The 529,379-nt window shown below is 45.6% G+C and overlaps 6 protein-coding genes and 1 pseudogene across 16 annotated transcripts; 5 read left to right on the top strand and 2 right to left on the bottom strand.

The window, feature by feature from the left end:
- Positions 1–22,896: 22,896 nt before the first annotated feature.
- On the bottom strand, positions 22,897–23,292 carry LOC133103541 (large ribosomal subunit protein eL34-like; annotated as a pseudogene).
- A 33,910-nt stretch (positions 23,293–57,202) lies between these two features.
- Positions 57,203–180,160, top strand: ADCY9 (adenylate cyclase 9). The gene is made up of 11 exons (XM_061208907.1): positions 57,203–57,326; positions 57,619–59,354; positions 135,075–135,265; positions 148,281–148,385; positions 149,879–150,096; positions 154,288–154,390; positions 157,208–157,416; positions 160,597–160,756; positions 167,140–167,288; positions 169,936–169,977; positions 175,938–180,160. Exons 2-11 carry the CDS (start codon positions 57,662–57,664, stop codon positions 177,127–177,129), a joined length of 4,062 nt encoding a protein of 1,353 aa, XP_061064890.1. The 5' UTR covers positions 57,203–57,326; positions 57,619–57,661; the 3' UTR covers positions 177,130–180,160.
- Positions 180,161–244,154: 63,994 nt separating this feature from the next.
- On the top strand, positions 244,155–370,690 carry CREBBP (CREB binding protein). Its single transcript, XM_061209682.1, has 31 exons — positions 244,155–244,427; positions 267,181–267,893; positions 300,059–300,235; positions 317,300–317,540; positions 318,883–318,996; positions 326,830–327,072; positions 328,482–328,584; positions 328,813–328,959; positions 329,790–329,907; positions 330,437–330,608; positions 331,224–331,268; positions 333,314–333,438; positions 334,045–334,233; positions 335,651–336,067; positions 337,498–337,677; positions 338,681–338,870; positions 343,184–343,302; positions 344,144–344,383; positions 345,155–345,243; positions 350,703–350,783; positions 352,364–352,420; positions 355,146–355,223; positions 355,551–355,618; positions 360,169–360,319; positions 360,682–360,828; positions 361,447–361,560; positions 362,665–362,830; positions 363,173–363,340; positions 365,446–365,607; positions 365,777–366,058; positions 367,542–370,690. The coding sequence occupies exons 1-31, from the start codon at positions 244,343–244,345 to the stop codon at positions 369,669–369,671; spliced, it is 7,311 nt and encodes a 2,436-aa protein (XP_061065665.1). The 5' UTR covers positions 244,155–244,342; the 3' UTR covers positions 369,672–370,690.
- A 10,285-nt stretch (positions 370,691–380,975) lies between these two features.
- On the top strand, positions 380,976–434,112 carry TRAP1 (TNF receptor associated protein 1). Its single transcript, XM_061209259.1, has 18 exons — positions 380,976–381,109; positions 409,692–409,856; positions 410,744–410,826; positions 412,018–412,158; positions 416,027–416,098; positions 417,599–417,759; positions 418,574–418,683; positions 419,253–419,326; positions 420,129–420,284; positions 421,444–421,564; positions 422,012–422,081; positions 425,374–425,521; positions 427,739–427,924; positions 428,388–428,526; positions 428,925–429,010; positions 430,344–430,489; positions 433,536–433,608; positions 433,813–434,112. Exons 1-18 carry the CDS (start codon positions 381,034–381,036, stop codon positions 433,912–433,914), a joined length of 2,109 nt encoding a protein of 702 aa, XP_061065242.1. The 5' UTR covers positions 380,976–381,033; the 3' UTR covers positions 433,915–434,112.
- Positions 425,995–462,725, bottom strand: DNASE1 (deoxyribonuclease 1). Of its 10 annotated transcripts, none has more exons than XR_009703364.1 (13): positions 462,603–462,725; positions 447,608–448,049; positions 444,690–444,842; positions 437,409–437,495; positions 436,801–436,948; positions 436,343–436,431; positions 436,072–436,155; positions 435,658–435,773; positions 435,346–435,458; positions 435,106–435,260; positions 434,642–434,738; positions 434,201–434,421; positions 425,995–429,422 (listed from the first exon to the last, which is right to left on the bottom strand). XR_009703364.1 is itself a non-coding variant. In XM_061209260.1 (12 exons), exons 5-12 carry the CDS (start codon positions 436,945–436,947, stop codon positions 434,368–434,370), a joined length of 855 nt encoding a protein of 284 aa, XP_061065243.1. In that variant the 5' UTR covers position 436,948; positions 437,409–437,495; positions 444,690–444,842; positions 447,608–448,049; positions 462,603–462,725; the 3' UTR covers positions 434,068–434,367. The 10 variants fall into 10 exon arrangements, 7 of the variants coding, with proteins under 7 accessions (XP_061065243.1, XP_061065247.1, XP_061065244.1 ...); XR_009703366.1 differs by lacking the exon at positions 425,995–429,422 and adding an exon at positions 429,703–429,721; XR_009703365.1 differs by lacking the exon at positions 425,995–429,422 and adding an exon at positions 433,365–433,701.
- An 81-nt stretch (positions 462,726–462,806) lies between these two features.
- SLX4 (SLX4 structure-specific endonuclease subunit) lies at positions 462,807–485,026 on the top strand. 2 transcript variants are annotated; one of them, XM_061209278.1, is made up of 16 exons: positions 462,807–462,870; positions 464,828–464,985; positions 465,202–465,598; positions 467,037–467,258; positions 469,098–469,287; positions 471,065–471,277; positions 473,334–473,542; positions 473,650–473,972; positions 474,494–474,734; positions 475,140–475,228; positions 476,143–476,289; positions 476,980–477,149; positions 478,102–480,368; positions 482,377–482,479; positions 483,034–483,450; positions 483,909–485,026. In XM_061209278.1, exons 3-16 carry the CDS (start codon positions 465,253–465,255, stop codon positions 484,303–484,305), a joined length of 5,334 nt encoding a protein of 1,777 aa, XP_061065261.1. In that variant the 5' UTR covers positions 462,807–462,870; positions 464,828–464,985; positions 465,202–465,252; the 3' UTR covers positions 484,306–485,026. The 2 variants fall into 2 exon arrangements, with proteins under 2 accessions (XP_061065261.1, XP_061065262.1); XM_061209279.1 differs by lacking the exons at positions 462,807–462,870; positions 464,828–464,985 and having other exon boundaries at positions 465,106–465,598.
- Positions 485,027–506,090: 21,064 nt separating this feature from the next.
- On the top strand, positions 506,091–523,946 carry NLRC3 (NLR family CARD domain containing 3). The gene is made up of 17 exons (XM_061209167.1): positions 506,091–506,283; positions 506,382–508,131; positions 509,159–509,245; positions 512,504–512,587; positions 513,038–513,121; positions 514,844–514,927; positions 516,272–516,355; positions 516,959–517,042; positions 517,657–517,740; positions 518,270–518,353; positions 518,981–519,064; positions 519,563–519,646; positions 521,743–521,826; positions 522,248–522,331; positions 522,974–523,057; positions 523,454–523,537; positions 523,856–523,946. The coding sequence occupies exons 1-17, from the start codon at positions 506,106–506,108 to the stop codon at positions 523,944–523,946; spliced, it is 3,198 nt and encodes a 1,065-aa protein (XP_061065150.1). The 5' UTR covers positions 506,091–506,105.
- Positions 523,947–529,379: the final 5,433 nt, after the last annotated feature.

Below are 529,379 nucleotides of genomic sequence, written 5' to 3'. Positions count from 1 at the left end.
CGGAATTCCTGTTTCTCAGAATGATTAGCACTCCAGCGAGTGCTGCATCAGAGGCTGCCTCTTTTGGCTTTTTGGAGGACCCGGGACCTCCCACAAGAAGACCAGAGGCCCCACCGCCACCAGGACGTTGTTTCTAAGGACAGAGCCAACCGGAGAAGCAAAGCCTGCCAGGGGCATCCAAGGAGGCTGGTGACCAGCACCTGGGGAGCTGCTTCCTTCTCATTAAAAAGCAGCCCTGGCTTCATCGCCCATCCTTCGCACTCTCAAGGGGCTGCCCTCCCACTTTGCTCCTTAATGCCCCTTCCTGCCCTCGGCTACTCTTGGCATATCTGTTTTTCCCAGTGAAGAAGGGGAAGAAAAAGTGGAGAACTGGGCATTGTCATAGCTGCGGAGGTCGCCACTGCTTTGGGGGAAGCAGCTGGAATGAGACGAACACATTCATACAATATTTATATTTTCTGGGGGGGGCAACATCATCAGCGATCTTTCCCCCCTTTTCTTTTCTCCATCCAGCTAACTTTTCTTACTCCTTCTGTTCCTCTGTTCACCCCTTGACTTCCCTTCTTTCTAACTTCCCGCAGGCTTGTCAACCAGCTGGGGCTTTAAGTGCTGTTTTGTGCCCCGCTCTGTGGAGGTGGATTTCGAGCAGAATTCTGACTCTTTGGGTGGGGGTGGGGGTAGTGGGGAACTGGGGGGGATTCGGAATCCGGAGATTCCTCCAGGAGGAGTATCTATGAACGTTTGTGCCTGAACAGTTGCTGTTTCTCTCCGAAGCAGAACCTTTCCAGTGCTCTTTCCATTCTGAGTTCATCAGGGAGAAAGTCTCAATAAAGTTCCAATCTCTCTTTAATGCCTCATGCTTTCTCGTTGCCTCCAACCAGTGTAATCTCTTTTTCTTCCTTTTATCTAGTGGAGTGTACTGATTTTTATTGACTTTTAAGTTTTTTAAAGAGCAGTTTTAGATTCACGGCAAAATTGAGAGGAAGGCAGAGATTTCCTACATAACCCCTCCCCACACAGCCTCCCCCAGTATCAGCGCCCCACCAGACGGTACATTTGTTACAACTGACGAACCTACATTGACACGTCATAGGGACCCTGAGTCCAGAGTTGACATTAGGGTCCCTCTTGGTGTTGTACCTTCTATGGGTTTGGACAAATGTACAATATGTGTCCATCTCTGTAGCATCATACGGAGTAGTTTCACTGCCCTAGAAATCCTCTGTGCTCCACCTATTTGTTCCTCCCGTCGCCTCTCACCCCGTGTACTAATTTCTTTTTTTTTTAAATTTAATTTTATTTTTGGCTACGTTGGGTCTTCGTTGCTGCGCGTGCGCTTTCTCTAGTTGTGGCGAGCGGGGGCTACTCTTCGTTGCGGTGCGCGGGCTTCTTATTGCGGTGGCTTCTCTTGTAGCAGAGCACGGGCTCTAGCACACAGGCTTCAGTAGTTGCGGCACATGGGCCCTAGAGCATGCCAGTTTCAGTAGTTGCGGTGCGCGGGCTTAGTTGCTCCACAGCATGTGGGATCTTCCCAGACCAGGGCTCGAACCCGTGTCCCCTGCGTTGGCAGGCGGATTCTTAACCACTGTGCCACCAGGGAAGTCCCCTGTGTACTAATTTCTAAGTTTCTTGGGGATAGACTGAAAATGTATAAGTTGCCCACCCTTGATTGGGACACCCTCCCAGCATCTTCTGGAACTCCCTTCTGCTTCTAGCCTCCTGGTGTCAAAGGTGACTTGTTCCTTCAGCCGGCTCTGAAACTAAGGCTGTTGTACAATTGGAAACTTGAAGTAATACTCTCTCCTCATCACCTTGAATTTGTCATTTTCCCTGGCCTCTGTGGCAGTAGCCCATTAATAGGAGTTATTGAAGCTTCTGTCCCACAGAGCTGGCCCAGGCGGTCACAGCATTTGGTCCATGCCCTCAACCACGCGGCTGCCCACCTACCACCTGAGGCTCAGGTGGAGATGCTACAGGTCAGGCCTGAACGTAAGGATGGTGCCTCCCCTTGGCTTCTGCAGAGAGTGGTGCCCCCACGGCGTGTCACACTCCTGCTGGTACCCGCCTTCAAGGAAACCCAAGCCAGTCCTTGCCTCCCCGAGCCTGTGCCCTTCCCGCCACACCTTACTGTCCTGGCGTGAGCATGTTCCCAAAAGGAAAAGAACCGGGCCCTGGGGTGTTGGTGGGAGGTTGGGGATAAGCAAAAGGGGAGTGTGAGAGCTAACCCACGCCAGCACTGATGGGCTCACACCGGAGAGGATGCTGGACTCAGCGAATTCAGCGCGAGGCCATCTGCTCTGGCTTCTCCTGAGGTGGGGGCTGATCTTAAGGCAATGCCCTCTTCCCCTTGGCCTCCTCCCGATTAGGGGGCCCACATTCCACAGACTGATCAGCTGAGCAAGCTGCTCTAACTAAGGCTGCTGCTGCCACCCACCCCACAAAGTCACTGGCCCTGCCCGTAACTGCAACCAGCGTTTTCCCACGAATGGAAGAACATGGAGCTTTTCCCAGGAAAAGGCAAGGTAGGTGAGGTCTGTTCTGAAGATAAATAAAACACATCAGACCCTGCTGGCATGTTCAAAATTGTGCTGTTTCACAAGCCTCATCCTACTACATTTACGTTAAGTCTGCCGTTAGGATGATAGGGAAACAGAAGGGCAAAATGCAGAAAGCAAAATCAAAGACCATTCTAAACATAGCCTGATGATATGAGGGATGTTGTGGATGGAGAGTCTACAGCTATGTGTATGCGTCCTGAAGATCTGGGGGTTACAGGGGGATCTATAAGGAGTATGCAAACGCATGCGTGTAAAGTCTGTGTGTGGGTGTGTGTCAGGCAGCAGATGCAGATGTCTAGAGGGTGTGCATTGTGTGTTGTGTGGAGAAGGTCCATGGGCAATGGGGACGTCTGAGGTGGGGAGGTGGGCGTGGCTGTGAAGTAACTGTATGAACAGTATGTGGATTTCAGATCATGGGAGCATGTGTGCAGGCAGATGTGTGTAGGGGGTGCCCAACCCAGGGTGGAGACCCAGGAAGATTCCACCCGAGGAGGACATCCCAATGGTCCCTGGGCTTTTCATGTGTCCCCCAAAGTCTGAGCCTTCAGACAACATTACAAGCCAATTCCACTTTCTGTGACATTCGGCTCAATCTTTTCCCAATCCAGGGAAACTTGAATTTTTCCTTAGAAGACCATAAAGGCAATAAAAAAGAAGCATAAGAAAGAAAAAAAAAATGAGAGCAGAGCAATGCAGCAAAGGTGGATTCAACAGGTTCTGAGGTATCCCCTGCGCCAACCTCTTATCCAAAGCATACAAAAATGACATGCATAAATGAGCATATTCTGTGTGTGCTTGCACTTTGGAACTTGTTCTCTGTTTTCCCATAAAGTCAGTGGGGAAGGGAAACAACTTCTAGAGCACTCCTTTGCGCCAGGAACTGGTCTATAGACCTATAGACATTACCACTCTTATACCTTAAGCTAATGCAGTAATTCTAACAGCTGTGTGCCAGGCTACACTGAGTGCTTTATGTACTTTATTTCTTTTCTTTTTTTTTTTTGGCCAGCTGCTCGGCTTGCGGGATCTTAGTTCCCCAACCCAGGCCATGGCAGTGACAGCGCCGAGTCCTAACCACTGGACTGCCAGGGAACTCCCTGCCTTATTTCACTTAATCCTCAAAATAACCCCACAGGGAAGGAGCCGTCCAGCACAGACACGAGCACAGGCTCTGGAGTCAGAGTGCTTGGGATTCGTCTTGGGCTCCACCACTTACTAGCTGGGCAGCCCTAGGCAAATGACTTAACTTCTCTGTGCTTCAGTTTCCTCACCCACAAAATGGAGATATTAATAGTCCCTCTCTCATGGGGTTGTTGAGGGGATTAAATGACTTAATAATGCAACATGCTTGAAATAGTACAGAGCCCACAGAAAGCATTCAGTAAATGTTATTACTATTATTATTATTATTATTATTTTTTTTTTAGGAACTCCTTTATTTATTTAGTTAGTTATTTATTTTTGGCTGTGTTGGGTCTTCGTTTCTGTGCGTGGGCTTCCTCCAGTTGCGGCGAGCGGGGGCCACTCTTCATCGCGGTGCGCGGGCCTCTCACTATCGCGGCCTCTCTTGTTGCGGAGCACAGGCTCCAGACGCGCAGGCTCAGTAGTTGTGGCTCACGGGCCCAGCTGCTCCGCGGCACGCGGGATCCTCCCAGACCAGGGCCCGAACCCGTGTCCCCTGCATTGGCAGGCAGACTCTCAACCACTGCGCCACCAGGGAAGCCCTATTACTATTATTGATCATACTTTACTAATGAGGAAACTGATGGTCAGAGCGGTTGGGATGATGGCCTGTGTATTTGGGAGGGCCAGAATTCTATCTGAAGTCTGACTTACCCTACAGGTCATGTTAGGTTACTTGCCCAGGGTCACATTTGTTGACACTGTTCTTTCTGATCCCTTTCCCTCCTCTTTACAAACTGGCAAAAATTAAGCATTGTCTGATTTTTTTTTTTTTTGATGTTCGGTCAGCACCTTGAAACTTGTTAATAACAAAAAATTATCATTTAAAAGTAATTTTCATTAAAAAGATTATTGAGGATTATTTCCTAAGCAACAACAAAAAAATATTAAAAGAAAAAAACCAAACCCTTAATTCCATTTCAATTTGATCTCTACCATGATCATCTTGTAAAGTAGATGGGGCAGGTATATTTTTTATCCTTAAATCCAAATCCAGCATGGGGAAACTGCATATCCAGAGAAGTTAAGTCCAAGTTCACCCTGTTAAAACATGACAAACCAAACTAAAAGGCCAATTTTCTGTCCATCCCATTATTCTTTCTACTATATTCTATCACATTGACTTGTGCTAATCTGGAGCGTAGGCCAAGTTATGATAGTACATTTTTCTGACACGCTAAAAAGAGTGATTTTGTCTTTGTGAAGAGTGCAAAAAATATGTTTGTTCTACTTCCATTTTCTCCAGACTTCTGGATTTTTTTCCACCGCAACTTCAAAAGCCCAGGAATTCTTACATATTTATTCAGGCATAGTCTCTGCCCTGGGGAGCTAACAATCCAGTTAGGGATACAGTCATGAAACCCGAGTGACCAGGGAAGTCCTCTGGGATGAAGCGACCACATTTTCTAAATCATACATGGGGATACATGGTCTGGCAGAGGATTTTTTTCTCATTTTCAAATGTAATTATTTGAAAAGTCTGACCAATGCATATAGACTGTGTAATTTACTTAAGCATTTAATAGATTTCCTTTGTTGAGAATTCATCTCCTGAGAATACTGAGACAGCCAGGGGGTTATGGAGCTTGGGAAGGGAGTGGAACGCTAGTTACACTTTGAGGGATGGGAATTCTAGCTACACTTTGAGGGATGGGTGGGTTTGGAAGGTCAGAGGCCAGGGGGGTGAATTCTGGGGGAACATCAAGAGCCCAAACCCACAAAAAGGAAGACATCTGTGTGGCCAGTGAGGAATCAAGGTGAGATGAGGTAAATTAGGGAAAACTAGCACTTAAATGGAAGCCCAAGGAACCTGGGTTCGAGGCCACTCCATTTCTGAACAGAGAGGGCCAAAAGAGGCAGGGAAGTCTCTGCAGGCAGCAGCACTGGGGCTGAACCGGAGAGGTGAGAGCTTAGCACCAAGGAGCCTGTTTCAGCTACCCAGATAGTGTCCCAGGGGCAATGCTCCTCTGACAGTGATCCATGGCCTGATGGCTGGGGGGTACCAGGTTTCTGTCCTCTCTCGACGCTGACCCACTCCTAGGAGCTGGAGCCTGGTAAGGAGGCGGCGGGAAGGAGCCCACCCCATCATTCTGGCCCTACTTAGGAGCCCCTGTTGGGCCCTGGGCCCCTACCAGCCCTGGGGCAGAAGCAAATCTGCGTTCCTTCTCTGGACCCCTGTGACGTTTTGGTCACTCCAGCCCAGGTGACCAGGGCCAGCAGACAAGAGGACACGCAGGTCTGTGTGCCCCGGGCCAGACGAGGACACGTGTGCTCCTGGCCCGCGGCCTCGGGTCTCAGATCATCCAGCAAGACGGGCTCCTGAGGAAGTCGGGGGCGGCTTCCTGCGCAGGGACGGGTCTCCCCGACCAGCGACCTCCGCGTTTGGGGGCCTCGGGCGCTGTGGTACGAATCCTCACCGCGGCCAGGTCCAGTCCGAGGTCAACGCCGCGGCCGGAGGGCCTCAGCCTTCGTCGGTGCACGACCCCCACCCTCCCACCTCCGCCTTCCATGGGAAACCGAGGCCCGGAGCAGGGCATTTCTGGACCAGGGTCGTGAGGGTGGGGGAATCCGGTTCCCGGCGCCAGAACTTGGCCTCGCCCCTCAAGCCCGGCTCTTCACTCGCAAATTGTTATCCCTGAGAGGCTCCTCACCGCGACCCTGCGGAGGTACCGCACCCGGCCACGGAGCCCGGCTCCAGCTGAGCCTCGCTCGCGGGACCGTGCCCCGCGCACGCGCTTCCGCTCGTGCCCGCGGCCGGGCCCCGCCTCATCCAGGGCTGCGAGCTCCCGACAACGCTCCCGGGATCACGCATGCGCAGGCGCGCGGCGGCGCTTCCTGGGAACGCAGGCTCGGCTGAGCCGGGGCGGGCCGTGACTCAGCGCCGGGGGCGGGGCGGGGCGGGGCGGGGCGGGGTGGGCAGCGGGGGTCCCCTCCCCGCGGGGCGCAGGAACTTGGCCCTGTCGGCCTTTACTGCCTTTTGAGCGGAGGCCGACCTCGGGCCGGGCTGCGGTGCAGGCTCGCCCACCCAGCCGGCTCTGTGCGCGGTCCGACCGCTGGAAGCCCGGAGGGGCTCGGAAGTTTTCATTTGGGGTCGGGAAAGGCCTTGAACTTGCTCAGAGTTGTGGGGTGAAGCCACAGATTTCTGGAAGCATTTGGGGGACGTGAAGAACGTCAAAGGCAAATTGGTGCTGGCAGTTACTATGTTGTGGTTTTCACCTGCGGTCAAACCTCAGGTAAAACAGGAACTGATAATTTCAGGAGGTTATTCCACTTCCCTCACCCCGCCAGAAATTCAGAGAAGCTGGTAAAGCTAGAATCCACACTGCCCTCTCTTCCTGTCCTTTAGGACAGAAACCCAGCCTTACCTTGCTCACTTTTTTCTATTTCTGGGTGACCGCAGGTGGGAAAGCACTTAGAGCAAATGAAACTTCAGATAAGGGGGCCATGGAGGGTGATATTATTAGAATGTCTTTCTTGTGGCTCCTGGGTTTTCCTGAGTCACTAATTTCAGGAGCTAAAAAGGACTTCAGAGATTCTGTAATATCTCATAAAGTGGTCGTTAACCTTTACTTGATGCATGCCCAGCGACAGGGATCTCTATTCAGGGTCTTCAGACAGGATGCTGGTTTAGGTCCCTCTGCCGCAGATGCCCCCTTCTTTTGCAGCCCTGTGGGCATCAAGTGTTTACTGGCTTCTGTGCTTGAACCCCTGTGCACACTAGAAATTGGGAAGGGACCTCTTTGGCTAAACCAGGGTTGGCCAGCTGCTTACTGAAAGTAAAGGGAATTTCTTTTAATTCCCTGAGTTTTCTCGGCTGTTGCTTTGGAGCGGAGATCATCTGGGTATCTGGTACCCTGGTGGCCTGAGAAGAAAAGGAAAGTCCTTGGAAAGGGGTTAGGTGATTCCTGGGGAAGAATGCGTTGGTGTGGGGCTTAGCTGCCTCACCTGCCCTCTGCCCAAGGCAGCTCTACTTCCTTATATGCATCCCTTTCCTGGGTTTAACTTCACAGAATGCCCAGTGGTGGCGGGGAACTGTAGGACAAAAGAGCTATTCTTTTTACCAATGAGGAAGCTGAGGCCTAGGGAAGGAGAAACTGGCTTAGGGTCACAGAGCCAGTGAGGAGGAGAGATGGGACTCAAATCCAGGTCTCCTGATCCCCAAGCCTTTTCCCACACTCCTTCACCCTGTATGTCAGGGGCCAGTAGAAAACAGACGGCATATTTCAATTGCGTAATTTGAGGCAGAGTGTAGGGTAACAACTATGGAGAGTGAAATATTCTGGGGCTAGTCACAGTGGGATCTTACCACCTGTATGCCTGGAGGCAGGGAGGCTGTGTGGAAGGTCATTTTCCTAGAGCTGGGACTTTGGGTCAAGGGGCTCAGGAAGGGAGTTGGGGGAATAAAAGCCTTGTCTTCAATTTCTCCCTCCCTCTAATCTGGCTCCCCATGGACCAAACCCAATGGGAAATCAGGGACAAGGGAGTCTTGATTAGTCCATACAGAGCAATTCTAGGGCACTGCACAGGGTGGAAAAAGATGTAGAATGTACGGGGGTGGGGTGGGGGGAAACAAATGAAAGATAACCAGCATAACATGCAATCTTGCTTCTACCAGTATAACAATAGTTTATATTTCTTGAGCACTTACTCTATGCCAGGTATGTTCATTATCTCATTGCATCTTGCCATAAACCCATTTTCTCCATTTGACAGATAAAGAAACTGACTAGAGAAAACTCGAGGGATGGAGATGTGGACAACTAAGCTGACATCTGCCTCTCCAGGATCTTATCTTGTGTATAGTAGTTCCTCTGTGGATGTTGGTGGGATGAATAAATGAAAGAGGAGCACATAGAGGCTGGATTTGATGGAGAATCGCCCTGAAGATCCTTAGCTGTGCCTCTTCTCTCTGGGGCTGGGGCGCAGCTGGAGGGACTGGAGGCTGTCTGCAGAGGTGAGTCCCGAGCCTGTTGGTGTCTCTCCTGCCGCTTTGTGATAAGCCAGGTTATTCAGGTTAAAAGAGTAGGTATATAGATCTGAAAAAAAAAAAACAAAAAACCCAAACCTTGGACATTTTGCCTTTCCTAGTAGAGGATATCTTTGGAGTTAAAAACATTTCTCTTTCTGCAACCAGCCTTACCCACCTCCTGATTTCTGGTCCCCCACCATCTGGGCAGGGGCCTAGGTGCTGCTTCCCTTCCCTGCTCAACTCCTGCGCTCCACCCACAAGCTCCGTTCTGCTCACTGCATCGCTGTGCTGTTCCTGGAACACAGGGTTCTTTGGGGATGAACCAAAGACCAGTGTGGCCGGGAGCATTTTACCAGCACCCCTAAAGTGGCCTGCTGTGGAGCAGAAACCTCAGCTCAGAGGCACTGGGCTCTTTCCTCCCTGCTTCCTCTTCCTTCAGCACCCGCTTCCTTCAGAATCCTCTATTATTGGCCTCTTCCTTCCTCAAGGGTCCCCCAGAGTCTTTCATTTGCTGTTCATCGTCCCAACACCTCAAGCATGGAGACGGAACCTGACCTATATTGAGCACCTGCTGTGTGCCTGACGCTGCCAGGTGCTTCCTAGCCATGATCTCATTTCGTTTCATCGTGATCTACTCGGTAGGAAGTATTAGGGAGGGACCTTGCACAAAAGCAAGACTTTGGTTGGGTAACATGTCCAAGAACACACAGCTCTTAAGGGTAGAGCTGGCATTTGAACTGTGGTCTAATTCCCAGGCTCATCCTGGCCCACTCCTCACCCAGGATAAACCCTGCTGCTGCAATATTTGCGTTCCTCTTGCACTTTGGCTGTCCAGAGCCTTCTCCGGGTGCCATAGCCTGCGACCCTGGGGCTTGGGCATGTTGAATGCACTGTTTCAGCCCACCCTTTGGGTTTCCGCGTGGATCTGCCTCACATTTGATTCCATCCATAGTCCGTGGATCTTCCTCCAGTCCTTTGCTGACGATGCCTCCTCAGTCTGGAGGGCCGTTCCACCTATTTATGAATGGCACATCCAACCTGTTCTCTAAAGCCCAGCTCATATGCCACTTCCTTCAAACTCATTCACCTCCGGATTCCCAAACTCACCTTGGTGAGCCTCCCCTAGAGGATTTATCGCATTGTCTCCTGTATGTGCCCTAATTTGGATATGCAACTTATTTTCTTTGCTGGGGGCAGGGATTATCCTTATACGCAGTAAGCCACCAGTGAATGAATGCATCTGGGGAGCTTTTTGTGGTGAAAAGAGTTAAGTGAAGGTTTATCCCACAACTTTACATGCTAACTTTGCTTGAAACAAGATTCAGCTATAAAATAAATGTCCTGGTTGCGTCTGGGGGATAGGTGGTGGAGGATGCCTTGTGTTTTCCTCGGGAAGCCTTGAATTTGGGGAAATGAAGACATACCAATGAGGGCAGGCAGTGGAGAACAAGCTGCTTAGGTGGAAAGCCCTACACATCTGTCTCTCCAGATGGGGCCCAAAGAGTGGTGAGCTGAGTCCCTTGACCTTTATCACGGGTTGCAGCTTTTCTGAGGCCATTCCCTGTACTCCCTGAGTCCCTTTATGTTTGCTCCGATAGGTAGAGGCCATCACTCCCGCTTTCACCACCAGGGGTGGGGGAGACCTTGGCCACAGTGACAGCCCTCCCTCCCTGGGACCAGAGTTGGCTCAGAGCACCATTTCCCGTATCACCCAAGGCAGACAGGTGCTGGGGCCCTTGAGCAGAGAATGGGTGTGGGCTGGGATGACTAACCTGCTCTGTCACCGCCTACAGCTTGGTTCAGAGCCCCTCGGCATCAAAACAGTTCCCTAGGAGGAGCACAGAAGGCTCTCCGTACAGATGACAGCTTGGGTTCCTGCTTCTGCCAATGTCTGTCGCTGCCCCAGTGCTTCAAAGTCCAGGTCAGTGAGGAGCATCCAATGGGATAGGCATGGAAAACAGGTAGAAGAGGCAACGTAGGAAGGAGAGGCCTGATCTGGGCATCAACAACCTAGATTTTAATTGGGCTCTGCCAGGAGCTCACTGTGTGTTTATAAAGGAAAGGGGTTCATTCTTTATAAGTCAACATTTTTTTGACCACCTGCTCCTATCATGCTAACTAAGGGCAAGGAGGGCTGTGAGAAGTCAAAACCCATCCCTACCCGGATGGTCTCTCAGTCTCTGTAAATCAGTACAAATCACGGTAATAAATGCTATACAGAGGTGTTTTTGGAGCACAGAAGAGAAATTCACTCATCCTTCCTAGGGGACGTGAGGGGAGATTTAACTGAAAAGGTGACACTTGAGCTGGACCTTGAAATTGGAATTCTCCTGGCAGATGGGAGTAAGTCTACTGCATCTTTGGAGAATGTCGTGCAGTATTTTGTCAGTGGAATGAGGTCAGTGGAAGGTGGAGAGGAGTAGGGTAAAGACAGGAGATTATACGTGAAGGTCTATCTGTGTTTAGCAGAGAAGGGCCTTCTTAGGCCGTACGGACTTTGGACTTTATCCTGAAGGTAGAGGGACAACTTGAATCGACTGTGGTGCAGAAAGACCACTCTGGCAGCAACCTGGAGGATGGATTGGAAGCATCAAAGATGAAGAGAGACACTGGGTGGAAATGGGTTAGACTGTCACAGGAGGGAATGTTTGAGGACCTCAACTGTGGGATTAGAGAAGAGGGTTGGACTAGATAATCCCTAAACTCACCACCTGGGCCTTTGGTCCTTTTTGCACCTGCCCCTCCCACCCTGTTCCTACTTGGTTACCTTGATGGACCATCTCCCAGGGAGATGGAGCATGAGCTGCCCCATTCCCCCATGGGGACCTGTTTGGATTTTGACCCTATCCAGTGTGCCTGTTTGTCAGTTTTGTCCACCCAGTAGAAAGCTGTACTCTGTCTTGGGGTCCTTTCCACTCCCACCTCCATCCGGCCCTGACTGTGCTCTCTCCTCCGGCCTTGGACCGTGGGTCTCCAGACTGGCAGTGACAACTCTGCTGTCCTCCCCATTACTCTTTCCAAGAGGAAGGATGAGACACCATGTCTCACTGGAAAATGTTGACAAGCAGGAACTAGAAAAACAGATTAAAGGAACCTTGGGACTTGGTCAGAGAGCAGAAGGTGAAATACAGGAAATGCAGGGCAGTCCCACAGAATGACCCAGCAAGTCTGAACCCCTTGATTTAAATTCAGCTCAGTTCTGTAAAAGGTAACCCTAAAACCAGAGGTACATGTCTTCTCCTAATCGCTTCACTGTTATCCCCGGTGAGGGTTACACATGCTACCCTTTCTTGTTCGCCTTGTCTGTGAAACTGTCATCTCATGATTCTTGGACCTATAGACTTCAGCAACCAGTCAACAAAGAGGTTTTTGGTACTTACTGTGTGCCCAGCCTCATGCTGGCTGGGATAGGATACAGATGCCCCCTGACTGTGTTCCCAAGGAATCTGGTGTTTTAGTCTAGTTGGGAAAGCAAAACAGACATAGAGAACAGAAAAGGTGAGTGGTTAACAGGGCGGTTAAGATTGGGTGGGACGTGCCGCAGATACCATAGAACCTGAGAAAGTAAGAAGTGGATGGTCTGGGTCTCTTGGGTTCCCTCAAGTTGGGGGCAAGATCCAACCTAGATCTAGCTGAAGGCCTAAGCTGGCTCGCAACCAGCCTCAGGGTAAGATTGGGGGCCGAGCAGACTTCAAGGTGCTCTTACACGGGCTTCGTCCCTGTTTCCCAAATGTTTACAATATTTCTGTGATCTGCACCTGTCTGCTTCTCCAGATTCTCCATTGACCCTTCAAGGCCCAGCCCAAATGCTGTTTTTTTTTTTCTTTTTCAGGAAGACACTTTCCTTTTTTTAAAAAAAATATTTATTTATTTGGTTGCACTGGGTCTTAGTTGCGGCAGGCGGGCTCCTTAGTTGCAGCACCTGGGCTCCTTAGTGGCGACATGCGAACTCTTAGTTGTGGCATGCGTGTAGGATCTAGTTCTCTGCCCAGGGATCGAACCCGGGCCCCCTGCATTGGGAGCGTGGAGTCTTATCCACTGTGCCACCAGGGAAGTCCCAAGACACTTTCCTTCTTAACAGTCGGAATTGTCGCTGATCCTCCACAGCCCTTTGCTGATAATTCTGTTGTGACATTTACTCCGTCTTGTTATATGTTCGTGAATGTCACGTATCTGGTCACATATTTGTGTTTTCTTCACTTCCACTAGATTGTGAGCTTCTCATTAGCAGGGAACATGTCTGGTTCATTTCTCTAACTCCCAGGGACTAGCCCAGAGTGGTGCCCTGCTCAAAAACATCTGTTCAATGAATGGACAGCAGTTTGACAGGTAACGTTCTCCCTGGTGTATCAGTTATATAAAATCAGTTGTGTAAAAGTAATCCTAAAACCAGAATGGGGAGGTGCCTGCTTTCCGGGGACAACTTCTGGCAGAGGAACAGTGAGATGAAAGGTCATTATAGGGAATTCCCAGTGGTTAGGACTCCATGCTTCCACTGCAGGGGCCCTGGGTTTGATCCCTGGTCAGGGAACTAAGATCCTGCAGAATGCGTGGCCATGGCCAAAAAAAAAAAAAAAGAACGAAAGAAAGAAAGGTCATTATAAGTTGGACTTGTGTGGATACACAAGAGAAGGGTGTCCAATTGTCTATCGGTCTTGACCCTCAGGACCAAAGGGACAAAAGCAGGGTATGAGTGTCAAGAATCCCCTCCCTTAGGTTATGGAAAGAGTCTTGGAATCAGAAGTGTTAGGGATTAGTTCTGAGCCAATCTCTGGTGACAATATACTTGCTTTATTAACCTTTATGGGATTGTTCTTTGACCCAAATGAGGTAAGAAATATGTGAGTTCTTTGAAAAATATAAAGTGTTACTGGACTCTCAGGCATCCTTGTATTCTCCTCTTACTCCTGATCCTTACTTCTCTTTCATTCTTTCGGTAACAAAATTCTCAAATCAGCAGCCACTAAGGCCAGCTGGGAAGAGCTTAGGCAGTCTCCCTTTGAGTTCCCATTTAGGCCCAAAGACTAGATCCAAGGTGGTAGAGAAGGAAGAACGTGGTTTTGTGTCTTCTAAACCAGGTGACCTTGGGTAAATCACTTCAACCCTCTGAGCCTCAGTTTCCTCATCTGTAAAGTGGAGATAATAATCTTTACCCCACCCACTTTGTAGGGCTCCTGGGAGGGTCAAATGAGACAATGAACATGACAGTGCCTTGTAAGCTGTAAAGGTCTGTTCAAATACTATGGATTTACTTTTTAATATGTGCTTGAGGGCCCTAGATAAAATTTGCCAAGACGGTTGTTAAGTTTAGACAGTGACATCATACTGGCCTGTGATTGGAGTCCAGGGTGGGGCAGAGAAGGCGGGCCCAGAGTCACAGGGGTGGGTAGAATGCAGCAGGGACCCCACCCACTGCCTGCCTGAAGAAGACCTGAGTCTGCTGTCACTCGTTTTAATGACCTGAAGAAATTCAGTCTCCTGGTTTCCAAACTGTCAAAGACTCTGCTGTGACCACTGTGTTCAGGGGAGACTTGGATTCAAGTTCAAGGGTTGGGGCCACTCTGATTTGGTTCTCTGTCTCCAGGGTCTTTCTTAGCTTGGTGCCTGTGATAGGGATAGAATAGGATAGTTTACAGGTAGTTGTAGAAGTCCCAGTAGGGGACTATAGATAGAGAGGGAAACCTAGGAAACTTTGGAAGACCACTGTAAGTTAATGATCACTCAAGAAAGCTATTGGAACATCGTGGAACGTGGCAGTCTTGCTTAACTATAAAGCCATAAATAAAAGCACGAGATATGCCCTAGGCCATTAAGTGGAAGAAAAATGTCACCGCCCTTCTACTGATTTGAATAAGTGCTATGATAATCCTAGTTTGACCTCATAGGGTCAGACACCCTCCTGCCTGATACAGAGGAGGAACTAGTGATGCAAGCCTCATGTCTACCCGAAGAAGGCGGTCTTTTCCCCACCCTCTTTCCCTTGACTATAAAATTGTAGCCCACTTAATCCTCAGGGCAGAGCTCCCTCACCTCCCCACTTGCATCTCTTACAAGCATCCTATATTAATAGATCTACTTCTTGCCTATCACTTTGCCTCTCGCTGAATTCCTTCTGCGCTGAGACACAAAGAACCTGAGCCTCAGTAAGTCCAGATACCAGGTGAGTGATTCTAATTAAAAGACCGTGGGTTCAAGTCCCAATCAGGGTTTTGGCTGGGTTCGAGTCCTGGCACGTGGGTTCAAGTCCCAATCTGAGGTACACTGTTTTACCCAGACATGGTGGGCATCCAAAATAAACCTGTTGTTGAACAAAATACAGGTAGTGCATTTTGTGAGATCTGTCATCCTCTTTATTCTCACTTCCTTTGTGTTTGCAAATTCAAGGTGTAGGTAAACATTAAAACACACACACAAACAGACTATGATTCAGAGAAATGGTAGCCTGACTCATGCCTGAAAATGTGACTGGCCAGTGTTTCTGAAAGGTCAAGGTGCAGAAACGGGTATCCCCATCTTGGCGCTTTGTTAATCCCAGGAGGCTGTGAGACCAGAGTCTCCTGGGAGGGGCTCTCTGGGTACCTGTGGCTGGCTAGGTTTTGGATCCCTTCATTGGCCCTGCTGGTCACTGGAGCTGAAAGAAATTGACTTAATCCAAAAATATTTGTGAGTGTTTATTGTATGCTTGGCCCTGTACTGGGTGCTTCGGGGAATATGAAAAAGGTCCGGTTGTGGCTTCTGTGTTGGAAGCACTCAGCCTACAGTTGAGAAGATGAGATAGCCCGAGAGGAGCAGAGGCTCCCCAGTGGCAGGCAGTGTGTGCCTGGGGCCGGGATGTGGTGGACAGTCTCTGACATGGGAGGGCAGAGTGAGGGGTCATCAAAGACTCGAGAGGAGGTGGAAATATGTGAAGAAGACAAAGTCAATCCCTGAGATTCATTTCTCCCCTCAAAATGTCTTCTCTCCTTTTCTGGCTCCAATTAGGAGATTGTGTAAGTTTTCTGTTTCTGCCTAACAAAAAAACCACAAACGTCGCAACTTAAAACAGTGCCTACAAGTCCAGGCAGGACTTGCTGGCTGTCAGCTGGGGGTCACTTTCAGCTCCTAGAGGCCACCCTCTTACCTTTTCCATGTGCCCCCTCCCCCTCCCATCTTCAGTCTAGCAGCGGTGCCTCAAATCCCCCTGGTGTTTGGAATCTGTGACTTCCTCTTCTGCTACCAGCTGGAGAAAACCCTGTGCTTTTAAAGGACTCATGTGATTAGGTCAGGCCCACTTGGATAGTTTCCTTTGGATTAGTTCAAAGTCAACTGATTAGTAACTGTAATTACATCTGCAGAATGCCCCTTGTCACGTGCTAACATAATCACCGTCCTGAGGATTAATGTGGGAAATAATGTGGGAGCAGGGAATTTTAAGATTCTGCCAACCACAGATATGTTAGTAGAAAGGAAGAACTGAGGGGCTGACCTCAGGCCTTGGTGGTAGGGATGGAAGAGATGAAGGAAGCTAAGGTGTGGGAAGAACTTGTTCTATGGCAAATGGTGTACCAGGCATTGTCACAAGTGTCATCCCCCTCCTCATATCACAGCTATACAGTAGGTATTGTTACCATTATCCTCATTTTATTAGTGGGAACACTGAAGCTTAAAAAAAAAAAAGGCACAGCTACTCAATGGCAGCTCTGTCTAATTCCAAAGCCTCCTCTTTCCACTCTGCCATCTTGGGAAAGAGGAGGAGGGTAATGCAACAGATTTTGGGGAGATAAAGTACAAAGCTCTTGGCATCTGATTTGCTGTGGGGCAAAAGAAAGAGAAGAATCTGAGTCTAGGGGAGGGGGGAAGATGGTGGCGTCATTAATTGAAGTACACCTAAGGGCTAATTCAGCGGTGTGGAGGAACGACACTGATTGCTGTGTGGATTTCAAATATTCAGGATCCCCAGGCTCTATGAATCCATACCTCTTGCCTTTAGAGAAGCTGGTTCTTTCAATAAGGAGGGTGCAGGGCCACCAGTCTTGATACCTGGTAACTTTTATTTATTTATTTATTTAAAATTAATTAATTAATTAATTAATTAATTTTTGGCTGTGTTGGGTCTTCGTTTCTGTGCGAGGGCTTCCTCTAGTTGTGGCGAGCGGGGGCCACTCTTCATCGCGGTGCGCGGGCCTCTCACTATCGCGGCCTCTCTTGTTGTGGAGCACAGGCTCCAGACGCGCAGGCTCAGTAGTTGTGGCTCACGGGCCCAGCTGCTCCGCGGCATGTGGGATCCTCCCAGACCAGGGCTCGAACCCGTGTCCCCTGCATTGGCAGGCAGATTCTCAACCACTGCACCACCAGGGAAGCCCTGGTAACTGTTTTAAGGCCCAAAAATAGCTGAGAACCCTGCAGGTGTGAGGTTCAAGCAGGGGAGGGAGAGGGGGTAGGAATCACCACCAGCCAATGGTAACATCAGTGCTGATTACAGGAACCCTTCTTTGCCAAGTGTCTGGGCAGCCTCAGTGTTCAGGCTGGCCTGACTCTTTTGGACTGTGGCACAGAGATCACACAGATGGGTCCTGCTGTGAAATTGGTACACTGACTGGGGGAAATCACAGTGCCTGCCCCTGGTACTCCTCTGGACCATTTCTGATAAATTAGATCATGGTAACTCATATTTTTGCTTCCCTGTCTTTCTTTCCCCATTCTGTTTCCAATGGATGATGATTACAAAGGCGCTTTGATGGAAAATACGGGATCTCTGTAAGACCCCTCTCTGTGAACGTGGCCTGGAATATTAGGTCGTGCATATGTCAGTGCTGCTGAGTTGCCTCTTCACCCGCCTTTCTCCACACTGCTGGGACTCTACCACTCACAGCAGGATGAGACTTCTCTGTGGTTTTGTCCTTGCCCTGTTTTGGAGACTTACAATCTCAACAGTACTAACACACTCAAAGAAATGCTTGTAATTAAGAACTTTAATGGAAGGTGTGACTAAGTCGGATGTTTTCTCTGAGGGCTATGCCAGCCGTGGTTCTGTGCCCTGGGAGTTTGGTCAAGGGGGACATCTGGAAGGGCTGGCGGTGACACGGCAGGTGACGGGGAGGAGGGGCCTCTACTGCAGGGCATTCGAGGATGACCAGGGTTGGGTTAAGTAGACAGGAGAAGGGAAGGCCTCCTGGGCAGGGAGAGAGCTAAGCACAGATGTGCAGGTCTGAACGAGCCTGGTTTGTTCATGGATGTGAGCCCTCCAGTCTGAACCGAGGGAAGGGAGTGCTACCTTCATCTGAGAGCATGACTCTCTGTCCTCTTCCCTCTCTCTCTAATTAAGACTATGAGGTAGATAACTAGTGGGAAGCAGCCGCATAGCACAGGGAGATCAGCTCGGTGCTTTGTGACCACCTAGAGGGGTGGGATAGGGAGGGTGGGAGGGAGGGAGATGCAAGAGGGAAGCGATATGGCAACATATGTATATGTGTAACTGATTCACTTTGTTGTAAAGCAGAAGCTAGCACACCATTGTAAAGCAATTATACTTCAATAAAGATGTTTAAAAAAAAAAAAAAAAAAAAGACTATGAGGTGATCATCCTAAGTGAAGTAAGTCAGACAGAGAAAGATATCACAGGTTATCACTTATATGTGGAATCTAAAAAAATGATACAAATGAACTTATTTACAAAACAGAAACAGACTCACAGACAGAGAAAACAAATTTACAGTTACCAAAGTGTAAAGGGAGTGGGGGAGGGATAAATTAGGACTTTGGGATTAACAGATACTAGTATATATAAAATAGATAAACAACAAGGACCTACTGTATAGCACAGGGAACTATATTCAATATCTTGTAATAACCAAAAATGGAAAAGAATCTGAAAAACGTTATATGGTATAACTGAGTCACTTTGCTGTACACCTGAAACTAACACAACATTGTAAATTAATTATACTTCAATTAAAAAAAAAAGACTAAGGATTTTTTAAAAAGTTAATTTATTTTTGGCTGCCTTGGGTCTTCATTGCTGTGCACGAGCTTTCTCTAGTTGTTAGTCTTCATTGCTGTGTACGGGCTTTCTCTAGTTGATAGTGAGCGGGGGCTGTTCTTCATTATGACGTGTGGGCTTCTCATTGCCATGGCTTCTCTTTGTTGCGGAGCACAGGCTCTAGGCACACCGGGCTCGGTAGTTGTGGCGCACTGGCTTAGTTGCTCCGCGGCATGTGGGATCTTCCCAGACCAGGGATCAAACCCGTGTCCCCTGCATTGGCAGGCGGATTCTTAACTACTGCGCCACCAGGGAATTCCCAAGACTAAGGATTTTTTAGCTTTCCTTCCCTGCCCTAGGCGTATGGATGGATGGATAGGGGCCGTCCCTTCCCGCCCAGTCTCAGGGGCATGTGTGCAGGATAGTTTTCCCCTTAGGTTTCTCCTGCCTCCCAGTTGGTATCCTTTCCTTGGCCTCACCCTAACTGTTTTCTTTAAAAAGTCCTGTTTTTGTTTTTTTACCAAGGAACTTGACTTGCTTTGTTTTCATTTTTGCAGATAACCGCAGTATTAAAGTTGAATGCATTTAAATGTCATTGTGTAGTTTATCTAACATTATTTTACCTCTTTCTGGCAACCACGACTGTTTCATGTTCAGTTATTGCACTTTTTCTAGTGGTGCCTAGGAAGATGGGGGCCTGTTTTTGGTCCTCATGGTGTGCAGAGCTTTCCTCTTCAGGCAGGTAAGTAACTCTGGGCTGGAGATGCCTTTCTCTTCTTTGAATCTGACAATGTAGGAAAAAATAAGCCCAGTGATGATACAAATTGTGAGGAAATGAGTCTACTATCGTATTAGGTTCCTGTTATCACATGCACGGAAATCAGCTGGAGTTAGTTTACAGCAAAGAGTAGAATTTCTTTGAAAGATTCAGAGATATACCATGAGATTGAAGGACAGGAGCAGACTGGGTCTCAGGAAGGGACTTGACCCAGGGGCTGGCTGGCCATCAAGAAGCGGGGCAGCATCTTGGTGTGCAAGGTGGCAGGTTGGCTGTCCCTGCCTCCAACCCATGCGTGAGGCAGAAAAGGGCCATCCTGATCTGTTCAAATATAGTTCCCTCCACTCAAGAGGCCAGCCAAGACTCAATGAGGATCTGTTACTCCTGATTCCAAATACGTTCTGGAGAACCGCCCTTAGTCCAAACAACAGAGACCAGTTGGGTTCACAGAACACAAACCCCGGATGTTGGAAGCCTGGCCTATGGAAGGGGCCAGCTTCATCAAAAGGGGCTTCCTCCGAATGTCTCTCCTGCCAAACCAGACAGATGGTCAACATCGCGTTGTTACCGGAATGCTTTTCATGTTTCACGATGAACTAGAGACATTGTGTAGAGACGGTAGAGGTGATGGAGATTGAGTGACGGAAGGAACTACATAAAAGACCTGAATCTGGCTTGTTTTCGGCCCTCAGCTCTTCATGGGCTGTCCAACTTTCCAGTAGAGGACTTGAAAGATGTGGGACTTAGCTAAGACATCATCAGATGCATTTGCTCCCAAACCTCATTACATTAAAAAAAAAAAAAAAAGAATGCTTGACTGAATGTTTTGAAGGTTTTTGTTGTAAGGGATGCAGGCTTTTAAAAAATTATTCTTGGAAGGTAATTGGTAAGCTGTTGGTAGAGAATTGCTAAGAAAAAGGTTTTTGGGGTGGATTTGTTTAAACTGGCCCCTAACTGATGAGAGAGTAGATGTTTTCATACTTCTTGAGAACGATTGTCCTTTAATAGAAATAACACTTAGTACTCGTCTTGGATACAGAAGACTCGATTGGGTCTCTGGGCAAGTTCTTTAGTATCTCTGAGCCTCAGTTTTGCTACTGTGAAATGGGATCAGTAGTCGGATCTGCTTCTTAGTATCGGAAGCGTACATGAATTAATGCATGGTGTGTGCTTGTCATCCTTTGTATATAAGGATTCAGTCAATGCAATCTTACAAAATTATTGATTAAGCCTGTGCTAATAGTTAAGGATTAATGAGAAAGGAACAAATTGTGCTTGAGTGTTTGTTTCTTAAAAAGCACACTCTGCGAATAACATTTTACAAATATTTGCTAACGTTGCCTATGTTTAGCTGTGTAATAAAACGTTATATTTTATTTTTAAAAGGAAGAAAAGTGGGCTTCCCTGGTGGCGCAGTGGTTGGGAATCTGCCTGCCAATGCAGGGGACAGGGGTTCAAGCCCTGGTCTGGGAAGATCCCACATGCCGCGGAGCAACTGGGCCCGTGAGCCACAACTACTGAGCCTGCACGTCTGGAGCCTGTGCTCCGCAACAAGAGAGGCCGCGATAGTGAGAGGCCCGCGCACCGCGATGAAGAGTGGCCCCCGCTTGCCGCAACTAGAGAAAGCCCTCGCACAGAAACGAAGACCCAACACAGCCATAAAATAAATAAATTAAAAAAAAAAAAAAAAAGGAAGAAAAGTAGGCTTTTGTGTGTCACAAGAAAGGCATCCCTGGCCTAAGCCTTTTGGTATCAGTCATGAGATTTTTTTTTTTAATTTTATTTTTTTTGTTGAAGTATAATTGATTTACAATGTTTCAAGTGTACAGCAAAGTGATTCAGTTATATACATGCATACCTATATATACATATACATGCATATATATTCTTTTTCAGATTCTTTTCCATTATAGGTTATTACAGGATATTGAATATAGTTCCCTGTGCTATACAGTAGGTCCTTGTTGTTTATCTATTTTATATATAGTAGTGTGCCTGTTAATCCCAAATTCCCAATTTATCCCTCCCCCAACCTTTCCCCTTTGGTAACCATAAGTTTGTTTTCTGTCTGTGAGTCTATTTTTTTTTTTTTTTGGATTGGGTTTTTTTTTGTTGTTGTTGTTTTATTTATTTTTGGCTGCGTTTTGGGTCTTCTCGCTGCACGTGGGCTCTCTCTAGTTGCGGTGTGCGGGCTTCTCATTGCAGTGGCCTCTCTTGTTGTGGAGCACGGGCTCTAGGCGCACGGGCTTCAGTAGTTGTGGCCTGTGGGCTCAGTAGTTGTGCCTCACAGGCTCTAGAGCGCAGGCTCAGTAGTTGGGGCACACGGGCTTAGTTGCTCCGCGCATGTGGGATCTTCCCAGACCAGAGCTGGAACCCGTGTCCCCTGCATTGGCAGGCGGATTCTTAACCACTGCGCCACCAGGGAAGCCCTGTGAGTCTATTTCTGTTTTGTAAATAAGTTCATTTGTATCATATTTTAGATTTCATATATAAGTGATATATGGTATTTGTCTTTTTCTATCTGACTTACTTAGTATGTTCATCTCTAGGTGCATCCATGTTGCTGCAAATGGCGTTATTTCATTCTTTTTTATGGCTGAGTAATATAGTCATAAGATCTTTTTGTTTTTAGTTGTAAAATATATATGACATAAAATTTACCATCTTAACCATTTTTAAGTGTATAGTTCAGTGTTAACAAGTACATTCATACTGTTGTGCAACCACCACCACTATCCATCCCCAGAACGATTTCATCCTTCCAAACTGAAACTCTGTCCCCATTAAATACTAACTCCCATTCCCCCTCTCCCAGCCCCTGGCAACCACCCTTCTTCTTTCTGTCTCTATGAATTTGACTCCTTAAGTACGTCATATAAGTGGAATCATACAATATATTTGCCTTTTTGTGAGTGGCTTATTTCACTGAGCATTATGTCCTCAAGGTTTATCCATGTTGTAGTGTGTGTCAGAATTGCCTTCCTTTTTAAGACTGACTAATATTCCATTGTATGTATATACCACATTTTGCTTATCCATTCATCTGTCAATGGACACTTGGTTGGCCTCCACCTCTTGGCTGTTGTGAATAATGCTGCTAGGAACATGGGTGTGCAATTATCTCTCCAAGTCCCTACTTTCAGTTTTTTGAGTATATATCCAGAATTGAAATTTCTGGGTAGTATGGTAATTCTATTTTTAAGTTTTTGAGGAACCACCATACTGTTTTTCATAGTGGCTGCCCCATTTTACATTCCCACCAGCAATGCACAAGAATTCCAATTTTTCCACATTCTCATCAACATTTGTTATTTTCTGTTTTTTTGGTAGTAGCCATCCTAATGGGTGTGAGGTAATATCTCATCCTGGTTTTGATTTGCATTTCCCTAATGATCAGTGATTTTAAGCATCTTTTCTTTTTTTTTTCTTTTTGATTTTTTTTATTACTCAAAGAAGCTTCATTTTTTTATTTAGCTTTCTGAGTCTGCGCTTGTGCTTTCAACACTTTCACAACAATTTTCTGCTCCTCAATGAGGAAAGCGCGCTTGATCCTGTCACAGACACATTTAGCACACATGGAACCACCATAGGCCTGGCTAACATGTTTTTTCGTTTTAGACAACCTCATAAGCACTTTAGGTCTCACAGCACGAACTCCTCGAAGTCGGCCTGGGCACACGCCACATGCAGATTTTGGTGCTTTCCCAACTTTCTTGGTATAAAGGTAAACAATTCTATTACCAGGGGCTCAGGACAGCCTGGTTTTGTTAGAGGCTGTATTGTAGAACAGCCTACGACGGTATGTCAAATGCTGAACCATCCTGAATGCCTCTAGATACTGTCCCCAGAAGAGGAAGAAGACGCATCTTTGTTGGCCATTTTTATGAGTCATGAGATCTTGATTAAGACATCACTGCCATCTGTTGTATGCCATATCCTGACTGTAGGAAAAGTACCTAAGGGGCCAAAATGCAATCTTTTAAATCTACAGAGACAGAAAGTAGATTAGTGGTTGCCTGTGCCTAGGAAGTGGGGAGGGGCAGAATGGGGAGTGACTGGTGATGGGTATGAGGTTTCTTTTTGGGGTGATGAAATATTCTAAAATTAGATAGTGGTGATGGTTTCACAACTCTGTGACCCTACTAAAAACCATGGAATTGTGCAATTTAAATGGGTGAATCTTGTGCATACTAGCATATCTCAATAAAGCTGTTTTTAAAATGTTGCCTTTTGAAAGTAGAACTAAAGCAGTAACAGTGAGGGGAGTGTGTGGGGGAGGGATGGAGTGGGTGTTTGGGGTTAGCAGATGCAAACTATTATATATAGGATGGGTAAACAACAAGCTCCTACTCTATAGCGCAGGGAACTATATTCAATATCCTGTGATAAACCATAATAGAAAAGAATATAAAAAAGAATGTATGTATATGTATAACTGAATCACTTTGCTGTACAGCAGAAATTAACACAACATTGTAAATCAACTATACTTCAATTAAAAAAAGGAAAAAAAAAACAGTAATAGTGATAACAAATGTCACTACTTCATCACTCTACTGAGTGAGAGTGAATGTTACAAATTTTGGGTGAATTTACATTCCTACCCAGAATTTCAGTCACCCTCTCCCTCCCTCCACTTTCCCAAATCAATTCCTCTTCCTTCCTTCTGATTCTGTCTTATGAGTCTTCCTTAGGTTTTTCTAACCCAGGAAACTTCCTTTTTTTTTTTTTTGGCTGCACCGCACGGTGCAGGATCTTAGTTCCCTGACCAGGGATCGAACTTGTGCCCCCTGCAGTAGAAGCGCAGAGTCTTAACCACTGGACCACCAGGGAAGACCCAACAACCTGGGAAACATCTTCATTTCATCTGCAGGGGCAAGCAGGCCTGCACATATGGCAGAAATAGAAAGTTAGGGAAGAGTCAGCCAACCTGGGGTATCTCTGGGTCTCACCCCCCACCCCGGGAGAATGTCCTGGTTTGAGGGGGAGAGTCTCTTTAGGAATGGGGTAGGCAGAGGCATCAGCTGTGTTACACAGGGCCTGGAAAAGTGCCCTCCTGATTCCCACATGTCTTCAGAGGCCTGAAGTCACGCCATTGGTTCGTCCTATTTGTCCTGCAAGTCTAACTGGAGCAAGGCTTTGAGGGTAAGAGTCAAGGTTTAGGTGCCTTGGAGGAGAAGACACACGAAGTGGTGGGCAGCCCTGGGCATGTCACCGTGGCATGAGGCCGGCCCCCAGGCAGCCAGCAAAGCCCACCAAGACCCTGGCTTTCTCAGGCTGAGTGCCTTTGGGCATGAGTCACGGACCTGCATGTGTATGAAGAGCTTTCCAGGCATGGCTCTGCATGTATCCAACTCCACAGGTCTTCCCTGGTAAATGCGGAGGGTGCCCCCTTGCAAGCTTCCTTTCTTGCCCAGGAAGAAAGAGAAGGGACTAAGAAAGCTGGAGGAGAATGGCAAATAGTTGAAGGAAGGAGGTGCTAGAGACATATTTTGGTAGAGTTTGGGGTGGAGGGCTGTCGAGCCTCTCTCTTCCTACAGTGATGCTTCTGTAGGTCTTAGACATCAGCAGAAAAGCCTGTCACCCCTCCACCTGCCATCCTGTTCAGAATGAGGAAACGGGTCCTGAGAGAGGAAATGCCTGGCCCAGGGTTGCCTGGCCAGTTCATAGCAGAGCCAGAGCCCCCAGCTCCCCAGCCTGTGCAGTCCACTCACGTGCCACATGGCTGATCTAGCCTAGCCAACAGCCGGGGTGTTCATTGCTAAGGAGGAGCCTCTCCCAAGGGCCTCTGTCCACCTGGGCTGCATATGTGCGCCCCTTCCCATGTGTGGCCCCGGTGGCTTTCTTTGGAGCGGGCTCCTCTCCTGGTTTGCCTTCTGCCTTCTCTGCTGCAGCCCCCTCAGTCCCCACACCTGGACCATCTGGAATCGCAGCTCTGCTGAGGATCCCTGCACTTTTGCCCACCCCCTCTGCCATGTTCTGCTGCCTGTGGGCCCACACCAACGCGGATTTACCAAGTACAGAGAGTTCTCCTCTTGTTTCTGATTGCTTAGGGAGAATAAAATGTTGCTTCTCAGACTTCAGAGTCTTAGCCCTTAAGTAGTGACAATTGAAAACAATTATTTGCAAAATCTTCCCCTTGGTGTTTATTATAGTTCCTGATGCTCTCCTGCTCTGATATGTATCCAGGACAAGGTCTGTGGCTTAAAGGGGTTAGATACCCAGGCCAGGAAGGGCTATTCCATCCCCTAGGCCTCACAGCCTGTTCCACTGCCGTGGCCCAGATCATGTTCTCTGGGGTCAGGAGTCCTAGGAAGCTCTCCATGTCTTGGAAAGTCTGGCCTGCACTCCTTGGGCAAAGGGGGGATGCCCATTCCTCGTCTGCTCCAGCTCTGTCTCCCTTTCCCCTCTCTTTCCTCCTTCATCCCTCTCTCCTTCCCTTCCTCTCTCCTTCGTCTTCTTTTCATCTCCAGACTTTCTCACCCTTGGGACCAAACGTCATCCAGTTACTACTGGTGTGTAGTGCTGTCTCAGTGACGTGGCTGTTTTTGCATATGGATATGATAGCATGGTTGGCTCATTCATTGTCCTTTGTGATATCGACCATCGGGGAATGGCTCAGGCCAGAAACCAGTTTGAGAAGCCAGGCTGTTTCCAGGGCGGGAATCTCTTCCTTTCTGTTTCACTCCTGGAGGTAAGCCCTGGGGAGATTTTGTGGCCTCTTGATGCAGGGTGTAACCGGGAAGCAATGCATCCTGCAGTCTGTGTGTGTTTCCACCTCTGCGCTTTTACTCCAAGAGCCTTGCTTCTCTGGAACGTCCTCCGTGGACCCAGCCTGTCTTCCATTAAGGTCCCCCCCACTCTCAGGCAGAAGCCCTAGATGAACTCCACTGTATTAACTCTGTTGTAATGACTCCCACAGAGCATCCCAACTCTTTGTTTGCTAGGCAGTCTACGCCCCTAGACAACACGGGAGGGAGTATCTTGGAGGTGGGGCTACACTGATTAGCCATCGCATCCCAAGCCTGGGTGCATGGCACGTGCGGACAGAACAGTGTGAAGTGACCTCTCCACTACTTGAACTTCACGGCGCTGGACTGGTACAGCACTTGGCATCACCTTACTAGTTGTTTTTTCCTGCATATACACTGCTGCCCACCGCTGCACCCCCAAACACAATTAGGACAGAGGTGTCCAACCCTGCAGGCAGAGTCTTGCTATTACTGACCAGGGTTCTTGGCTCCTTAATCAGCAGAAATTGATCAGAGGCCAGACAAGAAATTCAGGCAAGGCTTTATTGGGACCCCTGCCGCAGGGGGCTGGGGGGGGCGTGCGGGGGAGCAAGAACAAACAACAGGTTTCCTTGCTCCCTCCCTCCCTGAGGTGGCATGAGCTGGTTCCTTATATGGAGTGAAGGTGGGGTGTGTCCAGGGGTCCGGCTGGAGGGGTGGCTTAGGTGATTTGCCCACCCCTTTGGTGATGTGTGCAGGGGGCATGCGCAGGACCCTGCTTTTTCTCCCAACCCCCTGCTTTTGCTCCTGGCTCTTCAGAAGTGGCAGTTGGGCTTTTTCTCTGTGTATCTTTTTGTCCATAATTTGCCCTAACTGCCAAGCCCGCAGTTATTTTTAGTCTTATGGTTTCTTTGTATTTTGTTGCTCCAGGAGACGTTTGTCCAGGAGCAAGCACTGCAGCAAAGGGTCCCAGGTCCCAGCCTGTCTCATTGCAACCACTAGATGCTCTACAGGTTGAGCTAAAGAAAATGCCACTGCTTGACCATTTTTAACCTGCGAAATCCTAAGTGTCCTTTGACGAGGAGACAAAGTATTCATTGCCCGGGGTGTCCTGATAATAATTTGTGACTAAGTCCTCAGGCACCTTCCCTGCCTGCCAGGCCTTCTTTCAGGTGTAAAAAAAATATTAAAAAAATGTCAAATTCATGTCAATTTATTGACTTACATTAGAGCTAGAACTGCCGGGCTAACCAGTTACATCTCCCTGTTGCAGCAGGAAAATCTCCCTGGGAGGACGACTTGGCTTCACAAAGTTGCCTGGTGAGCAGAGAACTCAGATGATCTCAAAAGGGATTGAGGGGGCACAGGGGCCTCTGCGGGGGTGGGCCAGCCCAAAGCAGACTCTCTGCAAATTGGGTGCAGAAAAGGCGGGTTTTCTCTGCAGTGGAATGTGCCCTGTGAAGGCAACAAGAGTTGATTGGTGAGCACGCTCAGATAATCACAGGGTCGTTGGGGGAATCCCAAGCACAGCTTGATCCCCACTGAACGCAGTTCGCTACAGCCCACCGGGGAAGCTGGCAGGGGGTGGGGGCTGTCGTCAGTGATTTCCCACCCTTCAAATAACCCATGAAGGTCGTGGCTAAAACAAGGAGGAATTACCTCCCAGAATATATTTTCTTTTTCCTTTCTTCCTCCCTCTCTTCCTGCCTCCTTCCTTCTTCCCAATTTTCTTTCTTTCTGTCTTTCTTATTCTTTTCTCTCTGGGGCCTTCTTCTTTGAATTATAGTTTATTTACAATAAAATGGACATATTTTAAGTGTGCAGTTCAATAAGTTTTGACAAATATATATACTCAGGTAAGTACTATGTCACCCTGGAAAGTTCCCTTGTGCCTTTTCCAGTCAAGCTCTTCCCCAAATGTCCATCACCTGAAACGATAAAGGAGTGGATAAACACAATGTTGCCCATCCACACAACAGAATATTACTCAGTCATGAAAAGGAAGGACGTTCTGATTCATGCTGCAACGTGGATGAACTTTAAAAACGTGATGCTGAGTGAAGGAAGGCAGATCAAGAGGCCACGTATTGTATGATTCCATTTATATGAAATGTCTAGAATAGGCAAATCATGGAGACAGAAAGTAGATGCATTGTTCAGGGGTGGGCTAGGGGTGGAGGGGTGCTAATGGATATCAGGTTTCTTCTGGAATTAGCAGTGACAGTCGCATAACTCTGAATATACTGAAAACTACTGCATTGTACACTTTAAAAAGGTAAGCTATATAGCATATGAAATATATCTCAATAAAGCTGTTATTTAAAAAAAAGATATGGAACATTCCCATCACCTCAGAAAGTACCTTCGTGCCACTTCCTGGTCAATTCCTACATTAGCCCCCCAGAAGCAACCACAGTTGTGTTTTTTTCCAACATAGATTAATTGTGTCTGTTCTAGAACTTCATATAATTGGAATCATATATTAGGTACTCATTTCTTTCACTCAGCATAATGTTTCTGAGATTTGCCCATATTGTTGTGACTGTGCATTGTGCCTTTTTTTTTCCTGAGTAGTGCAACTTTACCATAGTTTCTTTTTTCTTTTCTTTTTTAAAATATATTTATTTATTTATTTTTGGCTGTGTTGGGTCTTCGTTGCTGCGTGTGGGCTTTCTCTAGTTGCGGCGAGCGGGGGTTACTCTTCATTGTGGTGTGCAGGCTTCTCATTGTGGTGGCTTCTCTTGTTGTGGAGCACGGGCTCTAGGCGCGCAGCCTTTAGTAGTTGTGGCACGCAGGCTCAGTAGTTGTGGCGCACAGGCTCTAGAGTACAGGCTCAGTAGTTGTGGCATATGGGCTTAGTTGCTCCGTGGCATGTGGGATCTTCCTGGACCAGGGCTTGAACCCGTGTCCCCTGCATTGGCAGGCGGATTCTTAACCACTGCACCACCAGGGAAGTCCCCATAGTTTCTTATAGATGGACATCTGGGACATTTCCAAGTTTGGGCATTATGGATAAAACTGCTATGGATATTCTTGTAAAAGTCTTCTCATGGACATGTGTTTACCTCTTTCTTAGGTAAATACCTAGAAATGGAGGTGCTGAGTCTATGGTTTTATTTTTCGTTTTATAAGAAACTGGAAGACTTTTTTCCAAAGTGGTTTTACCGTTTTACACTCCCATCAACAACATTTTAGAGTTTTGGTTGCTCCATATCCTCACTAATATTTGGTGCTGTCAGTCTGTTTAATTGTAGCAATTCGGGTTGGTGTGTTGGAAATTTAACATGTTTATGAATTCCAGTTTACTAATTTTTTTGTGGCTAGTGCTTTTTGTGTTTTGCCTAAGAAATATTTGCCTACTTCAAGGTAATGAAGATATTCTCCTTATGTTTTCTCTTAGATGCTGTATGGTTTTAGTTTTTCATTTAGGTCTAGGATTTATTTCAATGTAATTTTTTGGTGTAATGTAATAAGTTGTGGTTCATTTCTTTTTTCCCTTTTGGGTAGACAGTTATTCTAGCCCACTTTTTTTTTTCCTTTAAATATATTTTATTTATTTATTTATATTTATTTATTGGCTGCGTTGGGTCTTCCGTTGCTGTGCGCGAGCTTTCTCTAGTTGCGGCAGGCAGGGGCTACTCTTCCTTGCGGTGTGAGGACTTCTCATCGCGGTGGCTTCTTAACCACTGCGCCACTAGGGAAGCCCTCTAGCCCACTTGTTGAAAAGATTTTTCTTTCTCCATTGAATTATCTTGGTACTTTTGCTGAAAATCAATTGGCCATATATATGTAGGTCTATTTTTGGACTCTATTTTCTGTTCCACTGATCTATTTGTGTATCCTAATGCTAATACCAAGCTGTCTTAATTACTGTTGTTTATAGTAAGTCTTAAAATCAGCTACTGTAAGTCCACCAACTTCATTCTTTATTAAAATTATTTTGACTATTCTAGGTCCTTCTCGTTTCCACTTAAATTTTAGAATCTGCTTGTCAATTTCTAAAAAAAAAAGCCTTCTGGAATTTTGATTGGGTTTATATTGAATCTGTAGATCAATTTGGGGAGAATTGACATCTTAGCAATATTGAGTTTTCTAACCTAGGGGTCCCCAACCCCTGGGCCACGGACTGGTACCAGTCTACAGACTGTGAGGAACTGGGCCGCACAGCAGGAGGTGAGTGGCAGGCAAGAGAGCGAAGCTTCATCTGCTGGTCCACATTGCTCCCCATTGCTCGTATTACCGCCTGAATGATCCCCCTACCCCCGCCCCCCACCGTCTGTGGAAAAATTGTCTTCCCCGAAACCAGTCCCTGGTGCCAAAAAGGTTGGGGACCACTGTTCTAATCCATGAACATGGTACATCTCTTTATTCATCTAGGTCTTTCATTTCTCTCAATAGTGTTTGGTAGTCTTCAATATAAAAGCCTTGCACATCTTTCATTAAATTTATTCCTAAGCAGCATTTTTATTTTATTTATTTTTTAATAGTTTTTAAAAAATAAATTTATTTATTTATTTATTTTTATGTATTTTTGGCTGCGTTGGGTTTTCATTGCTGTGCGTGGGCTTTCTCTAGTTGCGGTGAGCAGGGGCTACTCTTCCTTGTGGTGCGCGGGCTTCTCATTGTGGTGGCTTCTCTTGTTGTGGAGCATGGAGTCTAGGTGCGTGGCCTTCAGTAGTTGTGGCACGTGGGCTCAGTAGTTGTGGCTTGCGGGCTCTAGAGCACAGGCTCAGTAGTTGTGGTGTACGGGCTTAGTTGCTCCGTGGCATGTGGGATCTTCCCAGACCAGGGTTTGAACCCGTGTCCCCTGCATTGGCAGGTGGATTCTTAACCACTGTGCCACCAGGGAAGTCCTGCATTTTTATTTTAATAGAGGAACGTGGAAGCCACAGAGGGTTGAAAGTGAAGTGGTAGATGGACAGATGATGGGGCTGATGTTTGGGGTTGGGAACTATTCAGAGCCCCAGATGATCATCAACAAGAAGCAGCTGGTTACGTGGGGTGATTCTCATGAGTTCCTTCCATCTGTATATCAGAATCAAGTCGATTCTCTCTCTGGGGACCTGATAACCAAGAAGTCTGTGTTTGCTTATTTCCTGTGTGCCCTGAAATGAACACCTTCTTAGTCTTCCCTTCTGGGTACCGGATGTACTAAAAGGTCAGTCACAGGCTGGTCCTGCTTACCGTCCTCCTCTTGAGAGAAACTGGGATGCCTCCAGCTCCTGATGAGCCTCCTCTGCTCGTTCCTGAGCAGCAGTGGCCAGTGATCTCTGTGGGGGCCCGGAGAGCTGTGAACTGGGAAATGAGGCAGGATCAACCACACACTTGGCAGAGGAGAAGAAAAAAAAGAGATGGATGAGAGGAAGCAGAGTGAGAGGGGAGCTGAATGACTAGTGGCAGAGCACTGGAATGAGCCTCAGAATGCCTACTGCTTGGGGGTCTACGAGATGGCCTGCTTTCCCAAGCTGCCTTGGATTTCCAATGGCCTTCCAGTTCCAGTGCCTGGCCGGCCTTGCTCTCCTAGAGATTCCTGCTCTTCCCACAAGGCTCAGGTGTTTGATTTCTCCAAGGGTCTGTTGCTAAGGTTTCTCTATTCCTTATTTCTACAAGTATCCTAACAGTATTGCATGAACTAACTTGAGAGAGTTGCTGCTTCTTGCATCCAGGAGTGACTAACACATCTGATGCTTCCCAGGGGTCTATTGGGTTACCTCCATTTGGAGCCTTTTGTTTTCCCTTGGTTGTGTAAGTGTGTGTATGTGTACGTGTGTGTGTATACAAATAACTGGGATTCTACACTTTGTCTCTGCAGTTCTACACACACAGGCGGGGGTCTTATTGCTAATTTGGAGTGGGCCCATTGGAGGCATCCTGGAAAGGGGGTACCCTGAAAGTTACGCCACAAGGAAGAGCTGGGAGAACGGGGGTTCTCAGGAGAGGTACTTGGGGGCTTGCAAGACTGCCTTGAAGAAGCACATTTGTTCCCAATGCCATATGAGGAGGAGAAGAAGCTATAGGAAAATATTTTGGCTTAAGGTAAAGAACTTTATGGGAGCTGTACAACCATGATTGTGGTTTCCATATCCCTGGAATATACAAGCAGATGCTGTCAGAAATTCCTGCACTGGGCAGGATCATGTGACCTTCAATATCCATTTGATTCTGTACCTAACACTTCACCGGGAGTTGATGCATGTTCTCCTCCCAAGAAAACTTCTCCTCGGGAAAGGAACCTGAAGAAAGTCATTTTTGAAGGTGAGATCTCAGGAGCTGTGACATCAGTGTAGAGAGGTGGACTTGCCAGTGCCCCTCAGATTATGCTGTAGCTGATGTACAAGACCAGCTGTGGTCCATTCAGCCACGTGGATGTCCATCAGCATCCTCGCCAATCGTTTGTTTGGCCAAGGTGAGCTCTCCCAAACCATTTGGGCTAGGCCTCCTGCTTCTTTGCAGCCTCTGTTCACGAGAAGGTGCCAGAAGGTGTGGCGTCAGGGCTGGAGGAGAGAGTGGGGGATGTGGCTGCAGGAGACATCTACTCAGGCACTTTGCAGAGGGCACCCTTCTTTTAGCATCAGCTTGGAGCCAACTTTTTTTTCTTCTCATGACTCAACCATCATTAATTAGAAAAGCTGCTCGAGCATCCTTCATTTAAGCCAGCAGCCCTGCCCATGCTTAAGCTGTCGGTGCTGTAAGCATTTGCCCTTTTCTCATTTAAGGTCTCATAGTAGACCTGTCCTTTCCAGAGGTCCTCTTTTGAGGGACCCCCAGCCCCCTTCATGGTCTCTGTGGGAGGAGGATAACACCCTTGTGCTTTCTGTGGCTCCCACCATTAAAGTGTCTTCCCGTGATGCATGTCTGGGGTCTTAGGTGGGGGACAGTGTGGAGGCAAGAGGTGGGGAACATATCACTCCCCATCGTGGGATGAGAGGCATCATGGGCTGAAGAAAAGAGCTCTGAGTTTGAACAAGCCTGAATTTGCTTGCCCGTTCCAATGCTAATTAGCTGTATTACCTTGGGTAGTTTATCCACTCATCTGAGCCTCAGTTTCTGCATCTATAAACATGAAGTGATGGCATCTCATGTACTTGGCTGTTGGGATTATTCAGTGGGATGCTGTGTGTAGGTGCACCTAGTGTGGCACTTGCTTTGAGGAGAAGCTCAGTGAATGCTGCCTCCCTCCCTCTACTTCCTATCACTGCCTGGAACTCTGATCTTCATTCCATCCATGGCCTTCTTGCAGCCTCCCAGCAGGCATACTGGTGGTCGTGGGCGCCGAAGCAGTGGTCTTGCTGGATGGGAAGTCTTGGTGCCCTTCAGAATTTGCAGAAAGATCCACAGACAAAGTGGCCACTTTGTTCCAGAGCATGACCTGAGGATTTGGTACTGGACCATCTGATACTTGTTACCCACCACCCTGATGTGGCCTGAAATTCCTCCCATTAGTCATTTTCATTTTTACATTGTCTTCTGGAATCAATAGATTCACCTGGAGAAATGGTCCATAGTTTATAGGCTGGAGTGTAGAAAGCCATTTTCTTTCTTTTTTAAAGATTTAATTTAATTTTTATTTTTTGGGCTGCTTTGTTGCTGCGTGTGGGCTTTCTTTAGCTGTGGCGAGCGGGGGCTACTCTTCGTTGCGGTGTGCGGGCTTCTCTTTGTGGTGGCTTCTCTTGTTGCGGAGCACAGGCTCTCGGTGCGTGGGCTTCAGTAGTTGTGACACGCGGGCTCAGTAGTTGTGGCACATGGGCTCTAGAGCGCAGGCTCAGTAGTTGTGGTGCACGGGCTTAGTTGCTCCGTGGCATGTGGGATCTTCCCGGACCAGGGATTGAACCCATGTCCCCTGCATTGGCAGGCGTATTCTTATCCACTGTGCCACAAGGGAAGTCCCAGAAAGCCATTTTCAAGGGTGGAGAGGAAGGCCGGGTATGTTGGCTGTCTCTCCTCCAGTAGCACATTGGACCCTTTAAACATGAGTTTCATTGGCTGACATCTTGGAGGAGAGACTCTGTCATTTACCTTTTTTGATCTGGAGCATTGAGAATGGGCCCTGACTGCAACAAGAGGTCATCAGCATGTTTTGATGATCCAATGAGTGTCTTTTAAACATTATATGATTCTGACATGTGCTACAACATGGATGAACCTTGAGTTGATGCTAAGTAAAATAAGCCAGGCACAAAAAGACAAATATTGTATGATTCTACTTATATGAGGTACCTATAATAGTCAAATTTATAGGGACAAAAGGTAGAATGGTGGTTGCCAGGGTCTGGGGAGAGGGGATATAGGGAGTTGTTTAATGAATACAGTTTCAGTTGGGGAAGATGAAAACATTGAGGAGATGGATGGTGGTTACGGTTGCACAACAGTGTGAATGTTCTTAATGCCACTGAGCTGTACACTTAAAAATAATTAAAATGGTACATCGTGTTATGTTTATTTTAGCACAATAAAAATTTTATCTGCGTAATCTACTTAGTGTTCTAAATTTTTAAAATTGTGGTATAATCATTAATACTGTGAATTAACATTTGGGAGATGAAAATATTCCTGGAATTTGCTCGCTTATTCAACCAATACTCCCTCAGCTGTCGGCTCTACCTGAGGCCCCCAGCCTAAGCTTGAGGAGTCAAAAGTTCAGTCCCAGGCGTACTCTTCCAGACCCAGATTCTGAGGGTGAAGATCCAGCCCATGAACCCCTGATTCCATGAGTGAAGCTTGTGCTCTGGTGGAGGAGACCGAGGAATAACTGACCTGTTCCCCCCAGTGTTTGAAGCAGTGGTCTGGCTGGACCCTCTTGTGTAAGGAGGCTCTCAGGAGGGCAGGGGTGCTGTGCCGGTGGGGGCCAGCCCTGGACACAGACGCAGGGTCCTCACGTTTTCTGGTGAATCTGGGAGATGCCGGGAAGCTCAGGTGGGGCTGTCAGTGCCCAGTAAGTCCTCAAATCTGGTGCCAGCCTCTCCTCAGTCTCCTGTCAGCTGGTGACCTCAGCTAAGTTGAAAAAGCCTCTGTTAAGCTCAGTTTTCTCATCAATAAAATACTTCTGCCCAGGTCGACAGGATCAAATGAGAGAGTGTGTGTCGAGTGTATAACTGAGCTCTCCCTGTGTCATCTGTGTCTCTATCATCTACAGGTCTCTGTCATCTCTGTCTACACACATACGCAATAGATGGGTCAGAGTGGGAGAACTTGAGGCCTGGAAACAAGCCCTGATTCTTTATAGGTTTCACTTCTCTGTTTTTCAGCCAGGGCGTTTTGGCTCTGGGGAGTGGTGAGCACATCCTGGGTGTGTGTCTGGCGCCCTAGGTCTCCCCAGCCCAACCTCTTTGTCAGAGTACGGCTGGGAGTGTGGGACCCAGGGTGGAGGATCTGGGTGGAGCCTGGGGTGTCGGCGAGAGTGGGTGCTGAGGCTGTGACAGCCTAAGGCTGACTCTTTCGTTGCTTCCTGTGTCAGAAGTCCAGTCCCTTGGGATGAGCCAGTTTGCTTTGTTGCCATGGAGACCACACTGTGTTAGCCTAGACCCATCCCTCCTACTTCCTGGAGAAATAGTTTGGGAGGCAATAGGGTCATTTTTGTCAATGAAAGATGATGTATTGCACACCCACATGGGTGGCAAATATGGATGACTTAGATGTGATAGAGCCTGAGAACAGACAGTGGAGGGAAGGGAAGGAAAAGGAAGGGACATGAGGGGGTCCATCAGTCATTGATAACTCAGCTTGAGTCCATTTCTCAGATCTTGCGTAGTCGTCTGTCAGGACTGTGGGAAGGCTGAGTAGGGGTAGCCAAATGTTGGGACCTTGGGAGGAGGGAGAGGAAGTCCACGTAGAAGGAGTAATGGAGAGCTTTTGAATTCTATCCACATTCACTGGCAGTCCACTAATAATTATAATAGCTAACCTTTATTGAGCACCTACTGTATGCCAGGAACTGCACAAAGTATTTTATATCCATCTTTATGGGCTTTGTTTTCGATGGGAAAAAATTACCTCTCTATTTTTATTAACTCCTAATGGATATGTAATATTTCCTTCAATTATGAGTATAGACAGCAGGCCATAGTATTATTATCAGAGCTGTGTCTTTGTCACAGATATTGACACAAATCACAGCTATTGAATCAAAGAGGACTGACACTGCAAATTGATGAAAGAGTCTAGGCTGTTTTCTCTACTTTGGTATCACAGGTTGTGTGGATACAAATTACATTTTTTTTCATTGCCTTATGAGCCATGTCAACATAAGCACTCAGGGAAGATGCCTGGAATGCTGCCAAAGAGGAGGCGCTATGACAGAATTCTCAAGTTATCTTCGGTGGAAATTTCCATGGATGTGTTTTTGGGCTAAGAGGTCAATTTATTGGACTTATATGGAAGTTCGAAAAAGGCTTTGATTAACTAGTCAGTCCACTTACTTTTTGGTTTATTTTACTTTTTTTCTCTTCATTCACTCTTTGGTGATTGCGATACAATTCACATTCTGTGAAATTCACCCTTGTAAAGTGTATAATTCATTGGTACATCCACAAAGTTGTAAAACCATCTCCACTATCTAATTCCAGAACATTTTCATCACTCCAAATACCTTACCATTAACTCCCCACCCCATCCCAATCCCCGGCCTGGCAACCACTAATCTACTTTCTTTTTTTTAAAAATTTTTTAAATTGATGTATAGTTGATTTACAATATTGTGTTAGTTTCAGTTATACAGCAGTGATTCAGTTTTATATATAATACATATATGTGTGTGTGTATATATATATATATATATATTCCTTTTCAGATTCTTTTCCACTAATCTACTTTCTGGTTTATAATATTTAATAATTTTCATGTTACAAGCTTTGTACTTCTTTTGTTATATTCATTTACTTTCAAGGGAAGCATTTGCCAAAGGATCTTTTCCAGTGACAAACGATTTGATAACCTCCGTTGTTTTATAACAATAACACTATAATTTTCCTCACTTATGAAAGTGTGAGGATTCTCAAATTAATCATAGTTCCCATGATTAACATTTTCATCCAATTCTCAAACTTTAATTTCACTTCAGCGATCTTGTCCAACACAGTAGAACCACATGCCCGCCATACCTCAGAGCTGTGTTCTCTAGGAAACAGTTAAGACAGTGTATTACTTTGGAATGCATATGGATGCAAGCAGCAGAAAACCCTACTTCAGATTCTGATGCCAAAAAAGTATTGTTTTTTCCTATGAAGCAAAAAGTTCATAGGGAGACACTCCAGGGCTGGTATCAATGATCATCAGGAGCCCAGGTTCTTTCCATTTTTCTGTTCCTCTATCCCCAGCATAGACCTTCATTTTCAAGCCTCTTGTCTCATGGTTGCAAGATGGCTGCTGCATGTCTGGGCCTCACACATACATTCCAGGCAGGAAGAGGAAGCGAGGAAGAGTGAAAGGCTAAAGAGCTTTCCCTTAGCAAATTCTTACATTCTTATTTAAGAGGAGAAGCCCTCCCCAGCGCTTGGGAAAGCCAACCAACAGTGTTTGCTTTATATTAACTATCTTATTTAATCCCTATTTTAATCGTCTGTGGTAGGTAATCTTTTCTCTGCCTAAAAGATGAGGAGACTTAGACTTAAAGAACTTGTGTAACTTGGGGCTTCTCTGGTGGTGCAATGGTTAAGAATCCGCCTGCCAATACAAGGGACACGGGTTCGAGCCCTGGTCCAGGAAGATCTCACATGCTGCGGAGCATCCAAGCCCGTGAGCCACAACTACTGAAGCCCGCGTGCCGCAACTACTGAAGCCCGCATGCTGCAACTACTGAAGCCCACGCGCCTAGAGCACGTGCTCTGCAACAAGAGAAGCCACCGCAATGAGAAGCCTGCGTACCGCAACGAAGAGTAGCCTCCCCTGGCCGCAACCAGAGAAAGCTGGCGCGCAGCAACGAGGACCCAACGCAGCCAATCAATCAATCAATCAAATTTATTTAAAAAAAAAAAGAACTTATTTAACTTGCCCATGGTGACACTGTCAGGGGCAGAGCTGAGACTAACAAGAATAACATAGTGCATTTTCCCAGCCTATTTTCATCATTGTATGCAAAGCATTTTCTCATTCATTTTTTCCTTTTGGGTCTCACAAAACTCTGTGAGATGGGCAAGGTGGGGGTTATCCTCATTTACAGAAGAGGAATTTGAGATTCAGAGAGGTAAATAATGAGTTGCTGAAGGGCCCATTCGGCAGCTTTCAGAGCTGGGGTTTCATCTCAGGTCTGGTGGAGCGCACTGGCTGGGTGTGGTCAAGGCTGAGGGAGACAGAAACACAGAAAGAAAAGGTACAGACTGACTTCGTGTGCTTCAGTTTTGCAGAGGCCCAGCTTTGGGGGGCTCTCCTGCTGTCTCCCTCACAGGGCTGGGAGGGTGTGTCTGGGACTCCCAGGCGATGAGCCAGCGCTTTGTCGTGCAATAAACTGAGCACATGGAGGTGGACTGCCTGGCTTTTCTGTACCAACTAGTTTCACTGCTTTTGTGTGTGTGTCTTCTAGCCTCGATTCCAGACAGGTGCCAGCTGCCTGAACGGGAGTTTTCTAGACCGAAAAGTCAGACTTCCTCTCCTTGAACACAAGCAACAGGGGTGGATGATTTTTGACAACCCAGACTGATTACCTGGTAAAAGCGGAGAGAATCCAGGTCCAAGTGACTTTTTTGTTGGCCTTGACGGAATTAAATATAGTTTAAAACAAACAGGGACTTCCCTGGTGGTGCAGTGTTTAAGAATCTGCCGGCCAATGCAGGGGACACGGGTTCGAGCCCTGGTCCAGGAAGATCCCACATGCCGCGGTGCAACTAAGCCCGTGTGCCACAACTACTGAGCCTGCGCTCTAGACCCGTGAGCCACAACTACTGAGCCCGCGTGCCACAACTACTGAAGCCCATGCACCTAGAGCCCGTGCTCCGCAACGAGAAGCCACCACAAAGAGAAGCCCGCACACCGCAACGAAGAGTAGCCCCTGCTCGCTGCAACTAGAGAAAGCCCGCTCGCAGCAACGACCGAATGCAGCCATAAATAAATAAATAAATAAATTAGTTAAAACAAACAAACAACCCTAGCTCATTCATTTTCTAACAGTCTGTGTGTATCATGACGAATGTGGCTCTGAGCTGCAACCTCAGTGCCTGGATCATCAGTCTTTGAGAAAAATCCCTAAGGGATGTATAGCACAGCAGACACGGAGGCTCCAGCCACAGCGAGTAGATGAGCACAATGGACAGCAATGTTTGGATATAAACATAATCATTTAAATATAAAAGCATGATATTTTGACTGTGTGTTAAGTAAGAAAATGTTGATAATCACACAATGAGTGGATTGATATCATGATGAATTCTCCATCACCCACCTTAACTCAGTGCAAAATATCGAGGCACATGGTAGGTGCTCAATAAAACCTTCCCTGAAAAACTCTGGGAGTCAAGCTGACCTGATGAGTTGCTCACTGGGCTTTTTTTATTTTTATTTTTATTTTTTATTTATTTTTAGCTGTGTTGGGTCTTCGTTTCTGTGCGAGGGCCTTCTCTAGTTGCGGCAAATGGGGGCCACTCTTCATCGCAGTGCACTGTCGCGGCCTCTCGTTGCGGAGCACAGGCTCCAGATGCGCAGGCTCAGCAATTGTGGCTCATGGGCCTAGTCGCTCCGCGACATGTGGGATCTTCCCAGACCAGGGCTCGAACCTGTGTCCCCTGCACTGGCAGGCAGATTCCTAACCACTGCGCCACCAGGGAAGCCCGAGGGATTCTTTTTTAAAAATGTAAGACGAATCACATAACTCCTCTCAATGCTCTTTTCTTTTTTTAAAATAAATTTATTCATTTATTTTTGGCTGCATTGGGTCTTTGTTGCTGCGCATGGGCTTTCTCTAGTTGCGGCGAGAGGGGGCTACTCTTTGTTGCAGTGTGTGGGCTTCTATTGCGATGGCTTCTCTTGTTGCGGAGCATGAGCTCTAGGCACACTGGCTTCAGTAGTTGTGGCACACGGGCTCGGTAGTTGTGGCTCATGGGCTCTAGAGCACAGGCTCAGTAGTTGTGGCACACAGGCTTCGTTGCTCCGCGGCATGTGGGATCTTCCTGGACCAGGGCTCAAACCCGTGTCCCCTGCATTGGCAGGTGGATTCTTAACCACTGTACCACCAGGGAAGTCCCCTCAATTCTTTTCAAAATTCTCCAGATCCCCATCCTGCTTGGAGTATAACCTCAAGTCCTTATGGTGGCTTATAATCCCCATGACCTTTGTGAGTTCACATCCTGTGACTCTCCCCCTGGCTTACTCCACTGGGGCCACACTGGCCTCCTTTCTGTTCCTGGAACCCACCAGGTGGGTTCCCGTCTGCAAGCCATTCCTACCACCCTGATTCTTCCCTCTGCCTGGGACATTGCTCCCCGATAGCCACATGATTCACTCCCTCACATCCTTCAAATCTTTGCCCAAACGTTCCTTTCTCAGTGAGACCTACCCTGATCACCCTATTTAAAAATTGCAACAATCCTGTAATCTCTACATATACATAGGGTAAAACTACATGAGGCTGGTCAAAGGGCAACTGGAGAACTGTAAAGTCAACAATTCCTGGAGTTCCCATAGGCCTGGAAAATATTCGAGTTTCAACCAGCTAGGGTGGAGAGTCCTCACTGAATACACAGGACATTCATAGAGATTCTAGAAGGGTCTAATTGGGCTAATCTATTTCTAGAGTAAAGGATATTAAAGACTTGTCCAAACAAAGCTTAAAAACATACCTTGAGAGAACTAGCTTAATCTGCAAGTAACCCAACTACCTATTAGAACAAAACCTAACACTCAGTGATGTAGAATTTACAATGTCCAGCATCTGATGACATGGACATGGACATGAGAATGGGGCGGGGGGGATGTAAAATGTGACCCGTAATCTAGAGCAAAATCAGTCAATAAAAACAGAAATGAGAGAGATGATATGCTTAAAAGACAAGACCTTTAAAGCACCTACTGTAAATATGCTCAAGGACTTAAAGGAAATTACGAGAGAAGTGTAAGATATAAAAATGTAACTAAATAGATCTTATAGAGCTGAAAAATTCAGTATGTGAAACATAAATTTCACCAGATGGGATTAATAGCAGAGGTGGATAGAAGAACAGATCAGTGAACTTTTTAACATAGTAATGGATACACTCCACAGTAAAGCACAGAAAGAAAAAGGAAAAAAACTCCACCAGATCCTCTCTGACCTGTGGGACAATATGAAGCAGTATGTGTATGTGTGCTTGTGTGTAATTAAAGTCCCAGAAAAAGGAAGGTCAGGAAAGAAATGTATTTGAAGAGATAATGGCCAAAGTTTTTCATATGTGATGAAAACTATAAATCCACAGATCCAAGACACTCAAAGAATCCCAAGAAGAATAAAAATGAAACCAAACCAAGACACATCATAATCAAATTGCTGAAAACAGTGATAATGAGAAAAAGCTTTTAAAATTTGAGAGAAAAAAAGATACATTAAAAATAGAAGAACAAAGGGAATTCCCTGGTGGTCCAGTGGTTAGGACTCCATGCTTTTACCGCCAAGGGCCTGGGTTTGATCCCTGGTTGGGAACTAAGATCCCACAAGCTGCACAGCATGGCCAAAAAAAAAAAAAAGGTTAGAATTTTACTGCAGATTTCTTGTCAGAAACAGTGCAAACCAGAAGACACTGGAACAACATCTTTAAAGCACTAAAAGAAAAAAACCTTATCAATCTAGAAATCTATATCTAGTGAAAATAGTCTTTGAGAAAACATTTTCAAATACACAAAAGTTGAGAGAATCTGTTCCCTGCAGATAGGCACTGTAAGAAATATTAGAGAATATTCTTCAGGCAGAAAGAAATGAAAGCAGATAGAAACTTAGATGTATACATAGGAACACAGACCACTGGAGGGGGGAAATAGAAGAGTTTTTCACGTTTAAAAAATTTCTTTGAAAGATAATTGACTGTTGAAAGCAAAATATGGAGAGGAGAAAACAACAAAATGTTTCTTTGACTTTTTTGCAAGTTGATTGGCCATATGACTGTGTTCTGGCCAATGAAATGTGAGCAGAGGTGGTGTGTGCAGTTCTCAGGAGACGGAAGAAAGAAGGCATGCCTTTCTTCCCTCCCTTCTCCTTCTTCCTGCCTGGAGCTCCAGAAACTGTCTTGGACAAAAGGGTGACCTTTGGATATTGGGCAGCGACTTTTCCTTCCTTGGAAATGAAAGAGCAACAGATCGGGGGAGCCTGGTTCTCTGACACTGTAGACGGCCAGACCAGCCCTGGACATTTCACAGTGAGAACATGTTAAGTCACTGCTCTTTGGAGGTTTTCTGTAACCCAGAGCCAAACCCAGTTCTAACTAATATGATTAGCTATTTGAAAGAGTAATGCAGTTGGTTAATCTCTGACAAGATGATCCAGAAAAAAAGAAGTCTCAATTACATAGTATAAAGATTTAGAAAGGGGACGTAACCATAAATGCAACAGAGATTATAAAGATAATAAGATAAATAATAATGAAAAACTTAATATCAATAATTTTCACACTCAGAAAAAAAATCACTAAGTCAAGAGAAAGCAGACTCGAAATAGATACTTGTACACCAGTGTTCATAGCAGCATTATTCAAGGTAGTGAAAAGGTGAAAACAGTCCAAATGTACATTGAATTAATGTGCTACATGCATACAATGGAATGTTATTCAGCCCTAAAAAGGAATGAAATTCTTTTAATTTATTTTGGCTGCATCTGCTCTTAGTTGCGGCACACATGCGGGATCTAGTTCCCCGACCAGGGATTGAACCCTGGGCCCCCTGCATTGGGAGCGTGGAGTCTTACCCACTGGACCACCAGGGAAGTCCCCAGGAATGAAATTCTGACACACACTACAACATGGATATACCTTGAAGACATTATACTAAGTAAAATATGTCAGACACAAAGGGAAAAATATTGTATGATTTTTCTTAGATGAGGTGCCTAAAATAGTCACACTCATTGAGACAGAAAGTAGAATAGAGGTTACCAAGGCCTGGGAACAGGGAGGAAATTGAGACTTAGTGTTTAATGGGGACAGAGTTTCAGTCTGGGAAGATGAGCAAGTTCTGGAGACAGATGGAGGTGATGGTTGCACAATAATATGAATGTGCTTAATGTCACCGAATGGTACACTTAAAAGTGGTTAAAATGGTAAACTTTATGTTTCTGTTACCGGAATAAAAAAATATATATTTCTTTTTAGGTGTTTTGGAACATGAGGATTTTTTGCAGTATAGCTAGGCCTCCATGTAGAAATGGAACGCTGGCCCTGATGTTCTAAACACTCGAGCTTTGTGACTTCTGCTCTGTCCTTGTCCTATCTTGGCATTTATACAGTTGGAAGAAAGAATGGGTGCAAATGTATGATATTATAGCAGTCAGCCATTAGGAAGGGCAAGCATAGCATCCATTCCCAGTGGGAAGCCTGTTAATAAAGAAGAGAGAAGCCTCTGGAACTGAATGACTCCACTTTGCCACTGGGCCATTTTCTCTCGTGAACTGGCCGTGAGGTCTGTTCAGCTGCCCTGTGTAACCAAGGTCGGCTTTTAGCGTGTCTGGTGGGGATGATGTTTCTGGCCCCAGGCTGTGAGCAGGGCTCCCGTGAAACCAGCTCCCACTGCCTGCCTTTTGGAGCCTCTGTCCCAGGAGGCTGTTCTCTCATGCCAGCCCCTACCTTCAGAATCCCCTGAACCTCAAAAATGTGCAGGAAGTCCCTTCGCTGCGGGCACATTCCAGATCCCTGTGTAGGGCGGCTGCACCCAGATTCCAAAGAGAGCCTTGCAAAGCCGCCTCCCAAGCGTTTCTGCCTCCTCCTGACTTTGAGCCATGGTGCCCTCAGGCAGGGATGTGTCTGCATCTGTGCATGACATCATTGGTGGATGAGAGGTAGGCTCCTTTCTCTTCGCAAGCATGTTTCTGCAGCGCCCTGGTTCTATCTGTGAAAGCAGACAGAAGTGGGTGGGGGCGTCCTGCCGATGTGCTCTGTGCAGGGCCGCCTCTGCCAGGGCAGCTCTGGCACACACACGCCTCCTCTTGACATGGCCCCACCCTGCCTGTCCTGCTTAATTGCCTCACGTCCCCTCTGCCCTGCGCCCATCTGGCCTGCTCAACCTCCCCGGAACAGCCCACCTGCTCGGACCTCTCTCTGGGACATTTGTCCTTGCGGCTCCTGGACACTGGTTCTACTGACCCCGCTGTTAGAGTTCCCCAGAGAAACAGAACCAACAGGTGTGTGCATAGTAGATGGATGAATAGATAGATAGATAATATAAATGGATGGATCTAGATCTATCTAGAGGTATCTATATATCTAGATCTATCCATCCATCAATCCATCTATTTATTTATCCATCCACCCATCCACCCATCCACAGGGAGATTTATTTTAAGGAATTGGCCCACACTATTGCGAGGCTGGCAGATCTGAAGTCTGCAGGGCAGGTGGCAGGCTGGAGACCCAGGGAAGAATTGATATTGAGCCCAAACAGGGCATGTTTAAATCAAATGCAGTCAACCCTTTAAGCAGTGCTGGGCTCACCCTCCCCGTCTGCCTGGCTTGGGTTCCTGTGCTTTCTCTGACCCTCTCTCTGTCCTGCACCCACCGCCCCCCGTCACAGCCCTCCACTCTCTTCCCTGCCCTGCTAATTCCTCTCCTCCCCCAAGGATGGCATTCACTTGATTGATGGGAGAAGCCCCGGGTTTGTGAGTCGGGCGGATCCGGGTTCAGGCCCAGCAGCTCCGTTCTGAGTTGGTGACGTTGAACAAGTCCCTTCAGCCCTGAGCCTCGGGCTCCACTGTGAGGTGGTGAAGTCCGCCTCTCGTCCCTTGAAGCCCCTGGTGGGGCGGGCGCCTCCTTGGCTTGGACGTCCTTTTCTCTCCCGTGACCGAGCGCTGCCTCCTCCCTCACGGGGAGCACCCCGCAGCCCCCCAGCCGTGAACATGGGTTGGAAGACTCAGTGTTGGTGTGTCGGTCAGGGTCTCTCGAGAAACAGCCAAGGGGATATGTGTTTACAGAGGGAGGTTGTGCGGACTGGAAAGTCGGAAATCCATGGGGGAGGCGGCAGCTGGAGAGTCAGGCGAGTCCACGAGTCCAAGTTGCTGTCTAGTCTGAACGCAGAACTCCTTCCCCCTCGGGGGACCTCAGTCTTTTCTCTTAAGGCCTTCAACTGATTGGGTGAGGCCCACCCACATTAGGGAAGATGGTCTGCTTGAGCCAGAGGCTGTGGATTTAAATGTTAAGCATGTCTGAAAAACACCCGCACAGCAACATTCAAACTGATGTTTGACCACACAGCTGGGCGACATGGCCTTGTCAGGTTGACACATGAAGTTAACCTTCACACCCTCCTGCAAGACTCACCTCTGATGTTGCTGTTGTGAACTGGCTGACATACCAGGTATTGTGTGAAGTGCTTTCTTTGGCTTGTTTGATTTAATTCTCATAATAACTGTATGAAGTAGGTTCTATTTTGAGTCTCATAAAGCAGAGCTCTTATGTTGAGAGAGGTTGAGTAACTAGCCCAAGGTTGCACAGTGAGCTGTGGTTTGAAGTCGGGCAGTCCCACTGCAGAGCCCACCACTTTGGCTTCACACAGTCCTGCTGCCTCTTCCAGAATCCCCAAGAGACTCTGCCCCCTTCCCTGAGCCCTACTGAGACTTGCAGGTCCTCGAGGCTTATCCCCTCCTCTGCCAATGCCTTCTCCCCCTTCCCTGCTTGTTGGGAGCAGGTAGCAGGTTTGTTGACTATAACCGAAGTCCAGAATTGCCTGTGGCCAGGCATCTGTGACTCCACCTTGAGCCAGGGAGGACGGAGACCTGCCAGCTCTCTGCTGTGTCCCTGTCCTGGCGGCCGGGGCACTCCTGCATGGTCACCATCCCTGTCTGGGCACTGGTGGGGCCACAGTCCTGCAAATGGCACTGTGACCGCAGGCTCAGCTGATAAGGCGTCAGGAGGAAGATCAGCTCTGGGCTGCTTAGTCAAGCGAGGTTGGCCCCCTCTCCCTCGCAGGGCCCTGTGGCCCGGCCACAGGGGAGAACACGACTTCCGCCTTCTCGGGATACTTGAGCAGCCCAGGAATGAGGTTTTACGCTGTCCTGGCAACGCTGCCCTGGGCCTTTGGAATTAGCATTCTGTCCCCAACCTCCCTGAATCTCAGGAACCAGCGATCTCTCTTCTGCCCAGCCCTGCGCTGTGTTCGCCCATTGCCCTGGGCACCAGCATGCCAGCCCTGTTCCCCGATTCTTGGATGACGGACCGCCCGGCCTTGGTCCTGTTGCCTGCCTGCCGGAGGCCTGGCCCATCCTAGGGTTGTGGCTGGAGCAGCTACCACTGCAAGAACAGGGTGACACTGCAGGCCAACCTGCCTCCTTCCTGTAGTGGGTTGAATAGTGTCCCCCCAGCTCCAGACCCCTGGTCCCTGTGAATGTGACCTTATTTGGAAAAGGGGTCTTTGTAGATGTCATTAACTTGAAATCATGAGATCCTCTTGGGTTGTCTGGGTGGGCCTTAAATTCAATGACAGTTGTCCTTATAAGAGTGAGACAGAGGGAGATTGGAGATCCCGAGACAGAGGGGCCACTTGAGGATGGAGGCAGAGACTGGAGCCACGCAGCCCCCACCCCAAGGAACACCGGGAGGCCCCAGAAGCTGGGAGAGACAAGGAAGGGTCCCCCTCCAGAGCTTCTGGAGGGAGCACAGCCCTGCTGACACCTTGATCTTGGACTTCTTGCCTCCAGAGCTGTGAGAGAATTAAATTTCTATTGTCTTAAGCCACCAAATTTGTGGTAATTTGTTACAGCAGCCCCAGGACACCAGTACCTCACCCAGTCATGGGTGTGGGTCAGGGAAGCAAGACCAGCCCTGGCCTGGCCTGGGAGCTTGATCCCCGCCAGCCTGCTGCCCGGCCGCACAGTACCCGGTATGTACCTGGGACCAAACACAGATGAGCAGATAGGGACAGGATGGAACTGGAGTAAACCGAATGCCGCTGATTTAGAAGGTGGCATTTGGGGACTCACCTGAGTTCAGATCCTTCCTGGAGTGTTTGTTGGCTAAACATTTTTTCCCCAAAGGGTGGGTAAGCATTGAATGAGGTAATAAATGGAAAATGCCAGACACAGAGCAAGCGATAGTTAATAGTACTTGTTACTGTCAGGGTGGAGCCGAGAGAATGGTGGGCCTGGGAATCTAGACCCCCTTCTGCACTGGAAACGCTCTGGACCTTCAGGACCTGCCCCCTATCTCGGCACCTGCCTCTGTGCCAGGGGCCAGTGTGTCCTGTCCCCCTGCCGCCCAGCACTACCGTGAGAATCAAAGGAAGGAGTATAGGCACAAATCTCTTGCAAACCATACAGTATTTCATAAACCCAAGATGCTTGCACTATGATTTACACCGTGTTTATCTGTGTCCTGATGCATCTATACCCTATGTCTTTGAACGTGGCTCCGTGTAACTCAAAAAGGGAGGAAAAGGTGGTTTCCAAGCTTTTAATGTTTCCAGGATTTAAAATGTGCTTAAAGAAACTTGGCTTTCAAACAAGCAGGCTCAAACTGCAGACGCACGGTCCTGTTCAGTGGCGCTGGATTTTGCAGCTCGGTTCCTGCTCCCCTCCATCCTCTTGTGATCACCGACTGGCTTCCAGCAGCAGGTGTAGGAGAGGGGGACAGTCTGGACAGAAGCCCCCAGGCTCGGCAACCCAGCTGCCCCAGTACCAGCCCTCCTGCACCGATCTCTGCTTTCCAGATGTTGAGAGCCTTTGAAGAGCGAGCCACACACTTAATTTTAAATTGCGTAATGGTAAATAACAGAAGCAGCCCCAATTGCTAGGGGAACACGGAGAGGATCCACTTCTTAGTCCTGGGGAAGCGGATAAAAGTTCCCAGCTTTCCTTGGTGCCATTCCCGTGATGAATCTCATCTCAGGAACTGCACATTCCTGTCCCTTGGTATCCTTGGCTGGAGAGGTGCAAAAGGGGCACTTGTGCAGGGTGGGGTGAAAGAGCCAGAAAAATGACCAGGCAGAGGAAGTGGAAAGTTTTAAATAGGTTTGGTGTTTTTTTCCACTTGCATATTTATAAGCTTATGATATAATAATAATTATTATTGTTGTAAAATACACATAAAAATTTACCATCTGTATTAGTTTGCTAGGGCTGCCATAACAAAGTACTACAGACTGGGCAGCTTAAACAACAGAAATTTATTTTCTCAAAGTTCTGGGAGCTAGAAATCCGAGATCAAGATGTTGGTGGGATTGGTTTCTTCTGAGGCCACTCTCCTTGGCTTGTAGATGGCTGTCTTCTCCTTGTGTTTCTTCACATCATCTTCCTCTGTACATGTAAGTGTCCAAATTTCCTCTTCTTAGAAAGACAAATACCATATGATATCACTTATATGTGGAATCTAAGATATGACACAAATGAACCTATCTATGAAACAAAAACAGAATCACGGACATAGAGAACAGACTAGTGGTTGCCAAGGGGGAGGGGGGTAGGGGAGGGATGGAGTGGGAGGTTAGGGTTAGCAGATGCAAACTATTATATATAGGATAGATCAACAACAAGGTCCTACTGTATAGCACTGAGAAACTATATTCAATATCCTATGATAAACCAAAATGGAAAAGAATTAAAAAAAAAAAAGAATGTACAAATTTCCTCTTCTTCTAAGGACACCAGTCACATTGGATCATGGCCCATCCTAATGACCCCATTTTAATGTAATCACCCCTTTAAAGAACTTATCTCCAAATTCAGTCATATTCTAAGGTACTGGGGATTAGGATCTCAACATATGAATCTTGAGGGGACAGAATTCAGCCTGTAATGCTACAAACTGCTAAGAAGACCTATAACTAACCATGACTAAGAGTGGGAGGGTCTGGACAGAAAAGAGGGCATCTAGACCTACTGGCTCCTTCCATGGGGCTCCTCCTGCCCCATGATTATGTCTAAGAGAGTGTGTGGGTGTGGCCTCAAATTATGACACTATTCCCAGAAAAGTGTAAATATATGGCCATCAAGAGCAATAAGACTCTAGCACCAAAGGCTACCGTGAGTGTGTAAAGAGTTGGCAGTTAGTCAGGAGCACACTTTGCAAATATCTCGGAGTCTTACATAAGGCTCTGCTGCTCCCTGCACATGAGAGAGCTTGGGTCACTCAGATAGTCCCATCATATCACTGGAGTGGCGAGTTCTCATCACAGCTTGTGTAAGGACCTTGTCATGGAGCATCGGAACATGAAGAATAAATGGGAACAGCAGGGAGATCCAGAAAAAACTCTGCTGGTTGTGTGCAGGCTGGGTGCAACAGCTTAGAGCTTCTCAGTGTGGGTGGTGCTGGAGACTTTCTCCTGGAAGTTTTCTGTGTTTGAAAAAAAAATTATTACTTATTGGCCATGCAATCACGTTATCTGGCTCGCACACTTTCTGAGTAGTGTTAATGATAGTTTGATACCATCATGTGCCTAAATATACACGTATCATCATAACAAGTTTACAGGGTTCTACCACGGTGGGAACGGATGGAGGCAGATTCATCACGCGAGTGACTGCCACCGGAGGGCTCCAGGGTGAAAGTCAGCGGCACTCCAACAGGGTGGAAACTACTATCCCTAATAATGGTTTGCTAAGTGAAGGTTTGATGCTGAATGTTGAGATTTCCAGCCTCTTCCCTTCTCAGCTGAGGGGCAGCCAGGCTGGAAGAGCCTTTTCTAGAAAACCTGATTAAGGAAAAACATGTGGAAATACCTAGAAGGGAGTCCCCTACAAAACGACCTGGCCAGAACCTTCTGTAGCAATACATGATCATAAGAATCCCCTGGGGAGGTTTGAAATGCCCCCCTGTACTCCTCCCCATCCCCAAACGGTTACCTCAGAATTTCTGAGGATGGGGTCATGTCATTAGTGTCCACAAGCCTCCTGAGGGATTACAGCGTGTGGCCGGGTCTGAGAACCACTGTGTAAAGGGGAGCCTGTGGTTGACAAACCCTGGATTTTTAGTGACTCCTCTGGACTGTGAATGGACAGCTAGGGCCGACCAGACAGGTAAGAAGAGCCTCTAACTTGAAAAAGGCCAAAACAACCAGAAAAACTGGAGATGATGCAAAAGGACATTTTAAAAAATCTATCTTCAGCATCTTCAGAGAGGTGAGAAGTTATTACATTGGTGACATGAGAAAAGGATGAGATTTAAAAGTTCAGAAGACAGAAAAATCCTCGGACAGTAAAACATGACAGCAGAATTATTATTATTGTGCAAGGTTTTTCAAGAGAAAAAAAGGATAGAAAGTAAAATCTCAATAAAAGATGGAAAGGTAAAGTTGAGGAAATCTCTCAGAATGTTGAGCAAAAAAATTAAAGAGAAAAAAGAAAGTCACAGAGATGGAAAATAGAGATAAGAAAATGAGATGAACCATTCAAGAGGTCTGGCATCCAAGTAATAAGTGTTTCAGAAAGAGCACAGGGAAAACAGAAGAGAGAAATCCTCAAAGAAACAATTCCAGAAAGTTTCCCAGAAACGACAAACGTGAGTCTCCAGATGGAGAGGGACCAGCAAACGCCCAATACAATGGATGAGCACAATGGACCACCACCAAGATCTAGCCCCGGGGAAGTTTCAGAGCTACAGAGAGACCTTCCAGAGAGAAAACAGGTTTCATACCGAGGACCAAGAGTCAGAATGGCACCAATGCTGGAAGCCATAAGATGCTTGGCAACTCTATAGCTGTTGGCAAAGTGCTTTATTTCTCTTGGCTTGAGCTCCTTGTCTGTAAAATGGGCACGATGCTGTGTAACCCAAGTTTCCTCAGGCCTCTCTAGAGCATTTAAAAAAAAAATACATTTATTTATTTTATGTATTTATTTTTGGCTGTGTTGGGTCTTCATTGCTGCATGCGGGCTTTCTCTAGTTGCGGTGAGAGGGAGCTGGCTTCTCATTGCGATGGTTTCTCTTGTTGTGGAGCATGGGCTCTAGGCGCGCGGGCTCAGTAGTTGTGCCGCATGCGCTTTAGAGCACAGGCTAAGGAGTTGTGGTGCATGGGCTTAGTTGCTCTACGGCATGTGGGATCTTCCCGGACCAGGGCTCGAACCTGTGTCCCCTGCATTGGCAGGCGGATTCTTAATCACTGTGCCACCAGGGAAGTCCCTCTAGAGCATTTTTAAAACAAAAGTGACCCGATTCCTCTCCTCTCTCACCCGCCCTAGTTAACATCGATCTCCATCCTCCTTTGGTGTCTGTCCTTGGGGGTCTCCAGCAGCTCTCAGCTCTCACTAAAGCTTTGCTCTGGTCCGCTGTGAAGTGGGTGAGAGCCCCTTCTGCCCTTTGCCTTTTGTGTCTACACTGTTGGAGGTGGTGCTAATTGTACCCTGACTTACAGAGTTTGGGAGGAAACTGTTTGTATGAGTTTCCTGGGGCTGCTATAACAAATGACGGTAAACTTGGTGGCTTCAACCAACAGAAATTTATTCTCTCCCAGTCTGGAGGTCAAAAGTCAGAAATCAAGGTGATGTCAGGGCTGCGCTCCCTCTGGAGGCTCCAGGGGAGGATTCTTCTTGCCTCTTCCAGCTTCTGGTGACTCCCGGCCATGCTTGGCCTTCCTTGGCTTGTAGAGGCATCTCTCCAATCACTGTCTCTGTCTCCCCATGCCTCTCTTCTCCCTGTGTGTGTGTCCTCGCCTCTTCTTATAAGGACACTGGTCATTGGATTTAGGGCCCACCCTATTCCAGTATGACCTCATCTTAACTAATTACCTCTGCTAAAACCCTATTTCCAAATAAGGTCACATTCTGAGGTTCTAGGTGGACACGAGTTTTGGGGGTACACTCTTCAATCCACTACACAGCTCTTATGCAGTTTTTCTCACACTTACTCCAAAGTTCCTCACCATTACCCACAGGGTGGGATGGGAGCAGCAGTCCAGCAGGAGGTGGGCCAGGTGACAAATCTAGTGACAGACACCGTGCTTTATCCCCCATCCTCTCTCTCAGCCAAGCTCTTGCTGGGTCAACCAACCTTACTTCAAAATGTGATTGCCCCCAGGACTGGTCCTCCCTGGCCCCATGGTGTCATAAATACGCCCATCACATATTTTAGCTTTGGGTTCAAGCCAGAGCCTCTATTATAAGTGTAGATAGAAAAAGCTATAAACTCATAAGCATTACATTAAAGTGTTACTTATTCTGCTTATTAAAAGTAATGGGGAGCTCAACTATTTCACATAAATCTTTTTTTTTTTTAATATTTATTTATTTGGCTACACCGGATCTTAGTTGCCCCATGCAGGATCTTTTAGTTTCGGCATACCAACTCTTAGTTGCGGCATGTGGGATCTAGTTTCCCGACCAGGGATTGAACCCAGGTCCCCTGCATTGGGAGTGCGGAGTCTTAGCCACTGGACCACCAGGAAAGTCCCCCACATACGTCTTATCTCTTTTAATTCCCACATGCATTCGTTCAATAAGGTGTTATTGGGCTATGTACCAGGCACAGCAAGATTTAGAATCTATATACACGACTAGATTGAAGACTCCTGGATTATAGAGGAGTCTGCAAGGGATTTTGGTTATCTTCTCTAATCGATCTTCTTTTGTTTTGCCCAGACATCTGATTCTCTGCCAGCGTGAAGGCAGCTGCCCAAGACTTGTCACCAGCCAACAGGATGGAGGAAGTCAATGGTGAAAAAAAATGTGGGTAGATTCTTACAAACTCACCCTCATCAGCTGAAAGAAGAAAGGACTCAAAGCTTGTAATCAAAGCCTGGGACACATGAGCAGGTAAGAGAGGGGAATCCCTTCTACCAGTGGGTGGTTCTCCAAGAGGGTTGCCCACCTGACAACCAAAAATAATGTGGTGCTCCATCCATACGGACCCAGTCACGGTTGTCACCCCAGTGACTTCTAATAGCTCAGAGCAGAGGTCCTCACTGATCAGGTGATCATGCGTGTGAGGGTGGGCGAGGATGACAGGATGGGGCCAGCAAGGCTTTCCGAAAGCTTTTGTAGTTTGTATGGACGCATTCTGATTCACGCTGTGCCCGGGTGGAAGTTCTACACATATCACAGATGGAGAGAAAACCTTGGCAGATCTAGTGGCAACCCGGGTTGGATGGTTGGAGAAAGCATCTTCCCTGTATGTGCAGGGTATCAGGCACCTTTATGCTGGGGGTGGAGAAGAAGGGACCCAGGACCCTCCAGCAACTCCCCTCCAGGTCTGGGGGACAATGAGAATGTAGTTACCTCCTTTGTAGAACTCTCCCTCATGTGCAATCTGTCACCAAGCTTAATTAATTTCATTGTCTTTTTCTTTCTTTCTTCTCCCCCTCCCCCTCCTCCCCCTTCTTCGTCTTCTTTTTACCATTATAACAAAATTTTATTAGTAATCATCAAATACAGTGTTCAGATTTCCCTGGTTCTCTCAAAATCTTTTCTAAAATTAATTAATTAATTAATTTATTTTTGGCTGCGTGGGGTCTTCGTTGCTGCGCGCGGTCTTTTCTCTAGTTGTGGCGAGCAGGGGCTACTCCTCGTTGCAGTGCGCAGACTTCTCATTGCAGTGGCTTCTCTTGTTGCGAAGCATGGGCTCTAGAGTGCAGGCTCAGTAGTTGTGGCGCATGGGCTTAGCTGCTCCGCAGCATGTGGGATCTTCCTGGACAGGGCTCGAACCCGTGTCCCCTGCATTGGCAGGCGGATTCTTAACCACTGCACCACCAGGGAAGCCCTCATAAAATCTTATACAGTTGATTGGTTTGAATCAAGATCTCGTTACCTCAATAAAAAATAAACCAAAAAAAAAAAAAAGACGTAAGAGCTACCTCAACCAATTACAATACATAGGCCTCACTTGGATCTTGATTCCATTTTTTTAACCCATCCCCTTCCCTTGGCATCTTTCCCAGCTACTACAAGCCCCTTAAAGGCAGAGATGGTGTATCATTGTACACCCAGGACCTAACGCACAGTGCCCGGCACATCGTCCTCAATCCCAAGGGTTTATGGAATGACTCACGCCCTAACCTGGAGATTGAGGACGTTCAACAGCAGGGAATGCTGCCTAACTGCTTCCAGAAGACATACAAAAGAGAAGGAGGGAGGTGGGTACGATCATTCCCTGTGTCTAAAAATCTGACATGACTAATTGATTTATAATGTCAAAGTCACCAGAAACGGTGGGTGGACTGAAATGATTTGCAGAGGGGAGGAAAAGCACAGATAGGCAATCTTTCAGATTATTGAAGGAGATGAGGAACGGGGAGCTCGGGGTAGCATTAAATGGGGGGTAGGTGCACAGTTAGCACTGTCTCCAAGGGCTGCCTGTCCAGCTGGGTTGGTCGACAGAGGAGGCAGGGCCACCTGGAAGCTCACAGAGGGTGGTGCCTGGGCCGCTCAGAGCTTCGTGGCCGCAGGAGTCTGATCAGGTTTTGAATGTGAACTCTGTCCCTAGCCCATTGTCTGACTTTGGACATGTCACTCTCCAACCCCAGTTTCACATCTCTAAAATAGGGACAATGATATCTACCTCAGAGGGTTGTGGTAAGGACCAAAAAGGTCACAAGTGAAAGCATCCAGTGGTTTCTGGCACATTGGCTCAATGTAAGTTTCCTATTCTTATCTCACTGACTGGCTTGTGCCGTGCACTCTGCTCTTCTGAACCTCAATTTCTTCACCTGCAAAAATGGAATATGTGAGAGTGCCTGGCACATAGTTGAAGCTCAATAAAGGTTTATTTTTAACTTTTTATGACGTTTATTTTGAAACAATTTTAAAGTTGCAAAAAGTACTAGAGTGTTCCCCTATACCGTACACCCAAGCTTCCCCTAATGTTAACATCGTGCCTAATCATATCAATAGTACAATGATCCAAACCAGGAAATTAACACCTCACAACTCAATGCCATTAACTAAACTCCAGAAATTATTCGTTTCCCCAAGAAGGCCTTTTCTGTTCCAGGTTCCAAATCAGGATCCAGAGTTGTTGTATCCTTTAGTTTTCTGTGACTTGTGACAGTTTCTCAGTCTTTTTTTTGTCTTTCATGACCTTGACACTTTGGATGGGTACTGGTAAATAACTTGGAAAAACACTTCTCAATTTGGGTTCATCTGATGTTTTCTCATGATTAGATGGAGGTTATGCACTTTTTGCAGAAAAACCATGGCAAAGACACTGTGTTACTTTTTGGTTTTCTTTTTTCTTTACTGTGGTAAAATACACAACATAAAATTTACCATTTGAACCATTTTGAAGTGTACAGTTCAGTGGTATTCAGTACTTTCACAGTGTTGTGTGACCACCACCATCTAGTTGGGGAACATTTCCATCACCCGCCAAAGAAGCCCCTCACCCACTAGCACTCCCTCCTCATTCCCATCACCCCCACTCCCTGGCAATCACTAATTTGCTTTCTGTCTTTATGTCTTTGCCTATTCTGGACATTTCATATATATGGAATCATACAATATGCAGTCTTTCCTGACTGGCTTTTTTCACTTAGCATCATGTTTTCAAGGTTCACCTGGGTTGCAACATGAATCAGCACGCCACTCCTTTTTATGGCTGAATAGTATTCCATGATGTAGACAAGCCACATTTTATTGATATTTTATTTTCTAATTCAACAGTGAAACCTGGCGAGGCAAGGAGGGCGCAGATCCCCATGACTGGCAGGAGGTACTGTGAAGTGTGTGGAGGAGAAGGGTCAGGACTGGTGCCCTGGGGAGCAGAGGACTGTACTTCATGTTGCAGACAATGCTCGAGAGGCCACTGTCACACTGCCGCGGGAGTAGCAGACTCCTTTGAAAACTTCATTTGTGGAAAGGGAAAAACAGTTATTCAGGAGGAGGGGGAGACGACCCAAGGATGGGAAGGGAAACTCTCCCTGGGGCTGGAGGAGTTGCTTCTCAGTGTCACCAGCTTTCTAGGGCCAACCACGGCGCCCTGGAGGCCCGCCAGGCTGGGCCAGCAGAGGCTGGGGCTTGGATTGCACTGCGGTGGTCACCCCAAACGCGCTCAGGGAGGGCCTAGGGCCCCGGGTGACCCTTGCTCATTGCTTATGAAGAAAGGGGACCCTCCCTTTAGGCACATGCAATAGTTGCAAACTTCCATTTATAAACAAGGTGTGCCGAGCAGGAGGGCAAACATTTTCATGTCCCAAACGTCACACCCCAGTTGCTCCTTAACTAGCAGATGCCCTTAGGTTCCCCGGAGCGGGTCTGAGGGGTGTCGAGCCGCGGGGACCGGTGGTCTCTCAACGTGCCCGCAGCTCGCCAGCCCCGCAGTCCCGCAGCAACCCCCCCCCCCCCCCCCCCCCCCCAGTGCTTGCAGCCCGCGGCCTGGACGCAGCGCGGCCTCGGGCGGAGGGCGGCGCCTCAGCGCGCGGCCCGCCCCCGTCCCGCAGCCCTGCTGTCCTGGCGCGCGCACTGTGCGCGTACCCGGGCCTGGCGGCGACGTGCGCGGGCCGCGCGTGCGCGCTGTGGTGGGGCGAGGGGCGGCGCGGGCGCGAGTCTGTCAGTGACAGCGGGAGGGGGAGAGGGAGGGGGCTGGAGATGGTGGCGGCGGCGGCGGCTCTTCCGACATGAGGCAGTAGCATCGCGGGGCTCGGCTGCGGCTGCGGTCGCGGCGGCATCTCTAGCTCGGGAGGCCGCCCCAGGCGTGGGCGGGCGGGCGTCCCGGGAGCGGGCTCTGCGGCAGCGTCGCGCACGGGCCGCCGGCTGAGGGGCCCGCGCCCGCCGCGCCCTGCGCTCGGCGCCCCGCGGCTCCGCGGCGCGGGGTTGGCCCCGGAGGCCGGGAGGGGCGGCGTGGCCGGGTCAGGCCCCGCTAGACGAGCCGCGCCAACGGGGGCGGCCGCAGCGCCGCGGGATCCGCAAACTTGCGCCGGGCCTCGCAGCCCGCCCGCCGCCCGCGGAGCAGCCGAGCGCGAGGGCGCCGGGCGCGGGGCGCGGGGCGGGGGCGGGGGTCCGGCCATCGGCCTTGAAGCCGAGGCGCCGCTCTGTGCGCAGCATGAGGGGCCCGCGGCCGCCGCCGGGAGAGCTGTGTTTGCCAGAGCGGCCCGCGGCGTGAGAGGGCTCGGCTGGACTTTCCCTCCGGAGCCGGCGGCGGAGCAGGCGAGTGCGCGCGTAGGAAACGCACCGCGGGCTCGGGCGGCGCTGGACGGGCGCGGGGGCAGCCCCCGCTCGGACCCCCGGGTGTTCTAGGTCCGGCCCCGGTGGCTGCGGTTGGCCTCGAGGGGGGACGGTGGAGTGGCGCTCAGACATTACCCGGTTGTTGTGAGCAGACGGTGCCTTTCCCAGTAGACCGCCGGGGCCCCCACTTAGGAAACCGGTAGAGCTCGTGGCCTTCAGGTGTGCGTACCTGCAGGAACAGATCCCAGTGTAACTCTGGTTGTCTCGCTGACAGGTCCCGGTGACCCCGGCCGGGAGGCTTCCGAGCGCTCGGCAACATGGCTTCCCCGCCCCACCAGCAGCTGCTGCAGCACCACAGCACCGAGGTGAGTTGTGACTCCAGCGGAGACAGCAACAGCGTGAGGGTCAAAATCAACCCCAAGCAGCTGTCCTCCAACAGCCACCCGAAACACTGCAAGTACAGCATCTCCTCCAGCTGTAGCAGCTCCGGGGACTCAGGGGGTGTCCCCCGGAGAATGGGCGCCGGAGGCCGCCTGCGCAGGAAAAAGAAGCTGCCTCAGCTGTTCGAGAGGGCCTCCAGCCGGTGGTGGGACCCCAAATTCGACTCCATGAACCTGGAGGAGGCTTGCATGGAGCGCTGCTTCCCGCAGACCCAGCGCCGCTTCCGGTATGCGCTCTTCTACATTGGCTTCGCCTGCCTTCTCTGGAGCATCTATTTTGGGGTCCACATGAGATCCAAACTGACTGTCATGGTAGCCCCTGCTCTGTGCTTCCTCGTGGTGTGTGTGGGCTTTTTTCTGTTTACCTTCACCAAGCTGTACGCCCGGCATTACGTGTGGACCTCGCTGGTTCTCACCCTCCTGGTGTTCGCCCTGACCCTGGCTGCCCAGTTTCAGGTTTTGACGCCCCTCTCAGGACGAGTTGACAGCTTCAATCATACTCGGGCAGCCAGGCCCACAGACACTTGCTTATCTCAAGTGGGGAACTTTTCCATGTGCATTGAAGTGCTCTTTTTGCTCTACACCGTCATGCACTTACCTTTGTACTTGAGCTTGATTTTGGGAGTGGCCTATTCTGTTCTTTTTGAGACCTTTGGCTATCATTTCCAAGACAAAGCCTGCTTCCCCTCACCTGGAGCAGAGGGCCTGCACTGGGAGCTGCTGAGCCGAGCCCTGCTCCACGTCTGCATTCACGCCATTGGGATCCACCTGTTCATCATGTCCCAGGTGAGATCCAGGAGCACCTTCCTTAAGGTGGGCCAGTCAATTATGCATGGAAAGGATCTGGAAGTGGAAAAAGCCCTGAAAGAGAGGATGATTCATTCTGTGATGCCAAGAATCATAGCTGATGACTTGATGAAGCAGGGGGACGAGGAGAGCGAGAATTCTGTCAAAAGGCACGCCACCTCCAGCCCCAAGAACAGGAAGAAAAAGTCTTCCATACAGAAAGCCCCTATTGCCTTCCGCCCGTTTAAAATGCAGCAGATCGAAGAAGTCAGTATTTTATTCGCAGATATTGTGGGCTTCACCAAGATGAGTGCCAATAAGTCCGCCCATGCCCTGGTGGGGCTCCTCAATGATCTGTTTGGCCGCTTCGACCGGTTGTGCGAGGAGACCAAGTGTGAGAAAATCAGCACCCTGGGAGACTGCTACTATTGTGTGGCCGGATGTCCCGAGCCTCGGGCCGACCATGCCTACTGCTGCATCGAAATGGGCTTGGGCATGATAAGGGCTATCGAGCAGTTCTGCCAAGAGAAGAAAGAGATGGTGAACATGCGCGTCGGGGTTCACACGGGGACTGTCTTGTGCGGCATCTTGGGCATGAGGAGGTTTAAATTCGACGTGTGGTCCAATGACGTGAACTTGGCCAATCTCATGGAGCAGCTGGGAGTGGCTGGCAAGGTTCACATTTCCGAGGCCACCGCAAAATACCTAGATGACCGGTACGAAATGGAAGATGGGAAGGTTACTGAACGCCTCGGCCAGAACGTTGTTGCTGACCAGTTGAAAGGTATGTGCATTTCTTTGCTTCGTCATCTCCCTGCCCAATCCTGCTCATTTGTGTTGGAAAAACAAAACAGTCTCTTTCCACTGTCAGCATCTGGAGGCAGATCAGTTGTTCTCGGACACCTTGTCATGGGGGCATCTCAGGACCAGTGGGACTTTTCCCCCAGTGAGTGAGGTATCACAGATCTGTTCACACCCTGACAGTGCTGACATAGATGACACCTTTTTTTGAAGGAAGGAGAACTTTGACAATATGTATCCTGCCAGTCGGCTGTTAATGTTTCTGAGATCCTGGGGCAGGTCTGATGAGTGTAAGGGGATCGGAGCCCTTCAGTGGTCAAAACTTTGAAGCACCATAAGAAATTGCCTTTGTGATCCATTTGGTCGCCCTGAAGCCCCATTAAAACGTTTTTCTATGCCTTTTTCCAAAAAATGTGAAGAATAAAACTTTTCTCCTCTCTGGGCCTCACTTTGCTGGGATAAGGAAGTCGGCTCAGCCCCGCAAGACCCTTGAGAATTAGATGAAATTATGTACCCCTAAGTGCACACTGCCTTTTGCCTAGATCTCTTTTTAAAAAATGTTTGCATTTTCAGCTTTCATTTATTTAACAATGCTTTCTTATCATGGTATTTGTCTTACCTTATAGACTGCAGCATTTTAGAATATTGAACTTCTCAAACCACCAGGTGATTTGAAAGTTTAGACCCCCTCCCCCAACCCCTCAGATGTGTCCCTGTCTTAAGCTCCTTACTGCTATTCTTTATGTTTTCACTGAGCTGCTTCTTTTATTTTATTTTTCTTATTTTCACTTAGGGCAAAAATCTTTGAGGTCTGGGAAATGATGTATAAGTAAGTGGGATCAAAAGTAAGAATTCTAAATAACTAACATCCTCTCCCCTCCTTTTTAAAAATTGTCCTTATATTTTACTAAAGTCTTCTGGATTGAGGAGAACATCTATTTTGGAAGTATGTAGAGAAAATAACATTAATTTTTAAAAAGCCAACATTTGTAAAGCTGTATTGTGTTTTGTGGTGCCCCCACGTTGCATAATTACACAGTGAAAAGCCCCAGGGAATGGAATCCTCAGAAGGAGAAGTAACAGCTTAAATCAGAGACAGGAGAAGTAATAGTGTAAATCAGCGCTGGTAAGTGGTTGAGTTTGAGGGCCTGGGTAGATTGTCAGCCTTGACACAGTCCCGTGTGCTCAGTTGATATTTTCTTTCTCTGCTTGTGATCGGAGTTCCATGTCATTTACTTATCTGTTATCTGGCGAGGGTGCTTTATTCTTATTCTAATTTTTCTTTATTCTGTTAATTTTGCCAGCAGTTGAAGAATTTGTGGGTAGAGTAGAAATATATTTTCACCTCATAATTCTCTCTTCCTCGAGAGCTTGCAAGGCTACATTGATGAGGTCAGAAGCTACACTTTGTAGTTCGCTTAAGAGATTCTGCCGTGACAAGTGTCTTCCTCTGCAGGAGGGTGTCTCTTGCTCTGGAGTCTGGAGGTGCCAGTGGAGTGGGGTGCGGATGTAATCCCTGCTTGACATTTTGGCACCTTTGGGATCTGAGTGTCTCAGGCTCTGTCCTCAGGGGTTGTGGGACAGATTTCAAAGAATGGAGCAGCGCTGTACTACATTAGATTAAGTATGACAATGATAGCAGTTTTGCAAGTGGTGCTTTGAACAGTGTATAACTTGAATTTCAAAAATAAAAGCAGATGTAATCATTAAGTATGTCTGGAAATTGCCAGATCTTTGATTCTTTGGCAATACCCATTTTTGTTAATTTATGTGTAATTTTATTTTCAACTTACAGATCAAAGGTCTCAAAGACACTGACCAAAAAAAAAAGGAAAAGCCAGAATGAGTTTGTTGATTTTTAAGAAAAACTCACATAGTGTAAAGTTCGTAAATTAACTTTTTCTTTAAATTTGTGTACACTGTATAAGGAAAAGTTTTAGCACTGGATGGGAGATGGGGAAGGATAGAAGGCTTAGCTTAACCAGTGATTTTTTTGTATGATATTCTCTCCTTTAACAGTTTCCCTGAGACCATGATTTTTGCTTTATGCAGCATATTTTGAAAACCTCTGGACGGGACCCCAGTAATAGAGGATGTCTACACAACTTCCTGACCTTTTTTGAAACTGCACAGTTCAATTTTCCTGACATTGTACAAATCTGCTCAGTTGAGATGATAGCATAGTTTGCAGAAGACCCTTTTCATACAGAGGACTAAGGTTATATACATAAGATTCCTTTTAGCCCATCTTTGGGTTTGTGGCAGATATTTTTCTCTACGCAGTGTTGGCAGTTAGCTTTTCCTTTGTCCCATTTTCTGATGTTGGGGTTAAAAATAACCAGTAGAGGAGTCTGTAGAAATGAATATCCATTGAATAAAGTGGGGATTCCAGCACTAGCCTGGCAGTGTGAAAGGAAGCTGCCGCTCTGTAATTTGTCTGAACAGGCTTTGTGGGAAGTGGACTTTCATCATTTCTGCACATTCATTCACCCCGAGACCATCTTTGTTGTGCTCTCACGGCGCCTGGCCCCGTAGATGCGCAGGTGGAGTCGTGACGGTTTGTGACCTGGGGGAACTCGAGGATATAAACATCGTCGAGTCCAGAGATGGGAATGCAGTAGAGAGGTGCACGCACCTGGTGGGTCTTGAGGTCGAGCAGTGGCTTTCCAGGTGGATAAAAGAACGACATTCGGTGCAGTGGAGGAAGCGTGGGCAAAGGCTTGGAGTTACGTTTCTTGGTGGACTGGGCAGTTTAAGTAGTTCATCAGGACAAGGAAGACTGCGATTACCCGGGAAGGAGTTTGAATTCCATCCTGTAGGTAATGGGGAGCCACTGATGGGCTTTGAGCAGGAAGCTTAGGTGATCTGATTTGCAATTTGAGAAAGTTTACTCTTTCAGTTCTAGGGAATGTGGGTTGGTGATTAGTGAGCTGTTTCAGTAAATCCCAGGCAGAGGCAATAGTGGCCTGGACCAAGGTAACAACAGTGGTGGTGGAGATGAGGGGATAGGTGTGAGCAGTAGTAAGATCAGCTGGATTGGACTTATAGCCGTATTTAAACAGATGACAGGGGCAGGCGAGGGGCTTGATTCTTTGAACCGGAAATGGCTTTTCAAGTTTCTGGAATTGACGTGGGGACAGTTTGACATCAGGCATGGGTGAGAGGCCTTTGAAGTTTCTGTGGTGTGAATGGAAAATGCAGGATCAAGTTGTAGAATATGAAATAGGCCAGGAGCCCCTGGCTTGTCCATTCATTCATTCAACAGATAATTTATTTTGTTTTGGGCACATTTCTAGGTGCTGGGGATACAGCAGTGAACAAAACACCAAAATTTCTGCCCTCGTGGTGATTCTGTTCTAATAGGATGATCAGACAATAAACAAGTAAAAGATAAAGTTTGTGTGTGAAATTTAAAAGAGGGTGCCCAGTCACTTAGAGAGAAGGCTGAAAGAATTTTCAGCACAGGATTAGGATTTTGGAAATGATCCAGAAAGTGAGGGGCAATTATTATTAAAGATTAGGAAGAAATAGTCTGATTTGAGTGATGGGAAGAAGGGTCCTTTCACACTATTTGGGACATACCACCGGGCCCATGAGGGTACTGGCTGTTCCGTTCTGTCTTGGGCCACAAGCAAAAAGGTGAGGAGTGTTGTCTAGAACTGTTAGTTTTTCCTTTCATAGGTAGAGAGTCACAAAGAAAGTGAAACTGTCAGAAAATACGGTCATCTTTTCTCTTAAATACTAGGAAGATAAAACGAAGGTGCACAGTCATTCCAAATCGACACCAACACTCATGCATTTGTAGAAGGGAATGTCGGGGCTATTGCATTGTTAGGTGCAGAAACAAAACAAGACTTTCCCCCCAAACCGAGCTTTTAGCTCGGGGAAAGATCTGTTGATGTGCATTGGTAGAGATGGTTACCCACTGGCCACCTCAGTGACCGAGCCCTTCACCATGTGCTGATGGGTGGCACTTGGAAGAGTCACTGTCTAGCCCCTGTCTGGGGCCACTCCTCAAACTGACAGTGGACAGACGCACTTGGCGCTTCAGCTTTTACCAGCAGCTGTCCCAAACTGGATGTCTGGGCTCCCTGGTTCCCTGCCAGCTACAGCTAGGAGCCCTGGCTACACACTAGTTTGGGGTGCAGTTTGCTTGCTCAAATGCACCCCTGGCTTCAACCGGTAGCTTGGATAGTTTGTAACCCTTGCCACGGTAGTGCTCGCTCACAGCTGACCGCTTGGTGTCCGCTCTTAAGTCATGTTGAAGAGAAACTCCCTGCTCACCTACGTCCTTGCGCGGACTCTCTTGTGCACGTCGAAACAGCCTCTCGAGTAGCAAGGGGCAGAGATAAGATGAAGCAGAAAATTTGGCTTGACATCTGGGATCAGAGACGACAAACAGCTGTGGAGTCGGTGCTCAGGCAGCCCCCGATGACCGTTTATTCAGGCTCCTTCAGACCAAATTATGTGGCTTCCAGAGGAGCACACAGCTGTTAATTCTTTTTTTTAAAATATTTATTTATTTATTTATTTATGGATGGATGGCTGTGCGCGGGCTTTCTCTTAGTTGCGGTGAGCGGGGGCTACTCTTCGTTGCGGTGCGCGCTTCTCGTTGTGGTGGCTTCTCTTGTTGTGGAGCACGGGCTCCAGGTGCGCGGGCTTCAGTAGTTGTGGCTCAGGGGCTCTAGAGCGCAGGCTCAGTAGTGTGGTGCATGGGCTTAGTGCGCCCGTGCTCCGCGGCAAGTGGGATCTTCCCGGACCTGGGCTCGAACCCGTGTCGCCTGCATTGGCAGGCGGATTCTTAACCACTGCGCCACCAGGGAGGTACCCCCCCCCCCCCCAGCTGTTAATTCTGAGGACCAGCTTTTGAGTAGAATTAGCCTTTGGCAAAGAAAGTTAAGGGTATGGTTCGCTGAATTTCAGGTGGAATGAAGGGAGGAGGGTAATCTTTTCAGGTAGAATAACTAAGAAGGAAAAATTAAAAAGAAGCAAATAGAATAAGTAAAGAAATTTCGGTGTTCTCATCTACTAGCCAGCCTTCAAATAATAATTGTGTTTCTACCTACTGGTCAGTGTCGCCGATGTACTTTGCTGTGGAATAATAATCTTGAAAAGAAGAACACAGTGAATTTTCTGTCGTGTGTGCACATGTGCTTAAATTTTCGTCTCTCTGTTGATTGGTGACTTAATTGGTATTTCTGTTTGGATTTCGATATTGTGAGAATATAGTCATTCCACATACACACATAATAAATATTTACCATGTTAGCCATTTTTAAGCCTGTCAGCTGGATTTTCTTAACTGCTTTGGCCTTCAGTCTGTTGCATTATGTTGAAGAATGTGTGGAAAATCTGGCTCTCAGAGATATATAATTGGAAAGTGGAGGAGCATTTTGATAGCTGTTTTAGACAGTTGTGGATGTTTTTCTTTGATACTGTACCAACATCCAAGAAGTGGTAGTTTCTTAAGGGTTAGTTGCAATATGGAATCTGAAATCCTACTAATCAGTTTTTTCGTCTGCTATCAAAACCCTGTTGGATTTTTAAACGAACCTTTCCCCGGGTGTGATTTTCTAACGTCATGCATTGGTCATTTGGAAAATTATGGTTTCTTGAGTTATGCAGATCTTCCAAATGTTGACATAAGCGAAGTCTTTAAATATAGGGACGATGTCAGCTTCACAGTGGCAGATAAAAGCTTTCCAAAATTCTGGTTTTTACTTGAAAGTTTGAGTTTCATCCTTGGCAACAAATACTCTCAGTTGTTTTCCTTGACGCGACAGACTCATTTCATTCATTTTTCAGGAACAGTCTGCCAGATACTCAAGTCTGAGTGACCATAGTCTGTCTGTGGGTCAAGTATAAACGATGTTCCATCAAAAAAGCAGCTAGTTCAGCTTGCAACCCAAACAGGTGTGCAGATGCTTTTGGTGACAACCGATCACGTCAGTGCTCTGGGCGGTGCTGTTCCCATGTCATCCCACAGAACATTAAAGAGACACGCACTCAAGATTTAACACAATTATTCGATTTTACTGCTTCATCAGAGGACATTCTTAAGTGCAAATGACCGGTTTTTCCTTCTGCAAGTGTGTGGTGGGACAGAGCTCACTGATGACTGGCACAGTTTAGTGCCACCACCCAGTTTAGTCAGGTACCAGCAGTCTTAACCACTTTTGCTTTTGTACCATCAAGGCCAGTGTCAACACTGAGAAAGGCAAATAATGTTTTAGTGTTATTATGAAAATAGTTTTGATCTCACAGATGCCCTGTAGAAGTCTTAGGGACCCATGGGGGTCTGCACACCGCACTTTCAGAACTGCTTCCCTAAATGGTAAGATAGGAAGAGTGAGGGTTTTGTACCTACTCCCCAAACACACATTCTCATGTAGATGGGACAGTTCACACTGGAATTAGGATAGACGTGTGACATTTATTGTGGAAGTAGCAAGTGACTTCAGTTCATACATTTCCTTTTTCTCAAAAAAATCCTTAGTGATTCTGCCAGATCTCTGCTGCTGGTGTTGAGGGGTCAGGATGAAGACTGTCAACTTTGTTTTTTGATTTATTTTTGCAGGGCTCCCCCTTTGGCAGAATAGTATAGCGGTCCTGTGCGTGGGTTTTGGTTTCCCATACATTTGGATTCATTTCTCATTTCTGAACTGTGGAAACTTGGGCAAGCTAGGAATGATAACGCCTCCGTCAGAGGCCAATTGGGAGACTCAAACGAGATGATTATTCAAGTAAAGCACTTATTAGCATAGTGACTTGATTGCAACCGGAGTTAAATAAATAATAACCAACTCTTCTGCCTGGGGAGTCACGTTTTGTACTGCGCTCAAGGGTGTTCTTTTTTCCGGCACTCTGTTTGGTGCACATCTTGCATAACTGGGTACTGAAACCCAGAACACACCAGGGACTGTGATTGTGTCAGTTTCTCGAATGAAAAAGGGCAAGTGTCCAAAATACAGAACACCAATAACTTGCCCTAGTTAAACTGTAGCTGCCAGGTTTGGCAGCTTCTTTACTGAAAAACTCTAGGGAGTTCAGGCAGTATTGTTCTTGGGCTGCTTCTGGTCCCCAGAGCTTAGAGGTACTTAAGATGATGTGACCCTTGATAGTTGAGAAATTATGGGAAAATCTTTTAGCTTTGGGACTCTGGAGATATTGGACGAGGTTTACACCAGAGTAGTTAGTTATTCAGCTCTACTGTATTCTGCTGTAAACTCATTTATTTATTAAGTAAGTATCAAGTGAGTTTCTACTATTTGTGAGGCCTGGACTAGGTTCTGGAGATAGAGCTCCGTGCCCTCTTAGACCCTACAGCCTAGAAGGGAAAGTAGACGTTAATCAAATAATCCCCTAAACAAATATGCTGTATACAAAAAGGGCTGGAGATAGGGAGACTTATCATCTCCATTTTATAGGTGAGGGAACTGAAGCACAGAGAGGTTAAGTAACTTGCAATGGTCACACAGCTAGAAGAAGCTACTAAGTGGTGGAGCCAGTATTTAATCCCAAAGGACTGTATTAGAAAACATTGGTCCCCACTTCGTAGAATTGTTTTAAGGATTAAAAGAGGAAATAATATTAAGTACTTAGAAAAGTACTCGGCACATAGTAACTCTCCGTAGAGATTAGATTCACTAACTAGCGTTACTGAAAGTGGGGACAGTTTTCTTAGCAGCAGCAACAACAGAAAAAAAACTATACTTTTCTTCGTTCATCTCTTTCCTGTTCAGTGTTTTTAGGCACGTTGTTATCTCAGCCATTGTGAAATCTTAGGATCTTGGGGACTGTGTATGTTGAGAAGTTTGTGTTCTATTTGCTTGATTCTTTCCCGTTATCCACCAGTTTTCAGGCTGAGTTGCTTTCTTAACATCTTGTGAAGGTGACCAGTGGCTTTTTTTCAAGAATCAATGTAAACTCTTGGATTTTAGCTTCTTTGGTGTATTTCACTCCATTACAGATATCATTTTTTCTTTTTTTTGATGCTCAGATTGTGCTATCTTGGGCCCTGAGAACCCTTTCCAGTTGGCCCCTGAATCCTTTTCATACAAACTGGCAGTGTTTGTACTCATCGAGTAACATTTTTATGGAGTAGAGAAATTATAGGCATTAAAATCTCATTAATTCTGTTTGTCTGGTATGTTTGTTTAGCGAGACTGAGGTAAGGTTTACCCTCTTCTTTTTTGAAAAGAAAATTAACAGTATATGCATGTTTATATGAAGAAAGAGCACTGCTGAACAAATGGTTTGTGCTTTTTCAAGCTCGTCAGAAGCTTTAATTTACATTCTTACAATTGACAATTATAGAGCAATGCAGCATATCTGTCTCCAGTATCTTCCCACTAATGCCTGTTGAGGGACAGGTGCCTGTGAATGTTGGTAAATAAGGATAAAGAACAATAAAATGAAAGAAACCCTAGACCAAAATGTAGATCACTTGTTTGCAGACTGAAGTGTGCGCCCAGCCCGTCGAGCCCCATCCCCCAGGGCAGCTGTGAAGGGTTCCAGGAGGCCCAGCTTCAGGAATCCCCTTCACAGGAACCTTGTTCTGAATAGTGATTCCTGGAATGACTGCCCCGCCACTCTCCTTTCTGTCTTGTATAATGTGCATTTGACTTATTTTGTTTCTGATCTGTCTCCACCCCACTGGAATGTGTCTTGAGAGCAGGAATGTTTGCACATTTTATTTACTGCTGTGTTCCTAGTGCCAGAAACATAGCTGGCATATAGCAGATGCTCAATATTTGTGACATGAATGAATGAATGAAGAATAACCACAGCCCAGACATTTACATGGAACAAACCAGAAGGGAGAGGGAAGGCAACAACTGGTTTTCCAGGAATAGTTGAGTGGTTAATTAAATAGAGGCTACCGGTAGGATCATTAAAGAACTTAGGGAAGGAGAGGGGACAGTGCCCGGGAGTGTGAAATGGGCCCATGGGTGTGGGAGAGTGGGCAGTCCCGGGCTCCCGGGTCCTGCGGGGAAGGCCGCCGGGCAGGAACTCAGAGGATTGAAAACCCAAGTGTTTATTTAGGGTTCAGGAAATATGGGGTTGAATGGCTTAGTTTAGGCAATCATTTTTAAGCTTTTTAAAACAGAGATTTCAAGAAGTATATTTATCTTTAATAATACTGTAGCTCCTTACAATTCCTATTTGATTATAATTTATGCACATGGAAAGCCAGCATACCCTTTTTTCGGCAAAGCTCCAGCATAATCTTTGTGCATGATTTCCAGGATTTTTATGTAATGCTATTAAATTCTGTTCATTTTTTTTTTCCTCCCAAAGAAAAATATGCTACTGAAAGCAGCTTTTGGATCATTTATATTTGTGTTTGAATTGTATGGGAAATATTAACTTTGTTTTTTTACCACGTAGTTTGTAGAGAGGAAGAAAACCCACATGCAGGTGATTTATATTCTTGTTTATGGATATCAACATACAATATCCCATTAAGACTTTGACATTTTAAGTGGAAGAGACTATTGCGCATTGATTTAGTTCTGCCCTATTAAGTGTTAACGTCTCAAGTGTGGATTATACTGCATTCTGTAACTTCATAAACGAGTTCTTTTCCCCATAGAGAAATGCTTCTTGTGGTCATTAATGTTAATTTTTGTTTTGTGAATGAGCTGTCTAAAACCAGGGAAGGGTGATGTTCTGAAAGAAAAGTACTTTTATAGAATTATTGTTTGAAAAAATAAATTTGTTCAGTAGATTAGCTTTTCATCTTAAGATGTTTTCTCCACTAACTAGTTAAACACTTTCGGGAAAATAATTTAATCTCTCTGTCTCAGTTTCTTCCTGTTTTTAAAACGTAAAGTTTGAACTAGATGCGCTTTAAATCCCCCACCCTTCTCTAAGAATAGCTGAGCTTCTGTGACTGGAACATAGTACGCGTTCGTCATATGAAAAACTGGTTTCTTCTTCATTCATTTGTTTAAACTGTGAACCCTTACTTAGATAAATTTAGCATATGGAAACTCAGATTTACCTAACCGCTAAATTGCAGGGCATGGTGAAATTCTTAATGTTCTAAAGGATTCTTTACTTCCTTTAAATATAAGTAAATAAGATTGAGTTATAGGAGTATAATTTACACATTTTTAAAATCACATTTGTTATATAAAGCCAGGGTATCATTAGAGGAACCCCATTTTATTTTGAAAGTTTGAGAACTACTTTTGAAATGGCTTGGAGAAAATGTGAAGTGATTAAATTTAAAAAATGTGCTTCAGTTTCTGTTTGAACATTACTTTGGAGAGAGATTGGAAGGTTAGTTGCCAGTAAGATGAATTTCACTTGTGTTGGCAAGTTTTTCACTGGCAGGACAGAGCAAATACTGGATTAATAATGCTCTTACCGATTATTCCGTTAATAAAAGACTCACTTGCTCCTGATGGTGAGTTCCTGGATCTGCTGACTGTATAGTTAGTATGCCAGGGTCCTATGTATTTACTGTGTAGTTAGTGTGACTTTAGTAGCCCCCAAATTAATACACCTGGAAAGTGTCTAGCTTAGGCCTCTTAATTAGAAATTAGAGGTCACCAAATGATAAAAGGAAACCCTTGGATTTAATTATAAAGGATTTATAAAAGAAATTGAATGGTTTTCTTATCCTTTCTTACAAATAGCGAAGCATAGCAAAGCAGCTCATGGAAAGTAATATAACGTTTTCTGTGATTTGCATGGCTGGTGAAACAAAGTGAAAAGGAAAAACACTCTACTTTGTTCTGAAAGACAGTGTTGACTCTGGGTACATATGTCATCTGACCTGAGAGAGAATTTCACCTCAACAAAGGCCCAACTTGTGAAACTGTAGCTTCCCTTAGAGAAACTGTTATTCACAGCCCGTTGGAGTCATATGTTTTCTACCAGCTAAGGCGACTGACTCAGTGTGTCAGTAATTGCAGGAGGTTAAAAACTTTTGGAACACCATGCAAACAAAACATTTCAAAGGATTTTTCTGGTCTCTAACACACATTTCATAGTGACTTTCTCAGCTGGAATAACTTAATTAACTCTGTGTTCTTTCTGGCTCCTGAAAGAAATTGTGATTTATGAACACTTTCAGAGCTGATGATTCTAAGATAACAACTTTGTCCCTCTGCCATTTGAAGTTCAAATGCAAATGTTTGCTTTCATAGCTCTAGTCATGATGTTACTTTATTTAGTAGCTATTAAATTTCCAATTCCATATACTCCCCTGGAGGTGTTCCAGTTTGCACTAAGGTTTCTGTTTCTTTCAACAACATTGCTTATGGTGTGTGGAACTTTCCTGAACAAGGAATATGAACAAGGTTCTTAGAGTGGCTGATTTTAAGCTTTTCTTTTTTAAATAACAGCTCTTTTTTGACATATAATTCACATACTGTACCATTTATTAAAGTATGCAATTCAGTGATTTTTAGTATATTCACAGATGTGTGCACGTCACCGTAATCAATCTTAGAACATTTTTATCACCCCCAAATGAACCTCTGTACCCATTAGCACTCACTTCCCATTTCCACCTAAACCTCCCAGCCCCTGGCAACCACTAATCTACTTTCTGCCTCTGTGGATTTGCCTATTCTGGATGTTTCATACACATGAAATCATGCAATATGCAGCCTTTTGTGTCTGATTTCTTTCACTGAGCATATTGTTTTCAAGGTTACCTGTGTTGTAGCCTGTATCAGTACTTCATCCCTTTATTTGGTTGCATAATATTCCATTGTATGGATAGATCACATTTTGTTTATCCATTCATCAGTTGATGGAAAAGTGATTCTTTTTTCGAAATCAACAGTCAAACTGTTTGAAAATAAATTGAAGTGATAAAAATATCTTTTATTATTTAATAATATAACTTGACTAAAATATGGCTATTTCATTTTCACTAGTGTTTAGAAGTTTTCTTGAGAGACATGATTAAATGAGATTTAATACTGAATTGTAGTTTCACATAATCAGTTTAGTTTTTTTTTAACAGCTGTTCTCTTTTCTAAGCTTGATCCATGTTGATTAAATATTAAATTCTCTGATCCCCTTCCTTTGTCCCAGCCAGTTCCCAAATAGACAGCTTTGGGAGTAGCATGTGGTTGACTTTGAAACCAGCCTCATTTGATATGTTGTTAGATATAAATATCAAATATAGTATTAATAAGTCTTTCTGGATTTGTCAAGTTTTCTGAAGAGCTCAGGATTTTCCCCTTTAGTCAATCAGACGTTTTCCTGGTTAAGCAGTTTAAACATTTGGTTTTGTGTTTCTGAAATGTATAAAACACTTTTTACCTTCATAAAAATGAAATATGCCAAATAAAATTTAATTTTCTTGTTGACTCAATTATTTTTATTGCTTGTTATTTGGCTTTTATTGATATAGCAATTTGACTATAAAAATAGGACTTTTTGCTTTATTTTAAATAAACCAAGATTATTGTTTTTCCAGTTCTTATGTTTTTAAATACTTTTTCTGCTTGCTGTCTTGCTGTCAGCTTATGTAGCTATCAGTGTATGCTTTCCTATAACAGGTTTGCTCCTGGTTTTCACTTTACTCCATAAAAAAACCCCCAAATAACCAAGCTCATTAACCTTGCAGATATAGTTTCATTAAAGAGACGAAGAGTTCCGTCTTTGTGCAAGTTTTTGGTTGTCAGCTATATTCTGAATAAGTTGCTAGGTACTGAGTTCAGATGAGTAAGATGTTATGACAGTTATTTTTAGTATATTTTTAAGGGGGAGGAGAAAGGGAAATTTGAATCAAATCTGTGTCTTAGTAAATGTAGCATGTTTTCCACAAGACTGAAGTAGGTTTCTTTTGAGTGTGTGGAGATAGAAAATGGGAATTATAGATTCTATAACTAATGATGAATTAATTAGAATTCATTAACAGTTCATTCCATAACTCGTTGTATTATAAAGCTAAAACGTGAATGTTAAATTTGGGAAGTACTGATTGTTGTTGAAATTTACCAGAATTTTGGGAAAGTACTTTGCAGACTTTCCCAAGAACGATCTGGTAAGAATAGCTGATTGTATAGGAAGTGTGTGTGTTGGGCATCCTCTAATACACTGCCAAGGAAGGAGAGGCCTTGTTTCTTCCTCTTTGGTTTAAGCTGAAGGTGTGCATGGGTTTGCAGCCCCCAAATTTAGTCGTCCAGCCTTTAGTATGGTGCTAGTCTGTGGTTGCTGTTTGTTTTAGGAAGGTCTGTTCTTCCTGAAGGGCCTGGCCAGGTGCCAGGCGCCCAGTGCAGGCCCAGGCGACTCCGAAGTTACCTGATCTGTGCTCACTCCTCACGCTGCAGGTTGCATTCCTGTGTCTGCCAAGCCTATGGAGGCTTCGGCCTTCTGGTTTAGTAAGGCTGTTCTCTGAGGTTAAAAATTAAGGTAGATTTAATTCTTAAGAGGATGGGTTGTCAATGTCTTAATTGTCCAGGTAGTCAACATGTTAATAAACGCCATGTGTGCATCAGTTTTCTCTTTAGGAAAGCGTGTCGCCTAACCTGAGGGGTTCTGGTTCTGATCAAATGGGATGGGGCACGTAAGAGCGCCTGGTGCGTGGTAGGTGTTTAGCAGATGTTGGTTTTCACCCTGCCTCTCCCCCCAACCTGTTTCATAAGTGTTGAAACCCATGCAATGGATGGTACCCTCCCTCCCCAGCAGCTGTGAGGAAGCGGGGGTGGGGGGGCACAGCGGGAGTGGGAGCTCTAGTGTCAGACCCCCACCACCGAGAGTCAAGGAGGGAGTCAGATGCAGGCTTCCCTCCTATCCAGACAACTCACCTTTCGTCTTTGGTGCTCACCTGCCCTTTGCATGTGCTTCTCCCCCTGCCGTGAGCTCCAGGCACAGCGGGATCAGGATGGGGATTGCGGTAAGGGAGACTGTAAAACCAGATACATGAGAAGCTGGACACAGTGTTTCACAGCAATGGGGCTGCACAGAAAAATAGAGCAGGGTGAGGACGTAGTCACTGCTATTCGTGATTTTGTGTCTGGTGGGCGGAAGGTGCATTCATCTCTCTGAAGAGATGTTAATAAATGTTATGGCTGATTTAAGACTGTGAACGCAGCACTTGAATTCCCGCTTCCCCCCTTTTACAGATAAAGAAAAATGTATTTTCATGTGTCAGGTGCTCAGTTCATACTTCTCCACGGGGCATCCTGAGCTGCTCGCCCAGCGTCTGGGATCAGGGGTAGACATTTCTTAATGATAGTCTTTGTAAGACTGTCATGAAAAATCCTTGGGTAGGGGCTTAGGATTGATCTGAACCTGACTGGCTCCCAGTCTAAACTACAGGCCTGGTGATGCTGCCCTAATTGCTTTTATAAACTGACGCTTGGCTTCTCGTACCACATGGAGAACTTTTTAAGGGCTCTGTTCTGCCACCCACCTCTTTGCTATAATCCGACACTTTCCTGATGTTCTGTTCACTTTTTAAAAAATTGACATGAAATTCACATTACATAAAATTAACCATTTTAAAGTTACCAATTCATTGGCATTTAGTACATTCACAGTGTTGTACAACCTCTAATTCCAGCACATTTTCATGGCCCCAGATGAAAACTCCATATCCTTTAAGCAGTCTCTCCCCATTCCTCCCTCTTCCCAGCACCTGACAATCACTAATCTACTTTCCGTCTCCATGCATTTGCCTACGCTGGATATTTCGTGTGAATGGATCATATGGGACCTTTTGTGTCTGGCTTCTTTCACTTAGCATAATATTTTCAAGGTTCATCCGTGTTGTAGCATGTATTGGAACTTCATTTCTTTTTATGGCTGAATAATACTTCATTGTATGGATGGACCACATTTTGTTTATCCATTCATCTGCTCATGGATATTTAAGCTATTTCTACCTTTTGACTATTGTGAATAGTGCTGTTGTGAACCTTCTTTTTTTTTTTTTTTTTTTGAGTACATGTTTTCAGTTCTTTTGGGTATATGCCTAGGAGTGGAATTGCTGGGTCATAGAGTAACTCTGTGTTTAACTTTTGGACAAACCTCTGCCACTTTTTAAAATGAGAAACTTGTAAGAAGGACCCTGTTATTAGTCACATCTGGCAATCAGATGTTTCAGCAAATGTCCTCTCAGTTGAGAGCCAAGCTGATAATAGGTAGCTATGAATGATGTATCCTGATTGAAATAATGACTTTGTTCCCTGTAAGTTGGAGTGGTATTGCGATTAGGAAGAGAACTATCATGTAGATGTAACATGTTTAGAGACCTTTTCTTTTTGATAAACATATGGGTTTTGGCTGTCCCCTCTGGGCTGGCATTGGATTTGGCAACTTTGGAATTGTATGTTAGATAAACAGTTGTTATCTAGGGCAAGCTTTAAAAAAGTGCTATTTAAATATTGACCAAAAAAAAAAAAAAAAGCCCCGAACAGCTCTAGGAACTTTCTTGTTCAAATGAATCCAAACTGTCTAAATACAGTGTGGTAAAATTAGGCTTCCCCTCTGGTTTCCGTGGGGCGAGTGAGCCGGGGGCCTCCCGTGCCGTCCGGACACTCTCCACTTGTTAACTGTCCTTCGAGCATGGGGATGTGGGATACTACCCACGGCTAGCAGTGTTCCCACAGTGCGACCTTAATGTAGAACGTTCTTCTAAAACAACGTTGGCTACCGAAAGCGCTCAGCTCCCAAACAAGGTCATTGGTTCATAGTTCATTTTTATTTGTTTTTATGTAGTTAAAACAAGAAAGAGTATGTGAACATGTCAGCGATATTAAGTGTCAGTACTGTTCAGGGTAGAAGAGGAGAAAAGTGGGTTTCTAATCAGAAAACCACTCTTCCTCCTTTGGGGCAAAGGAAGAGGCAGGGTCCCTCTGTGGCCACGAAGGTGATGGTGGAGGCCGTGTGCTGAGAAGGTAGGGTGGGTGGGATGCTCCAGTGCCACCTCAGCCCCCACTCTGGGGAGTGGTGTCCCCCCCCACCCAAGGTGTGTTTATTGGCTCCCCTGAGAAGTTGCCCTTGTGCGCAGCTTGGAACGCTCTGTAGGGCGGCTGGGTTATGATGTCCACGAGTGGATGAGCCCACACTGTGAGGCAGCCCTCGGGCCCACGGGGTTGCAGCAGATGTCATTTGCCTTCTGCTAGGATATTCTTCGAGCCTGTGGGTGGGGAGGTAAAACTGCAGGTAAGTGGGGGCACCTCCTCCAGGGCACAGAGGGAGCGTGTAGCCTGTGTCAGGATCCCGCCAGGGAGGAACAGTCCTTGAAAGCGCCTGTTACTCTGCTGCTGGGCTACATTTTTCTTTTTCTTTTTTTAAGCCACATTTGTTCACATTCATTCATTAAACAAAGTTTTTGAGGACCTAGTAGGGATTGAGGATATGAGGACGAATAAACCGTGGTCCTTGTCTCAAAACTCCCCCAGACTACACCCATCGTGCTGGCGGGGTGTGAGGTGGAGCCCCCTACCGGGGCGGGGGCAGCCTGGCGGCTCCTCAGAAGGTCAAACACAGCGTTACCATGTGACCCAGCAGTCCACTCCAGGTGTGCACCCAGAAAACTGGAAAACGTTATTCGTCGTAACAGCCGCAAGGTGGAAACAATCCAGATGTCCATCCAGTGCTGAACAGATAAACAAAATGTGGTCTGTTGTTAGATGGAATACTGTTCAGCCATAAAAAGGAATGAAGCACTGACACACGCTACCATGTGGATGAAGCTCCCAAACATCCTGCTCAGTGAAAGAAGCCAGACACAAAAGGCTGCATATTAAAGGATTTCAAGTGTCCAGAACAGGCAAATCCATAGAAACAGAAAATAAATTAGTGGTTGCCTCAGGCTGGGGGAATTGAAGGGAAAAGGAGGGTGACTGCTTATGGGTATGGGGTTTCTTTTTGAGGCAGTGAAAATGTTTTGAAATTGATTGTGGTGATGGTTGTATAACTCTGTGAATATACTAAATATTACTGAATTGTATACTATAAATGGATGAATTGTACGGTATGTGACTTGTATCTCAAAAAAGCTGTTATAGAAAACACAGAAACCTCGCAGACTAACATTAACACTGACAATTAATTGGAATGTATCGTAGTACAAGGCAGTGCAATTGGAGATTGAGATTTTGTAGTTTATCTCTGCAGGGCACGGGGATGCGGTGGATGGTGCTAGTGCAGCCTCTTGGGAGAGATAGAAGTCAGACATTCAGAATCTTCATTCCCATTGGTGTTCAGAGTTGTACAAGTTTAGGAGGACTGATTCATGCTAATCATGAGACTGATATATAAACTAGGTGCCAATGTATTGCTTTACATTGGGGAATATAGTGTATTTTTCTACGGGTAGAATATTCATATCTACTGCCCAGGGCGTTTCCTCCATGAAATCAAAATATGTGGGGGGCCTAGTTAATAGGAACAAGATTGCTAAGAAGTGTAGCATAGCGTGAAGGATCTTAAAGCATGTGATGCTTTATTTAGCCATGGGGAGATCACAGTGAGTACATCTTCCAGGGCCTGGGACACTTACGTCCACTAGCTCGAGTGCCTTCCCTGAACTGTGTAAAATGCTGCCAGAGCTCTTACCGTGTGCTTTCCTTAAAGAAGAGATGTCGGGGAGTTCCCTGGTGGCCTAGTGGTTAGGGTTCTGGGCTTTCACTGCTGTGGCCCGGGTTCAGTCCCTGGTCAGGGAACTGAGATCCTGCAAGCCGCGCAGCACAGCCAAAAGAAAAAAGAAAAAGGAAAAAAAAAAACACAGGAGATGTTTGTTGTAAAACAAAACAAAGCTTCACCATAAAATAGAAAACTCCCCACTTCATAAGGGATGTAAACATATGTAGAAATGCTTACAAATAAAGCCAAGATAGTTTCAAATTAGTAGTGTGTGAGTTAATGAAGACCTAACTAAAAGCAGCTAAAAATAAAAGAATTTCTTATCTCATATAACAAGAAGTGTGGCAGTTCCAGGGTTTTAAGTCAGAGGTTTGGTGACATTTTCAGGGACCCGGGTGCTATCTGTCTTTGCTCTCTGCCATCCCTGCTGTGTGGGAGATGTCTTCCCTTGTGGCACAAGGTGGCTGCAGACATTCCAGGTGACATGATGACATCCAGTAAAGAAGAGGGCCTTTCCTTCACATGCATGTCTTATTTTATTAGTAATGAAACTTTTCCTAGACTTCCCCGAGCAGACCTCCCTCAGGTCCCTTTGGCCAGGGCAGGACCATGTCCATGCTCTCACCAGTCACCAGTAAGGGGAGTGAGGCCCTGTTGGCTTGGTCTTACCTTGCTCCATCAACTGGGGCCAGGTGGGGGTGGGGTCTCTTTCTGGAACAGGTGAAAGGGAGATCCCCCAAAGAGTATCAGGCTTCTGCTGTCAAGGATGGTTGGAGGTGGGGGCATAAAGAAAGAAAATGGCCCTTAAGGATGCAAAGCATTAAGGCTGTGACTTTAATGAAAACATGCAGTGTTTTTTTTTTTGGCTGAGTTGGGTCCTTGTTGCTGCGTGTGGGCTTTCTCTTGTTGCGGTGAGCGGGGGCTACTCTTCGTTGCGGTGCACGGGCTTCTCATTGTGGTGGCTTCTCTTGTGGAGCACGGGCTCTAGACGCGCAGGCTTCAGTAGTTGTAGCACGCGGGCTTAGTAGTTGTGGCACACAGGCTTAGTTGCACCATGGCATGTGGGATCTTCCCGGACCAGGGATCGAACCCATGTCCCCTGCATTGGCAGGCAGATTCTTAACCACTGTGCTGCCAGGGAAGTCCCCATGCAGTGTTTTTAAAATGAAAATTTAGGTGCTTGTTCTTAGGAGAAATTGTGAAACTGGATTATGCAACCAACTCAGACTTTGCATTTCTACTGTTCATTTCCCCGAGATGGGTCCAGTCCCTTAGACCTGGCACAACTGTTTTTTCTGCCTTGAGCCTGTACCCTTACTGGTTGAGTTTTCTCAGAGCAGGGCCTCTCTGCACTCCTCCCCTCTCCTCAGCCCCCAGAGTAGAAGGACTCCCCGCCTCCCCACTCTGCTGGCCCCTTGCAGCAGCTCTTACCTGCTTGCCCCTGCAGACACAACCGCTCTCCTCCCCCACTGGTCGGGGGCTTCCTTTCATTCCTTTCATGAATGAAAGGAAGACGTTTAGACTTGATGTGGTGAGAGGTAAAGCACTCTTGAAGGTTTTGAGCGGTGCTGTGAGTGTCAAGATGAATGTGGGTTTAATGTGTAAGAGATTTATTCCTTAATAGTCACCTGCTAAGTGTCTTAGATTTCACCTTTGTGTCTTTTTAAAAAAACCTTATAACAAACATATTTCTTAAACTTTCATTGGGAGCTCTGGAAAGTATTGGTTGTTCTGTAGGGATGATGAAGTGTCTAGAGCGAAGCCAGCTCTCCTGGGGTTGGGGAGCACTCCTCTCCTCGGGTTGGGGAACACTCCCGGTCCCAAGGATGGCAGTAGGAGGAGGCAGAGATGGTTTCACGGTGTGCTGTGAGCTGTTTACGGCATTTTCTTTAATGTTAAGTGAATAGTGTTCTCAAATCCTCTGTAATTACTGGTTCTAATTCATATTCCATGAGAAAAAAATATGTGAAGTGCCAGCGGCTCCTGAAATATAAACATGCAGTGAAAGTATTTTCTCTTCCTGAGCCTCCTGTCCCTGCCCCGGGCTGTTCCGTCGACATACATTAGCACGCCTGTCTTCCTTTTCCATAAAGCACAGACCTATAAATATTTCTCAGTTTAAAAATAATGTTTTCCCTACCGTGAGTCAAGGTTCAGTTCTCGTCTATCTAATTTTAGTTCCTTGTTTTTATGAACTTTCAAATGTTTTCCTTAACCAGAAAGTAGGAAAAAAGCACACACAGAGATGAAGGAAACTTCTTGCTACATCTTCCTGTAGCATAGGCATTTCTGTGTGAGGTTTGCTTTTTTGTTGGACAGGTTATAGAAAAACAAAATTGTAAACTTCGAAGTTTAGAGAAGATGTGGGGAAGAGTGCTATCTGTTGGCCATTTGTTTCTACGTGGAATGTTTTTAGAGAGTAATGTTAGAGACCTATAGAGTGCTAACGTGGTTCTGGAAAGTCTATTTTTTTTTGGCTCTATTAAACTAATTTTATATGAAAAAGGAATGAAAAGATAAAAACAAAGAATTATATAAAACCCCTTACCTTAAGTGACCTCTTTTTGTAAGACTGTAACTCCTTCACATCCTTAGATACAAGCAGTAATTTCTTTCTTGGTTAAAATTGATGTCACCCAATTTGTGTTTTCAACTTCTGTTGCTATTTTATGTAGATTTCCTGTGTGTCTATTTAATTCACATATTCTTATTTGTAAGGAGGATGTAATGTTCCTTGGAACAAATGACCATGGTTTGTTTAACCATGTCCTTCCTGAGCTTTTAGATTGTTTCATGTTTTTTCTTTCTCCTGTAAATATTGCATCTTTAAGGAATTGTGTGACTTTTGAAGCCTTACGTTTAGACAGATGACCAGGTGGGTGGATTTTTATATATAGAAAAGACAAATATATTTTTATATATTTTTTATAATAAAAGTGAAACATGTTTGTGGTCTAACTTTCAGAAAAAACAGATGAGCAAACAAAAGATAAAAAATGCTTACCACCCAGAGATAAACACTGTGAACATCCCGATATAAGGCTTTTAGACTTTTTCAATGCAATACCAATAATTATCTTTTAACAAAATGGTGTCATAGTAAACATGTTGTTTTATAACTTCCTTGTTCCTGTTAATCTGTATATACATCTATATCATCATTTAAAATGACTGTAAACTTTTATCATAGGGATGTACTATAACTTATTCAGGAAATCTCCCTTGTTGGAAATTCAGATTGTTTCCAGTTTTGTATTATTATATATCATGATGCTAAGATGTGCATTTTCCAGACATCCCTCAAATCAGGATGCATCACAGAATTTAAGATATGTCATAGTTTAATTGACAGTCCTGTCTTTTATTTCACAATAGAACAAAACATAACGATGCATCTTACAATTGGCATCTTAGATTTGATGAAATACAGTATTGTAAACTATAATAATGTGACAGACATCTTTATTGGCCATTGTCTTTGCCCACGTGAATTACTAGTGAGGCCAAACCCTTTTTTCATATGTGAATTGCTCTCTTGTATTTCTTCTTTTATGAGTTGCCTGTGAGTTGAGGTATTTGTCTTTTCCTTATTAATTTGAGAAAATCTCTTTATTTATATAAGTATCTTAGATTTTTGTCTTCCATATACATTGTAAAAATTTCCCCCAGTTTATAACTTGCCTTTCAGTCATGATGTTTTTTGACATGTGCAAATTTAAATTTTTATGTAGGCATGCCTGTCATTCTTTTCTTTTATGGTTTCTGCCTTTGGTGACATGATTAGAAAAGCCTTCCCCACTCCAGGATTATATCCTAATGCTTTTGCATTTTTTCTTTTTTTTTATTTTTTTTTTATTTTTATTTTTTTTTAAACATCTTTATTGAAGTATAATTGCTTTACAATGGTGTGCTAGCTTCTGCTTTACAACAAAGTGAATCAGTTACACATATACATATGTTGCCATATCTCTTCCCTCTTGCATCTCCTCCCTCCCACCCTCCCTATCCCACCCCTCTAGGTGGTCACAAAGCACCGAGCTGATCTCCCTGTGCTATGCGGCTGCTTCCCACTAGTTATCTATTTTACATTTGGTAGTGTATATATGTCCATGACACTCTCTCACCCTGTCACATCTCACCCCTCCCCCTCCCCATATCCTCAAGTCCATTCTCTAGTAGGTCTGTGTCTTTATTCCCATCTTGCCACTAGGTTCTTCATGACCTCTTTTTTTTTTTTTTCCCTTAGATTCCATATATATGTGTTAGCATACTGTATTTGTTTTTCTCTTTCTGACTTACTTCACTCTGTATGACAGACTCTAACTCCATCCACCTCATTACAAACACCTCCATTTCATTTCTTTTTATGGCTGAGTAATATTCCATTGTATATATGTGCCACATCTTCTTTATCCATTCATCCGATGATGGACACCTAGGTTGCTTCCATGTCCTGGCTATTGTAAACAGAGCTGCAATGAATATTTTGGTACATGACTCTTTCTGAATTATGGTTTTCTCAGGGACTATGCCCAGTAGTGGGATTGCTGGGTCATATGGTAGTTCTATTTTTAGTTTTTTAAGGAACCTCCATACTGTTCTCCATAGTGGCTGTATCAATTTACATTCCCACCAACAGTGCAAGAGTGTTCCCTTTTCTCCACACCCTCTCCAGCATTTATTGTTTCTAGATTTTTTGATGATGGCCATTCTGACTGGTGTGAGATGATACCTCATTGTAGTATTGATTTGCATTTCTCTAATGATTAATGATGTTGAGCATTCTTTCATGTGTCTGTTGGCAATCTGTATCTCTTCTTTGGAGAAATGTCTATTTAGGTCTTCTGCCCATTTTTGGATTGGGTTGTTTGTTTTTTTGTTATTGAGCTGCATGAGCTGCTTGTAAATCTTGGAGATTAATCCTTTGTCCGTTGCTTCATTTGCAAATATTTTCTCCCATTCTGAGGGTTGTCTTTTGGTCTTGTTTATGGTTTCCTTTGCTGTGCAAAAGCTTTTAAGTTTCATTAGGTCCCATTTGTTTATTTGTGTTTTTATTTCCATTTCTCTAGGACCTGGGTCAAAAAGGATCTTGCTGTGACTTATGTCATACAGTGTTCTGCCTATGTTTTCCTCTAAGAGTTTGATAGTGTCTGGCCTTACACTTAGGTCTTTAATCCATTTTGAGTTTATTTTTGTGTATGGTGTTAGGGAGTGTTCTAATTTCATACTTTTACATGTACCTGTCCAATTTTCCCAGCACCACTTATTGAAGAGGCTGTCTTTTCTCCACTGTATATGCTTGCCTCCTTTATCAAAGATAAGGTGACCATATGTGCGTGGGCTTATCTCTGGGCTTTCTATCCTGTTCCATTGATCTATATTTCTGTTTTTGTGCCAGTACCAAACTGTCTTGATTACTGTAGCTTTGTAATATAGTCTGAAGTCAGGGAGCCTGATTCCTCCAGCTCCATTTTTCGTTCTCAAGATTGCTTTGGCTATTCGGGGTCTTTTGTGTTTCCATACAAATTGTGAAATTTTTTGTTCTAGTTCTGTGAAAAATGCCAGTGGTAGTTTGATAGGGATTGCATTGAATCTGTAGATTGCTTTGGGTAGCAGAGTCATTTTCACAATGTTGATTCTTCCAATCCAAGAACATGGTATATCTCTCCATCTATTTGTATCATCTTTAATTTCTTTCATCAGTGTCCTATAATTTTCTGCATACAGGTCTTTTGTCTCCTTAGGTAGGTTTATTCCTAGGTATTTTATTCTTTTTGTTGCAATGGTAAACGGGAGTGTTTTCTTAATTTCACTTTCAGATTTTTCATCATTAGTATACAGGAATGCAAGAGATTTCTGTGCATTAATTTTGTATCCTGCTACTTTACCAAATTCATTGATTAGCTCTAGTAGTTTTCTGGTAGCATCTTTTGGATTCTCTATGTATAGTATCATGTCATCTGCAAACAGTGACAGCTTTACTTCTTCTTTTCCGATTTGGATTCCTTTTATTTCTTTTTCGTCTCTGATTGCTGTGGCTAACACTTCCAAAACTATGTTGAATAATAGTGGTGAGAGTGGGCAACCTTGTCTTGTTCCTGATCTTAGTGGAAATGGTTTCAGTTTTTCACCATTGAGGACAATGTTGGCTGTGGGTTTGTCATATACGGCATTTTTTCTTTTTTTATAGTGATATCTTTAAACCGTCTAACATTTATTTGAGTGTGGGGCATGGGTGGTCCAAGTGGCTAGACAGTTATTTTATACCATTTATTGATGGGTATGGTTTATGAATTATATAACATATATTGATGCATACCACTTATGACTGTGTAGAATTCTGATTTATATGTGAGTCTGTTCTTGAAGGTCCTTTTGTCTTTCTGTTTTTATGCATTTGTTCTTCCAGATCAAAGTTAGATTTGTTGTTTTCTTACGAACTCCCTTTGGCATTTTGACTCAAGTTCTTTCAGGTTACAGATCAATTCAACATCTTCACAATTTTGGGTCTTCTCATCCAGCCAGCTGGCGTACACAGGGTATCTCTCCATTTACACAAGCCCCTTTTATGTTGCTCAGTAAAGTTTTGTAGCTTTTCATGAACTTTTACATACTTCTTAAGGTGTACTGTTTTTCATTGCTACTATGGCTAGCGTCTTTTTCCATTATGTTTTCTAGCTAGTTACTGTTGGTATACAGGAAAGTTGCCCATTTTTATAACATGCATAACAATGAAACCCACCCATTTTAAGGGCGCAGTTCAATGAGTTTTAACAAATGTTTGCAGTGTGTAAGCACTACCCCACTTCATGTGGTGCATTTCCATCACCCCCCAAAGTTCCCTCATGCCCACCCCTGCAGTCAGTCCCTCCTCTGTTCCCAGCTCAGGGGGACCACTGATCTATTTTCTGTCACTATAGTTTTGCCTTTTGCAGAATGTCATAGAAATGGAATCACACAGTATGTGGCCCTTGCTGACTAGTTTCTTTTGCTTAGAATAATGCTTTTAAGATTCATCCATGTTGTTGCATGAATCTGTAAACTTGTTCCTTTTTATTGCTAAGTAGTATTCCTTGTATGGATGGATCTACCACAGTTAGAAAACCCCATCAGTTGATGAGTTTGGGTTGTTTCCAGTTAGTGGCTATGATGAGTAAAACTGCTATGAACATTCACAGGTCTTTTGTGGACACATAATTCCATTTCTCTTGGTTAAATACATAGGAGTTGAATTGCTGGGTTGTATGGTGAGTGTGTGTTTAACTTCATATGAAACTATAAAGCTGACAAAGTTATTTTTCTGTGTAACTGGCCACTTAATTGAATGCTTATTTGTTCTGGTGTTTAAAAATCAGATAGTCTCAGATTTTCTTGGTAGAAAGTCATATAAATTTAAAATCCCTTCCTTTTCAGTCTTTATATCTCCTTTCTGTTTACTGAACTGGCATGTACAGGCCCCACATATGCCTTTTCTCTGCTTAGAGTTACAGTAACATAGGACTCTGGTGTGTGTGTGTGTGTGTGTGTGTGTGTGTGTGTGTGGTTTCTCTCCCTAAGAAAAGAAAGGGTGATGTAAAGTGCAGGAAATAATCATAATAAAGGAAATGCTGACCTATTTAAGTGCTCATTGCCACCAAACTGGCCATTTAATTTCTAAAGGACTTTGGGGAAGGGTGTTTGCTTGGCCACAGCCAAAAAGAACTCCTAAGCAGACCAGAAACAAAAAACTACCCTCGTGAGAGCTCTCTCCTCTGTACTCGGTGGCACTAGGAATTGTCCTCGGCGCTGTTTTTCTAGAACGGAATGAGGCCACGCTACTCCATCAGTCACAATAAGGCTATTTCCCCTGTGAGTGAGTTTTGAACAAAACTGTAACTCCCCTGAATAAATCCCTGAATTTGGGCCCCATTTTATACCCCATAATCCAATCAGTTGAAATAGCTTGTCCACGTGCTAGCCATAGAAAGCACTTACAGAAAGGAGACTGATTCTTAATTATCCCTGTCCTTCGGATCTCTTTGGGGCATTACTAATAGATAGCTCCTTAATTTGTCAGCGCCTCATATCAAATGGATAGAGGGCCCTTGGTGACTGCAGCTCCTGGTTGGGTGCACTTCTCACTTTCTTGTAACCATTTCAGGTATTTTCTTAAGTCCCCAGTGTGCCTCACCTCTTGCCAGTTATCACAACAGCCACTTAGACCACGGAGGTGAAAGCTTGAACGTTTCTCATCTGCAAGGGACATCACTCACCCCTCTGTGTGACTCAGCAGATTATGTAAAGCGACGGAAGGGGAGGTAGCAAAGCGCAACTCTTGTCATTTGGACAGAAAAGGCACAAAATCTAAATCTCTTGTTCAGTTGAATTTCTTGATGGAACGGTTTATAGGTTTACCACCATAAATCCTGGGTTTGACTTTGGAATTTCTCTTTTTAGCTCTGATTAGCTTTTCCAGCAAGGATGTCATAGATGAACAACTAAGCATACACCTGAGGGATTGGGGCTCTAATCCTTTTCTGCCTTTGATTTGTCAACACTTAGTACTTTTGTGCTTTCTTTTTCTCGTTAACTGGGTGTCTGTCACTTAAAGAAATAATACCGATGGCTTTCAGAATAATGGGACTGCAACTAATTTTTCCAGGCTTAGAATTGGTCACTTTCTCCAAAAACCCTCTCTGCCTTTCTCCCGAATAGGCTGGGCTCTCTCATTAGCCAGGTACCTGTGCCTGGTGAGCCCCTGCTCACCTTCTAAGAACCAGCTCTGATGTCTTCTCAGCTGTGAAGGCTTTCCTAAGCCCCAGGCAGAGTGCAGCATTCCTGTCTCTGCGTTCACGCAGGATGAATTCTAGACCTGTATTTAGTTCCTGTTGCTCTGACCAGTTTTTGGAGTTGTCCCTTCCCTTCAGTGGACCGTGGGCTGTTGGGGACACAGTTTACAACGTTTTTGTATTTCCGGTGTATGGTACGTAGCGGGTACTCAGTACTTAGGTGTTCATGGAGTGCATGCTTTCAGGGAAGCAAAGTTCCTGTAAATACATCCAGTTTTCCTTCATTATTTCTACTGTAAATTAATAATCCTCTGGGGTTTAAAATATTAATGTAGGGATAAAACAAGGAGTTAAAATCAAGCATTAACAGTACTCAGAATGTCATCATTCTTTGTTTTCTTTAAACTGCATAAATAATAATAAAAATAAGTGCCTCTGTTGCACAGTTCTCAGTGTTGGCAGTGCAGTCTCATGGCTCACTTTGTCGATATTCTGCATGAAGTGGTTTCTTAAAGTTTATTGGTTTTACTTGAGTTTTTGTTAGTTTCAAAATAACCTTTTGGATTTTCCATACAAAGAAATATTTGACTTCTCTTTTCCTCTATCATTTTTAAACTTTCCTCTCTGTAGACAATCTGCTGGTATGTTTCCTTCTCACATCCTTGGATAAGAGAGAGGGCGCAGGAGGCTGGGACCAGCACCCACTCCTGGTGGGGAGGGTACCTCCCTCTGTGTCTGGGAGACAGTTGTCCAGCAACCAGTGAGCGTGTGACAGCAGTCACCCACGGCACCTGCGTTGACTGGTCTGCTTCCAGTCTCATGTCTTACTTGTTCAGCTGGGCACCTCGTTAGGCTGACCAGTGCACCAGAAGTGTGTTTGCAAAGTGCAGGCACTCTCAATACCAATACTGGGGAAAAGAATCCTGTAAGACCCCTGCCCTGTTTTAGCAAGAGCTGGTTCTTAAATGCATTTGTGACTCGATTCATAAACTCTTCAAATTCAGAATCCTGTTGGATTTTGTTGAAGAATGGACTTTAGGGTTAGACGAATCTGAACTTAAATTGATTCCTAGTTTTACTGCTTATAAGCTGTGTGATCACCAGCAAGGGATATCTGTATTTGCACAGTTCTTGGGAACTTCGCAGTCAGCGAGGCAGCCTAGAACTTTTCAAATATAAAATGATTCTATACATATAGTGAAATAAATATTAAGTCTACCTCTGTTGTGGGGCCTAAATTAACTAATTTATCAAGACAAAGTCTCCTTGGTTATTTCTTTTTCTCTCATTAAAAATAAAAGTCAGGTTTAGTGAGGCATAATTTACATACACTAAAATTCAGCCTCTTTTGGTGTATAATCTGGCTGTTGGTAACAGGTATTATGCCTTGTCCTGTATATTCTTTGTTCCTTTTTCCTCTTTCTTTTTGGATTGAGTATTTTTTTCTGATTCCATTTTTGTCTCCTCTATTAACTTAATTGTTGTATCTCTTTTTCTGACCTATTTTATTTTTTAAATTATTATTGTTAATTTATTTTCAATAAATTTATTTATTTTATTTATTTTTGGCTGCGTTGGGTCTTCGTTGCTGCGCGTGGGCTTTCTCTAGTTGCGGCGAGCGGGTGCTGCTCTTCGTTGCGGTGCGCGGCTTCTCGTTGCAGTGGCTTCTCTTGTTGCGGAGCACGGGCTCTAGGTGCGCGGGCTTCAGTAGTTGTGGCACACAGGATGAGTTGCTCCGCGGCATGTGGCATCTTCCCAGACCAGGGCTTGAACCCGTGTTCCCTGCATTGGCGGGCGGATTCTTAACCACTGGGCCACCAGGGAAGCCCTTTTTCTAACCTATTTGAGCGATTGCCTAAAGTTTACAGTATATATCTTTACTTTATCACAGTCTGCCTTCAGATATTATACTGCTTTATCCACTTTATAACAACCTTGTTATAATACTTAATACTATGATTGTCATACTACTATATTTTATATATGTTGTAAACCCCATAATACGTTCTTGTTATTTTTGCTTTAGACAGTAAATTACCTTTTAGAGCAGTGTTTTCCAGTTGAACTTTCTGCAATAACAGAAATATTTATATTTGTAATGTACAGTATGGTAGCCACCAGCCACATGTGACTCCTTAGTACTTGAAAAGTGGCTAGTTGTGATTGATGAACTGAATTTAAAATTTTATTTTAATTAATTTTTTCCTGACTTTCTTCTTTAAAACCAGTTCAGGAACTCTTAGTTTCTTGTGTAGATCTAGTTTTCTTTCTCTTCTTTCTTTCATCTTCTGACTGAAGAACTTCCTTTAACATTTTTTTCTTTTTTTTATAAATTTATATTTATTTTTTATTTATTTATTTTTGGCTGCGTTGGGTCTTTGTTACTGCGCGGGCTTTTTCTCTAGTTGCGGCAAGCAGGAGCTACTCCTCGTTGCGATGCGTGGGCTTCTCATTGTGGTGGCTTCTCTTGTTGCACGGAGCATGGGCTCTAGGTGTGTGGACTTCAGTAGTTGTGGCATGCGGCCTCAGTAGTTACGGTTCGCGGGCTCTACAGCGCAGGCTCAGTAGTTGTGGCACACGGGCTTAGTTGCTCCGCGGCATGTGGGATCTTCCTGGACCAGGGATGAAACCCGTGTCCCCTGCATTGGCAGGTGGATTCTTAACCAGGGATTCTTAACTTGCCACCAGGGAAGTCCGTTCCTTTAACATTTCTTATGGCTCAGGTCTTCTGGGAATGAATCCTCTCAGCTTTTGTTTGTCTGAAAAAGTGTTTATTTCGCATTAAGTTTTTAAAATTTTATTGAAGTATAGTTCATTTACAATGTTGTGTTTAATTTCTGCTGTACAGCAAAGTGACTCAGTTACACATATATATTCTTTTTCATTTTCTTTTCCATTATGGTTTATCTCAGGCTATTGAATATAGTTCCCTGTGCTATACAGTAGGACCTTGTTGTTTATCCATCCTATATGTAATAGTTTACATCTGCTAATCCCAAAATCTCTTCCTGTCACATTAATTTTTAAAATATATTTTTTCAGGGTATAGGATTCTGTGTTGAATCTTTTTCTTTCAATACTTCAAAGGTGTCACACCTTTGGCTTCTAGCTTGCATTGTTTTTGTTTTAATTTTTATTTTATATTGGAATATAGTTGATTTACAATGTTGTATTAGTTTCAGGTGTGCAGCAAAGTGATTCAGTTATACATCTACATATATTCATTCTTTTTCAGATTCTTCTCCCGTATAGGTTATTACAGAATATTGAGTAGAATTCCCTGTGTTATACAGTAGGTCTTTGTTGGTTGTCTATTTTATATATAGTAGTATGTATATGTTAATCCCAAACTCCTAATTTATCCCTCCCCCCCACCTTCCCCCTTTGATAACCATAAGTTTGTTTTCGAAGTCTGTGGGTCTGTTAGCTTGCATTGTTTTTTTTTTTTTAATTGTTTTATTTATTTATTTTTGGCTGCGTTGGGCTGTCGTTGCTACGCACAGGCTTTCTCTAGTTGGGGCGAGCGGGGACTACTCTTCATTGCAGTGGCTTCTCTTGTTGCAGAGCATGGGCTCTAGGCACGCGGGCTTCAGTAGTTTTTGCTCACGGGCTCTAGAGGGCAGGCTCAGTAGTTGTGGCGCACGGGCTTAGTTGCTCCGCGGCATGTGGGATCTTCCCGGACCAGGGCTTGAACCCATGTCCCCTGCATTGGCAGGCGGATTCTTAACCACTGCACCACTGGGGAAGCCCAGCTTGCATTGTTTTTGAAGAGAAGTCTGCTGTAATTCTTCTCCTTTGTTCCTTTGAATGTAGTCTCTCCACTTCTTACCCCAGCTGTGGCTGCTTTTAAGATTTTTCTCCTCATTTTTAGTTTTCAGCAATTTGGATGTGATGTGATTTTGGTATTTATCTTGCTTGGGGTCCTCTATGCTTCTGGGATCTGTGGTTTGATGCCTTTTATTATGTTTGACAAATTCTTGGCTATTATTTCTTCAAATATTTCCTTCCGTTCTTTCTTTCTTCTGGGATTCTGTTGACCTGTTCTCAACCTCACTGATTCTTACCTCAGCTGTGGTGAGTCTGTCTCTGGTACTGTCTCTGATGCTGTGCTTTTTATTTCTGTCATTTCCACTTGATTCTTTCTCATCCTTTCCATCTCTCTGCTCTGATTTTCAGGCTGGTCATGCATGTTGTCCATCTGTCTCACTAGATCCCATTTGTATGGGAGGCATGTCCTTCTCTTCGGCTCTGCCACTGGTAGGACAATCCACCTGTCCTTCCTCTTCATGTGTGAGAGGGGTCTAGGACTTTAGGCTACTTGGTTGCCTTGTGGCGTTACCTCTTTGTTGGATTCAAGAAAAGTTGTGATTTTGTAACTTATCTTGGTTTTAATTTTTATTAATGTGGAATGACACTCTTTCTAGCTTTCGAAAAAAAACTTCTCCTTGGTTATTTTTCAGAAATTAAGTTGAGCTCAGAAATTATATAAGATTTATAAGATAATGTTATTTAAATTTTTAACTTATGTCTTTTTTTCTTTACTGATAGGGAAAAGTCACATATAGGAAATACAGATGTGTGTATGTTTATTTATAAATTGATGATATGCAATTTTCCAGTTACTACTTGTAAAAGAAGGATTTTTTCAGGTCATAATTTGGAGAAACATATATACGTGAAAATTATAACTGTTAAAGTCTTATTTTCCAAACTGTGAATAATGAACAATATGGAAAATGTGTATCCTTATTAGCAATTTAAAGAATACAAATAAGAATGCTTTGAAGCACCATTATTTACGTCTTAAATCAGAAAAAAATCATAAAACCCGTTGGGTGGCATATTGTTGCTAGTTCACTTTTTCTAAAGAATAGAAGCAAGAACTACAACACTCTTTAAATCTTGGGAGAAGAGCCTTAGAAAATGGTTCTAAAAAAAAAAAGAGCAGTTTACCCAAAGATAGTGCAATTGATAATAGCAAAAAGTGAATAGCACTCAAATTCCCAGCAGTGGTGATTGTTGAGATTACTCTGGCAACTCTTCGTGATAGAATATGATATTTATTCATTGTTCAACAATGTTGTTGAATTCCTACTGTGTGTCAGGCTCTGTGCTAAGTGTCCTAGATGCCTTTACTCATTAGATCTTTACAGTTCCCCGAGGAGAAAGACATTAGTCATATTCTTATTTTACAAAGAAGGAAAAAAAGGCATGGAGAGATTAATTACCTGCCAGGGTCACATAGCTGGTAACGTGGAGGACCTAGTGCACAATCTCCCTGATAATCAAAAGAGCAGACTGAAATGAGCATGATAAGAAATGTTTAATCTCTTTCATTTGCAAAGATTTAAAAGATTGGTTGTAGTTGTTGATGGTGAGGGGACAGGGAAATCAGGTGCCCTGAAACACTATCGGTGTTTGGAAGTACAAACTGAGAAAAACTATTTGGAGGGCATGTGGCAATATCTTTCCAAATTTTACCATTTGACCATGACATTCTACTTTTAGGATTTTACCATGGAAATACTTGTGTAAGTGTGCAAAGATGAATTTAGGAGGATCTAGGTTACCATCTTACTTGTAACAACAGAAGACTGGAAATCACTTGAGTTTCTTTCTTTATTTTTTTTGGCTACGCTGTGTGGCATTTTAGTTCCCTGACCAGGCATCAAACCTGCACCCCCGGAAGTGGAAGCACGGAGTCCTAACAACTGGACCACCAGGGAATTCTCTGGCAATCACTTGAGTTTCTATCAAGTGTAAATTCAGTCAGTCTATCCATAGAGTGGAATACTTGTCAGTATTTGTATGAAACTGGTAGATCTCTGTGTGCCAATGTGGGCAAAATAGCCATCATCAATTATCCATTGAAAAAAGCAAATGACTGTACCATATGTGAAACATTATTTCATTTTCTGTAAAATGATGTATTTGAGAGTATGTGTACACAGAGATTATGATACGCATTAAAGGATGTATCTGAATCTATAAATAGTGGTTGTCATTAGGGTTGGATTAGAGGAACTTCTAATTTTATATTTTATACTTCTCAGTTTTTTTCTACAATGGACATGTATTACTTTTATTAGCAAAAAAAACTATTAAAATTAAAAAAAAATTATATGAATTACCCTAAGTGGCAGAAATGCATGTTGAAGGCATAGGTGAGGAAAAGTGAATTCAGAATAAACCCTGGCTCTACACTGGGTGTGGATCAGATGTGTCCTGGTGTGAAAGTATCACATTCTATACATTCTTTCTTTCTTAAGTTTCTTGAATTATAAATCATAATATCCAAAGACATTTTCCCCACAAATAGAAAAATTCTTATTTAAACACCTTCAAATTTCAAAAGTGAAAGGGGAAAAAACTGTTTCTGCTACCTTTTTTCCCTCTAGCCTATTTAATGAAAGAAGGAATCAATTTTTCACCAAAGGTGTAACAGTAGACTTAGTTCAGTCACCGAAAACAGGTCCAGAGAGTTGATTCTGTTCACTTAGTGAAGATGTACAAACTCACAAAGTAAATATTTGCATACATTAGCTCACGAGGAAGAGTGTGTCTAGGGAGGTGACATCTCACTGCTGGTGGCGGAGATCCCATCCTCTTGGTCAGCTTGGGACCTGACTTAACCTGCTATGAGGGTCACCTGGAGGCTGTGTTGGTTTTGGAACTCCTCTGGGGGTCCAATTATGTTAGGACAGACCCTAAGTACAGCCCTCTGGGCTGTGCAGGGTTACCCCAGAGCAGGCATTTTAGCCTTGAATTGACTCAGCTGCCTGTGCAGGATGACTCAGTTGAGCCAGAACTATCTTAATTTGATAACTATCCTAATTTGAACCTTAAGTCTTGGGTTTGACCCAGAACCCTCTTGGTCTACAGTGGAGTTGTTGTGTGTGTAATGCTGTCAGATTATGTTCATTGTTAGAAGCCTGGGGAGAGGAAGTGACTTGCTTGGCCAACACAAAAATAGCCATGGTACAAGAAGAAGGATTTTAAAAATTAGTATTTTACTCTGCTTGTGAAGTAATGTTGGTTATAAATATTGTTTCAATCTGTTTCATAAACCCAGTTTTTAAAAAAAACCTGCGCTTAGAGCAGGAGTTCACGTTTCTAACTTGGGGTGCGTTTTTTTTCAATCCCTCCCCTCCCACCCATTATTCTAATTTTAAAAAAAGGTTGTCAGTTCTTAAAACTCTTTTTCATGAGAGCTAAGCATCAGCAACAGTTTTCTCTAATTCTGTCTCAGGTGATGAATTTCAGTTTAATTGTATAACAGATAAGGAAACTGAATAGTAAAGTTGCATTTGCTTTGATGTAATAAAGAATCTTTTCTGCCTCTAAAGAAAATGGAAATTTATGGAAAAGCAAATTCTTTCTTTGAATTGTATGTAAATGAGAAAGTTGGGATGGACAAGATTATGTTTAACTGGGCATTTTTGAAATGGCTCCTATTTGAAGCTAAGTTTTTTTATACGAATTATTTGTTATTCTAAAGAGTGATATTCACCTCTTCATGGGTCTCATGGAAATGTTATTTGACATATGATCTCTGTCATTAAAAAGTAAAACTATTGCTCTAGCCTAGGGAGAGAAAATTAAAATATAGTCAAGGAGTAGAGGGAAGTTTGCAGTAGTAGATCAAGAAGAGAAAACCAAGTGTGTTTTTTTTTCCAGACAAAAGATTTATGGGGTATTATGTATTAGAAATATTTAATACTTTTTAAAACTTCAAGATTATATATTTTTATAAATTTGTAAGGGGGATTCCATGATGAGATGTAGATGGAACTTCCCAATTGCCCATCACAGATACTCAGGCAAATTCTTACCCATCATCCCTAGGATAGGCCCCCTTATCTGTTGCTAGGAAGTGCCCCTGTGCCTTGGAGGCAGCAGCAGGAAGTGGAAAACACATCCCGCTTGTTGAAGTCATGGGCCTGGACAGGAGGCTATGCTGCTATGTGACATTGGACTTCACCATTATTTCAGATTTAATACCTTCCCTATCTGTGGTGTGGTGGTGTTGTAAGGATCTTAAGAGGAGGTGAATAATGCGTAACAAATGTCAAGTATTATTCCATTAGGGAAGAAAGAAAGAAAATTGGAAAGCACCAAATATTTGGGAGGAAACTAAAACACAGCTTACTTTCCCTTTCAGCCAGGGCTTTAGGGTGTGCACTTGGGAAGAAAGCGAAAGGAATGTGCAGGTGTTCCAGACGGGATGGGGTGGGGCAAGGCAGTGAAGATGACAACGTTAAAGCCCTGGATGCTTTGATCTTAGAGCACCACTAATTTGTACTTAGCTCAAATCCAAGTAAATTACTGTGCAATTGACATAACAATAGAGGGGCATTTTATAGCTGACTCTGGTAGCTTCCAGTCTGGCACGTGGATCATTAGAGATTGACACGTGCGGTTGTGGAGTGGCTATAAACTGCCAAAAATTTAAGCCTGGTGACAGACTAGACTACAGGAACACCTGTCACTAATGCTTCCGATCTTTCGCTTATTCTTCCTTTGTCACTCTGTGTATTTGCCCTCTTAGTTTTCCCCACCCACGCAGCCACTAGCCATGAGTACTAAGTGTGGACTCCAAGCAAGGATCAACCTATAGGTGAGTGATGTAAGCAGAGGGTGAAGAGTGAGGAGTATTAAGGCAGCCCCAAATTAGTTGTTAATTTTTTTTAAAAAATTTTAAAGATCTCATTGGCTTTATTCAGTGATTGATGAATTGGGCAGCATCCCATCTAGCAAAAAGAAAGAAGCTCTGCTAATTTTTTAAAAATTAATTAATAAATTTATTTTTATTTTTGGCTTCTTTGGGTCTTCGTTGCTGCGCGTGGGCTTTCTCTAGTTGCAGTGAGTGGGGGCTACTGTTCGTTGTGGTGCGTGGGCTTCTCATTGCAGTGGCTTCTCTTGTCACAGAGCATGGGCTCTAGGCATGCGGGCTTCAGTAGTTGTGGCACACGGGCTCAGTAGTTGTGGCTCTCCAGCTCTAGAGAGCAGGCTCAGTGGTTGTGGCTCACGAGCTTAGCTGGTCCACGGCATGTGGGATCTTCCTGGACCAGGGCTCAAACCCCTGAATTGGCAGGCGGATTGTTAACCACTGTGCTACCAGGGAAGTCCCAATTTTTTTTTTTTTTTTAAACAAAAAACGCCATGTTATGGATAATTTCAAGCATACAAAGGTGAAGACAATAGTACAGTGAACTCAGGTACCCATAACTCAGCTTCAAACAGTTATCTACTCATGGCCATTCTTGTCAATTTCTATAAAAAAACTTACTGGATTGTGTTGAATCTGTAGCTCTGTATGGGGAGAAATACCATCTTAACAATAGGGAGACCTCCAATCTAAGAACACAGTGTCTATCTCCTTCCTCTTATTTAGATGTTATTTAATATCTCAACAATAATGTATATTGTTCAGTGTATAATTTTGCACTTCTTTTATCAAATTTATCCCTAAATATTTATTAATTTTAATGCTGTTGTAAATAGAATTGTTTCTTAATTTCATTTTTGGATTGTTCATTGCTGGTATATAGAAAAACAGTTGATTTTTGGATATTGATCTTGTATCTTGTGAACTTGCTAAAACTCACATTCTAGTAGGTATTTTTTTTGTAGATGCCTTAGGATTTTCTATATACGGGATCATGTCATATGTGAATAAGGACAGTTTAACTTCTTCCTTTCCAATCTGTATATTTAAAATTCTCTTTTCCTGCCATGTTGCACAGCCTAGAACTTCCAGTACAATGTTGACTAGAGGCGGTGAGAATGGACATCCTTGCCTTGTTCCTGATCAGAGAATGAACTTTTGGTTTCATTGATTTTCTCTGTTTTTTTTTCTAATTCATTGATTTCTACTCTAATATTTATTCATGCCTTCCTTCTACTGCTTTTGGTTTTAATTTGCTTTACTTTTTCTAGTTTCTTAGGGTGGCAGCTTAGGTTATTGACTTGAGACTTTTCTGTTTTCCCTACAGGCTTTTTATAAAAGTAATAAATTTCCCTCTCAGTACTTTCCATAGCTGTATCCCATAATTTTGATCTGCTATGTTTATTTTCAATCAGTTTGAAGTGATTTCTTCTTTGACTCTTGAATTACTTAGACATGTTTTCTAATTTCCAAATATTTGAGGCTCCCCCAAATTTCTTTCTGTTCTTAATTTCCAGTTAGATTACATTGTGGTAGACAACATACTTTACATGATTTTAATCCTTTAAAATGTATTGACACTAATTTTTTTTGACCTAGCCTATTGTCTGCCCTGGAGAATGTTACATGTGCACGTGAAAAGAATGTGTATTCCACTGTTGTTGCTGGAAGTGTTCTGTAAATGTCAGGTCAGGTTGGTTGTTCAAGCCTTATATATCTTTGCTAATTTTCTGTTTAGTTGTTATATCAATTAAAATATTATTTTGAGTTGTCTGTTTCTCCCTTCAGTTCTGTCAGTTTTTGCTCCATGTGTTTTGGAGTTCTGTTTTAAGTATTTGTATGTAATTGTTATATTTTCCTAATGAATTGATCCTTTTATCATTATAAAAATTTCTCTTTTTGTCTAACAACATTTTTTGTCCTAAAGTTGATTTTTCTAATATTAGTATAGCTACTGCAGTTTTCTTATGGTTTTGTTTGCATAGTTTCTTTTCCCATCCTTTTATTTCGACCTTTTTATGTCTCTTGTAGCCAACATATATTTGGATTTTGTTTCTATTTTTTAAATTTTTTAAATTTTTATTTATTTTTTATTGAAGTAGTCGATTTATAATATTGTGTTAGTTTTAGGTGTACATCATAGTGATTCAGTTTATTTATTTTTTTTCTGCAGATTATATTCCACTATAGGTTATTACAAGATATTGGGTATAATTTCCTGTGTTATACAGTAAATCCTTGTTGCTTTGTTCTTATTTTTTATCCAGTCTGACAGTCTTTGCCTTTTACTGGAGTGGTTAACCCACTCACATTTAGTGGATTTATTGATATGGTTGGATTACTTCTACCATTTTGCTATTTGTTTTCTCTGTCTTGCATCTTTTTTTGTTCCTCTGTTGCTCCTTACTGTCTTCTTTTGTGTTAAGTAGATATCTTCTAGGGTTCTATTTTAATTCATTTGTTGAGTTTTTTTTTAATATAAATTTATTTATTTTATTTATTTTATTTTTGGCTGCGTTGGGTCTTCATTGCTGTGTGCAGGCTTTCTCTAATTGTGACGAGCAGGGGCTACTCTTCATTGCGGTACATGGGCTTCTCATTGCGGTGGCTTCTCTGGTTGCGGAGCACAGGCTCTAGGTGCACAGGCTTCAGTAGTTGTGGCTTATGGGTTCTAGAGCGCAGGCTCAGTAGTTGTGGTGCATGGCCTTAGTTGCTCCGCGGCATTTGGGACCTACCCAGACCAGGGCTGAAACCCGTGTCCCCTGCATTGGCAGGTGGATTCTCAACCACTCCGCCACCAGGGAAGTCCCTGAGGATCAATTCTTTAAAAATCAAATGTGGGAAGTTTTGGCTTTTTGTTTTTCAAATATTTTTTCTGCTCTTCTCTGTCTTCTCCTTTTGGGGCTTCCTTTACATGTATGTTGATATTCTTGATGGTATCCCTCATGTCTCTGAGGCGCTGTGCATTTTTCTTCATTCTTTCTTATTTCTTCATCAGATTGGATAATTTCAACTTTGCTGCTTTTTTTCTTCTGCCGTCTCAGGTCTGCCATTGAGCCTCTCTAGTGAATTTTCACTACATTTATTGTACTTTTGAATCCAAAATTTCCATTTGGTTTATTTTTATAATTTCCATCTCTTTTTTGATATTCTCTATATGATGAGTCATTGTGTTCATACTTTCCTTTTTTCTTTGAACACAGATTCCTTCATTTCTTTGACCATGTTTATAATTGCTGCTTTGAATTTTGTTAAGTTCAACATCTGGGCCCCCTTAGAGTTTCTATTGATGGCTCTTTTTCCTGAGTATAGTTTCCTGAGTATAGTTCACAGTACTTTTATGTTCTTTGCAGGTCTCATATTTTATTTTTTAAACTAGGTATTTTAGGTCACATAATATAGCAACTCCAGATTCTGATCACCCATGACAAAATCCAGTTTTGTTGTTGTTGCTTTTTGTTTGTGACTTGCAAGGTTAATTCTGTAGAGTCTCTCTTCTTAGCAGTATGCAGCTGCTGCTGATCCTGTTCATTTTTTTTTCTTGTTTTTATATTTAAGCCTGGCTTCCTAAGGCTTGCCCCTGGGTCACCATAGCATAATGGTCAGCCAGTGATTGTTCAGAGTTAGTTTAAACACCTTAAGCTGGCAAAGCTTCATTCTGCAGTGGATCTGTGTGTGCATTGAGGAATGCGCTCAAAGTTCAGGCCATTTACAGGTCTGCCTTGGTTTACTTTCTGCCGGACCTTCTTCTGCCTCCTCTGTGCAGGTGCTAGGCCTCACTTCAACCAGGGATGAGTAGATAGCTAGGGCCCTCTCCGGTCTCTCCTGCATGTGTGTACCCTTTGAGGACACCAGGGACATGTGGGAGCTTATCCTTGCCCACTATGGCTCTCTTGTTTTTGCATGTACGTAATGTATTTTTGGCTAGTCTGCTGGTCTGTTGCTTATCCCAGTCAGTATTGTGACCTAAGGCTCGCGGAGATGTTGGCCTTGTATAATTTTCCGTGATCACTGTTGTTTATGATAGTGCCCTTGGGCATGTGCTCTACTCCACATCAGTCATCCCCCACAGCAGCAGAGCCACCAGTTTTCACAGCTTGTCCTGCCCTGGTGGATCCAACACTGTTGATAGAGCTGGGGTGAGGGGTGGAGCACACCAGACTAAAATGCCATAGATCCACTGCTGGGGCGCAAGGTTCTGTAGTTATTTTTGAGTGAATACGTCTCAATTTGTTGTATGCCTTCGGTTGATTTCCATTCCTGAAGTGGTTGCTTTTGACAAATTTGTCCAGTTTTTCATTGCTTTTGGAGAAGTTTTGCCAAGCTTCTCACTTATTATTTCAGAAGTTCTCTCCCTTCCCCCCAACCTGCCTTTTTATATCTTTTTCCCCCCAACTTCCTAGGTGGTATAAGTTTGTTATAAAAACACAGCAGTATGAAATGTATAAAATGGAAATGAAAAGCATTCACTGTTTCCATCCTTAAAGGTAGCCACTGCTGATAGGTTAGTGAATTACTTTCCAGACCAAAGTCTTACTTTAGTCATTGTATTTTTGGTTGTATCCCCTCACCACACAATTCCCTTACCCTTTGCCACACGGTTTTTAATTCAGGGACTTTTAGCTCCTTGATTCAAGGAGATAAACTTAATTAGCAATAATTAGTTTGACTAAAAGGAGACTAGGGGCCCTCTGCTGGCAAGGACAGAATACTAAGACTGGTATGATCTATGTATTTTAAGTAGCCCTAATTCTGCCTGCACTTCTCACAGCGCTCGCCTGTCTAGTCCCCTCTCTACAGTGTCCCAACCCCCGTCCTTTATCCCACCAAGAGAGTATCTCTTCCCAGGCTCTCCAGGAAAGTGCCCATCAGTCATTTTCCCTGTGATGTCACTCTGGCATGACTGCATTTTAGAGAGTTCTGTGAAGGAAGAGGCAGCGTGGTGCAGGGTTAAGGGCCTGAGCTCTGGTGTCACACTGCTCGGGGTTCAAATTTCAGCTTTCTTTCTTCTAAGCCTTTGTGACCTTGGTTTTCCGAGGCCTTGGCTTTCCCGTCTCTGCAATGAGGCTGGTAGCAGTCCGTGCTGTACTGGGCTGTGAGAAGGATGTAGCGGGATTCTTTGTGTAATGTGCTTTGGAACAATGCTTGGTACTTTGGAGCGCATAGCAAATGCTTCCGTGTCCCTCCTCCTGTAGTCTTTGTCGTCATCATCTTTATTTATTTATTTATTTATTTATTTATTTATTACTAACAAGGAATCACCCCTTAACAGTGACATTTCAGATAGGAGAGGATATTGTTAAGTGGGGCCTCATATGTTCTCGCAGCAGCTTCGGAATTAGTTAAACCTCTGAGTGGAGTCGAGACTTCCCTACAGGGCAGGGTGTGGAAGTGCAGTCGCTGGAGGACGGGTTTGAGGAGCTGGGCTGTTGCTGGGAGGCATGCGGAGGAGGCCAGTGGCTGGGCGGACAGGAGGAGTGTGTGCTGCTGGAGGGCACAGGGTTTGTTCTTAGGACGACGAAAACATTCTCCGTCGACCGTGCCAGTGGTTGCACAGCTCTGTGAATACACTGAAAATCACCAGCTTCTGTGCTTTAAATGGGTACATTGTATGGTATGTGAATTTTATCTCAATAAAGCTATTATTTAAAAGTGGTGGAAAGGAAGTGAGGAAGTTAAGAGTGGGTTGATCTCTCCGGTTGGGGTTGCTGATCATCTTTATTTTTTTCATTACCCTATACTTTTCCCTTTGTTAGGTATTTCCAGAAAAAAAAAAATATATTTATTGCCTTTTAAATGAGAAAACAAGCATCAGTTTAAAAAAATCATGTTATTTTATCTGCCGAAACCTATGATAGATGTAAAATAGTAGCAGAATAAGGTTGGGGTGGGTTTCATCCGTGCAGGTGACCTGAAAGAACTGAGGTCTTAGGCGGAGCTCTGCTGGAACCAGCCCCGCGTCAGCACTGGCCGTGGCCCTCAAAGCAGGTCTTCCTGGACTGGTGCTCATCTCCTCCCAGGCCTGAAGCGGGCGGGGGTTGCTGTGGTGAGGCAACTTCAGAAATCACAGGGGTAGGGACTGGGCAAGGGGGGTGTGGACTGCTTGTCAGCTTGTGGGACTGATAATAAAAACATGTAAAGCTCTACACGTCTCTGGCCTTCGTTGTGCTCGATATAACAATGAAGTACGTTTCCTGAGGACCCACTATGTGCAGGCGTGGCATTGAATGCCTGCTGTTGATGCAGAGATGAATTGAGGCGTCTGTTGGTCTGGTCATCGCGGATCATATGCTGCCTCCCAGTGTTCCCAGGAGACCAATTTTGAGGTCAGAATTCTGCTTTTTACATTGAGGGCTGGTTCTGACTCCTGGGAGGACTAACGCCCCTTTTAAATTTGCTTTGGAGCCACAGAATTTTTGTGCAGGTAGGAAAACAGCTGTGCACGAGGCAGGTGTTCTGTAAATGTTTTGAGCTCTGATATTGAGGAAATTATTCAAGACTCCAGGGTATTGCAGATTTTTCTGAAGATGACCTCTGGGGGGAAAAGAAGAGTCTTTGGGGGAACTTGACCTGCTCTCTCTTGGTTGTCGACTTTCATATTCTCAAGCCCTGACAGAGAGCTCCCTGCCTGTGTGTTTCAAACACTGCTCGTCATCAAGGGTTAAGAAGTGACTTCAAAGCCATTTGCCTGGGATTCTCAGTAAGCCAGTCATCTTGCCCATACCTGCAGGGGGCTTTATCGCTACTCAGGCATCTTTGATAAAGAGTTACTCACATTTAGGAAGCCACACCTTTATTCCGCTAGTGAATTTTTCCCCAAAAAAGCATTTCTAAAGGCTTCCTCACCTGTGAATTTGCTGAGTAGAACCAGCTTTCTGAGCCTGGCTGTGCCTGTACAGCGTGGAAGGAAGGCTCGGTAGAATCCCCCAGGACACCCCCACTGTGTCCCCTCCTCCCTCTGCCCTGTGCCCCCTCCCCTTCCACTGGGGCCCTGATCTCTGCCTCTTCCTGACCTTCCAGAATTTCTGAGTGGTGAGTTGAATTTTATTTACCTAAAATCGTTAGGTTTTCATGATATACTGAGGTAAAACCCTGAAAAAGACTAAAATCTCAGGAGTCGTTTGTTGTACACAGTAGTGTCCCTTTTGCGTAACTTGATGCTTTTAATACTCGTTGAATTAGGGCCACGCTTTTCATTAGCACCAGTGTTTCCCAAGTCTAACACCTCCAGCAGGAAGGTTTGCCGGATGGATGAGCAGTGCTCTTAAGAGTTTCAGAGATACAATTTGGATGAATATGACTTCAGAATCGAGCCCTGTGAGGTATTAGTCTTTGCGTCCTACCACAGTTTGAGGAAATCAAGTATTTTATGAAGTCCATTTCTGTTTTTGCATGCCGTGAATGTGTGAACAAAACTGGAATCTTTGTGGTAGGGGGAGAATTCTGGACTCAAACACTGGTCCTCAGGATTCCCATGTGCTTCCTGAAACCACTGTCTCTGCTACTTAAATTAAGTCACTTTACGAGTATGCACTTGGCAAATATTACATGCCAGGCCCGAGTCTCGGTTCTGTAGATCCATCAGTGAAGAAAACAAACACACTGCCCTGTCCCTGCTTTTGTGGACCATACGTGTAGAATGGGGGAGTTGAAACACGGACTCGCATCTTAGAGAAATACGTGGTATGTCAGTGGAAAGCGCTTGGAGAAAATGCAGCTGGTACGGCCGGGGTTTGGGGGAGCTGTGGGGTGAGGGCAGCAAAAAGGCCTGGAGGTAGTGGTTGCTACGGGAAGCGAGGCCGCCAGGGAAATCCTCATCCCCTTGGGTCCTCCCTGTCAGGGAGACCCTCTGCCGATGTGTCAACTGCACTTTCATTACCAGGAAGGGGTAGTCTGTGAGCGCTCCCAGGCAAATAACTTGCAAAGCTGGCGGTGGCGGATGTTGTGCAATCGGGCTCGCTGGCTGAGTCCCAGGCCACCGATCTGAAGGGCCCGCAACAGTGCACTCGTTCCCGTGCCATCCAAAAATATTTCGTGACCTTGCTGGTTGGCAGTTTTTAAAATGTTATTTTAAGTCTCCAAAAAAGGGAAACATCAAAGTGCAGGCTGTCCACGGCCACCCTTCTTGATACACACAAACAGCTGCACAATACAATCACCCATTGTGGTGCCCTGTGCCAGCCGTTATAAATAGACCTGTGGCTCCACGTGAAATGCTCTGGAGGAAGGGTAAGTGCTCTCTTGATGAATGTGAGCTGCTGTTCCCATCGAAAGCCCTTCTCAGACATCAATATTATTTTATGTTTCACTGACTAAACTGAAAAAACAGCAACTGTGTTTTCTGCAGAAGCTCTGCGTAGTTTAACTATTTCCAGTCCTCTAATCCAAACATGTGTACTGTCTCTACCCTAAATCACAGAGAGATTTGTGCTCATTTAGTAACGGTGGCCAGCTGGGCCACTTCACTGCATTTTAAAGTTTCACATGGCCCAATTCTACATGAGAGGTTTACGTATCACTGTGCTGTGTGTGTGGTATGATTCATGGCTGGAAATGCATGCCTATTAAATATCGTGTTCATTCCCACATTTTAACCCCTATTCCAGGAAGTTTTTATTGTGGTTTATTTGTAACACGTCAGAACGTCTAAAACTGTGCCATTCATATAGTAGGCTGTCAGTAATTTAGAAATCAGTTTGTCTCTTAAGGAAAATAAATCAAACGTGCACCTCTGACAGTCTCTACTCTTCCCAGGGCAGGTTAAGAGCTGCTCAGTGTCATAAAGAAACGATGCTTACGTGGTATGTGGTGTAAGATGCTGTGTTATATTCACTTAGCTGAGATACGAATACATTAAAGTGATTTACCTTAATTAAGTTAACATGTTAAGTGAGATTTTAGTATTGTTGACAAAGCCATTTTACATATTTTTTGAGTAGTATATTCATTTCCCAGGGCTGCTGTAATAAAGTACCACACACTGGGTGGCTTCAAACAACAGGAATTTATTCTCTCATAGTTCTGGAGGCCAGAAGTCCAAAATCAAGGTGTGGGCAGGGTTGGTTCCTTCTGGAGACTCAGGAGAACCCGTCCCAGGTCTCTCTCCCAGCTTCTGGGGCTGCTGGCCATCCTGGGTGTTCCCCAGTTGTAGATGCAGCGTTTTAATCTTGCCTCCATCTTAACATGGCTTTCTCTGTGTCTCCGCATGTCCTCTTCTGTCTCTTGTAAGGACACTCATCGGAGTTAGGGCCCACCCTAATCCACTGTGATTTCATCTTGAACCTTAACTACTCACATCTGCAAACACCCTATTTCCAAATAAGGCCACATTCCGAGGCTCTGGTGGACATGAATCTAGGGGGACACTGTTCGGCCCACACAAGGAGCTTGTATTCAACACATATTGGTTGAGCACCCAATGTTTGAGCATTTATGAGAGCCTAAATGTGGTGTGGGCGTGGGGTTCAGAGATAAACGACACGGCCTTTCCCTTAGGAGTTTGTGGTGTCCTGGTCTCTACTCTTAGCATAGATGATCAAATGCCACTTAGCATTTGGGGTAAAAGAGGCACTACTGACACGCCTTTCAGTCCAGTCGGCCGGCCCAAGTGGGTTGTCTTAAGAGCTGCCCCCAGTGTGTGTGACCAGAACTGTGTGGTTGGGGTGTCTGTGGTCCCCACCAATCCTGTGCCAACCCTTCACCAGATTCCCTAAATGTTAGTGTTCTGCGACATTCGTCTCTCTCTACACACACATGTTCTTTCTTCTCTGACCCATTTGGGAACAGATTGTAGACAGTGTCCCTAAATATTTCCCTGTGTATTTCTTAAAAACAAGGACACATTCCTGTGTAGTCCCCGTACACCCACCCAAGTCATGAAGTGAACGTTGTTACCGTACACCTCCCAATCCATAGACCCCCTTCACATTTTGCCGCTTGTCCCAATGATGTCCTTTATAGGCCCAGGAGCCAACCCAAGCTCACACGTTGCATTGCTTGTCATGGCTCTTTGGTCACCTTCAATCTGGAACAGTTCCGTGTCTTTGTGTTCCATGACCTTGACATTTTTGAAGAGAACAGGCCAGTTACTTTTGTAGAATGTCCCTCAGTTTGGGTTTGTCTGGCAGGACTGCAGAATTGGGGCTGCATCCTCCTAGGTGTTTCGTAATAGGAGAGCACACAATTTTGATTTGTCCCGTTTCCAGAGATGTTAGTTAGCAGTTATCATTAGTTGAGAAGGTGTCTGCCAGGTTTCTTCACTGTAAAATTAATTAATTAACCTTTTGTAGTTATTAAATAACTATTTGATGGGAAATATTTTGAGGCTATGTAAGGCTACGAGGCAGTTTTTCATTAAACTTTTACCCACGAGTTTTAGCATCCTTTGATGTGTCTTAGCTGAATCAATTAGTGTGATGGTTACCAAAGGGCAGTTTTCTAGTCACATCATTTATTTTGCATTTATTGGTTGGTGTCCCACTGTAAGGTAGAGCTTTCTTTCTTCCTTGCTCCCTCCCTTCCCAGCAGTAGACTTATAGATCTTACTTTATTCATTGGGTTATAATCCATTACTGTCATTGTCTACTCTGATGCTGAGATTGTCCCAGATTTGGCCAGTGGGAGCCATTGTGTACTTTTGACGTGTCTATATCATCCTTACTTTTTTGGCACAACACATTCAGGCTTATCTTTTTTTGTTTTTAATGTAACTATATTTTTATTTTTTATATTTTGGCTGCACCGCGCAGCACGTGGGATCTTAGTTCCCTGACCAGGGATCAAACCCACGCCCCCTGTAGTGGAAGCGCGGGGTCCCAACCAATGGACCGCCAGGGAAGTCCCCATTCACGCTTATCTTGATCTTTCTTTTCCCCAGCCTTGGAGTCAGTCATTTCTCCAATAAGCTCTGGTTCCTTTGAGTGGAGGATAGTTGTTTTTATTTATTTATTTATTTATTTTTGGCTGTGTTGGGTCTTCGTTGCTGCGTGCGGGCTTTCTCTAGTTGCAGTGAGCAGGGGGCTACTCTTCGTTGCTGTGCGCAGGCTTCTCAATGTAGGGGCGTCTCTTGTTGCAGAGCATGGGCTCTAGGCACGCGGGCTTCAGTAGTTGTGGCGCACGGGCTCAGTAGTTGTGGCTCTCCGGCTCTAGAGCGCAGGTTCAGTAGTTGTGGCGCACGGGCTTAGTTGCTCCACGGCATGTGGGATCTTCCTGGACCAGGGCTCGAACCCGTGTCCCCTACATTGGCAGGCGGATTCTTAACCACTGTGCCACCAGGGAAGCCCAAGGATAGTTTCTAGAAAGCAAGTTCTGAGTGCTCTGTATGTCCATGGCTACTGGGACATTATGGCAACTAAGCCTTTTCAGTGGATGTAGTTAGGAAACTCACGTGTGTGTATACTCTCCTCCACACATGCGTACAGTATATAGCTATATGCATGTGTGCACATGTACATTTATCGTTCTCTATCTAACGAGGTAGCTATGAAAAGCATGATGTGTCCAATTACAGTTCAGATCACATGGTTCATTTTTGCTTTCCCCCTTCCCCTGGTCCTACCTCTCCTCTCCCATCATCTGTGATACATTTATTTGATCAGTACCCTTGTAGGTAACTGGTCTTTTTATGGATGCATCATCTAGGCCTTGGCACTAACTCCCCAGCCCAGGGGTGTCCCCTGCCCCTGTGCCTCCAGTGCTGGGCAGACTCCCCCAGCCTGTGCCAGCGAGCAATACATGTACTTTAAAGTCTAACTTTTGCTACAAAAAGGCATTCCGTTAGTCTAGGGATGTTGTTTATAGTGGTGGCCTGAACAGAAAAACATATCCAACATAAGCTCAGAAAAAGGTCTTCTTTATCAGTATTTATGTCTCAGTCGAGCCCAAAGATGTTGACACTTGGAAGAATCAGCTGGCACTGTTGGTGAGGGGCCCGTGGAAGTGACAGCTCCTTGGCAGAGCTGGATTGAAGTGTGGGCCGGGTTTACTGGCGTGTCGGAGGAAAATTCTGTCTGTACTCAGTTTAAGCTCAGAAGAGGCTTAGAGAGTTACTGCAGAGATTCCAGTGACTGTTTTTGAGGATAATCTGGCAGAAAGTGTTCAGTGTTTTGTTAGCCGATATCCTTGAGCTTGGCTTGGGTCTGATGAGGTCAAGAACGCCTGTGGGGGGTGGTGTTCAGCACCAGTGGGGCGCCTGGGCCTGGCTGGGTAGCCAGCTAGATGCTTGCCCTTCCAAGTTGTGCCCTTATGGCAGCGAAAGCTTGGAGCTGTATTTCCCTGGTGCTTTGCTGTAGCTCCAGGTTAGGTTCTGCTCAGCTGTGGGAGGCGGGGGAGAAGTTGCTGGGTCGTCCATGGTGTTTGAAGCAGACAGGTGGCAGGTGGCACACCGGCAGCGGCTCTCCTGGAAGCTCCTGTCTGTAACGCCTCATGGTGAGTGCTGCGTTCTCCCGACCTTTGCTCCCTGGGCCCCCTGCTTCCGTGTATGTAAAATCTTTCCGTTCCGGGATTACTATTTCCTTATTGGAGTCATAACCGATATAGGACCCTTGGTCATTTCAAGTCCTGATGGCCCCTGGGAGTTTCTGGTCACTTGCTTGGGCTTTGAGTCATGGTCTGGAGACCAGGGGTTTCAGTTGATGGGGACGTTGTTGGGTTTTATCCAGTGAGTGACCAGAGGCCCTGCCCAGGTGCCTCCTGAGAGCCCCAGGGTTATGAGTGATCTGGGGGCTGGAGCGGCCCTTCTGGAGGGTCAGTGGAAACACTCGGTAATGGTGGGAAACCAGCATTACCGAACACTTGCTCCGTGTAGGACACTGAGTCACTCTCTGAGGAAGAGAGAGTGGTGAATAATAACACACGTTCCTAACTTCAAGGCATTTCTAGTTTATCTCTAAAGGGCAGAAATGGGCCCTAGGAAGGCAGGGAGCAGGCCATGGCCGTGACTCTGCTCCTCGTCATTCCCGTTTTGGTCTTCCTCTGGAGGTGGGGCGAGGTGCCAGCCTGAGCCGTTCTAGAGGGTGTGCTGGCGTTTCTTTCACCTCCTTTTCAAATCACAGAATTGTAGTGTTGTGTTATTCTTAGGTAGGTTTTAATGGATCCATTTTCATAATAAACTCCATCTTGACATTGTACCGCAGTTTGTTGAACAAAGAGAAGTTATATAAACTACAGAAGGGCGAGAATGTGACAGAGGGATGAACCGCTGTGTTTCCCAGTAAGTGTGTGTAACTAATTGAGGATGGTTTTTCAGTGTGGAGCAAAGAAGTAATTGAAATTTGAACAATATGTCGTCACTTTCCTTTAACAGAGACTTCATTCTCATGTTATTAGTGTTATCTCCTTTTAAAATGGCAGTGTAAATACAACTTTAAAGGAGTATTTATGATTAATTAAATCTCTTTTATGTCTGCCTGACAATTTCTGATCGTCGGGTGTTTCCTTTTCCCTGAAAAATGACAGGGAATAGAAACCAGTGAAAACATCTCTGCTTGGCGCCCTTCCCAGCCTCAAACCTGTTTCTATCCAGGATGAATGCTGTGGAGAACTGGGTCCTCCCGTGGGGCTGAGGGGAGGATGGCATTACAAGTCCAGGTGGATCGGTTGGGGCCTGGGGAGAACAGAAGTGCGGCTTGAGAGCCGCTGCCACCAAGAGGCCTCCTTGCTGCCTGGTGAGAGGTCCAGGGGTAAGTTAGGGGAGATCTGCGATTTAAACAATGGCGAACACTTGAGGGGATGCGAGTTCATTCCAAAACAAAGGTCCGTTTCTCTTGTATTCTCAGAATATACTCTGCGGTTTTCAGACACTGTCAGCAAAGTCTGTGGGTAGCCTTGGACCCATCTCCCACCCTACTGTTCAGGAAAAAAGGCTGTCTGCCAGTCCTGGAACCTGCATGTGTGCAGTGTTGGAAGCAAAGAATTAAAGACGTCCAAAATGCTATTTATGTTTAAAGAAGTGTGTGTTGGAGGGGGTAGGACTGTGGTCACCTGGCTGCTCTTGCAGGGAAACGCTTCAACCCACAGCAGCTTCTCAGTTTCCCGCAGGCAAAGCTTTAAAGACTGTCACTGTAGACACCCATGTCATGTCACTTTCTATCCTGAATGAACACCAGTATATGTCTCAGGGTCCACACAGAAGTGAGTTGGTTGCAAAGGAAGACTCTTTATCAATCTAGTTGTTCCCCCCGGCCCCGCCAAAAAAAACAACTACAAGATTTTTTTACATAGTGACTTTGTAACAGATATATATAAATCCCCTGGTCATTAACTGGAGAGAAATATTACCTTGATAAGGGAGGATAGTAAAGAGTCTTGGTTTAAGATTATCTACGTTGATGACGTGCCTAGAATTTTTAGAGGCTCTTATTTGAGAGGCACGTGTCCTAGATTTAAATGAAAGGGCATTAGAACAGTTAACTTCAACCCTTTCCCATGAAGTACACACATTTAACGTGGCTTTGGAAGTAACCACTAGCCTACTCATGTAGAATTGATTCCTCCTGGATGAGTGGAAACATTGTTGGTTTCTTCATTTATATCATTAGTGCTTAAAATACACACATGCACTGTGAACACACACATGCACTGTGAACGCACACAAGCAACAAAGTTGCCTGGCTGATACCATTTTGTCCTTATTTACAAAGCTAGTATGAAAAATGTAGCTGTGCTCACACATGAATCTGTGCAAAGTATGTCGATTAACATAAACGTGGGAAATACAGGAAAATGCATGTGCTATTGTTCAGGCTAAGCCCTGCCACTGACTACTCAGGTGACCTTGGATAGTTAAAGCTTAGCCTCAGTTTCATAATTCACATGAATTGCAAATTCATAAGGATTTTCAAAGCTAGTTATTATCTGAGGTCTCTTACACGAATCAAGAAAATTGGGAAGCAAAATTGCTTGGCTCCTCCTTAATTAAAACAGAGCTCAAACTGATTATTCTTACCTAGGCTTTGATTTTTTTCTCAGTAACCATTTTATTTTGGTCTTATTTTTGTCCTCAGCTTCCCCTTAAATGTCGTCAAAGGATCTAAAAAATGGAACTGGGCTTTTCAATTCAGGGCTTTGTTCGGAGTCACTTATAATGATTTTGTAATCTGTATTTATGCCCTTAAATTAAGAAGATTATATTAATTTATACGAGTTTATTTTAACAAATGTTTATTGTGTGCTTGCTTCACGAACAATGCAAAGCCAGTGCAGTCTCAGAGAATTTATAGTCGGTTAAGGGAGCCAGGAGCCAATCACTGTGATGCTGGGGAGAAGAATGTTTGTCTGGGGAGAGATGGATTGTTCTGGGAATGACAGAAGGATGGAGAGTCCATCCGCCTGTCTGCAGGGCTGGAGTGGCCTCCGAGCGAGGTCCTGGAAAATTGGTAGGGTTTAGATGCAGGCTCCCAATCGAGAAACATTATTTAAAAGTATTAAGGTTTGGAAGTGATACTCTCATGCTGTTTCTCTTCAAATAGTCAGCCTTCTAAGTTGGGATTTGTGAATATCCAGAGACAAAGCTGATTTCCAGGAAAAACAGCTGCATGCCTCTGTTTCCAGGATTAAATGCAATACATTTGTTGATGCTGAGCTGTGCTGTCACTGGTGGCTAGATTGTCAACAGTTTGATTCCATAGGTTTATGATAGAGAAGTCCAAGTCTCTAAAATAGGCCTTACTGTTCAGGAGCCCTTGTTTAGATTTCCTTTGCCAGGCATTGCTAAACATCTTAGACAAAAATGGCTCCATCAAATTGTAGAATTTTATTTATTTTATGAATCCTTTTTTAAAAGAATTAATAAAAGGCATTTGTAGTTTAGATGATTCTAGTTAAACTATCTTATTTTTTTAAAAGGGAGAAACTGAGTTCCATGGAACTTCGGTGCCCTGCCCAAAGTCACAAAGGTTTTTAGCACATTGTTAATGTGCTCCTTTTGTGATGAACAGAAGTTCTAAGCAAAGAATCAAAGACTACAAATTATTAGAAAATAAGGAAATCAGGTTTCTATTTTGTTCCGTTGGTATGTGCCTTTTCTTGTAATGACGCTTTATGTCTGTATATAAGATTATAAAATAATCAGATAATAATGGGGGGGTCATATATTTTTTCCTTTTTCTTTCTTAAAATGAATTCAGATAAATAAAAACAAAAAGAAACTTTAAACTCACAAATCATCAGCTTTTTCTTTACACATCATTTTCTTTTTTTTTTGGTACCAGCACAGCAGTAAAATGATAGAACATGAAGATGGAATTTGCTAGTACTTTATTTGTGATTTCAGAGTTCTGTGCTGTTTCAGTCAAGTGTTCCTTGAGTTTGGCAATAAATCTAAAAATTTAGAAAAGAGCATAGCTTTTTAGAAGGAAAAAATAAGATAGAAACACAGAGAATTATGAGTGGGGGCAGCTCCCTTCTTACTGAGAGTGAGCTCCTCTCCAACCTTGTCCTAGAACCCCCTGTTCCTCGGGAAGTGTTATGACACTGCTGGTCTTTAATGCTCCGTATATGATTTTCCTCTCTGAGCTTTTATTTTTCTGTCTTATCATACATGGTCTTTTCCATCCGGACATTTTGGATGGATATTTACCTCCAACTTAAACCTGACCCCTGTGGTTAGGTACTGCCCCCGCCACTTCCGCGCACCCGTCTCTATTGGAGGCAGGATTATTTCACCTATCTCATCGGAACATCAAATGAGGGAATGGAAATGAAAAGTGCTACACAAGCACAGTTATTAAAGACAATTCAATCAGCAGGTAAAAGGCTTGTTTTAATACTTTATTTAACCTGGAATCAATATCTTGCACTCAGTAGACCCTCCTTAAAATGTTTGCTTAATTGAATGTCATTTTAAAGAGCAATTCCTTTTTTTTTTTTAAAGATTTTTGTTGTTGTTGTTGTTGTGGATTATTTTTAAAGTCTTTATTGAATTTGTTATAATACTGCTTCTGTTTTATGTTTTGGTTTTTGGCCACAAGCATGTGGGATCTTGGCTCCCCGACCAGCCAGGGATCAAACCTGCACCCCCTGCATTGGAAGGTGAAGTCTTAACCACTGGATGGCCAGGGATGTCCCAAATGAGCAATTTCTTTTTAAGGAAGGAAGAAACCAGGAATATGATAGTGCCCAGCAACTTCACCAAGTGTTTGTCTTCAAAGCTGAGTGAAAAAACGTTCTGGAGAGTATTACTTTGTAACTTCCCTGCTCCTACAGAGGCTTTCTTGGTTAAGAAAGAATGAAAAAAGAAGGAGAAACCTCAACAGCAAGACAACAAACCACCTTAGTTTGAGCTAATTGCACTGCTTAATGTCCTAAACCTAGATTCTTTTGGAGAGAGGGTGAGCATGGTTTTGGCTGTAAGAGGGATGGTTGCATTACATCAGGTGGAAGCCTGATTTTACCCTTGACTTCATTTGGAAGTTGATTATGGTTAAAAAGAGACACGTGTATGTATATATATGGGTGTCGGGTTGACAGGGGTGGACTGTAGTGGATTCACATGTCAGCTTTGCTAAGTTAGATCTCTGTATGCAGCTTGGGCCACAAGGGACAATTTGCACAAGATCTGGAAGGAAGAAGTGAAGTAGCAGCTGCATTCTTTTCACACTCAGAAAGTCAGTGCAGGGGCATCGAGGTCACTGTCCTGACCTGCTGGCTTCCCTTGTTGGCAGGGACAGCAGCTCCTCCAACACCCACGCGTCTTTGGTTGGTCCTCCCATCTGCATCCGTGATGAACAGCTTCTCTCTGTCTTCATCCAAGCTATCCACCAAATGATAATCTAACTTGCAAATAGGTCAGAATCAGGTACACAGCACCATGTACTGTCTAGGGTGGCAGACTGCAGATATCCTGCTATGAGAGTAGAGGAAGCGAACATTTCCTGAGTGTTTACTACATGCCAGGCATTTCCCATACATTATTTAATTCTCACAATAATCCTGCAAGCTCCTAACTTTTACTGCTCCAGTTTTACAAACGAGTAAACTGGGGCACAGAGAGTGTTAAGTAACAGGTAGTTTTAAGGTGGTAAAATTAGTACCTAAAGCCAGACGGCCTGATGCTAGAACCCATGTTCTCAGGTTCCAGAGGAGTGTGCACCTCTCCAGAGCCTGTTCTTCACGTCATCTGTGATCCGTTTGGCCACACTCTCTGGGTGTGGTTGTTGGGCCATTTCCCTTTGAACAGACCCTTGTATAATGCCTGTATGTGCCAGGCCTGGTTCTAAGCACACTGTGTGTATTTGCTTGTGTAATCCTCAGAACAACACTGTCAAGGAGGTGCTGTTTTCACGTCCTTTCAGATTAAGACGCTGAGGCACAAAGAGGTTAAGTCATTTGCTTAAGACTCCACAGGCTGCATGTAGAGGAACTGGGGTCTGAACCCAAGCAGCTTGGCGCTGGAGTCTGTGAGCTGAAATGGAACACACATACTATTGTCGTTTGTCAAGAATGACTTCGGTGAGAAGCTGTTGAGGGTTCCTCCGTTTTGTGCGTGGAGACGATTTGTCCTCAACATGGAATCTTGCAGATTTAGCTCTGCAGTAAATGAGTCTGCTGACCAACTCGTTTGGAATTAAATTCCAAGCAGCTGTAAACAATAAATATTTTGTTTCCAGTTATTTTTGTAGCAATATCAGGAGAAGAGAATTAAGGACCAAAACTTATGGGAGTTTTAAATATTTTTTGCTAAGTTTTTATTTGTGATTTATGGGAAAATGACTTCCTGGGAGACAATTTTTTTTCATTAAAAAAAACCCACCATCTTGCAACACCTTTAATAAATCAGTCTTCGCTGTAAGTTAGGTGTGTTTTCATAGCAACCAAATCGTGAGAACATTTGGCAGCTAAGAGGCAGTAATGCTGTTATGATTGTGTTGCCACGCCAGAAGCTGCCATGCCAGAAGCAGCTACACGGTGGGGCCTGCAAAGTGTGGTGGCAGAACCCGTGGCAGCCGGAGCTGAGTGGCTGAGCTGCTCTCTCTTCCTCCAGCTCGATTATAACTGCTTCTCTCACGCTGCACACATAGCTCTACCCTGCTCAATCTCTTTGTTCTTGTAAAACCACAATTTTGTAAAAATCATGAAATGACACAGCTACAGAAGACTACATAAAATACACGTACGGTCTGATTAAAGTGTACACCCTTGTATCTGTTGACCAGGTTAAAAAAGAGAACACTGCCACTGCCCAGACACCCCATCCTGTCCCCTCCCTGCCAAAGGTAACCATGGTCTGGCCCTCACCGGGGGCTACTTCTTCTCTTCTTTGTGGTTTTCTTACCCAGTGTGCCTCCTTAAACACTTGACTTAGGTTGTTTGGTTTTGCCAGATTTTTGATTCGCTTTTGCTTTTTTCCCAAATTTTTATTTTGAAAAATTTCAGACCTACAGAAAAGTTGAAAGAATAGTGTAATGAATACTAATATGCCCTTCCCCTGGATTCACCAATTGTTAACATTTTACCAAATTTGTTTTCTTTCTCTCTATATAAATGTATGTATATATTTATACACACAAATACATATGTGCTTTATATATGTGTGTATACATATACATGCCCTTTATATGTATATATATGTGCGTGTGTACATATGTGTGTATATGTGTATGTGTGTATCTCCTCTTTTTTCTTTCCTGAGCCACTGAACCATTTGAGAGTAAGTTGCAAGCATTATGGCCCTGCCCCCTTAAATTCCTTAGCATGTATCTTCTAAGGACGAGGACATTCTCCTGCATAGACAGAATTACTGCATCAAGAAATGTAACACAGTACTCTTAGCAGATGTGTCGTTCATAGTCAGATGTCCCCAGTTGTCCTGTAGTATCTTTTAGAGCTTTTCTTACTTTCATCCAGGGTCTAGTCAGGGATCGGATTGTTCATTGCACATCCATGTAGTCTCCTTCGATCTAGAACTGTTCCCCAGCCTTTTTTGTCTCTAATGATATTGGCAGTTTTGAAGACTTCGGATGCCTGTTTTTTAAAACAAACTTCTGCATTGACGTATAATATGCATAAATAAAAATGCACGAATCGTAAGTGTACATTTGAAGAATTATCACAAAATGGACACATCTACACACCCAACACCCAGACGAAATGGAATGTTGCCAGCATTCCAGAACCCTCTTGTGCGCCCCTCAGTACTACTCACTCCCTCCTCCTGCAGGAACCGCATCCTGACTTCTGGCCCCATCAATTGTTTTTGCCTGAGTTTAGATGTCATATAAATGGAATCTGCAATATGTACTCGTTTGGGGCTGCTCCCGTCACTCAATATCATGCTTGTGGGATTCATCCCTGTTGCTTATGATTGTAGTTTGTTCATTTTCACTGCTGAAAGGTGTTCTCTGTGTCTGTACTGCTGTCTCTCTCTCTGTCTTGTTGATGGACGTGTGGATGGTTCCCATCTTGGCTCCTACAGAATGACTGTGAACATGTCTGTGCCATGTCCTGGTGACACTTGCATGCACTTCTGTTGGGTAAACAACCATCCAGGAGTGGGAGTCTTGGGTCATAGAGTATGAGTATCTTCAACTTTAATAGACAGATAATACCAAACAGTTTGCGAATTTACCGACTTTTCCTCCCACCAGCAGCTCCTCACTGCCCCGCGTCCTCACGGGCGCTGTCAGTCTGTCTGATTTTAGCCACTCTGGTTGGTGTGTGGGGTTTCTGTTGGTAGCTTTAACTTGTGATTCTCTGATTTGGTTTGCGTTTCCCTGGTCGAGTGCCTTTTCTTACGTCAGCAGGCCATCTGGTTTTGTTCTTTTGTCAAGTGTCTGTCTGAGTTTCTTTCCCATTTTCCACTGAGTGGTCTGGTTTTGTTTGGTTTGGTTTTCTTATTGATTTTTCGGAGCTCTTTATATTCAGGCTGCTGGCCCTTTGTCAGTTATAGTGAAGCAAATGCCTTCTCCCACTATGGTCTTGCCTTTTTACTATGAAATTGCCATTCTTAGAGATCAGAATGATTAAATATTGGCAATTTCATGTGGTTCAACCTAGTATGAATTTTATCAGTCTTTTTCTTTGTTAGGTTAATGCTTTTTGTGTCCTGTTTAGGAAACCTTCCTCGACCTCTGAGGTCATGAAATTATTCTTCTCTTTTGTTTCCTAAATACTTTATTGTTTAGCTTTTCAAATTTATGTCTATAATCCACATGGAATTAATTTTTTGTGTGTATTCTGTGAGGTAGGGGCCAAGTTTTCATGAAAAAACATGAATATCTAATTGAGCACAGTTTTATCAAGGTGTAAGTTACACACCACAAAAATCACCTCTTAAAAGCGTACACTTGACTTATTTTTAGAAAATTTATAGCATTGTCTAAGCATCACCAAAAGTTGATTTTAGAGCATTTCTATCACCCCTCAGGCCCATCATGCTCATTTGCAGGCAAACCTGCTCCCAAACCCAGCACCTGGGTATTCACTTTCTGTCCCTGGAGATTTGCCTTTTCTAGACATTTCATATAGCTGGAATCATACACTATGTGGTCTTTTGCATCTGGCTTCTTTCACTTAGTGTCCTGTCTTTGAGGTTCACCCGTGTTGTAGCGTGGATCAGTATTCAGTTCCTTTTTCTTGCTGGGTCAAGTTCTGTTGGATGGTTAGATCACAGTTTGTCCATTCACCTGCTGATGCACATGTGAATTATTTCCACATCTCGGCTGTAACAGATAAAGCTGTTCTGAATATCTGTGTCCAGGTCTGAGTGTGGATAGATGTTTTCATTTCTCACGAGTAGAGACTTGGATTGGAATTGCAATGTTGTGTGGCAGTTCCTTTTTGTATAATTTTATTTTTCAAATTGTCATTTGTAAATTGATATTTTTGTGTACAGTTCTATGAATTTTAACACATGTATAGATTTTGTAGCCACCAGTACGACCAGGATATAGAACAGATTCACCTCCACCCCCCTCAAACCTTTTCCTTGTGTTGACCCTTTATAGACCCACCTCCTGCCCCCACCGTCCCCTTGGAAGCAACTAATCTCTTATCTACCCCTGTAGTTTGCCTTTGGGAGCATGTCACTAAAATGGAACCAAACAGTATATACACTTTTTTTTAAAAATTAATTAATTAATTAATTATTTTTTTTATATTTATTTTTGGCTGTGTTGGGTCTTCGTTTCTGTGCGAGGGCTTTCTCTAGTTGCGGCAAGTGGGGGCCACTCTTCATCACAGTGCGCGGGCCTCTCACTATCGCGGCCTCTCTTGTTGCGGAGCACAGGCTCCAGACATGCAGGCTCAGCAGTTGTGGCTCACGGGCCCAGCCGCTCCACGGCATGTGGGATCCTCCCAGACCAGGCCTCGAACCTGTGTCCCCTGCATTGGCAGGCAGACTCTCAACCACTGCGCCACCAGGGAAGCCCAGTATATACACTTTTAAAACTGATTTCTTTCACTTAGTATAAGTTGTTGCATCTTAGTTGTTGCATGTATCTGTGGTTCATTCCTTGTAATGCTGAACGGTATTCCATCCTGTGGATCTAACACTGTGTGTTTATCCATTCACCCACTGAAGGACGTTTTAGATTGTTTCCAGGTTTTGGAAATTATGAATAGAATTGCTGTAAACATCGTATACAGCATTTTGTGTGAACATAGGTTTAATTTCTCTAGGGTAAATAGCCAGGATTGGAATTGCTGGGGCACATGGTCAGTGTATGTTTAGCTTTATAAGTAAGTGCTGCAGGTTTTTCCAGAGTGGTTGTACCATTTTGTGTTGCTACCAGCAACATATGAGTGTTCCCGTTGCTCCTCATCCTCATTAGCACTTGATATTGTCAGTGTTTTTCATTTCAGTCATACTAATAGGTGTGTAGTGATATCTCATGGTTTCAATGTGCGTTTCCTAAGCAGCTAATGATGTTGAATATCTTTGCATGTGCATATTTACCAGCCCAGGACTTTGGGGCTGGCTGTAAAGGAAGCAACAGATATCCAGTCTGAGCTGAGCACTGATCTTGAAAAGGCCATCCTTTTCCCATGTCCCATAGTGTCACTTTTGTCATAAATTGTGTCCATATGTGTGAGAGTCTATTTCTGAACACTTTGCCATTTCATCTATTTGTCTGCCCTTGTGTGGATACTCCACTGTCTTAACCGCTGTAGCTTTGTAAGACCTGTTGGATTCCTGTAAAACAAGCTTTCCCCTCATTTTCCTTCAGGACATGTCGTAGAAATGGAATCATACAATACGTGGTCTTTTGTGACTGTCTTCTTTCATTTAGCATGAGATTCAAGATTCATCCATGGTGTAGCATGGATCAAAACTCCATACCTTTTTATGGCTGAATAATATTTTGTTGTATGTATAGACCATCAATTGATGGACCTTTGTGTTATCTCCACTTTGGGGCTGTTATAAATAATGCTGCTATGATATTAGTTTACAAGTTTTTTTGTGGACATGTGTTTTCATTTCTCTTGGGCATTTACCTAGGGGTAGAATCACTGGGAACTCATATGGTAATTCGAACATCATATGGTAATTCTATGTTTAGCATTTTGAAGAATTGCTGGAGTGTTCAGCTGCCTCATTTTACTTTCCCACCAGCAGTGTATAAAGATTGCAGTTTCTCTTCATCCCTGCCAACACTTTCTATTGTCTGTCTTTTTTATTTTCTTAAAGCTTTTTAAAAAAATTTATTTTATTTATTTTTGGCTGTGGTGGGTCTTCGTTGATGTGCGCAGGCTTTCTCTAGTTGCAGTGAGTGGGGGATACTCTTTGTTGTGGTGTGCAGGCTTCTCATTGCAGTGGCTTCTCTTGTTGCAGAGCACGGGCTCTAGGCGGGTGGGCTTCAGTAGTTGTGGCTCGTGGCTTTAGAGCACAGGCTCAGTAGTTGTGGTGCATGGGCTTAGTTGCTCCACAGCATGTGGGATCTTCCCGGACCAGGGCTCGAACCCGTGTCCCCCTGCATTGGCAGGCAGATTCTTAACCACTGCGCTACCAGGGAAGCCCTGTCTGTCTTTTTAATTGTAGCCATCCTAATGGGTGTGACGTGATATCTCACTGTGGTTTTGATTTGCGTATCCCTGATGGCTAATGATGCTGAATATCTTTTCACATGCTGTATTGGTCATTTATATGTCTTCTTCGGAGAAATGTCTATTCAGGCCTTTTTGCCTTCAAAAAAATAAAATTGGGTTGTTTGTTGTTTCACTGTTCGTGGTGCGAGTTCTTCACGCACTTCTCCAGGCGTCCACAGCACATCACGCTACTCCACTCTCCCATCTCCTCTCATTCTGCCTTCAAAACAGGCTTCACTTTGTGAGTTGATTAATTAGCACATCAACTCATCTGTTCATTCATTTATTTATATATTTATTCAACAGATACTTAAGTGCCTCACTTGTGCCTTTGCTCTTTCATTGCCTTGGAGTGCTGTTCTGGAAGAGCCAGCTCCCACTGCCATTTGTCTGGCTGGTAGCACTGTCACCTTGATGACTCTAGATATTCTCCCTCAAGAGCATCTATCCCAGCCTGAACCTCACATCCCGACGTGACATCCTCTCAGCCACAGCCAGACCTCAAGAGTCCTACTGTCCTGCCTCCGCTCCCGCCAAACCAAATACACTCCCTTCCTGGAAAGCCTACAAATGGTTATGTCTAGTTTTTTTCTTCTTTCTTTTACAGAAGAAGTTTGCCTCCTTCTGATAATGCCCAATCCCTTCACTTGAGTTATGGGTTCTATCTTCTCTCCCCTTTTCAGCAACGTTGCCCCTCTAGCTGCCTTCCTTTTCCTGCACCTTTAATCTCTCTGGATCACTCCCTCAGTCCACAACATTCTCTAGCATCTCCGCCCTGCACAAATCCCCCCAGGATGCCACATCACCTCATTTCTCTGCCACACTTCATGACCAGACTTCTCCGAAGGATTGGCACGTGCTTTCTCCACTCTCCACTCAACCCACCCAGTCTGGCCACTCAGGTGCATCCCTACTTGGCATGGCACTGCCAGTCTCCGTGCTACCAAACCCAGGATCACTTCTCAGCAGCATTCAACACAGTGGCCCATTCCTTCTTCTTGAGATACTCTCCTTTCTTGGCTTCCTCAGAATCCTGTTTGCCTGACTGTCTTCCTTGAACTTCTTTGCTGGGTCCCCCTCTGCCACCATCTCGTGACATCAGAGGTCCTCAGGCTTACTTCCTGGCCCCTCCTCTCTCGTCGTCCTCTCCATGGGTGTAGTAGCGACATCCCTTCTCTAGTCTGAATCTCCCCTCTGATTGGGACGGTGTGGCTGCCTCTTGGACGTCTTCATTTGGGAATTTCACAGGCATCTTACAACTAAAGAGTCCAAAACTGAGCTTCTAATCTTGCCCCCCAAACCTTTACCTGCCCTGGTCCTTCTCAGCCAGGGAGTAAGGCAGAACCTGGGGAGTCTGCTTTGTTCCCCTTCCTCACCCCCACGTCCAGCCTGTTGGCTTGTCCTGTTCAGTTCTGCCTGGACGTTGTATCGGGAATCTGCTTGCTTCTACCCTGCAGTCATCCTAGGCCAGGCTGCTCTTACCCTCTGCCTGGGTCACAGCAACAACCTTAGGACGAGTCCCGCTGCTCCTCTCGACAGCTCCCAGCCATCCACTACCCCCAGCCAGCCAGGGTCTGGGTAGGATCTTGGAAGAGAAATCAGACCAAAAATTGGTGACATTTGAATAAAGTCCATAGTCTAATTAACAATATTGTACCAACGTTAACTTCCTTTTCTTGATTATTGTTCTATGTTTGACGTAGCATAAGACAACAGTAACATCAGGACAAGTGGGGTGAGGAATAGAAGGGAACTCCTTTGTACTTTATTTGTAACTTTTCTGTATGTCTAAAATTACTTCAAATTAAAAAGTTTTTTAAAAAATTAAAGTGGAAAAAAAGAGAGAAAATTGGATTGTGTGCACCCATGCTTAAAACTCCGCTGAGGCCTTCCAGGGGCCCAGCGCCAACTCAGGCTGCTCCCGACGGCTGCAGCCCTGCCTGCCGCTCCAGCCTCACCCGGGCCACCCTCCTCTCCCACTTTGCTTCAGTGAGGTGCGGTTTATTGTTTACTCTCCTACTTCTAGTTCCTTGGGGTCAGGGACAATTATCTGTCACGCTCACAGTTTTGTCATTAGCATTCACCTGGCATATAGCAGGTGCTCAGATAGAATCAGTAGACAAGTAACTTTTTGTTCCTATTGTGTAAAAAGGAAAGTTTACTGTATAGTTCAAGAAGGTACAGTACTTTCAGTACTTTGTTCTGCCCTCGCTTGCTTTTCATGCTATGCAAATGGACCACTGCTGTAGGGGTGTGGTCAGCTCTTGCCGAGTTTGAATGCCCTGTGTGCTAGGCCTTCAGCCGGGTGCTGGGGTGCTGTCGGTACTCAGATGAGTAAGACAGAGGCAATGTACAGTACTAAGAGCATTTATAATGGGCCTAGCCTCATTCTTGGCAGATTTCAGGAGCTCATTATTTGTTGAAAGAATGAATAGGATATGTTCTGAAGTCTTTTCCTTTTAAAATTGCTGCAGATACACACACACTCACATGTTACGTATACAATTTTGTAATAGATGCACATACAGCACTGTGGAATTTCCAGTCTTTTTATATATTTTTTTATTCATTTCTTTCTTTCTTTCTTTTTTTTTTGGCTGTGTTGGGTCTTCGTTGCTGCGCGTGGGCTTTCTCTAGTTGTGGGGAGCGGGGGCTACTCTTCGTTGTGGTGCGTGGCTTCTCACTGCAGTGGCTTCTTTTGTCGCGGAGCACGGGCTCTAGACACCTGGGCTTCAGTAGTTGTGGCACATGGGCTTAGTTGCTCCACGGCATGTGGGATCTTCCTGGACCAGGGATTGAACCCGTGTCCCCTGTGTTGGCAGGCAGATTCTTAACCACTGTGCCACCAAGGAAGTCCCTTCAGTCTTTTAAATATCCTTCCAGCTGGTTCTCTCTTGGCAGGGGGAGGTGTGGGAAGAGAACTATGGAACTTCTGGCTGCTTGTAGGGCAAGAGGCCCTGCCGTGGCCCAGCACCCACTTTCCCAAGCTCCCCCTGCTGTGTCCTAAGGCGGCTTGGTGCAAGGCCACGCAGCAGGAGATTGGTAGAGGTGTTTTTGGTGGTCTCGGTGATGAAGGGTTATGTATGGTCCATGAATTTAATTTTATTCAGGAGGGTAAAGAGGACATTGCAAATGAAGTATGCAATAAAAATGGGATAACACGGGGCCATTGGGTCTGATCAGGTTGAGAACCCATGGTTCACCATCTGGTCTCCAGAAGGTGTCATTATGGGTCCTCAAGGAATTTAAAGTATTTCAGAGAATCCAGCGGGAATGCCATGTTTCGTGATGATCCCAGATGAGGCACAGCTTTACGCTGGGACCTGCCCTCGGCGTGGAGGCCCCCTCCTGCTGTGCCCGGCAGAAACTGTGCCTGGATGTTGGTGACACAGGAGTTTCTGGGCTTTGACCGAGGACCAGATGTTTCACTGCATTCGAGTCAGGAAGGCACAATATGCAGATCAGTCAGCTGCAGGGGTGAATTCCTTGACCACTGCGGGCAGCTCATGGGAGCAGGGGGCAGGGGTGTGGTCCCCAGGACTCCCTCCTCTCTCTCATCCTGGGTGATGTCACAGCACCCCAAGGCCCTCGATCATGCAGACGCTGGTGGACATTCAGACAGCAGGTGGCAGGGCGGAGGGGACCCAGGAGGAACAGAAGGAGAGGGAAGGTTGGCCGAGGCGACCAGTCAGTTTATCTGCTTCACATATTTGCCTGGAGCTGGGCCTCAGCAGAAAGGCCGGTACAGTGATACGCTCGTGAGACGCCTTCTCTGGCCTGGCCTCAGCAGTTTGTGCCAAATCCATTAGCATCATGGCCACGTGCCTAGTTCAACATTCAGGCTGGTGGAGACAGAGAACCCCCACGAAATGGTAATCTGTTCAGTGGTGTGTTTTACTACGTGTTGCTTTTAATGGGTGTGAAAGATCAGAGAGCTCAGTGTTCGTTTTACAGACTGCTTTTAGGAATCATGCAGTACAACTTAAAGTGTATAAAAAGTGGAAAATACAGCATATCTTAAAACTATTGATATTAAAAACATTTTTAGGAATAATACATGTCAAGCAAGGTTGAACTATATACAGATGGGCTCTGAATTAGATTTTTGAATCAAATTTTCAAACCATTTTAAGTTTTTATTGGAAAATGTTCAATCTTTCCAAGCTCTCCTGTTTTCTTTTTTCTTTCTTTTTTTAAATAAATAAATTTATTTATTTATTTATTTTTGGGTGCGTTGCTGCGTGCAGGCTTTCTCTAGTTGCAGTGAGCAGGAGCTACTCTTTGTTGGCAGTACATGGGCCTCTCATTGTGGTGGCTTCTCTTGTTGCGGAGCACGGGCTCTAGGCACCATGGGCTTCAGTAGTTGTGGCGTGCGGGGTCAGTAGTTCTGGCCCGCGGGCTCAGTAATTGTGGCCCGCGGGCTCTGGAGCGCAGGCTCAGTAGTTGCGGTGCATGGGCTTAGTTGCTCTGTGGCATGTGGGATCTTCCTGGACCAGGGCTCGAATCCGTGACCCCTGCATTGGCAGGCAGATTCTTAACCACTGCGCCACCAGGGGAGTCCTCTCCTGTTTTCTTATTCTTAGAGATTGTCTACCATTTTGTTTGCTAGAGTATCTATTTCTACCCTGTTTTCCAATTGGCTACTCCTGCTCTTAGTGTACAGGGTAATTTGCCCCTCGTCTTTGCTACTAAATGTCATCTATAATAAATAAAAGTTCATGCTTATTGGTTTCACATTTAGTTTTCCTCTTTGCTCCACCCATTCTTTTTTTAATGGTTCTTATACCTCTTCTCTAGTTGGTAAAGATAAGAAGGAGCTTTCTGTTGCCAATTCATTCCTGTTTCCCAATAAGGAAGGATCTGGATCTTCACTGTTCAGTGTGGTAGCAGTGAGCCACATGTAGCTATTTAAAATTTGTTATAATGAGAAAACATTAGAAATTTAGTTCTGGGCTTCCCTGGTGGCGCAGTAGTTAAGAATCCGTGTGCCAATGCAGGGGACATGGGTTCGAGCCCTGGTCCGGGAAGATCCCACATGCCGCGGAGCAACCCGTGCGCCACAACTACTGAGCCCGTGCTGTAGAGCTCATGCTCCACAACAAGAGAAGCCACCGCAATGAGAAGCCCATGCACCACAACAAAGAGTAGCCCCCACCCGCTGCAACTAGAAAGCCTGTGCGCAGCAACAGACCCAACGCAGCCAAAAATAAATAAATAAATAAATTAAAAATAATAGTTTAATAATATTAAAAAAATAAAGAAAAGAGTCCACCTACCAATGCAGGGGACACGGGTCCATGCCCTGGTCCGGGAAGATCCCACATGCCATGGAGCAACTAAGCTCGTGTGCCACAACTACTGAGCCCACGCTCTAGAGCCCATGCACCGCAACCACTGAGCCCACGTGCTGCAACTACTGAAGCCTGCGGGCCTAGAGCCTGTGCTCCACAACAAGAGAAGCCACCGCAATGAGAAGCCCGCGCACCGCAACGAAGAGTAGTCCCTGCTCACTGCAACTGGAGAAAGCCTGCGTGCAGCAACGAAGACCCAAAGCAGCCAAAAATAAATAAATTAAATAAAATAAATTTTTTAAAAAATAGAAAAGAAATTTAGTTCTTCACTTGTATGAGCCACATTTCGAGTGCTTGGTGGCCGCTGAACTGACAGCCGTAGGGCATTTCTGTCATGAAAGACAGTTCTCTTGGACAGCCCTGGGCCACATTCTTTACACCCCCCCCAATAGTCCACTTCCTGTATTATCTCATCAACCCCCCGAAAGCCTCTTCAGCTTTCTGGAACCGTCTGGAACCTTCTCCTCCAGTTCCTCCCAGCCCAGCTGTGTATGGCTGAAAAGTCAGGTGGAGCCGTACTGCTGAGCCTTTGACCTGATTGGGTTGAGTCAGCCTGGTCGGGAGTTCTTCCCTGGGACCCTCTGTCCATTTCTTCATTTGGGAAAGTGGCAGGCATATGACCTAACTACGGCAGTCCCGAGGGTCTTTTTAACCAGGGTAATGGAATTGTCACCTCTCAACCTTGTTAACTCACAATTTGAGGAGCTCTGTATTCCTCTCATCTCCCTATTTCGTTTTTTCCATTTCAGTGTGATCTTTGTGGTGCCTGGCCTGCCATCTTCACTGAGTTTGATTTCTTTGACTTTTTTCCAGCAACTTTTCTTCCATCCTTGAGCTCCTCTCCTGATTTTTTTTGTTTTTACTAGTCTTCACAAGTTCCATTTCATTCTTTTTTTTTTTTTTTTTTAATTCATTTTTATTTTATTTTTTTGGCTGTGTTGGGTCTTCGTTTCTGTGCGAGGGCTTTCTCTAGTTGCGGCAAGCGGGGGCCACTCTTCATCGCGGTGCGCGGGCCTCTCACTATCGCGGCCTCTCTTGTTGCGGAGCACAGGCTCCAGACGTGCAGGCTCAGTAGCTATGGCTCACGGGCCCAGTTGCTCCGCGGCATGTGGGATCTTCCCAGACCAGGGCTCGAACCCGTGTCCCCTGCATTGGCAGGCGGATTCTCAACCGCTGCGCCACCAGGGAAGCCCCCCATTTCATTCTTAAATGTATATTTATGATGTATTCTTTGAATCGGTGGTATTTTTGCGTTTAGCATGTCTTTACCCTATTGATTTATCATATTTCTTTCTTATTTTTAACAGAACACAGAGTTTATCATTGGTGTTAACATAATACTTGGAGGTTTTCTTTTTTGAATCATGGTGTATTTATTCAGTGGGACGTTTCATAGTGTTGAAAATAAATGAATGTGGGTCACATGTATCAGTATGGATGATTCTCAAACATATTGCTGGACCAAAAAGAGCAACTTTCAAAAGAATACTTGTAAAATGATGTCATTTATGTAAAGGTAAAAAAAAAACACCACATATTAATGCTGTGTATTGTTTAGCATTACATACGTATGTAGTGAAAACTTAAACACATGGGGAGGAGCCTGTGGCCGTGGCGTTCCAGATAGTTCTGTGCTCTGTGCGGGAGGAGGGGTGTGGTGGGGAAGGCCTGCAGGGAACCTGGATGGTACAGGCGACCATCTGTTCCTTAGACTGGAGGGACTCCGAGTCTTCAGCTTACTTTTCCTTACATGTTTCTATGTCTAAAATATTTTGTAATAAGTTCAAAACTTTATGCTTATTTTAAACATAAATAAGAAGAAGATTCAATATAGAAAGTGAATTTCCATTATCCTGTTGCCCTGTTAATATTTTGGTGTATTTCTGTGTTTTTTTCCATAAAATTTTTCAGTTTTATTGAGTTATAATTGACAAAATTGTAAGATATTTAAAGTGTAGATTGTGATTTGATATATGTATACATTGTGAAAGGATTCCCTCATCTAGTTAATTAACACATTCATCATCTCATGTATTTATCTTTTTTTATTTTCCGGTGGAAACATCTAAGTTTTATTCACTTAGTAGATTTCAGTTATATAATACAGTGTTATCAACTGTTGTTACCACATTTTACATTAGCTCCTCAAGCTGTATTTCTGTGTTTTTAACAGTGGTCTAGTGTTATTCAGAATAACACTTTGTTTTTTTCTTGTTTCTTTCCCTGTGATACTAGCTGGTCTTCATGCCTCCTTCTCTCCAAGTATTCAGCTATGTGGTTTGGGGCCAGCACCTCTACGGGGCAGGGACCTGCTTGCTGGAGTGTCTGCCCCTCCTTCCTGGGGAGTCTGAATCCCTGGCCTTCTGACTGCGTCTGCGTCTCCTTTAGGGTCTTCCTCACTCTCCGCCTTTAGACGGGGGACTCCTCAAGACTCATCCACCCCCTTCTTGCGAATGAGGGGCTGTTGACTGCAGCCCCAGGTCACGTTTTTATATAAGTCACATCTCTGCATGTCGATGTGCCCCATGGACCGTCCCTCGACCTCTTCTCATATGTGGGCACTCACTACTCAGTGCCTTGGTTTCACTTTCAGTTTTGCTTCTGTGAGAGTCTACAACATAGCTGTGATTTTCTTGAGGCAGGAATTACAGTGTGAGGCTAGAGAGGAAGAGGGGACCACCCGGCCGGTGACCCCTGAGTGGAGGGATGGGCCCTCAACTTCTTGTCTGATGCCCAGCAACACTTTTCAGGTTCTTAAGAATATACCACACAAACACAGCTTTGATTCTCCTGAAAAAGGTCTAAGAAAGAAAGACCACCTCCAGTGCTGAAATGAAATTAGAGAAACTGGAAATATCTAAGAAGATATTGCTTCTTGATCAGAAAGGAGAGGTTTGGGTTTCCCAATTCTGTGGCTCGAGCAAGTCTGCCTATGGGAAAAAGAAAATGCAGTTTGGGAAATTGTTTCTGGCAGTGTTCCAGCCAGTATGCAAGGCACTCATCAAAAGAGAGAAAACTTTGATGTGACCTGAAAACTGGTTGACTTGGAAAGTGAGGAAATTCGCAGCAAGCGTGTGACTGTGCTGGAAATGTGATTTGGGAGCCAGCCAGAGTCTGGATAAACATTGCCACGAAGGAACAGGTGGTAAAGGCGCGGTTACTCCCAGGAAGGGCTAGTCAGGAATGGTAAGAGTTGTGGTTTTTGTTTTTGTTTTTGTTTTTTTTGCATAATACAAAGTTTCCGGGTGAGGTTGTCTATGTTGCCTTTCTTCCCATCTAAAGATGCTCCCAGGAAGTGTCGCTGGTGGTGGTGCCCCTGCCCTTTGCAGGTGAAAGTCCTGGTGGGTGAGAGGGGAGCAGCAGTACTGGGGCAGCTGGGAGAACCCTGCCTCTACTGTGTTGCGGTGAGGCTGCAGCCCTGGTGCTCTGGCAGCCTTGCCGTGCAGCGCGGTGAGCGCTTGTCATCTGGGGGGGAATCGCGTTGGTGATCTAGGAAGACAGCCTGGGTGTCGGGCCAGCTCTTCTGGACTAGCCTGCAGCAGTGAGTGTTGCAAATTTGATGATTCTTGGAGCTATCTCCTGAAGGTCAAACTTTTGTTTAATGTCTCCCAGACTTCTGAACTCATGCCATGTTGATTTTTTAGTTCTTCAAGGTTATTTAGCCTTATTTCTTATTTATATGTTTTTCCATCCTAGCTCTACTACGTTATCTATTTCCAAGCCTTTATTTGTAACATTTTTCTTTTACCTGCTACTGCCCACTCCTTTACTTTGAATTCCCAAGGATAGTGTATTTCTTACTGTTTTTTTTTCATTTGTCCTCTGAATCTCAGGACTGTTACATCTTGATCTTTGCATAGTTTTGTTTTGTTTTTTAAAAACAGCTTTATTGAGGTATAATTAACGTACTGTACAGTTCATGCTTCCAAAGTATGTAAGTCAGTGGTTTTTAGAGTATTCACAGTTGTGCAACCATCACCACAATCTAATTTTAGAATATTTTCATCACCCCTCAAAGGAACCCTGTACCATTAACAATTGCTCCCCATCCCTCAACCCCCAAACCTCTGGCAACCACTTGGCTACTTTCTGTGTCTGTGGATTTTTGCCTATTCTGGACATTTCATATCAATGGAATTATGTAGTATGTGGCCTTTTGTGACTGGCTTCTTTCACGTAGCATCCTATAGCTTTATTTCTATTTTTGATGTATTCCCTTTTTTTTGGCTTCATTTTTCAATTATTTAGCTGCCACCTATTCCCAGATTTTAAATTGAGTCTTTCATTTATCTTCTTTCTAGAATCTGTTTTCCATTGTCTATCCTGTACATAAATCTGCCACTCTTAAAATTAATTATTAATTTAAAATTTATTTATTTATTTATTTATTTATTTATTTATGGTTGCATTGGGTCTTTGTTGCTGCGCGCGGGCTTTCTCTAGTTGCAGCGAGCAGGGGCTACTCTTTGTTGTGGTGCGCGGGTTTCTCATTGCGGTGGCTTCTCTTGTTGCGAAGCACGGGCTCTAGGTGCGTGGGCTTCAGTAGTTGTGGCACGTGGGCTCTAGAGTGCAGGCTCAGTAGTTGTGGCACATGGGCTTAGTTGCTCCACGGCATGTGGGATCTTCCCGGAGCAGGGCTCAAACCCGTGTCCCCTGCATTGGCAGGTGGATTCTTAACCACTACGCCACCAGGGAAGTCCCTAATTATTAATTTTTAAACTGTTAGTTTAACTTAAGTTAAAATCTTAAAATTAACTATTATTTCTCAATTCTCCAGGGAAAAGAATACGGTCTGTGGCTCCTCCTGTAATTGCTCCAGATGTGACCTCACGTGCTCTCTTGTGTCTGATGACCACTCTCTGGGTTAACATTTGGTGAATAACAGTTTATTAGTTGTTAGTCTGTCTCAGTTCCCGACACCCTTCCTTCTAGCTGTCTTGTTTCATAGTCTCTTCTGATTATTTCAACTCTGTTGTATACAGTATTCCAAGATAGTTGTCATAGACCTTCACTTTCCTTTTGTTTTCTAAAACTCACTGTAAAAACGCCTTTTGTCACTTGCGAACATCCCGCCAGCACACAGACTTGACTTCACATGATTTGCTCTTCTTGTCGATGCGTCATCACTTACTCATTGTTCTCTCCCTAACTGCCAGCCTCCCATCCTCCCATCCTCCCATGTAATTCTTTATGAGCATTACTTCATGCCCTTCCTCAGTCTACTCTGAGTTACTCCTGAGTGTTCCTGAAGATGCTCTAAGGAAAAGCATTAACTCATTTAATCCTCACAGCAGCCCTTTGAAATGGGGTCATCATTAGGTGACTGGTATTTCCATTTTGGGTCACGGTTTTCATCCGCACTGTTGCTAACACCAGAGCATTCCTTTTTCCTATCCATTTCTTTCAACACTCAGCCCAGGTCCTTACCCTTAGTAGGTACTCAATAAATGTTTCATTTGCTGGGTAAGTGAATGTGTGAATGAGCCAATGAATAAATGAGTTGGTTAGTACCTGGCAGACTGTTTCCATAAACAGCCAAATGCTACCTTTCAAAGAACTCGTTTCGTAGTTTTTGAAGGCCTGGGTATTAAACCCTAATTCGGGAGTTTTTTAGAGGTGGGAGGAGTGGGTCTTTGAAGGCAGTTACACTGGACTCTCCCAGCATTAGTTCTGAGCATTGAGCAGGGTAGCCCTTATTCATGTCAAGTAGGAAAGTTCAGAAGAAGGCAGCTCAGGGGAACGTGGTCACGAGGTGACTGCCCAGTCACTCACCTTTGGCCGTGACATGTACCCATTCCTGCAGAGACATGGAGGCTGGTGCAGAGGACGCCCGCCACAGGAGCAGCTGTGGGGTGGGCGTGCGCACGTGCATGTTCTTGAAAGAGTCTGTTGGTTAGGCTAAAGGTGTAGTCAAGATCAAGCCACTCAGGCGTGGTGCCCACCCTTTTGTTTCTTTCACCTGCTTGGGTTAATCTGTCTCGTATTTTACTGTTTGGGACTTCACTTTTTAAGAAGAAGGTTAAGTTTCACCCACAGCCATTTGCTGTCGGAACTTGTGATTTATTGTCAAGTGTTGGGACAACGAGGACGGATCACCTCCTTGTGATTAATTGTTTCACATAGGAGCAGAGAGGACTTAGGCCCATCCAGAGTGTTTTGATGTTAACAAGGTGGAAAATGCTTTTTTTTTTTTTCCACCAAAACTTTTGGTTTTCCTAAGCAGAAGCAATAGATAATTATGAAATATCATATCTATAGTTTTTAGGCCCTGGTTATTTGGTAGATTAAGATTGAGCGCTTTTAATCTTTATTTTCCGTATTGACTGACTACATTTTAGTTTAAATAATCCTCATGCTACTCGGCCATTACAGATAGCATTAGAAGGAAAAATTCATTACAAAGTGAATAAGTTTTTAGACCCTTTGGTTTGTGAACCGGCCCAAACTGGTTGCCTCCCTTATATTGATTGTTTCAGATCATCAGTGATGCAAGCTCCCAGGCGTTTGCTATGTCACGCTGCTAACTCCCAACACACCTCCAGACATTCTTTCCTTCCTGATTATTCTCCTCTTTCTGTTGGGTTGACACTCGGGCCCTTGGTTCTTGGATTGAGGGTATCGCCCTCCAAAGCAAGAGTCCTGCAGAAAAAGACCGTGATAAAAAGGCCAGAATAGTCTTTCTTTTCCAAAATGGACTTTGGCACTCACTCAAATCACACTCAGCTCACGAAAACTAAACACAAGTTGTGTGCAAGGCTCAGTTTTTCTCCTCGAAGAATTGATGCTATAGTTAAGGCTGTTAACCACGTCAGCCTCCTGGGCACACACAGCTGCAGACGACGCCTCCGTCAGACAGGAGCTCATGGGAACCGTCTTCCCCACTTCTCCACCTGCTGTGAAATTAAGCCGATGAAAGGCATCCGTGCCAGTGAGGTTTAAAGTCAATTACTAGGAAAGAATATAAGAAACCTTATTAATTGTTCTCCTGTTTACACTGTACTTAACGAAATAAATAATCTAGCTGCCTTTTGACTTTCTGCTCTAAGAGAGCCATTCTAATGAACTTGGACCCCAAGGTCCATGTGTGTAGTTACTCATTAAATCCTTATGTCTTATGACCTCTCCTGACTGCAGCCAGTCACCCGGCCCTGATACGTTCCCTGGGACCTTTCATATCCGGTCTGACTTTATCATTACTGATATCACTCCAGTTTTGGCAAAACATTTCACTTTAAATCTAACTTTCCATATTGAAGCATAAATTAAAAGTTGCTTAATTTGTTCACCGATTTTTTGCTTGCCATGGACACATCTGTGCGTTTGTCCTTTGGAACACTCGCATTGCTGTGTTACTAATACAGGTTGATTGTTAGGAGCTACCCAAAGAAAACTTCAAGTTAGGAACAAATTTGGAGCAGTTATTGATTTAACAGTCCTGCAAATGCTTTTGTACATATAAGGAGCATAAAAAAGACTCCCAGCGATAAGCAGGTCAAACACCCACATTGATAATAATAGCTAATGTTACTGAGTTTTTACTGTGCGCCAGGCACTGCCGTGAAGGTTTCATGTGTGTTAATCATTTAATCCTCGAGTCAGCCCTGTGGGGTGAGTCCTGTTCTTAGTGAGATGTGGAGCCATGAAGTATCTCACTGCATCACACGTTTAGGCGGGACAGAGCCTGAATCCCAGGGCTTCTCCCCGGAAGCCACACGCCCTTACCCGTTACACTCGTGCTTGCCGTGGCAGCCTTGCCTGTTGCCCCCGCACTTCGAGAGGAGTAGGTCTCACTATTATTTCCCACCTCCCTTGTCCCTTGACTCCCTCACCACCCACTTGTGGCTGGTGTTTCCAGGGCTCCCTGGCCTTTCCTCAGCCTGGTGCCTGCTCGTTACTCCTCCTCACGCCTGTTGCACCCAGAGTGAAGGCTCCTGGAGCTGGTCTCCCTGGTGCCCTGCACGGACTTCAGCTCCTCTCTGCCCGCCCCCACCGCCGCCCCCGACATGTTCTCTGTTCCAGCCACACGACACTCACCTCCATCCCTCTACTCTGCCTGCTGAAGGCTCCCTTTTTGGAGTCCGGTTCATCGACTATTCTGGTGACACCCACAGCCTGACCACGCTGTCCCAGCCCCTGGTCCTGGTGGCTTTCACTGGGCTGGCCTCTCCTCATCTTGTAGCCCTCAACGTGGAGGGGACTTCACCCAGGAGGCCTTCCCAAACCTCTGAGGCTTTGTGAGATACACCCTCCTGTGCTTCCTGGTCCTGGACCGGGTAGGCGTACCCACTTGCTGCCGAGATCCCCCTGCAGGAGCTGCCCCGCACAGGGAGGGTCACGGCTGCCATGTTCACGCTTGTCCCCTCAGCACCCTCACAGTGCATGGTAAACAGAGGCACTTAATAAATGTTTGAGCAATGAGCGGCAACTCAGTAGTCACAATTCAAAGCAGCAACGACAAACCTCAGGGGTGCCCACCCCAAGGCAGGCATCAGAGCCTGTGCTGCGGAGCTGGCTCCATGCCCAGGTGGAGGGAGCACTCCTGCTTGGAGGACTGGCTGCATCATCATCATGTCTTCGTGGCCCTGCGGGGCTGCAGGCTCAGCCCTTTCTCTGCTGTAGTTGTCACGCCTCCAGGAAAGGCCTCCTTCACCTGCTCTTGCCCGAGGAGCCATACAGGGAGGGGATAAGTGCTTCCCTGACTGAGGACCCCTCCTGGGGGTGAGAGAGCTGACTGGGAGCAGGGCCCAGGGGTGCAGAGCCCCGGGCAGGGGAGCCCCGAGCTGCCGGCCTCCCCATGGGAATGCAGTTCTGGGGTCGGGGCCAGCTACAGACACGATGGAAAACCTTCCCCTGCAGCCTCAGCTCCTCACCCCTGCAATCCAAAAAATGCCCTTCCTTTGTCTGTTCCTCAAGGCAGCCCCTGCAGCGGCTGCGGGTGCTCGCCGGGCCCCCCTCCCCACCCGCTGCAAGTGACTTACCTGCCACACCCGGGAGTTCGAGAGGGACTAGTTACAGCAGCTCCAGGGACCAGGCCTCTTCATGCCCTGGTTGGGCGAAGCCAGGGATGAGATGCCACGGCAGGTCAGAAATAGGGCTTTTCTCTCCTCAGCCCACAGAGCTTGTGTTTTCTGACTCTCCCAAGGCGAAATGATAAAATCAGTGTTTTCTGTAACAGAGTCTGAGAAATTCACGCAAAGCTGCTTTTACCCTTCTGTTGTATTCTAGTTAATGCTTCCCTTTCAAGTTTATACATGTAGCTAGTCAGAACTGTGATTGATCCTATATATCATTTGGGATGTATATTTTTGGTTGGAAAAAATACATGAAAGTTCAGGACCTTAGTTAAGAGTGAGCATTTAACAATCTCTTTTGGGGTCAGTTAGCATCTAAAATTATTTATCTCAGTCTTTGGATCCCACCTGTGTTTTGGCTACACTCCTGGATGTCTCTAGGTGTCCTGGGACTCTTGCCAAATTCTCAGAACGGTTGACCTAAAAACGTACGCTATACAGTATTTTATAAGGAGGGAGGGAGAGGAAGAAAGATAAAGTGATGAAATGGTGGTTTAATTATAAAATGATTAAGGATTACTGATTAAGTAGTCCCAGGGTTATTTGCTTAATTAATTCTGGAGCATTTATTAAATATGTACTGAGTGCGAGAAACTGTATGGATCCAGCAGCGCAGACACATGTCACCTCTTGATTGGGTCTCTCCATGATGGCTTTTCTTTTCTTTTTTTTTTTTTTTTAAATGTACTTTATTTTCTTAGATAGCATATAGAGTCTTTTATTTTTTTAAGATTTTTTTTGACATGGGCCATTTTTAAATTTCTTTATTCAACATGTTACAATATTGCTTCTGTTTTCTGTTTTGGTTTTTTGTCCACACGGCATGTGGGATCTTAGCTCCCCGACCAGGGATGGAACCCGCATCCCCTGCATTGGAAGACGAAGTCTTAACCACTGGACTGCCAGGGAAGTCCCATGATGCCTTTTCTCTACCACCTTCTGCTGAAGCTTAAACTCCTTAAGAGGGAATCCTGCTTTGTTCTGATTTTATTCTCTGTGTACAGCATACACCAGGCCTAAAATAAATGTTTATTGAATAAATCACATTGTCACTCCCTTTCATAAATTCGTAGTCTGGTTAAATTCCAGTAAGGACTAACAATGGATTTCTTTAAATAAGGCTTGCTTCTTTTTCAGAAAACCCTTGAGTTCCATCTGGAAAAGCTGCTCCTTACTCCCCTCCCAGCAGATTGTCCTGTACACCAGGAACAGGGCCCAGCCCACCTGTTACAGCTCCTTAACACTATAGCATATATTGTTACTTCAGCCTTTAATGGGGATTGTAAAGTTGTAGGTTAATAGTCCATTTAACCAACTTTTTTTTACAGTGGGGATTTTGTGAGAGAATAAAATTCACGTAGACTGCAGCTTGACAAAAAGCTGATGTTCTGGGACTTCCCTGGTGGCGCAGTGGATAAGACTCCGCACTCCCAGTGCGGGTGGCCTGGATTCAATCCCTGGTCAGGGAACTAGATCCCACATGCATGCCACAACTAAGAGATCGAGTGCCACAACTAAGGAGCTGGCGAGCTGCAACTAAGGAGCCCTGGAGCTGCAACTAAGGAGCCCACGTTCTGCAACTAAGGAGCTGGCGAGCCGCAACTAAGGAGCCCACTGGCCACAACTAAGACATGGTGCAACCAAATAAATAAATAAATAAATATTAAAAAAAAAAAAAAAAAGCTGATGTTCCTGCTGTGTGAATGTTTGGATCCAACAGAAAAGAGATACTTGATAAGTCTGAATCGAGGGAGGGCTTAGTTCCCCTGCTGGTGCGCATTCTGGTCTCCCTTTTCATGGTGGTTGACAGTGCCTGACGTAGGTAACATGGTCTGTAGTCACCCTCACATCTAGACTGACCATTATGAATGTTGGCGACTGGTATTTACAGATAGAAACAAACCCAAGAAATGTATAGGGTCCGCACTCAGTGGGCTCTGCTGCCGTCAGAAAGAGGCCATGTGACCCTTCCAAGGAAGGACTTTTAAACCCTTGTTTTAGCCCCAGAAGATGAAGCATGCAGCCTCCATTCAGCGAAAACACAGTGTGAATACATGGTGTGTTTTGGAGGCAGTCGTTCTCCCTGAGGCTGCGCATCTCTGGAAAGGTCATGGGAGTAGTAGTAAAATATGACCTATTCTCATTTTCACTTTACTCTCAACTTTCTAGGAGCGTGTCCGGCGTAGAGAGCAAGACGGAGCTGCGTTTCGACCAACGCTGGTGTCCACCTGTGCTGACTGTAATTTTTATCCATAGGTTTGAAGACATACCTGATAGCGGGTCAGAGAGCGAAGGAGTCTCATTGCAGCTGTTCAGAGGCCTTGCTTTCTGGCTTTGAGGTCATTGACGGCTCACGGGTGTCCTCAGGCCCTAGGGGACAGGGGACAGCATCGCCAGGGAGTGTCAGTGACTTGGCGCAGACTGTCAAAACCTTTGATAACCTTAAGGTTAGTTTTTTTTTTTTTTTTTTCCCTACTTCTAAAACTTGATACTAATTCTGCAGTAGAACATGTGAAATAATAAACAGCCTTCGGGTCTGTGGCAGACGACTTGGAATGCCTTTCCATTTGGTTTTTATGATTTTTAAATTTAGTATAAAGTTAGCAGCATTTTGCATTTTTAATATCTTTGCTTTTTTGACATATGCACCTCCATTTTCTTTCTACACTGCATAGAGTTGCTTCTCACTTGAGTTATTATTTTCTTTTTCTGCAACCTATGATGTCTTTTGGGATTTCTGAAAGCTAACGATAAATGATAAGAGTAAAGGTGATTCTCCCAGCATCTTGCTTGGAGGGCTAGTTTGTATCTTATTTCAGAGACCACTTTCTCAAATACTCAAACATCTCTTGAAATTCAGTGTTTTATGATTATTTTAAATCTTGTTGGTGTGGGTGAATCTCGTGCTGTAGCTCATTGGAAGAGTGCAGGCTTGCCAAGAACATTATAATGTTTCATCACTGGGACAGAGATCTCCTGGTGGCTGCATAGATGCTCCCATTTCTGTCCCAATAAACTACCGGGGAATTAACACGATGGACCCTGGGCATCGAAATCACTCTGGCATGTGAGTTGTTCCTCAGATTTCACATTTGATTTAGTTCCCCCACTGATACCTCTTGTTTATTTTTACAGTTTAAATATTTGCCGTTTCCTTTTTTTTTTTTTTAAAGAGAGAGACGGTTAAAACAGTTCCACATCACTGTTTTGTGCTCTCAAATAACACAGTGATGTTTGGTCAGGACGATGGCCTATTGGTATGGCTGTAATCCAGTACATTCCTGCCTATCCACATCATTAACAGAGTTGAAAGCTTGCGATCTTGGTACTTCAGCTGAAGGCATCATAATGGGGCACTCAGCTGCAGTGTCCAGATTATTTCACTGTGTTGGACTTCATGGTGTCTCTCATCCAGGCACTGTGTGCGGTTCCTGTGTTCAGGTTTGTGGACAGCACACACGTATTGTTTTCATCGTGTGCTTTGTTCACTTAGTGCAGGGTTTCTCAGCCTCGACACCATCAGCATGTTGGGCCAGAGAACTATTTGTGGAGGGGACGTCCTGTGCATGGTGGGGTGTTGAGCAGCATCCCTGGCCTCCACCCACTAGATGCCAGTAGCATCCTCTCTTACCAGCGTGGCAACCAAGGTCTCCAGACATGACCAGATGTCCCCTAGCGGGGAAGGGTAAACTCACACCTGTTGAGGATAGGGTATTAGACCCTGTCCTTCCCCGTGCTCTCTGGCACATGCATAGCAGCGGATGTAGCTGAAATTTCCTTAATGCCTGCACTCTTTGCCCGGGCTGCTGTCTTGCAGGAGTCAGAAAGAGGAACCCCCTGCTCACAGGCTACCACTGAACATGGGCCGGGAAGAGCTAGGTGGGGAGGGGAGCAAAAACATGGCTTCCAAATACGGCCTTATTATTTGGGGAGAAATTGTTTCCTCAGGCTTCCAACTGAGCTGTAGTCAAGTAGAGAAATAGAGCTCAAAGCCAAAAATAAATGTTTTGTTGTGTTTGTCTGCCACTTTAGGTGATGTGTGTGTGTGTTTCTATCCATGCGGGCGTGTGCCCTTGAGGACCTCACTGTATCACACACCTGCAGTGTTAATGACAGGCATTCTGCGCTAAATTGCCTTAAGAAGGTTTTCTCTCCCCCCGACGGAACATTTCTTGTTCTAGTCATAAACCTATTTATATATTTATTTGTTTTTGATCTGATTGGGCAAAAACTATTTAGCATACTCTATTGCCATGTATAAATTTTCCAAATAATCTTGTGATCTATGAAGTTAACTGTGTTTACCAAAAGGAATTTGAGAAAAAAAAAAAAAAAGGATCTTTCTGCCCCTTCCAGGAGGGAAAGATGAGTGGATATGAAATATAATTTTGGGGGTATTTTGATGGTGTTTGGGGGATAACAGGACATCTGAGATGAGGGACGCCCCTGAAGCATAGGGTTCCTGGGATTCACGGTTGGAGTGGAAGGAGCATGAGGAGATAAGAGGCCCGGTCTCCATGCCAGGCTTTGCCACTTGGGGTCCCTCCTCACAACCCTGCTCTGGGCCCTGGTTCCTGGGTGCAGGTCGGGCCAGGGCAGGCGCCTGAGAGGCATAAGCACCGGGGAACCAAGTGAATCGCTATGAACCGTCATCCTAGACTTGAAAGGCAGAAAACTGAGGTCTCCTTTAAAGATTACATAGATTGTAATCTGACATACAAGGCCTTCCCTCAAGTAAGAGTTTTTGAACAATACAAAAGTGAAATCGCAGTCTCTTGCTCCAGGTTCTCTGAGTAGATTTATCCCACAAGCGTGTCGGCGGCTCATGTGTGCCACTGGTTTGTTGCTCCATGTTGTCTGCACCACAGTGAGCTGTTCTGATTCGCTGCATCACAGACGAGTTCCTCCTCATCCTTTCCCAGGATCTGTTGACTCTTTCTGTCAACAGACTTCTTTCCCTTTGTTGCTGCTGCCGCCCCGCAGCCAACAGGAGTTGACTCCCATGGGGATTTCTGTCTCCCCACATCTCCCTCCTCCCCCTGCCCAGCGCCGGAAGCCCTGACCAGTGGAAGAGGCCTGGTCTAAGGAGGATTCCCCAAGTAGGTTCCCTTGAACAGTAGTTTCTCAGGATAGAAATGGGCGTCCAGTACGGAAAAAGTGTTCTGTGGTCAATATGGGTGAAACAACACTGAAAGGGTTTCTTTACTGCAGGCCTTCTCAGAGCCTTTAGCATGCTAACATGCATGGATAGGTCTCCAGAGAGGGAAGTGGTATGCAGCATTCTCTGGCCTCTTGACCAAAGATTTCTTCTTTCAAGCTGTACCTTTTGGGGGTGTGCTTATCTAGTGGAAGGAGTTTTGTAACCAAGCAAAAGGGCTCTTTTGCCCACAGTGCAGAAAGCCTAACTCTGGCAGTGGGTGTCTGCAGCAAAGTCAGGGTTTATTTGCAGGGCACCAAGCAAAGGAGTGGGAGACAAGCCTCAGATCCACTCCAGCTTGGTCTTTGAGTTAAAGGGGGGAAGAACAGTGAAGCTAGGGTTAATCATCGTGTTGTGACATTTCTGTGACATTTCTTAATCGTAGTTTTGGGAGCCAGGATGTCTCTGGTTTACGATTCTCAGGCCAGGTGGTCCATGGATGGGGGGGGTCTGTTGCTCATCTTGCCCTGGAGAAACAACCTGAGTTTGTACCTTAACAGTGATATCGACAACAGCAGTTTAGTGCGTTAGTGATGTTATTGATGATAGCCATCTTAGTCACCTGACTCTGGCTGAGGAGTGTTTAGTTAGCACAGAGTTGAGGTTAGAGGGGACAAGAAAAGGAATAAAGTTTGGGACAGAGAGATTAATCATAAACTCAGCAGGAGAACTCGGTTTTAGAGGGCCTTGGTTTCCTTAGTTCCTTGAAAGAACCAAGGAATTAGAGGAAAGGTGTTCTGTAAATTCTCATCGAGTGAATCCACAGAGGCTTGGTCCTGTTGCTCTCGCCTGCAGTGCGATCGCTTCCCTGTCCCCATAAACTCCCCTCTTTTCTCACCGTGCAGCTTCCTTAGTTTCCTGTGACTCCTCTAGCTAGTGATGCCGCCACCCCATCTCTGAAGCCTTAATTCAGTAGGTCTGTACCTCTTGGTTATAACATACGCAACCTGAAATACTTGCTTGTTTCTTACGCCCCTTTCTCTGATCTATTTGAATGCAGGGCCTGTTTGTTACATAACTTAAGTTTTTCCGAAGGGTCCAGCATGGTGCCTGGCATGTAGTAGATAATTACGACTTTCTTTTGGCTTATGTTTTTAGTTTTTTAATGACACGCAGAGACACGTAGCTCTGCAGAGTTAGACTGAGGGCTGAACTGGAAGCCTGGGCAGAACCAAGGTGATGCCCATGAAGCACTTGTTTTCTGCTCCTGGCACACGTACCCTGTGTGTCTGTAAGTTATCTCCCAGTTCACAGCTGGACAATTGCCACCTGATATTTCGTAAATAGTCTGAGTACTATGATGACCTGCTAAGAAACAGTAGTGATGGCAGAGGTCAAGGGCTTTGGCCTTGAGGTCATACGTCAGAGGGGACCCTTCACACCTAAGCCTTGGCTTCTTGAGTGGCTGGTCGTGAGAGCTGCTCCCCAGGAAGGACCTGACGTCACATACTGGGGGGAGGGGGGTCCCACCAGAATGGCACTCAGCTCTCTGGGCTGAGCTGCAGAGGTACTGGAGGGTTTGGGGTGAGGAGGCAAGAAGGGAGCCAAGGAAGGAGACAAGGCCTTGCCACGTCAGTGTCACGGAAGGTGGCTTGGGTGCCTCAGAAAGGCTGGAACCTAAAGCTGAGGATCCATCTCAAAGCCTTGGCTTTGGGATCGAACAGGTCACCTCGTGGCTGTAAGCCACAGGGAAATGGCAATTTCTCAGGGCTGTCGTGAAGATTAACTGAAGTCACGCCGCGAATGCTGGGGTTGGAGAAGCTCAGCTGACCCTGGAGCGCACTTTCCCTCAGTCCGCACGGAGTGGCGGATGCTGACCGCAGAAGGAGCAGGGAGGACAGGAGCAGGCGGAGGCGCTGTTTGGTTCGCCCACAAGGAGTCACTGAGTCTCTCGGGAAGGTCCCTGTTTGCTCTGAGCTGAAGGGGGTCCTTCAGTTGTTGCAGCTAATCGTTGCTGTAAGGGATGTAGACACGGCACACGTGCAACCTGTTTTGTGTGGCCCCAGCCCTGCTGTGGTGTCTGCTGCTCATTTATCATGAACCCTGTGGGTGACGGATGGAGGGAGACTGCGCATGCCAATAAAAATAGCCAGGCTGACGTGTTTGCAAAGAGCAAAGAAATGCAAACCAAAGATGTGGATGGTGTTTTATCACATCCGTCCTAATCATTGAGCCACATGAGCTGTGAGAGCATCTTATGTCATCCCTGAAAGACCTCCGTGGGATGCACCTGCTTGGCTGGTCTTCGTGAGTTTGCCTTAATCCCTTATTCAGAACCCAGGGCATGTGCTCATGGGGTGTTTCTCCCTGTTTACGGTTGGTGATATGAGGCTGATAAAGTGGATTCACCCACGTGAGGGGATTCAGAGAGGGCCTGTCCTGTCTCACAAGGGTTATACTTTCCCTTTGAGGTCACTTGCCCTAGGAACACCCTTCTGTGACAGTCGCTATGGCTTTTTAAATGATTCTAAGAAAATGATCACTTCTCTTATCTCCTTGTTATTTGTATGTAAAATCATTATGAATAGGCTTAGTCAGTTCAGTTTGAGGAAGTGAGGGCCTTTTACTTTATTATAGATGGAAAAAGTAATAGATTTCTCTTTCTCTGTCTCTCTGTCTCTCTCCCTCTCTCTCTCTCTCTCTCTATCTCTCTCTGTGTGTGTGTGTGTGTGTGTGTGTGTGTGTGTGTGTAGTTTAGACATTAAGTATTTATTGTAAATAGTTGTCTGAGTTGATAGTGGTGATGGTTGATGGTTGCACAATTCTGTGACTATACTAAAAACTATTGAATTATAGACTTTAGATAATGAGTTGTATGGTACGTGAATTATATCTCCATAAAGCTGCAACACAAATAAATAAATAGTAATCTGAAGGCTGCTCTGAAATGTGGATGTAAAGTAAGTTTTTTTAAAAAGGACTTTTCAAGTTGTGTCTATATTTTGAGACGTGTGTGTTTCCTTCAATTAGGAGGAAGCACATCACATATAAATTGACAACTCTTCCTTATAGAAGAATTCCAGCTAATAGATTGTAGAAGGAGTGAGGGAAAGAAAAATCACCTTTAGAGCATCACAGTAATAAGTGCTACAGGCAAGATCCATCAGTGAATTCTAAAATCAGCAGGTAGACGTTTAAGGAGAAACAGGACATTTGCATAGCCTCCAAGCATCTCCCCTTAGATATTTATTCATTTTAAAGGGAAGAATAGTTAGGGAGTTCCCTGGTGGTTAGGATTCTGGGCTTATACTGCCGTGGCCCAGGGTTCAATCCCTGGTGGGGGAACTGAGATCCCACAAGCCATGCGGCACAGCCAAAAAATAAAGAAAGAAAGGGAAGACTAGTAACTCGACAGTGGAAAACCTAGCAGGGCCTACCTTCACCAAATGATGATGGTTAGCATCACAATTAAGAAAACCAGCGGTATCATGTACCACCCCCCACCCTGTGTTACATGCAGAGAAGGGCATATCACCTCTGTGGGTTTCTTCCCTCAAATCCTAAACCTCAGTCAACTCGTGAGAAAACATTAGACAAATCCAAATTCAAGGACATTTTACAAAATACCTAACCAGGACACTTCAAAAATGTCCCAGACTGGAGGAGACTAAATGTGCGTGGGATCCCGGAACAGGAAAAGGACATCTGAGTAAAATCTGCAGCGTGGTTAATAGTACCGTGCCAGTGTTAATCTGTTAGTTTTGGTAACTGGGCCACGGTTCATATAAGATGCTAAGTAACGTTAGGGGAAGCTGGGGTGGACGTATGGGGACTCTCTGAACTGTCTTTCCCACTCTGTTTAAGTCTAAATTTGTTTCAAAATAAAACATTTTAATACATATGTATAAAATATTATGTTTATATTATTTTTATGTAATATAAATATGCTTGTTGTTGTTATATATTACGTGTGAATTGAAATGGAAAGGTTAGTCCAGCTCATTTAATTGACATCATCAGGTAGTAAAGTACTGCACATGAAATAAATTTCCCCAAATACCAAATATCTTCTTCCTTTGACTTTCTGATGGAACTTTACCACACCATGGTGACACTTTTCTTGTCTTATCAGCCTCGATTATTAAACTCACTTAGGTCGCTTAGGGCTCAGGAATCTGTGAGGTTTCAGTGGTTCTACACTCTGTGGCTTAGAGATTTTGCACCTGGTTTTTACAGGTGTGTGTTTTGTTTGTTGTTTTGCCTCCAGTATTCGCAGGCTGTCCACTTTTCTGTTCTTATCGCTTCTGGATGCCTTTCTTTTTCTGTAATAATTACCGTTTCTATTTTCCTCTAATATCCGGCTTCTACTTTCCTCTAGGATTTTGTTAGCAGAAGTCATCTATTTGGGAGTGTGAATGCCTGTGCCGATCCGCTTGCTTGGGGAGGGTGCCTGACCTGCCCGTGGCAGGTCACAGCCGGGGCGGCCTCTGCCCCGCACGGCAGGCTGTCCCTGTTCGCGCCGAGATGTCACATGTGTGGCTGGGGTCAAGGGCGTTGTCCCCCTGCCATTCTCTAACTGTGACTCTGGGCCAGTCCCTTCTCTCTATGCCTCAGTTCCCTCTTATGTAAAATGGGCTACTCACAATATGTTTCCTGGGTGCTTGTGAGGACTAAACAAAGTAATACAGGAAAGAGCTTAGAACTCAGAATGGGCCTCAGTAGGTCGTATGTGCTCTGGCTACATGCTCCTGTCTGCCATGTTCAACTTGGGTTTCGAGTTTGGGAAGCAAGGGATGCTCCTCCTGGTCTGAGGACAGCTCGCTCAGTAGTCATGTTCAGCAGACTGACCAGGCAAAGCAGGACTTTTCTGATGTTGTTTCCCCCTCGTTTCTCAGAAAAGAGGTTTCCCTGCTCCCTCCCTTGACAGTTATGAAAAAAGGACAGCTGTTGGCTTAGAAGTGATTTATCTTGTGAAGAGAAATAGCCTTGAAGAAAAAACTATTTTATAGCTCAGTGCCATGTATTCTGAAGAGGATGTAGGGTGTATGTGTTGAAATGTGTTAAAAACAATGCAAAGGCACCCAAGCGTGTTAGAGAAATCGTTATAATCTTCCCTCCAGAGCCCACATCCGAGATGGGGGGAAGCGTGGGTAATCTGGGAAGATGAAGAGTTTGCTCCTGGCTGTTCTGCAGGGGATCTCGGGTTTCCCAGGCAACAGCCAGCACACTCCTTGGCTCGGAGAGTCCTCTGTCCTGGAGACCTTAGCTGGTCTTGGTGAAGCTCCCCTTGGTGCCGGTGTCCAGTGGTGCCACTTAAAGGAACCAGGAGGTGGCCATAACTGCTTGGGTCACTTCAGGGGAACAAGGCAGAGGAGATCAAAGTGCCAGGATTATTCCTGGGTCCTCTTTGTGCCAGGAAAGGAGGCCAGAGAGAGGCTGCATGGTGGTCAGGGGCCAGGAGCCCCGCAGTCTGACCCCCGCTGTTGACAGTCACTTCTGCCTTGCAGCGTCGATATGAGGATTAATGGAGATCAGGTGCACGAGACCGTGGGCATGGCGTGGATAAGGACCTGACAGTGTTCGTTGGCACGTCCTGGGCACTGAGGCGTTTCCACATCGTGGCAGCCGCTCTCATTAGAACAGTAGCTTTGACCCACTGTGTCTGCAGAGGGGCTGCCCTACAAGTCAGTTGCTCAGTTTGGGCGTGCCCCCCAGAGTCCCCAGAATCTAAACCCCTCTTCCTGGTAAGGGCTTCTTGGGGTCTGAGATGACAGCAGCTGCTCAGGGGGAGAGATGGGCCTTTAATGGGTTGGCAAACATTTCACAGAGGTATCTGCTTGGCAAAAACCAGTATGTGAGACGTTTTAACCTGATTAAAACGAAGCTGGAAATAGTTAAAGGAAAGTTGCTCGGGGGAGGGGGTGGACAAACCCACCCACCGTCCCACCGTTGCTTGGCGGGAACCCCGTGGAGCACAAGAGGCTCCCCCTACAGATCGAGGGAATGTCGAGATATGAGAACGTTTCCATCAGGGCAGACAGATTTCTCTAAAGTTTTTGTTTCATTTGTTTTTAAGTTAGAATCAGTACAGTTTCCCCCAGAAAAGGAAAGTAGCTGAGGAAGAAACAGAATGACAAAGAGCCACATCTTCACAGTACAACGAAATGATCTGCTGCTGGGTCCCTGTGCTGCAGGAACCACCCTGCCACAGGAGGGCCTGGGTCCACAGCTGGCATCCTCCCCAACCCCCGGGTCCCCACTCCCTGGATGAAGCTGCTGTGAGTGTGCGGAGTGAGCACCGTTCAGACCATTAGGAGTCCCGCTCACGGATCCTGCTCTACCCCGGGGCTCCCTGAGCACAGTCTCCTAGACCGTTGTGAGCATCCGGGCTCTGACAACACACGTCCTTGCTCCCTGAGGTTCTTTTGTGGGCAGCTCTGCGGGACATGCATTAGAATGGGGTACAGGCCCGGCAGCCTCTGTTTGCCAAAAGGGTGTAGACTTGAGCTGCCCATCTGTGAAGAGCCCTGCCCCCGGCCCCCTGAGATCAGCCCGGTCCCCACGGGCAGTCCCAGTCCCCACTGGCCCTCCCACCCCTTCCTTCACAGCCAAGACCTGTCAGAGAGGGGATGCAGTGTCTGACTGGGGTGGCCTTGACTCCTGTCCAGGGACTCCTTTGCAGCGGGTGTATGCTCTCTGGTGTCCGATAGGTTTGAGAGTCACTTTTGCATATTTGTGGCTCTAAATGCATGAAACATCATCCATATGCAAAGCCAGCACACCGTGAGGAATTCCTAAGAAGCAGATGGCCTGTTCTTCAAGTGCATCAGGTGTACTTGAGGAGAGGAAGATACTTAGGAGCAAGCTGATGCCAAGAGATGCCTGAAAACACAGGGCTGGGCAAGAGCAGACGCCCGGTGGCTGTCCGGTCTGTGATCAAGGACTTTAAATGATCGTATGCACCGGCTTCAGAACCAGAGAGAATAGTGACCCGATGTTTCAGTGTTAAGGACCAGTGTTTACTGAGCACTCCCCAACACTGCAGGCGTGTGTGGAGCCAAGTGTGGTCAATGCACGCACGCTCACACACGCAAGCCCTCACCCACGGCAGACATCGCCCGCCCCCATGGGTCCCCTCCCTCGGGGCTAGGACGTGACCTCATCATCCTTCTCAGTTCAGCATTCTAGGAGGTCAGTGCCATGGGATTAGAGCTGATCTAAATACCTCTGACCGGCCTTACATGTGTCTCCTCATTCTGCCCTTACGATACAATCCCATTTAACGAAGGAGGAAACTGAGGCTCAGAGAGATTCCCATACTATTAAGTGGTAGAACCAGGATTCAGTCTGTGACAGTCTGATTTCAAAGCCAGTGCCTTTAATCACTGTGTTACACTTGTTCTCTAGACTTAACGTTTGAAAAGTGGTCAGAGAGGGCTTCCCTGGTGGTGCAGTGGTTAAGAATCCACCTGCCAATGCAGGGGTCACCGGTTCGAGCCCTGGTCTGGGAAGATCTCACACGCTGCGGAACGACTAAGGTCGTGCACTTCAACTACTGAGCCTGCGCTCTAGAGCCTGCGAACCACAACTACTGAGCCTGCGTGCCACAACTACTGAAGCCCGTGCGCCTAGAGCCTGTGCTCAGCAACAAGAGAAGCCACCTCAATGAGAAGCCCGCACACCACAACGAAGAGTAGCCCCTGCTCGCCGCAACTAGAGAAAGCTTGTGCGCAGCAATGAAGATCCAACACAGCCAAAAATAAAATAAATAAATAAATAAATAAATACTTAAAAAAAAAAAAAAGAAAAGAAAAGTGGTCAGAGAATCTGTTCACTATTCCATCGTGTCTTTACGAGATTGGTGACAGACAGTCCCTGGAGCCTAAGGGTTTGGCTCAGAGGGTCTCAACCCTCCACACCCCCCTGCCGCTCCAGGCTGTATCCATCCTACCCCTGGGCCATCAGTAGGCCCCTGAAAAGGCTGTGTTTCCCTAGAGAAGCAAGCCTGCCACCGCTACCACCACCAAAGCCATTTACACACACACACACACACACACACACACCTGCTAGGGAGGACCTTGGGAATCTTGCTGGCCTGTCACGTGGACGCACGCACTTTTTTCTGGGGGTGGGGGAGTCGCTTCATGTGTGTGGTAGTGGATTTTTTTTTTCCATTTGAGAAGATCATTGGCCCCATTGGCAACATGTTCTGAAGTTTAACTCAGTCAATACCAAGAGGTGCTTTAAAATAATTTTACTGTATGCCATTGACAATTAGAGCATCTTGCCCCTGTTAATAATGCCAGTTTTTTCCGAGCTACAAGCAGATTTTACCTAGGTACTGCTGTTTGCTTGGACATGATACTCCCTGATTTGGCCAGCTCTTTTGGCACGTATATTTTCACTTCTTGAATGAATACGAACATTCGAATTTAATGGGTGCATTGCGTCAGATTCCCAAATTACACAACTCTTTAGAATCTTTATTTCTTTTATTGAATACAGTACAGGCCTGAAATCTAACTTAGGATGTGATCTGGGTTATATCCTTGCCCTAAGGCACTAAGTGACATTTATTTTATTTAAATTTTATTATTTAAAATTTCTGAAATAATATCTAGCCTCCTACAGTGTATTCCAGTGCTTAACGATTCTTACGCTAGGAAATTGTTTTTGAAGCCTAATAAGTCTGTCTTCTCCCCTGGATGCTGTCAGTTGTTATCTCAGTGATGGTTGATTATCTCAGTGGTCTAGGTTACCAGATCATATTAATAATAAGAGCACATTTATTAAGGATACACTGAGCGCCAGGAGCAATGCTAGGCTTTCTACATGCGTATTCATAAATCCTTACAATATGTCTTCAAGAAAAGTGTTTTCACTCTCATTTCACACAGGAGAGAACCAAGGTGAGGGATTTGAACAGGGGTCTCCAAACCAGTAAGGAATCGAGGATTTGAACCCTGGTTTGTGAGAAACGAAAGCCTTGCCCTTTCTACTATCCATGGTGGTACTTTTTTTTTTTTTATTGAAGTATAGTTGCTGTACAATATTATATAAGTTACAGAAGTACAATATAGTGATGGACAATTTTTAAAGGTTATGCTCCATTTGTAGTTATTGTAAACTACTGTCTGTATTCCCTGTGTTGTACTATATGTGGCGGTGTTGAGTCTTGCCTTGTTTTTTCTAGGTCAGCTAATTCCCGCAAATGAATAAGAAGGGCTGGGTCTGTAAGCTCATCCCTCCGATTGTCCTGCTTTATGAGAACAGCTCACCTTCACAGAGAGCTTGAGAACCTTCGCTTAGTGTTTGAGTGTGGGTTGGCGGCTAGTTTGTTTAACAACAGCTTTATTGAGTTATAATCCACCCTTTTAGAGTGTATAATTTGGTGGTTTTTAGTATGTTTGAAAGGTTGTACAACCATCACCATGGTCAGTTTTAGAACATTTTCATCACCCCAAAAAGAAACCCCACACCGGTTAGAGTCGCTCCCCATTCCCTTGTGTCCGTCACCGCTGGCAACCACTAATCTCCTTTCTGTCACTGTGGATTTGCCTTTTGTGGATATTTTATACAGATGGAATCCCACTATATGTGGCCTTTTGTGTCTGGCTTCTTTCACTGAACGAGTTTTCAAGGTTCATCCACGTTGTCGTGTGTGTCAGTGCTTCATCCCTTTGGATAGCTGAGTAATGTTTTGTTCTGTAGATATGCCCCATTTTGTTGATCCATTCATCTGCTGATGGACATCTGAGTTGTTTCTCCTAAAAAGTAGAAGCTGTTAGGGCACATTCACGTACAGGTCTTTGTGTGGTTTATTTTCCATTTTCATGCTGCCAGTTCTTTTTTTCTGGCTGTGTTGGGTCTTCGTTGCTGTGCGCGGGCTTTCTCTAAGTGTGGCGAGTGGGTGCTACTCTTCATTGCGGTGTGCGGGCTTCTCATTGCCGTGGCTTCTCTGTGTGGCAGAGCACGGGCTCTAGGTGCGCGGGCTTCAGTAGTTGTGGCGCGTGGGCTCAGTAGTTGTGGCTCGCAGGCTCAGTAGTTGTGGCGCACGGGCTTAGTTGCTCCGCGGCATGTGGGATCTTCATGGACCAGGGCTCGAACCTGTGTCCCCTGCGTTGGCGGGCGGATTCTTAATCACTGCACCACCAGGGAAGCCCCAGCCAGTTCATTTTTAACTCATCTTGAGTGGTTCGGTAAGCCTTCCATTTGGTTGCGCCATTCTGTGTGACAGCAAATTGCAACAGCAGCTGACTTGTTTGAATCACGTAGTGAGGTCATGTTGCCTGAGTGAGCTCCTATGGTCTGTGTTTTTCTCGTAGACCTGCCCGTCGTGCAGAATCACATTTGCTCCCAAATTGGAAGCTGGCGCCGAAGGCGGAGCAGTCCAGAATGGCTGTCAGGAGGAGCCCAAGAACAGCACCAAGGTAACCCGCTCTGGGCTGTGGTCCCTGTCAGTGCCTCTCCTGGTGCACCCACCTGAGAGGACATCCTGTCTGGTCAGCTTCTCAGTTCCGAGGGCAACTCCTCTTGGGTGACACCACTGCATACCTTCGAGTCCTCTGGGTTTTGAACAGACCGATAAAGAGCAGGATGGATGCTGACCTGCATGGGATACCCTGACGGGCAGTGAGACCTGCAGGGCTGGAAGCTGGACTCAACGGCTGGTGGGATGTGGATGTGGAAGGAGAAGAGGGGAACCCTTAGGGTGAGAGGTGGGGCGTGAGGAGGGCTTGGGTTAGGCCAGCAGCAAGGGCAGTGCAGAGAAGTCTCGCCTGGAGACCAGACCCAGGAGCCTCCAAGCAAGCTTCTGAATCAGACGACTCTCCAGGGAGGCGCAAATCTGTCATCCTCACCCTCGGGTCGTTGGCCCACGGACCTGCATGATGCTGGGTCATTCCACATCATTTGTGTCAAGTCACCCCTTCTTTTTTTTTAATTGGAGTACAATTGTTTTACAATGTTGTGTTAGTTTCTGCTGGACAACGAAGTGAATCAACTTTATATATACATATATCCCCTCCCTCTTGAGCCCGCCTCCCATCGCCCCATCCCACCCATCTAGGTCATCACAGAGCACCAAGCTGAGCTCCCTGTGCTATACAGGAGGTTCCCACTAGCTATCTGTTTTACACATGGTGGTGTGTATATGTCAATCCTAAAAACCCAAAGCATCCCACCCTCCCCTTCCCCCACTGTGTCCACATGTCCGTTCTCTATGTCTGTGTCTCTGTTTTTGCCCTGGAACTAGGTTCATCTGTACCATTTTTCTAGATTCCACATATATGCATTAATATACGATATTTGTTTTTCTCTTTCTGACTTACTTCACTCTGTATGACAGACTCTAGGTCCATCCACATCTCTACAAATGACCCAATTTCATTCCTTTTTATGGCTGAGTAATATTCCATTGTATATATGTACCACACCTTTTTTATCCATTCATCTGTCAATGGACATTTAGGTTGCTTGGGGTGACTGATTATTAGAGAAATGCAAATCAGTCACCCCTTCTTAAGCCGCAGCCCTTACAGCTCTGGGTTTCCTTTCCCTGGATCCACCCCTGCACTTCCTTCGAGTCTTCCTGGCTTCTGGATTGCTGGTTCTGTGGTCAGGAAACTCTGGGAGCCTCCCCAACTCCTGCCTTAGTCTTCCCTCTGACCTCCTTACCGGCTCTTCCCATGACACCACTGTCCTGGGCGCCTGGAGGTGTGTTTGGAGGAGCCAGGGGGAATGGGGAGAAGCGGACCGGCAGAGAGGCAGAGCGCTCGGGTTAGAGCAGAGATCCAAAGGTGCAGGTTGTGGTGTGCGGGGCGCAGTCCAGGGGGCTCCGGTATGGCCGTGTTACGGGGGATAGTGCTGCTGCATCTCACGCCTCAGCCTCTGTGTCTGTCCCCACCCCCTTATCCTGACACAGGCTTCTGGAGGACCCAGTTCCAAAACGCAAAACGGACTGCTGAGCCCTCCCCCGGAGGAGAAGCTCACCAACAGTCAGACCTCCCTGTGCGAGATCTTACAGGAGAAGGGAAGGTGGGCAGGTGTGAGCTTGGACCAGTCAGCCCTCCTTCCGCTGAGGTTCAAGAACATCCGGGAGAAAACGGATGCCCATTTTGTTGATGTTATCAAGGAAGACAGGTAAGATGCAGCCACCTGCCTCAAAGCAAAGATTTGCAGGTAGAAGCTCCCCCTTTTCTGAGTCACCTCACCCCCCACGCATTTGCCTTCCATTGTCAATGTATTTTGAAATAATTTGAAACCTACAGAAAAGTGGCATGAATAATACAAAAGATTCCCTTTACACCCTTTGCCCGATTTACCAACTTTTAACATTTTACTCTGCTTGTTTTATTCTCCTCTCTCTCCCTGTGAAATTTATTATTTTTTTTCTGAACCATTTGACAGTAAGTTAGACACATCGTGCTCTCTACCCCTTAAAACTGTGTTTCCTGAAAACAGGGGTGTTCTTGCACATGATCATAGCTACCTACTTCAGGAAATTTAACACTGATGAGGTGTTTTACCCAGTCTGCGGTTCCTATTCCGGTTTTGTTGGGTGGTCCCACGTGTCCCCCATAGCACGGTAGAGAATCACATGCTGCACCATTCGGTTGTCAGGCCTCTTCAGTCTTTAAATCTGGGGCAGTTCCTCAGCCATTCTTGATCTTCCATGACATTGACATTTTTGAAACATGCAGGCCTGGCTCTTTTATAAAATATTCCTGAAGTTGGATTTGTGTGACATCTCCTCACGATTCTGTCCAGGCTGCTTGTGTGTCCAGATCCCACGGTGGTGATGTGTCTTCTCAGGCACCAGATCCAGAGGCCCATGGTGCCCCCTTTGACCTTCATCAGGGGCAGTGATGTTGATCAGCTGGGCGAGTGTTGCCAACTTCTCCAGTCTGTACTCATTTTCTCCCTGTGACTAGTCGGCCATCTGTGGGAAGATGCTTTCAGATCATGTAAAGATCCCATTCCTCACCACACTTCCCTAGACTTAATCTCCATTGATGGTTCTTGGTTGAAACCGTCTTTACTATGTTGGTCAAAATGGCAGTTTTCCTGCTTCAGCGCTGACTGTGCATTTATCATTTGGGGCTTGGCATTCTGCAGTAAAGAAGAGCTCCTCCCCACTTATTACTTAATGTATCCATCTATAGATTTATAAATCCATATAAACCCTCATGAAGTCCTGTTTTACTTAACAGGACATCATTTATCACTGTCCTAATTAGAGTTTGATGCTCTAGTTGTCCCGAATCTGGCCTTTGGGAGCCCCCCTTCAGGCTGGCTCCTGTGTCCTTTCGACACGGCTCCTTCATTTGTTTTGAGTGATTTCTTACTTTCCAGCACAACAGGCTCATTTTATATCTTCCCTGCCTCAGCTCAGGAATCAGCCGTTTCTCCAAAGAGCCCTGGCTCCTTTTAGTGAAAAACGGTATTTACATATGTTAGTTATTAATGTTTGATTTAATGTCATTGTAGTCAAAGGCATATACTATGTGACTTCATTCCTTTTACATTTATTGAAACTTGTTCTGTGGTCTCACATGTGGTCTGTTTTGGTAAACATACCATGTGCATTTGAAAGAATGCATATTTTGCATTCTCAGGATGTTGTGATCCATAAACCTCAATTAGGTCCACGTGGTTGGCAGTAATGTTCAGATCATCTGTCTCTTTACTGACTTTTTTGTCTCTTGTTCTATCACTTATTGAGATAGGGATGTTAAAATCTCCAGCTGTGGTTGTGGAATTGTCTGTGTCTCTCTGTAGTCCTGACAATTTTTGTTTCAGGTATTTTGAAGCTCTTTTTTAGGTACATACACATTTATGAGTGTTATATATCCCTGGTAAATAATCCTTTTATCATTTTGAAGTGTCTCTCTTTGTGCCCAGTAATACTCTGTCTTGAAGACTGCTTTATCGGATATTAACATAGTCACTCTAGTCTTCTTATTCTTACTGTTTGCATGCTACATCATTTTCCATTTTAAAAAATTCTAACCTGGGTCTTTATATTTGAAATACATCTCTTTTGGGTCTTGCTCCTTAAATCATTCTGACAATCTCTGCCTTTTTAATTATATTTTAATATATTTATTTGCTTTTTAGCCATACCTCTTTGCATTATTTTTCTTTTAATGGTTGCTCTAGGCAGTCTTTTATTTTTATAGTCTTCTTATGTTAATGTTGCATCATTTCACTTTTTTTCTTTTTATAAATTTATTTATTTGTTTATTTTTGGCTGCGTTGGGTCTTCATTGCTGTATGCAGGCTTTCTCTAGTTGCAGTGAGCGGGGGCTACTCTTCGTTGTGGTGCGCGGGCTTCTCATTGCGGTGGCTTCTCTTGTTGCAGAGCATGGGCTCTAGGCATGTGGGCTTCAGTAGTTGTGGCGCAAGGGCTCAGTAGTTGTGCCTCGTGGGCTCTAGAGTGCAGGCTCAGTAGTTGTGGTGCACGGGCTTAGCCGCTACGCGGCATGTGGGATCGTCCCGGACTAGGGCTTGAACCTGTGTCCCCTGAATTGGCAGGCGGATTCTTAACCACTGTGCCACCAGGGAAGTCCCTGTATCATTTCATTTTAAATGTAGAAATCTTACAACTGTATAGGTACATTACTCTCTTCTCATTCCTTATGTTACAGTTTTCACATGTATTATATCCATATACATTATAAACCCCAACCTCCAATTCCAACCTCTTGGTAATCTCAGGTTGGTCTCTATTGATTGCTTTTTTGTTGAGGATGGATCATGGTTTCCTGTTTCCTTGTTTGTCTAGTAATTTTGAATTGCATTGTGCACATTATGTACAATGGTTAGAAAATCTGGATTCTGTTACGTTCCTTTGAAGAATATCAACTTTTTGTTTGTTTTAGTAGACAGTTAACTCATCTGAACTCAAACACCAAACTCTGTCTCCCCTGAGGTGGGCAGCCACTATTCCTTCTATTTTCTGGTTTTCCAGGTCAGTAAAACTGTAGTTTTTCTGAGTTTTAGCCATCCTACACGTGGTGCTGACTAATGACTCTCTTTAGGCAAAAAAGAAAAGAAAAAAAAAACCCCACAAGAAATTCAACCTGTTCCAAGTGTGGCTTTCCTCCATTTGCTTACTGCTTTGGTCAATTGCCAGTGCCTGCCAGGAGTTGTTTTTATATTTTGTTCAGGGTTTATAGTTGTTATCTGAGAGACGATTGATCTAACAGGAGCTAATCTCCATTCCCAGAAGTGGAACCTCCCAATATTAATCTCAAATGAGCAGTACATTTTATAGTGTGGATCCTGCCACTTGACTGCAAAAATGAAACCATTACATTTCCTTCTTATAGCTGCTTTGTTGTTTTTCCCTCTGTCCATACTTGCCAAGTGGAGGGGAGGATAGGGGGTCAACATTAGGGGATAGAATTTTCTCTTTTATAAGTCTGAGAGCCCAGTAAGGTATTGCACACTTAGCACAAAAAGAGAGCCCACTCTGCTTCAGGGAAAGGAGGAACTACAGTGAACTCTACTGTGTGTCAGGCACATGATAGGCTCTTTACATATATCATAGGATTTAATTCTAGTAGTTATTATGTGAGGGAGAGAGACATCCCACAGCTGCATTTGCCTTCTGAAATTATGCTAACATTCCCTTAAATTTATAGTAATTTTCTGCAGGATAAAAAGGATATGACTATTTGCTAGCAGTCCGTAAAAGAATGAAAGAGTCACGTAAAGCAGGCTTGATTTCTCTGCTATTAAAATCATTGAGCATTATCATTTTTCAGGTTTCACATGCAATCTGCATATGTGACAATAGCACCAAAATTACACTAACTATAAACACAATTTTGTGATAACAACCTGTTAGCGGTGACAGTGGTAATTACTGTCAGTACTCTGAGTGACAGGACAGCCGGTTCTGAATTATGTTTGCAAGGAAGCCTCCAAATCAACATAAGTACGCTCAGTACAGGGATCTGCTGGTCCTTTGGAAGGGAGCATTTTATAGAACAAAAAAGCTGCTGCCTCCTTCTATTCTAATTCTGGACGTTAGGAAGATGTTTTCAAAAGCACGGTTCTGATGATGTGTGTTATATTAATGGTGAATGGGCATTCTTTCGTGGAGGTGAAACCTAAAATGGGATTATGTTTAGAAGCATGAAGGACTTTCCAGAGACATGTTCTAAGAGGGGCAGTTGAGCAATGTCTATTGTATGGTGACTTTTAGGTACAGCTTTTGTGACACGCTTCACAAATGGCGTTTCAGTAGGTAACTGTGATCTTCTGATAAAATAAATATAACGATTGTGCTGCACGTTGATTGATTGCATTTATCGTCTCTTCTAGCCTGATGAAAGATTATTTTTTTAAGCCACCCATTAATCAGTTCAGCTTGAACTTCCTGGATCAGGAGCTAGAACAAGCCTACAGGACCAGCTATCAAGAAGAGGTGCGTGGCTCCTTATAATTTTACCAAAGACATGCGTCGTTTTCACTGCACAGTTCACGATTAGTCTTGTGCTTTGGAGGCCATTTTTGTTTTCCTGAGTGACAGGAAATTGACGGCTCATATTGATTTCCCACAGTCCGTAAGCCCTAAATTTCACCTGTATGTGAATTTATCCCCACAAGGGAGAAAACCCCAAATCTCTCTACAACAACCCAGGCTTGTCATCTCCCGGTCCCTCTCCTCTGTAGCTGGTGCATCCCCAGGCGCCCTTGGCTGTGCTCCAGCCCCTGGAGGCCTAGTACGGGGTGAGAGGGGTGATGGGGAGCTCCAGCCCCACCTATTCTCTGTTCTCAAGCAGGATTTCTCCCCCTGTTCCCTGTCGGCTTTCTTCCTACTGAAATGGGACAAGAGCTGAGAGGGCTTTCACCTTGCTCCGCTCTCCCGCCTGCTTTGGTGCTGAGCCCTCCTCCACTGCCCCTCCCCTGCCTTAACTCCTGTTGTCCTGTAACTCTCAGCCCAAACATCACTTCCTCTAAGAAACTCTCCCGGACCCCAGACTGGATTTTTTCCCCCGTTATACTGTTTCTCCGCAGCTGCATCCCAGTTTGTAATCTCTTCTTGTGGGACTGTTGAATCGTATGCCTCCCCCTGGACTCTCCACTCTGGGAGGCAGGACCCTGTCTCTCATCTCCACTCTACGTGGCATCCAGTCCCCACACCCACAAGTGCTCAGTAGAGCTTGGTGGAAACGATGAATAAATACGAGAACCTAGAGCCTGGTTTGAGTTCCAAGAAGCCAGCTCCCTGCATTTTTCCCAAATCTAACCCAGCTTAGTGTTCCAAGGTCAAAAATGCATACCCTCCCAACCCCAGAGCCAGAAGGATTTCTCATTTGACTCCATTCGTTCATCCAGCAGATCATCCCTCAGTGTCTGTTACATCCAGGCCCTGACCAACCCCGAGAGTCCTGGTGAACCAGACAGGGCAGTTCATGCCTGTGGGGTTGAGTTTCGTCAGCCTCCTGGGTGGTGAATATCCGTTAATACCCCAGGCGAGGCTCCTCTCGTGGACTTGGGAGTTGGTTGGTTGGTGCCTTTAAGGCAAAACAGCAACCTTAATCCTCACAGCAACCCTTCAAGGAAGCTTATGATTATCACCATTTTACCAAAAGAAAGCCGAGGCCAGGAAAGGCCGAGTGGCCGAGATCCCATCGCTAGGATTGGGCACCCGCCTGATTCAGGGCCAGGAGCTCCCACCCACTCCCGGTGCTGAGTACAGAGCCTCCCCAGCAGAGGGCACAGGTCACCAAATGCTCACTGAGCGTCTGCACCGCCGGGTCCTGCTCCTGAGGCTGGGGTGTAGCGTCGACAGACACAGGGAAGCAGTAACTCGGCAGAAATGAGAATCCAGACCCAGGGGCCCCGTAATGGCCACAGAGCACACCAACCCCAGGTTGAGGGCCCAGAAGGAGCCTGTGTTAGTGGGAGGACTAGCAATTAACTGAATTAAGGAACGTTCCAGAGGGGAGCCAGCACCTGCAAACCTAACCTTGGAGATAAGACAGAGCCTGGGTGCATCCAGGGGAGCTGTGGGCGCTTCTGTCTGGCAGACGGGGTGGAAGTGGCAGGTGGGCAGGGGCCCGATGACAGCTTCCCACACTGTGGACGTTATGCTAAAGGCCAGGGGAGCCATTGAAGGATCCAGAACAGGAGTTGGCACCATCAGACTGTGTTGTATAAAGGTCACGTGGCTGAGTTGTAGGTAACGGGAGTAGATGAGCCCGGAGGCCTGGGGCGCAGGTGGGACACTATCCCTGAACCACAGGGCCAGCTGGCGAGGACGGGAGCGATGCAGGAACAGTGAGAGGCTCCAAGCCGCCCCCACATTAGGCCCCCGCTGCACTTTGTGATTTCCCATCTAAGCATCCCCAGTACCCATAAGGTGCAGGGTCCCATTTTATCCCTCTTTCCAGATAAGGAAATGGAGGCACAGGGACAGTAGGTGACATGATCAAGATGCCACAGCCCCTGGCCGGGCTCCTCCTTGGCTGTGTGACCTCGAGTGGCCACCTCACCTCAGCCTCCCAGCCTGTGCCCTGAGATTGGGAGCATTTCCTCCTTGAGGGCTGTGTGAACATTGATTGAGGTCGTGCCCCCAAAGGGTCCACATGGTGCCTGGAACCAGTCTCTCTCAGACTCTGGTGTTGTCGTCATTTTCTCCCTCCTTCCCGTGATTTCCTGACATGATGTGCATATCGCTTTGTTACACTGATGACACCACCCATCTCAGACTCCTGTCTGTCCCACCATTAGGCCATGAGCCCCCAAGGGGGTTGTTTCATGCCTGCCCTCGAGCCCTGCACAGCGTCCAGGCCCAGAGCAGGCTCTTGCTGTCACTGTTGCTATTGACCTCCTACTTCTGTATGAAGCCAGCTTTCACATACCCTGAGCCTGGGACCCAGCGTTCAGTGGAAGCTTCTAGCATGTGGCTTTCCTGCTACTGTCTCTACAGACGCAGAGTCACTGACTTTGCCTGTGGATAGCTCGCCTTTCAGGCTCAGGGCGTCACATGCCTGTGAGAACTTAATTGGTTTGTAATCAGTTGCTGTGTGACCTTGGACAAGTTTCTTCACTTCTCTGTGCCTCAGTTTCTTCACTGTTAGGTGGGGTAGGAGACGGCCTGCCTGAAGCACTACTCACCCTGTACCTGGTCCGCAGGAGGCAAGTGCTCAGCAAGCATCTGCTGTTTTTTCCGCCTGGGTTATACTTCTCCAGGAGGATACATCCAGCAGCATCTGTTCACACTCCCTCCAAACAGGTTATAAAGAATTCTCCTGTGAAGACTTTTGCCAGTGCTACCTTCAGCTCCCTCCTGGATGTGTTTCTGTCGACAACAGTGTTTCTGATTCTCTCCATCACCTGCTTCCTGAAGTATGGGGCCGCCTCCATGCCACCCCCGCCGGCTGCCCTGGTGGTCTTCGGAGCAGCCCTGCTTCTGGAGGTCCTGTCCCTCGTGGTCTCCGTCAGGTAAAGGCCCACCTGCAGGGCTGCCCAGCTGTTAGCCTTTAGCTCCCTCTGCTGGTGGAACAGCCAGCTGTCTCCATAACCCATTTCGGGGATGGTCCTCTTTTCTTCCCTCCCCCAGCCTGCTTCACTGGCTCCTCCCTCACCAACCCGGGCCCTCAGTACAGGTGGGCACTCACCTTACCAGTGGGTCATTGTCCTCTGCAGCCCTAATGCCACCAACTAGTCTGCTGATCTCCCAAATCAGATACTTAAAGAGAGAAAGTGGGAAGATAGGGAATAAGAAAGCAGGGCAGAGAAAGAAAAGAGGTAGGTGTACAGGGTACAGCTGGTAGGGGGCTGCCAGCACATCAGCAGGTGCCTCTCTTGAATGTAAGGGTGAAACCATAAACCCCTAGAGGAAAGCACAGGCCCAAGTCTTCATGAGCTCGGATCAGGCAACGCTTTCTTAGATACGACATGAAAAGTACAAGCAACCAAAGAAAAAATAGTTAAGATGGACTTCATCAAAATTTAAAACTTTCATGTTTCAAAGAACACCATCATCACTTTTCACCCTAAAGTGAAAGAGAACCTACAGGATGGAAGAGAGTATTTGCAAATCATATCCGTGACAAGGGTCTAATATCTAGAATGTTAGCTCAATAATAAAAAGACAGTCAACCCATTTAAAAACGGACAGTGTCCGAAGAGACTGCAGAGTCCCTCTGGGAGGCTGGGCCCTCAGCACTAGCCCAGCCTGCCTTCAGTTTCAGGCTCCACCCCACTCAGGAAGCTCACAATGTTTCTACTGATACAAACAGGGCCTCCACTCATGCTGGGTCCTTGCACCAGGCCCACCCCCTTCCTCCAGCCCTGTCCTCTCAGCAGGACAGCCCCACACTGGGGATCGGAGAGAAATGGGCTAAAGGGCCCTGACCTTGAGTTTCTACTCCTCCCCAACATCCCAGGACAGGAAACCACAGCTTCAGGTCTGGCCCTGAGACTCCCAAATGCAAGATCCCTCCCTTTGAAATGGATGAGCTGGACACCTGCCCCCTCCCTTCCACGCTCACCCCCTCCCCCCCCCCAACTCCTCACTGAGGCCCGTTCAGCCCTTTGCCAAGGGCTTTCTCTGGCTGCCAGGGGCTCTTCCCTTCCCTCCCCCTCCTCCCAGTGGAGAGAACTCTAAGGCGCATCCTCGCCATCTCCCCAGATTCGCCACCAGCGTGGAGCTGCATTGCCCACAGCAGGTGACTCCTCCCCAGCACAGCCCTCCCCTGGGCCTGCCTCCATCCATGTCTCCACAAGCTGCCTGGGACCCACTTCCAAACGAACTGCGCCCTCTGTGGGCCTGCCCTGGGCCTGGGGACACCCGAAGGGACCAAAACAAGGCATCCTCTGGCCCCTAGTCTTTTTTTCTTCTTAAAACAAGCTTTATTGTGATATAACTCACAAATAATAAGTTCACTCATAAGTGTACAATTCACAGATTTTTAATAAACTTACAGAATTGTGCAAACGTCACCACCATATGATTTTAGAACATTTCTGTCACCCCAAAGAAAAGCCAGTACCCACTTCCAATCACTCCCCTCCCTGCCCTGAGTTTCTGTCCGATGCGGGGCCCACAACTGGTTAAGGCTCTTGATCCCTCTGAGGCAAGCGTTTTCTCCATACCTTTTCTAAAGAACCCTTTACATGATTGTTCCCTGTTCTTCGGACCCAATTTGAAAAAATCTGGGCTAAGCCAGGTTAAGGACTGCAGAGGACTGCAGGCCATGAGGGCGCCAGGCCTGGCTGTGCCCGGAGCACCCACGTCTCTGCAGGGCCACTCTGCTCCTGCCCGAGCCTCTGGTGTGATGTCCTTGCCCAGGAGAGGGCGGGGCCTGGGGGATTTCCTCTGGCCTCACTGAGGGTGGATATGGGACCCTAGGTCAATAAGGACCTACACTAGTAACTGAAGGTGTGGACGCCTGGGTGGATGCGAGAGGCCCTTGACAGGCTTTGTGCCTTTGAAGGCAAGGGAAGTGGGCCTGCCCCGCCTGCACCCTCACCGAGGTGTCTTTAGAAGGGGCTGTGTGCATGGGTCTCGCTCCGGAGGCGGACCCCCAGTGCCCTCTCCTCCACCTCCCGCTGCTGGTGACCCAGGGATTCTTCCTGCAGAGCAGCAGTTCTCGGCCCCACGCACTCAGCTCCCCATTCTCCATGAAAAACGTTTTATGATGCCACATCCCTACCCTGAAGTATAGCCCACCTATACACACAATTTCAGAAGCAATCAATGAAATGCCATCACTCCAATGTGAAGGAGAAATGGCAAGAAAGCCCTTTAAAATAATATACGTGTAGCGCTTCACCTCGAATATGCCAGGGCATCGCCACCTGGGCAGCCATGCCAAAGTCGTCAGCTGTTTGCCCTTGTGCACTGATAATATGACAGCTCCCAATGCGGACTGTTATGGGTGTGCGGGTTTGGTGGTATGAGCCCCAGGAGCCTGTGATGTGGTTTCTGAGATGCTGACGACTCTTGGTGGTGTCCCAAATAAAACTACGGGTAATCTTGTTTGGTTTACCCAGTAGCTGCACTCCTGGAAAATTCGGTGTATATTACTGCCATACAGAAACCACTTTCTGTTTGTAAATGAAACGCAGTTAGGCTCTAGGCTGAAGTCATCGTCAGCAGGTTTTCTCTGTCCAGGGGGTGTGTAGCAGTCATGTGGGGCTCAGGGCAGAGCCTCGGTGTGCATCACGGGACATCACCCATCCCCAGCTCCTGCCCGTTGGTGCCAGTAGCACCTGCAACCACTGAGGCACCAAAAAAGCCCCACAAAATTCCGAACACCTCCTGAACCACCCACTTGAGACCTCCCTAGAAGCAGGCAGTAACAGGTGACAGGTGACCTTTTTCGGGACCTGTTAGTATTTGCCTGCCTGGTTCTTACATGCTCCATTTAGACTCACAGAGGCCTATGCTTGTCTTTTACAAGCACATCTTATCCGAATGCAGCAAGTAACCTTAAAATATGGTATGGTGAGCTCAGTGAGTCCAGTTTACTTGCCATTGATCAAAAATAAGGGAGGCGGGGGTTCTGCCCACCGCCCACACCAGCGGCCACAGCATAGGCCAGGGTTGGGAGTGGCCCTGGCTGTGGGTCCCCCACCCACAGATACCCCATTTCTCCTTTCTCCCCCCGCTCCCAGGATGGTGTTCTTCCTGGAGGATGTGATGGCTTGTACCAAGCGCCTGCTGGAGTGGATAGCTGGCTGGCTCCCGCGCCATTTCATCGGGGCCATCCTGGTGTCCCTCCCCGCCCTCGCGGTCTATTCACATGTCACCTCCGAATTTGAGACAAACATACACGTAAGTAAAGTCTTGGTGATTTTGTGTCGGTGCTCTTCTGGACTCCCTGATCACTTTTTTAAAATATAAGCCTGATGGCTTGGGACAGCAATTTAAATATAGGCCCTTAAAGAGGCGCAAACTCTTTGTCAGTCCTTTGAACTTGTCTTTTTAAAAGACTTGCCTGGGACAGAGGAGCGGGCAGGGAGGTCAGCCCGGGGGCTGCCCTGGGGAGATTCCCTGGTGGACCTGTGTCCTCTCCAACCCCTCTTGGTGTCCCAAATCGGTTTTTTTAAAATTTTATTTTATTTATTTATTTTTGGCTGTGTTGGTTCTTTGTTGCTGCACGCGGGCTTTCTCTAGTTGTGGAGAGCGGGGGCTACTCTTCGTTGCAGTGCGCGGGCTTCTCAGTGTGGTGGCTTCTCTTTTTTTTTTTTCGAATTTTATTTTTTTATACAGCAGGTTCTTATTAGTTATCTATTTTATATATATTAGTGTATACATGTCAATCCCAATCTCCCAATTCATCCCACCACCACCCCCACCACTGCTTTCCCCCCTTGGTGTCCATACATTTGTTCTCTACATCTCTGTCTCTATTTATGCCGTGCAAACTGGTTCATCTGTACCATTTTTCTAGATTCCACATATATGCGTTGATATACGATATTTGTTTTTCTCTTTCTGACTTACTTCACTCTGTATGACAGTCTCTAGGTCCATCCACATCTCTATGAATGACCCAGTTTCGTTCCTTTTTATGGCTAATATTCCATTGTATATAAGTACCACATCTTCTTTATCCATTCATCTGTTGGTGGGCATTTAGGTTGCTTCCATGACCTGGCTATTGTAAATAGTGCTGCAATGAATATTGGGGTGCATGTGTCTTTTTGAATTATGGTTTTCTCTGGGTGTATGCCCAGTAGTGGGATTGCTGGGTCATATGGTAATTCTATTTTTAGTTTTTTAAGGAACCTCCATACTGTTCTCCATAGTAGCTGTATCAGTTTACATTCCCACCAACAGTGCAAGAGAGTTCCCTTTACTCCACACCCTTTCCAGCATTTGTTGTTTGTAGATTTTCTGATGATGCCCATTCTAACTGGTGTGAGGTGATACCCCATTGTAGTTTTGATTTGCATTTCTCTAATAATTAGTGATGTTGAGCAGCTTTTCATGTGCCTCTTGGCCATCTGTATGTCTCCTTTGGAGAAATCTCTATTTAGGTCTTCTATTAGGTCTTCATTTTTTGATTGGGTTGTTTATTTTTTTAATATTGAGCTGCATGAGCTGTTTATATATTTTGGAGATTAATCCTTTGTCCATTTATTATTTGCAAATATTTTCTCCCATTCTGAGGGTTGTCTTTTCGTCTTGTTTATAGTTTCCTTTGCTGTGCAAAAGCTTTTAAGTTTCATTGGATCCCATTTGTTTATTTTTATTTCCATTACTCTAGGAGGTGGGTCAGAAAAGATCTTGCTGTGATTTATGTCAAAGAGTGTTCTTCCTATGTTTTCCTCTAAGAGTTTTATAGTGTCCGGTCTTACATTTAGGTCTTTAATCCATTTTGAGTTTATTTTTGTTTATGGTGTTAGGGAGTGTTCTAATTTCATTCTTTTACAAGTAGTTGTCCAGTTTTCCCAGCACCACTTATTGAAGAGACTGTGTTTTCTCTATTATATATCCTTGCCTCCTTTGTCATGGATTAGTTGACCATAGGTGTGTGGGTTTATCTCTGGGCTTTCTATCCTGTTCCATTGATCTATATTTCTGTTTTTGTGCTAGTACCGTATTGTCTTGATTACCATAGCTTTGTAGTATAGTCTGAAGTCAGGGAGCCTGATTCCTCCAGCTCTGTTTTTTTCCCTCAAGATTGTTTTGGCTATTCGGGGTCTTTTGTGTCTCCATACAAACTATAAGATTTTTTTTGTTCTAGTTCTGTAAAAAATGCCATTGGTAATTTGATAGGGATTGCACTGAATCTGTAGATTGCCTTGGGTAGTATAGTCATTTTCACAATATTGATTCTTCCAATCCAAGAACATAGTATATCTCTCCATCTGTTTGTGTCATCTTTGATTTCTTTCGTCAGTGTCTTATAGTTTTCTGACTACAGGTCTTTTACCTCCTTAGGTAGGTTTATTCCTAGGTATTTTATTCTTTTTGTTGCAATGGTGAATGGCATTGTTTCCTTAATTTCTCTTTCTGATCTTTTGTTGTTAGTGTATAGGAATGCAAGAGATTTCTGTGCATTAATTTTGTATCCTGCAACTTTACTAAATTCATTGATTAGCTCTAGTAGTTTTCTGGTGGCATCTTTAGGATTCACTATGTATAGTATCATGTCATCTGCAAACAGTGACAGTTTTACTTCTTCTTTTCTGATTTGTATTCCTTTTATTTCTTCTTCTTCTCTGATTGCCGAGGCTAGGATTTCCAAAACTATGTTGAATAATAGTGGCGAGAGTGGACACCCTTGTCTTGTTCCTAATCTTAGAGGAAATGCATTCAGTTTTTCACCATTGAGAATGATGTTTGCTGTGGGTTTGTCGTTTATGGCCTTTATTATGTTGAGGTAGGTTCCCTCTATGCCCACTTTATGGAGAGTTTTTATCATGAATCGGTGTTGAATTTTGTCAAAAGCTTTTTCTGCATCTGTTGAGATGATCATATGGTTTTTATTCTTCAATTTGTTAATATGGTGTATCACATGGATTGATTTGCATATATTGAAGAATCCTTGCATCCCTGGGATAAATCCCACTTGATCATGGTGTATGACATCCTTTTAATGTATTGTTGGATTCTGTTTGCTAGTATTTTGTTGAGGATTTTTGCATCTATATTCATCAGTGATAATGGTCTATGATTTTCTTTTATTGTAGTATCTTTGTCTGGTTTTGGTATCAGGGTGATGGTGGCCTCATAGAATGAGTTTGGGAGTGTTCCTTCCTCTGCAATTTTTTGGAAGAGTCTGAGAAGGATGGGTGTTAGCTCTTCTCTAAATGTTTGATAGAATTCACCTGTGAAGGCATCTGGTCCTGGACTTTTGTTTGTTGGAAGATTTTTAATCACAGTTTCAATTTCATTACTTGTGATTGGTCTGTTCATATTTTCTGTTTCTTCCTGGTTCAGTCTTGGAAGGTTATACCTTTCTAAGAATTTGTCCATTTCTTCCAGGTTGTCCATTTTATTGGCGTAGAGTTACTTGTAGTGGTCTCTTATGATGCTTTGTATTTCTGCAGTGTCTGTTGTAACTTCTCCTTCTTCATTTCTAATTTTATTGATTTGAGTCCTCTCCCTCTTTTTCCTGATGAGTCTGGCTAAAGGTTTATCAATTTTGTTTATCTTCTCAAAGAACCAGCTTTTAGTTTTATTGATCTTTGCTGTTGTTTTCTTTGTTTCTGTTTCATTTATTTTGGCCTTGATCTTTATGAGTTCTTTCCTTCTACTAACTTTGGGTTTTGTTTGTTCTTCTTTCTCTAGTTCCTTTAGGTGTAAGGTTAGATTGTTTTTTTGAGATTTTTCTTCTTTCTTGAGGTAGGACTGTATTGCTATAAACTTCCCTCTTAGAACTGCTTTTGCTGCATTCCATAGGTTTTGGATCATCGTGTTTTCGTTATTTGTCTCTAGGTATTTTTTGATTTCCTCTTTGATTTCTTCAGAGATCTCTTGGTTATTTAGTAATGTATTGTTTAGTCTCCATGTGTTTGTGTTTTTTTACATTTTTTCCCCTGTAATTTATTTCTAATCTCATAGCGTTGTGGTCGGAAAAGATGCTTGATATGATTTCAATTTTCTTAAATTTACCAAGGCTTGATTTGTGACCCAAGATGTGATCTATCCTGGAGAATGTTCTGTGTGTACTTGAGAAGAAAGTGTAATCTGCTGTTTTTGGATGGAATGTCCTATAAATATCAATTAAATCTATCTGGTCTATTGTATCATGTAAAGCTTGTGTTTCCTTATTAATTTTCTGTCTGGATGATCTGTCCATTGGTGTAAGTGAGGTGTTAAAGTACCCCACTATTATTGTGTTACTGTCTATTTCCTCTTTTATAGCTGTTAGCATTTGCCTTATGTATTGAGGTGCTCCTATGTTGGGTGCATAAATATTTACAATTGTTATATCTTCTTCTTGGATTGATCCCTTGATCATTATGTAGTGTCCTTCCTTGTCTCTTGTAACATTCTTTATTTTAAAGTCTATTTTATCTGATGTGAGTATTGCTACTCCAGCTTTCTTTTGATTTCCATTTGCATGGAATATCTTTTTCCATCCCCTCACTTTCAGTCTGTATGTGTCCCTAGGTCTGAAGTGGGTCTCTTGTAGACAGCATATATACACATCTTGTTTTTGTATCCATTCAACGAGCCTGTGTCTTTTGGTTGGAACATTTAATCCATTCACATTTAAGGTAATTATCGATATGTATGTTCCTATGACCATTTTCTTAATTGTTTTGGGTTTGTTTCTGCAGGTCTTTTCCTTCTCTTGTGTTTCCTGCCTAGAGAAGTTCCTTTAGCATTTGTTGTAAAGCTGGTTTGGTGGTGCTGAATTCTCTTAACTTTTGCTTGTCTGTAAAGCTTTTGATTTCTCCATTGAATCTGAATGAGATCCTTGTTGGGTAGAGTAATCTTGGTTGCAGGTTCTTATCTTTCATCACTTTAAGTATATCATGCCACTCCCTTCTGGCTTGTAGAGTTCCTGCTGAGAAATCAGCTGTTAACCTAATGGAGTTCCCTTGTATGTTATTTGTCGTTTTTCCCTTGTTGCTTTTAATAATTTTTCTTTGTCTTTAATTTTTGTCAATTTGCTTACTATGTGTCTCAGCATATTTCTCCTTGAGTTTTTCCTGCCTGGGACTCTGTGCTTCCTGGACTTGGTTGGCTCTTTCCTTTCCCATGTTAGGGAAGTTTTCGACTATAATCTCTTCAAATATTTTCTCAGGTCCTTTCTCTCTCTCTTCCCCTTCTGGGACCCCTATAATGCGAATTTTGGTGTGTTTAATGTTGTCCCAGAGATCTCTTAGGCTGTCTTCATTTCTTTTCATTCTTTTTTCTTTATTCTGTTCCGCAACAGTGAATCCCACCATTCTGTCTTCCAGGTCACTTATCCGTTCTTCTGCCTCAGTTATTCTGCTATTGATTCCTTCTAGTGTATTTTTTCATTTCAGTTATTGTATTGTTCATCTGTTTGTTTGTTCTTTAATTCTTCTAGGTCTTTGTTAAACATTTCTTGCATCTTCTCGATCTTTGCCTCCATTCTTTTTCCAAGGTCCTGGATCATCCTCACTATCATTATTCTGAATCCTTTTTCTGGAAGGTTGCCTATCTCCACTTCATTTAATTGTTTTTCTGAGGTTTTATCTTGTTCCTTCATCTGGTACATAGTCCTCTGCCTTTTCATTTTGTCTGTCTTTCTGTGAATGTGGTTTTCATTCCACAGGCTGCAGGATTGTAGTTCTTCTTGTTTCTGCTCAGTGGCTTCTCTTGTTCTCTTGTTGAGCATGGGCTCTAGGCACTCAGGCTTCAGTAGTTGTGTCACACGTGCTCTGTATTGTGGCTTGCAGGCTATAGAGCACAGGCTCAGTAGTTGTGGCACATGGGCTTTGTTGCTCTGCGGCATGTGGGATCTTCCCGGACCAGGGCTCAAACCCATGTCCCCTGCATTGGCAGGCGGATTCTTAACCACTGCGCCACCAGGAAAGTCCCCCAAATTAGTTATTTTCTTACACGTTTTACAAAGAAGCATCTGACCCATGTTTCCAGATGATACAAGGTAATGTGCTATTGTACATCAACTATACTTTATATATTTTTTAAAAAGTTAAAAAAAAAAAAAGATAACGTTAGTCTGCAGAACTGGCACAAACAACTGACTGGCACCTGGATCGGCTGCTGTTGATCAGGGAAGGAGCATTCAAGTTAAACCCCATAAAGAGTGAATTCATCCTGCTGTGGAAGATTATATTTTTGGTGCCAGCGAATATAGCATGAAGTACTGGGTGGGCTGGCTGCATTTGATACTTAAAACCAAATCACATTTCTGCTGACACACAGCAGGGTGCCTGGAGGACAGGCTTTGGGAGGTAACTGGTTACATGGTGGAAGTTCTCAACCAGGGCAGTCTACCTTTCCTCTCCTCCAACGTGACGTGTGCAATTTGCACGCGTCAGGAGAGGAATTTTAGTGCCAGTGAGACTTGTAACCGAAAGCTCTGGTAATTAATCTAATGATTTATGATCTGTCCCTGAAACCACCAGATATTTTGTTAAACAGAAGGACAGGTAAGTGAGCGTGTCGTTTGCTCTCGGGGTGCCCAGGTGGAGGGACGGCAGGTGAGCCCATGTGGCAAGGAGGGGGGCTGGGGTCCTCACCGAGCCTGCCCCTCATTGCAGTCCACCGTGTTCACGGGCTCGGCTGTCCTGATCACCGTGGTGCACTACTGTAACTTCTGCCAGCTCAGCTCCTGGATGAGGTCCTCCTTGGCCACAGTCGTCGGGGCCGGGCCCCTGCTGCTGCTCTACGTCTCCCTCTGCCCGGACAGGTACGTGCACCATGCCCTCCACAGCAGGACCACCTTTCTTCTTCTCCTTCTCACTTTTTCTTTTTGTTTTAATTGAAATATAATTGACATAGAACGTATTAGTTTCAGGTGCAGTATGTAATGATTTGATATTTGTGTATATTGTGAAATGATCACCACAGTAAGTCTAGTTAACATCTATCACCACACAAATTTTTTTTTCTCGTGATGAGAACTTTTAAGAGTTACTCTTGGGGGAATTCCCTGCCGGTCCAGTGGTTAGGACTCTGAGCTTTCACTGCCGAGGGTGCGGGTTTGATCCCTGGTCGGGGAGCTAAGATCCCACATGCCTCGCGGCCAAAAAAACCAACATAAAACAGAAGCAATATTGTAACAAATTCAATAAAGACTTTAAAAATGGTCCACAACAACAACAACAACAAAATCTTTAAAAAAAAAAAAAGCCCTCTCACAGATGGTGTGAGGAAAAGAAACAGGAGCTTTGTGAAGACCCCTGGGGACAGGATGTGTTCTTACTGCTGTGCTACAAAGAATTTAAAAATTAAAATATAGAGGATGGCAATGATAGGTGCTGTATTTAAAACATCCTTTGTTAATGAAATCCAGTAAGACCCCTACCTTTCATGTGTTCTACGAATTAAATCACGTTTGGTTCTTAGCTGTTAAAATGAGTCTGAAATTACCTGTTGCACATTTGCAACTGGTTTTGTGGCTTTTAACCTTTTCAACTAAATATGTAGTTGGAAATACGATGATACCTTGGATAACAGAGTGCACACGGTGAGTAATTTATTCAGAAATTTCAGGGGAATGTCTCAAAGCCATTAAGCTTCTGTTTCTGTAACAAACTTCTCCTAAATGTTGGACTTTTTGTGTAACTGCTTATGTTTTATGTTAGCACATATTAAAGAATCATTTATTTAAAATTACAGTGGGTTTAGGTTAGCAGGATATTTCAGAGTTACATGGGACATTTCTCTATTGTGCTTTGCAGGGCATCTAACATTCCTGGCTCCCCAAACAACCAGAGGGACCCCCAGTGTTTCCAAAATGCCCCCTAGGAATGGTATTACTGTTGCCGAGAACCATTGCTTTAGTAAACTCAAAAGTAGAAAGTGGTCCAATTTGTCTAAATATCAGATGAAATCGCCATAGTGCATTTTGGGTATTACCAAAGCAGTGGTCAGTAATGGACAGGGTGAGTATCCTTCCTCAGTTTACTTAATAAAATAATAACTACATGAAAGATATTCAAGTTCTCTGCAAATTAAGATCAAAAAGGAAATAGAAATGTCATTCAGCATTTGAAAGGAAACTTTAATGAATAGTTAAATTACTTGAAGCAAAACAAAGTGTCATTTTTCCTTTCTGAAGGTGCGGCCTTCTGGAATTATGGTCATTATAAAGCTCTTTCCCAAGAGCATGAAATTCAACAGTCTGACTTTTAACCTTTTAGATCCAACACAAATACCCCATCAGCCATTCACAGTGTCATTTAGTCACTGGTGCGGGCCTTTTCCACTTGGATCTAGAGAGCCATAGCGATGGGGAACCCATCCATCACCTTTTCACCTAGAAATCAAATAGCAGGTCTTGAGGTAGGGCTGGCGGTTGAATCTCTGCTGGACCCAGTATACCCGCATTCACGCAGAATCTTTTCAGCCCGTCCACCCTGTCACTGCTGAGCCGAACCCAGGGTAGGGAACATGTGGGGAGGACAAAACATAAACTCAACTCCTGTGAAGCTGGGGTGGGGGACTCTTCCAGCTTTGAGGGGACACAGACACGTGGGTTACAGCAGTGTCACAGTCACGTCTGGACAGGGTGAGAAGAGGACAGTTTGTGTGTAGCTCTTGCTTTTCTTTCCTTTTCTGTGAAGTCATTTAATACCTCCTGTAATCAAAAAAGCCGCTCTGAGCCCTCACTGGCCTTTGTTGCCCAGGAGAGCTGCTCTACAACGTCCCCTTTGCAGGGAGCAAGGCTGGGGGACCTGAAGGACGAAGCATCAGGGCACTTGCCCCGGGTGGAGAGGTTTGGGTGATTTGTGGGCCTGAGTGGACGCTGGGTAACATGACCCCAGAGGAAGCTGTGCAGCATGTGGAGAGAATGGGGCTGGGTGTCTTGGGTACCTTCCCCAGCACCAAGAGAGAGGTCTTTAGTTAGGTGTGGTTTCAATGTCTTAAAATTGGGGTTTGATTGCTTTGGGCATCACCAATAGCAAAGTCTGGCTTCTCCAGTAAGTAATCTGCCAACACCTCCAGCGGGGCCTTTTGAAATTGATCCTTTGTCAGTAGACTTCGCTGTTTGAACATGACTGAAGTTTCTAGCCTGTAGGACACGACACCATAGATAAGTCCTTAACAGCAAAATGAAGGCCTTAGAGACTCTTCCTTGATTTCGCTTTTTAGTGGTTGTGCCTACTTTCCACAGCTGATATAAAGGCTTTTACATCGTTGTCTTTACCATTTTGTTATTCTTCATTAACACACAGCATCAAATTATAATTGAAATTTACTATCCTTAACTTTCTACCTTGATCTCCACCTTAAAAATAGGAAAGTTGTTTTTATTTAAACTCTTCTCGGATTGCTTTGTATAATGCCCTCTTTGCTTTTTATAATAATAGTTTTCTGCATTTTAATTTCAGTTCCATAGTAATTTCACACCTGGATGCAGTACAGAATTTCAGGTAAGCTTTTAACATTGTGCCTATATCTGAATAAATGAGTGTAACTGTATTACTGCTGGTTATTTCTAAGTTTCCTGAAAAACAGTTGTATCTTGAATTAAAAAGAACAACATATGCATTCTTAAAAGAGTAAGTGGAAGATATCTATTTGTTAAAGTATCAGTTCATACTTATAATATCTTTGGGAAAATGAATAATTGTTAAGACATAGACAGGGGACTTCCCTGGTGGTCCAGCGGTTAAGACTCCATGCTTCCAATGCAGGGGGCCCAGGTTCAATCCCTGGTCAGATCCCGCAACTGAAGATCCTGTACGTGGCAACGAAGATCCCGAGTACTGCAATTAAGACCCGGCGCAGCCTAATTAATTAATTAATTAAAAAAAAAAAAAAAAGACGTAAGCAGGTTTCTCCCGCTCTCTGAAAGTAGAGCGTTCCTGTGAAAACTTTCGTAAGCCAAAAAGCGAAGAAGCAGTTCCGTTAGGACACAGCTCGCTAACGGAGGCACAGAGTAAGTTGAGGTAAAGCACAGATGCTCACAGACACAGTTCAGAGCTGTGGCGGCTGATGCTGCGATGCTCAGTGTGGTTCCCGGGAAGGAGCTTGGCGGGGCCGCTCCTGCCGCTCAGGATGGCGCTGCCTCTGTAACACTCGCTGCAAAATAAATGCTGAACATTAGTTTTGCTTTTTGCCTTTTTTTCTTTCTTTTTTTTTTTTTAATTTTTAAAAATTTATTATTTATTTATAAACTTATTTTATTTATTTATTTTTGGCTGTGTTGGGTCTTCGTTGCTGCGCGCGGGCTTTCTCTAGTTGGGGCGAGTGGGGACTACTCTTTGTTGCGGTGCGTGGGCTTCTCATTGCGGTGGCTTCTCTTGTTGCGGAGCACGGGCTCTAGGCACGTGGGCTTCAGTAGTTGTGGCGCATGGGCTCAGTAGTTGTGGCTCGCGGGCTCTAGAGCGCAGGCTCAGTAGTTGTGGCGCACGGGCTTAGTTGCTCCGCGGCATGTGGGATCTTCCCGGCCCAGGGCTCCAACCCGTGTCCCCTGCATTGGCAGGCGGATTCTTAACCACTGCGCCGCCAGGGAAGCCCTTTGCCTTTTTTTCTAAAGGCAAAAATCCCCTTCAGATTTCTTTCATTAGCAAAAACAGGTACTAATGTAGGTCTTCCATCAAAGCAAAGCAGTGAAAAGCGAACTTTCAAAAAGCGAGGGTTTCCTGTGTTAGATTTGGTTTAATTTTATATAAGACATTAGAATGTTACAAAGGAGATCTCACAAATCAAAGAAAATTTATTCCCTAAAATATTTTGAAATAACCGACTAGAAATTTGAAACAAATAAATGTTGGACCCTTGCTTTACTATAAACATCAAAATTAATTCTAAATAAATTGAAGTCAAAAAATTTTAAATTATATAAAACTATATAAACATCTAGAAAAAATAAAATTAAGCAGTTCTTAAGCCTCTAAGACAGACATAACTTTCCAATCTTACAAATAATAAATAGAACCACACGCACAAAAAAATAAGACTGACCGAGGGGATGATAAAAGCAGACTGAGAAAAATATTTGTGAGACTGTTATGTAAAGAGCTAATTAAGACCTGTGTAGATAAAAGACAAAAAAAATCACAAAAGAGGAAATGTAGTAGAAAATAAATAGGCTACTACCCAAGTCATTGCACTATTAAATAACTACAGAATTCCCTCTGATCTTCAAATCGTACCTTCAAAATGTTACCATGTGACTACCCAGTGTAGGCCAGGGTGTGGCACATATATGAATTGATGGTGTTTAATATAGGTTTGTTTAATCTACACAATAACCTGATATATTAGGTAACTTTGTCCCCATTTTCCAGATAAGAAAGCTGAAGCTCAGAGAAGGAACCTGCCTATGAATACTGGCAGTGTTCAAACCCTGGCCTCCCTCACTACCAGGCCATGCTTTTTCTGCCATGCCTCATTACTTTTCAGAATGGTACAATAGTTTTGGAAAGTAACTTGGCAATCTATAAAAAATAGTCATAAAAATGTCCATCACCTTTAAACTAATAATTCTGTTTTAGCTTATCTGCTGAGGAAATAATTCAGCATTTGGTAAAGGCTGCATGCCCCAAAATATTGATCATTGTGATTGATAATATTGAAAGTTCATCAGCAACTTCAGTTGTCAGTAAAAAAGAAATTAATTAAATTATGATACATATACCCAAATATTACAACTGTTAAAATGCAGCAATGTGGAAAGCATTTATGGTTTTCATTTTTCATTTATTATGTGAAATTACCTAGGTCTTATAGCTACAGCTAGTTATTTCATCGTATATGAAAAAAGTAAGACATGTAATACTTACGATCTAATGATGAGTGATGATTTTTTTCTCTGTTTCTACAATTAAAACATTAAATATCTGTGGACATTTAGATGTTGGGAAGGAGAATTAAAGTGACAAAGGAACAAAAACAGAATACAGATGTTTCTGTGTATGATTGACAATTATAAGATTTAGTAGCAAAGCACCTAACATCTTTTTTTAAGTTAACTTTCTATTGACGTATAACACATACACAGAAAAGCCTCCAGATCATGAGGACAGCTCAGTGAATTTTCACAAGTGAACACACCCATTTAACTGCCACCCAGACCAAGAAATAGAACACTACCCAGAAGCCCCCCTTATGCCTTCTCCTGGTGCATCCCGCCCCCATCCTAGGCATAGATTTTAAATGGCATGGAAATATACCAGAATTTTAATGCATCCCATGTTGAGCTGGCTAGGACAACGAGTGGTCTTTGTTTTCCGTTTTTCTCTTTTGTAATCCCTCTTTTCCGTGATAATGAACTGTACTGTATTTTACTCTGACTTCCATTTGTCCATCTATTAAGTTATCTCTTGCATTTAGTCACAAAATTCCTCCTTTTGGGACTGACCTTTACTATTTGAATTTAGGAGTAGAACCATCGCCTTCCTTGTTCCTTCTGCAGTAGAATAAGAAGTACAGGTTGTAGAGTGGAAATAATTCTCTCATCCGCTGGTTACAGATCTTCTGTTGCAAGGCAGCCCCTTGGGCACAACATGTCAGCCTGTGCATTAGGACCCTTCCTTTTAAGCAAAGGTAAAAGCAAGCAGTGCAGTTGTTTCCCTTTCCCTGTCACACCTGCCCACGTTTCGTATTCACCTGCTCCATCCAGAGGGCACTGGCCTGTGCCCATCCCAGACTGAGGCCACACTGCTGGCTTTAGCTACAGCACAATTGAGGAAACCGAGACACGCCACCCAGTTCTACCACCGGGTTCTACAATGCCTGGTTCTAGGATGACCTTAAGCCTTGGTGACGTCTCCTAATAAAGAGGCTGTTCCTCAGTGTTACCACTTTGGAGAAACCGGAGGAAAGGTCAACTCCTAAGCCAAGGAGATGGGCTCATGTAGAGAAGACTCACTCCCTCCAGATTCTCTCCCTACTCTGAGCCAACCAGAGGGCTTGAGGGGCTGGACATAGATCTGTTTTAGTATCTAAAATAGTTATTTTGTTTAGTACTTTAGATTCATAGTAAGTACTGCCATTTGTTTAAATGACAGCTGGCAAAATAAATGAGTGAAGTGTGGTGCATCTTGCCATAGAGGCCATTTTTGGTTCCTGGTTTTTAGGCATTAAGCCATAGAACCTCTGTCAGGGTCCCCAAGACCACCCTCAGGTCTGATCATTCACTTGGAGGACGCAGGACTCAGCACATGGTTGTACCCGTGGCTGTAGTTTATTACAGCAAAAGGACACAGAGCAAAATCAGCAGAGAACAAAAGTGCATGAGATGGAGTGCAGAGGAAACCAGGCACCAGCGTTCAAGAGTCCTCTCCCAGTGGAGTCGTATGAGATGCACTTAATTCTTCCAGCAATGAGCTGTGACAGCGCGTGTGAAACACCCTCCCAGGAAGCCCATCAGAGACTCCAGGGTTTTTCTTGGTGGCTGGTCACATAGGCACCCTCTGCCTGGCATGTACCAAAATTCCAGATTTTCGGAAGGAGGGCAGGTGCATAAACCGCGTTGTTTGTACTAACAGTCCAGGCACAGTGAGCCCCTCCCATCAAGGACTGGTGGGAACCCTCCCCAAATCCAAGCTCCCTGATGCCAGCCTAGGGCACCCTGCTGGTTCTACAGACATAGCCTCAGGCCCTTTCCGCACAGACCCTTAGGCTGGTAGAGACTTAGCGATACTCCAGCCCATCTTCAGTTTACTCGTGAGGAAACTGAGACCTGAAAGATGGTGTGACCTGCCCAAGGGTCTCAGAGCTCTGTGGGGGGCCAGCCTGGCGTCGTTACTCCAAAGCCAGGCTTTTGTGACTGTGTTTCATGGAAGGCGTTATGACCAGATTGGTCAGTTTCATTATTTTTAATATGCCTAAGTACAGGTAACAGTAAAATTCATTAAAAAACACTCTGATGGTGGAATTGAGCTTTCTGTGCCATGGTACTCTCTAAACTCAGGGTCCATCTGTTCTATATATAATTATATTCATATAAGTGACCCAGACCATTGTTATGTAAAATCTAGCGGCCTGCTCTGTGCATTTTAGCGTACATCAGGGTACAGTTTACATGAGCAGAGCAATCACAGCATTGTAAACAGATAAAAGAGAGACGAGAAGGAAATTCAACAAACATTAACAGTGATCGCCTCTGGATGGTGTGATGATGGGTGAATCTTTTTTTCTTTCTACTTTCACCCTAAATTTTATATGATGAGTATGTAGTATTTTTAAGTGCAAAAAATTATATTTAAAGAATAAACTTTAGAAGAGACTGCTGCCCACGCTAATCTTCAGTCCTGGGGTCCCAGCTGTGCCCCTTCGGCGCCGTGGAACTGCAGAACAGACCAAGCAGACTTGGTCATCAGAGGGAATAGAAATGGGCTCAGCCCTTAGAAGGGCAGTTTGGAAATTTCTAATGGAATTCTAAGTGTATTTTAAATGACTCAGCAGTTCCACTTCCAGGAGTTTATCCCACAGACAGGCTCATTCATATGCACAAAGACGCTCGGGAATATCCACTGTAACCTCGTTCCTAGTAGTCAAAGATGGACACAGCCGATCGCCCTCTGCAGGGGACTGGTTGTTACAGCACAGCCGTGTGTTAGAATAGTGCGCAACAGAAAGGTTACCTCATAGGAAAGACAGTTATTTTCCATTGTTTATACTGTTTGAGTTTCTTACAGTGTGTTACTCTTAAAAGTATACATTTTATATTATTTTAAAAAATGTTAAAGTTATCTTAAATGACTTTAGCAAAACAGAACTAACCCCAGGGCGGGTGGGAGGGAGGGGGCAGGGGAATTATATCAGAGTGTATCAGAGGACATGAAATTTCTTGGGTGGGACAGTGGTGGTGTGATTCCATGGGGAGACGTCCTTTTTCTTAGGAGATTCGTACTGAACTCTTCAGAATTGAAGTGGCCTGATGTCTGCAGGTTACTTTCAGACTGTTCAGCAAAGTATGCCTGTGTGAGTGTGTGTGCGTGCGTGCGTGTGTGCAGTTTGTGTTGACAGAGGGCAACAGCAGAGTAGCACAATGTTGGCAATTGTTGCATCCAGGAGAAGGGTATACAAATGTTTGTTTTGCTAGTCTCTTAACCTTTTTGTGAGGTTGAGATTTTTCAAAATAAAAAGTTGGGAAAAAAGATTTTAAAAATCAAGGAGCTAAAGACTTCTGAAAAACAAAGAAAGTACAAAGCACTCATTACAGGAATCTTACAAGAGTGACTCTTTATCTCGCCACATCTTTCTAAACAGAAACAGGTCACTCTGCAGCTGCAGGTGGTTGAAGGTTTGAGCTGCACAAAACTCTGTGCAGGATGCTGGTTAGCTGGGCTGGTTCAGAACCTGGAAGCACTGGGCAGTAACCTTTCCCTTAAAGATGCATTTCAGAAGGCACGTCCTTTGTCCTCTCTTTCCTCTCCAGCTCCGAGAGGAATCCATGCAACGCCTCGCTGCCGCACGACAGCAGGAGCCCAGCCAGCCTGATCGGCCAGGAGGTGATTCTTGTCTTCTTCCTCCTGCTCTTGTTGGTCTGGTTCCTGAATCGAGAATTCGAAGTCAGCTACCGCCTACACTACCACGGCGACGTGGAGGCGGACCTGCACCGCACTAAGATCCAGAGCATGAGGGACCAGGCCGACTGGCTGCTGAGAAACATCATCCCCTACCACGTGGCCGAGCAGCTGAAGGTCTCCCAGACCTACTCCAAGAACCACGACAACGGAGGAGTCATCTTCGCCAGCATCGTCAACTTCAGCGAGTTCTACGAGGAGAACTACGAGGGCGGCAAGGAGTGCTACCGGGTCCTCAACGAGCTGATCGGGGACTTCGACGAGCTCCTGAGCAAGCCGGACTACAGCAGCATCGAGAAGATCAAGACCATCGGGGCCACATACATGGCCGCGTCAGGGCTGAACGCCACGCAGTGCCGTGACGGCAGCCACCCGCAGGAGCACCTGCAGATCCTGTTCGAGTTCGCCAAGGAGATGATGCGCGTGGTGGACGACTTCAACAATAACATGCTGTGGTTCAACTTCAAGCTCAGGGTGGGCTTCAACCATGGGCCCCTGACGGCGGGCGTCATTGGCACCACCAAGCTGCTGTACGACATCTGGGGAGACACGGTCAACATCGCCAGCAGGATGGACACCACGGGGGTGGAGTGCCGCATCCAGGTCAGCGAGGAAAGCTACCGCGTCCTGAGCAAGATGGGCTACGACTTCGACTACAGAGGGACGGTGAACGTCAAGGGCAAAGGCCAGATGAAGACCTACTTGTACCCCAAGTGCACGGACAATGGGATGGTGCCGCAGCACCAGCTCTCCATCTCCCCCGACATCCGAGTCCAGGTGGACGGCAGCATCGGACGCTCCCCCACGGACGAGATCACCAACCTGGTGCCTTCCGTACAGAACCCGGACCAGGTGTCCCTGGGCTCCGAGAACAACACACAGGCCAGGGACACTCACCCGTCTTCTAAGAGGCCCTGGAAGGAGCCCATCAAAGCCGAAGAAAGGTGTAGGTTCAGCAAAGCCATAGAGAAAAGCGACTGTGAAGAAGCGGGGGTGGAGGAAGCCAATGAACTCACCAAGCTCAACGTCTCAAAGAGGGCGTGATGCGGCCCAGCGCCGCCCGCGGTGCTCTGTCCGTCCAGGTTCCACAGTTCCCGTCCCCGGACGTGGTGTCCTGTGGTCATTGCAGCCCTAACTTCTGTGTGGATCACAGTTATTCAGGGTTCATTTTCATCCATTTTTTTCCTCTTCTCCCTTGGTGTGACCGTTCAGCAGTGTGGAGAACAAGTGCCTTCAGGGGCTGGCGCGGCCTGGAGTCCAGGGAAGGTGCGGCCAGGGTGTGGCGCTCGGTGGTGGTGGACGTTAAAACAGAAGCTGTGGTTAAAATATTATTTTTATTGCTTTTTCTCACGAGACACTTTTTTTTTTTTTTTTGCTAATACAATGTTTTTGAGGTTTTTTTCTGTATACGTACTAGTGTTTTTCCAGTGACCTGACCTTTCTGTGTAAACACATAGACGTACACACACTTGCATTCATGAATCTGAGATCAAGTGCCAGTAACTCACTGGGCGGGGATGCTGGGGGGGTGCAGGCTGAGGACTGCAGCGGGCCATCAGCCAGGACACCGGTGTCCCCTGACCTGCGCCTTCCAGGCCCTCAGGGGCTGTGGCTGCACCCACCGCCCCCCACACCCAGCGGCTTTAGGGCTTCCTCCTCGTGCAGGCCGAGATTCCAAATGCTTACCGGCCTCACAGCTCATGAACCCAGGCCTCAGGTATCTAAAAGCCCTTTTTCATTCTGCCCCCGCCCCAAGGGGTCTTCCAGCTGGAGCGGAGGGGCTTGTCTTGGAAGCTGACTCAACTGAGAGGAAACGCAAAATAAACATCCAAGGGTTGCATTTATTTATTTATTTATTTATCAGGAAATGTGTGTGTCTTGGGGAGGGTTGCCAGGTCATTCTGTCTGGGGAAGGGAACTAGGCTGGGGGGGTGGATTGTGGTCACAGAGGGCACAGCAGAAGGATGAGAAGGTGGCCGTTAGTGCTTCAGCTACTCTGGGCCGCCTCCCCCGCCAGGGGCTGAGCAGGACCCCAGTGGGCACGGCCTGTACACTTTGGATCGGGGAAGCCCTCGGCCACCACTTTTAAAGCAAAAGCCCTGCTTCTGCCCCCCACCCAGGGGGTCTGCTCACGGCAGGGGTGGGATCAGAACCGGCTCGCTGTGAAACAGGTCTGGGCAGAGCACCAGGGCCGCGGGCAGCGCTTGGCTTCCACATTCAGGAAGCTTCTCCATCCTTTCCTCTTCTCAGCCTGTGCAGGGCACATTTGTGGTGGGGTTGAGCCTGGTGGGTGGATCCCAGCCCTCTTTAGATGGAGCTCTTACCCTGTAAGTAGGGACAGAATCGTCTGGATGCAAATGAGGTGTGGAACCGGGGAAGTACAGAAAACCGAAGGAAATTGCTTCTGTGCCCTTTGTTGCTAATCCTGCTTGTAATTATGTTTTGCCACGTTGAGTCTGAAGTTTATGTAGAATTGAACTCAGGCCAGAGTTGCCCTGTCATAGTCATATGACACCTCATTCTTCAGGTGGCTGCAGCTCATGGGATATTTGAGGACTGGCTCCTTCTCTGTGTAAGGTCTTCACCGATGTGCCCTGTGTATTTTCTTTTCACTGGTAAATCTCTGTGTAGCTTTCACATCTGCATTAAGTCCTGTTATCACTCCTCGCCAAATACGTACAGAATCTGCCCTTCCCGGCATCATGAAGTATTGATTCTGATCAGCCAGCTCCCCAGGGACATGCATGGCATGGACCCCGGCAGTGCAGTTGTAGCCAGGATCTCCACGTCCAGGGAGATTTGCCTTCAGGTTTTACTGTCAGATTGTTGGTCTTCCAATGCTAGAGAAATAGAGAAAGGAAGACTGTGACATTACCTCTTCTAAAGAATGTATTCTTATAAAATCCTGCAGAGATTTTATTTTTATTTTTTCTGAAAAACACTACCTGGTGCTCTGCTTGTCTGTCAGGCTTGTGGGCACGTCAGGGGTTCCTTCCGTCAGTATTAAGACGTTGGGCCTCGCCCTCCGCCATCTGGCTCCAGGCTCTGCAGCTTTGGCGGCGGCTAGGGGCCTAGGCGCTTCCTGCTGTTCTCCGTGTCTCTGCTGTTCACTCACAACGTGCTCCACAGACTTCATCTCTGCACACGCTTCCTCCCTATCAAACTCTTTTTTTTTTCCCCTTCCCCTCCTGCGATTCCTGGGAAGCCAAGAGGCTGCGGACGCAGGGAGAGAGTGGTGACGTCCACCTGTCCAGTTCAGCATTGTGCAAATGGGAGCCTTTGTGGACGGTTTAAATTGTCTTTAAAAAAACACCCCGAGCGAGCCTTCCTAAGCAACCAGTACAGATGTTCTCTTTGGGCCACCAGTGACCTGGGTCCTTCCCAGCCCCTGCTTGGAAGCATACCTCAGCACAGAACCACGGAGTGCCTGCAGCCGCAGCGCCAGGCCTCTGACTCGGTGGGCATTGAGCAGACGGTGGCTGAAGACAGACGGGCTTCTGAGCAGCGGGTTCAAGCGCTTCCGATTAGGTGGAGGCGTTCTTCAGAGCGGCAATACCTCCTGTGAACTTAGGGCAGGAAGCAATACTTCAGAATTGAATGTGTGTAAATAGTTGCTTTGAGTTGCAATTGCTAGTTTCTTCTTGGCCTCAGGTCAGATCAAATTATATATGTATAAATATATATAAACAAGCACACATAATTGCATTCAATGCAAACAAATGCAGAGCATCAGTTATGAAACCCTCACGGAGCTTGGAGGCTGCTCACGGCTCCGTTACCCTGACTGCGCTGTGGAGACACCTGCACATTTGCACTTGACATTGAGAGCCAAAAGGCCGCGTGCTTCCCCATTATGTGGGCTGTAGTGATTTGTAGTTTCCAAAGATCTGTCCGCGTTTGCACTTCTAGACTTTCGAAGTAAGCGCTTTTTGGTGGTGGTTTCGAAAAATCACGTCATGCCTAGAATCTGAAATTAAATCCACGAGAACCAATTGTTTGCGTTCTCCATCTTTCCTTTGCTCTACCCTTTTTAAGTTGTTAATCCTAATAATTTCATAATGCACCCACTGAAGAAATGGACATTAAAATACTCTAAAATCTCAATATTTGATGCCTGGTATTTCCTCATCGACAAGATCATTACCACTTCCGAGACTAGGGCGCTCCTTGTTCCCTGCCATTTGTGGCTGAAATAGGAAGCTTTGCAGGTCTTTTACATTGTGACTTTGAAAACAAGGCAACTAAAAACTCTTATTGTGTGTGTATGTGTGTGTGTGTGTTTTAAATGGACATATTTGTTACAGTGAACTTTGGCTGAGAATTATTTATTTTTACATGGAACAGAAGCAGGTTGCAGGACAAATTTTGCTTGCGACCACATCCTGATTTTTTTAGACCTTCTAAATAGTTTTTCCCGCAATATCTTCAGCAACTGACTGAGAAAATGAAGTAAGTTTTCTGAAAAGATGTGCCTGCATAGCCTCTTCCTTACAGAGTCCTGGGGTGCCCGTATGATGGGGAAGTCACAAACCCATTTCGGAATCTGTTTAAAGTCACAGAGCGTCTTTGCCGAAAAACACACATGCCATTTTACATGTCATAGGGGCTCACAGCACCTCCAAATCTGGAGCCAAACGCTGGCTCTGCTAGGGGTTAGAGCCTCTTCCCCCAGGGTTTTTCCTGGAGAGTTCAGTATTTATGTGCAATTTCAAAGCACAGGACCCTCTTGTCGACTCAGCAAAAGGGGTGCAGATGTGGCCCCAGGCCTTGCTCATCAGCGCTGAGGGATCCAGCTTCTAGGTGATCCTCCACTGGAGCCTGGTACCCGTGAGGACACTGCTTGTTGACGAGGGCGCTCTTTCCTCTGACTCTGTGCTGCAGGCATCCCTAGGAACCTTCCGGAGGTAAGGGAATAGCTGTCTTTGTTGCGTTTCTCTACTAGAAAGGACACCCCAGGGACTTTTCGGGGGCTTCTCAAACAGTCTAAAAAGGCAGCCTCTAATTTTTGCAGTAAACCTCAGGACTTATCACTTATGGTTTCTCTTTCATCTATTCTTTTTTAATCTTTTCACTCTCATTTTAGGGAGAGTTTTAAAATAAGTGTAATGGAGAATCGACCTTACCCAAATTGAGGGCTGGCCTTTTCTCTGGTTTCTTGGGAAGTGATCTCTGAGCTCTTGGAATATCATGCCTGATAAGTGTCTCTGTTTAACTGGGGGCTTTGGGCCCCACCAGGTAGTCCAACGGTGTCGTTTAGTGTGGTGATCACATGGTATTCACTTGACCTCTGCAGGGGCTGGAGACGAGTTATCTACTTTTATCTAAAATCTCTTTCACACGTGGTTGCTTTTCTCTGCTGTGGGGATCTGTTGTTGTGGCCGCCTGGGGTGGATCCCAAGTACCAGGGAGAGGAAGCTAACTGGGGCAGGAGATAAGTGAGAGGAAGTGATTAAGAAAAAGTATAGAGTTGCACACCATGTAGGCGTAAACTCAAAATCTTCCCAAGTGTCTATTTTTATACTGTTCCTTTGTAAAAATTCGTTTTTAAATAACACGACTCCAAAGAGTTGTTACTGTATGTCAGAATAACTTAAGCGTGGGGAATTCTCACATCCCTTCTGGGCCTGAAAGTCGGAAAGAGAAAGAAATTACGCAATCAGGTATTGAGCAATCTGAGTGCCTCCTGAAACCTCAGTCATCAGCAGCAGCGATTCCTAACCTTTTTTTGGGCTCACAAAGCCTTTGATAATTTGATGAAAGTTGTGGCTCCTTTCTCCAGAAAAAAAAGATGCACATCAAAATAAACCCACTTCGTGTTCCTGGATCCAAATCCAATACCCATGATCTACAATAACAGGAGGAATGGTGATTTTTAATTATGAGTATCTGCAGGTGAGGTTTCCAAGCACTTCTGGACTCTCCATTGGAAACGTGATTAAACAGGTTAATGCTGCTTGTTTATATATGCATTTCCAACCCAATTATATTTTAGACTTTAATGTGTGAGTTACCTAAGTACATCTGAAGAGCCACTCAAAGAACTTTTCAATATAAAGACAAAGTTCATCAGATTCTTTCCAACAGATAAATAATGATCAGATGGTGTTTTACTGAGTAGCCTACTATGTGCCAAAGCTCCTTTCACTTAGGTGGTGACAGTGCTGTGATACTTGAGAATATTTGAGGAGCACCTGTGATTAGTCACTGTTTTTCCCGACGGCTCTCCTGTTAGGAATCCCACCAAGAAACAGAAGGGAGTTTTGAGACATCCCTCTCCTTGTTGACATTTTTAAACGGTGGCTCCTTAGTGTCGTCTGTACCCCATCAGAGATGATCTTCGTGTTCATGGTCTTATGGAATATTCAGTCTCTCAAGAACGAGCAACAGATGAGGACCATTCAGGGAAAACAACTGCACCAATATTGTGTTGGTCCCTCCCTGAGAGAGGGGCCGCTCCACATGGTCATATATTTTATTTTTAAAACAATCCTGATGGCGACTGGGGTCCCAGCTCGAGGGTCTCAGAGCTGAGCAGAACAAGGCACTGGCTTGGACTGACTGGGCTGGTGGTGGCCTTTCAGGAACCACACCCCCAGTGAAGGGTCTCCCTGCCACCCCACCCCCGGCCCCCCCCGCGGAATTGCAGGGGGTTGGAGGACTAGAGCCTCTGCTGACCCCACCTCCTTCTGAGCGACCTCCAGCAGGCTGCAGTCTTCTCAGAGCTGCTCTTTCTCTGTCTTCCTCTGGGCTTCCTGATCTTCTCAGCAAACAAAATTCTTGCCCTCTAGGTTGACAGGGCGAGGACTGATAGCAGAAAGGGGGAATTGTTTGGACTTGTCCATGTGATTCCAGGGAAAGGAGCAGAATGGGGGTGACATGGCCTCACATGCTCCCCTTGGAGTCCCGTGGCATAGGCACCCTCGCACCCAAGGCATCCGTCTCAGATCCTGCCAGGTTCCCACCCTCTGAGGTCCCCAGCTCTGGTCTCCCCGTCTCATGGACAGCCACCACCTCCATTCCACCATCACCTTTGATCTCCCAAGTAGGTTTCAGTGCTGTGTTACCTCACTCCCAAACTTCAGGAGTACAGATAAACCTATGGCAACACGGTGTGCTGGGCACTTCATTGATTTAAAGAAAGTAACTCTTCAGCTGCGAAATTCAGTTCTCACACATGCAAATGTGCCTCTACGCATAAGGCAGCCTCCCATTATATGATAGTTTTCTGCCAAGGAACTCAAGACACCTGGAACCCCTTCTGTCCTCACGATGCCTCACCGAAGGCAGAGATGGTTTTTCCTGTCCAACAGATTCGAAAGTTCAGGTTCAGCATAGCTGAGCAGCTTGCCCCCCTCAGCCAGTCATTGCCAGCGATTCCCAGCTGCACAGCCAGAGACAGAGCATGCTGCTGGTCCAGACCATCTCATGGCTTGGCCCCCCCTTCCTTTGCAAGAAAAGAACAGAGAATCCAGGTGGTGGGGTGAGACATGGTGCATTTAAATGGTGAGATTAGACAGTAGGTCAGCAAGTGACCGACAAGGTAAATCCATCTCCCCTTCTCTCCCTCTCCCCTTCTTTTTGTAAGACGGGATACTTGAATTGTGTGTGGAATGTTTAAGGTATTGTCTAGTGTCTGCTTAGAATGGAAAAGTTTTCAAATTATTCAAGTGTCTATATGGACTTGTGTCCATCAGCTAACCAAGACCATCAGGGAATTGAGGCCAAGTTTACAACACGTTGGTGCGTTGGGAAAGATCTGTATAAAACACAGATTATGCTGGTGTCCTGTGCATCCTGCTAATGTAACAGAACTAGATCAGGTACCTTGAACACAAGATCCGTTTTTTTCTCCAACTGTTGATTACACATTAAATTTGTTATTATGTGTAATGTTAAGTTGTTTTTAAAATGCCCTTGTATAGCTGCACATCTCCAGAATTTCAGGGAAGTATTAGAGGGGAAAGAAAATAACTAAATATTTTTTGGCCATTTAACTTGAACTATAAAACATAATTCACAATTTCTATGCCAATTTGGGGACCTTGGGCAAAAAACCAACTTTGTTGACTACAAAGGAGCAAGGAAGCCAATAGTTTAGAAGCAAGTCTTATAACATGGTGAGTTGGTGGAACTTTTCTTTTGTAATTCTGATTTGCTGGAGTGATACCTCTTCTTCCTCAAGAGTAAAGACTTCTGATGGCATCACAGATACATCTACAGTGTTCGCTTAGCACAGAAGAACGTGGCTAAATGTTGCCCTTGGTCTCCTATTTCTATTGTTAATTGCATGACAGGTTGTACTTTCCAAAAATTTCAGTCAAGGACTTCCAGAGACTTCTAAAGGTCCTAATCTACTGTAGTACCTGGAGAGCTTTTGGATTTGGTTGGTTGTTTTTTAATATTGAAGAATGTGATTTATGTGAACTTTCAGGAAATTAATTCAACTAAAACCTAAATCTAAAGATAAGGTAAAACTTTTTGGGGAAAAAAGAGATTTGAAGCACTTATCCAGATAATTTAGGATAAAAGCATCCTTTTGCCTAAAATATTTCAAATGAGACAAAATGAATTTATTGCATGAATCACATGGATAGTGATCCAAATTCTTCAGTTCACTTTTCTTACGTAGGCAATACAATGGGCCGCTTCAATCCCTTCAGCATCTCATTTCCAAATTTCCTCATCTCCTTCTGCCACTGTCTGTTTTGTTGGCAGAATTACAATAGGATCAGACCTGCGTGCTTTGAGGGAAAACCTCGCGTATTCTTGTGAACTAGCCATTCAGTAGTTACCGGGACTCCAAAAGAGTTTGCCTGTGTTCCTGACTGGTGGTTTCTGTCACCGACTCAAACACAAGACGTCCCGCATCTGTTCCCATAGCAACAGCCCCATGGACGACCTCTGGCAGGAGCTCTGTAGTGCCAGCGTGACTGTCCCATGTGCCCGAGACAGTCTGGCAGCCAGGAGGAGACTGGCCTTCCTCCCTCTCTTCCCTCTGAAGTGCAGGAAGGCAGCCTCACGCACTGGCCCAGCTTGAGACACTCCAAAACACTCACCATAAACTGCCACCAAGTCCTGGGCAAGCCTGTGGTACCCATTACCCTTCAGAAGATCGTCTGCAAGTCCCTTCTGGTTTTAGCCTCAAGAAGCTGCCAGAGCAGCGAACTGGGACTTTGGGCCTGATCCAGACTCACAAAGAGGCTCTTCATCCATCCAGTCCTGGGCTGGCCCAGGCAGCAGTGAGCCAGACTCTCAGACCAGCGTGGAAGCCAAACAGAGACCCCTGCCAATCCCACCAATGGTCCTGGGGTCTCTAAAGCGGTTCTTGGACTTGAGGGAGGTCAGGACAGAGCAGAGGACCTGCTGGGAACACCCAGAAAAGTGGATGTCGGCAAAGTGGGGTCTCCAGCGTTCAGTGACCTAACGCAGCAGGGGCCCAGCCCCTTGGGTGCCACCACTGCAGCTGCATCGTAAGCCATTGGACGGGGTGTGCCAGACAGGGCCTCCACGGGCACACCCTCTTCACGCTACCGCATCCAACCGAAGCACCAATAACACATAAATGAGCACCAGTGAAAAACCCAAAGCCTTAACATCATCTAGGAAACCCCATGTCGTTTTCATGGTTTGTAACAGACAGCGTTTTAGGATGGAGCCATTCCTGAGATGATCCAGTTACTAACATCAATGCCCACCGTCTCAATCCATGCACTTATCCTCATACCAAAACCAGTTCTGTGAGGCTCCCGAGTTGTGATGTAACGCAACAGGTCAGCATTGCCCCATTCTGACAACTTTGTCCTGACAGGTCGCCAGAGCGTGTTTTCCTTGTTTACGGTGTTGCATCACCACGAAGGGGCAACAATGGTTTGTTCCAGCAGCGTTTTGGCCATGGGTGGTTGCACGCTCCATCCTAGAACGGTCGTTCTTGCACGTGGCCCCTTGCTTGTCATGGAATACAGAAAGCAATCACGGAAAAGTGTAAATCAGCTTTCCGTTGCAGAAGCATGGATAGTTTCCTTTTTTAATCGTCATGTTTTCTAGAAACTGCTCGTGGTTCTTCCTTTCCTCCCCTCCAACCTTCTTCTCATCTGCACTTTCCCATCACCTCTTTTCCACAAGATGAAAGCACTGCTGAGAGGGGAACTCCGTTTCCTTTCAGATAAAGGGAAGGAGCCTAATTGTAAATTTTAAACATATGTAAGAAACTGCTTATGTTCTGTCAACAACCCAAAACAGGAAGAATTGTATCTGTGAACTATTAAGCTGTATCTGTATATAGATAAAAAGCCCATTATCTTTAATTCATCACTACAGACCTTGTAATCTGTTGTACATTAAAATGTTTTACTGTATCAGAGAAAACGTCACGCTACAGATCCAGAGAAGCTGGGGAAATAATTCAAAATACAGTATAATTAACTGAAATCTTGTTGTTTGTTTATTCTCGGCATGGCACAATTTCAAGTGGAAGATGTGCTGACTATAAATTATCAACCAGAAACTGAATTTATCTGCGAGACTCCTGAGACCTCTCCTTAAGGCAGCGCCACTCACAGAGATCATGGTGTGTGGGTTCACCGTGCAGCCCAAGGGGTCGCAAGCTGGTCGTTGCATTTTAATCCAGATGCAGGCATTTCGGGGAGAAGGTGCTGCAGCCTGGGCCCAGCCTGCCTCCCGCCTGGCCTCTGTCAGCAACCTTTAGCTTGAAAAGAAGTGTTCAGAACAGAGAGTGGCTGCAAATGTTCAGGACCTCGAGTGCACTCTTGGGATTGGAAGGTTCAGTACCTCCTTTCCTCCAGCAGAATGTGTGCAGACAGGCAAGTAGAGAAAGAGAGCAAAGAAGCCCCCCTCCCTGGGGGTCTCTCCCAACGCTGAAAGGGCCGGAGAGGCCTCCCTGCTAAGAAACATGGATGGGGGAGTGGCAAGCTTTCTCCGTGATTTCTCTCGAGTTTGTTCAACCCTGAGCTGAGCTCATGGACAGGAGTGAACCAAAACTTGTTTTCTTTGGACTGTTTTGAGCCAAAATAGAAGAAAAGGGCTCATTTTTTCCAGTGATTTTTTTTTTTTTTTTTTTTGATCAATAGTACAAATCCAAAGTAAGTGTTTAGTCACTGGCCCAGTTTCCCAATCTTTTCACTTAGAAGCATGACGGCCAATTCCATGGGTTGTAAGAATATTCTGAAAACGAGCCCACAAGCTGAGGCGTCCAGGAATCATAGAATGTTCTTTCCCTGTGTGTTTGGGTCAGATTTCCTGCACCAACTGTGAAGTATATAATTCTTGACTCTGAGCTTGACTTTTTTAGCTGGTGTTGGGTAGACAGGTTTGTGAAGCTGATTAGCAAACACGATACACAGAGAAGCTGCACTCCTCCTGGGAGGAGACCTGCCTTTTTTTTGTTTTTAAAGTCAGACCAACCATCTAGAAAGAGAAAAGTCTTACCCTCCTAGCAACCTAGTGATGTGCAGGGGCAGGGGGGAGAAAGGTGTTTAATGTGCATATTAACAAATGCCCTGATGGCTAAATGTTTTTGTCCACGAAGGAAACATTGCTCACCTCTTTTTTTCCAGTTATGAAGCTCGTGTGAAAATAAGAAAGCATCCCTTTAAATAGTATCCCTTTACATGCCCTGGAAGGGACCTTTCCAGCCAGGTGGCTCTCCTGACACTGAAATAGTCAGCTGGGGGCCCCTCAGACCTTCCCTGTGTGGTCAGAGACCGGGCATTCCTTGTCCATCACCACCTGGAGAGACGCAGCCAACACACCGAGGCTGCGTTCTTCTGGAAACGTTCTTCTAGAAAACAGGAAAGTACCTTATAGAACAAACTCTCATAGCCAAAGGGATCTGGGAACAAATGTTAAAATTGAAGGGTATCATTCTCCATTTTTAGAAGGGTATTAGTTTGAGTTTTGATTTATCAATTCGCTTTTTTGTAGGGCTTTCTTTTTTTTTAAATTAAACTACTCTGCTCTGTTGTTAGGTAGTCATTTTAATTTCATGGCTTTCATAAGTTTACAGGAACATAAAAATTTGATGCCAGTGAAATTCATTAGAATTCTCCATTATCCTGTGGATTTAGCGCTCATCTGTCCTGCATATGTTTCCAGTGGTGGCTTACCATGGTCCTCACCATCTATCGGCCATATGCCCACGCATCATGCACGCAGAGACACGCACAAGCACGGGGACCCAAGGCTGGTCATAAAACAAGGCCATCTCTGACGTGGGTTCAAACCCTCACCAAGGCGAGTGCCAGGGAAAGGCAATTGGTGTGCTCTGGACAATAGATTTAGAAACAATCCTTCCAGCTCAGCAAATGTCACTTTGTTTCTGTCTGCTTTCCCCTTCGTTTGCAATAAACCTGACAAAAACTTCCAGAATGAGAATGAGAGTGTTCTTATTGGAAGGAGACGCTGGCAGGCAGCCACAGACTCAAAGGACAAAAGCTAATTTTGCTCTTGTGTTTCCGCCAATGACTCCTTGGCCCCCACGCACTCTGCACAGGCTGAGCCTGAGGGGGATCCTGATGGGTCAGCTGCACGCAGGCCACCGAAAACCCTCAGCGGAGAAAGGGAGCTTCCTCTGCTCTGGAACAAACTGTTTCCCTGCTAGTCTGGCCACTCAGCCCACATAACTGAGCGATCCCACCTCCCGGGGTCATCAATCACTCAGCTTGAGCCCAGGGACGTCCACTTGCCTCTGGCCTCCCTGACCTGCTCTCCCCACCCCCCCCGCCCCGTTAGAGGGGATCCTTCACTTTATGAAGGAAGGAAGGGAGGGGGGGAGGAAGGAAGGTTAGAGAGAGAGATGGAAGGAAGAAGAAAAGGAAAGAGAGAGGGAAGGTTGGGGGCGGGGAGAAAAGAAAAGAAAAAGGGAGAAAGCGAGCGAGAGAAAAGGCAGGCAAATGCTTTTACTGCCTTTAAAGTGGATTTGATTTTTAAAATGCATTTCTGGATCATGTTTTCAGAACCCGTCTCCTGCAGTAAGTGTCCTGCCGCTGGTGACAGAGGAGAGCTGGAGTTTAACACCTTGTTGGGGGCAGGGGGGTCCTCCCCGTTCTGGTTTCAAGCTGAACCACGGAAGGCACTGGGGTTGGTTTGTTCCCTCCGCAGCTGGCGAGGTGCCGCACCACCACCCTTCCGATGTGGGGGGACGGGGAGGAGCATCCTAGTTTTCCGAGAAGAAGAACAAGACTAACTTGGGCCTAACAGGCCTTGGAGAAAAGACTCAAGGCTCCTGAAGGACGCTGCCATCAGGCCCCACCAGAAGAGGGGTGGGATGAGGGGTGAGGGTTTAGCCCCTAACGAGCTCTCCTGGACCCTGGAGCTCCCGCAGGACACGGCCAGCAGAGGAGGCCCAGGGCCAGGAGGCCTACACCAGGCGTAGGAGAAGCTCGGTGGATGGGCTGGCGGCCTCTTTAGCCAGAGGCCCAGGAGACCCTGAAGGGGAGAGGCCAGGACCACCATCGCACTTCCTGGGAAGGGACCGAGCCCTCCTCAGCCTCCTAGTGGCTGTTCCTTCACCCAGAGAGACAGCCTGGCAGCTGAGGGCCCAAGACCCCGGGGCCTGGCCTGAGTCTGTGAGAAATAAGCTCTCTCATCCCATCCAAAAGCCCTTTAGAGAGTTGAGGGCACGTCAGGAGAGGTGAGCCCCAGGAATCGGCTCTGCAGGGGAGAACCCCCCCAACAGTGACATGTAGCCCAGCAGTGGGACCTGGAATGTTCCAGAAACATTAAAGCTTGGGGTGGGGGGTGGGGGGAGAGCGACTCAGGAGCAGAGTTGAAGTCAGGAGGAAGGAGCCACTGAAAGAGGCTCCTTTCATGCGGAGCCCAAGGCTATAAATAACCAGGCAGCTGCTCCACAGCTGGTGCAGAGCAGTCTGGGCAGGGGGAGGTGGCTCAGGGCAGTGAGACAGCAGCCCCCCTGCACTTGAGCTGCGGGGGTGTAACCTGGACGGCGGAGATGCAGCAAGCCTCCCCTCCTGACACCTGGAGCCGGCAGCCGGACAAGGCGGAACGAAGAGACACAGGGGCTGCTGCGCGACCCTTCTTTCCAAGGACGCTCCCTGCTACCCTGGCCCTGCTGTTTCCACATCAGCGTTGGCGCTTTTTTTTAAAAAAAGCCTTTTTTTCTTTTTATTGAGATGTAATATCAGTGACGCACAAATAGCTTGGTGAGTTTTTATGTATTTCTACACCTACCTACCTATCACCCGGATCAAGGTAGAGGACATATTGAGCAGCTCAGTAGACAATCTTGTGCCGTGTCATCAAAGCCCCCACCATCCAAGGCGAACCCCTGTTTTGATCTCTACCATTGTAGATTGCCTCTTCCTTTCAACTTCATGGCTGATTCATCTCACTGGAATCCCACAGGAAGCACTGCTTTGCATCCGGTTTCTTTCAGGCACTGACATGCCTGTGAGATTCCTCCACCTCGTGGGTAGCAGAACTTTGCCCTTTTTCACTGCTTTGTATTATTCCATTGTATGAGGAGACCATGATTTATTTCTCCATCCTCTTGCTGAGGGTCACTGGGCTGTTTCCAGTTTGGAGCTTTGATGAATAACACTGCATTGGGCATTCTTGTCAGTGTTGGCATATGTCAGAGCAGGTTTGGAAATAAATTCTGCTGGGGATCTGTCAGGTACACCCTCAATGGACGGCAATTTGGCAACAGTGGTCAAAATTAGAAAAGCACACACCCTTCTGGGAATTTATTCTGCAGATATGCTCAAACATGCAAAATACCTTGTGCACAAGGTTCTTCATTACAGCATTTACTTGTAAAAGCTAGAGTTCTGTCTTTTTGTTGTTATGTTCTTTATATAGTCTGGATACTAGACCCTTATCAGATAGATAATTTGCAAATATTTTCTCCCATTCTATAGGTTTGTCCTTTCACTTTCTTGATAATATCCACTGATATAGCTTTTCATTTTGATGAAGTCCAATAGATCTAGTTTTTCTTTTGTTGCTATGCTTTTAGTGTCCTGTCTAAGATTCTATTGCCAAAACCAAAGTCACGAAGATTTACCCCTAAGAGGTTCATAGAACATAAACCCCACTTCTTAAGTGTGGGCTGCACATCGTGATTTTGCTCCAAAGAGCACAGTATGGAAAAGGAAAAGAAAGGGAAAACTGTATAGCAGAGAAACCTGACCAACATACCTCGGCCAGGTGATCAAGGTGGTAAGTCAACAGTGATAAGTCTTGTTGATGGCACGGACCCTCAATATGATGAGAACGGCACTCTTATGGGCTAACCTGTGTCCCCCCCAAAATTCATATATTGAAGTCCTAACTCCCAGTACCTCATAATGTGAACATATTTGGAGAGAGGATCTTTAAGGAGATGATTAAGGTTACATGGGGTCATTGGGATGGGCCCTCATCCAATATGACTGGTGTCCTTATAAGAGGAGAAGGTTAGGACAGAGATAGGCACAAGGACAACCATGTGAGGACACAGGGAGAAGGTGGCAGTCTACAAACCAAGGAGAGAGGCCTCAGAAGAAACCAACCCAGCTGATAACTTGAGCATAGACTTCCAGCCTCAGGAACTGTGAGAGAATAAACTTCTGCTGTTTAAGTCACCCGGAGCAGAATAAACAGGCCCTTTACCTCTGAGGAATTCCACTCAAAACCCATAACCCCATTCTAATCATGAGAAAAAGACGAGACAAATCCCAGTTAGGGACATTCTACAAAATACCCGACCAGTCCTCCTCAAAACTGCTAAGGTTATCAAAAGTCAAGGTTAAAAAAAAAAAAACCTGAGAAACTGTCACAGCCAAGGGGAACCTGAGGAGACATGACAACTAAATGGTGTCCTGGATGGAACCCTGGAACAGAAAAGGGACCTCAGGTAAAAACTAAGGAAAGCAGAACAAAATGTGAACTTTAGTTCATTGTGACAAATGTACCTCACTCACGTCAGATGTTAGTAACAGAGGAAACTGGGTGTGAAGGATGTGGACAGTCTGTACTCTCATCACAACTTTTCTAAAACTATAATAAAATTAAAAGTTTATTTTAAAAAATAGACAAAAGGTTTGAATGGACGTTTCAACAAAAATATGCAAATGGCCAATAAGCACATGAAAAGGTGCTCAACATTATCATTCATTAGGGAAATGTAAATTAAAATTACAATTAGATGGGAATTCCCCGGCAGTCCAGTGGTTAGGTGCTTTCACTGCCGAGGCCGCCGGTTCAATCCCTGGTCAGGGAACTAAGAAACGCAAGCCAGGCGGCACGGCCAAAAATAAATAAATAAAATAAAATAGACTTAAAAAAAACCCTACAATTAGGTGCCACTTCACACCCACTAGGATGGCTATAATCAAGAAGAAATAACAAATGTTGGCAAGGATGTGGAGAACTGGAATCATTATATGTTACTGATGGGAATTTAAAATGGTACAGCCACTTCGGAAAAAAAAATTTGGCAGAGTTTAACAATGTTAAGCATAAACATACCATAATATCCAGTAATTCCGCTTCTAGATACTTACCAAGGAGACATGAAAACATCTGTCCACACATTTACTTGAATGTGACTGTTCATAGATGCATTATTCATAAAAGCCAAAAAATGGAAATAACCCAAATGTGTCATCAATTAATAATGGGTAAGTAAAATGTGGCCCATCCATACAATGGAATATTATTCATCCATAAACAAGAATGAATCACTGACACAGCTACAACACGGATGAACCTTGAAAACATGATGTTCAGTGAAAGACGCCGGACACAGAAGACCACATATACAGTACTTCCATGGATATGAAAAGTCCAGAAAAGGCAAGTCAACAGAGCTAGAAGGAAGATCAGTGGTTGCCGAGGGCTAGGGATGACAATGAGGATTGACTACAAATAATCACGAGCGAAATTTGGGGTATAGTAGAAATGTTCTAAAATTGGATTGTGATGATGGTTGCACAACTATCAACTCACTAAAAATCATTGAGTTGTACATTTAGAGGGGGTGAGTTTTATGGTATATAATCATACCTTAATAACACTGTAAAAAAAAAAATTACCAGCAAGGTGGCAAGGCACAGATGAAACAAGATTGGTGATATGTTGATAATTTTGTAAACTGGGTGACAGGCAGAGAAGATTCATTATACTATTCCTTCTACTTTTGTTTGTGTTTGAAATTTTTCATAATACAAAGTTTAAAAATTAATGAATTACTCCTTTATGTGTCCCCTGAACACACGTTTCCATAACATCCCCAAGCTCATGGTGCTGGTGTTATTTACGTACCTTTTCTCCTCCCCATTAGATGGTGAGTTTCCTAGGAGTAGGGACTGTTTCCTACTATTTATTGTTTGTTTGTTTGTGTATTTCCAGGGTCTGACTCAGAGATTGGCAAATAAGTGTTAGTTGAAGAAATTCCTAATATAAAATGGGGAGGGAGAAAAAGAAATAACTGGTAACATGAGAAAGACCATTTTGCAAAAGCTAACTCAAGTTTCTCAAAAGGAAATATTTTAAGTATTTAGAACTTCAAGATGACACCTTACTCCAGAATGTGTTTCGCTGTTGGGTTTTCTGGGATGTTCTGCGTTAGGGAGGGGCTACTCTAAAGAGCAGCCACAGTGATGGGTCCCTGGTTCTAAAATTGTTATAAAACACATAAAGCACTCTACATGAAAATAACTCTGAACAAAAGTGGATCCTTTTTGAGTCAGGATTTTACAGTGTCTCAGGGTCCTCATTGTGACGCTGCTATCCCAACACTTGAGTGGAGAAAATTCTTTGACTTCGTTCTGATACGTTTCCTGTGTTTTAAAAATGTGATTTTCTTGCTAATCGACAGTCCTCTGTGGCACGCGTTGAGCAGCAAAACGTTGAAGAATCTTCCAGATTTGCTAACAGAGATGAGCAACTCACCAGAAAAAAACAGGCCCCCCCAAGTGAGAGAAAGCAAGAGGGAATCAGGGTAACATGCAGTCCATCTTCTCTAGGGGTCGGGCAAGGGCTAGGTCTTGAGAAGTTCTTGCACGTAATTCTCCCGACAGTGCTTCGAAAGAGGCGAGGAACCGGGCAGCACAAGGGGCGAAGCTCTGCTGCCCAGCAGCGCAGCGGGACCCCCAGGATCCCCAGCGCCCCCAGGACTTCAGGTAGCAGGGCAGATCCGGCCCTCGGGCGCCACCTAGCGTTGGCCGCGCCCGCCGCCGGCCCTCCTGACGGGGCTCAGCCCCACCATCCACAATCCTGAGCACCTGAGTCCCAGGTCCCTGGATAAAGTAAAGCAGGAGGAATAGCCGGATTTCAGAGCCAGCCCTGCACTCGCGCTGCCTCTGACCCGCGTCCTGCAGGGGTTTCTGGTGCGCAGTGCCTGGGGCGAGAAAGGCGCTGGACTGGGAGCAGGGGTGGGACAAGGTCCTGGTCCAGCCTCAGTTCTCCAGCATCTGTTTCTTCTTGTAGAGAAGCAGGAGGGAGTGGTCCTGAGAACATCCAGGGGGGCTTCCAGCTCTGAAAGTCCGAGTCCAAGTACACAGAGTACCCCCAGCCCCTTGGGGATACTTGGAAACTTGTCGGGATGCTCCTGCAGCCCCTTAACCTTGGTGGGTCGTTTGAATCACTGGAGAACTTCTTAAAGGGTAAGTATCTGGGCTCCATCCCAGACTAATTGAACTGGGGGGGTGGGGGGGGCAGGGGGCGCGGGGGCCTGGGCATCAGTATTTTCCACTTTTGCTGGGGTGATTCTATTGTACGACTAAGAACACGGCCTTACACTTTGATATAATAATGTCGGTCCATATGCTCTTCCCAACAGCCCTATGGGATAAGACTATGTTCCCCTTTAGGTGAGGGGACATTGTGTCAAGTTTAGAGATTTTAAGTGCTTCATCCCAGGTTATGCAGCTACAAAATGTCAAAACAGGTGAACTGATCTGATCTTTCTACCAGTTATTCTGAGCTGACCCTCAACTAGTCAAGGGTAAAGGCTCTGTCCTTAGACATCCCTATCCAAGAGGGGCCAAATCTGAATTCATTCCCTGTTATGTGCTGTACTGTGTCCCGCCCAAATTCATATGTTGAAGCCCTAACCCCCAATACCTCAGAATGTGACTGCATTTAGAGATGGGGTCTTAAAAGAGACGTTAATTCAAAATGAGGGCCGTTAGTGTGGACCCCAATCCAATCCGACTGGGGTCTTTATAAGGAGAGCCAGAGTCACAGAGGAAAGACCACGTGAGGACAGAGTGAGAAAGCCAAGGGGACCTTGATCTTGGACTTCCAAGCTCCAGAACTGTAAGAAAATTGGTTTCTGTTGTTTAAGGAACCTAGTCTGGGGTAATTGTTTTGGCAGCCCAAGCAAACAAATATACCTCCACCCCAGCCCCACCTCCGGAGTTCAGAATTGAAAGGATGGAGCCCGGGAGCCCGGTGTGCACATTTCTTCCTGTCCAATCTGTTGCCCTTTTGTGCAAACTTCTCAGCGTAGGGCCTGGCACGTGGTAAGCACAGAGCCATTCTTAATAACACACAACACCTGGATACAACAAGGAGCATTCCCTCTCCGGCATCAACTTTCAAATGTTGACCCAAACTTATATTCCTGGGGTAAATCCCACATGGTTGTGATCCTTTGAATATATTGCTAGATTTTATTTGCTGTCATTCTGTTGAGGATTTTTAGGTTTGTATTCATGAGGGATATTGGTCTATAGTTTTGTTTTTTTAAAAATAATGTCTTTATTATAGAGCCCTGCTTCCTCCCTAAGTAAAATATAAGGCTTGGGGAATTCCTCCCCACAGAGGTTATTTCCAAGTCTAAGGTTCTCCCCAGGTAGAGCTCTATTCCCAGGTGTGCCCTGTGTAATAACCAGCCAATGTCAATGAGATGAGATAAGATACAAGATAAGATACACTGGCTGAGAGTTCCACCTGGGTCACTTAGTATGTACATTTGATGGGTAAAGCTGGGACCAGGGTCTGAGCTTCTACTATACAGGTTCAAGAATTCAGTTTTATCAGATCACCCAATGTTATTAATTTCCTAGGAAATTGCATCATACTGTACAAGCCCATAGAGACTAAACAATTTGATCAGTCATTTATTAATTTATAATGGAAGTATACTCTCCTGAAATATGAATATTCATGCCTTTTATTCAAGAAACCCACTCCCTGTCTTGATCTCTAAATACTCAAGATACCAGCTTAGTCATGCAAAGGGTTCTTAGCACGCCCAGAGGCAGAGCACAGGGAGCTGGGTAGTGCTATATTTGTTTTGTCCAGGCTGAGGTGGAATATGGAGTCTTCCCTGTTCCTGGCTGGTGATCCTGTGCCAGTCAGAGTCGCTCTGCCACTGTTAGCGCTGTATAAACAACAGCAAATTCTTAGCCTTCTGCAATCCTAGACTTAGTCCAGGCCACTATCTTATAGCCTTTGTCATGTTACAGTTCATTGAACAACTGCTGATTTTACATTTGCTTTCATTTTGCCTCCCTGATGTGGGGAAAACAAATATTCTATATCTTTCAAAAATCATTGTGAAAAGTGACACCCACATAGAAAAGTGCACAAAACAAAAAAATGTACTACCCAATGGCTAATCATAAGGCAAATACTTGTACAACCACTATCCAAGTCAAGAAACAGAATGCTGGCAGCACTCCAGAACACACTGTATGCTCTTTCTTTCACAAATCTTCACTCCCATCCTAATTTTTGTTTAATCTCTTCTTTGTGTTTACCTATAGTTTCCCACCAAAACAAGCATTCCTAAATCCTATGGCTGAGCGTGAGTGTGTGTGTATGTGTATGTGTGTGTGTGTGTGTGTGTGTGTGTGTGTGGTTTCTTCTTGAGAATCATTCATGTTTTGTACATTGTTAATTCATTTTCATTCCATCCTTTAGATATACCACAGGTTATTTATCCATTCTACTGTTTTGAATCGTTTCCATTTTTTGGAATCAGTTTGTCAAGTTCTATTTTTAAAAAACCTTTGAGATTTTGATTAGGATTGCATTGGATCTACAGATCAGTTTGAGAATTGATGTACTTATTATTGAGTTCTCTTATCCATAAATGTATTTATTTAGATCTTTTAAAATTTCTTGCAGTACTTTTTTTTTTAGTTTTATATTTAGAGGTCTTTTTTTTAGGTTTTGGGAGTTTAGAAGACAAATATTTATTGGTATCAACTCATACTGCTTTTTTTTTTTTACTGCGTATAAAACACACATCTAATGACATTTTATTTCAGTGAATATACTTCAGCATAGACTTTTTTTTAGTAGTTGATTTACGTCATGTTAATTTCAGGTGTATAGCACAAAGATTCAGTTATATATATATTCTTTTTCAGATTCTTTTCCCTTATAGGTTATTACAAAATATTGAGTATATTTCCCTGTGCTGTACAGTAGGTCCTTGTTGATTACCTATTTTATATATAGTAGTGTATATGTATCAATCCCAACCTCCTAATTTATCCCTCCCTATTTAGAAGTCTTTGCATATCTTTTTCTTTAGTTTTATTTTTAGGCATGTATATTTTTATGCTATTGTAGATGGTATCTTTTAAATTTATTTTTATGTTTACTATTGAAACACTCTTGATTTTTGTACATTGACTCTATATCCAGTAACCTTACTAAAATCCTTTATTAATTCTAATATTTACAGTAGAGTCTTTTGGATATTCTTCATATAGAATCCTTAGCTGAGAATAATGACTGTCTTGGGTTTTTGTTTCTTTTTTCCCTTTCCGACCATTATAACTTTTATCTCTTTTTCTTGCCTGCTGCACTGGCCAAAGCCTCCAGCAAATCCGAATAGAAATGATGGTCATAGGGATTTCCCTGGTGGTCCAGTGGCTGAGACTCTGCACTCCCAATACAGGGGGCCCGGGTTTGATCCCTGGTCAGGCAACAGAGATCCTGCATGCCGCAACTAAGACCTGACGTAGCTAAATAAATAAATAAATATTAAAAAAAAAAAAGAAATGATGGTCATAAAAAAAAAAAGAAATGATGGTCATGAGCTTTCTTATACACAATCTCAAGGAGAAAGCTTTCAACTTTTTACCAAGTATGATATTTACCGAGTATGATAGGTTTTTAAATTGATGTCCTTCATCAGATTCAGGAAGTTTCATTCTTTCCTATGAGTTTTTATTGTATATGGATGTCAAGTTTTATCACTTTTCCTGCAAACTTGAGATGATGCATTTCCTCTTTTAATCTATTAATATGGTGAACTCTATTAATTGATTTCCTAATGTTAAATCAACATGCATTCCTAGGATAAATCCAATTTGATCATGGTGTATTATCATTCTATATATTGCCTGATTTGCTTTGTTTTATTTTGTTTAGGATTTTAGCACCTATACTCATGAGTGAAATTGACCTGTATCTTCTCTTTCTGGTACAGTAGTCTGCCCATATATGCAGTTTCACTTTCCAGTGTTTCAGTTGCCCATGGTCAACCATGGTCCAAAAATATTAGGTGGAAAATTCCAGAAATAAACAATTAATAAGTTTTACATTGCAGGCCATTCTGAGCAGTGTGATGAAATACCATGATGTCTTGTTTTGTACCACCTGGGGCATGAATCATCCCTTTGTCCAGTGGATCCTGCCTGCTAGTCACTTAGTAGCGACTCAGTTATCAGACCCACTATCACCGTATCCCAGCACTTGTGTTCAAGTGACCCTTATTTTACTTAATAGTGGACCCAAAGTATAAGAGGAGTGATGCTGGCAATTCAGATATGCCAAAGAGAAGCCAAAAAAATGCGTCCTTTAAGGGAAAAGGCGAAAGTTCTCGACTTAATAAGGAAAAAAATTGTACGCTGAGGCTGGTAAGATCTATGGTAAGAATGAATCTTCTATCCATGAAATTGTGAACAAGGAAAAGTAAATTCATGCTATTTTGCTGTCTCACCTCAAACTGTAAAAGTTACAGCCATCATGCATGATAAGTGCTTAGTTAAGATAGAAGAGGCATTAAATTTGTAAAATAAGATGTTTTGAGAGAGACCACATTCACATAACTTTTATTACAGTATATTGTTATAATTGTTCTATTTTATTATTAGTTATTGTTGTTAATCTCTTACTGTACCTAATTTCTAAAGCAAACTTTATCATAGGTGTGTATATATAGGAAAAACAAAGTATATATAGGGTTTGGTACTATCCATGGTTTCAACATCTGCTGGGGGACTTGGAACAGATCCCCGCAGATAAGGGAGGACTACTGTACTGTTCTTGTTGGGTGTTAGTATAAAATGTATACAAGCCTCCCAAAATTAGTTGTTGAATCTTTTTCTACTTTCTGGAAGAGGCACATAAGTAAGCATCTTTTCTTTCTTCAGTATTTGGTAGGATTCCCCAGTGAAGACATTTGGGTCTTGAATTTTCGTCATCAGATGTTTAAAAATTACAGATTTAATTTCTTTAATCATCATAAGACTAAGATTTTCTATTCTTGTGTCATTTAGGTTGTATTTTTCTGTGAATCTGTCCATTTCACCTAAATTTTCAAGTCTTTGGCAAAGAGTTGTTCATAATATCCTCTTATTTTTTCAGCAAAGCCTCTTTTTCATTTCTTATACTTGCTATGTGTCCCTTTTCTTTTTAATCATTCTCAATGGGGGTTTATCGATTTCATTGGTTTTTTCAATTTTGGCTTTGTCGCTTCTTTGTTGTATGTTTTCTTTTACATTTATTTATACTTTTAAATTATTTCCTCTCATCTACTTTTATTGAGTTTATTTTGCCATTCTTTTTCTAACCTCTTGAAATGAATGCTTAATTCATTATACTTCAGCCTTTTTTCTTCCCTAAAATATGCAATTAAGGCTATAAATTTCCCTCCAAGCACTGCTTTATCTTTAATCCACAAATTTTGTTGTACTGCATTTTTTCATTATATATAATTTAGTTCAAAATAATTTCTAGAGACTCCAGGAGGGCTCATGCCAAGGAGTACTTCCCAGAACTTCTGCTGCCAGTGTCCTTGTCCTCACGGTGAGCCACAGCCACCCCCGCCTCTGCAGGAGACCCTCCAACACTAGCAGGTTCACAGGCCAGGAACATGCAAGAATCAAGAGCAAATGTATTTCCATCCGTGTGGCTGACAGGGTCTTGGTGCTCTGGCCTGGTGTCAGGCCTGAGCCTCTGAGGTGGAAGAGGCGACTTCAGGACACTGGACCACCAGAAGCCTACTGGCCCCATGTAATATCAATTTGTGAGAGCTCCCCCAGAGATCGCCATCTCAATGCTAAGACCCAGCTCCACCCAACGGCCAGCAGACTCCAGTGCTGGACGCCCCATGCCAAACAACTAGCAAGACAGGAACACAACCCCACCCATTAGCAGAGAGGCTGCCTAAAATCATACTAAGTTCACAGACACCCCAAAACACACCACCGGACGTGGCCCTGCCCACCAGAAAGACAAGGTCCAGCCCCACCCACCAGAACACAGGCACCAGTCCCCTCCACCAGGAAGCCTACACAAGCCACTGAACCAACCTCACCCACTGGGGGCAGACACCAAAAACAACAGGAACTATGAACCTGCAGCCTGTGAAAAGGAGACCCCAAACACAGTAAGTTAAACAAAATGAGAAGACAGAGAAATATGCAGCAGATGAAGGAGCAAGGTAAAAACCCACCAGACCAAAAAATGAAGAGGAAATAGGAAGTCTACCTGAAAAAGAATTCAGAGTAATGATAGTAAAGATGATCCAAAGTCTTGGAAATAGAATGGAGAAAATACAAGAAACGCTTAACAAGAACCTAGAAGAATTAAAGAGCAAACAAACGATGATGAACAACACAATAAATGAAATTAAGAATTCTCTACAAGGAATCAATAGCAGAATAACTGAAGCAGAAGAATGGATAAGTGACCTGGAAGATAAAATAGTGGAAATAACTACTGCAGAGCAGAATAAAGAAAAAAGAATGAAAAGAATTGAGGACAGTCTCAGAGACCGCTGGGACAACATTAAACACACCAACGTTCGAATTATAGGGGTCCCAGAAGAAGAAGAGAAAAAGAAAGGGTCTGAGAAAATATTTGAAGAGATTATAATTGAAAACTTCCCTAACATGGGAAAGGAAATAGTCAATCAAGTCCAGGAAGCTCAGAGAGTCCCATACAGGATAAATCCAAGGAGAAACATGCCAAGACACATATTAATCAAACTATCAAAAATTAAACAGAAGGAAAAAATATTAAAAGCAGCAAGGGAAAAGCAACAAATAACATACAAGGGAATCCCCATAAGGTTAACAGCTGACCTTTCAGCAGGAACTCTGCAAACCAGAAGGGAGTGGCAGGACATCTTTAAAATGATGAAAGGGAAAAACTACAACCAAGATTCCTCTACCCAGCAAGGATCTCATTCAGATTCAATGGAGAGATTAAAACCTTTACAAACAAGCAAAAGTTAAGAGAATTCAGCACCACCAAACCAGCTTTACAACAAATGCTAAAGGAACTTCTCTAGGCAGGAAACACAAGAGAAGGAAAAGACCTACAGAAACAAACCCAAAACAATTAAGAAAATGGTAATAGGAACGTACATATCAATAATTACCTTAAATGTAAATGGATTAAATGCTCCAACCAGAAGACCTAGATTGGCTGAATGGATACAAAAACAAGACCTGTATATATGCTGTCTACAAGAGAGCCACTTCAGACCTAGGGACACATACAGACTGAAAGTGAGGGGATGGAAAAAGATATTCCATGCAAATGGAAATCAAAAGAAAGCTAGAGTAGCCATTCTCATATCAGACGAAATAGACTTTAAAATAGACTATTACAAGAGACAAGGAAGGACACTATATAATGATCAAGGGATCAATCCAAGAAGAAGATATAACAATTGTAAATATTTATGCACCCAACATAGGAGCACGTCAATATATAAGGCAAATGCTAACAGCCATAAAAGGGGAAATCAACAGTAACACAATAATAGTAGGGGACTTTAACACCCCACTTTCACCGATGGACAGATCATCAAAAATGAAAATAAACAGGGAACACAAGCTTTAAATGACACATTAAACAAGATGGACTTAACTGATATTTATAGGACATTCCATCCAAAAACAACAGAATACACTTTCTTCTCAAGTGCTCATGGAACATTCTCCAGGATAGATCATATCTTGGGTCACAAATCAAGCCTTGGTAAATTTGAGAAAATTGAAATCGTATCAAGTATCTTTTCTGACCACAGCGCTATGAGACTAGATATCAATTACAGGAAAAAAACTGTAAAATATAAAAACACATGGAGGCTAAACAATATGCTACTAAATAACCAAGAGATCACTGAAGAAATCAAAGAGGAAATCAAAAAAAAAACCTAGAAACAAATCACAATGAAAACACGATGACCCAAAACCTATGGGATGCAGCAAAAGCAGTTCTAAGCAGGAAGTTTATAGCAATACAATCCTACCTCAAGAAACAAGAAAAATGAAAAACCTAACCTTACACCTAAAGCAACTAGAGAAAGAAGAACAAAAAAACCCCAAAGTTAGCAGAAGGAAAGAAATCATAAAGATCAGATCAGAAATAAATGAAAAAGAAATGAAGGAAACAAATGCAAAGATCAATGAAACTAAAAGCTGGTTCTTTGAGAAGATAAACAAAATTGATAAACCATTAGCCAGACTCATCAAGAAAAAAAGAGAGAAGACTCAAATCAACAGAATTAGAAATGAAAAAGGAGAAGCAACAACTGGCCCTGCAGAAATACAAGAATCATGAGGGATTACTACAAGCAACTCTATGCCAATAAAATGGACAACCTGGAAGAAATGGACAAATTCTTAGAAAAGCACAACCTTCTGAGACTGAACCAGGAAGAAATAGAAAATATAAACAGATGAATCACAAGCACTGAAATTGAAACTGTGATTAAAAGTCTTCCAAGAAACAAAAGCCCAGGGCCAGATGGCTTCAGAGGTGAATTTTATCAAACATTTAGAGAAGAGCTAACACCTATCCTTCTCAAACTCTTCCAAAATATAGCAGAGGGAGGAAAACTCCAAAACTCATTCTATGAGGCCACCATCACCCTGATACCAAAACCAGACAAAGATGTCACAAAAAAAGGAAATTACAGGCCAATATGACTGATGAACATAGATGAAAAATCTTCAACAAAATCCTAGCAAACAGTATCCAACAGCACATTAAAAGGATCATGCACCATGATCAAGTGGGGTTTATCCCAGGAATGCAATGATTCTTCAATATATGCAAATCAATCAGTGTTATACACCATATTAACAAACTGAAGAATAAAAACCATATGATCGTCTCACAGTATGGAGCTTCCTTAAAAAACTAAAAATAGAACTACCGTACGACCCAGCAATCCCACTACTGGGCATATACACTAAGAAAACCATAATTCAAAAAGAGTCATGTACCACAATGTTCATTGCAGCTCTATTTACAATAGCCAAGACATGGAAACAACCTAAGTGTCCATCGACAGATGAATGGATAAAGAAGATGTGGCACATATATTCAATGGAATATTACTCAGCCATAAAAAGAAACGAAATTGAGTTATTTGTAGTGAGGTGGATGGACCTAGGGTCTGTCATACAGAGTGAAGTAAGTCAGAAAGAGAAAAACAAATACTGTATGCTAACACATGTATATGGAATCTAAAAAAAAAAAAAAAAAGTCATGAAGAACCTAGGGGCAGGACGGGAATAAAGACACAGACCTACTAGAGAATGCACTTGAGGACACAGGGAGGGAGAAGGGTAAGCTGGGACAAAGTGAGAGAGTGGCATGGATATATATACACTACCAAATGTAAAACCGATAGCTAGTGGGAAGCAGCTGCATAGCACAGGGAGATCAGCTCTGTGCTTTGTGACCACCTAGAGGGGTGGGATAGGGAGGGTGGGAGAGAGGGAGACACAAGAGGGAAGAGATATGGGGATAAATGTATATGTATAGCTGATTCACTTTCTTATAAAGCAGAAACTAACACACCATTGTAAAACAATTATACTCCAATAAAGATGTTAAAAATAAAATAAAATAAAATAAATATTAATTAATTTTTAAAAAACCCATATGATCATCTCAATAGATGCAGAAAAAAGCTTTTGACAAAATTCAACACCCATTTATGATAAAAACTCTCCAGAAAGTGGGCAGAGAGGGAATCTACCTCAACATAATAAAAGCTATATGTGACAAACCCAGAGCCAACATCATTCTCAATGGTGAAAAACTGAAAGAATTTCCTCTAAGATCAGGAACAAGGCAAGGGTGCCCACTCTCACCACTATTATTCAACACAGTTTTGGAAGTTTTAGCCGTGGCAATCAGAGAAGAAAAAGAAATAAAATGAATACAAATTGGAAAAGAAGAAGTAAATCTGTCACTGTTTGCAGATGACATGATACTATGCATAGAAAATCCTAAAGATGCCACCAGAAAACTACTAGAGCTAATCAATGATTTGGTAAAGTAGCAGAATACAAAGTTAATGCACAGAAATCTCTTGCATTCCTATACACTACTGATGAAAAATCAGAAAGAGAAATTAAGGAAACACTTCATTTACCATTGCAACAAAAAGAATAAAATACCTAGGAATAAACCTACCTAAGGAGACAAAAACCTGTATGCAGAAAACTATAAGACACTGATGAAAGAAATTAAAGATGATACAAACAGGTAGAGAGATATACTATGATCTTGGATTGGAAGAATCAACATTGTGAAAATGACTATACTACCCAAAGCAATCTACAGATTCAATGCAATCCTTATCAAATTACCAGTGGCATTTTTCAGAGAACTAGAATAAAAAATTTCACAATTTGTTTGGAAACACAAAAGACCCTGAATAGCCAAAGCAATCTTGAGAAAGAAAAACGGAGCTGGAGGAATCAGGATCCCTGATTTCAGACTATACTACAAAGCTACAGTAATCAAGACAGTATGGTACTGGCACAAAAACAGAAATATAGATCAATGAACAAGATAGAAAACCCAGAGATAAACCCACGCACATATGGTCACCTTATCTTTGATAAAGGAGGCAAGGATATACAATGGAGAAAAGACAGCCTCTTCAATAAGTGGTGCTGGGAAAACTGGACAGCTACATGTAAAAGAATGAAATTAAAACACTCCCTAACACCATATGCAAAAATAAACTCAAAATGGATTAAAGACCTAAATGTAAGACCAGACACTATAAAACTCTTAGAGGAAAACATAGGCAGAACACTCTTTGACATAAATCACAGCAAGATCCTTTTTGACCCACCTCCTAGAGAAATGGAAATAAAAACAAAAATAAACAAACGGGACCTAATGAAGCTTAAAAGCTTTTTCACAGCAAAGGAAACCATAAACAAGATGAAAAGACCACTCTCAGAATGGGAGAAAATATTTGCAAACGAAGCAAATGACAAAGGATTAATCTCCAAAATATACAAGCAGTTCATGCAGCTCAATATCAAAAAACAAACAACCCAATCCAAAAATGGGCAGAAGACCTAAATAGACATTTCTCCAAAGAAGATATACAGATTGCCAACAAACACATGAAAGGATGCTCAACATCACTAATCATTAGAGAAATGCAAATCAAAACTACAATGAGGTATCTCCCTCACTCCAGTCAGAATGGCCATCATCAAAAAATCTACAAACAATAAATGCTGGAGAGGGTGTGGAGAAAAGGGACCCATCTTGCACTGTTGGTGGGAATGTAAATTGATACAGCTGCTATGGAGAACAGTATGGAGGTTCCTTTAAAAACTAAAAATAGAACTACCATATGACCCAGCAATCCCACTACTGGGCATATACCCTGAGAAAACCATAATTCAAAAAGAGTCATGTACCACAATGGTCATTGCAGCACTATTTACAATAGCCAGGACATGGAAGCAACCTAAGTGTCCATCAACAGATGAATGGATAAAGAAGATGTGGCACATATATACAATGGAATATTACTCAGCCATAAAAAGAAACGAAATTGAGTTATTTGTAGTTAGGTGGATGGCCCTAGAGTCTGTCATACAGAGTGAAGTAAGTCAGAAGGAGAAAAACAAATACCGTATGCTAACGCATATATATGGAATCTTAAAAAAAAAAAAAAAGGTTCTGACGAACCTAGGGGCAGGACAGGAATAAAGACGCTGACGTAAAGAATGGACTTGAGGACACTGGGAGGGGGAAGTGTAAGCTGGGACGAAGTGAGAGAGTAGCATTGACATATATACAGTACCAAATGTAAAATAGATAGCTAGTGGGAAGCAGCTGCATCTCAGGGGACATCAGCTAGGTGCTGTGTGACCACCTAGAGTGGTGGGGTAGGGAGGGTGGGAGGGAGATGCAAGAGGGAGGGGATATGGGGATATATGTATACATGTAGCTAATTCGCTTTGTTATACAGCAGAAACTAGCAAAACATTGTAAAGCAATTATACTCCAATAAAGATGTTAAAAAATAATAATAATAATTTCTAATTTCCATTTTTATTTCTTCAGAGACCATGCATTATTTAAAAGTGTATTTTGGAAGCATATTACTCAAAAGTGTAGTTTTGAAAGATACAGGGATTTTCCAATTATATTTTTGTTACTGATTCTTAAGCTATTTGCAATGTGATTAGAGAACATTATCTGTTTTAGTTCAATCCTTTGAAATTTGTTGGAATGTGCATTTTGGCTCAGCATATAGTCAATTTTTTTTTTTTAAGATTTTTTGATGTGGACCATTTTTAAAGTCTTTATTGAATTTGTTACAATATTGCTTCTATTTTATGTTTTGGTTTTTGGCCCAGAGGCATGTGGGATCTTAGCTCCCTGACCAGGGATCAAACCCACACCCCCTGCATTGGAAAGTGAAGTCTTAACCACTGGACTACCAGGGAGGTCCCCTATAGTCAAATTTTAAAGTGGATTATATCTTCTTGAAAATAATATATGCTTCAGTTGCTGCACATATGTCCATAAAGTCAAGCTTGTTAATTATGTTGTTTCAAATCTTCTAAAGTGTTATTGATTTCTTGTCTGCTTACTCCATTAATTACTGAAAAAAGTATGTCAAAGTATCTCACTATGACTATGGACTTGTCTGTTTCTCCATATAATTCTGTCTACATTTACTCTATATATCATGTTATTAGGTTCATACAAATTTAGAATACTCTTTTATTATTATAGAGTGACACTCTTTAATTCTAGTGATGCTTTTACCTTAAAGTATATTTGTTTGATATTAGGATTGTGACACCAGCCATCCTCATAGTATTTCAGTGGTATATGATTTTTTTCATCATTTCTTTGCAATCTTTCTTGATCCCTCTGTTTTAGATGTGTCTCTTGTACTTAGCATATATAGGATTTTATTTCTATCCAGTGTGATAATCTTTGTCTTTTAGCTGGAGTAGTTGACCCTCTTACCTTTAACGCAATGATTTTACTGTCTTACTGATGGGCTTTCTGCTCATCTCACCTGTTCTTTGTTCCCTTATCTCTTTTTTGCCTAGGTTTAGTTTAGTTGAGTTTTAATTTTTAAATTTTTTTTATTTTTAAAAAATATTTATTTATTTATTTGGCCACGCCAGGTCTTAGTTGCAGCATGCAGGATCTTCATTGCTGCATGCAGGATCTTCAGTTGAGACATGCAAACTGTTACTTGCGGCACATGGGATCTAGTTCCCTGACCAGGGATCGAACCTGGGCCCTCTTCACTGGGAGCATGGAGTCTTAGCCACTGGACCACCAGGGAAGTCCCAAGTTTAGTTGAGTTTTTAAAATTTCATTTTGTTCCTCTGTTGGTTTGATATTTATTCAGGCTTTTACCATTCTTTTTAGTGATTATTTTAGAAATTACAATATGTAGCCTTGACTTATCACCCAATAGGAATTATTACCTTTACTTCTCTCCTAGAAAAATCAATGCATTTAGAACATTTACACTTCTCCCATATTAGATGCTTTATTTTTATTTTTTCAAAACAAGCAACTTTTTATTGAAGTATAGTTGACTTACAATGTTGTGTTAGTTTCAGTTGTACAGCAAAGTGATTCAGTTATACATACATATGTATGTACATATATATATTTTAAGATTCTTTTCCATTGTAGGTTATTACAAGATATTGAATTTAATTCCCTGTGCCATATAATAGGTCCTTGTTTTTTGTCTATTTTATATATAGTAATGTGAATCTGTTAATCCCAAACTCCTAATTTATCCCTCCCCACCCTTTCTGCTTTGGTAACCACAAGTTTGTTTTCTATGTTTGTGAATCTATTTCTGTTTTGTAAATAAGTTCATTTGTATCTTTTTTTTTTTTTTTAGATTCCACATATAAGTGATATCATACGATATTTGTATTTCTCTGACTTACTTCACTTAGTATGATAATCTTCAGGTCCATCTATGTTGCTGCAAATGACATTATGCTATGATACATTGGGGTGCGTGTATCTTTTTTGAATTAGGGTTTTCATTTTTTCCAGATATATGCCAAGGAGAGGGATTGCTGGGTCATATGGTAACCCTAGTTTTAGTTTTTTAAGGAACCTCCATACTGTTCTCCACAGTGGCTGCACCAATTTACATTCCCACCAACAGTGCAGGAGGGTTCCCTTTTCTCCACACCCTCTCCAGCATTTATTATTTGTAGACTTTTTGATGATGGCCATTCTGACTGGTGAGGTGATACCTCATTGTAGTTTTGATTTGCATTTCTCTAATAATTAGTGATGCTGAGCAGCTTTTCATGTGCCTCTTGGCCATCTGTATGTCTTCTTTGGAGAAATGTCTATTTAGGTCTTCTGCCCATTTTTTGATTGGGTTTTTTGTTTTCTATTGAGCTAGATGATTTTATTGTTTTGAATTTTCATTCTCTCTGTGTCATAAGCCAAAAAAGACATTGTCTTATAAAGTTAATGTTCATTTGGACTTAATCTCACATTTGACATTTTATTCCTTCTTCTATCCCCAACCTCCCCTCTAGGACAAATTTTTCTTCTGCCTGAAAAACACCCTAGAATTCCCTTTACTGAAATATTTTTTCACCAGGTAGGAAGCTGTGTTGGCCAGGTTACTGTTATTGTGTTGTTAATTTTACTTCCAACACACTGACAATATAATCCTACTACTTCTGCTTCTCCTGTTGCTGCTAAAAACTCAGCAAAACTTGCACTTTTGAAAGTCATCTTTTGTTTTTCTTGGCTACTTTTTTTTGTTTGTTTGTTTATTTTTGGCTGCGTTGGGTCTTTGTTGCTGCGCGTGGGCTTTCTCTAGCTGCAGCGAGCGGGGGCTACTCTTCGTTGTAGTGCCCGGGCTACTCAGTGCGGTTGCTTCTCTTGTTGTGGAGCACGGGCTCTAGGGTGCGCGGGCTTCAGTAGTTGTGGCACGCGGGCTCAGTAGTTGTGGCTCACGGGCTCTAGAGCGCAGGCTCAGTAGTTGTGGTGCACAGGCTTAGCTGCTCCGTGGCATGTGGGATCTTCCCAGACCAGGGCTCGAACCCATGTCCTCTGCATTGGCAGGTGGATTCTTAACCACTGCGCCACTGGGGAAACCCTTCTTTGGCTACTTTTAAAATTCTTCATTTGGGGGTTTCTGTACTAGGTATGGATTTCTTTTTAATTATCCTCCTTGAGGTTTATTTGGCTCCTTGAATTTACAGATTGACGTGTTCCATCAATTTTGGAAAATTATCAGCTTATTTTATCCAAATATTGCTTCATTCTTCCTCCTCTCTTCCTAAAACCCCAATAAAACTTATGTTAGATATTCTTTCCATATAAGGGACGTCTTTGCTCTTCCACTATATTCTCTTTTCTTTTTTCTCTTCATACTTCACTCTAGATTGTTTTATCTGAGTATTAACTCAAGGTTGATCATAGGAACTCAAACTCAGTATGTACTGAGAGAAGTTACCGATCACACATGAGCACGCACACACACACACACACACACACACCCCTTCACCTAAGCAGGGAGCAAGTCAGTGGGGAGTAAGTTGGGGTGTCAGGCAGGCACACATGACCTTATCCGAATCCCTCAGTTTTCTCTTTCAGCCAATGCTGACTCTCAGCTGATTCATCAATGACTTCTGCTAGCACTACTTCCTTCCTCCAGCCATGAGTTTGAGTCTCCTCCTGGTTTGTATGTTGTGATCTACAAAAAACCCAGTTAGTGCTCTCCAGAGAGATGCAAGGAAATCCATTGTTCAGTGCCCAGTGGCATTAGACTGAACCTAGGTTTTAGGCTAAAATTTCTACTGGGAGGTTAGAGGTTATATTAACCAGGACTTTAGCATAGATTTTTTTTTCCTCCTTAGGCTTTTGCCAACGCAAACCATTTTCTCTTCATGTAAACATATTTTCCTCTCTTAAAAAGTTTTCTCAAGAACATCATGTTCAAAAACAAGTTTCACATAAACACATTTATGACTTTTTTTTTTGGCTGCGCCAGGTCTTAGCTGCGGCATGTGGGGTCTTTGTTGCAGCATGCGGATTTCTTAGCTGTGGCATGCAGACTTCTTAGTTGCAGCATGCATGCGGGATCCAGTTCCCCAACCAGGGATCGAACCCAGGTCCCCTGCATTGGGAGCGCGGGTCTTACCCACTGGACCACCAGGGAAGTCCCTGGATTTTGTATTTGAAAAGTTACTTGTAGGATATTCTGGGGCCTGGGATGATGCTACCTTACTCCAGAGAGACTTTTTATTTTGCCGGGTGCCTGGGGACATTAGCAATGTGGGACCTCCTTGTCTGTGCTATCTGGTGACTTGCCATTGGACTACAGTCATGCAGCAGCTGTGTCACTTCCAGGTCACCCTCTCTCCTAATGCACTGCTCTTTGAAATCAGTCCAAACCAGGGGCTGTTTTCCCATGGCCTCCACCAGTGACAGACCCTGGATTCTGACGTTTTCCCTACAGCCCCATGAAGTTGGAAAACACACAGCACAACTTCTCAGCCACATCTTCAGATCAGCAAACAGCCCTGGATGAGAGCCGCCATGATGCCAGGCTTGCCTCTCTAGATGTCTCGTCTTCCTGGATGTTGGCCCAGTGTCCTCACAGTCTTGCTCGCTCTTCACTGTTTTCTATATTTTGTGCAGCCTTTTTGATTGTTTTTATTGGGCAGGATTGTACCAATTACCTAGACCATTGTTAGTGGAAGTAGAAGTACCCGCCTCACTTTTTTTTTTTAAGCAAGTATTTAATATGTGCCTACTGTATGTGATTTACTATTTTTTAGAGACACCAAGTATTGAAAGATAAATAAATAAGAGATCTCTGTCCTGAAGGAGTTTAGAGCCTCCTGGAGAAGACGCCCTTATTCAGCTTATCCACTAGCCAGAGAACAAGACATGCAGTGATGCTGTAATGAGTACACTGGGAACACGGGAACCTAGAGAGCTGCAGGAAAGACGCAGCCCACTGGACAGAGCCTTGCAGGACGAGCCAGGATCTCACATTACTGAAGGTCACTGCACTCTCACTATGTGTGGATTCTTGTTAGTTCTGAACTTTCAGGTGCCATTTTCTTTTCTTTTCTTTTTTAATATTTATTTATTCATTTATTTATTTGGCTGCGCCAGGTCTTAGTTGTGGCATGTGGGATCTAGTTCCCTGACCAGGGATCGAACCTGGGCCCCCTGCATTGGGGGCATGGAGTCTTACGCACTGGACCACCAGGGAAGTCCCCCATTTTCTTTTCTAATCCTCACATTCTATGGGTGCCTCAGGGTGGAATCTGTACCTTTATCTCATGCACTTCGTACGATAAGAAAATCCTTTATTGTTCGCCCGGTCTGGCTTATGTCAGTCATTCAACAGACCTAGTGGTGGCTGGAGGGATTACAGGAGATCCCCCCACACAGATGACAAGAGACTCTCTGGCCCATCAAAATCCTTTTCCTTTCGACAGCTTTATTGAGATGTCATTCATATGCTGTACTATTCACCCATTTATGTGTGCAGTTCAGTGGTGTTTAGTATATCCATAGAATTGTGCATCCATCACCACAGTTATCTTTAGGACATTTTCATCACCCCAAAAAGAAATTGTACACCCCTTAATACATCATTTCCCTAATCCACCCTTTCCCCAATCCCAGCTCTAGGCAACCACTAAACTGCTTCCTGTCTCCATGGTTTACCTGTTCTGGACATTTGATATAAATGGAGTCCTACAATATGTGGTCCTTTGTGTCTGGCTTCTTTCACTGAGCATCATGTTTTCAGGGATCTTCTATGTTATAGCCTGTGTCAGTGCTTCATTCCTTTTTTATGGCTGAATAATATTCCACTGTGTGGTTAGACCACACTGCATTTATCCATTCACCAGCCTACGGACATTTGAGTTGTTTCCACTTTGAGCTATTGTGAATAATGCTGCTGTGAACCTTCACATGCATGTTGTCGTGTGGACAAATGTTTTTAATTTTCTTGGGACTATACCTAGGAGTGGAATTGCTGGGTCATATGGTGACTCTATGTTTAACCTTTTGAGGAATCACCTGACTGTTTCCCAAGACAGCTGCACCATTTTACATTCCACCAGGAGTGTGTGATGGTTCCAATATCTCCACATCCACACCAGCATTTGTTGTTACCTGTGTTTTTCATTATGGTCACCCTAGTGGGTGTGAAGTGTGTCTCACTGTGGCTCCGATTTGTGTTTCCTGATGACAAGTGACCTACTGCAAGAACAATGCTGCCTTTTGTTTCTCCTTCTGGTTCTACTTTCGGTTTCCCTGCATCACCCTCATCCACCCAGACGGAGGGGAACCCACTGAGCTCGTTCTGCAGAAAGAAAGACGTTTCCGAATCGTTGTCAGCAAGACTGGCAAACGCTCAATTCCATCCTTGTTAGAATTTGCTCTCCCTTTCAGCTTTGCCATTAAGGGGCAGTTTTCACAGGTGGTGCTTTAACACTTAAGAGTCTCTGCCTTTCCCCGTGAAACGCGTGCATCTCACCCAATTTGCATGTGCTTTTACCCATCTCCCTGTTGGAGAGTTATGGGATCAGGTGAGCAAAGACCACCTTAATCCTCCACTGGAGTCCCCTCCTCCTCTGCGCAGGGTTCCCTGCTACACAGCCTCTCCCACACAGAACAGGTTTTCCTAGTTCTGCGAGCCGGCTTCCTCCCAGCCCTCTCTGCTCTGTGGGCTCTGGCGCTGCTCCCGGGCATGTGCACAGGGGTCGGCCAGCAAGCTTATTTCCTGTGCGATGATTGGCAGCGCGTGGACCCGCTGGCTCTGCCCAAGGCTGTTCGTGGCAGGTGAGGATCGCCCTTTGCGACAATTCAGGGGGGCAATGCTAGTCTCTGTGCTTCCACCACCTCCAGACTTGCGTTCAGCTCCCGGGGGTGGGGGGGTGGGGGTTGGGGGATGGGGGTACATCCTGGGAAATACCTAGCTCAAGCCTTCCCAGTTTAGGCAACTGAAGAGCTGAATAAGAGAAGCTCTCTAGTCTTAGTATGGCGCTAAGGAAAGGATGAAATGCCACTGCTTTTTGATGTAGCCCATGCCTTTAATTAAATCCCTGTTTATCAGTCTTTTTGTTTGTTTGACCACCTTTCCAGCCAGTTGGGAAAGATTACGTATTTCTAGAGGGGGAAAAATCCTGGTAAAATAGTCAAACAGAATAGAGAGAAAAATCAAATAGCCGGTTGTTCGGTCCATGGCAATGCCAACTGTGTTACAAAGACGTGGATTTCTCCCATGTGTTGCGAGACAGGAGCTCAAAGGTGAGCCACAGGAGGAGATGTCTGTGCTGAAAAGGTCCCATCAGCGCAGCAGTGCACAGCCTGGGCAACCTTCCACTGCGCTCAGTTTCCACTTCAAAGGTCTGGCCCCTGGGGGCGCAACTTTGCCTCTTGTATTTTCAGGCAGGATCTTGTGTCCCTCGCAGCCAGACCATGTGGGTTCTCTTTGCTACAGTGGGAGGGCACCCCTAAGATCCCAGCCTCCTCAGAGAAGCCATGTTTTCCTGACCACACGAGTGGTACCCACTACCTGAATTCATAGCCAAGAAGGGAGTGATGAAATCCACATGAGGGTGGGCGTTTTGGGTCCACTCATTCCTTTGCTCATCTATTCAGTGGCTGTTTCATGAGATGTCGACGATAGAGAAGTGAGCAACAGTAGTTCTGATCCCGAGCCTCTGGACTGAGTCCGTGGGAAACTCTCATCCCTGTGGAATTAGGAACAGAGATGTGTGTCAGCAAAGTCAGGCCCTGGGAAGGATGAGTGTTCGGTGGGGACCAAGGGACCTGGACTGGCCTCAGGGCCAGGGAAGGCCCCTGAGGATGAGATGGCTGAGCTGATCTTGGAAGGATAAGGAGGAGTTTTGGGGGTCATGGAGGTTCTAGAGAGAGCAGAGACTGGGGACCAGAGCCCCAGGAAGCACAGTGTCTTCCAGGGACTGATGGAAGGCCAGGGTGGCTGGACACAGAGAAGACCTGTGGCCACTTAGGGCCGGGCCTGACCTGCTGAGGTGGGGTCTGACTTCAGCTGGCTCACACTGGCAGGGCTGGTCCAGGCATTAACATCTGAATGGTCCCGTGGCCTCCCAGCCACCCCACCCCCTCCCCAGGCACTCCCTGGACTTCCCTAAATCCAGGCAATAAAGGGCATGCCTGGTCCGGAGGGAGTCTCCAGAACCCTGTTCCCCTGCCGCGGCTGGGCCCCTTCTGGTTGGTCCTGCCCACACCTTACCTACCCGGGTCCCACCTGCCCCCTTGGGTACTGGTGTGGTTGACTCCGAGCGTCCTGCCCTCCCCCTGCAGCAGCGGTGACCTCACGCCTCTTCGCTGAAGCTGCTGCTCCCGCCCTGGCTCTACACCCAGAAGTGGGGACACACAGGGTGCCCCATGCTCAGCCACACAAAGTGGCAGAAAACCTCAAGTCCAAGCAGCTGCATTCGGCCGCTTTCCCAGGGCACCTGTTGGGTCACACCGTTTCCTCCTGACCCCTCCATCCTCTCCATTCTCCCCAGCTCTCCCTCTCCCCTGGGCAAAGCCGGGGACATCAGAGTGCCATGATCCCCAGACCATGCTGGGCCCCTTCTCTCCTTCCAGATCCAGTGAGACCTTCCCCACCCACCACGCCCACCCCGCACGCTGTCTGGGTGAAGGGAGACTGGGGATGTGGCTTCCCCAGATGCTGGCCAGTGGGACACACCTGGACACACCCTGCTCCATCCACACACATCCACCCGCTGGAGACAGAGCCCGAGACTCGCCTGAATGCTCTTCACCCAGCTCTCCAGCCCCGTCCATCATTTTCACTGCATTTCCAACCATGCTGGCCTGGCCCTTAGAGCTTCCTATTCTTTCTTTCACTCAGTGTGGTCTGAGTGTCTGCTGAGTGCCAGGGCCGCTCCCCTCCAGGTGCAGGGGTGAGGAGGACAGGCAGCATCCCTGCCCCCTGGGACTGCAGTAATCAAACCCACACATAAGAGCTGAGGCCGTGGCAGTGCTGTGGCCCCCACAGGACAGGAGTGGGAGACGGTGAAGTGGGTAGGGATTGGACTCTGCAGGAGGGCTGCTTGATCTCTTTCAGGAGATGACGTGGCAGGAACAGCCTTGTGGCTCAGGGAACAGAGATGGCCAGGGTTGGGAATAGTGTGACTGCGGCCAGCAGCAGGGGCTGGGGCTGGAGGTGGAGATTCAGCATATAGATGGGTCTGCGTCTTGAGAATAAGGGGAGTGATTCCTTCAAGCAGAGGAATGATGCGATCTTATTTGTAGAAGACGACTGTTTGTGGTTGGTACCAAGAGAAGCAAGGAGACCAGTTAGCATCAGGGTCCTCCGTGAGCCCCTCAGCTCCCCCAGGTCCTGGAAGGAAGCAGGAACAAGCAGAGTCCTCTGCTGGTTGGCCCTGGAGGCCACGGCCATCTCACCTGCTGGAGGGTGGCCCTGTAGTCGGTCCTTATCCCTGAGCCACGCCCCGCTCAGCCCCATGCTGGGTGCCCTCCCTTCTTCCAACCTCCAGGACCTCAGAATGTTCTGGCTTCTTCAGGTGGTCCCTTACTCGGTCCCTGCCCTCCTGGGGGGTGGAGAAAAGGTTTGCATCACAGAGCCACATGGTCTTTGGACCTCTGCTCCTTGCAAAGGACAGCTCGCCAGGCAGATCCACATGAAAATCCAGCCAAGGGGAAAAAATCAGGGTGTTCCAGTCCCTGTACATTACCTGGAACCAAATCAGAAAAAGATTTACTGCCTCTCAGAACACTGGCATTTCAAAATCCCTAACAAGAGCCTTCCTGGATTAAGATGATTATGATGCAGGTATGACCCGCTGTTAGAAAGTCTGGAGGTGATTCATTCCCTTTATGGAAGGATTTTCCAGAGGATTCCTCATGAAGAAAGATGCCTCCAAAGCTTTCAAAAGGGAATTTGATTGATGTTCAAGAAGCTATTTGGCCCACAAGCCTTCATCCAGTGTCTCTTGGGTTCTGGGCACCATTCCAGCCCCTAGAATAATCAGAGCAAAGCTCTGCTCTCCAGCAGTAGGTGGGCTTCAGGCAATAAGCAAGGCAACTGGTCATTTTAGCTGGTGATAAAAAGGATGAAATAAGATAATGTGGTGGACATGGCCTGGGGTGGGGCTCTAAGGAGGTGACACTGAGTGGAGCTCAAACTAATGGGGAGGCCTTGTGAAGGTCTGGTGGAAGAATGTTCCACGTGCAGAGGTTTGGCACGTTTGAATGGCATTCGGAAGATGAGAAACTGGAGCATAATAATCGATCATACAGTGGGGGTGGGGCCTATCACAGGAGTCTTGTAGCTATGGTAACAAGTTGGGATTTTTACTCTAAGGGTAAAGGGAAGCTGCTGGAGGGTTTAAAGCAAAAAGTGGTGTGAACTGATTTACAGTTTGGTCATCCCACTTGTGCTGTTGTGGGGAAGGCGAACCTGGGGGGCGAGGCTGGTACATAGTATTGACACAGGATTTGGATTGAACTGGATGCCAACCAATTTGTTTGATCCTCTGTATAAAAGAGAGAGCAGTCCTCCTCCAGTGTGTCTCTGGTGGGCATGGCCAGGAGGCCTGCTGGGCGGGGAAAGGGAAAGAAGCCAGGAACCTGCTGGAGGGCTGGCCCCTGAGTGGGCATAACCCACAGTCCAAACCTTAGCCCCACGGGGAAGGGACTGCCAAGACCACAGGGTGGAAAGGAGCTAATCAGACTCAGCATCCATCAGGCATCTGGCACTTCGTGTCTGTTATCCCAGTGAATCCTGACAAATACTTGAGATGAGTGTATATATCTGTAATCTCCTGCTGTGTAACAAAATACCCCCAATGTACTGGCTAAAAGCACCAAACATTGATTATGTCACCATTTCCACGGGTCAGAAATTCAGGAGCAGCTTCACTAGGTGGTTCTGGCTCAGGGTCTTTCATGAGGTTGTGGTCAAGATGTTGTCCGGGGCTGCTGCCATCTGAAGGCTGGACTGGGGTGGGAGGGTCCTCTTCCAAGATGGTGCCCTCATATGGCTGTTGGCTGGAGACCTCAGTCCTTCACCACTGTGCCTCTCTTCCTGACATGGCAGCTGGCTTCCACTAGAGGGAGAGATGCAAGGGCAAGAGAGGGAGCAGGCAGGAAGCCATGGTGCCTTTTAAGACCAGGTCTCCGAGGTCATGCGCCAGTACTTCTGCTTCATTTTATTAGTTGGAAGGCAGTCACTAAGTCCAGCCCACACTCAAGGGGAGGGAAACTAGGGTCCACCTCTTGAAGGGAAGAATATCAAGGGATTTGCAGACATATTTTATTTTATTATTATTTTTAAATTTTATTTATTTTTGGCTGCGTTGGGTCTTCATTGATGTGTGCAGGCTTTCTCTAGTTGCAGAGAGTGGGGGCTACTCTTCATTGTGGTGCACAGGCTTCTCATTGCAGTGGCTTCTCTTGTTATGGAGCATGGGCTCTAGGCACATGGGCTTCAGTACATGGGCTCAGTAGTTGTGGCACACGGGCTCAGTAGTTGTGGCTCGCGGGCTTTAGAGCGCAAGCTCAGTAGTTGTGGTGCATGGGCTCTAGAGCGCAGGCTCAGTAATTGTGGCGCACAGGCTTAGTTGCTCCATGGCATGTGGGATCTTCCCGGACCAGGGATTGAACCTGTGTCCCCTGCATTGGCAAGCAAATTCTTGACCACTGCAGCACCAGGGAAGCCCTGCAGACGTATTTTAAAACCACCACAGTAGACATGTTCACTCCCGTCCCAGGTTGGGAATCTTTTTTTTTTTTAATTTTTTAAAAATTGAAATATAGTTGATTTACAGTGTTGTGCCAATCTCTGCTGTACAGCAAAGTGACTCAGTTATACATATAGACATTCTTTTTTAAAAAATATTCTTTTCCATTATGGTTTATCACAGGATTTTGAATATAGTTCCCTATGCTATATAGTAGAACCTTGTTGTTTATCCATCCTATATATAATAGTTTACATCTGCTAATCCCAAACTCCCAATCCTTCCCTCTCCCCACCCCCCTCCTCCTTGGCAACCACAAGTCTGTTCTCTGTGTCTGTGAGTCTGTTTCTGTTTTGTAGATAGGTTCATTTGTGCCATATTTTAGATTCCACATATAAGTGATATCATATGGTATTTGTCTTTCTCTTTCTGACTTAACTTCACTTAGTGTGATAATCTCTAGTTGTATCCATGTTGCTGCAATTGGCATTATTTTGTTCTGTTTTATGGCTGAGTAATATTCCATTGTATATATGTACGACATCTTCTTTATCCATTTATCTGTCGATGGACATTTAGGTTGTTTCCATGTCTTGGCTATTGTGAATAGAGCTGCTCCGAACATAGGGGTGCATGTATCTTTTTGAATTATAGTTTTGTCCGGTATATGCCCAGGAAGGGATTGCTGGATCATATGGTAATTCTATTTTTAGTTTTCTGAGGAACCTCCATACTGTTTTCCATAGTGGCTGCACCAACTTACATTCCCAGATTGGGAATCTTTAATGAACTTTCCCTGTGTCACACTATAGGAAGTGGCAGGCGTGGGATTAGAACCTAGGTCTCCAGAGCCTGAGTTCTTCCTCTGGTGCCATGCTGCCGAGGGGGACTTTTCCAGAAGTTTCTTGGACTCTGTAACTAGCTTCTGGCGGGGCCAGACCCATTAGCTTGAACTTTTGTTTCCAAAAATGTCTCAGTCCAGCCATGGGCCCAGCCTAGGCCCCAAGCTAAGATTTCCCTACTGGGGCAGGGAAACACCCAGCTTCAAACACAAGCACGAGTCCAGATGCTGCCCAGCAGCGTGGTCTGGGTCAGGACTGGCTCAAGGCCGGAGGGGCCAACCCACCCAGCGGACCTCAGGTGCTCAGCAGAGTGGGGCTGGGCTCTTCCTCTTCCTGCCCTCTGTCCAGCAGCAGGAGGTGTTTGTGGAGTCTTCCAAGAGCCAGAGGGCATTGCGGGGTGGGGGGGTGGGGGATGGTAAGTGGTAGAACTTGTTTGGTCACTCCCAGCTCTGCAATTAAGATCAGATTCACACCCCTGAGGAGCTGCCTCTCTGCAGTAATGGGACCAGATGCTCTGACTTCCCGTCAGCTGGGCCTGCCCTTGAATAAGTTTCCAAGCTTTGGGTGCTCTGTTTGTAAAATGGGAACAATGGGAATAACATCTACTTCCCAGGGCTGTTGAGAGGATTAAACCAGATAAGGTGTGGAAAGCGCTAGGCTCTGTCTTGGCACGTAGTAAGCGCTCAGTGGGCATCAGCTGTCTGAATTCATCATCACCATTCAGAGCGGTGGCGCCACTTCGTACATGGGCAACACGGTGCTGGTCATGGGAATGTCTTTATGGGGCTGGCCTGCTCTCCATCAAGGGATGCTGGGATCCCATCAGTATCCACTCTTACTCTGATTGGCCTTCACCTTGCACTCTGAAGTCACACTGGGCAACTCAGAGCCCATGCCCTGATAGTAACCTAGGCACATACCTGGAAACCTGGAATTCCTTGCCCAAATAGCTCAAAGTCCATTTCCAGGACCCATGCAGGCATCTTCTCTAGATCTGTCCTGGGGACAGAGCACACTACAAATGGTTCACAACTTTATGCCTATGGAGTGGCCCAGAAACACCCTTTTGTGGGAGACAGGGTTGGAGCTTGGAGTGCCCACGTGCATGCACATGAGGCCCCTCGTGGTGTGGGATGAATCAAGAGCTGGAAGAAAAAGAGAGTGGGTGAGGGGATGTCAGCAGGGGCCAGAAATCCCCACACCTCCACGTTCTGGAGCAGAACTCCAGAGAGTCTGAGTATTTTATATCAGAACCTGGCCTTCCAGGTAGTTCTGAAGGTATACTTGTTAAGGTAGGAGGATAGAACATATTTTACTTTTTAGTTTATTTGACTGTGTATATACACTGTTGTGTGAAATATATATATATTTCATCGTAAGTGTTGTGACGTGGTATCTTATTGTGGTTTTGATTTGCATTTCCCTAATTTCTAATGCTAGTGAGCATCTTTTCATGTGTTTATTGGCTATTTGTATATTTTCTTTGGAGAAATGTCTTTTCCAATCCTTTGCCTATTTCTTAATTGGGTTGTCTGTTTTGTTGCTGTTGAGTTTCAGGATTTCTTTATATATTCTGGATATTAATCACTTATCAGATAAATGATTTGCACATATTTTCTCCTGATCTGAGGGTTGCCTTTCACTCTGTTGATAGTGTTCTTTATACATAAAAGTTTTGCATTTTGAAAAAGTCCAATTTACCTGTTTTTTTTTTCTTTTGTTGCTTGTGCTTCTGGTGTCACATCTAGGAATATGTTTAATTTTATATGAAATTGCCAAACTGTTTTTCCAAGGTGGCTGCACCACTTTATATTCACACCAGCAATGCATGAGTCCTATTTCTCTACATCCTTGCCAACATGTGTTATTGTTTGGGTTTTTTGTTTGTTTTCTACTGTAGACATCAGTAGTGGGTATGAAGTTTTATCTCATTGTGGCTTTAATTTGCATTTCCCTAATGATTAATGGTTTTGAGCATTTTTTCATATACTCACTTGTTATTTGTATATTTTCTTTGGTAAAATATTTAATTAAATCTTTTTCCCAGTTTTAATTGGACTGTTTGTCTTCTTATTTAGTTGTGAGAATTCTTTGTATATTCTGGATACAAGTTCTTTTTTATTTTCCTTTTTTTCTTTTGTTTTTATCTTATTTTATTTTTAATTTTTTTATTTGAATATAAGTTCTTTAACATAAATGTATTTTGGATATATTTTCTCCCAGTATATTATCTGCCTGTCTGTTTTCTTTATGGTGTCTTTTGAAGAACAAAAGATTTGCATTTTAATGAGGTCCAATTGATCATTTTTTTCTTTTATGTATTGTGCTTTTGTTGTCATATATAAGAACTCTTTGACTAACCCAAGATCACAAACATTTTCTCCTGTTTTTCTTCTAAAAATTTTATTGAATTTATACATTTTTAATTTTTTACAAATTCCTTTATTGGGTAAAATGCAACCACTTAAAATCTTAAAAAACTAAATTTATTTTAAGATACTTTGTGGTGGGGGGAGAAATGAATATAGAATGACATGAATAAATGTTAAATCTAGGTAATGGGTGAGTAGGAAATCATTATACCTTTTGTAGGTATGGGGTTTTCTTTAATAATGCAATATATATATTAGTATTTTAGTAGGGTGTTTGAGGGAGTGGAGCTAAATACATATGTTTGGTTTTACATCTTCAAATGGAAGTCTTAAGTGGATGTTCACGTATTTATGATTTTTATGCCTTCCCAATGAGTTGACCCTTTAATCATTATGAAGTGTCCTCTTTTTTTCTGGTAATATTTGTATCTTGAAGTCAGTTTTATCTGATATTAATGTAACTGCTGCAGCCTATGTCCCTTTGCTTGTACGATATATCTTTTTCCATCCACTTAATTTCAACCTGTGTCTTTTCATTTAAAGTCAAGCTTTTGCAGACAGCATATAATTGGGTTTTGCTTTTTTAAAAAAGCCATTCTGATTACTTTTGCCTCTTTTTTTAAATTTATAAACTGTAGAATTTTTTTTTCATTTTTATTTTATATTGGAGTAGACTTGATTTACAATGTTGTGTTAGTTTCAGATGTGCAGCAAAGTGATTTAGTTATACATATACATATATCTATTCTTTTTTAGATTCTTTTCTCATATAGGTTATTACAAAATACTGAGTAGAGTTCCCTGTGCTATACAGTAGGTCCTTGTTGATTATCTATTTTGTATATAGTAGTGTGTATATGTTAATCCCAACCTCCTAATTTATCCCTCCCCCCTTTCCCATTTGATAACCATAAGTTTGTTTTCTATGTCTGTGAGTATGTTTCTGTTTTGTAAATAAGTTCATTTGTATCATTTTTTAAATTCTACATATGAGTGAGGTCATATGATTTTTGTCTTTCTCTGTCTGACTTACTTCACTTAGTATGATAATCTCTGACCACTTTTGCCTTTTAATTGGAGTGTTCAGTTCATTGACATATAATGTACTTATTTCTATGGTTGGATTTAGGTTTATCATTTTACCATTTGATTTATGTTTGCCCTTTCTATTTTTGTTCCAGTGTTTCTCCTTTCCTGCCTTTTTGGTATTAATTGAATATTTTTAGCAATATCTCTGTGCCGTATTTCTTTAGTAATTGCTCTAGGGATTGCAATGTGCATCCTTAATTTTTCCCAATCTGTTTAAAGTTAATCTTATGCCACTGCTCCCAAAATGTAGAAACCTTGTAGCTATACAGGTCCATTTACTCCCTTCCCCCATCCTTTATGCTATAGTTTTCATATATGCTATATCTTCACCCATTGTAAACTTTACAATCAAGCCAACCCTTTAAATTTTGCTTCAAACATTTATATGTATTTAAATGGAATTAAGAGGAAAAATATTCTTTTATATTTGCCCATATATATACCATTTTCAATGTCATTCATTTCTTCCTGAAAATTCAATTTTCCAGGAGATATAGTTTCTCTTTAGTCTGAAGATAGTCCTTTAGCATTTCTATAGCAAAGTTTTGCTGGCAATAGATTCTCTTAGTTTTATCTGAAAATGTCTTTATTTCACCTTAAATGTTGAAGGAGATTTTCACTGGGTACAGAATTGGAGTTGATTGATTTTTTTCTTCCTCTTAAAAATTTAAAGATGTTGTTCCATTGCGCTCTGGCCTCCATTGTTTCTGATGAGAAGTCAGTATCATCCAGATTCTTGTTGCCCTGTATCTATTGTGTCACTTTTCTTTGTCTGCTTTCAAGACTGTCTCTTTATCTTTGGTTTTCAGCAGTTTGAAATGCCTGGATGTAGTTTTCTTTGTGTTTATACAGCTTGGGTTTTTCTGAGTTTCTTGAATCTATGAATATGTCACCAAATATGGGAAAATTCCATTCATTATTTCTTCAAAAATTTTATCTGTCCATCCTCTCTTTCCTTTCCTTCTAGGACTCCAATTACTCATGTTAGACCATTTGATCTTGTCCCACAAGTCATTGAGGCTATTTTTCATGCTTTTTTTTTTTTTCTCTCTAAGCTTCAGTTTGGGTAGTTTTATTGTCCTATCTTCTAGTTTACTGATCTTTTCTTCTACAGTGTTTGATCTGCTCTCAAGCCCATCCAATGAATTTTTAATTAAATTATATTTAGAATTTCCATTTGGTTCTTTTTTTTTGGTTTCTGTACCTGTCGTCTGTCCTGAGATATCCTATATACTAAATGTGTGTGTTTATATATCTACATATACTATAAGTATCTATCTATATCTATATATCTATATATCTTTATATACATATTGTCCTTGAGAACAATTATTTTATGGACTGAATTTTGCCCCCTAATTCATATGTTAAAGCCCTAACTCCCAACTCTGACTGTGTTTAGAGATAGGACCTTTAAAGAGGTAATTAAGGTTAAATGAGGCCCTAATCCCATAGAACTGGAGTCCTTACAAGAAAAGAAAGAGACATCAGGTATGTGCATGAACAGGGAAAAGGACTTGTGAGGACACAGCAAAGATAAAGTGGCTATCTGCAAGCCAAAGAGAGAGGCTTCATGAGAAGCCAACCCCACTGGCACCTTGATCTTGGATTTCCAGCCTCTGGAATTGTAAGAAAATAAATTTCAATAGTAAAACCATCCAGTCTGTGGTATGTTGTTACAGCAGCCCTATATGGCAAATACAAGTTATAATAATTGCTATGGCATCATTGTTTTCTAGTTCTAATGTCTTGTTTATCTTGGGGTTCAGCCTCCATTGATTGTCTTTTCTTTTGAGAGTGGGCCACATTTTCCTATGTCTTTGTATGTCTAGTAAGATTGGTTTGTGAATGATATATTGCAGAGACTCTGAATCCTGTTATCTTCCTCTGAACAGTGTTGATTTTTTTTAAGCCAGCATTTAACTTGGCTGGATCCTGTTTGCAAACTCTGTCTTCCCCATAGTGGGCAGCAGCTGAAACCTCAGGTCAGTTCCTTTAGCCTTAGCTTGGTGCCAATGCATGCATTATTTATGAGTCAGCCAAAGATTTGGGCAGTTTATATGCAGAATTTAGAGCACTTCATCTCTGTTTCTGTTCTTTCCAAGTTTTCTCTCCTTCCTTTTCAGCAGCTGTGCTTGTCACAAATCATCCCCTGGTTCCTCAAACCAATAGAGCTATGAGTTTTCTATTGGAATTTTAACCATCTGGAATGGTGGTTACTGCAGCCTTCCCTCAGGCTAGAAACCATAAAAATGTGAAATATCTAATGCAGTTCCATTCTTTCAAGTGTTGATGCCCCTCCAGTATTGTTTTTGGTTTCTTTCCAGGGCCTTTAAGTAGGTGGTTTTTTTTAATGTTTGGTCCAGAATTTGCAGTAGTGATCTGCAGAAGGGTTGATCCAATAGGAGCTCCTTGCCCATACCTGAATAGAAGCCCTATATATCACCGGAATCAATACAAGTGTCTCTACTTCACTCCCTCTGCCTTAGTCTTAAGCCACCATAGCACCAAGACTAAAGCTGTAACTTCCAAACTAGTTTCTCCTAATACTTTATCCCCATTAAGCTCATTCTCCACATGCTTAGAACACTTCCGTGCGTTGACCTTGGGTCCCCTGTTCCTGCTCTGCACACCTCCTGGGATATTTCATCCACTTCTGTATTCAGTTGCCATCTCTTTGCTGATAACTCCTGAATGTGCATGTCCAGCCCAGAGTATCTCCTATGTATGCAGCTTCCTGCTGGATGTGTCCTTTTATTGATGTCAAAGGATCCTTTAACTTATTATGCCCTAAACTGACATCATTATTTCCCTTCTCAAAACTAGTTTTCTTGTGTCCCCGATCATAATGAATATCTCCACCATCCACTCATTTTCCCAAATAAGAGATCTGGGAGCCATTCTTGATCCCCCCTACTTCCATGCTTAATCTCCAAAATCTCTTGGTATTTATCTCCTTAACCTCTCTCAAAACTGCCCATGTTTCTCCATCTTCATTTCCACTGTTCCCATAGTTTCTAGCCTGGGTTGTTAGCAATTGTCTCCTAACTGCCCTTCCTTCTTCTCTTGTCCCTCCCATCCCTTCTATGCCCAGTGGCCAGAATGACATTTTGGTGATACTAGGTCCCCTTACTTTTCCATATACATTTTTTACACAGCTTATGAGTTCCTTTTTAAAAGTCCTGCTGGGGTTGCATTGACTACATAGCTCAATTTGGGGAAAATTGACATGTTAGCAAAATTGAATATTCTAATTCTTGAACATGGTATTTGTCATTAAGGTTGCTATAACAAAAAAAAAAAATCACAGATTGAGTGGCTTATAAACAACAGAAATTTATTTCTCACAGTTCTGGAGGCTGGAAGTCTGAGATCAGGGTGCCAGCACTGTTGGGCAAGGGACCTCTTCTAGTTGCAGACTTATTGTATCCTCACACAAAGAAAGGGGTGAGGGAGCTCTCTGAGGTCTCTTTTATTTTTTAAAAATTTTATTTATTTATTTATTTATTTTGGCTGCGCTGGGTCTTAGTTGCAGCATGCATGCGAGATCTAGTTCCCCGACCAGGGATCAAACAGGCCCCATGAATTGGGAGCGTGGAGTCTTACCCACTGGACCACTAGGGAAGTCCCTGGGGTCTCTTTTATAAGGACACTAATCCCATTTATGAGGTTGCCACCCTCATGACCTAATCACCCCCCTAAAGGCCCCACCTTCTCATACCATCACATTGGGAATTGGGATTTCAACATATGAATTTTAGGGGGACACATTCAGATCACAGCAGTATCTCTCCTCATTTATTTGGGTCTTTAATTTGTTCAGAAATGTTTTGTGGTTTACAGGGTATGTGTCTTGCACATCTTTTGTTAATTCCTAAATATTTCATATGATAATGCTATTTTTAATGTTATTGTTAATATCAATTTCCAATTTTTTATTACTAGTATAGAGAAATACTATTGATTTTTATATATTGACCTTGTATCCTGTAACCCTGATAGACTCACATATTAGTTCTAGTAGTTTTTTTTCTAGATTCCTTAGGATTCTGTATAGAAACAATTATGTCATCTCTGAATAGTTTTATTTCTTCCTTTAAGAAGTAAAGTTTGCATTTCATTTCCTGTCTATGCTTTGTTGCACTGGATAGGACCTCCATTAAAGTCTTAAATAAGATGGGTGAAAGTGAACATCTTTGCCTTGTTTGTAATCTAAGGGGGAAAATAATTCAATCTTTCACCACTAAATGTGATATTAGCTGTAAGTTTTCTGTAGTTGCCTCTTACCAGGTTGAGGAAGTACCCCTTCTATTCTAGTTTGCTGAGAGCTCTTCTTTTTCTTTTCTTTTTTAAAAATTAATTAATTAATTTATTTATTTATTTTTGGCTGCATTGGGTCTTCGTTGCTGCGTGCGGGCTTTCTCTAGCTGCAGTGGGCGGGGGCTGCTCTTCGTTGCGGTGTGCGGGCTTCTCATTGCGGTGGCTTCTCTTGTTGTGGAACACGGGCTCTAGGCACATGGGCTTCAGTAGTTGTGGCACTCGGGGTCAGTAGTTGTGGCTTGCAGGCTCTAGAGCGCAGGCTCAGTAGTTGTGGCACACGGGCTTAGTTGCTCTGTGGCATGTGGGATCTTCCCGGCCCAGGGCTCCAACCCGTGTCCCCTGCATTGGCAGGTGGATTCTTAACCACTGCGCCACCAGGGAAGTCCCTTTCTTTTCTTTTTTTAAAAATCATGAATAGTTATTGAATTTTGTCAATTTTTTTTTTGCATCAAAAGAGATGGTCATAAGGTTTTTCTTTTTTAGTCAGTGTATGAGTTTCCTGGGGCTGCCGTAACAAGTTACCACAAGCTTGGTGGCTTAAAACAACAGAAATTTGTTCTCTCATAGCTCTGAAGACCAGAAGTCTCGAATCAAGATGTCAGCAAGGCTGCACTCCCTCCAAAGGTTCTAGGGAAGGATCCGTTCCTTGCTTCTTCCAGCTTCTGGGTGCCCCAGGGGTTCCTTGGCTTGTAGCTGCGTCAATCAAATCTCTGTCTCTGTCTTGGCACCAATTTCCTGTACGTCTGTGTCTCCTCTTATGTGTGTCTCAAATATCCCTCTGTCTTTCTCTTATAAGGACACTTGTCATTGGATGTAGGATCTACCTGAATAATCCAGGATTATCTCTTCATCTCAAGTTCCTTAACTTAATCACATCTGCAAAGACCCTTCTTCCAAATAAGGTTACCGTTACAGGTCCCAGGGATTAGACGTGGACATCTTTTAGGGAGGCCTTTTCAGGCCCACCACAGTCAGCTAACATGTTAATTGCAGTGATTCATTTTCAAATGTTAAACCTGGCATTCCCCACTTGGTCATGATGTATTACATTTGCTTTTTGTGTCTATGTTCATTACAAATATTGGCCTGCCAGTTTTTTGGTAATCTTTGCCTGATACTAGTGTAGAGGAATGCAGACCTCATAAAATGAAATGACCTCCTCTTCTGTTTTCTGGAAAACCTTGTGTACGATTCGTTTTTTTGCTTTTTTTTTCCTTTAGATGTTTGGTCAAATTCATGAGTAAGGACACCTGGGCCTGGAATGTTCTTTGCTGGAAAGTTTTTAACTACAAATGTAATGTCTTTAATAGACATAGAAGTTAAGTCTATCTCACCTTGAGGGACCTTCGGTAGTTTGTGTCAAGGAATTCGTCCATTTCATCTAAGTTTTTGGACTTTTTGTCATAAAGTTGTTCATAATATTCTTTTATTATCCCTTCCACCAGGGTATGTTTGGTTTCTCCTCTTTAATTCCTGATATTGGAAATTTTAATTTTTTTCTAGAAGTTTATCAATTTTATTGATATTTTCAAAGAACCAGCTTTTTGTGTTATTGATTTTCTCAGTTGTATTTCTGTTTTCTTTCATTGATTTCCACTCTTTTTTTTTTTTTTTTTTCTGCATTGGGTCTTTGTTGCTGTGCATGGGCTTTCTCTGTTGCGGTGAGCAGGGGCTACTCTTCATTGCGGTGTGCAAGGTTCTCATTGCGGTGGCTTCTCTTGTTGTGGAGCATGGGCTCTAGGCACGCAGACTCAGTAGTTGCGGCATGCAGGCTCAGTAGTTGTGGCTAGCAGGCTCTAGAGTGCAGGCTCAGTAGTTGTGGCACACGGGCTTAGTTGCTCCGTGGCATGTGGGATCTTCCTGGACCAGGGATTGAACCCGTGTCCCCTGCATTGGCAGACGGATTCTTAACCACTGTGCCCCCAGGGAAGTCCCGATTTCCACTCTTATCTTTATTTTATTTCGTTCTTTCTGCTTATTTTGGTATTAATTTGCTCTTTTGTTTCTAGTGTCTAAATGTGTAAACTTAATTCATTGATTTAGGACCTTTTTTCTCTTTTTTAATGTAAGCACTTAATGCTAAAAGTTTTTCTAAGCACTGCTTTAGGTACATTCCACACATTTTGATATGTTATGATTTTATTTTCACTCAGTGCAAAACATTTCCAATATCCCTGTTATTTCTTCTTTGAAACAATAGGTTATTTAGGATTGTGTTATTTAATTTACAAACATTTGGTTATTTTCCAGATATCTTTCTGTTATTTATTTCTAGTTTCAATGATGGTCAGGAAACATACTTTATATGATTTAAATCCTCTTATTCTTATTCAAACTTGTTTTATGACCCAGAATATGGGCTATCTGGGTGAATGTTTCATGGATGTTTTATTTTTACTTTTTTAAATAAATTTATTTATTTTGTTTATTTTTATTTTTGGCTGCGTTGGGTCTTCATTGCTGCGCGCAGGCTTTCTCTGGTTGCGGCGAGCGGGGGCTACTCTTCGTTGCGGTGCGCGGGCTTCTCATTGCGGTGGCTTCTCTTGTTGCAGAGCACAGGCTCTGGGCAAGCAGGCTTCAGTAGTTGTGGCACGCGGGCTTCAGTAGTGGTGGCTCGCGGGCCCTCATGGGTGTTTTAAAACAACATGTAGGGCTTCCCTGGTGGCGCAGTGGTTAAGAATCCGCCTGCCAATGCACGGGACAAGGGTTCGGGCCCTAGTCCGGGAAGATCCCAAATGCTGCGGAGCAACTAAGCCCGTGCGCCACGGCTACTGAGCCTGCGCTCTAGAGTCCGCGAGCCACCACTACTGAGCCCGCGTACCACAACTACTGAAGCCCGTGCGCCTAGAGCCTGTGCTCCGCAATGAGGAGCCACCACAATGAGAAGCCCGCGCAACGCAACCAAGAGTAGCCCCCGCTCGTCGCAACCAGAGAAAGCCTGCGCTCAGCAACGAAGACCCAACGCAGCCAAAAAAAAAAAAAAAAAAAAAATGTGTTCTACAGTTGTTAGGTACAGTGTTCTATAAATGTTAATTTAGTCAAGTTGGTTGGTCATGGTATTTAAGTCTATATCCATATTGAGCCTCTGTGTACTTGCTCTATCAATTACTGACAAATGAATGTTGAAATCTCCAAGTCTAACTGGATTTTTCTATTTATTTTGCCAGGTCTATCAGTTTTTTGCTTCATATGTTTTAAAGCTCTGCTATATGGTGCATATACTTTTAGTTTTATTATGTGTTTTAATTAATTGACCTCTTTATCACTATAAAATGTTCCTCTTTATCCCTGGTAATATTCCTGGTTCTGAAACCTACTTTGTCTGATACTAATATAGTCACTCTAGTTTTTTGTTTTTGAAAATTAATTTATTGAAGTATAGTTGATTTACAATGTTGTGTTAGCTTCTGGTGTAGAGCAAAGTGATTCAGTGATTCACGTGTGTATATATATATTCTTTTTCATATTCTTTTCCGTTATAGGTTATTATAAGATATTGCTCTAGCTTTTCTTTTGATTAGCGTTTACATGCTCTTTTCCCATCCTTTTATTTTTAGCTATCTTTGTCTTTATAACTAAAGTATAATTAGAAATTTGAAATAAATTTTAAAATTTCTAGTAGGTAGCACATAGTTGTACCTTGTTTTTTTCACCCAGTATGACGACTTCTTCCCTTTAATTGGGATGTTCAGCCATTTACGTTGATACAGTTTTTAATATGAAGCAGGAAATAGAAAACAAAGAACCAATAAAGTGGATCAAAAACCAAATAAAAATTGGTTTTATAAAAAAATTAAGTAGACAAAACTCTGGTGAGACTGATGAATACACAAAAAAGTAGAGAAAACACAAATAAACATTATATCAGATTTTTTAAAAAATAAGAGAGCTTTGTGAATAACTTCATACCCATATTAAAAAACAGGTAAAATAAGCAATTTTTGAAAAATAATTTAAACGTGTATTAACTTACAACCATAATAATATTTGATTCAGTAGTTAAAATTCTATCCATAAAAAAAACAAATAGAAAAACAACAAACACACGCAAAATTTGTCATATAGGTGAATTCTACTGAACACTCAAGGAATGAATGTGTCCTATCTCATACAAACTATTCCAGAAAGAAAAAAAAAAATGAAGGAAAGCAGCTCAAATAATTCTATGAGACAAGGACAATTTGAATAGAGGAAATTACAAGCCAAGCTCATTTATAAAACTCAATGCAAAAATCCCAAATAAATATTAACAAACCAAGTCCAGCAGTAGATTAAAAATGATAACAACAGGGAAACAAACTCACGATCAAATTATGATCATGTAAGGTTTATTCCAGGAATGGAATGAAGGTTGACATTAGAAAATCTACTTGTGTCTTTCACAGCATTACCAGATGAAAGGAGAAAATGTATATTCATCTCAAATTTAGAAAAACTGCTTGATAAGATTCAACACTCATTTGGGTAACCCTCAGTAAACAAGGATGAGACAGGGGACCACCTTAACCTGAAAAAGTGTGTCTACTGAGACCTAGATGGGTATGTTGAGATCCAAGTCCGAACATTCTCTCCCAAACTGCTTCACATTCAGCCAGAGCTCTCCATCTCAGTTAACAGCAACTCCGATCCTCCAGTTGCTCAGAATAAAATTTGGAGTCATCTTTAACCCCTCTCTTTTTCACTCACCCTGCTTCCAGTTCATTGGGATATCTGGTTGGCCCTCAAAATACATCTAGAATCCAATGGCTTTTTACCATCTCCACTGTTAGCACTGGACCAAGCCACTACCATCTAGCTTAAGGGTCCTTCCTGGAATTCTTACTTCCAACTTTGGCCCCTCCCCATCCCCATGTCTATTCTCAATGCAACATACAGAGAGATCCTTTAAAAGAAAACAAACAAACAGCTGTTGGTATATAATTAGTTTATAATACAATTCACTCATTTAAAGTGTATAATTCAATGGCCTTTAGGGTAGGCACAGAACTGTGCATCTATTACCATAATAGATTTTTAGAACATTTTCATTACCCAAAAAGAAATCTGCACCTCTAAGCCAATAATCACCAATTCCCCATTCCCCACAACTACTGATCTACTTTCTGTCTCTATAGATTTGCCTGTTCTGAGCATTTCATATAAACTGAATCATGTAATACATGGTGCTATGTTACCAGCTTCTTTCACTTAGCACATTTTTTTCAAAGTTCATCCACTTTGTAGCATGTATTAGTACTTTATTCCTTTTATTGCTGAATAATATTACATTGTATGAATAGACCACATTTTTTTTTATCCATTCGTCAGTTGGTGGATATTTGGATTGTTTCCACTTTTTGGCTACTATGAATAATACTGCTATGAACGTTCATGTAAAAGGTTTTGTGTATAGACATATGTTTTTATTTCTCTTGGGTATATACATATACCTAGGAGTAGAATTGGTGGGTCAAGTGGTAACTCTCTGTTTAACCTTTTGAAGAACTGCCAGACTATTCCAAAGTGGCTGCACGATTTTACATTTTCATCAGTGGTGTATGAAGGTCCAATTTCTCTCCATCCTCACCAACACTTCTTATTGTCTGTCTTTCTGATTCTAGCCATCTTAGTGGGTGTGGAGTGGTATCTCATTGTGGTTTGATTTGCCTTTCTCTAATGGGTGATGAAGCTGAGCATCTTTTTTTTTTTTTTTAACTTTAAAAATTTTTATTTATCTTACTAAATTGTCCTCTAGAAAATTTCCAACTTAAAATCTCATCTCTCACTTAGAGAGTTCACTATTTCCCCCACACCCTGCTCAGTTCAGATTACTAACAACTGATTATTATGAAGCAAAAAAAACAAAAAAAAATTCACCAGATGGCCTTAACAGTAGACTGGAGAGAATTCCAAAGTGGTCCAGTGGTTAGGACTCTGCACTTTCACTGCCGGGGCCCCAGGTTCAATCCCTGGTCAGGGAACTAAGATTCTGCAAGCTGCACAGTGCGGCCAAAAAATAAAACAAAACAAAACAAAACAAACAAACAAACAAAAAAACAGTAGACTGGAGATGGCAGAAGAGTCAGTTAACTTGAAGGCACAGCAATAGAAATTATTCACTCTGAAGAAGAGAGGGAAGAGGGTTAAAGAAAAATGAACAAAACTTCAGGGACAGTATCAAGCAATTGGACATCCATATAACTGGAATCCCGGAAAGAAAAAACAGTCATTTTGAGACCGAAAAGAATTAAGAAAATAATGGCTAAAAGAAAAAAAAAACAGCAAGAAAATAATGGCTGAAAATATCCCAGGTTTGATTTGTACAAGCACCAATTTACAGGGATAAACTTGCCTTTGTTCCAAGCATGGATAAAAGTGCTGAACACCAGAGGTAAAGAAAAAAAGTCTCGAAAGCATCAGAAGGACAAAGGCACATTGCATATTTGGAGCAGCATTCTGCATGCCTGCTGAATGACTGGTGAGCAGTAGCGGAGGCCAGGGTACCATGCAAGACCACGCAAAGACAACCTTAAATTGCTGGAAGAAAAGACCCATTAGCCCCAAGTTTTATATCCATAAAAATATCCTTCAAAAATTGAGGGTGGGGGGACTTCCCTGGTGGTGCAGTGGTTAGGAATCTGCCTGCCAATGCAGGGGACACGGGTTTGAGCCCTGGTCCAGGAAGATCCCACATGCCACGGAGCAACTAAGCCTGTGCACCACAACTATTGAGCCTGCGTTCTAGAGCCCATGAGCCACAACTACTGAGCCCGCGAGCCAAAACTACTGAAGCCCATGCGCCCTAGCGCCCGCGCCGCAACTACTGAGCACACGTGCTGCAACTACTGAAGTCTGTGCACCTAAAACCTGTGCCCCGCAGCAAGAGAAGCCACTGCAATGAGAAGCCCACGCACCACAACAAAGAGTAGCCCCAGCTTGCCACAACTAGGGAAAGCCCGTGTGCAGCAATGAAGACCCAACACAGCCAATAAATAAATAAGTAAAATAAAAATTAAAAAAAAAAAATTGAGGGTGGGGACTTCCCTGATGGTGCAGTGGTTAAGAATCCGCCTGCCAATGTAGAGGACATGGGTTCGATCCCTGGTCCGGGAAGATCCCACATGCCGCAGAGCAACTAAGCCAGCGAACCACGACTACTGAGCCCGCGAGCCACAACTACTGAAGCCCACGCACCTAGAGCCCATGCTCTGCAACAAGAGAAGACACCGCAATGAGAAGCCCATGCACTGCAATGAAGAGTAGCCCCCACTTGCCGCAACTAGAGAAAGCCCGCATGCAGCGACGAAGACCCAACACAGCCCTAAATAAATAAATAAGGGTGAAACAAATTTATTTTCAGATAAAAGCTGAGAGAATTTGTTGCCAGTAGACCTGTAATGTTAAGAAATGCTAAAGGATATCCTTCTAAAGGTTGAAGGAAAATGATCTTCAGTGGGAACTCAGATGTACAGGAAGAAATGAAGTGCACTGGAAACAGCAAATAAGATCTTGTTTTCCTCTTATAATTTACTTAAAACCAATTGACTCTTTAAAATAAAAATAACATTGTTAGTTGAGGTCTATTTAATGCATGTTGAAGTAAAAGATATGACAATCACATAAGAAGGGGGATGGGTAAATGGAAATTTTTTTTTTTTAATTTGGAGGAAAGAAGTAGAAGACTACATGTACAGACAACTCAAAAGGAGTTTTGCAGCAAAATGGAGCTGAGACATGGTGGTAACTGAGAGGGGAAATGGGATCCTTTTTAAGGTGGGAGAAGTAAAAGCATTTTTATACGCTGAAGAGAATGATCTAGTAAAGAGGGGGAAGTTGATGACATAGGTCAGAGAGAATTCTTGGAGATATGTGCTCGAACAGGTGGGTCTCATTCAGAGGTGGACGGATTGGTTTCTGATATCAGCACCAGCAAGACAGATATACGGGCACTAATGCAAGTTCATGGGTGAACATGTTTTGGGGAGTGTGTACAAGTTCTCTTGTGAAGAAGAAATTCATCAGCAGGGAGTGAGGATGGGGAAGCTGGTGCTGGAGTTTTGAGGAGAGGAAAGTGGGAGAGTGACCGATTATAGAATTACAGTATGATTGCCCAGCGGCATAGCACCCATTTGAGGTTTGTGATCATCACTTAAAGGGACAATAGTCAATGTGGTCACGTGCATTTTTCCCCAGCCACATTCAACTCTCGGGTGCAAATGAAGAAGTTGCAGGGAGTTGGGTTTAACCCAGGTGGTGGTTTTGCCAAACAAGTACAATAACGTGAGAGAGGTAAAGCGAGCGTGTGGGCAGGGTGGTGTTTGTGACAGTTGACCATGGAATTTAAGCTGCATAAGAGGGGGAAAGAGGAGTCTAAGGGGATGAGGATCAATTGAAAGGAATAGTATTCATGCATTGAAGTTCTGCAGAGAGTCTAAGTATGGTTGAAGTCAGGATGCTCTAGGAAATGAGCAAAAAAAAGAAAAAAAAATTGGAGGAGGCCCAAGAATGGAGTCAACACCTCCACCATTGTTTCCCACCTTCATCCATTTCCTCTATAATCTCACCTCCTTCTACTTCAGCCTGCCCCAGCCACACCAGTCTCACTTGCCTCCTTCTGTGCCCCTGGATCTGGAGAGCTCTTCCCTGTATATTCACGCACTTACTCTTCCCCTCCTTCAAGTCTTTGCTCCAATATCATTTTCTCAGCAAAGCCTGACTCCATCACCTTATTTTATTTTATTTTTCTAAATTTATTTTATTGAAGTGTAGTTGACTTACAGTGTTGTGTTAATTTCTGCTGTACAGCAAAGTGATTCAGTTACACATATACATACATTCTTTTTCGTATTCTTTTCCATTATGGTTTATCACAGGATATTGAATATAGTGCCCTGTGCTATACAGTAGGACCTTGTTGTTTATCCATTCTATATATAATAGTTTGCATCCACTAATCCCAAACTCCCACTCCATCCCTCCCCTACTCTCCCTCCCCCTTGGCAACCACAAGTCTGTTCTGTATGTCTGTGAGTCTTTTTCTGTTTCACAGATAAGTTTATTTGTGTCATATTTTAGATTCCACATATAAGTGCTATCGTATGTTATTTGTCTTTCTCTTTCTGACTTCCATGATCTCTAGGTCCATCCATGTTGCTGCAAATGGCATTATTTCATTTTTTTTATGGCTGAGTAGATATGTACCACATCTTCTTTATCCATTCATCTGTCGATGGACATTTAGGTTGTTTCCATGTCTTGGCTATTGTGAATAGTACTGCAATGAACATTAGGGTGCATGTATCTTTTCGAATTATAGTTTTGTCCGGATATATGCCCAGGAGTAGGATTGCAGGATCATATGGCAACTCTATTTTTCATTTTTTGAGGAACCTCCATAGTGGCTGCACCAATTTACATTCCCACCAATAGTGTTAAGAGGGTTTCCTTTTCTCCACACCTTCTCCAGCATTTGTTATTTATAAACTTTTTAATAATGGCCATTCTGACTGGTGTGAGGTGGTACCTCATTATAGTTTTGATTTGCATTTCTCTAATAATTAGCATCCATCACCTTATTTTAAATTGCACCTGTCCCACATTGACACTCTGGATCATCCTTAACCTATCTTATTAATTTTCTGCATAGTGTTTATCACCTTCTAACATACGCTGTAGAATTTAATCAATAATTATATTCATCTTCTCTCTCTGCCTACTAGAATGTAAGGTCTGTGAGGGCAAGGACCTTTGATTTGTTTGCTGTTGTATTCCAACTACAGTGCCTGGCACATAATAGTTGGTCAATGAGTACTTATGGAATGAATGAATAAACCTACCAAGAACATTATTTTTACTCAGGTTGGTAACAAGACATAGATGCATCTATCACTGTTTAAATTCAACATTATTCTGAAAGACCTAACTGGCAGTGTATAACAAGATAAATAAATGGAAGTTATGAGTATTGGACAGGAGAAACAAAATTTCATTGTTTTCATTTCATGTGATCTGATGGCCTAAATAGAAAATCCAAAAGACTCTAGAGAAAAATTATTAGTGTGATTAGAACTAGTAAATAAGTAATTGGCAAATTTGTTGAATCAGCCAAAGATATGCAGGACTTTATGGAAAAAGTTATAAAACTTTGCAAGACAGAAGAAAATTTAGGGACTTTCCTGGTGGTCCAGTGGTTAAGAATCTGCCTTCCAATGCAGGGGACATGGGATTGATCCCTGGTCGGGGAACTAAGATCCCACATGCCGTGGGGCAACTAAGCCCATGCGCTGCAACTACTGAGCCCATGTGCCACAACTAGAGAGCCTGCGCAGGGCAACTACTGAGCCCGCATGCTCTGGAGCCCATGTGCCACAACTAGAGAGCAGCCCACGTGCCGCAACAAGAGCCTGCGCTCTTCAACGAAAGATCCTGCATGCTGCAACTAAGACCCGACACAGCCAAAAATAAATAAATAAATATTTTTTAAAAATGACAGAAGAAAATTTAAATAAATGAAGCATATCTGTGGATGGAAAGACTCAATATTTCAATATTTGAGAAACTTTTTATTATGAAAATTTCAAAATACACAAAAGTATACAGAATCATATAATGAATTCTCAAGTGTCCATCACTCAACCTTCATAACTATCAATTCCTGGCCAATCTTTTTTCATCTCTTTTCCCATCTACTCCTCCCAGGCATCCTATTATTCTACCTACAAATATTTCAGCCTATCCCTCTAAAATATAAGGACTATTTAAAAATATATAATCACAGTATCATTATCACACACAAAAATGTAACATTAATTTCTTAATATCATTTCATGCCAGTCAGTGTTTCAATTTCCAATTGTTTCATTATTTTAACTTGTTGGAATCAGGGTTGTTATGTTTCTTAAGTCCTCTTATATGCAGGATCTCCCTTCATCTACTTTATGTTTTTTTCTTTGAAATTTATTTGTTAAAGAAGTCCAAGTTGCGTTTCCTGCAGAGCTTCCCAGAGTTTGGATTTTGCAGATTACATCCCATAGTGTTGGGATGACATGTTCCTCTGGAAGACTCACTATATTTTAAATGGCAATTCTCCTCAAATTAATCCACACATTCAGTGCAGTTTCAATAAAAAATCCAATTTTTTTAATGGTCCTGGAAAAACTTACCTTAAAATTCATCTAGAAGAGTAAAGGGCTAAGAATAGTCAAGACAGCTTTGAAAAGGAAGAGGGGGTGGTGGAACTCTCCTTACTAGATATCTCTAAATTTGAAACACTGTAATAGAGGTGGGGGAACCTTTCAGTTGACCCTTGAAAAGCTCAGGAGGTTAGAGGTGCCCCCTATAAAACAGACCGCAGAGAGCTCCCTCACCCCTTCCACTATGTGTGGACACAGCGAGAAGACAGCCGTCTATGAATCAGGAAGCATGCTCTCACCAGACACCAAATCTGCTGGCACCTTGATCTTGGACTTTCAGCCTCCAGAACTGTAAGAAATAAATTTCTGTTGTTTATAAATCATCCAGTCTATGGTATTTTGTTTTAGCAGCCTGAATGGAGTAAGACAGAGCAGGGTCTTGAGACATTTGTACACTCAGCATTATTCACAATAGCCAAAAGGTGGAAGCAACTTAGACATCCATCAATGGATGAAGGGATAAACAAAGTGCAGCATATAAGTACAATGGATTATTATTCAGCCTTAAAAAGGAAAGAATTTCTGCCATGCGCTACAACACAGATGAACCTTGGAGTAGAACAGTGGTTGCCAGGGGCTGGGAAGAGCAGGGAATAGTGAGTTATTGTTTAATGAATACAGTTTCAATTTGGCAGGATGAAAAACTTGTATGCACATTTCATATTTAGATCAACCATATTAATTTGTTGGGGGGTGGGATCAAAAACAGTCAAGTATTGGCAATTCCACTTGGTTTGACTTAGTAAAAATAAACATCTTACATGGTAACCATATACACCAACTTCAGGAAAGTGGTGACTTTGGGGGAGAGGGGCAGGAAATAGGGGCTTTAGCTCTGTCTCTGATTCCTTAAATAAATAAGTAAAATAAAGGTCTGAAGCTGATGTGGCAAAATGTTAATGTTGTCTACCTTAACAATATAGACACAAGTGTCTATACATTACTTTCTGTAACTGGTTTGAAATTTTTCATGAATAAAAATAAAAATCGTGCCTGGGAGAAGAGAAGTGAGTCGGGCCAGTGTAGACAACTGGGTCAAGCAGCTTGACTGGGAATGGAGGAGATGGGGCAGGATCAGGGTTGACTGTGAAGGCTGCCCGTTTATTGAGGAGAAGAAGCCCCAGGGTGTGGGGAGGGGGGGACTTCACTGGTGGCGCAGTGGTTAAGAATCTGCCTGCCAATGCAGGGGACACAGGTTTGATCCCTGGTCCGGGAAGATCCCACATGCCACGGTGCAACTAAGCCCGTGTGCCACAACTACTGAGCCCGACTGCCACAACTAGTGAAGCCCACGTGCCTAGGGCCCGTGCTCTGCCACAAGAGAAGCCACCGCAATGAGAAGCCCATGCACCGTAAGGAAGAGTAGCCCCCGCTCGCCACAACTAGAGAAAGCACATGCGCAGCAACAAAGACCCAACGCAGCCAAAAATAAATAAATAAATAAATTAATTAAAAAACAAAACAAACAAAAAGAAGCCCTTGGGGTAGGGGGGAGATTAAAGGTTCAGGAAAGGGGACAGTGGGAAGTTACCCTGAGGCCCCCAGAAGAGAGTCGGGAGCCATTCCCAGGAAGGGGAGCACATGACGCAGAGCTGGAGTGGAGACAAGGTTGCGGCCTCTGTTTGGGGCGCACTGAGCATGAGTGTCCACTGGGGTCCGAGGCAGGAGCCTGAGTGCACATTCCTCAATTCTCCCCCGTCAACGTCCTCTCTCTCCAGTTCGGTCTGTGAATCTGGGTCTCTGTTTTCTTTCTGCTGAGTTCATCCCTCAGCCCCCAACTGGGAAATCCCAATCACATCAAATCCAACCCCGCCCCGCCCCCCGGAAGCTTTCACTTGGTGCCACCACGCAGACCCCTTTTTCACTCTCCCAACTGGTCCTGACTTGTGTCCTTCTGCTGGGAGCACCAGCCTCCCTCTGTCTTCCCTTGTCTCTCTTCCTTCTTCCCAAACCGACATGTTAAGAATCAGTTTGATTGAGAGAGAGTTCCCGTACCATACAATTCACCCGAAGTGTACATTTCAATGGTTTTCAGTTCAGAGTTGTGAATCATCATCACCATTAATTTTGGAACATTTTCATCTCCCCAAACAGAAACCTCATAACCTTTGGCGACCATCCACTGTCTCCCCCTCTCCCCAGCCCCCCGAAACCACTAATCTACTTTCTGTCTCCATGGATTTGCCTATTCTGGACATTTCATATAAGTGGAATCATACAATATATGGTCTTTGGTGACTGTCTTCTTTCACTAAACATCGTATTTTCGAGGTTCATCCATGTTGTAGCTGTGTCAGTGCTTTATTCCTTGTCTGGCTGAATAATATTCCATTGTGTGGCTATAACACATTGCATTTATCCATCCATCAGTTGATGGATTCAAATGGACTTTTCTCAGGAAATCTCTCCTGATTTATTTCTACCTACTCCTCCTCTCCCGGGCCCGAAGCATTCTGTAAATGGGGATTCCTTGGTGACACGGCCTCTGAGAATGGAGAGAGCAGGAGGCAACCTTATGTTTGCAACCTAGCAGAGCCCCTTAGTGGCTGAGTGACTGGCCCTCCTTGGGGCCTTATTTCCTCCTCAATAAAATGTGGACAATGATATTTCCTTCCAGGATTGTGGGAAGTCCTGATCCAAGTGGAGCATGTGGCAGAGTGGCCTGGCATACAGAAGGCACTCAGTAGTGCTGGGTCCCTTTTGTCTGTGTCAACCTTGATCCCAAGCTAAGGGTGGGCAGGCAGGAACCATACTTCCTTCCTTGCTATTCCGCTGTCGATGTCTGAGTGCAGTGTTCTTTGACAGGAGTCAGACTAAGGAGAGAAGACATAGAAAGGAAAGAAAAAGCAGATATCAAGAAATACCAGAGGAATGGAACAAAAGGATACAAATGAGATAGAAAAAGGTCTGTAGAGCAGGTATGTTTCAGAGTTGAGCATGGTGAGGTAGGAAGAACATGGGGTTTGAAGGTTTGAAGACCTGTGTTTCAGCCCCAGCCCTGACACATCCAGGTCACTTACCTCTGGGTCACAGGGACGGGTGCCCTCAATTTCCCCCTCTGGGGGTGAGGGGATGGCATGAGCTCATGGGCCCACTGTTGTGTAAACCATTTACCCAGGGACTCTGAAGGACAGGTGGTGTCCCTACTGATCCAAGCAGGTCCTGGCTGTGGCCTCTCAGTGACCTGACACGTTGTCCCCTCTGTGGGTGAGTGGCCTGAAGCTGCCTCAGGCTGGAGCCCATCCTTCTCGGTGTCCTGGAGGCCTCTAGGACTCAGGGGAACCTGACAGTGTTCATTCATTCATCAAATTTTACAAACCTACCTCTTGCAGGGCACTGTACTATGACTAAGACCTGGCTCTTGCCCTCAAGGGGCCCACAGACTTGGGGTGAGAGGGACACACAAGGCACCTTCAGATGTAGGATGCCACTGGCCTTGTGTTACTCTGTGACTCTAAACACCTTCTGCCTTCTTGTGCAAATTGACTTCCTGAATGTTTCTGTTTCTGATTTCCAGGCCTTGCTCTTTGGCCTCGTCAAATATATAGAGATTTCTTTCTTTATTCTTTGCCCAAGAGATTAGCACAGTGGCAGTGCCCTCAGGAGATTCTCAGGGGATATTTGATGGATAAATAAAAACATGAAGGATGAAAAATGAAAGTGTGTGGTATGCCTTCACAGAAGTATGCCCACAAGTGCTGTGGGAGCCCAAAACTGAGCTGGGGTGGCTTCCTGGAGTAGGTGATATTTGAACTGGGTCTTGGGATTAGTTAGAGTTTGCCAGGTATATGTATTCTCAGCACAGGGAACAGCATTTGCAAAAATATAAAAAGGTTGGAATGGTAAGAACTTCCTAGTGGCTGCGTGGGTGCTGGGGAGTGAGGGTGGAGTGAAGAATGGAAAGTGGAAGGGAGGGATGGGGGGGCAGTCAAGATTTTGAACAATATAAAGAGAAAAAAGTAGAAAGATCACTCAGTCTTGACACTTGAAGACAATCACTTTTTTGCATATATATATTTGTTTAAAACAACTATACATATGTTCTTTTTTTTCCCCAGACCATATATATACATATATATATATGGGCTTTTTTTTTTTTTTTCTATGTGTAGGAGCTATTTGTTTCAAGCAGAGTTCTTTCTCTGTTTTTCCAAGAAGTTAACTCTGATGCTGCGTGGGGAGAAATACGGTTTGCAAGGGACACTGAAGTGGGAAGCTGCCATCGTAGCCACTCGGGAGATGCGAGATGCCTCTGGGGCAGTGGGATGGGGAGGAAGAGCGGTTTGTCCAGGTAAAGGACCTGGGAAGGCAGGTTGCTTGGTGGGTGGGAGAGAGGGAGGAGTCGGCGCTGACTCACAGGATTCTAGCTTAGGAAACAGGTTGCTGGTGATACCTTTCGGATAAGGACTTCGGATGAAGCGCTGGCAAGTTGTGAGAAGCAGATAAGGAGCTGAGATGTGTGAACACCTTAGATTTTGTGGAACTGTCCTGCGGGGAGTGGCCACGCGGGCCGGTCTCCCTGGGACCCCACACCTGTCTGGAACACCTGTGGGGTCCAGGTGGTTGTCCTGGGGTGGGGGTGGGGGGCGCGCCCCGGTCGTCGAGGCCCTAAGCCCTAATGTAATGGGACCTTCTGGGCCGGGCGCAGGCTGAGCGCGTCCGGCTGGGAGGCAGCGCTCACCAACTCCCGATGCAGGTGAGGGTGTCGGACCTGGGGCCCCCATCTCATCGGGCTGGGGAACAGGGGCTCAGGAGTCTTGCGCCCCCCTCACTTCACGTGGGGGAGTTCGAATTCCGGCCCTGCCACTTCCTGCCTCAGTTTCCCCATCTGCACCCGCTCGCAGGCGGACCCGAGAGCAGTATGTAACCTGCAGAGGCCACGACACATCGCTGGCATCCGGCGAGGGGAAGTGGCCAGGCCTGGTCGCGGAGGAGGGTCGCGGGACAGGGGCATGAGGAGCCGGGACCTGGCAGAGTCGCCCTGCGGGACAGGCGGGCCCGGCCGGCGCCGACTCCGCGCCTGGGGGCCCGGCTCACGACCAGGCCGTAGCCAGAGCCCTCGCCGCCCAGTCGCCGCCAGAACAAAAGTGGCGGCGGTGCCCGACGCCCGGCGTCCCGCAGGCCCGGCCCCCGCCAGGCAGCCCAGCAGCCCCGCCGCCCGGCGGCACGACGCACGGCGGCCGCGTCTTCGGCCCTTTCCGTCCGAGCGCGCTCGGCTCTTTCCGCTGCGGCCGGCGCAGGTGGAGGGGGCGGGGCGGGGGCCGTGCGTGGTGACGCCGCGGGGGGGTGACGCACCGGCGTGCCCCGCCCCCTCCCCCTCCCCGTTCAGGCTCTGGAAAGAGAAGAAAAAAAACTTTCTTTTTTTTTTAATTGAGGAATCAACAGCCGCCATCTTGTCGCGGACCCGACCGGGGCTTCGAGCGCGATCTACTCGGCCCCGCCGGTCCCGGGCCCCACAACCGCCCGCGCACCCCGCTCCGCCCGGCCGGCCCGCTCCGCCCGGCCCTCGGCGCCCGCTCCGGCGGCCCCGCTCGCCTCTCGGCTCGGCCTCCCGGAGCCGCGGCGGCGGCGGCGGCAGCGGCGGCGGCGGCGGCGGCGGCGGCGGCGGCGGAACGGGGGGTGGGGGGGCCGCGGCGGCGGCGGCGGCGGCGGCGGCCCCGCTTCGCGCATTGTTTTTCCTCGCGGCGGCGGCGGCGGCGGGCCGCGGGCGGGGAGCGGAGCCCGGATCCCCCCGGTCGTCGGGCCGCGAGCGAATTAATTAAGTGGGGCGCGGGGGGGGGGGGAGCGAGGCGGAGGCGCGGCGGCGGCACCATGTTCCCGGGGACTGCCTGAGCCGCCCGGCCGGGCGCCGTCGCTGCCAGCCGGGCCCGGGGGCACCGCCGGGCCGCCGGGGCGCCCCCGCCGCGGAGTGTCGCGCTCGGGAGGCGGGCAGGGGATGAGGGGGCCGCGGCCGGCGGCGGCGGCGGCGGCGGCGGCGGCCGGGGGCGGGCGGTGAGCGCTGCGGGGCGCTGTTGCTGTGGCTGAGATTTGGCCGCCGCCTCCCCCACCCGGCCCTGCGCCCTCCCTCTCTCTCGGCGCTCGCTCGCGGCTCGCGGCTCGCGGCTCGCGGCTCGCTCCTCTCCCCCTCGCAGCCGGTCGGGGCTGGCGCCGACCCCCGCCCCGGAGCCCTCTCCGACCCCGCGGACCGCGCTCGGGGCTGTTTTCGCGAGCAGGTGAAAATGGCCGAAAACTTGCTGGACGGACCGCCCAACCCCAAACGAGCCAAACTCAGCTCGCCCGGCTTCTCGGCGAATGACAGCACAGGTGAGGAGGGGGCCGGGCCGGGGGTAGGGGCCCCGGGGGTCGCTGTCAGCCCCACCCGGAGGTGAGTGCCCCCGGGGGACCCGAACTCAGCGGAGGACCGCGCAGCCCCTTCCCCGGGACCCGCGCCGCAGAGGGGGAAGTTTGTCGGAAGACTGTCATGGGGCCGAGTGGGGCGACACATGCCCGGGTGCGCTCGGATCGCCCGGAGTTGGTGAACCCTCCTCGCGTGGAGACCGAGTGGTACTTCCAGGGAGAAAAAGTAAAGTGGAGCGTGTCTATTCTGCGTGGTGATTCCGTACGCCTCCCTCTGCCGCTGTGTGTCGACACACGCGTGGCTGTCTGGAGGGATGTCAGCGGAGGGTAGGTTTGCTAGTGAGAAAAGGAAATAGTGCAGCCGAAAGGGGACCCGAAATGTTTTCTGAATTGTTAACACATTCACAAGGCTGCGACCAGAAGACACTCCTAGCAGCAGCCAGCCTACGACTTAGAAGTTACTTGGAATGTGTTCCTTGGGAAAATGCTTAGTAGTTATTTTGAAAACTCTTGTTGCTGGTCACCTAAGTCATTCCATTTTTCACAACCCCAAACTTCGTTAGCAAGATGTCATGAAAGTTGCTGTGGAGTGTTTAATTTCACGTGTATGACTTCGGAAGAAAGTTAAATAGCAGATTCATATGGGCTGCAGTCTCCAAGGGCGCTTGTGTTGTTTTTACAGTGTAGATATATATTAAAAAATTATGTTCAGGAATGTAGGAATTACGTTTTTTCCCAAAAAAATTTTTAGCAGGGTACTGAATAAATCATTCTTTTAAGCAGCTTCCCTGGAAACTTTCTTAGGTAATCATATCAGTTACCTAAGAGAAGTATTTTAGTTTTTTGTTCATTTAATAGTGCTAGCTTCTTCTGGGCTGGTTCACTGTAGCATTATGAACTAGTTGTATTTCCTCTTTCAGAGCTCTCCTTTGCAGTAAAATAAAAACTTGTGCGCTGCTGTGAATGATTTGATTCCCAGCGCAGCTTGTGTTTCTCCACTACGGTCTTGAAGTAGCAGCATCTGAAAATCAGTTTATAATGAATGAGTCCAAATTAATTATATTGCTGCAGCAATGCCTTCAGATTTGCAGTAGACACAGCTGTTCAGCTTGTGCATATATTTCTGGGACTGACCACTAGTGTTTTTATACTGGTGGTCTAAAAATCTATTTCTACTGTTGAAACAAAACTTGAATTTTGTGGCTTCAGTTTTAATACAATTCCTAGACTGTTAGTTAAAGTAGAAGTGAGAGAAACAATTTTTTTAAAACAAATCAGTCATAAGAAGATTCTTGTCTGGTTGAAATAAATTTGTTAAACAGTGGGGAGGAATCAGTAAGTCTCACGATATATAAGTCACTAATAGTACTCTTTCTAAAAACTGATAAGGAGTCGAGTTTGATGTTAATTTTGTAAAACTGGCTTATCTGAAGTGAGGAATGTGGGAACAACCAAGATTTAAATGCTCTGATTTTACTGCCTGAAAAAAACTATGATTTTACTGCAGAATAGATCTCCTTTGCTTCATTAATCTTGGCATGTTTGAGTGAAAAATCTTTAATCATATGAAATGTAGATTGTACCAGACAAGTTCAGCCTTGAAGCTTGTCCTTTGAAACTGGTAACTTTTGAATGGCTTTGCAGCTTTTCTGTTGTTGAATGAGGTTATTGTAGATTTTGTTTTATAAAGAAGGACAAATTAGTAACATGACACTTAACAAAAAGGCTTGTCCCACTATATACTTTCAGCTGTTTCCAAGATGGTGCCCAAAGGATTGGCTTTTGGGTAGTTCTGTTATTGGATGGTCACATATTTACTTAATGTGCTGCTAATCACAACAAAGTTTATCAGAAAGGATTTTCTACTCTTGACCACTTTTTTCCCCTTCTTTTCCAATTTTGATCCTTGTAAGACATTGGGGCTCTTTTATAAATGTGGAACAAAAAAATCAGTTTTTAACAGTTCTGTTTAAATAATCCAAAGAATAAGTTCACCATCATATTTATGTTGGGTCCTTGGTTGCACATCATCACCATCACATTATTGTGAGAGGGTCTGTTAGCGTGGTGGGCCACGGAAGGGGTCATCATTGAGCATATTAAAAAAGGTAAAACCTTGTCTCCTATAACTACTAGTCTAAAACAGAGATCTTAAGGATGTATATTAAAGCCAATAAAGGACCAAAGCAATTACATTACACCAGTCAAAGCAGTGAAAGCATTTGGTTAGATGGAAAAGTGGGGAGAGACCTGGGAATAACATTCTTGAGAGAGACAGCGTCATTTTAATGAGGGGATGTGTGTTTGTGGCTTCTAGGATAAAACTGGGCCAGGCAGAGCAAGGTATGTTCCATGCTCATGTGATAAAATTTGAGGGAGGGGAGCTCTGCATGGGAAGAGCTGAAGGGTCAGGAGGAGAAGGAGGAGGCCTTGGTGGCCTGAGAAACAAGAGTGACTTGGACTGTCACGATGCAGTGCATGTCTCTGGGGACTGGCCTGTGGAGCCATCGGTGTCAGCTGAGTCCCCGGGGCGGTTGTGCGGGAGGGGCAGAATAGTATACCTGATGCTAGGGCACTTACCAACCAGGATGCTGCCTGCAGGGCGCTTGTATGTGCGTACACTCCAGTAAGGTAAGGCAGTTACCAGCCAGGATGCTGCCTGCAGGGGGAGCGTCTATGTGCGTGCACTCCAGTGAGGTAAGGCGGCATCTCTGATAAATGTCATTGCCACCAGAGACAGATGGGAGAGATCAGTGCAGGCTGGGGAGGTCAGGGAAGGTTTCTGAGGAGAGCGTGCAGAGCTAATGCAGAAATAGGGAATGTACCCCAAAGGAAGGTAACAAGAGGAAGAAGGAAAGCAGTACTTTTCACCCAACCCCAGCCTTTCTTATGGAGTGGCACAGAATTTGATGGTATCAGATGTTGTTGAAGTAGCATTTTCTTGTTTTACATTGAAGGCGTAAATGCTTTTTTACAAATGTCATCTTCCTTTACTTGGCACCCTTTATGAGAAGTAGGACTTTGTGTTACCAGTGTATATTTAGTTGTGTGTTTTGGAAACTTTTTTATTTAATATGTCCAAATTAAACCAGCGTATTAGTGTCTTTCAGCAGCAGGGATTCATGATTTAACAGTGTGGAACAAATAAATATCTAGGCAAGCAGTAGACTTTTTTTGGTCAGCTTTTTTGAAGCCAAATTTACATTCAACAGATATACTATAAAAAGGTTTTGTAGGACTGTCTTCTGAAAGTTGAACACAGGTATGTTTCATCCTGTGCTGTATAAATGTCCCTAAGCAGTTGGTGATTACATTTTATACTGTGAATCCCATTAAGTGCAAGAGAAAACTATATTTAAAGAAACTTGGTGTAAATACTGTTACCAACCAAAATACCTTTTACGGCAAAATGATGACCTTTTAGGTTTACATATCGGAGTGCTTTTCTCCCCATCACCTCAGTTTGGTCCTCACAGCAACCTGTGAGGCAGGAAGGGAAGATACTGTTCCTGCCAATTCCAGGTGAGGAACCAGACTTAAGAGAGGTGATCTGCCCAAAATAACATAAAGGGTAAAAACCAGAATCAAACCTAGATCGTTAAAGTAAATCGATAAATTCATCTTATAAATCTACATCCATAAACATGGACTCTACTTCAGTCATGGACCCGGGAGACTACAGTACTTAGCAAGTTTCAGTAGCATAACTCCAGCAAGTGAATTAAGTCCCGGTAGGGAAAGTTTGTCAGCAGCTATGGAACAGGAGAGTGTTCTTCCTATTAGGGGCCTGGGGTAGGAGCTCCCCCCTCCCTCTCATTCTGGTGCAGCAGGGTGTTATCCAAGGCCTATACTGGTCTTACGTTCTTGTTTATTGCAATGGGTAATTGAGGACCAGTTAGGTTATTTCATCTCTTTACTAAGTTTTGGCTAACTAGGAAATGTGAATTTTTGTAGAGACTTCTAGGGCTTTTCATGACTTCGCTTAGCTTTTACTTAGTAGAAAAGTAGGGATTTTTGAATAACTGTGAGAGCAGTGAGAACAGTGGCCTCATTTGAAGTTCCTTGGGGATGGCAGGTAAGTATGAATCCCACCAAGGGAGCCTTCACAGTAGAGCAAAAGATTGAGAATCATTGCTGTTTAAAGCTTGAATTTGATTCTGTAATTCTCAAACATAATTGAGAATGGCTTGTAAAGGGACTTAGGCTTAATCCTACTATTGGAAGTTGATGCTTACATTGTTAGCCTGTATTTTTACAACTTCTAACTTGTGCCATTGTATTGATAGTTGTGTAACAAAGTGATTATTTGGGGCTACATAAGTGCCAGCTTTGTGTTTTTACTTAATGTGTTTGAAAACAAAATAGTTTAAAATGATTTTGCCAAAGTATGCCTTCCTGTGTTAAGTTGAAATGTTCCTTATTGTGAGTTTTGAAGATTAGAAAAGCTTGCTTTAAGCCATTTTAGTTCTTGGGGTAACATTAGTCAGGACACTACCTCTTTATCTCATTCAAACCAGCATTTCAAGTATATTCCAAGGGCACGTGAAGAGATGTTGCTCAACAGAGGTTTTGTGCTCAGAAGAAATTGGGCAGAGCCAAGGCACTTTCTTGCGGGCCCTCCCAGCCTTAGTTTGCTGATGGGCTGTGAGGCTTGGAGAGAGGGGCTTGCAGTTTGCACCATTCCCAAATACATGGGTCATCAAGCTTTTTCTGTAAAGGGTCAGGGGACATAATTTCAGATTTGCAGGCCACATGGTCTCTGCTGCAGCTAACTCAGTGCTGCCATTTTGACGTGAAAGCAGCTCTGGACAATATGTACACGGATGTGCGCAGCTGTGTGCCGGTAAAACTAGCAAAACTCTCATTACAAAAACCGGCAGCCAGGTGGTTTAGCCCTCATGCTGCAGTTTGTGACCCTGATGTAATGTGGGACTGGTGCTCTGAGCATCCTCAGTTTCCTCATCTCTGAAAAAGAGAGGATGACCATCCCCATCTCCAAGGGTGATGGGTGAAGGTAGAATGAGATGCTGTGTGAGAAGTGCCTGGTCTGGAGTGAGTGCTCAGTGCCTGGTGCCAGCACCGTCCTGACAGGGGAGAGTGGGTGCACCCTGGTAGCCATGTTTGCTGATGGTTCTGGAAACAGTAGTAGCCATGTATGCGTGTCCACACAGGCGCACAAGCAGGCAGATCTTTTTGTAGTGTAGCACATTCAGTATATAGCCAGGAGTTCTTTAATCAATACTATTGATTTTTGCCTCCATTTTCAATTGTATTTTTTTTGTAGGAACACGATGGCCATGAAATTTTAAAATTGCAAAATCTTAAGCAGTATGGTATGTTCTGAAAATTCTTACTAATTTTGAAGTGTATTTCATGGACTGTTTAAGCAGCAAACAAATATGTGATTCTGTTTCTTTACTGTGTATATTACAGTTCAGTCTGAGGTACCCCTTATGCAGTAGCAGTGTACAAAGGATTCTGGTGATGCCTTCAAGTAGCTTAGAACTGTGTTGACAAAGATAAGACATAGAGGCAAAACTTGAGAAAAGAATATAAAATGCAATCAAGTGCCCAAATGCATGAGTCAGAAAGGGCAATTGAAGAAGCCTTCATTTATTCACCCAGTGTTTACTGAATGCTCCATGTGCATAAGCCCAGGGCTGGGTGTCCAAGTGGTGGTGGCACCTGAGGCAGGGCCTTAGTGCTCCTGTTCTATGGTGCCCCCTGGGCTTCTCTCACTGAGCCAGAGCAAGGAGCCAGGCAGTTGGGGAAGTCTGCTGGGTTTCTGTGCCTTCTGTGTGTTGGGAAAAGCACTCTGGCTACTCAGAGAGTTTCGTCTCCGTGGGTGTGAGATGGTCTCTCAGAAGCTCTCAGACTCCTGGCCATGCCCTCTGGTTTCCAGCACATGTGCCCAGTGTTCCCTGAGCCCACTCTGAGGCCTTTCCTTAGTGGCACGTCCCTCATCAGAAGACTGTCCCATGCCTGATGGGCTCCTCTGGTCTGCTGTGGCATCCACAGGTCTTACATAAATTGGGGGAAGGGATGCCATACTTTCCCAATTCAGTCTAAGCTTAGCTTTTAGGATTGTCACATTGCAGCAAGTCATTGATGCAGGAAGTCAGTGCTTGCACCAGTGTCTGTTGGGGGCTTTTGCGTGTTCACCTTTCTGTGGGGGCTGTGATTTGCTGACAGTAGTGCCGGAAAAGAGCCATGTGCAAGGTTGCCCAGCTCGAGCTTTGACTTGAAGAGATGTGAATCACAGATTGGGGTGGGAGGGTATCTTTAGGAAAGGCATGGAAGTAAGCAAAAGTGGCTTTTTTTTTTCCCCCCCAAGTTCTTAGACAATATGCAGAATGTTGCTGACTTTGAAAAATCTGCCTTCAGGGTGTTTTCTTGTTCTAATTTTGGGAAGTAAGGCTATTTTTGAGCTCTACATCTAAAAGTCAAATTCCTTCTTTTAAAACCTTACCCTTAGAAAGACCTTGGATATCATCCCATGTAACGTTTCCCCCCATGTTTCATTTCCATTAATCAAAAGAATGTTTAGTTGAACCATCACTAAGAATAGTAAAATCTAATGCTGAAGAAATTTTCACTTGGTTAAACCTGACTTTCCTATTTCTAGATGTCCCGTCTGCTGCTGTTTGAAGATCTCTTAATTTGCCAGTCTTTCTAATACACCTGTGTATATAGTAGGTGTTTCCTAATAGTTGTAGCTGTTTAACGGGATTATACAATTCTGTTGTAAAGCAAAATCTTTTTTTTAGATTTATTTTAATTAATTTATTTATTTTTGGCTGCATTGGGTCATTGTTGCTGTCGCAGGCTTTCTCTAGTTGCAGTAAGCGGGGGCTACTCTTTGTTGCGGTGTGCAGGCTTCTCATTGCGGTAGCTTCTGTTGCGGAGCACGGGCTCTAGGCGCGTGGGCTTCAGTAGTTGTGGCTCTCAGGCTCAGTAGTTGTGGTGCCTGGGTTCAGTTGCTCCGCGGCATTTGGGATCTTCCCGGACCAGGGCTCGAACCCATCTCCCCTGCATTGGCAGGTGGATTCTTAACCACTGCGCCACCAGGGAAGTCCCGCAAAATATTTTTATATTTCAGAAGCTTCCCTTTGCACTGCCCCCAAATATTTTGAATTTTCCTTATAAAAACTGTACCATCTATATGTGTTTTAATTTTGTACTTAGAATAACCAATGAAATAGCAAGAAAAATAAGCTACTGTTTCTTATGATAGCCTGTAGAGTGAGGCTTGAACAATATTTGAATAAAGTGGGTTTTGGTATTTGATAACAAACTGAATGATAACACTCAGGAACTATAGAAATATATCAAATAATTGGGGTTTGCTTTGACAGTTATGGACTGTATGCGTTTGACCCAGTTCCTTTGGATTAAAATATTTTGAGTGTTTGTCACTTGATTAAAAGTAGAACCTTCTAACCATGACTCAGAGTTGAAGGAAATGTCAGAGCTTTTTATACTGGGATACAGGTAGTAAGGAAGGAGCCTGGCCTCCACTCAGTGGACACTGGATCTCAGCTTCCAGCTCATCAGCTCTGTGCCTTGGGCCAATGACTTTACATTAGAACTTCGTTGGGGAGGGTGGGTCTCATCTCTAAAAGGGATTTTTTTCCCCCCTAGAATTTTCCATTTCTTCTCACTTTGGTTAGCTTTGCATATTGGGCTCCTGTGGTTCCTGGCATATAGCTGGTTGCAGCGGCTAGTATTATTGTATCATTGTGTGGCAAAGTACTAGACGTCACCTACCCTTGGGCTGGTAAGGATAGGGCTGATGTAGGTGAGGGGTCTGACCCAGAACCAGATCCATGGACGTTTCTTGCTGAGTACACAGGAAGATGCTTCCCCTTCCTGTTCCACATAGAGCACCAGGGCTGGTGCAGTCTCAGTACCAGCTTGCAAAAGAATGAATTACAGGCTGAGATTCAGGAATCCCACAAAACGGGTAGGAGTTTGACACACTTTACTCAGTCTGTGTTTGAAGTTAAAAAATGTTCTTTATTGGAAAATTGAAGTCTAAACGGAACTGTTTTTCCCGTATTGTTTCAGAACAGGGACTTGATTTAGGTTAGGACTTAGTGAAAAAGGAAAGGTGAACATGGAGAAGCTATAAAAATGGTCTTTCTTTTTTAGCGAACAGAGTTAGGGGAGAAAATGGCCTTTGAATCGCTATCCAGTTTAGTCAGGTTAATTGGTTGAAAGAAAGAGCAGTGAAATTTAATTTCCTCTTTGATTCAGCTACCACTGACCTTGAAAGGAATGGATTCAGCTCCTCCCTGTATTGTGGGGATTTTCTCTTTCTACAGATTCTATAATAGGAAGTTGCTTCAGTTGGAGTTTACTGTTTTTCCAGTCTCCTGGATATTTTAGGTGTGGTGATTTATGGATTTTGCTAGTAAAAATCGCCCCATGGTGGACAAAGAATTTTTGCCCCTAACATTAAATCTTATTTACATTTTATTTAATCAGTAGTTTTTATTGAAAGTAACAAGGCATAAAGTATTGATAGATTTTTGTGTTATTTTGGTTGTGCCTTTACTGCTCTTGGGATTGGTTTTTGTTTGAAGAGCACAACCTGCCCAGAGTTGAACTTCTCTTTTAAAAATCTCTGAGAAAATCATATTGAAAGATAATTCAGTGTTTTAGCTCACACTGGTGACTTTCTCAATCTCTGAAAGTTAAGGAAAAACGGGTTCCTTCTCAATGGTAAGAGTGAGTTTGGACATTTCCTTTGTTTGAAACGCTAGTGTTCTCCTGATACTAAGTCCAGCTGAACTTTCTGTGATGATGGCCATGTTCTAGACCCACACTCCCAGTACTGGATCCTCTAGGCTCCTGTGGCTAGTGAGTACTTGAACTGTTACCAATGTGAGTCAGGAACTACATTTTAAATTTTATTTAATTGTAATTAATGTAAATGTTAACAACCACATGTGGCTATTGGCTGCTGTGTCGGACAGCACAGCCCTGAGTACATTTACTTACCTCATTTGTCTAGAGTGTTCTTTAAGATATTTATGACCTAAAGGGCAAAGTCCCTTTAAAGGGACCAACTTGTAAAGATGGAAAGCATTTTCAAAAATACTCATTGGTTTAGATTTAGGATTTTTCAGTCATGTAGAAAATATTTGTTACACTGTGATGTCAGTCCTGGAGATCTAGTGGTGGGGACACAGCAGGTCCAGGGTCTGCCTTCATGGGAGACAGCTATAGTCAGCTGTGACCGAGTACCTTGGAGAGGAGGTCCATGATTGGGGCATAGGACAGAGTCTTTTCTTAAGGGTCTTAGAAGGCCTTCTGGGGGAGGTGACTGAGACCTGAGGATGAACAGGAGTCGGGGTGAGGTGCTATTCCAGGCATAGGGAACAGCGTAAACAGCAAGTGTGGAGGTCTGGAGGTATACACTTTTGAGCGTGTAAACTTTTTGCAAAAAGTCAGTTTTGTTTTTGTTTTACATTCAACAGGCTACCATTTAGAGGCAGCGTGGTCTCGCCTCTTAGATGTGGACACTGCTGGTGTTGTCCCGTGCTGAGAAGTCGAGTGGGCCTGAGCTCTAGTCTCAACTCTACCACTATTTATCTATTCTTTTATTCAACAAATATTAAAATGCTTATATAATTCAAATTATTTATATGTGCTTATTATGTGTGGGACACTCCTAGGCTGTGGTGATACCAGTGGGGGCCCCGTGTTCTTGGAACTCAGAGTGCAGTGGTGTGGGCAGGCAGTCCAGCAGTCCCACCAATGCCTGTCTATTTGCGAACTGAAATCAGTGTTGTGATGGGAAGGAACCAGATGCTTCAGGCTGGGTGGTCAGGGAAACTTCTTAGAGGAAGGGCACTGGAGCTCATTGCAGAACAAACTAGCAGGGGGAGTCAGGCTGGGTGTCTGAAGGCAAGGTAAAGGCATGGAGAGCCTGCAGTGTCTGACCAGGGAGTCCAGACCATCGTTTCAGAGCTTAAAAAACAATACAAAATTTTAGAAGCCCATCACATCCAGGGTAATTGGAGGAAGTGACTGTGATTTGTTCTCCAGAGGCTATATCATCTTTTTCCAAGGTATATTTTTCCATCTAAGTTCATACCTGCAGGGAGAGTTGACAACTGCCTTCTCTCTCCCCAAACCCTGTTTGTGGGAGGAAAAAGACCCCACAAAAAGCAGCTTAAGAATCAGAACTACAGTTGACCCTTGAACAGTGTGGGGGTTAGGGGTGCCAACCTTCCCTGCAGTCAAAAATCCACATATAACTTGCCCTCTGTATACCGATTTCTCCATATTCGTGGGACCTCCCTATGCGGTTCCTCTGTATCCACAATTCCACAGCCTCATATTCAACCAACCACAGATCATGTAGTACTATGGTATTTACTATTGAAAAAAAAAATCTGTGTATAAGTGGACCTGTGCAGTTCAAACCCTTGTTCAAGAGTCAGCTGTAGTGTTCTTATTTAAGGTATTAGGAAATTTTTGTACCAACAGGTGATTCTTCTTTAAAAAGTTTTTTTTTTTTTAATTCTTTTGACTGGGTGATGTGTTCATAGGGTTCCAAAAAGTACAAAAGAAAAGTGAAAAGCCTTCCTTTCCTGTTTACGGAGTCACCCAGTTCCCCTCCCCACAGGCAACTAGTGTCTCTTGTATATCATGCTAGACATATGCTGTGTGTGTAAGCACATGCCGTCTCTCTTTACTCCTTCTTCCCAAAGTGACATGTTATATATGTTGTTCCACTATAGGTGCATTTCAGACTGATAAATATCTCAGAGCTGTAAGAAGTATTAATATTTGAAGAGCAGGCTTAATTCTAAAAATCCTTTTTTTTTTTTTTAAATGGTAAAATGTTTTGGTGCTGTACTTCAATAACACAGAATGATTTTTGTGTTTTTGCTACACTTTTTAAATAGGAAGAATTGAAGTTCTAAAAAGTAATTTCATCTTGAAGAGTATTAGAGGTTTTGTTACTGTCATCATGTTGCACATCATGCGACCATGGTTCACACCAAAGTTCTGTTTATGGTTTCCCAGCTTCTGGAAAAGATTCTTTAAACCTGTGGTTTTTATTAACCACCTTATTAGTTGACATACAAATGTCTGTAGCTTAACAACCTACTTGTATGCCAAGTATAATAGATAAGGTAAAAATCAATCTGTTGCTTGGTAGGACTTCTAAGAATATTCATATTAATTCCAGACCTTTTTATTAATTTAGTTAATTAATCTAGATATTGCAGAACACTAAAGGTGACCCAGAAGTCCTTCAGAAGAGGAGTAGCTGAGTCCTTTGCCATTGTAAATCTGGGGAGGGAGAGTGATGGGTATTTAAGATGGAAGATAAGTTTGAGAATCATTAAATAAAAAGTCAGGATGGAGAACAGAAATGATAATTAGATCCTTTTTAGAGGTAAAAAGATATATACTAATGTGTCCATAGGGTATTTTCAGAAGGAAATCCCTGAAAATTGTTCTCCTTGGGAGTGGGGGGCTGGGGGCTCTCCACTTTCACTTTATAGTCTTCCAAATGCTTTTTAAAAAAACATAAATATACTATTTTTAAAACAAAAAACCGGGCTTCCCTGACGGCACAGTGGTTGAGAGTCTGCCTGCCAATGCAGGGGACATGGGTTCGAGCCCTGGTCCGGGAGGATCCCACACGCCGTGGAGCAGCTGGGCCTGTGTGCCACAACTGCTGAGTCCACGTGCCACAACTACTGAGCCTGCGCACCACAACTGCTGAGGCCCGCGCGCCTGGAGCCCGTGCTCCGCAACAAGAGAGGCCACCGCAGTGAGGGGCCCACGCACCGCAATGAAGAGTGTCCCCCGCTCGCCGCAACTAGGGAAGGCCCGAGCGCAGCAACGAAGACCCGATGCAGCCAAAAATAAATTAAATAAATAAATTTATAAATAAATAATAAATTTAAAAATTAAAAAAAAAGAAAGAAAAACTAGTTTAAAAGTAAATCAGATCCAAAGCAAAACATCTTTAGTATTTGTGGTTAGAGGAATCTGCTAAATGGTGAGAACTGGAGTTTTGGTTAATTCCTACTGCAAAACCTTTAGACCTTTAGCAAGAATGATTTGAACAAAGTGTAAATTAACTTGGAGGTGTCGTCCAAAGATGGGAAAATATGATTGTGTGTTAGTGTGGTGTCCAGTCATCACTTCCTTTGTCACAAGCTCTGATTTTTAACAATCTTTTTTTTTTTGAAACATCTTTATTGGAGTATAATTGCTTTACAATGTTGTGTTAGTTTCTGCTGTATAACAAAGTGAATCAGCTCTATGTATACATATATCACCATATCCCCTCCCTCTTGCACCTCCCTCCCATCCTCGCTATCCCGCACCTCAAGGGGGTCACAGAGCACCGAGCTGATCTCCCTGTGCTATGCAGTTGCTTCCCACTAGCTAGCTGTTTACATTTGGTAGTGTATATATGTCAGTGCTACTCTCTCACTTTGTCCCAGCTTACCCTCCTCCCTCCCCGTGTCCTCAAGTCCATTCTCTATGTCTGCATCTTTATTCCTGTCCTGCCCCTAGGTTCATCAGAACCATTTTTGTTTTAGATTTCATATATATGTGTTAGCATATGGTATTTGTTTTTCTCTTTCTGACTTACTTCACTCTGTATGACAGACTCTAGGTCCATCCACCTCACTACAAATAACTCAATTTCATTTCTTTTTATGGCTGAATAATATTCCATTGTATATATGTGCCACATCTTCTTTATCCATTCATCTGTTGATGGACATTTAGGTGGGTTCCATGTCCTAGCTATTGTAAATAGTGCTGCAGTGAACATTGTGGTACATGTCTCTTTTTGAATTATGGTTTTCTCAGGGTATATGCCCAGTAGTGGGTAACAGAATCCTTTTATTAGAGCTTTCTTCATTGATGTGCTGGAAGCTACAAGACCTGACAGCCAACTAATGTTTCTTCAAGTACATTGAAATAATGTCAGCTTTCCTGCCGCGAGCAACGTGTACCTTACTACTGCGTTGGGTACAAAATATGATATGTAGATTGTCACATTTCTTTAGGAAAAAAATAGTATTTTTGAAAAATCCTTTAAAGTGCTTTTTATTTTCCTGCGTTTTAAGCTCATTTGAATACTAAAAATATTTTAAACTAGTATTGAACCCATTTCAGATTTCATCCTCAAATGTAAACACTCCAGCTGGAGCCAGGAGCATCTGGAAGCATTCCAGGTATTATCACCTGGGCTGAAGCTAATCACCTGGGCCTGGACACCCCAGGGACTGCCTTTTAAAAATCAGTTTCTTTAATTACTTAAACAGGAAGTTCACTCACATGGTTCAAAAATCAGAGGACACAAAGCTGTAGAGTGAGATCCCCCCTCCTTCCCTGTGCTCTCCTCCATGGTTTATCTCTTCAAGCAGACAGCCTATTCTTAGCTCCCTTGCCCCTTTCCTGCCTTCTTCTTACTGGAGGCAGCATACTGTCCACGTGGTTACATACCTGTACACAGCAGCACATGGAGAGCTTTCTTATTATCTCTTTCTGTAGTTGCTAGTTTTGTTATGTGAGATGTGCCATGATTGATTTAATCTGTTTCCAATCTTGACCCCTCACAAACAGTGCTTTAATGAATAGCTCTGCACAGTTATGTGTATATCTATAGAACAGATTCCTAAAAATGGAATTAATGATTAAAAGGAATATGCATTTGTAATTTTGATCATATCATCGAACTGTCCTCCAAGAGCTTGTGTGTTGGTGGATCCTTAAAGCTTTAAAAGCAGCACACTTAAACCCAGCATAGACATCACTGGATATTTTGTATGTTATTAATATAGTTGATAAATACTCAAGTTATTCTTCCGCTTGTGATTCTCTATCATTTTGTACCTCTCAGTTGCTTGTGATTTATCTGTAATCTAATGGCATACTTTTTTTTTTTCCTTTAAGACTTAATTTTCTTAGAGCACTTTCAGGTTCACAGCAAAACTGAAGGGAAGGTACAGAGATTTCCCATCTATACTCCTTGCCCCCACACATGCACAGCTTCCCCATTATCAGCATCCCCCACCAGAGTGGTACATTTGATACGGTTGATAAACCTACATTGATGCATCGTAATTATCCCGAGTGCATAGTTTACCTTAGGGTTCACTCTTGGTTTGGTACATTCTCTGTGTTTGGACAAATGTACAATGGCATTTATCCATCATTATAATATCACACAGTGTATTTTCACTGCCCTAAAAATCCCCTGTATTCCTCCTATTTCTCCCCCAGCTCCCTGCCCCCCCCCCAAAAAAAAGCAGACTCCTGGCAATTGTTGATTATTTTTACTGTCTCCATAGTTTTGCCTTTTCCAGAATGTCATATAATTGAAATCATGTAGTATTTAGTCTTTTCAGATTGCCTTCTTTCACTTAGTAACGTGTATTTCAGATTCCTCCATGTCTTTTCATGGCCTGATACTCATTTCTTTTTAGTGCTGAATAATATTCCATTGTCTGGATGTTGGTGTACTTTCTGGACTTCATGCATTCATTTTCTGTTGTGGGTTCTCTGATAGCCCACACACTTCCATATGTTGTACACTGACACCTCTGTGTCCAGAAGAAGGTCTTTCCCCTTCTTCCTGACTTGGTGTTGCTGCCTGCCAGCTACAGCTCCCAGCATTTGGGCCAGGGGACCTGGTCTCTGGCTGTCTGCTTGCCTGTACTTACACTGTGGCCAGGTAGTCTGAGGTGGCGCAGCACCTGGGGTTAGGGTGCAGAGATTGAATCCTAGCTCAGCCCCCACATTCCTCCTCCTCTAGGACTTTTAGTTGGGTTGCAGGGTGGCTAGGCAGTGCCTCCTGGGTCCCAGTGCCCTTCTCAGCTGTGATGGTGGAGAACAGTGAGCCCCTTTCTACTCCAAACCACCTGGTTGTGTTTCGGGGCTGCTGGGTGGTTTATGGTTGGTTTAGTGGTGGTTGCTGCTGTGACAGTACCTTCTTTCCCACTTTTGTCCCAGGAAGGCTTTTCTCCTCCCTTCAGGGCTGAGGGAGGCAGCACACAAACCACACTCAGGAAACTTTAAATTGTCCTAGCTGTCTGAGAATGGCATCTCCCGGGAACCTCTAAGTGAGTCAGACAAGGATAGGAGGCTGGCTGCAATACCAGGACTCTCCTGATTTAGGATCCAGTGTGACAGAGAACTTCCACTCAGGGCTGTCTTATAATCCTTTTATTCAAGTTGCAAGTGAGCCTAGTCCGCTGTGCACAGAACGAAGGCCTGAGAGCCGGGACTTGCTCCCACTGAGGAAGGCCTGGGAGGAGGTGGGTTGCCCAGCCAACCCCACTTTGACTCTTAAGCAGATAGTGATCTTGAGGAAGGACATATTTTTTTGTTCAATGTAAAATCACTGTTTAGAATAAAGTAAAACCCCATTCTATACTAATTTATGTATCTGCATAAAAGAAGCCTTAATCACAGAAGGTTTTAGAAAGAATTTGCTTTTAATTATTTCCTAATAATTGTTGTAAAAAAAAAAATAAAAGATGTCTTTTAGGAACTTGATTAAATGCCTAGATAAAGTTTATTTGTAATGGCATAAATGCCAATAAAACAGTGCCTTTTCCTTTAAAAAAAATTTAACTCTCCATTGTTGGAGAGTTGTTGCATTATTTATTTGCATAATCTCCAAGAATTTTCAAAGCAAAGTAAGCTTTAATTGTAGTAGAATCGTCAGATTATTAGGGCTTTACCTTACAGAAAAGATGATTGTTGGCACGAACCCTGTACCAGGCATAGGGTGCCAGTCCTTGATGTGTGTGTATCGTTCAGTCCTCATAGCAACTTTGGAAGATGGGACAGTGATAGTGATAATAATGACTAATACTTATTGAGCCCTTACTGCATGACAGGCTAAGTGCTGTATACACATTGTGTGATTTAATTCCTTCATCAGTGATCCTAGGGGCAGGTACTGTTTTCATTTCCAGTTTAGATCTGAGGAAGCACACATAGGAGGGAGGAGTGAGTGACAGAGATGGACCTGAATTAAGCTCTGGCAGGGTACTTTTCTCACTACCCCAGACTGTGCTTCCTGTGTTGTCAGTATCTAATTAGTAATATATTAATAAATGCACTGAAGAGACCTAGAGGTCTCCAGGTCATCTAAGACTTATAACCCTGTGAAAATGTCTACCATTCTATGGATTCCTCATCTTTAGATGTGAGCTTTTTCAGGATGCATTACCCTTTTTGGGTCAAGTTTTTTTGTATCCAGTTTTGACTCAGGAATTAAAAATTCTTCTTATAAAGTTTTCCAGGGTTGATAAGTAAAAGTGCTCAGCTTTTGAAAGATTTAAGAGAAACATTTAAGTAGTCATGGTTATAGTGCAAGTAATGCCAAAGAAAATATGGAGAAATTCTGAAAAAACTCTAAAGAAAGCAGACCGTTTTCACAGGGAATAAAGACTGCAGATAGAAATAGGGGTGAGTGGGGAAGAGAAGCTATCTGTGGGAGGGGAGTTTCATGCTCAGAAGTAGAGAAACATGAACACAAAACAGCATCTAAACTCTTACATAGTTTATTTCTAACACTACCATCTCTCGTTCTCCATCATGCCATTTAATCCTTGCATCAACCATAGGATAGAGGGTCATTGATGCTGAGGTGTAGCCAGAGAGTGAAATAGACGTGGCTGGTTTTCTGGAAGATAGAGAGGCAGCAGGAAAGAGGTGTAAAGAGAAGGATGAGTAGAACAATGTAACATTTCAAGAAAATTCATTGTTGAATTTTATTCTTTGTTTCTATTTTAGGAAAGTAGTAATAGATGCTAAGATTACTACTTGATATCTTTGGCTAGACAAGTAACTTGTTAAAATTGATATTGTGTATCATCTGTAACTGGCACTCTGTAATTCATTCTCTCATTCAGCATGCAGATGTTTGTTGAGGGCCTTCTATATGCTAAGCATTGTATGGCAGGTGCTGGGTAGACAGGATCCCTGCTTTCGAGGTACTTACAGCCTCATGAGTTGTAACAAGAAGTTGATCATATGATTTTAAGATTCATTCATTATGTCTGTAGAGTGTGGAAAAGTTCATACTTCTGGCCAATACGAGGTGTGATAAACTGGTTTGTACACGTTTTGAGAGAAAAATCAGTTCTGCCAATACAGAGAATTTGGGGCTCCAAATGCAATTCAAAGGAGAAAATAAGGTATTATGACAGAAAGAGGAGAATTTAGAAAACCTGACGGAAGATGTGCTTTCTAGATGGTTTGTTTAGCTGTTGCATTTGAAAAAAGTCTTTCAAACAAAACTGTTTTCGGATGTTATTGGCTGGACAGATTGAGTCAGTCACTTGCCTGGTATTTGATTTTGTAAAACGAAAAGCTTTTTTCAGCCTACTTGATAGTAGTTCATTCCTTGTTTAAGGTGAAATGCTGACTTCTGATCGTGATGCATAAGAATGGGTCTTGCAGCATGTGTGTCAGTGTTTGGTGTGACCGTCCCCTGGACCAAGGTCTCTGTGTGTGGTCTAGGAGGGAAAGGCCCCTCGTGGTCGCGCGTGATGAAGACCTTCCGTTCCTGAGGCGGGCCAAGTTTGGTTGACTTTCTCCTTCCTAAGCTGCTGCTGTGGGCACCCCATCCTTGCCTGAGTGTGATAGAGACTGGGGAGCTCGTAGCTTCTTTTCTCAGGTCAGCTTAATTGAAAGGGGCTCTCGGGCAGGTCTCTGTGAGACCTGGCAGAGACCAGGGGAGGGAAGAGGTTCAGCCCCACCCCCCTCAAGTGCCTTCAAACCAAGAAGAGTCATTTGTGGTTCCTCAGGGAGCTGGTGACTGGAGGGTGACTCCCCCAAATGTGTATGTTCTATCTCGAGTTCCTGGATGCAGCCAGGAAGCCCCCGAAGAGAGAGAATTCCTGTTCCCAGCGGTGGCAGTGTGACAGGCTGTCTGCTGTTCGCTGTGTGACGGAGCTCGTCTTCTGCTAAGGGTGAACCCCTGGAAAGTGGGGTGTCCTCGAATCTCGTTCAGCCTCAGCTTTGCTCTCTCCTGAGTCCGTCCCCCGGTGACTTGGTGGAGAGAGAGGAATTTACCTGGGATTGGAAGTGGTGGCGCTCAATCTTGAATTTTAGGAACTTCCGATGATTCAGATTGGTATTACCCAACCTGTGTGTTGGGACACTTGGTGTGTAGAAAGCACAGCTGTGTTATGTTGCAACAGCCTGGCTTTCCTGCTTCGCTCTCTTTTATCAATGTTTTGTTTTGAACTAGAGAACAGGAGAAAGTAATGGTGAGAAAAAGGGTGATGGTGTGGGTATGGATGTGCCTTCCTCAAGCCCTACACAACCCCTTTGTTAAAAGAGCCATACGTCATATATGTGGTTGTAGACAGGTTCATACGTGTTTGGACTGCACAGGTGAGGACATAGCAGAATTTGTCAACCCTTTCTGAGCCCAAACAGCTGTGAGATGTGCTTGGACTGAAACAGGATGAGAAAAAGTGGTTAAGGTGGACAAATTGTGGCAGACCAATAAAAACCAAAACCAAAAGTGAGCACAAGCAGACATAATGCCTGCTACAAACGTAAAAGATGCATGTGCATTTGGACTAGAACAAGACTAAACCATTAAAGAAAATCAGTCAATTTGAGAATGGCAGCACACTGGGTGAATTTTTAAAGGTAAGAAAGTTTTTGTGCAGGATAGAATAACCAGTATCTGTGGCACAGAGCACTCCTTTCCTGCTTTCATCGTGTAGCCCTGGGGTACCATTGTCCCTGTTTTACAGTTGAGGGAATTAAGGCACAGAGATTAAGCAGTTTGCCCAAAGACACAGGGCTAATTGATTCAGACAGGATTTGAACTCCTGTGTTCCACTTGCGAGTATTGTTTTTGCATTTCCATTTCCGATTCCAATTCCTACACTGGACTAGAGACCATGTTCTTCTGCATTTACCTGCTCTTGTCCTGGCCTGTCTGCCCTCTCCTAGGAAAAGTGCTTTGGGACTCTTGGAAGAGTCAGTCAGGGGAGCGTCAGCAGGTTGTTCCAAGCTTTACGTGTACAATATTAGTAGCCCAGTCTCTTCTTCTGGTTTATAGTGCTTGACACCTAATTTCCTCCCGAGCAGATAGGGAGGAAACATGATCTCTATCATAACGACTTCCATTTTCTAGTTTAAATGAGTTTCTTTTTCACATTCATAGATTAAGAAGCATTACGTTAAACACATACATTGATTTCTTTTTTTTTTTTAATTTATTTTTGGCTGCGTTGGGTCTTTGTTGCTGCGCATGGGCTTTTCTCTAGTTGCAGTGAGCGGGGGCTACTCTTCGTTGTGGCGTACGGGCTTCTCGTTGTGGTGGCTTTTCTTGTTGCAGAGCACAGACTCTAGGCACACGGGCTTCAGTAGTTGTGGCACGCGGGCTCTAGAGCGCAGGCTCAGTAGTTGTGACGCACAGGCTCAGTTGCTCCACGGCATGTGGGATACTCCCAGACCAGGGCTCGAACGCGTGTCCTCTGCATTGGCAGGCGGATTCTTAACCACTGCGCCACCAGGGAAGTCACTGATTTCTTTTTTTTTTATGAGATTATTGAGTAAAAATGTGTGTACATGTGGACAGAACCTGGAAGGCAACAAACAGAAATGTTAGTTATGTTGGAGTGTTGTTTTCATTTGTTCTTACTTTATTTCATGTGGTCTTTGTGTCTGGAGACCTTAGTGAATCTCCAGGTTCAGGACAATACAATAGCATAAAAGCTGTGGAATGGAACCCACAAAGCCACCTGGAAACACAGGAGCTGGGTTGTCGCCAGCAGCACGCCCTGGTCAGTGGTTCTCTCAGAGGTGTCTGCTGTATCCAGGAGTCGAGTCCTGTTGTCTCTTCATAGTTAAGTGTCCTGTAATCGTGAGGAAGCAACCCCAAATTGAGGGGCATTCTACAAAACAACTGACCTACCCTCCTCAGAAATCTCAGAGTTATGAAAGACAAAGTGTGAGGAACCTTTCTAGAATAAAGGAGAAGACAAAGAGATGACAACTAAGTGCGCTGGGATCCAAAATCAGATTTTGGATCAGGAAAAATAAGTGTGATAAAGGGCATTTTGGGAAACAACTGGCCAGATTTGAGTAAGGGCAATCAGTATATTAAGTGTTGTATCAATGTTAAATTTCCTGAATTTTATAAATGTACTGAGCTGTGTAAAGGGTGTTCTCAGGAGGCACACAGTAAAGTACTTGGGAGGAAGGGCTCATGGTGTCTGCAGCTACTCTCACAGGTTCTACAAAACAGAGTATGTGTATGTGCACTTGCAAGGAGTATCTAGTCCCTTACGGTCAGGCAGGAAGAAATGGGTATGTGTTCGAGGTGGTTTATGAGGCATGTATGTACAGAGAACTCAGGAGGCTGAAAAGGAACTGGTCAGTTCTGCAGGGGCAGCCTACAGAAAGTCTTCATAGTCACTGTTTAATCTGAGGGAGGGCTGGACGTGGGGTTTTCTAGACTGAGAGAGAGCGCACCCAGAAGAAAGATTGCTAATACATGTGCTGGCTCACGGTATTGTGGCTGGAAGGTAAGAGGTGCATCAGGAGGTGCCTGGGAAAGAGGGGCTGGAAAGTGGGCAGGGGCCACCTACTGATGTGCTGTGTGAAGGAGTTTGAACTTCATAGACATGATGGAGATAAGATGCCTTCAGCTGCAAGTTACCTTAAACTCCAGCTAGAATGGCTTAAATGATAGGAAATGTATTTTCTCTCATTACGAGAAGTGTGAAGATGGGGAGGCTTCCAGAGTTGGATAATTTAGCCTAGAGATGGCTTCATGAACCCAGGTGCTTGTATTTTTTTCTGCAGCCATCCTTAGTGTGTGAACAGTGTCTCCTCTCCTGGTTGAAGAGGGTTGCCACAGTCCCATGATGAAATCCAGTGAGGAAAAGAGAGATCTTTTTCTGAGGATCCCTTACCATTAGGAAGGAAAACCTTTTCCAGAACTGTCTTGGGTGACTTGCCTTCAGTTCCCTTAGCTGGGATTGTGTCACCTGGAAGGGGGAAGGTGATTGTGGCGGTTCTTGCTCCTTGCCTGAGAAGGTGTTGCCCTTCCTAAAAGGAACATCCCGGCCAGCCAGCCGAGGAGGTTGTTGGGGGAAGCAGTCAGAAGGGTTTGCGCCATGGAGAAAAAGATTTTCAGTTTTCTAAAAGTGGGTGGTGGGAGGGGGAGAGGCTTTTAAAAATTTTTTTAAAAGCCACATGGACACATCACCCCACCATTTTACCATTACGACTCTATTTTTGGCATATTACTTTCCAGCTACTGCCCACATGCACGTACTTTAGTTCTAATCTTACTCTGTGTGCTATTTTGCGTAGAATTTCCATTTGCATGTTTTTACATAACATACATTTTCCTGTATTTGTACAGTCTTCATAATTATTTTAATAGATGTATAGTGTTTTATAGTATTATACAGCAATTTATCAAACCTTTGTTATTGGATAACAGTAATAATAATAGCTAATACTTTCTGAACACTTAGCATCCACAGGCACTGTTTAAGTGCTTTACATTTATTAATTCATTTACTCCTCACAACAACCCTATAAGGTGTAGTAGCCATTATCACTCCCAGTTTCTAGATAGGGAAACTGAGGCACAGAAACTCTAACTTAACCAAGGTCCCACAGCTGGTAAGTGGGGAGCAAGAAGCAGAGCTGGCATTCAAATGGTGGCAGTATGGGTCTAGAGTTGTAATAACCACTAGGTTAAACTACCTCTGGGTATTGTTTGCATTTGTTTTGATGTTACAGGTAATTCTATGATGAATGTATTTGTACATACCTTGTCCTTTGTACTTGCATGTATAGCCAGGTTGTTGTGGGTTGGACAGTGCTTGGTCAGTGAGGAACTAGAGATGACATATATAGGCCACATTAGAGAAGTGTTACTTTGAGAGGGACTGGAAAAAAGGAGTTGCTTTAATTTTCATGCTTGATTACCAGGAAGGATGGTCTATTTTGTTTACTGTTTTATCTTCCTTTGTGATACCTGCTTATGTCCGTTGTGCATTTATTCTTGGGATTCAGTGTGCTTAGAATCTTTCTGTAAAATTGACCCTTAACCCTTTCTGTATAATTCAAGTATTTTTTAAGCTCCTATTTTCGTTTACTTTCAATTATTTTTAGTTTCTATATATGTCTTTATTTTCATTTCCTGTAGCTTCAGCACTTTGAGAAATCTCATTTTCTGTTAAGGTTGGGTTTTTTTGATAATTTACCTTTCAAATATGTAATCACTTAAGGCTAGGCTTTAATTTCCTCAAATTACTATTCGTCTAACCTGATGCCCAATTACTATTTTACACACATACGTTCTTATAAAGCATTTTAACATCCTAATTCAGTGAACTAGTTAAATTTCCATTGTTTTCCTTTAATTTGTATATCTGCATTTGCCATATACTACACTATTTAATTGTTGTTTTAGAATATATGATAAAATCTATCATTTTACATAGCCTTCCTCTTATCTCTGTTTAACTTTCCCTTCTTCAGAATTTGAAAAATATTTTTCCTGTTTTATTTTCCTAAATGAACTTTCAGATCATTTTGACGTTACTGTTAAGACGTGCTAGTGTTCCATGTTAAACGCCCCTTTAGGTTAAGATCATAGTAACGTATGACAGTTGGAGAGCTATTATGGCTGCTTAGTTTCTCATTTCCGTTTCTGTTTAATTTCTAGATTTTGGATCATTGTTTGACTTGGAAAATGATCTTCCCGATGAGCTGATCCCCAATGGAGGAGAATTAGGCCTTTTAAACAGTGGGAACCTTGTTCCAGATGCTGCTTCCAAACATAAACAACTGTCAGAGCTTCTGCGAGGAGGCAGCAGCTCTAGTATGAACCCAGGAATAGGAAATGTGAGCGCCAGCAGCCCCGTGCAACAAGGCCTCGGAGGCCAGGCCCAGGGGCAGCCGAACAGTGCGAACATGGCCAGTCTGGGTGCCATGGGCAAGAGCCCTCTGAACCAGGGAGATTCTTCAGCCCCCAGCCTGCCCAAACAGGCAGCCAGCACCTCTGGGCCCACTCCACCTGCTTCCCAAGCACTGAATCCGCAAGCACAAAAGCAAGTGGGGCTGGTGACCAGCAGCCCTGCCACGTCACAGACGGGACCTGGGATCTGCATGAATGCTAATTTTAACCAGACCCACCCAGGCCTCCTCAATAGTAACTCTGGCCATAGTTTAATGAACCCGGCCCAGCAAGGGCAGGCGCAAGTCATGAATGGATCTCTTGGGGCTGCTGGCAGAGGAAGGGGAGCTGGAATGCCATACGCTACTCCGGCCATGCAGGGGGCCGCGAGCAGCGTGCTGGCTGAGACGTTAACTCAAGTTTCACCACAAATGGCTGGTCATGCAGGACTGAACACAGCGCAAGCCGGAGGCATGAGCAAGGTAAGTGAGCTTCGGTGCTTTGAATTCTTCCTACTCACCAGGGGCACATTCCTGTCCTCCTTTAGGCTTTCCTCCTGCCCCTCCCACGTGGAAGAGACAGATTTGGTATTTAGTGTCCTTCTTTCCAGGATACAGATCTCTGCCCCATGCCTTTAAAGTGGGAATTGTTGAAGAAACCAGCGGTAGGCTAGCTTGCATGTCAGACAGTTGAAACTTAGGGAATGAGTTTGGACTGATAACCAGTTTTCAGCCTCTGAGGAGAATGTGTGGAAATAGAACCACATGGTTGAAAGAGGCAGCTTCTGCTGGGAATCAGCTTTTTGTTGCATCAGTGAATCCGGTAAAGGCTCTTTACCTTCACTTCACGCAGCCGACCAAGTCGTTAACTCTTCATGCCCTTCCCTTTTTACAACCAACTGGTGAAGTGTCTTTTGTCACAGTCTCCGTTTTACCAACAAAGAAGCTAGGTTCCAAGCTGGTCAGCTACCTGCCGTGGTTAACAGGGAAGAGATAACATGGCAGAGCCAGGGGGCAGCATGGGGCCTCGGGTCCCAGAGGAAACTCAGAGCAAGGGTTTTCAAAGTGGGGTCCCCAAACTAGCAGCATCAGCATCACCTGGGAGCTTGTTAGAAGTGCAAAGCTACCGACTCCAGATGGTGTGACGCCTGTGCGGGGTTGAGAGCTCTGCTCCAGGGAAAGGCCTTGCAACTGCTGTGTAGTGTAGGAACTGAATGTGGAGAACAGGGAAGGCAGATGCCAGGGTAGATAGGAGACCACTGGGAAAGCGAGAGCTGACAAGGGAAAGAGCGCGGGCTGATCCCACTGGAGCGCCAAACACCGAGATGCACTGAGAAAAGGCTTCTCAGCTACAGCCACCAGTGCACCTGTTTCAGGCAGTATTTGGTACAGCAGATTCCAGAACAGTAAAACAGTTTGGGCTGTTCTTTGGATTTGATTAGTCCCAAATAAGGGAAAGGGAGAAATCACAGTAGAGCACAGTTTCCCCACAAGGTTGATGCGAGCATTAGGTGACAGCTGTGAACCCTGTGACTGGCTTAGGTAAGAAGAGGAATTTTTTTTTCACTTAAGTAAAGGTGAAGTAATTCCAAACGTTAAAATTGCATTTATCTCTTTTGAAGTGTTATTAAGGGGGAATATGAACTTAATTTTTAGTTGTCCCTGGCATTTGAAGAGGGGTCTGTGTGTGAATGTGCCTTTCGGAGTTGGGTTGAGAAAAGATTTCTGTGGGCTTAGGGTTCATGGATAGATTGATGTTTGTTCCTTCCTAATTCACTCATCACTCTTGTCCACGCTGCCCAGTTACGAAAAACTATTTTGGAGAATTTAAGTCACATGGCAAAAGTAGACATAGGACTCCTGAGTAATCTTAAAAATTATTGAGGGTCCCAAGGAGACTTCTTTAAAACGTGGATATATCTGTCCATATTAGCCACATTAGATACTAAAACAGAATTTTAAAACACAAGCACACATTCCATTAGCCGTTAAGTATAGTGATATCACATGTCACAGAGCCTCTGGAAAACTCCTCTGTGTTCTTGTAAGGGAATGAGAGCAAAAAAGGCAAATAATGTCTAAGTATTATATGAAAATAGTTTTGACCCCTGAAAGGGACTGAGTCCCTCGACCACACTTGGAGAGCCATTGATAGAATATATATATATTCCTAGAAGTTAGACTTGGCATACCTGAGCACAGTGCCACTCTCACATGTAAATAAATGATTTCCTCATGTCATCAGTGTCCACTAAATATTCAGATTTCCAGTGGCTGCATATGTCATGATTTGTTATTACAGACTTTTTTCCCCCAGCTCTGAATAACCTATATTTTATTCAGTTGATATGGCTCTTAAGAATTTATTAATCTCTAGGAGTCTTACAACGTATTTGTAGGAGAATCTAGTTGTTTTGCTTGTTTATTTTTTTGTTCTGGGGGTTTCCTATAGTCTGGGCTTTGCTGATAATGTCTTCTTCACTCCATGTTCCTCTGCCCAACTTTTTCATTCCTTTGTACAGAGTGATCTTTCTTTCAAACGACACTTAGCTAGTGCTCACTATGTGGAAAGTGAGCCACATTAGTGCTTTGGGGGCAGCCATCTCTGTCCCCTGTAGGTACCCTAAAGAGGCTGATGGCGAAGGAGGAGTGGGAACTGGCATTTTTGAAAGGTTGTCATGGCCTTTGGTTGGGACAAAAGAACTAATAGTGGTGGACAAATAGTAGGAGTAAGAGACAAGTTCATTTTAAGCAGAATAAGATTTTAAAATGCACTCAGGGGAAAAGAAACTTTTTTAAAAAGGTGATTTTGTTTTAAAAATTATTGTTACAAAGGAAATGCAGATTTCCTATAAAATAATTTAAATAGTAAAAGAGAGCAGCCCCTCTCTCCTTACAGATAACCACTTCTATCTATACAGATATATTAACACAGATTCTTTTTTAGTATGAAATGGAACCAAACTATTGGGTTGGCCAAAAAGTTCCTTTGGTTTTAAAGTAAAAATAAAAGGCACATTTTTCATTTTCACCAAGAACTTTATTGAACAATGTATTCACCGTTTTGTTCCACTACCTTCTGCCATTTTTCAGGCAACTTCATAATTCCATCTTCAAAAACCTTTTTTTGAGCAAAGAACTGTTCCAGGTGCCTTTTACAGTCTTCCAGGGAATTGAAATTTTTTCCATTAAGAGAATTTTGTAAAGACCGAAATAAATGGAAATCCAAAGGTGCAGTGTCTGGTGAATACAGCAGATGAATCAGAACTTCCCGGCCAAGCTGTAATAGTTTTTGCCTAGTCATCAAAGAAACATGGTCTTGTGGTATCTCGATGGAAGATTATGCGTTTTCTGTTGACTAATTCTGGACACTTTTTGTCGAGTGCTGCTTTCAGTTGGTCTAATTGGGAGCAGCACTTGTTGGAATTAATTGTTTCGTTTTCCAGAAGGAGCTCATAATAGAGGACTCCCTTCCAATCCCAAGGGAGATACGCACAACATCACCTTCTTTGGACGAAGACCAGTCTTTGGTGTGGTTGGTGGTGGTTCATTTCGCTTGCCCCATGATCTCTTCCGTTCCATATTATTGTACAGTATCCACTTTTCATTGCCCGCCACAATTTGTTCTAAAAACGAAACGTTTTTGTTATGTCTCAGTAGAGAATCACATGCAGAAGTATGGTCAAGAAGGGTTTTTTTGCTTAACTTATGTGGAACCCAAACATCAAAGCGATTAACATAACCAAGCTGGTACAAATGATTTGCAGCACTTGATTTGGATATTTTGAGTGTGTCAGCTATCTCCCGTGTGGTATATAACGTTGATTGTTCTCAGTCTCGGTTTGATCGCTATCAGCTTCAACTGGTCTACCCAACTCTGGAGCATCATCCAGTAAGAAATCTCCAGCATGAAACTTTGCAAACCACGTTTGACACGTTCTATCAAGTCACAGCACCTTCTCCATACACTGCACAAATCTTTTTTTGCGTTTCAGTTGCGCTTTTACCTTTCTTGAAATAATAATGCGTAATATGCCAAAAATTTTGCTTTTTTCTTTCATCCTCAGTATTAAAATGGCTACACAAAAATTCACCAATTTTAATGTTTTTTTTTTAAATGCACGCTGACATGACAGCTTTTACAATACAATCTAACAAAATTGTTTCAAATGAAGTTAAAGACAATTAAGCACTACTAGAGCCATCTTACGGGGAAAAAAAGGAAAAAACTGAACAAACCTTTTGGCCAACCCAGTACATAAGCACCTTGCTGTTTTACATAACTATATACCCTGGATGCCTTTCCATGCCAGTGTGTGCAGATTTTTCCTTTTTTTCTACTGATAGCAAGGTATTGCATTTTGTGATGCACCATAATTTATGTACTCCTCTGATGATGAACATTTGGATTGTTTCTGACTTTTCATTAGTACAAACAGCGCTGCAGTGAATATATCCTTGTGTAGGCATATCCACACGCATCATGGGATAAATTCTGAAAAGTGAGGTTACTGGGTCAAAGACTTTGTTAAACGTTTTGTTTTTAGAAGTAATCATGCACATGGTTTAACAACTAACAGCCAAATTTTTTAAAAATAGCACTAAGGATAAGAACTGAAAAGGTAGTCTCCCTTAATTTTTGACCCTTGATTCTCCCAAATTGTCTCACCAAAGGCAACTATTTCTTATCTATCCTGCCAGAGCTGGTCTGTATATATAGAGGTATAGAAAGGGGGTGTGTGTGTGTGTGTGTGTGTGTGTGTAGATATCTCTTCTAAACATGAAGAGTAGTATGGCATAACATCTCTCTCTGTGTCTCCCCCCGCAACCCCCACCATGTATAAATGTAGACATACACCTCCTTTCCACCCCTGAACAACGTAAGTTGGAAGTTGTTCCATGTTAGATAGAGCTCTCAGTCCTTCTTACTAGCTATGGTACAGTAGTAGTCCTTGATTTGGCTATATCTTTTTTTTTTCTTTTTAATATATTTATTTATTTATTTATTTTTGGCCGCATTGGGTCTTCGTTGCTGCGCACGGGCTTCTTGTAGTTGCGATGAGCAGGGGCTGCTCTTCATTGCAGTGCACGGGCTTCTCATTGCGGTGGCTTCTCTTGTTGCAGAGCACGGGCTCTAGGCGCGCGGGCTCAGTAGTTGTGGTTTGCGGGCTCTAGAGTGCAGGCTCAGTAGTTGTGGTGCACAACTTGCTTAGTTGCTCCGTGGCATGTGGGATCTTCCCGGACCAGGGCTCGAACCTGTGTCCCTGCATTGGCAGGCGGATTCTTAACCACTGCACCACCAGGGAAGTCCCTGATTTGGCTATATCTTAATTTATAGGACTAGTGCCCCAATATCTGTACATTTAGATTGTTTCCAGTGTTTTGCTGCTATCACAATTTTTGACTTATATATATATCTTTGTACAGCTGAGTGTATCAGCTGGATAAATTCTTGGGGGTGAAATTTCTGGATTAAAGGATATTGACATTTTTGATAAGCATAAATATTGCCAGATCCTCTCCAAAAACATTATGCAAATTACACCCTCACCAAAGTGAATGAGTCCCTGTGCCCCAAATTCTCACCAACACTGATACTATTCTTTTACTGATTTGCCATTCTCTTAGGCAGATTGTCTCTTAGGCAGAATGTCTTTTCAGAAATTCATGGGCATTTGTATTTTGCTGTTGCTTATATTCTCTGTCAACTTTTCTGTTGCATGGTTTCCCATTTTTTTTTGTTGGTTTGTATTCTTTATATTCTTTGTATATTAAAAGCTAAAGTCTAAAGACAAAAAAAATTAGAAACAAAAAGCATAAAGCAGGATGGGAGAAGCAAAATCAAGCATAATAATTTAAAAATATGAAATGGTTCAATTTTTTGACTGAAAATATTATAATTTTAAAAAAAAGCTAAAGTCTTTTAATGAGTGAAAGTTTTTCCCCCTTTTTTATTTGCTAAAGTCTGTTTTACCAGGAGAATGGCCACATAGGTTAACAATATGATAGTCCGGAGTTTTTACCAAATGGATGTTTTCAGTTTTTATAGAAACAAATTTATCCATTTTTTTTCTTTATGGCTTTTGGGTTTTACGTCATGTTTGGAAATGCATTTCTGTTCCAAAATTATGAAATATTCTGTATTTTTTCCAGTTATGCCTTGGATCTTTAACTCAGACTTTATTTTGGCTTGAGTGAGATACAGAAATCTAGCTATATACATTTTTCCAAATTATAGTCATCCCAGTACCATTTATTTAGATACTACTAATCCAGCTTTTCCCCTCCCCCCGCCCCCCACTGCAGTGACATCATTTTTGGTATATTTTATTCAGCTTTCAAATATACAGAGTTTAGGTCTATTTCTGGACTTTTTCTTTTGTTTCACAGATCTTTATTTATTCTGTGCCAGAAACTTATTATCCTAGCTGTGTAATGAATTTTAACATATGATGGAGCCAGTTGCCTTTCACTCTTTTTCAAGAATCCAGTATTTTCTTTGCTGTCCTTATAAGATACTCTTCTAGATGTATGGTTCTCAACCCTGTCTGCGCATCAAAATTACCTGGGGTTTTTTTTTTAATGTGATGCCTCATCCCTACTGCAGACCAATTAAGTTAGAATCTCTGGGGCATGGCATGAGCATTGATATAGTTTATAGTTCCTCAGATGATTTTCATGGCAGCCGGGGTTGGGAACCTCTGTTTCAAATAAACTTTAGGACTGTTTTTCAGATTCCTAAAAATCAAACAAAAGTCTTGGGATTTGATTGGGATTATATTGAATTTTATAAACCATTTAAGGGGGATTTTGACATTCTAACAGTTTTGTGGCTTTCCAAGTTGTCTTATCCTGTACATACAAGGTTTGTATTTTTATGGAGTCTTATGTTGCTCAGAAGCATACTATAGTTTTCTTTATATAGGTAATACACCTTTTTTATTAAGTTTGTTTCTGGATGTATTAATGGGTTTATCATTGCTATTAGAGATGAGTTGTTCTATTTCATTACCTAATTGACTGTTGTTTTAATATAGGAAAGATGTTGATATATACATGTCAATTTGGTAATCTGGCCACTTTATGGAGTTCTCTTGTTTATTCTAATATTTCTTCAGGTGATTCTCTTGGGTTTTCCTAGTAGGCAGTCATCTTTTGCCTTACTGATACTTTTGTCTTCTTGGCAATATTTCTACCAGTGTTTATGCTCTTGGGCATCCTTGTCTTGTAACTGACTTAAATAGAGATGTATGTAGTGTCTTATTATTAAGTATAATGTGAGCTTTGGTTTTCAATCTTTTAAAATTGGGGTGTAATCTATTACTCATTTATTGGATGCTGGATTTTATCAAATTCCCTTTTGACATCTATAGTGGTTACCCTGTGATTTTTTTTTTTCTTCTTTGTTTTATTTATGTGACAAATTATCTCAGTAGGTTTCCTACTATCCAACTGAACCATCTCTGTAATTGTGAAATTGAAAGTTAATGTTTTGCTGAATTTTATTGGCTAGCATTCATTTAGAATTTTTGCTTCTCACTAATCAACAGTGAGATTGATCTGTAGTTCTTTTTTTGTGTTTTGTCAGGTTTTGATATCAGGGTTGTGTTAATTTGGTCAGAAAGAGTTTGGAAGCTGTTCACATCTGTTCTTTGGAACAGTTTCAAATTGAATGATCTGTTCCTTGAAGAATTGAGAAACCATCTGTACAACTGTATGGGCTTGAAGCTTTTTTCCTCGAGGGTGACTTAAGATCTTTGACAAAACTCCATCAGACTATTGGTCTCTTGAGTCAATGTATTTTTCTTTTAGAAAAGTCTAAATATATTTTTATTCTGAAGAAAAACTCAAAATGTTTAACTTCTACTCTCATTAAAAAATATAAAGTGGATACAATTCCCATGTTACAGATTAGAAATGGAGGCACACAGAATGGAGAGGAGAAATTATTTCATTAAAAAAACATATCATGCCATGTTAACATTATTGCCATGTTGTTGAAATGGCTTATGTTTTCTATTTTAAATGTTTTCTTTAAGAGTCACACAAAATTAGGAATGAGAAAGTAGAAATAACCACAAACATCAGGAAAGTCCAAAATTGTAAGAATTTTTGTATAACTCTTAATTGTAAAGCCTGGATAAAAAGAATTTTTATTAAAATATAGATTGTAAAACTGATCCAAGAACAGGCTGCACGGGTTAGTGATTTAAGAGACCCTTAGCCAGACTTCGTGGGATCCGATCCTGGCTGTGCTGTGTGATCGTGGAAAGTTACTCAGCCTCCCTCTATTCCCTTCATTCTGTGTGCCCCCATTTCAACAGTAGGAAACCTCATATGTTATCTTTTCGGTAGCATGCTCTAGTTTTCTACAGAAAATAACCCAAACACTTGTCTTTTAGGAGGAAAGCAAAAAAGATATTTAAAGATAAATTTAAGGGGACTTCCCTGGTGGTCCAGTGGTAAAGAATCCGCCTTACAATGCAGGGGACTCGGGTTCAATCCCTGGTCAGGGAACTAAGATCGCACATGCTGCGGGGTAACTAAACCCACGTGCCACAACCACTGAGCTCGTGCGCCTCAACTGGAGCCCGCGTGCCACAACTAGAGAAGAGAAAACCTGCATGCCACAACTAGAGAGGAGCTGCGCACCACAATGAAAGATCCCTCACGCCTCAATGAAGACCCCATGTGCCACAGCTAAGACCCAGTGCAGCCAAAAAGAAATTAAATAAATAAATAAATAAATAAATAATAAATCTCTTTTAAAAAAAATAAAGATAAATTTAAGTGGGAATTGGAAGCCGTACACTCAAGTTCTTCTCCTGGCTAGAGGTATTGAGAGTTGTTGCTCTGCACAGAGAAGGTGGCAGAGGGAAGCCAGACACTGGTGGAAAGAGGAAGGTATTGTGACGTATCTGGGCAAGGGGTCCAGACTCTTTATAGTTCTGAGGTTGATAAATGCTTTTACAGCCTTAGAAATACTTTCAGTCCTTTCTTATAAGTAATGTATTGGAAATAAGGGACCAAAATAGTTTGTGTGGTAAGCCTTCTTCACAGGGGGTTAGATTAGGGCTTATTTTTTTATAAGGTTTTTGGAATATTGTTCTTTTTTTAGAAAGTGGTCAGAACACGGGGAGCTAGCTTTCCGTAGAGCTCTCCCTGAGGGGTGAAGAGTTTTTTTTTTTAAATAAATAAATTTATTTATTTATTTATTTATGGCTGTGTTGGGTCTTTGTTGCTGCGCGGGCTTTCTCTAGTTGCAGCGAGCGGGGGCTACTCTTGTTGTGGTGCGTGGGCTTCTCATTGCGGTGGCTTCTCTTGTTGCGGAGCATGGGCTCTAGGCACGCGGGCTTCAGTAGTTGTGGCACGAGGGCTCAGTAGTTGTGGCTCATGGGCTCTAGAGCGCAGGCTAAGTAGTTGTGGCACATGGACTTAGTTACGCCACGGCATGTGGTATCTTCCCGGCCCAGGGCTCGAACCCGTGTCTCCTGCATTGGCAGGCGGATTCTTAACCACTGTGCCACCAGGGAAGTTCTGGGGTGAAGGTTTTGATTTTTAGATCCAGACCCCCCTGGATCCAGTCAACCAACATTTTGGTCAGATAAGATAAAGTGGTCATTCTCAGACTTGGTGTCCAGCACAGGCACTGCAGGCTTGTTAACCCAGGGTGCTGGGTCTCCCCAGAGTTCCTGATTCAGTAGGTTTGGGGTGGGACCTGAGAATCTGCTTCTCTTGCCAGCTCCCAGGTGACCGTGGTTGTGCTGATCAGCGACCACACTCCGAGAATTGGCGTGCTGAAGGGATAGATTAGCCGCATATGGTCAGTAAGAGAGGAGTAGGGCCAAATTGGCTGTTCAGAATAAGTGACTCACCTTCTCTATTTTGGAATGATAATTGGAAATTTCTAACATTTAATAGCAAGAGAAATAATACTGTACATTTGTCTGATCCTTTTCTCTTTCTCATGTAATGTCATCTCATCTGATCCTTGACATAATGCAAAGGAAACAAGGAAGTTTTTTATTAAGTGAATCCTAATTTGGCCTTTTTGAAAAAGATCATAATGGAAGTAAATGGTCAGTTTATAGAATGAAAAGGTTGAAAGCTTTGAATTAATACAGTGTGCTGTGTGATAATTATATAGCTCCTGTAGGCACAGGTTTTTGGTAGAAATGTTAAGCAGTCTTGTACTGGCTCAATAATTGTATCATGACTTTAATGGAGAATATGTGATTCAGGATGTACTGAACTTCCCATGATAATTATCCATGAATTTATTTTTTAATTTTTTTGATTAAATGAGGTTGTATATGTCTATTTAGTGGCTTTACCCGCAGATTGTACTGACCTGCTGCTGCTCCTGTGATTGTTGTTGTTGTCTTCATCATCATCATCGTTAGTAGCAGCAGCAGCCGCTTCAGCAGCTCAAACTGCCTTCCCCATATGCAGTACAGCCAAGTGCTTAAGAGCAGAGGTTGGGATCTGGAGTAAGCTGCCTCAGTTCAAGTTCAGTCTCCACTAATTTATTAGCTGTGGGAAAATAATATAATCACTCTGGGTCTTAGTTGTTTGTCTTTTAAATGAGGGTAATAATAGTATCTGCCTTTGAGAATTGTATAGATTAAGAGGGGATAGTAATAATATCTACCTCATAGAATTGTGCTGATTAAATGAGACGATGTATGTATAGTTCTTAGCACAGTGTCTGGGTTTACTGAGAAACTTTCAGAGAAGATTGGTTAGTTAGCTGGCTAGATGCTTTCTTACATAAAGGATTTGAGATAATCACATTTGAAGTGATAATGAGACTGCTTTTCTACTGTTTTCAGAGAATTATTTTCTAGTAATAAAAATAGTTGATTGTACAAAAATTGAAAGTTTTGAGAAGAAACCATAATCTTATCACCCAGTTCATAATTGGTGTTAACTTTTTGATGTTTTCCCTAGCAGTCTTTTATCTATAATTATGTATCTCTTTTTAAAGTCAAAGTTGGAGTTATATTTCTTTTTTTTCCAGTTAACTTTGTAACTGATTATTTTCTGTAGCACAAACTGAATGAATGTTTTGCATAATAGCAACTTTGAGTACTTTGATTTGATGTCTCCAGGGTGACTACTTTGAAGAGTATACTTGTAAGAAAAACCAATCAGCTTTGTTACTTTCTAACTAAAGGTCAACAATTAGGATCTGGGGTTAAAGACCTACATGTATTAATTTTTTAAATATTTTATCATTTTACTTTCATTATTAATATTTTTAAAGGTATAATTTACATAGAGTGAAATGCACAGATCTTAAGTGTTACAGTTTGATTTGTCAAAACTCATGCCCATGTAACCCATACCCTTATCAAGATACAGGGCATATTCATTACCCCAGAAAGTTCCTTTGTATTCCTCCCTTTTCCTGTTCTCTCCACCCCCATGTCTGCTGTCACTACTGATTTCTTTCACCATGGATGAGTTTTACCTGTTCTCAAACTTCATATAAATGGAATTCTGTAATGTGGGTTTTTTTGTTTGTTTTTGGTGAGGCTTCTTTTGCTCACGGTGTGTTTTTGAGATTCATCCATGTTGTTGCCTGAATTTAGTAGTTCTTTTTATTGCTAATTAGTATTCTGTTGTATTAATATACCATGATTTGCTTATCTAGTCTCCTATTCATGGACGTTGTGGTAGTTTCCGGTTTGGAGCTGTTAAGAATAAAGCTTCTGTGAACATTTTTGTATAAGTCTTTGTGTGGACATATAAATTTTCATTTCTCTTAGATAAATAACTAGGAATGGAATTGACTGGATAAGGAGGGGTCTGTTTCTGGACTCTAGTCTGGGAGTCAGCAAACTATAGCTCATGGGCCAGATCTGGCCCACAACCTAAGAATGGTTTTTATGTTTTTAAACGATTGGTTAAAAAACAAACTAACAAACAAATAAATAAAAGAATGAGGGATGGAAACCATAGGTCACCTGCTAAGACTAAAATACTTACTAACTGGACCTTTACAGAAAAAGTCTGCCACCCCTGTTCTAGTCCATTCCATTGATCTGTTTATTTCTTTAGCTTTATAGTAAGTATTAAAATTGGGTTGCTTAATTTCTCATTTTCATTTCTGTTTAATTTCTAGATTTTGTGTCATTGTTTGACTTGTTTGTTGCTAATATGGAGAAATATAATTTGTTTTTCTTTATTAACATTATATCCTGTAACTTTGCTAAACTCACTTGTTAGTTCTACTTATTTGGTGGATGCCTTAGAATTTTCTAGGTGATGTTGTCCTTGTAAAATAAAGACAGTTTTACTTCTTCCTTGCTAATCGGTATGCTTTTTATTTTTCTGGCTTTACTGCTCTGCCTGAGACCTTCAGTGTTTAATAAAAGTGTTGAGAGCATACATCCCCTGTCTTATTCTGGATCTGTGGAGGAAGACATTCAATCATTTATTAAGCATGGTGTTAGTTGTAAGCTTTTAAAGGTATCCTTTGTCAGGATGAAGAAGGCCCCTACTCTACGTAGTCTGCTGAGTCTTTTTATCATAGATGATTGCTGAATTTCATCAAATACTTTTTCTGTATCTATTGAGAGGATCAGGTGGATTTTCTTTATTCTATTAATGTGGTAAAGTACATCTTTCTGAATGTTGAACCAACCGTACATTCCTGGGATAACCTCCCTCGATCGTGATGTATTAACCTTTTTACGTACTACTGGATCTGATTTATTTTATTTATTTATTTTTTAAACCGAGTTAGGATTTTCCTTTCGTCCTCCCTCCCTCCCTCCCTCCCTCCCGTTTTTATTTGGCTGCGCTGGGTCTTAGTTGTGGCACACGGGATCTAGTTCCCTGACCAGGGATCGAACCCGGGCCCCCTGTATTGGGAGCTAGGAGTCTTAACCACTGGGCCACCAGGCAAGTCCCAGATCTGATTTATTAGAATATTGTTTAGGATTTATGCGTCTATATTCATGAGGGATATGGGTCTATAATTTTCTTGCAGTGTCCTGATACGGTTTTGGTATCAAGATTACACTGGTTTGTTCCCTCTTCCTTTCTTTTCTGAGTTTAGTATTTTTTCTTAAAATGTTTGATAAAATTCACCAGTGAGACCATCTGGGTCTGGAGTTTACCTTGTGATAAAGTTTTAAATTATAATTTGATTAGTTTAATAGGTACAGATTATTCATATTTTTCATTTCTTCTTGTGTTAATTTTGATAATTCGTGTTTTTCAAGGAATTTATCCATTTCGTCTAAGGTCTTGAATTTATTTGGCATAAAAGGATTTGTAATATTCCCCTAATTTCCTTTTAATGTCTGCAGACTCTGTAATAATGTCCATTGCCTCCTCTTTCAATCTGATATTTATAATTTTATGTTTCTCTCCTTTTTCCCTGATCAGTCTGGGTAGAGATTTGTCAACTTTATTGGTATTTTCAGACAACCAAATTTTGACTTGTTAATATTCTCAGTTTTATATATCATTGATTCTCTTTTTGTTATTTTCTTTCTTCTACTTCGGGTTTTCTTTGCTCTTTCTAACCCCTTGGGGTAAATGCTTATTTAGATCATTGATTTTAGACTTTTCCAATATTAACATTTGAGCAATAAATATTGGTCTACACTGCATTTCATAAATTTTGATAGGTTTTTATTATCATTTAGTTCAGAATATTTTTATATTTTACTTGTAATTTCTTCTCTGACTCATGTTTCTTTTTTTAAAAATTTATTTATTTTTGGCTGCGTTGGGTCTTCATTGCTGCACGCGGGCTTTCTCTAGTTGTGGCGAGCCGGGTCTACTCTTTGTTGTGGTGCGTGGGCTTCTCATTGCGGTGGCTTCTCTTGTTGTGGAGCACGGGCTGTAGGTGCGCGAGCTTCAGTAGTTGTGGCACATGGGCTCAGTAGTTGTGGCTTGCGGGCTCTAGAGCACAGGCCCAGTAGTTGTGGCGCACGGGCTTAGTTGCTCTGCGGCATGTGGAATCTTCCCGGACCAGGGCTTGAACTTGTGTCCCCTGTGTTGGCAGGCAGATTCTTAACCACTGCGCCACCAGGGAAGCCCTGACTCATGTTTCTATGTAGAAGTGTGTTGCTTAATTTTCAAATATTGGGGATTTTTGCGGATATTATTTTGTTACTGATTTCTAATTTCATTGTGGTCAGAGAACATGCTCTATATGATTTTTGTCCTTTGAAATTTACTGAGACTTGTTTTATAGCCCAGCATATGGTCTGTCTTGATGAATGTTCTGCATATGCTCGAAAAGAGTGTGCCTCCTACAGTTGTAGGGTGTAGCATTTGTAAATGTCAATTAGAGTAAGTTGATTGTATTCAAATCGGCAACGTCCTTACTGATGTTTTTTCTGTCTCTTCTATCAGTTACTGAGAGAATATTAAAAATATCCAACTATAATTATAGATGTGTCTATTTTTACTTTAAGTAGAATGAAATTTGATTACGTATTTCATGTATTTTGATGCCCTTTTATTAAGTGAATATACATTTTGGATTATTATGTTTTCCTGATGAATTGAGCTTTTTATCATTCTACATGTTTCTCTTTATTTTTATTAATATTCTTTGTCTCATTAACATAGCTGCTCCCACTCATTAATATTTGCAAAGGATATCTTTTTTACCCTTTTGTCTGTGTCTTTATATTTAAAGTGTGTCTCTTGGAAGGAACATATAGTTGGAACTTGTTTTTAATTTATTCTGACAATCTTTGTCTTTAAATGGAGGGTTTAGTTTATTTACATGAAATGTTGACACAGTTAGACTTAGGTCCACATCTTGCCATTTGTTTTCTATTTGTCCCTCTGCATATTGTTCTTTTTTTTTCTCTTTGTTCCTTTCCTGCCCTTCTTTTGAAGGCTGATTTCAGCATCTTTGTCATCTCTGTGTTTGTTTCATTTGCAGTCTTTTGTTCGTTTGTTTAAATATATAATTCCAGTTACGGGTCACATTTTCCTGCCTCTTTGCATGTTTAGTAATTTTTGATTACGTAGTGGATATTGTGGATATGTTGTTGAATAAGTTTTGTTGTCTTCCTTTAGGGAGTGTTGGATTTGTTCTGGGAGACATTTGACTCCACTCTTTGTATCCCTCTTGGGTGTTTTTCCGTCACTGCAAACATTTTAGGAACCATTCTCAAGCCCAGCTATTAACGTGTCTCTCAGACTTTAACACAGATTAGGGCACGGCTTCTTAAACTTTAATGATTTGCAGATCACCTGGGGATCTTGTTAAGGTGCAAATTCTGCTTTGGGAGGTCTTGGGAGTGGGGTGCTTTGAGTCTGCTTTTCTCACCAGCTCTAGGAGGGGCAGTTGTTGTGGCTGTGCCCTCCAGGCACTGGGAGGTCTCTCCATCTTGATGGTGTGAGCGTAAGTTAGGGTATGTAATGGGTGCCCATTGGTGATTGGATATATCACATTTCAAAAGTTATCTGTTGTTTCTTTCCTTGTTCGGTGTAGAAAGTTGGGAAGTACTAAACCTAACATTCTTTATGTAAGTGGGTCCAAAGCATGACTTCAAGGATCGACTTCTCCAAAATGTTTCTGCAATATTTTGGAAAGAGTTACATTTACTGTAGACAGTAATTTGCTGTCCATCTGTCACCAAGTTAAAACATTTAGGGTTTTTATGTTGATTACCACGTAATACTTATGGCATTTTTTCAGAATTACATAATGACTATAACATAAAATTTCAGTATGATCCTTTTATGAACAAGGATAACAATTACTGTATTTACTCTTTCTGAATTATGGTAAGAGAAGAGCAGGCAAGGAATGACACTTCTGGGCTGGGGTGCCGATTGTACTGGGCTCTGCGCTGGGTGCTTTGCAACACGATCTCAATTCGTCTCATGTTTAATAATCCTGTGAGGTACATGCCATATCTGTTTTGCACATGGAATAAAATATTCTGAGCCACTTTTCTGTCTCCCAGGAAATTATTCAAGATGACACATGTTAGAAAGTGGCAGACTTGACTTACAACCCATCCATGTCTGACTCCAAGGTCTGTATTTTTTCTACTACACCATTTTGTCTGTAATATACCAGGATTCAACATAAGATGGGGAAGTGCATAATACCTAATTTTCTGTGTATGGATCAGGTTTTACCCCCATCTACAAAATTTATAGAATAGATAACTTGGAGAGTGAGTCTAATTTCCCAGGAGTATTTTTGTTGTACAGAAGGATTTGCTGCTTACACCCTTCTAGAAACACACATGTATACTGTGGGCCTTGCCTGTGGTCTCATTGGGCTGTGGCTCTCAATCTGAAATAGTAATTCAGCCAAGCAAGTTTTGCAAGACCCATAAAGAAGTTGATTTTTCTGGCTAGTGAAAAATTGTTTACCTCCCATGTGGGAGGCCAGCATAGTTATAATTACTTTTTATGTGATTTTTTAAAGTGATCTTGTCTCTTAAAAATTTTTTTTTAAACAATACTACTACTGTAGCAAAGAAAGGTTTCATTTGTGACTTTCTGGGGTTTTTAAATTTTCAAAACACACCAAAGAACGATATAATCAACATCTATGTTTCCGTTAGTCAGAATTAACACATGTTGATATTTTTCAGATTTTCTTCACAGTTGGTTTTGGGGGTTTTTTTCCTTAATTTTTATTTTTATTTTGGCCACACCACATGACTTGTGGGATCTTAGTTCCCCGACCAGGGATCGAACCTGGGCCCATGGCGGTGAAAGTGCCAGGTCTTAACCACTGGACCACCAAGGGAATTTTCCCTTTTCACTTTTAAAGTAGACACTTTTTTTTTTTTTTAATAAATTTATTTTATTTATTTTTATTTTTGGCTGCATTGGGTCTTCGTTACTATGTGCGGGCTTTCTCTAGTTGCGGTGAGCGGGGGCTACTCTCCGTTGCGGTGCGCAGGCTTCTCATTGTGGTGGCTTCTCTTGTTGCGGAGCGTGGGTTCTAGAGCGCAGGCTCAGTAGTTGTGGCGCACGGGCTTAGTTGCTCCGTGGCATGTGGGATCTTCCCGGACCAGGGCTCGAACCTGTGTCCCCTGCATTGGCAGGCAGATTCTCAACCACTGCGCCACCAGGGAAGCCCTAAAGTAGACACTTCTTTGGAAAGTTTTAGATTTATAGAAGAATTGGAAGACAGTATTGAGGATTCCTATATTTCTTCCTCCCCCCATACTGTTTCCCATATTATTATATTTGTATATTTATCACAATTAATGAGCCAATATTGATACATTATTATTAACTGAAATCCATACAGATTTCCTTAATTTTCCCCTAATGTCCTCCTTCTTTTTTTAAGATTTCATCCAGGATACCACATTACATTTGTTATGTCTTCTTAGGCTCTTCTTGGCTGTGACATTTTCTCAGACTTTCGTTGTTTTTGATGACTTTGACAGTTTTGAGGAGGACTGGTCAGGTGTATTTAGGATGCCCCATTATTGGGATTTGTCTTATGCTTTTATTGTGGTAGGACTGGAGTTTTAGACTTACGGGGTTATGGAAGGAAGATCATAAAGTGCCATTTTTTTTAAATTAATTAATTTATTTTGGCTGCGTTGGGTCTTCGTTGCGCACGGGCTGTCTAGTTGCGGCGAGTGGGGGCTACTCTTCATTGCGCTGCGCATTTCTCATTGCGGTGGCTTCTCTTGTTGCAGAGCATGGGCTCTAGGGACACGGGCATCAGTAGTTGTGGCGCACGGGCTTCAGTAGTTGTGGCACACAGGCCTAGTTGCTCCAAGGCATGTGGGATCTTCGGGACCAGGGATCGAACCCGTGTCCCCAGCATTGGTAGGTGGATTCTTAACCACTGCGCCACCAGGGAAGTCCTAAAGTGCCATTTTTATCACATGGCAAAGGGTGCATATTGTCATCATGGCTGATCACATGGTTGTGTGGCTTACCTGGCTGAGTTCGTGTCTCTGCTGTACTGTTCCATTCCCTCCCCCTTCTAGCCTGTCCTCTTGGAAAGAAGTCACCATGCACAGCCCCCACTTAAAGAGTGGGGTTGGGCTCTATCTCCCTTGTGGTGGGGTGTCTGTGTAACTTATTTGGAACGCTTCTTCATGGGAGGTTTGTCTCTTTTTCATAGTTTTTTAAAATAAATCAAATCTAACAGATTGAAAATCGAAGTGTCTTACACACGATATACATGGTACGCTATACGTATTCATCTCATTAAAAAAAACTTGGTATTATTAAAATTGATACATATAGATTTGATTCATTTATTTTTAACATCTATTCATATGACTTAAAATTCTTCTTTAATTTTTTTGTATTAAAATTTTTCTGTATCTGTGCAGATTTTTGAGTATACACATAACACTCTGAAAACTTTGCCTTTTACAAGAACTTAAAGCAGTGGGTGTAGCTGAATCTCAGAAACAAGAGGTTTTTGTCTTAATAATTGTTAAAATAAAAATTACTCACAAATGGAGTTTCCCCCAAACATTTTTTATTTTTCTTTGGTCATCTTTGCTACAGTTGGTAAAATGCATTCTGTGCAAAAATTCCTTTTTTTCCCCCTTTTGTTGTCTGCTGAGGAGTGAGCACCTTTCCTGAATGTTCTAGTGAACAAGTGTCCAGAGTGCTCTAAACAACACCAGATCAGAGCTATGAATTGGTTGTTGATGGCATTTACTGTTCAGGAGATGCAAGTAATTAATTATCAGTGGATTGTAAGTCCAAAGCCATAGTTCTGTATAATTACATCTGTGCATATTATTGTATACTTTAGGGTAAGAGTGTGGCACTTGGGTTTGTAGCTTTTGAAAAATGGCATGATTGCCGTGGTTGCTTTGTTATTACCAAGTGGAAACTTCATGCCCTCAATAGTGAGTCGTCTAATCCTGTTTTTCTGCCCAGTGTTTGAAGAATGAACTGGAAAACAAACCATCTTAAGTCCTAGAACAAGGCAAGAGATAGATAATACTGGGAAATGCCAACTTCATACATCGTATTGGAATTACTGACCTTGTAAATTACAAGTTACAATGTATGCCCGTCTGTTTTCAGTATTGTAGAAAATTTATTCACTTTAGAGAATCCTGTCTGATATTAGAGATTTTCTGTGCTCTATTTTTGGAAAGAGATCTTAAAGGCACCTCAAGATTGCACAGTGCTTTGTGGTTTTCAGAGCATTTTCCTATGTGCTGTTCCATTTAAGTTGGAAACAGGAAGTCTGAGCAGCCCCCTGTGCATGGTGTACAGGGGTGTGTGGTCTCATTGGTGAGCGGCCATGCTGATAGGGCTATGGGGGAAAGCACTGGGGCATGGAGATAAGGGACAGACCAAGGGGAGGTTCGGAGCATTGTTTTCTCCCCTGAGAACTTGGCACATTTTGCTTGGAGATTGGCTGTAGAATGGGAGATGCTGGCCTGCTTGGCAGTTGTACTTTTAAAGTTGTCAGGGTGTGGCTGCACCTAGCTGTGCTACTGCCGCATGTGGATTCATTGAAGGAAAGGTGTGCGGAGATGGGAGTGGCCGGAAGACGGAAGGTGGTGACTCTCAGGTCAGTCTGTCAGAATCTGATTGGAGACATCATAGCAGCTTTCATTCCTGTCTGTTGATTTTGCAAGTGATGCTCTTCAGAGACAGAGCTTACCTCTTATAAGTAATTATCAACGTTAATAACCAGCTTACTCCTGCTTTTCCCAGTATTGATGTTCATTTTAATTAATACCTTCGATCTATCAGTCACCTCCCAGCCAGATGGCTGGTCATCTAGTCCGATTTTTGTGGGTATCTGAGTAGAGAGAGACTTTGAAACTGCAAGAGTAACTTCTCTAGGCCTAGTGGATACCCAGGCCCCTTCTAGAAATGTCTTACCGTATTCTCATTCATGGTGATGATGCCAAACAGCACCCGTCACTGATGAATATTACAGTTACTATTTAGCCCACTTCTCAAGACCCACCTCAAGTTAGACCACCTGAGCTGTTTGTCTGCCCACAGGGCCAGGGCCCCCTTCTCCCCCTTCAGACTCCATTTAACAGTCAGTGTTGGTGCCACCTGCTGACAGCGCACATGTGTTTTCCTTGTAGCTTGTGTCTCTTGCCTTGGGCTCGAGAGGACGTGGCCCTGCATGCTGTGCACCTCCACCACCCCGTAGTATCTCCCTTCTGGAAGATGCTTAATAGATATCATTCTAATAATTGATAACGTGTATATTACCACTGCCTTTTCAGCTTCCACTGTGCCAAAGATCAGAGCGTCATTGCTAACAGCTGAGAGCTAGGAGGCAGGTGGGCTTTAGTGAGAGTTGGGCAGATGTTATAGCAGTTGGATCATCTCCTTGCTGGAAAAGGTGCTACTCCTGAAATAGGTACTTTCCAACTGTAAATGTACCTCACTATCGAAACCTGGGAGCCAAACACATGCTGGTAAATCTCTCATGATCCAGTCTCTTGCCTGTTGCTCTCCAAAGCTCAGGTACCAGATAGATTGAGAAGAAATGGTATCCCTGCTGCCTGAAATATGAACCAAGATTCAGGTAGCAGAATAATTGTGCCTTTGTTGTATCAGGAGTCACTCACGAAATTTCCGTTGATAAACATAAGCTACTAAAGCAACATACAGCTTTTTATATCCTGATTGGCTGTTGACTATGTTTGCGTCTCTTTTCCCTCCTTCCAGCCTTCTGTGCCAATAGTAGTGGTAGATGTCTGAGTGGCTGAGCCTCATTCAGGCTTTTTTTCTGGTCACATGTATAATGCATTAGAGCAAAGTGTGACAACTTCCAACCATGTTATCACCGGGGTGAATTTGATTTAAATTACCACCCAAGAGTAATCTCTTGACAGTCATAATCAGTTTGATCTACCTAGTTTTATTCAGTGTCTGATGACAGGTTAAAATTAATATTTTAGGGATTTCCCTGGTGGTGCAGTGGTTAAGAATCCGCCTGCCAATGCAGGGGACACAGGTTTGAGCCCTGGTCCAGGAAGATCCCACATGCCACGGAGCAACTAAGCCCGTGCGCCACAGCTACTGAGCCTTCACTCTAGAGCCCACGAGCCACAACTACTGAGCCCGTGTGCCATAACTGCTGAGCCTGCGCACCACACTACTGAAGCCCACGCACCCTAGAGCCTGCGTGCCACAACTACTGAGCCCACGTGCTGCAACTGCTGAAGCCTGCACGCTCTAGGGCCTGCGTGCCACGACTACTGAGCCTGCGTGCTGCAGCTACTGAAACCCACGCACCTAGAGCCCATGCTCTGCAACAAGAGAAGCCACTGCAATAAGAAGCCTGCGTACCACAACGAAGAGTATCCCCTGCTCACCGGAACTAGAGAAAGCCGCGCACAGCAACGAAGACCCAACGCAGCCAAAAAAATTAATTAATTAATTTAATTTAATTTTAAAAAAAGAAAAAGCAGTTAATATTTTAAGTACAGGTGTGCAGCCCAACAGTGTGTCATCTTGTCACTGTGGGCAGTCATAATGTTTGAGCAGAGAATGGCTTTTAAAAGTAACTTTTCGGGACTTCCCTGGTGGCGCAGCGGTTAAGAATCCACGTGCCAGTGCAGGGGGACACGGGTTCAAGCCCTGGTCCAGGAAGATCCCACATGCCGCGGAGCAACTAAACCCGTGCACCACAACTACTGAGCCTGCGCTCCTAGAGCCCATGCTCTGCAACAGGAGAAGCACACGCACCGCAACGAAGAGTAACCCCCACTCGCCGCAACTAGAGAAAGCCCGCGTGCAGCAACAAAGACCCAACGCAGCCAAAAATAAATAAATAAATTTATTTAAAAAAATAATAATAGGGACTTCCCTGGTGTCACAGTGGTTAAGAATCTGCCTGCCAATGCATAGGACACAGGTTCGAGTCCTGGTCCGGGAAGATCCCACATGCCGCGGAGCAACTAAGCCCATGCACCACAACTAGTGAGCCTGCGCTCTAGAGCCTGCAAGCCACAACTACTGAAACCTGCGTGCCTAGAGCCGGTGCTCTGCAACAAGAGAAGCCACCGCAATGAGAACCCCACGCACTGCAATGAAGAGTAGCCCCTGCTCTCTGCAACTAGAGAAAGCCTGCGTGCAGCAACAAAGACCCAACGCAGCCAAGAATAAATAAATAAATAAAATTTAAAAAAATAATAACTTTTCCTCCTTAGATAAAATAATGTTTCGTGCAGAGAATTTGAATAATATAGAAAATGTTTAAAAAATAAAAACCACCTCTAAACCCTTTATTAAATATTTTGGTGTTCTGTCTTGCTCTGTGTGTATGTATGTGTGTGCGCACGTGTGCGTGTGTTACGGGGATTATATTTTTTTTAATGCTTTTTTTAGAAGTTAATGTTGTACAAGGACCATTTTCCCCTTGTCAGTAATGGGTGAGTTTTTATAGTAAAAGAACTGTTTTACTTTTAATGCCACCGCTACTGCCTTACATTGATTTTGCACTTTCATTTTCCAAGTGCTTTCACTTACATTATCTTCAGGAGTGAGGTGCAGCGTCTGTAGAGTGTTAAGGTACCTCTGTGTGTCCTCAAAGCCATGTCTCTGCACCAGTGGACATGACTAAGAACACTTTACTATACCAAGTATATTTTTGTTAGGACTTTACACAACTCAGTTTTTGGTTAGAAGTAGAGCCACATGTATTTGAAAGAGTGATATGTCTTTCAGTGTGTTTTATGGTTTGAGATTTATGGCATTTAATAAGCTGGGTGGGACTTTATCCTCTCCATTCCTTTTCTTGCAGCCGAGGAGGCCCCAGAAAACACTGGGTTTGTGTCCTCACTCTGCCTCCTGGGACTCACCTCCTGCCCCAGCAGTGAAGCTGATCGCCTGTCTGTTACAAGAACTTGTTTAGTTTTCCTGCCCCAATGGAGAGGAAGAACAAAATTCTCTTAAATGTCAGCTTTCTCTCTCTTTTAAATTTTGCTAGAAATAATCATGGGCTCTCTTCCCTACAGCCTTCTTTGCCTGTTCGGTCCCATCTTTACCTCTCCTTCCCCTGAATTCCTGCATTATCTGTGTGGACGTCACCTTGTTCCTCTGTTGTCTCCTCTGCCTGCTCTGTTTCATCATTTTTCAAGTGGATTGTAAATCCATGGAGGAGGGTACTTCTTGGCCTAACAGGAGAGAGCTGCCCTGTAGAGGGTCGGGGTAAGGTTTATTAAAAACTTGGCTCTCTGTTCCATTGTGCTGTAGCTGAGCTGCAGTGTAAATTAAAATTCGTCTTTCTACAGATTCATTCCTTATAAAATAAAATGCTTTTTTCTTTTTCCCTTTTCTCTCCTACTCTTTTATCATCTTTTCCTCTTTCCTCCTCTTTCTCCATAGCCACTGTGGACTTGGCTTGACTTGGCTTTGATGCAATCCTAAAGAGGCTGCTTTCCCACCTAAAAAATGTTAGGACTTGAAGAATTAGGGAAGGCAGTCAATTTAAGTTTTATCACCCTCACCTTGGCTTGGCGGTACTTCCTGTAACACTATCTGGGAAATGGCGTGGAGGATGTGAAGCTGTGCAAAGCGTGGGGGCCTGTGCAGTGCGGGTGGCAGGGAGCGCCCTACAAAATCCCAGTCTCCTGGACAGGCCGCTGGCCACCCCACAGGGAGCCTGGACTTAATGAGGTCCTCCCAGTCCGGGGGCCGGCACTTGGCCACACTGATACCCGAGTCCCCATCTGCCTCTCATTACGGGTAGGTGGGCCTTCCAGGAGTACAGACATCATACAATTCAAGGGCTGATTGTTTAAAACCAAGAAAGTCACCGGCTTTTTGGATCACAAAGAACTTTTTTAAACTAAATTTATTTATTTATTTTTGGCTGCGTTGGGTCTTCGTTGCTGCACGCAGGCTTTCTCTAGTTGCGGCAAGTGGGCTTCTCATTGCGGTGGCTTCTCTTGTGGAGCACGGGCTCTAAACGCACGGGCTTCAGTAGTTGTGGCACGTGGGCTCAGAAGTTGTGGCTCGCAGGCTCTAGAGCGCAGGTTCAATAGTTGTGGCATGCGGGCTTAGTTCCTCTGTGGCATGTAGAGTCTTCCTGGACCAGGGCTCGAACCCATGTCCCCTGCATTGGCAGGTGGATTCTTAACCACTGAGCCACCAGGGAAGTCCAGGATCACAGGGAACTTTAAAGATCACCTAGTGGTCATCTAAATGCTTCGTGTCTCACGGCTGAGGAGAACTAAAACTTAGAGGGAACGAGAGGTTTGTCTCAGTCACACAGCTGATTAGCCGCAGAGTCAGGATTAGTTTCCCCAGTGACCTTGGTCTGGTGCTTTTGCTTGTGAATTAATGCAGACTGTACCCTGGAGAGCTGGTGTGTCTAACTTTTGTGACCTCTGAGGGATACCAACAGTGTTAGGGCACCGCCTTTGTTGCTAGAAGTTTCTAGAACAATTGGGCAACTACAAATGAGGCCTGAGGTCTTGGCAGTGATCTGCTGTCCTGTCACCTTCCTTTTAGGAGTTTCCACCATTCTTTCTAAGTCACATTCTGTTCACATATCATCCAAGGGCAGTACCATGAGAGTCAGTAAATACTTCTGCCCATCTTCCAGTTGCAATTTATTAGTCTAAGGAGAGTGTTCAGACTTGGGGGCTGTGTATTTCCCTGAATGCTTTCAAAGCTGGCGTCCTTCTGAGAGTTGAGTTCAGCGAGGCGGGCTGCTCACACGCCCAGGGTCCTCATTCCCAGTTCTCTTACTCCAGGTGACACTGGACAGCCAGGCGATGGCTTTGGCATTGCGATTTGTTGCATATCTCTACTTACTTTTTATCTGCCAAGTTGAGGTACTGGAAGGATTCCAAGAGCAAGCGGGTGATAGCAGACAGCTGAACACAGCCATGTCTTTCCATGAAAACTGCTTTTCTTGGCTTTCTCCCAACAATGTTAGGTTGCCAGGAGAAAATGCTTTTGGCTTTACAAATGATATGGCCATACTCTGGGGTAGTTCTGGTTTTTTTGGGTTGTTTTTTTTGGGGGGGGGGCTTTGTTTTTTTGTTTGTTTGTCGTTTGGTTTTTTTGGTCATTGAAAAGAGTGAATACTTGTGACTCTTAAATTATTTGGCAGCATTTTGCTCATGGCATCCTAAATTGTATTGTTTTTACATACTTTATATGAATTTGTGGTTTTATATGTGTACCAGCATGTGAAGAAAGATGCTAAAAACTTCAGGTTAATAAACCTGTCAGGTTAGGTTGAAGCCACATCACATGGAACATTCGTTGCTTTGTCGTGGCCGGCTTGCAAGTGGGAGTCGCATCAATCTCTTTTTTTGTGAAAATGTTCTTTCTTGTTCAATTCTTCGATGTTTTGATTTAAATTTCAACCCAGGAAGGTTAGGCTAGGGTATTTTGATCATATATTGTTACAGCTTATGATCTATTTTAAGTTCCAAGTGAACGTTCTGAGTATTAATTATTTTTTAAGCTGGAAAACAATCTAGAGTGAAACTGGAAATTTTGTGATTTACTAGGACAATTTGAACATAGTTGTCTGTTAAAAGTATTTCTACAACTGGTGAATGCACAAGATTGTTTTTGTCACAAGTTTATTTCATGTGTCTCAGCAAATGTCTCATAATCAAATGCCAGTAATCCCAGCTGGCTTCTCCCTCTGATCCTACCTGTTTGAACCACTCCACCATCACACAGTCTCTGAAAAATGTTCAGTTTTTAAATTAGTGTCCTAAGCATACTTAGGAAAGAAACTACATCTAGTGTAAAATGATTCCCCCCCAAAGCCAAATAATAACATACTAGCCAGCACCTGTAGCACCTGCTACGTGTCAGTCGCTCTTCTTGGTGCTTCATGTTCGTGAATCCACTTAATTCTAACACAACCCTAAGAGAGGAGGTGCTATCATCTCCACTTTACAGGTGATAAAGCTCAGGCACAGAGAAGTTTAAGTAAATTGCCGAAGGTCACACAGCTGGCAAGTGGCAGAGCCACCCGCAGACCAGGTCCTCCGTACTTAACCACAACGTCCTACTGTCTCTTAGAATGAAATCTTATTTGTGGCTATGTTCCAATAAAACTTTTGTTTGTTTTGTTTTTTCAAAAACAGACATTGGGGTGCTTTGGCCCTGGGGCCATAGTTTGCTGACGCCTGGTCTTGGTGGACTGAGCCTGTCCCTTTCGACGGTGCGAGTCTGGGCAGTGCAATTCCGGGTGGGCCTGGAGGAGCCGAGGCTCTGCCTAAGTGAGGGGGCAACGAGCCTGCAGTGGCGGTGGCGCCTCTAGGAGGGGCAGGGCCGGGCAAGCATCACGGCAGGTTCACCAGCTGATTTGTTGTGTTCCTAAGCTTTCTGGGCCACCCTTTCCTCATCCACGGAGTGTAAATTTTGACTAGATAACTCTCTGAGGCCTTCCAGCTGACAATTCTAACCTGTCTTATCGTCCCTACTAAGCTTATCGTGAAAGGCCGTATTTTGTTTTCTTTCTGTCTGTTTCCTGACCAGCATCACACCAGTTACACACACACACACACACACACACACACACACACACGGCGGTACTTCCTCTGATTGCTCTGCTGTGCACACACACACACCCCGTTGGTACTTCCTCTGATTGCTCTGCTGTGTAGTGTGGTTTTAACTGTATATCAAGGTGTGAGGAAAACTGCTGAAGAATTCAGCTTTTGAAAAAGCGTGTTTAGTGGGCTCATTGAAACCACATCAAACTCAACATTTGTTGCCACTTGAAGCATTTCTGAAGCCCTGGTGGACTCTAAGTAAAATCATGAAGTGGAAGCGTGTTTCTGGCTGTCCTGCTCCAGTCCTGAACATCTTCCCTCTTACCTCCCTTTCACGATATTCTCAAATGGTCACACAGTGTGTCCCCCATCAAGCTTTTAGTTCAAAAATAGTTATGATCTGATCCTTCCTGTGAGTGTGCATATCAAGAGGATGTTTGGAGATGGAAATTGGGGAGAGTTCATTTGTGAGGGTGGTGGTTACGTGAGTGGTTGATGTCTCTGGACGGGAGTCTGCTACTGGGAAAGGCCCCTATGTGGCGGGGGTGTGTGAGGTCTGGGAAGAGGGAGTTGCCTTCCCCAAGGGCAGGCATCCTTAATCTTTAGGAGATCTTAGGACCCCTTTTGAGAATCTAATAATGGACCTTTTCTCTCAAAAATGCACATCACACAAAATGTGTACAGACGTTTCCGCCCAGGCACCCCTGCCTGCCATGGACTGCCCAGGCAGGCCCAGGCCCACTGTCTCATCCCAAGGGAGTTTGGGCTGCTGATGATGGTAGAGGAGCTACAACCTGTGGTGGCCCTAACTGCAAAGAAAGGGTTTCTCTGTCCCACTTTCCTACAAAAGAGCAAGAAAAGGAATACTTGGCTTGCTACTATTTAGAAACCTATTCTGGGGAGAAACTTACATGATCATTGTTACTTCTCCTTAACACCCCTAGTTAGTTCTTTGGGTTTTCAGTTACTACCTTATTTGATTAGATGAGTTAGGTAAGTAGTAGAGATCTTCTCCGGGTTAGTGCAGTGTAGTGGAGAGAATCTCCCTGCTCTTTTGCAGCCCACGGCTTGTTCTCTTATTATGTTGATAGTTGTCATATCATGACACAAGTAGAAAATGAAATATTTGTCCCACACTGAGGTCAGCAGAGGAGGCCGTTTGCAGCCACAGGTGACCATGGAGGCTGATGGACCATTATCGCAGTGCACCAGTGGGAAGCTCTGGGCTGGGGCCTGGCTGAGGCCTTGCACCAAAGCCAAAGGTTTGCTGGCCTAGTGCACGTAAGCACAGAGTGCCTGTTGTACAGCCAGGCCGGGCTCCCGTCTGTGCTGTCATGGGGCACAAAATCGCATTTGTCCTGTAAAACCAACTCCGAGTGCATATGCTCTTTGTACTCAACCTTTGAGCACAGGCCAGTGGACTGACAGCCTGTCCATTGCAGCTAGTAGCTGAGATCCTCATGGTGACTGTTCAGAAAACAGAAAGGAGCCTGTTCTGCTGCCTCTCCCAGTGCCCGCTACACCCAGTGGTGACCCTTATCTGTGCTTGGCTTCTGTGACTGGGGCACGGTTCTTTGATTCCCCCCCTGCCCTCAGGGCTGATGTTGGGGTTTCTGTTGTTCCGAGGGGTGGGCTGCATGATGCAGTGGGTCTCTAGGAGTGTTCATTTATTTGGTTCTTTCCCCAAATACTAATTGAGTACCCACTATGTACTGGGACCCAAGGACACAGAGGAGACGTGTGTTCCAGGAAGACAAGAAGTTTCATCCTGGTTTTGTGCCAAAGATAGATTTAGAATGGGTTGTCATAAATATTATTATGACAAATACTGCCACAGAGTCGTGTCCTGTTTTGAACCTTCCATAGCATATCTGTAGTATGTGTCTGTCAGAGTAGAGAAGCATCGTCTACTCTGTCCCTCTTCTGTGATGTCTGTCATTCACTTTCTTGCCTGACAGCTCAGAACTTCAGCAGTTTTTGGTTGATGGGCCAGGTGCTGTCAACAGAATTTGCTGCGGACACTATCTTTGTTTCATAATGAGGCTCGTGTAGGCATTGTTCAGGTTTGTTTGAACTAAACCCTAAAGACAGGTTTCCTCATCTGGTCTCATGCTTTAGAGTCATGCCAAGGCTAATACCTAATCCCATCCTGGGGCAGGGGGTAGGCCTCAGGATCTGGCACTAGTTTTGTGGGGTTTGGGGGAGGTTGTCTTTTTTACCTTCTTACCTAGTTTGTTCTTCCCTGGTACACAGGGACTGTGGTTTACGTGTCTTTATTGTCTCACTGAAGTGATAGACAAACAACAGAGTAAGTAGGTTGTCAAATGATTGATTGATACACTTGGTTACAAGAATGCGTTTTCATGGGAATACTTGGTAGACCTATAAAGCATTATTTAATTTAGATTTCCTTATGGGGGAGCTTGCCTTTTTTTCAGTACTTACCATAGTTAGCTTTTCCTGTTTTCTAAGATTGAACTTGAATTAAATGCTTAAAAGGGCTCTGGAAGAATAGAGTGAAAGGATATTTTAACATGTATGGGCTGTTGCTGAATGAGGCAGAATATAAATATTTATCCTGTAGGCTTTAATTTGTTCATATATTATATAAACTGCACCATTAACTGAACAGTTGCCTATTTCTGCTGTTCTACTTTTTGAATATTATTGAAAAGATTGTTTGCTGGTTCTGTAGCAGCCTTAAACCAAAATATGATAAACTTCGGTTGAAAATAAAGTTTACTAAATTGCTACTAAGTAACTGTTGGGAAAATAAAAGAAATACATTGATTTTATTAATTGGAGTTAGACAAACATATCGATTTATACTGTTTCATCATGAGCTAAAGAACACGTTGGTGCTAAAAAACATGTGTTAGCTAGACTTGGGAATGTTCGATCTGATCAAAGGAGAAGAGATACGGACAGGAAATCAGAAATCTAGAAATCTCTAGAAGTGAAGGGCTTTTACTCAAAACTGCAGGCTAGGACTGGAGCAGCCTTCCGGTTCTACCAGGCTCTGCCGGGGGATAGTTGGGACCACGGGGCCTAGTTGGCTGATGTGGCTGGGTGGCCTGTTAGAGGGCTGTCCTTACCTGGGCCTCTGTTAACTCTGATATTAAGGAGGGACTGGCCCTGGACCAGGGAGCTGAGCCCTGACTTTGGAGCCTGATCCTGAAGGTGGCTGTGACTTGCTTTGGTTCATCCTTGGAGTGTGTTGTCATAGGCTGAGGGTGGGATTTTCCCCAATTTTTTTTTTAGACACATAGCCTCCTGTGAGCTGGCCATTCCTTACCTGCTGTCTGTGATCTTTGACTTTACCTTGGTTCTTGCCCCATGAGGATTGAAACCATGTTGAGAGGTTTCCTTCACTATGGAATGGCCAAGAAGAAAAGGTGAGAACGATTTCCTGATGAAATCTGTCAGTGTCCACAGCACTTTGGTGCTTTGTCCCAGAGGCTCACCAGGCAAGTAGTAGCCAACTGACCAGACCACACACCCACCCAGTTTTCACCCTGGCAAGGTGATCGTGTGAACGCCGTCCCAATATTCGCAGAGCCTTAGACGTTTTTAACAGGGCTGGGGAACTTTGAGCCGCACAGGTCCCCTTTGGAAGCTCGTTGAGCTCTTGGTATTTATGTCCCTCTCTACACCAAAGGGCTGACTGCCTTGGACAGTTGGCGTCAGTGGAAGGACAGTTGCCTCTCCTTTCCCACCCCCCAGCTGCCATCCACTTTGATTCATCAGTACTAGAAACTTCCAAAACAACATTGATTTTTCTTGTTTATCAGATTGGTGGTTACATGGAGCGAGCTCTATGACAAGTAGGAAAATTGCATCTGAACGTGTTCTGAACCAGGCTTGGTTCATAGGAGGCGCTAGGTAAACGCTGGCTGACTGTGAGCACGGATTCATGGAGAGTAAATTGATGCATGTGTCTTCTGACATGTTTGGTCCTAAGTAGAGAAATTTTAAATGAAATTTAGGAAATGGGGGACTTCCCTGGTGCGCAGTGGTTAAGGATCCGCCTGCCAATGCAGGGGACACGGGTTCGAGCCCTGGTCCGGGAAGATCCCACATGCCGCGGAGCAACTAAGCCCGTGCGCCACAACTACTGAGCCTGTGCTCTAGAGCGCACGAGCCACAACTACTGAGCCCGTGTGCCTAGATCCTGTGCTCTGCAACGAGAAGCCACAGCAATGAGAAGCCCGCGCACCGCAACGAAGAGTAGCCCCCGCTCGCCACAACTAGAGAAAGCCCACGTACACAACGAAGACCCAGCACAGCCAAAAGTAAATAAATAAAATAAATAATGTAAAAAAAAAAAAAAAAGAAATTTAGGAAATGGAAATTATAACCATGTTTTTTCCCCAAATTCTTGGGGCTCTGAGAGCAGTGTTTGAGTTTATGCAGAATTCTACAAGAAGTAATCATTATGTGGACTTAATTTAGTGTAACACTTCCTGAAAATGTAGATTTTTGCTTCAGTTCTTCTGAGTTTCAGATAACAACTGAAGGAACCTAGTTGAGAATCAGAAATGTTCTTTATGTTAAAAGTTTGCTTATTAAGTCTTGCCTTGATTAAATCATCTGAATTCAGAGTTGAGCCTACTTGGTGGGCTTCGTAAAGAATTTGTTTTTGTTTCAGTTTTCTCAAGTTGACTTTGAATTTCAGTTGAATTTAAATTTGTTTCAGTTTACTCGAGTAAAGCAAGTAAGGCAAAAGTGGCAGCTAGAATGTGTTCACTTTCAAAAAATTGAGAAGTACCGCTGTGAGGGCTATATGTGGAAACCACCAGTACATATGAAAATGCCAGAACAAGATCTTTTTGGTTACAGTAGTTTGGTTTTATTTGTGTTTTTATGAGGACATTTCAGCAGGAAAGGGTCGATTGTGTTGAGCATCTGTTTGTTTGCAGCCTAGAATTTTAGAGCTGAAAGAAGTAATGCAGTTGTCTTGTGCAAGACACTCATCTTTCAGGTGAGGTAAAGGTCCATAGAAGGAACGTGAGTTAACCAGCGTGAACGGGCTGGTGCAGTCACCATGTGAGGTTGGTGGAGAGAACTGAGCTGTGATTTCTTGAATGGAAACTCTGTCCCCTAGGGAAGGGGGGGTCTTCCCTTCAGGAGACTCCTTCCTCCCAGTTTCTAAACATCAAATGCACCAGGACAGCAGAAAAGTAGAGCAGGCAGTAGGCAGCAGATGGATTGTTGCAACTTCGTGAGAAAGCAAAGCAGGCAGACTAAAAAAGCCACTCTCTTAGTAATGAGACTCTGCTTCTCCAGAGGGGGCGGCTGAGCAGCAGGGTATCACTGTGGGGATTCCCGGATTCATGCCTGTGGAGGTTAGAGCTGAGGGGTCTGGCGGGAACCTGGCTGGGGGCTCTTGACTGGAGGGGATCTCTGACTCCTGTGGTTGCTTGCTGCCCCACTCCGCGGCATAGGTGGGGTTCCTTCTTTCCATTCTTGGCTTTATCTACTATACAGTTTCTTTTATTTCACTGTAATTGAAATAAGACTTTATTATGGAAAACTTCAAATACGTATAATATTAGAGGGGCTAGTATAACAACCCCCCACACCTGTCCCCTGGTGAGGAGTCACCGACGTTTGTCCAGTCGTTTTTCATCGACGCTACCCCTTGCCTCACTAGGTTTTAAAGCAGATCCCAGACATTATATGATTTCTTTGTCAGTATTTCTACTGTGCATTTTGAACTAATGGAAACTTAAATCTGATTGGGGGGTGGTAGCTGAAAGAAACTAATTACTTACAGAGTAATTAAGGATTAAACTGAAGGCGCTCCCCTTTGTCAGTTATTCTGGAAGATTTTGTTTTCCAAATGATCTTAATGGGTCGGTGCCACTCTCAGGGTAGGGGACTTGGCGTGAGGAGTATGGCTGAGGGGTAAGGGTGGAAAATTGCTGGTTCTTGGGATGATATTTAGGAGGAGGGGACAGATGGGGTTGTTGGGAGCAGCTTCACTAGTCTTCTGCCTTTAGTCTGTAGCTGTTTGAGCAAGTTGCTCTGTTCATAATCCTAATTGTGAACCCTGAGAATGAGCCTTTAATTTATAATTGAAATGAAGATTTTACAGGAAGTAACGATTTTTGCTTCAGTGGGTCAGAGTGAGCGTTTCTGAGGCTCTTCCTTTCATATGTGGTCGCGTCAGGATGGCTGACGTTGCTCTTTTTGTTTCAGATGGGAATGACTGGTAACACAAGTCCATTTGGACAACCCTTTAGTCAAACTGGAGGGCAGCAGATGGGAGCCCCTGGAGTGAACCCTCAGCTGCCCAGCAAGCAGAGCATGGTCAATAGCTTGCCTCCCTTCGCTGCAGACATCAAGAATGCTTCGGTCACCAATGTGCCAAACATGGTAAGTTGCCCTTGGTCTCAGAGCTGTGGGTCTCCAGTGGGTGCTTTGGTGTGTGGATTTTATCGTGCTGACAGTGAAGATCTGCAACTAAAAGTGCATCATGGGTGAAAGGAAAATAACCTGTATTTCTTATGCATACGCTCTCTCAGTGAGTTTAATTTTCTGTGATGAGCTGCCCGTAAGGGGCTAGTTAAGATGATTCAGCTAGTCCTCCCGGGGTCCCTATGTGGAGGGAGAGGGTTCATGTCCATGAGTCATTTTGACTTTCCTCAGAGTCACCCTCTTGATTCAGCAGTAGAGCCAAGAGAATTGGAGAGATAGGCTTTTTTACACTTCCCGTCTGTTAGTGGTTGAAGCTGTCAGTAGAAGTCCATCCATTTCTGTTACAAAGGACATTTATCTTCAGAGAACTGTACCTTGTCTGTGAGATGTGTGTGTCCTGTCTGACTTGACAGATGGTTTCACATGTCTTCATCCTCCCTGAGATTTCCTACCTATAAAATAGAAACTACCCTTGGAACTCTCAACCTAACTAACCCAGATATTAATGGGAAAATAGCTCCTTTTGTGCCACAAAATGGCATCTCTTTTAATTCCGGCCACTAAGGGGAAGTGTGTTCTTTTGTCGGACCTCACTGTGCATACATGGCTTCTGCGTCTCTGATGTGCCTTTAGCGATGCATCAGGGCCTGGAGCAGCCACTCTCCTTTCCCCTGGGCCTGCCCTGCCAGGGCTGCCATCCACATAGTTGTGCAGAGTGATTTGGGAAGGCTCAGAAGAAAGCTGGGGGATTATGTTCAGAAAAAGTTGCTTTTTGTCTTTTGATTTTTAAAAAACTTTAATTTGAAGTATTTGTTGTAAAGGTACAGCCAAGAATTCCTCTATCTCCATCACCTGCTTCCCTTGATGTTAACATCTTCTGTAACCTTGGTACGTTTGCCAGAACTAAGGAATTGACTGCTTACAGTACTTAGAAGTTTTGAGGCTGCTGGAAGCAGGAAGAGTTGGATCTCTTTCTCTTTGTTTTTGTTAAAAATCAGAAAAAGGGGCTTCCCTGGTGGCTCAGTGGTTAAGAATCTGCCTGCCAATGCAGGGGACACGGGTTCGAGCCCCGGTCCAAGAAGATCCCACATGCCGCGGAGCAACTAAGCCCGTGCGCCACAACTGCTGAGCCTGCGCTCTAGAGCCCGCAAGCCACAACTACTGAAGCCCGTGCACCTAGAGCCTGTGCTCTGCAACAAGAGAAGTCACTGCAGTGAGAAGCCCATGCACCGCACGAAGAGTAGCCACCACTCACCACAACAAGAGAAGGCCTGTGCACAGCATCGAAGACCCAACGCAGCCAAAAAAAAAAAAAAATCAGAAAAGGGAGTGATACTGAGGTATCCTAATCAGATTCCCGAGGTATCCTAATCAGATTTGCTCTCAGTTTGCTACATTCTTCCTTCTTTAAAAAGAAAGGGTACAAGCAATGAGATCTGTTTTCAAGTTTTTACTTCTTTATTTCTTCTTCTGATCATCCCCCTGTAACTTTCCTGGATCTGCTTCTCTCCTTCCAGTAACTTTTTGTTGCCAGGATTGCCCTGTTCCCGGCCATACAAACCCAGAACTTACAACAAAGCCCACTGCTCCCTTCACGCGGCTCCTCTCAGCCCTGGGGGCGGCAGGCCAGGATCCCCAGCCCTGCTCTTCCTGTTCTCGCCTGCCTTTCCTTTTCCAGTCCTCACTGGGAGGGCAGTAGCGTGGACTTCAGTACTGTTGGTTGTCACCTGGGTTTGGTCAGTGACCTGGAGCACATTTTGGCTTCAGAGTAAGAGTGTTTGCTTTTCACAGACATTCTGTGTTTTGTAGTCTGAGAAACCCTGACCTAACATTTTCTTCCATTTTCTTTTTTTAAATCTTCTCCAGGCCCACTTTTTCATCCTTTCTCCTTTACCCCCAACTTAGTGGCAGAATCCTTTCACTGCAGGTTCCTCTGCCTGCCTCTGCGGCTTCAGGGGACTTAATTCCTGAGAGTGGTGTGCTTGTCAAGGGCAGGTTCGGACCAGACTGGAAAGAGGCTTCTGGTTGCCTCCACCTGTGCCTGGGCTGGAGCCCTTTGGGCTAGGGAAGGCTTCTCTCTCCCTTGGCACTGTTGACGTTTGGGGTGGGATCTTTCTCTGTTGTGGGGGCCATCCTGTGTATTGTGGGATGTTTAACAATATCCCTGGCCTTCACCCACTCGATGCTCACAGCCCTGCACCCCGACCCCCCTGTAGTTGGCCCCAGTTGAAAGCCCTGCTCCGGGGAATGGTTGGGGGAGGCAGTAGCAGTAACATCTCATCCTTCTGTCTGTGACATCTAACAGATAAAACCAGTTCTCTCCCCCCTCCCCCCGCCTTGGCCTTAGCAGGCTACCCGCATGGTGAACTGGGGAAGTATCTTGGTGTATGGGAGCCTAGCCACCACTTTCCCACAGGGGCACGGGTGGACTCTTGGAGAGATCCGCAGCTGGTGCCTTTGGAGTGAAGTCCTCAGACGTTTACTGCGGGGCTCGGGGCAGGCTTCACCAGGCCAGGTGACCCAGCCACGGACTTCACGCTATTGGGCGCAGCACAGGAACCAGAGGGGACTGACAGAGAAGCAGGGCAGCAAGTGCACATAATTTGCCTAATATCTTTCTAAGTGCTTTCTCACCCTGTGTTTTACCTTATTCTTTTGACAGCCTCTTGAAAGACATCATTACACCTCCCATTTTACAGATGTAGAGGCTGAGGGTCTGAGGGCTTTAGGTTCGTTCAGGGCTATGTAACTTCTTGTCTGCAAGGCCCAAAGCTTCTTCAATATGTCCTGGTGTCATGTTTTAGTGGCTCCGAGCCCTTTGGGGTGTGTTTACATTCCTTATTTGCAGTTCCTCAATCATGTTTTGTTGTCTTCCTTGAGTTTTCTAAATTGTTTCTGGCCCCTTGGAGCCCAGAGATTTTTGTACAGTGAGGGAGAGCAGTTACCAAAGATCTAAATTTCTTTAATTAAAAAAAAGAAAAATTTGGAGCCTTGAACATATTTGTGTTTTTTGCCATGCTTTGGGGAGTGGTCTTTTAAAGCCCAGCTAGGTTCAGCATGCCAAACAGTTGAGCTCAGGACTCTGATACCGAATCACCTGGTGCCCTGGTTGAGCTCTTTGTGGAACGATTGACACTTGGTCACTGACCGAGGGACTCATGCTTGTCTCCTCTCCTAGAGGATTCCCGCAGCACTGGTGATGCTCAGGAAGCGAGGGGATGTGGCCGTTCCTTTAACTCGTCTCATTTGTTGAGCACCTTCTCTGAGCCCAGGTGCATCTGGAGTGCTGGTGTGAGTTACGTAGAGCTCACCCCTCTTTCGTGAAATTGGGGGTGGTGGTGATGGAAAACAAATAATTACAAACGCAAACTGCTCCAACAGGTCTGAGTAGCACGGAGAGGTTGAGGTTGACACAGGGACCTCCTTAGGTGGAGCCATCAGAGAGAAGGCCGCACCAAATAGGGGGTTTTAAGGGCAAGATTGGAAGGATGAGCAGAAGCCACGGAGACCCCAGGGCACTGGGAGAGCATTGGCTTGTGTAGGAGCCAGCAGAAGTCCAGTGGGAAGGGTGAGAGGAAAGCGGTGTGAAGTGGATATTGGGGGCTGGGCAGGAGCCGTCTCAAGGAGGGCCATGGGTGGCAGTGGCCACTGCAGTGCTCTAAGCTAGTGGAGATGGGGGCCTGGAGGCCATTGATTACAGAGGGGACAGGAGACCAGATGAGATTTGCCACTAGAGTGGATGTGTGGGGTCACCGTGTGAGATGACTTGGTGGGAGGCGGGACCATTTACAGAGCTAGCGGAGGAACAGACTGGGAGAAGGGTGATGAAGGGGAGGGCATTCGTAATTCCACTTAAGACATGCTCCTCTTGAGATGCTTGTGAGATGTCTAGGTGAAGAGGCCAGGCAGATGGGTGGACATACAAGTAGGGCAGCCACTGTCCATCGGGAGCTGGCGGTAAGCATGCTATGGTAGAAGGGCTGTGGAGTGGATGCCATGGCTTGGAGGGGAGCACAGGGAGAGAGACCAGGCAGAGGAGGAGCTGGCAAAGGGGACAGCAAGGGACTGATGTCACTGAAACCGAGAGAGGAGATCGTTTGGACAGGCAGAGATGGTGGCGGCTGAGATGGTGAGTGAGATGAAGGCCAAAGAGCGTCGCTGGAATATGCAGGGGATCTGTGGGACGGTCAGGAAGCGTGGAACATCTTCCGTGAGACTTAAGTGTGGCCCGTAGTCATGGAGACCTGTTGATCACCACGGTCTATGGGCTGCCTCTGGGATGTGCTGCCTGGAGCTCCAAAAGTTTCAGAGACCCTATTGCAAATGGGGTCCTTTTGAGGGCATATATATCCCCAGGACAATATTCAAAAGCAAATACCACATCTCCCTAAATTTTCACCTGGATTTCGTTGCAGCTCTGTCTTTGGCCATTTTATTTGTAATTTCTTAACTTTCTACAGATTTTTGAAGCTTCTTAGAACTTTTACCATATTATTACATTGTATTTCATGATTCTGAGATGCAAATTTTTTTCACAGTTGTAGCATCTTTGAAATCAGGATGTATTTTAGAAACAAGTTTTAGGTCTAATAAGACACAGTATGTATACTAACTACGTTACTTGTTCATAATTGGAATTAATAAGAGTGACAACTATTAAATATATATTCACTATCTAGTTTTCTAGGATAGCTCACATGGATATAAGAATTTCAAAATTATGTAAATTTTACTGACAAAGAAGAACAGGTTTGGGCAGGGGTATAAGTTGGGTTATCTTTCTGTGGCCTGACTTCAAGGTCCATGTGGGCCTTCTCAAAGGAGAGATTTGCCTGAGAGTGCGTGGGGTGGGGGAGAGTTGTTCCAGGGCAGTCCTCTGGAAGAGGAGGCCACCTGATTCCTTGGTGACATTACCCTTCTTGCCGTTTTCACCTGAAAAAGTCATAACACGGAGAGCAAGGGAGCATTTGCAGGAAGGAGGGAAATTCAGACATCATTTGGCACTGGATTTGTCAATTAGGTCATTGCTGACCTTCATGATGGGTCTGGGATTGTTTTAAAGGAGCACTGTTTCGAAGTGGGACACATCTTGGGCTTATCTAATCTAAGAAGGTTTGGTGACCAAAGGGACCTTATCATCAGTTTCTCTCACAGAGTCTCCTGTGGGGCTCCCCATTGCGGTCTCCTACAAGGGTTCTTTCTTTCTATTTTTTTTTTTAACATCTTTATTGGAATATAATTGCTCTACAATGGTGTGTTAGTTTCTGCTTTATAACACAGTGAATCAGCCATACATATACATATATCCTCAGATCTCCTCCCTCTTGCGTCTCCCTCCCACCCTCCCTATCCCATCCCTCTAGGTGGTCACAAAGCACCGAGCTGATCTCCCTGTGCTATGTGGCTGCTTCCCACTAGCTATCGATTTTACATTTGGTAGTGTATATATCATGTCACTCTCTCACTTCGTCCCAGCTTACCCTTCCCCCTCTCCGTGTCCTCAAGTCCATTCTCTACATCTGCATCTTTATTCCTGTCCTGCCCCTAGGTTCTTCAGAACCTTTTCTTTTGTTTTTTAGATTCCATATATATGTGTTAGCATGCGGTATTTGTTTTTCTCTTTCTGACTTACTTCACTCTGTATGACAGACTCTAGGTCCATCCACCTCACTACAGATAACTCAATTTCGTTTCTTTTTATGGCGAACACTCCATTGTATATATGTGCCACATCATCTTTATCCATTCATCCGTCGATGGACACTTAAGTTGCTTCCATGTCCTGGCTATTATTGTAAACAGAGCTGCAGTGAACACTGTGGTACATGAATCTTTTTGAATTATGGTTTTCTTAGGGTATATGCCCAATAGTGGGATTGCTGGGTCGTATGGTAGTTCTATTTTTAGTTTTTTAAGGAACCTCCATACTGTTCTCCACAGTAGCTGTATCAATTTACATTCCCACCAACAGTACAAGAGGGTTCCCTTTTCTCCACACCCTCTCCAGCATTTATTGTTTGTAGATGTTTTGATGATGGCCATTCTGACCCGTGTGAGGTGATACCTCATTGTAGTTTTGATTTGCATTTCGCTAATGATTAGTGATGTTGAGCATCCTTTCATGTGTTTGTTGGTGATCTGTATATCTTCTTTGGAGAAATGTTTATTTAGGTCTTCTGCCCATTTTTGGATTGGGTTGTTTGTTTTTTTGATATTGAGCTGCATGAGTTGCTTGTATGTTTTGGAGATTAATCCTTTGTCATTTGCTTCGTTTGCAAATATTTTCTGTCCTCCATGTCCAGTTTCTGATCACTGAGGGAGCAAGACTTGAACTGATTGAACTTTGTGAACCCAAGGGTCTCCTCTTTGTTGTTGTCTTTGATTGGCTCATCTCACAGTTTTAGTTGCCCTGTGGAGGTGCTCATGTTCGCATACCATTGTCCACTAGCTCCTTGTACTTCACAAGCATGAATTTAAAATCACTGGTGGTCTAGTATTTCCCTCTACCCTAGGACTGGGGAGAGTGCTTCCCAGTACTCTAGTCCTTCTCTGGAAACGACGAGTGAAGAGTCTTGTCAGCTCTTCACTGTGAGAGCAGTTTCTGTAGAAAATCACTCTGTGGCTATGAATTATGCCTCAGTAATTGAATTGGAAAACAGGGGACAAGGTTGGGAAGTGAGCACTTGCCTGTAATTATTAGCCATCCAAGTGTTTTTGTAATTTTAGGAGTTTACCTTTCGTATTCTCAACTTATTGCCTTCACCTGTAACTTGAAGATCTCTGAGAAAATGTGTATGTGAGGCCTTTGAAGAATAACTTTTAGTTCTAAAATTCTTATTAGTACCTGTATAAATCCTTTCTACTGTTTTAACTCATCCCCTTTTGTTTTGGCAATAAAAATCAGCTGGGAAACATAGCCTAAGCACAAAATATGATGTGTTGCGAATATCAGGAAACTATAAATGGAGAAAAATTAACAGTATTCTTTGATATTAGGAACCAACTGTATGTATTGCAAGTACTCAATCAAGATCATTTAACGTCTTTCCAAGATGAGTTTCCATTAACCAACAGTGTCTTTTCTAGGGTCTAATTAGCGTAGCCTTTTCTTCAATGAAACTTTCTGGGTAAAACAACATAAATTATCTCCAGAGACATTCAGCCCTCTCACTTCATGTAAAGTAGAGACTCGGTAGGAAGGTTCTTCATGTCTAAACAAGCTGCGCCCACCACATACTAGTGTTGGAATTTCTGCCTGCTCGATAGCAGCAAATACAGGTGTTTCTGGAAAATGAAGTGACCATTTTAAGAAGAACTCAGTAGACACCTTAAAAGATTGTATTAAAAAAATTAAAAATAAATTAAAAAATATTTTTAAATAAAAAATATATTTTTTAAAAGGAAGAAGAACTCAGTAGATAGCACATTTAATGGATCTGGAAGGAGATAGTTGTAGCTACCAAAGATGTAAGTGCAATACTGTGTCTGAAGAGCCAGGAACCACAACAGTCTTTTTGCAGCCCTAATTACCCTAACTTCTTTTTACTTTTTTCCACAATTATCTGAAATGGCCCTAAGGCTCAAGTCACCAAAAACTAATTTTTCAGTCAAATGATTAATTTGCCAAGTTATCAAAAACTTACTGTAATAAATGTTCTTGAAGAATATGTTCATATATATTGATGGTCAAGAAGATTATTCCTTAAAAGTTTTTAGTAGATTGGTAATTCTCATTCGGTGAATGGACCTGATGCTGTGAAGACCCCTTAACTCAGTTAAGACCTGCTGGTCTGGTTGGCCTGTCACCTTGGCTGTTGGAATAGATTCAGCAGCTTTTACCTTTTAGGGTTTCTTTGCACAGGTGCATTTGACCACTCAGCCCTCCATGGCAGACTGACTCTCTGGGTTGGAAGGAGTGACCTTAGGGTAGGGGAGAGAGTGGGTCTGTCCACTTGTCAGTCCTGTGCCTTTGCCCTCTGGCTCACCCATCGAGTTTTCTTTCTTGACTTAGCCATTTGTTTTCTGCTGTGAAATCACAGCGTTTCTGATTTGGAAGATTGCTTAGAAATCATTCTGGTCCAGCTTGCTCATTTTAAATTATTTCCCTATTGAATTTAAATCTTAAATTGTAAGGTAATCTTATTTTTTAAAAAAATCAACAAACACCAAGCAAAAAGGAGAAAACACAAGAAACATTATTCCTTCTATCTAAACAACTATGTTCTGTTTCTTACCAATTGATCTTTATCATCTCAGGTGATTATCACTTCTTCCTAGTTTGATAGCTCTGCATTTAATGAGCATATTCTTTATTTTATGACTGCAAAGCTTTGTGTACCCAGCTGTTCTAGGGTCCTTCTGGGGGAATCAGAACAAGCAAATATTGCAGAACAACGCTTTGTCCCGCCTGGTATTTGCTTTGGTGTCATTTTCTGACTTTTAAGTGGAGGTTGGGAAGAAGTAAAGTTTCCAGGTGGGCCAGGGGAGTATGTCAGAGGAGTGTGGGTCTGGACTCCATCAGTAATGTAGAAGGTCTGGGCCAGGTTGATCCTGAAGGGCCATCTCTAGGAATCCCAGCCCGACATGAATTGGGGGCAGTGGTTGTGTGTCAGGAGGAAGCACTTTCATTCCCTCTTCTGTCTTGGTCAGTGTCTGCTTCTTACTGTTTGCATTACAGGGTCCTTTGCAGACATTATAATCTGTTCTTGGACGCTTCATGGAAAATAACTTCCTTTTCTAGAAAGAATGCCAGAATAAACTTTATTATACATACTCCTTGTGCATATCTGTGATTCTATCCTTAGGATAGAATAAAGGGCATTTTAAAAAATGGGGTTGGTGCTGATTACTCAGACCTATGTAACAATAGCACAACCCTAATAAAAATACATCAAACTGCTTTAAAAATTAAGGAATACACCAGAATAAATATAAAATGTTTGTGTTTCAAGGTCGTGTGATGGACAGGGGTGTAAATGATGGTTGAGTTATGGTGACAAGTGACACATGCAAAGAGCAAAGATCTAGCAAAGATTGAAAAGGGGTGAGTGGGCTGTACCCTCCACAGCCCTTAGATCGTGTGCTTTGTGTTCACCTGCTGTTACTCATTGTTCAAAATGTTGACAAGCAGGGGTGGGGGGGTCACGATTGCACCAATGTGACTCCCACGCCATGGTAACCTCCCCCTTCCATGATTAGGAATTGCATGTGATCTGATGGGAGTTACTGAAATGCAAATTTCATATGTTTTAAGGCCTTTAATGGATACTGTTATATTGCCTTCCAACAAAAGCCACGAACCAGGTCACTAGTATCGCACGATGCTCCCAAGGCTGGGGATTATCACTCTGTCCTTTGATAGGAGGAAACGGTGTCTTTTTATTTTGATTTGCATTTCTTGATTACTGGTAAGAATTAAAGTACTTATGTTTAGTATGCTGTTATTTTTTGAGTTGCTTAGTTCCTGTCCTTGGCCAGTTTTTTTGTTAGATTCTCTTAGAATGCTTTATAAAGCAAGGTGGGCAACCCTCTGACAAGGTGGGCAGCAGGAGGGTTAAAAGGTGGGCACTCTGCCACAACTACTGAAGCCCGTGCGCCTAGAGCCCGTGCTCCGCAACAAGAGAAGCCACTGCAATGAGAAGCCCGCGCACCGCAACGAAGAGTAGCCCCTGCTCGCTGCAACTAGGAAAAGCCCACGCACAGCAACGAAGACCCAGTGCAGCCAAAAATAAATAAATTAATTAAATTAAAAAAAAAAAAAAAGGTGGGCACTCTACTGCTAGATCTCCCTCTCCACCACTGCCCAGTGCCACTTTGGGCCCTGAGTTAGTCCTCCCTTGGGGGTGGGTGGGTGGGTATTAAGTGAGCTGATGCTGTTGGGCGCTGAACACAGAGCCTGACACAAAGTCCTTGAGAAATAAAGACTGGCCAAGGAGAGGAAAAAGAATAATACCTGCAGTGTTATTTGCTTTGTCTTGTGTGTTTCAGATATTTTTCCTAGTTTGTTGGTTGCCATTACAGTGGCCTGGCCCTGGTGCCTTCCCGTTATGCATGGCTGCCGCTACATCAGAATCACCTGTGGCCCTTTTGCTCTTAAATGTTTTGTTTTATTCTAACTGTAAAAGTACATACATGTTCATTTTGGAAAATCTTTAAAAAGTAGAAAGCTAAATATAATAAAGCACCCCCTGTGGAACTTTAACAAATAGAAATGCCTCTGGCTCCGCCCCAGATTTGTGAATCATAGTCTCTGGAAGGGACAAATGGGGAATCTGTATTTGAAGAGGTTTTACTGGGGATTGGTTAGGAGTCACTGCTTTACATATTTTTATGAAGGCCTTTCCCACTTTTGCATTACAAAATATTCATTTAACACTTTGTAGTACCTTTACAATTTTATTTTTTATATTTAATTATTCATTGTTTTCTCCTGATTCTTCTGATCCCCACCCCCCGCAAAGTGGAATGTTTTTTGTTTATAAAAATAGTGGACACTTGTAAAACATTCAAACAATACATAATTATAAACACGATCCCACCCCTGCCCAGAGATAACCACCAAATAATCTTAACAAAGTTTTTCTAAGAACAGGTACAAAATATAAAGTTAATAAAGAAAAACCAAATGACTTTATGGTACTATTTTATAACTTTCCTTTGTAGCTTAATATGTTATAGACAGCTTTTCATGAAAGCATGAAGGTCTACATTATTATTGTTACTAATTTTGTTTGCCTCAAATAATCATTTTGCTGTATCTCACAATTTTTGGTGGGTCAAGGATTTGGATAGGGCTTGGCTCTGGGCCCTTACGTTCCATGTGGCTTTGACTGGGGTCACTTGAGGTCCACCTTACTTTTCATGACTGCATATGATTTCATGAGGTCTGTAGCCATAATTTTTTTTAATTAGTCCACCTTTGATAGGCATTGAGGAGTTTTCCAGTGTTCAGTGATTTAATCAAGGCGTGGTGGCTGTCTTTGTACATACATTTTAGCACACTAGTCCGGTTACTTCCCTAATAATAAATTATAAGAAGTAGAACTACTGGATCAAAAGAAATGCACATTTTTCTTTTTGATACATGTTGCTTTCCAGAGTCGTACTAAATTGCATTATCACCAAAATCTCTGAAAATTGCTGTCTCTATACCCTCATTGATACCATTTTTTTTTATCGTGGTCATATTGATAGGTGAAAGATGCCTCTTTGTTCTAATTTCATTTCTTTGATGATTAGTGAGATAGAACTCATTTTAAAACAGCTTTACTGAGATATAATTCATGTCCCATACAGTGTTCCTTCCCCCTTTTAAAGTGCACAATTCAATGGCATTCAGTGTATTGTGCGACCATCACCAACCACAATTTTATTTTATTTTTAAAATTTTTTCTTTTTTGATTAATTAATTTATTTTTTGGCTGCGTTGGGTCTTCATTGCTGCACACGGGCTTTCTCTAGTTGCAATGAGTGGACGCTACTCTTCGTTGCAGTGCATGGGCTTCTCATTGCAGTGGCTTCTCTTGTTGCGGAGCACGGGCTCTAGGCGCACGGGCTTCAGTAGTTGAGGCGCATGGGCTCAGTAGTTGTGGCTCTCAGGCTCTAGAGCGCAGGCTCAGTAGTTGTGGCACATGGGCTTAGTTGCTCCGCGGCATGTGGGAGCTTCCCGGACCAGGGATCGAACCTGTGTCCCCTGCATTGGCAGGCAGATTCTTAACCACTGTGCTACCGGGGAAGTCCGCCAACCACAATTTTAGAACATTTTCATATCCCAGAAAGAAACTCTGTACTTTTAGCAAGTTCCTTCCATTTCCCCCAAACCTTCAGCCAGATGCAACCACTAATCTATTTTCTGCCCCTATGGATTTACCTATTCTGGACATTTCATAGAAATGGAATTATACAATATGTGGTCATTTGTGACTGGCTGTTTTCACTTAGCACAATGTTTTCAAAGTTCATTCATGTTGTAGCATGTATTGGTACTTCCTTTTTTGTGGTTGGATTATATTCCATTTTGGATATATCACTTTTTTCCATTCATCAGTTGATGGGCGTTTAAGTTCGTTCCACTTTTTTGGCTGTTAGGAATAGTGCTGCTACAAACATTTGTGTACATGTTTTAATGTGAACGTATGTTTTCAATTCTCTTGGGTGTATATGCTTAGGAGGGGAATTGCTGGGCCATATGGTAACTCTAGGGTTAACCTTTTGAGGAACTGCCAGAGTGTTTTCCAAAGTTGCTGTTCCATTTGACGTTCTCACCAGTAGAGTGTGTGAGTCCAGTTTTTCCACGTGCTCACCAACAGTTGTTACTGTCTCATTTTTTAAATTGTAGCTACCCTAGTGGGTGTAAAATGGTACCTCAGTGTGGTTCTGATGATGGCTAATAGTGCTGAGCGTCTTTTCATGTGCTTATTGACCATTTGTATATCTTCTTTGGGAAAATGTCTGTTCATATCCTTTGTCCATTTTAAAAAATTAGGTTCTTTTTTTTTTTTAATCGGTTTTAAGGGTTTTTTTAATGCAAGTGCCTTATCACATCTATGGTTTGCAGATGTTTTCTCCCATTCTTTGGGTTGTCTTTCACTTTCTTGATGGTATCTTTCAAAGCATAACAGCTTTTAATTTTAATGAGGTCCAATTTATTTTTTTCATTGATGTGGTTTGTGCTTTTGGTGACATATCTAAGAATCCGTTACCTAATCCAAGGTCATGAAGGTTTACTTCTGTGATTTTTTTCCTAAAAGTTTTATAGTTTTAGCTCTCACATTTAGGCCTTTGATTCATTTTGAGTTAATTTTTGAGTATGATGTGAAGAAGGGGTCCACCTTCATTCTTTAGCATGTGGATATCCAGTTGTCCTATCCTTTTTATCACTGTTGGTTGGAAAGGCTATTCTTCTCTCCATTGAGTTGTCTTGGCACCGAGGTGTAGAACATTTTTTATGTTTGTTGTTTATTTTGTGAGGTATCTGTACATTTTTTTTTTGCCCAACTTTTTAATGGAGTAGTATCTTTTTTTTTTCCCTGAGTTCTTTATATAATAAAAAGTGCCACAACCTTTCTGGAAAACAATTTAGCAACATATATAAGGAGCTTTAATAATGGCCCTATCTTTTGACTCACTGTTTCCACTTCTCAAAAACAACCATTTTCCCTGTTTTTCACTTTTTAAGTTTTGCTCTGTTTTTCTTTATGTTAAGTTTTTCTTATTGTCATACTAAAAAAATATTTTTTTCTAGTATTTTTATCCATTTTAATATACTTCATTCACTTTAATTCACCTGGAATTTATTTTATATTTTAAGGTGATACAAGGATCAAAGATTGCCACCACAACCCTCCAGTTTAAAATACCACCTGTATAATACACTAATTTTATATGTACATGTATCTTTTTCTAGACTTATGTAAAGAAATCTATAGCTTTATAGTTTTGGTATCTGGCAGGATAGATTCCTCCTTCATTCTTAACTGTTTTTCAAAATTTTCTTCGCTATTGCAAAAATAAATAGTTGCATAAAATTATAAATTACTTTGGGGGGAATATGCAGGTTTTGTTCTGTATGTTTAAAGGGAGGTTCTTGTCTAAGCGCTTTTTTTCCATTCTCCATGCCCGCCTGGACAGTGGGGACTGAGCAGGGAAGTTGGTAGAGTCTGAAGGCTGCTTCTGACAGATTTCTGCAGGAGTTCATACACCTCTTCTGTCTTGTTGAACACCAGTCTGAGAGAGGAGGAACTTAAATGCTCCCTAAGTTTGTAAGCACTTTGCAAACTGGAATAGCCTTGAGCAAGTACATGGAGTTATATGGGGAAGGCCAAACACAGGGACACGAGACATGTCTTCTCTTCCATTTTGCTGCAGACTCAGCTTCACCATCCATTATGTTTTTTGAGACACATGTAAGCAGTGTGTAGAGCTTATTAAGCATCTACAGATAGACAAAGTATAGACCAAGGTTTGAATGTGCTGTATAGTTTCCAGCCATGCTATTTCTACATGTTGAGGTTTCAATATACTGTCACGTATAGTTCAAAATATGCTATATTAAGAACATCCCAGATGAGAAGCAATGTGTTAATTTTTAATAACTTTAAAAAGTCTTTTATAATTTAATCATAAGGTTGAGATTTTTACCAGATTTTTGTATGATATATTTTTTTTTGTATGTAGCATTTCTGTATTTTAAGAAATGGCTTGATTCTTCAAGTCAGTGCCATGAGAAAATGGGGGAGGGTGGCAGGAGATGAAGAACCTTAAAGACAATAACCAGATGTAGGGTTTGGGTCTGAATTGGGTCTTGATTTGTGCAGACCAGCTCTAAAAGACATTTTGGGGGCAAGTAGAGAAATTTATATAGGGACTAGATATTAGCAGATATTAAAGAATCCTTCATTTCGGACTTCACTGCTGGCACAGTGGTTAAGAATCCGCCTACCAATGCAGGGGACACGGGTTCGAGCCCTGGTCCGGGAAGATCCCACATGACGCAGAGCAACTAAGCCCGTGCGCCACAGCTACTGAGCCTGTGCTCTAGAGCCCGCGAACCACAACTACTGAGCCCGAGTGCCACAACTACTGAAGCCCACGCGCCTAGAGCCCATGCTCCGCAACTAGAGAAGCCACAGCAATGAGAAGCCCGCGCACCGCAACAAAGAGTAGACCACGCTCGCTGCAACTAGAGAAAGCCCAGGCACAGCAACGAAGACCCAACACAGCCAGAAATAAAAACAAATAAATAAATAAATTTATTTTTAAAAAAAAGAATCCTTCATTTTGTTAGATGTGATAATGATATCCTTTCCTCTCTATTTTTCCATATGTTTGAAATTTTTATAAATGCAGAAGAGACCTAAACAAGGATCATCTTACATTTCTCATATTCTTCTATTCCTATTGATTTCCGCTTGGACTTTCTAGTCCATGGGAATAAGTTGATCAGTTCTGAAACATTTAACATTGATACTGAATGCTGCTGGGGGCATAGTCACAGGCTATTGGAGCTTTATTTTAAAGTACCAGAAAAGAGAGGGTACAGTTTATGCCCAATCATGGGAGATTGGATAAACAAGTGTATAGCCACATGTTCACTACACATCATACTACAACTTAGTGGTATGGGACAGAACCTGGAGTAAATACGAAGCCAGATGGTTCATACGTACACATGTGCCTAGGAAAAAAGACTGGAAGAAGAAAAACCTGTCTACGCTTTAGTAGTGGACTCCTGGCTGTCAGGATTTCACATGTTAATTATTTCCTTAGTTCTTTTGCTTTCCACATTTTCTACCGGGTGCATATATTGCTTTTATAATCAGGGAAAAAATAGACAAGGAAAAGAGGCTGTTTTCTCTACCAGTCAGGAAGCTCGACCTCTCAGCTTGAACTTTGTTTTTGCTTTGGATCCTAGTTAGGCTTCCAGGGGTTGTGCTCCTGAGGGAAGCCAGGCGGATTTTCTACACACTTATTTTCTGAGTTCTCATCAAGATAAAACCAAAGCATAAAACCCTGTAACTTTTTAAAAATGAGCTTTGGTTCATTAAGAAATATTTTTATACTTGGTTTTCCCCTAATTGCAGGTGTATAGTTTTGATTCTTAATTTGGAAAATCAGAGTGGTGGTGTACTTCATGGGAGGCACTGAGTGTTGTGAAATCAGGCCAGGAGTGTGACTGTCAGAGCAGAAGATTAGAAATCCCTGAACTGTGGATTATATTGTTGCATATTAGGAACATTACACTTCTCTGATTTCACAAGTTTCTTTAGTAAATTTGTGTGAAGAATGTTGGTAGTTGGTAAAGAGTAAGAAGGTGGTCTCCACAGGTCACCTTTTCCATTTTCTTTGCAGTTAAGAGATGTGGTTGGTCATGCCTATTACTTTGAAAGGCTGAGAGCAGCTAAACTCTATTTTTGAATCTTAGCAGATCATCGAATACTTTTAGAAAAAATATTGTCAGATGTCTGCGTAGAAATTTTAATGGAAGGCAAAGCATTTCATAAGCATTAACAATTGTACTGGGTGGTTGTATTCAAGATAAGTGCTGTGTTATTCTTTTTTTTTTTTTAACTTTTTATTTTATTTATTTTTTGGCTGCGTTGGGTCTTCATTGCTGCGCATGGGCTTTCTCTAGTTGTGGCGAGCGGGGGCTACTCTTCATTGCGGTGCGCAGGCTTCTCATTGTGGTGGCTTCTCTTGTTGCAGAGCACAGGCTCTAGGTGCGCGGGCTTCAGTAGTTGTGGCACATGGGCTCGGTAGTTGCAGCGCGCAGGCTCTAGGGCGCACGGGCTTCAGTAGTTGTGGCGTACAGGCTCAGTAGTTGTGGCTCGCGGGCTCTAGAGTGCAGGCTCAGTAGTTGTGGCGTACAGGCTTAGTTGCTCCATGACACATGGAATCTTCCTGGACCAGGGATCAAACCTGGGTCCCCTGCATTAGCAGGCAGATTCTCAACCACAGTGCTACCCGGGAAGTCCTGTCTTATTCTTTTAGGAGAGGTAATGAATGCTCCAAGTATTGTCCTTCTGGTCACAAGATTATGAAATCCAAAGGGTGGCTGTGATTCTTATGCTCCATCAGATATTCGCAGTGGGTTGTGATTGGTCAGGCAATCTTTTTAATTAGGTTGAATCATATGAAATTGCCAATGTTTGGTCATTTGGGCCTAGAGAAACAACAGTTTCATATGGTTGAACCTAATGTAGTAACAGCTTTTCGTGCACTTGTATGTATTGTAGAGTGAATTGGGTTTTTGTTACTACAGTTTAGAATAAGCATCGCTTTCTTGCTCTCAGATGATCATACAAAAGTGAACTTTAACCAGCCTTGCTTCTGAGTTGGTTTATTTCTGTGCCTCTGGATCTTCCTTAAAGTTGCCAATGAGTTAAACAGAACCTCACCAGCTGCCTTCTCTCTGTGGCTGATACTATCCATCAGCTTTAACATTAGTTTGAAAAATAATTAATGAACGTGAATTGGAACTCTGAAAGCTTATTAAAGTATTTTTATTAATTTGTTTTATTTTAGTCTCAGATGCAAACATCAGTGGGAATTGGACCCACACAGGCAATTGCAACGGGCCCCACTGCAGATCCTGAAAAACGCAAACTGATACAGCAGCAGCTGGTTCTACTGCTTCACGCTCATAAATGTCAGAGGCGAGAACAAGCAAATGGAGAGGTTCGGGCCTGCTCTCTCCCACATTGTCGAACCATGAAAAATGTTTTGAATCACATGACACATTGTCAGGCTGGGAAAGCCTGTCAAGGTAAGTGCCATTTTCTGAAGTCCTGGGGACAGAGCTTAGGACGAAATTTGTCTATTGTTCTCAGGCACCTCTCTTGTTAATAAGGTTCCCACCACCTACGTCCCCACACGCCGACCAGTCAGATGCCTTTGGACACTTACCTGCTGAGGAGAAAGGCGATTTGGTTTTATAATATTCTGTGAACTTCTGCTGGCTGGGGCTGTGCCCTGCATTTGTTCTTTTCTGCCTTCCTCTGTCACGGAAGACTTTTGTCCCTTCTTGACACTGTCTTCATCATAACTGTCTAGATCACAGTTTTCTTTTGGACAGTGTAGCTCACACACATGCACGCATGCACACGCCCTTCCCAGAACCTAGAGCATCTGTCTTGCAGTCGTTTTGTGTGCCGACACTGCCAGGGGCCCACTGCCTTGCTCCTCCACCCTTTCGTCTTGAGGCTCATTGGGATACTGGTGAAGTTGTCCTGGGTGACTGTCTGTGACGTGGGGAACTATGCACCGTATCATCCCTGCCACTCCTTCCTTCCCCTCCAGGAGGGGGACTCAGGCGAGTCACGTGCCCCTCCCCGCCCCCCGCCTGCTCTTCTATAGCAGACACCCCAGTTCTCCCGAAGAGATTGTTTCTTACTAACAACTCTACTTTCCTTTAATCTTTATTCTCTTTCCTCCTCTTCAAACTTGTGCTCCTAAACCTTGGGGAGAGTCTCTCCCTGATCTCCCTCTTTCCCTTGTGACATTTGTGAGTCCCAGGTGTAACCCTGATCCTGATGGAAAAGCAGAGGAGGGTCATGCTAGACCTTTAGAAAGAAGTGACAGCACCTTCACATGGAAGTAAAAATAAAGACAGAGGGACCAGGCACAGCTGCCCTCTCAAGTACTTTGAGAAGTGCCCAGCGTCCCCTTCAGAGTCTCCACAGACCTCTCATTTCCTTCTGTCTATATTTCTTCAGCTATAGTATTTAGATGGTTTCATCCTTAAACATAATGTAAGATTTTTATTGTAAACAGTGACATCGCAGAATTATTATGTGTTCTGCCTTTCATTCCAGTTGTGCAGTGTTTCAGGTCGAGTAGTTTTTGTTTTGTTTTTGATTTATGGGCTGAACCTTATTCACCATCATTCATAACATTGCTTCTATGGGAAGTTTTTGTTTGGAACTCTCAGTAGTTGACTTACAAACTTTTTGGAAAATAGCCTGTTTGTAAGTTGAGGACTGCCTGCACTGTGCTGTGGTTACACTTGTTACCATTTTTTTATGGAAGCTGGCATTATAATTTAGGTGTAATTGAAAACGTGACGATTTGGATAGAAAAATAACATCTCGTTGTTTTTCTGGTCATAGTTGCCCATTGTGCATCTTCACGACAAATCATCTCTCATTGGAAGAACTGCACACGACATGACTGTCCTGTTTGCCTCCCTTTGAAAAATGCCAGTGACAAGCGAAACCAACAAAGTAAGTGAGCATTGGGGGTAGAGAAGCTTGGCAATGAGATGATAAGCTATTTCTAAAGAGAATACAGAGGAGTAGGTAGGAAGCAGGGCAGAAACTACTAACCGCAAAGTATAGTGGGAGCAGAGGTACCAAGGTGGAGACCTGAGGGTGAAGCTCAGCTTAGCGAGTAGACAGGTCCTCCGTGTGCTCAGTGACATGGTCGCTTTGGATTCCCCCCCACCCTCCACCCCCAGCACTAGAATTGGTCACAGCAGAGCAGTGAGTGCAAAAGAGGAGCGTCGCTTTGTTCAGAGAGCCGAGAGCCAACATGATGACTCTTCATGTTTCTTGACAGATACTCAGTATCTGAAGATTTGAGTGTCATGTCACTATAATGGCGGCGACTTCGGGGTGAGGGGTGGAGTAGACTGGACACTTCTTTTGGAATTACTCTAAAGTAAGTTTTGAGGGCTCCGTGTTCTAGAAGAGTCAGTCAGGGGGTCAGAGTAAAATCCCCCGTGCAGACGTTTAGGAGGTTTTCCTCCTTGGAGATGCAGTTCTCAGACCTAGTTGCATAACTAACAGCTTATTCAGCACAAATTGAGAGTCTCTGCACCAGGACTGGCTGCATCCTGATCGTCCCGTCGTTTTGTCATCTTTCCAGTCTATCTTTGTAGCCTTTAGCTGATCGGCTGAGCAGCGCCCTGCTTAGGAGGCCTGCATGAGGCTCCCAGGGGCTCCCTGTAGGCATCAGAGCAGGGAAAGGATGAGCATCTCTCCCGAATTTTAAGTCCCTTCCTGTCATTTCCGAGGTGAAACTGTGGTCTTTGAGTGTGTCCCTCAGTTTGGGCAGATAGGCCGTGCCCTTGGATGTCGTGTCACCCCTTGGGCTGGAGCTGCTCCCCGTGACTCCAGCACCGTCGTCTTCGTCTTCCTCCACCTCATCTGTGCCGTCTTGCCACCCTCCCCTGTTTGTCGTTATGTGTTCATTACTCTCATTCTTCTTGATCACCTGCCTCAGACCCCACTGCTGCCTGCAGAACATGTGCTGCTTTTCTTTCTGGTTGTTTCCATGTGGCACAAGGAAAGATGGACAAGCACACTGTTCCTCAGAGCACTGTGCAGCCCACATGCTTTCCTCTCAACAAGCCCAGCTCCTGCCTTCCAAGAGGGTCCCTCACGAGCCTGCCCCACATGGCTGGGTGTCCACGGCACAGGAGAGATGGCCCAGGGCCACAGGCCTGTCATCCTCCCTCCCTCCCTGCAGAAGGGGTCATACTAAGCTTCCTTTAAAAGTCACTTTCCTAAATCAGTTAAATTTTACTTTGATTAACCAAAAATTGAATTAATACACAATTTTCCAGGACATCTCTTATATAAAGTGAAGATCTAGGAGTCTGGGTCTTCTAGAACCAGATATTTGGGACAGTAGTTCTAGTGGAATGCAGTCTGAAGGTTTTCCTTCAAGTTAGTGTAAAACATTTTTTTTAACTAGTATGTTGTGATGGTTAGTTTCTTGTGTTTTAGGATGTATTTCAGTAATAGGCGTTTTAAGTGCCAAAATATTCATTTGTCGAGTTTGTAGTTGTACAGTATTAATTCCGTGAGTAATGAATTAAGATATCGTTTTTAACTTTTAATTTGGGGCTGTGGATTTTCTGAGCTCTTTTGGTTTTTAATATGTATTGCCATGACAATTGTAAAGATTTCTCTTTTTAAGAAACACTTTGTGTGGTTTTTGTTTAAAAAAAAAAAAAAGAAAAATGAATGTGGGTTTTTTTTTTAAAAAAAACTCCTTATAACTGCCTGACTGTTGTGACAATTGATCCAGTGCGTGCTCTCAGAAGTGGTAAACCACAGTGTTTCTCCTAGTCATAATGTAAGGTGTTACCAGGGTGATTTTATAATATAAAGTCACGGAGAAGGTGTAGACTAACTTTATGCAAGGTTTTGGCAAGTTTTCATGGAAGAAATGAAAGTGCTTTCTTTTTTTTTGTTTTTTTACATGCTTCTCAAATTACGTTTCTGCTCTGAGTCTATTCCTTTGGCTCTAGCACTATAGTTTTGTGAGTACAAAGGACTTTGATAGGATGAGCAAGAAAGTTGCAGCAATATCTTTTCTGTAAATGTTTGTTGCTGTTCCTCCTCTCCTAAAGCAAGTTGTGCTTATCATGTGTGAAATGGGGTTTAGGCAATAGAGAGGAAGTGTGGATCTGACCCTCTAGCAGCTGAGAGTCAGCTCCACTGTTAGAATATATCCAGTTGACCCTTGAACAGCTCAGGGGTTAGGGGCACCAAACCTCTGCACAGTCAAAAATCCACGGCCCGGGACTTGCCTGGTGGTCCAGTGGGTAAGACTCCGCGCTCTCAGTGGAGGGGGCCTGGGTTCAATTCCTGGTCAGGGAACTAGATCCCACATGCATGCAGCAACTAAGAGTTCACATGCCGAGACTAAGAAGTCCGCATGCCGCAACTAAAAGATCCCACGCGTCACAGGTAATACCCAGCGCAGCATAAATCAGTCAGTCAGTCAATCAAACCACGGCCTTCCCACTGCATTGGCAGTTTGGTTCCTCCATGTCTTTGGTTCTGCATCTGCAGATGACAATGTGTGGGTGTCATATTTGCTGTTGAAGAACATCTGTGTGTACGTGGACCTATGCTCTTCAAACCCGTATTGTTTAAGGGTCCGCTGTACGTTAAAAATGATGTGACGATGGCATCAGTCAGAGGAGTGAGGTAGAGGCAAGTCAGTATTATCAGCAGTCCTGGCAGGGAGGATCAGAGTGTGCTGGAGAGTGGGGCTGGGCGAAGCCTAATTTCAGTAAAATAACAGTGGAAGAGCATTCTAGACAGCACAGCTGATAATGCCTGCAAGGGCACTGATCTGACTGGATTCAGAGGTTCCTGTGCTATAGTAAGGTTTGTAGTGGGTGGTAAGGACCCTTGGGGACTGAGACACACCTGTGTCCACTGAGGCTGTGCTTTCCAGGCAGAGTTTCCCACAGATGCTCACCCTACCTGGTGCACACATCCTACTTATCTAACTTCTCTCACTGATGTCTCTATTGAGAGAACCTGCCAGAATCACCAGTGGAGCCTACACAGTGGTCATTGAAAGGAAACTCAGACCTCTTTGGCCTGTGTTGAGATTTTGTTTAATTTTTCCTTGAGTTGTTTTCAAGAGATTCTGCAATCACTGATCTTGAGTTATCCATCCCTTATAGAGATAATAAGATTTTATTGAATAATTAGGACTTTGCAGGGTATATACCTAATGTCAGTCCTGGCATCTGACTCCCAGTAAATTCCAGAACTGTACAGGGTGGCAACGGGGACAGGGGCTGTGGGAACACATGACCGAATTCCCTATTTGAATTCATGTTGCCTCATCAGTGGGGTTATTGCTACTCAGCATGTGGTCCTCAGACCAACTGCACGGGCACCCCCAGGTTGTGTGTTAGAAATGCAGAAACTTGGACCTCATCCCAGACCTCCTGTGTTACTAGACGACATTTTAACAAATTCCCAGGTGATCGGGACATGCTGCTCTGAATGCCTTGAAGGGCAGAGTGTCTGTTCTTGAACTTTTGAGAAGGTGTGAGTTGTTCTCTGGGGGAAACCACGGGTTTCCCAACTCAGACCAGAAGGACTGTCAGAATGGGTGCCCCAGGGTCAGCCCCAGAGCCACACCAGCCCACTCACTGCCCAGGGCTGCCTGGGCCCTGGGCTGCACCTCGACGTGAGCCTCCACAGGGTCTCAGTCGGCAGTCCCCAGACCTGTGACTTGAATACCTCTACTGGCTTGATGCTCACTACCTGGCCCTGCTGTGTGTTCCAACTTTAGACCCCTCTGATTGTTTGAAATGTATTCCTTCAGGGTGTTGAGTCTTCCTTAAAACGTGCCCTCATGACGCCTGCCTGGTGGTCAGCGAGCACTTGTGGGATGGCTGCCTGTTCCACCTGAGGGCTCCCCAGAGACCCTCAGCCACCTCTGACAGCCCTCGGGTAGGGGCGGGGAGCAGAGGGGGCAGGGCAGCCTCTGGCTGTAGGGACAGAGCATTGGGCTTGTTTGCCCTGATTTAAGTACCAGACCTTCGCTGGTGATAGACTTCATCGGAATAGCTTTGTCCTTGCTCTTCTGGGAGACACAGGGTTGCCAGTTCTGAGTCGTTGGCTTCTGAGGAAAACCTGCTGCAGGGCGTGCATTCTTGCTTGGTGGTGGCTGTGATGGGAGGCCTGGCCCTGGGGCTTGGGTGTTCCCCTTTGTCATTGTGCCCTGTGCTGTGCACATGAAGGTGCTGGAGAGGAAGGGGGGTCCTGGTGCACAGCGTGTGTGAAGCCCTGTGCTGTGGGAGCAGCTCTGCAGAGACGTCTGCGGGTCTGAGTAAATTTCAGCTTGGCTTTTTCAGTGGAAATCTAAGTGATGACCAGGTAGTAGATGCTTTGCCTGCTCCGTGGCATGTCCCCCACCAACCTCACAAAGCTTTGGAGTTCAGTGTGTCCGTTTTCATTGGATTTCCAAATTGAGCACAGTTTTATTGAGAATGACTGGGGACTGGAACTTCTGGTGAATTGAATGTTGCAAAGCAGCAGTGTATAGCGTACATGGACCCTATCCGTGAGGCTTTGTGCTCACTGGGGAAGGACTGCCTTGAAAAGTGGTGGGTGAGTCCTGGGCAGAGCCAACTATGAAACTTGGCCTTTTATTTCCTAAGTCATGGGCTCCTGGTATAGCTGCAACAGAAGGGGAACGGTGTGCCAGTGGAGGGGTTGGGGGTGTTTTGACGTAGCAGGAATGCCGACTGATACTCAAGGGAGAGGAACCCACACTGTATTGAGATGTATTGAGACACTGTGTGATGTGATATTCTAAGGATTGATTGTGTATGAAACATAGCATTGAGCTCTAAGAAAGAAAACGATGTAAAAATGGTAAAAAGAACAAGAGGTTTTGACATTTAAAGAGGTAAATGGGAATCCCCTGGTGGTCCAGTGGTTAGGGGTCTGCACTTTCACTGTGGGGGCCCAGGTTCGATCCCCGCCCTGGTCAGGGAACGGATATTGCACAAGCCTTGCAGCACGGCCAAAAAAAGAAGGGTAAACTTCAGTACAGCAGGCTGCATTCTCAATGATACCAGATAAATGAAGCCTTGCTGTTTTAGCACTCCTTTCATTTTTGTTCGGCCCTAAAGCCCTCAGTGCTGGGAGGGCGCCTGCTACACTGCCGCAGCTCACCTGCACCTCGTTTCCCTGTGCTGGACACCACAACATGGGAAGAATCCAGATGCGTCGCACACTGGTCCACCCTTTAGGCAACGTCCAGGGAAGAGGAGATGAGCACCATTGAATCTGATATGGGTTCCAGAGCTGCAGCCTTACATTTGTCAGTATTATCAGATAAATTTGTTGCTCTCCCATCAGACCCTCTGCTCCGTGAGTGCATATCCCGGAGCCTCGCAGAGTCCCCAACATCCAGTCTGCACGCAGTCTGTGCAGCAAGTTGAGTGAATGAGTGAGCAAGAGAGTGCAGGAAGCTCAGATGCCCAGAGAAGCAGAGGCCTAGGAGGCGCTGGGGGAATTCAGGGAAGACTAACTGCTGCCCAAGACACCAGCAGATGTTCACAGAGAGCTAGAGCATCTAGCGCTTTTACCCCTTTCAGTCAGCTGTCACCCCCATAGGAAACGCCTGTGTTCCCTTACCCTTATGAGATAATTTGTGTTATCTCATAGCAGCATTTGGACTCAAATTGGGCCATGCATATATGTTAGAGACGCTTTTTATTTGTTTGTATTTTGTTTTCCTTTGTCTCTAAATCGTTAGAAATGTCAATTACCAAATGCTTGCTTGTCTTCAGATGTGTTTTCTTTGAAAATAAAAAATATAGTAATGTTTACATTTAGGACATAAATGCTTTTAACACAAACAAAAAATGCATTGACCATGTCAGCAGCTTCCACGAGACGTGCTGGCTGCCCCATAAGTGGCCTTGGGCTTGGGAATGGCATTTGTCCTAGGATGGGGAATTTTGGCTAAAAGGATGGCATTTGGGGAAGTGTGGACGCGAATGGATTATAGTAGGAAGAAGTGGTCGCTAATGCATCTTCACCCAGAAATGGAAGGCCACGTACACCTTGTTTCTTTAAATTCCTCTCCCTCCACAATTGATCAATATGTGTATCAACGTAGTCTGTGCCTGTTCTTTCTTACACCACAAGGTGATAGAAAAATAAGTCATCCTACCGTTATCACTTTCCTTTTTACATCATAGTTCTTTTAGAAGATTTAGCATGTCAGTTTCAGGAGTACAATGTCATGTGTTTAAAGTTTTGTGGAGTATTAGCTATTAGGAAAAAAATACTTTCATAAGGTATTATACATGACTTACTTCAGCTACATGCTTGTCATAAAGTGTACCTTGGGAATTGATTTTCATTTATAATAATGAGGTGCTTGGTGTGTGTAATTGTGTCTAATGAGCATTAATGAGTTTGAGATCTGAATATCCTTATTAGAAAAATTAATAGTATGGAATGTGTAATTATCAAGTTGTTTTTTTTTTTAACACATTTCGGTTTAATTAAGTTACGCTGATAAGTATTTGAGTTGTTTATGTTATAGTTGCACTGATGGTAATGTGAGACTATTGTTATTACACATAAGGTAATTGAATTTTAAAGAAAGGCTTTGTGATAGTGTTTATGTATCAGAGATCATATATTATAGTATCAGTTTTATAAGCTGCTGTTTATGACATGACTATAAAGTTTTAGGAAGTTGGAAAGAAAGGAGCTCTTAAGAATAAGAATAAATGGTATGACATAAAACTTCTGCCATATGTTGAGTGCTCAGCAAATGAGGACATTTGGATGGATGGATGGACAGACAGACGGATGGATGTTTGGGGCCATCTCTGTTAACTTTGAAGCCCTTGGAAATGGGGCTCTTTATGTTGCCACAGATTTTTCCTTTAGTCTCTGGGGATCAGGCAGGAAGAAGGGTAGCTGGAGAGAACACCCTGCGAGCCAGCCGCAGGCCAGGCCATGGGAGCCGAGGTTGGCTGCCGAGGCCGAGCATCTTGATACTCAGTTCTGAGTATCAGCGGTGCTGAGGGGACGCCAAGCCTCGGTCCATCACTCATTTCAGCTAGATAGTCACTCTGTCAAGTACAGCATTTCTCAAACAGCGTCACATAGCAGAGAGCTCAGCATGGTGCCCTCCTGCATAGGAAACTCGTAGGAGAGAAAGGTGTGGTGTTAGCTGGTCACTGTACGCCGCAGTTTCAAGGAAGTGCACTTTTGTTTTTTGGAAGGTCGTGTCATAGATCTCAAGTTATTAGTAAGTAACAAACCTGACCAACTAGGTATCACCTCTGCTCCTTCTGTTAATCCTTCTGTACCTATGCAGGAGAGAAGTGAAGGACTTGGGGGAGCAGCAGCAGGAGGGGGCTCCTTAGCTCATCTCAGTGGTGGCTGATGACCCCCAAAGAATCAGAAACTTTCTGTTGTTACACGTTTGCTGTTTCCCCAGAACCGACCTCTTATGAGTCTCTAGATTTAATACATGATGACTTTGATTAGGTAATCACTGATTTTGTGGTCTGTTGTTTTCTAACATAGAAGCTTGAATTTTTCTTCAGCTTTTTGCTCTTCAACTACTGCTGTGCAGAATAGATGAATAGAATGGGATCCTTCTCTCTGCACAGTTCCTTTCCTGGTAGCCTTGTTCCAGTGCTTCGTGACATACATAGGTGGTCTTCTGATAAAATTTTACTTGCTTTTCAGTAGTTTTTAAATCATTTGCGGACTTCTCCCTTTTACTTATCTTTTTTGTTTGTCTGTTTGTTGTTATAGCCATCCTGGGGTCTCCAGCTAGTGGAATTCAAAACACAATTGGTTCTGTTGGCACAGGCCAACAGAATGCCACTTCTTTAAGTAACCCAAATCCCATAGACCCCAGCTCCATGCAACGAGCGTATGCTGCTCTTGGACTCCCCTACCTGAACCAGCCCCAGACGCAGCTGCAGCCTCAGGTTCCTGGCCAGCAACCAGCACAGCCTCAAACTCACCAGCAGATGAGGACTCTCAACCCCCTGGGTAGGTGAAAGAAGTCTCAAGAATTTCTTTGTCCACATGCAGCATTGGGAATGACAAGTCTTCCTGGAACCCAAGGCTGTTTTCAGTTACTGTTTTTAGCTACTGTTTTTACTTTAAATTCAAGTTAATATATGTATATATTATGGTGATGATATCTTTTAAATGATTGAAATAAAAAACTTCCAGGAAACGGCTAAAGTGTTGGGTGCACAGAAGATGTTACAGGCTTGTAAAATGAATAGCATTTGCAAATGAACCAATATTTTTGTTGCTTCTGTCTGGACAGTTTTCATAAAGGGCATTTCATATGGCTCAGAATACAGAATCTCACAAGTTAGAATTAGGGTTGTACCACTTGCACTGACTCTGAGTAGACCATTTATTTGACAAAGAACCTGAAGGTGGGTACAGCTCTTAGCACGTCTTGGTTATGGGCTACCTCATGGCTGGAGGTGGCCAGCCTGGACATGGGCAGGTTAACAGGAATCTCAGAAAATCTCTTCTGTCTCAGACTTCTCCATGGATTAGTGTTTCCTAGTGTCATCTCAACCCATTAATTGCCAGTGTTTCATCATTCAGTCACACCTCTCCACAGTTTTTGCCATCTCTGCATACTGTCTCCTTAATGTTTCTCTTCAAATTGGCATAGTCCTTTTAAACTCAGACTTAAGCCAAACAGTTATGTCAGCAAGTTAAATCAAGATTGTTGTGCTAGTTTTGTTCTTTTCCTAATAAAATATTTTAACCTTAAAAATGTCCAGTTAAAGACATCGCATCTGTTGCGTTTTGGGAAATAATCACCCTAATACATCTCTGACTCCTGCTGGCTAGGAGGCTGGGTTGGAGCCCTGAAACCTGCATCATAATCTAACTCTACTCCTATTGGTGGTATAATCTGGAACAAGACTATTAACTTCTCTGTATCTCACCTTTTTCTTACTTTAGAATGAATACTGTAGATAAGTTGACCTTTTATCTTCTTCACCTGCACTTAATTTCTATGATTTTTACCTTCTGATATGCAAAAAAAAAAAGATGATGAACATGTATGTGACAGGTTAGCTTACTTGTTTAGGTCATGATATTAATGAAACCAGAATCAAAATCTGAATCTGCAGATGGATCATTTCTGGTTTTTTTCTGCAGCCACAGAGCACTCATGATGCCAGCCAGCCTCCATAGAAATGCCTTTCTTTGGTTATAAAGTGCAGTGGGAAGGAGATTGCAACTGAATTTATACAATTTGATCACTGTTGTTGAAAATATAACTCCCAGAGTTCCTGCCATAGCGTTTATTATTATAAGAATCATTTATTTATATGTGACTTTTTATTTATCTGTTATCAGGACTTTAAAGTGTATATTATAATACAGGAGTTGGTTGATCTCTTTTCTTTTTGTCTTTCAAGGAAATAACCCAATGAACATTCCATCAGGAGGAATAACAACAGATCAGCAGCCACCAAACTTGATTTCAGAATCAGCTCTTCCAACTTCCCTTGGGGCCGCAAAGTAAGACCCGTGTTTGATTTGGCTCCTATCTGAGTGACAGTTGCACGTGAAAGTGGACTGGTAACCACGGGAAGCTCTTGATTCTTTCTAAATGTGTGATGCTCGCCCTTCCTTCCTTCCTCCCTTCCTTCCTTCCTCCCTCCCTCCCTCCCTCCCTCCCTTCCAATACAGTTTAAAGTTCCATATGGTTGGCGAACCTTAGTTGGATAAATCTTACTCTTTCCTTAGCCCACTGATGAGTGACGGCTCAAACTCTGGAAACATTGGAACCCTCAGCACTATACCCACAGCAGCACCTCCTTCCAGCACTGGCGTTCGGAAAGGCTGGCACGAACATGTCACTCAGGACCTGAGGAGCCATCTAGTGCATAAACTGTACGTGGCCACCTCACCCATTATTCACATGTGATGGAAACATTTTGTGACTGATGGCGATGTGACAGTTTTGCATTTTCATCAATGTCTGATTTAATTCCTAAGTGTTCTCTTGGGTCCCAGGTGATTGTAACCTAGCAGCTGAAGGGGGTCACATGCTTGTTTAGGGAGGCCAGAGAATCCCAGACGCTGCATTCCCAGTGGGTCCTACAGAGGGACGTGAACTGTGACCCATGTTGCAGGGGGCCAGACCTGTTTTCTAAGCTCTGGGATGCACCAGGGACCTGGGATTAGCTAAGAAACTTAGCCTTATTTTGTGGCTCAAGGTTATACTTGTGGAGACCCCTGAGAGTTGGAGGAATTTGGGCCTAGTAAATACAGATGGCATGACACTACTATCATACAGTTTAACATACAGGAAATTAATAGTTAACTTTCTCCAGTTATTTAAGTTAAATTGAAGGTGAGGTTAACTTGATTCCCTTGGAGATTTGTTTTCTCCTTCATTATTTTAATCAAAAATTTTTATAATAAGTAGTTTAAAAATTAAGAATTCAAAATCATATTATTCTTGAGATGGTCCAGCACTTATTGTTAATAGCAAAATATGGGTGTGTTTGACTTGTAGATAAATTGACAGGTCAGTATTGTCTCCAGAGAGCGACTTCATTTGTGTATTCATGAACTAGGCGAGAGAGATTGGGAGTTTCTGTCAGCAGTGTATTGCGCCCATAGGTAGACGATTGTTTCTTCTCTTTCCGTGTCACATATAAAGTGGCAGGACAGACATTGTATTGAAAGTAGATTGAGAGTGTGTGTTGTCTTTTCAGTGTCCAAGCCATCTTCCCAACACCTGACCCTGCAGCCCTGAAGGATCGCCGCATGGAGAACCTGGTGGCCTACGCTAAGAAAGTGGAAGGGGACATGTATGAGTCTGCCAACAGCAGGGTAGGTTGCCATTTGTGTTCTAGCCACGCACAGCACCTATGGGAGCTGTAACTGCATCTGTCTGCCTTATTGTCTGGAAATGGGGACATCTGTTAGTCTGGTAGACTCATCACTTGAGGGCACTGACCAGGGAGACTTCCCAGTTTAGACATGAGGTCCCTGTACAACTCTCTTGTTCTGTAACTACAGAGTACAGATGTCTCCGCTACAGCGGTAAATGAGGTATATAAAATTTTTTTAATCCGTGGGTGTACTTTATAGCAGCAGTGTTCACAGTGCTTGTCTGTGTTATTGACAGTGTCAGTGAGTGTCCAAGAAGAGGTTCAGCTGTGAAATGAATGTAATGAGCACTCAGTACCTCCTATCTGTTAACTCCTGTAACATCACTGGGCACTGGTTTATCAGAAGTGCTGAATGCTTACCTGTGCCAGTGTACTTGATTTAAAGTTCATTAGTTTGTTAGAACATACAAAACCAGATCATTTGTTTTTTTTACAAATAACTAGTATTGAATGTTACTGCTTTTTAGGATGAGTACTATCACTTACTAGCAGAGAAAATCTACAAGATACAAAAAGAACTAGAAGAAAAACGGAGATCGCGTTTACACAAACAAGGCATCTTGGGTAACCAGCCAGCCTTACCAGCCCCCGGGACACAGCCTCCTGGGATACCACAGGCACAGCCTGTGAGACCTCCAAGTAAGGACTTCATTTCCAGCCCTTAGTCTGTTTCCTTGTTTTTCTTTCTGCATTTGGTGTGTATTTCTAAGCATATAGAATTATATTCTCTGGAAGCCTATGCTGTGAAAACTGTGTGGTAGTGGCTGTGACCTTCTGCAGTGGCCTGTGTTTAGACATTGAGTCTCTCTCATGGAAAGGCGGGTGTGCTGGCATCAGAATGTACAGCACTTTTGGACCTGGTTTTCTCTTTAAGTTTGAAAGATAATTAAGTTAAACTTTTTTTTTAAAATTATTTATTTTGTTTTTGGCTGCGTAGTTGCGGCACACGGAATCTTCGTTGGGATCTTCATTGTAGCATGCGGGATCCTCTGCTGCGGTGTGTGGGCTCCTTGTTGCAGCGCACAAGCTTCTCTCTAGTTGTGGTGCGTGGGCTCTCTAGTTGTGGCCCACGTGTTCAGTAGTTGCAGCGCGCGGGCTTAGTTGCCCTGCGGCGTGTGGGAATTTAGTTCCCCAACCAAGGATCGAACCCGCGTCCCGTCCCCTGCGTTGGAAGGTGGATTCTTAACCACTGGACCACCAGGGAAGTCCCAAGAATTATTTTAAATAACCCATTTTTTTTTCCTGCCATTGTAGATGGGCCCATGCCTCTGCCAGTGAATCGCATGCAGGTTTCTCAAGGTATTTAACTATTGTTGTGAATCATATTTTGGTTTAACATTCTACATCCACAAAGTTTATTGGTTTGTCCTCTTCCCTCTGTATTTCTTTGTAGCTCCCCCTCTTATTCCTTCCATTCCTTTTTGCTGATGAGCAGAGTTCATGTCCACAGGTAGTATGGATATCTGTTGCATTTGAAAGTTTGGTGATACAGGAAAGCTCTCCAAGGAGATCAGAAGTAGGAGTTAACTTTTTTTTTTTTTTTTGGATGGGCAAGAGAGGACATTATTCTTAGGAAGAGTCTCCAAAAAAAAGCATTGTATTGTAGGTGGGGCAAAGAAACATTTCGGAACATTTCTGAGCATCAAGCCCATCCTGGGGCAGGAGCACTGTTGGGGGGGGATGAGGTGAGGAAAGTGGGGGCTGCTCTGGGCCCTGTGAGCACAGGTGCCATGCCTGCTTGCGGCTGGCCAAGGAGGGTTTGTGCTCAGAGAACCCTCATCAGGCTGTGCTACTGGCAATCTTTTTATTGGTGGTTGTTGAAGCAGTCATTTTAGTTTGGGAGTTTGGGGGTGAGGGTCATTTCAAAGCTTTTACGGCTCTTGTCAAATTGAGACTTGAACAGTAGGATGTTTTTACAGGTTGTGAAATAAGATGGTGACATTATCCAGAAGATTACAAAGCAAGGCCTTGCTGCTGTGTGTAGAGTAGTTCAAGAGGGTAGAAGAGGTCATTTTAAAAGCCGTGGTGAGCGTACTGAAAAAGACCTGGTAGATAAAGTGATGTTGTGGAGGAAACTTTTCAGGGACTTGTTTAGGTGGACTAGATATGAAGGGTGAAAGAAATCACGAAGTCAGAGAGATGGAGCCTTCAGAAAGTGGCTAAGTGCTGTGTCGGGGATGACGTGGAGGACTCTGCTGCTTTGGGGTCTGAGGAGGTGGCTGTTGGGCAGAGTGGAAGGCGTTTTCTGGGGACGCGCTCGCACGCCCCGCTTACCGACATGTCTGCGTCTGTAAAGAGGGATTTTTTATGGTGCCATTTCTTCGTACATCTTTTATTTAATAAAATCTTCTCTTGTTAATAAAACCCTCAAGGAGAGTGGGACACTTTTGTATTATAGGCTTCCTGGGAAGTCCTGGGCCTGTGCTGGTGCCTGGTTACTTAGGATGACATTTCTTGGTGGTGCTGAGGGAGGCACATGTTGTTTGACGGCCTCTCATGCTACACAGTGTTAAGGCAGCGCCTCAAGGATTCTTTTAAATGCCAGTGTCGGGCCTAAGACTTATTGAACCAGCATTTATGTTGAGCTCAGAGTTTACAGAGTATTGTGGGAAATTACAAAGAGAGAGACTCGTGGTCTGGAGACGTGTGGCAGCTAGTGAGGTGTCATTCATTCTGTGGCGCCTCTGGAAAGGCCAAGGTAGCTGTGAAAGTGAGATCTTTCCAGTCCACGGTGAGGAGGCTGAGGTTTGAACTGCCAACCCTTGGGCACTTTCTAAATGCTTAATGTGCTTGCAAAATTAAAACCATGTTTTGAGTCTTACCCCAGATTCTAACAATAAATGTAAACCCAGCCAAAGGGCTGGGAGGCCTGGAGTGATGGGAACAGGCTTCCTGCAGGAGAGGAGATGGGAGTCAGGTGCTCCAGAAGGCTCTGAGGGGTTGCCTCAGACGGGTGCCCTGGCCTTAGCTGACCTCCTCCGTAGATGGTGGGAGCGCCTTCCCACGCTCCCCCCATCTACTTTGTCGCTTGGACGCTTCGGTGCCGAGTGCTGCCCCAGCCTCGTGTGCTCATGGCTTACCTGACTTTCTGCCTTCCTGTGCTCATGCTGCCCTGCCACCCACCCCGTCCTATCACCCTCACCACCACTGCATTGGTGCCATCTTTTCTGGATATGAACAGTCTGTTATTTAACCATCTTTTCTGATTAACTGAGTGATTTCCTTTCAGTTGTATATGTTGTGTGTGTGTTCCATTTATTTGGCTTAGAGTTTTATTTGGCGAGTTGTCATTCTGTTTTCCTGTGAGTGATTTTCCTAATGAACCGTTGTGGGTACATTTACAGGGATGAATTCATTTAACCCAATATCCTTGGGGAACGTACAGTTGCCACAAGCTCCCATGGGACCTCGTGCATCGTCCCCTATGAACCACTCTGTCCCGATGAACAGCATGGGCTCCGTTCCAGGGGTAAGTGCTTCTATTTGCCTCAGCTGTGCTGAGAAGGCCTTGCTCGAATAAGGAAAATTCTCTCAGCAGGAAACTTGTAGATCGTCTGGGAATCCTGTGGTACTTGTTCCTTTGGATTTGGATTATGCTTTATTTCCTTCATATTTCTCTTTCTCTCTCTCTCTGTCCTTATTACTACAAGAATTATTTGACCATTACTTATTTTTATTGAAATGACAAATCATAGTCACCTGTGACTTTGTTGGAAGATGGGGTTGGCAGCCTCAGATATGTGGCTGAGAGGGACTTGTCAGCGTCTGTTGACTCTCAGAACTTCCTCTCCTGCGGCTGCCTTCTAAACACTTCAGAGAACTCATAAAAGGCATATTTTGAACTTTAAACTATAGCATACTATTGGTTTCTGTTCCGAGGACAATGTGAAGCTGGCTCATTAGAGACCTTGCATGAAAAGCATGCAGAGTGCCTGGGAGCCAGAAGGTCTTAGTGAGTGGTGGGTCCCTTCCTGCAAGGGAGGAGGATTTGAAGATCTCTGTCTCTTCTAGTTTACCTTGAAGACTCAGGCCCTTGAAGCCCTCTGAACTCTCAGTAACGCTTATTGTCTTTTAGATGGCCATTTCTCCTTCCCGAATGCCTCAGCCTCCGAACATGATGGGTACACACGCCAACAACATGATGGCCCAGGCGCCTGCCCAGAATCAGTTCCTGCCACAGAACCAGTTCCCGTCCTCCAGCGGGGCGCTGAACGTGAACAGCGTGGGCATGGGGCAGCCGGCGGCCCAGGCCAGCGTGTCACAGGTACTGTTCACGTTGGGGCCGTGAGCCACCTACAGTGATGTAGCCCCAGCTTCCCACTGACCTCAGCATGTCCTAGTTCACAGAAATTAGAATTCTAGACAAAACATTTCATGTACTAGCATCTCTTGATTTTTTTTTTTTTCCCCCCGTTCTGTTCCGTTATTTTTACCTTGTTTGGAATTAGTCATACAATCTTGGGGTGAACTTCATACAAAAGTGGAATGGATTATGGTTTTTTGGTTTGTGTGCTTTTGTTTTGGTTTTTGGGTTTTTAGTTGTCATTTTGTTGGTTTTTGTTTGTGCATTGTAAATTCTGAGTTTCATGTGTGATCCTGAGAGACACTGGATTTTAAAGAGGGAGTGAGGAAAGGTCCCATGAGTTCACTCTTAATGATTTGGTCTTTGTATCTTGTTGTCTGTCTGTCTGAACTGCCCAGGTGAAGTCCGGCTAACTGGATCATTTGAGTAGTTCTCTTCTTATTGAATGTGTTTTTAATTATTCAGTCTAATGCTGGTGAGAACTATTTTCCATTCATTTTACTGCCTTTTCCCCCCTTTTATTAATTGCTAGAGTACACCAGATTGCTGCTGTATACAAATGTACATGTGTTTAAAACAGGCCAAGTCTTCCCCCAAAAGATAAAATTCATTATTTAATTTTTTAACATGAAGTAACATTGAATAAAAGGCAGTGACTACATTAGATTCACTCACTAAATACTTATTAATTAATTCTTAATTTCCATAAATTTCATTGCTCCAGACAGGGGTTATTAGGTTTGTCCTGTAAATATTTTCAGCTTGGTGGGCCATGGGCTCTTTGTTTGAACTGCTCTGCTCCACTGTTGTGGCGCAAAGGCAACGGTAGACATGTGCATTCACATATGAGTGAATGGGCGAAGCTGCCTGCCAGTAAAACTTTACTGACAGAAACCAGTAGCTAGCTGGATTTGGCCATGGACTCTACATAGTTTGCAGATCCCTGCTCTAGACCAGTGATTCAGAATAGATTTTTAATTGGTCCACAAATAATTCTGAAACATGTCCCTAGTTGAGAACCACTGTACTGAAACATTTCAGTGTTTCCATAACTCATTTTTTTAAAAAAGACAAATACCTTTTCCAGTGGTCTAAGCTGTGGGTGGATATTATGGAGCACGAAGCTAGTAAGTGGAGTGTATATGTGTTTGTTTAAGCCAGAGATTTCCACACTTATATAAATCAAAGCATGAGAAACAAGTGCACGTTACTATAAGTGTGCAGATCGATGACTTTTTACAAATGGAACATTCCCGTGCAGTCAGCAGACCTCATCAAGAAACCATGATTAGATTTTCATACATTTAAGTCTTTTAAGTCTATTGCCACATTTTCAAATGGGGGAAATAATTTTAACATACTCTGTTCCATCTGTTAGGGACAGGTGCCTGGTGCTGCTCTTCCTAACCCTCTGAACATGCTTGGGCCCCAGGCCAGCCAGCTGCCTTGCCCACCAGTGACACAGTCACCGTTACACCAGACTCCACCTCCTGCTTCCACGGCCGCAGGCATGCCGTCTCTTCAGCATCCGGCGGCACCTGGGATGACTCCTCCCCAGCCAGCAGCTCCCACCCAGCCATCAACTCCTGTGTCGTCTTCCGGGCAGACTCCCACCCCGACTCCCGGCTCAGTGCCCAGTGCCAGCCAAACCCAGAGCACCCCTACAGTCCAGGCGGCAGCCCAGGCCCAGGTGACCCCACAGCCTCAGACCCCAGTCCAGCCTCCGTCCGTGGCCACCCCTCAGTCGTCACAGCAGCAGCCGACACCTGTGCACACCCAGCCTCCTGGCACACCGGTGAGCCCCTCGGCCTGTCGTCTTCTGGCCAAGACTCTTAGATGAGAACTTGCCCATAAAAAAAAAAATCTGTCATGAAGTCACTGCAGGTCTTGGTGCAGTTGCAAAAAGTATCTGCACTCTAATTGAACCATAACGAGCTGTGTTTTGTTTCCAGCATTGGCTCCAAAGGCTGTTCGGCAGGACATGACATGATTATCTTCCCCAATTAAATCAGTTTGTAGAAATCAACAACTAAAAGAACTCATACATGGGTCCTCCGTAGAATTTTTAAGCTGTCTGTCCATAGGAGCAGTACATCCCCCATTATCTGTCCTAGATTGACGTCTTCTGAGTTTTAGTAGTGATGAGGATTTGGTAAACAAGTCAAGTTCCTAGTTGTATGTACTTTGACCTTGCCTATCAGCCTTGTTTTCCAGCTGGAAGCCCTTTCTTTTTCATGACAAAATGGCATGCTCAGGTTAACACTTCTGTGGCTTAGATTTACCCATTCCTCCTGGGAGGTGCAGGTGGCAGGGTCACAGCACGTCCTGTGTCCCATGTCCCACGCTCTGCTGGCAGCACCCGGTCCGGTGCTCTCCTAGACTGGGCTGTCCCCACTGATGCAGGGCCTGAGGCTGCTGCTGCTCACCTCCACATTCTTCTCCCAGTTCTCACCAGAGTCTTAGTGTCTGTTTTCTTATCAGTCTGACTTAAAAACCTGCTTCCCCCTAAAATACATTATCTTTTATTTGTGGGGACTGAGGATATTTATTTATAAAATGTCAAAATTAACCCCAACAGAAACCCCAAGATGACATTATTGTTTGTATTTCTCCATAGGGAGTGTGCTTATTGATCCTTACTTTATATTTCTTATCTCTAAGTAAGATCCCTTTGTAATTTTATGTTTCTTTTGTTTGTTTACTTAAAACTCCATTGGGTAAATCTTTGAAAATTTAGAATTCTTTCTGGGATTCCTTCTCTTAATGTTTGTTTACTCCTCCACCACTGTTCCTACAATTAACAGGCTAGTTATACATTCTTATTCCATATAGATACTTTATTCCCCTTTCTACAGCGTATATACTTATATATTTATTATTCAGCCTTTACCATAACCATTAATGTCATTGTTGGAAGGAATTAAATTTAAAATAGGAGGTTCTGTGACTTAGGTAGAAAATTCCGAGAAAATAATTTTCTTTCAAAAGGTAGAAAGCTCTGCTCTTCCATCTCTGCATTGTTGGCAAGAAGTCAGTTGTATTTCTACCTGATTTTGACTTCTCTGGAACTCCTATTTTAACGCTTATTCTTCATTTCTCTCAAATAGGGGTGCCTGTTAGATTAGTATTGAGAAAGATTAACGTGAAACTGTGTGTTGGGTGAGCATCAGGGTTTAAGATCATTTATATCGTTTACAGAGATAAATGATTTTGGTTTCTCCACAGCTTTCCCAGGCAGCAGCCAGCATTGATAACAGGGTCCCCACTCCATCCTCAGTGGCCAGCGCCGAAACCAACTCCCAGCAGCCAGGACCCGATGTACCAATGCTGGAAATGAAGGCTGAGGTCAAGACCGAGGACACCGAGCCCGATGCCAGTGAACCCAAGGCAGAGCCTGGGGCTGCGGTAGGTGCCACTCTTGGGAGTGAATAGATGTACTGCGCACAGAGGCATCACTGAAGTGTCCTCGGGGGAGGCACCAGGCGTCCACCGTGGATGTCCCTGCTTTCCGTTTCAGTATCCTGTTCGATTGTGGTTCAAGTTGGAAAGAGATTAAAAACAGATTGGTTATTTATTTTTAGATATGAGGTATGGGTTTATTTTATTTTGCCAGAAGTGAAGAGCACTGGCTTGTATTTTAAATGTTTAAATCATCCAGCAACTTTTTCATTGCCGTCCTTCATTCATTTATAATTCTGCAGAGTTAGACTGCACAAGAGGTGTGTTCTTTTACTAATTAACCTGTAGCAGAAGTTGGAAACTGACAGACCGTGGGCTGAATCCAGCCTATAAATGTGTTTTGTTTGGCCCACACAATTATTTTTAAAATGGGAAATTACAAATAAAACTCTAGATTTCTGGCTTTTCTTGAAAAATGAGAAGCTTTGCCAGCACTGTGCTTGCATTCCTGTGGGGCAGCAGTCTAGGTGGGAGCACCAGCTGTGGCTCTTAGATGGGTCGTGAGCTCTCTAGTTTGCCAGAGTGTCCACTGCTCCCCGCGGCCTCACACCACAGCTCCTGCTGCTGTCATTAGCTTCACCTGCCTGGCCCTCTGAGCAGTTGAATTTCTGATCCTTCCCACAATTTTCGAGGCACTTCTTGTTCCAAACTAGAAATATATGTAAAACTATTGAGCAGTTAATGGTGTATACATTGTGTATACAAGTTTTTTAAGCACTCTAGCATGTATAAATTTTTAGGACTGTAATGCACTGGTGCTGTACTGAAATGACTCAACAGGCACTCCACCCCTTCTTGTGGGAGAGAAAAGGAATGATCAGTGCAGCTCTGACTTGGGAAAGGTTTTAACAAGCCCATAGAGATTTTTAAGAGCCTTCCAATAAGACTGAGTTAGTATAAAGGCCTTTCATATTCATATATCATTGTCTGTAATTTTGTTTTTCTCAAGATGATGGAGGAGGACTTAGAAGGATCTTCTCAAGTTAAAGAAGAAACAGACACAACAGAGCAGAAGTCGGAACCAATGGAAGTGGATGAAAAGAAACCTGAAGTGAAAGTTGAAGCTAAAGAGGAAGAAGAGAGTAGCACCAACGGGACAGCCTCTCAGTCCACTTCTCCTTCTCAGCCTCGCAAAAAAAGTAGGTCATGTTCTCGTAAACTTACCGGATGGTGCTGCTGTTTCATCGTGTTGGGATTGCATTCTGTGGATTAAAAGCTAAAGCAGAAAAGGAATTCCATCCCTTCTTTTATCCTTCTTGCCTGCCATTCCGCAAGTTTTAGAAATGGTGACAGTGAGCTGAACTCCAGGGTGTGAGCCCACAGGGGTCTGTGGTAGGAACGAGAAGCGACCAGGGCTCTGAGGGCCAGCCCATGAGCCGCCTGTCTGGGGTGGTGCTGGCTTTACTCGGCATGCCGTGGACAACCACTGATGGACTCCAGCAGGAAGATGACCGGAAGCTTGATGTTAGGGAAATTATCACTATGGCAACCCTGTGCACTGAAGTTTGTAGGTTTCTGCTGATACAGATAGGAAACTAAGTGCCCAAAGTCAGGGGGTGGGAGAGTAGAGCCCAGTGACTAGTGCAGCAGGAAGAGGGAGGGCGGCAGGTTAGTGAAGATACTTTGGGTTCTGAAATAAGCAGGATGAGCCAGGCTCACGGTGGAAGTTGGATAGAATCTATTTGAGATGTGTCCAAAGTACGGAGGTAAGAGTGTCAGCAAATTGTCAGGTGACCGTTAGAAATGTGAGACGGGGCTCAGGTAGTTCAGGGCTGCAGGTGATCCAGTTAGGAAAGATGGCAGAAAAGTGTTAGAAAGGCTGCTACTGTATAGTTTTGCTGCTGGAAGAGACCCTGGAGATCATAGAGGACAGCAGGCCTTAAGTTTTTGGTCTCAGACCTCTTTATACTCCTAAAAGTTGAGGAACCCAGAGAAGTTTTTGTTTGTATGGATCATCTATCACTATTTACTCTATTAGATGTCTTTTTTAATATTTATTTAAAAATAAATCTGTTACATGGCACCCATAAATAACACATTTTAATGAAAAATAACTTCCAAAACAGAAATAGTTGGAATGATGACATTGTGTTTTACAATTTTGTTACTCGGAGAGTTAAGTGAACACAGCTGGATTCTCATATCTGCCTCTGCCTTTGCTGTTGTGTTCTGTTGTTTGGTTGAAGTACATGAAGAGAATCCAGACCCACTCAGATTAGTAGTTAATAGAGAGAAGAGTATTTTAGTAGTCTTTTCAGGTCATTGTGAATATTCTTTTTTGATACTACACCAAAACTCAACAAGTAGAAGTTTCTTAAAGGCTAGTTGCAGTGGGAAATCTGAATCCATAGCCCTGAATTTCTCATACTCTGTGGCATTAGCATCCATCGTCCGTCTTGTACTTTGAATGGATCTTTTGCCATTGCATGATTTTTTTGGTAACACTATCCTTTGGTCATCTGGGAATTTGGCTCACTGAGTTATGCTCATCTTCCAAATGTTGGCATGCTTCATTATGTGATATTTTTAAAAATCACATTTATTAATATCACTATGAGTCTCTTCAGAAAGTCGTGTAAACTTGGACAAGCTGTCAAGCTCATGTGGCATGATACAGGTTTTTCAAAATTCTAATTTTTGATGCAAGTCAAAATTTTATCATTGGTAACACATAGCGTCAGTTGCCCTGGAAGTAACTGTAACTGGCCTACTTTGTTCATTTTTGAGCAAATGTCTGTCACATACCCAGATCTGAGTAACTGTAGCTTGTCTATCAGCCATTCTTTCTAGTTTTGTGTGTTTCATGAAAAAAAGCAGTTACTTCAGCTCTCAACTCAACACTCACACAAGTGCTTTCTCTCAAGACAACCACTGCATGCAGCAGAAGTGCTTTATGACAGCTTCCCAGTTTGTCGTACAGAATAAAAGACGTGTAGCCAAGGGCTGAGATTTAATAAAAGTAAGAATTTTGACTCGTTCATCAAGGACACTCGTAAGTGCAGGTGACGTTTTTTCCTGTGTATGCACAGCAGCAGCAAAGAAGGGGGCGACCACGAAGTCAAGTTTGGAGCTGCGGCCTGGTCATGGTGCAGTGCTAGTGATTTTATTCACTGTTGTTTTTGCCCCGTCTGTGTGAATGTCAGCACACAGTGCAAAAGGCAAATGACAACTTAGAGTTATCATGAAAATTGTTTTAGATCATGGAAATGGATTTCACAGACCCCTAGGAAAGGCCTAGGGCAGTGCTAGATGGAAATGTTGTATATCTGCACTTTCTGCAGTGATGGAAATGTTGTATATCTGCACTCTCTTGTTATGGCAGTCACCAGCCACATGTGGCTCCTAAGTACTTGACATGTGACAAGTGTGCCTGAGGAAGTGAATTTTTAATTTTATTTAATATTAATTCATTTCGATTCAAGTAGCCGCATATGGCTGCTGGCTACCATGTTAGACTGCATGAGGGTCCCTAAGGTATCCGTGGGCCATGCTTTGGGGACTGCTGATGTGGTCCCCACCTGATTGTCGTGAGAAGGTTTTGAGCCAGAGAAGTGGAGTGACTTGCTCATAGCACACCACACTAATCAGTGGCAGAGAACTTGTTTCAAATACAGCTTCTGACTGCTACTTCCACTTTTTTGGAGTCTTATTACATCAGTGTGGTTGTTAAAGACAGGAGTTTGAAAGTGACTTCTCCTTGGCATAGGTATTAAATGTTCAGTGAATGAATGAACAGTCATCCAAAGTGAGATACATGTAAGGCCATGTTAGTTTTGATCAGCACTGGGAGACGAGATGGTCTGGTGAAGGGCATCAGAAGACTGTCTAGGGCCACCAGGTAGTGCATCTTTTAGGCTTTGTGTGTCATAAGGTTTCTGTTGCAGCTGCTGAGCCCTCCCTTGTGGTGCGAAAGCAGCCATGGACACCTGCACAACAAGGATGGTTGTGTTCTAATAAAGCTTTATTTTGTCAGACTAAAAAGTGATCTTGTGTAATTCACGTATCATGAAATAGTATTCTTTTTTTCCCTGAAGTTTAAAAACCTTAAAAACCATTGTTAGCTCCCAGGCCCGTACAAAGGCAGGCAGCTGGCCAGATCTGGCCTGTGGGTCGTGGTTTGCGACCCCTGGTCTAGAAGAATAAAAAAGCTATTGATTAACTAACGAATTGTCTTCTTATAAGGAGTTATTCAAAGAAAACCAAATGCTGCTTCATCTCTGTCAAAACAGACTGGAAGAAAAGGGGTTAGCTGAAGGCAGGATTTGTGTGTGTTTCACAAGGCTCCACAGGGCACATCTGTTCCCTAGACCAGGCCTTTGCACCTGCATGGGAGTGTCTACACTGGGTGTCTCCCATGCTTGCTGACCGCCATGTGTCCTGGAGAGCAGGAGGTCGTTTCCTCAGGAGGTCAGTCAGGATACCTGGGTATTCCCTGGCTCTGATGTCAATAAAGTTTCTGGAAACTTCTCAGCCAGTGTTTTCATCTCTCGATATACTCAATGCATGCCACTTCCCAACGGGAACTTTAGGTTTTTATGGTATTTTAGTCTGATTTATAAATTACAGTTTGTTACGTATCTGTTGTAGAAAATTTTTTCAAAATTCAAAAAACCACAAAGTGGAAACCTCACATCACTTAGAACCTAAGTCATCAGAACCTCTTTGCAGTGTTTGCCTCTGATCATTTTTCTGTAGGCAGGAGCGTATGTGAGCGAGGGGGTGCGTGACACTCAGTGTCACCCTCACAGGCATGTTTCCCATGTCCTTAGAACTCACGAGGGGTTTGTGTGAGTGACTGTCCTGAATGTATTTGGCAGCCAATGCTTATTCTTACATTGGTGACAACAGAAGGCATCGTAGGAAATCGGTGGGCCAAGAGGTTGGAGACATGGGCACTACTACATGTGCAAGGGGACAGACAGTACACAGTACAGAACTTCTGGGGAAAATAAGAGAGCTACTTATTTTTGTAGCTCTCTTACTGTATACATTTATTTGTGAGGTTGTAATACAAAACCGTTCCTCTCAGGTGGTTTGAGTTTACTTCAGCCAAGGACACAAAAGTTTCCTCAGGGGAGGAAAGGCCCCTTCCTGTGAAAATGGCTCTGTACCCACCCATTTGATCAATGAGGCAGATTAGAAAGTTAGCTTCGTTTTTTCTGTTCCAACCAAGTTTTGGCATTGGAAATCTTTTTGTTGAACAAGCAAACTTCTCAGTGTGGTATTTTTGCCTCATGATGTGGGTGCAGTTTTTAAAAACTCTAGTGTGACTGTGTTTTCAGAATCCCTGAATCGTAGCTTTAGAATGTCCATGGACTCCTGGAAGCTTCACGGCTGGGAGGGAAATGATTTGGGCCTTCTCAGAAGTAGCCAGGCTTCCATTTGAAAAGTGACGGAGGAAGAGTCTGGGTGCCTTGTCAATAGTGTCGTTTCCTGTGCTTTTTAACTGCAGTCTTTAAGCCGGAGGAGTTGCGCCAGGCTCTGATGCCAACCCTAGAAGCGCTGTATCGACAGGATCCAGAGTCCCTACCTTTTCGGCAGCCTGTAGATCCCCAGCTCCTAGGAATTCCAGTAAGTTGATATCATAAAAACATTATAACTTTACCACTGTAATTCATGAGTATCCATGGTACTCATTTTATCTTTTAAAATTGGGAAAAATAAGATTTTTTTCCCTAATATAAAAAAATATTTTCTGTCAAAACAATAATACACCTTTGTCTTACTGACTGAAATGTGTGTTTCCTCCCTGTTCCGTATAAGCCCCAGGGTCCATGGAAGGGGTGCAGTGAGATGGGGGGAGCACACCCTGGGGCGCACAGCCTCTGTAGCCTTGCTTTATATTTGGGTAAGACTTTGTCTACAGGAATGGATTTAAATAATTGGTGAACATCACTTATAAAACACATGGGCCTCTCACTTTGAAACCCTGGGTGCTCTTGCAAAGGCCATGGTGACCCAACAGATTCTGTTTAGCAGTATTACTATTTTTGCTTTTGTGTTTGTGTTTGTCTTGGAATTTCATTTTGGTTGCTAGGACCAAGAATGGAATCTCTAGAAAAACATATTGTCTGATAAATATGTTCACCATTTTAATTCGGTGGATCAAAATCTTATTTTTAAAATCTGACATTATAAGACATGTTTTATTAAATAAGTTTTTTAATATTATTTTTTCTTTAACTTTGCTTTTGAAGTAATTTGATCACACTTGAAAATATTAATTACAATTTTAGATAATAAAATCAGAGGAAGATCAGAAGTTGTTTTCTTTTCAAGTCCCATTTTTCACTATTAGAAATGGAAGTTATACTGGTACTTTCTTCAATTTTACTTTAAGATAAAGCTGCCAGATAAGATGGGCATTTGGAATTTGGGGGATCTGCTAGACTGAGACCGTTTTGTCTTTCAGGATTATTTTGACATTGTGAAGAATCCCATGGACCTTTCCACCATCAAGCGGAAGCTGGATACAGGGCAGTACCAGGAACCCTGGCAGTATGTGGATGACGTCTGGCTCATGTTCAACAATGCCTGGCTCTACAATCGGAAGACATCCCGGGTCTATAAGTTCTGCAGTAAGCTCGCAGAGGTCTTTGAGCAAGAAATTGACCCTGTCATGCAATCCCTTGGATATTGCTGTGGACGCAAGGTACAGTTGAAAGTTTTTCTGGAAAATGAACTACCCTTATTAATCCAGCCAAAAAGGGTATTATGATGATATAATAGACTCAATATTTTGACCACACCTGTGTACTGAGAAGGACCCAGATGGAGTCTGGTCTCTTGTAAAACAGTTGATTATCTGAAGCTAGAGGTGCTTATGGGGGAAGGCCTTGGATTAAGCATTCCTGGCTGCCCCAGTGTGTCCATTCATCTATCTGTAATAAATGTCTCTCAGACACTAGGGACTTCCCTGGTGGCGCAGCAGTTAAGAATCCGCCTGCCAGTGCAGGGGACACGGGTTCGAGCCCTGGTCTGGGAAGATTCCCACATGCCGCAGAGCAATTATGCCCGTGCACCACAACTACTGAGCCCACGTGCTACAACTACTGAAGCCTGCGCGCCTAGAGCCCGTGCTCCATAACAAGAGAAGCCACTGCAATGAGAAGCCCGCGCACCTCAATGAAGAGTAGGCCCCGCTCGCCGCAACCAGAGAAAGAGCCCGCATGCAGCAACGAAAAACCCAAGGCAGCCATAAATAAATAAATAAATAAATTTATTTTTTTAAAAAAAAGTCTCTCAGACACTAATTCTGTCCTATTGTATCCAGAAATGTCTTTAAATAGATGTGAGAATCGTTAGAAGACTATCCAGTATACTAACAAATAATTTACTAGCTAAATCTAACTCCATATTGGACAGAGCATTGCATGACAGTAAATGGGATATATTTTTAGTATTTTCTCCTTTGTTTTTGCAGTATGAGTTTTCCCCACAGACTTTGTGCTGCTACGGGAAGCAGCTGTGTACAATTCCTCGCGATGCTGCCTACTACAGCTATCAGAATAGGTAAGCCTTGAGCAGTTTCTTGAATCGTGGGACAAAAAGAAGGTCTTAGGACGAGGCATGCTTGTCTGATTGTAGCTTGGGTACATTTCATTATTTCTTTCCTGAAGTTTCAGTGAAAAGGGCCGAAATTTCATTGTTTCTCAGTCACTCAGATAGGCCCATGGTCTCTTAACTTAAAAGCATGCTTGTATAGTATAAAATTTTAAGCTCCAAACTGCTTGCTGCACTAGTTGGATCAGGTACATGTGTTAAGCCAAAATGTGACCATATGAGAAAGAGTCTGAAGTGGAGAGTAACTCTAACAAAGGTTGACTGCCTTTTTTAAGATAATAAATTTGAAACATTGCGTTTTACCAATCTGTGTGTAAATATTTGCCTAGCTAATTTGGCCTGGACAGTCTGATGGAAAGACTTGTGTTTGCTCTAATTCATTTAAAAATTTTAAACCATAGACTTTTTCTTTTTAATCGGTAGCACAGTAAGAATGAGATTGGTGTTTTCATTGAGTTTAAGAATGACTCCCTTCATGAGGTGGCCTTTTTGGGGTTAGTAGGTATGCTTTTGAAGTATTTGCTCTTCTCTTGAAATGTGGAGATGGCTATAGAATAGATCTCCTATCTTAAGTAGAGGAAGAATGAAAATAATTTTTGTTGTTGATTCCCTTACCTAATTACAACTTCCTGGTTTGGGGGGTTGTTTTGAAAATTAAGCTACTTTGTATCCATTGCTTTAAGTGACTACATGTTGCCATAGCATGAGGGCATCCTGCCTTGAAACATAGGTTGTAATTCTTTGTCAAATTCAATTACATTGCCTCCATTCTATGAATTGGCAACTAAATTCTTTATGTGACCAAGATGAGGCTTCATGCCTGTTCTTTGTTTTTAGGTTCCAGTATTAAATGTCAGCTTTAGGGTTTGATGTTTTGATTATTTTTATCTTGTTTGCTTATAGTAATTACATATGTTCTAATACTTTGAAGAAGATAAGTACAGGGCTTTTTTATTTTTTCAAAGGTACATGCAGAGGCCTGAATAATTTGGAATTTTGCAGTTACTTTTCTTCCAATTATGTTTTTTTAAATTATTTTAATTTTTAAAAAATATCTAGGGAATTCCCTGGCGGTCCAGTGGTTAGGACTCAGCACTTTCACTGCGATGGCCTGGGTTCAATCCCTGGTTGGGGAACTAAAATCCTGCAAGCCATGCAGTGCGGCCAAAAAAATTAAAATTAAAAAAAATAATAAAATGTAAAAAAAAATATTCAAGGTAATTAACGACTCCCATCAAAATTCTAGTTTAAAAAATAAGAACTGTTGACCTAAAAATATCTTAAGATAAGATTTCTAAGTCTTGTCCAGCTCACTTATCGTAGTGAAATGCTGGTTTGAGGGGAAAGATGGGTGTCCCTGGACAGGCACCTCTACTGGAAGTGCAGCCGGCACAGCTGTCCTGCTGAAAATATTTTAACATTTGGAATTCATTTTCTGTCTTAGCATGCTCTTCTATTGATAGAAGCATTTTAAAACTAAAAGTTTGAAATGATACTGTGGCCCAAATGGAATCTCTCCTATAGTGACAAGTGTTGTTCTGGAGGCTCTGGCCCCTCCATTTACAGTTTTAGCCCCATGACCTTTTGTACATTCTGTAATGTATCAAGCTTAACCTTGTCCATGACATGGGCATAGTTAACACCTTTCCTGACACCCTTAGTTGTCAGTCTACAATGAGACAATGCTTTGGAAACTGTTAGGTGCAAAATACAGCTATGAAATTTTAAGAGAACAGGTTAAAATTAACTATACCCTGAAAAATGCCCCCACTGCTAAGTGCCCATCACAGTTTGGGTCTAGAAGGAAGAGCAGACAGCAGATTGCTTGCCACCATCTCTTAAGTTTGGGGGCCTTTTCATTGTTGCTTTTCACTGTTCCTGGGTCCTTTGGACCCTGCCTCGGCTGATTTGCATAGATTTTGGCCATATTTCACTTGAGAGCAATTCAAGTTCGATAGAATGGATGGCATCAGCGTGCACTACTGCCTCCTCAGAGGAGCTTGTTGATGGGGTTCAAACAAAGGATTGTTTTGAAAGTTCTGAAATGTCCAATATTACTTCTATATAGGACTTAATTTTTATTGAGCAAAAGTAATCTATTTTCCTTAAGAGTAGAAACGTAAATAAAGGAGTTCTCTTTTACACATAATACATTTTAAGAGTGTGAGCATATACTGCTCCTCAGCTGAATCTCACAAGGTGTGCTTCCTGGAATACAGAACTGGAAGAGATACCATGTTGTGAGTCTGTGAAAGCAGTGGTCTAATTCTGCGATGGACATTTCAACTACTTACATTTTCATTCTCAACCTTGACTGTTAATGAACACCATGGTGTTCTTTTGAATAATTGTTTTGGTACTTATAGTCCTAAACTGGGCACTTAGAATAGGAAATTCTACAGACCGTTTAAACAAGTGAAACTAATAGATAAGCTAGTATATGGTTACATTTTCACTTGTTTCCACACTTTGAAATTTTGAAAGTAAGTCATGTTGGGAAAACTGTTCTATAATTTTAAGTTTATTATCGATAGATAAGAATAGATATTATCTATTATCCCAGTTATTTATATATACTGATATGGTACTTACAACAATCTGCATTTGAAAATTTACTCCATACATTAAATTACCCTTACAGATGAACTCTGCAGTTACATTGTGCTAACTTTAGGTACCCAGATGTACATCATCATCAGATTATGTGAAGTGTTTCTCCTTTATAATTCCATATTCATCAAACTGCTTCCTTCACATAAGGCAGAAGGTCATCTAGGCTCTTACGGTTGAAAAGGGAATCTCTGAACCATTATGTATTTCCAGGATGAATAAAGTTTGGACTAGGTATAAGATAGGGGCAAGTCTGACATTAACATCTGTCACCCACTGATTACCAGAGTGGTTTTAGCCTACTTGACTAGATGGGTGGGCTGTCATCATATCAGAAGGGAGCTAAAGGGAGGCCGGGGCCCCTCCCTTTCCCCTTACACCTGAACAGGTTCGGTTCTCTGACATCTCTGGCCTTGCTCTGGGACAGACACTCTGTCCCTCCCAGTTTCTGACCCTGAGGTTCTTGGGAATGGAAGTTAGTTATACACAGAGGGCGTAGGTTTCCGCAGCCACCCCAGGGGCTGCCATTCAGCCATCAGTGCTTCACTCTGGGCCAGTTTCCTCCAGTGGAAAATGATGGGTTTATGATTCTTGTTCCCCAGATGTTGCTAGGCTTGATGTCCTGCTTGAATAAAAGCTAAGAGTTTAGTTTGTCCAGGATTTTAAAACCGTTTAGACTCACATGTAATTACCATGGCAATTTAATTTCACAGTGTGTTCCGTAGTCCTCTTTGAGCTAGCCCACAGTGGCTGAGTTTGATCATAATAAATTGGAACACTTTCATTCATTTTTTAAAAGGAAGCAATTTGGCGTTGAAGGTGTATCTTTTTTTTGCATATTGTTCTGATTGCTGCTTAATTGGTTTATAGTTTCTATAGCGTAATTCTTTCTTGCCAGTGATGATCATGCCCTTCTACACATGGAAATTCCTTTTACTACATGATTTCAAGCCTCCATAAAAATATTTACAAAATAGTGAATAGCCAGAATATTACTGTAATTCATTCAGAGAAAGAGATAAGTATTTTTAAAAACAGCAGTGTTAATCTGTTTGTTCCTGGTCAGTTTTTAATCTTGGCAGACTTTGTTGATTGAATTAATTCTAAATAAACTGGTCCCAGCAAGAAACTCTTATTAATCCAGTTGCTACACACAGTGAATCTGTCATGTTCCTCATCAACAAATCTGAAAAATTGAATAATCTTGAGATGTGTGCATGCTCTAAAGTTTTATACTTTTAATTCACTGTGTGTGTTTAGTCAGTGAAATATAGCAGACAGAATGCTCAATGTGTTTAATTAAGATTAGAATTAGAACTTGTGGGGACCTATTTTAGTGGTAATGAAGACAGACTGGCCAGGCAGTGGCCTGAATCTCAGTTGTTTGTAGCTGTGCGCGCATGTGTGTTTGTGTGCGTGTGTGTCTGTGTCTGTGTGTAGCTGCAAGCTGCCGCATCTCCTTCTGCCCATGTGGTTCAGTGTGGCGCTCCAAGTCTCGTCACAGTGTCTTTAACACTAATCCTCTTGGCATCTTGTAGATGTAGTTTTGAGCACTAAAACCGCATTTTATTGTGCTGCCGTCGTACCTTATACCCATCCCTTTTGCTTGTGTAATTCACCTCATTCAGCTTGTTTACTTCTACAGTATTCCTTTGTGCCCGTCTTGTTTATGCAGCATCAGCCTGCATTTTTGTTGATTTCTCATTTGTGTCCTTTCCAAACATTTAATAGTTTTTATTTTAACTGTTCTTATTTGATAGCTTGAGCCCAGGCTCTATACTCTAAGAAATTGGGGTGATGGATAATTTCTCAAATGCAGATTGTGCTTTAAAGATTAAGTCTCTAAATTTGCTTAACTTGGATTGTCCCCAAGTTAGAGAAATCACTGAGTATCTCAGATTGATGAATGATTGGTCCCAATACCAAAAAGTTTAAATTGAAGCTTAGAATTGAATTTTAAGACTGTTCATGGATTTACATATATTGTATTGTTTATACAATATATCACAGTTTTTCTCTGTATATTCTTACTGATAAATGGCTGGAAAGTCTTTGACCCCGATTGCATTTCTGTTAAATGTTTGTCTAGAATATGGATTTGGTTTCATTTCTATTGTAACCCAATTAACTGAGTGATTAACATGTGAAAAATAACAGGAGAAAATTAAAACCAGTTCTGAGTGCTCAACATTTTCATACCTTTAAAGATCTGGCTTAATACCGGAAATAAAATCTATGAATTGCTGTCAAGCATAAATTTTCCATTTTGAAAAAAAGCTATTTCAGTTTAAATTGCTTTTTTAAGGCCTTTTGTCAGACTGTTTTGTTCAAAGTAAATTTTTTCCATCTCAAAACCTGTAGTTATATCTGGTTTTCTCTAAGTAATAACAAAATCCTAACTCCTAAAATTAGGCTCCTTGCAATTCTAGTATTAACAACTCCTTGAAAACATTTGCATCTTGGAGCTCGACGAACCCGTTGTTAGTGATGATGGCCTGGGATGTGTGCAATGAGACCGAATGCTAATCAATGCTTTGCCTTGGCTTTCTGCTCTGTGTTGTCTTGGTGTTTGCGTCTTACCTTTATGTCTGTGCTATTTGTTCCCTCCCCTGTTCTCTAATCCTGCCCTTCCCCACCTGCCCCTGTTCCTTTCATTGTCCTCACTGACCCATCAATCAACCAACAACGCCCCCCCTTCGTCGTGGTGATCTGCCCTGCTCTGATTGGTGGCTTCGTTGCTTGGGTGGCTGTGTGTTATGATGGACCAGTTCACCCAAGTATGGCCTTCTTGCTGACAGGTATCATTTCTGTGAGAAGTGTTTCACAGAGATCCAGGGGGAGAATGTTACCCTGGGTGACGACCCTTCACAACCCCAGACGTAAGTACCATCCTGTCATTTCTCTCGGGGGTGACTCTGAATTGTTGTTTTGTTCTCATCCGTGATTAAAAGGGAAGCACCACTGCCACCCACTGTGACTTTTCTGTAGTGTATTTTTCATATTACTTATGCCCACATTCATATTTTACAATGTAGCTGTTGTAGCTGAATCCCAGCACCACTTGCACATTCTTCCCTCTGCTTGAGACTGTGATGCTGTAGCCCCCACTGCAGTGCAGTGGTCTCTCTCGACCTTGCTCTATCTCTTCTTCTAAAACACTTGCTTTTTCCTAGTGGCTGTCAACTTCCATTTGGGAAGATTGTAAATTTTCAGTTACACCTAAGAAACCAGGTAACCCTAGTCACAGAACTAACTGGCAGTAGCAAAAATGAGTCTTGTGTGTATACCCCGTCTGTAGCATTTAGTTGATCTTCCACTGAAACCTCTGTCCTTTAAGTTGCAGAGGTAACAGAACCCAGGTGGTGAGACCCCAACGAGTACCTGTATCTCCTTCCTCTCTGGAGGTTGGACTCTTGCTCACAGCTCCAGCATGGACAGGCATGAGTTAGTTTGTTCATTCCCTCACTGAGTTCACCATTTCCTCCCTGATGCTTATCCTCTGATGGAGTTACTTTTGAGTAGGCAAATGGCCAGAATGTGGTGAGAAAAAAGCAAAAACAAATCCACAGATTGGATGGTCAGCTCATTTACATGCTCAAGATACCTAAAAACCTGCCAGCCACCATAGCTGCCTAGGACTGCCAGCGTTTTGTGGTCTTTCTTTTCTCCTGACTCTGCCGTGATTCCTGCCACTCTGGGAAGTCTACTGTGTGACTGTCCCCCCAAAGGCAAAAAGGCTTCCCACTGAAACAGTTTACAGCACTGTTGGACACTTACTGTGCAACTCAAGTTTACTTTATTCAATCGCACAACAAACCATACCCGCCTGTAAGATATATAAACCAAAATGACAGAAATTCTACATATTCAATTTATTTTTCTATCCCTTGTTAATTTAATTCTTTAGTCCAATTGTGTGATTAATAATTGGATTGTATAATTCTGTGAATCAGGTAATTCATATATACACTAATAAAAGTACCACAAAAATGAAATACTCAGCCCTTTAAGAATAAGTAAAATATCCCCAAGTACATGCTGACTTGTGTCAATGAAGGAATATTGTAATTAGAAGAATTGATAATACCAGTGTTGGTCAAATTCAGCAGTCATTCACCATGTAGATTTGATTGGAAATTAACAGGTTTGAATCTCAACATAATTTTGCCACTGTATTTTGACTAGCCTTAAATTAAATCTTGTAATAAGTGCTGATGATAGTTTGGAGGAAATATTCCAGGGAGGGCAGAGAAAAATAAAAGGTAGTGCTTTCTATAGAATTAAATGTTGTATGTTCATGCCATTATTACATCTACTTGAGATTTCAGCTGACCATCATTTTACTTTTTATGTGAAGAACTAGTTACAGAATAATATCCCAGAGACCCTATAGTTTATACTCAACAGATAAATTTAGTTAATTAACATTTTTCCTTTCCCCCCTCCCCCAAAAAACAAGGACAATTTCAAAGGATCAGTTTGAAAAGAAGAAAAATGATACCTTAGATCCTGAACCGTGAGTATACAGCTATTTTCTTTCTGACTTTTAGGTTTTAGTTTCAGATCAGGAAAGTTCCTCCTTATGGTTGGGTTGCGGGAGAAGACGCTGGAAATAAATATATTACCCTGGGTGGAATTTTTTGTGTGAAGTTATTTCAGATGTGGATTCTGTTTTAACTCACACGAAAGATGTATGTCTCTGTAGCATGCTGTCCAGCTACTGAATTTTAACACCCTTTAATGTAAGATTAGATGGATGTTTTGGCTCTATTAGAATCTCTGTAATAACTTCGTCATCGTTGTCTTTAAGAAGCCACTTAGTGTGAATCTTTAGAGACTAAAGGTAGGAATATTTGGTGGAGGGGTGCTAGTATCATTTAAAGGGAAATTTGAGAAAGAAAAACTCTTAGAAACCACTTTTTAAAAATAAATAATGAGAAGCCCAGTGTTGTATGTTCTTGTCACCATCTTTGGTATGGTATATTTTCCAAGGTCGTTGTCAGATACTTTCCTTTCCTCCAGTGATCAGTGAGAATACTCAGCATGTAAATTTTGCTTTGCAATAACCCCTTAAAGAGGCCTCAGAGCTCCTTCCATGTGGTGGCTCCTCCCCGGTCCCCAAAGCCGAGTCCTGAAGGCACCCCAGTGTGTGGAGATGCCCATTTTGTTCTGTCACTGTGGTGAACGCCCGTCCAGGGTTGCTTGGTGAGCACAGGCTCCAACACTGTTGGGAGTTTGGTAAATGTGGCTGTGGTGCGTCCAGAGCTGAGAAACAGGTTCTCCCTTCCCTTGGCTCAACTTCCCAGCTTCCGGCGGAAGACACAGACTCCACTTCCCTTTGAGAGCTGACTTAGTCTCTCCTGCCAGCAGTGCCCGGGTGGGGTTGCGGGGGGAACATGATTACTTAGCAAAGTGCCTGGTGCATGAGGAGGCTGCTCCCTGCTCCCTGTCTCTTTAGTGTCAGTGGATTGTTTGTCCTGACTGGCCGTCTCCCTGTTCACATTGTGTCCTCCCCGACAGTTTTCCCGTTTCCCTGTGATTTATATTCAGTTTTTAAAAATTTTAAATTTTATTTATTTATTTTTTAAATATTTATTTATTTATTTGGTCGTGCTGGGGCTTAGTTGCGGCAGGTGGTCTCCTTAGTTTGTGGCTCGCGGACTCCTTAGTTGCAGCAGGCAGGCTCCTTTGTTGCAGCTCGTGGGCTCCTTATTTGTGGCATGCAAACTCTTAGTTGCGACATGCGTGTGGGATCTAGTTTCCTGACCAGGGATTGAACCCGGGCCCCCTGCATTGGGAGTGCGGTGTCTTAACCACTGAGCAACCAGGGAAGTCCCCCAAAATTTTTGTTTTATACTGGAGTATTTACAATGTTATGTTAGTTGCTATACTCACTTTTTAATTTCAGAATACGTTACATTGAAGCAGTAGTTGCCAGGCAGTGGGGAAGACACAGATGAATAAAGGGGGCCTGTCCTCCAGCCGTTTGTCTTCCAGTAGGACAGACAGATCGTAGCACAGGCAGCAGGAGGCAGTAAGGTAGTCCAGAGTGGGGGACCCTGGCCCAGTGGAGAAGGTGACACTCATTTGGAAGCAGGTGTTGGGGGTGGTGGGCAGAGCATTCTAGACACAAAGACATGAAAGGACATGGGATGTTCAGCAGCACTGCAGGTGAGCTCAAGTGCAGGGCATGTAGGGAGCGTGGATGGAGCCCCATAGGACAAGGGGGCAGAGGGTGCTGGATTCCCTCCTGTGTGTGCTGGGAAGGGCAGCAGCTGGGGCAGGACAGCAGAGAGCACTGAGGATGGCCGATGAGGGTCGCTGCCATTCTGCACAGTCTGCCTGTGTGTGTCCTTTTCTCCAACAGAGCAGGGGCAGAGAAGCTGGATTGGGCTCGATCTGTGGTGGAAGGCTTGCTCAGCAAGGGCAGTAGGATGGTCAGGGGCCAGGGACTCGAGCAGCAGTAGTGAGAGCAGGCGTCAGGTAATGGGGACCGGCATCTAGCGTGACAGGAAGAGCCGGGACCCAGGACTATTTGGAGAAATGTGGTACTTTCTAGCCCCTCAGCCTTCCACAGGGTATAAGTTGTGGTGGCTTTAAGGGCATGGCTGAAAAAACAGGTTTTGACCTTCAAGCATGTTGGCGATTAAGTTTCCTAGGTGAGGTGACAGGGCCCAGGTGAGCTATGGCGGAAGCTGTGCAGAGGGCAGGTGGCGTGGTGCATCCCAACTTCTCTAGTGTTTGCTTTAAGAAAGGCCGTCATTTCCCACCCTTGTAACTGACTCAGCATACGTTTCCTGCGCCTGGGCTTAAGAACAAGGGTTTGTAACACTGACGGTATTGTTCTCTGTTATTTAAGTCCATTTAGGCATGTGCAGTCATCTAGAGCAAGCACTGGTCTTGAAAATCTGTAGTAATATCAGAAATACTGACCTGTAAAATAAGCCTTCGTCATAGCAATTTTTAGAAATAAATTTTCACTTCTGGTTGCAAAGCAGATTGGGAGAAGAGAGGAAAGAGGCATTTGTACAAAGAAAGGGAGAAAGTCAGTCTTTCCTATAGAAAATATCATACTGATGCATTTTTTAAAATACGGCTCAATTAGTCAAGAGATGCATTAATGCTGCAGATTCTTGAAGTCATCAAGGGGACGAAGTGTGTGAGCACACCACACGGGCTCTGTAGAAGCTCCATTATGTATGTGGCTCCGTGTGTCACAGTGCACTTTCTTTGTCTTCTAGTTTCGTTGATTGCAAGGAGTGTGGCCGGAAGATGCATCAGATTTGTGTTCTCCACTATGATATCATTTGGCCTTCAGGGTGAGTAATTTCCTGGTGATTTCCTGTGATCTCGGGAAAGGGAAAGCAGTTATGCACAGAGTAGAGGGGAGGATGCTGGCTGCTACTGCGTTTCATTCATTGTTGTCAGCAAGAATCCGGCAATTAGATGGATGGCAGTTTGTTCTAAATTTAAGTCTTAAGTGTTTGCCCGCTTTAGGAATTGTAGAATCAAAGCAGTCTGCCTCTTCACTTTTGTATAATGATGCGATTTTAATTGCCAACGAAGTATTTTAATGCTGCATTTCACTGGTTTGGCAACATATACTGTTTTATATAATCTGATCACACCCATTATTTTTTTTGCAGCTTTGTGTGCGACAACTGCTTGAAGAAAACAGGCAGAACTCGTAAAGAAAACAAATTCAGTGCTAAGAGTAAGTTGTGGAAGGGTTTTTGTATTTTTTTGTCTTACCCTTGAAGAGAATAATTTGCCTTGATCTTTATATGAAAGTCAGCTTTATGATCAGTCTGTGTTTTAGATGAAAGTTTAGAAACTTTCATCTAAAACACATATAGTAAACTTTGTGAATTCTGAGAGAGAAAATTTGTCAGCAGATCCTTCTCAAGTAGCTCAGAAATAACACACACACGTCCTGGGCACACTCAGCCCTGGGTACCTGCGGGGGCGGCTGTTTGCCCATCAGTAGGTGTGGGCCCCGCTGTTGTGAAGAGTGACCCTCTGGGGCCCTCTGGGAATCAGCCAGCATCACCAGGACTGGCAGGAGCCTGGTCTGCACGAGGGCTGGTTGGGTGTGTCGCTGCCGCATTGGGAGTGGCTGCTGGTGCCTGCGAGGAGCAGAGAGCGCGCCCTGTTGCTATAGGAGTAACTTTTCATAGGTAGTCTTCACTCTTTTAGAGACAACACTTTTCAGAAGTGTACAGTGTGCCGTCTTTGTCAACTCGGCTGCTGCTCTCACTTCTCTCCAGTAGGACAGGCAACTAGCACACCGCTTAGGGCTCCCCAGCAAGAGCCAGGCCACCTGAGGAGCTGGAGTAGAAGAGAGATGGGATGGAGGGAGAGGTCCGTGGGCAGGAGGGAAGGGTGGCAGGCAAGGAAGAAGCCCCTCTGAAGCCTTCCAAGTCAGCGTTAATTCACGTTCAAACTCTGTCATTACCAAAATCCACAGTTATCCTATCACTTAAACTCACTCTTATAAAATCTTTTGAAATATTGATGAATTAACCAGCTATTATAATATTTCTCTTTAGATCAGGGTTTCTATACTGACATTTGGGCCAGAAACGTCTTTGTTATGGGGGCTGTCTTGTGCTTAATTAGAATTTTAGCAGCAGGCTGCTGCCCACTAAATGCTGGTAACACTCCCCGCCCCACCCCCCCATGAATGGTGGCCGTCAGAAATGTCTTTGTACGTTACCAGATGTCCTGGGTTGGGGGCATGCAGGTGAGAACCCCTACTTTAAAGGATCCATTCTGAGTGATGCCACTAAAGCAGTCAGCTACTTAGAATCAATCTCCTGGGCCAGAGCTTTGGTGACCAAAACAGAAATTGCCAGGAGAGCTAGGCTTCAGTAGAAGAGCAGTTGCGGCCAGAAGAGAGAGGGGGCGGGGGGCGGGGGGCGGTAGGAGAACCTGAGAGCTGGCCCAGCCCCCACCCTCCCCTAGCGTCCAGAGAATGGTGGAGAGGGATATGTGGACCTTTGGCAAATGAGCTTCAAAGATGTAGAACCTTCACTTACAGAAAAGGACCTTAGAGGTGGTGTGTCTCCCCTTGGTTTTTGATTTGAATGTGTATTAGCATCATCTCTGCAAGTGTCTGTCGGTCACAAAAGAGAGGTTGCGTCATTTGCACTGACTTAGTGCAGTGGGCACTCCGTGTCCACGCATGTGGGACCTGTGGGTACAGAGGGCCTTCTGTACTGCACCATTGTATGTTAGGAACTTCAGCATCCTTGGATTTTGGTGTCTGAGGGGTTCCTGGAACCAGTCCCCTGTGGGTGCGGAGGGACAACTGCATTGAAAATATCTTCCAGCTGCTGGGCAGAGAGTGATACTAAACAACTGACTATCCACCCAAAACCACCTCCCCATTAACGCCACATGCACAACGCAACTCGGGTGGCTAAAGGGGCGAAAAGTAACAACTACAAATGCTTTGGAGGTCAGAGTAAGAGAGTGTTTTTACTGTGTTCAGTTATGAAAAACCTTCCTAAAAAAGATAGAGCCCAGAGGTCAGAAAGCAAAAGGCTGAAGGATTTGATCACATAAAGGGAAATATAAGGCTCCCATCATGCACCGTGGTCAAAAATATACCTGGTGGGGTACAATTTAAAATGTCCATTTTTAGACTCAGCAGTTCCACTTTGACGCACGTCTCCTACAAAGATATTTGCTTATGTGCTTAAAGGCATGTACAGGGCCGTCCGCTGCAGCACGATGGGCTGTGGGGAGTGGAAACGGGAACCTAAACCAAAGCACGTGGCCACCCTGTGGGAAGCCCGAGGCACCATCACAGTGAGGGTGGCCTGGGCCCTGCTGTCCAGTGGGAGGGGCTGCTGCAGAAATGCCCACCCTCAGTGCCTGTACTTGCTGGTCTGGAGGACACCTTCGCATGGCACCGCAGCATGAGAACAGCCCTTCTTTCCCCAGTACTGAGTCTCTGAGCGCGTGCTGGCTGCTCTCCAGGTTTACACGGTGCCGTCCCGTGTGTAAAGCCCATGGCTCTTCTCTCAGGGGACACAGCGGAGCACCTCTCCAGCCCTCTTCACGGCGTTCAGTTTGGTGCTTGTGACCAGACCGTCATAATTGTCTCATTTAAAAACTGTATTTTGGGCTTCCCTGGTGGCGCAGTGGTTAAGAATCCACCTGCCAATGCAGGGGACACGGGATCGAGCCCTGGTCCGGGAAAATCCCACATGCCGCGGAGCAACTAAGCCCGTGCACCACAACTACTGAACCTGCGAGCCACAATTACTGAGCCTGCGTGCCACAACTACCAAAGCCTGCGCGCCTAGAGCCCGTGCTCTGCAACAAGAGAAGCCACAACAGTGAGAAGCCCACGCACCGCAACGAAGAGTAGCCCCTGCTTGCCACAACTAGAGAAAGCCCGCATGCAGCAACGAAGACCCAACTCGGCCAAAAATAAATAAATGTATTAAAAAAAAATAAAATAACTATTTTCAGAGTGAAGTAAGTCAGAAAAACAAATACCGTATATTAACGCATATATGTGGAACCTAGAAAAATGGTACAGATGAACAGGTTTGCAGGGCAGAAATAGAGACACAGATGTAGAGAACAAATTTATGGACAGACACCAAGGGGGGAAAGCAGCGGGGGGTGGGGGGTGGGATGAACTGGGAGATTGGGATTGACATATACACACTAATATGTATAAACTAGATAACTAATAAGAACCTGCTGTATAAAAAAAATAAAATTCAAAAAAAACCCTGTATTTTTAGTACAGGTAATTCAGGTAATTTGGGGAAAAAACGTAAAGACCTAATTTTGAAGGTTTACTCCTATTCATTATGTGAAAATCATAGTGTGTGTAATCGTAGTTTCACAAGGGAAGGGGGAGCTCCCTGCACCAGCGCAGGGTGGCCCTTCTTAGCTGTGTCCTCCCTTTCTGGATTGGAAGCCACCTCATGAGGGGACAAAACTTGCTCAGCAGCAGCATGGGCGGGAGTACAGGGGGGTGAGAACATGAGAATTTTCTTCTGGGCTTCACAAAGAATAGATGAGATGGTCGTAAGTCCTTTGCACCTAATTCTCTTTTTCTCAGGAAGATTATCTCAGCTGTGGGAGGTTGAAACAAGGGGATCCAGAGCATGACTAAACAGCTGTGGAAAGTGTGCACGTGTATCAGAGTGTGAAACATAATTCTACTTCCGCTCATTTTTATAGCTTTTAAAGTTTTTATTTTTTAATGGGGTCTTTATTTCATTGCCATTGTAAGTTTTTTTTTTAATCACTTTTATTGAGGTATAATTTATATACCAAAAAAGCTCTACCATTGGTATGTTTATTGCAGAGAAACTAAATTTAAAAAGCCTAAATTTTGCAGATATTTCTTAACTTCAGTAAGGAATCTTCTAAAATCCTGTCATCTATAGTCACTGTTAACCTTTTGCAGCTTTCCCGTCTAGTCTTTTATCCCCATATGCACAGAGTTTTTTTATGCTATGACTGTATGTGTATGTATATGCTGTGTAACTCCTGGCCCGTCCCTGGGAGAGGGAGGGTACAGAGGGGCAGGGCGGAGGAGCCCACCAGCAATGGTGCCGGGCAGGTCTGCGTCCTGGGACAGCGTCCCTTGCCGCCCAGGATTGGAATGCTCGCAGAGCGAGGTAGCCCTTGGCTGCACGCTAGCTTAGCTGTCTCAGACTCTGCACCAGGACTCTCATCAGAGCTGGGCAGGAAGGGGCATTTGTGCCATCCTGTCTCTGAGGCTGTGCCAGCCCTGCCTTCCAGGGAAAGCAGTGGCAGGCTCCCCATTTCTGTTAAGAGTTCTTCAAGTGTGCGTTCCAGCCTTGGGGCACAGCTGTGACACCGAGCAGCTGTGTGGGCGCAGCCAGGGCCAGATCTCTGTCTCACTAGGGGCTGGGCATGTGGGGCAGGAGGCAGGGTGGACCCAGTGCAGCTCCCTCGTGCCTGCTCCCCTGCTTCACCCCAGAGCCCATCTTCTTTCAGATTTGGGTCCACCTTTGTGTCTCTTCTGCCCCTTACAGTTAGAAGAAGATGGAAATATTGGGCATTTGACAGTTTTCAATGCATGGAATGCCTGAGATTCCAGGGTCCACCTTTCTTTTATAAAATGCTTATTACTTCATAGGACACATTAGACCCCTTCTGTATTTGGAGAATGTTACTCCTTAAAATACCAGACTACACTGAAAGAGGTGGATTCTGTGACCTCAACCCTCCCGAAGCCCTCTCATCTGCTTGTGCTGGACTTTGCAGGACTGCAGACCACACGGTTGGGAAACCACTTGGAAGACCGAGTCAACAAGTTTTTGCGGCGACAGAATCATCCTGAAGCCGGGGAGGTGTTTGTCCGCGTAGTGGCCAGCTCAGACAAGACGGTGGAGGTCAAGCCCGGGATGAAGTCACGGTTTGTGTGCAGACGTTCCAGTGGGCACCCCACTTGGTTAACCAGAGCCTTGCTTTCTGGCAAAGCTTTAGAGTTTGCATAATTTGAAAGCTTTTCATCAGTTAGCATGTAGCCACCCTTCTGTCAGTATCCCACGTTCATCAGGGGAGGTGGAATTCCTGTCTGAGTGAAGCAGTGCACAAAGAATGGGGTCAAGGCTCCGAGCTGCCTGGGCCAGTGGAGGAGCTCTGGGCCAGTGGTCAGAAGGGGGGACCTCGCCTCCAGCTTCTCTGCACTGAGCGGGTTTACGGCAGCAGGTCTCGTCTGTAAAGCACTTTGTAAATGGTGGTGATGCATGCAAACATCAGGCACTTTTATTTCAGGTTTGTGGATTCTGGGGAAATGTCTGAATCTTTCCCGTATCGAACCAAAGCACTCTTTGCCTTTGAGGAAATTGATGGAGTGGATGTGTGCTTCTTTGGGATGCACGTCCAAGAGTATGGCTCTGATTGCCCCCCTCCAAACACAAGGTAATCCTCTAGCTCCTTTGGGGTGTGTGTCACGTGTTGTGCTAGCGACCGAGGCTCTAAACATCTTAGAGAACTACTAGTTAGTTTCGTTAGTTCGTTTTCTGCTAAGCCAGTGGGAAGTGAAGAGTTTTGATGACTGTAGAGTGCTTTGTGTTGTAAGCACACATGGGTTTTGATCCTGGTCTTGCTGTTGCCCCTGTCTTACCTGGGGCAGGTAAACCAATGGAGGAGGGGATGGGGACTGCTGCACAGGCCGGGCTTCTCTTTGATGCACCTATGAAAATGTCACACCTCTGCTGAGAGTTATTTCATGTTCAGTCAAGAATCTGGGTGAGAAGGAATTAGAAGTGGCTTTTCCTAATTTGCCCTGATCTCTCCACGGTTCCCCATGGTGAGTGATGGCATTGTTTCGTAGTTCAGTGATGAAATTGAATTCTGTTTTATTGATTGGTAGCAGAGCTTGGTGATGGCAGATTTCTTATGTCCTGTTTGTGGCCAGTGTAAATGCTATCAAAACAGAATTTATTTCTGGAGCTTTTTTTAGATGCTGGTGTTTGGTTTCAAGTTTGGGAGATAACCTGAACTTTCAATTAATTTCTTCCTCACCCTGCCCCCCAGGCGTGTGTACATATCTTATCTGGACAGTATTCATTTCTTCCGACCCCGATGCCTCCGAACAGCTGTTTACCATGAGATCCTTATTGGATATTTAGAGTACGTGAAGAAATTGGGGTGAGTTTAATTCAAATTATTCAGAACTAATAAAAACTCTGCTTTTAATTTTCACTGTGTATTTTGTGAAATAACACAAGTATTTCTTAAGGTTTTTTGTGTTTTTATTTTAATGTCCTTAAACGGATTCAGGGGTCTGCAGAGCACCCTTCCAGCCAGATGCTCTGTTGGGCCACTTGGGTCTGGGGCTCCCAGCACAGCTCATGTGCTTTCCCTGCCTTCTGTGTTTTTCTCACATTCTAGTCTGTTTTTTTAAAACTTTATTGAGGCATATTTTATGTATCATACAATTCACCTGCTTCAGGTGTACATTCAGTGATTTTTAGTAACTTTACCGAGTAATACAGCTGTCGCGGTAAATCAGTTTCAGAGCATTCTCATCCCCCCCACCCCCGTTAAGATCCCTGTACCCATTTGCTGTTCATCCCTTTTGGACCCCTGCCCCCAGTGACTACTAATCTCCTTTTTGTCTCCATAAATGTGCCTTTTCTGGACGGTTCATAGAAGCGGAATCCTACCAGATGTGGTCTCGTGTCTGACTTCTTTTCCTGTCTCTCTTCTTACGTTCTAGATCACATTTCTTTCCCAAATTTGGAAAAGAGATGTTTGATTGAAGTGTCTTGAGCAGAATGAATGAGATCTATTTTGTCTTTAACCCCTTAGAAGGAAATACTCAACTTCCCTTCCAATGTGCAGGAGAAAGTAGATAGGAAATTCAGTGCATCCACCCTGGGGACAAGCCGTCTGATACGCCTGACCCGTTGCCGTCTTCCCAGGCTCTCTCCTGTGTCACAGGTTCCCTTGCAGCGTTAGCCCCTGCCTGACATGCACACCCAAGAGGGAGGTACTGTAGGGCCAATTTCCAGGCTGCGTTTGCACTCTGTAGAGATTTGGCTTTACCCTAACCCCCTTCCCCAGCACAATGGTTTGGAACCTCTCTTAGGCCTCTCACGTGTTCTGCCAGAAGCATTTTGTAATTTCTTTTTTGTTGTTTTTCTTCATAGTTATTTCTGTCCTTTGGTCCGTGTTCCTCAGCTGTTACTCCTCAAAGGCAGGGATGATTTCGCTCACTGCTTCCATCTGAATTGTGTGTATGTCCTGCAGGTATGTAACAGGACACATCTGGGCCTGTCCCCCAAGTGAAGGAGACGACTACATCTTCCATTGCCACCCCCCGGATCAAAAAATCCCCAAGCCAAAGCGCCTGCAGGAGTGGTACAAGAAGATGCTGGACAAGGCCTTTGCCGAGCGCATCATCCATGACTATAAGGTGCCCACACCGCTGAGGGCGGGGGGTGGGGGGTGCTCCTCACCACTGACTCCCACATCTTCACGTGTCTCCCTCTGTGCTCACATGGGTTAGAATTATATCTACTTATGAGTATTGGAAAGCAAAAATTAAAAAATTTTAAAATCATAAACTAAGAAGCAACTTCTCTGCTGTCCGTTAAGATTTGCAGTTGGCAGTCCAAGAGAAGTGGCGGCAGAGCCTGTGAAACCATGCGCCTCAGGAGTGCGCGGTCCCCTCTCCATGTCGTCGTCCCAAGCCCCCTCCCCAGAGTGTTGTCGCCCAGCCCGCCTCATCTCACCGCTGTGCTTGTTCACTTTCCAGGACATTTTCAAACAAGCAACTGAAGACAGGCTCACCAGTGCCAAGGAACTGCCCTATTTCGAGGGTGACTTTTGGCCTAACGTGTTGGAGGAGAGCATTAAGGAGCTGGAACAGGAGGAAGAAGAGAGGAAGAAGGAGGAGAGCACCGCGGCCAGTGAGACCCCGGAGGTAAAGCCCAAGGGAGGGCCCCAGCGCACGTGCTAAAGGCTGCGCTCCAGCAGGTCAGGGAGTGAGTGTGGGCTGCTCGGTTCTCAAGACATGGCCTCCTTTGTCTGTGGTGGTGTTTTCATACCTAACCTCACCGTGTTACCGCCCACCACAGGGCAGGCCTGGGCCTGGGGGCACAGCCCACACTGGGTGCTGGGCGAACTGGAGACACATCACCTACTAGGTGGACAGAGGGGCTTGCTCTGGCATCTCTGGGCAGGACAGCGGAGCTGAGACACGGCAAGATGAGAGAGGAGGGCGCCCTGCCAGGGAGCCCAGAAGAGGTGATGGAGATGGAGATGGAGATGGAGACGGGTGTCATGATCAGGAACCAGTCAGTTCACTTTAGAAATGACTTGAGGAGGAGACTCTTGTTTGCCAGGCCTCATTCACTCTCCTTGTGGTAAACTGCCCCCCACTCTTCACTGGGTGTTCATGCGTCTGTGCACTCACTCTGGTCACTGAGCCCCCGCCATGTGCGGGCACCGTCCTGAGGGGTGCAGTGGGAACTAAAGAGGTCTCCATCCCTGCCCTCAAGGGGTGTGTGTCCTAGTGTGTGGTGCATGCTGAGATGGTGTTGGACAGACACGAGGGAAGAGGGCAGATGCAGCACCTTTGGGAGGGCCTGTCTGGGGAGGTAGCATCTGAGCAGAGACTGACTGGTGAGAGGAACCCAGAAGATCCAGGGGGAGGAGCCTCCAGCAGGAGGAGGAGGGTGGCAGAGTCCGAGTCGTGCCGTGTTTCACATGTTCAAGTAAGAGATGATGGTGGTTTAGTTGGATTCGTAGCTCTCGGCAGTGAGCAGCGTATGATGTGTTTTGAGAGTAACAACCTCAGAACTTAGGGCACATCTTTGTGGCGCATGAGGAAGATCCTGGATCGAGGCTGCCTGCTGGGTCTGGGGCCTTAGAATTGAGTCAGTGTTGCTGCGTCTCCCTGAAGGGAAGAAGGAAGGGAGAGCACACTTGGGGGAAGAAGTCAAGAATTGGCTGCAGATGTGTTAATCTCGAGATGCCTGTTACCAGCCGTGCAGGCCTGGGGCCCTCAGGAGGGCTTGGGGCTGCATGTGGAGCCAGCATCCGGAGCCAGGGGTCTAGGATTGAATGTCTGCATGGCTGCTTCGTGCCAGGCAGCATGTGCTTTAGGGTTTGTCCTTTTTGCAAGACAGCATCCCTAGCCCCTTCCAAAATGGAGAAAGCGTGGATGAGGATGTCACAAGTACTCATGTCACAGGTGGGTCCCGAGGAGAGGTCGAGGGCTGTGGTCATCGTTCTCTGCCTGCCTTTTGCTGGACCTCCCTGGAGGCAGGACCCGTCATCTCCTGGAACATTGGGTGATTTAGGGCTGGAGATGCTGCTCCTCAGGGACTGGAGAGATGCCGGCAGGTCCCTCCCTCAAGCTGACCTGGAAGGGTGGGCTGGATTTCAGTGGAAACTTGGAGTGCCTGTGGGAGAAAGACCACAGCCGATTAGTGAACCCAGGTTCCTCTGCCTCTGCCGGACGGACACCCAGGCACAGGAGGTGGCCTGAGTCAGCACTGGCATCCAGGGCTCAGGGGGTGCTGGGAGGAGAGTCTGTGCTGCCGGCCGAGCTGCCACAGAGGGGCTCTGAGGGGGACACAGCCCTGGCTGTGTGCCCGTCGAGGAGGAGTGCCTGCCTCCAGCCAGTAGAAAACATAGGACCAGGAGAAACGGCTTCCACCCCCTCAGTGGTTAGATCCCAACTAGCATCCCAGGTGTGTTCTTCCCTCCAGCCTCCACGTGATGTGCGGCTGTTGTGGCACAGGCAGTGCTTGCTTGATGTTTGTCACCACTGTACCCATTCGGTCCTGGCCAAGTCCGGGCCCTGCTTCCATACTCATCTCCTTCCCCTCAGCGGTTTCCTCTGAAGGCAGCAGTGTTGACAGCTACGCACACGGCCTGTGCGCAGGCAGGTAGGGGTCTGCTCGGCGGTCTCCTGCCTCAGGCCCAGCTCCTTGGAGCCCCCGCAGCAGAAACTGGTGGTCTCCCTGCTGGACATTGGAGCAGGAGGCTAGGCAGGGCCGACAGCTCTGAGTCTTATTACAGGGCAGCCAGGGCGACAGCAAGAACGCCAAGAAAAAGAACAACAAGAAAACCAACAAGAATAAAAGCAGCATCAGCCGAGCCAACAAGAAAAAGCCCAGCATGCCCAACGTGTCCAACGACTTGTCCCAGAAGCTCTATGCCACGATGGAGAAGCACAAAGAGGTGGGGGTGGGCGGGGTGGGGTGGGGGCGGACCAAGTGCAGGGGGAGGAGGCCCGGCCTGGCGACACCATGCTGCTTGTCACCAATGCAGTTCAGCCCTGGGGACAGCAGGAGTCGGCTCGGTCCTTCTCTCTGCGGGGCTGACACTGCTCCTCCCTGCCATCCCCCAGGTCTTCTTTGTGATCCACCTCCACGCTGGGCCCGTCATCAACACGCTGCCCCCCATCGTCGACCCCGACCCCCTGCTCAGCTGTGACCTCATGGACGGGCGGGACGCCTTCCTCACGCTGGCCCGGGACAAGCATTGGGAGTTCTCCTCCCTGCGGCGCTCCAAGTGGTCCACGCTGTGCATGCTGGTGGAGCTGCACACCCAGGGCCAGGACCGCTTTGTCTACACCTGCAACGAGTGCAAGCACCACGTGGAGACGCGCTGGCACTGCACCGTGTGCGAGGTGAGCGCGGGGCACCTGCCCGCGCAGAGCTGCCGGCAGAGCTGGCAAGGCCCACGGCGCTCTCGGGCTGTGCGTGTGTGTTTCAGGGCAACTCTTAGACAGTTGGCATTTTCTAGGGAGAAAATGACCAGATGAATGCTCATCTGTCCACTCCACTAGTCCACTGTTGGTTTTGAGATTGTGTTTTGGGGTTCACGAATGAGAGGGTTTCTCTCGATGTTGGTGGGGTTCCTGCCCTGTGCCTGTTCTGGGGCTTAGCGCCAGCGTCCAGGGCAAGGAGCAGCCGGTGTCTGCTCACAGGGCAGCCTGGTCCCGACCTGGTCCCAACGGCATGTGTCCAGGGTGCAGGGGGAGCTGGTCTTCAGGGGACGGAGGGAAGCCAGTGAGCTTCCCTGGGAGGCAACATTTGTGCTGACCTTTCCAGGATGCGGAGATGATCACAAGGCACTTTGTTATTTTATTTGTTGTGTTTCGTTAACACCAGCTCTGTGTCAGGCACGTGCACAGGCCTCTCGGTGCAGGGTGGGAGGGCAGAGAGAAGAGAGCACGGTGGTGCTTTGGTTCCATTGGGATTCTGACTGGTTCCTCTTCTGGTGCTCCCAGTCTAGGCTTGCCAAGAGGTCGGGATTCCCTGCTGCTGTCAGGCTGGGTCCCTTTGGTCAGGGGTCTTGAAACCCTCCTCCCTTGTCCTGGTGGATCCCGTGGTCAGACCACACCGGCACCCCCTCTGTGGGGGTCTCGGCCTGTCCCTGGCACAGACGGGTCACTCGCATGGGGTATCACGTGCTCTGCCTCTCCCCACAGATGGTCAGACTCCCCTCCTGCCCAGTCCTCACCTTGCTGGTGTCAACGCCTAGATAGTCCCCATAGTCGAGTGCTCCACAGCAGCAGCTCTGTGCTCTCTGGGGGCAGAGGGGGCCTCTATAATGCCCTCGTCTCTCTGCCACTCTCTCCAGCTTCCTTTTGTCCTCTCTCTTATTTCCCACTGTGGGGATTTTCACGTCCTTGCTGTGAGAAGGTTAGCAGTCCTGGTCACAGGGCTCATCCTCCAGATCTAGTGCTTTGTGGTCTCCGTCTCCAGGTGCAGCTTTTAGAAACCTGGGGAGGGGGCATTATGTTGCCATGGTGCGAGCCCAGGGGTTTCCTCCTGGTAAAGGTCTCTCAGCCCCAGTGCCCGCCCGAGCTCTGGGGATGCACCGAGGGCACCCACAGCAGCCCCAGAGCGTAGGGGCCCCAGCCTCGGGGTGCTCACGAAGCCGCACACACTGTGAGCCAGCAGGTTGGGAGAAGGCAGAGGGGCCCCCAGAAGAGGGCGAGTAGGTGGACCGGTGGTCTCTGGAATTTCTGGGCTGTGGAGTGTTCCCGGTAGTGAAGGTTCCGGGGAGCAGACACATTTGGCATCTGTGAGCCTCGTGGGGATGGGGGGGAGCTGGTGGTCGGGGCCGCGTGCTGACGCTGGCTTGTCCCTTGTCCTCGCCCGCAGGACTACGACCTCTGCATCAACTGCTACAACACGAAGAGCCACACCCACAAGATGGTTAAGTGGGGGCTGGGCCTGGACGACGAGGGCAGCAGCCAGGGTGAGCCACAGTCCAAGAGCCCCCAGGAGTCGCGGCGCCTGAGCATCCAGCGCTGCATCCAGTCCCTGGTGCACGCCTGCCAGTGCCGCAACGCCAACTGCTCACTGCCGTCCTGCCAGAAGATGAAGCGGGTGGTGCAGCACACCAAGGGTTGCAAGCGCAAGACCAACGGCGGCTGCCCAGTGTGCAAGCAGCTCATTGCCCTCTGCTGCTACCACGCCAAACACTGCCAAGAAAACAAGTGCCCCGTGCCCTTCTGCCTCAACATCAAACACAAGCTCCGCCAGCAGCAGATCCAGCACCGCCTGCAGCAGGCCCAGCTCATGCGCCGGCGGATGGCCACCATGAACACCCGCAACGTGCCTCAGCAGAGCCTGCCTTCCCCTACCTCAGCACCACCTGGGACCCCCACGCAGCAGCCCAGCACGCCCCAGACGCCACAGCCCCCCGCCCAGCCGCAGCCCTCGCCCGTGAACATGTCACCAGCCGGCTTCCCCAGTGTGGCCCGGACTCAGCCCCCAACAACGGTGTCCACCGGGAAGCCCACCAACCAGGTGCCGGCCCCACCGCCCCCCGCCCAGCCCCCGCCCGCGGCAGTGGAGGCGGCCCGGCAGATCGAGCGGGAGGCCCAGCAGCAGCAGCACCTGTACCGGGTGAACATCAACAACGGCATGCCCCCAGGGCGCACGGGCATGGTGACGCCGGTGAGCCAGATGGCCCCCGTGGGCCTGAACGTGCCCCGACCCAACCAGGTCAGCGGGCCCGTCGTGCCCAGCCTGCCACCTGGGCAGTGGCAGCAGGCGCCCATCCCCCAGCAGCAGCCGATGCCAGGCATGCCCAGACCCGTGATGTCCATGCAGGCCCAGCCGGCCGTGGCCGGGCCGCGGATGCCCAGCGTGCAACCGCCCCGGAGCATCTCGCCCGGCGCCCTGCAGGACCTGCTTCGGACCCTGAAGTCCCCCAGCTCCCCACAGCAGCAGCAGCAGGTGCTCAACATCCTCAAGTCCAACCCTCAGCTGATGGCAGCTTTCATTAAACAGCGCACGGCCAAGTACGTGGCCAGTCAGCCCGGCCTGCAGCCCCAGCCCGGCCTGCAGCCCCAGCCCGGCCTGCACCAGCAGCCCAGCCTGCAGAACCTGAATGCCATGCAAGCTGGCGGGCCACGGCCCGGCGTGCCTCCACAGCAGCCGGCGATGGGCGGCCTGAACCCCCAGGGCCAGGCCCTGAACATCATGAACCCGGGGCACAACCCCAGCATGGCAAGTATGAACCCACAGTACAGAGAGATGCTGCGAAGGCAGCTCCTGCAGCAGCAGCAGCAGCAGCAACAGCAGCAGCAGCAGCAGCAGCAGCAGGGCAGTGCCGGCATGGCCGGGGGCATGGCGGGGCACGGCCAGTTCCAGCAGCCTCAGGGACCCGGAGGCTACCCCGCGGCCATGCAGCAGCAGCGGATGCAGCAGCACCTCCCCATCCAGGGCAGCTCCATGGGCCAGATGGCGGCCCAGATGGGACAGCTCAGCCAGATGGGGCAGCCTGGGCTGGGCGCAGACAGCACCTCCAACATCCAGCAGGCCCTGCAACAGCGGATTCTGCAGCAGCAGCAGATGAAGCAGCAGATCGGGTCCCCGGGCCAGCCGAACCCCATGAGCCCCCAGCAGCACATGCTCTCAGGACAGCCGCAGGCCTCGCACCTCCCCGGCCAGCAGATGGCCACGTCCCTCAGTAGCCAGGTGCGGTCTCCGGCCCCTGTCCAGTCTCCGCGGCCCCAGTCCCAGCCTCCACATTCCAGCCCGTCGCCACGGATACAGCCCCAGCCTTCACCACACCACGTCTCGCCCCAGACTGGTTCCCCCCACCCAGGACTCGCAGTCACCATGGCCAGCTCCATAGATCAGGGACACTTGGGGAACCCCGAACAGAGTGCAATGCTCCCCCAGCTGAACACCCCCAACAGGAGTGCGTTGTCCAATGAGCTGTCCCTGGTCGGCGACACCACGGGAGACACCCTAGAAAAGTTTGTGGAGGGTTTGTAGCATTGTGAGAGCATCACTTGTTTTTTTTTCCCTTTCATGTTCTTGGACCTTTTGTACTGAAATCCAGGCATCTGGGCTCTTTTTATTCCTAGATGGAACTGCTACTTCCAAGCCATGGAAGGGTAGATTGCTGTTTAAAGAAACAATACAAAGAATATATTTTTTTGTTAAAAACCAGTTGATTTAAATATCTGGTCTCTCTCTCTCTCTTTTTGTTTTTTTTTTTTTGTTTTTTGTTTTTTGTTTTGGGGGGAGGGGGGTTTTGTTTGGATTCTTTTTGTCATTGCTGGTGACTCATGCCTTTTTTTAACGGGAAAAACAAGTTCATTATATTCATATTTTTTATTTGTATTTTCAAGACTTTAAACATTTATGTTTAAAAGTGAGAAGAAAAATAATATTCAGAAACTGATTCCTGAAATAATGCAAGCTTATAATGTATCCCGATAACTTTCTGACGTTGCGGGAAGATTTTTTCTATAGTGAACTCTGTGGGCGTCTCCAAGTATTACCCCTGGATGATAGGAATTGGCTCCTGAGCGCACACACGTACACACCCACACACACATCTATCTATACATACTGGCTTAAGCCAAACTCTTGTCTTGCAGATGTAGAAATTGTTGCTTTGTTTCTCTGATAAAACTGGTTTTAGACAAAAAATAGGGATGATCACTCTCTTAGACCATGCTAATGTTAATAGAGAAGAAGCATTCTTTTCTTTCTTCTATGTGAAACTTGAAATGAGGAAAAGCAATTCTAGTGTAAATCATGCAAGCGCTATAATTACTATAAATAAGAAAATTCAAGAAGATTCAATCACTGTATAGAATGGTAAAGTACCAACTCATTTCTTATATATCATATTGTTAAATAAACTGTGTGCAACAGACAAAAAGGGTGGTCCTTGAATTCATGTACATGGTGTTAACACTTCGTGTTCCAGCTCTTTTGTTATGAAAATGCTGTTTTCAACATTGTATTTGGACTATGCATGTGTTTTTTTCCCCCATTGTATATAAAGTACCGCTTAAAATTGATATAAATTACTGAAGTTTTTAACATGTATTCTGTTCTTTAAGATCCCTGTAAGAATGTTTAAGGTTTTTATTTATTTATATATATTTTTGGAGTCTGTTCTTTGTAAGACATGATTCTGATTGTTTGCTCACAGAGGAAAGGTGGGGGCCGCGGTCCAGGTGGCCGGGGGCGGGGGGGGGGGCTGGGGTGGCAGCTGGGCTCAGCCAAGGCCTGGAGGGCCCTCCTTTGCTGCTCATGGAAGAACCTCACCCAGAGCCGGGGACACAAGTGGCCCTGAAACAGCACTTTGTCGCCTGTCCACACTCCCCATGTTAGCCACCCCCACCCCACCCCCGCTCCTACATGCCAATCCCAGAATTGATGCAAAGGGTGTTCCGGGAACTAGAGGGGGTTCCTGGCCTGCCCCCAAATCCTGGTTCAGTGAGGCAGGATGCCGCCACGGCCTCTGACGCTGGGCTGGGCAGATGCGGCTCCAGTCCTGCCTTCTCCAACTTCCTCTAGAAACAGCGAGGTGCTGCCCTGGGGGCCGCTGGGGGAACGATGTGGAACACTGGCCACCAGCCCTGCTGGGGTGAGAAGAGGCCTCCAGCTTCGAGCGACACTTGCACTCGGCCACCTGGTCCACCCCTCCTCTCTGAGTCCAATTCCAGGGGCCCTTAACTGAGGGGGTGACACTCGAGGTCCTGAATGCTGTAAAAATGACATCTATGAGGAAGACCACCACCGGGAGAGTTGACATTCATTCTTTGGTCTGTGCACCCCCTCCCAGGGCACTGGCAGGTGGAGTCCTGTCTCATTCCCCTGTCCCCCAACCAAGGGTGGTCTCAATCGAGGGGTTGTGATGTCAGACTTAGAAATCACAGCCCAAAATAGCTTTCCTTTTGGCCCTGTATTCACAAAAATCTTTTCAAAACACTTGAACTGGGAATCTAAATTTGAGGAAACTCTCTAATTAGTTGTAACACAGGGCTTCGAATCTTCTAATGTTGTAGATTTAGCCAGGTAAGACTAAGACCACCATCTCGCCACCAACCAACCCCCATCCCCACCCATCCCCAAAGGGAAGCTGGGCCAGGCCCTCCATGGCCACGTGCCATCCTCGCCTAACGTGCTCAAGTCCCGCGTCCGTGACCCTCTTCCCGGTCGCCTTCTGCACTGATGGGAAAGCCCTGGGCTGAGTCTGTTCAGACAAGAAGTGTGAGCCGTCTGGGCCCTGGAGAAGCAGCTCCAGGCCCACACTTCAGATGTGCAGCCCTCTTAACCTGGCCAATGGGGAGTCTCTTTCAGGTCATCCCAGAATCCAAAACTGTGCCGACCTCATCCTCTTGGAGTCCCATGCAATCTTGTTGCCAAAGGATGCGGCCAAGGGTGTGGGCTGGATGCTAACCTGGCACTTGGCGTAAGGAAGTTTCTGTGAGAGCTGGAAAGCCCCGACGCGGTGTCTCACATGCTGTCTACTTAGGAGGAGAAAAAAAGTCCTGTATTTGTGATCAAAAAGAGGAAACTTGGGCTTCCCTCGTGGTGCAGCGGTTAAGAATCCTCCTGCCAATGCAGGGGACACGGGTTCAAGCCCTGGTCTGGGAAGATCCCACATGCCGCAGAGCAGCTAAGCCCGTGCGCCACAACTACTGAGCCTGCACTCTAGAGCCCACAAGCCACAACTACTGAGCCCACGTGCCACAGCTACTGAAGCCTGTGCGCTTAGAGCCTGTGCTCCACAACAAGAGAAGCCACCACAATGAGAAGCCCACACACCGCAACGAGGAGTAGCCCCCACTCGCTGCAACTAGAGAAAGCCCGTGCGCAGCAACGAAGACCCAATGCAGCCAAAAATAAATAAAATTTAAATATTTTTTTAAAAATTAAAAAAAAAAAAATCCGCCTGCCAATGCAGGGGACACAGTTTCAAGCCCTGGTCCGGGAAGATCCCACATGCTGCGGGGCAGCTAAGCCCAGGTGCCGCAACTACTGAGCCTGCGCTCTAGAGCCCGCGAGCCACAACTACTGAGCCCGCATGCCTAGAGCCCATGCTCCGCAACAAAAAGAAGCCACCACAATGAGAAGCCCGCGCACCACAACGAAGCGTAGCTCCCGCTCACCACAACTAGAGAAAGCCCACGTGCAGCAACGAAGACCCAACACAGCCAAAAATAAATAAATAAACTTATTAAAAAAAAAAAAAAAAAGGAGGGAACTTCTGCCATGAATAAAGTTGCCTGAAATCCTGCGGGAAAAAAAAGAGGAAACTTGAAATGTGCTGGTGTTTATAATAAAAGCTGGCAAAACTGCTTGGATTCAAAGATGGTTCCAGTTGGCTAACAACCCGTAGAATTAGCTTGGCAGCCAGTCATAAGATAAAGGGGTTCAGCTGATTTTGTCTAGTGCGCATGTTTGATTATGTTTTTGAGAATTCAGTGTGTTAAAAACAGGAGTCGGCTGCAATGGCTGCGTAACACAAGGTGAAGAGGCTTCTAAGATCTCAGGCTGAAGACACGCAACTTTTGATTGCTGTAAAGTGGAACCAAAAGGTTTCATTTGAGCCAAAATGTGCTTTTAGAACTGCATGAGAAAATAAGCTACTCTGAAAAAGGAAAGGAGCTGAATATGGGTGGCAGATGGGGGGAAGCCAGGAAGTCCTTGACACAAGGCCAGTGCTGGGAAGTAGACACTGTGGTGGTGCCACCTCAGCAGGTGGATGGCGCAGGAGCGTGTGGGGCTGGGGCCAGTGTCCACCTGGGATCATAAAGCCACACGGCACCTTCCCAGGGCATCCCGTGTTCACTGCAAAATCAAGAGCAGGGAAACGGGTCAGTCGTGAGATACTAACATAAGTGAATGTAGCACCCAGGCTGACAAAGACAAGGCTGAGGGACCCTGATTTGGAGGTGAGGATGCAAATGGTGCTTTCCGCGAGCTCGCGCCTCTCCACAGAGGATGGATTCAGATCCACTGACTGTGATGTGACTGAAGTTACTTCACTGAACTGAAAGATTCAAAGGGCGCTGACAGCTTAGAACACCTTAGGAAGTGGTATAGAAGTCAGGGGGTCAGGAAGAGACCTCGGAGTGGGAGACCAGGTCATAGCAAGTGTGGGCCAGAGGTGCCTGCGAGGTGGGGGCAGTGACGGCACCAGGGCCTTGGCCTTGGCTGTGAGCGAGCTCTTCTGCCTTCCTGGCCTCATGAAAGGTAGTCATAGCGGGTAACAAGTGCTGTTTAAACACGTGTCCACCCCTCTGCCCAGCCATGAGGTGGGAGAACAGAGGGACCGACTTACCTGAATTCGTGAGCACCAAGGGCTGACGTGGGCCGCTGGCCCCAGCCACGCTCTCCCCTTTCGTTCGAGAGGAGCTTTTCCTCCAGCCCTGAAAACCCTCCCACACGCCTGCCTCCCCTCCTAGTCCACAGGTTCCCCTTGAGCCCACTTCGGGGTACCCTGGCAAAGCAGGGGCGTTGCAGTACATTGTAGCCCCTTGAACACGGCAGACAGTGGTGTGTGGTAACCAGGTCCTCACAAAGGACTGTGTGGGACTGAGCTTGACTGTGTCTGGTGCCCACTGGCTCACTTCGGCGTCAGAGAAGAAATGTTGACAGTGTCGGTCAACTGTAGCGGCCACAGCTCACAGCTCCCAGTGTAGATGACCCGCCTCCCACCCGACTCCTAGAGAGCTCTTAGTGATGGAAATGGGGTTTATCCTCTGATCATGGGTCCCACGGCTCTGGGCCAGCAACAAGAAATCCTCTTATTAACGTTTTTCTTTTTTTGGTCACACCGCCTGGCTGGTGGGATCTTAGTTCCCCCAACCAGGGATTGAACCCCAGGCCCTCAGCAGTGAGAGCACAGATTTCTAACCACTGGACTGCCAGGGAATTCACTAAATGTTTTTAAATGATATATAGGCATAACAATGATATGGATCCACTAACTGATCCTCAAGGGAGGTGGTGACGTTTAGGGAATGTTGCAAGCGAGGGTGAGGACCCTGCATCCACAAGTCCCTCGGGAAAATGTCCAGAGAGGACACCCTTGGAAAGGATGGCAAGGGGTGTGCCGGGGTCCCTGTGCCTGGACCCTTCCTTGTCCTCTCTGAGCCCACCCTGGGCCCCTCACATCTGGGCACAGGGTCGAGGCCGGCAGAAGAGGGAGGGTTGCTTCCTGTGCTGCTGCACGGGGAGGGGTGTCTACTGACAGAGGGAGAGCCTTGGGGACCAAATGCCGGCATCGCAGCTGTGCTCCCAAAGTCAGATGTAGAGAGGGGCAGGGAAGCAAGGGGTCCCAGGGGCCAGGCAGGAGGCACTCAGAGCTGACAGGAGCTCAGCAGCCAGAATTGGGGTCACCAGTGAGAGCGAGGCCTCCGCAGGCAAGAGCACAGGGGACCCTCGGGTTCCCCACCCTCCGGACACTTAAGTTCTGAGCTGTGGTTTCCTGGCTGAGGAGCAGGTGTCCTCGTGTGGGAAGAGGGCACTGAGTGTCAGAAGTGGCAGGAAAGACGTGAGTGGCACCAAGCTGAGGCCCCTTTCCGTGTGGAATGAGCAGCTTCAGGTCTCCTGATGCACACCTGCTGCTTCTAGCTGATGTTCAGAGAAGCACCGAGCCTGTCCCCTCAGCAAGTGTTTATCGATCAGCTCCTGGGCGGTGACATGCAGCCCTGGGAGAACTCAATCGACAGAGGCACGTCCTGGAGGAAGGTGCAGGGGCTCAAAGCCGGGGCACTGTGCGCTGTTGGTGCGGGAAACGAAGCGTCTCTTCGTCAGGCCGAGGATCGCGGGCTGCTCCACAGTTCAGGAAGCACACGATCCTCCACTGCCATGTGTCCTCAGGACAGTGCTTCCTTCTTAAGCTTAACGTGCATGCAGATTGATTAGCTGGGATCTTGCCAACATCCTGATGCTGTAGAACTGAGGCCAGTGGGGGTGAGGGCGGGGGTGATGCGCCGAGATTCCGTGTTTCTAACAAGCTCCCAGGCGAGGCCGCTGCTGCCGGCCCTCATCTGCTTTGAGTAGCCAGGCTGCATGGGACCAAGAGCAGACCATCTTGACCGGAAAACTGCCTTAGTCTTAATGTTCACGATAAAACATGGGTGTGGGGAGAGGGGGTTTGGGCGAGTGGTTCTCGCCTGGGGTCCCCTAGACAGGACAGGAGTCCGGGCAGAACCGAGGCTGTGGGCAGCCGCAGTGGGCTGAATGCCCTGAGTTACCTGGAAAGGGCATCCCCACTGTTTTTGTCTGGTGGACGGAGGCATCCTGGCTGTGAAGTGCATTCGTAAAAAAATGCGGATTGTGAAGCAAACAAAGAAGCAGGAGGGGTGTCTTGCCCCCCAGCCAGTTTCCAGGCCATGTGAACACACTGCTGCCTGTTCTTTGGCTCCTGGGGAGTGAGTGCCAGGGTCAGTCTGTCCCTCCTGTTTCCTGAACTGCAGGCACAGCACTCGCCACTCAGACGAGCCCGGGTGATGCTGATGGACAACAGCCTCCTCCGCCCTGTGCCTGGGCCAAGAGAGGCTGCCCTAGGAGTCAGGGGAAATGCCCAACGGTCTGCATCTCCACCTGTCCTCTGATCCCCCGCTGGACCACAGAATCCTGACTGAGGGAAACCTCTTCACACCTGAGGAGATGCAGTCTCTGCGAGGAGAACTTTGCAAAAGCTGCTGCCACCTGCCGGGGCCTGATACCAGGTGTTGCTCAGGACACCATCTGGGCAGGACTCTGTCTGGAGTAGAGGCCCAGGGTGCCCAGGCAAAGGGCCAGTCCTTCAGGGAGGCAGGGCCTTGTCAGCACAGAGCAGGCATTGAAGGAGGGGACCCTGAAGCCACCAGGAAGCCATGCCAAGCAGGGAAAGAGGCCTCCCAGCAGGCAAAGGCTCCCACACAGCCACTCCGTTTCCTCCAAGCGTCGCATGAGAATAGCAGCTCTAGGAAGTACAGGGCCATCGGCTTGGCCCAGGCACACGCGTGCACGTGCATGCCAGCACGCATAGAACAGAGCTGCCTTTCACCCTGTGGAGTCTCTCGGGCAAACTCATTCTCACTTGTCTTTCTCATAAGCAATAGACGCGGTAGACTTGAGGTTTGGTGGACATTTTTTATTCCTAAAATGATGTCATCCACAAGCTGGGAAAAAATTGTGATCTCAGCTCTTTGCCAGGACAGAATGCACCTTTGAACACATGCCCTCAGGGCTAGTTCGCCCAGTGGTATCTCCCAGCGCAAGTTTCCAGGAAGAAATGCAAGAGTGGAGGTTGCTGCCTTCCCCAGAGCCAGTCACTCAGAGGAGGTCCCACCAGTGATACTTCGTGGTTGTCCAGATGCAACTGTCTTAGGTTCATCACGCTGGACAGGGAGACTGGGAGCCCACCAGGAGGGCCCCTCCTGCAGGGGCACAGGCAGTGTTCACGGTGGAAGGGCCCCATAGGACAGGGGATTGCCAAGGGCCACCCACCTAGTGGGTGGCCACGGAGCCCCATAGAGGGGGCTGGACTGACTGCTGATGCTGTAGGGGAAGAAAAGGGAGAAGACCTCGGGTCCATTCACCCCTCAAAGTTGTGGGGGTTTGTGGAATCAGCCTGCGACATTCCCAGTGTCCTTGACGGTAAAATTAAAAGTGGCCACTGGCAAAGTAGAATGAGCCCTTTGGAGAAAAAGCCTTAGAGTCATCCAGTGAAATTAGAAATGGCCTAGTGAGTTCCAGGCCAGGTCCTGCTAAGTGGCTGCACCTGCCTCCATGAAGGACCACAGGTCTTGCTTCTGGCCGAATCCCACCATCAGCATGTGTGCCAGTGGGGGTCAAATGGAGCTGTGCTGCCTTGGGCGGGTCTCTCAAGTTGGCAGGATTGAACTTTGTCAAACATACTGAGATAGCTGTCAAGCGAATCGGCAAAATACTAGGTTTCTGAGTTCCAACCCATGCTGAGTTGGCATGAAAGTACTGCAAATGATGAAAAGGACTTTAAGGAATGCACAAATCCCTGTGCAGGTACCACCGGGCCATTAGTGCTTCTCTGAATTTGAACGTTTTGATGCCTCAGAAACCCAGGGAGAGGTACTGTGTCTGAGGCTTCGGTCAGAGGCCTCCAAGCTGCAGCTGCCCTTGTCCCAGACGGGGCTGTACAGGTCTGTGTCTGCTGGAGGAAATCCTTGCCCCTAAGGCCCGAACACTAAGACAATTATAGAATAGCTTTCAGACTACACCCGGGGTCTGCAGGACTGTCTGGGAGTTCCTCTCCTCACCTCCCACTCCCATATTCTAGCTTCAAAAAGGAATCTGCCTTATAAAAGGATCCATGAAATTGAGAAAAAAATTTCATCATCGCTGGGACCTTTCCGGGCCAAGAAGTATCCTACAGCCATGAGCCTTTCCTCCTCTGGGAACTCCCAGGATGTTGCCTGATGAAGGGAGAAGCTTGCCCAGAAGTTGGTGCTTTGAACAAAGAAATGAAGAAAAAGGGAGGCAGTCAAATTTGATTTTTCTTTGCAGTAGGCATTTTTTTTTTAAATTGTGGTAAAATATACACAAAATTTCAATCTTTCCTTTTTTTTTTTTTTTTGGCTGCGTTAGGTCTTCGTTGCTGCACATGGGCTTTCTGGCTTTCTCTAGTTGCGGCGAGTGGGGGCTACACTTCATTGCGGTGCGCGGGCTTCTCATTGTGGTGGCTTCTCTTGTTGTGGAGCACAGGCTCTAGGCACGTGGGCTCAGTAGTTGTGGCGCACAGGCTTAGTTGCTCCGCGGCATGTGGGATCTTCCCGGGCCAGGGATCTAACCCGTGTCCCCTGCATTGGCAGGTGGATTCTTTACCACTGTGCCACCAGGGAAGTTCCTCAATCATTTTTAAGTGTATCAAATACATTCATATTGTTGTGCAGCCATCACCATCATCCTCTCCAGAACTCTATTCATTTTGCAAAACTGAAACTCTGTCCCCATTAAATACTAACTTCTCAGTCCCCCTCCCTCAGCCCCTGGCACCCACCATGCTACTTTCTGTCTCTACGAATTTGACTACTCTAACTACCTGATGTCAGTGGAATCATACACTATCTGTCTTTTTGTGACTGGCTTATTTTACTTAGCACGATGTCCTCAAGGTTCATCCATGTTGTAGCATGTGTCAGAATTTCCTTCCTTTCTAAGTCTGAATAATATTCCATTGCATGTATATACCATGTTTTGTTTATCCATTCATCCATCAATGGACACTTGGGTTGCTTCTACCTTCTGGCTATTGGGAATAATGCAGTGGGCATTTTTCATGGCCGTCAGCTTACCCCCAGGGAAAGGCAGTGACTTCTGCAAAAGGAATGGGCAGCTTCATAGTGGCCACAGTGGTGGTTGGGAGATCCAGGGGGTCTCCCCCTCCCTTCCCCTCCTCTGTTTCTCTCTCTGCTCTCCCCAAGCAACTCCCTGCCAGTCTTGATTAATTCAACTCAAGTACTCTATTCATTCTTTCCCTTCTTCCATTTTCCTTGTCTGCGTAGGGCCTGAAATCTTCTCATGACCCCCTCAAGACTGGCTTGGATCCCTGGGCACTTTTTTTTTTTTTTTTTTTTTATTTATTTATTTATTTTTGGCTGTGTTGGGTCTTCGTTTCTGTGCGAGGGCTTTCTCTAGTTGCGGCAAGCGGGGGCCACTCTTCATCGCGGTGCGCGGGCCTCTCACTGTCGCGGCCTCTCTTGTTGCGGAGCACAGGCTCCAGACGCGCAGGCTCAGTAGTTGTGGCTCACGGGCCCAGTTGCTCCGCGGCATGTGGGATCTTCCCAGACCAGGGCTCGAACCCGTGTCCCCTGCATTGGCAGGCAGATTCTCAACCACTGCGCCACCAGGGAAGCCCCCGTGGGCACTTTAAAAAACCACAGTTCCTTGGGCTACCAGGGGACCCAATATCACAAATATCTGTGGCTGAGGTTATGTCTCTGAAGGCCACAGGCTGAGAGAGGACAGAAGGGCCCTAGTAGCCCCCACCCACCGCCATCCTTCACTGAAGCCTAGGTTTCCCTCCTCCCTTTGCCAAATACCACTTCCTCTTCCTGTAATAAGAGGGCTCCCCAAGCTAGATCTATTGCCCCATAGACCAATGTGTCAGCTCTTACAAAAGAGATGATTTCCTGAGTGGAGTGAACAACACACGAAATGTGAGGCTGAGACCCCTCAATTCAGCGGCATCCTGGGAACACTATATCTGGGACTAGCTCATGTGTCTGGAGTGTTGTGAGGGAGGGAGTGATGTAGGGGTCAGGTTCTGCAGGGTTTGGAGGCCGAGGCAGAAGGGGTTTGGAATTGATTATGTGCAGGGAAACCACTGGAGGACCCTGACTGAGGAGTGTGTATGATCAGCTGCTGTGCAGAGAATGGGGAGCCAGTTAGGAGGCTGATGGAGTCTTCCAGGTGAGAGAACTCCTGCTCTTCCATCCAAATCTGCCCACCTCTTTTACGTTACTTAAGCCTGGAACTTGGGGATCATCCATGCCACTTTCCACCTGCAAGTGTTCCCTGTCACACCCCCTCCCGTGGCCCCAGCTATGCCCAGGCCCCACTGGGGGACACTCTCCTGGCTCCTGTCCTTAGCAGATCCTGTCACAATCTCGAGTAACCCGTTTGTGTGCAATTATTTGATCGTGGCAGCAAGTCTTCAGTGTGCCTTATAATCATCTAGGGGGCTGCCTGAGCCTCACTTCAGGCGGTGCCGGAGAATCGGCATTTTACGTGGTTTGGAACTCTCTGTGAGAAAGGAAGTTGATAGTCCGAATCTCCAACCAGACTCTTACCTCCAGGAGGGCGAGAGAATTGGAATGATGAATAAGCCCAGTCTTGCTGGTGGGCGTTGACTCCCAAGTTTTGGTGTAGACAAGTCAAGCCTGAAATTCTCCCTTTTATTCTTTTTAGCTATTTGGCTTGTCTTGGTTTGGAGAGACTGACTTCCAGCGGTCTGGTCCGTTGGCCCGAGACTTATATAAAGACCCCGGAGATGTTAACTGCTTCTGCCCCGGCGCCGCCTTTTCACACGCTTCTAGGTGGATGTTAACATCTGCCCCATTTCTGGGATGCACAAACCGAGGCCTAGCTGGCGGCGGACGAGTGCCCCGGCGCCCCGGCGCGCACGGCCGTCGCCCTTGACAACGTGACACAAGGTCACGGAGGTCCCGCCCCCAGGTCCGACTGCCCCGGCGCGCCCGAGCCCGAGCCACAGAGGGCCCCGCCCACCCGCCGGAGCAGGCAGCGGGCCGGGCAGTCGGGCGCGCGCCGTGACGTCACCACGCCGCGCCCGAAGAAGGCCCCGCCCCGGCCTCGCCCCCGGCACGCTTCGCTTCTCTGGGCGCCCAGGAGGACACACATGGCTCGCGAGCTGCGGACGCTGCTGATGTGGGGCTGCCGCCTGCGGGCCCCGGCGCTGGCGGTCGCCCGGGGAGGTGAGGGCGGCCGGGCAGGACGGGTGGAAAGCGAGCGGGGACGGGGACGCGCGGAGCCCTCGGGGTCCCGAGCCCCTTTTCTCCGTGGGAGGCGCGGTGACGGCTCTTCCTTGCTCGGCGTGGGAGATTTTGTGAGGTTTACGCGTCCAAGGCGCCGCGAGCGGCGAACGCTGAGCTCTCGGTGCGTCCTGGTGTCACCTGGCTCGGCCCCGCGCCGGGCTGCCGGGTTTCCCCGGAGGTGACGGGGTTGAGCCCGGGCCCGCGTGACTGCAGCAGAGGCTTCTCTCCAACGAGCTCCTCGGGCCGGGTTGAGGCGGAGGGGTCACGGGCTCCTCGTTCCTGGAGCCGAAGGCACTTTCGGGGAGTTGGAATCGAAGGGCGCGTGTGCGCTGGGACGGGGCTTCACCAGGGTGATTACTTCAGTCCCTTAGTTGTGTTTTTATTCTTCCCCTCCCCCAAGTTGATTTATACACGAATAACGCATAAGCCAGTTGGTCACTCGTTCATTCGACACACACCTGAGTGCCCACTCGGCCCGGCGCGCGGTAGCAAACCAGAGAACCGGCACGCTGGGCTCTCGTGCAGCCCGTGGACCCTGGGTTGTTGCCCGCCGTATCCCCAGGGCCTGGAATTGGTAGGTAGGTGCTCAAATCAGTGTTGGAAAAAAAAAGAATGACCGCAGTCTCTGCTCTCACTCCCCACTCGGAAGTAACCACGGGTGAACGTCTTGGCGTTGCTTCCAGGCTCTGTACACTTAGTTACACACATATAAATACAGACGTCTATTTTTACGTAAAAAGGTCTAAACCGTATATACATTGTGCTACAGATTTTTTTTTTAAGCTCCAGAATGGCTTACATATGTTTTTCTGTCAGTATGCACGGGTTTACGGCTTTACAATGGACGCATAGTATTCTGTGTTAGGACGTATCATCATTTACTTAACATTGCCCTATTAGCAGACGTAATAAAAATTATTTCCAGATTTTTTTTTTTTTTGGTTTTTTTTTTGGGGGGGTCATTACAGTGCTGTGTAGAATGGGCGAGTATTTAATCTTTGTGTCCATGTGTGGCATTTCTTTAGAATTACAGAATTAGAGTTTTAGAATTGATGGTTCAGAGCCTGTGCGTATTTGAAATGTTAGCTGATATTGCCAAATTGCTGTACAAAAAGGCTTTATCAGCTTATATTCTCATTAGCAGGGAATGAGACCACCTATGTCAAGGCATCTTCTCCAACACTGGGATTAGATCTTTTCCAAACCCATGTTTTATAACCTATATATGTCTTGTTTAACTTATATTTGCATGGATACCAGTGAGAATGTTTTCATTTGTTTAATGGCCATTTGTATATCTTCTGTGAATTTCCTTTTCATGTCTTTTACGGCTTTTTCTGTTACCTGAGTTTTAAATTTTGGTGTAGTCTCTTTTTAAACAATGATTTTTAAAAATAGCATGCATTAGCAGATAAGACAACTGTAGGTTTTATTACTGTTTCTTGTATTCAACATCTTCCTTCCTTTTGGGATTTATTTCCTGTTTTAGCAGAGTATATATATACCCTTGTGTTTGTTTTGCAGAAAAAGTCAATGGGTTGTAAATTTTCTAAGCCCCACCGTGTCTAAAAAGATTTTTATTTTGACCTCATACTTGTAAAGTAGTTTGGCTGGGTGTTGCATTCCAGGTCAAAATAATTTTCCTTCAAAGAGTGATATTGCTATGTTGTCTTCCAGCAACTTCGTTAAAGGTGAGCAGTCATATCAGTTTGATTCTTGTGTTTTTTTGTAGCCAACTTGTTTTTTTCCCTGCTCTCTGCAGGTTAAGATTCTTTTCCCATGTTCTGAGATGTTCTGACCATGTGTGTTTGTAATTCATTCTTTGTACCATTCTTATTTTCACGGTTGGCATTGCAAGAACGAGAGCATGAGGCAGCTACAGTAGGACTGGTTGGTGCTTAAGTTAACATCTTATGACTTTTCTGTTCTCTATAAGCTGGAGCCTTTGCTGGAATTTTCTGCCTTGGGGAGTTGTAAGGGGTGGGCAGTCTGCTCCAAGCACCAGAAAGGTCACAAGAGTGAGCTTTCTCTGTTGTAGGGCTAAATCATTGCAGGTTTGTGTCATTCTCCAAAACGAGCCCCACCTGAACCCTGTCAACTGCAAACGCCCATTTAGTACTTATTATTTTGCTTCCTCCCTCTGCTCTCACTGTGGGGCCCATACTATTTAATTTCTGCCCTTCCACCTCTTGTGCTGCAACCTTCACAAGAATTCAGGCAAATTTCTGGTGTTCCCAGGCTGTTTTGGGGATGGAAGGAGTAGCACTTGCTGGTCAGATTTCACTCTCTCAGTAAAGCAGCTGTGGGTGTTGCTAATTTAACACGACGACAAAGGTTTCAATGGTTAACTGCTTAGACCCTGAATGGCAGTGCCGTCTATGTAAACCATGGTCCTGGGGCTTAGGGCTAGCACCAGAGAAGCATATGGACAGAGGAGGGATGTGTGGCCAGCTGTCCAGGAGGCAGTGGGACACTTGGTTAGGATGAGGGGCCTGAGTTATCTGTGCTGTCTGCAAAAGATCAACCCAAATGTAATAGGTTAGTAAAGACCTTATTAGTTACTGGCTGAGTAATTGATCAGAACTAAGACAAAAGAAAGATCCCCAGGTGTTTTGCTCCCCTCTTGCATGCAGCTTCAAGCTGCATGAAGAGGAGGGAAGATGGGTGATGAGTAAACACTGAAGGAAAATGACAGTTCTCGCTCCCAGATGTCAAATACCAGGTTGTAACAGGACAAAGGAGACTATTACAGAGGCCAGTGGTGGTGTTTGCTTGTCTGTCTCAAACCAAAGTACTGACTCAGGATCAATGAAAATGTATCCACTTCACTCTCAAGTGAGATACTTTAAGTTCAAAGCCAGAGGATTTTCTTGGTTTGGGTTCTTGGTGCCTTCATTGCAGCAGCTAGAATTTTTCTTAAATACCATTCTGCTCAGCCTTGATACAGAACACTAGCCTTTTTTACTAGGAAGCTGCTGTTTGCTTCATCCACACGGAGACTTACCTATAGTTCCGTAGCATTTAGTAAAGGTAGATTCCAGGATATTTCTGGAATGGCTGGTTATTTCTGCTGAAGCCACTAGGAATTACAGACGATGAAAGTTGTAGCTTGGAGAACCAGTGTCTACTTGGGGGCATTATTTCCATCTGCTTTTTGATGCCCAAAGTATAAGTAAGTTGAATACAGGTGTAGCTGAGTCATGGATGTAACTAATTTTGAAAGAATGGCTGTTATTTAGCAGCTGTATAATCAAGAAATGTGATTAGAATATTAGAAATTAATTTTGAGATAGGCAAAATGAATGCCATATTTTAAAAGAACAACCTATATAGCAATACCGTTAAGAACAAAATAGAAGGGTACAAGTCTTCCTAAAGGACCGGGGCAGTGAGGGAACCGATGTGTGCTGTGAAGGAGGAGTGAGCAAAGCACTGAAGTTCATACATACCAATATTCCAGCATTTGCAGGAAATGGAGTGCCTAGAGGGATTTTCCCTGAAACTTACTTGCAAAGTAGTAAAACACTTCATTTCAACCATTATGATTAGAAGTCTTTCTAAAAGACTTAATCATCAGATGAAACATGACAGAACCTTTCTTTGATGTTTTTCAGGGTCATTATGAATGTTAACTTATGGTCTTCTGTTGTAATACACAGGCCTCTGCAGGACCACTAGGATGTGACAGCTCCTTTGTCTATAAAATGTCCCAAACTGAAACTGCATCCTGAGTATTTCTGTGTTTTTAGCCTCTGTTACTCTCATTTTAACTTACCAGGCCTCTGACGCCAGGTTCCCTCCTTTCTGTTTTCAGTTGAGGGTTGGGAAACTGGATCATAAAACTTGTTAGCAACTTTTTTTAAAGGAGAGGAGAATTCTGGATGGGGACAGAATATTCTTGTTTAACTGAAGCTTGGCATGTGGATTTTGTGTCCTGTATTTTGACTCTTCAGAGATGCCCCTCCCTTTTGGTTTTGCTGTGTTTCTCTGTATTCAGGGAGTTGATGTTTCTTGATAGAGTGTCAGTATTGCTTAGTAGAGAACGATTAAAACAGGCTGTGAAGGGACTTCCCAGGTGGCACACTGATTAAGAATCCACCTGCCAATGCAGGGCACACGGGTTCGAGCCGTGGTCCGGGAAGATCCCACATGCTGCGGAGCAACTAAGCCCGTGTGCCACAACTACTGAGCCTGTGCTCTGGAGCCTGCGAGCCACAACTACTGAGCCCGCGAGCCGCAACTACTGAAGCCCACGCGCCTAGAGCCCTTGCTCTGCAACAAGAGAAGCCACTGCAATGAGAAGCCCATGCACCTCAACGAAGAGTAGCCCCCGCTCGCCACAACTAGAGAAAGCCCTTGTGCAGCAACAAAGACCAAACACAGCCAAAAATAAATAAATAAATAAATAAAAACAGGCTGTGAAACACAGTAAGGTTTAAGAAATAGTGAAAGTGTTCAGGAATTCCAGAGGAATGCACGTAGAAAATTTTGAGGGAATACAGATCTTTTTTTTTTTTTTTTAATATTTATTTATTTGGCTGAGCCTGGTCGTCTTTGCAGCATGTGGGATCTTTAGTTGTGGCATGCGAACTCTTAGTTGCGGCATGCGGGATCTAGTTCCCTGACCAGGGATCAAACCCAGGCCCCCTGCACTGGGAGTGCAGAGTCTTGGCCACTGGACCACCAGAGAAGTCCCCAGATCTTTATTTGATGTATAAATAGAAAGTGAAGAACTTTCTGTCTAGAATATTGATATACTTAAATCTTACCTCAAATGATTACAGAACTTAAGAAACAAAATGTTTGGAGAAATTTCAGATGCGAATAGCTAACCTGTGGTATCTGGTGAAATTTGAGAGATAATGAAACCATCCGAGTTGACTTATACTGAAAAGCAGAGAATTTCATGCTTACAAGCATGAAACTATGGTAAAATAGTTGGAGGTGTTCTGGAAAAAAAGCTACAGGCTACATTCCAAAGAACTACAGTTTTTCCAGTATTGTATTTTCCCTTTTGGGGAGAGGCTTAATTCTCCTTTTCATTGATCTGAAAGTACCTTTACAGAATTTTAAACTTTATAAGTAAACATTAAAAATTTTACTTTTTATAGAACATGAAGCTTTAACTTAGAAATGTTTAGGTTGATATTAGATGAGTGAATTTCAAGCATTTTTTGTCATGTACTCCCGATAAGAAATGCATTCACATTGTGACCTGCTATACAAGTATGCGTATACTGTACAAATATGTGTACATACTTAGCCGAAAGAGTTTTGTAAATACTTACATGTATTATGCTATGTGTTGGTTGTTTTTTTTAATATTTATTTAGTTGCACCAGGTCTTAGTTGTGGCAGGCGGGCTCCTTAGTTGTGACATGTGAACTCTTAGTTGCAGTATGCATGTGGGATCTAGTTCCCTGACCAGGGATTGAACCCTGGCCCTCTGCATTGGGAGCACGGAGTCTTAACCACTGCGCCACCAGGGAAGTCCCATGCTATGTGCATTCTTTTACTTTCCGTTTCATTAAAAAAAAAAAAAATTCTGACTTAGCTCACTGAATTGCTTTCATAACCAACAGTCTTGACCTGCATTCTGAGAAACACTGTGTCCTGTGGCTGTACCTTCTGAGAAAATGACTATGTGTTTATCAAGGGCCTGCTCCAACTCTAGGGTGATCGTGGGAAAAATAAAGACATGAGACAGTCAAGGCCACTGGAGCATCTGCTCCATAGCGTGGCAGCAGCAGTTCCTTAAACGAACATCTGCAGTGCCTGCTGTGGGATGAGACGGACAGGAGTCCTGGCCCTCTGTGGCTCTGACGTGGAGTGGAGTCGATGCAGACAAGTACGTGCTGTATGGATGTCGTGTGAAGAAACCAAAGCAGAAAGAGGATCGCAGTAGAAGTGGGGCGGTCAGGGGAGGCCTCACGTGCAGGGTGGCGTTTAAGCAAAGCCTGGAAAGAGGTGAAGGTGTCCGAGGCAGGACATTTCAAGCAGAGGGAGTGGTAGGTGCCAGGGTCCTGAGGCAGGAACGGGCTGGCGTATTGGAAGGACAGCAAGGAGGCCGGGGCTGCGCTGGGGGCGCTCTTGAGTGGAGTCAGGTTAGAGTCGCGCTGCTTTCCTCTACGTGTGACTTCACGGGGAGATGTGGGCAGCTGGTGATAAGATGGGGAGTTAGAGTTAAAGCTAACTTCATAGGAGTTTCCTGAGAAAAATTATTTCTACATTTTTATTAGTGAGAAGGTAGTGGTGTTTTCCCGAACAGACTGGTACAATGAAAAAGTCTTCCACACTGTCTCAGCTCACTGCCCAGTGGCTCCCGAAAAAGCCTCTGCAGCGACGGGTGTCCACACCATCCTTCCCTTGGGAATGAAGAAGGGCTGCCCCGGTCGTGGGCTGTGCGCAGTCTGCCCCTCACACTTTGCACGTGCTGTTATCTAGACGCCCAGAGCCCTGGAGCCACAGTGTGGTGCCCCTTCCTTCACTTAACCCTCTCCTGAGGGACCTTTAGGTTGTTTGCAGGCTTCGTTTTTTTAAAAATCACAGGCAGTGCCACCAACAGTTTTTTACACCTTCACCAGTGCTAGCATAACTATTTTATAAATGTTTGTCAGTCTGACAGTGAAAATGCTATCTTGTTTTAAAATGCAATTCTTTAGCTATGAATGTGGTAATGCATCTTCTATGATTCAAAGCCATTGATGTTTCTCTTTTTTGTGAATTGCCATTTTCCTCTTGCACTGTTGGTCTTTTTCTTGTAGATCTGTGAGTGATCTTGCTGTGTTAAGGAAACTAGCCCTCTGCCACATGTTTCAGACTTTTTTTTCTCCAGTGTGTTTGCCCATTGACTTTAATTTTTTTAAGTGTGGTTATTGCTCATTGTTTTTATTTTTTTTTAATAAATTTATTTTATTGTATTTTTGGCTGCACTGGGTCTTCGTTGCTCCGCGCGGGCTTTCTCTAGTTGGAGTAAGCGGGGGCTACTCTTCGTTGTGGTGTGTAGGCTTCTCATTGCGGTGGCTTCTCTTGGTGCGGAGCACGGGCTCTAGGCGTGCAGGCTTCAGTAGCTGTGGCTCGCGGGCTCTAGAGCGCAGGCTCAGTAGTGGCGCACGGGCTTAGTTGCTCCGTGGCATGTGGGATCTTCCCGGACCAGGGATCGAACCCATGTTCCCTGCATTGGCAGGCGGATTCTTAACCACTGCGCCACCAGAGAAGTCCTGTTGTTTTTATTTTTATTTTTTTACCTTTTGTTTTGGTTTTTTTGGCTGCGCCCTGTGACATGCGGGATCTTAGTTCCCCGACCAGGGATCGAACCTGTGCCCCCTGCAGTGGAAGCGTGGAGTCTTAACCACTGGACCACCAGGGAAGTCCCTCATTGTCTTGATTTATTCATTAAAATTTTTTAATTTTAATTTTTTATTGAGATATAATTGACATATAACATTATAATAGTTTTAGCTGTACAACATAATGATTCAATATTTGTATAGCAAAATGATCACCACAGTAAGTTTAGTTAACATCCATCACATCACATAGTTACAATTTTTTTTTTGTTTAGGGGTCTACTTTATTGACTTTAATTTTTATGTGGTCCATAAATTTATGGTTCTTGGGCTACGTGTCTTGTTTGGGCAGAGTTCCCTTACTTTTAAGTCATTAAGGAAAAAGATCTCAAGTGATCAATATCATTAGACGTTAGGTAGGGAAATGCACATCAAAACCATGATGAGATAGCACTTCACACCCACCGGGGTGGCTATAATAAAAAAAACATAGGCAATAACAAACATCGATGACAATGTGGAGAAATTGGAACCTTCACCCACTGCTGGCAGGAGTATAAAATGGTGCAGCTCTTTGGAAAACAGTCTGGCAGTTCCTCAAATGGTACAGACTTTGATATAGACAAATGGCATAGACTTACCGTGTGACCCAGGAATTCCACTCCTAGGTTTACGCCCAAGAGAATTTAAAACACAGAAACTTGTACAACAATGTTTATAGCAGCATTATTTGTAATATTAACCAAAAAGCAGAAACAACCCAATTGTCCATCAATTGATAAGTGGATAAACATCATGTGGCCTATCCATATAATTGATATTATTCAGCCATAACAAGGAATGAGGTATGCTATGTGCTACAACGTGGATGAACCTCGAAAACATTACGTTAAGTGAAAGAAGCCATAGACAAAAGACCATGTGTAGTATGTCCAGAATAGGCAAATGTCCAGAATAGGCAAATCTATAGAGACAGAAAGTGGTTACCAGGAGCTGGGGGCAGGGAGAATGGGGAGTGACTACTGATGGGTATGGAGTTTCTTTCTGGAGTGTTAAAAATATTCTCAATTAGATAATGAGGTTGGTTTTGTAAATATACTAAAAGCCATTGAATGGTACATTTTAACTGGGTGAATTATATCTCAAAGCTGTTTTTAAAATATCTCTTATAATTTCTTTTAGTACTTTTAAGCTTTTTTTTTTTTTTTTGTACTTTTAGCTTTTATTTTCACTTTTAGTCCATCTGGAATTTGTTTTGATTAAATGAGGGAAGAAATTAATTTTAATACTGTAGCTTTAAATTAATGTGCTTTAGTATTTTATAATAGTATTTCCTCATGTTTTTCAAAAATGTCTTGGCTATATATGCACTTTTATTTTTCCATATGAATTTTAGAATTAGCTTGAATAGTGAAAAAAAAATCCTGTTTGAATTTTCACTGAGATCATGTTAAAAATATAGACTAATTTAGAGAATTGGCACCTTTAAATATTTACTCTTACTATTCAAGGACATTTCCCCAGGCTTTTTATATCCCTTTGTAAATGTGTTTTATGTGCCTAGTAAATTTTTTTAAACGTTTTTTGTAATTGGGTAATTTTTATTTTTATTTATTTATTTATTTTTAATTTGTTTATTCATTTATTTAATTTTTGGCTGCATTGGGTCTTCGCGGCTGCACGCGGGTTTTCTCTAGTTGCTGAGAGCGGGGGCTACTCTTTGTTGTGGTGCGCGGGCTTCTCATTGCGGTGGCTTCTCTTGTTGCGGAGCATGGGCTCTAGGCACTCGGGCTTCAGTAGTTGTGGCATGCGGGCTCAGTAATTGTGGCACGCGGGCTCAGTAGTTGTGGCACACGGGCTTCAGTAGTTGTGGCTCGCGGGCTCTAGAGCGCAGGCTCAGTAGTTGTGGCACATGGGCTTAGTTGCTCCGTGGCATGTGGGATCTTCCCGGACCAGGGCTCGAACCCGTGTCCCCTGCATTAGCAGGTGGATTCTTAGCCACTGTGCCACCAGGGAAGCCCTGGGTAATTTTTAGAAATAGTTTTGTAAATAAGTTATTGATACACATAGCACAATTCAAAAGATACAGAGATATGTGCAGTGAAAAGCACATCTCTTCAACTGCTACCCTCAGCCACCAGTTCCCCTCCTGGGGGCAGCCCCCTTAGCCAGTTTCTTGGGTGTCCTCACAGAGATACGCTTGGCTTATGAGAATAAGCGCACACATATGTATGTGTATTTAAACACCACGATAACATACGCAAACCACTGTTCTGGACCAGGTTTTTTCTTAATGTATCCTAGAGATAATTCAGCATCAGGACACTTTACACCCACAATTGCCTCATTTTTCTGTTTCAGAGTATTCCATTATATATATGTAATTTATTTACTAATCCTTTACTGATGGCCCTCAGCCTGGTCACTGGCCCCTGACTCCTGGGGGGACCCCTACACTGGAACCTCATCTGGTGTGTCTTTTATAGGCCGCCTCATGAACCTGACACTGACCTTTGGTGGGAAGGAGCTAGCCCTTTTGCGACAGCCACATTTTTTTTAGAGTTTACTGTTTTGAGTAATTAAATATTTATTTGGTTAAAAAGGTATACATTGAGAAGTCTTGCTCTCAGCTTTGTCCCCCTCTCCACCGTTCCCCTCCCTGCCTTCATAGGTCATCACAATTATTAATTGTTTGTATATCCTGCCACTGTTTATATGCATACAGTATGTATAGATACACATCTTTCTTCTGCTGGGATATACACTTCTCCGTATTCTGTTATTCAATTAATAGATATTGGAGAGCTTTCTGTATCAGTACATAGAGAGTTTTCTCATTCTTTTTTTCTTTTTTTTTTTTTTTTTTTTTTTTAAGTAGCCACATCATAGTAGTGGTCCCATGTCAGGAGGCACCATAGTTTATTTACTAGCCCTCTGTTGATGGACATTTAGGTGGTTTCTAGGCATTTGCTATAATGTATGGCCTTTCATCTCTGTCTTTATATTCAGGTTCAGCTGTATCCATAGAATAAAGTCCCAAAATGGAATTGCCAGATTAGAAGGTATATGCATTTATAATCTTGACCGATATGGCCAAATCACCTTCCACTGGACTTAGGCCATTTTCCGCTGCCCTGAGTGCTTTCCCCACAGGGTTACCAGAAATACTGTATGAAAGTTGCTTCTGAAAGTAATACAGTGCAGCTCTGCTGACATCCCTCTCTTCATCTTAGCTGGTGAAGATTAACCGTGGTTTGAATTGGAGCAAAATGCCAAAGTGGGGGCTTTTGCTCAGGGAGTATTGACTGAGTTGTGCTAGGCCTGCCAGGCCCTGCCTGAGTCCCTTTTCCTGCAGCTGCCTTCACTTCAGACCTGCAGGCTGGGCTATATCTCAGGCTTATACGACCCTAGGTGGGCTTCAAGGAGACCCAGTCCCCCGGCTATGTTACGTCCCACAGACCACACTGCGGGGAGCTCCTCTGCTTAGTCAGGCCTGGTTCCCAGAGCCTCTGTGTACATCTCTCTGTTTGCAAGTTCAAGGTGACCCAGAGGGGTTGAAGCTGGTGGCTAGCCCCGCACCTCCCCCCGCCCCCCACCAAAGCTTGCCTCCCTCCCTCCCTCCTTCCTTCTTTCCTTCTTTCCTTCTTTCCTTTCTCCATTCCTCCCTCCCTCCTTCCTTCTTTCCTTTCTCCCTTCCTCCCTCCCTCCTTCCTTCCTTGCTTCATTCTTCTTCTTTTAGTGAAATACATCCCATCCAGAAAGGAATGCATATAATGCATATGTGCAGTTTCTAAAAGAAGCATAAAATGAATACCCATTGCCCAGTTTAAGAAATATAAATGACCAGTCCCTCGAAGGCACTGTGTGCCCCTCCATGATGGGTCCCCTTCTGTCTCTCTGAGAGGTGACTACTGACTTGAATTTTCTAGTTTTTATTCCTTTGCTTTTCTTTTTATTGCTGCATGTGTGTGTATATGTATATACAGATGTATGTATATGTATACACACAGTCTATTGAAATCATACTGTGTATATTCTGCTGTGACTTTGCTTTCTTGGGTCAACATTGTTTTCTTAGCTTTATCCATGGTAATGTTCATTAGTTGTCCCTGCTTATTCCATTGTGTTAATACGCCTTCATTTCTTTATGATGATTCCTGACATAGCCCTAAATATATGTACTGTTGGGTCGTTTGGTATGCTCCAACTTACTAAGTAATGCAAAATTATTTCCCAAGAAGAATTGTATTTCTCTATACGTACCCCACCAGCAGACAACGAAAGTCCCCTTAACTCCACACTCACATCCAGTGCTTGGTGTTCTCAGACTTTTTAATGTTTGCAAGTCTAGTGAGTGTTAAATGGTATCTTGTGTGTCTTTGATTATAAGATACACATCAGAGAGTACCTAAGCGACATGTTCAGTTAAGTGAAACAGTATTATCTTAAGATTTACCCATGTCATTCATTGTTCTATAATATTCCATTGTGGGAATGTGCTGCAGCTTATTCCTCCATCCCAGGCACAGACATCTGAGCTATTTCTAGTGCAGGGCTTTTATAGATGCGCTGGGCACCTCTTTGGGCAGGCATCTTGCCCACGGGGGCATGGATGCATTTCTATAGGGTATGTAACTGGTGTGGAGTTGCTGGGTTTAGGGTATGTGTTTTTATTCCAGAATTGACTTTTTCAGAGTGGGTCTGGATTTACATTCCACCAACTCTGTGAGAGTTGCCGCTGTGCTGTATCCTCACCGACACTTGGGATTTTCAGACGTTTTTAAATGTTTGTCAATTTGATGGTTACAAAATGATGTTTCAGTTGTGATTTTAATTGATTACTGATAAAGTTTTTTCCATGGTTTATTGGCCATGTTTCTTTTTCTGTGAAATGCTATTTATGTTTTCTTTGCCCCAATTTTTTCTTCTTGATTCATTGACCTTATTATGTATTTTTTTCTTTTTAAAATTTATTTATTTGTTTATTTAATTTTTGGCTGCATTGGGTCTTCGTTGCTGCACGCGGGCTTTCTCTAGTTCTGGTGAGCAGGGATTACTCTTCATTGTGGTGTGCGGGCTTCCCATTGTGCTGGCTTCTCTTGTTGCGGAGCACGGGCTCTAGGCACACGGGCTCAGTAGTTGTGGCATGTGGGCTCAGTAGTTGTGGCTCGCGGGCTCTAGAGCGCAGGCTCAGTAGTTGTGGCGCACGGGCTTAGTTGCTCCGTGGCATGTGGGATCTTCCCAGACCAGGGCTTGAACCTGTGTCCTCTGCATTGGCAGGCGGATTCTTAACCATTGCGCCACCAGGAAAGTCCCTTATTATGTACTTTTGTATGTATTTTTTATGGGTGCTAATCTTTCATCAGTTAATCCTTTGTCAATTAATTACTGCAAATCTGTTCTCCTAGTTTGTGGCTCACCATTTCACTCTCGGCTTGGTGTCTGTTTGTGGGGAGGGGTAAAGTGTTTTGTTTGTTTGTTTTGATGAACAGAAGTTCTTAATTTTAATTTCGTCACATACCAGTCTTTTCCTTTGTGAATTACCTCAGGATTCTGCAAACTTAAGACCCATGGGTCAAACCAGACTTACTGCCTTTTTTTTTTTTTTGGCCGCACCACGCGGCTTGTGAGATCTTTAGTTCCCCAACCAGGGATTGAACCCGGGCCATTGGCAGTGAGAGCGCAGAGTCCTAACCACTGGACCGCCAGGGAGTTCCCTCACTGCCTGTTTTTGTAAATAAAGTTTTATGGGAACATAGATATGCCCATTCTTTCATGTATTGTCTGTGATCACTTTCCTGCTGCAACAGCAGAGTTGAGCACCATGGCTCAAAAAACTGAAAATATTTACTGTCTGGCCATTTACCCCAAGGTCATAAAGATCATCTACTTTTTCTATGAGAGTTGTTCCCTGACTCATTTCTACCAAATGAGAGTGGGAGCCTCTTCTTCGAAGCTTTCTCTCTTTGTTGGTGAACTTTCTCATGGGTTTCATTTTTCAGATTAGAAAAGAGTTGCAGACTGGCAGCCACAGGCTAATTCTGGCTATAAAAAAATTTTGATTGGTCCAAACATATTTAAAAGTAATTGCAGGACTTCCCTGGCAGCGCAGTGGTTAAGAATCTGCATGCCAATGCAGGGAAAACGGGTTTGAGCCCTGGTCCGGGAAGATCCCACATGCCACGGAGCAACTAAGCCCACGAGCCGCAACTACTGAGCCCGCGTGCCACAACTACTGAGCCCGTGTGCCTAGAGCCCGTGCTCCGCAACAAGAGAAGCCAGCACAATGAGAAGCCCGCGCACCACAATGAAGAGTAGCCCCCGCTTGCCGCAACTAGAGAAAGCCTGCACACAGCAATGAAGACCCAATGCAGCCAAAAATAAATAAATTAATTAATTAATTAAAAAAGAAAAAAGGGGGGACTTCCCTGGTGGCGCAGTGGTTAAGAATCTGCCTGCCAATGCAGGGGACATGGGTTTGAACCCTGGTCTGAGAATATCCCACATGCTGTGGAGCAACTAAGCCCGTGCGCCACAACTACTGAGCCTACGTGCCACAACTACTGAAGCGTACGCGCTTAGAGACCATGCTCCGCAACAAGAGAAGCCACTGCAATGAGAAGCCTGTACACTGCAACAAAGAGTAGCCCCTGCTCGCCACAACTAGAGAAAGCCATGCGCAGCAACAAAGACCCAATGCAGCCAAAAAAAAAAAAAAAGAGTAATTGCAAGCATTTGAAGTCAGATTTGACATAAATATTTGAGTTTCTTATTTCTTTTGAAAAATTAAAAGTTCTGAGAATCTTGGCCTGCATTCCACAGTGGTGACAATCTCTTAGAATATTGTAGCATCTGCTTCCTCCTCCTGCAGGTGGGCTGGCCCTCTACAGGTTGCTGTAGTACCCATGCTGTCAACTACTCCTTCATTCCAAGCCCGTTCGTACCATTTCTTTTGCTGTTGTTATTTTTTTGTACTGTATAGTTAATTGTATTAATTGACTGTCTACAGGCCTACTTTACTTTATAGTGCTTTGCTTCATTGCACTTCGCAGATATTGCTTTTCTTTACAAATTGAAGGTTTGTGGCCACCCTGCCTTGAGCAAGCATATCAGCACCATTTTACCAGCAGCATCTGGTCACTTCCTGTCTCTGTGTCTCCCAGTATTTCAAACCTTTTCATTATTATTATATTTGTTATGGTGATCTTTGATCAGTGATCTTTGATGTTGCTCTTGTAATTGTTTTGGGGCACCATAAACCACACCCATATAAGGTGGCAGACTTATTTGATCGGTGTTGTGTGTTCCACCGACTGGCCATTCCCCCATCCCTCTCCCTGTTCTCGGGCCTCCCTATTCCCTGAGACATAACAATATTGAAATTAGCCCAATTAATAAACCTGCAATGACCTCTAAATGTTCAAGTGAAAGGAAGAGTCGCATGTCTCTCACTTTAAATCAAAAGCTAGAAATGATTAAGCTTAGTGAGGAAAGCATGTCCAGAGCTGAGACAGGCCGAAAGCTAGGCCACTTGTGCCAGTTGGCCAAGTTGTGAATGCAAAGGAGAAGTTCTTGCGGGAAGTCAAAAGTGCTCTTCCAGTGAACACATGAGTGAAGAGGAAGCAAAACAGCCTTATTGCTGATATGGAGACAGTTTTAGTGGTCTGGATAGAAGATCTAACCAGCCACAACATTCCTGTAAGCCAAAGCCTAATCCAGAGGAAGACCTTACCTTTCTTCAGTTCTATGAAGGCTGAGAAGTGGGGAAGCTGCAGAGGAAAAGTTTGAAGCTAGCAGAGGTTGATTCATGAGGTTGAAGGAAAGAAGCTGTCTCCATGACATCCAAGTGCAAGGTGAAGCAGCAAGTTACCCAGAAGATCTAGCCAAGATCATTCATGAAGGTGGCCATACTAAACAACAGATTTTCAGTGTAAATGAAACAGCCTTCTATTGGAAGATGCCATCTGGGACTTTGATAGCTAGAGAGGAGAAGTCAATGCCTGGCTTCAAAATGTCAAAGGACAGGATGATTCTCTTGTTAGGGGCTAATGCAGCTGGTGACTTTAAAATGAAGCCAGTGCTCATTTACCATCCTAGGGCCCTTAAGAATTATGCTAAATCTGCTCTGCCTGTGCTATATAAATGGAACAACAAAGCCTGGATGGTAACACATCTGTTTACAGCATGGGTTTTTTTAATATATAAGTTTATTTTTTATTTATTTATTTTTGGCTGCGTTGGGTCTTTGTTGCTGCACATGGACTTTCTCTAGTTGTGGCGAGCAGGGGCTACTCTTCGTTGCAGCATGCGGGCTTCTCATTGCGGTGGCTTCTCATTGCAGAGCACGGGCTCTAGGTGCATGGGCTTCAGTAGTTGTGGCACGCAGGCTCAGTAGTTGTGGCTCACGGGCTCTAGAGCTCAGGCTCAGTAGTTGTGGCACACGGGCTTAGTTGTTCCACGGCACGTGGGATCTTCCCAGACCAGGGATCGAACCCGTGTCCTCTGCATTGGCAGGCGGATTCTTAACCACTGCACCACCAGGGAAGTCCCAAGCATGGTTTACTGAATATTTTAAGCCCTCCGTTGAAACCTGCTTGGGGAAAAAAAAAGATTAAAAATATTACTGTTCATTGATAATGCACCTGGTCACCCAAGAGCTCTGATGGAGACGTACAGTGAGATTAATGTTTTTATGCCTGCTAACACACCATCCATTTGCAACCCATGGATCAAGGAATAATTTTGACTTTCAAGTCTTTTAATTTAAGAAGTACATTTTGTAAGGCTGTAGCTGCCATAGATAGTGATTCCTCTGATGGATATGGGCAAAGTAAATTGAAAACCTTCTGGAAAGGATTCACCATTCTAGATGCCATTAAGAACATTGATGATTCATGGGAAGAGGTCAAAGTATCAACATTAACAGAAGTTTGGAGAAAGTTGATTCCAGCCCTCATCAATGACTTTGAAGGGTTCAGGACTTCAGTGGAGAAAGTAATTGCAGATGTGGTAGAAATAGCAAGAAAACCAGAATTAGAATTGGAGCCTGAAGTTGTGACTGAATTGCCGAAATCTCATGATAAAACTTTTAACGGGGCTTTCCTGGTGGTGCAGTGGTTGAGAATCCGCCTGCCAATGCAGGAGACATGGGTTCGAGCCCTGGTCCGGGAAGATCCCACATGCCACGGAGCAGCTAAGCCCGTGAGCCACAACTACTGAGCCTGCGCTCTAGAGCCCACGAGCCACAACTACTGAGTCCGCGTGCCACAACTACTGAAGCCCGCACGCCTAGAGCCCATGCTCTGCAACAAGAGAAGCCACCGCAATGAGAAGGCCGTGCACCGCAACAAAGAGTAGCCCCCGCTCGCCGCAGCTAGAGAAAGCCCGTGCGCAGCAATGAAGACCCAACGCAGCCAAAAATAAATAAATTAAATAAATACATTTATTTAAAAAAAAAAAACTTAACGAATGAGGAGTTGCTTCTTATGGATGAGCAAAGAAAGTGGTGTTTTCAGATGGAATCTACCCTGGTGCAGATTGCTGAAATACAACAAAGAATTTAGAATATTACATAAACTCGGTTGATAAAGCAGTGGCTGGGTTTGAGAGAATTGACTCTTGTTTTGAAAGTTCTGCTGTGGGTAAAATGCTATCAAATAGCATTGCATGCTACAGAGAAACCTTTGTGAAAGGAAGAGATTGATGTGGCAGACTTCATCATTGTCTTATTTTAAGAAATTGCTGCAGGTACTCCAACTTTCAGAAACCACCACCTTTATCAGTCAGCAGCCACCAACATCAGGGCAAGACGCTCCACCAGCAAAGAGATTATGACTTGCTAAAGTCTCAGATGATGGTTAGCATTTTTTAGCAATAAGGTATTTTTGAATTAAGGTGTAAACATTGTTTTTTTAGACATAATGCTGTTGCACACTTAATAGACTATAGTATCGTGTAAACATAACTTTTATATGCACTGGGAAACCAAAAAATTTGTGTGACTTTATTATTGTGGTACTCGCTTTATTGTAGTGGTCTGGAACTGAACCTGCAATATCTCCAAGGACTGCCTAGTGCTAAACTAGCCTTACATCCTTCAGATAAACCTGCTTGGTTGTGATGTAGTATCATTTTTATATATTAATGGATTTTACTTGCTAATATTTTATTAAGGACCTCCATGTCTGTGTCCATGATTGATATTGGTGTAGTATTTTTATTGTGTGTGCGTGATGTCTTTGTCAGCTTTTGATGTTAGGGTTGTGCTGTCATCATAAAACTTGAATGGAAATAATTCCTTCTTTTTCTATTTTCTGAAGCTGTGTAAGATTGATGTTACTTCTTCCTCATGTGATTGATAGAATTCAGTAGAAATTCTGGGCCTGGAATTTTATTTACAGAAATACTTTTGCAAATAAATTCCATTTCTTTATTACATATAAAGCAATTCAAACTTTCTGTTTCATCTGTCACTTTGGATAATTTTTTTCAAGGAATTTGTCCATTTCATATAAGTTGTCAAATTTCTTGGCATAAATTTGTTCATAATGTTTCCCTATTATTTATTTATTTTTGGCTGCGTTCGCTCTTCGTTGTGGCGCACAGCCTTTCTCTAGTTGCAGTGAGCGGGAGCCACTCTTCGTTGCAGTGCATGGGCTTCTCATTGCAGTGGCCTCTTGTTTCAGAGCACGGGCTGTATGCGCACGGGCTTCAGTAGTTGTGGCTCGTGGGCTCAGCAGTTGTGGCTCGCGGGCTCTAGAGTGCAGGCTCAGTAGTTGTGGCACACGGGCTTAGTTGCTCCGCAGCATGTGGGATCTTCCCGGGCCAGGGATTGAACCCATGTCCCCTGCATTGGCAGGCGGATTCTTAACCACTGTGCCACCAGGGAAGTCCTCTCTGGTAATACTTTTTATTTTGCAGTGTACTTTGTCTGATCTAATCTGGTCCTGCCAGCCTTTTTATGCTTACTTTTTATGTGGCATATCTTTTTCCATTCATTTACTTTCAGTGTATCTGTGCTTTTATATTTAAATTGATTGTTTTGTAGACAGCATATAATTAGGTCTTGCTTTATCAATTCTGACAGTCTTTGCCTTTATAATCAAAGTGTTCAGTCCATTGACCTAAAATGTAATTATTGATATAGTCAGATTTATCTCTACCATTATGTTACTTGTCCCCTCTCATTTTTTCCCTGTCTTCTAGCTTTCTTGTATTCTTTTGGATCAAGTAAACATTTTTTAGAATTCCATTTTAGTTTAGTAATGCTTTTTTAGCTATACCTCTTTGCATCATTTTTTATTGATTACTCTGGAGAGTGTAATGTTCATCCTTAACTTTTCATAGTCTGTTTAGAATTAGTATTGTAATATACCATATAAACTGTAAAAGCCTTGCAACTATATAGGTGCATTTACTCCCTCCACCGCATCCTTTATGTTACATTTGTCATATGTATCGCCTGTACATATGTTGTAAACCCCACAAGATAATGTTTTAATTAATGGTTTAAATTGCTATATATATTTTAAGGAAATTAAAGAAAAATTCTTTTGTGTTTACCTAGGTTATCATTTCTGATGCTCTGCATTCCTTTTTGAAGATCCAAGTTTCCATTTCATATCATTTACTCTCAGCCTGAAGAACTGTAGCATTTCTTTTAGTGCAGGTCTGCTGTTTAATACTTAAGGTGTTGTACCATTGTCTTTCAGCCTCCATTATTTCTGATGAAAAGTTAGCTGTCATTCAAGTTACTGTTCCCGCATGTAATGTGTTGTTTTTCTCTGGTTGCTTCCAAGATTTTCTCTTTTTATTTGGTTTTCAGCAGTTTGATTATGATGTGCCTAGGTGTTTTTCTTTGATATTATCTTGCTAGTGGTTCATCGAACTTTTGACTCTGTAAATATGTCTTTGACCAACTTTGGGGGAATTTTCCAGTTATTATTTCTTCAAATGTTTTTTCTGCCCTATTCTCTTTCTCCGCTCCTTCTGGGACTCCAATTACATGTATGTTAAACTTACTTCTGTTGTCCCACATATATCTGAGACCCTGTTCATTGGTTTTTAATCTGTTTCACATTGAATAATTTCTATCAATTTATTTTGAAGTCCATAGACTCCTCTGTTGTCTCCATTTGGTTTTTAAGCCTTCTAGTTAATTTGTTAGTTTCAGACATGGTATTTTTTTTCTTAACATCTTTATTGGAGTATAATTGCTTTACAGTGGTGTGTTAGTTTCTGCTGTATAACAAAGTGAATCAGCTATATGTGTACATATACCCCAATATCTCCTCCCTCTTGTGTCTCCCTCCCACTCTCCCTATCCCACCCCTCTAGGTGGACACAAAGCACCTAGCTGATCTCCCTGTGCTATGCGGCTGCTTCCTGCTAGCTACCTATTTTACATTTGGTAGTGTATAATGTCCATGTCACTTTCTCACTCGTCCCAGCTTACCCTTCCCCCTCCCCGTGTCCTCAAGTCCATTCTCTACGTCTGCGTCTTTATTCCTGTCCTGCCCTTAGGTTCTTTGGAACCATTTTTTTTTTCTTTTTTTTTTAGATTCCATATATATGTGTTAGCATACAATATTTGTTTTTCTCTTTCTGACTTACTTCACTCTGTATGACAGTCTCTAGGTCCATCCACCTCACTACAAATAACTCAGTTTCATTTCTTTTTATGGCTGAGTAATATTCCATTGTATATATGTGCCACATCTTCTTTATCCATTCATCTGTCGATGGACACTTAGGTTGCTTCCGTGTCTTGGCTATTGTAAATAGAGCTGCAGTGAACATTGTGGTACATGACTCTTTTTGAATTACGGTTTTCTGAGGGTATATGCCCAGTACAGACATGGTATTTTCTGTATCTAGGATTTCCACTTGGTTCTTCTATTATAGTTTATGTCTCTGAGATTTCTCATCTTTTATTTTGAGCATATTTTACTTTATGTCATATAGTATTGTTATAATGGCTGTTTTAAGACCCTTGTCTTCTGATACCAACATCTGGATCTTCTTGGCACCAGTCTCCATTGACTGACACTTCTCTTTAGCAGGGGTTGCATTTTCCTGATTCTCTGTATATTGAGTAACTTTTTATTGCATCCCGGACATTGTGGATGTTGCCTTGTGGAATCTCTGGATTCTGTTATATTCCTCTGAAGAGCAGTCGTTGTTTTAAAGGTGGGTATTGACCTGGTTGGCCCCCAGCTGCAAACACTTTCTCTTAGGCAGCAGTTTGACTTTTTTCCTTAACTGGGCTGCTTGCAGTTTGCCCCACATATGCATGGTTCAGGAGGTCAGCCAGAGACTTAGAAGAATTTATTCCCCAAATTGGGGGCTCCCTATCTCTGACTCACCTTTCTGGGATTTCCTCCCTTCACTTTTCATTTTCTGTGGTTTTCCAAGTCTCTCCTCTGGTTCTTCAGGCCAGAAAAGTGCACATTGTGTGTGTTTTCTCTTAGAGTTTTAGCCACCCCTCATTGAACCCACCCTCATTCTGTGCTGTTCCCTCTTCCAGATATCTTCTCTCCAGAATCTGCCTGCTTTTGTTGATTCTCCAGAGCCTTCAGGTAGTCTTTTTGTTGTTGTTCCTGTGTTCATGGTTGTTATCAGGTTTGGTTGGTAGGATACACCTCAGCCATACAGGAAGTGGCACTCTGTGTAATAAAGACAAAAAGTGAAATTGCTGTTATCCATATCACACTTGAGAAAATGGGAGATTGTCCATTTGGAATATGTAATTCCAGAGAAACAATCAGCATATTTCTAATTGCTTAAAATAATGTGTCTGTATCTAAGGTACATAACTTAGGATGCCATTATGAAGCAAAACCATAGTAAGAACTCTGGGTGATATATAAGAAAGTTTTTTTTTTTTTTTCTTAAGAAAACAAAGCAAAAGAACCTACTACCCATTGTGTTTTGACTCATGTGCCTTCCTTAGCAGGCCCCTGTTGGCAGTTGCATTTTTAATTTATGCTTGCTAGTTAAAATGGCCTTGTGGATCACTACTGCCATCTGTTGACTGATTGAATGGGCTTCTGATTGAGTATGGTGATGTTTATGCTGATAAAAAGTTTCATGATTGTAAAAAAAAAAAAAAACTGCTTCTGCATCAGATGCTTTGGCATACAGAGAAATATGTTTGTTCTTGCCTTCAGAGAGTTTTTTGCTAAGAAATATAAGCTTGTTCCTGCCGTACTTTGGTGAGATGTTATATATTAAGAAAAAGTTAGTAGTAGAAGAACTCCCACAAGCTGGCTTGTAACAGCAGTTTTAATTTAGTAGCATGGAAAACAAGTGCTCTGAATTCATAGTAGGGAGAGATTATTGTGTACTGTGGTGGGGGGTGGGAAGGCCTGGTGGAAGAGAGGGCCTTACGCTGGATCCTGAAGCAGTTCAGGTGGAAAGAAGTTGCAGGTAGAGGAAGCAGCATGAGCACTGGCAGGTGTGTGTGTTGTCAGATTCAAACTATCAGTGCTTCCCATTCTGTGACCCCAAACCACCAAACAGATTAATACTAAGACATTGTAGCTTGACCCTGAGGTTTGTGGTTTTTCCTTTAGGGTGTAGGGGGAACATGAGGACAGATACTGTGCAGATAGTGTGTTTGTATCTGGTTCAGGCAGACTTACTGCACTATTGGTTTATTCTTAAAATCACTGTAGAAAGTTCAGTTAACCTGAAATCAAATCTGCTCTTGACAGTGCTGTTGATTAATATAATCTTGGAATGTAATGGAAAGTCTTAAAATTGTGGTTGAAAATATGGATTGCTTATTTTTTCCCTTTTCCCAACTCTGAGGACTTATATTATTTCCATCATAAACAACATATTAAATCCTTTCAAAAGTATTGTGAGTATTAAGTGGGGAAAAAAACAAAAGGAATAGGAAAAATAAGACATAGGAAAATTGTGTTTAATCTTGGAGCAAGGAAGTCCTTTACAAACAGAAGACTGATTTCCTTAATATAGAAAGGGTTCTTACAAATCAATAAGAAAAAAATTCAGTAGAAAATGATCAGAGGATATCAACAGTCCATTAACATAAAAGGAAATAGAAAATATTTTAAAATGTGGATAGATGCTCCATCTTGCTTATAATAAGAGAAATATAAATGAAAACTACAGTAAAATTTTTACCTGACTGATAAGCTAAGATCCAAAAGTTTTATAACATTACCATCTTGGCAAGAGTGTGGGGTGATTCACACTCTCATAATATTGCTGGTGGGAATGTAAACTGATAAGTTTCTGGAGGGTGAGTTGGCAGCGTTGACCACAGTTTAAATTGGACATAACCTTGGACTTGATGATTCCACTTCTCGATGTGTACTCAAATGTATACTTGTGCATAAATGAAATGACACATGTATAGGAATATTCCTTAGAGTCCTATTTTTTATTTTGAAATATTTTTTACTTTACTGAGATGTTATAAAAATAATACTCAGTCTTCTCTTCCTCTTTCCTTAATTTCCCCTAATATTACTATCTTTCGTGGCCATGGTATAATTATTGAAAACTGAAATAACAGTGACACAGTACTACTCGGTAATATGCTGGTCTTACCTGACTTTAGCTGGGTTTCCCATCCATGTCCTTTGCTGGCCCAGGATCCTCCATCCTGTACTTGTGTCTCTTCAGTTTGTGTTTGTCTTTCAGGACCTTGACACTTTTGTGTATATATATTTGGGTTCGTCTGGTGTTTTCTTATGATTAGATCGAGATGTGGTTTTGGTGAGAACATAACAGAAAACAGGCTGTGCCCTCTCACCCCACCAGGAGTTGCAGGATGTGGACACATCTCATTCCTGATGATGGTGACTGCAGTCGCTTAGTTATCTGCCACTTACTTCACCGTAAAGTACTGTTTCTCTCTTTGAAACCAAGAGGGGGGATTCTTTGTTCACCAGCTGACAGTCCCCCACTGTCATTATGTTGTTGCTCAGTTTGTCCTAGATTTTGCCACCGGGAGCGCCTTCCGCTCAGAGCCTGTGCCCTCTTGACGCGTCCCGTCATCTGTGAGTCCTTCACTTTCTAGCACCACAGGTATTCTGGGCTCATCTGGTGTGTTCTCCAGTGGCCTCGATTCCTTTTATTGGAGAATGGTATTTATAAACCAAAGATCTGGGTGCCAGGGAGGGTGACCACACACCCCAGTTTGCCCAGGATGAAGGCGTTTCCTGGGATGTGGGACTTTGGAGTGGCAGGTCCAAGACGGGTGCTCTCCCTGGTGCCAGGTGTGCTCACTGCTGCTTGGGTGTCCCCGGACAGAGCCAGGAAGTATGCGTGTGTGTGCACTGTCACACACGTATACGCACCTCGGTGTTTATTTCTACACTGACACTGATGCCTCCATTTGCAGCACAGCAGGGTTCACCCTGGCCTCCCCCTGCCCTTTCCTGACTCCTTTCTCCTGACTTGAGTCACAGTGTACTCACTTGCTTGATCTTAGTATATACACAAAGCAGTTTGAGAATTGCTACCACTTCTGCTACAGTAACAGTGTGCTGTCCTTTTTGAGCCCAGCTTTACAATATACAGTTGACCCTTGAACAATACAGTCTGAACTGTGAGGGTCCACTTATTTGCAGATTTTTTTCACTAAGTAGGTACTGCAGTACTACACAGTTTGCAGTTGGTTGGAATCCACGGATGTGGATGTGCTTGTGTTGGAGGGCCAACTGCAGAGTTATACTTGGATTTTCAACTTCACGGGGGGTGGGGCGGAGGGTTCTGTGCCCCAGCACCCCCGTTGTTCAAGGGTCACCTGTGCAAAGTACTGTTTTCTTTTTTTTTTTTTCCCCAAATGCTGTTTTCTGAAGTCACTTAGGTTCTTTCAGGGCAGTTACGTTATTCATAATATAGTTGTGCACATTTGTTACTGTTTGTATTTAGTTTTATGTTCTCCACACACCCTGGTTGCTCTTAACTATTTACTTTTCGGGTATGTGAAACATTACCATGGTTCTAAGAGTCAGAGGGAAAAGGGATACTCAGAAATGCACGTTCTCCTCAGCTCTGCTACACCATTCCCAACCTTCTTTCTCCATTCTGTTCCCACACATCTGTTATGGGTCGAATCATGTGTCCCCCAAAAGATGCTGAAATTCTAACCCCCAGGACCTGTGAATGCGATCTTATTTGGAAATAGAGTCTTTGCAGAAGATCAAGTTAAGATGAGGTCGTTAGGGTGGGCCCTAATCCAATATGACTGTGTCCTTATAAAAAGGGGAAATCTGGACGCAGAGGCAGACACGAGCAGAGGGAAGACGATGTGAAGACACAGGGAGAAGGTGGTCATCTCTAAGCCAAAGAAAGCCTGAGGCTCCCAAAGCTGGGAGAGGAATAGAACAGATTCTCCTTCACAGCCTCAGAAGGAACCAGCCCTGCCAACACTTTGATTTTACACTTCTAGCCTCCAAAACTGTGAGATGATAAGTTTCTGTTGTTAAAGCTGCCCAGCCTGTGGTGCTTTGCCACAGCAGTCCCAGGAAATTAACAGCCCTTGTAACCAGTTTCTTATGGCTTAAATTGTGTGCCCCCAAAAGATACGTTCAAGCCCTCACCTGTGAATGTGACCTTATTTGGAAGTAGGGTCTTTGCAGGTATAATAAGATGAGGTCATATTGGATTAGAGTGAGCCCCAAATCCGGTATAACTGATGACCTTAAGAAGAGGGAAATTTGGACACAGAGGAGACACACATGGGGAAGAGAGAACCATGTGATGACAGAGGCAGAGACTGGAGTGAGGCAGCCCCAAGCCCAGGGCTGCTGGCAACATCAGAAGCCGGGAGAGAGGCGTGGACAGACTGTCCCTCAGAGGCTTCAGAAGGAATCAGCCCTGCCAACACCTCGGTTTTCCACTTCTGGCCCCCAGAACCGTGAGAGATTAAGTTTCTGTGTTGTAAACCACCTTGTCTGTGGTACTTTGTTACGGCAGCCTTAGCAAACGAATACACAATCTCATTAGTTTCTCATTTATCCTTCCTGTTTCTTTTGCACAAAAGAGTGGAAACATGGATATTTTCCTGTATCTCCTTTCTTCCATGAAGGGTAAGCATGCAATCAATAGATAACTCTTTATCACTTTGGAGCATTATTTTTAACAGCACAGACTGGAAACAGTTTAAACATCCATCAGTTGAGCGCTAGTTAAATACTTATCCATTACAGTGGAATGTTATTTGTTCACTAGAAAGAATAAGCAGCTTTATATGTACTAAAACAGAGTGATCTCTGAGATGTGTTTTTTTTTTTTTTTTTTAATATTTATTTATTTATTTATTTGGCCGTGCCGGGTGTTAGTTGTGGCATGCAGTTTCTATTTTAGTTGCGGTATGAGGGATATAGTTCCCTGACCAGGGATCGAACCCAGGCCCCCTGCATTGGGAGTGTGGAGTCTTAACCGCTGGACTGCCAGGGAAGTCCCTAAGATGTGTTGTTGATTAAAATATTTATACACAGAAGACTGGAAATAAAAAAGTGTGCCAACCATAATCCAGTAGCCCCTTCCCCCCATGTGAGAGCAGGTTTAGAACAGTTAGTTCAAGGAGTCTGAAAATGAGAGGAGCCCTTAGCCTCTGAATTGTTCTATTTTGTGTGATTTCTGGTTTCCTTTGGGGTAGGGATGGTTTACAGCTAACCATGAGGAAACGCAACCTGTTCTTTCCTGATGGCACTGAAAGGCAGATGGCGAGGAAAGGACCATGAGCAGAAGGGCAGGACAGGAAGTGGGGATAGGGGTCAGTTCAACAAATGTATGCAAGTGGAGCGGGTCAGGAGCCCTTCCTCCAGGGCATGGGGCGTCAGCAGGCCTGCTGGACTGGGGAGGAAGGAGGTGAGGTTCCGGAGGTTTGGGGTGTTGCTTAGTGGAGGGCCTGGAAGACCAGCCTGAAGCATTTGGAATTGATGAGGTTGCGTTCAGGAATAAGTCCTCAGAAATCATAAATAACAAGATGGAATTGGTGTCAGAAGAATAACATGTTGACATTTAAGGGATGGGTTGCAGGGAACAGTGCTGCAGGCAGGAAGACCTGCTCAAAGGCCTTGGACCGGGAGAGCTGGGGGAGGTCTGGGGGGAGAAGGATAAGTGCTCCGTGCATATCACTGTTGGAAGAAGACTCAGTATGATCCCCTCCTCCCCACTGTGTCCTTTCCTGAGGCCACGTCATAGGGAGTGGTTGCCGATGCAACATGGTAAGAGGAGTATTAGATGTAAGAATTTCTAAAATGCTTTCAGCATCTTCGGGCTTATGTGGAGGCGTGGTCAGGAACACCACCAATCCGTGCTTACCGGGCTTTCTGCCCCTCTTCTTCTGGGGGACCTCCCCCATCACTCCGAATTCTGGTGGCCCAAATGCTTTCACGTCCAGAGTAGTGCTCAATGGAGAACTAGAATCCAGAATCCGTCCTGAGGCCCAACCCGGGTCTTGCATCCCTCAAACATCTCTCCTTTATCCCAGTCTCACTGATTTCATCCTGAAGTTCTACCGTACTTTAAAGCAGAGGGTTCCCAGCTTTTGTGGGGAACCTGTTTATGTCTCCGAATGTGGCCAGGAGCGCTGTCCCTGGGAGGGGAGGCAGCGTGGGGTTGCCCACAGTCCACTGGCATCGCTCGCCCTGCATCAGGGCACCAGCTGGGATCACAGGGACCCCAGCACCCCTGCCTGGCCTGGTGCAGACTGTTTGTTAAACCCTCTAACCAAATACCATTTAATTCCAGAAGAGATACCCCAGTTGTGGGTTTTTTGTTTTTGTTTTTAAGCTGTATGGATAAGGTGAACAATACAGTTAGGCCAGAGAATTAAATATCAATATTTAGATTGTTTGGAAATTGAATATTTTCTTAAATGGGGTAGTTTTAAAGGTATTCTGCATAGAGGTAAAGGCTAACATTGTGTTATTTATAAATCCAAGAATAAGCTTAAAGAAAAGGCAGATTTTTATACCTTGTAGGAATGTGGAAGTCAATATGTTGATTTTTAAACCTACAAGTTATTTCTGGACATTCTAAATCATTCCTTTCTGACTGTCACACGTATGTAGTTACATAACAGGCAGCTGCAGTTTGTTATGGCCTAGACTTTCACATGGAGTGTCTTGTATGTCTGACCTGTATCCTTGAAAAGGTCGGGCCTTAAGTACCTACTGAACAATGCCAGTCCCCGGCGAGTGTCTTCAGGGGCTGCTGGTGAGGACTGGCTCCATCCTGCCGGTTAGAGTGGAGGTATCTGCACGTGTTTCTTTTTTTTTTTTTTAAATATTTATTTAAATTTATTTGGTTGCGCCGGGTTTTAGTTGTGGCAGGCGGCCTCCTTAGTTGTAGCATGTGAACTCTTAGTTGCAGCATTCATGTGGGATCTAGTTCCCTGAGCAGGGATCGAACCCTGGGCCCCCTGCATTGGGAGCGCAGAGTCTTAACCACTGCGCCACCAGGGACGTCCATCTGCATGTGTTTCTGTAGCGTCTGTCAACCATACCAGGCTGGGGACAGCAGTGTCAAATGGAAGGGTTTTCCTTCTTCCCTTGCAGTGGTTTCTTGGTCCACTGTGCTGAACGGGAAGTTACAGAAAAGCAACTCAAGAGACATTGTGAATCCCCTTCCTGACTGCAAAGTAGAGGAGATCATTCCCTGGTTTGCAGTTTTTAAATACACTAATTTAAAAAAACTCTTTGACAGTTTTGGACAAAAAAGGAAAGGACAAGAATCAGTGAAGATTCTTTAGAAGATGATGAGACTGTTTGAGAACACCAACATTTTAAGATTTGGCTCCCTCTTAGGGGTATTTTTTCTCCCTTTTTCCATGTTAGTTACACCGTAAGAAGACCGGCCAGCCTGTCGTTATTTCTGGCTCCGGGAGGGGCTGTGAACACTGAGGCACGTGTGGGTTTGGTGGGTTTGTGCACGATCTCACTGGGGGACGTAAGTGGGAAGTGGTGTCAAAAGGCCCCTGCCCATTCCCGCGGTTCTGCCCCAAGTTCTCGTATGTTCTTGGTATTTGCCACGTGTGAGGATATGTTACCAGAACTACCTGCCAAAATACCAGCTAGCTGCACAGCGTTTGTCACTTCTGATTTCTCCTGGGTGACACTGGGTCTTTCGAGCAACAGCCTGCCTTAAAGAATTCCACGTTAGCATCTGCCAGACGTGAACAAATTAGGATATTCTGTTTCTGAAGTCTTATTAACTCTCATTCTTTCTCACATTTGTCTTTTCAGGAAAACCAGTTCTGTGTCCTTGGAGGCCCCCAGCCCAGTCCTGGAGTCCCAGGCAAAGCCTGGCTTCAAGCTCCCACGTTGGACGGCCGTTCAGCTCCCAGGCTGCTGAGGACCGGAAGGAGGAGCCCCTGCACTCCATCATCAGCAGCTCAGAGACCGTGCAGGGTACTGTGTGTAGCTGCGTTTGGGTCCAGGAAGTCTTTGTTGGCTCGTTGCTGGCTCGTGAGGGGAAGCTTTTGAGGCAGAAGCAATGATTGATAGAGCCACCCACTCGCTTCAGACGAAGGAAGGTCTTGGTTGGAGGGAGGGTTCCCCAAAACAATGCCTCCTGCGTTTCCGGCTTCTCAGGAACTTCTGACTTCCATCCTGGCGTATCTTGCCCCCTCTGGTGGTCACCCGTGAGTTCGCACGGGGCCCCTTTGAAGTGGTGATTCACGGCACATCTGCTAATAATCATGGAAGCAGGACGTAAACTCAGTGTTGGCCCCGCCGGTGAAGGACTGCACTCCGGGTTGTCCTTCATTCCTGGCAAGTGTGGAAGGCAATCTCCAGAGCCAGTCCTGCAGTGGGTCCATTTCTGGCTTTCAAATGAGACGACAACAGAATACTTGATGTTTGGGTTAAGAGGAGAAGTGAGGTTTTCTTGTTATTTTGCTCTCTAAATGATCAATTTGGAAACCACTGTATTCAGGAATAGAATCCAGGGTCTTGTTGTTAGAGCCAGCTCGCCTCACGACTGGGTCAAGTGCCAGCCTCCACAGCCCCTGGAGGTAGCCCGACCTGAGGCCTGCGGGCTGCGGGGAGGGAGGCAGGTGAGGGCTCGTGCCCCTACGCCCCTTTCTGCGGGTAGAGGGAACCACTGGTTTGTTCCCCTCCCAAGACCTCCTGCCTGAGCCCCAGACACTTGGTTTCTTTCTTTCTTTTTTGTTCGCTGTTTTGAAACATGTTTAAAACTCCTTACCTTAAAGATTTTTTTGAATGTTTTACATAGCATATTCTTCCATGAAAAAAGACATTAAACTTTATTGGTTGTGTCTGCGATTCATTACTAGGTTCTGTTTCCAAACATGAGTTCCAGGCTGAGACAAAGAAGCTTCTGGACATCGTTGCCCGTTCCTTGTACTCAGGAAAAGAGGTGCGGTACCTGCTAATCACTCCCGGCGCTAGCAAGGTTTCTTTTGGCGAGACTGTTTCTGTGCTCTTCTAGGGAGGTGCCAGTTAGTACATTAGCTGTGAAAATGCATTACATTTGGACAGGTCCTGATCTTGGCTACCAGTGAGAGTGTTTTTACCAAAATCTGTTGGGTTTTATGGATAACTATATGCAGGTGATTCTTTGAGCCGGATTGAACCTGGGAATTAATGAATTTTGCTGATAATTTAGAAGTCCCTCAGGTGTTGCCGTGGGGTCCTGCTGAGGTCCATCTCTGTGTTGTTGTCGATGTGTGCTGAGGCCCTGGGCTCACGCCCCTCATCACCTGGCATCGCCACCCGTGGCCTGTGGGGGTGTCGGGGCTGGAGGAGGAAGACCCCGGCCCAGTGTGGAGTAGAGCAGGGAGGAGCTGTCAAGGACCTTTTTGAGGAGATGAAGCTCAAAATGATGAAGCTCAGGGGTGACAGGCCATGGTGAACCATCGTTTCCATGCTCATTTTTGCTAAAATGCAAAGAATTTGAGAAGGGTAAAGCACAGCTTTCCAAAATGAAAGGACTTTCCAGGGAATATTTCCAGGTCTCGTCCTGTTAAATTCTATATTCAAGTGTCCCCGTGACATCCGGCTTCTGTTCTCTTGGGGTCAGGTCACACCTCCTTCCCTCTCCCCATGCGCTGCGTCTGACTGTAAGTGGAAGGTCTGTCGCAGGTAAAGGGCTTTACAGACACGGGTTGGTAGTTGGGTCTGTGGCCCTTTTTTCTCCTGAACATGGTAGGTCTGGTTTGTGATTAGATTAAATGAAGTCAGTGAGTCCTTCGTGGAGTAGAAAAAATATGTTTTGAGGATATTTTGACATCCCTGGGCAAGAGTTGAGAAAGAAGTTGTCTTACAGGGTCCTTGTTTGGAATTAACTTAACAGATCGACACCTAACTCCAGGTTTGATGTTGAGGAAGGAGCAATAGAGTCAGAGTCGACATAAAGTTGGGTCACGGCAATGTGATCTAACTTCAATCATTCTGTGAGCTGCCCTGGAGAAACTGCCTTTGAGGAAAGCAGGACGTCTTTCTGGTTAAACAGTTCTGTGGCATTTCTCCCCCAGCCTGTACCAGTTGCTGCAGATGCTGCTAACCAAATAGGTCCTGCAGCGTTGGCATCTTCTTTCCATTTCCGTAGGTGTTCATACGGGAGCTGATCTCCAATGCTAGCGACGCCTTGGAAAAGCTGCGTCATAAGCTGTTGTCTGAAGGCCAGACGCTGCCAGAAATGGAGATTCACTTGCAGACTGACGCCGAGAAAGGCACCATCACGATCCAGGTACTTCATCCAAGTGTCCCGACGCGGGGCACGCCACCCTGCCTCCCGTGCTGGCGACCGCCAGGGCCTCTCCACCCACTGGGATGGGTTACGGGCTGCCTTTTCGTCATGGCTCTAGGCTCCTAGTGACCTGCTGACCACCTTTACTGTTAATTTACTATAAAAACACTCATTCAATATAGAAAATTTAGAAAATACAGATAAGCAGAAGAGGAGACGTTTTATTTATTTATTGTTAAATTTTATTGAAGTATAGTTGATTTACAATGTTGTGTTAATTTCTGCTGTACAATGAAGTGACTGTTACACATATATATTCTTTTTCATATTCTTTTCCATTCTGGTTTATCACAGGATATTAAATATAGTTCCTGTGCTATACAGCAGGACCTTGTTGTTTATCCATCCTATATATAATAGTTTGCATCTGCTAATCCCAAACTCCCACTCCATCCCTCCCCCTAACCCGCCCCGCAACCACAGGTCTGTTCCCTATGTCCGTGATTCTGTTTCTGTTTTGTAGATAGGTTCATTTGTGTTGTATTTTACATTCCACATGTAAGTGATATCATATAGTATTTGTCTTTCTCTTTATGATTTAACTTCACTTAGTATGATAATCTCTAGGTCCATCCATGTTGCTACAGATGGCTTTATTTCATTATTTTTTTATGGCCGAGTAATATTCCATTGTATACTATATATATATATATATATATATATATATATATATATACACACCACATTTTTATCCATTCATCTGTCAACAGACATTTAGGTTGTCTCCATGTCTTGGCTATTGTAAATAGTGCTGCTGTGAACATAGGGGCGCATGTATCTTTTCGAATTATAGTTTTGTCTGGGTATGTGCCCAGGAGTGGGTTTGATGGATCACATGGCAACTCTAGTTTTCTGAGGGACCCCCATACTGTTTTTCATAGTGGCTGCACCAGTTTACATTCCCACCAACAGTGTAAGAGGGTTCCCTTTTCGAAGAGGAGAAAATTTAAAATCACCCCATCATTCAAAGATAAATACTGTTGACATTTTAGTATGTGTCTATTTAGGGTTTTGATCTATGCATTTGTCTACATATCTAAACAGATTTTTAAAAATTTTTTTGGCCACGCCACAAGGCTTGTGGGATCTTAGTTCCCTGACCAGGGATCGAACCCGCGTCCTTGGCAGTGAGAGCACAGAGTCCTAACCACTGGACTGCCGGGGAATTCCCTAAACAGATTTTTTAATTGTATATTATTTTTTAATATACAGGTGACCCTGAATAACACTGGGGAGGTGGGGACAGGCCCTCCCCACAGTCAGAAATCCACATATAACTTCTAGTCTGCCCTCTGTATACCCGGTTCCTCCACATTTGCAGGTCTCCCTACGCAGTTCCTCTGTACCCACTGTTCCACATCCGCGGATTCAACCGACTGCGGGTCGTGTGGTACTGTAGGTAGTACTTGCTATTGGAAAAAAATCTGTGAATACGTGGACCCGCACAGTTCAAATCCGTGTTATTCAAGGGTCAGCTGTAACTCTTCACATTTTTAAAAAAATTTATTTATTTTATTTATTTATTTTTGGCTGTGTTGGATCTTCGTCGCTGCACGCAGGCTTTCTCTAGTTGTGGCGAGAATATCTGTGATATTTTAATCACAGCCCGGTATTTGGATTAACGGTCTTACTTTAGATGCAGCAATAGTTTTGGCGGCTGTTGTAACCTTTGAGCAGTTTAAAGTCAAAGAGTTAGAAAGGCAGAAGTGGGGTTCATCAGGCAGTGGGCCTGAGGGCCACCACGTTCCTGAGACAGCTGCTCTAGGACCTGCTGGCTGGGATTATGGGGCGCCGGGGGGGTTGTGGGGCGTGCATCCTACGGGGTGGAGGGCCTGCCTCCGTGGACTCTGCCTCTTCCCAGCAGGCCTGGTTTTGCTTCTCAGAATTGCTGCTGGTGCCTGGTGCTCTCTTGTTCACTCCTTTGCTCTGCTCTGTGCATGTGTGTGCCTTGCTTGCTGCTGCTGTTTTTGTTTTTTGTTTTTTTTAATAAATTTATTTATTTTATTTATTTGTATTTGGCTGCGTTGGGTCTTCGTTGCTGCGTGCGGGCTTTCTCTAGTTGCGGCGAGCGGGGGCTACTCTTCTTTGCGGTGCATGGGCTTCTCATTGCGGTGGCTTCTCTTGTTGCGGAGCACGGGCTCTAGGCGGGCGGGCTTCAGTAGTTGTGGCACGTGGGCTTCAGTAGTTGTGGCTCGTGGGCTTTAGAGCGCAGGCTCAGTAGTTGTGGCGCACGGGCTTAGTTGCTCCACGGCATGTGGGATCTTCCCGGACCAGGGCTCGAACCCGTGTCCCCTGCATTGGCAGGCGGATTCTTAACCACTATGCCACGAGGGAAGTCCCGCTGCTGTTGTTTTGAGAAGCTTTATTGAGATATGATTTTTACATATAATCAAGTTCCCCAAGTTCAAGTGTACAGTGAGTTTGGAACAACATACACGGTCATGGGACCACCCACACCACTGATGTCATCACCCCAGTATTCCCTGCCCTTCCCAGCCCTTGTCAACCACTGATCTGCTTTCTGTCACTATGGTTTTCTATTTTCTAGAATTTCATATAAACAGAGTTACACAAGAGGTAGTCTTTTGAGTCTGACTTCTTTCACTTGTCACAGTGCTTTTGAGATTCTTCTACGCTGTTGCATGTATCAGTAGTTTGTTCCTTTCTGTCACTGAGAAGTGCTCTGCTATGTGGAGGCATCACAGTTTTATGTGTCCATTCACGAGTTGGTGAGCACTTGGGGAGGTTAGGAATAAAGCCACTGTGAACATTTAAGTCTTCGAGTGGGCATATATTTTCATTTCTCTTGGGTAAATACCTAGGAATAGGATTGCTGGGTTGTAAGCAAAGTGTCTGTTTAACTTTATGAGAAACTGCCAAATGTTCCCACAGCAGGTGTCCCATTCTGCGTAACTCCTGGCAGCATTTGGGATGCCAGTGGCTGCACATCCTTGTCAACACTTGTCACTGTCAGTCTTTTTAATTTTAGCCATTCTGGTGAGTGAGCAGTGTATTTCATTGTGGTTTTAATTTTCATTTCCCTAATGATTAATGGTGTTGAGTATCTTTTCATGTGTTTGCCATTCGTATATCTTCCTTGTGAAATGTCTTTCAGATTCTTGCTCATTTTTAATCAGGTTGTTTGTCTTTTTATTGCGTTGTAAGAGTTCTTTGTATATTCTAGATACGAGTCCTGTATCAGATATTCTTTTGCAAATATTTTCCCCTAGTCTGTGGCTTGCCTTTTTATTTTCTTAGTAGTGGCTTTTGAAAAGCAGAAGTTTTTAATGAAATCCAGTTTATCACTTTTTCCTTTTATGCTTCATGCTTTTAGTGACCTGTCGAAAAAGTCTGCCTATTCCAAAGTGATAAAGATTTTCTCCTATCTTTTCTTCTACAAGTTTTACAGCCTTGGCTCTTACACTTAGATCTGTAATCATTTTGTGTCTATGTAAGGGAAGGGCTAAGAGTTGTTTTTTGCCTGTGGCTGTCCCATTGTTTCTGCACCATTTGTTTTTCCTTTCCCCAGTGATTTGTCTTGGAACCTTTGTCAAAAATCACCTGACACTATCTGTGCAGCTCTTCCTGGACTCTGGTTTGTCCCTTTATGTGTCTATCCTCTAGTGAGGTTTTCTCCAGTGAGGCCTGGCTGACGTGGCTGGAATTCACCTTTTCTGGTGACAGTGTTCTTACTTTGCTGGGCCCGCCTGGCAAGTGTAACTGATGTACTCGTGCCTGGGTGTCCCCACACGTCCATCCTGGCTCCCTGGTACATTCGCTTGGGTGCTTAGCTTGTCTCTCTCCTCAGGACACTGGCATCGGGATGACACAGGAGGAGCTGGTGTCCAACCTGGGAACCATTGCCAGGTCGGGGTCGAAGGTAAGCCCCCCGCTGCCCTTTCCTCAGGTGCTGCAGCTGTTCCCTCTCTCAGGTTCAAGGGTCTCCCCTCGAAGGGCAGTTCTGACCAGAGAGGGTAGGTCCCAGATGCTCTGGACACCAGCTTCAGAGGAATGTCCTCAGACACGAGCTTGTTGGCATTGGGGACCCTTTATCACAGGATTTCACTGTGTCGTCACGGGGACCTCAGAGGTACTTTCTGTTATTTGCTGGATGGAGTCAGTACTTTGCCCATAGCTAGAAACTGGCCAACCCTAGGTTGAAAGCCCATCAGTCCACGTCTGATACGCCAGCCATTCTGCCTCCTGATGCTTTTATCCAAGTGCTTTCTTAGCATTTATTTGAGCTGCATAGGCTTGAGGAGGGAGTGACGCAGAGACGGCATGGTCCATGATAGTCCACGGGGCCCATGGGTTGCAGGCTGACTGTTCTCCAGAACTGCTGCCTGGAGACAAGCGGCCTTCACGCTTGTCTGCTCCAGGGTGGTCAGGTGCTAGTGCAGCTTGAAGCCGACAAGGGGAGGATGGTCAAGGTGTCCTCCTCCAGCACCAGCCCCGGACAGAGGCTGTGTCCCTCGGCTGCCTTTGTGCCTCTCCTGGGTGAACAAATGCTCTTTGTTTTTTTGTGGGCCTAAGTGGTGCCTAAAATGGCACTTCATGCCAAGTGCTTGAAAACAGTCTAATTGTTAGTCCAGAGTGATTCACAGAAATTTCTACTTTAAAAAATGACTTTACCATAACTGTTTCCCCCTACTACATTTTTGGTTGTATTTCTATGAAGGGAATCTGTGCTGTCATCACATACAGTAGCTACTAGCATGTGGCTGTTTGAATTAAAAATTTTTTTTTAATATTTTAATTTTATTGGAATATAGTTGATTTAGAATGTTGTGTTTAGTTTCAGGTGTACAGCAAAGTGATTCAGTTATACATATACCTATAATCATTCTTTTTAAGATTCTTTTCTCATAGGTTATCACAGAATATCGAGTAGAGGAATTTAAATTAATTAGAATTAAATACAATTTTAAATGTATTAGTTCTTTGGTCACACTAGCTACACAGTTCAAGTGCTCAGTAGCCAAATGTGGTCAGCAGCTCCCACATCGGACCACACAGAACATTTCCATCACCACAGAATGTCTGTTGAACAGTGTTCATAGCAACAAGTATATGCATTTTACTTAATTTTTAATATTAGGAACTTTGATTACATGAGTTACAGTAATTAAGTGCTCTGTGATACCATACAAAAGCATGTGTTTGGTGTGTAGTTTGCCCACAAATCTAGGAGTCTCCTCCCCTGAACGTCAGGGGCCACTCTGGGCTGGGCCCTCTGTGGGGAAAGAGGGTGGAGCGTACGGGGCTGTCTCGAGGGTGAACCACAGCCTGAGACTGCGCTGGAGGAATGGATGCGCTGCTGCAGGCAGACGGCAGGTCTCCGGGGCAGGGCCGCCCCCCTCTGACCGGTCTCACCCCACAGGCCTTTCTGGATGCGCTCCAGAGCCAGGCGGAGGCCAGCAGCAAGATCATTGGCCAGTTTGGAGTGGGTTTCTACTCGGCCTTCATGGTGGCTGACAGAGTCGAGGTCTATTCTCGCTCGGTGGACGCAGGCAGCCCTGGGTACCAGTGGCTTTCAGACGGGTAAGTGAGCGGGTCCCACGTCACACACGGAGTGTCCCCGGGCCCTGGGGCCATCGAGGCAAGTGTCGCCTGCCACGCAGAGTGGGACTCAGCTGGAGCTCACAGCCTGGTCTGGGAAGCCAGGCTCCTCGGAAAGCACCAGCGCGCCGTCCTGGGCTTTTCATGGGAGGCCTGAGCCCCACACTCGGGGAGCCGTTACTCTTTTTTGCCGGGTGGGTTCCCGCTCTGTGCTCCGGGGCGGGTGCCTTTGTTCTGAGGGCGCGTCCCTGACTCCTCGTGGGGGTCAGGGTTTGGCTCCCTGGCTGCCCCACCTCCCGCCGTCTTCACCGTGTGCTGGGCCTGCAATGTCCGGGAACATCTCGACTGTTCGTGGAGGATGGCACCCACCATAGCCAAGGTTAAGTGTTTATCTCACAAGCCCCCAAACTTCATTTCTGAATCCTGCTTTCCCGCAGGAAAAGTGAAAGTGGGGCCCACAGTCACCAGGGCCGAGGGATCGACAAGGTGCCCCTCGTGTGCTTCTGCTCTTGGGAGGAGGCGCCTGGCCAGGGGTCCGGAGCGCTTGGAGTTAGCACAGGACGGGGGTCTCTTCCCGGAGTCTGGCGCTCACCTGGCCGCTTCAGGGGAGTGTGAGACCGAGAGGTCGTGTTCAGGAGTGGGGAGTCCCGCGCCCCAACCCCAGCGGCCACTGTCCCTGGCGGAGGTGTGACGGCCTGGGGGACACTCCAGCTTCCTTTCTATGCAAGTCCTGCCTGCCACGTGGGACTTGTCAGCACTGACAGGCGGAACTCGCCTTCCTTCTCCCGCGTCTTAGCTCTGGGGTGTTTGAAATCGCCGAAGCCTCAGGAGTTAGAACCGGGACCAAAATCATCATCCACCTCAGGGCAGACAGCAGAGAGTTCACCAGCGAGGCTCGGGTTCGAGGTGAGCGGGAGCCTGGGCCTCTGGGGACGTGCGCGCGGGTCAGTGCGGTACCTCCTGCCACTGCGTTTTAGGACATTTTGGGGCGGGGGCCGCAGGCGCAGGGCTGGCCGTGGGTTGGGGCAGGGTCAGGTTTGCCCTCCTCCTTTCGAGCAGCACTGTCTCCACTGCGCTTGCTGGTGGCGCAGGGTCCTGTGCTCGTCCTGCCTGTGCTGTAAGATGTCGCCAGCCCGCCCACCCAGCCTGAGTCCCGACTCCCAACTCCCGGACAACCAGAGCGGGTGCAGCTGCGAGGTGCTCCTCTCTGTCCAGGTCTCACTGGATGCTACTGAAGGTGCCCAGCGCTCTCAAGGGGTCACGTTAGCCCGTGAAACCCTGTTTATGCCGCCAAGAAGGCATCGTGTCTCATGGTGGCCTGGGCCTCGAGATCCGGTTTGGGAGTGAGTTCTGCTCCCTGTGTGCGGGCAGGGCAGGGACGAGGCCTCCCAGAGCTGTGTGACCCCTGCAGCACCTTCCAGAGCTTTAATCTACAGAAGCTTCCCGTGTTCATTGCTTTTTTCTGTCTCTTCCAGACGTGGTGACAAAGTACAGCAAATTTGTCAGCTTCCCCTTGTACCTGAACGGAAGGCGCATTAATACCCTGCAGGTGAGGCCTGGCTGCCTGCAGGCTCAGGTGGCTGTGGAGATGAGCCGCTCCACGTCAGGCTGGCGGGGCAGAGGTGGGACTGGGCGTTGCTGTCAGAGCCCCGGGACTGGGTGTTCTGGGGGAGGCGACATCTGTGGGTGCAGGCAGGTCCGTGTGCACCAGGGGTCACCCTTCACAGCACACGCTTTGTGCTCCTGAGTGTATTCAGTCATGCTGCCGTCACCATGGTCGGTTCCAGAACATTTCACCCCCAGAAAGAGACCCCACGCCCATCAGCAGTCACTCCCACTCCCCGCCCCGGCCCCTGGCCACCAGCCCACTTTCTGGATTGGCTTATTCTGGGCGTTTCATAAAAATGGAGTCGGCCACTGTGTGGCCTTTTGTGTCCAGCTTCTTACTGTGTTTTCAGGGCTTATGCTGGTTGTAGGGTGTATCAGTGCTCTGTTCCTTTTCACGGCTCAGTAACTGTCCAGCGCGTGGCTCAACCGTGTTTCTCGAGCCGCTCACCTGTTGGTGGCTAGTGTCATGACGTCGTGCAGGCTCGTCCAGACCCTGCCTCCTGCTTTGCTCTTCCTGACACTGTGCTGGGGACAGGGCGCTTGTTCCCAGAGCCTTTTGTGTGTCTCTCTGTCCAGCGCTGGAGAGGGTGGGGCTGGAGACACAGGGCCCGGGAGGCCGACCCTCAGTCATGCTGAGGGCTCCTTTGCCAGCACCCGGGCCCCGCGAGCTCCACCAGGTCAGCTCCACGTGTTGTTGGGAGGATGCGTCTGAAACATAACGTCCCTGTTCATTCCCTTTCCAGGCCATCTGGATGATGGACCCCAAGGATGTGGGCGAGGGTCAGCACGAGGAATTCTACCGCTACATCGCTCAGGCCCATGACAAGCCCCGCTACACCCTGCACTACAAGACGGACGCACCTCTCAACATCCGCAGCCTCTTCTACGTGCCGGAAACGGTGAGCCGGGCGCAGGCCTGCCTTGCGGGCTGCCAGGGGCCTGTCCGCTGCTGCCTGGGTTTACACACCAGCAGCACTTCCCCTGAATGGTGACAGCTCAGCACAGACATCACAAAAATTGCCTTAGCAGCATCAGGATGAAAGAAAATCCTATACGTCTGGACGGGTGAACAGAAGTTGAAGTGAGGGGTGCTGAACAGAGATGTTTGGCCCGGCAGGCCTGGGCTTTGTGGACGGGTGCGGGCGTCCTGTCTCCATGCAGTGCGCTCTCCCTACTTCCGCATGGCTCAGGGCAGCACCGTGAAGGCCCCACCAAATCCTGCAGTGGGGAAACCTGCTTGGGTTGAACCCAGCTTTTCTGGCTTTAACTGACTAGAGCCCCGCGCCTGTTACCCATCTTGGAAAGAGCTGTTCTACCCTCCCGCTGAGTGTGCTCTGCAGACCAGCAGCCCCAGCCTCCCCTGGGCCCATTAGGAGTGCAGAGCCTTGGGCCCCCGCCCAGGACCCCCCAAGTCAGTTCCCACCTTAACAAGATCCCAACATGATGTGTGTGCAAACGGCAGCTTGGGAGGCGCTGGTTTAGAGCAGGGTTGGCAGACAGCGGCTGCTTTGGGCTTTGCAGCCTCGCACCACCAAGGACTCTGCCCCTGTGACGGAGGCTCACGGGCCACACTGAGATGGGCGCGTGTGGCTGGGTTCTGAAAAGTGTAGATGCGGGAATTTGGATTTCATGTATTTTTCACATATCATGAAATGTCCTTTTTTGCCTTTTTTCTCAACCATTTAAAAATGGAAAAGCCATTCTAAGCTATACAAACAGGTGATTTGGCCTGTGGGCTCTAGTTTGCTGACCCCTGACCCCTAGCAGGCTTGGCTCTGTTCGCAGGGACATGTAAGTCATTGTTTTTATGGGGAGGGCGGCAGCTGCCCAGAGAGGGCCCCCCACCCCACCAGGAGCCACGGTGGGAGGGGCCTCCCCGGGCCCCTCTGGGCTTTTGAACAGACAGACACAGGCAGGACACCGCACATCTGCCTCAAATCTCCCAGCCCAGGTAGGCTTAGGAAGGGGTTCCCCATGACTTTGCAGGCTCTGCCTCCTGGCAGGGCTGCCACGGATTTCTGCTCTTGCCACCTGACGCTGCCCTTTCCTTGCCTCCAGAAACCAACCATGTTTGACATGAGCCGGGAGCTGGGCTCCAGTGTCTCGCTGTACAGCCGCAAGGTCCTCATCCAGACCAAGGCCACCAACATCCTGCCCACGTGGCTGCGCTTCATTCGAGGTTCGGTGCCAGTGTCTGTGCCCAGCCGTGTGGGCTGAGGCCCAGGAGCAGCTGCCTGCTCCAGATGCCAACACCATCAGAAAGGGCTCATCTTTGATGAGTGCGGGGTCAGGGCGGGTCACCACAGCTGCTGGCTGGTGAGCCGAGTCCTCACAGTGTGGTGCCTCCCAGGGAGCTTCCTGTCTCCAAACACTAGTCTTGGTTGATTTATCCATGATATGTTATGATTTTGAACAGAAAACCCAGGAGGTAGTTTTGAAAGAGGGTCCAACTGATGCTGAAATCGTAGAAACCGTCGCGGCAAAGGCTCGCCGGCCTTGCTTGCTTTCCTTCCGACCCCATGGTTGTGACCTGGGCTCTGCCTGAATTCTAGGAAGACAAGGGACTTGGGAGGAGGCGCCCCCGAGCGTCCTCCCTTCTTACCCACACTCGGCCTGTGTCTCGCAGGTGTGGTGGACAGCGAGGACGTCCCCCTGAACCTCAGCCGGGAGCTCCTCCAGGAGAGCGCGCTGATCAGGTGAGCAGCCGCAGGACACAGTGGGCACCTCACCGGGTTCGCCTTTGCCACGAAGGCCGAGGCGGGCTTGAAGCTGCCGAGAGCAGAGGGTGGAGCTGAAGGTGCCCAAGGGAGCTGTGGGCCTGGAGAATATGAACAGGTCACGTGTGCTTTGCCCCGTGTTTTATTTCATGCTTTTATAAGAGGGGTTTGGAGACTGACATTGAGGAGAATTGCTGCCAGTTCCAGGAGATGTTCCCTCCCTTGGCCAATCCCTGTCACTCAATCCCGGGGCAGCCGCGGCAGGGGAAGTTCCATGCAGGGCTGTCTCTGGGTGGACGAGGCAAAGGACGGCCCCAGAGCCAGGAGAACGTCTGACCTCGGTCCAGGAAGGTCACTAATGGTGTGAAGGAGACAAGGGCTGGGCACCGAACTCTCTTTTGGAGACATCGCTCTTGGAATCCTCGTGAGCTGGGGTGGCCGAATTTCTGCTCCCCCATCCTGATCATAGCAGCAGCTGCTATTTACTGAGCATTTATTCTCACCCAGACTGTACCGAGCCCTTCCTGTGCAGCCTGTGTCATCCTTGCAGGTGGGAGCCACTAGGTCTCCATGTCATAGTTGTGGAAACTGAGTTACAGGGAGGTCACACCCGCCAGTGAGTGAACCTGTATTTGAACCCACGTTTTCTGACCTCAGGCTCTGCTCTGCCCCCAGCAGCTGGGACTGGGCTGACCCCAGACGCTGGCAGGATGTGAGGCTGTAGGCGGGGGTGTGTCCGGCCACTTGGTCACTGCTGGTGGTTTTCCAGGGCTAGGTTGTCAGTCTGAGCACTCATCTTGACCAGCAGAGTCAGACTTAAATGAAATTTTTTAAAGAAACTGAAAGAAAAAGTAGAAACTTGATGCAAAGTACATTTTTCCCCTGAACCCTGGGAAGTTGTCTATGCCCATCGTCCCCAGGTATCTCAGGGTGTGTTTCCAGAGAACAAGGAGAGTCTCCTCCCAGCCAGCACAGCCGTCAGTTGAAGTTGATGTGGTGCAGCTGCCACGTCTTATCCTCAGACCAATCCACATTGCACACTTGTGCCCGTCACGTCCTCTAGAGTAGGAGGGTCCAGTCCAGAGTCACACAAGCCTTTAGTTGTCATGTTTCTCCAGTCTCCTGGAGGTTGGCCGAATTCCACAGTCTTTCCCCGACTTTCAAGACCTGGATGCTTCTGAAGATTTCAGGCCAGTGATTCTGTAGAATGGCCCTCTGCACGGATTGTGTGATGCTCCCTCGTGCTTAGGTGCGGGAGTAGCACAGAGTGGTGCATCCTGTCAGGTGGGGCACGACTTTGAGTTGTCCCTTTACTGGTGATGTTCATGTTGACACTTGATTAAGGGGGTGTCTGCCAGCCTGCTCACGTGAAGTTACTCTTTTTCCCTCTGTAATTAGTAATGATGTTATGTAATGGGGTGGTATTTGACAGCTATGTGTTCATTTCTTACAATATGCATGTGCTTTTCTTAATATCTGTATAACTGATTTGCATGACTTGATTTCCTGTTTTATTCAAGGGCTATAATCTGTTACTGTCACTGTTTATTTTGATGCCCAAACTGTCCCTGATTTAGCAGGAACCTACTCAGGCTGACTCCTTTGCCCTTTGACCTATTCCCATTGTGCTTTGAGCGCTTCTGTATTGAGTTCACCCAATACCAACCAGCACTGCCGTGGTCTTGGCCTTTGCTTCCCTTGACAGTGAGGAATCTGCCTCTGATTTTCCCTAACGCGTTTACCTCTGACCAGTCCCCTCCATGTTACCCGTCTGCCATCGCTGCTGCCCCCCTGCCCCGCCAGCTCCCTGCTCCTTCACCTGCTTGGGGCCTGATGCCACACGGTGGGCTAAGGGGGTGTCTGCCAGCCGCTCTGCCAGCTGCTCGCTGTCCCCAGTCTGGATGTCCTCTTCTGGGGTCCTTGGGCTCTGACACTCCACACCGGGCTCCTCCAACCCTCACCCTGCATGGACACCCTCTTCGTTTCATCCTAGCTGCTGTGGCTGCCCCACCACAGATGCAGGTGCTGCCCTTTGGCTGAAGGACTGAGTTATTCAGGATGGGAGTGGAAGAGGATAAGCTTAAATGAACGTTAAACATTATTGTTCCCCTACCCTGGATTATTAAGGAAACAAATGGTAATTTCACCTTTTTAAAGGAAAGGCAGAATATTAAGGAAATAAAAAAAAATACTCCCTAATACCACTAATAATGCTGCTCACAATTTTATGCCATTATGTAGTGCTCTTGTAAACACCCTGATACACAAGATCCCAATTTTGTAAAATTGTAGTGCACATATAGTATATCCAGTATAAACCCAAGTTAAAGTGTACACATTGTTTATACAGCATTGATCCTAATTATGAAAAATATAATGCACAGCAAGTAGTATGTATAGTCTTTGCATACTTATATATGTACCCTGTAATTTATCCATATTGGGATTTTTCTGGTTTTTCTTTCAACCCAGGCACTTTCTCATGTTATTAAGGATCATATCATTAGAGGATGTTGATCTTTAATGGCCGTGTATCTTTCCATCATTCATTTCAACTTGTTCCCTGCTGTTGAACACTGAGCTTGTTCATAATTGTTTTCTTTTTTTCTTTTCTGTAATTAAACTTGCTTCAGAGCTTTATTTATTTATTTATTTATTTTTGGCTGTGCGCGGGCTTTCTCTAGTTGTGGCGAGTGGGGGCTACTCTTAGTTGCGGTGCGTGGGCTTCTCATTGCGGTGGCTTCTCTTGTTGCAGAGCCCAGGCTCTGGGCACGCGGGCTTCAGTAGTTGTGGCATGTGGGCTCAGTAGTTGTGGCTTGCGGGCTCTAGAGCGCAGGCTCGGTAGTTGTGGCGCACGGGCTTAGTTGCTCCACAGCACGTGGGATCTTCCCGGACCAGGGCTCGGACCTGTGTCCCCTGCATTGGCAGGCGGATTCTTAACCACTGCGCCACCAGCAAAGTCCCATAATTGTTTTCTATTTTATGTGCTACAGTGAAATTTTCTGGTCCATAAATCTTGGTGACTCATGAAGGTGTAATCTCAGAACCATAGTTTGTCACTCTCCACAAGGTTGGGGGGTGTGTGTGTGTCAGCTAGCATCCCTGACTCTAGGGGGCGCGTGTCTCCTTAACTGGTGTTGGCCAAGGGTAACTTTCTGGTATGTTGTCTTCACTTGTGGGATTGAACATTTTTTCATATCCTTCTGGCTGTTTGTATTTCGTGAAAGTTGCTCTTTTGTGATATTTGTGATAAATGCTTTTCTGTTCATAGGAAACTCCAGGGCGTTCTACAGCAGAGGCTAACAAAATTCTTCATTGACCAGAGTAAAAAAGATGCTGAGAAATATGCCAAGTTTTTTGAAGATTACGGCTTGTTCATGAGGGAGGGCATCGTGACCACGGCTGAGCAGGAGGTCAAGGTAGGGTCTGAGTTTCTGGGCCTTTCTCTGGGCTGCCTTGGGCTGTGGAGGAAGCTGCTGGAGATCAGAAACCTGAGCTTCCCAGGATGTGATGATGGCATAGCCAGGCACCCCAGTCACCGCTCCCAGGGGTCAGGAAGTGCAGCTTTTGGCCTCTGGACTCCGTGGGTGGTCCCAGCAGGCCCGGCATGCACTTGAGCACATGCCCAGCTCCTCCAGTGCCCTCAGTAGAGGGGAGCGGGCATTTAGTGTCTCTTCCCCCAAGGGCCTGGGGGGCTTGGGGAGGTCACAGAAGTCAGGACAGGAGAGGTGCCTGGTTCACGGGGTGGGGAGGGCAGGTGAGGTGTGTGTAGTCAGGGCAGTTCATCATGTGATCGGTAGAAATCCATCAACACTGTGCCACTGGGGCCAGGAGTCAGTTAATTGTGCAATTACTTAAAAATGATGAGATTGTTCCATAAACATTTATTGGCAATTTTTAAGTTGTGATACAATTCCCATACAATAAAATTCACTCTCTTAAAGGGAACAGTTCATTTAGTACCTTCACAGGTTGTACGTCCACCACCACCTGGTTCTGGAACATTTCCATCACCCCCAAAAGACACCTGTCCCCATTAGTCACTCCTAGCGCCGGGGTTTCGTCTTCTGCTCCAGAACAGCAGCAGGGAAGGAGGGTGACCAACCGTCTGGGGTCCCAGGGTTCGTTCTGCAGGCCGTGAGGGAGGGTGGGATGGGGGCTGGGCACTGCGGCTACCAGCCTGCTCCCCCCAGGCCCTCATCACCATGGGCCCTCCTAACCCCGGTTGTTGGCACGAGGACTCCAGCGGCTCCAAGTGCTGCTTGCTCAGACTCTCCACTCATTCCTCTCTGTGTTTGTAAGTAGCGGGACACAGGTAGTGCCAGAGGCTTTTCTAAGTGCTTTATAAACACTGACTGACTCAGGGTTGTTTTTTTTTTTTAAATTAATTAATTAATTAATTAATTTAATTTTTGGCTGAGTTGGGTCTTCATTGCTGCACACGGGCTTTTCTCTAGTTGTGGCAAGTGGGAGCTACTCTTCATTGTGGTGCACGGGCTTCTCGTTGCGGTGGCTTCTCTTGTTGCAGAGCATGGGCTCTAGGCACATGGGCTTCAGTAGTTGTGGCACGCAGGCTCGAGAGAGCGGGCTCAGTAGTTGTGGTGCACGGGCTTAGTTGCTCCGCGGCACGTGGGATCTTCCCGGACCAGGGCTCGAACCCGTGTCCCCCGCATTGGCAGGCGGATTCTTAACCACTGCGCCACCAGGGAAGCCCCTGACTCAGTTTGTTAATGAAGATCAGTAACATGCACAAGAGCATGAGCTTAGCCTATGAACCTAGAGCCTGGCTCACCGGGTGGGCTCTCAGATCCCTGGTTTTGCCTGTTCGTCCCCCTTTCATCCCCACCGCATCACTCTCTCATCTGGACCTCCCCTCTGGGCACCGTGGGTTGTTGGAGATGAGTCGGTGGCATAGACGAGGCAGTTTACTGTCAGGTCACGTCCAGGCTGGTGCGTCAGGGAGCTGGGCCCCAGCCTGTTGCTGCTTCTATCCTTACAGGCGACTCCCTCATGGAGTCAAGATGCCACCAGCAGTCACACACACATCTCAGCCGACAGGACCAGATGGACAAGCCCCACCTTTCAGGGCCTGTTCTGCAAGTCACACACCCCACTTTGGCTTGTACCCCCTGGGCCAGGACTTGTCCCCTGGCTGTGAGGAGGGCTGGGAAGTGTGGACTTCACACCTGTGTCCGCTGCTTGGCGAGAGACAGGGTCTGTGACTCGAGACAGAGGGAGGATGCTGGGTCCAGAGTGGGCTCTGCCATGGACAGGGCCTAGCCACTCCTGGGACCGTTTGTGCAGCTCACCTGGACAGGCCCTCTCAGCAAGGCCCTCGGCCACCTGTGGTGGAACGTGCTCTCCGAGGTCCCCTGAACTTCTGACATGGGGCCCAATGGACAGCACTGGAGTCCCCCAGAGCTCCCCAGGGCCCGAGCCAGCCCAGGGCGCTGTCCCTGGGCCAGGCTCCCAAAGGAGCTGCCTTGGCTGCAGGACACGGTCACCAGGCGGGTGTGAGGCCAGCCAGAGCCTTTCCTCCCTTAGCTGAAGGCTCCCGAAGTCTGTGCCCCGCTGTCAGGAGGCTTTCAGAGCCAGGACCTGGAATGAGCAGTGACCTGGCCTCTGTCCGTCTACAGGAGGATATCGCAAAGCTGCTGCGGTACGAGTCGTCAGCACTGCCTGCCGGGCAGCTGACCAGCCTCCCAGACTACGCCAGCCGCATGCAGGCTGGCACCCGCAGCATCTACTACCTGTGTGCCCCCAACCGGCACCTGGCGGAGCACTCGCCCTACTATGAGGCCATGAAGTGGAAAAACACAGAGGTGGGTGAGCCGAGGGGCAGGCTTGGCCCTGACCGGGCCTCCCTGCACTTGTCCTTCCCTTGGGGCCAGGTCAGAGGGTGAGGGTGTCTGAGTACTGAAGGAGGGTCCCCATGCTCACTGAGAAATGGCTGAATGTGCCCACGATTCGGGAGAGCCGAGCAGTGAGAGTCAGCATCCAGGGTCACAGAGCCGGGCCCAAGCCTGCCTTCTAGTTTGGGTCTTTCTAGGAGGTGACACATGGATTTCTCTATAAATAGCATCACTGCTTCTAAGATACAGCCAGAGCCTCCCTGAGAGCTGTCTGTAAACCACTGCGTCCACAAGGCCCAGGAATCCCAGCACCCCCTGCATGGCCCTCAGATGCTGGGCCCAGCCCACAGCCCCAGCCCCTGCTCCGTGTCCTTCTCCTGTCACGGGCAGAGGGTTCCCCGGGCCTGATGGAAGCCATTTTGGGTCCTCACAGGTTCTCTTCTGCTACGAGCAGTTTGATGAGCTGACCTTGCTCCACCTTCGTGAGTTTGACAAGAAGAAGCTGATGTCTGTGGAAACGGACATCGTTGTTGACCACTACAAGGAGGAGAAGTTTGAGGACAGCTCCCCAGGTTGGCTTGCTTCCCTTCTCTCTGGGCACAGGTGTGGATGGTGGCCTGGGGTGCAGGTGAGGCCAGGCACGCCCGGGGAGCTGGCACTGTTTGCTACATGGCCTCTTCTGTTCTGCAACAGTGGGTTTATATGGGGTTTTCTTTTCAGCTTGCCTTCCTAAGATTGATAAAGCTTAAGAGAATCAGACATTTTAAAGCCCTAACAAAATTATATGGGCCTCAGGCAATCAAAAGTATCCTTTCTGGGGTCCAAATTTATCTGCTTAATTTTAGATGAAGTGTTTTGGTAGCTTCTGTCGTGCCAGTAGCTGGCGGGGTGGAGGGAGCCTGCCGATGGGAGCCTATGGGGAGGGAGTTGTGGAGACAGCCTCCAAGCTCACCCTTCTGCTCTCCTGTAGCTGGCGACCGTCTGTCAGAGAAGGAGACAGAGGACCTGATGGCCTGGATGAGAAACGCGCTAGGGTCCCGTGTCACCAATGTGAAGGTGAGGCCTCCCAAAGACGGGCCACCACCCAGCCACCATGGCCCTTGGTGACTGCACAGCTGGCCAGCCTGCTGGCTCTGGTTGCTGCCACACATGCTGCCATGTGTGCGCTCGTGAGCACGTAGCCACATGTGCCCAGGGAGTTGCTGAGGCAGGGCGGGCAAGCTTGGCTTCGCTTCCACTTTGTAGAGCAGTTGGAACCAAGAAAGTGGAAGGTGAGCAGCTGAGGGCCTGGTGGGCAGGCAGAAGCAGAGAAGAGGTGTCCCCAGTTGGCCTCCCCAGGGCCATCCTCGTCCGGGCCTAGAGGAGCTGCAGTGGCTGAGGACACAAGGGCGTACGGTCCAGCTTGGGTTCTCAGTGGGGGTTCTGGGTAGGCTTTAGTGAGCTAGGAACTCACTGATCCAGCTCTGAGCTGCAGGAGAAAAGACACAGTCACCAGGGAACAGGTGTCACTGGTTGAGAGACATGTTCAGGAGTGGCCCCAAAGGGACAGGCAGGTGTGCAGGGTAGGGAAGGCCAAGAGCAGAGGAGGGCAGACCTGGGGGCTCCACGGGAGGTAGCAGTGGGTCTCTGAGGGAGGCGAGGGCTTCCTGGCAGGGAGCAAGGCGTGTGGCTGGGGTTTCTTTATGTAACACACATATCGTGTCCATGCTTTACAGCGGTGACTCATTTAAGGTGGCCTAGGAGGTAGGTAGAATTCTCGTCCGTATCCTATGAAGGAAACAGGCAGAGCGCTTCCGCAGGTCAGGAAGTCGTGGAGCTGGATCCTTACTGTACTGCTGGGAAGGGGGCGGCCATGGGCCCAGCAGGCCCAGGAGAGTCTCTGGCGTAAGTCATGAGGCCTGAAGCCTGTGGGGCTCGGTGAGAAAAGGTGTATTTGATGAAATAAAGGCCAGAGGGAGCCACAGGGAGGGGGTGGGTGAGAGCATCGTCTGCAGGAAAGATGGACACAAGATTGAGGAAGAGAGGCTGGGCCAGGGGAAATGGGGTGGCCAGTCCTGGCGGGTCTTAAGACAGTCGCTGTAGGACTTGGCAGTGGACCCTGTGAAGCAGAGAAGTGCAGATAACACCAGGCAAGATGGACCTTGGATGGTAACTGATGGGTTAGAAATTGGTAGCTTTGGCGTGTAGAAGAGGAGGGAGTTCCCAAGCAGGGTACGATTCAGGCTACCTCTCGTTAGCAGGTGATTAGGAGGGAGGGAGGGAGGGAGGAGCACTGCTGGTTGAGGGTACGTCCCTGGAGACCTGCGTTCTCCTGTCTTGTCATTTAGGGAAGCTTTATACCTGGTCAAGACCCTGCCAGGGCCCCCGTCACCCTCGGCCTTGCTTGCAGGTGACTCTTCGGCTGGACACCCACCCTGCTATGATCACGGTGCTGGAGATGGGGGCCGCCCGGCACTTCCTGCGCATGCAGCAGCTGGCCAAGACCCAGGAGGAGCGTGCTCAGCTGCTGCAGCCTACGCTGGAGATCAACCCCAGGTGAGGCTGCCGGCTCCAGGCCTCTTGGGCCCAGGGCCCTCGATGCCCAGGGGATGGGCATGCTCATTTCTGACTCGCCAGGTAATCTTTTAAAATTGTATGTAAGTGGGTGTTCTTTTATTTATAACACATAGAAAGTGCATAAAGCTTTTGGACAGTTTGGTAAATGTTTATAAACACCCGTGTAATTGAACTGTATTAAACTATACCCACGTGATGTTTAAAAAAACTGAAACTTGCCGGCGCCCAGATGGTCCTATTTTCCTCCCACTTGAATTCTGTCCCGCTCTCCAGGGAGAACCACAGTCCTGACTTCTGCGTCAGTCACTTCCTTGCTGTGCTTTATGGTTTTTCGGCTACTTGTGCGTCATTACACACAAGCTCAGTTCTGCCTGTTTCTGAACTTCATGTGAATGGACCCCTGTGCACGGGTTCCCTTTGAAGCCTTACTTTCTTCCCTCGGCGTGTGATCAGATGCATTCATCTGTGGGGGTGACTACAGTTTGTTCTTGTTCACAGCTGAATCACAGGGTATGAGTCTACTCACCACAATTATTTATTCTATTTTGATAGACATTTGGGTAGTTTCCATTTGGAGGCTGTTGGGAACACATTGCCCTGAACATTCTTGTCCCCCATCTGGTGCTGCGCATGTGTTTCTCCAGGATGTGTGCCCAGGCATGAAAGCACCTTATCCTCAGCTGGGCTGAGTAAGGCCCACTGCTTCCAGAGGGCAGAGCATGGGAACCCAGGTCCCTGCAAGTTAGAAGGCTACTGTTCTTTTTTCCGTTGGGCTTTTAAAAAAAAATTGATTGGTAGTTCTTTATATATACTTTATCAGTTGCAAATATCTTTCCTCACTGTCTTTTCACCTGTCTAAAGGTGTCTTTTGAAGAGAAGTTCTTAATTTTAATGTAATCAAATGTATATACATTTGTTAGAGATTTCTTAAGACTCCAAAAAGCATCTATTCCAGACATGAGTTTCTTCTCCTGCATGTCCTTCTAAAAGCTTTATAGTTCTGGCCTTTCATGTTGGTTGAGCCCATCTCTAACTTGCCTGTCTGGGATTGGGGGCTAAGGGGGGTTCTAGTTTCATCTTATTCCATGTGAACACCCTGTTGCCCACACCGTTAACTGTGCTGCCTTCTCAGATGAGTATCTCTTGGAAACTTATGTTTTCTTTAGAGTTCTTGTACATTTTTTATAGTTATTTGATGTGTCTTTTTTATTGGATATTTTGACATTTCATTTTCTAACTTGTATATGGAGACAGTTTCTTTTTTGGAAATTGACTTTGTATACAGCAGTAATTTTTTACATGAAGTTAGTTACATAAACAAGTTACCAAAAACGCTAGAAAAGTCCATAGTCTCACCCCCACCACAGTCACTGTACCCTATGTGGTATATTTTCTTTTGGACTTTCGTCTTATTGTGGGTTTTGGTTTTTTTATATAGTACATGTCTAATTTTTTTATTCATCACCTATAAATATTTTTCCGTGTTGCTTTAGAACCATTAATTTACTTAAAACTACTGGCGAGTAGGGGGAAGTGCCTTTTCCAGTTTCTGAGCCAAATTACTAGCCACGCAATTACTGGGTGAAAGATCTGAATTGGCTCATGGCTGGCCACAAACAGCGTCGGACGCCTCTCAAAGGAGCTGTCCTGGTTGGCAGGTTGGCATAATGGGTGCAGGCCTGTGTAATGGGCGCACAGTTCCCAGCTGTGAGTCCCCAACAGAGATGGACACTGACTGGACACCCCCTTGCCTTAACTAGTTCTGACACAAAAGCAGTTTTGTAAGATATCTGTGCAGAGTGCTCGTTTCTGTTGCCAAAAGACTCTTATTTTACAAATTTGCTTTAAAATTTGTTAATATGTTCATATGGTTGAGAATTCTAAAGAACTAAGGGAGTTCACGGTGAAACCCCCCCCCCCCATCCCCAGTTTCCTCACGTATCTTCAGAGACGCTGTGCGGGGCCTCCTCTGGTACACTTGCTGTGCAGTGTGCTCACCTTGCTTTGTAAAGTGTTTGCTACTCTGAACAGCGCTGTGAGGGGAGGGAATCATCTCGTCTCAGACGGGGACCAAAGACACTCCTGCTGTCCTCTGAACCTTTCCTCAGTGCCTTCAGTTTTATCAAACTTATCAATTTTTGCCATTCTCTTAAAATTATACCTTATAATTTTGATGTATGTTTCCCATTGTATTTTTTCCTGTGCAGAAAATATTTGTTTTTTTGTAGTCCCAGTTATTCTTTTCTTTCTGACTTCTGGGTTTGTATTTTGTTTAAAAAGGCTTTCCCCTTCCGAGATTATAACATACGTCCTTCCCTGTTTTCTTCTAGTATTATACTTTTTTGCTTTTGATTTTTACATTTAATCTTTGATCCCTCTGGAAATTATTTTGGTCCAAGGAATCACGTAGGAATCCAGCTTGTTTCCTGGGTGCGGCCCAGTTATCCTGTCTTTATGAGGTACTAATGAAATTCCTATATGAATTGGGCCATTTATACATTGTCCACTTTGTTGCACTGAGCTGTTACCTTTTCATTTTTCCAGAACTGTTTAATTACTGGAGCTTTATGTTTTAACTGGGACTTCCTCCTCTAACTGTTCTTCCATGTTTACTTTATAAATTTTATACTAGATGTTTTAGATATAAAAGTCTTTTGATGTAAAGGAATCCTATTAAACATGGATTAATTTAAGGAAAGTTTCACTTCTATTTATGGTCCACTTATCCAAGAACTAACATATGTCTTTTCATATATTAAACTCATCTTTCTTTACCTTAGTAGTGTTTCATTTATATCAGTTTAATATCGAAACTTTTGCTGGGTTTTCTGGGTAATCTATAATTGATCATTTTAAAATTTTTTATGTGCTTTATTTTTTATACTGGACCTTTCTATTACCCTTTTTTGCATGTCCTGATAACCCCAACATTTCAGAAAAGTCACTGGAGCACGAAGTTAGAGGCTGTCAGGCTGTGTGCACCCCCAGCCCTGAGCTAATAACTTCTGGTGGTTTCTGTGTTCAGGCACACACTCATCAAGAAGCTCAGTCAGCTGAGAGACAGCGAGCCTGACCTGGCCCAGCTGCTGGTGGATCAGGTGAGTCTGCTGGAGGAATGCGAAGAGTAAACTGAGGCATGGGGCTGTCAGCTTCAGGAGGCTGCCTCTTCCTTTGAGGTTTCCTCTAAAACCCTGTTTTAAACAGAACAGTGCTCTTCCTTTCTTCTCTCTTTGAGGTCCCTGGGTTGGGACCAGGCCTCGCTCACCCTCCCACTAACAACGAGGTGCTGCCTTGCCTTTCAGATCTACGAGAATGCCATGATCACAGCAGGGCTCATCGACGACCCCCGACCCATGGTCAGCCGCCTGAACCACCTGCTCATCAAGGCCCTGGACCGACACTGACAGCTGTGAAAGCCCCAGGTCCTCCTGCAGTGTTTGTTAGGGCTGCAGGAGAGGGGACAGATGGAACCGTGGGACAAGGCAGCCTGAGACCAGTCATGGTGGGGGGGGGGAATGGGGACGATGACACAGGAAGGACTGGATGCTGCCGATGAGAACACCTGGTTTTGAGCTTTATTTACTTAAAAGGTATTTCTTAGACTTTTTGTCCAGACTGAGAAGGTGGGGTGCTCTGGTGACACAACCTCCAAGCTTACAATGGAAGTGGGTACAGTGAGGAAAAGCCTACCTTCCGTCCCCTTCCTCTAATTCCAGCTGCCACGGTGGTGGGGAGGGGCAGGGGCACTCAGGACCAGGCACTGGTTTCCTAAACTCCGTCCCCAGCCTTTGGCTGTGTCGTCTCAGTTCTTGGCGACAGGCTGCAGAGCGGAGGTCGCCGGCCAGGCCTCACTCACGTCAGGCTCTCTTCAGTGTCACCTCCACTGGGTAATGGTCGCTGATGGCTAGGGCCTGTGGGGAGACAGCCATGAGCACAGGGACGCCCAGACATCTAGTACCCTGCACTCATGCTCCTGAGGCCAGTCGGGATTTGGGCCTGGGAAAAGGAGACCAAGAGGCGCCCAGGGCCACAGACAAGTGGCTCTTTCAAGTCAATGAAAAAAGCAGTGGGTCCAGGCCTATGTTCCTGTGTCCCAGGCCCCTATTAGAGCTACGTGACCAGGACACTTACGGTCTGGTCACTCAGTCCGTATGCAGCTTGGAAGTCAAAGGGAGCGGCTGAGTTGGGAACCACAGCACCTTGGAGCAGAGGTCCTGCAACCACGATCCTGCAGCATCAGACACAAGAGAAGGCCCCCTTCAGCCCACTGTCTAGCTCTGTGCACTTACTTACACCTCGGATCCCAGCATGTCCCCCCAGCTCCTCGCTGTCACCCCAACACACTGAGCTGAGCAACCTAGGCCTCCAAACTGCACACCACTGACCAACTTACATACCTGCCAGTGTAGTGTTATCCCTAAATGTGCTTCACCCCCAAACTAAGAAATGCCGCTCTTTTCATTCCATTTCCTAAGTGGCCCGAGTGAAGCTCAGGAGGGTGCGTGTCACAGGGCTTGGGAACCATTTCTGAAGCTGGTCATGGAGGCTCCCTCATCCCTGCCTGGGGGCTCAGTGTGGGCCCGGGCCCTGCTCACCTGTCATAGGCACAGTGCGTGGATGTAACGGTGGTGTCGGCAGTGTCAGGAATCAGCCACTGGAAGGGGGGGCTCTTGTGCAGGCGGATGGATGACCATTGCGAGGGGGTCACGTAGCTGCAGCCAGCATTGAAATCACCCATCAACATGATGTCCTACCAGGAGACACACACTGGTTAGCCCAGGGCAGAATGGGGGCCCCAGAGCCCAATGCTGGGGATGGAGGGGTGGTTGCCTCACCTCCAAGTCCCACTTCTGCCAGACATCCAGGTAGACATCATAGAGAGAGTCGATCTCAGCCACCGCATCCGATGGGGCCGCATGCAGCGGAACAATGGCAAACTCCTTGATCTCTGTGGAAACGAGTCACACTGAGCCGGTGTGGGCTGGGCTCAGCCATGAGTCGGGCTGGGGTGGAGGACACCTGAGCCAGTCCTCGAGGGTGGACGTTTTCCTAAGTAACTCCAATGTAAGACCAAAGCGCAAAGGGTGTGGGCTGCAGCACGAGACAGCTTTCCAGGTGTCTTGGGAAGGGCTGGGCGGGGCACTCACGTGTGAAGGGGGAGGAGAACTTGACCACAGCTGGCTCTCGGCTGAAGCTGTCATTCCCACAGGGCTCACAGCCATCATCGTACTGGTAGTTGTCCAGCATGGAAACCTGGTCGGGTCTGCAGAAGGCCGGGCCAGAGGGCAGTTAGCCTTGGGCCAGGGCGCCACCTTGTCTTGGTAAAGTCACTTTCTGCCATGTCCAGGTGGGCAGGGGGCCCGGCCTTAGCACCGCACAGACCCACTGGCCCGGAGCTCCTGCCATGTTCCCCTGCCTCTGCACAGGCTGTGAGGCCAGCTCAGGGCCCTGCTCTGTGGCCCCAGTTCTCGCCCCCACACCCGGAGGGGAGGGGCTCACAGGCTCTCTAGACCACACCCCAGCCTCCAGTCGGCACCCTCTGAGGAGGTGACCCAATCTACCTGAACAGGAACAGGTAGCGCTCCTTATAGCTGTTGCGTCCCAGCGGCTCACTGACCACATAGTGATAGGTGTTTGGGTCATCCCTGGATTGAGGAAACAAATGTCCCGGTCGGAGGTGGGGCGGGGGGGCGGGGGGAGTCCCTGGGGACCCTCCTGCCACCTACACATCTATAGCAGGGCTCCTGCCCACATCCCTATCTCTGGGGCCTGGCTGAAGTGGCATACCCTCTCCCATCCACGCCTCCCGGGACCCCACTGTCTGTCACCCACTGGTTGAGTTTGTCCAGCAGCCTGCCTACGGCCGTCAGGTGGTTGTCTCTGACCTCCTGGACGAGGGCGATATCATAGCGATTCAGGATCTGGGGACAAGGCCACAGTACTGCTAAGCGGGGCAGGCTGGGTGGAGACTGAGGCATCCGAGCCTGCCTGCTGTGAGTCACAGGGCCGACCTGCTCCTCCCAGACACCTTCCTGTCACGGCTTGGCCTGTGACTTGCCTGGGACGTGCCAGACATCCCACCACCTCCAGCCGTGGACGGCACAGCAGTGACAAGGACCTGCCCCTTGACAGGTGGGCTGAGACCAGAGGCTTTCAATCCCCTCCCCCAATCACCACCACTGCTGATCACCCTCAGGACTGACCACTGGCCCAGGGTTCCCAGGGCCTGTTAGAGGGCCCTCCCCTTCCCCCACCCTGAGTCCCCTGGGGACAGGCCAGCCTGGATTTACCTGCACAATGTAGTTGGAGAGGGTAGCATTGGACATCTTGGTCTCCCCAAAAGTCCGGATGTTGAAGGCTGCTATTCTCAGGGACAGGGCCTGCTGCAGCAGGCCAGCCAGGGCGAACAGCACCCCCATCAGCCTGGCACCCCTCATTCTGAAGCAGGAGAAATGTTCACATGTGGGCCTGAGGGTGGCAGACTCAGCACCCTGGCCTCCCTGAGTCCAGCTGGGCAGAGCTGGTAGAGCCCAAGGCTGAGTAAACCCTGTCTTTGTGGGCTATGCCAAGCAGGCCAGGATGAGCCTCTGAGCCCTCTCACCAGCGTGCAGAGAGCCAGACACCAAGCACCAAGTAACAGGCACTGGATCTTCTCACTCCTCACCTGCCAGCAGATGAGCCCCTGTGAGGGTCGCCAGCCTAGTAAGCCCCTGGCGCTGTGGGTGGGGCACCAGCTCACCGCCCTCCCCGCTCCAGCCGCCCTCCCCTCCGGGATTGGCCAGGGCTCTTCCCAGGGTGGCCACGGTCACCAAGAGGGACTCCACGGGGCTTCTGGGCCTGGTACCCACCTTCCACAGGCCACGGGTCACACAGCCCTTGGGGCACCAGGCACACTCACCTGAAACTTGACTTTCACAAAGACAACAGGAATTCTGCCAAGAATCAAGAATTGATACTCTTCAGTACCAATTTTCTCCTTTCGCTGCTTTAAGAAAAAATTCACAAAGTGTTAAGAAACACAACTGTGAGCTGCTGCAGCTCCAAATCCTCACACAGGAAATGTTCGTCCCACCTGGAGTTTTAAAGGTTTAGGCAGCTGTGACCTTTCCCAGGGTATCACCTGGAGGACAAAGAACAATAGCGCTGCCTGTGTGGCTTTCCCAGCAGGTGGGTAGCTGGCATGTGTTTATTTCAAGAGGTACAGGTCCTTGCTGCTATAAAGAGCACCTGATACTTGCACTTGGTTTTAAAAAGTCAAAAAAAAAAAAAAAAAAAAAATACAGCCAAAGGCTCTGTGTCCTTTGCCCAAGTTGCTCTCCCAGGGGTGGGGAGCAGATGCGCTGGCTACTCCTGGCTGCAGGACTTGAGGTGACCTTGGAGCCAGCAGCCAAAGCCAGACATTCCATGTTGCAAATGGAGCCCATGGTGGCTGCTCTCCCAGGACCCCATCTCTCACCAACTCCAACCCCTGCTTCCTAATCCTTCAGTCGTGAGGGCTGCAAGCACCCTGGCCAGGAGTCGGGGCTCTCAACAGGGCGCACATGAGATGCAGCATCGGGGGCTGCAGGGCTGCGGGCACTGGGCACCAAGGAGGGACAGGGGCCGCAGAGTCCACCTCACTTGCCAGCAAGGCAGCAGGAAGCCTTCTTGTGGAGAGCCTGTGCATTTCATGCGCAGGTGACAGGAGTGGCCGGGTCATAAGGACACTGTCAGGCAGCAGCTGAGGGTCTGTGCCAGGCCTTGGGTCCAGTCATTTCATTTGGAATCCTTGGCTTTCCCATTTGTATTCATTACCTGTGGCTGCTGTAACAAGTCAGCACAAACTTGGTGGCTTAAAATTACAGAAACTTATTCTCTAATAATCTTAGAGCCCAGAGTCCAAAATCCATTTCACTGAGCTGAAACAAGGTGTGGCAGGGCTGCACACGCTCTGGAGGCGCTGGGGGAGACCCTTCCTGCCTCTTCAGCTTCTGGAGGCTCCTGGTGTTCCTTGGCTTATGGCTGCATCACTTCAGTCTCTGCCTCCATCATTACATTGCCTTCTCTTCTGTGTCGATTCTCCCCCCTCAAAGATATAGGTTATTGAGTTTAGGGTCCTCCCAGATAATCCAGGACTGTCTCCCCATCTTGAGATCCTTTTTTGCCGTGTGAAGTTAATAGTTTGCAGGGATTAAGACATGGATATATTTTGGGGGGTATTATTCAGCCCATCACCCCATCCATGGGGGCTCTGCCCCATTTTGGGGTTGGGGGTTGTGGTCTCCAAGGACAGCCCTGCAACTGGGAAGGCTGGGTCCCTCCCTGGAAAGGAAGGGTCTTGCAGTATAAAGGGGAGTGTAGGGCTACGGGGGACTGGGGGTCAGGGAGCAGGAGGGGCCTGAGGGGAGCAGTCAGCAGGAGCCAAGGTCAAAATCAAAGTGCCATGGATGTGGTCAGCTGGTCATGAAGTAGGACACAGAGGGATTAAAAACAACTCAGAAAGTAAACCAACTTCAACAAGACCAGAACCCCCTGAAGTAATGAGAACATGCTGACGGACAGCTCCAGCAGTCAGTAGGAATGCCAGTCAGCTCGTGTGTACCCTGATATGGCATCTACAACATGGGGTCACGTGGCCTGGCCCTCAAGCTGCCAGAAGCCCCACTGCAGCCTTTTGCAAAGGTTTGATTGCTGACTCTCCTGTTTAAAATCCCCGAGGCTTCAAGTGTGTCAAAATCCAGACCCCAACCACCAGGCAAGACCATCAATGTATTCAGTGTAGGTGCCTTGACACTTTTCTTCCATAGGTATCTTTCCTGGACACACAGTTGCCAGACCTTTTGAGGGGAGCATGAGAGCAAACCAGTAGGCGGCAAAGCCATGGCTCACACAGAAGACACCCAGACCCCCCAGTTTTCAGCATGTGGGACACGGGCACCTGTCTGTTGGCACCCCTGTCCCCCTCTCAACCAAATGCTGCCCCTTCTCTGGGAGGTGCCCTCCCTCCCCAACCTGTCAGAAGAAAGGTCCCAACGGTGGCCTCACTTGCACGAAGTGCCAAGCTCTGCTGCCATATTGGTTGCTCTAAGTCGGGCCCACAAGAGAGGCAGGCAGCACAGCCGGTAAGAGCCTGGCCCAGGAGTCAGGGATTTGGGGCCTAGACCAGGCTCACCCACCGCACCTTCAACCACTTTGAACCTCAATGTCTTCATCTATAAAATGGGGATAAAACTGTCACTGCTTTCCTCTTAGGTTTGTCTTAAGGATCAATAGACATAACATTATTCTACAGAAGAATCATTTCACATCTTAAAAATTCATCTTATCCCTAAGACCAGTAACCTTCTCAGCTGTTATATTTCCATCACCCTTTTAACTTTCCCTCATGGACCTCTTCTCCATTTGTATCAGTCAGCTGTTGCTGTGTAACAAGCGACCCCGGAATTCAATACGTATGGCAGTATGCATTTTTTTTCTCATGCTCACAGGTCTGTAGGTTAGCTGGGAGGGCTCTGCTCCCTGGGCCTCCCTCTGTGGGGGTAGGCACTGGGCTGAAGGGGCTTCAGCTAGCCAGGGTATGGCTCTTCTAACATGGTGGAAGGTGGAAACTTCCAGAGAGGTGAACAGAAATACATGATGCCTCCAAAAGCTTAGGCTCAAAATTTGCATGTTGCTACTTCTGCCCACATTCTTTTGGTCTTAGCAAGTGACAGGGCCAAACCCAACACCAATGGCAGAGTCAGGGGTACACTCCTCCTGCGCCAGGCTCCACAGCAGAGACAGAATGGGTGCCAGGGAAGGGAGGAAGCCCAGTGCTGCTGGCATTTTTCAATGTCACATCAGCAGGGAAATGGGTGCAGACAGCAGACGGCTTTCTCTGATCAGGGTGAGCTATTTTTACATCAACCCTGAGAGTCTGCCACCCTCTTTAGTTAAACTAAACCTGTTCAGACACAGGAAGGGGAAATGACGCATCACACTGAAGTAATTAAGTTGGAGTCAGGTCTTGAGTTCTGAGGCGTTTTAAATCGAAGGATAGGGCTTCCCTGGTGGCGCAGTGGTTAAGAATTCGCCTGCCAATGCAGAGGACACGGGTTTGAGCCCTGGTTCAGGAAGATTCCACATGCCACAGAGCAACTAAGCCCGTGCGCCACAACTACTGAGCCTGTGCTCTAGAGCCTGCGAGCCACAACTACTGAAGCCCGCACGCCTAGAGCCCATGCTCTGCAACAAGAGAAGCCACCGCAATGAGAAGTCCGCACACCGCAACAAAGAGTAGCCCCCGCTAGCTGCAACTAGAGAAAGCCCGTGCACAGCAACAAAGACCCAACTCAGCCATAAATAAATAAATAAATAAATTTATAAAAAATAAATAAATAAGTAAGTAAATAAATAAAATCAAAGGATAAAGAAAAAAATCCTCTAAGCACCGAAGCTGGGAACACAATAGCTTCAAAGGGACATTTGCCATGTGCAGGCTGTTGGGCTGTGAGGGCAACAGTGAGTGCCACAAGACCCAGTGAGCCATCCCAAAGAATTGGTGGGGGGGAGTGACTTGCACACCAACATGTGGCCCAGGAGAGAGGACGTCCACAGACCCAGAGGGAAAAGGGAAGGGCACAGAGCTGCAGTTTCTAAACAATGCACTGAAGAACCCCCAGCCCACAGTGAACTTGCAGGCACAGCAGGATGCCTTTTACTTTTGAGGAAAACGGTGATACTAATAAACATCTCTGAACACCTCATGGTTTCAACATCATACCTTGCTACACTCCCTTCCGCTATTTCATGTCTGCAAAGCTAGGTTTCTGGCAGTTACTGAAAAAGCAATTACTGTGTAAGAATCAATGTGGAAAAAGCAACAAGGGTGGCAGTGTCCAATCTGATTCCAAGATTCAAGAAGAGCCGACAGGCACACGTTCCACCCATAATTACAGTTACTTAAAAATGAAGTGAAGGGGCTTCCCTGGTGGCGCGGTGATTAGGAATCCGCCTGCCAATGCGGGGGACACGGGTTCGAGCCCTGGTCTGGGAGGATCCCACGTGCCACGGAGCAACTAAGCCCGTGAGCCACATCTACTGAGCCTGCCCTCTAAAGCCCACAAGCCACAGCTGCTGAGCCCACGTGCCACATCTACTGAAGCCTGCACGCTCTAGAGCCCGTGCTCCGCAACGAGAGAGGCCACCGCAGTGAGAAGCCCGCGCACCACAACCAGGAGCGGCCCCCGCTCGCTGCAACTGGAGAAAGCCCACGCGCAGCAACGAAGACCCAACACAGCCAGAAATAAGAAATAAATAAATAAAAATAAATTTATTAAAAAAAAAAATGAAATGAAAAAAATTTTAAGTTTACATTATTTTCCAAATATCTACTGTAAGTTGCCAGGATATCAATACTTAACTTGTTTGGACTTATGTATTTAAAAATGGAACTGTTAGGTACTTCTTTTGGCCTATGAGTCCCTTAAAATAATTATTGAACCTTAACTAGAGGTGCTCTGAACTGCGAGTTTGGGAACCTCTAGATCTGACATACACAGTGGGTATGCCCCCCTCCCACTATGGCCCTGCCTCCACCCAGATGCTCAGATACCTGAGGCTCATTTGGGTCCCTGCTTTCCCTCAGCCCCACCCCAAATGCATCCTGAGTCTACAGTCCCCTCTGGTTCTGCAGCTGTGACACCTGTCCTTCGCTGAACACAAGCAAATCCACCCATTGGTCTCCCTGCTCCCAGAAACTCTCCCCACAATCCAAGTATCCACACAGCACGCAGCACATCTTGCAAATGTGCAATCAGATCACCTTTTTCTCCTGCTTAAAATCTGTCATCGGGGGACTTCCCTGGTGGTCCAGTGGCTAAGACTCCATGCTCCCAATGCAAGGGGCCTGGGTTCAATCCCTGGTCAGGGAGCTAGATCCCACATGCCGCAACTAAAGACCCCACATGCCGCAACGAAGTTCCTGTGTGCCGCAGCTAAGACCCAATGAAGCCAAACAAATAAATAAATAAATAATTTTTTAAAAAAATCTGTCATCGGTTTCTCATTGTCCTTACGAGGAAAGCCGGGGCCTACCAGGACTTGTGCGATGCCAGCTCAGGGCGCCGCTTTGCGCGCAGAGCTACCCACCCTGTCATTCCAGTTCAGCTCACCATCACCTCTTCAGGGAGGCTGCCCTCTCCCCAACCCAACCCTGCCACCAGCGTGGTCCCAATGTCATCTTTTCCATGACCCTTATCACTTGTTTTCCTTGTTTTAGTGTTTGCTCTTACTTGCTTACACCGGTTGAAGGCGGCCTCTGGACTAGAAGACAATCTGCACAGGAGCAGGGACCTTGTCTATCTCGTCCATGCAACTGACCAGGCCTACAACAATGCCTGGAAGGTAGAAGGCTCTGTGCTCACCTGTTTCTCACCTCCTGCCCCGCAACCTCCCATGTGAGAGAACGTCCCTTCCTCATGGACCCTCCAGAGAGAACCCAGCATGGCTTCCTCTCCTGAAGCACAGGGGACACTGCAGGGCGTCCAAGTGGCTTCTGGGCACTTGGCCTGAGCTGACCAGAAGCTCCCAGGAGCCAGTGGCTGTTGTGTCCTCCCTCACCCAGATTTGACCTGGATTCCTCCTCTCCCCTCAAAAGGGGTGTTTGCTGGCCCCAAGACAGAGCATTTTAGAGGACAAAGGAGCTTCCATCTTTTACTTGAGATAAAAGGCCGATGTCTTTGCTGTGACATTGCTTTAATCCACGTTAGACAGCCTGTGCAGGTCAGCAGTCATCTCTCAGCTCAGCCACTGGCCTTGGCCCATGACCCCACCTTAGCTCACCATCCCTCTTGAATTTATTTCTGTTCATTATAAGGAAATCATTAACCCAGGATGGAAAATTTCTCAGAACATGCGTGTGAACTGCTACAATCCACAACAGTTTCAAGGTCAAGCTCAGCACAGCCCCGACCCTGCTCCCTCACCCCCAGCTACGCCAGTGCCCATCATGTCAGTGGAACAGGGAGCACTCGGGTTCCATGGTCCACGAGCCTGAGTAGCAATGTGCACGCCCCTTGCAAATCACAGACAAGCCTCCCTTGGTTCCCCGTCCCACCAAAGGCATTTTCTAAGGTGTATGTTGGAGAGATTAGCATACCTTTAGCCTGAGCCCATGAGCACAAACAAGCTCATGTTCCTGTTGCCTAAGACCCTTAAAGATTTCACTAGAGTCATGGAGCTCCAATGACTAGACTCCCAATGTGCTGGTAATGTTTCCAACAAGGCTGCAATGGAGAGCAATCCCCAAATTCCCAAGCCCCCTCAGTCTCTCCCAAGCACAAAGAGTTTCCTCAGCAGGCCCCCCCGCCACTGCCCAACGGGTCTACAGAAGGGCTCAGAGGGCCCAGGACAAGGAAGCTCACAGGATAGTGCGAGCTGGTCATGGTGGGGTTTGCAGAGATATTTTCTATTGATCTATCTTCCAGTTCACTAGTCCTTTCTTCAGCTGTCTCTCATCTACTTTTAAATCCACCTACTGAATTTTAAATTTCAGTTACTGCACTTTGAATTTTCATTTAATCTTTTATGAATTCTAATTCTCTGTGAAACTCTCCATCTTACCTATTTCAATATGTTAGTCAGGTATTTTAAAGTCCATGTCTGCTAACTCCAATATCTTACCTCCTGTGGGTCTGTCACTCTTCCCCCCCACTCCCCCCATCCTGTTTCTCAGTGTGCCTAGTAACTTGACAGAGTGTCAGGCACTGTGTGTGACAGAATGGTTGAGGATCAGGATGGTGTCTCCCTCCAGGGTGGGCAGCAGAGGGGAAGGCCACCTCAAGCCACTCCAGGGCTCAGCTAACGCTAAACTCATTCCACAGTCCTTGTAAAGTCCAATCTACCTGTGGTCCCCAAAGGTCCAAGCTGAGAGCCTGGTATTTCTTAGGGCCATTCCTCCTTGGCAGGCTCTGAACTCTTCCCTAGAATCATGAAACTGCCAAAAAGCCAGCTCTGCTTTTTTAGCCACTTTCTGCTTCTCTGGCCTCCTTCCTCTCAGGGATCTTGGCCCTCAGGTCCCACCGCCTCAGCAGGCCCAAACCCCCAGCTCAGTCTCCCCAGTCCCACAAGATTACGCAGAGCTCCTCTGGCTTCTCTGCCTCTGAGCACCTGCCCCTGCCCAGCCCCAAAGGGAGAAGCCAGTGCAGGAAATAGGACTCACCTCTTCAAGCTCCCCTCTGAGCTGCGGGTGCCAGGGTAGTGCTCCAGTCCTACAAGCAGATGCCTTCTGAATTATGGCCAGTTCCTTGAGTCCTCATCAGGCATTGGTCTGCCATAAGCTACTCCATTGCCAGCAGCAGTCTGTTTTCATTACCTGGAATGAGTCACTGAAGTAGAGAGCTGGAGAGGATATGGTTGATAACTAGGCAAGCTGGTCCAACTAGCAGGCTGCGTGGACATCTCTGAGCTATAAATGTCCTGTGCAGAGGTATGCCACCCAATAAGAGGCGGCCAGAAGGGAAACAGACCATCCCTTCCTGCCCGACCAAGAGTCTCTGGGACTGAAGATCTCCATATCCTGTCTGAAACCCACAGCATTTGTTCTCATCGGCCCACTCCTAAAAGTGAAGATGGCGTAGTGCCAGGACATAGCAATTCTATATTCCATAAACTTGTTCTACAGCTCCTCAGAGAATGGAGCATCTGTCCTCAGCTCAGGTTTACTACCTCACTCCTAGAGAAGAAGCCTTGGGGCCTGCAGACTGCCAGCTCCAGGCCTGTTTCCTTTCTGGGGACTCTGCACCCTTAGCCAGATGGGCAATGCTGGTTTCTGAGAACTGTAAGTACCTGCTGTGCTTCCTGCCCAGGACCAGCCACGGGGCTTATCTATAGACACTATAGTTTATTTCACATTGACAGTTTCAACAATGTTTCCCAAAGGGGATCCTGCCTCAGGGTCTTTGCACTGTTCTACCTGAGCACTCTGCCTCCAGATGGCTACATGGTTTGTCCCTCCCTTGACTTGAGCCTCTGCCCAGATGTCACCCTACCATAGCATCCTACTTAGTAGCAGGTTTTGTCCCACTGTTCTATCTCCTTTACCCTGCTTATTTTTTCTTGCCCACCAATCACATCTAACATACAATGTATGGTCAGTCTCATCCCACTGGACATAAGTCCCACAAGAGCTGGGGCTTATGTAGCAGCACCTAAACAAGGCCTGACAGGTGCTCACCAACTACTTGCTGAATGAAAAGATGAATGTCAGGCAGGGACTTTGACAGAACAATGTCTTTATTTTTTTTTTTTTTTTTTTTTTTTTTTTTACAAGAGATAAATAGACTGACACCAAGCATTGTACATGGATCACCACAACAAAAGCAACAATGATTGCAATTACCAAACATGAAACACACTCATACTATGTCATAATATTGACATTTAGTCCAGTAATCCTCCACTGCAACAGCTCCTTTACTTTGCAGTGAAAATTGATTTGTATATTCTTTGCCTCTGAGTTCTTGTGGGATTTTTTCTTTTTTAAAATTCAACCAGAAAGTCACAAAAATTATACTCGTCCTCATCAGTTCACTCAGTCCCATGTAATTAATTTTTTTTTTTCATCTTGATCTTTTGTTAGCACTTTTATGAGCTCATCAGTTTTTCATTAGAGTTCTGAAAATGCTTATTCATTCAGTTCAGCAGTACAGTCAGGTACCAGAAACCTGTACTTGTCAGAGTCTTTTCCATGAATTTCCTGAAGATGAAACCCTTTTATAGGAACATATTTACAAAAGCATCAGAGTACACCCAGAACTGTCTGTAAATGACAAAAGACTTAAAAATGACAATGTCTTTAGATGCTCCAACCTCTTCAGCTGCTCTGGTTGTGCCCATTTAAGTGTGAGCATCTCACACAAGAGGAGCCCGACTTGGTCCTCCCTGATGACTAAGTAAAGGAACAGGCTTCTGCCACTGGCCCAGGCTCCTCAGCCTCCACATCCCAAATCCTGGTGGGATGGAGACACGTAACCAAGAGTGATAAGGGAGCACCAAAGTTACAGCTCCTAACAGGAGGGGAGCAGAGGGGAAGGAGGCTTCCCGTGGGGTAAGTGGCCGTCAGAACGATACTCAGGTAAAGCGCAGCCAGATAGCAGAGAGCTCAGAACAACTCCGTCCTGTCATGGACGTCCCAGGCAAAGGTTGAGGATTGACCCTAGAGAGGAGGTGGTCCGGGCCCATCTCCATGGAGAGGAGGGGGCTGCCCATGCCTGAGCCGGAGCCCAGCAGGACTCTCACGAGGATCTATGGCCCCAGGGGACGATGCCCGTGTATGGTACAGCCCCACGATGCAGTAGCCACCACAGCTCTCACCACAGACCCTCAGACCTGAGTCCCAAGTGCAGTGTGTCTTTCCAACTCTGCCTACTCCTTCCTGGATGAGCAGCTAGGGAAGGCTGGTACCATGTCTTCCCTACCTCCCCTGGTCACCGTGCCTACTAGTCATCAGCCTCTGCTCACCCTCCATTCTCTAAGCATCTCTGGACCTCAGAGTATAGGACATTGAGCAATGTGGCCCCACCAGTGAGGAAAAGACCACGGTCCCTGAGCTCCCCTGGGTACTTCTCCCTGCCCCCACTACCACGGGAAGCTGTGAGCTGTAATGTTCCTATAACTCAGCTTCTCTTGGGGGTGGGGACACGTGCAGTGAGAGCCTGTGGGGGGCTCAGTCATGTGAGGAGAAAGGCTCCCACTGAACCATTCTCCCCCCGCGCCTCAGCTTCCCCCTACCCAGCCTCCAGGGCAGTCACCTCATCGGGCCTGCTGTGAGGGAAGGGTGCTGCACTTGTCCTGCCCAGGCCCCCCACCAGTGTGAGGGCTCCCCAAAGGGCCTGCCAAATGTGGGCAGACATAGGGCCCTGCCCCCACTTCTCTACCCAAAGGTCCAGACACTGCCCCAGTGAGGGGGCCTGAGGCATGTAGATTCCTGGCTACTAGAAGAGAATGTGCCCCCAGGAGAACAGGAAAGGCAGCCGCAGAGACCTCTGCCTCCTCAGGAATCGTAGGGCTCTGGGCTCTGGGGAATGGCACTGCATCTCACCCCACTTCTATACCAGCTTAGAAAACATGTCCACTTACCTGTGAGGCTGGCTTTCCAGACTCTCTTCCCCAGGGCCTGCATAAAAGCACAGCCGCCAGTCAAGGGACAGGGCCTCAGGCAGAAGCAGCGATGACCTCAGGATGCCAGGAATGAGCCCACTCCAGCGCACTCCCACCTGGTCCTCTGGCCAAGGCCAGAGGGGCCTGAGGCGGGTGCCTTGTCGGTCTGGTTCCCCATCGTCCAAAGACTGCTGAAGTCGTAGCAGGCCATAGAGGAGGCCTACGCAAATGCATTGGTGATCAGCTGTTTCCTCACTTGGGCTCCTGTGAGGAGGCACTGATCTTCGCAGGTGCCTCAGCCCACAAATGACACAGTGCGGAAAGCTGGTAAAATGCAAATTTGCTGGGGAGCCAACACCAGACTGCCACCATGTCACTCCCTCACAGCCTGTGCCATCTTGCTGCTCCCATTCACACGTGACTGGTTTAAAAAGAAGAAAAAAGGAAGCGTTAATAATGTCAGTCAACTTAGCTACAGGGTACCAACTTGTCCTGAAATTTCATCAGGCTGTTTCATTTGTTTGTGTGTTTATTCACTCATTCAAGATGGAGTAACAGGGGCCCTAAACAACAAGAAAGCTGGACAAGAGATGATGTGATGGTTTTCAGTCACTGGATAAGTACAGGACAGTGATCCCAGGGAGGAGGGACACCAACACACTGGGCCCTATGATTTTTGTGTGTTTGTGGCGGGGCAGGGACGGGGGGCGGTGTTGCACCATGTGGCTTGTGGGATCTTAGTTCCCCGACCAGGACTGAACCCGGGCCCACAGCAATGAAAGCGCCGAGTCCTAACCACTGGACCGCCAGGGAACTCTGGGCCCTATGACTGACCAGCCATAGCTGAGGCAGTTTCTAGGCTACAGTGCAGGGAAGGGAAACTCAGACCTGGCTGTCTCCTGAGTGGACGAGACACTGAGGAAGTCAGGGAGGCCCAGGTGGCTAGAATGTGTACAGCAAAATGTTGGGGAGCAGGGGGCTGTACAGAAAGCAGAGCTCCAGGATCCAAAGAGGATTCCCTCGTGTCTTCAGCTAAGGACAAGTCTGTACCTGTGTAAGAAAAACTATGTGAGGAGGCTGGGGCAAGAACCCCTGGAAAGGAGCAGACAGAACAATCCCCAGAGCTCACACAGGAAGGGAATAAACTGTGTTCCCATAAGCCACCATGGAAAGACTTCCTCATTCACAGGGTATTGGGTAGAATCCTCAGAAGGGCATCACCCTTAGTAATGAGGCTAAATTAGCTGTAGACCAAAGGCAGCTCTGGACCACCCTAACGCAGCTCGGGAGCAATCCTCTAAAGGATCAACTGATGCCAAGGAACTTAACTGGGTGCCAGACCAAGATTAATACTATTTGAAGGAATACAACAAAACCCAGCAACCAACAACATAAATTTACAATGTCTAGTAGCCAATAAGGAAATTGCCAGGTCTATCGACCAGGGTACAGCCAGGGGACAGATACCACATAGTATTTTAAACAAGGGAAGTTTAGTATAAAGAATTATTAAATATTTATAGGGAATTAACTAAAAGGAACCAAAAGAGAACTCTATAGAATACCCTAGGGTGAAGGGAGGTATACAAGAGAACGACTCAGAGCTGCGAGATCACAGCTCACTGGATGGTGAAGTTTATTGGGCTGTCCCAGGCCAAGGCTGGGGGCTGAAAGCCACCTGAGAGGGTGCCAACAGAATTAGCTGGGAAGCTGTCTGCAGAGAGTACTGGGAAGCCACCAGGGTGGAGGTGCTGATGAACTCACTAGAGAGCTACCAGGAGTCCAGCTGGGGTACCCATGGAACTTGCCTGGGTTCCATGCAAGTGCCTACCCCCTTCCAAATATATAAAGAGCCTCATCGCTGGCACCCAGGCAAGTGCTGCTGAATTTGCAGCTAGGAAGCCGCCTGAGAAGGTGCCACAGAAATTCACTGGGGGTGAGCCAATGTCACAAAACAGGAATGAGCAAAGCACAAAGAACCAGGATGACAGGCCCTTTCTCCTCCAGCGCCCTCCACTGACAAAGGTTAGTATCAGGCTAGCTGGCAAGGGAGGAATGTTCCAGTATCACAAGCCGGCGATGAAGGGTGGATTGACAACTGCTATACCTGGTATGTGAAAAAGAAGAAAATATGACTTATGACCATAAGAAAAAGCAATCAATAGCAACTGACCTAGAAGTGAAAGATATAAAGGAATTATCAGACAAGGACAATAAAACAGATATTATAAACATGCTTCACAAATTCAAGAAAGTAGAGGGAAACATGAGCATAATGAGAGAAATGGAAGCTATAAAAAGACCTAAATGGAACCTCTAGAGATGGTATAAATATCTGAAATGCAAAAACACACAGTATGGGATGAACATCAGATCAACACTGAAAAAGATCACACAACTCAGGACTTCCATGGTGGTGTAGTGGTTAAGAATCCGCCTACCAATGCAGGGAACACGGGTTCGAGCCCGGGTCCGGGAAGATGCCACATGCCGCAGAGCAACTAAGCCCATGCGTCACAACTACTGAGGCCCATGTGCCTAGAGCCCATGCTCCGCAACAAGAGAAGCCACTGCCATGAGAAGCCCGCGCACCACAACGAAGAGTAGCCCCCGCTCGCCGCAACTAGAGAAAGCCTGCACACAGCAACGAAGACCTAACGCAGCCAAAAATAAATAAATAAATTTATTTTTAAAAAGAGAGGGGCATTACATAATAATAACTGGGCCAACTCTTCAAGAAGACATAATAATCCTTAATGTGTATGTACCTAATAACAGAGCTTCAAAATACATGAAGGAAAAACTGATAGAACTGCAAAAAGAGACAGATGAATCCACTATTATAGCTGCAGACTTCAACACCCCTATGACAGAAATGGACACATCCAAAAGGCAGAAAAGGACATAGCTGAACTCAACAAAACCATCAATCAACTGGATATAATAGACATCTATAGACTACTTCATGCAGAAGAATATTCATTCTTCTCAAGTTCACATGGAATAGTCACCAAGATAGACAACATTCTGGAACATAAAACATACGTTAACACATTTAAAAGAACAGACATCATACAATGTATGCTCTCAGTCCACAACAGAATTAAATCAGAAATCAGTAACAGAAAAGGAGCTGGAAAATCCCCAAACACTTGGAGATTACATAACACATTCCCAAATAACACATAGATCAAAGGAGAAATTAAGAAATGTTTTGAACTAAATGAAAACAAAAATACAACTTATCAAAATTTGTGAGATGCAGTGAAAACAGTGCTTAGAAGGAAATTAATGGCATTGAATCCATGTATTAGAAAAGAAAAAATATCTGAACTCAATAATCTAAGCATCCACTTCAGGAAACTAAAAAAAGAAGAGCAGGGCTTCCTTGGTGGCGCAGTGGTTGAGAATCTGCCTGCCAATGCAGGGGACACGGGTTCGAGCCCTGGTCTGGGAAGATCCCACATGCTGCGGAGCAACTGGGCCCGTGAGCCACAACTGCTGAGCCTGCGCGTCTGGAGCCTGTGCTCCGCCACAAGAGAGGCCGTGAGAGTGAGAGGCCCGCGCATCGCGATGAAGAGTGGCCCCCGCTCGCCGCAACTAGAGAAAGCCCTCGCACAGAAACGAAGACCCAACACACCCAAAAATAAATAAATAAATTTATAAAAAAAAAAAGAAGAGCATATTAGTTCCAAAGTAAGCAGAAGAAAAGAAATAAAGAAAATTAGAGGAGAAATCAATGAAGTTGAAAACAAGAAATAGAGAAAATCAAGAAACCAGAAGACAGTTCTTTGAAAAGATCATCAGTAAACCACTAGCTGAGCTAAGAAAAAAAGAGAGAAGACACATATTACTAATATCCAAAATGAAAAGGGGACATGACTGCAGATCCCATGGGCATTAAAAAGATAATAAAGGAATACTATGAACAACTCTATGCCCACAAATGTAATAACTTAGAACAGGGGTCCCCAACCCCCGGGCCACGGACCGGTACCAGTCTGCGGCCTGTTAGGAACCGGGCTGAAAGCAGGAGGTGAGCGGTGGGCGGGCAGGTGGGCAGGCAGGCGGGTAGGCTAGAGAGCAAGCGAAGCTTCATCTGCCGCTCCGCATCACTCCCCATCGCTTGCATTACCACCTGAACCAACCCTCCCTCCCCACCTTGTCCGTGGAAAAACTGTCTTCCACGAAACTGGTCCCTGGTGCCAAAAAGGTTGGGGACTGCTGACTTAACAGGAAATGAACCAAACCTTGAAAGCACAATCTGCCAAAACTCACACAAACAGAAAGAGACAATCTGAGTAGACCTAGATCTACCAAAGAAATGAACAAATAACCTTACAAAACAGAAAGCATCAGGCCCAGATGGGTTCACTGGTAAATTCTACCAAATATTTAACAAGAAATTATACCAATTTTCCACAGTCTCTTTCAGAAGGTAGAAGCAGAGGGAATACTTGCTAACTTATTCTGTGACATCAGCATCACTCTAATACCAAAACACATTACAAGAAAAGAAAGTACAAATTAATCTCTCTCATGAACATAGATACAAAAACGTTCAACAAAATATAAACAATTAAAATCCAAGGACTTCCCTGGTGGCGCAGTGGTTAAAAATCCACCTGCCGATGCAGGGGACACGTGTTCGATCCCTGGTCCGGGAAGATCCCACATGCCGCGGAGCAACTAAGCCCGTGCACCACAACTACTGAGCCTGCGCTCTAGAGCCTGCGTGCCACAACTACTGAAGCCCGTGCACCTAGAGCCTCTGCTCCGCAACAAGAGAAGCCACCTCAATGAGAAGCCTGCACACCGCAACGAAGAATAGCCCCTGCTCGCCGCAACTAGAGAAAAGCCCACGCGCAGCAACAAAGACCCAATGCAGCCAAAAATAAATTTTAAAAAATAAAATAAAATAAAATCCAAACACTGTATAAAAAGAATTACACATCATGACCAAGTGCAAATTACTCCAGGTATGAAAGGCTCGCTCAACATTCAATAATCAATTAAGATAAATTCTCACACTGACAGGCCAAAGAAGAAAAATCACATGATCATAACAACACACATTAAAAAAAAAGCATTTCACAAAATTCAATACTTTTAAAAAAAACCATAAAAACTCAGCAAACTGAGAATAGAGAGGAACTTCCTTAATATGATAAAGATTATGCACAAAAAAACCTACAGGTTGGGACTTCCCTGGTGGTCCAGGGGCTAAGACTCCGTGCTCCCAATGCAGGGGGCCCAGATTCAATCCCTGGTCAGGGAACTAGATTCCACATGCCATAACTAAGAGTTTACATGCCGCAACTAAAGATCCTGCACGCTGCAACGAAGACCCGGCGCAGCCAAATAAATGAATAAATATTAAAAAAACAAAAAACCTACAGGTAAGGAGTGACATCAGCAAAATGGAGGACTAGGAAGCTCTAAGCCCTTGTTCCCACAGAGACAACAAAAAACAATCCAAAACGGGCTGAACTAACTTTACAGGAGATCTGGAGAACAGTCAAACGTCTATAGCAGCCAAATGAATGTGCAATCAATGCCCACCCGCCTTGGCATGGCAGTGTCTTGGTCTAGAGGAGGCAGCAGACCAGTTCCCAGTTCCCTCCCTCAAATCAGAGGGAGCAGAGCTGACCTTATTTGCAATGTTCTAACCAGTCTTGGGACTGTCTGAAGGACTGATCTCTGTCCACCTAACTTGAATCTCAGGCAGAGAAAATCAACAGGCACTAATCATGAAGGCTACAAGGATATCAGACTCTGAGATGCCTTAAGCAAGAGCTTATGAGTGAAGACATACAATAGATAACCTATGGCCACAAACAGAAGCTGGAGATGAGACTCTTGGGAAGTTAAGACATTCAAAAACAGCTGTGTATAAAGAGGAAATGAAAAAAGCCACACACAGACCCAGGCAAAACAAATCCTCAGAGACGACCTTAAGCTTTCACCTGGGCTGATCCCTACGCTCAAAGCAAGTCCAGTCAATCAGTGAAGGACTGCCCAGGCACAACAGAGCCAGCCTGCAAGGACAGGGAAAGGTGGCTGTTTTTTCCAAATACCTAATTTTCAACAAAAACAATAAAAGGCAAACAAAGAAATAGGATAACATGGTTCATCCAAAGAACAATATAAACTGGCAAAAACTATCCCTGAGGAAGCACAACATAAGATTTACCAGATAAAGACTTTCTAACAGCTGTCTTAAATATGCTCAAAGAGCTAAAGGAAAACACAAAGAGGGAAAGCAAATCTGGAAAATGATATTATGAACAAAATGAGAATATCTACAAAGAGAGAGATTACAACAAAGAACCAAACAAAATTCTGGAGCTGAAAAATATAATAAATGAATGAGAAAATTCATAGAGAGGTTCAACAGCAGATTTGAGCAGGCTGACAAAAGAATCAGAGAACTTGAAGACACATGAAATTATTGAGTCTGAGGATCAGAAAGAAAAAAGAATGAAGGAAAGTGAACAGATGGACTTCCCTAGTGGTGCAGTGGTTAAGAATCCACCTGCCAATGCAGGGGACACGGGTTCGATCCCTGGTCCGGGAAGATCCCACATGCCGCGGAGCAACTAAGCCCGTGCGCCACAACTACTGAGCCTGCACTCTAGAGCCTGTGAACCACAACTACTGAAGCCCGAGCACCCTAGAGCCTGTGCACCACAACTACTGAGTCCACGCTTGCAACTACTGAAGCCCCACGCACTCTAGGGCCCGCATGCCGCAACTACTGAAGCCCGTGCGCCTAGAGCCCGTGCTCTGCAACAAGAGAAGCCACCAAAATGAGAAGCCCGTGCACTGCAACAAAGACTGTCCCTCACTCGCCACAACTAGAGAAAGCCCGTGTGCAGCAACGAAAACCCAACGCAGCCAAAAATAAATAAATAAATAAGTTCATTAAAAAAAAAAAGAAAGATATCAAAGCAATAGACTAACTTTACACCTTAAGGAAATAAGAAAAGCAAACTAAACCCAAAGCTAGCTGGAGGAAGGAAATAATAAAGAGTACAGTGGTAATAGAGAAAAACAAAACAACAGAGACCAGTTGCACTTCTATACACTAACAATGAACAATCCTAAAATGAAATTAAGAAAACAATCCCATTTACAATAGCATCAAAAAGATTTAAAATACTTGGGAATATGGGGACTTCCCTGGTGGCACAGTGGTTAAGAATCTGCCTGCCGATGCAGGAGATACGGGTTCGGTCCCTGGTCCAGCAAGATCCCACATGCCACGGAGCAACTAAGCCTGTGCGCCACAACTACTGAGCCCGTGGTCTAGAGCCCACGAGCCACAACTACTAAGCCCGCGCGCCACAACTGCTGAAGCCCGCGCACCTAGAGCCTGTGCTCTGCAACAAGAGAAGCCACCACAATGAGAAGCCCACGCACCGCAACGAAGAGTAGCCCCCACTCGCCACAACTAGAGAAAGCCCACAGGCAGCAACGAAGACCCAACACAGCCAAAAACAAGTAAATAAATAAAATAAATAAATTTTAAAAAAATACTTGGGAATAAACTTAATCAAGGAGGTGAAAGACTTATAAACTGAAAAATACAAATCATTGCTGAAAGGAATTTTAAAAAGACATAAATACATGGAAAGACATCTCATATTCACGGATTGGAAGACTTAACTTTTTTTTTTTTTAATAAATTTATTTATTTATTTTGGCTGTGTTGGGTCTTCGTTGCTGTGCGCAGGCTTTCTCTAGTTGCGGCGAGCAGGGGCTACTCTTCGTAGCAGTGCGCGGGCTTCTCATTGTGGTGGCTTCTCTTGTTGTGGAGCACAGGCTGTAGGTGCATGGGCTCAGTAGTTGTGGCTTGTGGGCTCTAGAGCACAGGCTCAGTAGTTGTGGTGCACAGGCTTAATTGCTCCGTGGCATGTGGGATCTTCCCGGACCAGGGCTCGAACCCATGTCCCCTGCATTGGCAGGTGGATTCTTAACCACTGCACCACCAGGGAAGTCCTTAATATTGTTAATAAGATGTTAGTACTACCCGAAATTATCTACCTATTTAAGCAATCCCTATCAAAACCTCAATGACTTTTTTTTTTTTCACAGAAATAGAAAAACCTGTCTTAAAATTCATATGGAATATCAAGGGACCCCCAAATATCCAAAACTACCTTGAAAAAGTAGAACAAAGTTGGAGGTGTCTCTCAAACTTCCTGATTTCGAAACTTAGTACAAAGCTACAGTAATCAAAACAGTGCGATACTAGCATAACGACAGACATGTAAACCAATATAATAAAGAGCCCAAAAATAAACACTTGCATAAGGTCAAGTGATTTTCAACAACAGTGCCAAGACTATTCAACAGGGAAAGAACAGTCTTTTCAACAAATGGTACTGGGAAAACTGGATGTCCACATGCAAAAGAACAAACTTAGCCCCTTGCCTCATTTTATAACAAAAAATAACTCAAAATGGACAAAGGCCTAAATGTAAGAGCTAAAACTATAAAACTCTTAGAAGCAAACATAGGGTAAAACTGCCCAACATTGGATTTGGCAGTGATTTCTTGGCTATTACACCAAAATCACCAACAAAAGAAAATATAGGTAAACTGGACTTCATTAAAATTAAAAACTTTTGTGCATCAAAGGACACTATCAGGAAAGTGAAAAGACAACCATGAAGTGGGAGAAAATATCTGGAAATCATTTATCTTATTACAGTCTGGTATTCAGAATATATAGAGAACTCCTACAACTAAACAACAAAAACCAAACAACCAAATTTAAAAATGGGCAAAGAAAAAAAAAAATGGGCAAAGGACTTGAATAGACATTACTCCAAAGAAGATATGCAAATGGCCAATAAGCACATGAAAAATGCTCATTATCATTAATTAGCAGGGAAATGCAAATCAAAACCGTGATGAACTATCACTATCCACCCATTAGAATGGCTATCATTTTTAAAAAATTACAAGTTTTTATGAGTATATGGAGAAATTGGAATCCTTGTGCACTGCTGATAGGGATGTAAAATGGTGCAGCCACAGCGGAAAACAGTATTGAGATTCCTCAAAAAATTAAACATAGAATTACCATGATCTAGCAACTTCACTTCTAGGTCCCCAAAATGGAATGATGAAAAAGTTCTGGAGATGGATAGTGTGTGGATAGTGGTGATGGTTGTACAACAGTGTGAAAGCATTTAATGCCACTGAGTTGTATACTTAAAAATAGTTAAAATTATAAATTTTATGTTACATATATTTTATCACGATGAAACACCATTCAGCTAACAGCATACTTAACAGTGAGAAATTAGATGCTTACTTGCTAAGATCAGGAAGAAGGTAAGAATGCCTTATTTTTACCACTCCCATTACTGGAAGTCCTAGGTAATACGACAAGAAAAGGAGATAACAGTTATACAGATTGAGAGGGAAGAAATAAAATAGTCTTTGTACATAGATGACATGATTCTCTATGTAGAAAATCCCAACGAATCAATAAAAAAAAACCTCCTAGAACTAATAAATGACTATGTCAAAGTTGGACAATACAAGATTAATATACAAGGAGCTTCCCTGGTGGCACAGTGGTTAAGAATCCACCTGCCAATGCAGGGGACACAGGTTCAAGCCCTGATCCAGGAAGATCCCACATGCCGCGGAGCAACTACTGAGCCTGCACTCTGGAGCCCATGTGCCACAACTATCGAGCCTGCGCTCTAGAGCCCACAAGCCACAACTACTGAAGCCTGTGCGCCTAGAGCCTGTGCTCTGCAACAAGAGAAGCCACCGCAATGAGATGCCCGTGCACCGCAACAGAGTAGCCCCCACTCGCCACAACTAGAGAAAGCCCCCATGCAGCAACGAAGACCCAACGCAGCCAAAAATAAATAAATAAATTAAAAAAAAAAAAGATTAATATACAAGGGTCAGTTGCTTTCTTATCTACCAGCAACAGGACTTCTGGTTTCTACTTCCGCATGTGAGAAGCCTGGAAGTCACCACTCTGTCCTGAACACCTTTTTTTCAACTCTTCTGAGCAAATACCTAGGAAGAGAATTACTGGGTCATATGGTAATTCTATGTTTACCCTGTTAAGGAACCACCAAACTGGTTTCCACAGCAGCTGCACCATTTTGCACCTCTAGGAATGTATGAGGGTTCCAATTTCTCCACATTCTCACCAACACTTATTTTCTGTTTTGGGGGTTTTGGCTTTTTTTTTAAGCTGTCCTAATGGGTGAGAGATGGTATCTCACGGTGGTTTTGATTTGTATTTCTCTATGACTAATGATGTTAAGCATCTTTTTATGTGCTTGTTAGCCATTTATATATCTTCTTTGGAGAAATGTCTATTCAAGTCCTTTGCCCATTTTTTTTTTTTTAAAGATTATTATTTTTTAAAATTTTATTTATTTTTTGGCTGTGTTGGGTCTTCACTGCTGCACATGGGCTTTCTCTAGTTGTGGCGAGCGGGGGCTACTCTTCGTTGTGGTGGGTGGGCTTCTCATTGCGGTGGCTTCTCTTGTTGCAGAGCACAGGCTCTAGGCGCGCGGGCTTCAGCAGTTGTGGCGCATGGGCTCAGTAGTCGTGGCGCACGGGCTCTAGGGCTCACAGGCTCTAGAGCACAGGCTCAGTAGTTGTGGTGCATGGGCTTAGTTGCTCCGCGGCATGTGGGATCTTCCCGGGCCAGGGATCGAACCCGTGTCCCCTGCATTGGCAGGCAGATTCTTAACCACTGCACCACCAGGGAAGTCCCTCTGTCCATTTTCTAATTGGGTTGTTCCTTTTTGTTGTTGAGTGGTAAGAGCTTTTTGTATATTGTGGATACCAGACCCTTATAAGATATATGATTTTAAAATGTTTCCTCCCATTCTGTGGGTTTTCTTTCCCCTCTCTTGATAGTCCTCTTTGATGCACAAAAGCTTTAAATTTTGATGAAGTCCAGTTTATCTACTGAATTCTTTTGTTGCTTGCTTGTGCTTTTGGTGCTCTATCTAGAAACCACTGTCAAATCCAAGGTCATGAAGATTTACCTGTTTTCTTCTATGAGTTTTATGGTTTTACTCTTACATTTAGGTCTTTGATCCATTTTGAGTTAATTTTTCTATATGGTATGAGGTAAGGATCCAACTTCATTCTTTTGCATGTGTATATTCTGTTGTCCCAGCATCATTTGTTCAAGAGATTACTGTTTCCCCATAGAATGGTCTTGGCATTCTAGTCAAAAATCAATTGCCCATGAATGTATGGGTTTATTTCTGGGCACTTAATTCTATTCCACTGACTTGAATGTCTATTCTTATGCCAGTAGCACAGTCTTGATTACTGTAGCTCTGTAAGTAAGTTTTGAAATCAGAAGTGTGCATCCTCCAACTTTGTTCTTTTTCAAGATTGGCTATTTAGGACCCCCTGCAATTCCATATGAACTTCAAGTTTTTCCATTTCTGCAAAAAAGGCTATTGGGATTTTGGCAGGTATTACACTGATCTGTAGATTGCTTGGGGGGAGTATTGTTATCTTAACAATATTAAGTGGAAGATGACTTGACTTAATTTTAACATCAAAATTATGAGTGGCATTATCAACTTTATTAAGGAGAATGCTGTTCTGCAGTTGAGGTCAGTACGTCTGCATGCAATCTCCCCTCAAACTCATCTAGCAAAATTAACAGAAGTATATATCACACAAATGGCAGCAGTGGTAGACAGAAATGCAGCATAACCTAGAATGACTTTTGTACACTTTGACATGTGAAACAGTCATTTCCCCTCTGGATTTCAACAATTTTGGCAGTGTAGGAAACAGGATTATACAACAGTAAATAAAAGCTTATATGACCAAAGAACTGAGAATACAGACAACCCTTCCCTTGTTCAATCTGCCCTCTCCCCAACCCCTGCCAAGATAAATGAGAGGCAGCTGGGCAGGTTTTGGTTTTGTGATTTATAACCAAACCACAGACCTGGGAAAAGGGCCTTTCACTTCTTCCACAGAACTGTTTAAAACATTAACTCTGTGGAAGATGCCAGAAGTTTCCAAAAAGGAAATATTCCAGGAGGGTAATCAAGTAATAATCATAGCATATTCAACCTTTGCCTGTTTCCCCTGGACCCCAAATCTACTCCTATGGGCTTCTATGGGCTTGGAAAACAGAGCCTCTACTTGAAATAACACTCTTTACATTGTGTCTAAAATTTTCCACACACTTCTGCATCTATTCTCTTTCTGAAAAACCATGTAAAGTTTATCAAACATAAGGACAATTCTGACCTTTTAATATATTAAATGTTCCTTCATGTCGCTGGCTTTAGTGTTTTGGCAGGGAAGTTCTGCCACAAATGCTGGCGGGGAGCAAACATGCAGTATTCCCACTGAAATAACATGGACTCGATAACATTGTTTTTGGATACTGTCCCTCAGCTTAGTCACACTGGATGACTCCTGTAATTCCAGTGGAAGAGTGTGAACCTCAGAGCTTCTGCTGGAGCTAAGTAATAACTGGGTCCAGGTCAAGGGGGCTCCCATGGTTCACCTTGGGTCAAAGAGAAAGCTGCCCCAGAACTTTGTTCCTTGAAGGGAGGAATCATGTCTAACTCTAAATTCCAATCACCCCTCACTCAGCTTTTGGCATCTCTTTTATATTTAGCCTATAGGATTTGCTCAGTAGGTATTGGCTAAATGTAGTGACCAGCAGTCTCTAACTTAGAGACCATCAGAATCATCTGTGAAACTTTCAAAAGACACAGGCTGGGAACCCTACCCAAGATTTATTTAGCAGGTCTAAGGGTGGTGTCCAAGTATTCCAGTTTAAAATATTCCACAGGTAAATCAGTTGAGAAGCTAAGGTTTAAGGAACACTCCCCTCTCTAAACTACACTTCAATAATTCATTTTGCTTAAAATGGCCAGATTGAGCAGGTGACAGAGGGGAGAAAGGGAGCAGAGTTTTCTTCCCCAGGCTTCTAAGAGATTTAAATCCTAAATTGGAGAAAAATACGCATCACCTTCACAACTGTCCTTCACATCATCCCAGCCATGTCCCCATGCATTAATCAATTTTTTTCCCTGTACTGTATGATGTTTTGACATCTTAAAAATCTCGCTGGTGGGGAGAGACTAACCTTCCCAGGACTAGCTAATTCCCAAAGATAGTAATCAATTTACTTGGGAGCAGCCTCTCATATGCACACTCATCAATTCCTTTATCTCCCACAGATGAACTCAATATTGCCCCTGCCCTGAATCATCCCAGGCCAGGTACCAGGCAACTAGGGACCATCCCTATAGCCCAAAGCCCACCATAATTACTCAAACTAGCTAGTCCTAAACTGTTTACCCTGCCCTGCCTTGCCTTTTTCAGTGAATAAGACTCCAACCTAGGCTTTCCCCTCATTCCTGCTTCTGCCTCCTGACCAAAACCTTCCCTGTGTGGCATGGCATGCCCTCTTCTCTCTGGAAATGTAATACATTTTTCTTTCAGTGGCACTAGCTTCTCCGTGTTCTCACCCAGTCACCTCTTATAAATTAATATCCCACTGGTACAGATGAGACACTCCACCCCTACCACTCTTGTGCTGTCTACTTAGCTAATCCAGTTGGAAACCATATTACAAACTAACTTAGGTTTCCAAAACCAGAGAGCAAGTAACACCTCCTAGCACCTTCATACACAGAAAGTTCTTCGAAGTCCTATTAGCATTTGAAACTCAACACTCGGAACTAAATGTATGACCCAGCAATCACTCTAAGGTATATACCCAAGAGAACAAAAACACAAACACTCATACACGAATGTTCACATGACCATTAGCTGTAACAGCCAAAACGTGGAAACAGTCCAAATGTCCATCAACTGATAAATAGATAAATAAAATGTTGTATATCCATAAAGGGGAATATTATCCCATCATTAAAAGAACTGAAGAATTGATTCATGCTACATGGATGACCCTTAAAAACATTACATTACGTAAAAGCCAGACAGAAGGCGACATATTGTACGATACCATTTATATAAAATATACAGAATAGGCAAATCCATAGAAACAGAAAGTAGATTGGTGGTTGCCAGAGGGAGTAAGGGGTAATGAGGAGTAACTGCTCAGGGGTACAGAGATTTCTATTTGGGGTTATAAAATGTTCTGGAATTAGATTGTGATGATGGTTGCAAAACCCTGTGAATATACTAATAACCAACACTTTAAGAGAGTGAATTTTAAAATATGTAAATTATATCTTAAGGAAAAAAAGCTAAATGTATTAGCTCCCTTCCAAAACTACTCTTTCTCCTATGTTCATTATTTCAGTAACTAGGACCACGTTCTACTCAGATGCTCAGGCCAGAAACCTATAATTTTTTTTCCAAAAACCTACAAATGTTAACAACTAATTAGGTCACGGCAATTCAAACGTCTTAATATCTCTCCCTTCCCCCACTCCAACTCCTAATCCAGGCCGCGCTCATTTCTCGCCTTCATTACAGCAGCTTCCTAATGGGTCTCCTGGCCTCCGGGCTTGCCTCTCCAGATCAATTTTTACATTGCAACTAAAACCTCCTTTAAAAACAAAATCTTTACCGGCTCCCAATAACCCCAGGTTGAAGTTAGAACCTTTAATAGATTTATAGTCTCTCCGACTTCAGCCCGCGGTGAACCTCTCCGGCTTCACGTTCCCCTCACGCCCGGACAGCCTGCACCTGGCAGCCTGGAGAGGGTGGGTATCGCCTCGGCCCCGGCCCGCATTGGGCGACCCGCCCTCCAGGCCTCAACCTGCTCGCAAGCGTCTCTGGAAGATCTTCCCTCAGCCCCCACCCCCCGCCCCCCGCCCCCAGCTCTGGCGCCTCCGTTTACCCGTCGGCTCCTCAGGCAGGTACGCTCTGAGGGGCCGCCAATGAATCCGCATACATTTCCTGTGTGAACCGTGGTGCACCCAAATTTCAACTTAAAACTGCAGCGGAGCCCTAAACTCACCCCAACTCTTCCTCAACACTTAACAGACTTTGCCGGACGCCGCCTAGAAACGCAGCCACATGGCCCTCGGGCGCCGCGCTCCGCCTAGTCCCGCCCCGCGCGATGTGGGCAAGTTCTCTGATGCTCGCCCCGGCCCCGGAGGAGGATGGGAAGCGAACCTCGTGGATCGCTCTGCGCCTGCGCAGACGCAATTCGCCGCCGGGGCGCCAAGTGGCGCATGCGCAGGCGCGTTGGTCTCCGTTGAGAAGGTGCTGCGGCGGTGCCGGAGGTAGGAGGAGTCGGGCTTTGGGGCCGGGAGTCTTGCACCCGGGAGAGGAGGTCCAGCCACCTCGGGCCTTTCTCGCTCCTCTGAGGGCGAAGAGGCTTTCTCGCCCGCCGCCAGCCGCGGTTAGAGGCAGGACCTGGCCTTGGGTGGAGGAGCCCAGGGCTGTCTGAACGGAAGAGGGGTGGGGGGATCCGGATACCCACGGGGCACAGCCCGGGGGTCCGACTAGCGATCGGAATTCGCCGTCTGTCTTTATAGCCGCCAGAGTCCTTGGCAGCCCTTCCCCAGGTGACAACCCGTGTGTCACCGGGTTGGGCGAGGCGGGGGGTCAGCCCCGCACCTGCCCATTCTTTCTTTCAGCGTCTGCGGTGAGCCCGGCCGCGGTAGGTACAAAGCTGAGTAGGCACAGTCCCCAGCCCTCTGGAAACTTGCCGTCTCGTAGGATCCATTACTTCCTTCAGCAGATACTGATTGAGCACGTATAGGAGATGCACCGTTTTAAACTAGTATCGGCAGAGATGTGGCGACTCTGGGCAGTGTGGAGGGTGGAGTTTGCTCTAGCGCCCACATCCAACAGTTTGCTTGGCCTAACGTCCCAGGCTCTCGGACACGGATTCTCCCTGCAGCCTTCTCTCCCACCACTTTCCTCTTCGCTCCCTATTATACCAAACTCTTTGCAGTTAATTAATTCAACAGATAACTATCGAGCACTTGTTACAAGTCATGCACCTTGTCAGCCAAAGAGAATATAAAATAGCGATGAGTGTGTGCCCTCCTGAAGTTTTGAGCTTAGTAGGGGACAGATAACAAGTAAATGAATAAAAATATAAGAGCTGATGCCCTGGAACCACACTGCCTGGATTTGATCCCAGCCCTGCCACTTGAAAAGCTGTGTCAACTTGAGTCAGTTCCTCATTCTTGTGCCTGGTTCCTTGCTGTAAAGAAAGGGTGTCAGTAGATTGTACCCAGTAGAGTTGTTGTAAGTATTAAACGAGTTAGACTTGTAAAGCACTTGGGACCACTGCCTGCATACAGTAAGCATTCAATAAATCTATTACATGTGATTATAACTTGTGATAAGTGCCATTGTGAAAACAGTGTGTAATGATAGAAAATAATGGGAGTGGAGAGAGTTCGCTTAGATAAAGACGGAGAGCAAGCTTCTCTAAGGAGATGTAAGATGAGAATGAGCCAGCCATGCAAAGTAGATTTTAGGTACGTGTGTCTGCCCAGCTTTGGAAAACTAGGTGATTAATTGGATTACTTGGACAGTGGAGATTTCATTATGGTATTTGAAATGAACTTTCTACCACTGGGTTATTCAGTTTTGATTTCTGAACTCCACTAAACTGTGCCAATATAAATAATCATGCCTGTAAGGCCCAACCTTTGCATATGAGCAGCATTCTCGTCACCTGAGGTAGGAGAGTTGCTGGGGTGAGAGAATGGAGAAAAGTGACCTATTTCTGATTTGGAAAAATTGGTTGTATCAGTGAAAGAGAGCCTGCTATGTTCCTATCTTTTGTTTCTTCGTGAGCGTTCAAGTGCATATTCTCTCTTTCTCTCTCTCATTACATTGCTTGCTGATAGAGCCTCTGAGAGCTGGAGGCCTTGGACCAGCACAGGCCTAAGAGATAGGTTTTCTGGATTCCGGGGCCATCTTGTTTCTGTGGTGACTGCTCTTCATGGGATTTATTCCCTAGGCTTCAATAAAACTATATTCTTCCAAGAGGCACACATTTTTCTGCCTGTGGAAGAACATGCTTTGACAGGTTTTTAGATCCCTCTCCCCTGTTGTGTTGTGGTAGCCTGTAGGACAGTTAGTTTGTGCTAACCAGGCTATAGCTGATTATTTGACAGGGGTATTGTTCCTCTGGAGACTTTTCTCATACCCCACATGCTCTTGTACCTTCCTGGAAGAAATGGCATAAAATGACAATATCTGTCTAATTACACCTAGATGCGTTTGGTTTTCCATGAGTGAAAAATTAAATGAATCAAATGTGCTTTATCACCGTGGAGATCTTGGAGAATCACCTGAGCACCAAGGTCACATGTACTCTCTCTCAGAGGCATCTACTGGACAACAGAAGCTCTCAGCTGTGAACTTTAATAAAGGTAAGCTTTAAACGTGCTGTTTAACACAGGTTCAATTTGAAGAAAGACATTTTAAATCATTATGGCGGGGGGAGCAGTACTTCCTGCTCAATTGTGCAAACCCTCCAGGTACCTCAGTGAGAAGTAGAGAGGAACCATAATGAAGCTGCGAGTGCGAACGAGGCCTGGCTAGGCTCACACTCGGGTTCACTTTCTCATCTGTCCACATGCCCCCAGATTGACCCTCACTCCTCCGAAGACCAGCCTGAAAGCCTTCAAACCCGTCAGATGATGGATGAGTCAGACGATGACTTTAAGGAACTCTGTGCCAGCTTTTTCCAAAGGGTGAAAAAGAATGGCCCCAAGGAAGTGTCGGGGGAAAGGAAGACACAAAAGGCCTCAAACAGCACCCAGATAAGAAGCAAACTGAAAAGGACCAAACCAACTGCTTCCAAGAGCAAAACCCTTCAAGGCCCCACTGAGAGGAAAACTCGCTCTGGCAGCCAGGTCCTGTGGACTCAAAAGCAAGGGGCACCCAAGTGGCCAGAGAGTGAACCAGCTCCCCCTGAAAATGGGGAGGGAGGCGTGCATGCTTCTGCTGTGCTCCAAGACAGTGCATGGAGCACCCAGACAGGTAACCAGCTGAAACAGCTGCCAAAGCTTTTCCAGAGAGGAAACCAGAGGTGATTTGTACTATTTTAAACCAGGGGTCGGAAAACTTTCTGAAAAGGGCCAGCTAGTAAATTTTTTTGGCTTTGCAGGCTGTACAGTCTCTGTCGCAAACTACTCAACTCCCTATGACGGTATGTAATAGAGTGGGCTGTGTTCCAGCAAAACTTCACTTAACAAAAACAGGCAGCCAGCCCGAGGACCGTAGTTTGCCAACTCCTGTTTTAAACAATAGTCATAAAAAATATAACCCGTGTGAATTTTCTACATGATATATTTGGGACCCTCTTCTCTTTCAGTTTCCTATTAATGTTTACATCACGCAGTTGACATGAGTTACATGAACATGAAAATAATGCGGCTTCTCTCACTTTCTTGAGTTCATTCCAAAGTGGTTAAGTTGCAGTGGGCCAGCCAATTTGGTTAGGCTGCTGAAAGGTAGAACGAGGGTGCCGTGTGGGTTTGAGTCCCAGGAGAATATTCTGGTCCTTCCTTTCTCCTCCAAACACCTTTTATTGTTTTCTTTTTCTTCTTCTTCTTTTTTTTTTTGGTTTGTTCGTTTAAAGCAGCTTTCTTATCCTGCTGCCCTTGGTGTACTAAACCATATGCTTAGCATACATTCTTCATGCAGAACTGAAAACCAGCCTTGCATATATAATACAGCACAAGATCTTTGGGCTCCTGAGTTCTGTTTCTAAATTTTTCTCACCTTCACTTCCTGATCTTAAATAATATGTGGTCAGCATGACCTCCCAGTGCAGTGGTGGTAAAGAGACTGTTGTAAGGCTTCGTTAATGTTGCTGAAACATTACTGGTCCTTCATGCTCCCTTTGAGAGTCTAGTGAAAGCTATGCTTGATTTCCCCCAGAACACTGCACCCCCGAACACACCTGCAAAATTGACGTATAACTTCAGGGGCTTCGTGGGTCCCCCCCGGAGGTCATCTACAGACACCAAGTTAAAGGAGAACTTCTGACCTAGAAAGATATAAGTGTTTGTCATTAATATTTCTTTAATAACAGCTTTATAGGGATACAATTCACATTCTATAAAATTTACCCTTTTAAAGTGTATGGCTCAGTGATTTTAGTATATTCACAGAGTCGTGCAACCATCCCCCCTACTTAATTTTAGAACATGTTCACCACCTCAGAAATAAACCCCATGTTCAATAGCAGTCACTCCCCATGCCCCCTCCTGTCATAGGTATTTATGACAGGGGTATTTATATTACCACAAACAGTGAGGTTACCAAAAAACAATCAGTACTATTCACACTTAAGAGTTAAACCTAAACTAGTCAGTAAAGGACCCCTTTGAAACTTGAGATGTTTGAAACTTTGGGAGAGTCTTTGGTTTCTCCGGCTAGAACTGATGCATGTGAATGTTTTCCTCCTTGCCAGAGGCTGCTCCTGACAGCCGCTCCCAGCCCCCTCCTTCCTGTCTGACTGCGATGGTGCCCAGTCCCTCCAAACCCCGGGCGGCAGAGCTGGTGCTACAGCGAATGCAGCAGTTCAAGAGAGCAGACCCCGAGCGTTTGAAACACGGTTCAGAAGGGTGCTCCCTAGAGGCTGCACTTGAAGAAAACGTCCCAAAGGGCCCTCAAGAGATGATGGCGGGGAACGGTATGATGGGAGTCCTCTGTCTTCCCAACAGGGATGACTTTCGGGGAAGGGAGTCAGGAAGGAGCCCGTGTTCATTGCGTCTCTGCTGGGGGTGGCACTCTACCTTTGCCACTCTGTCTGGCCAGAGAACAGAGGGTCCCTTGGGTCATTTCTCACTTAGCTTCTTTGACAAGGTACCGCTTCCTCTTTTTTTTATTTTGACCTTTTATTACAAAAATTTTCCCATTCATAAAAGTCAGAAAAATGTATTACAATGAAGTCCCTATGCCCTCAACCTATATTTAACAATTGTCAACATTTTGCCATACATTTTTTTATGTCTCTATAAATATACGTTTCTTCTGTGCCATATGAAAGCAAGTTATATACATCATGACGCTTCACTCCTAGATTCTCCTATATAATCACAATACCATAAACACAAGTGATTCCATAACACTGCCTGGTATCAGTTCACATTCAGATTTCCCTGGTTGTCCCAAGGATAGCTTCTGTAGCTGGACTCCTTCTCTTTCTGAATGAGGATTTGTCACACACGTGTGGCTGTGGCTCAGTAGTCTCTCTGGTCTAGACCCGAGACCAGTCCCCTTGTCTTGTCCTTGTTTTTTCACGATACTAACTTCTTGAAAAGTCCAGGACAATTGTCTTTTAAAATTCCCCCCTTTCTGGATTTGCTTGTTTCCTCCTGCTGTCATTTAACCTTTTCCTGCAGGGAAGTGCCGTGCACTGCATGTTACACCACCTCTTGAGGCTTGTAATGTCAGGTGGTACTACACTTTATCCCCTAAACAATAGGAATTTTCATCCCTGATGAAAATATACAAAAGGAAAAGAAACCGGAAGAAACTGTATTGACAGACTTACGGCTAGTAAATACATAGTCTCCTGGTACTGTACCTGCAGATTTCACCTCAGGATTACTGAGGATTCTCAGGCTACCCCAAAGGTCCATGCAGGTGACATAGCGATGTGACATCTGCTGTGGCGTCGGTCCTTGGTCCACGTGGCACCAAGGGGTGCAGAGGAGTCACTCAGCCAGTGCGTAAGCCCAGCACCTGCCCTACATGCGACTCAGTTGTTTCCATAAATCGTCACATCATACCCAGTAATACTCAGGAGAGATAAACCATTTCTTTGTTTAAAAAAGACATTGGACCAAAATGAAGTATGATGCTTTTCTGGCTTTGTTCTCAGGGCATATCCCTCATGAGTGCCGAGGGTCTGCTCCAGCAACGTCAGATGTGACAGAGGGCCGCAGCAGTGGGCATGACCACCTTGAGAGCCATCTCAAGATTAGAGTCAGTCCATCCTCTGGTCTGATGCTGAGAAAACCGAGAATGGCATTTCACTCTGACCTGGTTCTTCTAGGATGGGCAAGAAAAAGTCAGAGTAGTAGGAAAGGTTGAGCTTTGAAGAGAAAACTTAGATTTTTTTGGAATAGAAGCCTTATAAACCTGGAATGCCCAGGGTTGCCGACTTTAGCAGAGATGGGAAATGAAAGGCAAGTTCTTTAGTACCTTGATGCTCAGAGAATGGTCCTGGACCAGCAGCATCAGCCTCACCTTGGAGTTGTCAGAAATGCAGAATCTCAGGCTCCACCTGGGCCCCCAGAGTGCCAGCCTCCGGACCTGCATTTCAACCAGCTTTCTGGGGGTCCCTGTACCTGTTAAAGTTTAAGGAGTACCCTTCTCAGGGCCCCACTCGGGGTCCAGTCTCCCTGGATGGGGCCACGCATGAGCCAAGTGGTGCCAGGTCTGGATTCCTCACGATACACCCAGTGTCCGTGCTCCTTGACATCTGAGGATAAGCTGGTCCTCATGGGTGCTTGTGCCTCCATAGGGTCTGGGCCCAGGCTCCCTGCCACAGAGAGCGACGCTGCAGTGGCCTTGGCCCTCCAGCACGAGTTTGGGCCAGAACGGGCATCCGCACACAACGACAGCCTGGAGGAGAAGGGGTTGTTCTTTTGCCAGATCTGTCAAAAGAACCTCTCAGCTATGACCGTGACACGGAGGGAGCAGCACGTGAACCGGTAGGAGCAGCTTGGCCGTCACCTGTCTGCGGTCACCTCTCCCGTGGGTGTGACCAGCTCCGGGGCTCCTGTGGCCGTGGTGGGAATCTTGAGATAGTACCTCAGTATCGGTGTCAATCTATCCTTGCTTTTCTTTTTAAACAGCTTTATTGAGATATAATTTGTATACCATACAATTCACCCATTTAAAGTGAACAATACAATTGTGTTTACTTAATATATTGACAGAGTTGTGCAGCCATTACCACAATTTTTTTTCCCTATAAATTTATTTATTTATTTATTGGCTGCGTTGGGTCGTCGTTGCTGTGCACAGGCTTTCTCCAGTTGCAGTGAGCAGCGGCAACTCTTCGTTGTGGTGCGCGGGCTTCTCATTGCGGTGGCTTCTCTTGTTGCAGAGCACGAGCTCTGGGCACGCAGGCTTCAGTAGTTGTGGCACGTGGGCTCAGTAGTTGTGGCTCACGGGCTGTAGCGCGCAGGCTCAGTAGTTGCGGCAAACGGGCTTAGTTGCTCCGCGGCATGTGGGATCTTCCCAGACCAGGGCTCGAACCCGTGTCCCCTGCATTGGCAGGCGGATTCTTTTTTTTTAAATAGTAATCTTTTTATTTATTTATTTTTATATTTATTTTTGGCTGTGTTGGGTCTTCGTTTCTGTGCGAGGGCTTCCTCTAGTTGCGGCAAGTGGGGGCCACTCTTCATCGCGGTGCACGGGCCTCTTCACTATCGCGGCCTCTCTTGTTGCGGAGCACAGGCTCCAGACGCGCAGGCTCAGTAGTTATGGTGCACAGGCTTAGTTGCTCCGTGGCATGTGGGATCTTCCCAGACCAGGGCTCGAACCCGTGTCCCCTGCATTAGCAGGCAGATTCTCAACCACTGAGCCACCAGGGAAGCCCCGGCAGGCGAATTCTTAACCACTGCGCCACCAGGGAAGTCCCCACAGTCAATTTGATGACATCTTGTCACCCCCAAAATAACCCCAGACCCATTAAGCAGGCACCCCCATTTCCCTCTTTTCTTCAGCCCCTGGCAACCATTGATCTGCCTTATGTCTGTGGATTTGCCCATTCAGGACATAAGTGGACTCACACAATATATGGCCTTTTGTGTCTGGCTTCCTTCACTCAGCAGAGTGTTGGCAAGGGTCATGCATGCTGTAGCTGTGTCAGTGCTTTTCTCCTTTTTAAGGTTAGATAATATTCCACTGTATGGATGGACCACATCTCGTTTATCCATTCATCCACTGGTGGACATTTGTCTCCACCTTTTGGGTTTTATGAATAGAGCTGCTGTGAACATGCTTTCCATGTATTTGCTTAAGTATCTTGTTTTTTTGGTTTTTTTAATGTATTTATTTATTTTGGCTGTGTGGGCTTCGTTGTGGCACGCGGGCTTCTCTAGTTGTGGCACGCGGGCTTAGTTGCGGCATGTGGGATCTTAGTTCCCCAGCCAGGGATGGAACCCAGGCCCCCTGCATTGGGACCACCAGGGAAGTCCCTTGAGTATCTGCTTTCAGTTCTTTGGGGCATATACTTAGGAGTAGAATCACTGTGCCATATGGTTATTCCCATGACTCTGTGTTTAGTGTATCCTTGCTTTCTTCAGACACCTTTGCTAACAGAAACCTGAATTCAATGTCTGGAGGCTGACTGTAGGCTGTGTGGAGGGATCAGCTCAGGGGGAACAGGCTTTGTCCCACAGCACGTCCACGCTGACATGAATCCCTATCTACGATATTACCAGGGAGGGTGGTTCTTCTACCTTTGCTGTCTTCCTCCAGGTGCTTGGACGAGGCTGAAAAGGCACTGAGACCTTCCGTGCCTCAGATCCCTGAATGCCCAATTTGCGGCAAGCCATTTCTCACCCCTAAGAGCAGAATCAGTCACTTGAAACAGTGTGCGGTGAAGATGGAGGTTGGCCCGCAGCTCCTGCTCCAGGCCGTGCGGCTGCAGACAGCTCAGCCCGAGGGGGCCTCTGGCACACTGGCATCGAGGTGAGTCAGATGAAAAGGAAGAAAAATCAAAGTAGTCTGATTTGTTTAAAAAAAAAAAAGAAAAAAGGCCTTTTGTAGTGTTGGAGGACAACAGAGCCCTCTCTGATTCTGGAGATGAAATATTTCGGGAGGAAATTGGGCATAGTCTCCACAGGGACTGAGGAGGGGACAGATCTCTATCGTCGGAGGCTTTGAAATGGACCAGTTGGATTGGACTGGTTTCCACGAGGGCCTTCCTGAGATTTTCCCATCCCCACCATCCTGAGCAGCTAAGAATTCGATAATTCTCTTCACCTCATCCATTTCGTGTGGGGTACAGCATGGCTTCCAGCTCAGTGTAGTCCGATTTTCATACTGTTAATGTAACATTACTCAGCATAGCTCAACAAGTTGATGAGACAGAACCATAGGCCTATTTTTTTGCATGAATTAAATGCTTAAGTGTTTGAGTAGGAGGCCTTGCTGATACCCAGAAACAAGTGCTTGGCATGCAAACCACAAACAACTGGCAGAGGGTTGCTTCCCTCCACATCGCCTCTGCCGCTGTGGATGCCTGGGTAGGTCCCAGTGTTACAGGGAACAGAGTAGCGCGGGCCCTGGACTTCTGTAGGTTCGGGACTTCTTTCCCTCGGCAGCTCTTGAGGGCAAAGGGAAGGCCGAAGGCAGTGGCTCTGTTTGTTCCAGCCATTGCCTTGCATGCAGGTGATGGGCCTCTGAAGGGGGCCAGTGCTGAGACTGGGTGGTCGATTCTTAGCTGCAAGCCTGTCCGTATTTTAGCACATCAACACTAGCATCACAGATTCAGAAGCCTTAAGTCCTTAGAATAGATGTCATCTAAGCCACTGCTTGCCTTTTGGCAGGACTAGACTGAAGCTACCTACTCAGATAAAATATATCTGCTTTTTAAATACCTCCAAGAAGTGAGACAAGATGTGTGTGGGTCCTTCTGGAAGGCTGTTAGAGTAGAAAACCACAGCAAACGAAGAGCCTTGCCTGCCATACGGCCAAGCCCAGGGCGTTTTGACTCCGGGGTAGTCAGAGCTCCCCAGCCAGGGCACACATGCTGGTGAGAGCACCCCACTTGCTCCTGCACCCCTCACGTGCTTTCACCTCAGCCCAGGCCCTGCCCGCTGGGCTGAGGTACAGTCTGCAGCAGCTGCCAGCAGGGCCTGGAGGTTAGGGTGGCTCCTTCCCCTCTTGGAGGCTGTGGTTATCGTGCAGGGTTCCCAGGAGGTTGGAACTGAATTAGGGCTCGCTGAGATCTCTGAGGTGATACCTGAGATTCCGGAGCCATCCCTGGCCCGGTGGAGAGCACGAGCTTTTACCCAAACCAGAGGTGCTTCCCGCACACTGCCCTGAGGTACAGGGAAGGTGGTCCTGGGTCTGCACTCTCCATCTGTCTCACCTTTACCTCCCACCTCTCGCCCAGACCGTTGGAATTCACCAGGCAGTGTAGGTTCTCTCCAGCCAGAAAATCCTTTAAATAAATATCCTCCAACCCAAATGACATGCTGCACGTTGACCTCTGAGTCAGCTGACCACATTGGTGGCCTAACCTGGGAGGCCTTTCACGCCTTGGGCAGAGGTGCCGCCCTAGGGCCCCCGCAGGAGGGAAGGGATATTTTCACGGCCAGTGTGGCCGGGTCCGCCTCAGGGCATCTGAGGTATGGATGGGCAGAAGTGGGTGGAATCCGGGGAGCTGACTCCACCGGAAGGGTCTGGCCACGTCTGGGGTATGCGGGTGCTGCTGTCGGCTTTGTGTGTCTGCCAAGAACCCTGCTGGGCAGCATCACCCGGAAGGACCCAGACCCTCCCGTGTCTGGACTGTGCTGAACTCATGGCCCAGGATCAGGCGAGCTCACGTGAGGCACAGAGTGAGCGCAGTGACTGAGTACAGAAGCCGTTGATGCTTCTGTCTGCACATTTATCCCTTTTCTCTTGCCCCCCCTACCAAGGAGAAAGGGTGAGCCCTCTCGGGTCCAGTGGGGACCACCTCATAACAGGAAGTGCTCGCACCTCTAGCCTCACTAACCTTTCGGTGTGGCTGCCTTTTAAGCCTGAGGGATCACGCTGGAGGTCTGAAGCGGAAGGGAGCCACTGCCAAGAAGGAGCCGCAGAAGAGGCAGAAGGTCGCCAAGCCCGAGGCGCCGTCCGAGGACCTGCTGGTGGCCATGGCTCTGTCCCGGTCCGAGATGGAGCAGGAGGCTGTGCCGGCGGCACTCAGGCTGGGAAACGCTTTTTCTGGGAGGACGAGACCGGGAGCAGGTATGTGTGGTCAAGGGTGGTGCCGGGGGAGCCTCGCCGCACGGCAGCCGCTAAAGGAGCAGCTGGGGGCCTCGGGGGGAGGATGACTCCGTGTTGCTTCTGTTTAGCTCTAGAGAAGAAAAGTCGCAAGAAGAAAGCCCCCGTTACGCCCCCACAGTTGTTAGTCCAGGACGCGGAGACCACAGGGAGACAGATGGAGGATCGCGTGGCCCAGCTCTTGGCAGAGGAGCTGGAGCTGTCTGGCACGCCACCGCTTCCTGCGAGCAGAATTTTTAAGGAAGAGCTGGAAAAGGGCAGGCGAGGTCTTCGACCACCTGGAGGAAAGCAGAACTTTCTGTGGGAGGGCAGCGCCCTGACCGGGGCCTGGGCTCTGGAATCCTTCTACACGGCCAGCCTGGTCCCTCCCCTGGTGCCCCAGCGGCCCACCGAGGTGAGCTCCCTTCTGAGCTGGCACGGGTGGGCTCAGGAGAGAGGGCGGCGGCAGAAAGTTGGAGGAAGATGGGAGGGGGGAGAAGCCAAGGAGCGTTGTGTGTGGTCTAGTGTGTTTTCTTTGCAGCAACCAGATGGTTCCCCTGGTAGGAACAGGGAGACCACTGGTTCCCAAGTGTGTGATGTTCCTGGAGAGTTTAAAATGCAGAGTCCCAGGGCCTTCTCCCGGACCGGGTATGACCTGCTTGTGATGGGCGGCAGGAACCAGACTGGCCTATGCAGGTGTCTGGAATTGGTACTCACCCGCTTGAAGCAATTCAGACGATACTAGGAGGGCGGGGGCCCTGGGAACCCTTCTGCAGATGTGGAGGCCACAGGCATGGCCTCTGCTGTGACAGACGAGCCTGCTGACAGGTGGCAATGGTGACAAGCTTCCCAGGGTCGCGCTGGGCTGGGGCTCACACCCTTGGGGAGCCTGCTGCGGTGGCCACACGCTCACTCTGGCTCTCCCACTTCTTTCAGGGCCTCACACAGGAGCCCACGCTGCCACTGGAGCTGCCTGAGAAGCCAGAGCCTGGCGTGCAAACACCCCTTGCCGTCCATGGCACCCGCCCTGTGGGCCACAGCCCCCTGAGCCCAGCGCCCTCCGCCAGCCAGAGGGAGCATCAGGCCCTGCAGGACCTCCTGGACCTGGCAGGAGAGGGGCTGAGCGCCAGCCCGTGGCCCTGCAGCGGGGGCCCGGCCGGCTCAGGAGGGGCCACAGGTGAGACACCGGCCGTCGGGGCCTCTCCTCCCTGGGACCAGGGCCGTGACAGCTGCTCAGATCCGATGTTGCCAGGCTTATCCCCATGTGACAGGGAGAATGTAGTCTCACTAGGTGCTTTCATTTTTCCTCAAAGGTGAATGGGATTTAGGTGAGTCTGTCACAGTCTTCCTTCAACTTTGACCAAGGACAGAGCCTTTTGCCAGAACGAGTGGTCATGAGGGCTGATTTCGGCTCTTTCTCTCCCGAGTCCCTCTCTGTTGGGAGGGGGTGGTTGTGAAGGTGGTCTGTGGGCAGTTCGCTTTCCATGAAGACGTCCTCGGGTCAGCCCAGGTGATGCTCTTTCCCTGGTGGTTGATGTTGCCAGGAGGTGCTGTTCTTTTAACCTGCGAATCCTCCTCTCAGGAATGGACTTGTCGCCCAGCAGCCTTCCACTGACTGGGTTTGTCCTGCCAGCCAAGGAGAAGTGCCTGGAGAGGAGCAGCCAGGCTTCGGTAAGAATGTCTGGCCCTGTCCCGGCTCCATCCATGGTCTTGGCCGAAGGGCTTGTTGTGTGTTCAGTGCTGCCAGCTCACTGCCAGCCTCCAGGCCCCTGCTCGAGTCCACTGATCCCCTTGACGGCCTTTGAACTGAGCGGGGCTTTGCCATGAGGCTGTTGTCCCTTTTGTCGCTGAACCCTGGGGCACCTCAGTAGCCCGGCCCTGGGAGCCTGCTCTGTCCTGGGGCCTGGGGAGCACCCCTGCTCGGTGAGGGTGCCTCACTTCAGCCGACGGCTCTGAGCATCCATCTCTCAAAGTTCCATTCACTCGTTCAGGGCTTGCTGTGCCCTCATGTGTGAGTCCTGGAGGCCTCCAGCTAATAGTTCGTGTTCTGTGTTGGTGACAAATTGGGTTAGAAGCTGGGTTTTCCTTAGGGTGGGTGTCGTCCCGTGAGTGCATTGGTATCAGCCAAGCACTTCTCACCAAGGTCTCCCTGGAGACGTGGCACATGTCAGAGAGGGACACGGAGCTCCTCGGCCGGCCCCGTACCTGCTTGGGCTCAGGTGCCATCTGTCACGGCAGGCTGGGCTGGTAGCTTCCTGTGGGGCCACACACCTCCTGGCCCACGGAGCCCTCAGCAGGTGCTGATGCTGCTGCCACATCCCGGTGAGGCTATCAAGCACACCTCACCATGGGCTGGGGCTCCTATTTAGGCCAGGGAATTGGGTGTGATGGAGATTTTTAGAAAGGACTGGGTTTTGCTGTTCCGTGTCCCTGAGGGCCTAAAGGTAACTTAAAGGTGGAGCCCAACATTGGACCTTGTGGGGAGCAGCACGAGGCCCTGACTGGCCACCTGCACCCCGTCAGTTGGGCCTGCATGGTTAGGCGGGCGACAGGTGGCAGTGGCTGCTCTCCCCGTCTCATTTCAGCTCGCCCTCGGTTTGCTGGTGGCCGACTTCGGTGCCATGGTCAACAGCCCACACCTCAGCGACGTCCAGTTTCAGATGGACGGCGGGGAGGTGCTTTATGCCCACAAGTTTGTGCTCTATGCCCGATGCCCACTTCTCATGCAGCACGTAAGTGTGCGGCCAAGCTGCATCCCCACCCCTTTCCCTCCCCCCTCCTCTCCCTCCTCCCCTCTTCTTCCCTCTGTGCCCTGCCCCTCCCTCTGTCTTCCTGCCCCCTTTCCTCCCCCAACCCCGGCTCTCCTCCCACTGCCCTGGAACGTTCTTCCTCTGTTGCCATCAAGGTTATGCTTCCATGGAGAAGAAAGGTTTGAGGTCAGGAAGCTCTATGAGGAGATGAGCTTTGGGAAACATCAGACTTCTTGTTCTGTTGAATAAAAATCCTTTTTTCCCCAGAATTGTTTCCTTTTCCTCTATTTGCATAATTGTAAAGTCTTATAAACAACCTTGTTAAGGTCGAGCTACTGCGACATTTCTGTGCCGTTGTGCATTTGACTTGAACATCGCATTGCAGGAATCCCAGAAACTGCTGTCAGTCTCGTCAGAAAGTTCTAGTGCCTTTGATATGCCTGTCAAGAGGGGACTGACTGGGTTCTTGAGCATCTATCACTGACTTGATTTTGGAAACAGACAAGTTTTGTGGCCTAACCTGCAGAATTCCTGGCCAACTAAATGGAGCGACACTGGCTAATACCTGTCCTAGGACAAGCTCAGCGGCTCCCAGAACCTCCCTGAGGTCTGTTTCGCCCCAAGTCACGACTGTCCGATCGGTAACTCTTCTGCATGCGTTACCTCCCTCAGGTAAACAGTGAAGGCTTCTTTGCAATAGAAGATGGTGACATGAGGACCCAGCGCGTTCTGCTGAGTGACGTCAGCGCTGAGGCCGCCCGGATGTTCCTGCGTTACCTCTATGCTGCGGACACTGCCCTTACTCCCCAGCTGGCCCCTGACCTGAGCTCTCTGGCCCACAGGTCCGGATTGTTCTTCCCATTTACTTCACAGCTTTTGACATTAACTGACAAGGATTATCTGGTTGATGGCCCGTGGGAAGGTCAGGGCTGAGTCCTTCCTGTACCTTTTAATCCCAAGTTTATACCCGGTGGTGACCTTGAACAGGGTGTATTGACTGGAAGTCTGGCCAGAATGAACACTTGCAGGAGAGCCAAGTGCTGGCTGAGGAGGGCCCCGTGGCTTTCGATCCCTGGGCGTGATGAGAGGGTGGTCCCAACCTCAGCCCCAAACACTGCCGCTCCTTGGTGGTTCTGCCACCAAAGCTGAACAACAGCCGTCCTTTCCCAAGTCCCAGAAAATGGAAGTGAGTAGGATGCTTGATCTAACTCCCATGAATTTGCACCTACCTGGTTTGTCCACACCAGTATCTCAGGAGAGGTGGCAGGTAGCTCAGCAAAAAATAGGTGTTTTACTTCCTGATAAAGCTCGAGGGCCTCTGGGATGAAACCTTGTTCATCTCTCAGGTGCATTCTTGGGAAGGATGGGCTCAGCCTCTCGGGTTTCAAAGGTACCGATTAGACCACAGAGCCATCAAGCAGGTGGCAGGCTGGTGTGGCCCTAGGCCCGGCTGACCTGTGATAGGTTTGGGTGTCCCAGTTTGCATCAGTCACAGCACTTTGGGTGCTCTCCCGGTCACAGCACCACCCATCCCTGCCATCTCCCCTCAGCCTGCACTCGGGCCTGCACAGCAGGGTTAGTGGCCCTCCTTGAAGGCTCTGTTTCTAGAACTGAGCAGCCTGGGGCATAGCTGGGCATGAGCACGGGAACCGTCTCCGTAGGGGAGCAGGGGAAAGGCCAGGGTGAGTCACGGCCGTCCTCCCCGTGAGGGGTCCTGCCCCGAGCCTCCTGCACCTGGACACCCAGCTGCCGCCTCTGCGCTGGGTGGGGTGACGCATGGTTTTCCCATTGCAGGTTTGGTGTGACTGAGCTTGTTCACCTGTGCGAACAGGTGCCTGTCCTGATGGATGCCGAGGGTGGACAGCAGAAGGAGCAGGAAGACGAGGATTGTGAAAGCAGAGTGGAGACTTTCCAAGAACTCCTGCGGTCAGTGTGGCGGGGGGAGGAGGAGGAAGCAGAGGCTCTGCCGAAATCCGAGGGCCGAGAAGAAGACAGAGAAAAGGTGAATGAGGCAGAGATGGAAGAAATTTATGAATTTGCAGCTACTCAGCGAAAGCTGCTCCAGGGGGAGAAAGCTCCAGCGATGGAGGAAGAAACTGACCAGCTCAGGGAGGACGGTCCAGTTTCTGGGAGAATCCTCACAAGCGTTCGCAATAAAGAACAGTCAGAAAATGCAGAGCAGATGGAATCATCTGGGCAAGGAAGAGATGAGGCCCCAGACAAATGGAAAAACATGAGACACTCCACGCTCCTGCCCCCCGGGGACCAGGGTTTGGACAGGGAGGAGAAAGCGGAGTCCCCAAAGGAAGCACTGGCTCTTCCCTACTCTTCCGGCCCTGCCCGGGCTCGGGCAGAGAAGCAGGAAAGCACCTTTTTGTGCTCAGTTGATGTTGATGATGATGAACAGTCCTTTTCATCGCCTCAAGCCGGATACCCTGAACCCTCCCAGATGACAAGTGATCGCAAGGAAGGAAACTGCACCATATGGGAAAGGGAGATAGAGAGTTCCCATCCCCCTGCTCACCAGCAGGCACCTCCCTCACACTCACCCTTCTTCCCATCACATCCCCATCAAGGCAGGAGTCCCTGCCAGCCACATCTTCGTTCTCGTCACACCAGTGACCTGTCCCTGCCAACACCCCAGCTGCAGGGCACGGCTTCCAGGGTAGCCTCCCAGAACTCATCACCAAAGCCAAAGAGGGCCAGAAGCCTTCCCATGTCACGTAAGGATCCAGGCCAGAAAGACAAGGAATGTAGTTCCATGTTGGAACACAGAGGTAAAGGGGTCCTGATCTCCCCAGAAAAGTCTCCACCCATGGATCTAACCCAGTCAGAACCTGGCTGCTTGAGTGCCAGGTCTCAGAACTCTCCATCCAGCGTGAACAGAGAAGATGAGGTGATCCTTTTATTGGATTCAGATGAAGAGCTGGAGCTGGAACAAATCAAAATAAAGTCAGTTTTGAATGGTCCCTCGGAAGAAAGGAAAGTTCTTGAAGTTAGCACCAAGTCCTCTGAGCTGTTTTCCATCATCGACCTCGATGCGGAGCAGGAACCTTCCCAAAGCCCACCAGGAAGAGGGCCCACGCTACAGCAGGAGGTGGAGGGACCGCTGGGGAACCGGGGCTCTGTTGGGGGCAGAGGGACCCCCCAGCTGTTCTGCGACCCCAAGATCAGTGGCGACGAGGACAGCACGACAGATACCTCGTGGCTGGTGCCCGCCACCCCACTGGCTAGCAGAAGCCGTGACTGTTCATCGCAGACCCAAATCACAGGCCTCAGGTCCAGGCCTTCAGCAGACCCACTGGCTCAGCCCAAGCCCAGGGCCCTGTTACAGAACAGGGACGAACCGGAAGCCATGAGTAAGTTTTCGGTCATCGTGCCTCAGACATCCTCACTCCTGGGCCCCATCTCTCCCGGAAGCCCTGACAGCAGAAGGCAGGTCTGCAGAAGCCCGTCCAGTCCCCACCCCAGATGCCACCAGTACTTTTCTCCTCTGGCTCCCCGTCCCAGCTCAGGAGGCCTTGCTGATCTCACTGGGCAGTTCCAGAGGCACCCACCGCCTGCGCTGAGCCCAGGGGTTCAGGCCACTGCGAGTGAAGTGGTGGAGGTTGAGGACAGTGAGGAGGAGCAGGAGGTGGCCTCCCGGAAGGCGAGCAACATCCCCCTGCCGGACAGTGACCCCCCGATGCCAGCCGACGATTGGTGTTGGCATGTGGAGCCCCTCTCACCAATTCCGATTGACCACCTGAACCTTGAGTGGACCGGCCCCCTGAGCACCAGTAGCCCTGGCGGTAGGGTGGAGGGGGCCCCAGACAGCGGTGACTGCTGCTCCCCAGCACTGCTGGGCACCACCCCCATCCGAGGAAGCCGCACTGGCCAGAGGAAGGCTCAAGAGAAATCCCCTGGGGCCGGCTCCCCTGGGAGCAGCAGGCTGAGCTTTCTGAACTCAGCTCTGTGGGACGATTGGGATGGAGAAGAACAGAAGTCCCCAGAGGCTCTTCCTCTGCCCCAGACACCGAGCGCGGATGGAGCCCAGAAATTGCAAGAGTTACAGACGCCAAGTGAGTAGTGGGAGGGTGTTGTCTTTTACATTGTTTTACACTAAGGGGCGTGGAAGGTCGTAAGGACAGCGCGGGGCGGTGATGCTAAAGGGCCTGCTGACCCGCGGCCAGCCCTCCCCTTGCCTGCCTGACCCCACTCCATGGTTGGGGAGGATCGGCCTGCTGTCAAACATACACTCCTTAGCCAGTAAGTCAGGGCTTCCTAAACCTGCCTGGATCCTGTGGCTCGCCTGGGTACTTGTTCAAGATCCCTGTCTGTGGCTCCACTCCAGAATAGTGGACCAGCACCTCCGAGAGGCTGTGACAGGCACCTCACGTGCACCTGAAGAGCAGACATGTGTGGTTCCTCAAGTAGTCAAACACAGAATTGCCATTACCACCAGGCAATTCCACTCCTACATATACATTCAAAGGATTTGAGATCAGGACTCCTGTACACAAATGTTCACAGCAGCAATATTCACAACAGCCAAAAGGTGGAAATAACCCAAATGTCCATCAGCTGATAAGTGGATAAATAAATGTGGTCCATCCATACAGTGGAATATTATTCAGCCATATGAAGGAATAAAGCACTGACACAGATACAGCAGAATGAACCTTGAAAACATGCTGCTCAGTGAAAGGAGCCAGACACAAAAGGCCACCACGTATTATATGATTCCTTTTATGTGAAACGTTCAGATGGACAAAGCCATAGAGACAGAAAGTAGATGAGTGATCGCCAGGGGCTGTGGGGGAGGAGAACAGGGAGTGACGGGCATGGAACTTTCTTTGGGGGATGAAATGTTTTAGAACTAGAAAGATGTGGTGGTTGCACAACACTGAATGTGCCAAGTGCTACTGTTCACTTTAAAATTTTGTTATGTGAATTTCATCTCAATTAAAAGACCAGATGGGGTGAGTGTGGGAGGTCTGCTGTGAGCCTTATCGGCCCCACTGGTGGAGGGACCCCACTTCCCAGCTTATTTCAGTCACAGGGGAAAATCAAGGCCCCCGGTGTTGGTGTCGGCCCCTTGAGGTGCTGCTGCCCCACCGCTACCCCCTCCAGCTGGACTGATCCAGGGAGAGTCTGGGAAGGGACCAGGCGACACTGAGCCGTGACTGGTGACAGGGAAGCAGAGCCTGTGGGCAGAGCATCTGCCTGTGTCCTGCCATTTCATGTCCCCCTAAAATCTTAGACCAGCTGGGCATCACTAACTAGTGCTTTCAGCCTTGAGTGGGCGTCAGAATTGCCTGCAGAGCTTCTTAAAACACACGTGGCCGGGCTCTACCCCAGAGCTGCTGCTTCAGGAGGTCTGGTGTGTGACCAAGAATTTGCATTTCTAACAGGTTCCCAGGTGGTGTGTGAGAACCGCTGCCGGAGACCTGAGACCAGGGGACCTTAGTCAGAATCTGAGGGGAGATTCATGAGGGTGACAAACTCTTGAAATGATATAAAGAATTTTGTGCATTTTTCACAGGACAGATCCTGTTGTTTTCATTGGCATCTCAAAGGACTCCATGCTCATAAAAAGGATAAGAACCAAAGTCCAGATGTACTTAAGTTGTCCCTAAGTTGTCTTTAAAATACTGATTTTTTTTTAAATAACAGCATTATTGAGATGTTATTCACATATCATAAAATTCACCCTTTCAAATGTACTATTCAATGGCTTTTTAGTACAGTATTCTACAGCTGTCTAATTCCAGGATGTTTTCATCACCCCAAAATAAATCCCATACCCATTAGCAGTCGCCCCACTGCCCCTTCACCCCAGCCCCTGGCAACCGCCTACCTGCTTTCGAGCCCTTCACAGCATCAGCACCGCGTAAGCCCGTGGCCCTCACCGTGTGCTGCGTGATGCTTTCCAATGGGAGGACAGGACTCCAGAGTCAAACAGTGAAGGGTGGACATCACTGCTGTCCTGGAGCGAGGGCAGCATTTCTCTAAGTGACAGTATCAGGGTCAGAAGAGGCAAATCCAGGGCCCTCATGCTGAAACGTGTGTTTCTTTTGTTCTACCCAGAAGGTGCTAATCGGAAGAAGAACTTGCCCCCCGAAGTGCCCATAACCCCAATGCCAAGGTATTCCATCATGGAGACCCCGGTGCTGAAGAAAGAACTGGACAGGTTGGTGTTGTTCTGGAAAGCTTGCTCTGAGCAGACCCTCCCTCCTGCGCCTGTGTCCAGGCTTAGTGAAGCGGGGAGCAGAATGGCACCCTGGGCTCTGGTGGCAGGAGCCTCTGGTTGCTTGGGGGGCGTGCGTGACTCCCAGCTCTCCACATACTGTTCCCCAAGTGACTTAGGGCCAAGAAATGACACTCCTCCAGGTCACCCATCAGGTGGCAGGTCTCCATGTGCCATGTGGATGGGAATGGGACCCTTGCCTTAACAGTCTGAGGAGGGACACCTGATTTTTTAAAAGAACATCAAAACTCACATTCCAATGAATTCTGCTGTTCACCTTGGACACTGGGGAGGTCACTGCTACCACCACCACTCAGAACTCAGGGGGAATGGCCCTTCTGGAATATTCCTGAGTCAGCTCAGTGGGTATGCAGGATAGATATTGACCTCTGAATGCTCATAAGTCAGGCATTTAAGATTCAGTTACATAAAGCCACTAGTTTAATTAGTTGATAACTGTTTGCTCTTTGCTGACGTTCACCTGTTTTCCCATTCAGGTTTGGGGTCCGCCCTCTGCCCAAACGCCAAATGGTCCTGAAACTGAAGGAGATATTCCAGTACACTCACCAGACACTGGAGTCAGACTCCGAGGAAGAGAGCCAGTCCTCACAGGTGCCCTTGGAGGCTCCTTGCAGCCAGACTTACACCACCAAGACCTCTAAGGCTTCAAGGGCAGCTGGCCGCACCCAGCTGGAGGCCACTTCTGGCCCCGTTCCCCAAAGGTCCAAGGGACCTGCTAAGACCAAGGGCCCCCAACATCAAAAGATGCAGCCTGGTGGAAGCATCCCTGCCCTGAGCACGTCACCAGCCAAGGAGGGGCCTCCAGGCCCTGATGGTGACACCCAGCTACCGGCCTCCCAGGAATCCATGGCCACCTCTGTAGACAGCAGTGACAGCTCCTGCAGCTCACAAAGGTAACCAGATGGAAGGACAGGGCCAGTGGCTTTGTAGGTCCTCTGACAAGTGAGTTTTGAGAATTGGCATAAGCGAGGCCTGATGGCCAACATTCAGAAATCCCAGCTGCCTTCTGGGTTTGAACGACCGGAGACCCAGGTGGGGTTAAAGGTCAGCCCCCTGTGGGCCTCCTGGGCAGACCTCTGGGGCTCCCACATCCTCGCTCACAAGCAGGGCCAGCCTAGCACGGCTGCCCTCGGCATTAGATTCTGGCTGAGGGTGCGATCCCGCTCAGGCCGGCGGCTAGAGTGCCAGGGACACAGCAGCCTGGGGCTTCCTACTGCCCTGGGGGTCGTCCACGTGCCAGGCTCCGCAGGGGACACAGAAACACACTCCTTCCCTCAAAGAAGCTCCTGGTCTCGGGGTAGAGGCCAGAAAGAAGGGGTGTTGCTGGATGTTACTGTCTGGTTCTTTTCAGTTCTTCCTGTGAGTTTGGAGCGGCCCTGGAGTCTGCAGGAGAAGATGAGGAGGACGAGGAGGGTGTCAGTGCTTCGCAGGCGGCCATCCAGGGAGCGGCCACAGAGGAGGCCGTGAGGCATTACATCTGCTCCAAGCCAGCCCTCTACCGCAAGGTCCTGCTGTACCAGCCCTTGGAGCTGGCAGAGCTACAGGCCGAGCTGAAGCAGCAAGGCATCCACGTGGCCACGGGGAAGCTGCTGGACTTCCTGGACACCCAGTGCATCACCTTCACCACAGCTGCCGCCCGCAAGGAGAAGCTTGAGAGGAAGAGACGGCAGCCCGTGGGCAAGAAGATGGGGGTCAGAATCCGCAGGCCTGTCCCCCGCCCCCAACCCCTGGCCATCAGCAGCCTGTGAGGGTCTGCAGCCCCCGTCAGCCAGCCAGGCCCCCACAGTGTTTCTGAGCTTTCTGACCACACCGCTCCCCCTGTGAATAACGGCAGCACCAACCCAGATCGGCTTCCTCTTGACCTCGTATCCTAGAGTGGCCTTCGGAGTGTGTCGTCCGCTGGATTTAGGGGCCCTGGCCCCTCCCTCCATCGGTGCCCACAGTTTGTCTCCCTTTAACCCCCTTGGGCCCCATGTGTTTCAGGAGGGGGTGGGCCACTGCCAGCTGGCCAGGGCAAGGCCTGATTCAGCCGTGTCTTCCACTGTCTTTGCCCACCAGTCACAGGTGTCCGTGTCCTGAGGTGGATGTCTGGGTCTAGGCTGCCCCTGCCCATGTCTTCCTTCTCAGCACTTGGGCTGTAATCCCAGCCTCCACCAGCAGACCAGCTGTCCACAGGCCCTGCACTGCCAGGCCCCAGGTGCTCTGCTGGCCCAGCTGTCCTGCCCAGACACTTGTCATTGTCACCAGCAGTCTCTGAATTGGGCAGTACAGAAGGCCCAGTACAGCTCTGAAGCCCCCAAAATAAGCACGTTCTTTGTTAACTGGTTCCACCAGTATGTGTTGCAGCCGCCTGTGGAGTGCAGGTGAGGGCTGGAAAAGAAGAAAAGTTTGGGTCTCTGTGTCCTTGTGAACGTCTTGTCTGTTTTAAATACGGTGCAGTTCGTTTTATATGATGTGCAATAAAAACAAAAAGGCTTTATAGAATCCTTCTGGATGCTGTACTCTAGAAAATAACGAGGGAAACGGGCCGTGGGGAGGGGACCCACAGTGCCCCTGCTGCCCCCACACCCGTGTCTGCCGAAGGCCTGTGCCTGTTCTTCATCTCAAGGGGGAGCCCAGGTCTGCTGCTGCTCATTCCTCTGGTTCGTAGGTACTCATTCATCCACACATTTGCACCGCCCCCCAAACCCCACACGCCTACAGTTAAGAGCCCTCAGCAGGCGCTGAGCTCCCACCCTCGATGATCCAGGAGAGGCCGAGGCCCAGCAGCATTGCCCGGGGTTTGTTACATGCAGGCTTGGGCCGCCCATACCCACTGGCTCAGAATCTGCATTTTAACAGGATGAGTTTATGAAGCCTGCTGTGGCCTGTGTGCTGGGCCCTGTGGAGAAAGGGGAACAGGCTGGCACTTCCGGTCATCTAGTGGAGGAGACAGACTGGCCTGTCCTCTGTGCCAGCTGAGAGGGTCAGTGCTCAGATGGCCCAAAGGGACAGCTTCCTGGAAAAGGGGGTTTGTGAACTGGGCCTCAGCGGCGTGCAGCATTCAGGGGGGCGAAATGGGGCTTCTTGAACACATAACTCTGTTTCCTGATTTGTGACCAGGCGGAGGGGACCCAGCCTTCCCCGTGTCTGCTGCCCAAGGGCAGACGGCTAGAGGGAAGCCTCGGCTCAGATCACACCGCTTTGATCAGACTGAAGATGGAGCCTGGCCTGTTCTAGAAGCTACCATGCGTTTATTCTATGAAGGGCTTGACGCCCCCTCCCGAGTATGGGCTGTGTCAGGGAAATGAAGTGGAGTTAGGAAGGAGGGAGCCGACCCAGGGTCCCTACCCTGCTCACTGGCTCGCAGGGGAGACCATGCAGCTTCGGGTGCACTCCCTGGGGGGAGGCCTGGGAGCCTCACTCCTCGGACAGTGTCCTGACTCCGAGAACGCTACCAACTCCAGGTGGAAAAGGAGGTTTGGGGGGAGGGGTTAAAGTTGACAAAAAGCCACCAGCAGGTAAAGGCAGGGAAGGTGGGCCTGGGGACTGAAGACCTTGGCCTGTCGGGTCTGTGCAGCGCGTCCCCGGAGGCCAGCAGGGGTCAGCAGTGGGCCTGGCCATGGATCGGCCAGTGCAAAAGCAAGGAAAGAGGGTTAAACCAGCCACAAAGAAAAGAAACCACCACAGCCAGAGAATCGGCGGCACCCGGGAAAGCATGACCTTTCCAGAGGATTTAAACCTGACTCAGGAGCTAGAGAATTAGGTCCAGCTAACTGGTTGAAAAGGAGCCGATGATGAGCTGCCCTCTCCCAGCACCCACAGGGAGCCTGGAGGAGCCAGCGGCCATGGCCTCGTTCTGGGCAGCAGGCACAGGCGTTCCCGTGCAGAAGCTCTGCCAGTCGCCACGGGGACTCAGCATAGGAAGAACATGAGCTGAGCTCCAGGGCAGCGGAACGTTCACCCATCAGCGAAAACGATGAGACACCCACGCTTCACTGTGATGTGACCTCCTGGGCTGGTCCCGCTTCCTGTGGCCTGGCCTCGGCCTGGACATGGTCACTCAAGGCAATCAAAGGACAGCCACAGCCCAGCTTGAGCAGGGCCCCAGCAAGGGGGCCTTGCAGCCTGCACAACCCCAGAAAGGCCCGTGCAGGCAGGAAGCCTCAGGTTTTTGCTGAGCTGGGAAGGGCCTGCCCAGCTGACCACAACTCTGGGTGGATAGAAAGCCCCAGAGTGAGAACGACCACGGGAGGCCTCACCCCAAACGTACAAAAACCCCCAGGAGAGTCAGGAGAAGGCCCCGAACTTCTTAGAGGAGCTGGCAGAGGGAGCCTGGGGCCCAGCCCTACCCAGCCATGGGACATCCCTTCTAGGTGGGGAGGAAAGGTGGGGGGCAGTGCTGACTCAGGTGCCCCAAGATTCCCCACAGAGGATGCTGTTTCCTTTTGTGCTCAGGATCCATCGACCCTGAGCCGTGGAAGGAGGAGCAGAGGGGCCTCCTGGCCTCTGTCGTGTGACAGATACCCACCCGGCCCCTGCGGTTTCCAACATCCTGTGGGCGGCCTGCTCTCAAACGCCTTCGCTGCACCTCTGGCCAGGGCTGCAGCCGCCAGTCTGCACTCTGCCTGCCTGAAGCCTCAGCAGGCTTCTCCAGGGTAGCCACCGTGTGTCCCCCCAGCACCTGGCGAGCGCTGATGGAAGGGACAGAGGGAGTGAGGGGGGAATGGGAGGATGGCATTCTATGAAGCACTTCTGATCTGCCGCCTTGGTACCCTCCCCTCCATCACCCACGCGGCTCTTGAGGACAGGCTAATACAAGCACACGCCCCCTCCCAACTCCCCTCACACACAAGCTGCTACATGCACTTGAACCTACTACTCTCCTGCTCTATAACCATTGCTGGCTCCCACCTGCTCGCTGAGAAAATCTGAGGCCCCATCACTTTGCTCCCACCTCGTCATCTGCTTCTCTCAGTGGCTTCACATGACGTGGTTTGCTCCCTGTCACCAGAGGCTGTCCTGTATTTTTCCTCTACTGTAACTTTTCTCATGTTGTTCACTCTGGGCTGTGTCCTTCCCCATCAATGCAGCGCATGTGCTGAGGTCCACCTCCAGGGGCCTGAGTGAACTGCCACATTCTGCTGTTTCAGGTGCAGCTGACCTGCCTTGGGGGCCCTTGACTCAGGAAGACACTGTGGGGTACAGCCGGGGCAAAGGTGCCTGTTGGGTGCTAGAGAGAAGGAAAGCAAGGGCGGTTAGAAGAAGGGGTGAGGAGGGCCACACACCGTATCAGAGCGTGCCGGCCTAGAGTGGCAGGACGCAGTTCCAGCCCCAGCGAGGTCAGCTGCCTGCTGTGTGGCTTTGAGGAAGTCACTGAATGCCCCCAAGCTTGCCTGGTTTCCCTACCAACCCCCAAAAAGCAAAGGTCTGCTGATGGTGAGTCTGTTTTCCTTTGTGGCCTTGGTTGGACCACTTTCCCCTGAGCATCAGGTCTGCAGGGGCACTCAGTCCTTGAAACAAGACCCTGGCGTCACCCCTGCCTCTGACTTACAGGGTGGTGACAAAGCCAGAGAGCTGGCCCGAGGCAGCTGCAGCTCACTGATTTGTCTGTAAGGCTGCTGGCTTTTGAAATCAGACAGGAAGGAGGGTTGAGGTGGAGCCCGGCACAGGAAGAGGTGAGGAGCCCCGGCTGCCGTGACAGCCGGTGGGCTCGGGGGAGTGCGGGAGCTGGCAGGCCGCGGCCCTGCTGCCCTGCACGGTCAGCATCTCCTGATCCCTCCAGACAGGGCTTCACTCCTGCCCTGGACAGATCCTGACGGCTCGGGGACCAGGTGACCAGCCACAGAGATTCCCAGGACATCCTCACACCCACCCAGCTGCCTCTGTCCACTGGAGCAGGGCTGAGCCCAGGAGCGCTGGGATGGACCCCCCCCGGTCCCCCAGCGTTGGTGGCATCCCTGGGGCAATGAGGCCCGGGAGGTAAGTCGAGTCCAGACTGCCTCAGTGCAGGATGGGGGAGGAAGAGGAGACAGCTGGCAGAAAGGACCATGACTTTGAAGGCCTGAGCCACTCTGTGGAGTGGTGGCTGGGGCAACTCCAGGAAGGTGTCCCCATGGGTGCCAGGAGCTGCTAGGAAGGACTAGATAACGGTGTGAAATAAGCAAACAGATGCCTAAGGACAGCCCACAATGGGCCAAGGCGACAAAGCCCAGCACCCCAGGTACCAATGATGGGACAGGAGGAGCAGGAAGTAGCTGGAAAGTGCTGCAGGCAGGCAGAGGTGATGTTGAGCAGTGCAGCCCAGTGGTTAAACTTGGAATAAGCAGACCTGGACACCATCCTAGCATCCCCCTTCCTCCCTTAAGATGGAGGGGACAATACCAGACCTGCCCAGGGTCCTGAGGACCAAGGGAGGTGGTGCAGGTGGGGTGGGGTCTATCACCCAGTGCCTGCTCCATAAATGTCGCCCTAATGTTGGGTGAGCAGTCCCCAGGGGCCTCTCCCAGCTGCGCCCTCGGATGGAGGTGAGGTTCATCATTCTGAGACGGACGGTAATCACAGAGGCTTTCTCAGAAGAGGTGCCATAGAGCTGGTCCAGGGTGGCTATTGGTCATAGGGCCCTCCCCTGCGGCCAGGCTCCTGGGTCCCAGGGTTTTTCCCCGTCCCCTCAAAGGACGCACATGCTTTCCCTGAGCCCTAGGGCTCACCCTTGGCCATTACAGGGAAACCTGCAGCTGGCTCCCAGGTGGGGGTGCAGGCTGGGCACCTCCTCCTCTGTCCCAGGGGTGCCAGGATCCCCAGGGTTGAGCCTGTCCCGGTCCCCAAGAGGGTTCCAGGGCAGTGAAGTTAGGAGAGCCGTGTCTCGCGGTGAAGGCACTGCTTCCTCCCTCCTCTGGGAAAGGCTGTTTGGTCTCAGGTGGTCAGCGGTCATGGTGGGGGGCGCAACCTAAGAGGGCTGAGAACTGAAGTCTCGGGCCCTGGGGGGCAGGGGCAGGGGTAGGAGTCAGGAGACAGGAACGTCCGAGAAGCTGTGGCCTGGGACACAGGCAGCCCAGGAGGGAGGGCAGCACTGCAGGCCCCACAGTCACCAAGTGCAGGTGGGCAGAGTGGAGGCTGGCTTGTCTCACACAGGCCTGGCAGACGGGACTGGGGCCCCTGGAAGGAAAGCGTAGGACAAGCCGGGCCTCGTTGGCAGAGACAATGAGGAAATCGGGGCTGGGGCCTCAGGGATGAGACAGAAGCCCAGCTGTGGAGCCTGAGGGACAGGGTCTGAGTGATTCCAGCACAAGGGCGCGCAGGCCCTTAGCTGTGTCCTGCCCCATGGATGAAGCACTGGAGGATGCATGGGAGCGGGGAAGCCCTACTCCAGGGAGGTGGCCGTGGACCCCCGGCCCTGCGTCTGGCCTTGCCCTGCCCGCTACAGCACAGACCCTCTGCAGACTGGCCGCCCTCTGGCCCTAAAAGCCCCCAAGGCGATCCAAGGCCCACCCGCCCTCAGTCTTCTTCCCTTTAAGCTGGGCTCTCAGGCCTCCTGCTGCTCACCGGAGACTGTCTACACTGGGCAGGGTCTACCTGGCTGTCCCTGGTGGCATGTGTGGCCACCGGATGTCACCCTGCTCAGAAGCCTGTGGTAGGTTCCACCCTGTGAGGGTGGCATCTGGGGCTGCAAGCAGGGCTGTCCACACAGGTGGCCAGGTAGCCACCCTCAGCCGCTGCTGGCTCTGGGAGGTCATGGGAATGGTGTGGCTCCTGGGCCAACTGCTGGGGTCTCCTCTTCTGTTCTTGTTGGGACAAGGTGTCCAAAGGTGAAGGCCAGGTTGGGGGGGGGCTCTTATCTGAGTGGGGCCTGAGTAGGGGTGCCAGATAACAGAACACCCTGTTAATACTGAATCTCAGATAAACAATGAGGTTTTTTTTTTTAAGTATAAGTATGTCCCAAGTAGTACATAAGATATACTAAAAGAATTATTCGTTGTTTGTCTGAAATTCAAATTTCACTGGGCGTCCTGTATCTTAATTTGCTAAATCTGGCAACCCTAGGCGAGCTCAGTGGGGCAAGAAAGATGGATGTCTGATCAGGAGGGAATGTTGGCCCCACTGCTGAGTGGCTGATGGGACCCAGAGGCAAGGAGCTCGCCCTCCCACCTTCCCAGGCACACGCAGGCCGGCCTCTTCCTCCCGCTCACTCTCGCCTTCTGCTGTCCCTTCTTTGTCACTTTCCTAGCCTCTCTCTGGCCCAGTGGTTCTCAACTCTGGCTGCTCATTAGAATCACCTGGGTAGCTTTAAAATGCATCCATGTGGGGGCTCTACCCTAGACCAGTGAAATCTCTGTGCAGTTGGGCTAAGCAGTGGCTTTTTTAAAATAGTGCTCCATAGAATGACCATAAAATCCACCAATTCCACTTCTGGGTATACACCCAAAAGAGTTGAAAGCAGGGCCCTGAACTGCTATTTGTACTCCCACGTTCACAGCAGCATTATTCACAAGAGCCAAAAGGTGGAAACAACCTAAGTACAATATCTATTGACGAATGGATGAATAAACAAAATGTGGTCCATCCGTAAACTGGAATATGATTTAGCCTTAAAAAGGAATGAAATTCTAATACCTGTTACAACTTGGATGAGCCTGGAAAACATTATGCTCAAAGAGGCCAGATGCAAAGGGACAAATACTGTGTGGTCCCACTTACATGAGGTACCTAGAGTTGTCAGATTCATATAAACAGAAAGTGGAATGGTGGTTACCAGGGGCTGGGGAGTCAGTGCTTAATGAGTACAGAGTTTCCATTTGGGAGGATGAAAAAGTTCTAGAGGTGGATGGTGGTGATGGTTGCACAACACTATAAACGTACTTAATGTCACTGAATTGAATGCTTAAAAAATAGTTAAAATAGTAGATTTTATGTTATGTATACTTTACCACAATAAAAATTTTAAATTAAAAAAATATATAGTGCTCCAGACAATGTCCTGCCAGAGCTGAGAGGCACTGAGCCTGGCCCTTCTTCAACATGGTCCTGCATGCTCCTGGCCACCACCCCACCTCCACCGAGGCATAGTCTGTTACCTGGTGGGTGTACCTGGACATCCAATGCAGGAGGCTGTGTCCAGCCCTGGGCCACACCCTGACATCGCCCTGAGAGCAGGACAGAGGCCTGAGTGTCCCAGCTCATGCACTAAGAGGCTGCAGTAACAGTGCTTCATTTTGGTTTACATACATTTGAACTTTTAGATAGCTGCTAGCATAACGTTCTCTAAATTGAGGTATAACTTAGTAAAGAGAGCTCAATGGATTTTTATATATGTGTACGCCTGTGTGTACACCATCCAGATTAGTAGATAGAAGTTTCCAGCACCCTAGAAGGCTCCCTCATGCCCCGTCCAGTCAGAACCGCCTCCAAGTATAACCACTACTTTGACTTCTATCTTTTCAGATTGGTTTGGCCTGACTTTAAACTCCCTACAAATGGAATCACAAGAGTGTGTCTCTTTTGCGTCAGACTTCTTTCACTCACAATGTCTGCGAGAGTCAGCCATAGTGTTGAGGATATCAGTAGCTTATTCTGTTTCTTTATGATGTAGGATTTGATTGTATGAACATTCCAAAAAAAATCTCAATCTTTTGTTGATGGACTTTGGTTGTTTCCACTCTTCTGGACTTTATGAATAAAGCTGACATAAATATTCTGATCTGGGTTTTGGTGGACATAAACACTCGTTTCTGTTGGGTATATACCCAGGAGGGAAATTACTGGGTCACAGAAATATGCATATTTAGTCTTATCATTACCAAACATTTTTCCAGAGTGATCTTAATTTTCATTTTCTGATTACTAATGATATTCTCTGCAGTGACATTCTTTCAATTTTTGGCTCAGTTTATCATCAGGTGTCTGTTTCTTACTGATTGATTAATGTGTTGGGGATGTTGTCTCCTAGTCAATGGTTTGGTTTTTCACCTTTTAATGCTGTCTTCTAATGAACAGATATTCCTAATTTTAATGAATCTCAATATATTGTTCTTTTCTTTCATGGTTAGTGCTTTTTGTGTTCTGTTTAATCTTTACCTAGACCAAGTTCAAAAAGATATTTTGATCCTGTATTTTTTCTAAGGCTTGACTGTGTTAGCATTCACATTTAGATCTATGATCAGCTTGAATTAATGTTTTGTGTACGGTGTGAGGTAGAGGTCAAGGTTCACTTTTCCCATATGAATATCCCATTAGCCAGCACAATTTAATGCCCACTGAATTGCAGTGGAGGCCTTGTTATAAATCAGGTGCCCATATATGTGTGGGTCTGTTTCTGGACCCTCTATTCTAGTGCACTGGTCTATTTGTCTGCCCTTGTACCGATACCTATAGCGCTATACTAAGTCTTGATATTGTGTAGTGTAAGTCCTCAGGCTTTGTTCTTCTTCTTCAAGATTATTTTGTCTATTTCAGGGTCTTCTGTTTATGTTTTAGAATCAGCTTACCAATTTCCACCCTCCCCACCCCCTCCAAAAAGCCTGCTGCGATTTTGATTGGGATGTCAATCTATAGGTCATCTTAATAATACTGAGTCTTTCAATCCATGAATATGGCAAATCCCTACTTTAGGTCTTCTTTAATTTCTCTTAGTATGGTTTTATAGTTTTGAGTGTGGAGGTCATGCAAATTTTTTTGCTAGATTTATTCTTTTTTTAATATTTATTTATTTATTTGGCTATGCTGGGTCTTAGTTGCAGCACGCAGGATCTTTGTTGCAGCATGTGGGATCTTTAGTTGCGGCATGTGAACTCTTAGTTGCAGCATGTGGGATCTAGTTCCCTGACCAGGGATTAAACCCAGGCCCCCTGCATTGGGAGTGTGGAGTCTTAGCCACTGGACCACCAGGGAAGTCCCTAGATTTATTCTTATATATTTGATTTTTTAAATGGTATTTAAAATTTTTACTTTTTACTTGAGTGTTGCTAGTAAGTAGAAATATAACTGATCTTTTTGTGTATTGACCTTGTGTCCAGAAACCTTGTTAAGTTCATGTATTAGTTCTAATAGTTCTATTGTAGATTCTTTTGGATTTTCAAAGTATACAGTCATGTCAACTGTGAATAGTGACAGTTTTATTCTTTCCTTTTTCAATCTTGATGTCTTTTATTTCTTTCATTTGCCCTATTGCACTAGCACCTACTTTAAAAAAAAAAAATCATCAACTAGAAGAGGTCACCCCTGGGGAGTGGAAGTGAGGTATATACTTTACTTACTTTTGTATTATTTAAATGATTTTAATGTTTTACTTTTATAATTCTATAAGCAATCTATTTAAATGAGGGGAAGCAATACACATTAGTTAGTAAAATCTAAGCAATCAAAATTCACAAAATAAGAAACAATTCCTTAATCCCACTGTCAAATATTTCCAGCTAATCTCTAGCCAGACAAAAACAGTATCCTATTTTCTTTTTAAAACATAAAGGTATCCTATCATAATTCTCCTCTGCACATTGATTTTTTTTTCCACATAAAAATACATTGTAGGGCTTCCCTGGTGGCGCAGTGGTTAAGAATCCGCCTGCCAATGCAGGGGACACGGGTTCAAGCCCTGGTCCGGGAAGATCCCACATGCCGTGGAGCAACTAAGCCCGTGCGCCACAACTACTGAGCCTGCGCTCTAGAGCCCGCGAGCCACAACTACTGAGCCTGCATGCTGCAACTACTGAGCCCACGTGCCACAACTACTGAAGCCTGCACGCCTAGAGCCCGGGCTCTGCAACAAGAGAAGCCACCGCAATGAGAAGCCTGTGCACTGCAACGAAGAGTAGCCCCCGCTCACCGCAACTAGAGAAAGCCCGCTCGCAGCAACGAAGACCCAATGCAGCCAAAACTAAATAAAATTAATTAATTAAAAGAAAAATTAAAAAAAAATACATTGTAAACCATACAGGAAGCTCAACAAACTCCAAGTAAGATTAATTCAAAAAGACCCACACCAAGACACGTTATAATCAAACCTTCAAAAAACAAAGACAATCTTGAAATCAGCAAGAGAGAAGAAAATCATCACACACAAGGGATCCTCAATAAGATTATCAACAGACTTCTCATCAGAAACTTTGGAGGCCAGAAAAGAGTAGGCTGACATATTCAAATTGCTCAAAGAAAAAAACCTATCAACGAAGAGTCTTATATCCAGCAAAACTGCCCTTCAAAATTAAGGGAGGGGCTTCCCTGGTAGCGCAGTGGTTGAGAATCCGCCTGCCAGTGCAGGGGACACGGGTTCGATCCCTGGTCCAGGAAGATCCCACGTGCTGCGGAGCAGCTAGGCCCGTGAGCCACAACTACTGAGCCTGCGCTCTAGAGCCCACGAGCCACAACTACTGAGCCCACGTGCCACAACTACTGAAGCCTGTGCACCTAGAGCCCATGCTCCTCAACAAGAGAAGCCACCACAATGAGAAGCCTGCGAACCGCAAAGAAGAGTAGCCCCCACTCGCCGCAACAAGAGAAAAGCCCACGCACAGCAACGAAGACCCAACGCAGCCAGGAACAATAAATAGATAAAATAAAATAATAAAATAAATAAATTTATTAAAAAAAAATTAAGGGAGAAATTAAGACATTCCCAGATAAACAAAAGCTGAGGGAGTTCATGACCATGACCTTCCCTGCAAGAAATGCTCAGGGGAGTCCTAAGCACTAGACAGTAGTAACTCAAAGTCATATGGAGAAATAAAGATCTCAACAAAAGTCAACACATGGGCAATTATAAACGCTAGTAACAATGGTTTATAACTGCACTTTTTGTTTTCTACATGATTTAAGATACTAATATATTTAAAGAAAAAAACCAATTATTAGTGTACAAGCTAATATTACTATATCTTTGGTTTGTAACTCCAAATTTTGTTTTCTACATAATATAAGAGACTAAAGAATTTTTTAAAACTATTAGTTTATGTTTGGGGGCACACAATGTATAAAGGTGTAATACTGTGACATCAACAACCAAAAGGGGTGGGGACAGAGCTGTAAAGGAGCAAAGTTTTTGTTTGTTATTGAAGTTAAGCTGGGATAAATTTAAATTAGAGTATTATAACTTTAGCATATTAAATGTAACCCATGGTAACCACAAAGAAAATAACTAAAATATATACACAAAAGGAAATGAAAAAGGAATTTTAACATTTCAATACAAAAAAATCAACTAAATACAAAAGAAGACGGTAATGCAAGAAATGAGGGGGGAAAGTAATAAGGCAGAATAAAAACAAATAGCACAATGACAGAAGTAAGTCCCTTCTTATCAGCAATTACTTTAAATGTAAATGGGTTAAACTCTCTAATCAAAAGACAGAGATTGGCAGAATGGAGAAAACCATGTGATCCAACTACATGATGTCTAACTTTATGAGAGACTAACTTTAGATCCAAAGACTCAAATAGGTTGACAATGAAAGGACAAAAAAAGATATTCCATGGGGAGTTCCCTGGTGGCCTAGTGGTTAGGATTCTGGGCTTTCACTGCTGTGGCTCAGGTTCAATCCCTAGTTGGGGAACTGAGATCCCACAAGCCATGCAGCATGGCCCCACCCAAAAAAACTAAAAAATACATTCCATGACAATAGTAACCAAAAGAGAGCAGGGGAAGCTATACTGATATCAGACAAAAAAGGCTTTAAATCAAAAAAGGTTCTAAGAGACAAAGAAGGACATTTTATATTAATAAAAGATTCAAAACAGCAAGAAGATATAACAATTATAAACATTATATACCTAATGAAAGATCATTAAAACATATGAAGCAAAAACTGACAGGACTGAAGGGAGAAATAGTTCCAAAATAACAGTTGGATACTTTAATAACCCACTCACAATAATGCATAGAACAACCAGACAGAAGACAAATAACAAAATAGAAGTCTTAACACAATTAGATCTAACAGATACATACAGAATACTCGACCCAACAAGAGAATATTCTTTTCAACTGCACATGGGATTTTAACAGAACTGACCATATGTTAGGCTACAAATTAAGTCTTTATAGATTTTAAAAGATAGATATTATACAAAGTATCTTCTCTAACCACAGTGGGATGAAGTTAGAAATAAATAACAGAAGGAAAACTGGAAAATTCATGAAATTGCAGAAATTAAACAACACACTATTTTTTTTTAATTTATTTTATTTTTATTTATTTTTGGCTGCGTTGGGTCCTTGCTGCGGAGCGCCTCCAGTTCCGGCAAGCAGGGGCCACTCTTCGCTGAAGTGCACGGGCCTCTCACCGCAGTGGCCTCTCCCGTCACAGAGCACAGGCTCCAGGCACTCGGGCTTCAGTAATTATGGTGCGCGGGCTCAGCAGCTGTGGCTCACAGGCCCCAGAGCACAGGCTCAGCAGCTGTGGCGCACAGGCCCAGTCGCTCCGTGGCACGTGGGATCCTCCCGGACCAGGGCCCGAACCCATGTCCCCCGCATTGGCAGGCGGACTCCCAACCACTGCGCCACCAGGGAAGCCCAAACAACACACTTTTAAATCACTAATGTATTAAGGAAGAATTCACAAGGAAAATTTAAAAATACTCAGAGATGAATAAAAATGAAAACACAACATGCCAAACTTATGGGACACAGTGAAAGTGGTGCTAAGGGAGGAAACTGATAGCTATAAGTACTTATATTAAAAAATGGGAAAGATCTCAAATCAACAACCTAACTTTACAACTTAAGAAACTAGAAAAAAAAGAACAAACTAAACCCAAACCTAGCATAAGGAAGGAAATAATAAAAATAAAACAGAGAATAGAAAAACGATAGAGAAAAATCAATGACACCAAAAGTTGGTTCTTCAAAAAGATTAATAAAATTGACGAATCTTTTGCTAGATGGACTAAGGAAAAAGACAACTCAAGTTACTAAAACTAGAAAAGAGGGACTTCTCTGGCAGTCCAGTGGTTAAGACTCTGTGCTTCCAATGCAGGGGGCGTGGGTTCGATCCCTGGTCAAGGACCTAAGATTCCACATGCCATGTGGTGCAGGCAAAATATATATATATATTCACTAGTGAATTCTACCAAACATTTAAAGAAGTAATACCAATGCTTCTCAAAATTTTCTGAAAAGTTGAAAAGGAGAGAACATTTCCCAACCCATTCTATGAGGCCAGCATTACCCTGATACCAGAGCCAAACAAAGACACTATAAGAAAAGAAAAATATAGATATCCCTTATGAACACTGATGCAAAAATCTTCAACAAAAACCAAATGGAATTTATTCACGGAATACAAGGATGGTTCAACATAGGAAAATCAACCAATGTAATATGCCACGTAAACAAAAGGAAGGAAAAAACCCACATGAACATCCCAACTGACACAGAAAAAGCATTTGACAAAATTGAACACCCTTTCACTATACGAACACTCAGTAAGCTAGGAATAGAAGGAATCTATCTTCACATAATAAAAACCCACAGCAAACATCATACTCAATGATGAAAGACTGACAGTGATTCTCCTAACATTGGGAACAAGGTAAGGATGCCTGTTTTCACCACTTCTATTCAACATAGTACTGGAAGTTCTAGCCAGAGCAATTAGGTAAGAAAAAGAAACTGAAGGGGAAAAAACGAAATTTCTATCCAAAGAAGATTGGTAAAATTATTATGGCCAAGTTATACAGTGGAAAATTATGTGGCCATAAAAGGCCACACAGAAAAGTCATCCAAATTGGAAAGGAAGAAGTAAAATCATCTGTTTGCAGATACGATTTTTTATGCAGAAAATCCTAAAGATTCCACAAAACAATTGTTAGCACTAATAAGTGAATTCATCAAAGTAGCAGGATACAAAGTCAACACACAAAATTCACCTTCATTTCTATACATGAACAATGAACAACCTGAAAAGGACATCACAAAAACGATTCCATTCACAATAGCATCAAAAAGAATAAAATGCTTAGGAATTAACTTAACCAAGGAGGTAAAAGACTGTACAATGAAAACTACAAAACACTGCTGAATTAAAGAAGACATAAATTAATGGAAACACATCCCATGTTCATGAACTTGAAGACTTAATATTGTTAAAATGTCAATACTGGGCTTCCCTGGCGGCGCAGTGGTTAAGAATCCGCCTGCCAATGCAGGGGACACGGGTTCCAGCCCTGGTCCGGGAAGATCCCACATGCCGCAGAGCAGCTAAGCCCGTGCGCCACAACTACTGAGCCTGTGCTCTAGAGCCTGCGAGCCACAACTACTGAGCCCACGTGCCACAACTACTGAAGCCCGCGCGCCTAGAGCCCGTGCTCCGCAACAAGAGAAGCCACCGCAATGAGAAGCCTGCGCACCGCAATGAAGAGCAGCCCCCGCTCGCCGCGACTGAAAAGAAAGGCCCTGTGCAGCAGCGAGGACCCAACGCAGCCAAAAATAAATAAATAAATAAATTTATTTAAAAAAAAAAATGTCAATACTACTGAAAGCTAGCTACAGACTCAGTGCAATCCCTATCAAAATCTCAATGACATTTTTTTTTTGCAGAAATATAAAAACCCAACTTAAAATTCACATGGAATTTCAAGGCACCCCAAATAGCCAAAACAATCTTGAAAAAGAACAAAACTAAATAAGAACGTGCTGTATTAAAAAAAAAAAAAGAACAAAACTAGAGGACCCACACTTCTTAATTTCAAAATTTACCACAAAGTGGCAGTAATCAAAGGAGTATGGTATTAGCATAAAGACAGACATGTAGACCAATGGAATAGAATAGAGAGCCCAGAAATAAACCCTCATGTATATGGTCAAATGATTTTTGACAAGGGTGCCATGACCATTCAATCAGAAAATGACAGTCTTTTCAACAAATGGTGCTATGAAAACTGGATATCCACATACAAAAGAATAAAGTTGGATCCTTACCTAATACCATATACAAAAATTAACTCACAATGGATAAATGTAAGACCTAAACCAATAAAACTCTTAGAAGAAAACAGAGGACAAAGCTTCACAACATTGGATTTGGCAATTATTTCTTGGATATGACACCAAAAGCACAGGTAACAAAAGAAAAATTAGACAAATTGGACTTCATGAAAATTAAACAATTTTGTACATCAAAAGACACTATCCACAGAGTACAAAAACAACCCACAGGATGGGAGAAAATATTTGCAAATCATGTATCTGATAAGGATTTAATATCCAGAATATATAGAGAACTCCTAAAACTCAACAACAACAAAAAACCCAAACAACCTGATTGAAAAATGGGCAAAGGATTTGAATAGATATTTCTCCAAAGAAGACATATAAATGGCCAATAAGCACACGAAAAGATGCTCAGCATTACTAATCATTGAGGAAACACACATCAAGACTACAATGAAATACCACCTCACACCCATTAGGACGGCTGCTATCAAAAAAACAGAAAACAACAAGTACTGGTGAGAATGTGGAGAAATTGGAACCCTGTGCACTGTTGGTGGGAAAGTAAGATGCTAAAGCTGCTCTGGAAAACAGTGTGGCAGCTCCTCAAAAAATTAAAAATAGAGTTACCATATGATCCAGCAATTCCACTTCTGGGTATAAACCCTAAAGAATTGCAAGCAGGGTCTTAAAGAGTTCACCCTTGTACACCCATGTTTGTAGCAGCATTATTTACCAAAGCTAAAACATAAAAGCAGCCCAAGTACTCACTGACAGGTGAATGGATAAGCAAAATATGGTACCTACATATAATGGAATATTATTCAACCATAAAAGGGAACAAAATTCTGATACATGTTGCAATATGGATGAACCTGGAAAACATGCTCAGTGAAAGAGGCCAGATGCAAAAAGACCAATACTGTATGATTCTACTTATATGAGGTACTTAGAGTCGTCAAAATCATAAAGACAGAAAGTACAGTGGTGGTTGCCCGGGGCTAGGGAGGAGGGGAGCATAGGGAGTTGTTGTTTAATGGGTATAGAGTTTCAGTTTTACAAGATAAAGAGAGTTAAGGGGATGATGGTGGTGATGGTTGCACAACAGTGTGAATACACTTAATACCACTGACCTGTACACTTAAAAATGGTTAAGATAGTAATTATGTTATATGAATTTTACCACAATTTTTAAAAAGTGGGAAAAAAAATTGAAATTCTAGAAAAGGTAAAACTAATCTATAGTGAAAAAAGCAGATGGATGGCTCAGGGCCAGAGGGGTGTGGTTGGGGTAGACAGCAAAGGGGCATGAGGGATCACTTTTTGGGAGAAAGAAATGTTCAGTGACTTGATTGTGGTAGATGTTACACAGGTGTATACATTTGTCAGAACTCATATAACTCTAGTTGAAATGCGTGCATTTTATTTTATATAAATTATACTTCAGGACTTCCCTGGTGGCACAGTGGTTAAGACTCCATGCTCCCAATGCAGGGAGCCCGGGTTCGATCCCTGGTCAGGTAACTAGATCCCACGTGCATGCCACAACTAAAAGTTCGCATGCCACAACTAAGGAACCTGCCGGCCGCAACTAAGACCTGGTGCAACCAAATAAATGATAAAATAAATAATTTTAAAAATATATATATATATGATTCTCATTTAAGAAAAAATTATACCTCAAAAAAGTGATTAAAACCTTTATAACAGGGCTTCCCTGGTGGCACAGTGGTTAAGAATCCGCCTGCCAATGCAGGAGACACGGGTTCGAGCCCTGGTCCAGGAAGATCCCACATGCTGTGGAGCAACTAAGCCCGTGCGCCACAACTACTGAAGCCCGCGCGCCTAGAGCCCGTGCTCCACAACAAGAGAAGCCACCGCAATGAGAAGCCCGTGCACCACAACAAAGAGTAGCCCTCGCTCTCCACAACTAGAGAAAGCCCATGCGCAGCAACGAAGACCCAACGCAGCCAAAAATAAATAAATAATAAATAAATGAATTTTTAAAAAAACCTTTATAACATTAAGAGACAAAAAAATACACTGTGGACATTTCCAGTTTGACCTTATTATTTTTTATGGCCACATAGTTTTCCACTGTTTAACTGTGCCAAAATAATTTCACCAATCCTCTTTGGATAGAAATTTAGTTTTTTTCCCCTTCAATTTCTTGTTGTTGTAAACAATGTTTCAGGATCATCCTTATAGTCACATCTCTGTGCATTTGCCCAATTATTTCTTTAGCATAAATTCCCAGAAGTGGAACTTCTGGATCAAAGATATTTAATGACAATAGATAATGATACATTATGATCCAGAATCATACTAATTTACCCTTCCACCAGCTATGCACTAAGATTCCTACTAATCCCACGTTCTCACCAATGCAGCCTGTTATGTCATTATAATAGCTCCTTGCTTTGTTTTTTCTTGATCATTAGTGGGATTGAGCATCTTTTCAATATCATGGTCACTTATACTTCTATGAATTATCTATGTCCTTTTTTCTATTTCTGTCTGGGTCCACAATTACCTGTCTGTGTCCATCATTCTCTATTTCTATTTCTATTTCTATTCATTTCTATTTCTTTCTTATTGATTTTAAGAGTTCCTTATACATTAAAGATATTAATGCTCTTTCATATATTTGCAAATGTTGACTCTTGGCTTGAGGTTTTCCTCCAACTTTATTTGTGGCATCTATTATTATTTAGAAATATTCAATTAAGGCAAATCTGTTAGTCTTCCCCTTTATGACTCCTGGATTTTATGTCTTGCTTAAAAAAAAGCCTCCCTTACCGAAAGAAAATTTTAAAATATTCTCTCATATTTTCTTATTGTGTTTTTATGGTTTTGTATTTAATCCAAACTGAAGTTAAATTTTGCACTTAATGTGAAGTAAAGTTCAAAAAAAATTTTTTTCATAGGCTGCCCAATACCACTGACTTGAAATGTTATTTTTGTCATATTACCAAATTCCTTCATATGTAAATAATATAAATATATATTTGTTCCTGGAGTCTTTATTATGTTCAATTGACTTATGTTTCTATTTTTGTGCTATCCCACCCTGTTATACATAGCTTAATACTAATGGAAGATTATATTCAAGAATGCAAGTTTGGTTTGATGTTAGAAAATCTATTAGCATAGCTCACAGTTTTGTTTTGTTTTTTTGTGTTTGGCTGCGCCACGCAGCATACAATTCCCCGACCAGGGATCAGGCCCGTGCTCCTTGCAGTGGAAGCACAGAGTCTTAACCACTGGACTGCCAGGGAAGTCCCAGTGTAGTTCACGGTTTAAAGGAGAGATCTGAGGGACTTCCCTGGTGGTCCAGTGGGTAGGACTCCGCGCTCCCAATGCAGGGGGCCTGGGTTCGATCTCTGGCTGGGGAACTAGATCCTACATGCATGCCTCAACTAAGAAGCCCACATGCCACAACTAAGACCTGGCGCAGCCAAAATAAATTAATTAATAAAAATAGAATAAAATAAAATAAAATAAAGGAGAGGTCTGATATACATCAGTCCCGTTGCTCCCTCCAGTGGCTTCGCACCACACTCAAACGCATCCAAACTCCTTAGGGGAGTGACCAGGTCTCAAGCTCCTCTGAGCTTGCCTCCCAACCCCCTTTGTGAGCCCACGTGCTCATTCACTGCATTCCAGCAACTCTGGCCTTTTCCTGCTGCTCTAACACGCAGGGTATTTACACTTGCTGTTCCCCTGGCTCTCTGCATGACTCTCTCCTTCTCACCTTTCAGATCTCTGCTCATATGTAGCTTTCTCACAGAGTCCTTCCCTGGACACTGAAACTAAAGCACCCCCTCCCCCTGGACCCTGACCCTCTCCATCACTCACATGGCTTATTTTATTCAGGCACTAATCACCATCAGAACTGCCTTGCTTATTCACTTGTTTTCTTCTTTACTGTCATTATCCTCCACCCCCACCACACTCACAAGGTAAGGACTTTGTCTAATTGTTCACCTTTACATCACCAGTGCCTGGAACACACAGCAGGCCCCCTATAAATATCTGCCAGCTGGATGAATGATTGGAAGTAAATCATGCGATTATATCAATATTGCTAAAAAGTCATTTGCTCACTTAACAGACATGCCTAAAACTTTTATAACATGTGTCAACATACCTTAAGAGGCAGGTAGATTATACAGCACAAGTGTTGCTGTCAGTGAAGCCTTGGTTTCTATTCCAGCACAACTGCTTCCCACTCGTGGATCCTTGAGAAAGTCATTTAAACTCTCTGAGCCTCAGTGTCCTCATCTATAAAATGCGAGAAGTAATGGTAATGAGAGTTGTTACAAGGTGTAAATGAAATGATGTAAGTACAGTGCTTAACAGAATGTCTGAAACACAGTAAGCCTTCAACAAGTATTATATAATGTTACTTGAATGGCAATAAGAAAGGAGGAATTGAAGGAATCTTTTCCAAGAGGAGAAGAGAACTAATTAGAAACCGGTCACAAACATCAGGTCTAATGGTTTCGGCTAGAACCACTCCTGGGAGAGTCAGGAGTAAGAAAACGATGCCTGCTACAACTGTTGTCCTTCAACATTGCTGGGGGCAGCGGTGGGGCTGGACCATGCAGAGAAATTGTTCAAAATAAGAGATGAAATTATTTGCATTGCGGTAATTCAAAAGCCTGAAGAGAGTTAACTGAAAAATGAGAACTAATGTGACTACTTAACATGTTGGTGGGATACAAGATAAAATACACAAAAATTGCCTTCTTTGACACCAACAAAATTCGTAATAACAACAAGAACTATTTAAAAATACTTAGACACAAAGAAGAAATTGGCAAGATCTAGATAAGGAAAAATATAGTTTTAGCAAAAGATCTAAAGAAAAACCTCAATAATACCTCCATTAATCTGTGCACATTAACATGACTTAAACCAACACCCCATCCAGTTTTTTTCCCCCTTGGTTTTGACATTTAGAAAAATAAAATAGAACAGCCAGAAGGGTCCTGAAAAAGTGTAAGGAGCATGGCCTCACCCTGGCCTATTTCTGAAGTTCCCAGAATAGTTTAGTCAGCTCGGTTGGGCACCACCTACCTCAAATTCATTGCACTAACTTTTCAATATCACCGTGAACTGAATGGTTAGAAAATGCTAGTTTACTTGTTGCCAAGCTTCTTTTAGCATTTTCCAGGTAGAAAGGTTCATCTCAAGTTAAAATGCCTGGGAAGCCCAATTCAAATCCAAGGTCAGCGAGTGTATTGGATCCTAGGGGCTGTAGCCAGTGGACCCCTCTTAAATGAATCACATTGGGACCCAGAGAGCTGCAGGGCTGGAGGGTGCGGGTCGACCTGTTTCAATGAGCTGCTGCCATCTGAAGCAGCAGGCATGACCTCTGCCCAGCCCCACGCCCTGTTTTCTCCTAGACCCGTGGACAAAGGATGGCCGACCCCCGCCCCCTGAGTTCCTGGGGCCCTGCTGGAGGGGCTGCCGAGGGCTGGACATCCTGCCTGCTGCAGGTGAGGAGCGGCTGGGGGCGGGCTCAGGGTCCTCAAGTGTCCACCTTAGCTGATGGAGGGACACATGGGGGCGGCCAGCCTTGGCAACAGAATCCACTCCAGTCCCCAGGGAGGGAAAGGAACGTGAGCAGGTGGGGCTCTGCCTCTCAGCGCCTCGGCATCACTGTTCCCAGCAGAAAACAGTGCTGCCTGCGGGTCAGGAGCCTCTGCGCTTCCCAGAGGCCCCAGGAACACAAAAGAAAAGTAGCTGAGTAGCTGAACCAGCTCTCTCTTCCCTTTTGGCTCCTCCTTTCTTTCTTTTTTTTCTTCTTAAGTTAATAGACGTTAGTTTTTAGAGCAGTTTTAGGTTCACAGAAAAATCAAGTGGGAAATACAGAGATTTCCCTCTACCCCCAGCCCACCTACACGCACCCTTCCCCGACCAGAGGGGCACATTGGTTACAATCAGTTGACTTACACTGACACGTCACTATCACCCAGAGTCCAGAGCTGACATTAGTGTCACTCGTGGTGCCATACGTTCTATGGGTTTGGACAAATGTACAATGACATGAATCTACCACTGCAGTATCATACAGAGTAGTTTCAGTGCCCTAAAAATCCTCTGTGCTCTGCCAATTCATCCTCCCTCCTCGCCCCAAACCCCTGCCAAACACTGATCCTTTTACTGTCTCCATAGCTTTGCCTTTTCCAGGAGGCCACAGGATTGGAATCATACCACACGCAGCCTTTCCAGATTGGCCTCTTTCATCCTTCCCCTCTCGTGAGTGGAACTGTTCATAATCTCATGCCCTTTCCCAGGTTACAAATGAGGACACCACGGCACAGAGCACTCAGGTGGCCTGTCCAGTGTCGCAGAGCCAGTAAGTGACAGAGCTCAGATTTGAGCCCGGGGCCCCTGCACCTGAGCAAAGTTCCTGGCAGCAGGGACTACTGTCACCATCCAGGAACAAACAGCCCTTCCAACCCTGTCCTGGAGGCCAGATCAAGAGCCACCCGTAGTTCAGGGCAGGAGAAAGGGTGGGTCCCCATCCTGCCCATCCCTTGAGGCTCGCTTAACCTGTCCCCAGGCCACTGATGGGGAGACAGAAGAAAGCAGATTCAGGCCCTCTCTCCACAGCTCCTGGCAGCAATCCCAGACTCCATGAGGAAGCAGGAGGTGCACACAAGCAGGGAGGCTGGCCAGGGCCACGGTGCTGGCTCCCCAGCCGAGCAGGTGAAAGCCCTAGTGGACCTGCTGGCCGGGAAGGGCAGTCAGGGCTCCCAGGCCCCGCAGCCCCCTGACAGGACGCCAGAGTCCCCGCTGAGGCCCCACGGCAATGGTAAGCAGACAGACAGGGATCCCTGGGCCCTCTTCCCCTCCCCCACCCTCTCCTCCCCCACCCTCCCCCATCCCTCCCCTCTGGCTTCTGTCCAGCAGACTTGAGGATACAGAGGCACCGAGAGGCCCTTCTGAACAGGATGGGAGGCAGCCCTGAGCTGGGCAGCCCCTCCCCCAGGTTGACCAGCCTCCTGCTGGTGGAGGGCCTGATGGACCTGCAGCTGAGGGAACACGACTTCACGCAGGTGGAGGCCACGCGTGGGGGCTGGTGCTCCGCCAGGACCATCGCCCTGGACAGGCTCTTCCTGCCTCTGTCGCGGGTGTCCATCCCGCCCCGCATCTCCATCACCATTGGGGTGGCTGGCGTGGGCAAGACCACCCTGGTGAGGAACTTTGTCCACCTCTGGGCCCGGGGGCAGGTGGGCAAGGACTTCTCGCTGGTGCTGCCTTTGACCTTCCGGGATCTCAACACCCATGAGAAGCTGTCTGCAGACAGACTTGTCCGCTCTGTCTTCCCACACGCGGGGGAGACTGGCCTGGCATCAGCAGCCCTAACCAAAGTCCTCCTCGTCCTGGACGGCCTGGATGAGTGTAAGACGCCCCTGGACTTCTCCAACACCGTGCCCTGCACAGACTCCAAGAAGGAGATCCAAGTGGACCATCTGATCACCAACATCATCCGGGGCAACCTCTTCCCAGGTGTTTCTGTCTGGGTCACCTCCCGCCCCAGCGCGGCTGGCCAGATCCCGGGGGGCCTGGTGGACCGGATGACCGAGATCCGGGGCTTCAATGAGGAGGAGATCAAGATGTGTCTGGGGCAGATGTTCCCTGAGGACCAGGTCCTCTCGGGCTGGGTCCTGAGGCAGATGCAGGCTGACAGGGCCCTGTATCTGATGTGCACCGTCCCAGCCTTCTGCCGGCTGGTGGGGTCGGTGCTGGGCCACCTGCACCGCAACAGGCCAGGGCCCCAGGACGCAGAGCTGTGGCCTCCGAGGACCCTGTGTGAACTCTACTCATGGTACTTCAGAATGGCCCTCAGCAGGGAGGGGCAGGAGAAGTGCAAGGCGAGCCCCCGTATTGAGCAGCTGGCCCACGGCTGCCGCAAGATGGTGGGGACACTGGGCCGGCTGGCCTTCCACGGGCTGGTCAGGAAGAAGTACGTGTTCTACGAGCCAGACCTCAAGGTGTTCGGCGTGGACCTTGCTCTGCTGCAGACCGCCCCGTGCAGCTGCTTCCTGCAGCGGGAGGAGACCCTGGCCTCCTCGGCAGCCTACTACTTCACCCACCTGTCCCTGCAGGAGTTTGTGGCAGCTGCCTACTACTACAGCGCGTCCAAGAGGGCCATCTTCGACCTCTTCACCGAGGGCGGCATGTCCTGGCCCCGGCTTGGCTTCCTCACGCACTTCAGGAGTGCGGCCCAGAGGGCCATGCAGGCCGAGGATGGGCGGCTCGACGTCTTCCTGCGCTTCCTCTCAGGCCTCTTGTCTCCGAGGGTCAACGCGCTGCTGGCCGGCTCCCTGCTGACCCAGGGTGAGCACCAGGGCTACCGGGCCCAGGTGGCCGAGCTCCTGCAGGGCTGCCTGCGCCCCAACATGGTGGTCTGCGCCCGGGCCATCAACGTCCTGCACTGCCTGCGCGAGCTGCAGCACACGGAGCTGGCCCACAGCGTGGAGGAGGCCATGGCAAGCGGGGGCCTGGCCGGGCTGACCAGCCCCCCACACCGCGCTGCCCTGGCCTACCTCCTGCAGGTGTCCGATGTCTGCGCCCAGGAGGCCAACCTGCCCCTGTACCTCAGCCAGGGGGTCCTCCAGAGCCTGCTGCCCCAGCTGCTCTACTGCCGGAGTCTGAGGTGGGCACCAGGGTGGGGCTGTGTGGGGCGTGTGGTCAGAGGAGAGAGCGGGGACCTGGAGGGCTCCTCCCCTCCACCACGTCCCTCTGTGTCCATGTCCTGGGGCTGCTGTAACAAAGGACCACAGCCTGGGTGGCTTAAAATGACATGTTATTCTCTCCCAGTTCTGGAGGCTAGAGTCTAAGATCAAGGTGTCAGCAGGGCTGTGTTCCCTCTGAAACCTGTAGGGGAGGATCCTTGGGTCATTCCTGGCCTCTCCAGCCTTCAGTGTTTGGTGGCAATACTTGGCTTGTAGACGCATCACCACAGTCTCTGCCTCCGAGGTCACACGGCCACCTTCTCCGTGTCTGTCTTCATGTAGAGCTCTCCTCTCTTGTGAGGACACCAGTCATACTGGGTTACAGGCCACCCCACTCCACCTCATCTTAACTCATTACCCCGCAATGACCCTATTTCCAAATAAGGTCACATTCTTGAGGCACTGGGGGGGTTATGACACCAACATATCTTATAGGGGGACACAATTCAACCTACAATACCCTGTAAACCATCCCAATGCTGACAGGCCACACCCATTCACTCCACTCTCAGCCCATCACCCTCTGTCCACTCTCTGGATCTTGGCGGGGGGAGGGGAAGGCTTAGGACAAGGGTCATTCAGGACCTCAGAGTAGCTTCTACATCCTCAGAAGGAGGAGAGCTAGCAAGTGGTGTCCTGCACACGCATACAGACTGCGGGGCTGCTGGGAAGACATCCCTGTGGGTAGGAAACCCAGGGTTTACACCACTGAGCCTCCCAAGTCACTCTTGTAGGAAAACTCTGAGCATGTGGGTGTGCTGGCACGGATCTCCGAGCCTCACAGTGGGGGCTGCACTGGGATGGAGAGGAGGGGGAGGGAAAGGATCTCAGCCTGGGTGTCTGTGTAGCGCCCCCTCTGCTGCCTTGATGCCAGCCCTCTGCCACGGGCCTCATCCCACCTGCCCATGGGCGGTGGGACTGTTCATTATTGCTGTTCCTCCTGACCAGGCTGGACACCAACCAGTTCCAGGACCCCATGATGGAGCTGCTGGGCAGTGTGCTGAGCGGGAAGGACTGCCGCATTCAGAGGATCAGGTAACACCGACCCAGGAGACCCTGCCCAGGCTGCCCACCTGTCTCTTGGTGTCCGGGGCTCTTTTCACATCCTCCTCTCTGCTCAAATGGCCAGGGGTGCTTTCAAAGTGAGGTGTCTTTGAGGCGTGTGGCTCAGGATGCAGGCTGCTTGTTTCTGCTCATTCCGGAAAGTTCCAGAGGCTCAGGTACCTCATCTGTAAGAAGAGGGAAAGGATACGGTATGGGTCAGATGCTATCGTGGATACAGAACCATTTCTCCAGATGCTGTCTGTGCGGACATACCGCCAAGCCTGATTTACTCTAAATGCCTCACAAAGTTTGCCCTCAAATGGTATTTTGAGCACAGGATTGCATCTTTAAATAACACCCAAATTTTTAAATTTAAAAAAATTAATATTAATTAAAACAATTTTAAATTTAAACATTGCATCTTTAATAACATAATTAGATGAGAGTTTATATGCTGACTGCAGAACAGATCTATGTGCTAATGAAATCACTCCTACATTGGGTTGGCCAAAAAGTTCATTTGAGTTTTTCTACATCATCTTATGAAAAACCCAAACAAACTTTTTGGCCAACCCAATAACATCCAAGTGTGAGTTAACACTCTGATTCGTAGTTGAATCGATGTGATGACCTGAGGGTGGCTTTAGGAGAACTAGGGAGGTGAGTTTAGAGAACAGGACCCAGAGAGTAATTTTTCATCCTCACACAAGTCTCCAGCTTTCGAAATAATCTTTATCTGAGGAGACAAGAATATAGAATGAGTCCGGAGCAAAAGTAAGTCTTTGAGGATAGTGGTTAGAGTAGTGGTGAGCTCCACGTGACCTTGGACAGACACCTCTGTGCCTAAGAAGGGTAAACGGTATGGGTTCAGGGGTCCCCATGACCACTCTCAGGTTCAGTGAACTCACAGAACTCAGAAAAGCCACTATACCCACAGTTACGGTTCATTACACTGAAAGGATACACATTAAAATCTGCAAAGGGAACGGCCCTTGGGGCAGGGTCCCAGAGACCAGGCCAAGCTTCCAGCCGCCCTCTCCCAGCAGAGTTGAACAGAGAGCGCTTCCTACTCCCAGAGACCATGTGTGACAACACACATACGGAGCATTCCAACCAGGGAAGCTCACCCAAGCCTTGGTGTCCAGGGTTGTTACTGGGGGTTGGTCGTGAAGACACACCTGCCCACCGCATGCTGACCTTAGTCTCCAGTCCCTCCAGAGGTCAAGCTGACACTGCATGACCATAAATCCCATTGTGAGATAGACTATCCATCAAGGCCCAAGGCCCCCAGGTAAACAGAGACATTCCTACCAGGCAGGACATTCCAAGGGCTTAGAGGTCACCTCTCAGGAGCAGGAGCCAAAGTTAATCCTTTACTGCACACTGCCTCTTAGGGTTGCCACGAGGCTACATGAGTTAATTCACGGAAAGTTCTCAGGACAGGACAGCCACAGAGGAAGCACCGTGTAAGAGCCAGCTGTTAACTAGCAGGATCCTCTTGTTAGCCAGAAATGTAAATGCAATCTCTTGGAAAGAAACAAAATAATGACAATTTCTCATTATGAATATAGCTTCCTTCATGAGAACCTTCAGCAAAATAGCCAACTTTCAGTGTTTTGCTTAAAGGAATCTAGATAGTACTCAGAGATTTTTCTGAACAAAGCCAAAAACTTCTCTGGCCACACGCTCTCCTTCACCTCTCTATAGTTGGTCCTCAGTGCCACAGCCCTGTTTGAAACGCCCAAGGCATCCTTCATAAAATATTGTTTATAAAATGTTATAAAAGTCCTGGGGGTAGGGGATGGGGACAGAGGCTCTCTAGAAGCTGAGAACAGTTATATAGAAGGTGGTGGTCTGAATGAACAGTCTTCAAACTTTTTTTAAGCGACAGAACACTTTTTAAAAGTGGCATATGAGGGACTTCCCTGGTGGCACAGTGGTTAAGAATCCGCCTGCCAATGCAGGGGACATGGGTTCGAGCCCTGGTCCGGGAAGATCCCACATGCCGCGGAGCAGCTAAGCCCGGGCACCACAACTACTGAGCCCGCGTGCCTAGAGCCCGTGCTCCGCAATGAGAAGCCACTGCAACGAGAAGCCCGTGCACTGCAACGAAGAGTAGCCCCCGCTCGCTTCAACTAGAGAAAGCCCACGCGCAGCAACGAAGACCCAATGCCGCCAAATATAAATTAATTAATTTTTTAAAAAAGTGGCATATGAGGCAGAATCTCAATTAGGCAGACAAAAGGGGGGCTGCTGGGATTGAAAGAAGTGGGGGGCAGAGCCTAGGCACTTGGTTTCCCCTCAGCCTCCTGAAGCTTTTCTGAAGAAACTTAGGGGCCGTTGAAACATAGCTTGAAAAGCACTGGGGATTCTAATTGTATCCCATGGGGCTGCCTCACATTTTAAAATGCCTAAGAAACTGTAAAGAACCTCAACAGAGATCATTTCTGAAACTGGGTGTATGAAGCAACATTAAGTGGATCCCCAGCGTGTTCCTGGAATGCCTTTTTTTTTTTTTTTTTGGCCACACCACGTGTCTTGTGGGATCTTAGTTCCTTGACCAGGGATCAAACCCACGCCCTCGGCAATGAAAGCACAGAGTCTTAACCACTGGACCACCGGGGGATTCCCTGGAATGCCCTTTCAAGGCAGACACAGATGTACATTTTGTTACTTCAAAGTTAATTTTATAATAACTCTACCATTTTCGTTTCTTGGATTAGAGAAAGGGCTGGGGTCAGGGGTGTGCTGGAACTGACTTCAGCCACCAGTTCATGAGAGCTGATTGTTACATTTTCGGAATTTTTACAAGCTGAGAGTGCTTGAAATTGGCCATGACGGGAGTATTTACACCATGGAAATTAGCCAACCCAACAAATCATGATTCTCGTATTTTGTTTTTTCCTGACAGCTGGTTTTCCAGCACACCCCTGGCTGGGAATCCCACGGTAGTCTTCAGTAATTGCCCGTACCCTCTGCTGCGCTGTTGGGGTAGAAGCTGTTGTGCTGGATTCCGATCATACTTTCCCCTGGGACCCTCTGCTGGTGTGAGGGTCTGTCCGCCCACTCTGGCCCTACCTTGCCCATCTCAGAGGCTTTCCTGGGCCTGGCTTACCTGATCTCCACCTGAGTCCAGGCCCTGATGATGCTACGGTGGCTGACGGGTTTGGATCCCAGGCCTCGTGTTGCAGGATAGGTGGCAAGATTTACAGACCTTCATTAACCACTCCTCTCCCTCTCTTTGGGCAGCTTGGCTGAGAACCAGATCAGTAACAAAGGGGCGAAAGCTCTGGCCAGATCCCTCCTCGTCAACAGAAGTCTGACCACTCTGGAGTAAGTAGGACCCTTCACCCCTGGGACAGGGAGAGAGTGTGAGCCATCCTGTGAAGTCCCCTAGACCACACTCTTCCCAGCATGGGTTGGAAGGACAGCTGAGCAAGCAAAGTCTTGACTCCTGGTCAGCTGCTGGGACTCACCCAGTGAAGCGCCAGAATTTTGGCCTTGAACCTGGTGTTACCATCTCCTCTTCACACTTGGCCCAAGCCCACTATTCCATCAGATCCTGCTTTCTTCTCCCCATCACATGGGGCCATCTTGGGGAACTCCTTCCTCGATCGCCTAAATAAGGATCTCTGCCCCAGTTCTACCGAACGTGAAATCCTAAACCCTGATGCATTCTTTTCGAGGAGCATGGATTTAAAGGTCCATGTAACTTCTGTTCCTCCTTCCCTCCCTGGGAATTGGCTAAAAGAGAATGGTTCTTCCTCTCTCTTCCTCTGCCAGCCTCCACAGTAACTCCATTGGACCTCAAGGGGCCAAGGCACTGGCAGACGCTCTGAAGATCAACCGCACTCTGGCCTCTCTGAGGTACGTGTCACCCGCTCCCTGTCTCTCTGCCCCCAGGAGGTGGCCCAGAGAACCCTCTCATCAGGTGCCACTCATGGAGTGGGAGGTAATTCAAAATGGCGGCCATGAGATACTGGCTCCCACCCAGTGGATGCCAGGGGATCTTGTATCCTAAGCAAGTTTCTAAGTTCAGCTCTTCCCTGGTCATTGTGCCTGTGTTTATGGCCTGAACAGGGGATGGAGGAGAAGAGGGGTGGAGGTATATGGAGGTTTGAAGGACAAAATAATCTATGAGGAAAAGCTCTTGTCCTCCATTGAGTAGGAAATCCCCAAGGCCACGGCATCAGAATGATCCCCTGCGGTGTTTTCCAATACACTGAAATCCCATCTTCCAGATGGTTCCTATGGTGTGGTGTGGTTTGCTGGGCTCCTTTTAGGGGCCAGTTGTTGTATCCATCCTTAGCGGAGTGTGTCCTGTCATTTTGTTTTGTTCATTTATGTATTTGTTTTTATTGAGGCGAAATTCACATAAAATTCACCTTTTTAAACAATCTTTTTTTTTTTTAAACACCACTGTTTTATTTATTATTTATTATTTTTTTAATTTTTTTGGCTGTGTTGGGTCTTCGTTTCTGTGCGAGGGCTTTCTCTAGTTGTGGCAAGCGGGGGCCACTCTTCATCGTGGTGCGCGGGCCTTTTCACTGTCGCGGCCTCTCTTGTCGCGGGGCACAGGCTCCAGACGCACAGGCTCAGTAGTTGTGGCTCACGGGCCTAGTTGCTCCGCGGCATGTGGGATCTTCCCAGACCAGGGCTTGAACCCGTGTCCCCTGCATTGGCAGGCAGATTCTCAACCACTGTGCCACCAGGGAAGCCCAAAATTCACCATTTTAAAGTGTACAATTCAATGGCATTTAGTACATTCACAGTTGTGCAACCAACACCTCTATCTAGTTCCAAAATATTTGCATCACCCTAAAAGGAGACACTATACCCATTAGCAATCACTTCCTATTCTCCCCTCCCCTCCGCCCCTGGCAACCACCAACCTGCTTTCTGTCTGTATGTTTACCTATTCTGGATATTTCATATAAATGGAATCAAACAATAAGACTTTTTGTGTCTATCTTCTTTCACTTAGTATAATGTTTTCAAGGTTCATCCACGTTGTAGCATGTGCCACTATTTCATTCCATTTCATGGCTGAATAATATTCCATTACATGGACAGACCACAATTTATTTATCCATTCATCAGCTGATGGACACTTGGGTTGTTTCCACCTAGTGGCTATTGTGCTGTACACATCTCTGTACAAGTATTTGAGGACTTTTTTTCAATCCTTTTGGGTAGATATACGTAGGAGTGGAATCTGCTGGGTCACCTGGTAACCCTATGTTTAACCTTTTGAGTAACTGTCAGACTGCTTTCCTCAAAGGCCATACCATTTGACATTCCCACCAGCAGCGGATGAGGGTTCCAATTACTCCACATCCTCACCAACACCTGGGTGCTGTGGCTTTTAGCTGTAATTGGGACTATCGATGACCTTGTCATTGTGATCTAGATACCATGGGCACCTTGTCCCCAGTCAGCAGGCAAGTGCTTAGAGACCCAGAGGAAAACCTAAGGCCAAAGCAGCAGTGGGAAGGGCCAGTTGTTTCCCCACTTCCTGGGTAGTGAGGGTGAGGGCATGCCAGGCACCCTCCTATGCTCCATCAGTGATGCACCTCTTTGCTTCCACAGCCTCCAGAGCAACAGGATCAGGGATGACGGTGCCAGGTCCATGGCTGAGGCCTTGGCTGCCAACCGGACCCTCTCCGTGCTGCAGTGAGTGGGCATGCTGGCTGGCAGAGAACGTTTTCTCTTCTCTCTTCTCCTCCAAGGGCCTGTCTGTTTTCTGCATGGAGGGATGGATGGGACAAAGCCCTGAGGCTTTCTGATCCATCTGGATGGCCCCTGGAAAACCTGATGTCCACTGCTTTTCCAGAGAACAGGTGTGGGGGAAATAATTAAAAATAAAGCCTCCTGCCAACCCAGAAAATCCTCTCCACAAATGTAGAAAAGTACGAAGCAGCTTAATTACTGGAATAAGCATTCAGCTAGCCTGCAATGAGCATCAAAGGCAATCCACCAATGGGATGGCAAAGACAGAAAAGAATCTCACCCTTTCCTACAGTCGAGCAGATACAACCCATTACATAAGTGTTTTCAAGAAAAACCACAGCTTGCCCTCAAATAAGAGGACTGGACAGAACCATTTGTCACACTTACCTTATACTAAATTTGCCTGTTATTTGGGGGTAGCCATCTGTGTTTGCTACCTGCCTTTATCCCAAGGAAAATGAAACTTCTCACATCTTTATGACCAGCAGGTACTTACAGCTTGGAGCAAGTGTTCTCTTACTTGATGTGCACAGTTCAAAGAGATGGCTCCAAGGCCCTTACAAAAGATATTCCTAGGCTACAAACTTGCCAAGAGGTTTACTTCTAGCTCTTAAAAAGATTTACATACTCTCAAAGGGACAGGGAAAGGATTTATAATCCCAAGTTTTCTCAAGGAAATACTCTAAGGGAGGGGAGGGGAGGGTTTTTTTCCCTTTGTAACCAGGGAAAATTCCATTTTGTTTAGAGTGTATTTAGCCTCACACAGAAGAGGTCCTGCCCTGCCTGTCCTTCTAGGATGAGTACAGGGGTTCTCCTGTAACATCTCCCTCCTCCAGATTTAGTATAAGAGGAAGAAGCTTTTGAAGACGAGGCGCCTAAGTGAGGGTCTGCCCTTGGGAGGACTGTAGGGTTGCAGGACAGGCTGCTGGCTGGTCTGGATAGAGGCAGACTGCTGAGTGTTGAGAAGGCTGGTCAGGTGAGGGGCCAGTGGGACTTGTACGTGGAAATCTCCAGTTTGGAGGTTGCTGGATATTAACAGTGTCCGCTGGTCACTGCTTTCTGGCCCCTGAAGGGAAGGCCCAACAGTTCTTGTCTCTTAACTCTTCACATCAGTCTATTAGCAACACTTTGGCAACAATCCACAGACCTTTCCTGGAGACCCCTCCCCCCATGCTGCGATTAACAGAGACGGCACTTGAGTAGTCTCTGACCTCTCACCTTGAACCAGACTGTCCTTGGCCTGGGAATGGTTGTGACCAGCTTTGCTGAAGGACCCCTCTCCTACAGCCTGCAGAAGAACAGCATCGGGCCAGTGGGAACCCAGCAGATGGCAGATGCCCTGAAGCAGAACAGGAGTCTGAAGGAGCTCATGTGAGAAATGCAGAAGGGCCAAACTGGTATCCTCCATGCCTGCCACAATGCCCAGCCCATCACAAATATTTGTGAACAAGGGGTTGGATGGATGGGTAGATGGATGGATGAGTGGGCAGATGAGTGGGTGGGTGAGTGCATGGATGGATGAATGGATGAGTGAGTGAGTGAGTGAGTGAGTGGGTGAGTGGATGGATGAATGAATGTGTGGGCGCAAGATAGTTGGCTTTGGACTCCAAAGCCCTGGACCAGGAGAATGGAGATCCAGATTCCCAGGAATGAGTGAGCCCCAACTGTCTCAGACTCACATTTACTGTCTTCCCAGCTGGTAGAAGAAAACACCATCCCAGCCACCTTCACATAAAGTATCACAAATACCCCTCACTAAAGAGTTGGCCCTGCCAACCCTGTCAAGGAGTCAAGAAAGACTTTGCTACCTTGATCTCTTACGGAGGCTACCCACCAACCAGCCTCAGGCAGAAGAAACTGTGCCCTGGGCACCCTTGAGACAACAGAGACAGCCCTTCCCTGGAGGGCTTCCTGGACTCTGATCCCCCAGCCTCGACCTACCAGGCTGCTCCACCCATGTCCCATCTCTTGCAGGTTCTCCAGTAACAGCATTGGCGATGGAGGTGCCAAGGCCCTGGCGGAGGCCCTGAAGGTGAACCAGGGCCTGAAGAGCCTGGAGTGAGTCTCCAGGGGTGGCTGTGGGCAGAGGGTGACTCCCCACCTGGGTTCCCATCCAGCAGGTGGGTGGGTCCTGGAGGAGGGCTGTCAGTCAGGACCACTTCCCTGTCAGAACCCAACCAACCACCGACCCTGGGCATACTGTGATCTTGGTGTCTCTCCCTCCAGCCCACCCCAGTGGACAGTCAGGGTCGGCGCTGGTTCTGGAATTTTCAGTGACAAGCACTGAGTGTACTTTAGAAGCTGGCACAGGTGGCTGCAGAGGGGGCTGGCTCCAAGGGCCTTGGTGGGGAGTGGGGAGCTCAGTGCTGTCCCCATAATGGGGACACTCAGCTGCACCACTTTCTCTGGGGGCTGCAGACACATGTCCCCCCCAGAAGCCGTGTGGAGCCACTCAAATCAAGGCAGCGTGTAAACTTTGGCACTGGTTGTGCTAGACCCACCTGCCCTGACCTAGCAGGAGCCGGAATGCGGGGAACGGGATGAGAAGGGCCGTGGGGGCAGCACAGGTTTCCCCCAACTCCCTGCTGAACTCAGTGCCTGCAGCCCCAGGCTGGACTCCCTCCGCGTCCTGAGACAGCCACGCCAAAGTGCGCCCTGTCCTCTGTCTGCAGCCTGCAAAGCAATTCCATCAGTGACCTGGGAGTGGCAGCGCTGATGGAAGCCCTCTGCGCCAACCAGACGCTCCTCAGCCTCAAGTAAGTCCCTGCCTCCCTCTCCATCTGAGGGCGTCCCTTTGGCCAGGGGGTCTGAAGGGACTTTGGGACGTGGAAGGAGAGGCTGGTGCTGAGAAGCCCACACCCCCACCCCCAGGGGCCTGTGACGGGGAAGACCTATGGTTGGGCAGCTTGGCTCTGGAGCCTGGCATCCTGCGCTCCCCCTGCTCGCTGGGGAGGCAGGGGCAGCTCTGGCCCTCAGCTGGCCATATCTGCAGCTCCCTTCCTACGGGCAAGCCTGTAGGCCCCCAAGCATGCTGGCCTGCCCCTCCCTTCACACCTCTGAGGTCCCGTCATCTTATCCTCTTCCTCCTGGACTGTCTGTCCAACTGCTGACAGTCCTGGGGGGGTGTGGGGACATCTGGCTGGTGAGCCGTTGGAGGGGGACTTCCTAGAGCAGGCTCTTCCCACCTTGGCCCAGGTCCCACCTGGGGCTCTCAGCTTCTCACAGCCTGAGCGCCTGGCAGGCCTCCCCTGTCAGTCAGCAGTTCAGGGTCCTCTCTTTCCTCAGCCTTCGAGAAAACTCCATCAGCCCGGAGGGGGCCCAGGATCTGGCTCGTGCTCTCCGCACCAACAGCACCCTGAAGAGCCTTGAGTACGTGAGGGGGGCAGGCTGTGCTTCCTAAGGCTCTTTATGCCACCCAGGGCCTCACTCACCCAGAGCTCGGAGATGACAGCAGACCCTCGGCGCCCCCGCCATTGTGCGAGAAGGACCTGGTTGGTGGGGGGGACTGGGAGACCTGCTGCCCGGGGGCTACCCTGACACAAGTGCCCCCTCTATGTCGTAAATTACAGGAGAATGAAGTGAGTGGCGACACTCTCCCTGCCCTGACCCCCTGACCCCCACTCCCTGGCAACAATATATGAGCAAGTGGGAGGGGCTCCCAGCACAGGGATCAGGAATGAGTGAGTCCCTGGGCGGCTCCACCACCTCCTGGCAGGTGACCTGTCATGGAATCTCACTGAGCAGAGCCTGCCCCCTGCCCCCCACCCCCCGTGGGGTTGCCAGGATGCAGTTCAATGGTCCAGGACACGTGCTGGGCACAGCACCTGGCACATTCAAGTGCCCCAAGAGCGTGAGCCAGGCAATCCCAGGAGACGCGATGCAGTCCTGGGGTGGGGGGTCGGGGACAACACGGCAGTGGTCTGGATCCCCCAGTGAGCAAGAACGGGGGTTGCACTGCCAGCTCCCGCTCACTTGCCCCTGTTCCCCTCCTCTCAGCCTGACAGCCAACCTGCTCCACGACCAGGGCGCCCAGGCCATCGCAGCGGCAGTGAGAGAAAACCGCGCCCTCACATCCCTTCAGTGAGTCTTCGACGCACCCTCCCTGCCCTGTCCATTTGTCCGCTCACAGAGCTGCAGGACCACACTCAAACCAGGGGAGGCAGAAGGCCAAGTCCGGCTTAGGGCGCCCCACCCCCACACCCCTGCCAGCAACATGGCCTCAGGGCCTCTAGGCTGTGCCCTGCCCCGTGCTCAGCTCCCTGGGGCTGATCCACGGAGAGAGGCCAATGGTGGGAGGTGTGTGCCCAGGCTGTGCTTCTGTCACATGCTTCATGCAGGGCCACCTGGAGTCTATTTGAGCCTGTCCCTGTGCCCTCCACTAACCAGAGTGCACGTAGGCCCCTTGGGACTAGCCTGAGGGGGGCTGCAGGCGTTCTGCCCACCTTGGTCAGAACCTCGTCCTTCAGGGACCCCATTCCCTGCAGTCACTCTCCCAGGAGAAGCCCCTTCTTTCTGGAGCCCCTAGGACCTCCTGGGCTCTGCCCTGGGCCACGCAGTCATGTGTGTGTGTCTGCCCAGCCTGCAGTGGAACTTTATCCAGGCCGGCGCCGCCAAGGCCCTGGGACAAGCACTACAGCTCAACACGAGCCTGACCAGCCTTGAGTAAGTGGGGCCTCCGCAGGGGGGGAGAGGGGGCAGGGGAATCTGCAACCTCGGTGCCCACCAGGTGCAGGGCTCGCACCCTCAGCACACAGCCTCCTCTGCTCTAAGGCCAGCAGGCAGGTTTCCATCTCATCTGCTATTTAAAAAAAAACAGCTTTGTTGAGATATAATCCACCCATTTAAGGTGTACACGTCGCTGGTTTCTAGTATATTCAGAGTTGTGCAATATCACTGCAATCAAATTTAGGACCTTTCAATCACCCCAAAAGAAACTTCATACTCATTAGCCATCACTCCCCATCCCCCCCCCCCCCACAACCAAGTCCCCCAGTTCCCTAATCTACTGTCTCTATGGATTTACCTGTTTTGGACATTTCATGTAAATGAAGTCTTTCGTGACTCACGTCTTTCATTTAGTATAATGTTTTCAAGGTTCATCTGCATTGCAGCATGTATCAGTACTTCATTCCTTTTTATGAGTAAATAATATTCCACTGCATGGACAGACATTATGTTTATCCACTCACCCACTGATGGACACTTGGGTTGTTTCCACTTTTTGGCTATTATGAATAATGCTACTATGAACATTCATGCACAAGTTTCCGTGTGGACACATGCTTTTAATTCTCTTGTGTATACACCTGGCAGCAGAAATGCTGGGTCTGATGGTCACTCCGTGTTTAACCTTTGAGCCTCATCTGCTTTTCATGCCGAATACTTCTCCCTCAACTTTCAAGATATCCCTTCTCTGGCTGGTCCTTCTGTTTGACTCTGAATATGGTACTCCTCAAGGTTCTGTCCTGGGTCATCTTCCCTTGAATGATGTCTCCTTCTAGAAGCTCCTCCTCACCCAGGGCTCCAATTCCCTTCAAAGTCCTGGTGGCCCCCACATCTATAGCTCAGACCTCTCTCCTGAGCTCCAGACCCACGTGTCCACTGCCCACTCCACTTCCCACTGGGTGGACCTGACTTATCTCCCCCACAAGTCTGCTTCTTGGTTCCTCACCTTGTGAGGGGATCCAGCAACCAACTGTGCAAGCTAGAAACATCGCCTTCATTCTCACTTCCCACCTGCACCCAATCTCCAGATCCTGTCAATTCTTCTCCCAATGTTCCACCCACCCACCCTCTACCCTCACGGCCGCTGTCCAGGCCGCCAGCAGCACTCACCTGCATCACTGCCGCAGCCTCCACATCTGTCCATCCTCATACTGCTGGCCAAAGATCTTTCCCAAACGTAAATCTGTTCCCATCCTAGATAAGATGTTTAAATGGCTGCCTGGTGCCTGCAGAGTGAAGTCCAACCCTTAGCGTGGCTTCCAAGGCCCCTAAAGATCTGCTTCCTTTGCACCCCCTCAGCCTCATTACACACTCCAGCAACTCAACTCGATTTCTTTGGGTTCCTTAGATGTGCCAGGCCCTCCCCCCTCTCTCACCTGCAGGTTTGGTTTAGACCTATTTCTGCTGGGCAGCCTCTGTGACCACACTGGGGAAGTAGACTCCACAGGGCCCTCCCAGCACCCTGCAGTTGGTAACTCTCATCTCATAGGTCTCCCCACCTGAGTTCCAAGAAGCTGGAACTGGGCTTGCTGGCACCCAACATACTCAAATGTCTGTTAAAATTATCATTGCAAACTGCTCCCTCAAACATACCAACGTCCACTTGAACTAAACTCTTAATCATTTATTGCTCCAGGGCCTGCCACTTTCCTCCAATGTGGAAGGAAAGGGGGGAAAAAAAGATGTAAAACACTGACCAGCAAGAATGGCCCGAGGATTGAGCGCTTTGATTTTCTGGATGGCTTTGCAAAGCACACCAAGCTCTTATTGACAGTATGTCCACGTGTCCCTTTTCTGGTTTGGCTCTGACAGTCCAGACTCATGCAGACCCCAGACCCCTGAGCACGTGCATTAGGTGGCCACGGGGCTGCAGTGGCCACACAGGAGGCACAGTGATCCCCAGGGTGACCCCAGGAAGATGGTCTGCTATGGTGTGTGTGGTCTGATTTAAATCTAGAAGGTCCATGCTCAGCATGTCCTGCCACAGCGTCGGTCCCTGTTCCGTGCACCCAGAGTTCAGGCTCTATGTTCAGTTTACAGGAAAATGCCATCGGGGACGAAGGCGCTTCTGCAGTGGCCAGTGCGCTAAAGGCGAACACAGCCCTCACTGCTCTCTAGTAAGTCCTGATATGCACAGCAGCCCAGGAAGCTAGCTCTTAACCATCCTTTCACATTAACCGTCGTTTTTGTTTCCTAGTCAAGGAAGGTGGGTTTGATTTTCCTAATATTAGCAATTGGGTCACCGGACATCTAGAAAGAACTAGGGGTGCAGGGAGTATTACCCCCCCAACTCTCCAGGAGACCACCTCTACTTCCTATATCCATAGCATCCAGATCTCTGTCTAGCATCAGTGCAGGCAGGAGATGCAGCGTTCTTTGGACAGACCAGGGCCAACAACTTTCAGTGCTATTTCACCACTTTCAGCCCTAAGTCAAGGGGTAGTGGAAATGAAGGGCGAGTATGGATGCAGTTGGGCCCGGGTGGGTGTGAGGGCCGGAGAGGCTGCCTGTCTGTGTTGACTGCATCTCCTTTTACAGTCTCCAGGTGGCCTCCATTGGTGCCCCTGGGGCCCAGGCACTCGGGGAGGCCCTGGCTGTGAACAGAACCTTGGAGATTCTTGAGTAAGTATTCCAGTCTCTGGCTACAGCCTCTTGCCCAAAGAAACCAAGCTGTTGACTCACAATGAACAGATATGGAAGGGGGAAATGTACATGGAAACTCCCAAATCATTTAAATATCTTCACATAGATCAGGCAGGCCCCAGCTTCCCCAACCCCATGTCACCCCTTTTCCTGGGAGTCACTCGCTGGTCCCCTCCTTGGCCTTGCCCAGGCTGAACATGTCCCCAGGCCTGGGGTGGCCAGTGGCCACTGACCCGGTCTGCAAGAAGATCAAACCTGGGGCCCCAATCTCTGTGGGGCTCTCAGCATGTCTGGGTCATCCCTGCTCCTGCAGTTCTGTGGCTCCGAGCACACGGGCACCTCTGGATGGAGGGTTGCCGCTCCGGTCTCGGCCCAGCTCTTTCTTTGGAATGAAAACGGAGGATAAGAGTAACAACAAACCACCAGGTTGGGCCGGCCTCACCCCTCCCAGTGTCCTGCTCCCCAGAGCCAATTTCCGTTCTGTGCCCGGGAGTGAGGAAGGAGCAACCTCACCGCACCCGCCACCCCCGTTGTTGCTAAGTAACTCATGCTCACCTGAAGAGGTACCGTGTTCACCTCTCAGCTGTCACTGTGCCTTAGGGTTCCCGTCTTTCCCAACAGCTTAAGAGGAAATGCCATTGGGGTGGCTGGAGCCAAAGCCCTGGCGAATGCTCTGAAGGTCAACTCAAGTCTCCGAAGACTCAAGTGAGTGGTTGTATAGACCTACCTGCGTCTTAGAGCAGCAGACTTCTTCTCTTCTGGAACCTCCCCCGTCGCATAAGACGCTCTTGATTTCCTCTGTAGCTGCTTCCTTCCGAGTACAAATAGCTGACACTATTCTGATTACTACAGTCCATATTGTGGATGGGTTTGTTCACTTCTGCATTTTTGGTCTTATGTCCTCCATGGCACCTGGACGAGACAACCTGGCAGCCTGCAGACACAGGTCTCAGGGTTAAATGCCACTTCGCTGTTGCTATGGCGCCTGTGGACAAATCAGTCTCAGACTTGTCCCCCCAAGATAGTGCAGTGCTGCTTCCTGGGGAGTGTTCTTCTGTCCTGAATGGCTCACTGTGGTGTCTCCATCTTTTCTCTGCCTAGTCTCCAAGAGAATTCCTTGGGAATGGACGGGGCGATATGTGTTGCCACTGCACTGTGTGGAAACCACGGGCTACAGCACATCAAGTGAGTGGGGCTCGGCAGCATCTGCCCGTTCCTGTCATCCTTGCTCAACCTTAGAACTTGCTCCCAGGGCAGACCCTGCCTTCCGCCTGAGTCTCGGAGCCAGCTGACTCCCAGGCCCCTTAGCAGCTCTGCAAGGGAACTCAGTATAAGAGGGAGCCATGCTGAGCCTTGTCCATGGGAGGAATCCTGGAAGCACAAAGGTTTCACACCGGGTTCTGCATTTTATGTAGTGACCATCTGCTCTTTACTAATGAGAATCTTCAGGCCTCCAGCCCTTCAGTCAATTTCTCAAGCCCTGTCCTAATCCTTCTCTTCTAGTCTCCAGGGAAATCACATTGGAGAATCTGGTGCCAGGATGATCTCAGAGGCTATCAAGACAAATGCTTCCTCGTGCACTGTTGAAATGTGAGCAAAACAAGTTCCTGGTGGACCAGGCAGAAAAATGGCAGAGACACAGCTGGGAGCTTTCCAACAAAAAGACCACTTTCCAGGGTGCCTTCCTGTGTTCTGGGAATGATGCTGACCTGCAGGAGAGCTGGTCTCCTGCAAGGAGGCAGGAGTGGTGCTGCCAGAGGAGGACACAAGCACCTCTCCTGGTCCAGGGTCAGTCCAGGCAGGGGAGCGATGAACACTGTGCTACAGCACAAGGAAAGGAGGGTCCTCCTCCAAGGGGATCAGGATCAGGCCTCAGAACTCAGCAAGTAAGAAGCCAGTCGGAGCTATTTATAGCCTGAGGTCTTCATGTGCCCCTACTTTTTCTTATCATTACTGCCCTTTTCCACTGACCTGGCTAAAATCATCCCCCTCACTCCGAAATGAGTTGCCATCTTCAAGCCCATGAAGAGTATCAATTTGGCATCCGTGACAGAGGGGACCTCTCTTTCTTTTCTCAAGACGAAAAAAAGGTTTTAGGAGTATGATCCTTAGAGTCATATGGAAAAATTATGAAAAAATTTTAAAGAGAAATGAAGGCTTTAATTATAGGATTCTGGAGACAGAGACAAAAAAAGTTCTCCAAGGTTTTTGCCATCTTTTATCCATTACAAAATCTCTGATTTTGTCTGCCATATGTCATTTGGAATCTGATATAGTGGTTATCAATGGCACATTAAATGTCAATGCCATAATATCATTCTATATTAGGCTTCCCAAAGCACTACTGTGGCTGCAGCTTCCCTGTAAGGGCAAGAAAGCCGAGCTTCCATGTGGCATAAATTCCCTCAGATGTGTGTCTGTGTTGAAAGGAAAAATATTCCAAATGGACATCACAGCTCTCATCAACTAAATAACCAAGGAAAATGCTTATGAAAATTATAAAGTAATTATCACTTTTAAATGTGAATAGGAACTATGTTCCAAATGTTCCTTTAAAAATGAGTATTTGGGCAAGAGTCATCATTGGATGATAAAACCATGGATGAAAGCCTATTAAGGAAGAAAATCACACAGTCTCCAAGTATCACCCCACAGAGGGGTATTTACAAAGGCTCCTTAAAAATGGAGACATTTGGGGACTTCCCTGGTGGCACAGTGGTTAAGAATCTGCCTGCCAATGCAAGGGACACAGGTTCGAGCCCTGGCCGGGGAAGATCCCACATGCCGCAGAGCAACTAAGCCTGTGCGCCACAACTACTGAGCCTGAGCTCTAGAGCCCGCGAGCCACAACTACTGAGCCCACGTGCCACAACTACTGAAGCCCACATGCCTAGAGCCTGTGCTCCGCAACAAGAGAAGCCACCCGCTCGCCATAACTAGAGAAAGCCTGCGTGCAGCAATGAAGACCCAACACAACCAAAAATAAATAAATTTATAAAAAAAAAAAAAGGAGACATTTTGCAAATGCTGCCTTAGCAAAGTGATTGAACTTAACATCACTGATAATGGGACAAATGGACATCATGTGCCCCCAATGTGATGCACTGAGAAGGACACATCACTGATGTATTTTATTCTTGCCAAAAATGTCTACTTGAATCTAATCATGAATGAACAGTCAGACAAAATCCAAAGGGAGGGACATTCTGGGGGAAAAAAAAAAGGAAAAACTAGCCTGACCTCTTAAAAAATGTCAACATCATGAAAAATACAAAAGGCTGGGGACTATTTCAAATGAAAGGATATTATTAAAGAGTCATAACAACTTAAGATCTTCGATTGGATCCTAGACCAGAGGGAAAAAATCAGCTATAAAGAACATTATTTGGAAGTTGGGGACATTTGAACATAGGTCTAGTTATAGTCTTTACTGGATTACTGGTTTTGAAAGATATTTTTGCTGGGTATAGAATTCCAGGGTGACAGTTTTTTCTTTCAGCACTTTCAAGATGTTGCTATACTGTCTTCTGGTTTGCACTGTTTCTGGCTAAGCTGAGAATGTGACAGACAGTAGTTGCAGTAGCCAAATGCTAGAGAAAGCTGTGCCTTTGCAGGAACCTAGCACTGGAGGAAACTCAGGCGCCAAAGCAGTAGAGAAAAAAGTGTGCTCTCCAGGAACTTTGAAAGCCAGCCACACTGGGAATTGGAAGTAAAGGCCCCTCTTCTCTCCTTCAAAGTCTCTCTAGCACCCTACTGACGAGGCTTAACATTTTGCTGGCTAGCAAAGGAGAGATATTTACTACGAATAGCTCCACTATCACAGAGCAGGCCAAAAGGTGAATTTGGAGCTGAGGCAATAAATTGATAATCAACACAATGGGATTTTGGGGGTCTTTTTTGTATTCCATTTTGGACAAACATGCCCTGTGTCTTCAGGATCAGTAATGTTTTCTTCTGCAGTGTCTAATCTGATCTTAATCTCAGCTTGCACAGTTGTCCTCTCATTTTTTTAAAATCTCTACCAGTACTGTGTGAGACTTTCTTTCCATCTTCCGTATCTCACAACCTGCTCATGCTTTCCTCTACCATCTGAATATATGGAATATAGTTATAACTGTTTGAATGTCCCTTTCTACTAATTCTATCAACTGTCATTTTTGCATCATTTCTTGGTCTGTTTCTTGACTTTTCTTATTATACCTGGTAATTTTTGATTTGATCCCAGACATTGAAAATTTTATATTGTTGGGTATTGACTATTTTCATATTCCTTAAAATATTCTTGAGCTTTATTCTGGGACACAATTACCTAGAAACAGTTGGATCCTTTCAAAACTTGCTTTGAAGATTTGCTAGTCAGGATCAGCCATCCTTTAGTCTAGGGCTACTTTGACTCAACTTCTAAGGCAATGTCTCAGTATTCTGGGTACTCTACCTGATGCCCAAGTCAAGAGAACTGTTTTGGGCCCTATCTACAATAGACACTATAGAAATCCAGGTGTAAAAGACCATGAAATCAGCCTTAGCCTTCTTACCCCAAATAGCAGCATCAACCCAAATGGTTATCTGGTGTATATGTTTTCAATATACAATACATATTTAAGCAGAATGGCTCCTAATGCAAACTTTGCTTCATCATTACACACACAGTCACTCCCTCCCTCTCTCTCTCCCATAGATTCAACCCCTCTCATTCCAAAAGCTAGTTCCCTTCAGTTAAAAAGCCATGTTCATTTTCCTCTTAAAAAAAAAAAAGGCCCTCTGCCCCTCCAAAATGTTCAAAATGTTCTTTGATCCCACTTTTCCCTGGCTCTGCCTTCTCTTTTCACTTATGACCACCCACTTTCTAAACAGTCATCAATACTCACTTCAAATCCCAACCTCTCTTCAACCCTCACCTGCTATCTTGCTTTTCCTTGTTGAGGTCACCAGAGATTTCCTAACTGTCCATTTCAGTGACTTCTCTGACTCAAGCTCACTTACTGTAGCAAGGACCTCACATTGTTCACCTCTCCCTTCTTGGGAAATTCTCCCCTGCCCTGGATTCCATAACATTACCATCTTCCAATCCTTCCACCTTCTCATTACCACTCTTCGAAAAACTAAACATATTTCTCCTGATTATTAAAGGAAAAATATATTCACTTTAGAAAATCCAGAAAATACTTTCCCTCTCCTGGCTCCTTGTGGACTCTCCCCTTAGACACAGGCGTTTCTCAGGCTTCCACCCTTAGCTCTCTTCTCATCCCACGTGTTCTCCCCTGAGGAATCTTATACACAAATGATTCTCAAACCTGAATCTCCAGCCCTCACCCCTTTCCTGCCTATACATTTACCTTTTTAAAAAATTCATTTTCATCAGGACAAAATGTGTAGTAATACACAGTTTAAAAAGTCAGAGTAGGGCTTCCCTGGTGGCGCAGTGGTTGGGAGTCTGCCTGCCGGTGCAGGGGACACGGGTTCGAACCCTGGTCTGGGAGGATCCCACATGCCGCGAAGCGACTGGGCCCGTGGGCCACAATTGCTGAGCCTGCACGTCTGGAGCCTGTGCTCCGCGGCAGGAGGGGCCGCGGTGGTGGGAGGCCCACACGCCGCGATGGGGAGCGGCCCCCACTTGCCGCAACTGGAGAAAGCCCTCGCACAGAAACGAAGACCCAACACAGCCATAAATAAATAACTAAATAAAATTAAAAAAAAAAAAAAAAAGAAGTCAGAGTACTAGGCTTATAATGGGAAAGAACAATCTCTTGTCCTATTCCTCCCCTTCCTGAATACCTCTCCACCCAAAGCTAAATGTCATACATACACTAGTTCTTGTTTTACCATTTTAGAGATTATCTATTGACTTTCTATTATGGGAAATGGCACTTGTACGTATATCACCATATGACCCCACTTTCTGTTTCTCCATCCTTCCAATACAGTTACAGCATGATTCTTGGGTAAATCATTATTTAGTGTTTATTTTATGATTTTATTAGTACTGATGATCACTGCTGAGCCATTTTCTTCTTATATAATTTATTGTTCTTTCTAGAATTAAAAGTTGCATCATTTTAAACTTTCTATGTCACTACTGCTTAATTTTTCCAAACTATCTAATAGAAAAGTAAAATCTGAATACTGTTTCCTACAGACATATCGGTTATCCTGTCAGTTCCATTTTCCCCTAATGACATTACTTCTTGAGCCCTTTGTCTTCCTGCTCCAGTCGTGTCCTTATAGAAAGGACTTCTGTTCTGGGTAGGAGGCAGAAGCTTTTAGTTCACTTCCAATTCAACCAGTCCTGTGTTCTAGCACACATGAGTCCCCTGGCCCAATCTAACAGTTGTGATATTTACGCAGTATGTTGCTAACCTAAAGGGACACACCTTCCTTTCAGACATTTGACACTGATGTTACAGTTTAAAATACTAGTGAAAGAGATCTTGTATTTCTTCTTCCTGCCCCAGATAAAAGGGAAACAGTTCTTCAGAATTCCCAATGGACATCCTTGATGGTTATCACCACCAATAAAAACTGAGGACTTAAAAAGTTCCTTTAAATTTTCTGCCAATATATGTATTTTAAAGCATTTTAAGAGGTCCTTTGATTACACAGCAAAAAACAAAAAACAAAACCAAAAAAAGCTGTCAGCAATGATCTAAAAGCTAGTTTTTCACTGACCTAATCACACAATCTTCTCTGGGTCCTGAGTCTGCTCTGCTGCTTGACCAAAACCAAATGACACCAAATCATAAGGCACCTGCACACATCTGACTCCCGGATCTGTCAGAGCAACAGAAGTACATTAATAATTACGATCCATACTTGAAGCTCCTTCATTGAAAGACGCTGCTCAAGTAAGGAAACATCAGACCACGCAAGACTCTGCACAAAGTCAGTTAATCAAGGGATGAGGGATGACAAGAAGCAGGTGAAGGGCTTCCCTGGTGGCGCAGTGGTTGAGAATTTGCCTGCCAGTGCAGGGGACACGGGTTCGAGCCCTGGTCTGGGAAGATCCCACATGCCGTGGAGCAACTGGGCC

The sequence above is a fragment of the Eubalaena glacialis genome, chromosome 13, assembly GCF_028564815.1.
Source record: "Eubalaena glacialis isolate mEubGla1 chromosome 13, mEubGla1.1.hap2.+ XY, whole genome shotgun sequence".
In the NCBI taxonomy this organism is placed as follows: domain Eukaryota; kingdom Metazoa; phylum Chordata; class Mammalia; order Artiodactyla; family Balaenidae; genus Eubalaena; species Eubalaena glacialis.
The sequence above is the reverse complement of the archived record's forward strand: the minus strand, read 5'-3'. Positions and strand labels throughout refer to the sequence as shown.

Excerpts from the sequence above, each read along its gene's own strand:
- ADCY9 (XM_061208907.1), top strand. The coding sequence starts at position 57,662 with ATGGCTTCCCCGCCCCACCAGCAGCTGCTGCAGCACCACAGCACCGAG. Across the intron at positions 154,391-157,207 it reads GGACCAGCTATCAAGAAGAG|GTTATAAAGAATTCTCCTGT; the intron begins GTGCGTGGCTCC and ends CCCTCCAAACAG. Across the intron at positions 167,289-169,935 it reads GTCTCCCTCTGCCCGGACAG|TTCCATAGTAATTTCACACC; the intron begins GTACGTGCACCA and ends TTTTAATTTCAG.
- CREBBP (XM_061209682.1), top strand. The coding sequence starts at position 244,343 with ATGGCCGAAAACTTGCTGGACGGACCGCCCAACCCCAAACGAGCCAAA. Across the intron at positions 343,303-344,143 it reads CCCAGCTCCTAGGAATTCCA|GATTATTTTGACATTGTGAA; the intron begins GTAAGTTGATAT and ends TTTGTCTTTCAG. Across the intron at positions 352,421-355,145 it reads GATACCTTAGATCCTGAACC|TTTCGTTGATTGCAAGGAGT; the intron begins GTGAGTATACAG and ends TTTGTCTTCTAG.
- TRAP1 (XM_061209259.1), top strand. The coding sequence starts at position 381,034 with ATGGCTCGCGAGCTGCGGACGCTGCTGATGTGGGGCTGCCGCCTGCGG. Across the intron at positions 419,327-420,128 it reads GGCGCATTAATACCCTGCAG|GCCATCTGGATGATGGACCC; the intron begins GTGAGGCCTGGC and ends TTCCCTTTCCAG. Across the intron at positions 427,925-428,387 it reads TGAAGTGGAAAAACACAGAG|GTTCTCTTCTGCTACGAGCA; the intron begins GTGGGTGAGCCG and ends GGGTCCTCACAG.
- DNASE1 (XM_061209260.1), bottom strand. The coding sequence starts at position 436,947 with ATGAGGGGTGCCAGGCTGATGGGGGTGCTGTTCGCCCTGGCTGGCCTG. Across the intron at positions 436,156-436,342 it reads CTGCTGGACAAACTCAACCA|GGATGACCCAAACACCTATC; the intron begins GTGGGTGACAGA and ends TCCTCAATCCAG. Across the intron at positions 435,459-435,657 it reads GTTCTCCTCCCCCTTCACAC|AGATCAAGGAGTTTGCCATT; the intron begins GTGAGTGCCCCG and ends TCGTTTCCACAG.
- SLX4 (XM_061209278.1), top strand. The coding sequence starts at position 465,253 with ATGATGGATGAGTCAGACGATGACTTTAAGGAACTCTGTGCCAGCTTT. Across the intron at positions 465,599-467,036 it reads TGCATGGAGCACCCAGACAG|AGGCTGCTCCTGACAGCCGC; the intron begins GTAACCAGCTGA and ends CCTCCTTGCCAG. Across the intron at positions 476,290-476,979 it reads GCCCACTTCTCATGCAGCAC|GTAAACAGTGAAGGCTTCTT; the intron begins GTAAGTGTGCGG and ends TACCTCCCTCAG.
- NLRC3 (XM_061209167.1), top strand. The coding sequence starts at position 506,106 with ATGAGGAAGCAGGAGGTGCACACAAGCAGGGAGGCTGGCCAGGGCCAC. Across the intron at positions 508,132-509,158 it reads CTCTACTGCCGGAGTCTGAG|GCTGGACACCAACCAGTTCC; the intron begins GTGGGCACCAGG and ends CCTCCTGACCAG. Across the intron at positions 513,122-514,843 it reads CGCACTCTGGCCTCTCTGAG|CCTCCAGAGCAACAGGATCA; the intron begins GTACGTGTCACC and ends TTGCTTCCACAG.